This window comes from Lagenorhynchus albirostris, chromosome 11 (assembly GCF_949774975.1).
Source record: "Lagenorhynchus albirostris chromosome 11, mLagAlb1.1, whole genome shotgun sequence".
In the NCBI taxonomy this organism is placed as follows: Eukaryota; Metazoa; Chordata; class Mammalia; order Artiodactyla; family Delphinidae; genus Lagenorhynchus; species Lagenorhynchus albirostris.
The window spans coordinates 11,885,212-12,461,927 of NC_083105.1; the positions used below are offsets into that span (position 1 = coordinate 11,885,212).

Genomic DNA, 576,716 nt, shown 5'->3' on the forward strand with positions numbered 1-576,716 from the left:
TGTTCTTCCTTCCTGTCCTCCCCCGAGAGCCCAGCCCTCTGCAGAGCTGTGACCTGTGGCTTAGTGCTCTCTGTACCAGACTCAGCCAGGGCCTCCTCCTGCCTGTCTTTTCTTTTCCCCGAGGGATTGTTTCAGAGCAGGGCAGAACTGGCCTCGGGGGTTGTCAGGTCCCCCCGGTGTCCTCGTGGCCTTTGCAGTGGGCCGTCTACACTCACACGTGGCTTTGGAATCTCCGTCCATCCTGGAAGGCTCATCCTCGGCAGCAACCCCACATGAAGTTTTTGCTTCCGGCCCTGCCCGCAGGAAGGTGGACAAACAACGAGCAGTGGTTTGGGCAGGTTTGCCGGTGCGCTGGGAGCCCACCTGTGTGAGCCGCCGGGTGCATTTTGGCCAAGAGAGGGCTTGTCGGGGGCCTCGCTTGCCCCCAAACAGAATGAAAGAGCAGTCCCTCGGGCTTCTTCCTAATTGTCAGGGGTGCTGGTTGGGGAGGGCTGCCCGATCTCTGTCTCCTGTACCTGGATTTCAAACCCCGACCCTACCCGGGGGAGCACGTGGGTGGAGGCAGTGGTTGGGGCCAGCTGGCTTCTGGCCTGGAAGCTGCTGACTGAGCGTCTGCTTGGTCCGGGCCCACCCTTGTACCTGGCAAGAACGTCGCTGGTGCCCACGCCGTGTGCTTGGGAGCCGCTGGCGGGCTTTCCTCCTCGCTGGCTGACCGCGGGGCAGGCAGGCAGGCAGGCTGCCAGGGCTCCGCGACACGAGGCCGCTGAGGCGTGGCACCAACCCGCAGCCTCTGCTAGCAGGAAGCATTATTTTGCACCTGCTTTTCCTCACCTCTCTGTTTGCTTCCCAAGCGCTTGTAACCCAAGCTCGTGAGTTGGGCTGGCTTTGGAGAAAGTGGCAGACAGCTTGCGAGGCCGGTGTGACACATCGTGAGTGGGGATGGCCCGTTCCGCGCAGCACTGAGGCAGGGCGGCCAGTGTGACACATCGTGAGTGGGGATGGCCCGTTCCGCGCAGCACTGAGAGGCGGGGCGGCCGGTGGCACAGAGGGCCCTGCCCTGTGGGAGCAAAGTGGGGAACTAGGCAGGCATCTGGAGGCCTGGGTTCTTAGCCCAGCTTACGTGACTTTGACCAAGTCATTGGGTTTCTCGGGACTTGGTGTCCTGACCTCTAGATGCAGGTGGTTGGACTGCGTGCTCTCTAGAGCCTTCCCAGCCTCCAGGGTCTGAGCTCAAACCCACAGGTCTCTCCACGTTTTACACCTGGCGAAGTACTTTGCATTTTGTTTGGCCCATTGGGACCAAAATGCTGCCCCGGAGTTTGCCCCAGCAGCCCGGGGCTCCCATCCCAGGTGACACGGAGCAGGAGTCCCACAGGGGTCTGCTGTGCAGTTTTCGCAAGACAACCCCCTTGGTGGTGGACAGTCTGAGGCCCGCTGGCCATGGGTCGCGCCGTCTCTCACCCCACGCAGGTGTGTTGTCCAACCTGTAGCTGCCCTTGCATTCGTTTTTGCTTGGCCTGTATGCACGGCTGTCAGTTCTCGAGAAACCCGGCTGACCTGAAGACAGGTCCCGCGGGCAGGACCCTCTTCCAGGTGCCCCCAGAGAGCAGCCCCGCGGCAGCTCGGCAGGCGTTATCTTAGTGAGCGCTCTAGTGAGTCAGCCCTGGGCAGCTGCTGTCGGTGAACCGGGCCCGTTCCCTTCCTCCTGTACTTCCTGTCGGGGCTGATGTCACATCGCGGCTGAGCAAGCCTCGTGGCCTTTTATGGACAAGAATCGGCAGCTCCTCTCACAGAGGAAGTGAGCCAGAAGGCCCCTCGCATAAGCCCGTACCTGGGCCAAAATACCTGCGGTCAGGGCTCCCCTCCGCCCACCTGCGCCGGGGCCTTCTGAGCCGGCTGGAAACACCTGTCTGTTTGGACATCGGAATCGGCTCCAAAAGGCCTCAGGGCTTTTGGGGTTTAAAATAAAATCAGGGGAGGGAATGACCTCATCACCGAATATGTAACTTAAAAGCTTTCTCGCTGTCGTCATTCCGAGGAGGCTGCGCAGTGGGGGAGCTGGGAGGTGCAAAGGGCTGGGGTCATTAAGGACAGTTTCCAAGCGCCTGCACTGTGCCTCGCGCTTCAGGCACCCGCATCATTCGGTCCTTGGAGCGGCCCTGCCCTCTGATTCCCCAGAGGCCAAGGGGCCAGGCATCCCGAGGGGCCGTGCAGAGCGAGGATCGTGCCCCGGGCTCTAGGGCGCGCAGCCACTGGCTTTCTTCTCTCCGCCGCTGCTCCAGACACATGGACTGGTGGTTGTAAAGTGTGCTCTCAGGAACCACATCTCCACTGCCCAAGCAACTCTGATTTTTATCTCCTGCTCTTCATATTAGGGACTCAGGAAGATTTTTATCCTGAGGAAAGGCTGCTGCTGCTTTTAAAAGAGTTGAAAAGCCCTGAAGAGATTCGTATTCTGTCTCTACCCCGTCCCCGTCAAGTCAGTACTAGGGCAGGAGGGGTTCAGGGGTCTAAGTCAGGCTAACGTCTTCATTCTGCAGGGAGCCTGTTTCCCAGAACAGGGCTGTCTTTGGTGGGCGCACTCCCCTGGTTCTGGGCTGTCGGGTTCCTGTCTGTCTGTCTGTCTCCTCTGTTGTGGAGGAAGGAAGGGTGTTTTCAAATAAGCCTTCGGTCCACGTAGACCCAAATAAGGACTTGAGCGAACAATGGAGAGGTCTGGACTCTCGAGGGTCCGTGTCCTGAGAGCTGAGCATGTGGGGAGTGAGTGTTAAGGAGGGTCCCAGCCGGAATGCACCGGGTCTCTGGCAGAGTAAACTGAGCCAGGTGGAGAGCCGGCTGGCTGCTGAGAATTCCCTCCACCCCCTACCCAGAAGAGATGCTTCTGAGCTCAGGAACCGAGCAGAAGTGTGGTGAGACAGGCTTGGGCAGACCAGGGACAGCGCCTGCCTCACCTACCTCCTAAGAGATTACAGACCCAAACCCACTGTAAAAACTGCGAAGACCGACGCTGGGGGCCCCAGTGTCATGCATGGTGGGCAGGTGGATTCGGGGGCAGAGTTGAGGAAATCAGAAAGGCCTCCCATCGCTTTTCCTCTGTGAAAGCATTTGCCCAAATGAACGTTCTGGCAAAGCAAATGAAGGTTTCTTTACAGTGTAACATGCAAGGATTGGAGGGTTTCCTTTCACGCTGTGTTGACAGTGGTCACGTGGCTTCAGGAATTGGAGGTGGAAGGTCAGAGGGGAGGGAGAGCTGGAGATGGTGGGGTGGATGGAGGTTACATGAGGAGTTCGGGTCTGAAATTGGGATTTGCAGCGTGTGCAGGCCTGTGTGTATGTGCGTGTCTGTGTGTGTGCATCTCTGTATGCCGTGCACCTGTGTGTGCACCCACAGGCGTGTGTGTCTGTGTGTACATGTGCCTGTGTGCACACACACGTGTGTGTACATGCTCCTAAGCATGCCTGTGTCCGTGTACATACACTGTGTGCACGCGTGTGCACGTCCCTGCGTGTGCACACGTGGGTGTGTGTGTGTGTGCCCACATGTGTGTGTTTGGGGGCTCTGCTTCCTGTTGTTCAGCAGTTCAGCATCCGACTCCTTCTCACACAATCAGAGGAATTCCAGCCATCCCGGGGACCAGGCCTGGGCAGCCCTGGGAAAACAGTTCTTTCTGGGAGGGATGGGAACGTTTCCTTTTATGGTAGTGGCAGCCGCCCGCCACCCGCCCGGCCCGTACAGGTACATTCTTGCCACTCTCCCAGCGGGGACGGAACACGCCCGCTGCTGGGCCTCTGCCTGCTGCTGGGCCTCTGCCGACATGCAGTGGGGGAGGTGCAGCCCCGTCGTAGCTGTTTTGGTTCCAGACTCATCAAGGTGGGGTGGGTGCTGGAAGCTGCCACGGCTTACCCAGACTTTGGCACCGCTCCCACCGTGCCTCCCCCCCCCGCCCCCCCCCGCCCCCCCCCCCCCCCCCCCCCGCCTTCCCTGGGATCCTGCCGGGTCTATGAGACTCAGCCCGGTCTATCTCAGCCCCTGCTGTGCAGCCTCGCAGGGCCTGGTCCTGTGGGAAAGTCGAGAGGGTGCAGCAAGGTCACCCTCTGGGTCTGCTCTGAGCCCTTGCCCGGTGCGGGGCAGGGTGTGGGCTGTGTCTGTGTGAGTGGCCGGGTTCCCTCCGCACACCCCCCCCACTGTTGATATTTCCAGGGGCTGGAGGGAGGGCGGGGGCAGCTGCAGCTTGTGTTGGATGAGCGGTTTCTTTTTACTTCTCCCCGGCCGGACTTCCTCTCTCCCTCCCGAGACAGGAGAAGAGGTGGTCATAAATGCCCACCCGTGCAGGCTGCTGGGATCAGTGCGCTGGAGGCTTCCCTCACGGAGAGGCCGGTGGCCTCGCTGCACAGTGTCTTTACTGGTGCCGAACAGCTAAGTCCGTCTCCCGAGGCCATACACACAGGCAGCCCTGAGTCACCCTCCCGACGCCCTGCAGGTTCCTGGCTGGGCAGTTGAGCCGGTGTGGGTGTCCTTCCAGATCACCGACATCGGTGTCTATCCAGCACTGACACCACTGACAGCTACCAGAACCCTTGCTAGTTCTCAGCTAGTTCTCCCGCTGCCCCGACCAAGCCGTCGCCACCCGTCACAGCGACTTCACGATGGGGAAGTGGACAGACAGCAGCCGCCTGTGGGGTTCACTCTGTCTACAGGGCTCCGGGCTGGGTCCTTTTCATGTTCTTTCTGTTTTTCAAACTAATCCTGCCAGAGAGTTAGTAGCATGTTTACTTTATGGATAAGGAAACCGAGACTCGGGAATTACTGACCTCGCTGCAGCCCAGTGTTGGTCAGTAGCCTGGTCCTGGATTCAGGCTGATTTGACCTCCAGGAGGTGGGGGTCTCCCAGGCGATGGGATAAAATGAGTTTATATTTTCAGCTGTTGCTTAAAATTGCACACTCGGTCCTGAGCCAGGTCAGCCCTAATATCTTAAAGCGTTTCTGCGAAACTTCTCTTTCAAAGCCTGGCATCACCGTTCCTCCTGCCTTCCAGGGGAGTTCATTGTTTGTATCCATACTTGCTGACCGGTTCACAGAGCTGGGAGAGTTGCTGAAAGTTCCTGACCCCCGGGCCTGGAGACCACAGGGCTCACGGCAACTGGTCAGAAGCTGATTCTGATGAGCCGCTGTTCTTTCCGAGCTGCCTCCAAACTCCCATTCCTGAGAGTTTTCCCCGTGCCAGACCCCACCCTGGTGCTTTCATGTGTGTGACTTCCACGCACACCATCATCCCCCAGGGCTCCAGGAAGGCCGTGCCGAGACAGCATCTTAGCCCAGGCCTGTCCCACGGCAAAGCCGGCCTTGACCTCACCGCTCACCCCACGTCTTACCTGTGCCTCTTACCCAGATGGGGACAGCGTTTAAAACACCTGCCACAGCCCTCGTTTCTAACAGCGTCAACCTCCAGTTAGAAACACGCGGGGCAGGAAAGTGGACTTCCAGGGAGCTCTCCAGAGGTTGGCTTTCTCGGGGGGGGAGCAACAGAACTCTTTCAGTGTCATGGGGCCACGTGGGCGGCCAGGGCGGGCAGTTTGAGCTCCCGGAGGAGGGAGCAGCTGCCCCATGTCACTGCCACCCAGGAATGTCCCTCCTCCCTGTGACGGTGGCACGGAGGGCCAGCGTTCCAGGCTTCACGCTCCTGGGAAGTGGGCAGGGCGATGGGCGGCTCTTCAGAAGCCGGAGCGGGAGGCTTTTCATGTCTGCTGGAGGTTAACCTGATGTCTCTTTTGTTTCAGACCGAGAGGACCAGTCCATTTTGTGCACGTAAGTGTTTCTGTCCGGGTGGCAGGGCCTGCGTCACCCTGATCTGTTCTCACTCTTGAAGACCCCTACCAAAACCTAGATCGATGAGATCCATGCCCAGTTCAAGCCCCTGCCGCTTGCCCAAGGGCCAGGCTTCATGTTGCTCCTTAGTAGTCCTGCAGCGTGGATGAACTTGATTTCACGGCCAGAGATTTAATCTCCTTCCTCAGAGGAGGCGGTGGGGATGAGGGTGGCAGTGCGGAGAGGAAAAGCAAGCATCTTCTCAACAAGGCAGGGTTGGGAGCTGCTTGGGCCCCCAGGACACGTTCACTCTGGTGCCGAACCGCGGCTTTCTTTATCTGGGCTTCTCACCTCCGTCCTCTGAACCTAACGAGGAGCTGATAAATAAACCCGTAGCCAAGGAAGTTAACGGCACGAAACATTCCTTCGAGTGAAGTTTCGAGGGAACATGTATACATGCCTTTGACCCCTGAGTCGACAGCCGCCTAAAACTGACTCCTAAGACATTTGGAAGCAAAGGCTGCTAAGTGACCAGGGCAGGCAGCGGACAGAAGTTTACTCTGGTCGGGGCTGCGGAGGGCCATGGGAAACGGCCCGAGTGAGGGTTTCAGAGCTTACCATTTGTTTGCCCGTCCCCTTTCCTGCTCCTGGCTGTTGGGTCCCTCACTGGCACCCCACAGAATGGGAGACGGTAGAGCTCGTAGTGGGGAAGGGGCAGACGCCGAGGGTTTGGCCACCTCTCCCCTGAGAACTTCCTTGGCTGTCCCGGCAGGGGCGAGTCTGGAGCTGGCAAGACGGAGAACACCAAGAAAGTCATTCAGTACCTGGCTCACGTGGCATCTTCCCACAAGAGCAAGAAGGACCAGGTGAGTGCAGGCCTTCCTCCCCGAGGAAGAGAACTCAAGGATTCGTGGTTTGGCTCAAAATGAGAGTGTTTGGGGGGCTGAAGCAGAGGCCAGGCCTGCTTTCACTGAGGCTGGGAGTGGGTCTGGTGGTAGCCCGCCCGTTTCTCCCTTGACCTGCTAACTTTGAGTCGCTATGGAAACCGGAGACCGCCCGAGGTTCGCAGCTAATGCTGCGTGGCCCCCACCTCTGAGGTCGGAAGAGAGGTTCCGAAACTTGGCTCTCAAGTTGATGGAGACGTGCAGGATCTCGGGCAGGCCTGCACTGGAACCCCTGCTTCTGTTGCCTGCTGTTGAAGTGCCTCTGGGTGGACAGCCCCCAGCGAAGAGAGAACGGGCAGCTGGAAAGACATCTCACTTCCCTTTTTTTCCCCTCTCCCTCTTGGTGGATTGTGGTCGAACCCAGCAGTGTCCTCGCTAGGTGAGCTGCACGTTTACTGCACGTTCTACACCAGGAATGCGTGTTCTGTCCATCGTGTGCCCTTGAATTACGATTTTTTTTCCTAAGCAGCTTTTCACCCCACACCATTGTCACTCTCTGCGTCTAGACCTCTTCTTGTAGGCTCGGCTCACTGACTGTCTTGGGAGGAGGGGCTGGGTTGTGACACACGGTGACCTCGCGTGCACTCTGAAATGACAGTTCCTGCAGAATGGGGACAGGCCTCACCGCCTAGCTGTTCTCAGATGCTCCGGTCAGGCCCAGAGTTCCCACGGGCACACGGCACGGAAGGCCCCGTGCAGAACCCTGACCGAGGCACAGCGGAGTGGTCATCTGCCCTCCTGGACCCTCACACGCTCAGTGTTCTGGACCAGATGGAGATGGGTGGCTCCCGCCTGCCACCACAGTGCCAGCCCGAAGCAGTGCTGGGAAGGCCACGCACAAGGCTTCCCCAGAGTGAGGTGTGGTCAGTCGGAAGCATGCCCGTGTGGTGCTCTCTTTCTCTCAAGCACACACTCTTAAACTTCCCCGTGAAATCTAAGTGCCAGTGGTGTCCCCTCAAGCCATCCGGGGGAACTGTGCCATCTGGGTGCCCCCCCCTTCCTGGGGCGCCGTGTGCAGCCTGTATAAGTAAGTAGTGGTGTGTGTCTCTTTGCATGTGGATCTGGGGTGTGTCCTGCAGAATGTCCTAGAGCACAGTCTTCTGGAATCGAACCAAAAGTAACTTTTCATGTGTCCAACTTCGCAAGGCATTCTGAATCTTTCTCCAAGAGTTATATTTAGAAACGAATCAAGTTTTCTTTTGCTCCCTCTCTCTACCCACCTCCCTCCCCCATTTTCCATTCTTTTTAGGGGACCTATTTTTAAAACAGGGCTGTGAGGTTAGGAGTTCTCTAGCTGTGGTTTTCCATCTCTGGATTTGCAGTAAAATCCATTTCCCAACTATTCATTGAATGCCTAGTATGTGCCTGGATCTCTGGAGGGTGGCCTTGGAGTCCCTGCCCTGCGGGATGGGAGGCGGTACGAGAGCAGGGCTCCACGCGCCTTCCGTCATGGGCTGCTCCAGCTGCAGGGGGGAAGGCAGGCCCCCAGCACTCAGGACGGCAGGTGAGGGCTGTGACATGCAGGGGCACACTTGTCACGTCCCCTTTCTCAGGTCACTTTGTGTGGCGGGCACCCTGTCTCCGGCTCCAAGTTCAACTCGAGCGATCGAATAGGCTGCCCCTGGCTTCCCGTGACCGCTCAGGCCCTCAGTTGTGAAGGCCATTGACCAGTGTGGTTGATTTCCTTGCCTGAAGCTGTGAAGGGATTTCCCACACACAGCTGGGCCACGAGACACTCTTGAACTTGGTCTGCACCCTTGTGTTCTGGGCCTGTCGCAGCATACTCTGGGGGCGTGCGCGCCCCGCCGTGACCCAGGTGCTCATCCCAAGACTGCCCGTTGGGACACCCCACACCTTAACCTTGTGGGGGACCGGGCTTTGGCCAGACGGCAGGTTGGCAAAGCAGAGCTTGGTGAAGGGACTCTCCAGGTGGGCTTCCAGAGGCTGAACAGTGGCCTTTCACGCTCTTCCTCTTCCTCGCTCTGTTTTCTGTGTGCTATTTAGAGCCCCGGGCAGAAACTCCACCCAGTGAAGCCCTTCGGGAACCGTGTGGGTAATTCCAAACCTCATGAGCACGCACTGCCTACCTTGTAATTTCACAGTATGTGGATTTCATTGAAAAATAAGGGTCTCTTCTGTTCTCAATGAAGAGAAACCCATAGGTTGGCCGCCACCATTGTCACCAGGGAGCTCGGCTTGGGAATCCGAGGTCGTCGCTCCTGGGTTGGCCTGGTGGTCCCACGTTCCACGGTAGCAGCCCGTGTCCCCGACAGAGGCCTTAGCTTTGCGTCCAGGCTGGCGGCAGGCTCCGGTAGGGGCCAAGCTCCCATCTGACTGCGGGAACAGGAGTGGCTCGGCCAGCTTGGCAGCCTGGCCTGTGCTTTGAGAGGATGTTGTAGCGGGTGGGTGAGCAGAGCTCATCCAAATCTGGCTCCATGGGCTGCCTTGGCCGCCTTCCCAGGCCCGCCTGAGCCCGGGGGATGGAGGCCCAGTGTCCTATGACCGCTGGTGCCAAGCACTCCCGTAGAGCCTGCCTGTGGCTCCACTGACCCTCCTCCACTTACTCTGTGCGGTCCGAAAACAAGACTCCCCAGCCCTGGGAGGAGCCCTGACCGGGGCTGGCTGTGGGAAGAGGAGTGTCTGCCGGGGCCCCTTCTGGTCTCTGGTGGGCTCGGTCCGACCCCAGAGCATCCTGGGTGCTCTGCCGACAGGTCTCGTCTGCGGCAGGTGTGCCTGGGAGGCTGTAGTTCACGGCTCTCCCGGGAGCCCCTGCTACTACCCGTTCTGCTCTTCGTCACAAATTACAGGCAGCCTTTATTTTCGGAAAGTCCTGGCTTGACTCCAGCCCTGCTGATAACTATAAAACCCCACCTGGCCCTTGCGTGATGTCCTCTCTCCCTAGAGGGTGCCCGGCTATGAAGGTGAACAAGAGCCGTATTTTCCGCAGGCAGTGTTAGTTATTACCTGGCCTGCTGGCAGGATGAAAGGCCTGCCCACCTGACAGGGTAGAGCCCCCAGGTGGGGCCGGGGATGCAGGGGAGACAGGGCAGTGACTGACAGGTGTGAGGAAGAAACCTTGAATTCGATGACCTACTTTGCTGGTTGATGGCTGGATGACCTTGGGCAAATCATTCCCCCTCCCTCAACCTCTGTCTTCTCTTCTCTGAAATGGGGCTATTCTGTCTTTCCTACCCTCAGTATCGTGAGGATCCAGGGTTAAGAAGGCATAAATAAGGGGGCATGTTGTCAATCACCAGGTGTCATGAGACCCCAAGTAGGGTTTATTGGTGTTCTTGATGAGTAATTCAGAGCGCAACGTGGGCCCTGTTGATCCCATGCTCAGATGCCTGACCTGCTGGGAGCAGGTTTCAGGGCGGGGGGAGTGGAGGACAGGGGACCAGCAAGAGGAATGCAGAGTTTATTCGGACACGGACGAGACGAGCTGGTGTCTTCTGTGGATCTGGTTCCCTCTCTCCTTGTCCTGTGGGAAAAAAAAATTTTTTTGTGGTCTGTCAGGTGGGGATTAGAGGCAAGGAGGACAGAGGGAGGCCAGCATACCTGGGAAGGAAACTGTCCAGGGGAAGGAATGGTGCCTTCATGTCTCTTTTTGGCTCACGTGCTACTTCGCGACGCATCCTCCAGGGTTGATCCAGGCCACTGGGCCAGGTCCCCAGAGCTAGCTGGGTGAGCCACCCGCTTTCCTTTTCGATCCCTGGTCGGTTAGCCCAGGGAAGTAAGTTCAAACCAAGCAGGGTTTCCAGATGCCTGGCGGGAAGGTCACTCTGGAGTGACACGGGGATTGCCAAGACCGGTGTGGCCAGAGCCCATCCGGAAGCCCCAGTCCCTGGCAGGTCGGATGTGTGGACACAGCTCTGCCACCTCCCCTCCACCTGGCGGGGCAGGTCTGCCGGCCCACGCCGCTGCCTGGCCCTCACTGCCCCTCTGGGTTCCTTTCCAGGGCGAGCTGGAGCGACAGCTGCTGCAGGCCAACCCCATCCTGGAGGCCTTCGGGAACGCCAAGACCGTCAAGAACGACAACTCCTCTCGATTTGTGAGTGCCGGCGCTCACGGGCGCCTTCCCCCCGGCCGCTCGCGCCCCAGACGCGGAGGAGGGTCGGACTTGGCGCTTCCCGGCCTGTTGCGTGCAGTAGGCTGGGTCACGCACCTGTGTAAGGAGCCTGCTCGGCTCAGGTGGTAAAGCCAGCGAGGCAGTGGGGAGTCCCTGCCGGTGCCCTGCTTGTCCTGCTGTAACCGGCAGCCAGTTAGAACGCGGGGCCAGACCAGGCAGGAGGAACACCTCCAGATAACTTCTTCCCTCCTCCCCTCTTCCCCTCTGTGGCGGAACTTGGGCACCGCTGGAGCTGGGCCCGGCTCGGGCTTAGCCATGTGGCCCTTCTGAGTCCCGAGCACCCATGCCGTTGGGGTGCGGGGCCCCTGGCCGGGGACACAGGCTCAGTCTCTTGGCTTTCTGCCTCCAGGCTGTACCACGGGAGGTGGGACTGGAGGATGGGGCCTCTGATCTCTTCATCCGTCTTTCCTTAGGGCAAGTTCATTCGCATCAACTTTGACGTCAATGGCTACATTGTGGGAGCCAACATTGAGACTTGTATCCTTGTGGTTAATTGTAACAAGTGTTCTGGGTCTGGGGGGGAGAGGTGTGACCTTGATGGAGAAGAAGCTGCTTCCTGATTCCAGCAGTTTCCCCTCTCCGGGCCTGTTATGACACCTTGTCTGTGCCACCCGGAAGAGGACCAGGATTAAGCTCATTGAGACCTCAGCTCAGAGCTTAGGTTTCTCTTTACGGGCGGGAAAAAGTTCAGCTTAGAATGGGATGGAACCATGGAAGATCATCCAGCGTGGGTCCCAGCGAGTGGAATTGGGTGGACGCTACTTTATTTCTCCCTGGTGTTATAGCCTGTGCTGGTGAGAGTGTTCTGAGCTCTGTTCTCTTGTGAGAAGGGGGCCCTTTAAACAGATAAGGCTCCCAAGTGTGAGGGCTGCTGTTCGCACAGGCTACACCCGTGGAGGGTAGGGCCAAGGTAGTTGGCCTTTGTTTTGTTCTGCCACTTTCTGCTGGTGAAGTTCCGTGGCTTTGGACAGGGCTGGGGGCATGCGGAGGGCTGGCTGCCTCCTCTCCAGCGAGCACGATTCCTTAACGTTTGCAAAGACCTCCTGGAGAAATCTCGTGCCATTCGCCAAGCCAAGGAAGAGCGGACCTTCCACATCTTCTACTACCTGCTGTCTGGGGCTGGGGAGCATCTCAAGAGTGAGTGGTGGGCCCACAGCCTGACACGGGGGCTCCCCCTGCTGTCGGGCCACACACTGCAGTTAGGAAATGAAATCTCGGCCTTTGGGTGGGCCAGAGGGGCGTGACTTCCGCCCCTGGGCCGGCTGACGGCTTGGCCTCTGTTTCCGACCACGCCAGAGGAAAGCCTGGCAGGTCCCTGTGCAGCTGCGGACCTCGGGGCCCCAGTGCTCTCAGGCGGGGGGCGGGGGGGGGGTCTACGTGCGTGCCCATCTCACACGCTGGGGAGAGTCGGCCTTTCCAGCCACTCCGCGGTTTCTGGGGTATTTCAGGGCGCTCCCCGGTCTCCCACACCTTTGAGGTCACGGTGTTGACCGGAGCCTCTGGTTCCAGCACCTCCTGACGTTCACGAAACCTTGCCCTCTGCCCCCCACAGCTGATCTCCTGCTGGAGCCGTACAACAAATACCGCTTCCTGTCCAATGGGCACGTCACCATCCCCGGGCAGCAGGACAAGGACATGTTCCAGGAGACCATGGAGGCCATGCGGATTATGGGCATCCCAGAGGAGGAGCAGATGGGTGAGGGCCGCTCCTCCCGGGGCAGCCTGGGGAGCACTTCCTGCTGGCGCCGGCCCTTAGGGAGTCTGTAACAGCCGGGAGGAGGGCCCTGAGTGTGGGGTAGATGGTCCCTCAGATCGGAGGCTCAGGATTATTTCTTCCCGGTCGTATTGCCTGGGGACATAGGGGAACAGAGGACAGGCTACTAAGTGCCCAGGGTCTGGGTCCACCACTCGTGTTCTTGCCATTTGCTAAAAGTGGGCTAGTCCTGCTTTGTCCAGGGCGAGCGTGGAAGGGGCTTGGCTGGGGTCTCCGCGTTGGCGAAGCTCAGAGTGAACACAGCGTGCAGCTTGCCTGTGTCTTCTCGTTTCTCTAGAGGGAGGGTGAGGAGGGCCTGAAGGCTTTATTTTAAGAAGATTGGGGGACTGCGTTGGGGGACTTCCATTCTCTAGCGTTAGGGTCAGTCACCTTTGCTCCACAGATAGCATGTGAATGGATGGGCGTGGCTGTGTTCCCATAAAACTTTATAAAAATAGACCACGTGCCCCTGGGTAGAGGTGCAGCCTTGGTCCGGACTTGGAGATGTTGGGAATGTTAACGGAGCTTGTATCTAAGCTGAGGTCAGCCAGAGGCCCTGGAGACATGCTTTAGGCCGAGGCCTGGTGCCCCCCACGTGGCTCGTCTTGCCTGAGGGCCTCTGGGGGGAGACACCCCACTCAGGGGCTTATTCCACCCCCCGCCTGGTTCTGACCTGCCTTCGATTGCACCTGAAGGCTTGCTGCGGGTCATCTCGGGGGTCCTCCAGCTCGGCAACATCGTCTTCAAGAAGGAGCGTAACACCGACCAGGCATCCATGCCCGACAACACAGGTGACCGCGTGGGCCCCTCACCTGAAGTAGAGGGGCAGGTGCCTGGGCTTGCACTGGCTTAGGAGAAAGAGTCTTGGAGAAATTCCACACACTCCTGTCTTTTCTGTTGCGTGTGTGTTTGTGGCTGCCCGTCACTGTATTTTTTGTGAAACACACATGAACACGACCCTGCTGCTTCACAGAGTAAGCATCAGAATGAGTTCAAAAACCCATGATCCTATGGCCCAGCATTTCCCCTCATTCGTTCTGAGACCAGACCGGCTGTCTCTGTAAAACAGTCATTTCTGCTGTCACTTGCCTTGCACGTGAACTCGCGAGGACATGAAGCAGTGTCGTCACCCCAGCTCCTCGGTCACTGCTCGTCCCTTGGGTCGTTGCAGGAGACTCGCTTACGTTAGCCTTCACATGCGCTTCTTAGGGGCTCTTGAAAAAATTTGACCCACGCGCGTGTGGATTGCCCTGTTCCGTCCCCTGTGTCTGGGGCAGCGCTGCCTCAAGTCAGTCCTGTTTGTGGGTAGGACCCTCTTTCACACTCAGGACATGGCCTGGGGTGTGCGGAGGTACAGACGCCAGGCCCCCGGTTAGGACCCGTGCCGCCGCCTGTCCGAGGGGAGAGCTGGCTGTTCCGTGTGCCGTGGGGGAAGGGCCGGGGCCCGGGCTGGTTGTCCGGTAACGATCGCCCAGTAACCACAACTTTCCCAGGGTGAGCAGAGGGACCCGTTCTCTTGGGTTTAATTCAAGCCTTTTACCCCTTCCCTCCTTACCCTTTGAAAATCGTCAGCTGCCCAAAAAGTGTCCCACCTGTTGGGTATCAACGTGACCGATTTCACCAGAGGAATCCTCACCCCTCGCATCAAGGTGGGACGGGATTACGTCCAGAAGGCTCAGACGAAGGAGCAGGTAAGCCCTTGGGCTGGGGTCGGGCCGCCTCCTTCGCAAGGGCCGCTGCAGTGGCCAGGTTGAGGCCTGCGCTGCAGCATCCTCGGAGTTCGGTACTGTCACCTGGGTTCCTCACTGGGTCCTCACAGCACCTCAGAGAGCAGGTGGTGTTACCCCCACTGAGAGCACAAGGAAGCTGGGACCAGGGTCCAGGAACATGGCCAAGGCCCCCGCCTAGGAAGCGCCACCCTCGGTGGGAACTCTGGGCTGCCATGTGCCTGTTCCCTGGAGTCAATGTTGAGCTGATTGGTGGGCGAGGATGCAGGGGTATCCTGTTCCAGGATGAAGCGAAACAAGCCCAGAGCGTTCCTGTAGCACAACTCATCCCGGTGCCAGGGCGGCGGCACCCGCCATTCTTGGAGCCCAGGCCTCAGGGCTGTCTGTCCCCCACGTGCTGTCCTGCCGCACGTGGCGAGAGCCGGGCAGGGGCCTGTGCTGCTCGCGTGTGCCCGCCGCCCACGACCCGAGTCCCTGCCCGCAGGGCCTCTGTGGGTGGTTTCTAGTTTCTCTCACGGCCCTGGCGCTGGGTGGTTTTAGGCCGCTGCTCCTCCCGTCTCTCAAAATTACTGTGAATTCACGTTGCTGAGTTCTTTTTCCAAAGGGTGCCGTCCACGGGGCCTCCCGCTGGTGGCTGACAGCTGATGCTGGGCAAAGCCCTCCCTCCAAAGCTGTTTTCAGAAGACAGCGGGCATGATTATGACCAACTGTTCATTTCCCTGATAATTAAAGAAGCTTAATTATTCCATTATGAAAATACGACATGAACACTTAAGATTCAGAAAAATCAAAAAAGTCTAGAGATGGAAAAAAATTGCCCCAGTCCTACCCAGTGATGCTTACTGGGCAGCTTTTTCCTTCCTGCAAGGCCTTTTCCTTCTTTCTTTTCTTTTAAACTACTCTTTTTTTTTCATTTACTTATTTATTTATTTTTTGGCTGCATTGGGTCTTCATTGCTGTGCGCGGGCTTTCTCTAGATGCGGCGAGCGGGGGCTACTCTTCGTTTCGTGCGCAAGCTTCTCATTGTGGTGGCTTCTCTTGTTGCAGAGCACTGGCTCTAGGTGCGCGGGCTTCAGTAGTTGTGGCTCACGGGCTGTAGAGCACAGGCTCAGTAGTTGTGGCACATGGGCTTAGTTGCTCCGTGGCGTATAGGATCTTCCCAGACCAGGGCTTGAACCCGTGTCCCCTGCATTGGCAGGTGGATTCGTAACCACTGCGCCACCAGGGAAGCCCCCTTTCTTTCTTTTTTAAACGTAGTTGTCACCCTTTTTTTTAATTACGGAACTTCTTTTTTTAAAAAAAAAATAGAATTCTTTATTTTTCATTAAAATGTTTCATTTTATAGAATATAGTATAATTTTTCTTTTAACATCTTTATTGGGGTATAATTGCTTTACAATGGTGTGTTAGTTTCTGCTTTATAACAAAGTGAATCAGTTATACATATACATATGTTCCCATATGTAATTACGGAACTTCTTGAACATTTGCACAATAAAGTGGAGAATAGCGCAGGGAGCCCATGTGCCCATCACACAGGCGTCTTCAGGAGTCACTGACTCAAGGCCAAGCTTGGTTCCTGGTTCATCTGGTCGCCCTGCACCCCTAACTGTGTAACTTGAAGCAAATCTCGGACATCTTGTCATTTCTTCTGTAGATACTTCAGTTCGTCCCCATTTATTTTAAAAAGGTCTTTGCAGATGTCTGAGTTCACTCTGCCTGTATTGTTGGATATTTAGGTTACTGCAGCTTCCTTCATTGTAGACACCACCACAGTGAACGTATTTGTGCATGAAGCTTTTTTTCCATCCTTAGGGCTGTTTCTCTTGGTGGGGGGGGGGGGGGGAGGCGGCCCACAGGGGACATTACTGGGGCAGAGGGAATGAGGACTTGAAGGCTTCCTGTATCTGACTCCCCGCCCCCCCGGGTGTCCCCCCCACCAGGCTGACTTTGCCATTGAGGCCTTGGCCAAGGCCACCTACGAGCGCATGTTCCGCTGGCTGGTCCTGCGCATCAACAAGGCTCTGGACAAGACCAAGAGGCAGGGCGCCTCATTCATCGGGATCCTGGACATCGCCGGCTTCGAGATCTTCGATGTGAGCTTCTCCCTTTTGCCCCCTCCCGCCTCCTGAGCCTCTGGGCTGCCTTCTCCTGGGACTGGGGTCCTTTCTCCCATAGCCCCACAGCAATGCGAGCTGGCCACCTCCTTGCTTGTGTGGAGACACAAGACGCCGGTTGGGTGTATTTTTAGCTTAAACAAGATGCCCGGTGGGGTGAATTGGGAGATTGGGATTGACATATATACACTAATATGTATAAAGTGGATAACTAATAAGAACCTGCTGTATAAAAAAATAAAATAAAATAAAATTCAAAACTTAAAAAAAAAAAAGAAAAGATGCCCTTTGCCAACCAGAAATGCTGGCAAGAATGATACCTTCTGGATGGGGTTCCAGGAGGCCTCACAGACAGGGGCTTTCTGTTGATTTATTATTTATGTATTCTCAAATATTATGAGCGGTGTGACAAGTTATTGTCCCTGCGCATAAAGACTTCAGGTAGGAAAAACTGATAAAGTAGATCAGCAGAGGTACTTAACCTGGGGTCCATGGCAGATTTCAGAGGAACCATGAATGTGGGTGGGGGAAAAAAATCACCTCTTTATTTTTACTAACTTTTCCTTGAAATGATGCAGTGTTTTGAATTGTGGCTTGAGCAGAGTGTGCAGACCTCAGTTGCATTAACAGTGGTTGGATGTGTCACCACTAGAAATCAGACGTTTTCACGTCACAACAGTCACTGAAGAGATATAATATCATTTACATTCGTCTCCTTCAAAATTCTGGAAGTTATTAAGCCCGTGGCTTGTGCCTTTTAATGAAGGAGCACCGTGTATTCCTGTCACAATATTTTGATAATCACATTTCCACATAACTTCTTTCTTTTAGAATCTATTTTATGCGTTTAAAAACTTTATCCCGAGATAAGGGACTTCACCAGGCTGCTGGCGAGGTCCGTGGGCCCCAGGAGGTCCTTGCCAAGGGACTTGCAGGCCGTGTAGCGGGAGGGTGGGCACGTCCGTGACCCTGTCTCCCTCTTGCAGCTGAACTCCTTCGAGCAGCTGTGCATCAACTACACCAACGAGAAGCTGCAGCAGCTCTTCAACCATACCATGTTCATCCTGGAGCAGGAGGAATACCAGCGCGAGGGCATCGAGTGGAACTTCATCGACTTCGGCCTCGACCTGCAGCCCTGCATCGACCTCATCGAGAAGCCAGTAAGAGCCACACCTGGGGGGCGGCTTCACCCCCGCCCTCTTCGCTCTGCCCTTCTGGGGCTGGAACTACCCAGAATTCTGACGTGAAACGATTTGCTTTTGCGATGAGTTTGTTTTTCATCAGTTGCATTTTCTAACAAGCAGGAACCCATGTGGCTCCCAGGCCTGTCAGCCAGTCCCCACGATGTCCGAGTCTGCTCTCTTGTTTTATAAACTCAGTGTACGGAAGGCTTTGGGGCTCTGGGGTGCTTCCTCCTCCTCGGGAGGCTTGTCCTAAGTGTCACCTGTCACCATGTAGCTGTGTGGATATGGAGGGCGGGGGAGGGGATGCGGAGGGACTCAGGGAACGGGGCATCTGCTGGGGGCAGCCTCTGGACGTGGGCCGGGGGTCTGCTTGGCCCATCAAGCCCGCCAAGGGATTTCCAGTGCACTCATTGGAGAGCCCTTCTGATGCAGCTGTAGCCTAGACCCCAGAAGTTTCTCTTGGGCTAGAGTCTTAAATTGAGTGCTTTCGGCAGTGCTGCTTCCTCTTCTTCTTCTTCTGCTTTTTTTTCCTCCCTGCGGGGAAGCCCTGCCTACCTTCTGGAGAGATTCTGGGCTTTGGCATCTTACGAGGGCAGGAATGGGTGGGTTTCCAGGTCGAGCTCACCCGTGCGACGCCGTGCTTCCTCCAGGCAGGCCCCCCAGGCATCCTGGCCCTGCTGGACGAGGAGTGCTGGTTCCCCAAAGCCACGGACAAGAGTTTCGTGGAGAAGGTGGTGCAGGAGCAGGGCACCCACCCCAAGTTCCAGAAGCCCAAGCAGCTGAAGGACAAAGCTGATTTCTGCATCATCCACTACGCTGGCAAGGTGAGGCGCACACGCACAGGAAGGTGTCGGCCGGACCTGCGTAGGAGACTTAGAGGCGATTCTAAGACCGGGAGCCCCGAGGTGTGGGGCGGGGCGCAGTGTCCTTGTCCCGGGGCTCGTCCGATAATGTGCCTGGTGCCTTCAGCATTCACGGGACTCCCCCACCTCGCCAAGCACCATCGCGTGTTCCGTTTTGTTAGAAGCTTGCAGCAGTCCTGTGAGGTGCTCAGGCTGGTGTCCTGTTGTGTGTTATCATTAGGTGCATTTTCCAGGCGGGGAAATGAGATTTGTGCTAACGGCGCAGGCCGTGGAGTCTGTGTTAGAGCTCTGCCCCTGTGTGACTTTGGGCTGGTTCCCTCACTTCTCTGAGCCTTGGTTGAGTCACATGGAAAGTGGGGGTGACCACCACGGAACTGGGTAACAGGGATTAAAGGAGCTTGTGAGCCCAGAGTCGGCGGTCGGTGCTCTGGGGCAGGACCTCTCCGCCTCCACACTGCCCACTCGGGGGCCGGGTCAGCCTGTGGTCGGGGCCCGTCCTGTGTGATGTAGGACGTTTAGCAGCGTCTCTGGCTTCTCCCCACCAGAGGTCAGCAGCACCCTCCCTACTTGCCAAACCAGAAATGTCTCCAGACATCCCAGAACATCTGCCACATGGGGGTGGCACAGTCCTCTGGGTGAGACACACCCACAGAGGATGGCTTTGTTATTGCCAAGGCCACCGGCCAGTAAGTGGCAGAGCTGCCTTCACACCAGCTGGAACACATCCTCCAGCTGACTTGTTCCTGGGGCTTGAACCTAACTGAACAGGGATGTCCTGAGTCTGCAGAGGTCCGTGCTTAGACTAAAGCTGGGTTTCCTCAGCAAATTGTGTTGCTTGCATGGAGTATCTAACTATTGGTTACACTCGAGTGTGTGATGAGATTTATTTATTTTGGGGGGCTGTGCCGTGCGGCTTGCAGGATCTTAATTCACCAACCAGGGATCGAACCCGGGCCCACAGCAGCGAAAGTGCCGAGTCCTAACCACTGGACCACCAGGGAATTCCCACAAACTCCCTGTTTAAAAAACCTCTGTTTTCTCGTTACCTAAGGTAATGGCGCCTAAAGCCCCATTTCCACTTCCACCCCTGTTAGAAATGTAGGAGGGCTTTTGTTGCACTGTTGTCTGTGATGCGGAAACTGGGTACACGCAAAAGCCCACGAGGGGCCTGAACGGTGAAACTGACGTGTGCATCCTCGCCTGGGCTGCACCACAGCAGCTAAAAGGACAAGGATGCTGCCTGTGCCCGGGGGACAGATGGCCGAGACACTCAGCTCCAGGGTTTGTCATCTCCCAGGAGGTAACTCTGCCCCTAGGGAGAAAGAAGCCACCATCCTGTACCTTGTCATCAATAGCAGTGCGTGTGCGGAAACCTGTCGAAAGGGGCCAGGAGGGGACCACAGGCTGAGAGCGGCGGTTACTGCTGTGTGGTTTAGGACGGGGGTTGCAGCAGCTTCCCGCTCTGTTTGTATTGTTAGAATATATAATGTTGTACCACTCTTGTTATTAAGGACATATTTCAAAAAAGATAAGAATGGGGGCTTCCCTGGTGGCACAGTGGTTAAGAATCCGCCTGCTAATGCAGGGAACACGGGTTCGAGCCCTGGTCTGGGAATATCCCACATGCTGCGGAGCAGCTAAGCCCGTGCGCCACAACTACTGAGCCCGGGAGCCACAACTACTGAGCCCACATGCTGCAACTACTGAAGCCCGCGTGCCTAGAGCCCGTGCTCCGCAACAAGAGAAGCCACCGCAATGAGAAGCTGGTGCGCCGCAACTAGAGAAAGCCCGCGCGCAGCAACAAAGACCCAACTCAGCCAAAACTAAAATAAATTAATTAAAACAGAAAAAAAGATAAGAATAACGCATATCCAGGAAAACCTGGGTGTCCTGAAATGACAAAGAAAAAGTAAAACTTACTTGCCTGTTACTAAAAAGAAATATTACCACATTTTGGTTAACGTCCTTTCAGGATTTTTTCTTTATGTTCACGTTACCTTAAAAAAATTAAAAACAGAACATTCCGTGGTGTAACTATAACCGTTTGCTTGGGGTTCGCGTGGCTTAAATTTTTTGCTTTCTGCGTGATTCCGCAGAGAACACCCCATGGAGGCCTCCGCCCTGGCCACTCATCATTTCCTCCTTGGGGATGCAGATGCCGGGCCGAGGGTTCACAGTTTTTAATGTTTCCGCCTGTGGGGTCGGCTGGTCATCGGAGAGGCTGCGCGCGCCGAAGTCCCCCAAGCAGCCCGTGACCTGGGGTCCCGTCTTGCAGGTGGATTACAAAGCTGACGAGTGGCTGATGAAGAATATGGACCCGCTGAACGACAACATCGCCACGCTGCTGCACCAGTCCTCCGACAAGTTCGTCTCGGAGCTGTGGAAGGATGGTACGCCCTTGGCCCTCACCCCGCCTCCCGGTGCCCCCGGCTGGGCCTCTTCCCTCCACGGCAGCGGGCCGAGCCCAGGACGTGGACCGCTTAGCACCCGGGAGCCTGGGCTCCTCCGACCCTTACGGTCACCCTGTCCTTGAGCCCCGAGCATCCTTGAACATGCTGCGCAGCCACTTGCTCTTGGGCAGAGGCTTCCTTGGGCTCCGCGGCCACAGACAAGCCCTTTCTAGCGCGGGGGGTCGCGTGACGGCCCGGCGCCCAGGTTCCCGTCCCACTCCTTACTGCCTCCCTGCCTCTCGCCGGTAGCTGGTAGCTCCGGGAGTCGTTCTTTTCCTTGTCTCTGCTGGTCTCTCCTCCCTTCTGCCTGGGTGTTGCTTTAACCTCTCTGTTGCAGAGACGCAGAGCACCCAGAGAGCCCATTTCTATCAGCGCTTTCCTACCCTCCTCCTCCTAGAACCAGGTGACTGGCTGCCCGGTGCGGCGTCCGTCCGTGTGTGGTGCACCCGGGGCTGCGTGACGAGCGCTTCTGCTCAGCGTTCTCTGCCGTGGCGGCTGCTGCCTGACTGTGCCCCTTCCCTGGTCTCGGCCCCGGGCTTGTGGGGAGGCCCCTTCCCCCTCCCCATCGCCTCCAGGCCTCCAGTGCAAAACCAGGCACATCAGGGCCGTGTTTTGGTATTGACACTTCTTGTTAGATCTTAAAAGGAAAAAAAAATCATTTTACAATCTATATCCCCTTCAGAACTCCCGCTCGTGAAGGCGGCGTCTCATTGATTGGATGGCTGCCATGTCTCAGCACGAGGTGCTGTGCGCACTGCTGTTACACGTCCGTGTGTCTGTGCGTGCGTGCACCTGTGTGTGTACGCAGCAGTCGCCTGCTCCTCCCGGGCCAGGCCTTCCGGGGGCAGGGCACACTTACATGAAGCGGCGAGTTGTTGCGGGGCGTGTTTGACCTCACGCTGGGCAACCTGAGTGGCCGTCACAAGCCACCCACTCCCAGGACACCTTTGGTGGCCAGAGGGGCCCTGCGGTGGCTGCATGAGGTCCAGATGCCTCCCGTTTTAATTGAGAGGGTTCATCGGGTCCATCCTCACTCCCAGCTTCCCTCTTGAGCAACAGTCCTTTGTGTTGCCTTCAAAAAAATAAGAGATCTGGCCGCAGAGGAATAGGAAACCGACTTTGTCACAGAATTCTTAACTTTTGTAGCCAGCAATGGAAGCTTTCAAATTTAACATTGGCTCTTGCTTAAGACTGGCCTCAAATTGCCGGCCACTTAGGTTGGGTTTGTTCGTTGTTTTGTTTCCGCCTGGGAGGAAGCAGTTCATTTCATTGTTCTGGGTGGGAGCCATGGTGATGAGGGCTTCTTCCTTGGAGGGTGGGCTTAGATGATAAAGACCCCTGAGCTTGGAGACCAGGGGAGACGAGAGGGAGAAGGGGTCGTCACTGGCAGAAGTGGTTGTCTGGAACTCTCTGCTCCGACACCATTCCTGCTGCGCCAGGTCCCTGATGTAGAGAGCCCTGCGTGGGGCCGCTGCAGACAGAGAGGGGCTCGTCCAGAGTCCTGCAGGCGACGGCAGAGTAGCTTTAGAGCTCCTGCCTTCTGACTCCTAGCCCAGTGCTCTCGGGTAAAGGTCAACGTGAATTCTGGGTGCTGAGTTTTTCATTTCCTCTGGGATCCGAGGACTACAGGGTTCCTGTAAGCCAAGTTGAACACCTCCTCGGAGCCAGGCAAGTGGACGAGCTTGGCTCGCCACTCCAAAATGCGTTATTAGGTCTGTTTTCTTTTTGCAGTTATTCTCATAGCAAAGGGTTGTTATTTACCAGCCATCACAACACTCACCAAAAGGCTACACAGCTCCTATCAACTTATCTGAATCGCAGCTAGTGTGAAAGGGGATTCTGTTTTGTTTTGTTTTGTTTTGTTTTGGAGTATAATTGCTTTACAATGTTGTGTTAGTTTCTGCTGTACAATGAAGTGAATTAGCTATATGTACACCTATATGTCCTCCCTCCCACCCCCATCCTCCACCCTCAACACACACACATCCCCCCCATCTAGGTCGTCACAGAGCACTGAGCTGAACTTCCTGTGCTTCCAGGTTCCCACTAGCTATCTGTTTTACACGTGGTAGTGTATAAACGTCAATCCTAATCTCCCAGTGTTAGCTCTGTCGTGTCTCTGGGTTAGGAGCTTTCCAGGGTGGCTGAGATGAGCGCCGTGGATGTGGAGTTAGCCTTCACAGGTGCGCTGCTCCCCTCAGTGGCTCTGCACCCTTTCCAAAGCGTGCTTCCTGCTTTCTGCTCCTTGCTCACAAGGCCACCTTCGCTCAACATTTGGAGATGACTTTAGCCTGCTGTGTAGACTCCAAGTAGAAACAGTCTGCTGTTCCGTAGTCTCCTCTCTTTCTGTCCAGATTGTCTGTCTGTCTTTCCCACCCCTCCGCCCTCACCTGGTCCGCCGGGTACTCAAGTGCTTCTGCGTGCTCTCTGCAGTGGACCGCATCATCGGCCTGGACCAGGTGGCCGGCATGTCGGAGACGGCGCTGCCAGGGGCCTTCAAGACACGCAAGGGCATGTTTCGCACGGTGGGACAGCTGTACAAGGAGCAGCTGGTCAAGCTCATGGCCACGCTGAGGAACACCAACCCCAACTTCGTCCGCTGCATCATCCCCAACCACGAGAAGAAGGTGTGGGCGGGCACACATGCGGGCCACTCCACTCTTGTCTGTCTCCCTGTGCAGAAGCTCTGTCCCCCGCCGCGCACAGTGGCCTCGGTTAAGTTCCCCGGCGGGGTGGCTCAGGCACCCTTAGGGGCTAAGCTGCCTTCGTAGCCTGTGTTTCTGCCTCTCCCGGACCTGGATCACGTAATTAACTGGGCTGTCAAAACCTGTGGGCGGCAGCGACTCCCAACTCCCTTGGGGGCTTTTGCCCTGTTTCATGCAGAGGGGGCTGCCCCTCTCTCCATCAGTTCCTGGGCGCAGAAGTAAGAGCAGGTGCGTGTATTTTCCTCCCTAGGCTGGCAAGCTGGACCCCCATCTGGTGCTGGACCAGCTGCGCTGCAACGGGGTTCTCGAGGGCATCCGAATCTGCCGCCAGGGCTTCCCCAACCGCGTGGTCTTCCAGGAGTTCCGGCAGAGGTGAGCAGGGCCCAGGGCCGGCTGCATCCCAGCAGGGGCCTCCGGTAGGGGAGCCGTTTCCTCGTCCACATTGAGTTGAGTTCCGGCCGGCTCCTCACACGGTTCTCTGTGCCACCGTCTACGGGAGGAGGGATTTCTCTGTTTTGTTCCTGAAACAAAAGTTATCTCATTGGCTTTCACTCCTAGTCACTTTGGGAGCCTGGCGCTGTTTGCTACAGTTAGAGGAGCTCTGAAAAGAAATTAAAGGAGGAACAGCCGGAGCCTTGGGTGTTAAAGGAACTTGATGGAAATGGAAGTCTGCTGTGTGTGCAGAGGGGGACAGTAGTGACACCGGCTTCTTTGCTTAATGACTGTGTTTAGTGCCAGTTGCTGTCTTGATGCAGCCCTGAGTTTAATTTCTTGGACCACCCCGTTGATTGGTGGTTCCCTGCGCATCTCAGTGAAGAGGTGGGCGTGGCCTTCTGGGGTTACAGACGCGGATGCTGGGTGATTAGCAGTTAGTAAGCCCACTGCAAAACTCACCCTTGAGTGAATGAAACAGCCCGACATGAGTTTCCATTCGCTTTCTGGAAAGCACCAGGCCTTCCTCGTGCCATTTAGCCTAAGGAAAGAGCAGGGCGGGGTTCACCGAATGTCCCCTTTCCTTAGGAGACTCTGTGGAAAGAATTCTACATCCGCTACACCACAGGGACGACCCTAATCTCTCACGTATGTTCCAGGCCCCGTGGAAGCCAAGCGAGGGCTAACCTGACCTGGCTGTCCTTCTCTTCCTCAGATACGAGATCCTGACACCAAATTCCATTCCTAAGGGCTTCATGGATGGGAAGCAGGCGTGTGTGCTCATGGTGAGTCGAGCTGCTGTGTTGGGTGGCCTGTGGCCTGCTGGGCATCCGTGTGGCCAGCGCCCCTGTGACTGGACAGGGTCCTTTGCATCCATTGGCACCGTGCTCTCTTGTTCCTCCAACAAGCCAGTTCTGACTCTGCCGGGTGCCCTGAACGGCAGCCCCCTTAGCCCTTGGTGGGGTCGGGACAGCGTGTGGGAGCCAGGTGGGAGGGAGGAGGCCAGAGCCGCGGCGTGGCAAGGCTGTGGTGTGAGACGGCCTCTTCCTTTTGGGCACGTTCTGGTTCTTTCTTGTGCACGTCTCCTCCGATCTTCACATGCAGTGTGGTCGGCGGGGCAGCTTGCCACCAGGGCGCCACGACCAGCCCAAAGCTGCCGGTGTCTGAGTTTCTGGACCTTTCCTCTCTTTCCCCCAGCTCTGAACCAGTGCCTGACGGGCAGTGGGCACTGGATTCTGCATAGCGAATGAAGGCCCTGTGGTGACCCAGTGGCCGCGCTGAGGCTGTACCCACTCAGTCGTTTTTCTGCTTTGCAGGCAGGCGTCCCGCTGGGCCTGACGTGTCCAGAGTCAGTAGCCACCACCTCCTGCTTGCTTTACTTCGCGTTCTTTCCAAAGAGTCAGCAGAGGATAGGCCGGGCTTGGGGGTGGGGGAGGAAAGAGAAGAGGGAAGAAAAATTCAACACCTGCTCTGTGCAAAGCCACACATTAAGGGACAGGGAGATGGGGGCTAGAAAAGGAGGGAGAAGACACAGCTCCCTGCTCTCCGATGCTTGTCACCTGGCAGAGAGGAGGCGTGAAGGATGGAGGGTGTGCTTCCAGCTCGTGTCTGGGCCGCTGTTTCTCCGGAGGCTGAGTTAGCTGCTGGCCAGTGAGGGGTGTCCCCACTTCTGGCATAAGCAGGTCTCCTCCGTCCAGCCCTGCAGGGAAGATGGGCAGCTTGGGCTCTTCATGCCGGGAGGGAGGTGGGGCACGTGGCCGGGGGATGCCCTCAGTGGCTCCACCTGCCCTGGGCCTCCCTTTTCACAGGGCCTCTGCCGGGTCGTTCGTGGACACCAAGGCCCCCCGATCCCACTTACCCTATTCAAGGCTCTGCCTCTTGGAGCTTGTTCTAAATCTCTTCTCTCCCAGGCAGACAGTTGGACAGACAGACCCTTGCCAGTGGGCTTAGTAAAAGAGCCTGGTTCCTGTACCAAAACAGCCCGGTAGTGGTAATGACGGCTGAAGCCCGTTCGGCACTGGTCACACGCTTGACCCTTGGTGCTTTCTGTGCGTTCTCTTGTTTGACTCCCACGGCTCTCCTAGAAAGGAGGTGCTATTATTTGCTTTGTCTGTTAACTTTTCTTTTAATTAAAGAAACCGTTATTCCCATTTTACAGCTGAGGAAATATGGGCTCACGGAGGTCAAGGCCTAGGGTCATCTAGTTACTATTTGATCCTGGCCTGAGCTGGAGTCTCTGCTGGGCTTGGACCAAACAATGATGCTTGGCCACCTCTGCTTGGAGGGAGACTTAACTGGGCATTTGTAGAGCGTGACTGCAGTGTGCGGGGCGGCACAGAGAAGGAAGAGGAGACCTCCAGGGTCCCTTCAGGGCCGAGATTCTGTGCTTCTCTGCAAGTCTGACTCGTTACCTGCCCCATGCCGGCCCCCACCTGCCTGCTCCCCAGCGTGCCCCCGGCCGCGCTTTCCCTGCACCAGGAGAAGGCTGCCCACAGAGCAGGCCTGACCCAGGTTCCAGGCCCCTCCCCCGTCCTTGGCCTTGCTCCAGGGCTCCGCAGGGGTGGCAAGGGGTAAGTGGCCAACTCGCCTCCGTCTAGATCAAAGCCCTGGAGCTCGACAGCAACCTGTACCGCATCGGCCAGAGCAAGGTCTTCTTCCGGGCCGGCGTGCTGGCTCACCTGGAGGAGGAACGGGACCTGAAGATCACGGACGTCATCATCGGCTTCCAGGCCTGCTGCAGGGGCTACCTGGCCAGAAAGTGAGTCCTGGGACGCCCACCCCACCCAGCCTGCCCCGCGCTCGGGCCCTCCCAGCTCTCCTGTAGCGGAGGACACTGAGGAAGCGGTGGCCTGGGCGCCCTAGTGCCAGTCAGGTGTCGCCCCGGGAGGCCCCCGTGGCCTTCCCTGCCCCCCTACTTCCTGGATTTCTGCCTGAGGTTTAAAGTGAGCTGGTGGGAGGGGTGACTGTGCTTGGATTTGCTCGTCACGAAAGCTCCTACCACCGCTATTCCTTCCTGTGTCCCTCACGTAAGGATGACACCCAGAGCCGGCTGTCCCCAGAGGACGCCGTGCTCCCAGAGGAGGAGGCCATCCTTGAGTCCCGAGCAGCTCTCGTGGAGGTCAGGGGCTGACTTGCTGCGGGAAGGTGGGTGGAGCAGCTGCACATCTGTCCCCTGAGCCCTCCGTGTCTGTGCTCAGGGGTGTCTGTTCCAGCCTGAGATCTGAGCGCTGGGGGGCGCAGCATGAGTTTGTGGAGTTTGGACAAATGGACCTGTGTAGGACATCAGCTGCGGACGTTCTCCCTCTAAACCAAAGCCACAAGATCGCGGGTGGTACCAGGGTGGGGAGCTGCGGTCGCTAGACGGACTTGGTGACCAGGGCTCACACTTGACTCGTATCTGTGGTGACCTCGGCCCCAGGCACCCTCTGTGAGGTCACCCACAGGATTCAACCCGAAGCCGACCTCCTTCCCGCCACGTCTGTTTCGTGGTGCCCCCGGCAGGGGTCGGTCCCTCCGGAAAAGCCTCCACAAGTGAGGTCAGGACTGTCGGGAGGGAGGTGTGCCGTCCCCCACCTGGAGGGCTGACTGTGACCCTCGCCCCACAGGGCCTTCGCCAAGAGGCAGCAGCAGCTGACGGCCATGAAAGTCCTGCAGAGGAACTGTGCCGCCTACCTCAAGCTGCGCAACTGGCAGTGGTGGCGGCTCTTCACCAAGGTGGGTCTGGAAGGGCCTCCGCGTGACACGGGGGACGGGCAGGCCTCACGCTGGCCTCCTGCAGGGCTCAGGCCCTGGGGCTGGTACTTTGCCTTTGCGTCCCTGTGCTCAGCACAGGAGCCCTGGATGATCCTGCCCATGGGGTCTAGAGGGGTGTGAGCCGGGGCACGTGTCCGGCGTGGACGGCCATGGTGCTATCGGGCTGGGCTAGGGCGGCTCCTGGGATGTCAGGGCCCAGCCCGCCCACCACGGTTCCACGTGGAGACAGAGCTGCCCACCCAGAAACCACGGGCAGGTCAGAATCTGCGCCCGCTGGATGGGTCCTCCCTAGCCTTTACAAAAAATTCGTTCATTAGTAAAGTTGTTCAGGCTGCTTTTGTTTATGATAAGTAATCTGTGGTAATTGCGAAAAGTTAGACTAACCACAAGGGTAAACAAGAAAATAAAAATTCACCTATAATCCCTTCATCCTTGTGCCAACGTCAATATTGAATAGATGTTTCCATGTTTAGTCTGCTTTTAAAAAATTTTTTTTCACTCCCAGTAAATCTCTGCTGTGTAAACCACAAACGTTCTTACGTAGCTGAGCTTTGACTTGTATAAACAGTCATGTACTTTGCATTTTGCATCTAAAATTCCTTCATGAGCATCATTTTTTAAAAGTCAGCATACTGTTCCCTAGAGCTGTTTCATAATTTATCTGACTATTTTTCCAGCAGTGGATGTTTATCTCTCTGAAATTTTCACTGTTATAAACAACGCTGTCCTGAACATCTTCACGTACACATAGGGGTAGTTTCCCCGAAACGTAGCTAGTGGGTCAGAGGCCTATGGCACGCAGTACCAAATTGATTTCCAGAAAGATTGTACCCATTTGCACCTCCTCTGCCCTGCGTCCTACCTGCCCCTCACTCTCATGAGCTTGCGCTTCCACAGGTGAGGGGAAGGCGCCACGGCTCTCAGCCTGGACAGGCATCTTCCCCTGAGCACGTTTCCTCCTCAATCTCCTCTCCTAGGTCAAGCCGCTGCTGCAGGTGAGCCGGCAGGAGGAGGAGATGATGGCCAAGGAGGAGGAGCTGGTGAAGGTGCGGGAGAAGCAGCTGGCCGCTGAGAGCAGGCTCTCAGAGATGGAGACCCTCCAGTCCCAGGTGGGTGTCTGCAGGCTCTGCCCAGGCAGTGCTGCCACCTGCTGGCAACCAGTAGGCGAGGCATGCCTGGTTAATTTCTCTGCAGACCCTGTTCGGGGTTTCGTGATGTAGGAAGGCTACTCCATGGGATGGGAAGCTCATGAGTGTTGGGTTCAAGGCCCAGCCCCTCTCTGAGCCTGTTTCCTCGGGATCTTGACGTACAGCTCACGGAGCGGTGGTGAGGGACGGTGGGCGTGATGTTTAAACATGCGGGGCAGCTTAAGCGTCCTGAGATGGGAGCTGCTCTCGTCAGCAGGGTTCTCCCTGCAGGAGCCTGCACTGGAGACCAGTTCTCCTGTGGATACAAGTGGCCCGAGGCGGCCGTAAGAGCTCACATTTCCCACGTGTTCTCGCAGCTCATGGCTGAGAAGTTGCAGCTGCAGGAGCAGCTCCAGGCAGAAACGGAACTGTGTGCCGAGGCCGAGGAGCTCCGGGCCCGCCTGACCGCCAAGAAGCAGGAGCTCGAAGAGATCTGCCATGACCTGGAGGCCAGGGTGGAGGAGGAGGAAGACCGCTGCCAGCACCTGCAGGCTGAGAAGAGGAAGATGCAGCAGAACATCCAGGTGCCCAGAGGAGGGGCAGGGCCGGACCCCAGGCATGGGGCGGGGGGTGGGCTGCGTGGGGAGCAGGGGTGCCACGAGTGCCATGGGAGGACAGCCTTTGTCCCGGGGGCAGCCTTGGAGACGTGTTCTCTTTGGGGCTTTTTTTTTTTTTTTTTTACGGCCATGCTGGGCGGCTTGTGGGATCTTAGTTCCCTGACCGGGAATTGAACCCGGGCCCATCAGCAGTGAGAGCTCGGAGTCTTAACCACTGGAGCACCTGGGAATTCCCTGGGTGGTTATTTCTGACGTGTCAGATGCCTGTTAGCGCTGCCCCACTGAGCGTCGAAGCCAATTTAATTCCCCTCCTCGTCCTGGCTCTGGCTGGTCTGAGGAGCGGAGAGCGGATGCTTGCTGGACGAGGCCCCTCGGAACACGTGACCCCGCGATTGGACTGGGGTTCTTGTCCCCGCACCCTGGTTTTAAATACATGACCGCACACGTGGGGGCCGGGCTGCATGCAAGTTGCTCAGGCGTCGCCCCGGCTTCCCGTTAGGAACTGGAGGAACAGCTGGAGGAAGAGGAGAGCGCCCGGCAGAAGCTTCAGCTGGAGAAGGTGACCACTGAGGCCAAGCTGAAGAAGCTGGAGGAGGGCCAGATCATCCTGGAGGACCAGAACTGCAAGCTGGCCAAGGTGGGGCGGCAGCCCGGCAGCCGGGGCACGGGGACGAGCGGCTGGGGCAGCGGCTCCAGGCTCGGGGCTGCGGCTGGGTCCCTGTCAGCGTCCGCCTGGTGACAGATAACAGCTGGGAATCAAGTTAGAGGAGAAGGAGGGACAAGGTCAGGATGCTGACCTCCATCTCCAGAGGATGGGGGTGGCCAGGTTGACAGGGCAGGGCGGCTGCCTGGGACCCTGTGATGTGGGGAGTTACGCTGGCTGTGTGGCCACCACTGTGGGATTAGGACTCCACTGGTGGCCACACAGAACAGAAAGTGAGAAGGGCAGGGGCACTTCGGGGGATGAGGAAGGGGGAGGTCGAAGGCATGCAGGAGGTGGCGTCATCCCGCCTGCCCTGAATTCCCTCACTGACGCTCACTGTTACCTGGCGGCTCTTCTCACCTGAGCAGAAAGGGGTGACGCAGGCCCAGCTATTGCAGGGGAGCTAGTGACCTTTCTGAATGACTCCTTTGATCTAGGAAATCCTAATGAACTTGACCAGGTGTTTAAGGCCCTGCCCCGCCATTCAGTCCTCAGTGTCGGGGTGAGCCGTGCCCTGAGGAGAGCTGACATGTTCTGCGCTCAACTGACTTTAAGCTCTGACCCACCCTCGCCCCCCAGGAGAAGAAGCTGCTGGAAGACAGAATAGCCGAGTTCACCACCAACCTCACGGAAGAGGAGGAGAAATCTAAGAGCCTGGCCAAGCTCAAGAACAAGCACGAGGCGATGATCACCGACCTGGAGGGTAAGGGGTTGGCGGCAGCAATGGTCGGACTCGGGATCGCTCGAGTGTCCCCTGCTCGGGGGCCCAGCCTGGGCCTCGCTGCCAGGAGCTGGAGTGCCGGCCGGGTCTCCCGCTCGCTCTGTGCGGGCGAGGCTGGGGTCTGTGGTATCCGGCCGCTGCCCTCGAGACATGGGGGTCAGCGCCCGCTCCCTGTGGAGTCTGGACCTCCAGGCACTGGTTGGGAGGGACGCTCCCCCAAGTGACGAGTGTTGAGAATTGAGCTCTGGCGTTTCTCTCGTGTCGCGCACCGTGCGTTTCACAAGCTTCTGAGACTTCCTAGGAGCTTCTAGCTTTCACTGCGACTCTGCCACTTACTAGCTGTGTCATCTTGTACCTATTAATCTCCGTGAGCTTGAGTTTCTCTTACCTCTAAGGGGACACAGCGAAAGGGTGAGTGTGAGGAATGAACTAAATAATGCGCATGGACATGCTGTGTGTGTTGTAAGATGCCGGGCAGGTATCGCGAGAGGCCGTTGCTTCACGTGGGGCAGGGAGACAAACCATGCCTCCGTCTCCCCGTGCCCTGGGATCCGTGGTGGCTGGGAGGTTGGCACAAGCCCAGGTCTGTGCTGTCTGGGGACCCCTTGTCCCCCTGCCCCTTGAGAGGAGTGGTACAGGGGGCAAGGGGAGCCCAGACCACCGGGGGGGGCTCTGAGCTCCAGCCAGAAACCACTGCTCCCTCTGGGGAGACATGGGGCAGCCTGGTGCGCAGGGCAGTTGTCAGTGCCCAGTGGACGTAGGGCTGAAACCATCTGGGCTGGTCGCTAGGAGAATTTTCCCAGCTTGGTTTCTTGGCCCCTCCTGGGTGAAGGTGTTCAGACCATCAAGGGGAAGAGACGTCCTGACACAGAGATCTCTTCACCTGGGAATAGTCTGAAAGACTCCATCATCCAGGAGGTCTTGGGGCAGCAGGCCGGCTGGATTGGCAGACGTGAAAGTTTGACACTAACAAGTGTTGCCAAAGATGTAGAACAGTCAGAACACACACACGCTGCCAGTGGGAGTATAAATTGGTAGACAGTTTCGGAGAACGGTCTGCCAGTGCCTAGTGAGGTTGAAGCTTTGCCTGCAACCCATCCCTCTTGTCCATGTGCATTGGGAGTCATGGGCAAGAATGCTCACGGCTTCGTGGCTGAGGAGGGCACACAGCCGTAGGCTGTGCCCATCAGCTGTAGGATAGACAGATAAGTTGTGGTGTGTTCACATGGTGGAATACACAGACAGAAGTCCAAATGGATCCATTATTACAGTGACACTTAAGTTGTAAATCTCAAGATTTTAATGTTGAGCGACAAAGGTAAGATGAGGAATAAGAGTCGCCAGCCCTTACTGCGCACACTCTATGGGCAGGCACGGTTCCAGGTGCTTTCAGACACCAACACATTTGAGCCTCCCAGCAGCCTAAGGAAGTAGCTTGTCTTATAGCCTTACTACTCAGATGAGGCACAGAAAGTTAAGGACATCACCTAGGTGACGTCATAACAGGAGTCGTAAAGCCCATTGGACTCTGGTCCCGCTGTACCGTCTCCATAGAATTCATATAGGACAGATCCCTAATGTAAGTTCAGATTCATGCAGGACTAAATGTTATAATTTTTAGGGAGGCAGACATGGTGGAGCCTCAAAGGGAAACGAGGGAACTGTAAACATGAACTTTGGGGGAATAGTTCCCTTGGTGGGAAGGGTCAGTGGGTGGGGTTGGAGAGACAAGGACTTGGAAGCTTATGGTGACGTTCTTTCCCTTCATCCAGGAGTTGGGTATGAGGGTGAATCATGATCATTTAAACAGCACGGATGTTTTGTAACAAATATTTGGCATTTTATGTGAGATTTGAAGACAAAGACAGATCTGTAGCCACTGAGGGGTCTGTTCGCATCTCTCCATTCTTCCTTCTCAGAGCGCCTGCGAAGAGAGGAGAAGCAGCGTCAGGAGCTGGAGAAGACCCGCCGGAAGCTAGAAGGAGACTCCACGGACCTCAGTGACCAGATCGCCGAGCTGCAGGCTCAGATTGCTGAGCTCAAGATGCAGCTGGCCAAGAAAGAGGAGGAGCTCCAGGCTGCCCTGGCCAGGTGAGGGCCAGAGCATCAGCCAGCGCCCGCACTCTCAGCGTGCTCCCTGCTGTGGCTCTCGGTGCACCAGTGAACTGCGGGCACGCGCTCCGCTGTTGTCTTGGAAGCCAATTAATGACAAAACATCTTCTATTCACTAAAAGTGCAGTCTAAGGCTTCTCTGTCATTTGTAATCCCCCCAAAAATTCATCCACAACCCTAGTCATCCAATCATAGCAATTCTTTCCTTTCCTTTTTAAAATTTCATGGCTACAGGCATGCTTTTAAAAAATAGATTTTATTTTTCCAGGCATATTTAGATTCATAACAAAATTGAGCAGAAGTTATAGCGAATTCCCAAGTCCCCACGTGAACAGCCTCCCTCATTAGCAACCTCCCCCGCAAGAGTGATACGTTTGTTACAATTCATGAATGTGCACTGACACATCATTATCACCCAAAGTCGGAGCACATTTGTATTTCTACTTAGTTGCTGTAATCATGGACTGTAGCATTTTATTTCCTTTTTTTTTTTCAGTTAACATTTCATTTTTTTTTTAATGTTTAAAGGACTGAATCTTAATTTGGAAAATGAAATGATTCTTCTGTAGGTTTTTGAATTCTCAAAGTGGAATAGCGCTAAGTCTTCTGGATGCGTCAGATGTTTTCGCTGAGAAGAGCTCCTAAGGGCCATGATTATGACTGCCAGAAGTGGCTTTGGCTGCACCCTCTGAAGCCTTTTCTGCAGACTCTGCTCTCCGTAGGTGACAGTGACCTCGTCCTGATGTTGTTGCTCTCTTTGGCAGAGTGGAAGAAGAAGCCGCCCAGAAGAACATGGCCCTAAAGAAGATCCGGGAGCTGGAATCTCAGATTTCCGAACTCCAAGAAGACCTGGAGTCTGAGCGTGCTGCTAGGAATAAAGCTGAGAAGCAGAAACGGGACCTCGGGGAAGAGCTGGAGGCTCTAAAAACAGAGCTGGAGGACACTCTGGACTCCACGGCTGCCCAGCAGGAGCTCAGGTGTGTCTTGGGACCGACCGCCCCAGTCGCTGAGGGATAGGGGTGGTGGTGCAGGGAAGGGGAGGCTGTGGCCTGGGACGGATGGACCCCAAGTCTCTGCATACACACAGTGGCCTATTGTCATGGAGCAGAGAGCTCGGAAGCTGATGGTTCCTCAGCAGCTTCTCCCTAGAGTAGAAGAACTTGGCTTGGAGTTGGGGTGAGGCAAGGGTGGGCTTTAAAGCTGAAAGGCTACAGATGCCTCTACAAAGTGTGTCTGTGGGGAATTCCCTTGCAGTCCGGTGGTTGGGACGCTGCGCTCCCACTGCAGGGGGCACGAGTTCCATCCCTGTTGGGAAGCGAAGATCCTGCATGCCGCGGCCAAATAAATAAATTAATTAATTTAATTAATCTGCTTATAACTCACTCCTGGCTCCTCGTATTTAGAATAAAATCCAATTCCTTACATAAAAGGCCTACAGTACATTTAAAAAAAAAAAAAAGCGTGTCTGTGAGCCTGGGCTGTAGGATGGATGGCCATGGAGAGAGGCCAGCGGGCAGAAAGCTTCCTGGGGTGGCCAGTGCCCCTTGCTGGGTGCTCTCTGCTGCCACAGAAGAGCCCCAGGGCAGCACCGCTCCTGGATCCCTGGCCTCCCTCCTGAGGGCGTTTCTCTGTCCAGGTCCAAACGTGAACAGGAAGTGAACATCCTGAAGAAGACCCTCGAGGAGGAGGCAAAGACCCACGAGGCCCAGATCCAGGAGATGAGACAGAAGCACTCGCAGGCCGTGGAGGAGCTGGCAGAGCAGCTGGAGCAGACGAAGCGGGTGCGTGGGCCTCCCCAGGACTGGCTCCGTGAGGCTCTGCCACGGTCAGGGGGCCCTTGCAGAGTCTAGGCTCCAGCCCCTTGTGGCTGTGTGACTTGGGGATGTAGGTCCCTCTGTGCCTGAGTTTCCCCATCTGTAAGGGAGGCTGATGATAGCCCGTCTCCTACAATTAATGTGAGAGTTGGAGTCGGTAACATGTGAGGCACTTGGATAGTAAGGGCTCGGTAAGTTGTTCAGGAATCATTTATTCTCATTATTATCTTGTTCATCAACCTGCCAGACCAGAAAATTTCATGGAATTGGAGCGACTCTGAGTTTCAGAGGGCCATCGGGGTCCCCTTTTCTGAAGCCCGTCCCTTCTCTAGAACACCCCCAACAGGTGGTCAGTTGGAGTCTTCATGGGAGAACCCTGGGGACGTTGACCCCAGATGGTTTCTCGGCTGTGGCCGGGCAGTTTCTGAACAAGGCCAGTCCTGCATCCGGTGGCCTCCAGCTCACGGCCACCCTTGGTGGCAGCCCGAGAAGGCAGAGGCTCTTCCACATGGCAACCTGTACAATATTTTCAGAAACCTGCCTTGTCTACCTGTCTGCCTTCAATTTCCACCTGGTTCTGGGCAGGTTGAAGCCTTGCCTGGTCCTTTAGCTGTTTTCACCCAAAGTGACTTTGCATTCACGCTGGGTCCGGTTTACCCTTGAACTTGCCCGTGATGCTGTGGCCGGCTCGGTACAGACTAGATTGGGATTGTCGTGTTTATTCTGTAAACTCGGCTTTTGTGTTGTTTGGAAGAACATCACTGTGTTACTTTGAACATCAAATTTTCAAGAGGCTTTTCTGGAAGTCTACCTACGAACAATTATAATTTCCATCATCCTATAATAACAGCTAAAACCTTAACATCTGCAATGATGGCATCTTGCCCTTGGACGCTCCCTGAAGCCGGTGCAGGAGGCCGGGCAGGGATGGTGTGAGAGCTGGGGGAGCCCACGTGCCGGGTGTCCGGCCCCAGCTGGGTGCTGAGTTCACATCAGGCCCAAGCCTTCCGAGTCTGGGACCCTTGCCAGCTCGTCATCCCCCAGACTTGCCCAGTGTCGTTTTTGCTGCAAAGGCAGCCGATTCTGGGTCTGGATCGCTGGATCTTCGATGATGTTAGAAAGACCAGCCTCACGTCACAGGTGCCCCCTTTCACGTCTTCGCTTTTCTCCCCGCTGCCAGGTGAAAGCCAACCTCGAGAAGGCCAAGCAGACCCTGGAGAATGAGCGAGGGGAGCTGGCCAACGAGGTGAAGGTGCTACTTCAGGGCAAGGGGGACTCGGAGCACAAGCGCAAGAAGGTGGAGGCCCAGCTTCAGGAGCTGCAGGTCAAGTTCACCGAGGGGGAGCGCGTGCGCACGGAGCTGGCCGACAAGGTCTCCAAGCTGCAGGTGAGGCCTCCGCCGGACCTCCTGGGTCCTGGCCCACATCGCCAGGGCTCCCGCTCTTGTCTCTCTCTCTCTCTCTCTCTCTCTCTCTCTCTGTCTCTGCAACCTGGCTCAATCTGCGAGGCCTCTGGGGTTCAGCCTGTGACTCAGGTCCAGCATGGCCGAGAGAGCCGAGGTGGGACCCAAGCAGTCGTGGTCGAGCTCACGGGGCTTTGTCTCCCATCCGTGCGCAGGTCGAGCTGGACAATGTGACGGGTCTTCTCACCCAGTCGGACAGCAAGTCCAGCAAGCTCACCAAGGACTTCTCCAGTCTGGAGTCACAGCTGCAGGACACGCAGGTAAGGGCGGGACGGCTCCTGTGCCCGCACCGCATTAGCTGCCAGGCTTCTGGGTCTTTGTCTCAGAGCGTCCTCCCCTGCATCCGCGGGCTCTCTGCGTCCTTCCCTGCATCCGCGGGCTCTCTGCGTCCTCCCCTGCATCCGCGGCTCTCTGCGTCCTCCCCTGCATCCGCGGGCTCTCTGCGTCCTCCCGGCTCCTTGCCAGGTCTCTGCTGGCCACCCCCTGAATCCGAGGGACTGCTCCCCTCTTCCACCAAGGGTATGGGGACCGCGAGGCCCTGACGCTGCGGGTCCTGAGCCCCTGCCCTCCTTGTTCTCGGAGTAGGAGCTCCTGCAGGAGGAGAACCGGCAGAAGCTGAGTCTGAGCACCAAGCTGAAGCAGGTGGAGGACGAGAAGAACTCCTTAAAGGAGCAGCTGGAGGAGGAGGAGGAGGCCAAGCGGAACCTCGAGAAGCAGATCGCCACCCTCCACGCCCAGGTCCAGAGCTGGCTCCCTGCAAGATACCCCTGGGAACTGTGGGCTGGAGCCTGCAGGCTGGGGAGCTTCTGGTGGGGCGCCCACCTGGACTCCAGGGCACAGCCCTGCCGCTGGGTCCACCCAGGCCTCCCCGAGCTGGACACCTTCCCCTGGGGGAGCTCCTGCCCTCCCCAGACCAGGGCTCATGCCTGGGGTCCCCAAGGAGAATTTAGGAACCCATGAACTTGGGTGGAGGAGACGTACATCTTCATTTCACCAATCTCCAGCTGGCCTTCGGCGTTTTCTTCTGTTACGAATGTAGGCAACAAGCCGTGGCCCTCGCAGTGCCGGTGGCCTGTTCAGTAGAAACCACCGGTCATCGTGTCCGAGCTGAGGGCAGGCCTTGGGAAGGTCATCGTGCTCCTAGCCACTCAGGAGCCTGCTCTCTGCTGTGCTGATAAAGAAGCACGATGGTTACTGAACCACAGTCTTAAAAAATACCCGACACCTGCACTTTTCTATATTGGTTTCTTGGTAATCCTGCGTATTTTGCTTTGTGCAAGTTCAAACCTCGTTATGAGGAGGTCAGAGTCTTCTCTAGACTCTGAAAGGGTCCGGGGCCAAAGATAGACCAAGGGCCCTCTTCCGGATCCTGCCTTAGGACTTAAACGTGCCAGAAGGTCTGCACCAGGTCGGGGAGGGCACAGGGTGCCTGGGTGGCGGTAGGGAGTGTGGGCACCGTGTCAGCTGCGTGTCCAGATGCGAGGAGGGGGCTGCGCGACGGACGCCTGCAGGCAGGGGGCACTAGGCTGCTGCCTGGGGGAGGGGAGGAGGCTTCCCACTGTAGGCCTCCGTCTTGGTACGAGCGGCTGGTGCGGGTCACGACTGAGAGGCCTTGCCGAGCTGACCTGCGGTGTCCGCCTCCCCCGGGCTCTGTGCGCTAGGCACCGGCCCTCTGCAGAACCTCCATTCCCCTGGCCCCAGAGGGAGCGGGAAGTGGCTGGGGGAGCCGCCTCCGTAACTGGGTTGGTGCCCCATTCCTCCGCTGGCGGGTGGCAGGCCAGCTCCCAGCTGTCCCAGGTGTGGCCACGTTACCCGAGCAGGTGCCGTGCTGGGTGCCCCCTGACCCCTTGCTCCCGCCCAGGTCACCGACATGAGGAAGAAGGTGGAGGACGGCGTGGGGTGCCTGGAGACGGCCGAGGAGGCCAAGAGGAAGCTCCAGAAGGACCTGGAGGGGCTGAGCCAGCGCTACGAGGAGAAGGTGGCCGCTTACGACAAGCTGGAGAAGACTAAGACGCGGCTGCAGCAGGAGCTGGACGACCTGCTCGTGGACCTGGACCACCAGCGGCAGAGCGTCTCCAACCTGGAGAAGAAGCAGAAGAAGTTCGACCAGGTGGGTGTTGTTGGTGCTGCCACCGCCTCATGTCCTCCCCTCTGCAGACACCCTGCCTCGGGCAGGGGCCTCTGTCCGTCAGCCCAGCCCGGGGTCACCGTCACCAGCTCGGGAGGAGGCCCTGAGGGGCAGGCGCTCAGAGGGCCCTCCCGGATTCCAGCTCGTTGAGGCGCCTGGAAAGAAAGCGCTCACGATAGGTTTGGGAGCAACTTTTCCCCTTTCCTGGTTTTTTATGTTTTTCGAATCTTCTCTAATTAGAATTTTTCTTTATACGTTCATAGCTCTTGCTTACTCCAGGAGATCTGAGGCAGCTTACCGAGACGCAGGCAGTGGGGTGGGATAGAAAAATGGAATCGTGCAGTCTAAAGCGTTTCCCATCTGTCCCATTTAAGAAATAAGTCCATGGAATAAAGAGGTGCTGCAGCAAAGGGAAGGGGGAGGGGGGAAAATAAGATGATACGGTCAGGGTGGGCCAGCGCAGGGAAAAGATGCCGCACGTCCTTGGAGGGGGGCCACAAGGGATTCGCGCCTCCGCGCAGCCAGATTCGCTTTCTTTTCAAGGTAAACACCAACCAGTCATTCAGGAAAACCAGGGGCTTTCCGGGTCCTGAGGGTGAAATATTTACTGCCTGTGGGTTCTCCCGGAAGGGGCACTGAGTGTCATAAAGAACCTCGGTTACTAAGTGATAAAAGTTACACAGACTCCAGTGGGTTGTGGCAGAGGCCATCTCCACCTCCGTCTGCTTATGAGGACACGCTGCACAGCACGTGTCACAATCGGAAGCAGCGGCTCGCTGCTCTCCTTGGTCCCCCTCCCCCCAGTCCTGGCCCCTGGGACCCTCCTTCCCCAGGGAGTTCGGGCCCAGATGCTTTACCTGCCAGAGACCAGCAGGCCCTGAGCTCTTTCTGAGAGCCGGTTGCTCGAGCCTCATGGTGCCCTTCTGTCTCCCAGCTCCTGGCCGAGGAGAAGACCATCTCCGCCAAGTACGCAGAGGAGCGCGACCGGGCAGAGGCCGAGGCCCGGGAGAAGGAGACCAAGGCGCTGTCTCTGGCCCGGGCTCTGGAGGAGGCCGTGGAGCAGAAGGCGGAGCTGGAGCGGCTCAACAAGCAATTCCGTGCAGAGATGGAGGACCTCATGAGCTCCAAGGACGACGTCGGCAAGAGCGTGAGTCCCCGAGCCCACGGCCGGCACTGGGGCGGGGGTGGGGGGGGAGGGAGATGGCCTCAGGACGCGAAGGATTAGGGGCTCACGGACACTGAGGCTGGGGACCTGGGGGCCTTGCGCCCCTCTGTTCCTGACCGCATCCCCTCGGCGGCAGGTCCACGAGCTGGAGAAGTCCAAGCGGGCCCTGGAGCAGCAGGTGGAGGAGATGAAGACCCAGCTCGAGGAGCTGGAGGACGAGCTGCAGGCCACCGAGGACGCCAAGCTGCGGCTGGAGGTGAACCTGCAGGCCATGAAGGCCCAGTTCGAGCGGGACCTGCAGGGCCGCGACGAGCAGAGCGAGGAGAAGAAGAAGCAGCTGGTCAGACAGGTGCGGACGGCCCTCCCGCTCCCCTGGGCAGAGACGGGCAGGGAGCCCCGGGTTCTGGGGGCTCCTTTCTCCTTCCGCCGGGACTGGGGGAGTCCCCTGATTACGCCCTCCACGTCCTCACATTCCAATCCTCTGCCTGGAGGTCAGTGACCCCCTCTACTAGGGTTTTATGGTCAGGAGTCCTCCCTGTCCCTGGACGCCCCGTGGACGCCACGGGACTGGACCAAGCCCACCCGGGCCATGAGCTGAGGCAGGGTCTGTGGGTACGTCCGGTTTCCTGAGCCGTTGGCATCGCCCCAGGTGCGGGAGATGGAAACTGAGCTGGAGGATGAGAGGAAGCAGCGCTCGATGGCCGTAGCTGCTCGGAAGAAGCTGGAGATGGACCTGAAGGACCTGGAGGCCCACATCGACTCGGCCAACAAGAACCGGGACGAAGCCATCAAACAGCTGCGGAAGCTGCAGGTGAGCTCAGGCTGGACCCAACCAGATCCGGCCGCACATGGCAGCGCTGGGCTCAGCACGGGGCTGGGACACTAGTGGGGTGGCCGGTGAATGCTGGGAAGTGCCGCGTTGCCCTCCCCGAGGAAGGTCTTGGGTGCCTTTAGCTCCATCTCCCAGATGGAGACCCAGAAGCTGAGCAGAAACAAACTAGTCAGAAGCAAACTTGCAGTAAGATTGTTGTCTTTGAGTGAAACAAACAAGTGTAAACCTAGAAATGCAATGGCGTTATAGTCACTTAGTGGCAGATTTCTAGGATAAACCAGACGTGACCCATCCCAGCCTTAACGGACAATGGTGGAAGTTTCCAAGCTGATGGTTCAGAGAAGCAGCTCGGAGCACAGAACACATACTTGGCCTCATCAGTAATGAAAGAATAATAAGTTTAAGAAACCAGCTCTGAGATGCCACATCATATCCAGCAAACCGGCAACAATAAGAACGAGTGTAAACACTGGTGTTTGCGAGGTCGTAGGGCATAGGTGCTCTCATTGCGGTGGCCACTCTACCTGGTACCACTTGGCCGTGCCCAGCAAGGGTTGTATCCTTTGGCCTGGGGAATCCCAATTTGGGATTTATCTCCAAAAGGGAAAAAAACACAACTATTTCCCAAGATCTTCAGAGTTAAAACAAATCACCAGTGAACAAAGGACACGTGACTGCGCCATGTTGCCGGGACTAACCTGGCAGGTGGCCGTTGACCTGGAGCAGTGGGGATGGCCCCAGAGTGCGGGATCCAAGTCAACAGGAGGCGGTAGAAAGTAAACAAAAACATGGCTGGACTAATACCCACCCGGGGACTAACGCTGCCGCAGGTGTGCTTTGTAGATCCTAACAGTCAAAAGCGTGTAAAGATGGTATAGAATAAAGGGAAGCTGTGTCTTTCCTCTTTTGCCCTTTTATAGCCATGTTGGTTGAATGTGGCCACAGGCTGAGGCCCAGCCGTCGGTCCCTGTCGGCGGGCACTGTGTGGGCACACGGGAGCGGTGGGACAGTGGCACCAAGTCTCTCCTCCCCGCCCTCAGGCCCAGATGAAGGACTGCGTGCGGGAGCTGGAGGACACGCGCGCCTCCCGCGAGGAGATCCTGGCGCAGGCCAAGGAGAACGAGAAGAAGCTGAAGAGCATGGAGGCCGAGATGATCCAGCTGCAGGAGGTGGGCCGGGCCGGAGCAGGGCGCTCGGGGCCTCCACCCACCTGCCGGGGCCACCCGGGCAGACCTGGAAGAACGGCCAAGCTCCAGCGATGGGCCGGTGTGGTTCTTGCTTTCTGAAAGAATTGCCCCTCGGGGTTTCATGAAGTAGCAAGGCTCCCTGGTGTGATTAGAACGTGTGTGGGTGTGGGTGTGGGGGTGTGTGTGTGTGTGTGTGTGTGTGTGTGTGTGTGAATTAACTCGTCACCTCCTGGGGCCGGCTCCCTCGCGTGAATCACCACCACCTGTGGTGACTTCCTGCCTGGCGAGGAGGGGTCCCTCCCAGAGGCTTACGGCGCCTTGTCCTCACACGAGGCAGGTCGGGAAAGCGTCCCCAGGCTCTAGGCAGCCTTCTGCCTTGATGATGCTGGCTACCCAGTTGCTCCTAGCTGGGCCAGACATCCAGGCTCTCCTCGTCTGCCCTGACCAGACCGGCTGTGCCCTCCTGCACACGTGGGTCTCTGGTGAGGCCGCCTCACCCTCAGGGTGAAGCCCTTGCCCCCGCCGGCTTTCAGAGCCCCACACTGTGGCCTTAACTCACGTCTTTGTCCTGTCACCCCTGCTTCCTGTCTGCCTGGAAGGTAGAGGGACCAGCATCCCGTCAGGCCAGGATGATTTCCTGTTTCTTGCAACATCCCCGGCACCTGGCTTAGTTTTTATTTTATTTATTTATTTATTTATTTATTTATATTTTTGGCTGCGTTGGGTCTTTGTGGCTGTGCGCAGGCGTTTCTCTAGTTGCGGCGAGCCGGGGCTACTCCTCGTTGCGGTGCACGGGCTTCTCATTGCGGTGGCTTCTCTTGTTGCGAAGCACGGGCTCTAGGTGCGCGGGCTTCAGTAGTTGCGGCGCGCGGGCTCAGTAGTTGCGGCGCGCGGGCTCAGTAGTTGTGGCTCGCGGGCTCTTGAATGCAGGCTCAGTACCTGTGGCGCACGGGCTTACCTGCTCCGCGGCATGTGGGATCCTCCCAGACCAGGGCTCGAACCCGTGTCCCCTGCATTGGCAGGCGGATTCTTAACCACTGCGCCACCAGGGAAGCCCTGGCTTAGTTCTTAGCGCTTAGGTATGGGGCTGTGTGATCATACGGCGCCTCAGCTGTGGCCTCAGAGGGGCTCCTGGGAACGGGCTTCGTGGAGGAGGCAGGCCTGGGAAGGGGTTTGGGAAGAGGGGGCCAGGGGCTCAGAGTGCCGGGAACAGAGGAGGGCTGTTGGCTGCGGGCGGCCCCGGCGGGTCACATTCGGGTTCCCGTGGCAGGACCTGGCAGCTGCCGAGCGCGCCAAGCGCCAGGCCCAGCAGGAGCGGGACGAGCTGGCCGACGAGATGGCCAACAGCAGCGGCAAAGGGTGAGCCGGCGCGAGCGCGAGCGGGTGCGGGGTTCCCCGCTCTGGTTCGGCCCCTCTCACCTCCCCCCCCCCCACTCCCCAGTGCCCTGGCGCTGGAGGAGAAGCGGCGCCTGGAGGCCCGCATCGCACAGCTGGAGGAGGAGCTGGAGGAGGAGCAGGGCAACACAGAGCTGGTGAACGACAGGCTGAAGAAGGCCAACCTGCAGGTGAGCGGCGGGGCTCTCTGCGCACCAGGGCCCCCTCGGTGACGCGGGTGGGCCTCCCCAGTGGCAGAGGCAGAGGCGGCCGCCCCCTGATGCTTAGGGGACGATGTCCTGGTGCCTGCACTGGCTCCTTGGTTCCTCTGTCTTGGGCACTGAGCTGCTTCTGGACCCTTTACGCTGGGCAGCTCCCTCTTGTGGGAAGGCCTAGTGATCAGGGGCCCTGCAGGGTCCAGCTGCCCCTCCTCTGCCCCCGGCCGGGATCCCCGCCTTCCTCAAGGTCACCAGCCCTTCTTCCCACAGATCGACCAGATCAACACCGACCTGAACCTGGAGCGCAGTCACGCCCAGAAGAACGAGAACGCGCGGCAGCAGCTGGAGCGCCAGAACAAGGAGCTCAAGGTCAAGCTGCAGGAGATGGAGGGCACTGTCAAGTCCAAGTACAAGGCCTCCATCACCGCCCTCGAGGCCAAGATCGCACAGCTGGAGGAGCAGCTGGACAACGAGACCAAGTGGGTGCCCCTCGCCCGTCACCTGGCACCATCTGCCGGCTCCTCTGTGTGCCCATCCCTGAGACTGTTTCCCCCCATCCTGACGGGGCTCTCATCCCTTTCCCTGGGGCCTTTTGCCGGGGCTTGTGGAGTTTGAATAGGACCCACAGCCCACTTCTAAAGTTGGGGAGCCTGATGACTCTCTGAGGGCTGAATCCAAGAGGTGGGGTTCCCACCCACCTGGGCAGCCCATCTGTGGGCTCAACAAGACGGAGACTTCTCTGGGGGTAATGGGGGTCAGTCTTCCTTTTTGCTTTTTCTTTGGCTGCACTGGGCAGCATGTGCGATCTTAGTTCCCTTGACCAGGGATTGAACCCGTGCCCCCTGCACTGGAAGTTCAGAGTCTTTAACCACTGGATCGCCAGGGAAGTCCTCTTTTTCCTCGCTTTATATGTGCTCTCTGAGATGTGTCAGTTCCCTTCCCTGAACCTCAGTTTCCTTATCTGTGAAATGGGGCTAAGCCCAGTGCCTTCATAAGAGTGTTCAGTAAAGGCGGTCTACCTTAGCATCAGGGGAAGTACCAGTGGGGCCCGGGAATGGGTGGCCCGGCCTGTGGATTTGTCGGCCAGACCTTCCGAAAGAGGGTGCCCCCCTGAGCCTCTGTGTTCATGCCTTTCAGGGAGCGCCAGGCGGCTTCCAAGCAGGTGCGTCGGGCCGAGAAGAAGCTGAAGGATGTGTTGCTGCAGGTGGATGATGAGCGGAGAAGCGCCGAGCAGTACAAGGACCAGGTGTGTTGGTGGCGGAGCGGGGCCCTGCCCCTTGGCGGCTGAGGGCGGGGAGGGCCACAGGCATGTGGGGTCGTGACCGGGGCCCCTGGCCACGCATCTCCGCAGGCGGACAAGGCGTCTACCCGCCTGAAGCAGCTCAAGCGGCAGCTGGAGGAGGCTGAGGAAGAGGCCCAGCGGGCTAACGCCTCCCGCCGGAAACTGCAGCGTGAGCTGGAGGATGCCACGGAGACTGCGGATGCCATGAACCGCGAGGTCAGCTCCCTCAAGAACAAGCTCAGGTGAGCCCCGCCGGCCCCACCCGCCCCTTCACAGGACCCTTTCTCCTTCAAAAAGTTAGTTTGTCCTGAAGAGCAGAATTTGGAAAATGAGGCTCCTATAAACTCAGTCACCTTTCTCAGCTAGATGTCAACGAGCGAGGTGCTTAATGATGCCGAGAAAGTGCCGGTCAGAGAGCCCTTCCTCGTTCTCCTTGTCTCCTGGGCTGTAGCCCGGCCTTTTTTTTTTTTTTCTTAAACTTACTTATTTATTTATTTATGGCCGTGCCGGGTCTTTGTTGCTGTGCGCGGGCTTTCTCTAGTTGTGGTGCGTGGGCTTTTCATTGCGGTGGCTTCTCTTGTTGCAGAGCACGGGCTCTAGGCACGTGGGCTTTAGTAGTTGTGGCACGTGGGCTCAGTAGTTGTGGCGCATGGGCTTAGTTGCTCCGTGGCGTGTGGGATCTTCCCGGACCAGGGATTGAACCCGTGTCCCCTACACTGGTAGGTGGATTCTCAACCACTGTGCCACCAGGGAGGTCCTAGCCCTGCCTTTTAAATAAACTCTCCGGGTGATTTCTTCCCGTCCTGCCTGAAGAGTCTGTTCCTGTCGCAGCGCTAAACCTGATGAGAACGTTTTCAGGTTTTGTCAACTGGAAGTTGCTTGAGGCAACCGGCCGGTCCCTGGCGCAGCTTTAGGCGCCGGGTGAATACGGGCATCTTCTAGCTCTGAACCAATGGAAAGGGCTGCTTGGCAATTCTCAAAGGAACGTCACATTCAGGCAGCATGAAATGGTTGAGGCAGAGGGTCTTCTTGGTCGAGATTCTCACTGCTTACCTCCTTTTCCCAGGGATCGTTTTTTAAAGCATAAAAGCAACAAGAGCAGACAGTCTGGTCAGTGTGTGATACCGATTTTCTTAGCGGGGACCGGAAGGAGACGCCTGTCTCTGTGCGCTGTACACAGTCATTGTGTGTCTCTTAGTTTCACCTGTTTGGTACTGAGTGTGGTCAGAGGGTGGCATTTTGCAGGGGCAGCTTCATCTGCTCTTGTGCCTCCCCGCTTTGAATCAGCCCCCATTACCTGACGGATTTTTGCTAGTGTTTTGGGTGAAAGTGGGAAGCTTCAGGCTGGGGGGGCAGGAGGGGACAGCCCTCCTGTCCCCGCTGGAGGCTGTGTTCCCGGAGGCCCCCCTCCCGCCGTTGCTTCTCCCCGTGGGATGTCAGGAGCTAGTTTCCTCTAAAGATCACTTCGAAACACATGAGCTGTACTGCGGCCGCCTGGCCAGCACTGCTGACCGCTGCCTCTGCCCCCAGGCGTGGGGACCTGCCGTTTGTCGTGCCCCGCCGAATGGCCCGGAAAGGTGCCGGCGACTGCTCGGACGAGGAGGTGGACGGCAAAGCCGACGCGGCTGAGGCCAAAGCTGCCGAGTAACAACTTCTTCTTCTGCTGCCCGAGACGGACGACAGCACCGACTCCACTTCCCCTTCCCAGCCCTGCAGCACCCCTCCTCCCTCCTGGGGCTGCTGTGACCGTGACCCCACCTCGTCCCCCCTGAGGCCAGGGGACCTCAGGCCTCACCTCCCCGCCCATCCCGCCAGGCCTCCTTGAAGGGCTTCCGGCTTCCTCTGCTGCAGCCTGCTCCCCTCCCCCCCTCCCCCCCCCCCCGCCCCCCGGAATCTAATACCAAAGAGTCAGGGTCCTGGGCCCTGGCCCGGGAACAGAGCGACCAGCAGTATCCCCCCCACCCCTTCCCTTGCCGAAAAGCACAAGATGGTGAGGTGAGGAGGGCGGGCCTCCGGGGATGGGCAAGAGAGTTTTCTACGAATCTATTTTTCTTCAGACTAAGGAGTTTTGCTAGCCCGACGCCCCAGAAGAGTTGTCACCTTCCCCCGCCTCCGCCACCCTCTCCCTTCTTTGCTGTTGGCAATCACACGCGGTGACCTCACACCCTCTGCCCCAGCGGCCCCCCACTCCCGTGGGCTCTGGGTGGTCCGGCATGAGCAGGCCCAGGGGGTCCACTTCTGTGCAGGGCACGGGAAGCTGGCGCGGGGAAGGAGGGGCGTTCCTCCCCACCCCTGCCGGGCAGCGCCGCCACCACCTTCCTGATTCTGAAATGTCTCAAGTGCAATGATGACCCCTTTCCCTCCTTTGCCGAGGGCAGCCCACCCCTGCTGCAGCAGGGCTTCTGGGCTGAGAAGACAGGGCCCAGGGGCCAAGCTGGAGAGGCCAGCCGTGGCCTCTTCCAACACTCTTGGGGACCAAATATATTTAATGGTTAAGGGACGTGTCCCGAGCCTGACAGCCAGAGCAGTGGAAAGGGCCAGGTGATCTCGAACCTACTCCAGGACTGGGGCCCGAGGGTAGCTGACCTGCACCGTTGACTCAGTATAATTCAAGACTCTGCCATCTGCACAGATATTTTTAAAACAAAAAAACAGTTGTCTTTTCTCCCTCTAACTGTAATAAATGGTAAAATTCCAAGTCTTTATCACTGCCTTTCCTTTGGAACCACGTCTAGAAGAGAGTAGCTTGTCCTACACTGGTCTACACTGGTGGCTGATCCCCGTATTCCTAACTGTTCTGTATATGCTGCATTTAGACTTACTTATGGCAAAAAAGGCATTTTTTTTTTTTTAAGGAAACAAACTCTCAAGAAATCATGAAGATATATAAAAGCTACATATGCCTAAAAAGCTCTGAATTCAGGTCCCAGTTGCTGTCACAAAGGAGTGAACAGAACTCCCACCCCTGCCCTTTTTTTATATAATGGAAGTGCCTTAGCATGGTTGCAGCCGCCACCACTACAGTGAGCTGGTTTACAGATGTTTTCCACTGAGCATCACAATAAAGACAACCTTGTGCTACGAGCCATGTGTCTGGGGGTGTCTCTGCGCCGGAGCAGGTGGCCTAGAAGGGACTGTACCTGGGCCACCTAGAAGGGACTGTACCTGGACCACCTAGAAGGGACTGTACCTGGGCCACCTAGAAGGGACTGTGCTTTGCTTCTGCAGCAGGCATCTACTTTGTGCAATTTCTGGAAGCTTCCAGGAATGCAGCTCGGCTGGGGCACAGGCTCCAGTAGGGAGTGACAGTCACGCAGAAAGGCAGGCTGGCCAGATTCAAGGATGCTAAGAGTGTCTCATAAATCTTGGTTCCTTTCAGTTACTGAGTACCTACTATGTGATGGACACTGAGCTGGCCTGGGGGATAGAGATACAAGGCCCAGGCGCTAACTTCCAGAAGCTTTCTTAGTCATCAGACGATGCAAAGCCTGTCCTATGGAGATCCATCCCAGGTACCATAGAAGGGGGAATGAGGGAGTCGGTGCCGAGGCCTGTGGGTACTGGGGCAGGGGCTCTTCACAGGACCGTCAGAGCCTTTGTTCCTCCCTTCTTCATGCTTTGAACAAAGGCTGAGCATAGACCAGGCCCCTTGCCAAGCGCTGGGAGCGCGAGGGCAGGGGAGACAGATGTCCCTGCAGTTGCAGGCAGGACGGGGGGCAGGCAAAGGCTCTCCTTAGAGAAGGGGTTTGGTGCCCACTTGATCCAAGGTGTGGACTCAGGCAGCAGGTCTGCATGCGGGCCCTCGGGGCCACTGTGTGGCTGGCCCGATTGCTAAGGAGAGCTGCAGGCTCCTAGACGGGGCACCCACCAGGCCTCCAGCAGCCCACCCATCCAGCCTCCGAGCAGGTGCACTTTCGGGCCCTGGGAAGGGAGCTGCAGGAGGTGGTGGGAGAGGCGGGTGGGCGCCAGCGCTGGAGCCTGGGGTGCCGCTTCCGTTGGAGGTTCTGGGCGGGGGGCCTTCCTCGCCGCTCCCAGCTTGCGGTGTCTCCAGCCTTCCTTGGCTCGTGGCCGCATCACTCCGGTCTCTGCCTCTGTCTCTTCGTGGCCTTCTACCCCTACGCTGCTCTCTCTGTGTGTCTCTTATAAGGATGCTAGTTGTTGGATTTAGTGCCCACTTAGAGAATCATCGTTGATCTCAAGATGTTTAACTTAAAGGATTTCCAAACACCCTTTTCCACATAAGGTCACATTCACAGGTTGCAGAGATGAGGTCACGGACATACATTTTTTTTTGGGGGGGAGCACCCATTGAACCCACTACAGGACCCAACAAATATCGGTTCTCCCCCCTTAAGGTCCTCTGGCTTGACTGTTCGCCTTGTGCAGGGGAAGTACTGGACCAGGTGCCAACCTCTGCCCACCAAGGGGGTGCGGTCCCCAGGGTTGCCTGACCGCCCACCATGCATGAGCATGAGAGCCCAGGGGCTACTGATTCCAAAGTCCCCTGTGGAAGGGAGGGGTCTTTGCTCGTCTCCAGCTGTCCACGTGCTCTCTGTGGAGGCTAAAGCTTGCTAATGCCCCTCCTCCTCCCAGCTTCTCTCTCATTACTCTTGGTCATCCCTCCTCTCTGCTGGGCCCTGAGGTGGACCGTTCACCCTGGTCCCAGCATGTTCTCACCTCTTCACTCGCGTCCACTGTGCTGTCAACTTTCCCACTGGTCTTCGACTGGTGGCATTAGAGACTTCCTCATCCCTAATTCTGACCAGTTGCTTATTTTTCCAAACAATTCCAAATCTTCCACCCGGACTATGGTTATGAACACAAGCGCTGGCTGCACATGGCCGGCACAGTGGTTCTGTGCTGAGAACGTTAATCCTATGTGGACAGTGCCAGGTCATTGCACAGGGCCATGTACAGGCAAGTGAAACTAGACGAATCACAAAAGAAGAGGGTAGAACTTATCACCTGGATTCCATCTTATTTCTCCTGGGGACCCCAGTGGGCTTTGCCAGTGACACCACTTTGACTTTTGGTATTGGAAGAGTCAGGGGTTTTTTTGGGTTTTTTTGCAGTCCGCGGGCCTCTCACTGTTGTGGCCTCTCCCGTTGCGGAGCACAGGCTCCAGATGCGCAGGCTCAGCGGCCATGGCTCACGGGCCCAGCCGCTCCGCGGCATGTGGGATCTTCCCGGACCGGGGCACGAACCCACGTCCCCTGCATCGGCAGGCGGACTCTCAACCACTGCGCCACCAGGGAAGCCCGGAAGAGTCAGTTTTTTTAAATTAGTTTATCAGTTAAATCTTGATTACTAATGGAAATGAAAGGGCGGGCATATGGATAATTAAAAATCGATGAACCGATGGAAGGGAGACAAGGTGGTGAAATAGAACGACCTTGAGCTCACTACCCCTCACGAGCACACCAAAAATCACAACTAACTGCTGAACAACTATCAATAAAAAAGACTGGGATCTACCAAAGAAAGATATTATACATCCAAAGACATAAAGGAGAAACCACAATGAGACAGTAGAAGGGGTGCACTTGAGATATAATCAACTCCCATCTCACCCAGGTGGGTGACTCACAAACTGGAGAATAATTATGTTGCAGAAGTTCTCCCACAGGAGCGAGAGCTCTGAGCCCCATGCCAGGCTCCCCAGCACAGGGGCCTGTCATTGGGAGGAGGAGCCCTTAGATAGTTTGGCTTTGAAGGCCAGTGGGGCTTGACTGCAGGAGCTCCACAGGACTGAGGGAAACGGTCTCCACTCTTGGAGGGTGCCCACAAGGTCTGGTGTGCACTGGGACTCAAGGCAAAGACAGTGACTCCATAGGAGCCTGGGCCAGACCCACCTGCTGGTCTTGGAGGGTCTCCTGGGGAGGCGGGGGCAGCTGTGGTTCTCTCTGGGGTCAAAAAATCTGGTGGCGGACATAGCAGGGAGTGTTCACCTACATGAACTCTGGCTGGAGGCCGACATCTTGGGTCCTTGGCCCCGAGACCTGGCCTCACCCCAGTGCTGGGATGCCTTAGGCCAAACAGCAAACGGGGCAGGAATACAGAACCACCTTGTCTTTAGACGGGCTACCTAAGGAATTCCTGAGCCCACAGCCATCTGTAGACACACCCCTTGATACAGCCCTGCTCACCAGAGGTCCATGACCCAGCTCCACTCACCAGTGGGCAGGTACCAGCCCCTCCCACCAGGAAGCCTGCACAAGGATCTAGACCAGCCTCACCCACCCAGGGGCAGACACCAGAAGCAAGAAACTACAATCCTGCAGCCTGTGGAACTGAGTGCACATACACACTCGGAACCTACCCTAGGACCAACTGGTTCCTGGCCCTTGGGTGATGAGAGGGGAGGATACTGCTGGGACACAGAGGGCATCCCCTATAGAGGGCCACTTCTCCAAGGTCAAGAAACATAACTCACCCAGTACATACATAAAAATATAAACAGAAATTTAAACAAAATGAGACAGCAAAGAAATATCTTCCAGATGAAGGAAGAAGATAAAATCCCAGGAGAACTAAGTGACGTGGAGATAGGCAATCTACCCAAGAAAGAGTTCAGAGTGATGATCGTACAGATGATCCAAGAACTTGGGAAAAGGATGGATGAGCAGAGCGAGAAGTTACAAGAAATTTTTAGGAAAGATAAAGAACAACCAGAGTGGAAGGATACAATAACTGAAATGAAAAATATACTAGAAGGAATCAATAGCAGAATAAATGAGGCAAAAGAATGAATCGGTAATCTGGAAGACAGAGTGGTAGAAATCACTGCTGTGGAACAGAATAAAGGAAAAAGAATGAAAAGAAATGAGGACCGTTTAAGAGACCTCTGGGACAATGTCAGAGGCACCAACACTTGCATTAGAGGGGTCCCAGAAGGAGAAGAGAGAGAAAGGGCCTCGGAAAATATTTGACGAGATAATAGCTGAAAACTTCCCTAACATGGGAAAGAAAAGAGTCACCCAAGTTCAGGAAGTGCATAGAGTCCCATACAGGGTTAACCCAGGGAGGAAAACGCTGAGACATGTAGTAATCAAATTGACAAAAATGAAAGAGAAAATATTAAAAGCAATAAGGGAAAAGCAACAAATAATATACGAGGGAATCCCCATAAGGTTATCAGCTGATTTTTCAGCAGAAACTCTGCAGGCCAGATGGGAGTGGCACAATATATTTAAAGTGATGAAAGGGGAAAACCTACAACCAAGAATACTCTTCCTAGCAAGACTCTCGTTTGGATTTGATGGAGAAATAAAAAGCTTTACAGACAAGCAAAAGCTAAAAGAATTCAGCACCAACAATCCATCTTTACAACAAATGCTAAAGGAACTTTTCTAAGGGAAGAGAAAAGACCACAACTAGAAACAAGAAAATTATGAATGGAAAAGCTCACCAGTAAAGGCAAACATATATTAAAGGTAGGAAATCATTCACATACAAATATGATATCAAAGCCAGTAATCGTGATATGAGGAGAGTACAAATGCAGGATATTTAAAATGCATTTGAAATTAAGAGCTCAGCAACTTAAAATGATTTTATGCTATACCAAAACCTCAGGGTAACGACAAACCAAAAATCTATAATAGATATGCACACAAAAAAGGAATCCAAACACGACACTAAAGATAGTTATCAAATCACAAGAGAACAAAAGAGGGAAGAGGAAAAGAAAGACCTATAAAAACAAATCCAAAACAATTAACAAAATGGCAATGAGAACATACATATTGATAGTTACCTTAAATGTAAACAGATTAATTGCTCCAACCAATAGACATAGACTGGCTGAATGGATACAAAAACAAGACCCATATATATGCTGTCTAAAAGAGACCCACTTCAGATCTAGAGACATACAGACTGAAAATGAGGGGATGGAAAAAGGTATTCCATGCAAATGGAAATCAAAAGAAAGCTGAGTAGCAATACTTATATCAGACAAAATAGACTTTATTTTATTTTTTTAAATTTTATTTATTGATTGATTGGCTGTGTCGGGTTTTAGTTGTGGCACACGGGATCTTCGTTGCAGCGTGTGGGATCTTTTGTTGTGGTGCATGGGCTCTTTGTTGTGGCACACAGGCTTCTCTCTAGTTGTGGCACGCGGGCTTAGTTGCACTGCCGCATGTGGGATCTTAGTTTCTCAACCAGGGATCGAACCCTCATCCCCTGCATTGGAAGGCAGATACTTAACCACTGGACCACCAGGGAAGTCCCAAAATAGACTTTAAAATAAAGACTGTTACAAGAGACAAAGAAGGACACTACATATGATCAAGGGATCACTGCAAGAAGAAGATATAACAATGGTAAATTTATATGCACCCAAGATAGCAGCACCTCAATACATAAGGCAAATGTTATCAGACATAAAAGGAGACATTGACGGTAACACAGTAATAGTGGGGGACTTTGAGTCCCCAGTTATGCCAATGGACAGATCATCCAGTGACAGAAAATTCATAAGGAAGCACAGGCCTTACATGACACATTAGTCCAGACGGACTTAACTGATATTTATAGAGCATTCCATCTGAAAGCAGCAGAATACACATTCTTTTTTTTTTTTTTTTTTTTTTGCTGTACGTGGGCCTCTCACTGTTGCGGCCTCTCCCGCTGCGGAGCACAGGCTCTGGACACACAGGTCCAGCAGCCACGGTTCATGGGCCCAGCCACTCTGCGGCACGTGGGATCCTCCCAGACCGGGGCATGAACCCGTGTCCCCTGCATCGGCAGGCGGACTCTCAACCACTGCGCCACCAGGGAAGCCCAGAACACACATTCTTTTCAGGTGTTCATGCAACTTTCTCCGGGATAGATCACATGCTGGGTCACAAAGCAAGCCTCAGTAAATTTTAGAAAACTGAAATCATATCAAGCATCTTTTCCAACCACAGTGCTGTGATATTAGAAATCAACTACAAGAAATAAACTGCAAAAAACACAAACATCTGGAAGCTAAACAATATGCTATTAAACAACCAATGGATCATTGAGGACATCAAAGAGGAAATCAAAAAATACCTAGAGACAAATGAAAGTGAAAACACAATGATCCAAAACCTAAGGACACAGCAAAACAGTTCTCAGAGGGAAGTTTATAGCAATACAAATTTACCTCAGGAAACAAGAGACGTCTTAAATAAATAACCTTACACCTAAAGCAGCTACAGAGAGAAGAACAAACAAAACTCAAAGTTAGTAAAAGGAAAGAAATCATAAAGATCGGAGCAGAAATAAATGAAATAGATACTAAAAAAAACAATAGAAAAGTTCAGTGAAACTAAAACCTGGTTCTTGGAAAAGATAAAGAAAATTGATAACCCTTTAGCCAGACTCATCAAGAAAAAAAGGGAGATCAATCAAATCAAAATCAAATTAATAAAGTCAGAAATGAAAAAGGAGAAGTTACAACCAACACCACAGAAATACAAAGGACCATAAGAGACTACTACAAGCAACTATATGCCAATAAAATGGACAACCAAGAAGAAATGGACAATTCTTAGAAAGGTATAATCTCCCAAGACTGAACTGGGAAGAAATAGAAAATATGAACAGACCAATTACGAGAACTGAAATTGAATCACTAATTTAAAAATTCCCAACAAACAAAAGTCCAGGACCAGATGGCTTCACAGGTAAATTCAACCAAACATTTAGAGGCACCATAACACCTATCCTTCTGAAACTATTCCAAAAAATTGCAGAGGAAGGAACACTTCCAAACTCACTTTATGAGGCTACCATCATCCTGGAAGCAGACAAAGATAGCACCAAAAAAGAAAATTACAGGTCAATATCACTGATGAACATAGACGCAAAAATCCTCAACAAAAGACTAGCAAATCCAATGATACATTAGAAGGATCATACACCATGATCAAGTGGGATTTATCCCAGGCATGCAAGGATTTTTCAATATCTTCAAATCAATCAGTGTGCTATACCACATCAACAAATTGAAGAATAAAAACCATATGATCATCTCAATAGATGCAGGAAAAGCTTTTGATAAAATTCAACATCCATGTATGATAAAAACTCTTCAGAAAGTGGGCATAAAGGGAAGCTACCTCAACATAATAAAGGCCATATATGACAAACCCACAGCTAACATCATACTCAATGGTAAAAAGCTGAAAGCGTTTCCTCTAAGATCCAGTCTTAAATGTAAGACCGATACTAGAAAAGTTCTAGATGAAAACATAGGCAGAACAACTCAGACATAAATTGCAGCAATATTTTTTGGTTCTGTCTCCCAGAGTAAAGGAAATAAAAACAAAAATAAACAAATGGGACATAATTAAACTTAAAAGATTTTGCACAGCAAAGGAAACCATAAATAAAACAAAAAGACAACCTACAAAATGGGAGAAAATATTTGCAAACGATGGGACCAACAAGGGATTAATTTCCAAAATGTACAAGCAGGTAATACAACTCAATACAAAAAAAAACAAAGAACACAATCAAAAAATGGGCAGAGGATCTAGACATTTCTCCAAAGAAGAAATACAGATGGCCAACAGGCACATGAAAAGATGCTCAACGTCACTAATCATCAGAGAAATCAAATCAAAACTACAATGAGGTATCACCTCACATCAGTCAGAATGTCTATCATCAAAAAATCTACAAATAATAAATGCTTGAGGGGGTGTGGAGGTAAAAGATCCCTCCTACACAGTTGGTGGGAATGTAAATTGGTGCAGCCACTATGGAGAACAATATGGAGGTTCCTTAAAAAACTAAAAATAGAGTTACCGTATGATCCTGCAATACCCCTCCTGGGCATATATCTGGAGAAAACTCTAATTTGAAAAGATAAATGCACCCCAGTGTTCATTGCAGCACTATTTACAACAGCCAAGACATGGAAGCAACCTAGATGTCCATCAACAGATGAATGGATAAAGATGTGGTATTTATATATGCAATGGAGTATTACTCAGCCATGAAAAAGAATGAAATAATGCCATTTGCATTATTTCGTGGATGGACCTAGAGATTATCATACTAAGTGAAGTAAGCCAGACAGAGAAAGAGAAATATCATAGGATATCACTTGTATGTGGAATCTAAAAAAAAAAGAGAGAGAGATACAAATGAACTTATTTACAAACCAGAAAGTCTCACAGACATAGAAAACAAATTTACAATTACCAAAGGGGGAGGGGTGTGGAGGGATAAATTAGGAGTTTGGGATTAGCAGATACACACTACTATACATAAAAAACATAAACAACAAGGTCTTACTGTATAGCACAGGGAACGATATTCAATATCTTGTAATAAACTATAATAGAAAAGAGAAAAAAAGAATTACTGGATGTGCTTGGGGGAGGGTGGGCAGGGGCTTTCCCAAGAGTCTGTTACAAGTCAGGGCCCCAGGGGGACTCTTCCCCGTGGCTTGTGGGGAGCTGACCACTTCCCCCCCGGGCCCAGCCATCTTCCTCCAAATTCTACGGCTGGGCCGTTACCCATCAGGTCATCAGTGGCCATGACGGTGATGTTTATTGGTCAATTCGATGTGGTGCTGGCCCCAGGCCTTAAGCCTCACAGCACAGACGCAAAGAAAACCCAAAAGAAAATCTGCGACATGTGGGAAATTCAAGTGTTTTCTCGGGGCCTCGTCTGCCTGGTCTCAGGAGGTTTCTGCCTGTCTGTTGGCCTTTGTCTAAGCCTCTCTGTCTTTTTCTCACACCTCTTTCTACTTCGTCTCTAACGTGCTCTCCCTCTCCTGTTTCTCTGACGCTTTTCTCCTGCCTCTTCCTCTCTGCATCTCATGCTTTCCAATCTTCTGTCACCCTCTGTCTCTGGTTCTCGCCTCTGCCTCTTTTTCTCTTTCTCTCGCAACGCCCTCTGCCTCCCTTCCCCTTTGCCCTGTCCTTCCTCTTCTCCATGCCTGCCTTCCTCTCTCTCCCCTTCTCCTCTTCCTCCCTCCTTCCTCCCCCATCCCTGCCCCCTCTCCCCAGGAGCTCCTGTGCAGAGACCCAGCCGGCCTCTCTGAGAGACAAGGCTCCCCAGGGGCCCAGCAGGAAATGCAGTTTCCCCTCTGACCCTGTCAGCTGGCCTGGGGGGCTGCAGCATGCCTCCCTCCCGCTCCACTCAGGCAGCCTGTGCAGGCTCCCGGGGCTCAGGAGGGAGGATCTCACTTTTGAGGGGCTCTGAGGACCGCCTTTCCCAGGAGGGTGGAGAGCAGGGAGCTGGGCTGGGGCCGGGGGAGGAGGGGAGGAGAAGCCCAAGTTCACTGAGCACCTCCTGGGTGTTGGCACTGCATCAGGGCCTGGGGGCGGGGGGAGCATCAATGGCTACAGTCCCTTTCCAGGAAGACAGAAGGACCCATAAGGGCAAGGAACTGGGGGGCGGGGTGGCACGAACCAAAGCCTGGGGGCAAAGAGCGGTCTCTGCAGAGCTGGGGCTTCCGGGCCAGCCAGCGGGGGGAGAACCACCCGCACGGGTTTGCGCTGCTCTTAATATATTTTTACATCCGCTGGATGACCCTTAGGAGAGGCGGTGTGGTGGTTAGAAAACGTCCAGGGCTCAGAGTCAGAGGTCTGGCTTCCGATTCAATTTCCACCTTGCTGCCTGCATGACCTTGGACATGTCCCATGACCTCTCCCAGCCTGTTTCTTCATGTATGAAGTAGGTGCAAAAGACCTGCTCACTGCAGTGTTACAGAGTAGATGGGGGGATTAAAGGAGGGGTTATTGGAGAGAGCTCAGAGCCCTGACCCTTGAACCTCGGCCCCGTAGCCACCTCTTCTTTGCCTCCTGGGTACCCTCTGTCCAACTGTGGTGACAGGGGCGTGAAATCCCTGCAAAATGTCAAGTGTGTATTTAGTGTCTTTTATAGACTCTGCTCTGCACCTGCCCCCCTTCCTGATCTCCTAGTTTCATAGAGATCTTTTTTAAAAATTTATTTTATTGAAGTACAGTGATTTACAATGTTGCGTTAATTTCTGCTGTACAGCAAAGTGACTGTTTTATATATGTAGATATTCATACATATATTCTTTTTCATACTCTTTTCCATTACGGTTTATCACAGGATAGTGAACACAGTTCTCTGTGCTGTACAGTAGGACCTTGTTCTTTATCCATTCTCTGTATCACAGTTTGCATCTGCTAATCCCAACCTCCCCCTCCATCCCTCCCCCACCCCCCCTCCCCCTCCCCTTGACAACCACAAGTCTGTTCTCATAGAGATCTTTTGTAGAGGAGTGGTCCCAGCACAAGCAGCACCAGAACCACCTGGGAACTTGTTAGGGCACTTGTTAGTTAGTTAGTTAGTTAGGCCCCTCCCCAGACTAACTAAAGCAGAAACTCTGGGGTGGGGACCCTAGGTTCTAAGCAGCCCTGCAGGGGCTTCCAATGTTCAGTCAACTTGAGAACCCTGGGATGGAGCATCTTCTCGAGGACCCCCACCTGCAAGGTAGATATGCTAATAGTATCCCCGTGGCACAGGTGAGGTTGTGAGGCTCAGGGAGGTGACTGGCTCACCCAAGGCCACGCAGGTAAGAGGTGGTAGAGCTCAGGTTGGAACCCGAGAAAAGTCAGTGCTCTTTCCACGTCGCCCTGCACCTCCAGCCCTGGACACTTCACAGGGCCCAGGGCACAGGTGCTTCCAGGGAAGTTCCACCCAGCCACTCCCAGGGCACTGCCCTGCCCAGGGACGTCTCCCTCTCCACCTGCCATGTGTCACTTGGTGCAGGGCCCTGCATTCGGCTCCAGTCTCAGGGTCTGATAACTAATTTCCACTCACGTAGAAATGGCTGATAATTCCTTCAGGGGTGCTTGCTGCTTTTTAGGGGCTGTTCATGGTAACCAGGAAGAAAGCGAGCTCATGGCAGGGTTCCAGCCTCCTTGTCAGGAACGCGTGTGTGTTTCTGTGGGAGGGCTGTGGACCTCCAAGCACAGGCAGAATGGTGTCAATGGTGTCGTGGAAACAGTACAGGCCCTGCCACAGCTGGGTCATCCCTGCCTAGGAGCCTGGGGCAAGCCACTTCATTTCCCTAAACCTTCATTTGCTTACCTGTAAACAGGCAGGATTCCTATCTGGTTCCCTTAGGAGGGCCCATGAGATAGGCTTTATCAGGTGGCCCTCCCCTCCCCGGATTGCCCTGGCAGGCTGCTGTGAGCAGAGCCCAACCAGGGCAGAGTCACCCCATGTTATAAAGTAGGCAGGTCCCTTTCTGGGACAGCACTTAGTGCCACCCATCTGTGCCACCTGCCAAAGGACTGCCCAGGGTCTGAGTGCCTGGCAATCCCTGCTTCTGGAAGCCTTTTGTGTTGCTGGTCTGAGCTCCAGGCGAGCCCTGGGCTGGGAGTCAGGGCCCTTAATGTCTGCAGGGAGAAGTCATCAGGGAAGGCTTCCTGGAGGAGGTGGTACCGCAAAAGAAAAGTACTCAGAAGTACCTCCCTGCAGACATACATATAGAATGACCCCCCCACCCCACCCCCACACTCCTTTCCTTGCTCTAGTAATCCCCCCCTTTCAGATCTGTCGGGAGGTTTTCATTGCTCCTAGCACAGTGCCTGGCACACCCAATAAATGGGGGTTGAATTCATTTGAATTCCAGTCAATCAGGAGAGGTAAGAGAAAGAGAGATGAAAGGGGTACCAGCGGCTTTCCAGAGATGGGGGCCACAGCTGGAAGGGGCTCTTTTCCAGGAAGGCCTGCAGATGGCAAACAGCTGGCCGAGGGTGTCTGTGACTCACCCCACTCCCACAGGCTGGTGGATGCTGCAGTCAGGCTGAGACAGGAGTCAAAGGCCTAAAGGAATTTTGATAAGGACAACACAAGCCCTGGAGTATTTCCAGAATGCAGGAGGTTAAGCGTGCGGGGAGCTGGGTCAGGACAAAGCTGGGTCAGGGCAAAACTGCCTGATTATGTTACTTATTTAATTTGTTTGCCTGGATAAAATATTCACGTGGTACAAAATTCAAAAGGTACAAAGAAGGCATCATGAAAAGTCTCCCACTCTCCCATTCCTGTCACCCAGGCCCGCTCCCCAGAGGCAGCCTGTGTTTCCAGTTGCTTCTACAGACATCCTTCCTCTCCTTTTCTCCACTTTTTTTTTTTTTTTTTTTTTTTTTTGCTGTACGCGGGCCTCTCACTGTTGTGGCCTCTCCCGTTGCGGAGCACAGGCTCCGGACGCGCAGGCTCAGCGGCCAGGGCTCACGGGCCCAGCCGCTCCGCGGCATGTGGAATCTTCCTGGACCGGGGCACGAACCCATGTCCCCTGCATGGGCAGGAGGACTCCCAACCACTGCGTCACCAGGGAAGCCCTGTGTCATTTTTCAGATGAGAAAACTGAATGCTTGTGACAAACCCTCTGCCTGAGACTACTTTCAGTGTACAAGGGCCCAAAGTAGGAACAAACTTCCGGTCCCTGTGCCCCACAAGATGAAGGTCAAACCCTCACGGGTTCCTCCCTTGGCCTTTTTTTTTTTTGCAGTACACGGGCCTCTCTCTGTTGTGGCCTCTCCCGCTGCGGAGCACAGGCTCCGGATGCACAGGCTCAGCGGCCATGGGTCACGGGCCCAGCCGCTCTGTGGCATGTGGGATCTTCCCGGACCAGGGCACGAACCCGTGTCCCCTGCATCTGCAGGCGGACTCTCAACCACCGCGCCACCAGGTAAGCCCCCTCCTTTGATGCTCATCGTGACCTTTGACCTTTGATGCTCATCGTGACCCTGCCTCAGCCCACCTGTCCCAGCTCATCTCCTGATGTTCTGGCCACCACCCTAACAGGCCACCCCCTCTCCTTGCCTCCACACTTCCCTGCTGGGACACTTTGGGTCAAGTGGAAAAAGTCAGGTAGAAGAACTAGGTCCAAATATCCGTTCTGTTACCTGCTGTGTGACCTTGGGCAAGTCACTTCACCCCTCTGAGTCTCCCTTTCCTCAGCTGTAAAGTGAAGAAAGGTGTAAAGCCTAAGTCTCAGCCTAGCGCCTGCCACACTATAGACTAATTAACGTGCGATATTTGAAGGAAGGAGGGAAGGAAGAGGGGTATTTATTGTGCCCCCAGCGTGACACTGAGGGAGACACTGTGGATAGTGTGGTGAACACGCTGCTTCGCTGGAGATTTTTCTCGAATGGGCTGCGGATGTGGTTAATGACCCCCGCAGCAGAGCCGATGACCCTGGGCCAGGAATGAGGGTGGGGAATTACCCTAATGTGACAGCAGAGGAAAGGAGACCTTCCCAATCCGCCCTCCCCCACCTCCCACCCCATTCACTCAGCTGCAAGTGGTGGGAGCCTGAACTCTCCTTTTACAGGCCACCCTGGCTCTCCCTTGCGTCCCTAGCACTCAGCAGTTGGAGGAGGCGAGGCCGGGGGCCCTCAGAGAAGGCGGTGAAAGGAGAGGCCTTCACAGGCCTCACCCGCAGCGAGGCCCAGCCCAGCGGCCCTTGGCAGTGCCCCAGCCTCAGGCGTGCCCCTCGGCAGGGAAGGCCTGGCTGGGCCTCTCTCCTGCCACTCTCTGTGGGATGAAGGGCAGAGCAAACGCGCCCCGGTCTCGCTGGTCCCGCCTGGACTCTCCACCTGCCAGCGCTTCTCAAACCAGCAGCACCTGATGTAAAAGGAGCGGGAGGGCGCGGGGAGGGGAGGAAGGAGGGGGCCGCGGCTCAAGGACTAACCAGAGGTCCCCTCGACAATCCCTTCGGGTCTCCATTGTTTTCTTCAGAAACCTTGGGAATTTTGCTTTCCACTCCCTAGTACCTCAGTGTTGGTTTTCCTAGAACCCGATTCCTTCCCCTCCTGCCACGAAGGGTGGGAGTAAACCTGACTGCAGAGAGGGTGCCATTCCTTTCTAGCCGTGGCATCCCTCACGCCCTGGCACAGCCCCTGTCCCACAGACACCCTCCTCCCTCCATACAAGCCAGCCTTTCCTTCCTCTCTTCCCAGATCTTACCCCGCACCGCGTCACCAAAGTCCTCTGAACCCCGACCTCCACTGTGCATCACGGTCATTTGTTTCTCTGGCTGCCTTGGCCTCCACAGTGGCCTCCCTCGAGGGCGGGGCCGCAGATTGCCTCCCATTGTGCCCCGGCCCTCAGCACAGGCCTAGCGCTTAGGTGGACCATTCGGGGGAGGGATGAGAGAATGAATGAATGAATGAATGGGAAGGGTGGCGGCCTCTTGGGGGCTGTGGTCGGCCTCCCAGAGTTGTTCCCATCCTAATCCGGAAAACCTGCAAATATGCTGCCTTATAAGGCAAAAGGAACCTTGCGGGTGTGTTTAAGCTAAAGATGCAGCGATGGGAAGAAATTCCGCTGCGGACCACAGCTTCAGCCTGGGCCTGAACGTTCTGCAGGCCCTTCCTGATGGCCTGCCTTGCCGATTTCAGACCCGTCTGGACAGCTCCCACAGCTGCAGGAGCCAGGTCCTTACCATCGGTCCATCCATCACTCAGTACTGTCCATGAAAAAGAGCGCACCCTGAAAGGTGAGAATTCTGCTATATTCTGTGACCTTACTGAGACCACAGCCCGGGAGGCAGCCTCTCGGGTAGCTCTGAGGGACTATTGCAAAGAAGTAAGGGAGGAGCCGGGATATAGGAGTTTTTGCTGAAAACAAACGAACAAACGAACAACAAAAAACACATGTAGTCGAACATCAAAAGATTACTGCTAACCAGAAACTTATGGTTTCCAAAGGGGAAGGGGCATGGAGGGATAGGCTAGGAGTTTGGGATTAACATATACCCACTACTATATATAAAATAAATAATCAACAAGGACCTACAGTATAGCACATGGAACTGTACTCCGTATTTTGTAATAAACTATAAGGGAAAAGAATCTGAAAAAGAATATATATATTCTTTCTATATATGTAAATGAATCAGTGTGCTGTATACCTGAAACACTATATATATATTATATTTTTTTATTTATTTGTTTGCACCAGGTCTTAGTTGTGGCATGCAAACTCTTAGTTGTGGCATGCATGTGGGATCTAGTTCCATGACCAGGGATCGAACCCAGGCCCCCTGCACTGGGGAGCACAGAGTCTTATCCACTGCGGCACCAGGGAAGTCCCACTGACACAATGTTGTAAATCAACTCTAATAAAAAAAATCCATGGGGCTTCCCTGGTGGCGCAGTGGTTGAGAGTCCGCCTGCCGATGCAGGGGACACGGGTTCGTGCCCTGGTCCGGGAGGATCCCACGTGCCGCGGAGCGGCTGGGCCCGTGAGCCATGGCCGCTGAGCCTGCGCGTCCGGAGCCTGTGCTCCGCAACGGGAGAGGCCACAACAGTGAGAGGCCCGCGTACAGCTAAAAAAAAAAAAAAAAAAAAAAAAAAATCCATGAACACAAAAGCCAGAAATTTCTATGTTCGCTTTCTGGCTGTGGTCCCCTTGGGGTGATGGAGGCCTTTGGTGAAATGCTCCGAGGGGCAACATGGAGGGATAAAGAAATATAAGAGCAAGAGAGATCACATCTGATGGTATGTCACAGCATCTCCCATCTACACACCAACAACAGGCATTTAGAGGGACAGAGGATGAGGTCAGGGCTGGGTCAATAAACTTGGCTCCCTGATCATGGGATTGTTGGGCAAATAAAAAGGTTTTAGTTTCCTATTAAGGTTTTTAAAAACTACTGCAGTGGAAATTGATCTAGAGAGATGAACACAAAAGGTGACATTTATTCTGGGATTTTTTGAAATAATTTTTGAACAGGAGTACTTGAAGTTTTGTAACTCAACTCGAGCCAAGAGGGAGAATTTAGGGATGAAAATTACAGGGTTTGAATACAAGAGGGTTTAAGGATTTCTCTTCCGCTAGGAAAATAGCATAGTCCAGCCAACAGACCAAAACAAGAGTCAGAGAGAACAGCCCCGCTTCCCCACTTTTATCTTTTTATCTCACTCTCTTTTTCCCTCTAACAAGGTGCCTCCGCACCTTGGCCCTGCACGTGTCCCTGGTCCCTGCACAGCTCGGGGGGTGGGGGGGTGGAGTCCAGCCCTACTGCAGACGCTCATAGATGTCGGTGAGCTCCTCCAACTTCTTCTCCAGCTCCCGAGCCTTCTGCCTCAGCCTTTCAGCCGGCTCCGTCTTTGCCCCCTCATGCAAGTGCTTTGCCTCTTTCACCAGGAAGGCCACTTCCATCAGAAGGGAGAGACCTGCACTGGCCACACCCTGAATCCGGGCCTTTTGGGTCATTGCCAGAGCCGTGCCTCCGAAGGCTTTCTGCACCTGTTTGCCACGTTTCGCTGAGACTTGCCCAGTGGTCGTGAAGCGCTTAGCACTGGCTGCTAAACCAGGGTTGCCTTTGGCCACCTTGATAGCACGGACGTTGTTCTCAATGCCTTGCATGGCTTGGAAGACTTTCTCTACAGAGGAAGTAAACTGGGCTGTGCTGTTAGATACAACCCCCTCAAACACCTCCTCTTTGCTGTCGGCCGTTGACGTATAGCGACTGGCTTCGGTTTCTAATGCCAACGTGCTTACACGTTCCACGATGGTGGTGGATACATCGGTCACAGCAGCCGCTGCTCCCAGCCCTAACCCAGTGGCTAAGAGTGCCAGACTGGCCCCCATGGTCACGGGTGCCAGAGACAGACCAAGGATGGTCAGGACACCAGACACAGTTCCAGCAGAGTGGGCTGCCACATGGGAGATGGTGCAGTCCCTGTGGAGCTTGTCAGCCTTCTCTGCGAGAGCATAGAGCTTTGTTATGCCCTCCTCCAGCTCCTCCTTCATCCGAGGATACGCCTCCAAAAATCTCTCCCTGTCCAGCTGGTCTTCTATGACTGTGTCTTGATCGCCCATGGCCAAGTCTGTTTTCAGCTCATTCAGATATTCACGTAGTGTATCTGCCTCTTCTCTGTAACAATGAAGGTCAAGGGATTAGAAAGATAGATTGCTCGTCCATAAAATAGGCTCAACAAGATCTATCCTACATAAATTATAGAGATTTTATTATAAATCAAATAGAAAAGAATTTTACAAATGTAAATTTTTTTTCAACATTAAACATGTTTTGTACCTTGTAGGTGCTCCGTATACTTATTCAATCATGGAATAAATAAAAAAAGGTCATCTTAGGAGACTCTCTTTTTTTCTTTCTATCCTTATCTTTATTTAAAATTTTTTTTAACATTTTTATTGAAGTATAATTGCTTTACAGTGTTGTGTTAGTTTCTGCTGTATAACAAAGTGAATCAGCTATATGCGTACGTATATCCCCATATCCCCTCCCTCTTGCATCTTCCTTCAACCCTCCCTGTCCCACCCCTCTAGGTCGTCACAAAGCACCGAGCTGATCTCCCTGTGCTATGCGGTTGCTTCCCACTAGCTATCTATTTTACATTTGGTAGTGTATATATGTCCATGCCACTCTCTCACTTCATCCCCACTTACCCTTCCCACTCCCCGTATCCTCAAGTCCATTCTCTACGTCTGCGTCTTTATTCCTGTCCTGCCCCTAGGTTCATCAGAACCTTTTTTTTTTTTTAGATTCCATAAATATGTGTTAGCATACGGTATTTGTTTTTCTCTTTCTGACTTATTTCACTCTGTATGACAGTCTCTAGGTCCATCCACCTCACTACAAATAACTCAATTTTGTTTCTTTTCATGGCTGAGTAATATTCCATTGTGTATATGTGCCACATCTTCTTTATCCATTCATCTGTGGACAAGGACACTCTTAAGATAGGGATTTGATAAAGACGCCTCAGAGGCAGGTCAACACAATCACTTCCAAAGAGTAGGCAGAGTGGGAACTCCACAGAGAAGCACAGAGAAGTGGGATTGGAGCAGAAAAACCTTCATTCAGAGAACCTTAGTGTGTAGTGAGGAGTCAACCTGCTCTTTGCCCTTGGCTACTGGGAAGTGGTCCCTGAGCCCCTAGAATATTCTGGCTGATAGGAGTGTCCTCGTCTGCCTGGGCCTTTAGTCACTGGACAGGCTAACAGGGTGACATGTGATGGGGCCTCTGGGTCACGTGGTATCACATCTGACCTCTGGAGGAGCTGGACACTAGGGCATTAGTCTGACCTCCGGGAGGGCAGGAGACAACCGCTCAGCTGGGCGGGCAGCAAGTGACTGAGCCCAAATAAAACTCCATACGCTGAGGGTCCTGTTGAAAAAGGTTCACTCCTCGGTCAAGTTTCAGTCAGGCTCTTCTGAGCCCTCTTCTCCAATAGGCCTCAACCTCCGCCCCTGTGTCCTGTTCTTGACGGCCTGTATTGCCCAGTCCCAGCAAAACTTCGTCCAAGTCAGTTTAGTGAGAAGCCTTCCCACTGTTTAGATCTTATCATGTTTGATATCTGATCAAACTCATCTCCCACCTTTGATGCATACGCCCTTTACTTGCTTTTAGCAAGAATCCTGTCAGCAAATTTCAACAAGAACCCCCCTGCCCTCGATGTCTCCTCTCAGTGATTTTCCAACCCACGCCCCTCACTCTGATCATTGGCTACCAATCCGCACTCATCTTTGCTGTGTTCGGACGTGCGCCCATCTGTCTCCTCTGCTGCGATGGTCCTCACGCCTATCACGATAGTCCTGAAGAGACTCTCCCTTATCGTTTTAACAAGAGTCAGAATATATTTCTTTAAACAGCGTGAACGTCCCTGGTGGGCAGTGCTCCGTGTGCCCTGCCACACACTGAATCCAGGACAGGGACATGTCCTGAGGACAATGGAAGCTTCCTGTGTGAAACCCGCCCAGACTCTGCCCTGTGGCTGATGGGAACCGGCATCCTTCCCTGTAATAAACCATAACTGGGATCGTGACAGTTTTCAGGGAGTTCTGTGCCTCCTTCTAGAGAATTCTCACACCTGATGGTAGCTTTGGGGATCTCCCAAATTTGCCATTGGGGTCAAATGTAAGGACAGTCCTGGGGACCGTGCCTCAGACTTTGAGGAACGGCTAGCTCTGCGTACTTAGAATTAAAAAAAAACAAAACCCAAACTCAGAGATAAAAGTGACCTTAACGATCATTTTGCCTGGCATCTGCTGTCTTCCAAGCCTGATGCCCTTGGCCTTCCCAGCTGAAGGTCACTAGGTCCCTCTGCTGCCCCAGTTGACTGGGAAGCAGGTGATATGCTATTAACCCTCGTTCCCCTTGGACTCTCCAGCCCGCCTCACTGATTCCTGACCCATCGCCCAGCACCCCCGACCTCTCAGGGGTCACCAGCCTAACTCATACCTTAGCTGGTGACAACTTCACATGCCTGCACACCAAGGCCATGTGCGACTTTATGGAACCTCTCAAAGATTCAAGAGACTTTAGGAAACATCCACATGAACTGCTAAGCCTGGAGAGACCTGCATTCGCACGAGCTGGTGGAGGAAGACTTTTCCTCTTTGGTGGGGACTTGTGAAGTCTCGTCAGAATCCCTCAGATGACACAAAATCGGCAGCCACTCATGGTGATGCTGGAGGTCTCACTAAGCCACACGGCCTTCCCACTGGTCAGGGCTACTCTACATAGATTGGAAGAGGGTCCCAGATGGCAATGGAGAACCCCAGGTCCCAGGCAGGGTGTGGAGGACACAGTCACCCAGGGCCCTCTATGCTCAGCACGAGGGGATCGAGTCAGGGAGGGAAGAAATGTCCCCTCTCCCACTCACAGGACCTCTGCTAGGGTCACAGCCCCTTCAGTTTTGTGTCCTAGGGACCCACTCGCCTCACTCTAGTCCTGGCTCTGCTGCCCAAGCCTTCCTACTAGTCCTCCAACCTGGACCCCTCTGCTCCATCCTGACCCCTGGGTCTGACCCTGGTCCAGGCCTCCCTGGGCCTTTAGACGAGATGATTGCACTTGGTTCCCCGCCTCTGACCCTGCAGTTCACTCTAAGACCATCAGATTGAATTGCTATTCCCACTGGACACATGACAAATCTGAGACTCCAACTCTTAAGCTCAGAGTCCCAGAGCTGGGCAGGGGTAGAGTCAGGATCCAACCCAGCTCCATGCAATTCCACTCCAGCCTCTCTGCCTTACGGGCCAGCAGGATCCTGCAGTGTTGGTACACTTCCTAAGATGGAGATTAAAAGGGCTCCAGCCAGAATCCCCGGGAACACAAATTGATGGTGTCAGGATTTTCTGACTTGTCCTAAATAGAGTCCTGCTTGGGCCTCATCTCTAGGAAAAAGGCTCTTTGGCCCCATCTCTTCCCAACAAGCTTTTTAAAAGTTAATATTAATTGAGCACCTACTATGTGTCAGCCATCATGCTAAGCACTTTGCATACATTTTCTCAATTTCCTCACAATAAAATTGAACAGATGAAGAAACTAAGGCAGAGAGTAGTTCAGTAACTTGTCCAAGGTCGTAACATGCCCCTTCCTTGCAGGTTTCATCTCTTCTCAACCTGAGGCTGTTCACTGCCAGCAAATGACAAGGAGGAAACATTCCCCACGGAAACTTGAGAAGGAACATCCTCGACCCCAACCACAGGATCCTGCCTGGAAGAGGTGTGTCTGCCAGGAGGAAACGAGCCTGGGGCATGGGGCTGTGGGTGACATTTCTGCTGCATCCCTGCAGGTTACCTGGGCAAATCAGCCTCGGCCACAAATCTCTTCCAGCCTTCGTCTTCAGTGAGCAAGTGTTGCAGTTTTTCCCTGCTCACTCTCTCCCGGAAATAATTAATGACATCTTTTTCTTTTTCCTGCTTCACTGAGGGAGAAAGGAACCCAGGGCTTACATGGAGGGAACCCACAGCACTAACTTTGCAGGCAGTTGGATAGAGCCCAGGTCTTGTTGCTGAGATGAGGACCTCAGGGAGGCCTCACTCCGATTAATATTCCCTGGGGTCTGAGATTCTCTGTTAGTCCAGCAGTTTGTACTCGGAGGTCCCACCACAGGAGCTCAGACCCGACCTCCGGCCTGGGAACCAAGATCTCACAAGCTTTGCGGTGTGGTAAAAAAAAAAGAAAGAAAAGAAAAGAAGAAAGGAGTAGTACAATGTCAAAGAATCAAAAACAAAATAAAAATAGAAAGATAAAAAATACATTAGGAAAAATAAAACTATAATTGAAACAACTGCAACAAGGTAAAATAAAACCACAACAGAAAAAAGAAAAAAAAAAGGGGGCGGGGGAAACAAGGCCAAAGGAGAGAACAATAACAAAGTATAAAGAATAAAATTAGAAAAATAAAAGCTTTATTAGGAAAAATAAAAATATAAAAGAATCATCAACAATGAATCAACAAGGTAAAACAGGACCCTAATCTAATAGAGGAAAGGAAAAAAAGTCTTGGCTATGGGGGCGGAGTTTAGGCAGGGGTGGAACTTAGGCAGGGGCGGGGTTTAGGGTGGGTCGGGAAGTAGGGGGGGTGACGTTTGAGCGTGGGGCGGGGCCTAGTGGGAGGGGATATAGGGATATACTATGCATATAGCTGATTCACTTTGTTATACAGCAGAAATTAACACAACATTGTAAATCAATTATACTCCAAAAAAGATGTTAAAGGAAAAAAAGAAAAAAAAAGAAAACAGTATTTAAAACATCACAAAAATGTAAACCTTCTGATTTTTTTTAAAAAATCTAAAGTAAATTCATTTATGTGCAAGTCCTGGCTTTCCAATTTTGATTATTTTGGAGACTTTTTCAAATTGAAGTACAGCTCATATACAATATTAAATAATTGATAGGTGTAAAATACAGTGATTCAAAAAATTTTTAAGTTTGTATTTCATTTATAGTCATTATAAAATAATTTTTATCTTTTAAAATAAAACACTTTAAATATGAGAAGTAAATGTACTTGTTAACCAATATAAAAATTAAATTACACTGCTAGAAGTTGGGAGGTGAAGTCACTGAAGGGAGGGGGAGGATTAATACTTCATTTTTCAAAGTGGGGAGTCAAGAAGTACAGGCTCGGGCTTCCCTGGTGGCGCGGTGGTTGAGAGTCCGCCTGCCGATGCAGGGGACACGGGTTCGTGCCCCGGTCCGGGAAGATCCCACATGCCGCGGAGCGGCTAGGCCCGTGAGCCCTGGCCGCTGAGCCTGTGCGTCCGGCGCAACAGGAAAGGCCACAACAGTGAGAGGCCCGCGTACTGCAAAAAAAAAAAAAAAGAAGTACTGGCTCCATTTGAGGGCCTAAGAAATGAAGGTGTAAATAAAGTGCTTACAACTACAAAGTTTTCTATTAGAGGATATAAAACTAGTGATATAATGATACTAGGAGAAGGTAGGGAGGGATATAAGAAAAAGTAGGAAAATGAATGAAATCATTATCTTTCCTGGTAAAGTAAATAAATAATATCAAAATTTTAAAATCAAGAAAAAGAAAAAGACAATCCCTAATATCTATTAGCTATTGTGGTTGATGACTCCCCACTTTGTACCAGGCACCATTCTAAGTGCCTGGTATGCCTTCACTCACTTTTAGTTCTCACAACGACCCTGTAAGCAAGGAAACTGAAGCTCAGAGAGGTTAAGTAATTTACTCAAAGCACCCAGCTTGCGCTAGGGCAGGAATTCAAGTCCAGGTTCCTGTCTCCAGAGCACACACTCACACTACTCTCTCTCCCAATGTAATAATATCATTTAGAGAGATTGATTAACTGTCTAAAGAAAAAGATTTTCCTTGGGAGGTAATGAGCAGAGCCTTCTGTATGAATTGGTTTGTTTTAACCATATGCACTTATTACTTTGTATTTTTTTAACTTTAAGAAAGCAGAAGTCACTTTAGTAAGTAAGCCACAAGAATGGGTTGGTTTCAGGCACCACCACCTTAAGGATGATGGAAGCAGTTGGATCAAGTGCCAATAAGAAATGAGCCTGATGTGTCCTGATGTGACAACGGTCAGTATAGGAGACACGTTCGTGTTGATGAAACCAAGCTCTCTCAGAAAAGTAGGGATAAGAACAGGGGTTCAAGCAGAATATCAGAGTGAACTGTCACCTTAAACAGATACATTTTCCAGCCGCATCTTGCCCACCCACATAGGCACCCATGGGCTTCTGTCCACTCAAGGGAAGCAAGACTCCTTGCAGGGGAAGTGAATTCCACGGGCCGGCATACCTGCTACTCCAAAGGCAAGGATGCTCTCGAAGATGTTCAGAGCAGTGTTTAGAAGGGGCACCCACGTATAATAATAATAATAATAATAGATAATGATTACTATGATCATGTTTTTAGGCCAGGTTGAGTCTGTGAAAGGCCATGAGTTCATAATAATATTCAAATGAGAAGAGTTTAGATAAAGCGTGTCCAAAGAGGGAGATATAAAGGTCAAAAAAGGTAGCTATGCTCCAAAGAGGTGAGTATAACGGGAAATATTTCACTGTTAATTGAATTTAATAAGAAGAGGAGTTTTAAAGTGTATGGGGATATTCCCTTCTGTTTATTTACATGACTATTTATAAAGGATTGAGGAAGAAAACAAAGAAACGGCCTCTGACATCCCAGGCTGGCCTGGTATCACAACAGGGCGATGCTGTTCTCCGGTTGGATGTAGAGACTCTCAGAGAACACCAACCTCAGACCACGGTACCCTGAGAGCATGAGGAAATGAGACAGCAAACACCCATCACTGTGCTGCCCCCAACACAACACTCCCTCCCTTGGCTGGAAAGCATGACTGTCCTTCTGTACCGATTAGACCTTTCTCCTCACGCCGTCTCCCCTCTCCATAGATGGATTTACTGAGACACCTTCAGTGTGAACTGCCCCCCATTCTCTGCAGCACCCATCTACAGAGGCCCCATTTCCTTAGAGCCTCCCCCAAATGACCTGACCTAAGCCCCAATCCTAGAATCTTTCTTTCCAACGCCTTCTTTCTGCGATGCCCAGGGTTCTCCCTCAGGAAGAGTAACAGACAGCTTGTCCACTACGGGAGTGTGCCTGAGGCTGCAGGCGCTGACAGTGTGGGTGGAGAGGATACACACAGGCAGGCCGCCAGGGGTAAGGTTGCCTAAAGCAGGTTCCTTTCGCTCTCCAAGCCGCCCTTGCTCTGCTCACTCCCCGGCTGGTCCCTTTCTAGCTCCTGTGCTTTGTTCTCAGACTTGATCCTAACAACACAGTGTTCCTGTGTCCTTGGATGCTTTCCTGCCCACCTGCTCTCCTGCAGTTCCACTTCCTCCAAAGCCACTCGCCTCCCCCCTCGACCCTTCTGCCTCTCGTCTCAGGGCCTGGACATCAGGTATGTGTTGCTGGGCCCCTCTGCGGTGAGCGGTGACCATATGACCCAGTCCTGGCGAACAAGGCACAGAAGAACTCAGCAGAGGGGGGCCTGGAGGCTCCCTGCTGTAAGGGACAGGTGGGAGAGGAGAGCTGGCTCGTCCCCTGCCTCCTTCTCTGCCTCGAAGCTGCACGAGCCCGGGAGCCAGGGCAGCCAGTTGAAATCTTGAAACACAGGGACCAGGAGGCAAGGAGGGGGCGGAGGAGGGCTCGGGCAGAAAGGCTGGATCCTGGATGACTCCAAACACCTGTAAACGGGGCTGCGCCCTCGACCTCCTCCTTCGGTCCTTCTCTGCCGCTCTCGGCCTGGCCCTGACCCTCGTGTGCAGCCCCAGCTGGGTGTGCATGCTGGACGGTGCTCCCTCCTGCTGGATTACTCTACGTGGCGTCCTCCTCCGTTAGCCTCTGGTCGATAACTTTCCGGAATAGTTGTTGGTGGGAGAAGCCTCCCACCCAACTGCATAGCCAGACATGCCCTCCCCTCCCTGGAAGCCGACAGAGATTCTCACCAAGCACCTCCCTGCATGTAGCTGCAGGGCATCCTGCTTGGTCAGGGAAAGGAGGGGTTAAGACAGGATCAAGTTCAGAGTCCTTAGCCCAGCCTCCAGGCCCTCCTACTGCTCTAGTTCCGGTCTTCTCACCACTCCCTGCTTCCCTGGGCCTGGTCCAGGTGCCTGGAGGACTCCCAGCTGCCTGGCCTCGGATTCCCCCCCAGCCTCCGGGCGTTTGCTCGGACTGTTCCTCCCCCTGCAATGCCTTTCCCCACCTGCTTTACCAGGTGAAAGGTTACCTGTTCTTGGAGGCCCAGCGCCAAATCCTCCTGCCGCTGCTTCCTTCCCCCAATTCCTCTTCAGGATCTCCTGGAATGTCGCACTTTCCTGGTCCTGGTTCTATTTGTGTGGAGTTTCCTCAGGTCTGAACACCCCTCAGGGGCCCTGTCTATTCTCTGCTGCACCTTCTGCTCTAGGGCCTCCGGGGCACCCTCCGCCCTCCCGGGCACAGCCTGGCTAAAATAGGAGGTGTGGGACCATTCCTGGGATTTGAAACAACCAGCTTCTCCATGACACAGCACAACCCCAGTTCTACCCGCGTGAAATTAGAAAAAAAGGGAGGGGGAAGGGGGAATAGAAAGAGGAAGAGGTGGAGGAGAAACAAAAAGCTTCTCAAAACAAAAAAAACAAAAACAAAACAAAACAAAACAAACAAACAAAAACAAAAACAAAAAAGCTTCTAATCAATGAAGGATTTAATCCCAAAGGGATCTGATTTAACCAGAAAGGAAAAACTACAAAGGTACTAAAAGAAACATTGAAAATAATGTTGATTTATGGAAACCTTTCTAATTCACACAGAAATCCCACAAGCTATAAAAGAACTTCTGATCTATTTGACCTCTTGAGAATTAAAAATTGTAAAGGACACCGTAAACCAGGTCAGAAAACAATCAGAGACCAGCAGGCACTGTTTGCAATACTTACAGTAGACAAAGTCAATATCCCCAACACACAGAGAGCCTACAAGTCCACAGGAAAAGGCTGAAACCAGTTTTTAAAAAATGGGTAAGAGATACGAACAAACAATTCCAGGGGAGGTGACTTGCCCAGGGTCACAGAGCTCTCAGTAGGCAGAGTGGAGGCCAACAGCAGACCTTGTGACACAGATATGTCAGGGGTGGGGATGTGATTTTAATAACCCAAAAGTTTCTAGGTGTGTCTCTGCCTGTATAAACGCATAGATCTAAGCTCACGCCCTACCCACCCCCCCACCCCCCCGTTACAGTCACATGTGATAAAAGAATGTTCACATATTGAGATATAGGGAGGTGATTCTGGCTTTTACATGAGTTTAATTGACTTTATGCTAACTAAAACATTTGTTTTTGGCCTATCAAACATACACCATACATCGATTTTAGTTATTAAAGAAGATGGCGCATTGACCAGAAGTAAAGAATGTCCCCGTTAAAAATAAAGATGAAATGCCTCCCTTCCTGGGAAGCCAGTGCAGTGTTCCTTCCATGTTAGGATTTCCTTCCTAGGTACCAAGGCCATACTGACTCGCTGTGTACATGCTGTTCTGTATTTTGTGAAACCTTGAAGAAAACTATCCCTGACTCGTCTGACGGTCTTTGTTTTGACAAGACGTAAACCTGTGCTGAAAGCCACGCTTCTCCAGAGCGGTGTCTCACAGTTATCTGAGAGGCTGTCTTCTGGGCTAGAGGCCTCAGTTAGTTCAAAGAAAACCCTTTTCTACTCCTATTAAACATTTTTTATTGATTATTTTCTTTGACACAGGTGTACAGTTTGACTTTTCATCTCAAGATTGCACAACAGCAAACACAGTGCAGGTCTCTGCAGCCAGGTCATCCCACTTCCTCAGCGGGGCCATCTTCCCCTCACAGGGCCACCCATCACCCGCATCTTGAGCAGTGGGCCCGGTGAGCACCTGAAGACAAAGCCCTGCATCCCCTTGCTTGGTCTCCTGGCCCCCCCCCCTCAGGCCTCAGTATCTCCCCAGGGCCTGGTACTGAGCAGGTGCACAGAGACAGGGTGGGTGAACAAACCTTGATTCCTTGTATCTCCAAATAAATCCTTGAGCCCCTTCAGCGTCACCACAGCGCCCCAGGGGCTGCTTCAAGGTGGCCAGGCCACAGGAGGAGAGGTTCTGACATTCATACCCTCCTCCACCCACTCTGCTTCCTCCAAATTTCCCGAAGGACCGAGTAACCCCCAACACCCACCTTGCTCCTGGGGTCACCACTCATGTCTCGGGAGTCTGCATTTCGAGCTGAGCTCACCTGAGCAGGTGTCGCCCTCCCTCTGCACTGTTTAGGGGCCCAGGGGGCGGGAGGAAGCTGTCAGACAAACCTGCCTTCAAATCCAGGCTCTGCCCCTGCTTCACCTGCCACCTCGGGCCCATGACCTCATCTCTCTGAGCTTTGATCTCCCTTCTTCTGTAAGTCAGTGACAGTCATACTTTTCTCAGACAGTTGTCCTGAGGATGGGGAGGTGGGTGGGGATCCTACACGCCCCTGCTTACCCAGGAATCTTCCTCTGGCCGAGTGTGAACAAGATCCAGTTGTTCTCAGCTATGCGGATGCAGTCACTAGCTGTGCGTCTCTGCAATAACCACACGCACTCGCTGGGCCCAGATATACCTGGAGAAGCAAAAAGGAAAGTGAAAGCCCTCACCGCTAAGTCACTCAGGTCAAACACACACTGCCCACTAGGCCTCCCCCTGGGCTATTCTCACCCTGATGCTGACCCCCATAGAGAAACAAGTCCAGCCCTGACATTCCAGGTCCTACTGGGCTCAGCACATCTTGCCTCGGGCTCCTTGAAGGAAGACCTTCCACCAACAGACTGTGAGGCCCTTGGCAAATCACTTCCCCCACACCATGGGCTTCTTCCACGCTCCCTCTGCCCTCTGCACCTGCCCACACTCGCCAGCCTGCCTGCCTTATCTACCTTCACGCCTCCAGCACTCGATACGGTGCCAGGACGTACCAGATGCTCACTGCGTACTGGGTATATGGCTGCCGCTGTGTGCCACGCCCACACGGGTTCTAGGCATTTGCTCACCCAGGAACTTCCGTCAGGGACACCTGCTCCTACCAACTTGAAAAATCATGCTCATCTTCCAAAGCCTAAATCTGGCATCACCTCCTCTGAGAAGCCCTCCAGGACCCTCCCCTGCAGAGTCCACTGTGCCCTGCTCTGCTCCCATGGTACCCTAGAGAGGGGCCTAAGTTCACCCCTCAGCCACTCTGGCCACGACCCCCCTGCTCCTTTCGATCAAGTCTCTAGACGTGGCCCTGATGACAGGAACAGCACCAGTGCCTCTGGGTCCTAGTGACCCACACGAGGAGGCCCAGCCTTGGTGGTCAAGGCCATTTGGATGGAGGCAAATTTTGTGGGAAGGGCTGAGAGCACCATGCTCTTTTCTCCCCTGGCTTATTTGCATTTGACAACAGATCTCTCCTCTCCAAACGGAAGACTTTTACAGGAAGGCCAGTGACCTGGCAACTCAGGAAAGTCTACAACAGAAAGCCAGTCCTGTTTTCTGTTTGGTTCCTGAGCAAAGAGCCACCGTGGATGGAGGGCTGAGTGTGTGTGTCAGGTGCTGTGCTGGTACCATCCACACAGTTCCTGTTTAATCTCCCATTAGCTCTAAGAAGTATTGGCTCCATTTTACAGGGAAAGAAATGGAGAAGAAAAGGTCCCACAGCCTGTAAGTGGTGCAGCTGGACTGCTGGTGGACTTTTCTGCTTTGCCCCAAGCAGAAGTGGCTGGAGTGGGCCTTCTATCAGGGCTGCTTCGTCCTAGGAAATGTCCCTGGGGCATCGTGACCAGCTCCTCCCAGCTTTTGAGGGAGGGACAGAGGAGTGATGGGTGTTATCCCATGAGGACCACACACACTGTAAGTCTGGTCTTACAATCACCTGTAACATATGCCAGGTATATAATGTGATTTTGCAGATAAGGAATCCGAGGGGAGGGGAGAGGCTGGAACTTTCTTCCACCAAATCAGGGGAGGGCCAAAGACTCAAACCGAGGTTGACATTTGACACTTGCAAACACTGCTCCTTGCTTAATGTTATTTTTTGTCATTGTTTTCTGTAAACTTCCTTCCTCCGGATTCTTTTCCCTTTCACTAGCATGACTTTAGCCAAACAAAACCACTGTGAGATGCAGAACTGGATTAAACATCCACGTGAGCTGTAGCCAGGTTGGCATAAATGTCCTCAAGGCAGAATGGTCGCCGAACATTAGTGACCTCCATAAAGACAGGCTCATGGCAAGAGCCGCTAGACGGGGGCTGTAGACTCAGACCGAGGTGAGGATTAAGCATCTCTTCACTCCAGGGTCATAAGCTGAGACCACCCCATGTGGAGACCCTGAAGATCTAGTGACTATAAAATCGGCCTCAGTGTGACCCCCAACATCACAAGAGAAGTCCCCCAGGATGGCTACAGCTCCAGGGTCGAGGCCTCGGCTAAAAGCTTTGGTCCACAGCAATTTCAGCCCACGGTGATGGCGACGCCAACTCAGGGAGGAAGTAACCAGAAAATTGCTTAGGAAGGTGCCTGGCAGACGTCACCAGCGTCACCTGGTGGAGCCTGGAAAGGTCAGAGCCAGAGGCACAGGGCCACGGCCCCCAGGAGCCCTGCCCAGCCAATCTCTCCATACCCGGGGGGAGGTGCGAATGGCTCCCACATGCTGGACGGCAGGAGGTGTGTGTCCGGAACCGCGACCCACCTGCCCATTGTCATTTTTTTATACGGACCGTGAGAGTGGACAGGGAGCTTCAGACTGAGCATGTGACCATGGGGGCTTTTGGGTCCTCCGAGTGGCTGGCGGAGACGGGCACCAGGCGCAGAGCACAGGGGATCACACTCCACGCAGACAGCATCTGGTGACCTCAGGGGAACTGGTCTCGGCCACTGGCTGCCAGGCCGCCAGCATCATCTGGACAATCCTACTGGTCTTTCCTCGGGTGGGAAAATTGGGCCCTGAGGGGGTTCACAGCTGTCAGCCTCTGGAAGGTTTAGAACTAAGTATAAAGAGGACCAATAAAATGAAGCCCACTTGGGCTTCCCTGGTGGTGCAGTGGTTGAGAGTTCGCCTGCCGATGCAGGGGACACGGGTTCGTGCCCCGGTCCGGGAAGATCCCACATGCCGCGGAGCGGCTGGCCCCGTGAGCCATGGCCGCTGAGCCTGCGCCTCCGGAGCCTGTGCTCCGCAACGGGAGAGGCCACAACAGTGAGAGGCCCGCGTACCGCAAAAAAAAAAAAAAAAATCAAGCCCGCTCTTTTAATATTTTTATGTTGAAATCAAGACAAGTGTGTTTCGTTTTAACATACGTGGTGTCAGCTACAAATTGGCTCCCGCCATGGGCACCTGCCATCTGCCTCTACAAGGTTTAAATCCTGAGCCGCTGCAGCCGCTGACCATCAACACCCCTGAAAGGAGTTCAGTGTGGAGATCAGGAACGAGGCCCTCTGTGCTCTGGGAAAAACTGGCAGAACAGGTCCTCAGATAGTTAGATATTTTCAGGAGATTTTATGAGCCCAATCCTTGCATCTCCTCATATCTAGAAAAGCACTAAAATCCTTCATGGTGACATATGCGGCTCGTGACTAGCAGAAACCTTCTGCAAAAAATACGTGCTCGATTGCATGTACTCCCCCTTCACCAAAATCACATATATGCTGACCTTCCCCCCGCCTCTTTGGAGCAGTTTCTCAGAGCTCTCTGAAACGCTGTCTCCTGGGCTGCAGTCCTCATTTCGCCCCGGATGAAACTTAACTCACAGCTCTCACGTTGTGCCTTTTTTTCAGCCGACAGTATAATGTTTAAGAGAATTGGACACATTCTCAGAGTTCACAACAGAGTTTGGATTCTAATTTAATACAGGTAATTGAGTAATTGATTTGGATTAGACGTTTGAAGTTGAAAGGCACTCTGCTAAGTGTCAACACTAAGTACTTTGCAGACAACCTTTACCTGGAGAGAGGAAATAGCCTCACGTTCAGCAGATCCCAAAACAGGAGGGGCGAGGAGTGGCGTGTGAGCGTGGAGGCGGGGCTGTGATGGAGGCGGGGCTGTGAGAGCCACACCACCAGACATCCTGGGGCATGTGCCACGCGGCACCACCAACCTCTATCCTCCTGGCAGTCAGGCAACCAGGGAGATCCTGGTCTGGTCTCACTGTTGTGCTAAAATATGGCCTTAAAAATAACAGCATCTAGCCGCTGTGGAAAACAGTATGAGTATGACGGTGCCTCAGAAACTTAAATGTAGAATTACCACGTGATCGGCCATTCCACTTCCGGCTATAGACCAAAACTAATTGAAAGCAGAGTCTAGAAGACATATTGGTACATTCCTGTTCATAGCAACATTATTCACAATAGCCCAAAGGTGAAGCCACCCGAGCTTCCATCAGTGTATGATACGATAAGAAAAATGTGGTGTATACCTACAATGGAATAGTGCTGACATTAAAAAAGGACATTCGGACATGTGCTATAACATGATGAAATTTGAGGACATTATGCTAAGTGAAATAAGTCAGTCGCAAAAAGATAAGCACCATATGATTCTGCTTCTATGAGGCACCTAGAGAAGTCAAATTCATAGAGACAGAAAGTAAAATGCTGGTTGCCAGGGGCTGTGGGAGGGGGGAAGGGGAGTTAGAGTTTAATGAGTACAGAGTTTCAGTTTTGCCAGACGTAAAACGTTCTGCGATTTCGATGGTTATGCTGTTTGCACAACAATGTGAATGCACCTAATGCCATTGAACGGTACACTTAAAAATGTTTAAATGGTAAATTTTATGTTTTGTATATTTTATTCCAATTAAACATTAAAAATAAAACATGCTTGGGACTTCCCTGGTGGCGCAGTGGTTGAGAATCCGCCTGCCAATGCAGGGGACACGGGTTCGAGCCCTGGTCCGGGAAGATCCCACATGCCGCAGAGCAACTAAGCCCGTGCACCACAACTACTGAGCCTGCGCTCTAGAGCCCGTGAGCCACAACTACTGAGACCGTGTGCTGCAACTCCTGAAGCCCATGCGCCCCGGAGCCCATGCTCCACAACAAGAGAAGCCACCGCAATGAGAAGCCCGTGCACCACAATGAAGAGTAGCCTCCTGCTCTCCGCAACTAGAGAAAGCCCGTGTCAGCCAAAAATAAATAAATATATTTATTAAAATATATATATATATCATGTGTCCTTACTCCAGCCATCATGATATATATATATATATATATATCATGATGGCTGGAGTAAGGAGACATGAGGAAATACAGGTGTTTCCTGCTACCTGAACATAGAGTGTTTCTACGAAACCTTTAGCAAACCAAGATGTCATAGATGCGGATGATTAAAGTAAACTTTAATCAAAGTTTACTGGCCGAGGATGATCTTTTGGAAAGCAAGGGATGCCGGTAAACAGAAATGTTCAGAAATGTGACAGCACTACCTATCCGAAAGAGCTTTTCGTGGAGACAGACTAGGAAAACAAATGGAATTACTCGACTGCAGGTGAAACAGGGGTTGTGCTGTGTCATCGAGAGGCTGGTAGTTTCATGTCCCCCTAACAGGTCCCACACCTCGTATTTTAGCCAGGCTGTGCCCGGGAGGGCAGAGGGTACCCTGGAGGCCCTGAAGCAGAAGGTGCAGCAGAGAATAGACAGGGCCCCTGAGGGGTGCTCAGAGCTGAAGAAACTCCACAATAATAGAACCACAACCAGGAAAGTACAACATTCCCGGGGAGTCGGTGGAGGAATTGGGGGAAGGAAGCAGCGGCAGGAGGATTTGGCGCTGGGCCTCCAAGAACAGTAACATTTCACCTGGTGAAGCAGGTGGGGAAAGGCATTGCAGGGGGAGGAACAGTCCGAGCAAACGCCCGGAGGCTGGGGGGGAATCCGAGGCCAGGCAGCTGGGAGTCCTCCAGGCACCTGGACCAGGCCCAGGGAAGCAGGAAGTGGTGAGAAGACCGGAACTAGAGCAGTAGGAGGGCCTGGAGGCTGGGCTAAGGACTCTGAACTTGATCCTGTCTTAACCCCTCCTTTCCCTGACCAAGCAGGATGCCCTGTAGCTACATGCAGGGAGGTGCTTGGTGAGAATCTCTGTCGGCTTCCAGGGAGGGGAGGGCATGTCTGGCTATGCAGTTGGGTGGGGGACAGGCTTCTCCCACCAACAACTATTCCGGAAAGTTATCGACCAGAGGCTAACGGAGGAGGACGCCACGTAGAGTAATCCAGCAGGAGGGAGCACCGTCCAGCATGCACACCCAGCTGGGGCTGCACACGAGGGTCCGGGCCAGGCCGAGAGCGGCAGAGAAGGACCGAAGGAGGAGGTCGAGGGCGCAGCCCCGTTTACAGGTGTTTGGAGTCATCCAGGATCCAGCCTTTCTGCCCGAGCCCTCCTCCGCCCCCTCCTTGCCTCCTGGTCCCTGTGTTTCAAGATTTCAACTGGCTGCCCTGGCTCCCGGGCTCGTGCAGCTTCGAGGCAGAGAAGGAGGCAGGGGACGAGCCAGCTCTCCTCTCCCACCTGTCCCTTACAGCAGGGAGCCTCCAGGCCCCCCTCTGCTGAGTTCTTCTGTGCCTTGTTCGCCAGGACTGGGTCATATGGTCACCGCTCACCGCAGAGGGGCCCAGCAACACATACCTGATGTCCAGGCCCTGAGACGAGAGGCAGAAGGGTCGAGGGGGGAGGCGAGTGGCTTTGGAGGAAGTGGAACTGCAGGAGAGCAGGTGGGCAGGAAAGCATCCAAGGACACAGGAACACTGTGTTGTTAAGATCAAGTCTGAGAACAAAGCACAGGAGCGGGAAAGGGACCAGCCGGGGAGTGAGCAGAGCAAGGGCAGCTTGGAAAGCGAAAGGAACTTGCTTTAGGCAACCTTACCCCTGGCGGCCTGCCTGTGTGTATCCTCTCCACCCACACTGTCAGCGCCTGCAGCCTCAGGCACACTCCCGTAGTGGACAAGCTGTCTGTTACTCTTTCTGAGGGAGAACCCTGGGCATCGCAGAAAGAAGGCGTTGGAAAGAAAGATTCTAGGATTGGGGCTTAGGTCAGGTCATTTGGGGGAGGCTCTAAGGAAATGGGGCCTCTGTAGATGGGTGCTGCAGAGAATGGGGGGCAGTTCACACTGAAGGTGTCTCAGTAAATCCATCTATGGAGAGGGGAGACGGCGTGAGGAGAAAGGTCTAATCGGTACAGAAGGACAGTCATGCTTTCCAGCCAAGGGAGGGAGTGTTGTGTTGGGGGCAGCACAGTGATGGGTGTTTGCTGTCTCATTTCCTCATGCTCTCAGGGTACCGTGGTCTGAGGTTGGTGTTCTCTGAGAGTCTCTACATCCAACCGGAGAACAGCATCGCCCTGTTGTGATACCAGGCCAGCCTGGGATGTCAGAGGCCGTTTCTTTGTTTTCTTCCTCAATCCTTTATAAATAGTCATGTAAATAAACAGAAGGGAATATCCCCATACACTTTAAAACTCCTCTTCTTATTAAATTCAATTAACAGTGAAATATTTCCCGTTATACTCACCTCTTTGGAGCATAGCTACCTTTTTTGACCTTTGTATCTCCCTCTTTGGACACGCTTTATCTAAACTCTTCTCATTTGAATATTATTATGAACTCATGGCCTTTCACAGACTCAGCCTGGCACAATAAAACATGATCATAGTAATCATTATCTATTATTATTATTATACGTGGGTGCCCCTTCTAAACACTGCTCAGAACATCTTCGAGAGCATCCTTGCCTTTGGAGTAGCAGGTATGCCGGCCCGTGGAATTCACTTCCCCTGCAAGGAGTCTTGCTTCCCTTGAGTGGACAGAAGCCCATGGGTGCCTATGTGGGTGGGCAAGATGCGGCTGGAAAATGTATCTGTTTAAGGTGACAGTTCACTCTGATATTCTGCTTGAACCCCTGTTCTTATCCCTACTTTTCTGAGAGAGCTTGGTTTCATCAACACGAACGTGTCTCCTATACTGACCGTTGTCACATCAGGACACATCAGGCTCATTTCTTATTGGCACTTGATCCAACTGCTTCCATCATCCTTAAGGTGGTGGGTTACCAACTACTCTAAAGGGACTTCTGCTGTCCTAGAGTTAAAACAATCCAAAATAATAAGTGCATATCTTTAAAACAAATCGATTCACACAGTAGGTTCTGCTCAGCCCTTCCCAGGGAAAACCACTTTAAGTTTTTTGCTTTTTCTTTAGGCAGTTAATCAATGTGTTAAAATAACTTCTTCCATTGGGAGAGAGAATAGTGTGAGAGTGCACTGCAGACAGGAACCTGGACTTGAATTCTGGCTCTGCCACTAGCTGGGTGCTTTGAGTAAATTACTTAACCTCTCTGAGCTCCAGTTTCCTTGCTTCCAGGGTCATTGTGAGAACTAAAAGTGAGTGAATGCATACCAGGCACTTAGAATAGTGCCTGATGCAAAGTGGCGAGTCTTCAACCACAGTAGCTAATGAACATTAGGTACTCCATTTTTGATATTATTTATTTACTTCCTTCCAGGAAAGATAACAATTTCACTTACTTTTATACTTCTTCTTATACTGCTCCCTGCCTTCTCCTAATACCATTACATCACTAGGGCCGAACAAAGTTTCAGGAGCCCTGCACGTCACTGACACTGGATCGTTATTAATTATTACCCATTAGTAAACACTAGTGCTCCCAGCCTCACGTAATTTCTAGAGTATTCCCTTCTTAGCTTTTTTTCTGTATTTGGGTTTTTTTTTAAAGGTTTCCATCTTTTTTTTTTTTAAATGTTGGGGGTAGGCGTTTATTAATTAATTTATTTATTTTTGGCTGTGTTGGGTCTTCGTTTCTGTGCGAGGGCTTTCTCTAATTGTGGCGAGCGGGGGCCACTCTTCATCGCGGTGCGCGGGCCTCTCACTATCGCGGCCTCTTGTCGCGGAGCACAGGCTCCAGACACGCAGGCTCAGTAGTTGTGGTTCACGGGCCCAGTTGCTCCGCAGTATGTGGGATCCTCCCAGACCAGGGCTCGAACCCGTGTCCCCTGCATTAGCAGGCAGATTCTCAACCACTGAGCCACCAGGGAAGCCCTGTATTTGGTTTTATTGCTTCACTTCTATAACTTTGCCGATGGCTGTCTCCCGTCTGATTATCTTCTCCTTGTGCCGCAACAGGAGAGCAGCACTCTGACTGGGCTTGGAGGCAGCTGATGGGAGATGAGTAACTTTCCTTAACTAGCGGCCAGCAGAGCCCAGGAGACAGAGAACCTCTCTGGGTTAAGTCCACTGTGGCACTGGTGGCCGTCCCAGGGGAACCCACCAGAGAACTCGCCCCTCGCTGTTCCCTGCAGCCACTGCTCATTCATGATCAAGCCCACAGTCTGTTTTCTCTTTCCCAAGGGTGAAGCGACACCTCCTTCCAGCCTGACACAGGCGGGCGAGCTGAAGGGAAGACTCTGAGACCCCAGCTGCTGCCCCCATGAGCACAGTAACCTTCTGCTACTTAGGTAGTCAGCTGCCTCTTCTCTGGCTGCTTCTACTTGTGACCTAGAATGGAGGGTGGTGTCCCCAGGCTGAGTGAACCAACAGAGGAATCAAGAACCAAGAACGGGATGGATAAGCAGCCTCGAGCCCCCATGAGGGGCCAAGAGGAGCTCCCCAAACCCAGGGGTCTGTCCCCACAGCCTCCTTCCCAGCCCCGCCCCCCCCCCCCCCCAGGGAGCCAGGACCAACATGCTCACTTCCTCAGCCCCTAGTCCTGCACCGCCATCCAGCAAGTGACTCAGAAGTGAGGACAGGACAGCCCATGGGTGGGGGGGTGGGCAGCAGATGGGAATCCTGGAGGCCGGGCCAGGTGGGGAGAGGAGATCTGCCAGCATCCCTGGAGGCTTCTCCTGGCCCCTCCCTTTGTCCCAGCAACGCCCCTGCTCCTAGACCCTGAGGCGGTACCACAGAGCCTGTTGCCTTCAGCTCTCGCCCTGCTGCCAGCCCAGCCGCTCTGTGAGGCTCAGTGGACCCTGAACTGAGCCCCAGCCTGGCCTTTGCCACCTCCCACCTGTGTGACCTGGAGCATCTTACCTGACCTTAATTGTAAAATGAGAATAATATTTCCCTATGTTGTTTTGAGGATCAAATGTAATATGTGTTCGTGGCGTGGGCCAACGCCTGCCACACAGCAGGTCCTGCCTAAGTGTGGTTGCTGTCCCCTCTACCTGGAATTTGCTAGTTTCAGGTTGAAACCTCCCCTCCCCCAGACTTCTCACCCCCTCCGCACCCCCCGCCACCCCCGCAACTGCCTGCAGCTCTGTCAGGGCACCTGCTTACCAGGTGTAACTGCCTCAGGCAGGTACTGGCTCTAAGGATCTCAATACCCCTGCAGAGACGCGGGTGCTCAGTTAGTTCACCCATCCACCCCCATCCAATCAATGCACAGACTTAGTGCTGTGGGTTCCCTCCATGTAAGCCCTGGGTTCCCTTCTCCCTTAGTGAAGGGGGAAGACGCACCCACATGAGCACTGCGTTTGCTTTAGTCTCGTTTCCTCAGGATTGCTCCTCCCCCATCACTGCATTGCTCAGCGACCAAATCATGTCCTCCCTGGAGCCGCCCTGAGAGCAAATTAGTCAAGCTGAAGGGTAAGGGAGGGGAGAGCAGATTAGAAGCCAGGAGCCGCCATCCCAGCAGACTGGGATCCTTGAGGGAGGGCTGGGCTGGTGAATTCCTGAGGCTCACCTCTCCTCCGGAACCAGGTGATCTCCTGTTTATCAACAGTTCAGCTTGGGTCCAGTGGAGCCAGTGGGGAGCCGGGTCCCCTGGGGCCAGCCTGGAGAAGAGAGAGGTGATGGGGATTGATCATAGGATCAGAGCCAGGGGTCCCACCCCTCCCCCACCTGAGAATCGCCCTCCACTGCCCAGCCTGGAGTGTCTGTGATTAGCAGGAGGAATCCTCTCCCTCCCATGGTAGTTTTACACAATGGCGTGTGGTCTGAAACTTTGTTTTTAATTGAGGTAACATCGGGTTATAACGTTCTATAAGTTTCGTGTATACAACATTATATTTCTACTTCTGTATACACTACAGAAATTAGTTGCAAAGAAGCCCCATAGTATACGACAGAGTAGAATGAAGAAAACACAGTTTTTTAAACACAGGGAGGCTTCAAAGAATTGTCTTGATGGTTGGCCTTGGATTCAACCTCTGACCTTTCTGCTTGCGGGCCTTGGGTGGTCCCTTATCCTGTCTGAGTCTCACTTTCTTCTTCTGTGATATAAGAATAATACCTCTTTGTGTGGATATAGAGGGAGATCGATTTTACATCAAGTCCCAGCCCACACATAGAGACACACTGGTCGCCAGTCTCTTATCAGCAATTCTATCACCTCCAAATTTCTGAAACACACACGTGTTTGGTAACTCATCTGGACAGTAACCTTGCCCTGTACTGACCTGAGCTTATTTATAGTCATTACAGACTTTTTCCCATTTAATGTGAATATTTGTTTGTTTCACTGCCAAAACGTGAGAACATTCATTTATCGGGTGCTTTCCAGACTCTGCTGGAAGTGGTCAGGCTCTCCTGGAAATGGAGTGTCACGCCCTTGTGATCCTTTTTTGGTCAGCATCTTCCGGTCATGGTCATCCGTAGGTGTGTCATCTAGTAGCTAATGTAGTAAAATCAGCCTAGAATGAGACTGAGGGTCTGGTGAGGTCAGATACCTTGCCACTTTGGTTCCAGCTGGTTCTATCCGGTTTTGGTTTGTCTCTTCCTATAGCTTCCTCTGTTTTTCTCCAGACCCTGTGACTCCAACACGTTCACCTCCAAATGGAAAAATCCTTTCCCTGTGTGAATAAAGGTGGCCATTGAGGTGCAGAGTATTCTATTTCAGGGAACCTGAGCATCCAACACTGCGCCACCACTATTTAGACAACTGCTTTGAAAAACAGTGTCTACAGGGAATTTCCTGGTGGTTTAGTGGTTAGGATTCGGAGCTTTCACACTGTGGCCCAGGTTCCTAATGTTAACTCTCAAAAGCTGTTGGGAAGAGACAGGAGTCAAGGGTCTTCTTCCTGTAGATGAGGCCCAAGCAGGACTCTATTTAGGACAAGTCAGAAAATCCTGACACCATCAGTTTGCGTTCCCGGGGATTCTGGCTGGAGCCCTTTTAATCTCCATCTTAGGGAGTGTACCAACACTGCAGGATCCTGCTGGCCCGTAAGGCAGAGAGGCTGGAGTGGAATTGCATGGAGCTGGGTTGGATCCTGACTCTACCCCTGCCCAGCTCTGGGACTCTGAGCTTAAGAGTTGGAGTCTCAGATTTGTCATGTGTCCAGTGGGAATAGCAATTCAATCTGATGGTCTTAGAGTGAACTGCAGGGTCAGAGGCAGGGAACCAAGTGCAATCATCTCGTCCAAAGGCCCAGGGAGGCCTGGACCAGGGTCAGACCCAGGGGTCAGGATGGAGCAGAGGGGTCCAGGTTGGAGGACTAGTAGGAAGGCTTGGGCAGCAGAGCCAGGACTAGAGTGAGGCGAGTGGGTCCCTAGGACACAAAACTGAAGGGGCTGTGACCCTAGCAGAGGTCCTGTGAGTGGGAGAGGGGACATTTCTTCCCTCCCTGACTCGATCCCCTCGTGCTGAGCATAGAGGGCCCTGGGTGACTGTGTCCTCCACACCCTGCCTGGGACCTGGGGTTCTCCATTGCCATCTGGGACCCTCTTCCAATCTACGTAGAGTAGCCCTGACCAGTGGGAAGGCCGTGTGGCTTAGTGAGACCTCCAGCATCACCATGAGTGGCTGCCGATTTTGTGTCATCTGAGGGATTCTGACGAGACTTCACAAGTCCCCACCAAAGAGGAAAAGTCTTCCTCCACCAGCTCGTGCGAATGCAGGTCTCTCCAGGCTTAGCAGTTCATGTGGATGTTTCCTAAAGTCTCTTGAATCTTTGAGAGGTTCCATAAAGTCGCACATGGCCTTGGTGTGCAGGCATGTGAAGTTGTCACCAGCTAAGGTATGAGTTAGGCTGGTGACCCCTGAGAGGTCGGGGGTGCTGGGCGATGGGTCAGGAATCAGTGAGGCGGGCTGGAGAGTCCAAGGGGAACGAGGGTTAATAGCATATCACCTGCTTCCCAGTCAACTGGGGCAGCAGAGGGACCTAGTGACCTTCAGCTGGGAAGGCCAAGGGCATCAGGCTTGGAAGACAGCAGATGCCAGGCAAAATGATCGTTAAGGTCACTTTTATCTCTGAGTTTGGGTTTTGTTTTTTTTAGTTCTAAGTACGCAGAGCTAGCCGTTCCTCAAAGTCTGAGGCACGGTCCCCAGGACTGTCCTTACATTTGACCCCAATGGCAAATTTGGGAGATCCCCAAAGCTACCATCAGGTGTGAGAATTCTCTAGAAGGAGGCACAGAACTCCCTGAAAACTGTCACGATCCCAGTTATGGTTTATTACAGGGAAGGATGCCGGTTCCCATCAGCCACAGGGCAGAGTCTGGGCGGGTTTCACACAGGAAGCTTCCATTGTCCTCAGGACATGTCCCTGTCCTGGATTCAGTGTGTGGCAGGGCACACGGAGCACTGCCCACCAGGGACGTTCACGCTGTTTAAAGAAATATATTCTGACTCTTGTTAAAACGATAAGGGAGAGTCTCTTCAGGACTATCGTGAAAGGCGTGAAGACCATCGCAGCAGAGGAGACAGATGGGCGCACGTCCGAACACAGCAAAGATGAGTGGGGATTGGTAGCCAATGATCAGAGTGAGGGGCGTGGGTTGGAAAATCACTGAGAGGAGACATCGAGGGCAGGGGGGTTCTTGTTGAAATTTGCTGACAGGAATCTTGCTAAAAGCAAGTAAAGGGCGTATGCACCAAAGGTGGGAGATGAGGAGTTTGATCAGATATCAAACATGATAAGATCTAAACAGTGGGAAGGCTTCTCACTAAACTGACTTGGACGAAGTTTTGCTGAGACTGGGCAATACAGGCCGTCAAGAACAGGACACAAAGGGCGGAGGTTGAGGCCTATTGGAGAAGAGGGCTCAGAAGAGCCTGACTGAAACTTGACCGAGGAGTGAACCTTTTTCAACAGGACCCTCAGCGTATGGAGTTTTATTTGGGCTCAGTCACTTGCTGCCCGCCCAGCTGAGCGGTTGTCTCCTGCCCTCCCGGAGGTCAGACTAATGCCCTAGTGTCCAGCTCCTCCAGAGGTCAGATGTGATACCACGTGACCCAGAGGCCCCATCACATGTCACCTGTTAGCCTGTCCATTGGCCAAAGGCCCAGGCAGACGAGGACACTCCTATCAGCCAGAATATTCTAGGGGCTCAGGGACCACTTCCCAGTAGCCAAGGGCAAAGAGCAGGTTGACTCCTCACTACACACTAAGGTTCTCTGAATGAAGGTTTTCCTGCTCCAATCCCACTTCTCTGTGCTTCTCTGTGGAGTTCCCACTCTGCCTACTCTTTGGAAGTGATTGTGTTGACCTGCCTCTGAGGCATCTTTATCCAATGCCATTTTTTTTTTTGGCCATGCCACGTAGCTTGTGGGATCCTACTTCCCCAACCAGGGATCGAACCTGTGCCCCCTGCAGTGGGAGCGCAAAGTCCTAACCACTGGACCTCCAGGGAATTCCCTCAAATCCCTATGTTAAGTTAAAAGTATCCTAAGCTGACTTTTGCTTATTTATTCCATGATTGAATAAGTATACGGAGCATCTACAAGATACAAAAATATGTGTTTAATGTTGAAAGAGAAAAATTTACATTTGTGAAATTCTTTTCTATTTGATTTATAACAAAATCTCTGTGATTTACAGAATAGATCTTGTTGAGCCTAGTTTATGGACAAGCAAACTGTCTTTCTAATCCCTTGACCTTCATTGTTACAGGGAAGACCCAGACGCACTGCATCAATATCTGAGTGAGCTAAAAACAGACTTGGCCGTGGAGTACCAAGTCACGCTCCGAAAAGACCAGCTGGACAGGAAGAGGTTTTTGAACAGGTTTCCTCTGGTAAAATGAGAGCTAGAGGAGCTCATAGGAAAGCTCCACGCGTTCGCAGACAAGGTTGACAAGGTCCACAGGGACTGCACCATCTCCAACATTGTGGCCATCTCCACTGGCGCTGTGTCTGGTGTCCTGACCATACTTGGCCTGGCTTTGGCACCCATGACAGCGGAGGCGAGTCTGGCACTCTCGGCCACTGGGTTAGGGCTGGGAGCAGCGGCTGCTGTGACCAGTGTGTCCACCAGCATTGTGGAACACGTCAGCACGTTGTCAGCAAAAACCGAAGTTAGTCGCCTGATGTCAACTGGCGTTCCTGGAGGCACTTAAGATCAGCCCCCGAACTGTTAGCACAACAAAGAAATTCACAGAAGCTGTGCAACGCATTGAAATGAATATCCGTGCCATGGAGACGGTCAAAAGCAACCCTGGCTTAGCAGCCGATGCAAACGTCTTCATCAGCAGTGGAATAATCTCAGTCCAAAGCAGCCAGCAGGAAGAGGTTACTTTCAAAGGCAGGGCTCTGGCAATGACCAAAGGAGCCCGGATTGTGGGTGCGGGCACTGCAGGTCTCTCCCTTCTGATGGAAGTGGCCTTCCTGGTGAAAGAGGCAAAGCACTTGCATGAGGGGGCAAAGACAGAGTCGGCTGAAAGGCTGAGGCAGCAGGCCCGGGAGCTGGAGAAGAAGTTGGAGGTGCTCACCGGCATCTATGAGCGTCTGCAGTAGGGCTGGACTCCGCCACTCCCCGAGCTGTGCAGGGACCAGGGACACTTGCGGGGCCAAGGCAAGGAGGCACCTTGTTAGAGGGGAAAGGAGGGCGAGATAACATAGATGTAGCTAGGTGTTAGGAATTTGGCATTTCTGTAGCTGAGCACAGCAGGGGAGGGATAAATGCAGGTGGCAGGTGGGGGAGAGAGAAGGAAGGAGCATGGAGCCTGGATGAAGGGAGGAGAGGGGCCTAGAGAGTGCGGGGAGGAGAGAAGCCACTTATTTTGGACTAAAGAAGACACTGGGGGCAGAATAAAGGGAGAGGGAGGGGGAACTAGCAACAAGAGGCCAGGAATATGAAAGGGTTGAACATGGGAAAAAGCCCAGGAGTTAGGATCGTTGGGCTCCAGGAGAAGTAGCAGGGGCTCCTCTCTCACCCCTCCCCAGGGTTTGATGTCTCTGGTGGTCTCTAGCCCTACTTTTCCAGTATCAACTCACCTTTGATTCCAGCAGCTTTATCTTAATTAGGCAGTGATTTCTTTTTGTTTGTTTGTTTTGCGGTAAGCGGGCCTCTCACTGCTGTGGCCTCTCCCACTGCGGAGCACAGGCTCCGGACGCGCAGGCTCAGCGGCCATGGCTCACGGGCCCAGGCGCTCCACGACATGTGGGATCTTCCCGGACCAGGGCACAAACCCGTGTCCCCTGCATCGGCAGGCGGACTCTCAACCACTGCGCCGCCAGGGAAGCCCTGTTTTGTTTTGTTTGTTTTTCCTGTTTGTTTTTTTAATGAAGCATAGTTGATTTATACTGTTGAGTGGGTTTCCAGTGCACAGCAAAGTGTTTCGGTTATACACGTATCTCCCTGTGCTCTACAGTAAATCTCTGTTGTTTATTTTTTGTATGCTAGTGTGCACCTGCTAATCCCATACTCCTAAATTATCCCTCCCCCACCTTTCCCCTTGTATAACCATAAGTTTGTTTTCTGTGTCTGTGAGTCTGTTTCTGTTTCATAAATAAGTTCACTTGTACTATTTTTTAGATTCCACATATAAGTGATATCATATATTTGTCTTTGTCTTTCTCTTTCTGACTTACTTCACTTAGTATGATAATTTCTAGGTCCATCCAAGCTGCCCCAAATGGCATTATTTTATTCTTTTTATGGCTGGGTAATATTCCTGTGTGTGTGTGTGTGTGTGTGTGTGTGTGTGTGTGTGTGTGTGTGTGTGTGTAGGCGAAGGTTTTGAAGAAACCCGCACAAAACTAATCACAAAAATAATACTTAAAATGAATACAATATATGTCATCATTATTCTCACATGGACTCCAACCATGACCAATGACATGAAAAATCATCGTTGCCATTCAACTACAAGAACACCAATGACCAACACCCGAAAAACCCACCCACTAATAAAAATCCTCAACAATACATTCACTGACCTCCCTACCCCATCAAATATTTCACCATGATGAAATACGGGTGCCTTACGAGGGGTCTGCCTAATCCTACACATCCTAACAGGCCTATTTCTGGCAACACACTACACACCAGACACAACAGCTGCCTTCTCATCAGTAACACACCTGCCGAGACATCGACTATGGCTGAGTCGTTCGATACATACACGCAAAGGGAGCTTCCGTATTTTTCATCTGCCGTTATGCCCACGTAGGACGTGGCCTATACTATGGGTCCTATACCTTTCAGGAAACATGAAATATTGGAATTATCCTATTACCTATAGTCCTAGCCACCGCATTCATAGGCTACATCCTACCTTGAGGAGAAATATCATTCTGAGGCGCAACTGTCATCACAAACCTACGCTCAGCAATCCCGTACATCGGCACTACCCTCGTCGAATGAATTTGAGGGGGCTTTTCTGTAGAAGAAGAAACACTAACACGATTCTTCGCCTTCCACTTCATTCTCCCTTTCATCATCACAGCACTAGCTGCCGTCCACCTATTTTATTCCTTCAGGAAACAGGGTCCAACAACCCCACAGGAATTCCATCTGATATAGACAGAGTCCCATTCCACCCTTACTATACCGTCAAGGATACCCTAGGTGCCTCACTATTAATCTTAGCCTCACTAATAGGAGCTCTATTCTCATCCGACCTGCTCGGAGACCCCGACAACTACACCCCAGCAAACCCACTCAGCACACCACCACATATCTAGCCAGAATGGCGTTTTCTATGCGCGTATGCAATTTTACGATCAATCCCCAACAAGCTAGGAGGAGTCTCGGCCCTGCTGCTCTCAATCCTAATCCTGGCATTTATTCCAATTCTCCATACATCCAAACAACGAAGCGTGATATTCCAACCCTTCAGTCCATTCTTATTTTGAGTACTAGTAGCAAACTTACTAGCGCTAACATGGATCGGAGGACAACCCGGGGAACACCCATATATGATTATCGGACAACTTGCAGACATTTTTTTTGTTTTTTGTTTTTTTTGTTTTTTGCGGTACGCGGGCCTCTCACTATTGTGGCCTCTCCCGTTGCGGAGCACACGCTCCGGACGCACAGGCTCAGCGGCCATGGCTCACGGACCCAGCCGCTCCGCGGCATGTGGGATCCTCCCGGACCGGGGCACGAACCCACGTCCCCTGCATCCGCAGGCAGACTCTCAACCACTGCGCCACCAGGGAAGCCCCTTGCATCCATTTTATACTTTCTTTTAATCCTAGTGTTAATACCAGTCACTAGTCTCATTGAAAACAAGTTCCTAAAATGAAGAGTCTTTGTAGTATAACACAATACCCTGGTCTTGTAAACCGGAAAAGGAGAACAACGTATCTGTCCGAGACACTTGGAAGAAGCACTAAACTTCACCGCCAGCACCCAAAGCTGAAATTCTATATAAACTATTCCCTGAAAAAAATATATTATAAGACATTCATAAAACGACAGTGCTATGTCAGTACTAAAAATAATTCATTCTACTGCATACATGCTATGCGTATTGTGCATGTCTGTTACCGCCACATAACCGCTATAACGTCTCTTTCCCGTGTACATATGCACGTACATTGCATGTATAATCGTGTGTTGCATTATTTACCACATGCCTAATAAGCATGTACATTATATCATGAATATTACATAGTACATATACATTATTGGTCGTACATAGCACATTGAGTTAAATTGGTCCAAGCCAACATGTTTGGAATCCTGTCCATTAGATCACGAGCTTAATCGCCAGGCCGCGTGAAACCGGGTGTCCCTCCGCTCGCTCCAGGCCCATGGCTTGTGAGGGTTTCCATTGATGAACTTTATCAGATATCTGGTTCTTACTTCAGGGCCATCTCTCCTAAAATCGCCCACTCTTTCCCACTAAATAAGACATCTCAATGGGTTAATGACTACTCAGCCCATGCTCACACATAACTGTGACTTCATACATTTGGTATTTTTTATTTTTGTGGGGGAAAGTGCTTAGACTCAGCTATGACTTTAAAAGGTCTTAACACAGTCAAGCAAATTGTAGCTGGACTTGGATGTATTTGTTATTTGGCAAGAGCCAATCAGTTAATGGTTACAGGACAGAGCGCTTTACTGTTCCCCCCACGGCTTAGAACAGTTAGATATCCCAGTGAATCAACCTCAACCCCCTTCCTATCACACAAATGAGCTACTTAGATATTCACCACCCACAGAGACAGACATCCCCCTAGATCCGCCAACCATTTTATCAAAAATCTAATACTAAGTCTGACATAAGCCACATAATACAACCATACAAACATCACCTCTGTGCAGCAAGTTAAAGTTGCTCGAACATCTCATAAAGCAAGACACTGAAAATGTCTACATGGGCCCACTAGCCCCATGAACGTAAAGGTTTGGTCCCAGCCTTTCTATTAGTTTTTAATAGAATTACACATGCAGGTATCCTCACCCCAGTGAGAATGCCCCCTAAATCACTATGGAATTTAAGAAAAAAAAAAATGTCATGAAGAACCTAGGGGTAAGACAGGAATAAAGACACAGACCTACTAGAGAATGGACTTGAGGATATGGGGAGGGGGAAGGGTAAGCTGTGACAAAGCGAGAGAGAGGCATGGACATATATACGCTACCAAACGTAAGGTAGATAGCTAGTGGGAAGCAGCCGCATAGCACAGGGAGATCAGGTCGGTGCTTTGTGACCGCCTGGAGGGGTGGGATAGGGAGGGTGGGAGGGAGGGAGACGAAAGAGGGAAGAGATATGGGAACATGTGTATATGTATAACTGATTCACTTTGTTATAAAGCAGAAACGAACGCACCATTGTAAAGCAATTATACCCCAATATAGATGTAAAAATAAATTAAAAAAAAAAAAGTAAAGGAGCAGGTGTCAAGCACGCCACACCAGCAGCTCACAATGCCTTGCTTAGCCACGCCCCCACGGGAGACAGCAGTGATAAAAACTGAGCCATAAACGAAAGTGTGACTAAGCCATGTTAATTAGGCTGGGTAAATTTCGTGCCAGCCACCGCGGTCACATGACTGACCCGAATTAATAGAACTACGGCGTAAAGCGTGTTAAAGAACCATACAAGATAAAGTTAAACCTTAATTAAGCTGTAAAAAGCCGTAATTGAAACAAAAGTAGACTACGAAAGTGACTTTATTAATATATTCTGATCACACGATAGCTAAGACCCAAATTGGGATTAGACAACCCGCTATGCTTAGCCCTAAACCCAAACGGTCATAAGAACTAGACTATTCGCCAGAGCACTACTGGCAACAGCTTAAAACTCAAAGTCACACCCCCTAGAGGAGCCTGTTCTATAATCCATGAACCCCGGCAAACCTCACCAACCCTCGCTACTCCCGTCTATATACCTCATCTTCAGCAAACCTTAAAAAGGAGCAAAAGTAAGCATAATTATAACACATAGAAAGGTTAGGTTAAGGTGTAACCTAGGGGGTGGGAAGAGAGGGGCTACATTTTCTACACCAAGAACACCCTTTATCCACACGAAAGTTTTTATGAAACCTAAAAACTAAAGGAGGATTTAGTAGTAAATTAAGAGTAGAGTGCTTAATTGAATAAGGCCATGAAGCACGAACACACAGCCCGTCACCCTCCCCGGGTGCCATGACAAAGCCACAGTCCATCAACACATGCTGAACAATTATATGAGAGGAGGTAAGTCGTAACAAGGGGAGCATACTGGAAAGCGTGCTTGGATAAAACAAAACATAGCTTAAATAAAGCGCCTAGTTTACACCTAGATTTCATGATCTATGTATGTCTAGAACTAAACCTAGCCCACACCTTTCCCACCATACTGACACAAGCTAGTCAAATAACACATTCACCAGACATCTAAAGTATAGGAGATAGAAATTTAACATTGATGGCGCTGTAGAGAAAGTAAGGGAATGATAAAAGAAATATTAAAAGTAATAAAAAGCAAAGCTTACCCCTCGTCCCTGTTGCATAATGACTTAACTAGTAACAGCTTAACAAAGAAAACTTAAGCTAAACTACCCTAAATCAGATGAGCTACTTATGAACAGTTACTAGAACAAACTCATCTACGTGACAAAATAGGGAGAAGATTTATAAGTCGAGGGGACAAGCCTAACGAGCCTGGTGATAGCTGGTTGTCCAGGAAAAGAATTTCAGTTCAACGTTAAATAATACTAAAAACCATAATAAGCTTCAACGTATATTTGAATGTTAGTCTGAAAAGGTAGAGTCTTTTAGAAATGGATACGACCTTAACTAGAGAGTAAAAACAAACTATACCATAGTTGGCCTAAAAGCAGCCATCAGTGAAGAAAGCATTAAAGCCCAACAACAAAACACATTTCAATTCCAATATTAAGTAAATCAACTCCTAGCCTTAGTACTGGGCTAATCTATAAGACTACAGAAGCAATACTGTTAACATGAGTAACAAGAAATATTTCTCCTTGCACAAGCTTACCTCAGCAACTAATAACGTACTGATAATTAACTGTAAGTAAATACAACCCAACACTAAATCATCTATTAAAAACACTGTTAACCCAACACAGGGGTGCACTCAGGGAAAGATTTAAAAAAGTAAAAGGAACTCGGCAAACACAAACCCCACCTGTTTACCGAAAACATCACCTCTAGCAACACCAGTATTAGAGGCACCACCTGCCCAGTGACAATCGTTAAACGGCCGCGGTATCCTGACTGTGCAAAGGTAGCATAATCATTTGTTCTCTAAATAAGGACTTGTATGAATGGCCACACGAGGGTTTTACTGTCTCTTACTATTAATCAGTGAAAATGACCTCCCCTTGAAGAGGTGGGGAAAACAAAATATAGACGAGAAGACCCTATGGAGATTCAATTAATCAACCCCAAAACCATAATCTTAAACCACCAAGGAATAACAAAATTTCACATGGGTTGACAATTTCGTTGGGGTGACCTTGGAGCACAAAAATCCCTCTGAGTGATTAAAACCTAGACCTACTAGCTAAAGCATAATATCACTTACTGATCCAAAAAATTGATCAACGGAACAGGTTACCCTAGGGATCACAGCGCAATCCTATTCTAGAGTCCATATCGACAACAGCGTTTACGACCTCGATGTTGGATCAGGACATCCTAATGGTGGAACCGCTGTTAAGTGTTCATTTGTTCAAAGGTTAAAGTCCTACGTGATCTGAGTTCAGACCGGAGCAATCCAGGTCGGTTTCTATCTATTATGCATTTCTCCCAGTACGAAAAGATAAGAGAAATAAGGCCCACTTTAAATAAGTGCTTTCTAAACAATTAATGATCTAATCTCAACCTCATAAGCACAGACTAACCACCCAGGGCCAGGGTTTTGTTGAGGTGGCAGAGCCCGGTCATTGCATAAAACTTAAACCTTTATATCCAGAGGTTCAAACACTCTCCCTAACAAAAGGTTTATAATTAACAGTTTAATGTTCATCATTCCTAGCCATAGCATTCCTGACACTAGTAGAACGTAAAGTCCTAGGCTATGTACAACTCCCAACTCCGAAAAGGACCAAACATTGTAGGCCTTCATGGTCTACTCCAACCCTTTGCCGATGCAATCAAACTATTCGCTAAGGAACCCCTGCGACCAGCTACATCTTCCACCTCCATATTTATCATCGTACCCATCTTAGCCCTAACCCTAGCTCTCACAATATGAATCCCTCTACCCATACCATAACCCCTCATCAACATAAACCTGGGAGTATTATTCACACTAGAAATAGCAAGTCTAGCCATATACTCCATTCTATGATCTGGCTGGGCCTCCAACTCAAAATACGCATTAATTGGAGCCCTACAAGCAGTAGCCCAAACAATCTCATATGAAGTAACACTAGCAATCATCCTCTTGTCAGTGCTCTTAAATGGAGCCTTTACCCTGTCAACCCTAACCGCAGCACAAGAACAACTACGGGGCTTCCCTGGTGGCGCAGTGGTTGAGAGTCCGCCTGCCGATGCAGGGGACGTGGGTTCGTGCCCCGGTCCGGGAAGATCCCACATGCCGCGGAGCGGCTGGGCCCGTGAGCCATGGCCGCTGAGCCTGCGTGTCCGGAGCCTGTGCTCCGCAACGGGAGAGGCCACAACAGGGAGAGGCCCGCGTACCGCCAAAAAAAAAAAAAGAACAACTATGACTAGTCTTCCCTTCATGACCACTCGCCATAATATGATTTATTTCTACCCTAGCAGAAACCAACCGAGCCCCTTTTGATTTAACGGAAGGAGAATCCGAACTCGTATCCAGCTTCAACGTAGAGTATGCAGCAGGCCCCTTCACCATATTCTTCCTGGCAGAATAGGCCAACATCATTAAATAAATATATTCACAACAATTCTATCCCTAAGAACATTCCACAACACCTACACACTAGAACTATACACAACTAACTTCATTATTAAAACACTACTACTAACAACATCCTTCCCATGGATTTGAGCATCCTCTCCTTGATTTCAATATGACCAACGAATACACTTACTCTGAAAAAACTTCCTTCTTCTGCGAAGAAATGTCTATTTAGATTTTCAGGCAGTGACTTCTAGATAATGATGCTGCTGATGGTGGTGGTGGTGACAACACAGTGGATGGATCGTTCGACAAGTTACCATTTGCTCTTTGGGACCAGGGTGCACTAAGAGACCAGTGAAGTTCCCATAAAATTCCAAATGTTGTGTTGGAACAGAGGTTGATTTGAAAAAACACACAAAAAACAACAGAAAAGAAGGAAAGAAAAATGAAACCAGATGGCAGCAACAAGTCAAGAAACTTTGCAGTGTGTCAAGGAGATGAACCAGCCTGGGGCCAATTGACATGGCCTCTCTGACCCTCAGTTTCTTCCTCATTTAGGGGTAGGGCTGGGCAAGACATTTCAGGTCCATCTGGCTCTCCTCAGGTTGTGTTCTACAGACTTTGGTTCAATAAATATGCACTGACCCACTGAAGCTTCTTTGTGTTGATTGACAGCTCAGCTGGGCTCCAGATGCCCGACTTCCCTTCCCCGGGAGCCTGACTTCCAGGAGCTCAGGGAGCAAGTCCTCCATCGCTCCTCCTGCTGCCCACTGGGCTCCCATCCAGTCATCTCCCTCAGACCCTGATGCCCCGCAGGCCCCACTGGGACACCTGGGGGAGCCCGTGCACATCTGGCTTGGACAGAGCATAGGTATGTTCCTCCTCCAGCACCTTGGACCCAGGATGGACACGTGGCACCCAAGGCTGATTACGATCAGAGGGCTTGTTTGCAGGTGTGAGAGAGGGTCAGCCATAAACAGAGGGGCAGAGAGAGATAGCCAGACAGCAAACAACCTCACCCAAGCTTCCTTCACATTTCAGTGAGAGTCCTGCATGAGCTTCCAGAAGGGTCTTCCTGTGTTTAACCTTGTGGCACTGCCCCTGCCCCCCACCCCATCTATTCCCCACATGGGGCTAGAATGACCCTTAAGAATATCGATCTCGGGCTTCCCTGGTGGCACAGTGGTTAAGAACCTGCCTGCCAACGCAGGGGACACGGGTTTGAGCCCTGGTCGGGAAGATCCCGCATGCCGCGGAGCAACTAAGCCCGTGCGCCACAACTACTGAAGCCCGCACGCTTAGAACATGTGCTCTGCAACAAGAGAGGCCACCGCGATGAGAGGCCCTCGCACGGCAACCAAGGGTGGCGCCTGCTCGCCGCAACTAGAGAAAGCCTGCACGCAACAACGAAGACCCAATGCAGCCAAAAATAAAAATAAATAAAATAAATAAATTAAAAAAAAAAAAGAATATCGATCTCAGCAGCACCTGCTTCCAACTCTTCCACGGTTGCCCATGACTCTTAGCACAGAAGCCCAAAGCCTCCCTGCGGCCCAAAGTAGCCTGCTGGAGCCTGGGGTCCCCCGAAGGCACAACTGGAGGCCAGGCTCACTTGATCCCTGGGAGCAGGACTGAGAGGCTGGGGGAAGTTAAACAGGGAAGGAGGGAAGTCCATATGAGGCCATGTTCTGACTTGGTCACCCATATGGGGGATTGCACCTGCCAGGACCTTCCCAGGAACCTTCAAGGAATGGCCTCAGGTTCAGCCTCTCCAGGGGGGAAAGAAGGGAGTGTCTGATGTTTGCTTTCATCCCCACGGGCCTGCTCTCCGGGGCATTGACTCTCTGTGCTTCCATGTGTGGAGCATGTCAGCCCCAGACAGGCTCCCATGTTGGGCGCCCAGGGCAGGAAGCAAGTGACCTGGGACGCGGAAATGATCCCAGGACATCTCCTAAGTCACTCCACACGTGCTGCAGTGCCTTCTCTGACCTTTTGTACAAACCACCCTCGCAAGACTTCTCTCAGTGCCTCTAACTCCCTCTCAGCCTGTGTTTCCCTGAGGCCTTCAATGGGCCCTTCCATTCCTTCCTGAAGACGTCAGCAGTTGTGGCCATCCACCTGCCTGACCCCCGAATCATGAGTTCATTCCTTTGTCAATTCTTCCTCAGTTCTTGGAGAATTCCCACTCCTGCACAGACTCGGTCTGGGCAGTGATTCAGGTACTGAGTGATGGAGCCATTCAGTATCCACCACCTTGTCCGCCCAGACCCTTAGAGCTGGACCCCATTGTGCTCAATGTGCCTTTATGCAATTCCACTGTGACCCCTATGTGTCAGGTGTTGGTTCCAAGCAACAGAAACTGAGATTGGCTAAATGAGCACAAAAGAGGGTCCTTTGGGAGGGAAAAAAAAAAAAAGACCTCAGCATCGCAAGCCTTCAACAGTGACTTGCTGTTCTCCACAACCACCAGGCAGGAAACAGGATTTGCTCTCCTCCCTCAGTCCCTTCTGAGTTGAATGCTTGCCACTCCCTCAGCTTCCTGTTTCCTGAGAAAGGATGTGTAGTCAAGCAAAGATAAGCTGCTGCAGAAAAATCCAGGTTTCCTGTAAACAGGCTCCCACAGCCTCTGTGTCCATCCGAACATCACTCTCCACCAACCCCTGCTTTTTACTTTCTACTTTAATTTAAAACGCAATTCACCTCTGCTCACTTGAGCCTAGGTTTTGCACAGGACACTGGGGACATAGATGCACTTGGGGAAGCCTCAGTCTAGTCAGCAGATTCCAGTAGAAGGAGACAGACCAGGAAAGAGGACACGCGGCTAGGTTTAAGCACCCTCGGGCACCACTGGAGCACCAAGCTGGTGACAGTCAACCCTGTCGGGGAGGACTCTGGAAGGTTTCTTTAAGGAGATTTTGCCTGCTTTGGGCCTTGGAGGAGGACGTAGATCTTTCCAGATAATGGCAGTGTTCCTTGTAGAGAGCATTAGCAAGAGCAAACACCTGGATGCACTCAGGTAGGTAAACGGCATTCAACACAACTATCAGTACAGCTGTTTCTGATCTGACACCCCATGTGTGTTCCTGCACCACAACTAATAGGGCTTATGAGAAAGATGAGCTGGGAAAGATCCCTCGAAACCTATGAAATTTCGTAACTAGCACATGAACCAGAACAGTAACGATCCTGATAAAAATTCCTCCCTGGTTAAACCTCCACCAACTCGCATATCTGGTGTCAGAGCCCGTCAATGCTTTGCAGACTTCAGTCCTCGGGTTCCTTCCGGATGTAAGTACTGGTGAGTTTTGCTTTGCGTAGAGACTATTTTTTGCCAAAATAAAAATCAGATCCCGGGTGTAGCCTTCTGGATTAACCCATCCAGCGGGAAATGACTTCACAGCTTCCCAACCTGCACTCACAGCCTCACCAAGAGTTCAAGTCGTGGAAACCTCAGAGGTTCTGGGGCTGCTCCGCCAGCCACGACTTGCGCAGAACGGGGCAGCCGGGAGCGATTCAGGTCTGCAGAGGTGACAGGAGGAGAAGGTGGTCCTGTGTGTCCTGCGGACCGTCACCTTTGGCCAAGTGTTTCTGTTTGATTGTGAGAAAACTGGCCCCAGATTGGTTTCAAAACTTAAATGTGCTGGGAAACCTGCTTTATACCGACATCATTCTACTAGAGGTATTTGAGAGGAAAAGAACAAAACAAAAGTCAAACAGCAAAAGTCACATACAGTAGAACTGAGCACCTCCCGGGCTGTGTGCTGGGGATGCAGTGGGTTTGGGGTTGGAGAAGGAGGGGCAGGTGACAAGCCCAGAGTGAAGAAGTAACTAAGGCCACACAGCCACGAAGTGCTAGGGCCTGTGCGACTGCAGCAGGTCTGAACCTAGTCTGAACAGTGGCTCTGGACCCAGGCTGTCCTCTGAGTTGGCCAGCTGAGGGGTGGGCTGATGTTGAGGGTGGTGCCCGGGGACTTACTTCTGTGTGATCTAAGTTTTCCTTTCGGGTGTATCTTGGATGCTGGAGAGAGGGTGTGGTTATAACTCAGTAACCTGCAGCCTCAGACTGGGGACTGGGATTTACAGAGGTGATAACAGCTAGGCCTCATTGGTCAGTGATCCTGTGGGCGTGGGGACAGGGGGAGGAGGAACATGGCCTTCCTCTCGCCTCATCCTCAAAATAACCTTTTGAAAACAGGATTATTGTCCCCATTTGACAAATGGAGAAACTGAGGCACAGGAAGTTTAGGTAACTGGTCCAAGGTAGCAGAGCCTGGATTCAAACCTCGTCCGACTGCTCTTTCCGCGTCCCTGTGCCGCTGAAGGGTAAAGGAGGCAGGGGTGATGACTGAGAGATATCCGGGCTCTGCACGGGTTCCCGGACCACTTGGGGCGTGGCCAGCTGACCCCAGAAGGCAGTAGCCATGGAACATGTGCTTTCCCCCAAGCACCAGTATTCCCTAGTAAGGATGGACCCTAATTTACCTACCTACGCCTGAATGTGTGTATTGTAACTCAGTTTCCTCAATTTTTAAAAATGTAGGGACAATGCTGGATTGACAATTAGCTTTTGGGGGATCGTGGGCCTCTTGGGAAACTGCCCTGCCCAGAGCATTGGGTTTGCCTTCCCTGGCCTCCAGGGAGGGCCAGATCCCCATTGACAAGAAAACATCTGCTCTCCTTGATACAAGGAAGGTGTGAGTCATCCGTGGCAAACAGAGAGCAAAAAAGGTTCCTTTCCTAGCCACTCAGGTCAACACATCCATTTATCTACATGAGTGCATTGGGGCGAACTAGAAACACACAGCAGCTTCTCACCGAGGCCAACGCACCTGACAGGCCTGCATCTCTCCCCAAAGATTGCAAAGGATGTGTGAGCAACTTGCTTCCGGCGAGGCATCAATTCTCATGAGGAATATGGAGAATTTGTTTGCTGTTTGGAAATGCTTTCGGGTGCATTTGGGTGTCTCAAATGCTGTTGGGTGTCTCTTCTTTTGCACCCTCTGTTATTACCTGCCAATCCAACATTAAGGGGAAAGATCTTATATTGGGGGACTTCACTTCGTTTGGGAAATCAAGGAAGGCTTCCATGAAGAAGTGGCATTTGAACTCACATTTGAAGATGAGCAAGGGTTGAGGAGGCTGGAAAGGAAAGTGGTGGTAAGAGATTTCAAGGCGTAGGCCCTGGACCTGCTAAGGTCAAAAGAAGACCCGAGGTCCAGAATCCGGAATGTGGCCAGCGTGGGTCAGAAAGGAAACTGATGGGGCTACCGTGTCGGCCACTCCAGCTTCCCTGTGCCAGGATTCATGCTGAATCCTCTGCAAGGGCTGCAGTGGGAGATCGGGGACACTGTGAGCACCGGACATTGCCAGCAGCCTCTGAAGGGACGGGAGGTGGCACTGTTGGCACAGACATCGCTGCAGTTGGAACTACACGTCTGCAGCCCCAGGGGACCTCGGAGGACAAAGCCAGCAGAGCAGCTGCTTTTGACGTCAAGCAGTTACAAAAGAGGCAGAGCAGGCAGGAGCCCAGGGCTGGTACCCGGAAGGAGCCGGGGCGGGGGTGGGGGGTGGGGGTGGGGGCAGGATGGTGGCGCACCACAGGCATTGCCTGGGGGCTCCCCAGACCCTTAGAAGAATCCGACAGGCCCTGGGATCCAGCAAAGCAGGAGGGGTGGAGCTAGAGAAATACTGCTTTGTGACTCTGTTTTGCCCACAAACTGGAGTACCAGGGAAACAGATTACACACAGCTTAAGCATTCATGCGAGCGTGTGGGACTCTCACCTCCTAGCAGGGCTGGCTTGTTTGCCGCCAGATCAGAACGGGCCAGGTTCTGTTTGGGTTGGGTCCGGATGAGAAAGGCACCCAGAGCTCTCTGGCTTCGGTCCTGCCCGTTGACCTGGGGTTGCCCCCCCAGGTGGGGCCCATCTCTATATCCCTCCTCCCCCCCCCCACCCCCGGCTCCTGCCTCCCTCTCGCTGTCCAGCCGTCCCTCTGGGCAGGGCAGTGCTTCTCAAAAGCATCGTGGCTGTCAGTGGGGCTGTTGGCTGCATTTTTGTGATTTCCCCCCTTGCCTTCCAGACACAAGGTAGGATTAGACTTCCTGTCCTCCTTATGGTGAGGCAGGAATGTGTAACCAGTTCTGACCAATGAGTTTTGAAGGCAAATGTTATGTGTCATTTCTAAGCCATAGCATTTAATGCTGATTAAAAGATGCTTTTCCTCTACCATGACAACCAGTAACATTCCAGCAAATGGCTGCTCCCTTATCCTGGGTTCAGGAGGGAAGACTATAGGAGCGGAATTGCACCTGACCCACAGTGGACATGTAGTATGAGCAAGAAGTGATGAAGTGAGAGAGTGGCATTGACATATATACACTATCAAATGTAACATAGATGGCTAGTGGGAAGCAGCCGCATAGCACAGGGAGATCAGCTCGGTGCTTTGTGACCACCTAGAGGGGTGGGATAGGGAGGGCGTGAGGGAGACGCAAGAGGGAGGGGATATGGGGGTATATGTATACGTACAGCTGATTCACTTTGTTATACAGCAGAAACTGACACAACATTATAAAGCAATTATACTCCAATGAAGATGTTAAAAAAAAAAGAAGAAATAAATGTTGTTGCTGTAAACGACTGAGATTTGAGGGTTGTTTGTTAACTGCAGCATAACCTTAAGTATCCCAGCTGATACAAGCAAACCCCCTAGAGATCATAGCGCTATTTGTAAAACACTGTGAAAGGTGCCTATCTTTTATTTTTTACATAAAGTAGAATTATCAGCAGTAATAATGAGTATCATTTATTGAGTGCTTACTACGTGTCAGGCGTTATACTAGGTTCTTTGGCAAATGTTTCCTCTTTAATTCCCACCATGGATTCAGTATTGCCGCCTCATTTAGTATAATTACTCTTATCATAGAGATCAAGGGATGGGGGCTCAGGGAGAATAAAGGTCAAGACCATAGCTAGTAAGTAAGAATTGAGATTCAGATACAGGGTCCTCTGACCCCCAAATCCTCACTCTTTCCACCGCTCAGCTGCTATTACATGTAAAGTAGAACTAGGCCTAACAAGAAAAAAACCCATGCATTTAAAAAAGAAATGATCTCAACAGGAACAACATTAACATCTGCCTTTTTACTAAACTGAACGTGAGAGATGATCTTGACAGGCTGAACAAAGACGCTTGCTCTCTGGTGTGATGTTTGACAAGGGAATCTTTGCTCGTTTTCTCCCATGATTGGGTTCTACTGGATAAGCAACAGTGGGCACCCAATGTTGAAGAAAAAACTTAAGGCAATAATTTTGTCCGTCACTTAACACTCGTACGTACAAGGTGGGAAATAGCCTGCATTAAGCATGTTGGCAATGGGATGGTCTGAGATCTTGCGGGCCACCAGGGGGACTTTGGGGAAAGAAGACCCAGGCGCCCTGCTTGTTCTTGCTATCCTGTGTGCCTCGGACGCCCTTCCTCTCACCTCTGAGATGCTGCTGCTTGAGAACTCAGCTCCACTGTTGCTGCACTGGAAGTCCTCGCTGGCCTGCCACGTCACCCCACCGCGATGTACGGAAGTGACCTGGGCACATGAGGTGGGGTCTGGTTCCCTACGCAGGAGCTCCTTGCAGGCGGGAGTACACTCATTCTTTTTTTTAAATGAAACTTTATTTTGCATCTGTACCATTTACCCAGTTTCCCTCAATGGTAACATCTTGCAAAATTTTTAAATGTTGGCAAATAAACATTTAAATGCTATATTTGCAAACACACACACACACACACACACACACACACACACACACACAGATTTAGTACACACCCAGCCCGTTCTCCAGTTTAGCCTTTGGGGCTAAAGGCTGCTAACTGTATTTTGTTGTACAAAATGCTACTTATTTTGCTTCCTCTTTGATGTCACAGCCAGGATCCTGACATTGATGGAGTCAAGGTATACAGTCTTTCCATCACCCCGAGGATCCCTCATTTTGGCCTTTTATAGCCACGGCTACTTTTTTTTTTTTTTTTTTTTTGCAGTATGCGGGCCTTTCACTGTTGTGGCCTCTCCCGTTGCGGAGCACAGGCTCCGGACGCACAGGCTCAGTGGCCATGGCTCACGGGCCCAGCCGCTCCACGGCATGTGGTATCTTCCCACATGCTACACTCGAGCAATATTTATTGTGCTCCTACTGTATGCATGCCATGCACTGATCTAGGTGCGAAGAATGCAGCATTGAATAAAACAGATAACCCCTGTCCTTATGACAGGTAATAACATAAAAGAGGAAGCCCTTCTCGACCTCACCATGGATTAGGACACATGGTCGTGACTTACTCAGAAAGAGGGAGCAAGGCCATACAGTGGGTAGACCCAGGAGAATGTGGCCGTGTCCTCTTGCTGTAGCTTTAAAGAAATAAAATTGGTTCTCATCGTCCTGGCTCGCTCAGGTGTGGTCTGCTTGCAGGCAGGGGGACGCACTTTTTTAAAACATCGGGTCCTCTCCCCACCCCTACCCCACATACTCCCTGCTTTGTCATGTGACTGGGGGACACTACGCTGCTGTCACAAAAGGTAACTGGACCTGGGCTCCAGAGCAGCTTTGCTCTCCTCACCTCCTCTTGTGCCCAAGCCCAGCGACCGGTGGGAGAGGGGCAGTCCAGCTGCTGTCCGGCCACGGGTTCCTCCCAAGAGCCGTTAACTGGCCCATGACCTTGGCCTTATTAGCTCGGCATTCTCCACCTGAGCTGCCTGGATCCGGGCCAGCCAGGGAAATTAGCTCAGACCCACAGGCCCCTGGGAGAGGTGTCAGGCAAAAATAGACCAGAGAAAGCCAGAGAATCCTTGAGCAGGAGGCCCCGTGGAGGTCACCGGCTCCAGCATCCTCCTAACTCTACAGATGGAGGCTGAGGGCAGGGAGGGGAAGGGGCCCGGCCAAGGTCATCCTGAAGTTCGTGCAGAGCTGGGGAGAGAATGGGGGTCACCTGACTCCCAAAGTCACGTTCTTCCCTCACCTGTGCCTCCCATCAGGCTGCGGCCAGGGAGGGATGGAAGGAACCAACAGACAATAAGAATTACAGATAAAGAAACAATTCATCAGAGGTCATTTGTTGTTTCTGGTAGGGGTGTCAATTGCACAGCAAGAGTAAGAAGAACCGCGAACGCCTACTTGCTCCACTGGGCCCTCTCCCCAGAAGGAATCTGTGTTTACAATTCCTCATGGATCCTTACAGGAGATAACCCATGCATACACACGCACACACACACGTGTGTGTGTGTGTGTGTGTGTGTGTGTGTGTGTACCCATGTATGTTGAGCAATAGCCTTGCAAGTATGGCATTAGAGCGTCCTGCTTCACACAGGTTCTGTACCTTGTCTCACCCAATTCCTAACATATCTGAACATCTTTTTTATCATCTGGTTCAGGTGTATCCCCTTCTTTTTAATGACAACATGGTATTCCATTCTATGGATGGGCCGTAACGTGTCTAACCAGACTCCAAGAGTAGATGGTTGCAGCACGTGGGCGTGGTTCGGCGTAGCTGAAATGGAGAAAGTTACAGGAAATCAGGTCACAAAAGCAGGTTGTGGGAAAACTGCCATGGGCATTATCAGCTATGCAGCTTCACGCAAGTGGTAGATTTCACTCATGTATTGAGTATCAACTGTTTGCCTCATTATCTGTAGGCCTTACAATGACTTGCTCGGGTAGATTGCCATTAGAATCCCACTTACAGTGAAGCCAAGAGATGAAGTTAGTTCCCCCAGGTCACATGACCAGTAGGGCCAAGGAGTGTGGCCCAGAGCCCATGTTCTGTGCCCACGTGCTGTGGGAGGTCTGGGCTTCCTTCTGTTCGGAGTGATGAGCCCCCTCCCACTACTGCCTTCTCTAAAGGCCCCTTCTCAGCGATCAGATCCTTCTCTCCCAGCAGCATTGCCCCAGGGCTGGGAGCTCCAAGCGGCATGGATGAGCTCAGACCCAGGGCAAGGTGGGGGAGTGTTGTTAAGACCAAGGCCTGTTAGTCCAGTAGTGCCCAGCTGGGGCAGGAGCAGGGGCAGGCAGTAGGGGGCTGGGGTCTCTGCTCAGACCCCAGTCACTGTCCAGCCTGACTCCTGGCCACCTTTGGAAAGCAGCTCAATTCACCAACTATCTTGAGTGTCTAAGAGGCCACTGTGGAGCCACCACGGTTACTGAAACTATATTCCCTCTTGTCTGGATCTTCCATTCTTCACTAAGGTCCTCCTCCCTCCCTGCAGCCTCACCTAGGGACCACCTCTGGCTTAGTCAAACCTACTGTCTTTGTGTGGGGTGGGAAGATTCCTCCATTAGCTTTTGCATCAGGACCACTTCTGATATACCTCTCCTCCCACAGCTCGTTGCTGGAGCCCTCTGTCCCAGCCTGGCTTGGTTTCTCCAGCATGAGACTATTTCCCAGCACGTCTGCAAACAAGGGGTGAGTATGCAAAGAAAGAAAATGAAAATAGATCCCTCCCTCACACCGTATCAAAATCAGTTCCAAATGTATGTGAAAGGCAAAACTTTAAGACTTTTAGAAGAAAAATACATAATATTTCTATGACCTTGGGGCAGGGAAGGATTTCTGAAGACATAAAAAGCACAACTCATTCAAGAAAAAAGATCAATAAATTTGACTACATAAAAATTCATCAAAAGATGAATTTCCCACCATAAAGGGAGGGGGAAAAACGAGCTAATAACAAACTAGATGAAGATATTTTCAACACCTAAGTGACATAGGATTAATATCTAGAATATATAAGGCATTACTCAGATCATTAAGAAAAAGACAAACTAATGGAAAGACAGACAAAAGGCATGAACAGGCATTCAGAGACAATGGCCAATAAACATCATTGGAAAGTGGGAAACATCATAACCATGATATGACCCTGTACTGCCTGGGCCTTGTCTGTCACTGCTGCCCCCTGGTGGCTGTCAGGGACCTGGAGATGGAGTTACTGAAAAAAGTTTCAGCACTGGGAGGGCATGCGTCTGAGATGGTCCACACCCCATACCCTTCCTGGAATGTTGAGATGAGCAGCCACTCCTGTTCTTTGTTGCCTGGACTCAGCTTTCCTGCCTTCCTAAGTCAGCCCTTGCTTTTTCCCCCAAATTTTCATTTGGAAAAAAGAACACTTGGGTTACAATCATCATTAGTTAACATTTGTTATTAATTATCATTAATTTTATTATTGTGATTAATATTTTTGCTGAATCATTTGAGAGTACATCACAGGCATTTTGACCCTTTGGCCCTTAATGTTTCCATGTGTGTTTCCTGGGAAGATAGATGTTCTCTTGGGTAACTCAGATGCTATTATCCAATTCAGGAGATTTTATATGATGTAATAATATTACATAATGTCAAGGGTTGCTTGATTTAGTAAATTAAATTTACAGTACACCAAGTTAAACGTGGATCTCACATAAACAACAAATAATTTTAAGTATGTCCCAAAATATTACATGGGATATACTAAAAAATTATTTATTTATCTGAGATCTGCATTTAACCGGGCATCCTGTATTTCATCTGGCAATCTTATATTATTATCTAATATGCAGTCCCTATTTGGGTTTCACTGTTTGTCTTAATGCCATTTACAGCAACCTTTTCTCCAATCCAGGATCACACATTGTGTTTAGTTGTTGTGTTTCTCCTAAGCCAGCTTTTGATACCCGTACTGACCCTTTTGCTTTTGCTTTCCCACGCAGACCCCCTATGTCTAGGATTATGAAGACTCAGCTACTGTTGTCTGAGATAATCCTGCCTGGGTGGGATAACCAAGAACCATTGCATAATGAGGTCTAAGGTAGGGGTAGAGTAAGGGGGTGGTGCTGGAGCCCTGTGTCCCAGCCTTTCACATATATCTGGAACTGATTTTGATACGGTGTGAGGGAGGGATCTATTTTCATTTTTTTCTTTGCGTACTCACCCCTTGTTTGCAGACGTGCTGGGAAATAGTCTCATGCTGGAGAAAGCAAGCCAGGGCAGGCTGGGACAGAGGGCTCCAGCACCATCAGCCCTCTGGGAGGGGTGGTGCTGGCGAGGGTTTGTCTCCAAGGGAGCACTACCCACAATGAATGTGAGTTCCACCTTCCACACCTGGGAGGCCTTCAAGCACTGAAGGGGAAACTGACCATTAGCAGAGAGAGAAATGGCCTCAAAGAGCAGTAGGCAGTCATGCGAGGTGGGGTGGCCACGTACTGTGGCTCTGAGCAGCCTGCACCCGCCCCCCCCCAGCCATCCTCGACTGGAGAGGGAAGAAGTGTCCTCTCGCGCAGGTCAAGGACTCCCTCCGACGTCGGGTTGTGGTTCTTACCGGCGGTGACCGTGGCTGCAGGGGAGTGAGTAGGGCCATCTTCCAGGGCCCTGTTGGAGGGACAGCAGAGAGAGCCCCAAGGGTGGCTCTGGAGCGGGGAAGGGGTGTCCGGCACAGCCTTCTCCTCGGGCCGTCCTCTGTCTCCTCCTCCCCTCCCACTGGAGACTGTACAGTTCGTGTCCATCTCCTCTGGACCTGTCTCAGAAATGTTGGTAACTGGAGATTCTGAACCTGCCTCCAAAAACAGTCCCCCATCCCCCCAGCAGAAAAATTCCAAGCCAAAGCAATTTCCCAACCTGGCAGGAAACTGCCTGCCTGGGCAGAGGTGGGAGGACAGCTTGGACCCAGGGAAGGGTCCAGAGGCTCGCCAACACACGTGGGGCCCTGACCCTCATCTCCCACCCCCCCCCCCCCCCCCCCCCCGGGCCTGTCCTACCTCCCCTCCCTTCCAAACTTCCCTTGGCTCCCAGCCACTGGGGGGAGGGGTGCGTCTGTTGGCTTAACCCTTTCCTCCCCAGGCTCCCAGTCCCCCTATCTGCTCTGGGTAGTGAACAGCTCCCTGAGGTTCCTCTTCTCCTCTCGACAATCCTGCAGGGTGACTATTACATTCTTCAGTCTGGGATCCCCCATTTCAGAACCGGGGAAGCCCAGACTAAAGAAGTCAGAGGCTTTACCGGGTCACATCACTAGGAAGCTGGCTAGCCAGGGTTCCACGCTGGAGACAGCAGGAGTCTGTCCTGTAGGGCAGCACAGCCCCATCTCCTTGTACCCCACAGGCCCCTGTGAGCCGCTGCTTCACGCATTGGCGAAATTAGAGTCATGAGATGCAAATGTGCCTCCCTGGTCAATGGCAAGGTCATCAAGAACAAGGACCAGGTGTTATTCACCTTCACTTCCCCAGGGCCAGGCAAGGAGGGACACTCAGAAAACGCTAGTTGAAGGGACCTTCCCGTGTGGTCAGAAGGGACATGGGGCCGGGAGACTGCTTGGTCCCCCCGGGCCTGGCTCAAGCAGCGCTGGGGACTAGCCTCCCTGCCCCCATCCTTTTACAGGATCCTGTCCCATGGCCAAGTGGAAACAGAGGGCCAAGGTGAGCTCTGGGTGCTGGCTTTCTGGCTCCAGGGGGGCTGCAGGTCACGATTTCTTTTTCCAACAACATTTCTGTGAAGACACAAGCCTCCTGCGGTGTGTTTAAAATGTCAAGGTGGGCCCTTGCGTTGCTCTGCACCACGCCGCCTCCCTCTTCCCCTCCCACCTACCCAAACGCCAGGTAATCGGAAAAAGATGTAGAGCATGTTGGAACTATCTGATGAGATGGAACGGAAGTTACTCCTGCATCGTGGAAATAAAGACTGTCTCCTAGTTTCCGGCTCCCTTTCCTTCGCCTTCTTCTGCCGGGTCTCTGCGAAACTAGGGTTGTTTGGAGAGGGGTGGGCAGCTGCCTGGGCAGGAGTGACTTGTCTTGAAGGGGTAGAGGAGGAAATCCTTCCCCTGTGTAACCCTAACCAAAAATACTGCTGGTTCTTTCCCAGAAGACAAACAGTAGGTATATTAATAGCAACAGCATGTTTTGTAACTTCAGAGAATCAGTTAAATATTGCATAAGCCCTGACTGGCATCTTGTATCTCCACTCAGCAGCTTATGCTCCGGTTAGTTATTTGTGCCCAAAGTCAGGAAGCTCTAGTGTTCAAGCGCCTGCTCCTCCGTTTATGGGTTCTGTGACCTTGAACGAGTCACTTAACCTCTCAGACTTTCATCTGTAAAATGTCAAGGGCCATGATCCCCTTGAATCCCCACTCCAAGTATTGTTATCAGGATCCAGTGAAATGTGAAAGGAGCATGTGCATATGCTTTGTAAACTCTACAATATACATGTCATATGTCACATGTTACTGTTCTGCTGTATACCCCACCTTCCAAGCTATTTTTCATTTGTCTCCCATTAGCACCAATCCTAATTCTCCAGTTCTGCTCTCTTGTTCTCGCCCTGTCCCCTGAATATATCCCACTTGTTTTTAAATCTCTGGGCTTTTACTGTTTGACAAGGGGTGAGATGTAGCAATGCCTCTGAAAGTCATTATAGTTAAAAGCAAGAGCAAGATTGCCCAGGTTAGAATCCCAGCTCCATGTATCAACTGCTGTGAGTCCTCAAGCAAGTTACTTCCCCTCTCTGTGTCTTGATTTCCCCATCTGAAAAGTGGGACAAATAACAGTCCTTATCCCATAGGACAGCTGCGAGATGGGAATACATTAACCCACACAAAGGGCTTAGAACACTGCTGGGCACATTGGCGGGCTCCTGATACACCTTTCACCTCCTTGCCTCTTGGCTTCGATTATCCTGATCGGGAGAACACATGGGAAAGCACAGAGACCAATGTGAAGTGGCCTGAAGAAAGAGCTGAGGAGTGGGAGAAAGAAAAATGGAGCTGGAGAGGGAGGAAGGGAAAGAGAGGGAAAAAGCCAGGAGGCTGAGTTTTGGGAAGGTGTTTAGAGCAGTTTAGATGGGGAAAGAGTGGCTGGCAGCAGAGGGATGCAATACTCTGTGAAATGAGAGAGAGATTGATTTTGTTAAAGCTCAGTGAATATTTATTGATTAGGTACAAGATATGATCCTTATTATTGAAAGTTTATAATCCAGGCAGGAAAGCCAAGCAAACTCATGAATAGTGAAGCTGCAGTGCAAGAGGGGGAGGGTTTGCTGTGGCCGTATATGCGATGTCTCAAGGTAGCGCATGATTAAATGTCAGGTTGGCGATACGGGAAATTAAAAAGGAGAATTCAGAGGAAGGCAAGACCTCTGGGGTCCAGCGGGGGCCCCTGGCACATGGAGACAGGAACTGAGCAGGGTCCTCGGGGGTAGTGAGTTCTCAGCTGCTTGCCTTCTGCACCACAAACTTTGCTCTCCGATTCACTTTTCCTTTTGATTGAAAGTGACGCTGGATCCAGGCTCTGGCATGTTTCTAAATATATTTCCCCCCCTCTTATAAATGATTTTTGGCCACAGGATTCTAAGTTCCAAATACTTTCAGCAGAACTTTGAAGGGACTGTTCCATGGTCTTTCAGCATTCAGTGGTACTGATGCAATTTCTGGCCCTATCAAAACATGGTTCTTTGTAGGTAACCTGCTTTTTTATCTTTAAAAGCTTTTAGGACTCTCTTTTACCCTTGGGGTTTGGAAATTTCATCAGGACGAGTTGTTCTTTGTTTATAGCCCATTCAATGTGAAGATTTGTGGGTTTTTTTCAGCCTGGGGAGATTTTCTTCTATTATTTCCTGGATTATTTTTCTTTTGAATTATTTCTGTTCTTTTAGACAGGTATAGGAATCTCTGAATCTATCATCCATGTCACTTAACTTTTCTTTCCTATTTTCCATATTCTGCTAATTCTTTATCCATCTATGCTCATTATGTTATTCAGTCCATCTACCTACTTTCTTTTTTTTTTAACATCTTTATTGGAGTATAATTGCTTTACAATGGTGTGTTTGTTTCTGCTGTATAACAAAATGAATCAGCTATAGATATACATATATCCCCATATCTCCTCCCTCTTGCATCTCCCTCCCACCCTCCCTATCCCACCCCTCTAGGTGGTCACAAAGCACCGAGCTGATCTCCCTGTGCTATGCGGCTACTAGCTACCTATTTTACATTTGGTAGTGTATATATGTCCATGCCACTCTCTCACTTCGTCCCAGCTTACCCTTCCCCCTCCCCATGTCCTCAAGTCCATTCTCTATGTCTGCGTCTTTTTTCCTGTCCTGTCCCTAGGTTCTTCAGAACCTTTTTTTTTTTTAAGATTCCATACATATGTGTTAGCATATGGTATTTGTCTTTCTCTTTCTGACTTACTTCACTCTGTATGACAGTCTCTAGGTCCATCCACCTCACTACAAATAGCTCAGTTTCGTTTCTTTTTATGGCTGAGTAATATTCCATTGTACATATATGCCACATCTTCTTTATCCATTCATCTGTCGATGGACGCTTAGGTTGCTTCCACGTCCTGGCTATTGTAAATAGAGCTGCAGTGAACATTGTGAATCTACCCATTTTCTTTCTCATAATTGCCTGTTTCTTGGGCTTAGTTTGGGTTCTCCAATAAGCAACTCTTTAAAAAATTATTTCAGTTCAAGTGGCTTACTTGGGAGGTGATACCAGGAACTACAAGTAGGGAAGTGGGGAATGAGATGAAGGGAAGGTAGCCAATGGAGGGTGCGTTATCAAGCCAGTTGCCAAAATTAATCATGCTGGGCACCTTGGAAGCCAGTGTGGCACACATGAGTCAGAGTTATTCCACCCAAGGGGTGAGGGAGCTGGGGTATTTATACCACTCCCACTGGCCATTGGCTGAGGGCTTCTTCCAGCGTAGGGGTGTTAATTCCTTAGCACCTCAAGCCTGCCACATAGTTGGCAAAGAGGACTCTGGAGGCAAGTAGGGGAAAACAAAACCAAAAAAATGACAAAGAGGGCTTCCCTGGTGGCACAGTGGTTGAGCGTCCGCCTGCCGATGCAGGGGACACGGGTTTGTGCCCCGGTCCGGGAAGATCCCACATGCCGCGGAGCGGCTGCGCCCGTGAGCCATGGCCGCTGAGCCTGCGCGTCCGGAGCCTGTGCTCCGCAGCGGGAGAGGCCACAGCAGTGAGAGGCCCGCGTACCGCAAAAAAACAAAAACAAAAACAAAAATAAATAAATAAATAAAATAAAACTATGTTGATAGATTGACTTATAATGCATAAAGATGTCATTTGTATGACAATACCACAAAGGAGAGAGAGAACAGATCTACACTGAAGTAAAGTTTTTGTGTACAATTAAAATTAAGTTAGTACTAATCTGAACAAGATTGTTTTAAGTTAAGATGTTAAATATAATCCTCAGAAGAACCACTAAAAAAAACTTTGAAAATATAGCAAACAAAAAACCAACAAGGGGGCCTTCCCTGGTGGTGCAGTGGTTAAGAATCCACCTGCCAATGTGGGGAACACAGGTTCGAGCCCTGGTCTGCGGAGATCCCACATGCCGTGGAGCAACTAAGCCCCTGCACCACAAGTACTGAGCCCGCGTGTCTAGAGCCCATGCTGCGCAACAAGAGAAGCCCCCGCAACGAGAAGCCCACGCACCGCAACAAAGAGTAGCCCCTGCTCGCCGCAACTAGAGAAAGCCCGCGCGCATCAACGAAGACCCAACGCAGGCAAAATAAATAAATAAGAAAGATTCTTAAAAAGAAAAAAAAGAAAGTAGAATGGTGGTTACCAAAGACTGGGGGAGGGATGAATGGGGAATTACTGTTTCATGGGGACAGAGTTTCAGTCTGGGATGATGAAAACGTTCTGGAGATGGGTAGTGGTGATGGCTGCACCACAATGTGGACGTGCTTAATGCTACTGAACTGTACACTTAAAAATGGTTGAAATGGTAAATCTTATGCACATTTTACCACAATAAAAAAGGTTTTTTTTAAATTACACAGAAAAAAAAAGAATGAAGTATTGGTACCTGCTACAACACAGAGATGAACCTTAAAAACATTATGTTAAGTGAAAGAAGCCAATTACGAAAGATTATATATTATATAATTCCATTTATATGAAAGGCCCCAAACAGGCAAATCCACAGATACAGAAAATGGATCAGTGGTTGCCACGAGCTGGAGAAGGGGAAGTGGAGAGTGACTGCTAAGGGATACTGGGTTTCTTTGGGGTATGATGAAAATGTTCTGGAGTTAGTGGTGGCAGTTGCACAGCTCTGTGACTACACTAAAAACTACTGAATTGTACACTTTAAAAGGACGAATTTTATGGTATGTAAATGACATCTCAATAAAGCTGTTATAAAAAATGTATGGCCCACCTTGATTTGCTTTACACAGCTTATAACTGAAGAGACCCATTTAAGGAAACCAGGAAGATGGGAAATGAAAGGATTGGTATAAACTGAGAAAGACATTCCCAGTCCAATGCCTTAACAATGTACTTTTAAGTGATAAAAGTAGTACACATTCATTGAAAATTATAAATAGTATAGAAGCATAACTTAAAAGTCTCATAACTCTCACTCTTCAGAAGTAACCACTGTTAAAATATTGTGAGCCTCTGTATCTATTAGGGCGTTTTAGTTTCGAGCAAAGATACCAGCCCTTGTAAGCAGCAATGGTGCTCACTCATAGGGTGCAAGTTCGTCAATTCTGATATCCCAGATTTCCAAGGTCGGAAGCTAATCTGCAGCCTCACTAGGGCAACGCCCCTGTAAGAGGCAGCTCTAAGGATTTCTTCTCAATCACTGAGGCACTGCCCTCCGGAGTCAGAGAGCCAAAAAAGACTCTTCCTTGGAGTGCCCACTCGAGGCCTGACTTGTGATTGGACAAGTTTGGCTGGCCGGAACCAATCGCTGTGGCTGAGAAAAGTTGGTGCCCTGATTGGCCAGGGCTGAGTCTCACGCTCCACCCCCAGGGGCGGTGGGAGGAAGAGTCCCACTCAAAGTACCCAGCGGGAATGTGGGGAAGAAATAGTTCACCAGAGGAGATCCGGATACTCTTTCCAGAAGAAACCAGAATGAATGTCTCTGGACAGGCAGAAGCAACAAATATCTGCTAGAGCGTCCTCCCACATAGATAGATGAGTGACTGACGGTAGGTTGATAGATATTTAGATAGATAGATAGACAGCTAGCTAGATAGGGCTGGAACTGGATACAGATGCAGAGATAGAATAAATACATCTGTATACATACACAGAAGTATCTTTATTTTACAACAATATAACATTCTGTAACCTACTCTGTTTCCCTCAACAACATATTGAGGACATATTGATATATGTCTGATGACTCTACTGCTCCTTTACCACTACACACAGATCTACCTCATTTGAAAAAACATACATCTGTACTGTTGCATTGTTTAACTGTATCTTGATTTAGTTAATCCTTCTACTAATAGACATTTAGGTTGCCTCCAATTGTTCGTGATCACAAACACCACGGCTGTGAATGTTCTTGCTTGTGCATTTTGGCAAGTACGTGCAGGAGGATTTCAGTAGGATGGATTCCTAGAAACAAAATTTCTGGGTTAAAGGGCATATTCCTTTTTAACTTTGGTAATCTTCCTGGGCTCTTTATACTAATCCCGTCCACCTCTTCCTCTTCTACACCTCTCTAGAGCTTCTAGAGGAGACCAGACTCCAGGGTACAGGAGGGAGATTGGGCTGTCAGGAGATTCCTTCTTCTACTGGGGATTCCAGTTTTCTATTGCTGTGCAACCAACTACCTCAGAACTTATCAGCTTAAAGGAAAAACCATTTTGCTAGAGCTAATATTTTGGGTCAAGAATTTGGGCAGGGCTCAGTCAGGTGATTCTTCCACTTCACATGGCATCAACAGTGGTCCCTTGGTGGTATTCAGCTGGTGGCTGGGCTGGGCTGGAGTCTAACAGGCCTTCATTCACATGTCTGGTGCCTTGACAGGGATATCTGTGCGGCTGGGCTCAGCTGAGGCCCTTTTCCTCTCTATGTGGTCTCAGGGCCTCTTCATGTGGTCCCTCTAGCAGGATAATCAGACTTCCACATGGTAACTCAGACTCCAAGGGACCAAGGCAGAGCTGCAAGTCCTCATAAAGGCATTATCACTTCTGCCATACTCTAATGGCCAAAACAGTCCTAGGCCAGCCCACATTCAAGGGGAGGGGGGAAAAATCCTACTTCTGAATGGGAGAGGCAGGAAGTACACACAGGGGAGGGAAGAATTTATCCCACCCAGTGTGAAGTCATTTGTTTTGATAGCCATGCGTTGTAATTACTATGGAATACATGGTGTATATACACTATGTTACCCTCCTACAAACGGAAACATCCTGAATTTGGAAGCGCATTTGGCCCCTAATGTGCCTAGGGCTTTAGATAAAAGGTTATAGGTCCATATTATTATCCCCAGTTTACAGATTAGGAAATGGAGGCTCAGATTAGGAAAAGAAGAGGTAAAGTGAGTTGCTCAACATTAGTTAACTTTGGGGACTTTAAGAGGAATGTCTCGTTAGCATTATTCATATCACAGTACCTAGCAGGGAATCTAGTAGCCAAGTAATAGATTAGTGAATGACTTCAGATTAAGTGTCACCCAGCCGGAATGTAGCAGAGCCAGGACTCAGATCCAGGTCTCAGACTCCAGGTCCAGTGCTCTTTCCACCCCAGTGCCTCTGCAGAGTGTCCAGAATCAGCTGACGGCCCACCTGGCTAGGTCTGTGTGCACCCTCTGAGGAGCCTCTGATTGGCTCAATTTGTACCCGAATGGGCAGGGCAGTGAGCGTCTTCCTGGGATGCAACCTTCAAGACCAGAAAGGAACATCACGTAGCAGGCTCCGTCGAAGACCGACATGGTCAGCTGGAAGTTAAACCTGTCTAAGGGTAGGGAAAGAAAGCACTCTCCCCTACCTCTCCTCCTGCCCTCTCACCCCTACCACGATTCTGCTTTAAGACCAAAGCTTTTTCCGTAAATCACACCAAATGTTTCTGGGGTGAGAGTCTAAGTTCTAAGGAGGGGTCCACTAAAAAGGCCCAAAAACATATAATCACCTGGAAAGAGGGATTTCTGTTTTAAAAACAGTAGCCCATTAAACTTCAAAATACCTTTGATTCTCCATAGGAGCAGGCTTGTACTTCACGGGCCCTTCATGGAGTTGCAGTCACACGCCATGTTGTACTTCCCCTGCGCAAACAAGGCCTTTTGCCAGATTTACCAAAAAACAAAACAAACCAAAAACAACCAAAACTCAGGATGCCCAGCTAAGTTTGAATTTCAGATAGACAACAAATAACTTTTTAGTATTAATGTGTCCTATACAATATTTAGGACCTATTATTTTAATTTATTATTTAACATGTCATACATTGCACCTATAAAGAAGTGAAAAGAGGGACAGAGTCCTGAGTTTCAAGGACTGATGATTCCCTTGGCAGAGGTCCTTTTCAGGATTCTGGTTTGTTTTATTCAAAGAAAGATCACCTGCAGGTCCCTAGCACCTAATGCCTGGCACAGAGAGGGAGAACAGTAAATATTTACAGAATGACCATCACTCTCCAAGTCCTACTGGGCGCCTCCCACCAGAGACTGGAAGGTGGAATCATGGGCTGTGATAGGGGAGAGAAGGGATGACAGAGGCTATGTTACCTGGGGTCTAGGTGGAGGGGTCAGGAAAGGCTTGCAGAATGATGTGAGATCTGAAAAGAGTAGAATGGAAACAGAGGAAAAGCTTAAGCAAAGGCAGGTAGTGAGGCCAGCAGGAGCCAGTCCTGCCAGGAGAAGCAATAGCTCAATCCAAATATAGGAATTTTGGGGTTATTTTTTCATATGCTCCCCCTTTCCAAGACGGCCCGCAGAGATAGCTATACACACATCCTTGTCTTGCACCAAACCAGAGCAGCAAATACCCAGTGTGGTAGCAGCTGCCACCTAGTGGTGAAGTTTATAAAGACATCCTCAAGGAAAATCGTACCTTTGATAACTAGTTTTGTTATTGCCACAGTGATGAGGATGAAGATGATCATGATGATTAGATATCATTTATTGAACTCCTACAGTGTTACAATCTGTAGGATACATTCCTTCATTTAATCCTTGCAATTGTCTTTTTTCTGCTGGGAAATGACCCATCTCTCATCTTGGAAAGATGAGCAAGTGTCCCCCCTGCATGGGGGCGTCTGTGTGCAGACCTTTTTCGTGAAAAGTAGCTCCAGCTTCCAGAGAGGAGGAGAAAGCAAGCAGCCAGGCTTCAGTTGGCAACTAAGTGTGATCTAATCTAGGGAGGTTTGAAGAAAATGCTTTGCGGTTGCCTTCCTCGACCCCCTGCAGGCTGTGCCCCTGGGTGTGACAGGCAGGGGTGGGGGTAGGATGTACCAGCTTTAGTCTGATGTTTAAATCCCACTAGACCCCTTACCATTGCCTTGGGCAAGTCATTTCCCTTTCTGAGCTTCCATTTTCCATCTTTAATTCTGTAGTCTTTAGTTTTCTCATTTGTAAATGTAAATAACACTATCTATTTGAGAGGGTTATTTTGAGGATTAATATCTGAATAGAAATGGTTAAATATGTTAAGTGAAAGAAGTCTGTTATGAAATAACATGATCTCAGGGAATTCCCTAGCAGTCCAGTGGTTAAGACTCTGTGCTTTGGGGACTTGCCTGGTGGCGCAGGGGTTAAGAGTCCACCTGCCAAATTCAGGGGACACGGGTTCGAGCCCTGGTCTGGAGAGATCCCACATGCCTTGGAGCAACTAAGCTCGTGCACCACAACTACTGAGCCTGCGCTCTAGAACCCGCGAGCCACAACTACTGAGCCTGCATGCCACAACTACTGAAGCCGGCGCACCTAGAGCCCGTGCTCCGCAACAAGAGAAGCCACCGCAATGAGAAGCCCGCGCACCGCAACGAAGAGTAGCCCCTGCTCACTGCAACTAGAGAAAGCCCGCGCACAGCAACAAAGACCCAACACAGCCAAAAATTAAAAAAAAAAAAAAAAAAGACTATGCTTTCACTGCCGTGGGCACGGGTTCGATCCCTGGTCAGGGAACTAAGATCCCACAAGCCACGCGGTGTAGCCAAAAAAAAATTTTTTTTAAATAAAAATAAAATAAAAAACAAAATAACATGATCTTGATTTTATTAAAAATAAATATACATGTGCATTTCAAATGTTACTGCCCAGAAAAAAACCTAAACCACGTATAACAGGTTCAGGGAAACAGTTTAGGCTGGTGGTGAAAACAAACTCTAGAACAGACAGGGTGTAAATCCCAGTTCCTCCCCTTCCTAGCTGTGCGGATGTAAGTCAATCACCTAACTTCTCTGCCTTTCAGTTTTCACAACTGAGAATTGGCAATAATAATAAATACATACCTACTGAATATGGTTACTGAGGAAATATGTGTAATACACACAACGCCCAACACGCAGTAGGCCCTCAATGAGGGATATGCTAGTACTGCTGTCTGCGGGAGGAGCTCATGGATGGTTTTCAGACCTTTATTAGGCTTTTGTGGAGTTTCCCGAAGTTTCTACATCGATTACTTATTACTTCCACATCTCTGGGGGAGAAATGTTATACAAACAGCAGCATATGACAAGTGCCGGGCACAAAGGGACCTCTTGAGAAATGGGTGCCCTGCCCCACGTCCCACCCAGCAAGCTCCTTCCCTCCCTGATGTCCTGTGAGAAGGGCACCGAGGGTCTCATCTGGGGTCATTACAGCAAGTCATGGACATTCATAGCGCCAGAGAGATGACTACCAGCAGAGAAAGGAGTTAGGGGCAAGCGGGGGATGCATGAGGGATACGAACAGTGGGGAAAACTGACTGAATCTCACGCTGTGTCCTCAGGGAGCTGTGTTTGGGGGGCTTTCTGCCTCCGTGGTCACCAGGGAAACAAGCTGAAGAGAACTGGGTGGAATCTGCCAGGTGGGTCTATGATTGCTCAGTGTAAAATGGATTCAATTCTGGTGCCGTTTGAGAATTTTCTTAATAAGATGTTGGAAAACTTATTAGCAATCTGTTGAGTGAGGGGAGAGGGAGAGAGAACAAGAGTGAACAGGGTCTGAAGGTGACCACAGAGATGATCTCAGGCCTTTCACACCGTTCAGAGCAGCAAAGTCACTTGCATGTCACATAAGCCATCCTTCTTGCTTTCCAGATGAGAAAACCTCCATTGGCTGAAGATCACCCAGCCAGGACCAGTGGCCACACTCCTGTCAAGTACCAAGCTGCCTAGTGTTTTGGATGAAAACACCCGAGGATTTTTCCCAAGGCTGCCTCCTCATGCAGGAAGTTCTGTAGGCCTCTGACTCAGCCAGATGGGAAAAGGCTGGGGCAGGCGGGGCTGTAAGTACCATGGTGGGGAGTCGGCTGCTCAAAAAGCCTAAAATGGGCGGCTGGCCACAAGGGATGGGCCTGTTCTGAACAAGCCTGATGTGTGGAAACCATCCTTGCAGAGGGGTTTATTAGAAAGACTCTCCAGAAACACTTGAGCCAGTTTTTGCCAGAATTGTCATATTTTAGCCCATCACATTCTCAGAATCCCCCTCCCTGACCAAACCACAACACATTATGAAAATAACCCAGGGTGAAGTAACAGTCAGAGAGCCAGGCACCAGAGCCCTGGGCACACCCAGCTTCCACCTCCGCCCTGCTCCTGATAAGCCGGTGACGTCAGACATGACACTTGGATTCTCAGCTCTTCACTGCCCTCATCTGTCAAATGGCGAATTACCCCACCAGCCTTTTGGGACACGAACTAAATAATACACACACAGGCTTACTGCAGTGTCTTACATGTGGAAAGCACACAGTAAATGATACATAATGTTGCTGTTTTTGTTGGGGTAGTGTGTTGTTTATTTTATTTGTGAATTCTTAATGACTCACCCACTTAACAGCTTTCCCATGGGGTAAGTAACAGCCTCTCTAAAACTCAGTTTCCTCCTCTGGAAAATAAGTAACTCCCAGCTCAGAGGTGGTTATGAGAACTTGGGGTTAAGGACGTAAAGAGCCTGGCTCATAGCCAGAAAGGGCAGATTGTTGGCTACACCAGGTCCTATCCTGCACCCAGGGCAGACATTACTAATTGAGCCTGGAGGCCGCCTTGGCATTCTTGTCAATGCATGAGTGAAGTTGAGGGTGGAGATGAATTCTATTTGCCATTCTTAGCATGTGCTCAATGAATTTCAATTCCCATGATCCTTCTCTATCACCTTTCCTTCCCAAATAACTAACCTCCAGGGGCTGACCTGGTTTGGTGAGTGTAGGGTCCCATGAATTATATCAGGCTCCAAAGACATGTTGACTCTGTGTCCCCTACTGTCTAGAAATTCTTGGGTTTCCCAGAAAAAAATGTTCTAGCTAAGAAAAGGCCTAGGGAAAAGGCCAGAGTTTCCCATAAATATAGCTATGGGGATCAGGTTCCAGGGGATCTGAGTCCCTCCTGCCCACAATCAATGACTGAAATTTCCCCTTCAAAGCTTTATACCTTAGGGCTTCCCTGGTGGCGCAGTGGTTGAGAGTCCGCCTGCCGATGCAGGGGACACGGGTTCATGCCCCGGTCCGGGAAGATCCCACATGCTGTGGAGCGGCTGGGCCCGTGAGCCATGGCTGCTGAGCCTGCGCGTCCGGAGTCTGTGCTCTGCAACGGGAGAGGCCACAGCAGTGAGAGGCCCGCGTACTGCAAAAAAAAAAAAAAAAAAAAAAAAAAAAAAAAAGCTTTATACCTTGACCTTTACACATTTTGAAAATGAAAACACCCTAGGAAGAATAACTCCATAAGCTTTTTCAGTTCTTTATTATGTTTTCAGGAGCTGAGACCTGACTTTGAAAGGCCCGAGTATACCAAGGATTAGAGTCAACTGTGAGGAATGGCATTAGTTCTGAAAATAAAATTTGACATTGTTTATGGGGCGAGCCCCTATAAACATTCTAGGACAAGTGCTGAACACTAAGGCAGGAAGAACTTAGTTCAAATCCAAGTCAGAACACAATTAGATGTGTGACCTTGGCCAAGTCCCTTAACCTCTCCGAGTTCAAGTTTTCTTCTATGTATTGAGTCGATAATAATATTCACTATTTTTTTTTATTATTAAAGCTCTCTCTTCCTTACTTTAAAGCCCACTATCAAATAAGATAATGGATAGAAAAGTGCTTCGTAGTAAATTTCCCACTAGGGATTGGGTGGTCTATTACAAAGACTCAGTTATGATAGAAATCCAACTCCCGGTAGCTGCAGCTGTATAAAGGAACTTATTGGCTCATGTAATTAAAAACCAGAGATGGAATGACTTCAGGCTTAGCTGGATCCAGAAGATGAAACCGTATTTTCCTGGCTGTCTCACCATCTCCCATCTCTGCTTCACTCTAGGCTGACCTAATTTTCTCCCACTGCATATAGTGTTTTCATGTGGCCAGGGAAGATAGCCACCAGCTGAAATAAATAAATTTCCTTCCAGATTAACAACTCCAGGGCAAAAGAGAGCTTCTCCACCCACACATACATCATCATATCAATCCCAAGGACTTGGGTCATGGACCCCCCCTGGATCAACCACTCTTGTTGGGAAATGGGATACAATGGTTGATCCAGTCTGAGTTATTTATCTACCCCATAACTAGGGGTTGGTAGGGTGGGTGATTTTTATGACTGACAGCCCCATGAGACCTACATGTCTGGGGGAGGGGAAGGAGGGGTGTAAAGTTTTTGGACAGTCAAAAACCAGAGCTGGCCAGGCTGTGTCTCTGCTTGCAGAAGTCCCAAGCTGCCTCGTGAGAATGATAATGTCAGGGACTTCCCTGGCGGTCCAGTGGTTAAGACTTCGCCTTCCAAGGTAGGGGGTGGGGGTTTGATCCCTGGTCGGGGAGTTAAGATCCCATATGCCTCGCGGCCAAAAAACCAAAACATAAAACAGAAGCAATATTGTAACAAATTCAATAAAGACTTTTAAAAGACAGAAGAGGGCTTCCCTGGTGACGCGGTGGTTGAGGGTCCGCCTGCCGATGCAGGGGACGCGGGTTTGTGCCCCGGTCCGGGGCGGCTGGGCCCGTGAGCCGTGGCCGCTGGGCCTGCGCGTCCGGAGCCTGTGCTCCGCAGCGGGAGAGGCCACAACAGTGACAGGCCCGTGTACCACAAAAAAAAAAAGTGACAGGCCCGTGTACCACAAAAAAAAAAAAAAAAAAGACAGAAGAAAAGAAAGACAATGTCAAATGAGCTAGGGCTGCTGCATGGTCCTTTAAACAGTTCAGGAATAATAAACACTGTGTCTGCTGTTTGTCATGTTTTCTGTATGCCTGCCACATTTTCAACACCGTGCTATACTTGAGAAATTTCCAGCCTTATGAGCCCCATCTCTCCATGGTGGGACCCAGAAACGTTGGCTTCCCAGCCTTCCTTGCAGCTAAGGCACAGACATGTGACCCAGTTTCACCAATCAGACTCACCCGGGTAGATGAGGAGAAGGAAATGAGAACTCGAGGAAGGATGCTCTGTGTGGTGAGTGGCTCCAGACGCTTTAGGGAGAAGTCCTGGCGCAGAAACGTCCTCGAGGAGCTGCAATGGTGGCGTTTCGCTCATCCAGCTGTTTCTATGGCCATTTAAGGGCCTTGATCCTTGAAGCTTAGCCTCCAGCCAGGTCCGTCAGCCCCTCAACCAATTTTTTTTTTTTTTGCTCTTTCAGCCATTTCTTTTAATTTACAGTTTGTGTTTAATGCAAATCAATTCCATTAACATGAGAAGTTACTCTGAATCAAAGCATAAATGCACACACACAATATACAATCCAAAAGAGATGTATAGCATTCAGGTATAAAACAAAAGGGAATGTTCACACACAGTAGCTTGAGATCTGTTGGATACGGTTGTTCCAGTGTAGGTTTCTAAAGATGGAAAAAAAATGACTTTGGTAATCAAGACTACTGTGGCCATTTTAGATTTTGGAACAGCTAAGCATCAGTGTGTGACCATGAGAACAAAAGACTTTAGGGAGTGTCTATTTTTAAAAAGGTTTCTGTGCATCAGGCAGTTGTGAAAAGATTTACTTTCCAAAATCAAGCCCACTTTAGGCTTAGGACCAGGTTCTGACTATCTAAAAAGATTGAATGATACAGAAAGTGTTCCAAATGGGGCTATTCTGATTCAGTTTAAAAAGAAGTATTTACAGAAAAGAGTATAAAGGTTTTTCTGATTCTAAGGCAAGCGAGCTTCCAGTCTTCACTTCCCAAATGTTTGATTTACAGCCCGGCTCCTTCACATATTTGCCTTTTTAATTTCAAGACTTGTCAATTTTACCTTCCAAACAGAAACTCTTAAAAGTATTTGACATATGCAGAAGAAAAAAGCATTTTGAAATCAGCTGAGATCCATGTAATTTTACTCTTTGTTATCTGTTTCGCTAAAAGAATCTAGTGCTCTTTTTGAATAACAACAGTGGATAAGTATATAAGCAAAATGTACTCATTATGCTTGGATTTGGGGTAGGTTCCAATCCATTATTGCCCTGGTACATATCAATGACTATATAAAAATTCAAATGCAATGTCAAACCCAAACCCCAGAGGACACAGTTCAGTTTCCAAGAGAACAGTGGCAGCTTAACATAAAATTTTATCCAGAGGGCTTCCCTGGTGGTGCAGTGGTTGAGAGTCCGCCTGCCGATGCAGGGGACTCGGGTTCATGCCCAGGTCCGGGAAGATCCCACGTGCCACGGAGCGGCTGGGCCCGTGAGCCGTGGCCGCTGGGCCTGCGCGTCCGGAGCCTGTGCTCCGCAGTGGGAGAGGCCACAGCAGTGAGAGGCCTGCGTACAGCAAAAAAAAAAAAAAAAAAAATTTTATCCAGAGTACATCAGCATTAAGTTAGTACCGCTGAAACAACACATTGAGGATTTACAGTAACACCTGGAAGTTCCTTCTAATGTACATATAAATAGAATCGTGGAAGCTTTCTGTTCTACCTCATTGTTTCATGGCCTTATAAGTTTAAGGAACCAAATAAAAACTGAATCCCTGCTCCACATCCCCTTCTTTATCTCGAAGTAAGATAAAATCTATCCTCACTTTCAAGGTAGAGTTTTATGTGTTCATACTTCTTAAGCCACATTTAAGGAAATCATCTCTTAACTAATTTTGGATGTTGTCTCTCTTCATCTTGTACAGGAAATGCCAGCAGATTTAATATTGACATTCATCATCTAGTCAAACCAATCAAATGTGGGATCCTCAACAGTTTCTGTCAATAAAATGTGTGGAATTAGCAGATTCATTCAATGAAGACCTGTTTTTTTGTTTTGCGGTACGTGGGCCTCTCACTGTTGTGGCCTCTCGCGTTGCGGAGCACAGGCTCCGGACACGCAGGCTCAGCGGCCATGGCTCACGGGCCCAGCCGCTCACGGCATGTGGGATCTTCCCGGACCGGGGCACGAACCCGCGTCCCCTGCAACGGCAGGCGGACTTTCAACCACTGCGCCACCAGGGAAGCCGACCTGGGTTTTTTGTGTGTTTTTCCTTGGCACGCCGGATGTCTGGATGCCATTTGAATTAGATTGAGAGGATGAGGAAGTATAGATGTTTCTTGGCTTGAGTCTCTTAACAGTAGAGATGTAGAAGGGAGACAGAGATCACGAAGAGACTGGCTCTTGACTGCAGAGTACCATCTCTTGCCTCGGTGGTAGCATTCTCTGGATTGGGGGCGGCTGAGGTATGCCGGGAGAAGTATTTGAAGGTGTTACAACCGTTGTTTGATTCGAAGAAATCTGCATAGGTAAGAGCAGTGCCGGAAGCAGCAGCCCCAGTCCAAGCCTGGCTACCATCGCTCTGCCCATGTCCACTCGGTCGGCGCGCAGCATGTCTCACTGGATGTGGGGTTCGTGGAGGATCGCTGGCTCGGGGTGGGCGCGGGCAAAGTCTCAACCAATTCTTTTAATAAGCTCCTTTTCTGCTTAATCAGCCAGTGTGTGTTCCTGTCACTTGCAGTGAAGAGCCCAGACTAATAGGTACTCTAATCCCCGTGGCAGGCACCAGGTGGGGGAGGTCCCCTGAAGGGGCAGTTTTCCCCACTTGCCAGGGAAGACACAGTGGGGACCAGAGGGCAGGGGACCTTAAGGCCAAGCAGGGCTATGCTGCTAGGCCAGCCCCAGCCCAGGATCTTGTACCAAGGATGGCTGACATGAAGACAAAAGTAAGTCAGATGAAAGAGTGATATAACTGGATATACACAGGGGACCTGGCATTACTTATTTATTTCTGTGTGTATGTATTTTTATTGAGGCAAAATTCACACAATATAAAATGAGCCATTTTTAGAATGTACAATTCAGTGGCATTTAGTACAATCACAATGTTGTGCAACCCTCATCTCTATCTAGTTCCAAAACATTTTCATCACCTCCAAAGGACACCTTGTAACCATTATGCAATCACTCCCTGTGTTCCCCTCCTGCCAGTATCTAGCAATCGTTAGTCTGCATTCTTTCTCTATAGATGTATGTATTCTGGGTATTTCATATAAGTGGAATTGTACAGTATAGGACAGTTGGCATCTGGCTTCTTTCACTAGGCATCATGTTTTTGAGGTTCATCCGTGTTGTAGCATGTATCAGTCCTTCGTGCCTTTTTATGGTTGAATAATATGGATAGATCACATTTTTATTCATCCGTTCATCAGTTGATGGACATCTGGGTTTTCTTCATACTTTGGCTATTGTGAATAGTGCTGCTAGCCAAGAAGAAGATGATGGGAGAGTAAGATTATTGGAACAGCAGCATGAACCCAGTCCTTAGGCAATGACACAAACAATATCTTCAGCCCAGAGCAGAGAAACTGAGTCTGGGAGCTTCCTAGTGGGGACGATCAAAGGACAAGGACAGATGCCAGGAGGGAGAAAAAGAGGTCTCTTGTGGTAGCTGAGGAGCACCTGTAAGTCTCTGGGAGCTCTGAAGGAGAAGTGGTAGGTCCGAAGGGGGAATTCCAGTCATTTGTATCAGAGACCAGTATAGCATAGGAGTTAAAGTACAACTTTGGAGGCAAACAGGTGGGGTCTTGAATCCTGACTCACTCACCAGCCATGGAACATTGGGACAATCATTTCATCTTTCTGGGTCTCAGTCCCTCTTTTGTAAATGGGGCTCATAACCATCCCTAGTTCACAAGATTGTCAGCATTAAGTTAGGTAATATAAGTAAAGCACAATACCGGACACCCGATAATCTCTTACTATAAGGTAGTTATTACTCTTAGTATTAAGGTTGGTTAGTGTTATTGTGTCTCTATTTTTCTGTCCCACCCTGAAGCAGGTCCAGGATGTTAACATGGTGTAATAGGTGCGGATCTACTTAGCCCATACACTTGGGAGTGCAAAAATGTCTCTTTCTTCATTTTGCAATATCTGAGCTAGATTTCTTATCTCATTCAATTTGGGATTTTCCAGCTCTCCCCAGAATGACAGCTAGCCTGAAAATATTAAAAAAAAAAAAAAAAAGCTTTTAGATTGATTGACTCAGACCCACTCAGATTAAGATTATCTACAATAATCTCCCTTACTTAAACTGATTATAGACTAATCACATCTACAAAATAGCTTCACAGCAACACCTAGTGTTTGATTAACTGCGGACCATAGCCTCCCCTAACTACACACAAATCTGACCAACAGCATCATCATTTCTAATCTTGCTGTCCTCCCCACCAGCCCCCTGGGGTGTCTCAGGCCAGTGGGCCTCCTCACAACCCAGTACAGTGTGGCCTACAGCCCCAGCTAGTCTGGATTTGAATCCACCTCCGCCATCAGTAGCTGTGGGACACTGGGCAAGCAACTTAACCCTCCCAAGCCTGACTGTGAAATGGGGATAGTAATAGTATCTGTCTCATATGGTTGTTGTGACCATCAAAGGGGTAAGTACATGTAAAAAGTGCTTAGAACAGTGGTGGCCACTGAAGGTTCAGTAAATATTCTCTCCTCCTGCCCCCTCCTGCTGGATGCAGGAACTCGGGTCTTTCGGCGTGATTGAGATGGCTGCTCTCAGATCTCCAACCTTAAGAGGGGGCTGCAGATTTCCCTGCCCTGAGCATACCTCAAGGTCAGCCCGGAGGCCTATAGAAGAGACAGTTAAGCATGTGAGCAGCTCACCCTCAATCAGGTCCTGGCAGCGCGCGCCCCCCAGAGGAAATAGGGGGAACTGATGGGAAAAAATCGTTTGGAACCCTGGCCACTTTGCTGTGGGACAGAGGGTAACACAAAGGGAAGACGTTTTCTTCTCCCTCTCGCTTCAAAAGATACCTTTTGGAAGTGCTTCCCGGGCCACCACGCGCTCTAAACAGAGGTGGAGCCCCAGCACATCTGTACACCGCGGGAGGGAGCTGGCAGCCGACTGCCTCTAGGGGGCGCTCCGCTCGCAGGCAGCGCGCGGCGCAGGACTCGGGCAAGTATCCGTACCCCTGGAAAACCACGTTCTAGGAAAGCGCTGCATTTCCTGTAGTGAAATGAGTGGGGACGTCGAGAGCTTGTGATTCAGGGTATTACTGTGGCCGTGATTTCATTTGCACTGCCAGCCAGGGTGGGGGCGGCGGCGGCGGCGGCGGCGGACACCAGTCACGTGACCCTGTCTCGTTTCCCAACCGGGCTGTAAGTTTCCTGGAGCCAGGCTTGTTGGACCTCGGCCCCCCCCTTCCCCCCCCCCACCCCGCCCTCACTTTAGTCCCTCAATAACCACGTCTTCAGATTTGATTGTGCCTGTCTCCCTTTTCCCTGATGTAGGCGGGAGCTTCATTTAGCCTCTAGAGACCACTCTGATACACCTGATTGGAAAGCAACCCTTCTGAGGCCGCAGGGTCTGATGGTTTAAAGGACTCTGCTGTTAAATTACCTGGGGATCACCGAGCCTGGCCTCTCTGCCTCTCTTAATTTACGTGGCAGTGACTGACACTGGCCAGAGCAGGCTGGAGGGATAGGAAAGGATCAGGAGGAAAAGAGACACCTATTGGGACTTTGTTAAAAATTCTTCCCCCTTTACCAACTCCCCAGCCAGGGTTTCCGGACAGAGCTGGCGTTCTCAGACTCCAGCCCTGCCAGGGAGGTCAACAGGCAGCCCCTGTCCCCTGACCCTACAGGTCTTTCAGTGAGTTCATGAGACTCATGCATGCAAATCAGGCCCCAGAGGCCACCTCTATGCTTGAAGAGAGGCAGGCCAGGGTCAGGGAAGGAGCCTGAGTTTTAGAAACAAGCCGACCTGAAACCAGGGCTTCAATCTTGTTTCTGTTTATACCCATGACCCTGGTTAGTTTTTCGTTTGTTTGTGTTGGCCATGCCACACAGCACGTGGGATTTTATTTGCCATGCAGCTTGCAGGATCTTTGTTCCCCAACCAGGGATTGAACCCGCGCCCTCTGCAGTGAGAGTGTGGAGTCCTAACCCCTGGACTGCCAGGGAATTCCCCCTAATAAGTTCTTAAGTTCTATGAGTCTCAGTTTCCTCATCTGTACGATAAGCTGGTCTGGATTGGGGGAAATCAAGAGTCTATTTTGGAGCAAATTAAGCTTGATGCCGGTTAGACCGGTCAGCCAAGACTAAAAGGAATGTAGATGAAAGTGATGCTTGCTGAGATAGGAGCAATGGTGGGGCAAAAGTGGGCAGATAGTCAACACGTCCTGACATGTCTACTTCTGGAATGTTCCTTGCAAAAATCCTTTCCTCTCTTATCCCCATTGCCACACCGATTCTCTCCTCATCACTTCTCACTCCCTGACTGGAGCACCTGCCTGCAACCTGGTTCCACTCTAACCTGGCTTCCACACTGCTTTTAGAAGGATCTTTCTAGAACAAAATCTCTCCCCTTGTTCCAATCTGCCAGTGACTTATCTTGGCGTGCAGCAATGTCCTCAGACTTCTTGGTCTCAGGCTCTCTTTGCAGTCTTAAAAGTTGAGACCTCCGAAAAGCTTTCGTTTATGTGGGTTATATGGCTCAACAGTTACATACTAGAAATTAAAAGTGAGAATTTTTTATGTAATTAAATTAATTGATTGATTTTCTGGCTGCATTGGCTCTTCAGTGCTGCATGCAGGCTTTCTCTAGTTGCAGTGAGCAGGGGCTACTCTTCGTTGTGGTGCATGGGCTTCTCATTGTGGTGGCTTCTCTTGTTGCAGAGCACAGGCTCTAGGCACACAGGCTTCCGTTGTTGTGGCTCATGGGCTCTAGAGTGCAGGCTCAGTAGTTGTGGCACACAGGCTTATTTGCTCCGCGGCATGTGGGATCTTCCCGGATCAGGGCTCGAACCCGTGTCCCCTGCATTGGCAGGCAGGTTCTTAACCACTGCACTACCAGGGAAGCCCTTGTGTCATATTTTAGATTCCACGTAATAGTGATATCATATGGTAGTTGTCTTTCTCTTTCTGACTTACTTCGCTTATTATGATAATCTCTAGGTCCATACATGTTGCTGCAAATGGCATTATTTCATTCTTTTTTATGGTTGAGTAATATTCCATTGCATATATGTACCACATCTTCTTTATCCATTCATCTGTCTATGGGCATTTAGGTTGTTTCCATGTCTTGGCTATTGTAAATAGTGTTGCTATGAATATAGGGGTGCATGTATCTTTTCAAATTATAGTTTTGTCTGGGTATATGCCCAGGAGTGGGTTTGCTGGATCATATGGTAACTCTATTTTTAGTTTTTTGAGGAACTTCCGTACTGTTTTCCATAATGGCTGCACCCATTTACATTCCCACCAACAGTGTAAGAGTCCCTTTCCTTTCTGGGGAGCTCCTATTCATTCTTCAAGGTCCAACTCAAATATCACCTCCTCTGTGAAGGCTTCCCCGCTCCCTGCAGCCTGTATCCACAGTACTTTGTACAGACTTCCTTTATAGAACTTAATACATTGTGGAGGGTCACAGGGCCATACCAACAACACAGAAATCCCCAAACTGAAAACTGGACTTGGTTTGTTAAATCATTTGCTTTTAAAACCTGTCCTGGATGGAAGTGAGACTATTTATAGTCCTTTTCCCCGCCTATTTAATGTGAATATCAGCACGTTTCACTGCAGCAATATACAGCAATACAAAGCAACACCTTTGATTCCCAGGTGTTGCTGCAGGCCCCACTGGGGTGCTAGGAGAATAATGAAATCTGCCCCATATCATCTTTCTAAACTCTGATAAATTCTGAAATCCAAGATCCATTGGACCCCTAAGGGTTTGGGGTGAGGGATTGTGGACTAGTACTGCATTCCTGTGAGTATGTCTCTTCTGCGTAACTGATATCCATGAGGATGGTACCATGTCTTAAATACATCTGTATTCCCAGATTCCAGCAGAGTGTCTGGTGTGTGGCCACACATGGCAAAGTCTGCAGAATAAGTTGAATTTATGAATTTTCCATAACTATGGGGAACTCCCACACTGAATTTTAAGGGGCAGATTGGATCTCAGATTTCTAGGGTAGTGTTCAGGTTACAATGACAAATTGAATACGTGCCTCAAATTTTGCTCCTTTCTGAAACCCCGCTAGAATTTCCAGAAGAGGGATTTTTGAAAAAAATAAAAAAGAAGCCCACAATGTTGAGAAAACAGAAACTACAGCCACAAGAAGAGAAGGACAGTGGTAACTCATTGGGCAGGCCTGGGAGAGCCGAATTCAAAGCAGCCAAGGGGAGGGTGGAGCACAAAACTCATTGACACAGCAGAGTCAGCCCAAGACAAAGAAACTGGCTGTACCAGGTTTCTCTGTGAGTGAAGGGGCGGGGGAAGGGGGTGGGGCTAAAAATAGGAAGGACTGGGGGGTGGTATCTGGGGGGGTATCTGGGAAGCTATTAGATCCCAGGTACCCCCTCCCCCCCCAATTCCAGGCAGCTGATTTCCCCCCACTCTGGAAGAAGCCTGTAAGATTATCCTCAGGAGAGGGTAAAGCACAGCTTTTCTGGATTGGGGGATGCCAGGCTCAGCTGACGATATGGGCCCTTTACAGAAAACAGGGATAAAGGAACCATATGCATTTTAATGCTGAATGTGGAAACAGCACACCCCCATGGCTCCAACCTTCACCCCTAAGCTTGGTTTCTAGAATTCTGAAACCAAACCCTTCCCTTCCGGGGAGGAGGTTGGAAAATGTCTAGCATAAAGGAAAGACTTAAAAAAACAGGGACATACTGGATTTCCCAACACCTAGGCCCCCAGATCAGCCTGCTGTGAAGGTCCAAGTGGACAGTCCCTCATGCACTCAAAGCTTAAAATTTTTTTTTTTTTAGTATTTCATTGTCAACAGACCCAAGAAATACCTCAAATCTGAGGAAAACCTTTAACGTGGAAGAAAGAGACCAAAACAAACAGGACAAAAGCAACCTGGAAGAAACAGACACTGTGCAGGGAGTTTTTAAAAACATATTTTGTTTTCAGAGAGATAAGAAAACATTTGTGTATCCCTGAACTGAAACAAAAACAGGATACCATCAGAAAACATTCCAAGATTTAGAAAGAGCTTTAGATATTGAAGATATGATCGTTGAAATTTTTTTTTAAAAATCAATAGAAGCGTTGGAAAATCAAGTTAAGGAAACAACTTAGAAATTAGAGCAAAAAGACAGATTGAAAACAGGAAAGAAACAAAAATGGAAGTTGAGACGAAGAGACCCAACATCAGAATAATAGGGGTTCCACGGGTTGCAAGGCAGAAATAGAGACACAGATGTAGAGAACAATATATGGACACCACGTGGGGATAGAGGTGGGGGAGGTGAGATGAATTGGGAGATTGGAATTGACATCTATACACTAATATGTGTAAAATAGATAACTAATAAGAACCTACCGTATAAAAAATAAATTTAAAAAGAGTTTTTAAAAGAATAGTAGGGGTTCCAGAAGAAAGAGAACAGAGAAAATGGAAGGGATGAAACCATTCATGAAATACTCAAGAAATTCTGCAGAAAGCAAATTTCCAAACTGAAAGGGACAAGTGTTCATTATCATGGATGAAAAGACACTCAACTCAAGGCACGGTGCTGGAGTTTCAGATCACCGGTATTAAAAAAAAAAGAAGATTCTATGATCTTCCAGAGAGAAAAAGAAAACAGAATTACAGCAGATTCAGACTGCTCATAGCAACCCTGAGGGCTAGAAGGTGACCCAATACCTTCAGCAGTCTGCAGGAAAGTAATCTTCAATCTAGAATTCTATTCTCAGTGAGGGTATCAGCCACATATGACGGTTTGACAAAAACATTTTCAAATAGCCATGATCCCCAAATACTTTCCCATGCAGCCTTTCTCAGCAAGCTACTGGAGGCTAAGTTCCACCAAAAGAGTGTAAATCACTAAACAAAAAGATGTGGGTTCAGTAAACCAGAGATCTACTGAGTGACGGTCATGCCCCAGACTCAGAAGGCAATCTGTTCAACCAGTCCAGAGGGAGTCCTGGGACTTAGCACATAGACAGATAGAGTTGGGGCATTATCCCCAAGATCCTAGCTGGAGGAAGAGAATGCCCAGATCAGCGGAGCTCTGATTCTTTTCTAGATCTTGCCTTGATTGGTTGTTGGTGGAGTCCCTGCCCTCCCAATGGTGCCTGCAGTTGTTTCAACTCCACATGTGTTCAGGTTTGACCCACTCCCGAGACCTAGAGTTAGGTCATGGAGCTGAAAAGCAAAAACAAAACAAAACAAAAAATGGAATAGCCCTCTCCCTGGGAATGTATTTCTGCCAGACTGTAGTGCATGGCTCACCCTACAGGTGCTTGCAGATGCCCTGACATTACCCACTGACTTCCCTGGGAGCAGCTCTTGTACACAACAAGAGCCACACTGTGATGCCTCGCTTGGTCCAGTTCATTTTCTCCGGGAAGACTTCATCTGTTAGCAGCAATATTGTTCTTTCCTTACAGTGGTTTGGGCTTGCTTCTTGGTTTTCCAAAATTAAACAATATATCATGTATTGCATATATCCTATATCCTTATGCAGATGGTAACACTGGCAAAAAGTATGAAAGAATACTTAACTCAAAAATCAGAAGAATATATATCACTTTGCTGTACACCAGAAACGAACACAACCTTGTAAATCAACTATACTTCAATTTAAAAAAAAAACAGGATAGGGCTTATCTTGGTGAGGAGAGTGTTACTATTTTTGAGGGGCTCACAGTGGAATTTTAAAGGTACCCAAAGTACGCATTTCTTAAACAATTTCTTTAAATGATATGCACATAATTATAATCTTATATATTTATGATTCAATCCTCATTAAAATTTCTAAATTTAGGATAAATGAAGGGATTTTAAATGGCAACTCAGAGATATCAAATGTTTGATTTGTTGATTTGTTTCTCAGGCCAGTTTGTATCACCCTATTTAGCACCAGAAGCTGCCCCTTCCCACCCATCATCCCTTCCCTGCCTCCATCGCCTGCCCCTCCCTCCCATCCTCAGGCTCTTCCAGTTCCCCTTACCCTGCTCTACTTTTTCTTTCTTCCTTTTTTTTTTTTTCCTGGGTACATATTAGCTTCTTACAACCTCTAGAATAGTGGATCTCAAAATTTTGGGTTCCAAGATCCATTTTATGCTCTTAAATATTATTGAAAACTTCAAAAAACTCTTATGTGGGTTGTATCTGTTGATATTTACCATGTTTGAAATTAAAACTGAGAAATTTTCAAAACCCAAGAATCACAAGCACACATTCTATAAGCTGTCAGACATCAGGTAGCCTCTGGAAGACTCCACTGTACAGTCATGAGAAAATGAGCATGCAGAGGTAAATACATTTGGTATTGTTATGAAAATATTTTTGACCTTGAGGACCCCCCTGAAAGGGCCTCAGGGGCCCCCAGGAGTGCCAGGGACTCTACTTTGAGAACCACTGTTTAGCACAAAGCCCAGCACAGAGTAGGACTACTCAAATGTTATACTTAGTGTCTGTTACACAGAACACCCTCTGTTAAGTGCTACTGGGGATACAAAGCTAGGAAGGACCCAATCCCTCTCCTTGAATCACATCTGCCAGATGCCTTCTGGGCTTCTGATCGTAGAATATTTGCATTCAACCTAATTCTGTTTCTTGAGAAACCCTTTCAGGGCAGCAGTCCTGGGGTTAGTCCAAGAAGAGTCTACAGCCAGCGCACACGGTTAACCAGTCCGGAGGGCTTTATGACACATGTGTGTATTTCTCACAGAGACTGGTCACTGCGTTAGAAATGGGGAGAGGTGAATACATGTGGCTTCTTCTGAGCCAAGTCAAAGGAAGCAGGGAGAAGAGGGATGACTCAAGCCTAAGAAGCACATGACCTTGGGTGGGTAACTTTCCAAATCGGTTTCTTCCTCTGCTCATTGGAGCTCTGTGACTAGAGGCTAGTCCCTAGGCGATGCTTCCAGTGTTAACATTTTACGGTCATACTAATGTCAAAGTAACATTTCTGGATTCTGAGCACTTAGTTATCAGTTGTCTCTCTGATTAGTGTGTGAACCCAGCTGAGCCACATGTGGAAATTAGCTTGCTTTGGAGATATTTGATCTCCTGCCTAGAAAGCCCCAGGGCCACTGGAGTCATTTGGGATAGTGGAGCAATAAAGTAAACAAACTCCATCCCATCACATGATGTAACAAAGAAAACTAAGCCCACCCTACATTTCATCTGGAATCCAGTTTTGGCTAAGCCAGGTAATGACAATTTAAGTCTCAGATGGGCTCCAATGAGAAGAGCTGATCTGATTAATTCCCATAAAGTTTATTTTTTTTCATTTATTCATTCATTCAACACATATTATTAAGCAGATATTATTTGTCATCTGTGACATACTGAGAATACCCTATGAATAAAATGCATCTATAATGCACTTAAAATGCACTCAAGAGCTCATTTGACTTTTCCAAATAATTAATTGCCAACATGTAAGTATCTGGAGATTTCACAGAAAGAATCTAAACTTCCAGAATTCCATGAAAGTGAGTTTGCCGTTGCCTTCCCTGCCAGGTCCCTGTGGACATTTGGGTCTGCTGCCCTTGATGTACAGCTAGAGGAGAAGTGAGACGGGTTAATAAGTAACCATGTGTTAGACTCACTGCAACTGTTGCCGAGTGCTAAGGGGAGCCGCTTAGCGCATTTTCTGTGTGTACTGCACATCCCAAAAGGCTAGAAAGGGGGATAGAGAGGGAGGGAGGGATTCCAGTTCCCTCAGTGCCCCTCGTCTAGGAAGGCGGCAAAGAGCTAGAGTAGAAGTCCAGTGCCCTGCCTGTGCCATGTGCTCCAGTGCCCTGGTGGAGTCTTTCTCTTTGTTTTGACGTGGACCGTTTTTTTTTTTTTTTTTTTTTGCGGTACGCGGGCCTCTCACTGTTGTGGCCTCTCCCGTCGCGGAGCACAGGCTCCGGACGCGCAGGCGCAGCGGCCATGGCTCACGGGCCCAGCCGCTTCGTGGCATGTGGGATCTTCCCGGACAGGAGCACGAACCCGTGTCCCCTGCATCGGTGGACTCTCAAACACTGTGCCACCAGGGAAGCCCTGACGTGGACCATTTTTAAAGTCCTTATTGAAGGAGCAATTCATTTCACCTAAGTTGGGAGTGGGACCAGATTCCAGATTCCAAGCAGTGTTGAGAGAGGATAAACTGAAACAGGTGGGGAAACGAGGAGGGGTTGGGAGGGAGATTAAGCTGGGAGTCCACCCTCTCTGTGTTGATTCTTCAAAGCACAGGACTCCAGTGTGGCTTGCCTCTGATAATCATATACCCACTGAAGGCTAGTGTTATTATTTATTAACCCCCTCCTAGTTACGTCTCCTCAAGTCAGTACTCCCTTTAGGGCCTTCTCTTACGCTGCTCTCTCTGCGTGGGATGCTCTTCCCCATATCTTTCCATGGCTGGCACCTTCTCGTGATTCAGCTCTTGGCTTAAAAGTGACCCTCTTGGGCTTCCCTGGTGGCGCAGTGGTTGAGAGTCCGCCTGCCGATGCAGGGGATGCGGGTTCGTGCCCTGGTCCGGGAGGATCCCACGTGCCGCGGAGCGGCTGGGCCCGTGAGCCATGGCCGCTGAGCCTGCGCGTCCGGAGCCTGTGCTCCGCAACGGGAGAGGCCACAACAGTGAGAGGCTCGTGTACCGTAAAAAAAAAAAAAAAAAAAAAAAAAGTGACCCTCTTGGAAAAGCAGCCTTCTCTGGTCTCCCAGCAAAAACTAGCCACCCACTCTCCCTCAATCCCATCAGTCTGGTCTGATTCTCTGAGTAGCATTTACCACTATCTACCATTTCTATTGCTTATTTTCCCTCCCTCCTCACCAGAAAATAAGCCCTATGAGAGCAGAGACCTGGTCTGTCACCTTCACTGTCATATTCCCCGCGCCTGTAACACAACAATCCCGCCCCTGAACTGTGTCTATGGCATGATGACAGCTGCATAGGGACAGTTGAGAAATCCTAAATTACAGGCTGGAAAGAAAGAGAGGCACCAAGATGTCTAAGGCGGAGACCAGCTGACACCAGCCGAGATAGCTACAAAGTCAAAGAGGTTTGACGAGAAGCCAGAAGCCTCCCCACGAGTGCTGGGGGAGCTGGCCCTCCTCCCTGAGCCTCGGTTTCCTCATCCACAAAGTGGGGATGATCATGATACCAACCTCACATGGTTATTTTGAGACTTATATAGTGAGGCTCAATATGGAAAGTGCTTAGTATATAAAAGTTGTTTTTATTTTTTAATAAATAAAATTTCTCTTTGATGTCCTTCTATTTGGGATCATTTTTCTCCACACGTTTCAGGGAGCTATCTTGGCTTTTAGAGTGTTTAATATGCTCAATACATACACTAAGTCTCTTGGCAAGAATCTTGCCCTTAATTTGTTTGTTGACTATGGTGCCAACAGCGTGCTGGGGAACATGGTGGACCCTTCCCGTTTTTCCATGGGAACATTTGGGGGAATTTTTGAACAGTGCCCATCCCTTGATCATCACCTTTCTTGTGGATTGACATGTACGTGACCAAGGAACAGCTCCATACTTTCTAAAAGGCCTAGAGGACACAGAGGTGCTCCGTCTCTTTCTCTTTGTGTTGGTCATTTTGGTGAATTATTAGAAGATGGCAGTTCCAGCCAAAAGGAAGGTGTTAGTTACTGTGTAAGATTCATTTTGCCCTCACACTCTTGTGCTGTGAATCTGAGTAGGCAGAAGAATAGCTGGGGAATGATGAGAGATTAGGACACAGGTCTTTGACAGGAGAAACTTCCATCCCTGTTGTAGTTGGGTTTCTTCAAAACAGACCCCAACCCAAGGATCTGGGTGCAGTGGTTAATTGGGGTTGTGATCCCAGGAAGCACAGTGGGGGAGGAAGAAAGGGAAGGAAGAAAAGAGAGGAAAAGCTCTATTTATGACCCAGTTGCCACTGTGGGCAACTGGAGCTCACGCCCATTATGGATCCTCTGAGGATTGTGTAGAAATACCTTCCAACTGTACTACCAAGAGGTGAGGAAGATGGAGAATTTATACACCAACTTCTGTCCCTCCTTGGTTAATTGGTGCTTCTGGGAGTTCTCCTGGGGCTCCTTCTGGAACACTTGGTTCCCTGGACCACATGGCTCCTGCAGCCAGAGAGAGCCCTTCTGGCAGGTGTCTGAGTTAGGAAGCAGGTGACATGCATGGCATGTGGGGGGACTGTCTGCAGAACCCAAGGTGACCTCCACGGGAGGCCAAGGGGATATGCGTGTGGCGACAACAGCATCTACTACTTTCTCCTCCGGCTTTGGGTGCAGATTGGGAAAAGTGAATCCCCCGGGGGAAAGAGGGTAGTAGGTTGGTATTATTTAAACGTATTCATTGCCTCTCCCTTCAGGAGGATTAGACATCCCCACTCCACTGAGGGCAGACGTGGCCATGTAACTTGCTTTGGCCAATGGAATAAGAGGAGAACATAGGTGGGTCCCTTCCATCATGTGGTCCACCACTGTCCCCCTTTTTCCCTCTGCCACAGACCAGTAATGACCAAGATATGGACCAGTCCATCAGCCTGGGTCCCAGAGTAAAGATGATATACGTATAGCCAACCCATAATGGATATATGAACAAGAGATCCTGGTAATTCTAAGCCACTTGGAATTTGGAGGAGTTTGTTTCTGCCACATGTCTTAGCTAAAGCCAGCTGGACAGAGGGAGTGATTTATCCGATTAGTGATTTGGGAAGAAGAACTGGACACAGCTTGGCTCAGCAACTTCCTTACTCTTCAAATTTGCTTGAGTCTGAGAGGGTCAAGCCATGCAGTAAGGAGCCTGTCCCTGTTGGGGGCAGCTGGTGGCTTTCCAGCTATGCCAGTGGCTTGGTGGTTGAGTCTGTCTAATTCAAGGGTGGAGGGTCACAGCACATCCTAGGTTTGGCTGCACACTCAAACCTAGTGTTTATCAGTAATAAAGGTGTTGATTTCTTCTCTATGTTTCTCTGAATCAGTTCCTGACTTGATAGGGAAGAGGTGCTATTTATTGAGCCCTTTCAAAGCTCAAAAGCCTTTCTGCATGATTCCAAGTCTCAGGGATAGAATGTTTTTTTTTTCCCAATGTGTTGGCTGCTGCCTGCCTCTCACTGTGGTACTTGCCATTTTGTATGTTAACATCAATAATAAACAGGAATTGCAACCTTACTTTTGTGTGTTTGTGAGCATGAAGAGTGCAAACTTACAGGGAGTAAGCACTGTTTTAAGTCACAGAAGCAGGGATGAGGAAGGATGCTTGCCTTTTGGAAAATTATTTCCACCTCACCTTCTCACTATTCCCAACTTTTTTTCCCCTCTTCATCTGTTTTTTTATCTCTACCTCCTTTGCTCTTCCCTATAAAACTTAAAATAGTAAATGTCCCACATTTAAAGAGAGTTGATAGGTTAATGGATTTTTCATTCACTCAATCATTACTTATTAAGCATCTCAGTATGCCAGGTTTTATGCCAGGGTGGTTGAAAGAAGGGATTTGAGATGTCATTCTTTTACTGTGGTATTAAAAAAAAATTTTTTTAATTGAAGTATAGTTGATTTACAATGTTTCATGTGTACAGCATAGTGGTTCAGTTATATATATATTATACATATATAATATATACACTATATATAATATAGTGTATATAAAATATACACTATGTAATATAATATATCGTATATAACATTCAGTATAGAATATAATTATATTATATATTATATATACTATATATAACATATATGCTATATACTATATATGCAACATATATAACATACAATTTATATATTATATATACAATATGTATATAATATATATTATGTCGTATATTATATATAATATATGATAATATACTATATATAATATATATATTCTTTTTCAGATTCTTTTCTATTATAAGTTATTACAAGGTATTGAACATAGTTCCCTGTGCTATACAGTAGGTCCTTGTTATTAATCTATTTTATCAAGATATCATTCTTGTTTTCTTTCCCATCACTTCTCCTTCAATGTCTAGCTTTGTATATTGTCCAAAGATAATACTTAATATTTTATTAGAATTGGTGTCATTTTAAGTACCTTCGATATCATAGTTTTTTTTTTTTTTTTTTTTTTTTGCGGTACGCGGGCCTCTCACTGTTGTGGCCTCTCCCGTTGCGGAGCACAGGCTCCGGACGCGCAGGCTCAGTGGCCATGGCTCACGAGCCCAGCCACTCCGCGGCATGTGGGATCTTCCCGGACCAGGGCACGAACCCACGTCCCCTGCATCGGCAGGCGGACTCTCAACCACTGCGCCACCAGGGAAGCCCCGATATCATAGATTTTAATCAAAATGGTCAAGATTCTGCTTCTCCACCACTGGCCTTTTCACACATTGATTATGAAGTAGAAAAATATTTAGTTATTTTGTTATGGTAAGTAATGAAAGCTGCTGTAAAACACACACATACACAGACACACACACGTAACCGAAAAGTGGGGTCTGGCTGCTCGCTGCTCAAAAGACAATAAAGAGGCCAGGTTGGTGGAAAAGAAAGTTTGCTTTATTGTGGATGCCGGCAACTGGGGATGGGTGGGATGGGTGGGTGTGGACGTCTGTCCCAAGGCCGACTCCCCGCCCCACCCCCCACACCCACCCCTGTCCTCTGCCCCTGACAATCAGGGGGCAAGAGCTTTTATACACAGAGGGAGGGGCCTACATGCAGAAACAGCACAGTCAGCTCTGACAGTCATCTTGAAATTGGTCATTGGTGGTCTGATTAGCGTCATCTTGATTGTTTTAGGTACAGTTAATCTTCAGTTCCAGGTCCAGTTTGTTTCCATTTCTTTGAGGCCAATTCTCAGAATTGTGGCAGCTTGTGTCATGGCTACAGCCTGGTCATCATGTAGTTAACCTCTTCCACCACCTGGCGGGGGTTTCAGTATCTACAAGACAGCTCACAGGACATGGCTCAGAATATTGTCTACAGCCCTTAAGGAGGAACTAAAAGTCCTTGACTTTGCTTAGTGACTAAACTATTATTATTTGGTTTCCTTTGACGGTTTTCCTTTGTTTCTGCATTTTCCCACTTCTCTGATTAAACTTATTCTTTGGCTAAAGTTTTTCCACAGACAAAAGGCAGGCTGAGGACCAGTGTGGGGAGTGGAGCAAGGACCATAGGGTCCTGCTCCGTTTCACACACACACAGACACACACACACACAGGCACACACACACACACATACAAACCTAAATAAACCTCAGTGTCTTAATATAATTAAGTTTCATTTCTGCTCACATCACAGTCTTCTGCAGCTCTCCTCCAATTGATGACTCAGGCATCCAGGCTCCCTTTCCTCTTATGATGTTATCTCTTTAGCTCATGGCCTCCACCGCTGCTGTGGAGGGGAAAGAGGACTACAGGATAGACAGGGATATTTTCAGGGGCCAGGCTTGAAACTTCTACCCACATTCCATTGGCCAGAACATTGTCATATGTCCCCATCCTAACTGCAAAGGAGGCTGAGAACTGTATCTGTGTTCAGTGGACGATGAAACGGTGCAGACATTGTCTTTGCCACAGAAATATCAACTCATATTCTCTCTCCCCCCTCTCCCTGGTATCTTCTACTATTCCCACCCGCCCTTCCTTTCAGGAATAAAGCTGTTACAGTGGAAAGGAAAAGAGAAAGGAGAGTCAGGGCCAAGCTTTTGAATTTCAAAAGACTTTTGAAACATATAGCTTGCGAGAAAAGTCTCTGTGTTTTAAAAGCCTGGTCTTTTTAACTCCCAAAGTCTAAATCCTGCATGGCTCTGGTCATGAAATCTACACCCTGCAAAATCTAGAGGTTTTCTCCAGGATTGGAATCAGCCAGGACCAGTGTTTTGCCTTCACCCAGGAGAGGCAAATGTGGCAAGGGTTGAGGAGAGAAAGAGGTGAGTCCAGAGGAGATCAGAGCTGGAGCCTCATGTGGGTCTCTGAGGATCCCTGCCTCTTCCGAGATGGAGCCTCAGGAGGAGACAGGGAGAAACAGAGCAGTATATGTGGTATCCTGCAGTATCTGGAAGGAGAGGAGGTCTGTGCCTCACCTCCTTTTCAGGGTTCCCCTCCAGCAAGGGTGTGAGAAGTAGGGATGCTTCCTCTGTGTCTACACAGCAGGGGCCCAAGAGGGGGCGGGGGGGGGGTTTCCAATGCCCTTGACAGAGGTGTGAAGTTGATAGGACAGAGCCTTTCCTGGAGAAGCCCTGGGTAAGCTGCTCTCTGGGTGGATCAATAACTGAGGAGCAGGCAGGACAGCTCAGCAGAGGCCAGTCAGATGGATATTGACATCCAGACAGCGCCCTGGAGCAAGATACTTGAGCAGGTGCTGGATACCACGAAGACCTAATGTCCTGATGCAACAAAGGTCCAGGAGCTTATGCCCCAGGTGGAATGCAGGATCAAGATGGTGATGTTCTGTTTCAGAAAACAAAAAGTTACACTTTTTTTCCTGTCTTCCCTATGAGATTTGTATCTTCCCAATTTAAAACGCCCTGAAAAGTCTGCAAAGACAAGCTGAGGCATGGAAGGGACAGTGGGCTTGGAGTAGGGGGACGGGAGTTCCTTTGTCAGTAACCATTCTGTATGACCTTGAGCTTGTCGTCTCACCTCTCTGGATCTCAGTTTTCTCATCTGTAAAATGAGATGTAGTACCACCTGTTTGGCGGACATGTTGTGAGGATTAAATGCGAAAAAGTCTCCTGCTTCAGGGTTTGGCATGTATTCGGGTCTCAGTGAATATCTGACCTTCCCTGCTTTTCTCATCTGAGGTCATTTCCAATTTTAAAACACCATAATTCTTTGCGGGAAAGATGCATATATCTGGCTATGTATACCAGGGCCTGGAAAATAAAATAAAATAAAATAAAATGTTTTCCCCACTCTGTAAGGAAGCAATAACAACCGAGAATGAGGCACAAAACAGACAATGAAAACCCAACTTGAGAGGAGGGCGGGGGTTAGGGGGCAGGGTGAGGGCGGTGACGGCACTAAATGAAAAACAACCACTCAATACCCTGCTATCATCCTTCATCAAACTACAGAAATAGAAACCAGACAAACACATTATGTGAAGGGCAAAAGGGTTGGCAAGGTTCTGGCCTATAGGAAAAACCCAGGTTCAATAATGCCACGAGCAGAGGGAGGTAGGGAAGTGAGGTCAAAGTCAATGGCCGGGTTTGTGTCTGGACGGCTGGTTTTACAGTCCTAATGAGGCTTAAACATCAGACATTCCTCATTTGCTGAACTCAGTTTCTCATTAGGCTCTGTATCTGCTCCTGGATCAGCCAGCCACATGGCAGGAGTGGTTTCCCCTTCATCCGGCTGATGAATTATCAAGGGTATTCTCCATCTTTCTTTTTTGGGAAAAGAAAGCTTTGGAGTAGAAAATGCTCTCTTCTATTTATATCTACTCTTCTGTCTCTGATTAAAGAGATAATACATTTTTGGGGAAGGATTTCAGGCCTTGAGCACTCTGCCTCTATTTAGAAGAGTCCATGATTAAGATAGCATTTCCAAGAGGCTCTGCTCTGCTCTGGGTCTTTATCTGGTCTTCCAGGGGATGTGAGATGAAGGTCTGTGTATTTGAATATCTTCAGGGTTGTTGGAATAGCCACATATTTTGTGTCAAGCTCTGTGCTCAGTGCTAGGTACACAGACATCAAGGAAGGGATTAAGAAAACACTCATGTTCTCAAAGAGCTTCTAAATACAGAGATTTACACCAACAGCTCATCTGATGGCTGTCAGTAACCAGAGTATAGGGTTAACAATAACGGGTGTTTGAATAGATCTTTCATACAATCTCTTGTCTGCTATGGGCCCACAAAGGCCCCGTGGCTAGGCACCCACTTACCTCTCCCAGTCACAGTTTGAAGACAGCGGACTCCATTTCTGGTCCTCTGACCTGATCCAGGCACTATTATCACCTTATCAGAGTTTTCTCCTGGTGAGCAGTGCTGAATGCCTCCTAAGTCCTTGCAGGCACCCAAGAATGTGCTCACTTTTTATCAGCAACCATATCGTGGGAAACTCCTCCTCATTTTTAAAGACCCAGATCAAGCATAACATTCTTGGTGAAGCTTGTCCTGTCTCCCCCAGGCAAGGGGAGTTACATCTTCCTATACACTCCTATAGCTGTTGGCACATATACTCATCATATTAATAAGGACAACAGGAGTGATAAGGGTAGTAAAAAGGTCTAAGTTACCATTTACTGAGTGTGTCCATGAGCCAGGTGTCATGCTAAGTGCTTTACATGCATTATTTAATACTCAAAAGAACACGGGGTGGGGGGAGGTACTATTATTATCCTCAGTTTACAGATTATATCAGTGAGGAGTCAAGTTTGGCTGCATGTAGAAACCTGTACACAGTGGCTTAAGCAAATGGGAACTTATTTTGCTCAAATAACGATAAATTAGAGGTGGATGGGCTAGGGCTGCTACGGTGGCTGCATAGTACCATTCTTAGCCTGTAGTTTTTGTTACTGTGGACACAAGAGGGCTGTCGTTTTTCCCATCTGTGTTTCGGGCGGGAGGAAGGATACATGACAAAAAGCAAAAGATGAAGGGTTTTGTCTTATGTTTGTCTTTGTCTTATGGTTTTGTCTTATTAGTTGGGAAGGGATGCTATCCCCTACCTACCTCTCTCTCTGGCCAGAACTGTGCAACGTGGCCACCCTCACCTGCCAGGGAGCTTGAGAATTCTTTCTAGTTTTTCTTTTTAAAGCTGGGAAGATTTCTGCCCTGAACAAAATTGAGGTTCTGCTAGTAAAGAATAAGAGGAGAATGAATGTTGGGTTGTTATCAGTGCTTGTCACACAAATGAAAAAACTGGGCCTTAGAGATGCGAAGGATCTTTCTTGTCCAAGATCAGAGAGATGGCCATGCCAGATTCAAACCCATGTCTGTTTGCCACGAGTCCGTGTGCTTGACCACTGTGAGTGGTGACCTCCTTATCATGATGCGTTACAATTGTCTTTTTATTTGCTCATCCCTTCTTCCCTAGACTGTGAGCTCCTTACTCATTTTGGTATCCTAGACTCCTGCCCATAGTTTGTTGAGTGGATAAATGAATAAATGTTAGGACTTCCATAGTTTCTGCAGCTCAAAATTCTTTCTAGGAAAATATTTTAAAATTGTCCTCTTCCTCTGTAATGTTTTATAACCACTTGTTCCCAAACAGGTAGCTGCAGATATATATGAGAGAAATGATCCTGGTCTTTGTGCCGTCATGGGTGCATTTGGCCTCTTCCACTATTTATAGGCTTCTATTCTCTCCCTCCCTAGTTGCTTAATGTGTGTTTACAAGGCAGGGTCCAATTTCTCTTTGTTCTGCCTGGTCATTCAAACATTCCCGTACCACATCGCTCTATTTCTTAGGGGACATGTATGCTACTTGGATAACAATAATTTGAGTCACAAGCAGCCCTGATCCCAAACCTTATTTCTTGCTGGGTCATGGAGCAGCCCAGGAAGGACCTAGCATCATTTAGATTCCAGTATTTTGGCAAGATAGGTGGGGAAGGGAAAAGAATTCTTAAGATACCAGTCTAGAAAGTAAACTTTTTGGAAAATCGAACACTGATATCCCTAGGTTAAAAAAAATAGCCATTGTTGTTCCACAGTCCATCAGGAAACATCCCAATTTTTCTTTAAATACATAATGCTTGGTTGGACAGGATCAGGCTCCGTATGCTGTGGAGTACCGGCTGCTTTAGGTTGGAGCTCAAGAACAAGCTTGCAGGTACTTGCACTCCCAACCCAGAGGCCCAAATAGCGGTATTAAGAGAGGTCTAAGCTTCTCTTTCCAGCCCCATGGGTCCCTAGCCAGTAGCTTACTGTCACTAAACAAATTACATGATAAATATTTACCATTTATTAAGCAGTTACTATATGTTAGGCGCTGTGCTAAGTACTTTATTTTGTCTCGTTTAATCCTTAGAACAACATTGTGACAATTATTGCCATCTTACAGACAAGGAATTGAAGGCTTGGTGAAAATACTTGATTTGCCCAACAGTGGTTGTACTAAAGGTTGACTTGGGGAGCTTTGTCTGACCATCTTAATCTCTAGCAGCCTCACAAAGCCACCTTATGTAATCTAAAAAACACAGTGGTAGTGATAATGATACATTCTTATCATTTATTGAGTGCTTCCCATAGGCCAATCTGTTCAAAGTTCTTAATGTGTGATAAGTCATGTAAACCCTCACAATAATCCTTTCAGAAAGGTACTATTATTATCCTAGTTTTCAGATGAAGAAACTGAGGCATAGAAAGGCTAAGTAGCTTTCACAGGGCACCATGACTTGTAAGTGACAGAGCTAAAACGTGACTATTTTTATTGGTCCATAACATAGCCTAGTTAAAACAATGTGCCTGCTATGAAAACTCAGCTTTAAGACAAGTCCTCCAGTCTTCCCTTGCACCCAGTCTGCAGGCCCTAATCCCCTTCAGTATAGAAATTCTTAAGTCATCAGTGGTTCAACATCACATGGGCAGTAGGTGGTAAAGCCTGGATTCAAACCTGGGTTGGTCTGACTCCAAGCAGGAATCTTTATCACTGGACTGTTCCAGCACTAGTCAGGTTAAACCCAAGTTCAAAGGATAAATCATATGCCTATCTGGAAATGACCTGAGAAATCATCTAACCCGGGGTTTCTAAACCTCAGCACTATTGACATTTTGGGCTGGATAACTGTTGTGGGAACTGTCCTGTTCACTGTATGATGTTGAGCAACTTTCCCAGTCGATCCTGGTCTCTATCCACCAGCAGCACCCCTTTCCCCAACCCACACCAGGTGTAACAACCAAAAATATCTCCAGATGTTGACAGATATCCTGGGGGAGAGGGGTAGGTGCAAAATCGTCCCTGCTTTCAAACCACTGATCTAAATCATCTCATCATTTTGCAAACGATGGAACAGGGGTGGGCACGACATGGAACCCAGAGAAAGTGGATGCTGCCTTAGTCCTTACAGTCGGTAAGAAAGAGAAGCTATTGCACAAATATCTCTAATTGCACGAAGTTGATAAGCAATAAAGTGTTAGGCAGCAAGGTGCAAAGAAAGAGAATATGATCTGTTTTCCTGAGATATGGATCTGCCAGTTTTTATCTGCAGGACTTAACCAAGGTTCAGGTTCACCATCAATGAAACAGAGATCATGGTATCTACTCTGCTTATACCACCGTCTCCAGAACGGGTCTGTGAATCCATTGTGCAAACTGTGAAGCTCTTACAGGCATCAGGTATTATTAAGATGACCACAAATGTGATAATAATTATGATTAGAGTAAAGGCTTTCAGGACTGGGGAGAGAGGCCTGTAGTGGTGGGTTCATTCCTGGACCTTCCAACTCGAGATCCCCATTCTCCTGCGGGAGAGGGAGCAAGCAAAGACCTCTCTCCCCCAGAGCCCCTCTTCCCTCGCCTGGAACCGACGCGGCCAGATGGGCGAATTCGCTGCACAACTCTGCACAGCGAGTCCCGCCAGAGGGAGATGCTACGCGGCCTCGGGCCTCTCAAGCTCCGCCCTTTCTAGGCTGTGGCCCCGCCCTTAGGGAAACAGACTCCGCCCCCTCCGCCCTGCAACTCCAGCCGCGCGGTACCTCCAGGACAATCCCTCGACCGCGCCGTAAATCCCCGAGCTCCCCCGATCTCTTCCCGGCCTCCCTCGGGCGCCCGGAGCGGAGGCGGCGGAGATTGCCGAGGGGCGCTGGCCCCGCCCCCTCCGCGGCCTCGGCCACCGCCCCCCTCCCCCCTCCCCCGCCGCCCCGGCCTCCCGCGCGGGCTGGAGTCCCAGATCCCGGGCCCTCCCTCCTTCTTTCTCTCTCCCCGCCTTCCCGGGGCTGCCACAGTGGCGGGTCGGAGGATCCCAGCCAGTCAGCTCGTTCCGGCCTCGAGCCCCACCTCACGGCAAATAAACACCCCTCCCCACGCCTAGGGAGCCCGGACCGCCCCCTTCCTCCCTCGGCCCGGCGTGTGGCGAGGGCCAGTGTAAGGGAACGAGCGCGGGCTGGCGGGCTAGCTTCGTGAGTCCGCGAGGCGGGGCGCGCGGCGGGCCGGGCCGGGCCGGAGATCGTGTGTGCGCGTAGGGGCGCGAACGAGTGCCCGTCGCGACCCGCCGGCTGCCCCGAGTCGGGAAGCCGGCCTGCCAGCGACCAGCGGCGACCGCCCGCCACCGGCGAGGGGGAGCCGGGCCCGCGCGCGCACGCACGTACGCACGCGTGGGCGGGGGCAGGCGCGCGCCCGCCTGTCGCGACAGTCGGGGCCGAGGCCCAGGGGGAGGTGGCCTGTGGCGGGTCGCCGGGCTCCCGGAGGCGAGGGGGGCGCGGGCGGATGGCGGAAGGCGCCCAGCCGCAGCAGCCGCCTCAGCTCGGGCCCGGCGCCGCTGCCCGGGGGATGAAGCGGGAGTCGGAGCTGGAGCTGCCGGTGCCCGGAGGGGGAGGAGACGGAGCCGAACCCGGCCTGAGCAAGCGGCCGCGCACCGAGGAGGCGGCGGCCGACGGCGGCGGGATGCAGGTGACCGTGCGAGGCGGGTGCCCAGTTACCGCGGGGGTGCGGCGCGGGGGCCGCGGGGCGGCTCGGGGCTCCCGGGCTTGGAGCGGGGAGGGCTGCCCGGGGTCCCGGCTTGGAGGTGGGAGGGGGCCGGTCGGGGCCTGCTTGGAAGGTGGGGCGAGCCCCAGCTTGGAGGCGAAGGGTGCAGGTGGAGCCTGGTGTGCCCCGGAGGGTACTGATCCCTGAGGGGACGGGGGGCCACGTCGCATGAATAGGTGTTGGGAGGAAATTGAACGTGCTTGAGATGGATTCCATTTCTTCAAACCCTTCCTTAGTTCCTTGGGGTGTGGTGGAAGCCAAGAGATCCTGGATCTGTTGTCCAGAGAGCCGGAGACCCAGTCAAGGACGGGGAGAGAGTGGTGGGAAACCTTCCGCAAAGAGGGAGTACCTTTTTGTCAGCCCCTCGACACGCAACTGGGATGGAGAAGGGGAGCGACATAGAAAGGAGAGGAGTGAAAAGCGAGAAACCTCCTCGAGAGCCCAAAGGGGATGTGGCTTAGATTGTGGGTTAAATCAGTTCCACAAGGAGTGTGAGAAGTACGAGGAGTTGGGTAGTGTTAGGGGACGCCGTGGTGCTCGAGCTCATTAACTTTGTGGAGCTACTGAGTCTGGCGACACAGGACCTGCCCCTCCTGTACTTTGCCAGTTGCATTTTATATAGCTGGGGCACTTACTAGTTCTTTAATGTCCTGGGGTATAAAAGAAAATTTATAGGGTTTTTAGAAGACTGGATTCTGAGTTGTGGACTCAGGGAGAAGCTGGTTGATTTGGATAGGGACTGGCAAATGTAGTGACGATGTCAGTTGACTTCGTAATTGGAGGAAGATCGTGAAACCTTCCCAGGTTTTAGGATTTGGTTTCTGTTCAGAACATACTTACTATGAAAGGGTGAGGCTTACCTACCAGCAGTCGTTTAGACTTCTGCCTAATTCTCTTAGAATCACAGAATGTTAGAGATAGAAGGGACCAGAGACATCATCTTTGACTGGAGTTCTTAACCTGGATAGACTTGGAAGATTCTTATGCAAAATAGAACTCTTTGGTGGGAGAAAGTCAACAGTTTTCATCTTTTTTTATTCAAGTCCCAAAATGTTTTAACTACCTCATTGTACAGATGGGGAATCAAAAATCCAGAGCAGACTAGTGACTTGCCTAGGGCCACTCACTTAGCTGGTAGTAAAACTAGAGCTAGAAGCCTAGTCTTCTAATTCCTATTCCTGTGCTCTCTCCATTACAGCACTCTTGGAAATCTCTGCAGTGCTAAAAGACTTCCTGTGCTCTTCTCTCTCTGCTTTTCAAGGCTCTGTCTGACTTCCTGTGTTAGAGACGGAGCTGTATTTAAGCCTGGCATGTTTGCTGTGCGCTTCTTGGTCTCCCTTGCAGAGGCTGCTCTATTACTTGTGTTGACTTGGGTAAAGTGACCCTCTTGGTGTTTATTTTTGAATTCTTTTGTTTCGTTTGCCTCCTTTTGTTCTCCATTTGAACTCCCTCAGGCAGAGGGCTTGTGAGAAGTAAAAGCTCGGGCCATGGAGAAAATATAGAGGAATATGGGGAGACTTAAGGTGAGGTGGGTTAACACTGGATGATGAGGAGAGAAGATTGGATGTGGGTGCTGGTGAGCATCTTCTGCTTGGTGTGTGCATAGATCTGTGCCTGTCTGTATTCATTTATCGTTTCTGTCAATCGTGGTTAATAGTGAGACTCCCACTGCCTTCCCCACCTTTCCTTCTGGGGCCCATTGTTTGCTGGTTGCCTTCAAATTGGCCGAGGATAGTAGTATTTGGAAATGGAGCAGTGTATAGGGACTTTGGAGTATGCAGAGGAAGCAGTGGATTAGGTCCTTTGGGTACAGATGGGCAACTTAGAATTATCCCACAGAGAATCCTTTTTTCACTCTGTGTACTTGTGGATCTTTATTTATTTTTCACTTTATGCATTCTCATTGTTGTAGTTCCAATATACCATGTGACACAGGTATTCAAATCATCCTTGATTTAGCCCCCTACCTTCAACTACCTGTATGGTTCTGGGAAAATCCCTTCTTTGGGGGCCTCTGTTTCCTTGGTTGTAAAATACAGTGTTGGTACAGGATGATTTCTAAGTTATCTCTAAAAAAATATGTCAAGTTCCCTGACCTTAAGGTACTTGGTGTCTGCAATCTAGGTGGGGAGCCAAAATGGGTGAAAAGTTATAAAAAAAAAAGTGCACGTGTGTGGGTACGTATATGTATGTGTATCATACATAGGTATGTATGCATATCATATATATATGTAGATATATATGTGTATATATATATATGAATTTTTTTGGTAAGTTCCAGAGGAATGGAAGTAGAGATACCACAGGGTAGACGTGTGTCGCAAGACATTGCAAAATTCAGAGCCAAAGCGTGCAGAGGATTTGTGCCACTGGGGCCAGAAGAAAGAGATGGTCATTCTTGCCAAAATGGTCAAGGAAAGTTTTATGGGGAGGTTGAAATTTGAGGTATAATTGGGAGTAAAGGAAAAATAATGTTCATGAAAAGATAAAATTTAAGCCTAGGTCACCTACATCTCTGGGACCTTCCTATCATTCTGATAAGAAGGATAGGATATTTAATATTCATTTAACTGATGTTTATTGAACAGCTGCTAAGTGCCAGGCCCCGTTTTAGAGCCCAGGAAATATGGTAGTAAACAAAACAAAGACTCTGCTCTCATGGAACTAATATTCTAATTGAAAGGGACAGACAGTAAAGAAATCAACTATTATTTGGTTATCCTAAGTGCTAAGAAGAAAAATAAAACAGGGGAAGGGGTAGAGAGTGGTGAGGAGGATGGTTAGGGAAGGCGTCTCTGATAGGTGACCTTTGGATGACCTGAGGGAATGGGCCTGTTCAGATATTTAAGGGAAGAGCGTTCAGGCAGAGGAACTGTGGGTACAGAGGCATTGACGGAGGAGTGCGCTTGATGTGTTTGAGAACAAGAAACCAGTGTAGCTGGAGGAGAACGAGCAGGGGCGAGGCAGTTTTAGGAAATATCAGCGGTGTAGACATGTCTATAGGCCCACGTAAACATACACATAAAAAATCTAGAGTAACTTGCTTTTTGGTATACGGGTTTGTCTTAAAGCACATGTTTTTTTTCTTATATCTTAACACAAATGGAGTTTCTCGGAGGTCATAGCTCTTCTGGGACGCCTTCCCTGACAGCTTAGTTCACACCAGTCAGACCCTCCTCTTGCCTCCTGTTTGTGTTGATGCTAAATTATGCATCATCTTGTATTGTCCTTTCATTGTTTTATTCTTGCTTCCCTAGTGATGCTGTAAGCTTCTAGAAGACAGGAACTATATTTTCTTCGTAGTTATCCTTTGTAATACCTCACAGTTTTGGGCACATAGTAAGTGCTCAATGCCTGTTACGTTGAAGTTGAAATTTTACCTTTTTAAAATAATTAAGGGATAGAAAAAAATCATGAAATTTAGGGGTGAAAGTACTTTCCGGAAATTCCCCAATCTTTTGAGTGTCAAAGGATTAACCCTTTTTTTTTTTTTTTTTTTTTTAAACAGGAGTTAATTTCCCAAGACTACGGCTTAGAGCTACGGCTCTAAGCTGCAGATTCCAACCCTGTTGAGTTACAGCCACTAAACTTTTGGGATAAATCATTACTTCCCCAAGTGGAGCACCAGGGACACAAGAGGGTCTGTGGTGCTTCTGTTATAATCCTTATGCTAAGAAGGAACCCTAGAGAGGAGAGGACGGGTCACTCCTTTTCAAGGCCAGTATCCAGAAGCTTTATGTGGATGGCAGAGGAGTTCACACAGCCCTGGAAACAGTTTAGAATTAGAGAACCCTGCACTGTAGAGTAGGAGGGAAGAGACAAATTCAACCTGAAAACTGAAACACAGCTTGAGAGATGTAGTTAGTTGTTAAAGGGGGTATTTGGAAATGTTGTACTCTAACCTGGTAGAAAGTTAAGTGAGTTATATATATAGATATTAGAGGTTTGTTTCACTTTAAGCAAGTCTGATATATGTGAAAAATTTGGGCTTTATTAAACATACCGGGGAGTAAATTCTTTTGTTCAGCTCTTCTAGTGAATATAAACAATTTGATGAGCAAAAATTCAATTTTTGTGCAACTTTCTAGGAACTTAGCTGCTTCATAAGGCAAGGTGCACCTTAATTATTATTTATAGCTTTCAGCAAAATTCTTTATGGTAGTGAAATGTTGGAATGTGATTGTTACATGGCTAACTAACTGCTTCTGACCATAGAGTCATAAATCCATTGTAGCTAAGTGAGTTCAGAAGTTGTTCATGTTAGTGGTGAATCAGCCACTAGTAGCAGGAAGACTTTCTGGTCTCAGGGAAGGGCTTCCAGGTAGCCTGTAATTGCTCTGTAGATACTGTATTTCTTGAAGTACTTTATCTTCCCATTTGCTTGGTTCTGGGTTTCTTTCCTCCTAGGTGGATGTCTCTTTGGACTTTGAGCGTTTGGTGCTGAAACTGAACGTGGTGCTACCATTTGGGTAGAGTTATAAAAACGATGTGCTTTCCTTCAAAGTGATTTTTTGAACTATATCTCACTAAAATTATTGAATTTTTCATTTCTACATGTCTTAATCTGCTTAGGCACCCTAACAAAATACCATAGACTGGGTGGCTTAAACAACAGAAATTTGTTTCTCACAGTTCCGGAGGCTGGAAGTCCAAGATCAAGGTGCTGGCAGATTTGGTGTCTGGTGAGGGCTCTCTTCCTGGCTTGCAGCCAGCTGCCTTCTTGCTCTGTGTGCTCACATGGCCTTTTCCCCATGTATGCTAGTGGACACACACACAGAGAGATCTCTTCCTCTTCTTATAAGGGTCCTAATCCCAACATGGGGGTCCTACCCACATGACCTAATCATCTCCCAACAGCCCCACCTCCAAATGCCATCATACTGTGGGCTAGGGCTTCAAGATATTAGTTTGGGAGGGGACACAGACATTCATCCCATAATACTACCAGAGTGGTAAATATTGTAGTTGGAGAAATTGAGGCACAGTCATGTAAAAATTACTAATTTCTTTCAAGCCTCACAAGGAAGCTTGTGATTGTGAAACTGGGAATGTCTTTGAGAAGGAGAAAGATCTGAATTCAAAGTAGAATTATTCTTCATGGCAACTCAAGAGATTAGCCTGAGTTGAATTTGTCTCCTAACTTCCTCTCCCATTTTTCTAGCCACGTTGTCATTTTTTTTTCCTCTATCATACTGACATGTGAACACAACAAAAAGCTAACCAGAGATTTAACTTTCATTTTGATATAAAGCAGACTGATGCAGACAGGCCTCAAGATTACAGGGCTGGGAAAGAAATTCAATGTACTACTTGGTGTAAACAAGAATGTTGCTAGTGAATCTCTGGTTTGGCATCTCTCAGGCCATCAGTTTGATATCAGGCTTTAATAATTTGTGGAAAAAATAAAGATGGTCATTTTAGTGAATGGACTTGTTTGAATTGTTTTTTGATATGCATTTGTAAAGCGTGGTAAACATCTTTTTCTGGGGCAAATGTGTACTTCCTTCAGAGACAGAAGGGAAGAGCATGCGAGACGGTGGAAAGGAAATGGCAATAATTGGAGCGTGAGCAAACAGATGGAGGAGGGATGGCGAGTGCATGTGGTGTTTAGGTGGCCCCTAGGAGTATTGAGTTTCCTATTCTTCTCCCCCACAGCCCCAGTACTAGCAGGCAGCTTACATGGCTAAGGTTTCATTATCTAATCCATCACAGATCAGCCTGAATAAACCCATTGGCTGGCGCTGATCTAGTTAGGAGGGTAGTGCAAAGCTGCTTGAGCCAGGATTGGGGCAAATCGGATCAGAACTGCCATGTGAATCCTGGACATATTTCTGTAATTTGGGTGGTAAAGTAGTTTGAGAAATCATTTAAGAGAGCGCAGGGAGAGCAAGCAATCAGCCATGAGTGTTTTCAGATGTTGTCTAAGAGACCCTGAGGGGAAGGGTATGGAGGATTTGATATATTTCACTGGAGTATAGTCAGGTTGCTTTGATTATTTGAGTCTGAACAGTTTTTGGCCACTAATGCTCAGGAGTGACCTTTTTGGAGCATTTGAAGATTCCAGTTGTGATCACTCATTTGTGTCTTCTCTGAGTGATCCCTTCATCTGAGACTGTATAATGTGCTTCCCCTCTGAATTTTTAAAGGGGAGATACTGTTGCTATTATTATTACCAACCTTAATATGTCATTATGTTTGTTATCCATACATACTTGAAGTATGGTGTAGTGAAAGAAACACTATTTAGAATTTCTCATATTGGGGTTTGAATCCTGGTTCCTCCACCTACCAACCAACTGAATGACCTTTGGTAAGATATTTAACATCTGAGCTCCTGTTTACACATCTGTGAACTGGGGGAATTACTGCATACTCTGATGAGCTGCTATAATGAGAAACTGAGATTATTTAAAGTTCTCATCATGGAGCTCGGCAGTAAATGTTTATTTCTTGCCTCCCTTATAACCTGCTACACAGCACTCAACGAGTTCCTGCTTACTGCTCAATCAGCATGGAGTGGTTGATGTGCTTCTGATTTATTAAGTGCCGGAGTTGGGAGTTACCTGAGATGAGCATTGTGTGAAACCGGGAAATCTAATTGGTTTGACATCCGCGTGGAGGAGGCGAATGGACCTGGTCATGGTGGTCTCTCCAATGAGAGGAAGAGGAGACATTCTCTTCTTTGCTAAGGACTAAAAGGACTCCTGAAATGTCACTGTCCCTGCATTGGGCATGTGGACATTTCAGGAACCTGTGGGATCTCTCCTGGGAGTGTGGGTGACAGAGGCACTGGCTGTTTTGGTGGTACTTGGGATGCAGGAGTGGTGAAAATGTCATTTTGTTCCAAATTTTATAAGGTTTGTTGGTTAAATGTATTGCATCCAATAGATGGCACGTTTTGTTCTCATTTTTGTTTGTGGAAATTGGGCTGGGATGCATTTGTCTCTTGTGGTCTCTTTCTGGACTCTTCAAACCCACCTTCCTGACTACTAACAGAGTCATCCATCTAAAAGAGCTCAAAATGATTTGATAGCTTATCTTTGACTTGTGGATAAAGTCCATTCTGTTTGGCCTACCAGGTCTTTCTGGCCTGACTTGTGCCTGCCTTTCCAGCTTCTTTCTACACTCCACCTCCAAGTCCATGGCAAGGGACTTGCAGGTTCCTGAGCACGCTGTTCTGCCCAGGCTCGTTCGTTCCTCTGGGCTTTTGTTTCTGTTCCACCTGAAATTCCTGCCTCACATCTCTCTCTCATTTGTAAGGCTCAATCTTCAAGAATAAGTTGGGATACTGATTCCTCCTGGATGCCTTTTGTCACTGCTCCCATCCCTCCCACATTCTTGCTGCTTTCCAGAACATCATGTCCAGACCTCTGTTTTAGGACTTTTAGATTAACATTTGTTCAACTGTCTGCCCCTCTACCCCCACCTAGACTGTGAGATCAGGGGAGCCTTTGGGATCCATAGGGTCTCGCACTGTGCCTGGGCCGGAGTAAGAAACTGTCGTTCTTGTTGAAGTGAACTTTGTCTTCCTGCTCCTCAGTTGGGGCCAGCAGATGGCTTTAATTGTTTTTCCAGATTTTCCCTGGGGGGTCTAGTCCTTGGTCTGCTTTCCAGCTCTTCTGAAGACTAGGTATTGTGGGATTTGTGAATGGTACCTGATCTTCCCATTGATATCAGGGTTAAAGGTGAGAGAGGGGTCTTTGAAAACCGAAGCTGGGCTAGAACTTAACTGCCGAATGTGTCGGGTGGGCATGGCAACCTGATGTTTCATTTCCTGTGCTCAGATATTAATTGAGAGCACGTGCATATGTATAAAAAGTGCCTTTGTGATGGGGTGGCTGAGGAAAGTAGAGGAACCACACGATTAAGGGGCAATTAGAGCTAACCTGTTCCAGTTCATTGGAGCAGGCTGTTGACCTACCTTTTACGGTGCTGCTGAGAGATTCTGGAGTGTTGCAGTTCAGATGTATTACCACCATTTGGGAGTAAACCCATTTGATCGACTGTGGACTTTAGCCTTTCCGTTCCCAACCAGTGAATTTCATAAGCTATTATAGCTTGTTTTTATGGATGCAGGAAAAATACCCAACTGAGACACCTCACGGAATATATGCTATTTTTCAGATCATTCTTTGGCTATGTTTGAAAATGAGGATAATTGATACGTTCTTTTATTTTTATTATTTTGGTCTGCGTAGGGTCTTAGTTGCTGTGTGCGGGCTTTCTCTAGTTGTGGCGAGCCAGGGCTACTGTTTGTTGCAGTGCACAGGCTTCTCATGCAGTGGCTTCTCTTGTTGCAGAGCACGGGCTCTAGGCGTGTGGGCTTCTGTAGTTGCAGCAGGCGGGCTCAGTAGTTGTGGCTCGCGGGCTCTAGAGCGCAGGCTCAGTAGTTGTGGCACAGAGGCTTAGTTGCTCTGCGGCATGTGGGATCTTCCCAGACCAGGGCTCGAAACCGTGTCCCCTGCACTGGCAGGCAGATTCTTAACCACTGTGCCACCAGGGAAGTCCCTGATATAGATCTTTTAAATCTCAGCTTTGGAGACAGATTCATAGAAGTATTTTACAGGAATCTTCTCTCCCTGGCCCTTGCTATCCCCACCTCCTTCCCTTGCAGCTTCTGATTTGTGCTCCTATGTAATCCTCGCCTGTTTTCCAGCCTTGAGACTTCCCTTGCTAGTTTAGTTGGGGCCTCTTTAAAGGCAAATGGGCATACTTTATAGTGCCTCTGGCTTTTTGGATTCTGAGTGAATAAAGCAGGTTCTAAAAAGGGAATGAGAGAGACCAGTTATATCACTTCCTTCTGACGTGTTCTGCACATACGTGGCATCTAGAAATTTCAGCTGAGGATTCAAGGCACAGCACACATGATAAGTACCACTTATGAAGTAGATGACAATTTTGAATAACCAAATGATAATGGTTGAGTAACTGCTTAGAAACCTATTTTCCCAAGGGTGGAAACCGAGCCTTTGAAATTTAGACTTCCACATGGGTGTGTTCAACCATAATACTCGGATTTTTTAGGGACCTAAGTCCCTAGATAATACCCTGGTATGTGGGACTTTTCCCATATAGGGGCTGGTTCCCTGGTTTCTCCTTTGCCGAGGAAAAGAGGTTTTGCACTGAGTATTGGATATTTTATTCCAAGCATATGGTTTTTGACGAGGCATACTGTTTATTTTTCTTCGGGGCTGCATTGATTTAGCTGGATCCTAAATTGTTAATACCACAAGCAAAGCATGATTTCTTGTGAGGGGTGGGCGGGGGAAGCTGTGGGAGTCTCTCAGCTTTGGGGTTCGGGGTGGGGAGCAGGAGCCACGCTGGTAGAACGAGAGGAGCTGCACACGTGGTCTCGGGGCGCCGTGGGGTTTGCATGTGGGCTCCAGTGCATGCTGGAGTTGGAACACTTTTGGAACTGAGGCTCATGGGAAGTTCTTCCAGTTGCTTTATTTTGAGCAGCTTTTTCCTCTGCAGATCGGCAGCTGTTTGGAGGAGGGGGCATTCGTTGCTGTCAGCCAGGATGATTTCCAGAGCAGACCTGTATGGATTTCATTTAGGGATTTATTTCAGGGGTATGTGGCCTGTCGTGAGTCAAGAGGACTTTGGTTCCATTTTCCTGGAAGTTGGTGGGCTTCTGTGAGCCTGCTCTATTTATCTTGGACGGTTAGGCGAGTAAAAAAGCAGCTGCATAGGTAGCCCTTGTTGCAGGGAGCTTAGTTTCATAGGTCATCCTCTCGGGGATTTTTGTACAGTCACATTTACAGCCTTGAGTTTTCTTTGCCTCTTTTCCTCCTCTCTTTTTCCTTCTGAAGTTAAGTGCTCCATAAAAATTCTGAGGAAGGTGGGTAATAATTTGGGGTAGAAGACAGGAATTGTTTAGTTTCCTCCCCACCCCCATTTCTTGCCCAGCCTTCCCCCACCCCCATCCTTTGCAAAAGAATCCCAAATGAGGTCGCTTATCCCCTAGTCAGACTGGCTTGTCCCCTGATCTGTCTGAATATGTGGCTTTGACAGCTTTTACCTGCTATTTCTTGGTTTCTAGGGGAGGGGATAGTAAGATCGTGTGATTTCAAAGCAAGAACTGGCAAAATTGGAAGATGTCTAGTGGTGGCTCCCAGCACCCACAAAGCTGAGCTCATTGGCTTGCACCTCATACAGACTTCCAGGAACTCTGTCACTGTCGGTGGCTGGCACGATGGCCTTGAGGACTTTGTTGGCACTTCAGGAAGTCTCCACAGTGGCTGCCTCTCACAGTGGGAGCGCTGACAAAGCTTATGGGGAGTCGGTAGCACTTGTTTTGAAAGTATGACTCTGGTCTTAGGCTGCACATCTCTGAGGGGTCAGAGGTGGCCTTGTTTGAAGAATGGAGAGTAGTGCTCTACACCTGTCACTTAGGTGGCCCATTTCCTACTTGTCTGTGTTTGCTATCCTCACATACAAATTGAAGCCATAGCCTGATTTGTGACTTTTAGTAAGGTAATTTGGCTAATCTTGGTATCATTCTGGACTTTGAAGTGATGCTGGTCATATTTAAAAGGTCTGTGTCAGGGCTTAGAAGTTGATATTTCTGTTGATGGCCTCTTCCCGTCCCCAGCTGCCGCTCATTATTCATTAGATACACATCTTTTGTCCACTTACTTTGTGTTACAGGTCTTTAGCTGCTGTTGTGATACTAAGTAGATATTTTTGCTGCAACATTTTGGCTCTGAGCTGGCTGTGTTTTACAGTGTTGCAGATTAGTTGGTTAACTTTGGCATGTGGCGTCCACAGAGCAGAAGCCTTTCAGAGAGGTGCTTATCACGGACCATTAGTGATTTTTGTCAGCTGTATAAAAATGCTGTGATTAACCAATACCCAGGTATCCATGTAGATGAACAGTTTTCCTTTATGCTTACTTGGCACTTCTCTCCCTAGGAGTAGTCGGGAGTAAGTGTTCCCTGGTAGGCTTTGTGTTTTAATTCTGGGAAGCCTGTTTTAAGAAACCTTTATATTTGATTTTCTTGAGGTTGGTGTAGGGATCATTTACCCTTACTGAATTTTAGCTTCACTATGAATTGTTTTCTGCAGTGTTAATTTTAGGCAAATAATAAATACTTCTTTGGTTTAACGGTATCCCAGAGTTTGAAGAAACCTACAAAAATTGATTGGTCCAGCATCTTGTTTTAAGCAAGGAAATGGTCTAATTCATGTTATCCCAAGCCGTTTTTTGTTGATTGCTCCTTGTGAAATGATAATAGGTGTCATTCTCTCTCTCACACACACACACACACACACACACACACACACACACAGAGTCAAATAACTTTGGAATAGGGTTAAACAGAATTTAAACTATCTCATTTTACTTTTCATAAGCAGATGTTGTGACTCTATATTTATAAAAACATATTTAGTGAAGCATCTTCCTCTCTTCCCTGTTCTCCACCTGCCCTGTTAGTTTCTTGTTATTCCTCCCTCTTTCTTTTTACGCAAACACTAGCATACTCCACACATTGTTTTTGCACCTTGCTTTTTTCATTTACTGTATCAGGTTACTTTTTTAATGTAACAGGGTCTGTTAATATTTTCATTAATGATTTCTGCTTTTTTGTGTGTGTGTGTGTGATGCTTAGAAAAGTTTTTCCCACTCTAAGATTATAAAAAACAGAATGGGCTTACAGACAGACAGACCTGACTTGGACCCCTAGCTTTTCCACATCACAGCTGTGTGATCTTGGTTAAGTTACGTAACTTTTCTAAGGCTCAGCTTCTTCCCTTATAAAATATGTTATAGGATTGGTATAAGAATTAAAAGAGATAATGTATGTAATGTGCTTAGTTCAGAGCCTGACACGTAGTAGGTGTTCAGTATACAATAGCTGTTTTTATTATAATTACCAAGCCCTGTTTTCTTATATCCCAGTGCTTTTTGACTTCCTTAAAGGCAGGAACAGTCTCTTAATCTTTGTATCCTTGGTTCCTCCATCAGTGCCAGGGATAACTAATAATAATAAGTTGGTAAACGTTTGTTGAAAAAATAAATCAACATTTATACAATCTTTTTTTTTTTAAATTTAATTTATTTAGTTTTGTCTGCGTCGGGTCTTAGTTGTGGCATGCGGGCTCTTCGTTGCAGCGTGCGGACTTCTCTCAAGTTGAGGTGCTCGGGCTCAGCAGTTGCGGCACGCGGGCTTAGTTGCCCCGCAGCATGTGGGATCTTGGTTCCCTGACCAGGGATCGAGCCTGTGTCCCCTGCATTGGAAGGCGGATTCTTAACCGTGGGACCACCAGGGAAGTCCCCAATCTATTTTTTAAAATGTCCTTAATAATTGTTGTTGCTTTTTGTGTAATCATCATGTCTGGATGTACCTAATCCTCAATAATTATAATTATACTTATATGATGTTTTATAGTTTATAAAGTGCTTTGACACAAGTCTTAACTTATTCCCTGTAACAAGCCCAGAAGGTAGGTGATTCTTCCCATTTTTCAGATGGTGAAAATATACATCTCTAAGCCTCAAGACAGGGAAGTGGCAAAACTGATGCTTGTACCCAGATATTATGGCTTTTTATCCAGTAACTTTTTTGCTGAGCCTCATGTCTCTTGGACCAAAGGGTATGATTGATAAGGAATGGAGTGAATATGTGCTTCATTGTATGCCACATGTTTAATATTGAAAACATTTTACTCATTACCTGACAGTGGATTCATGTAGCACTTGAAGTCAACACTGAACCCCAGTTTTATTCTTCAATAATTTGGATCTAGCCAGTGTTTTGAATTGGGATTTTGCTCAAATTTATCATGTACTTGTATGTGCCAAACATTGTGGGAGAGACTTTATGTGTTTATCTCACTTTCCTGTAGTACATATTGGGAGGAGTTAGATGGGATAGTTGGTTGCTGTATGTATGGTAGTTTGTTATTGTTGTTTGTTTTTTGCCTTAAAGTTATCAGTCTCTAATTTTATTATCAATCAAGTAATGGGTCAACAATAGCTAAGTCAATGGATTGATAATGGTGGGTAGTGTAAAATCATGAGAGCTGAGGGCATCTCAAAGTTACCTGGACCAGCTCTCTTGTTTCAATCAGGTGAAGTAGATGCTGTGCCCATTTTTATGGAGAAGTTATGTCAGGCTCAGAGAGGGTATGAGAGAGCAAGCAATAAGCTCAGACTTTCAGCTTTAGGACTAAATAAAATCTTTCATTTTTTATTCTTTTTTTGAAATTTATTTATTTATTCATTTATTTAATTTTTGGCTGCATTGGGTCTTTGCTGCTGCACGCGGGTTTTCTCTAGTTGCTGAGAGCGGGGGCTGCTCTTTGTTACGGTGCACGGGCTTCTCATTGCAGTGGCTTCTTTTGTTGCGGAGCAGGGGCTCTAGCATGTGGGCTTTAGTAGTTGTGGCACGCAGGCTCTAGAGCGCAGGCTCAGTTGTTGTGGCGCACGGGCTTAGTTGTTTCGCGACAAGTGGGATCTTCCCCGACCAGGGCTCGAACCCGTGTCCCCTGCATTAGCAGGCGGATTCTTAACCACTGTGCCACCAGGGAAGCCCCTCATTTCTTATTCTTTTCTACTTTTTGGGTGTGATTTCTCTGGGAGTTTCTTAAATGGAGTTTTTTTTTTCACCTTTTACATTTATTTTTTAAACATGTATGTTCACGTGGTTAATGATTCAAACTATGCAAGAGACTGAAGAGTAAAAAGTCTCTGCCTTTTCCCAGCTACCTAGTTCTCTCCTCGGAAGTAACCAGTATGGTGAGTTATCTGGGTATCTGTCCAGAGATAGTATCTACGTAATATTTTCTCCACCCCCTTTTAAAAACTCAAATGGTAGTATTAATATTCATATGCTTTTCTTTTCTCTATAGTATTTGGAGATCATTTTATATCAGCTTGTAAACTTTTTTTCTCTATTTGTTAGGTTTCTGGAACTAGGATTATTCTGTTCTGCTCTACTGAGATAACTACATCTAAATGTCTCTGGGAAGGATGACTCTGATTAGTACAGGATCTCATAAAGTAAGAGTCTACGTTTTTATGGAATCATGGAATCGCAGGGTCAGAGACCTAATCTGCATCCTCTTCTCTCATGTGAATATCCATAAATCCCTGACTGATGATACCTTTTAAAGATGCTTGAGTACAATGTAGGCATCTTCAACTCTCCACCTGCTCCAGTCACCTGCTCCTGGTCCTGTCTTTTTGTGGTAGTAGGGCCCATTTGGGGTCAGATAATTCCATTTGTCATTGAGTTAGTAATGATACTCCGGATCCGCCTTGAGTCATTGCATATAGAATCTTAACTGCAGTGTGATTTTATTCCGTATGACATCTTCTATACCAGACATATCCAGAATGCCTAAGTTTATCCTGATTGAATGTTATTGCTGTCAGGAGGCTGTTCAGTGAACCAAGTTTGGTGCTGAATTGTGAGAAAGAAAGGTTTGGTTCCTAGTAGGTGTTTGCATCTCAGCAGCCACAATTGCTGTTAGTTTTACTTTACTCCTGTGTTTGTGGAAAGCCCAGGATTGAGTGAATGCTCTTCATCCCTGGAATATGACCAGTCTGTGACTGAGACTCGATGGGAAGTAAATAGATATGGTTCAACAAACAGGGAATATTTTTCTTTTGTTTTGTGGACAGTAGTGGATTCTAATTCAGACATAGAATTAAGGATTTCAAGCTTAGGCTTTGATTCTAGCTCAGTTAACCTTTACACACTTCTGCATTTAAAGACGTGAACTAAAACAGTGCTTTTCAGAGTTGACTTCTGCAATGGACCTTTGTCTTCACAAAAATATTATAGAGGAGGTAGCATTCCAGCTGTTTGGAGAATGAGGCCAGTGGGGATGTGTCTTGCATTCTGGATGAATGTTGACCTCCATTGTGTGGTGATGCTAATCTCACACATACAATCTTTCTGGTCACAAGGCTTTGCAGGGAGTGAATTAGGCCCACTCCGTCTCCATGACCCCACACAGTGAATGGAAGCAGGCAGGGCACCAGATGCTGTGTTGCTTCCCCTGTTGCGTCTTCCTTCACACTCGGTGTAAGGTTTCCAGGCATTTGTGCAACCTGAGAGCAGAAAGTGCCTGTCTTAGCAGTCGAGAGATGGGTTGGCAGGTGGCTCAAGTTACTCCATGTTCCTGATAAGAGCCACTGATGCAGGCTGGTGGCTCCTGTGGGGTGGGAGCTGTATTGCCAGTGCCCTGCCCAGCAGGAATGGTGGTTTGGGTCTCTGTGGTGTTCTAGGACTCCAAGGATGTACCCAGAGGCAGTTTGAGAGGTCTGGCCAGCACCTCTAGGGAAGTAGCACAATTTAGGAAGCACATCTTGCTTTAAAGGATATGGGTCTTAGGAAATGGTGGCACACAGATGAAGAAGCATCAACATTGAAAATATGAAGTGCAAACCCGAGGAATAGAAATGGAATTTTATTATTCCATTTTTAACCTAAAACCCAGTTGTAGAATTTATTGAGTCAGGTAGTGCTGGGCACAGTGATGACTAAGACTTGGACTTGCAGTGGGAAAGTGGATGTATACACAGATAATTTTAATACAATGTGATCATTTCTCTGAGGCTTACACTGAGCATATGTCAAAACCTGGTGCTCTGGTAATATATATTCTGTGTGCCACTCTATCAGAGCAGTTATCACACTGTATTAAAATATTGGGGTAAGAGGTGCCATTCCGCCTAGGTTCAAATTCTGTCTCTCCACCTACTTAGCTGTGTGTCCTTTGGGCAAGTCACTTATCTCCTCTGTGCTTCAGTTTTTCATCTGTAAAATGGGGATAATAATAGTTTCTCACAAGGTTGTTGTGAGTATTAGATGAGTTCATAGAGTAAATATAATATGCTTAGAAGAGTACCAGGTCCACGGTAAGCGTATATAAGTGCTATCCGTTGTTACTGTGGTTGTTACAGTACCAAACAGGGGCACTGGAGACCATGGCAGACCCACGACCAGTGGTGGTACAGAGGTCACCACTGTATTCACTTACTGTATTCACCGAAATACATTTTTCTGTATTCATTACTGTATTCACCGAAAGATTTTTTACGGTGACTATGCCAGGTACTGCACGGAAGCAAATGAATGAAATGTTAACCGGCTATGTGACTGTGTACAATACGTGATGAGAGTCAATTATTTGGCAAGTGTGTAAGTAAGAGGAATATTGATGTGAGAGGCTTCAGTATCCCATGGCAGTTTCAGAGAAGGGATCTTGCTGTTGCTTTGGAGGCCCTTTAGCTTTCTTGACATTCTGAGTATAGGTTATGTATCTTACTTTAAGGTAGGACAGTACTTGACTATTTCAGATAAGGTAGGTATCTTTCCTGTTTTTTAAAAACCTCTAGGAGAAGGCATGTTAGATCAGAATCCATCCATCAATCCATCTGTCAGTCCTTTCTTACTTTCCTCTCTCCCTCCTCCTCTACAAGGGAAAAATTGCTAATATTTAAATCACTTTCCTTGTTCTTTATATTAAAAGTAAACTTCTCATGTTGTACAAAAGGCCTATTACCCTTTTGCTCAGTCATTCATTCATTTAATAACATTTGAATGTTTATGACATGCCAGATGCCAGGATTATGGAGGTAAAGGAGGTTCTTATGGAACCTGGGAGGCTTATTGGGGGAGGTTTCTGGAACAACTATACAGTAAAAGAAAAACTTGGTAGCACAGTGTATTATAAGGGTGTAGGTAGAGAAATAGGTACTTATATTGCTGGTGGGGTGAAAAGTCGCATAACTTCCACAAAGAGCTATTTAGCAATGTCTGTTAAAATGTAAAATACATATATTCTTTGACCCAGCAGTTCCATCTCTAGGAATTAATTCTACAGATACTATTGTGTCTGTGTGTAAGAATACACAGTACAGAATTATTTGAAATAGCAAAAGGTTGAAAAAAATCCAAATGCTCTTTAACAGGAAATCTGTGAATTAAAATAATGTGCATTCTTAAAATGGAATATCATGCAGACATTAAAAAGAATTAGACAGCTCTATATAAATGCATTTAGAAGACACTAAAATACATTAAGTGTGAAAAGTCACAGTGCTGAAAAAAGTGTATAGTTTATTACTATTTGTGTAATGAAAAAAGTATATATCCGTATACTTAGTATCCATATACTTAGTACACATAGACTCTCTTTGCCAGGAAATGCAAGATTCTGGTAACATTGGTTGCCTCTTGGGAGGGGTATTGAGTGATGAAGGAATGGGTTATAGGTGAAGATTTAATTTTCACTGTATACCTTTTGTGCCTTTTGAATTTTGTATTACATGCATGTATTGTTTTTAAAATAAAATAGTTTATTAAAATTACATAGGAGGGACTTCCTTGGTGGTACAGTGGTTAAGAATCCGCCTGCCAGTGCAGGGGACATGGGTTCGAGCCCTGGTCCGGGAAGATCCCACATGCCACGGAGCAACTAAGCCCGTGCGCCACAACTACTGAGCCCATGCTCCACACCTACTGAAGCCCACACGCCTAGAGCCTGTGTTCCACAACAAGAGAAGCCACCGCAAGGAGAAGCCGGTGCACTGCAAAGAAGAGTAGCCCTGCTCGCCACAACTAGGGAAAGCCTGTGCGCAGCAGTGAAGACCCAACGCAACCAAAAAAATAAAATTAAAAAAGAAAAAAATTACATAGGAATAAGTACAGGAGCTACTTTACTTACGATCCTTGAACTTGCTAATTTTCATAGAAAAATGAATAAAGTTACGTGTTAGAGCAAAAGTGCGAATTCTGCTTACCACAAGCAAAGAAAAAATAGTACTGGTGGTGGTACATGGTCATTTAAATTTTGTCTGTCACACTGTTTATTGGTATATAGGATGTTTCCAGTGCTTTTAACTATGTCTTATTATATTTATTTATTTTTTTTGCGGTACGCGGGCCTCTCACTGTTGTGGCCTCTCCCGCTGCGGAGCACAGGCTCAGGAGCCATGGCTTACAGGCCCAGCTGCTCCGTGGCATGTGGAATCTTCCCGGACCTGGGCACGAACCCGTGTCCCCTGCACCGGCAGGTGGACTCTCAACCACTGCGCCACCAGGGAAGCCCTATTATATTTATTTTTAACGGTCTTATTCAGTAAGGATAAAACCTGATTATAACGAAAATGCTGATATGAAAAGGTGGATAAATGTAGAGATGAATAAAAATGGAGGTGATGTTAGGAAATGGTAAATGTTGTATATGTGTACGGGATGATTCATTCAACAGCAGATGATAATAAAGGGCCAAGTGCAAATCAACATGAGTTGACAAGAAACAAAACAAGTCAGAACCACTACCATAAGCCTCTCTAGTTTTCTTAAGAAATGTCCCCTCACTAGAGGTGCACCCATGGGTTCCTTGGATTTTTTTCACGTTGGAATTTTATGAACTAATGGACTTAGGAGCAGCCTTTCATTCCAGACATAACCTGATGGTAAATAAAGGAGCTTCTGTACTCTGATAGGAGTGAGTACAGGGTTTCTATGGCAGCATAATAGAGGAATTCTTAGCCAGCCAGGCTGGGATGGGCGCAGAGAGAGCATTCTGCAGAAGCCAGTAGTGAGTACTAAGTGAGTGAGCAGGGCTTAGGCAGGTAGAGGAGAGGGAGGCTCAGGCCATCTGGGCAGGAGAGGCAGAATGTCCAGGGATCAGGTATGAGAGGAACTTCACTGGGTCCGTGGGGAGGGCAGAGAATTTTCCCAAACTGCCTCTGGTAGTTAGACCCTCCTCAGACAGCCATCCCCTTGCAGTCATGTACCATCGTTCACGAAGCTGACTAGATGATGGTGATTGGATTATCCTACCACTCTCGGAGCATAACCTCATAGTGGTAGGGGAGTAGAGACACTGTCTTAGTTCATCCAAAAGAAAAAAAAAGTAAGAGAGAGCAAAGAAAACCTGTATTTGATTATGTTGTATATATGTAGATGTGCCTTCTAGCAGAATTACTTTTTTTTTTCCCGTTGTCTTCATCCTAGAAGAAGCTTTACTCTATTTGGAATCACAGTTTGAGTGCTGCATGGACACAACTTGAACCTTATGTTCCGTTTCATTATATTTAAATTTATGTGAAGCACTTTCTACCACTTAGGCATGCATCTTGCTCTTCATAGCATGGAATGCTGTAACAAAATGTTTTGTCCATCAGAGACTTTCTCAACATTTTACGAGCGTTTAAGTGCTTAATCTCCACAGTGTGCAGGGTAGGTGGCAGGTAGTCAAGTGATATTTTTTTCACGTATCTTGCATATTCGCGTGTTTTGGTTGTTCATGCCTCTTAAGGAGAAAGTTTCCCCTTTGAAGCTGAAATACCCTATGCTTTGAATCCAGTCAAAGACAAATTATTCTGGAAAGCTTGAACCAAACCTGGTCAGATGCTTCTGAGTTATGAGAGAGGGATTGAAATAAACTTTTTCAGCTAAAAATAATTTTGCTCACAAGTTACCAAAAATGGCCGACTAGAAATGCTTTTAAGATACTTGTCTAAGCTACCATAAGCCGAAGGTCAAGAAAAAAGTTTAGAACACATTTTGAGAAATGATTGGCTCTATTTTGCCAAAGCTTTTGCCAAGCTTCTTATTCCATAATTACCCTGGGAGACAGAAACTGGTGGAAAGTGTTATGCCTGAGATTCACTGGGGACCTAGACGTTCTTCAAGTGGAACACGTAGGCTGCCTGTTTCTTCTGACAGTAAACTCATACTTCTGGGAGGCATTAGGGTTAGATGAAAATGAGACACTTAATTCTAAAGATATTGTACAATTACCTATGCTAATTAATTATTTAAAACCTATCTTCTGTTGCAGAGCAGTTCTTACTCTCAGGGAATATTTGTTAGTCTTCACAGAGAGCCAAGTGCTGGGTCTTTAGCACGTGGTACTGCCATTGATGCTCTGTTGTTCTGTTAAGGTACTTCTCTGCATCTCACTGAATAGTGGAATTAAGAATCACTCACAGTTATGGGCAGCACTTTCTATGTGCAGTATGATCAGTTGTCACTGGAGTTTATATTTATGCTTCATTCTAAAACTTCAGTGTACCTTACTGATTATGCAGAGGGTCCCTTTGCAGCAGCAGTTTGCACCACTGATTGCTGGTGGTAGCCTTGAGAAGGCATTTTGACTCTCCTTAAGGTTGCTTAGTATTGTAGAGTAAAGTCTTGATTTAGAATAAAATTTAGAGCTTTTTTCCTCATAAAAATTGCTCTTTTAAATAGAGCTAATATAAAGCCATGATGTTTTTCCTTCCTAAATTTAACACGTATTTATTGCGCCTCTAATGTGTATGAGGTAATGAGAAGGGAAATTGACCGAGCTCATGTCAGAGGACCTCTGTCTTCCTTCAGTTAGAGAAGAAGAGTAGCCTGTAGGCAGGGATGGTAATGACACTCTGAGATGGTGGAGAAATTTTAGAGGTAGGTGTTGTTCCAGTGTAATAAGCATTCATTAAAAAGTAGAATAGGGCTTCCCTGGTGGCGCAGTGGTTAAGAATCTGCCTGCCAATGCAGTGGACATGGGTTGGAGCCCTGGTCCGGGAAGATCCCACATGCCGCGGAGCAACTAAGCCCGTGAGCCACAACTACTGAAGCCCATGCGCCTAGAGCCTGTGCTCCGCAACAAGAAGCCACTGCAATGAGAAGCCAGCACACTGCAGTGAAGAGTAGCCCCCGCTCGCTGCAACTTGAGAAAGCTGGGTGCAGCAACAAAGACCCAACGCAGCCAAAGATAAATAAAAAAATAATAACAAGTACAATAAAAGGATTGCTAAGTCTCAGTTAAGTGCCAGCTTGGATTGAGGTGGTCTTGGTGATTTCTTAACTTTATCAGACAGTACTCAGAAGCCCACAAGTGTAGCTAAGTGCACATTACCCTGGGCTGAGCGTCAGTAAACTGGGACAGACAGCTTCAGGTGGAGGAAAGGGGTGGGAGAAGACAAAGGATAGGGAGCTTGTGACACGAGTTTGAGATCTTGATGTTAGAAGAGTTTAGGTAGTGATGATTCCTAAGGAATGGTGATCAAATGGATGATTGTGATAGAGGTCAAGTCCCCTGGAAATAAGTAGGTTGAAGAACTTGGAGGCTTTGGAAGGGTTGTCAACTGGAGGTTGAGGAAGTAGAATGATGTGTAAGCATTAACTCAGTAGTTCTCGACTGGGAGAGGTTTTGCCCCCCAGGGGATGTTTGGCAATGTCTGGAGACATTTTTGCCTCTCCTGACTGGAGTTGCTGCTGGCTTCTAGTGGGTAGAAGCCCGGGATGCTGCTTTAACACTTGAAAATGCATGGGGCAGCTCCCTACAATGAAGGATGATCTGGCCCAGAATGTCAATAGCGCTGAGGTTGAGAAACCCTGCATTAACTTTAAGAGTTGTTGAGTAAAGGCAACAGAATATGATTATTTCTCTCCCCTTCCTCTCTGTTTCTTAAAACAGGGACCAGCTGTTAGGTAGAACTTTTTGACTTATTATAGGTAGCATACAGTTGTTACCCAATAAATGTTTGCTGAGTGACGAATGATATGAATTGATAGAAAAGCAGCAATGGGGAGCAGAAAGAATGCCAACTCCTAGCAACGGCCTTTAGGCTTTGGAAGACTGTGAGGTATACATATGGAAAAAATGAATTAATGTTAGGATGCAGGAGAAGTATTGAGAGAGTGAAGAAGAAATCAAAGTTGTAGAGGTGTGGAAAGGGGAGCTACCAAGGGGCCCAGTTGAGCTGGTCGAAAGGCAAAGAAGGGGGTGAGAAGGAGCAAAGATTTTCGTTGTATGTAGGGTTCAAGAGTTCCAGGAGAGGTAGTTGGAGATGGGTCTTTTTTTTTCTTTTTAAAAAAATACATTTATTTATTTTTGGCTGTGCTGGGTCTTTGTTGCTATGTGCGGGCTTTGTCAGTTGCGGCGAGTGGGGGCTACTCTTCGTTGTGGTGCCCGGGCTTCTCATTGCGGTGGCTTCTCTTGTTGCGGAGCATGGGCTCTAGGCGCACGGGTCTCAGTAGTTGCGGCATGTGGGCTCAGTAGTTGTGTTGCATGGGCTTAGTTGCTCTGTGGCATGTGGGATCTTCCTGGACCAGGGCTCGAACCCGTGTCCCCTGCATTGGCAGATGGATTCTTAACCACTGTGCCACCAGGGAAGTCCCGGGATGAGTTTTCCGAGGAAAGTTATTGCAGGTTAGCAATCAGGAAGAACTTACTAATGTAGGAGCTTCTTAGAACTAGAAGAGCCCTAAAATTCCTTTTGGAATGTTGGTGTGATAGAAACCTTAGTAGTTTCTGTTATGTTCTGGGAAAATTCTATACATGTGTATACATACAGATGTACATACATCTTTGTATACCTGAAGTCTCTTCGTTGCTTTTCACTGAACAGAACATCTTGCAGGATATTTTGTTTCAGTTTGTACAGAGCAACCTCATTCTTCTGAAATGACCACATAGTATTCCATAGTAAGTTTTTTTTTTGTTGTTGATGTTTTAAAATCCTGATTTGTTTAAAAATTTCCTATTGCTGGACATTTAGGTTGTTTCCAGTCTTTTGTTAGTAGAAGCAGTGCTGCTTATATATATGTTCTTGTGTCTGTAGGTAAGTATATGGGGACAGATTCTGAGAAGTGGAATTGTTGGGTCTCTAAGGGTATGTTCATTTAAACTTCTGATAGGTATTGCCAAGCAGCCTCCAAAAGTGTATACTTCTATGAAGAACGAAGTAGAGTGACTTTTTCCTATCAGCTTGGCAAACTATATGTTACCATACTTTGATTTTCACCAGTCCAATAAGTGAAAACTGGTACAGTGATTTTTTGTATTTTTGAAAAAGGATCTGTTTTTTAAAAAATATGTTTAAAAATTACTTGTGTTTCTTTGTCATGAACTGAGTTTTGAAAGAATTTTTTTTTGGTCAGTAAGAACTTTCAAAAATTAAGGAAATTAGCTCTTGTCATTCATGTTACAAAATTTCTCAGTTTGTCATTTGTCTTTTGAGTTTGTTTATAGTATATAAATGTATGTATATGTGTTTGTGTTTTAGAGCCAGATAAAAACATTTTAATGTAATCAAATATATAAGGTATTTATTTTTAAGCTTTTGGATCTTGTTTCTTTCTGAGAAAGGCCTTGTATACTGAGATTTAAAAATAATGTTCTGTGCTTTCTTTTAGTGCTTTAACAGGAAAAGCTGGATTTTAGTTTTGGTTCTATCATTTATTACTTTTGTGACATTGGGCAAATTATGTAACCTCCCAGAGCCTCAGTTTCCTAAACTGGAACGGTTTGATCAGATGATTTGTAACATTGTAAAGAATGTTGTAAAATTTCTTGTTTGCTTTTGAGTGGGGTTTACTTTTGTGTTGTGTGGGGATAGGGAGTTGAGGCAAGCAAAGGGAAAGATGAAAAGAGGCGGGCAGGCGGACATGGAAGGAAGATGGGCAGAAGTAAAAAGGAGGATGGAGAGAAACCAGGAGTGCCAATGAGAAACAAAAAACCCGGAGATGATAACAAAGGAAAACAGACACAAGGAAGGTAGATACCGAGAACCCTAGTGGGATGCATTTTTCCTGTCACAGGAGGTCTAAGGCATTTTGGGCACTTTTGTTCATTCACTCTCCCTTCTTCCCTCCCTCCCTTTTTCCCCTTTCTTCCTCCTATCCCTGCCTTTTTCCCTTCTTTCCTTTCTTTTTTTTTTTTAATGGTTGAAAAAATTTCGTTTTAAATTTTACTTATTTCTTGGCTGCATTGGGTCTTCGTTGCTGCGCGCGGGCTTTCTCTAGTTGCGGCGAGCGGGGCTACTCTTCGTTGTGGTGCGGTGGCTTCTCTTGTTGCGGAGCATGGGCTCTAGGCATGTGGGCTTCAGTAGTTGTGGTGCGTGGGCTTAGTTGCACCGCGGCATGTGGGATCTTCCCTGGCCAGTGATCAAACCCATGTCCCCTGCATTGTCAGGCGGATTCTTAACCATGGTGCCACCAGGGAAGTCCCCCTTCCTTTCTTTTTCTTTGAATAAGAAGTGTAATACAGAGGTTATAAATTAGCACAAATCATAAAGTACAAAAGTTAAGGCTTCAAAGTCTTACTCATGCTGCATGTATATAGCATTTTTTTTTTAGATGTTGGGGGTAGGAGTTTATTAATTAATTAATTTATTTTTGCTGTGTTGCATCTTCGTTTCTGTGTGAGGGCTTTCTCTAGTTGTGGCAAGCGGGGGCCACTCTCCATCGCGGTGCGTGGGCCTCTCACCATCGCGGCCTCTCTTGTTGCGGAGCACAGGCTCCAGACGCTCAGGCTCAGTAGTTGTGGCTCACGGGCCTAGTTGCTCCGCGGCATGTGGGATCCTCCCAGACCAGGGCTCGAACCCGTGTCCCCTGCATTAGCAGGCAGATTCTCAACCACTGCGCCACCAGGGAAGCCCCGTATATAGCATTTAAAGCCAAGTGCTTTGAACTTCTTGGACATAAGTTTCTGTTGGAATTGCTATTATACCGATTTATTGTCTAGCAATCCCTTCCAGCTCTAAAATTCTGTTTTTAAATATAGTGTATGTATTTTAACATTGTTATAAGAACTATAACTTTTGCATTTCCTGTTCTTAGATCTTAAATATGTAAAATTAATAATGCATTCCCACATGTTTTATATTTCATGTCTGAGAAGTTCTTCCCATAATTTATGCCTTTAAGAAATCGAGTTTCTGTCTTTGGACACCTGACTTCTGTGAAACCTTGAGCTGAGATGTTTAACTTCTTCCCTGTCTGCTAAGTATGGGTAATTGTACCCATCCAACAATAAATAGTTAACCAAAATTCTTAAATGACAGATTCCTCTAAAGTATAGTGTTCAGTTATTTCCATCACTTATTTATTTATTTATTTTTTTGCGGTACGCAGGCCTCTCACTGTTGTGGCCTCTCCTGTTGGGGAGCACAGGCTCCGGACGTGTAGGCTCAGCGGCCATGGCTCACGGGCCCAGCCTCTCCGCGGCATGTGGGATCTTCCCGGACCGGGGCATGAACCCGCGTCCCTTGCATCGGCAGGCGGACTCTCAACCACTGAGCCACCAGGGAAGCCCCTCACTTATTTTAAAAAAATCAATTCATACTTTGCCCTTAGACCCTAAGTGTGATTCTATTTTCCTTGTTGCTTTGGTTGGGGGAAAAAAAAATCTGTGGTTACTACCATGCACCCATTTGAGTTGAATACACTCTTACCTTTTAGATGATGGTGATCTTCTCACAAACTCCTTTTTACCTTTTCAACCTCATGAACCTCCCAGAGCTGGCCTGGGACATGCTTATCTGTTGGCTTTTTCAGGTTACCCTGGAAAACAGATGACTAGACTTATTAAAATCATGCCTGACTCTCATGGCAGTGGCTGTCACCGTGGGCTACTTGGAAAGGAAGTTATTGTGGTGATCAGAAATACATACCGAAGGAGAAGGGGATGAAAATGTAAGTGACTTTGGTTGCTTAGCTGTGTTACTGGTAGCTTGGCTTTCGGGGGATACAGAGGTCTCGATGTCATCTTTCGGATTTGATCAAAAGCTTTCTTCTTTTCCACTTCTGGAGGATGGCTTCTTTGGGAAAGAATCACCTTCGTTGATTCCTCATTTTGTGCATTTTAGATCCAGTCTCTCCATTTCATCCCCAGACTCATTTTATGTAAAGTGAAACCTAATCAAGAGGTGTCGTTTGAGGTTCTGCTCTTTGTGAGGTAGTGTGGGCAGGAAGAGGAAGATCCAGGGGGTGTTCTGTAAAGGGTTTCAATTCAGTTGTGTAGGTGATGTATAAACTCAGCCAAAATTAAATAACAGTTGAAGTTGATGGTGTCAAATATGGTAAAGGGTCATGTACCTTGCTAATTTGTTGGTGAGAAAGACTATATTATTATAAAATTGTGCCACAGTTGTTTTTCTGGATTTGCTGTACACTTGGAAAGATAAAAATATAAAGGAGAATAAAAGGGGATCCAGAATGTAAGCTATGGCAACTGAAAAAGTTTTTATGACTTTTACATTTTTTAAATGAAGTTGTCATACTAATTATTTTAATTTTAAACCTGGGAGGCCAAGGAAAAAGTTTCCTTTGGTCCTGGAAGCTGACTCAGACTTTACACTCCCTCCCCATCTCAGTTCCTTCCAATATTTACAGGATCTCCAATAGCTGGCTTCAGAAATTAGTTGCAAGAGGTCCTATGCATGATGTAATGTAGTAAATACTTAAAAAAATATTTGTGGAAGAAATAGCTAAAGTTCTGTAGGGAGTCCGGAGAATGTATAGAGACATTTTGAGTCTTTGTAGCTACTTTAGAAACAGTGTTGCTGCTGGCAGGTGGGTAGCTGGGAGAGTTGAAGGGACTTTGCATTGGCTTTTAAAAATCTCTTGAGGCACTTCCCTGGTGACGCAGTGGTTACGAATCCGCCTGCCAATTCAGGGGACACGGGTTCGAGCCCTGGTCCGGGAAGATCCCACATGCCGCGGAGCAACTAAGCCTGTGTGCCACAACTACTGAGCCTGTGTGCCACAGCTACTGAAGCCCGCATGCCTAGAGCTCATGCTCTGCAACAAGAGAAGCCACCGCAATGAGAAGCCTGTGCACCGCAATGAAGGGTAGCCCCCACTCGCCGCAACTAGAGAGAAGGCCCGCGTGCAGCAACAAAAACCCAATGCAGCCAAAAATAAATTAAATAAATAAATTTAAAAAAATGTATCTTGAGACCTCTTCTGAAAACAGCAGCTCTTCTGTTCTCATGGATGGTCTGTCTGCCTGGTGAGTTTGGACAACATGCAGTATTTCTACCATGTGAATGTCTAAAATGACTGAAGAATCCAAGACTGACCACCCTGGAGTGTGTATTGATCAAAACCATTTGAGCTGTAGGCACAGGGGTTTGAAGGATGGCTGGATGTACAGAGACCAGGTAGAAGAGGATGCTTATGAGTTCCCTGTGTCTCATGACCAGAGCCAACTCATGATAGTTTAAATGTGTCAGATGCCAGTGAATCCCTATTGTTCCCTTACCTATTGAAGTCTGAGAAGTTCTCGTTTAGGAAAGGTATCTGTTGTTACACTGCTCATTTTAGGGCAGTATCTGGACCAGGGGTCAGCTGCCTTTTCTTCAGGACCTCAAGGACTAATGTGTGAAGACCTGCATCTTTTTGGCTAGCAGCAAAGTGGATTAGAAGTCTAGAGGCTGGTTGCTTTCTAGTTTTGGAGGTTGAAGATGATTCGTCAAGATGCCAGGAAAGCCAGAGTGATGGCCCAGAGTCAGTAGTCTTGTTGGTATCATTTAAGCCTTCTGAGATGAGTCCTTAATGGACACTGAGGCCTTATACCCGGTGTAAGTGCCTTTCTTTGGGCACTTTTTCATTTTTCCTTAATCAACAGTGTTTATAAGGTCATGATCATGTGAGGAGAGTGGAACTCCTCTTTCCCTGGGGCTATTTTTCTGCCAAATTTCAGCAGGCTCATATTTCCTGGTGACATTTGTTTTTTTGAGTTTCGTTCAAGCCGGCAGTATTTCGCCTTTACAGCTACTCCCCTGATGGATTCTTGTTTACCCCATATTGTGGGAGACACGTGGTGGGGGTGGTATCCCACCCTGGATAATTGTCTCGGGGCTGGGAACCCGTTGCTGTTTCCTTCATTAGGAGGAGAAACGTAAGGAAGCAGGGAGAAGAAACTTTTTGTTTGGGAGAGAAAATAAAACCCAGCTTTTCTGAGGCCAGAATGGGATCGTGTGTAATAAACTATGAATTCATCCTCTTTTTTCCTCCTTCCCTCCCAATTGCAGTTGATCTCACAACAGCTGTTTCCAGCTGTCCTCTGGATTTTGCCCAGGCCCGTTGGGATGGCTGCAGTGACTCACACAGCTGGGCTTTTTTCCATAATGGTCTCAGTCTGCTTCTCAAGACATAGGAGCAGGAGCAGGAGGAAGAGGGTGACTCTGGTTGCACTAGGGTAGATTTTCTTGTTGAGATTGCTGTCTGCTGAGGGCTCTGGGTGTGATTTGTCCTCCTTTAAAATTAAAGCAGTGGTCCTAGAAGCCAACACTGGTGATGGGGGGGAGGCAAATGCATTAGCTGGAGAATGCTTTTGGAGAAAACCAGATGCTCTTCTACTTTGCCTCCCTCCCCCTGCTTCAAGACCTTCCATTTCAGAGCAAACTGCATCTTTCCTTTTCCAATGGATGTAGGGTAGTGTGTGTAATGGGTAGACGAATGAATGATGAGGGAAACATCAGTTAAAAACGGGGATGATGTGCTCTGCACTCAGCCTGATTCTTGGTGTTGATATTTTGTCGGTGGAGTCAGTTTCTTTTCAGTTTCTCAAAGTGGTCCTTCCTTTTCTTAACAGTAAACACTGCCCTTCCTCTCCCTCTTTCCTTCCATGAAGGCCACTCCTTCCTAGCTTGGGAACCTATACAAATGAGATATCTCAGTAGAGAAAACAAAAAGAATCCTTTAGGTGTCTAAAAAAATTCTTACTTTTACCTCTTTGGGCTCCACACTCATGTTTCTAAAAGGGCAACAAGCTGCAGAAAAAATCCTCTAGACCTGCTGTGTCTTATACAGTAGCCACATGTGACTGTCGAGGGCTTGAAATGTGGCTAGTCCAAATTGAGATGCTCTGGAAGTATAAAATATACCTTAGATTTTAAAGACTCAGTCTAAAAAAAAAATTTCATTGAGATTTTTAAAATGTCGACTATGTTTTTATATTGACATATTGAAATGCTAGTATTTTGGATATGTTAGGTTCAATAAAGTATATTATTAAAATTATTCTCACCTATTTCTTTTTACCCTTTTAAATGTGGCTACTAGAAAATTTTAAATTACATAAATGGCCCATATTTCTGGCTCTCAGGATATTTCTGTTAGATGTTGTGCTCGAAGAGAAGAGGAACTTACTGAAGTACAGGTGTGCTCCTCTCTGGTAGTGTCTGTTTCCAGAACCTTGGAGGAACGTTAATGACAGTTTGGGATTCACAACCTAGTGTGCTACAACATACCCACTATGTTAGTTATTTTTTGCTGTGTAGCAAATTGCCCCATACTTACTGACTTAAAACAACAAGTGTTTACTATCTCACATTTTCTGTGGGTGAGAAATTTGCGACCAACTTAACTGTGTGGTTCTGACTCAGAATTTCTCATGAGGTTTTAGTCCAGCTGTTGGCTGGACTGCTGCCATCATCTGAAGGCTGGACTGGGGCTGGAGGAACCACTTCCAAGAGGGCTCATCTCATGGCTGTTGGCATGTTGTCAGCTCCTCACTGGCTATTGACAGGAGGCATGGGTTCCCTCTGACATGATTGTCTCCTTTGGCTCTTTGAGTGTCTTCCTTACATGGCAGAACTTCCTCGGAGTGAGTGATCAAGTGAGAGATCAGATAAGAGAGAGAGCAGGTGAAGGGGTGCAGTGCCTTTTATGATCTAGTCCCTGAGGTATACACTGTCATTTCTGCTTTACTTATCTGTTAGAAGCAAATGTCTAAGTCTAGTTCCTCCCAAGAGATGGAGAATTAGGCTCCACCTCTTGAAGGGAGTAGTATCAAAGAATTTGTGGACACACTTTGGAACTACTCTACCTACCTGTTTTTCCGCTGTTTTCCCCTGTTAGCATACCTGTATTTCACTGACTGCCTCTGATGATGGTCAGAGTCCAGTGGCTGAAGTCCATTTTACCCTCAACTGCTACTTCAACAATATTATTTGGAACAATTCTGTTCATTTTGAGGATGCAAATTCTGACTTATAATCAAATTGGTCCTTTCGAGGGTGGGGGGCAAAGATGAGTTTAGCTTTGCTTGAGCTTTAAACACTGGTATGTACCTATGTTCATGTGTTATGTCTGTGCCTTAGTTGATTTTGAGTAGTGAAATAAGGCTATTTGGATATTACATGGTAAATGTGTTATTATGTACTTGTATATCACACTTCTTACGTAAGATTCAGAGCACTTAAGAACCATTCCATAGCTCATTCTACCTCTGAGAGGTCTGAACATAAAGCAAGGTACCATTCTATTCCACAGGTAGGGGAATGGAGGTGAGTTCATTTACACGTGAGATTGAGTGAAGGCGTTGTGAGGGATGTAGAGGTGTACTAGGCAGAGACATTGACGGTGCTCTCAGGTAGCTTCAAATGTAGTATTGGAGTTAAGATATTATACAAATAAGTATGCTTAGAGCACGCTGCTGAGTTTCCAGAGGTGGGTTCATCCATTGCCTCTCCTCCTGATGGCTGTTTCATTTTTGGCTCAGCCTCAAACTTCTCAAATTTAGATTGAGGCAAGATGCAAGACTTATAGGATATAAATGACCCATTAGACGTAATCAGTGAAGGTCGAGTTTTGCCTGCTCTGGGTCAAAACAGAGCTTTAGTACATGGAAACTAAGTATACTAGCAGAAAATTGTTGGATTAGGATAGGTTTCAAGATTCAGGAGAGCAGGTATTTCAATCCACTTAACTTCATTTTTTTTTAGTGTCTTGGTATGATTTACTCAGATATTTCCTAAGGAATTAAACATTATATCCAACGTTTGAGAAGTCTGAAAGCTTAGATGAATGGGCTGTTAGAAAGTTTATTGCCTTGGACAGAGAATTAAAAATCTATTTAATCTAGCTATCTTTTAAACCCTTGTTATCATTATCATAATCTTGGTACTTAAGTAGTTTTGAATTGTTGTTTTCCTTTTTTTTTTTGTACTTATCTCTCGTCTCTCTAACCAGACATAATTTTCTTGAGGATCATGCCTTTTATTTCTTTGTATTCTCATTACTAATAACTATATTTTCAGTTGTGTATTCAAGAGGCTCCGTACTTAGATACACTGTCAGCATCCACTGGTGTGAGAGTCAGGCGTAGAGCTCATGGATAAGAGTCTTACTGGCTCTGCTGCTTAATAAATTTATAACCTTGGGCAAGTTTCTTAATTTCTCTGAGGCTCGCTTCCTTCCTCTGTAAACTGTTAATAATAGTTTCTACCTCATAGACTTGTGAAAACTAATGAGCTGTTGCAAATAAAGCACTTAGCACAGGAGAGGCTACATATGTGAGATTTGTAAAAAGTTATTTGATTAGCTTATTAATTTTTTTTATTAGAAGCATCAAAATTCTTGACTCTCGAGCCTCTCATTATTTATTTTACATTATTTACTGGAGGTAACAGAAGCCTGAATCAGGTGCCTGTCCTTGTCAGCCTACATGGGTCCAGGTCATAACTGACTCCACTTAGAGAGTTTTCTTGTCTGCTGTGGCGAAGTAGATATTCCGCCCTCCTGGCGGGGCCTGAGGGCGCCCCCTCTCTCCCACCATCAGAGGCTGCCAGTTGTTTTTAATACACGGTATGTCACATGGAATTCAAAGAGCCCTCTTTTGGTCAGCAGCTTAGACTCTGGGTCACTGAAACCTGGCTAATGCTGACGCCTATCAAAAGGCCCAAGTCCTTCTGCGCCCTCCAGTTTTCTATTAAGGAATTGTTGGGACTCTTTGTTTTTTGGTTTTTTTTTAGAAATCTTGCAGCAGCCAAACAGATCATTCCTTTCAACTCTGCACTCCTTGGTCAGCGTCCAGAATGTAAGCAACGATGGCCATCTGTGTATTCCTGTGATCTCGGGCCTGATTTGATGCTTTTTCTCTCCTGACCTGACCTTCCAGTGACTTCTTCCCTCATCGACTATCCCATTTTCTCTGTTGCATAGTAAACAAATTTCTTCACCCTCAGCCTTTTAACTGCACGTTATTTCTACCCCTTTCTCTTGACTGAATGTGGTTTCTTTCCGAGGCCATCACGTCCCCCTCCTCAAGGGTGGTTTTTGTTCCTCTTGGTGGGGGAGGTCAGTATCCTGTCCCCTCTCTCCCCTCTCCAGTGCTCCTATCTAATCTTCTACCTTTGGGCAAATTCCCTGCCCCGTCTAAGCTCTAGTAATCTGGCTAATAATCTACCTCTTCCCTTGCTCAGTGCTGTTGTTTATTGATTACCTTGCCTCCTTCCCTCATTTAAAAAACAAAAAACTTGGATCTTGAGCTTTCTTCCTGCCTTAAATAATGTTATTATTGTAGGAAATTCCAGTGTCTGTGCTGATGACGGACCCAGCACCTTAGCTAGTCCCCTGTCTCTTGGTTCTTTAATTAATCAGCTTCCCTCCTTGAGTTGCACTTTCACCACCTATTCTAAGGACACACTCTGGGTCTTGTCAGTGTGGAACTGCTCCATTTCTGAAAATTTAGACAGGCATCTCATTTTCTCATTAAGACTCTTCCAATTCTCCCATTCATTTACTCCCACTGCATCTTTTCTCCAATGTCTCTGAGAAATCTGCTTCCTTGGCCCTCTCTCTCTGCTCTTGCCCTGTCTGTTGACTCCCCTGCCTTTGCTTCCTTCCCTGTCTTATTTGGATTTCATGGTCCTTTGCTTAAACAGCTCTTTTGGCCAGTATCCTCTCTTTATTTTCATTTTGTTTTACCTACCAAGCAAAACCCCAGGCCTAGATCAATACAAATGTCTGCTGTCATGATTTCCAACCTTTCCTGGACCCTTGACTCCTGTCTGGAAGTCTTTCTGTGTTTGAGTGACCTGTCTTGGGGACTTGCCACGATGGCTGCTTCAGCTGTTCCTCATTGTCCTACCTTCACTTTCTCTTCACTTACAGCAAGAAATCTTGCCTCTTAATTTATAGATGGAATAGAAGCTATCAAATTGAATTCTTTTAACTTCCTGCCACCAAACCTACAAACTTCATCTGTTATAGTGAAAGATGTATCTTTCTTTCTTTCTGTGGTGAATTATACTTGGATCTCTTGCTTAGATTTAAAAATCTTTTCTTATCAACTTTATGCATGCTTATCTCATTAAAAATAAATAAAATCTAGCAAATTAGTCCTTCAGTCTCCTTCACCCTCCAGCTCCTTTTCATTCTTCTCCCTTCTATAAACTAACTTCTTAAAATAATTGACTATATCCTTTGAGCCCATTGTAGTCTGGTTTCTTACTCAACCACAATATTGATACTCCTTCCCCTGGTGTCACCAATAACTCCCTTGTGGCTAAATCCAATGAATATCCTTTTCTATCTTCTGTGTCCTTGAAACGCCTCTTTTCCCTTGGCTTCTCTGGCACCATCCTTAAAAAATGTTTCCCTCTCTCTGCCAGTCCCCTTTCTTCGTCTCTTCCTCAGCCCACCACTTAAAAGTTACTGTTATGCAGGATTCTCTAGGCGTATCCATTGCTGAGGCTTTATTGATCATCTAGGATTCTTTGGGCGTATCCATTGCTGAGGCTTTATTGATCATCTGTACGCTGACAACTTCCACATTGCTATCTCTAGCCATCTCCTTCCTGCACTTCAGATGTCTGTCTCCAGCTGCTTCGTGTGCATCTGCGCTTGGATGCCCCGCAGTTACTGCAAAGCCAGCATGTCTAAAACTGACTTCTCCTCATCTGCTCTTTCTGCAAAACTCTGCCCTTGTGAAAGTCAGAGACCAGTGCCGCCATTTACGCAGTGGTCTTTCTGCCTTTATTTTTGTCCCTTCCATCCCACATCACTGCATTGCAGCTATCTTTCTTAGAGTGATCCTTCTGAGACAGCTCTCACCATATCATTGCCTTTAGTCCCATTAAATGACACTGGGGTGATACAGCTCCTACCTCATCTCCCAAACCCTCGACCCACTCATGCATAGACCATGCACCCCTCCTTGAAGGTACCTCTATAAATTTCTCTTTCCACCTGTACTCGCCTACCCTCATCTCTGAAATCTTGGTTTAGAGGTCAGCTTTCTTTGGGAACCTTTTGTTGAATGTCTAAGATGGGGCTAGGAACTCTCCTGACTGCTGTTGTAGAACCTTATACTTTTCCCTTTCTAGCATTTATCTCACTGTATTGTAAATGCCTATTTACTTTGATCTGGTACCAAACTGTAAGTTCCTTGAGGGTAAGGACTATGCTTTCATCTTTTTTCTTTTTAAATGCCCATCTTATAGCATAGTACCCAATATATAGTAGGCCTAATATTTATTGGATGGTTAATGGTTGGATAGGTTATAGGATTTTAGAACTCAAAGAACCCTATCTGTGTAGAATATGTCCTGGATTTTCAGGGTGAATGATCACTGTGTGGCGTTTAGTTCTTTTGCTAGAGATAATGATTTCAAACAAAGTCGTATTCAAAGGCCAAAACCTCCTTCTAATGTGTTACCCTTGATTTCACTACTGAAGTAGCCCTAGGTAGTTCGTTTCCAAATTTAGGTAGACCCATGTTTCTCAGTCCTGGCTGCACATTAGCATCATCTGGGGAGCTTTAAAAAAAAAAGTTCCATTGCCCCAACCTCATCAAATAAGAGAATAAATTTTATTCTTATTCTGGTAAGATTGTCATCCATTTCCAGCTTATTAAAATTGGTCAACAGCAGCCTTACTACTCTTTGACAAAAGAAATGGCAGGTAAGACTTTGTATTACCTGATTTCTAGATGCACCAGTCGTTGAGCATTTGGAAATTAGGGGCCCTTTTCTGTCTGTGACCCTTGGCTCATGATCTGTAATATAGAATGTGAGCAAAAGGTTTCCATCTGGTGTAGTTGCCGGCTCCTCTGATAGGGTCTCTGGTTTGGGTCACTGCTGTTGTATCACATACCTCTTTATGATGGGCTCACAGACTAATTCCCAGGGGCTAACCTGATGTAAGTAGGAAAATTTGGTTATTATCCCCAGAAGGAGCAGGTTGTTATTTAATTACCTTTTTTTCCCTTTATTTTTGGCTGCGCTGGGTCTTCGTTGCTGTGCACGGGCTTTCTCTAGTTGCGGCAAGCGGGGGCTACTCTTCATTGTGGTGCACAGGCTTCTCATTGTGGTGGCTTCTCTTGTTGCGCAGAACGGGCTGTAGGTGCGTGGGCTTCAGTAGTTGTGGCTCGCGGGCTCTAGAGCGCAGGCTCAGTAGTTGTGGCCCACGGGCTTAGTTGCTCCATGGCGTGTGGGATCTTCCTTGACCAGGGCTCGAACCCGTGTCCCCTGCATTAGCAGGCAGATTCTTAACCACTGTGCCACCAGGGAAGCCCTTAATTACTTTTTTTTTTTTAATTTTAAATGTTATTTCATCTTTGCTTTTAGGGCTGAAATATGTCCTGTTCAAATATTTGAATTTTGGAAAAGTTGCTGCTTTTGGTAACTCTGAGGAATCAGGCGAATTTTTAAAATGGTTCTTAGGCTTCCCTGGTGGCGCAGTGGTTAGGAATCCGCCTGCCAGTGCCGGGGACACGGGTTCGAGCCCTGGTCAGGGAAGATCCCACATGCCGCGGAGCAACTAAGCCCATGCACCACAACTACTGAGCCTGCGATTTAGAGCCTGCGAGTCACAACTACTGAAGCCCGCAAGCCACAACTACTGAAGCCTGTGTGCCACAACTACTGAAGCCCGTGCACCTAGAGCCCGTGCTCCACAACAAGAGAAGCCACCGCAATGAGAAGCCCGTGCACCGCAACAAAGAGTAGTCCCTGATCTCAGCAACTAGAGAAAAACCTGTGTGCAGCAGCAAAGACCCAATGCAGCCAAAAATTAAATAAAATTAATAAAATAATTTAAAAAAAAAGGTTTTTAAAAGCGTGATCTCACTCTTGAGTGCACTTATTTGTGGTAGTAATTGCTTGATAAAATCTGTTTTCTGCTACTCAACTAGTATAATATTTAAGATCCATTTATTGCAAAGAGTCTCTGTATTTTAACAGCCTTAGAAGGATTTGAGGAACCTCAAATTTGTTTTCTTCCCTTGGTTTTTATACCAATACGATGTTAGTACTGTGGTGTTCAGAAGTTAATACATTCTCGGCGTGTTGTTTACAATAACATTTCACCAGTGCAAGACTCAAAGAGTTACTTGCATCAGTGAGTATCATAGATCTGAGAGATTTAAACGTTGAAAGATTACAAATATTTTACCCTTGTCATTAAAAACCTGTCATAGAGACACATGAAAACAAGTTGGGCTGTTTACCATTCTTTTTTTCTTCCCTAGGTCATTTCTGTAGCAAACCTGTTTGTTTTTTAAATTTATTTATTTTTCAATTTTTGGCTGCATCGGGTCTTCGTTGCTGGCTTTCTCTAGTTGCAGCGAGTGGGGGCTACTCTTCATTTGGTGCACGGGCTTCTCATTGCGGTGGCTTGTCTTGTTGTGGAGCACGGGCTCTAGGCGGGCGGGTTTCAGTAGTTGTGGCATGCGGGCTCAGTAGTTGTGGCTCGCGGGCTGTAGAGCACAGGCTCAATAGTCGTGGCACACGGGCTTAGTTGCTCTGCGGCATGTGGGATCCTCCCGCACCAGGACTCGAACCCGTGTCCCCTGCATTGGCAGGCAGATTCTTAACCACTGCGCCACCAGGGAAGCCCTGTTTGTTTGTTTTTTAATCTGCAGTACAAAGCCCTGGTTTCCAACAAACTGAGATTTTGTGAAGACTGATTAATTCTCAGGATAGATCTGCATCTGTTTTCAGAATTGCTTGTGTCTAAAAATAATGTGAAACTTAGGTAAAGCAATTGATGAATAGTTCATAAATTGGTCATCATTGGTAGTTTAAAGGTAGTTAATGTTGGGAACTTTCTTCACTCTTGGAAGTGGGACAGTGGGGGTAGGGAAGGTGTCTGCATACTTTCAGCTATTCTGGCCGATAGTTTTTTTTTTTTTTGCCTTTGCCTTCCCCATTATCTTGTTTCCATTGGCTTTCTGGTCTAATGAGGCCTCCTTAAAGAGGGTAGGCATACGGACTTCCCTGGTGGCGCAGTGGTTGTGCCTTTGCCTTCCCCATTATCTTGTTTCCATTGGCTTTCTGGTCTAATGAGGCCTCCTTAAAGAGGGTAGGCATACGGACTTCCCTGGTGGCGCAGTGGTTAAGAATCCGCCTGCCAATGCAGGGGACATGGGTTCGAGCTCTGGTCCGGGAAGATCCCACATGCTGTGGAGCAACTAAGCCCATGCACCACAACTACTGGGCCTGCGCTCTAGAGCCCGCGAGCCACAACTACTGGGCCCATGTGCCACAGTTACTGAAGCCGAGGCGCCTAGAGCCTATGCTCCGCAACAAAGAAAAGCCATCGCAATGAGAAGCCCGTGCACTACACCGAAGAGTAGCCCCCACTCGCCACAACTAGAGAAAGCCCGCACGCAGCAACGAAGACCCAACCCAGCCAAAAATAAAAAAATAATTTTAAAAAAAAGAGGGTGGGCGTAAATAAAATATGCATGCTGTTTTTCCTTTGCTAATGACAGTGTGAGAACATTGTGCACTTTCAGGTTTGGTCTTTTATGATGAATTGGCGTTCAGAAAAAGAACGTGACTTATTCTAGTTGGAAGTCGGTCGTATCTTCCCTCTCCCACCTGTGAGCAGGCACGGTTGGCTTTCCATTCAGACGCTGCGCTCGTGTTGCTTTCAGATGAGGGAGCTCAGCCTGTAAGCCCTGGGCCTCAGCTTGGGCCTGCAGCACTTGGTTAAGTGAATCAGGGAGTCTGAATTATTCATTCTCCTTCCTGATCCCGCCGTTCGTATCAAATTCCTGCTGTGTCTTTGGGGCATCTTGCCAGTCTTCAGCATAATTGATTTTCTTGCTTTGTGGGGTGTGTGTGTCTGTGTGCGTGCACATGAGTTGTGCCTCTTTAAGCATTCCTGACTGCTTAGGATAGGAATATTTATTAAGCACATGTGGGTAGCTTTTATAACCTAAAGGAGAGGTTGGAATTGGTCTTTTTATTGTCCAGGATACAAAATTTTCTTTCCAAGTAATAGGATTTATTGACTGATGAGTTATGAAGAAGGCTCTTCTATGATCTGAGTACAACACAAGTAGAAACACTTGTTCTTTTCTCTTTTTGTCCTCTACTCCTGTTGTCCCTTCTTTCGTGTTTTTCTATGAGAAGATATTTCACTGCAGAGCCATGGACTGTTAGAACTAGGAAGGACCCAGGGGTGATCTAGTCTATAGGCTGTGCAAACTTTATGCCTATGGTCTGGCCCTTACACAAGGGGTTTTGTTTGGCTAACACAGTATTTTAAAGACATTTGGATGAAGCATTTAAACACCAGGAGAACTTACATGAAATCCAGGTTTCTGGCTTCTCTCAGCAGCCCTGGGCCTGCATTCCTGTGTGGGCCCCTCTGCTGGCGCTTTAGGAACGGCCTGCTAGCCCCACCACTACAAGGCTCTACCCGCATACTTCTCTCTTCTCTTACCTCTGGTGAGCGTTACAGTGCCAGTCTAATGCAGTCTACTTATTTTATGCAAGAGAGGAAGGAACTTGCCCCAAATCTTGTAGGTAGTGGGAGAAACTTAGGTGAGGGTTCCTGTCTCTTAACTCTTAGTTGATTATGATACTTCATTTTTCTTTTTAACTTCTACCTTTTTTCTCACCCTTATGTTTTTTATTCATTCAAAATATTTATTGTGTATGTACAAAGAGTGAATGCTGGGAGTGTAAAAAGAATATGGTAGAGCCCCTTGTTCTTGATGTGGTCTTGAGAGACCCAGTGAGTCTGCCTTTGGGGAAAGTTACCACCCACCATTACTCTGTCATGTTATTTTGTTTTATTTTCTTCATATCACTTAACCACCATCTGGAATTATTTTAATTTGTCTGTTTGTTTATTATCTGGCTTCCCAAGTAGAATATAAGCACTGTGAGACCAGTGACTATGTCTTGTTCAACGTTGTATCTCTAGTGCCTAGACAAATGCCCGATACTTAGTAGATTCTCAGTATTTTTTGACTGAATGACTAAAGGAGGCATTTGAACTGGGCTTTGAAGGATGAATAGGAGTTTTCCAAGCAGACAGTTATTGATATATGCCTAAGCATGGAGGCATGAAAATACATGACATACCTTGTGCTTTTTTGGGGTTGGCCACAGAAGGCTATTTTTGATACTGAAAGACCATCTGGATTTGAAGGACCTTGGATCCTTGGTAAAAAACCAGAAACTAAATGTGTTTGAGTCAGAAAACTCCAGTACAGCTTTTTTCCCCCTCTGTAGTCTTTTAGCAGGATCTGGCCATTTATCATCATTGATGATTTATAGAGCTTTACCGACATATTTACCAAAGCATTATCATATGACAGATGTGAATCAAGTGCATGGTTCTAATGTGCCTTCAGTCTAGCAACACGTGTGCCTGGCACAGGGCAGTCTAATATTTTGCAAGTCCAGAACAACTGGCAGTAGTTATTTTTAGAGTATACAGTGGACCGGGCAGCTAATTTCTGAGGGTATAGGGCAGAGGTTCTCAGTGTTAGCTAGCTGTGCATTAGAATCACCTAGGGAGCTTTTAAAAATATCATTCCTTGGCCATACCCAACCCAGGCCAATGAAATCAGGAACTCTGGGGGTTGGGCCCAGGAATCAGTAGTTTTGTAAAAAATTCCCCAGGTGATTGCAGTATGCAGTCAAAGTTGAGAACCACTGGCTTAAGGGGACAGACACGGGAGGTGAGACAGGTTGTGGTAAGTTGAGATAGGAGGAGGGATCCCAGAGAGCACAGTCATTAAGAAGATTAAGAGGACAGTTGAAGAGAATTATTAAGAAGAGTATCGAGTGGAAGATATTTTAGGAAACCAGTTTAGAAATGTATGATTTTTAGAGCAGTTGGAACATAAAGAGGTTGGAAATCTTATAAATGGTGTCAGAGATAAAGGGAGTGTACCTAGTGGTTGAGGAGGGAGAGAGCCTGAATTCCATGGGGTCTGCTGTGCACATAAATCCTCACCCATAGATTCTAGCTTTCTAGTCACGTATGATGAAAAAACAGTGTACTTGAAGTAAAACATCATGGGACATAGTCCTATGACTAATTAGTTGTGTTCGTTTGGTTCAGTTTGCCAGCCATGTTTCAAATGCTGAGCACTGCGTTGGACCCTGGAGATGAATTAGATACAACTCTCGCCATTTAGGATCTGACATTCTAGGGAATTCCTCTGTGTAACTGCAGTTCAGCAGTTCTTAACTTCTCTGAGCCTTTCTCCATCTGTGAAATGTGGGGATATGATGGGATTATTTCTGAGGTTGCTTTCAGCTTGGACATTTTATTACAGTGATTCTAAGTAAAATCTAATAAGAATCAGCACCTCTCCAAGGTAATTTCTATAGTTTTTATTGGGCAGAGAAAAATCGAAGAAAAAGTGTGGTCACAGGGTTTAAACTGAAACAATCCCAGGACCTTATCAGATCCTTTTCCTGTCTTACCTTGTTAGCAGGTTCTGTTTGAATTTGACAAGTATAGTTGGTAAAGAGGATCCGAGAGCAGATGTCCCTAGGGAAGGAAGTGGCTGATGGATTAGAGCAAAAGAAGAGCCTGGAGCTGCAGGCAGATTGGGAAATGCTGCCAGAGCATGTTTTTGAGATCTTCCATCGTTTCCAGCACCTTGTTGAGGAGTTGCTGACTACATTCATCGCCCAGATGAAGTCTGCTATAATTGGGAACAAATTGCTTATCTTGCCAGCAGCCCTAAAGAAAAGCTTAGGAGAATTGGGGAGATGTATCTTTCTGAAGATTCTTGCGTATTGCAATACAGTCATTGTTTTTTTTGGTAGGTTGTAGAAGGAGGGGAGAGCAGAGAAGGTAAGCGGCGGGCAAAAAGTGCCCCCCCCCAAAAAAAAAGGAGCCCTGAAAAACAGTTTGTGCTGGGAACTGGGGCAGAGTGGTAGGGCTGTGGTAGTTTTTTTGTAGGCTGTGCTCTCTTGTTGCTGTTTTGCTTTGGGGGACATACACTAATAATTATGGTTAGTTTTTTTTTTTTTAAATGATACTCTTAGTGTCATCTTTCGTTCTAGAGCTCTCTATTAGAGACTGTGAAAGGATGATTTTTTTAAATGTAAATTTTGCACTCAACATATCAGTCCAGTGTAAAGACTGTACCATGATGTCTATTCAGATATCCTGGATTCTCAGACCTCAGATTACTGTTCAACCATTTCCTTTTCCACTGCCCACTTCCCGTTTCATTCTGCAGTGCTTGTATGCACTCCGCGAACCTAGGCAGGTTGAGAGACAGTCCCTGTCCTTGGGAGCTCTCAGTATAGTGGGGAGACTGACCCCAGACAGATCTGTAATGTGCTAAGTGCAGAGAGAGAGGTGAGTAAATGTTTTGTGTGGGGGAGGGTACCCAGTCCAGCTGGGGCAGGGTGAGTGTCAGGGAATGAGACCTGGGGGCTGTATCAGGAGCTACAAGTCTATGCTAGACAGTAGAAGAAATAGGGAGATCCTGCTTTAATGTGTAGAGCACAGAGTGGGGAGGTAGGACCCTTACTTTTTGGTCTTTTGTGTTCAGAAGTACAGCAGCTTCCTTTGCTTCCCACTCGTGGCAGCAGATTCTCTCTTCCTGTGGAATTATGTGGGGTAGAGAAGAATGGCAAGGAACTGGCCCACCTACACGGGGGGAGAGGGAGGCATTAGGGATGTGGGTGTTTAAAAGCTCTTGGTGTGACTGGCTGTAAGCACAGTTGGCTATTTGTGTTACAGTTACTGTAGCTGTTATGCCTGCATTCCCTTTGCTGTGCCTCTCTACAGGGATAATTGTGGGGTCCTAACTTATATCTCTTCCTGCTGCCAGATAAAATAGGTGCCAATGTGTGGTGCATTACAGAGTATACAGTGAATTCTGCGTGGGCTGTCTTCCTATTGCTGCCTTAAGTTTTTGAGGCCTCTGCAGCATAAGGGGAAAAATGTTTTGGTTTTTTTTTTTGTATTGAAAGCCACATTGGTGAAAACATAAAAATGAGTATTCTAGATTTTACTGAGGGATTGACCTCTAAATGGAGCTAAAATCAACTTTGGTAACTGTGTTTCGAAAGTGTTAAATACCAAGGGTTGAATATCCATGGAAAAGGTGATTTGTCTGGGAATCCAAGGAACTAGTCACGTTCTGGTAAAACTCTCAGGAGAGTAGCCCAGAAAGAGGACGGGTTTTACAGCCGATCTGCCATTCATTTGTTGTGTGACCTTGTCCAATTGACCTAACTTTTCTCATGCCTCAGTTTTCTCATTAGTAAACAGAAGCTAATATAACTACCATAGAATTGGTGTGATGATCAGATGTTTATCATTCCACTACTAAAAACCTTTCCCAGGCTTCTTCCTTCATATTTATGTCCCAGCAAGATGACATCACTTGCTATTTCTTTTTCCTTTTTGCTTTTGTACATATTTTTCTTGTATTACTTTTTACCTGCCTGGCCAGAAAATTCTCTACCAAATAAAACACATAAACACACAAACCTGGCAATTTTAGGCTAATGCTCTTTTGTTCCTTAGATCACATCTCAGTGTGCTCTCTTTTCAAGGAAGCCTTTCCTGATCCTGGTCCTGCTCCAACCTAGAAAGTGTTCTTTCTAGATGTTCCATAGTACTCTTTAAATTTATCTGAGTCCTCTGCTAAACGGTAGTTTTTCTGAGGGCAGTGCCTGTCATGTGTACTGTTGTGTTACCAGTGCAGAGCCTGTGCCTTCCTCCTTCCCTTGACTTAAATGATGTATGGTCTGAGCCCAAAAGCTATTGCAAAACTCAGGACAATACAGAGAGGCACAGCAGGGCCCCCCCCCCGCCCGCCCCCCCCCCCCCGCCCCTCCCGCTTGATTTACAACCAGAAAAGAAAACCACTTAATTTGCACATAATTGATGGTAAAACCCACTTCCTCTGGGGGCCTGGTGAACCTGATTCTTGTACTTTCGTAGAGATTCAGACTTCGGCTCTCTTTCGTACATAAGAGTTGTTTTTTGCTCTGAGTAGAAAACCACTGGAAAGCAAGGGTATGGCTTGGCAGTAATCTTGTCTCGTCATTGGGCCAAACAGCTCTAGTCCCACCACAGCCACTACTTTTTAGAAAAGGACCCCTTTAAACAGAATACCTCTGGGGATGATAAAAACCTAAAGGGAAGAATAGTCTGAGACTCCTTAAATATACTTGGATATCTGCTCCCCCTCCCCCCTTTTTTCTTTAGGGCAGTTCAGGCCTTGGAGGAGAGAGGGAGGGAAGGAGGAGTTGGGGGGGAGGGGGAGAGTGAGAGAGAGTGAGACTGTGTGTGTGTGTGTGTGTGTGTGTGTTGTGGTCAGGCAGGGACCTCTCACTTACGTGGCCTAAGCGTACCCGATGTGCATGTGGTCCTATACATCTCAAAAGTTACCTTCCACTCTCTAATGGGTCATATTGCATTTGTGGTAGAGTGAGTGTCAACATTCCCTGCAAAAGTAATGACAAACAGAGCACCTGTAACCCTTTACTACTTCACAAGTCTATCTATGTCTCTTAAACCAAATACCTTGAGGGAAGGGATGGTCTTATTCATTTCATGTCCTCAGTGATCTGTACAGATGTTGGCATGTCCCACAGTAAACAGTGGTTACCTGTTTGTGGAATGAGGCAGCATGGTGTGGTAGAAGATTGAAGGCTTTTAGAGTTTGTGGACCTCAGTTAGGATGGGTCCAGCCAGCACCTGTTAGCTGGAGGACCTTGGGCGAGGTTTTAACCTTCTGAGCTTCAGGATCAGCTTTTGTTGTGAAGATAAAAGATACGGTGCCCTGCACAGTTCCTGGCAGTAGATAGATGGCTATTACTTTTTCCCCGAATAGTTCATTTTGAAATAACTTCACAGTTAGAGAAAAGTTGCCAAAACAATTAAAAACTTAAAAATTCCTATATATGTTACTCAGATTCCCCAGTTGTTAATATTTTATTGCTTTTGCTTCATTGCTCACTCTCTTCGTGTGTGTGTGTGTGTGTGTGTGTGTGTGTGTGTATGTATACATACCCTTTATCATTATTCCTTTTCTGAACTTTTTTGAAGCAAATACTCCAGTGTGTGTGCCCCCAAATAGGACTTTGCTACATAACCAGTATACAACTCTCCGAGTCAGGAAGTCACTGCTGGTGTGTTAACCATCCATCCATAGACCCCATTAACATTTTGGCAGTTGCCCCTATAATGTCTCTTTTTCCTTTTGGGTCCAGGATCCTCTCTAGGAATATGTGTGACATTTAGTTACATGTCTCCTCAATCTTTCAAGTCCTATTTCAATCTGGAACAGTTCCTTAGTCTCTGCCTTTCCTTCATGTCCTTGACATTTTTGAAGTGTCTTGGCCTGGGTCTGTCTGGTTCTTCATGACAGTAGTCATGTCACTTTTGGTGGGAATGTCACAGAAATATGCTGTGCTCTTGCCAGTGCATCAGACCTGGAGGCAAATGATACGTACCCATCCCATGACCAGCAATATTAACCGTGATCGCCTGGTTTGGTTGGTGTTTGCCAGGTTTTTCCGCATTAAGTTCATCATTCTTCCTTTTACGATTAATGATTATCTTACGGAAAAATATTCTGAGGTTATACTACTAGCCCGTTCCTCATCAGAGCCCCACCTGACATCCTGAACCAGCCACTTCTGTAATAGTTGCCAAGTGGTGATTCTCTGTCAGTCTGTCTGTGTTTATCGGTTGCCATTCTGCTGTAAGGAGAAGTTTTCCCTTATTTGTTTGTTTATTTCTGTCACTGTGGACTCCTGGATTCCTATTTTATTCTGTTGTTTGTAATCCATTTCTGTAATTGTTCTAATCCTCAAGCTGTTCCCAGTTCGGCCAGTAGGTCCCACTTTATGCTGCCTTCTTTGTTCTGTTGACCTGCCTCCATCATTCGTGGGGTGTCTCTTGACATTCTGGCACAAGAAGGTTTTCCAAGCTTATCTTGTTCTTTTCCTGCTCTAGCTCTGGAATCAGCTACTTCCAAGGAGTCCTGGTTCTGTTAAGTGGAGGAGAGTGATTAGAAACCAAAATCTGGGTGCTAGGTATGTGCATTGCTACTGGGGTGTCATTGCCTCTAGGCTCTCTCAGAGCTAGAAAATATAGGTAAGTAAATATGTACACACAAATGCATATATACACACACACCATACATATACCTCTGTAACTGTTTCTAGATTTCTTTATGTACATATATGTAGTATAGTATGTGCAGATGTATGATGTTTGTATGTGTGTATATGTTATGTGTGTATATATTATGTATTTTATATTATGTATTTTATATTATAAAACCTTGAATTTTATATCATAAAAACCAGAGTTCATACCGATAACTCCATCTTAAATCTAGCCAACCTCTTTCCATTTTTGTAAATATATTTCCAAGTAGGGAGAAACTTGGGTTCTTCTTATCCTCGGTATATTTGCTTATTTCATTTTATTTATTTGCTCAATGTAATCAGTTTCCCAACCACAGCAGACAGGTCCTCCATCCCTGTATCCCACTCCTCATGGCCTGGAATCCTCAGCCAGTGGGCCCTCTGGTCTGTCTTCCGTTTGGCCTCCCAGTGTCCCTCCAGTTCCCCCAGCCTTCCTTGTGGTTCCCCACCTCCCCCAGCCACTCTTGTCATTGGGGTCTGGGCCTGCTGGTCTGTGCCGCCTTATAATTCCTCGACTCCTTACCCCACCTGTATCCTTAGCTGTTGCGCTAACTCCTCTATGATGGAAGTGAGCTATTATTATTTTCTGAGGGAGATTATATATTTTTTGTTCGTTTATTGAGGTATAATTTATATGCAGTGAAATTCATCCTTTTGAGGTATACATTTCTATCAGTTTTGACAAATGTAATATAGCCATGTAGTGATGACCACAATCAAGATATGGAATGCTTTCATTAGCACAGAAGGTTCCCTTAGTTCCCTTTCCAGTCAGGGCTGCCTTCCGCCCCCAGCTGCTGGCAATCACTGATCTGATTTCTGTTCACTATGTAGTGTTTTGAGTCTGGCTTCTTTCACTTTGGGTTCTTTCAGGATTCGCCCATGCTATTTTTTTTTTTTCCGGTAGGCGGGGCCTCTCACTGTTGTGGCCTCTCCCGTTGCGGAGCACAGGCTCCGGATGCGCAGGCTCAGCGTCCATGGCTCACCTGCCCAGCCGCTCCACGGCATGTGGGATCTTCCCGGACCGGGGAACGAACCTGCGTCCTCTGCATTGGCAGGCGGACTCTCAACCACTGAGCCACCAGGGAAGCCCCGACCATGCTATTTTATGGATTAGTAATTCATTCCTTTTTATTGTTGAGTGCTTATTTATTTATATCTGTACCACAATTTATTTTTCCATTCACCAGTTGATGGACACTTGGGTTGTTTCCAGCTTTTGATAACTATGAATTAGACTGCAATAAATATTTGTATATAGGTTTTTGTGTGGATATATGTCTTCATTTCTCATGCGTAAATACATAGGGATGGGATTGCTGGGTCATATGTTAAGTATATGTTTAACTGTATAAGAAACTGCTGAACTTTTTCCAGTGTGGCTTACCATTTTTGCATTCCCATCAGCAGTGAATGTATGAGAGAGTTCCAGTTGCTCCACATTCTTTGCAGTATCTGATATTGTCAGTTTTAAAAAAAACCTGAGTCATTCCAGTAGGTATGTAGTGGTATCTCTTGTGGTTTTAATTGGTACTTCCTTAAATTCTAATGGTGTTGAGCAGCTCTTCATTTGCATAGTTGCCATCCGCATTTCTTTGATGATGGGTCTGTTAAATCTTTTGCTCATTTTAAAAATCGAGTTGGTTGTTTTCTTTGGTGAGTTTTGAGAGTTCTTTATTCTTGTTACCAGTCCATTGTCAGATATGTGTTTGCAGATATTTTCTCCCTGTTATTTTAAATTATAAACATAGCTTCTTTAGGGTATCAGAATTTTGGATTGGATTCTTTGGGGCTTTCCATAGAGCCTCCGTGTTGTGAATACCCAAGAGAACTATACGTAAGAGGGTGAATCTAGGCGTGCGGGAGGGTGGAGATCTTGGAGAGTCAGGTGGAATTGCCTCTCCCCAGGGACTGAAGGGTACTTGTGAAAAGGAAGCAAGAACAGGGAAAAATAAGAAGAGTGGTAGTGGTGGCCAGGACTTTTGGTGGGAGAATTCAGTACAGCCAGTTCAGGGATGGGAGGATGGCTGTTAGAACTGTCTACAATAGAAGGGTAAGGAGCATGAGAGGAGCCAGGAGGTTAACGTGGAGTGTGTTGAATCTAAATGAAGTCAAACAGGGAGCTTCATTTGGTAGGTAAGAGAGAGGCTTAGAGAGGGGATGCAACTTACCGAAGAACTGGGCCTTAAATTCAGATCTTTAAGAACATTTGTGAAGAAGGGCAGCATATTGAGTTGGGGGCAGGAGGGGGAAAATGAGGGTGCTAAGCTGGGGTGACATGTTTTTGTTATTCTTTATATGCTTTACATAATTTATAAATACTCTTCTTGTATCTACTCAGTATTTAGTAAAACATAACAACAAAGCTGGAATGACCGCAGAATTGGTGATGGAGCTGGTAAGAGTTTTGACTGTAAGTCAATCTGGAATATATTTTGGGTTAAAAGAAAACATTAGAAATCTAATGGGAATGCATTTTTGGCACAACAAGAATGTTTGGTTCTTCCTGACACCGAAAGGGAAAGAGGATACTAAAGACAGTAAGAGGTCATAAGTTTGGCTTTTGCTAGTTACAGTTAGCCGTGAAACTACTAGCCCCCAAGGTTAGGATTTATTGGAATTGGAATTGCCTTTGGATTAAAAGAGGATGATGAAAGGAAATGTCTGGGAAAGCCTGATAATAGTAGTATTGGATTCCTGGTCTAATTCAGGCACTCCTGAGTACGCTCCTTGTCATTACATTTTCCTGATCCTTTCATAACTCTGCAGAAATTGAGATTGAGAAAAATTAAGTGATATGTCCAAAGTCATGTAACTAGTGGGTGGGATTCCTCCCTAGGACTGGGTGGCATCAGAGCTTGTTCTCTTTTCACTGTACCAGTGCTGATCATGGTGTCATTTGAACACTGGTGTCAGTCCACTGTTGGTTGCCAGCTCACTGCAAGATAGATACAGGACTTGATAGTGAGCATGTAGAAGCTTTTATAGTATTTTGATGGAGTAATTTTGTGAGTGTTGAATCTAATAATAAAACGTTTGGGGTTGTATTTTATATGTCTTTGTTTTTTTTAAATTTCATTTTTTCTAGTAGTTCATTTTATTGCATTTTACAAAAGTACCATTCCATGATGGATTGGGAATTAAAAAAAGAAAGGGGTTGCTACAGTTAGTTTGAGAAGCCCTGCACTGTGCGGTGCTGCCTCTCTCCATTTGTGATACTTGCATCAGTAGGCAGTTTGCTCTGGCATTTCAGCTGACTCTGAGTTCTGAATGGCAGCAGGGACAGGGTCAGTAGAAAGGGGAAGAGGCAGGAGGGAAGGTGAGGGTCTAGTGGAGACTCCGGGAGAAGGCTTCAGACTGCTCTCAAGTAACAGAAGGGTGAATCCCAGGTCTCCTAAGATGAAGGTGGATACCATGCTTCCTTTGGTCAAATGCAGTGTTTGGATTGTGGCCACCTTTCTGTAGAGTCCTTACCTGCTTTTTATTACTGTCTGCGGCAATGCTGGTGTTGTTATAGAGGAGAACAAATACAGGAAAAGGAATTTATAGAAATAAAGTTGACAGAAGGTAAGAATTCAGAAAATCTGAAACCTCCTTTTCCCTCTTCACAACTGCACATGAGCACTCACCTTGAAGTGTTTTCCCTTTAAGGGAAAGGCTGCAGTTTTTTGGCAGAGCTGAGAGTTTTGATTGGCCCCCTCTACTGCTGTTTGCCACGAAGAATCCTGACCAGTCCAGTTTTGTTCAGAGCTGGTTGGGGAGTCAGCTGAGCTGCCAAGTTCTCTGCACCCAATTCGAAATGTATTAGTGTTTAGGGAGTGGGCCAAGTCTCTCAGATGCGCCTCCTACAGTTCAACTTTCCATGTTCCAGGAGGAAATGTGACCCTCCTGTTTCTGGAACCCCAGGTCACAGATTCTTACTTCTCTCTGAATGCCTTTGAAGCCTTGCCAGTTTAGGGAAGCGGGGAGATTAACTCACTGAAGGGAGTATGTTTTTAGGGAGGTTACCCAGAATGGGATACCCTAATTAGTGGCCCAGGAAAAGGAGCCCACATCCTTCAGGTTACCTAGGATATGAGGTTAAGGAAACAAGTATCAGTCTTATGGGATTCTTTTTATGAAATGGCAAAACAGGCCCTCTAATTTAGATCCTTGTTTGACCAATTTTAGTTATGATGAAACATCGATCACACTGATGTAGATAAAGGCAGGCAATATCGCATGGTACGTATCTCTTGCCAAAACCCTTACATGTGGTCTACAGTAAACTGCTGCCATTCTGGTTGTGGCCGAGGGCAGGACTGCGGACCTGTGACAGTTCTAATTGCAAACCTTGTACTTGCTTTGCTGGTTCTTAATCCCTAGAACCAAGCTAGGGTCCAGAATGGGTTCCTGATTGCCATGGGTATGACTGTTGAGATAGTTTTCAGTGCTCCTGTGCTGGTGACAGCTGTAGGTTGGGAGGTAGTTTATGTAGGTCTGCCCTTTTCTCTATGGGGATAAGCTACTTATTTAACATTTATTGAACCTGTGATAAGTATAGGCAGTTTATAATGCCAGCTTTTAAATTTCAAGGCAAAATAATTTTGATAATTTTCAGATTCATTAGAACCCTCTTAACATTTGAACAGAAGGTGGAAGATAAGAGAATGAGGCATGTGGAGGAAGCGGCATTCTGGGATCTGTCACAATACTTTATCCTTACCTCAGTGTCATCAAGTCTGGGAATAAAACTACGTCCGAACATCTCTGTGTCTCTTCTGTAGGTTATAAATTTCCTGAGGAGAGGGCAGTTTCTGATCCTGTTTTGTATTTCTCAGAGAGTTTGACCTTCTTGGTAGATTCAATAAATATTTGTTGAGATCAATTAAATAAATAAGCAGCTTCTAAAGTAAGCACAAAGGACAGAGTGCTAATTCAGTAGTTTATTTGTGAATTTAGTTCTCCCAGTCTTCATGCTGTACTTCTCTGATCAGGTTCCTGAGCCCAAATGACTCGCCTGGTACTTGGCCTTAAACTTTCTCCCCTCTGCCTTTGGTTATGCTCTCCCTAAGCAACGAGAAGACGGGGAATGAGGTTTATAGACGATTCAGACCAGCAGACACACTCCGCTCCTTCTCCCCCACCACACACCCAACTCCTTTCTGTATGGTCTTTGGGGACAATTAAAATTTTTTTTGCCGTAAAGGTATGATTCCTAGGTGAAGCTGGGAATTCCTAATTGTGTATGTACTCATATTTTTGTTAGGTGTGTGGAATTTGAGGGGGTAGCAGTGCTGGAAATAACCTTAGGGTCTCTTCCTCCCCACCACGTTTTACCAGTGACAAAATAGAGACCCAGAAAGGTTAAGCAGTTTATTCCTAGCCACATGGTGAATTAATCGTTCATCAAGACTGTTCTCCAGGTCTGCCAAGTCCTAGTTCTAGGCATTTACCGCACTACCAGAGAAGGCCTGTTTTTTATAGAAAGCATCAGTAAAACCTGACTTCCGGCAAAAACGAATATTGGCAATTTAACTTAGGAATATGAGTGCAAAACCTTTTTCCCTTTTGAATGCTAGAACTATCCCAGAGTTTCTCTTTTTCTGCTTTTTGCATGATTTAGAAGACAGAACAAAAAGAGAAAAGTTGCATAAAGGATATGCTTCATTTAAATGCTTAAAGAAAAAAGTAGGGCACTTCAGATTCCTAAAAATAACATTTTTTTAAAAATCCCAAAATTGTGTAAAAAGGGATTTTAGTTGCACGAATTCTGTAATTTTCTGGGGTTGTCTGGGCCGGGGGAGGATGCTAGCTCTCCAAGTGCTTTATGTTATATTCCTCTTTTTTTTGTGGTGACCCCAGAACGGGAGATGGAGAAACGTTCTCTGAAGAGTGATCTGGGGGGAGGGATGAGAAAGTTGCAGGCGGGAAAGCTCAGCCTAGCGGTTTTAGAGAGGGTTGTTTTTTTTCTTTTTTAAAAAGGAAAGGTCTGCTAGGAGCCTGGTCCTAACTGATTCCAGATGGGCCTGCTCCAGTACAAAGGTTTTCAGTGTGTTTGGGATGGGACAGACCATGAGGGCCCCCTGAGCACTTCCTGTGCAGCTAGGCAATTGTACTCACCTAATCAGAAACAGCCGTCATTGCTGGGCCTCAAGAGCAGCCATCTTGGGCTGTCTTTGTGCCTCATTCTGTGAAACTGCCCTCTTCTCCTGCCTGGTTTATCTCCCCATTCTAGTCTCCTTTCCTCTCTAATCTCTTCTCTGTTTGTTTTCAGGGGACATATATATTACTTATGGGGTGGGAGCAGTGGGGAGGAGGAGGAGGGGAAGGGAGAAATAGGAGGAGGGAGGAGGGTGAACAGCCAAATTAAAGACAGATGCTGAAAGGCTTTTTTTCCTGGACCTGGGAGATATTTGCTGGAAGTGGGTATTGGGAACATGAGAATGTGAAGCAGACAGGGGAAACCAAGCCAACTCTGTTTTTTAATTTCTTCAGTCCGGCATCCTTTCCAGAAGGGCTCAGAATAATACGTGGTTTGTTTACATTATAAACTGAGTATCACTGGCCCTTTCTGGCTGTGTGCCACAGGGCGAGTTTGACAGTGACTTTAAGCCCAACAGAGATAGAAAGATGTTTTGTGCTCACATCCCATGGAGCATTGTTGCCAGGGGAGCATACCTTCCGTGCTCTGATGGAGGCTTGAATTTGGCCACCTTCTCAACTACTGCAGTGCATCTTAGGCACTCTGCACAGATGAAAAGAGGATTTTGTGGTGATGCTCAGCTGCAGGGACTATGAATCGTTCCCGTGGGCCCTCCACACTCCACCAAGGATATATTTTATGTATAAATTTGATTTTCTCTTTTGGCGCAGATGCCTGTTAGACCATTTGGTTCAGATGTATGCTTGGTGTTTGAATCTCAGTTTTCTGGATCTAGCTGATGATTGCAGAAACTCTGTGGGCCCAGGGGTTCGTCTGGGTCCTTGCAGTTTCATCCTGATCCATTTGGCTGTCGTATTCATGTTATTGCATAAATGTGAATTTATTAGGATTGAATACGTAAAATTCTGTGTAGGAATAAAGTTCTCCGAGGCCTTGAGTCTTAAAAAGCTGCTTTTTATTTTTAATTGGAATTTTTTTGGGGGAAATTGTAGATTCACATGCAGTTGTACAAAAGCTGCTTCTGAAATGGCAAGAAAGCAGAGGTTCTGATTTAGAGGCGGATAGACACCTTTCCTTGTCTTCTGAAGCAGAGTGGAAGAAGATTGGATGAGGGGCCCTTGAGCCCTCCGCTCACCTTGTTGGCTCTCTGCTGTCTTTGGTGTACGCACTTGTCAAATACTAGAAGTGCTCTAGCACGAGAAGTACCCAGTTGCAGTCCCTAGTTCAGGCAGGCCATACCATGAAACCTTGCTGATGTGCTTGAGCAGAGACAATGCTCAGAATGTAGGGATAGATTGGGGGTGGAGACATTGTAGACCTTGGAAGAAGTGAGTTGGAATTGATAGGGTTGAATCAACCAGACATATTTGGTTGGGATCACTAGGATTACTCCGTTCATTGTTTTCCTATTAGCTTAGATGTCATCTTCCTAAAGAGGCCTTCTTTAACCTAAAGTACATTTATCCCAATTTTTTTTAACATTTATTGTGATTTGCAACTAAATATTTGCTTATTTACTTGGTAAAATATTTTTCCCTAATTTGACTATACTTCATGAAGGCAGGGACTGTGTCTGTTTTTCATACTGTATACGTGGTACCTAGACTAGTAGGTGTACATATCATAAAAGTTCGTTGAATGAATATCATGGGAAATTATGGTTCCTGCTGAAAAGCTTAATTCTTAGTTGGCCAACCCTTTGCCTACTATTTTGGGTCAGAATAGAGACTTGGAAAATTTTCTAGATGAAAGAGTTTTAATCCCTTAGGCTTCTTCTCTTCTTGTAACAAATCAGTAAACTACCTTAGCTTGAGGTCATCACTTAAGCTCTACTAATAGATTCTTGCATCATTTCAGAAAATGTGTTTAAGGCCTAGAATCCCAGGCTCTGAAGCATCTGGTCCACCCTGACCTCTAAAATTAGTAGACTTATTCTTTTCCCTCCTGTTCTACATGTTTAGAAGAGTAGCACAATTCTATTTTAATGCTTGTTACAAAATAGAATAAGGAAAACACGATGACTCTGGTTTAAAAACTCTCTGCTCATCTAAATTGGTTTAATGGCTAGTCTTTCCTTTTACCACTTCAGCTTCTCATCTTGGAAATGACCTTCCCTAGATTTATCTTTATAAAGGGGGTCACATATATATTAGATCCCTAACTCACTGGGACTCTTTCTTAGGCTTGGCATTTTGTTTGTTTGTTTCTAAGTAACTTTTCTCCCCAAGACCAGGAAGAAAAGGTTAAGTAATTATGGGCAAGAAAATTAGAAAACATACAGGAAAAAAATGTAGGGTTGTGTGGGTGTGTAAGAGTGTTTGTGTATGCATATATATATTGATATTTTCCCCTTCTCTGCCACATTCTTCTGTACCTAGAATGAGATTTTTTTATTCTGGGAAAAATTGCATAACTTCTGGTCTCGGCTGTTTCTTTTAGGTAGTTGAACTATAAAATACTGAATTTGTAGCTGTTACCTTATTAAGGTCTTTGGTCTACTCTTTTGAAAACTGGTAAATGATGTGGTTTTTAGATATGTGTATTGAAGCAGTACCAGTAATAAAGTATTGCCTTTGTCCTGCTGTTCCTTATTGAAGTAGAAATTTGCTTGGAGAGCTGAGAGTCATAGAGGATTGTTATTTTTGAGCTCTGAGGTCAAAATCCTCACAATTAATATTTAAGTGTTATGCTGTCAGCTAAGGTCAATATTCATTTAGGTCAGGGATCACCTCTTATATATCGCTTTTATCTCTTGTAGCACCTAACAGTCCTGGGCACATGAGAGGTACTCAGTGCAGTTAATTTAGTGTGATCTTGTGTAACTCACAGGTTGGGTTGGTTGATCTGTTTTTTGGAGGAAAACATCACTTGTGCATTTTATAGACACATACATGGTGTGCCTGGGAATTTTTAAATATGTATTTAAAATGCTACTTTATTCAAGTTTCTAGAGGAAAACATATGAGAATATCTTCAAGGTATTCTTTACTTGAACCAGGACATAAATAATAACTATAAAGGAAAAAAATGATAGATGGACTACATTAGCATTAGGGCTATCTTTTCATTAAAATGCACCATTAAGAAAATAAAAAGGCATGCCACAGAGTAGGAGAAGATATTTGCAATACACGTATCCGGCTGAGATCCAGAATACATAAATAACTCCTTCAAATCAGTATATAAAAGAAGTCCTATAAATTAATCTTTGAACAAGCCAGAAAAAAAAATGAGCAAAAGATTTGAATAGGTACTTCACAAAAGATGAGAAGTGGTCGGCATCGTTAATCATCAGGTAAAACAAATAACCATAGTGAGATACTACTACACTAACTCCAGAAAGACTGAAATGGAAAGGGCACACGCTACCAGGGGTTAGTGAGGTTGTTCAGCATCAGGAACCCCCCTCAGGAGCCCTCATGCACTGCTGGTGGGGATGTAAGTTGGTACAACTTTGGAAAATCTGCAGTTGGCAGTATCTATCAAAGCTGAACATAAGTGTACCCTATAACCAGCACTTCTACTCATGCTTATATGCAACAGAAATGTGTACGTATGTGCACCAAAAGACATGCACAGGAATGTACGTAGCAGCATTTTTAGTAATAGCCCCAAGCTGGAAATAACACAGTTGCCTTTCAACAGTACTGGAATATTTTCCAATAAATTATAGTTATAAAATGGAATACTTTACAGTAGTAACAGTGAATGAACCATTGCTGTATTCAACAAATGAGTCAGTTTCACAAATGTAATGTGGAACGAAAGAAGCCAGCACAAAAGTACAGTATATAATGTGTGATTTCAGTTATATGAAGTTTAAAAACAGGCAGAATGAATCTATGGTGTTAAAGTCATTACTGTGAGCTGGTAGGAGTGACTTTGCAAACGCCCTAGATGGGCTTCCAGTATGCTGATAGTGTTCTCTCTCTCTCTCTCTCTTTTTTTTTACTTAGATGCTGCTTTACATGGGGGGTTCACTTTGTGGAAATTCATTGAGTTGTATACTTCTGATTTTTTCCCATTTCTGTATATATAGTCACTTCTGTAAAAAGTTTACTTAAAAATTAGATTTTCTTTTTGTCCTGTGAAAAGCCTATAGATAGCTTTTCCTCTGATGCATGTACTAATCCTTTGCCTGTCAAAGCTGGTAGGATGTGGGCGTGCATATACATTTATGTGTTTGTATATTAGAGATGTCGTATGGGCATGAAGATGCTTCTCTTATTAATGTAAATTTGCTTGTCAAGTATTCAACACACTAAGAGTTTCAGACAGCCATTGGAAAAGAAAAGTGATAAAAAAAAACTCCACTGATCACTTTTTAAACTAGCTCTCTGAGAAGAATAAGGAAACTTTCACTCTGCCTCACTGCGTAGCAAATTTGGGGTTTGCTCTGCAGATAGAAGAACCTCTTCATTAAATGTTCTCCATCACTAAAGGCTTCATTTTCAGAAGAATGCACCTCCTTTTGACCTTTATTCTTTTTATAAAATTAAGATATAATTGAAATACAACATTACATTAGTTTTAGGTGTACAGCATGATTCAATATATGTATATATTGCAGATGGTCACCATAGTATGTCTAGTTAACATCCATCACCACACGCAGTTACAGAGTTTTTTTCTTGTGGTAAGAATTTTTAAGATCTACTCTCTTAGCAACTTTCAAATATATGGTACAGTATTATTAACTGTAGTCACCATGCTGTCCATTACACCCCCATGTCTTATTTATTTTATAACTGGAAGTTTGTACCTTTTGACCACCTTCACCCATTACCCCACCCCAATCCCTACCTCTGGCCACCACCAATCTGTTCTCTGTTAGGGTTTGGGGTTTTTTTTTTTTTGTTTCTTTGTTTGTTGTTGTTGTTGTTTTTAATATTCCTCATATAAGTGAGATCTTACAGTATTTATCTTTCTCTGTCTGACTTATTTCACTTGGCCTAATGCCCTCAAGGTCCATCTGTGTTGTTGCAGATGGCAGGATTTCCTTCTTTTTATGGCCAAATAATATTTCATTGTATATATATACCACATTTTCTTTATCCATTCATCCATCAGTGGTTACTTAGGTTGTTTCCATGTCTTGGCTGTTGTAAATAATGCTGCAATGAACGTGGGCATGCAGGTATCTTTTCGAATTAGTATAGTGCTTTTGTTTCCTTCAGATAAATACCCAGAAGTGGAATTGCTGGATCGTATGGCAGTTCTATTTTTACTTTTTGAGGAACCTCCATACTGTTTTCCGTAGTGGCTTCACCAGTTTACATTCCCACCAACAGTGCACAAGGGGTCCCTTTCCTCCACATGCTCACCAGCACTTGTTATTTCTTGTCTTTTTGATAATAGTCATTCTAGCAGGTGTGAGGTGACATCTCATTGTGGTTTTGACTTGCATTTCCCTGATGATTAGTGATGTTGAGCACCTTTTCACGTACCTGTTGGCTATCTGCAGGTCTTCTTTGGAAAATGTCTATTCAGATCCCCTGCTCATTTTATAATCAGATTGTTTGTTGTTTTGTTATTGAGTTGTATGGGTTCTTTATGTATTTTGGATATTAACCCCTTATCAGATATATGATTTGCAAATATCTTCTCCCATTCAGTAGGTTGACTTTTCATTTTGTTGGTAGTTTCTTTTGTTGTGGAGAGGCTTTTTATTGACCTTTATTCTTATCATGGAAACTATAAAGAGAGGAACTCTTCACATGATATTAAAAAAATTTTCCCCCTTACTCTATGGAAATCTAACTCAAAGCAAGGCAGTTTAGGAAAACCTAACCTGGATGAGATAGAAAATCATGTGGCCTTGACTTCTCTCAACTGGTCATATCTCTCAATTCTCAGTCTGGCCTTAGTAAAATTCTTGAAAGTCATCTTAAGATTGCCATGTTGTTTTCTGACCATACCTGCGTAAATCTTCGTTCTCTCTCCCTGGAAGGCCCTTACTTGCCTCATTTACCTCAGTAAACTCCTGGAGCTCATTCTCCACGATACCTTTGAGAGGTAGCCATTCCTCTTGTGTCTTCTCACTCTACCTGTATACTCTGCCATATCACAGACTACACATAACTGTTTATTTGTCCTCCAGTGCTCGCCTTTTGAGACTTACCAGCTGGCATGTGGTAGGTATTCAAGAAATATTGAAAGAAAGTATGAATGATTTGGCATATTTTCTAAAAAACAATAGCTATTTTCTACGGATTAAAAGTCGATGATAATAGTTGATATTAGTAGATATATTCTAAATTTTTTCAGAAGTGATACTTTGTGTTAATTTCTCAGTAAACCCAGGAATGTATTTACAGCAGGGGGCGTATTGTGGCAGTAGGCAGGAGGGATGCTAACTGGTTTACATGGGTATCAGACATGAGCCCTTGGCCTCTTTAGCGTGGTCCTCTAATAGCTGATTTAATATTAGTGGAATCTCTGGAGAAATACTTTGAAATGCTCTCATTCTGTGTGCAGAATGTGAGATCATAAATAATCTAATGTACAGATCTTGACTGCACAGGGTTTATGGATTAAAATCAGCAGATGAGACTGTGTAGGCATTAGGACCTTATGACTGGGACAGTGTAGGCATTTTGACAGTGATAATTTTGTTCATCTCAAATATTATAAAATTTAATTCCAGAATATGTTATCTGAAGTTTTATCATTTCACTTCAGCATGTAATTTCTCAAGCCAATTTTAATTTTAAAAGATCTGAGTAGAATCATTGCCATTTGTCCAGAAGTTTAGACTAATAGGATTAGGATAATAAATTAATAAGTATTGAGTGCCTGCTTAGCGTTTAAAACTGTTAGTATACCTAAAAAGTATGACTTTGACCTTGATGTCAAGCAATCTGTATTTTATTTTATTTATTTTTAAATTTTTTTTTTGGCTGCATGGGCTCTTCATTGTGGCATGTGGGCTGGGTTCTCTAGCTGTGGCGTGCAGGCTCCAGAGCACATGGGCTCAGTAGTTGCTGCACATGGGCTTAGTAGCCCTGGGGCACGTGGGATCTTAGTTCCCCGACCAGGGATCGAACCCACATCCCCTGCAATGGAAGGCGGATTCTTGACCACTGTACCACCAGGGAAGTCCCGCAACCTGTATTTTATTGATGACATAAGAAATCACAGATACAAAGTGATTTCTGACTGTTTCTTTCCAACCCCAACTGTCTGTAAATGGGAGGCCAAGCAGAAAAAACACAGGCTTTGGAGTCCAAACACATCTGGGTTAGAATCTTAGCTTTTAAAAAAATTAAATAACAAATTATATAACCGTGGTCACATTGACATCTCTGGAACTGTTGTTTCTCTGTTTGCAAAGAGATGTAAGAATATATGCAAGTTGCAGTTTTTTGGTTTTATTTTTGAGAATTAATGACAACCCATATAAACCCCCTGGCACATAGTAAGTACACTTAATGTGTGTTTGAATGAAAGGAGTGGGTAAACAGAGCTTTATTTGCAGTAGTCCACGTAGTCCAGACCATTCTTGATAGATGTCATAATGATAACTAATGTAAGTCAAGCTGCATAATTGATTGGATGGGCAATCTTGGAAACTGTGCTTCAGTCTTCCCATTGCGGAATAAGGTGACTGACCTTCTGTTTGTTTAAGAATATTGAGGAGAACTTTTAGAAGAGTGTTCATCTTAGTTAGCCTGTGGAACTGTCTGATTAGTGGTGTACACAGTAAAGCTTTCACACAAGGAGTGGCTTGTCACGAGTCCACGTGGAGTGAAATGAGGAAGTACAAACCTCAGAGATGGGCTAGTCATGCTGTGTTCCTCCTCCCCCTGACTGCCCCCCCCATGTGAGTTTCCATTGTTTATTAGCAAATACTGCATCCTTTGCTGTGTTCTGTAGCAGTTCTGAAGCTTAGTCTGGATGCCTGTATGTTAACTGGTGGGGCATTTTGACTCTGCTGAATGTTCCAGATTGTTTAAATTCTGTTTGGGGCAAATGACTATTTATCGTACAAAATTATTTTCCTTTCATGTCTATTTTTTCACTGGAGAGTTGGTGCCCTGGAGCTGAGTCTCTGCCCTGCAAACCCAAAATACAGTTTTCCTGGGTGTGTCTTATTTTAATCCACCCCCTTTCATACTGTAAGGCTCTGACCTGCTTGGAGCCTTTCCTACTTGGTTACAATTGATGCCTTGTCCTTTAGAGTCATATATGACTAGCCACTGGGTTGACTCAGTGTTCAGCTATCAAATATGGCTCTGACAAAAAATCATTTCCCTAGAAATGGGCAGCCAAGCTGGAAAATGAAACCCTGGTCCATATTGAGTCATTTAGGGAGAATGAGTAGCAGTTTCAAAATTAGAGTTAGGACTAAGCAAAGAAAAGATAGGGCCAGCTCCAAAATTGAGAACTAGTCAAAGATTAGCTGGATTTTACTAGAAGTAGACACCTTTGGGGGAACTATCTGTGGTTCAAGAAAGTATGCATACATTGTGCCGTATCTAATGAGTATGGAGGGATCATTTTCTAGAAGTTCATGTTCTTCCTCTGTGGATTATTGATTTCTGTTAATATCCACAGGAATTTCACTACTAATGATGTCAGCTTACTCTATATTCAGTCCCTTTGGCCAAGGGACTTAAACTACTTTACATTAATTTTGTCAGTAATTCTTATAACATCCCTGTGTGGGAGCTGCTTTTGAGATGAGGGATGTCAGAACTTGCTCTAGTTTACATAGCAGGTCAGTCTCTGGGATGGAAAATTCGACCCAGGATTTGTGGTTCTAGGCTTAGCATGTTTGGTCACTGAAGTGTGCAGTGTTTCAACTTCACTTCTCTCCCCTTTTCCTCCTCCTTTTTTTCCTCTGCTGGAGGAAATAATATCAAGCAAATAGCGAGGGAATCCGGTCTTCTGAGTGGTTGGAGACTTAGGAATTCTGCCTTTAGGCATGGAGTTTCCAATCCTTGGCTTGAGATGGAAAGAAACAGCAGAAGACCGATGCTCAGCCCATAACATGTCCTAACTGGTTTTTTGACCAGTGCGTACTTTTATTTTTGTTCTTTTTTTTTTTTCTTATTGGGAGGAGAGGAGGGTGTGAGAGTTTTCTGTGTGCCAGCCTTATATGTGGAACAGTCAGATGTTTTTAATGCTCAGCAGATACTGCTTTGGGTTGGGGGCCAGAGAGAAAGAGGTGAAGCAGCCACTTTAGGGTGGGGTTGAGAGAAGGGTGGAATGTAGGAAGGAGGATGTTTCTCTGTTTTCTTAGTCATAGGACTCTGAATCCCAAGTAGCTAAATTTAGCTCAGGTTCCTGTTGAAAGCATCATTTTTTGGGGGCGGGTGGTAAGGGGAGAACGGAAAACCTTTTTGTGTATCCTGCTCCATGAAGCCAATAGGGAAGCAGGAGGAGGTGAGGTTGCCATAGAGATGGTAGCTGTGTGCAAGGGGAGAGCAGCAGGGTTTAGAATTCCAGGAAGGAAGAGAGAGTGATGTCATCAGATTCCATGGACCAGCCCAGGAACCCCTGTGAGGTTGGTGGGGAGTTGGGTGTGCGTGGGGGGTGGTGGATGGGAGTTTGTGCAGGGGAATTGTGGCTTCAGTAAGGTGTGGGGAGTCCAGTTCAAGCACAGAGGTTGGTTGTGTGGAATCGTGCTGATCTGCGTTAATGCCTGCTTTTTAAAAATCTGTAAATCATTCTGAATTTGCAGAATATTTTCTTTGTTGAAAAGGATGTATTCATTTAACAAAGGAGCTAATCCAGATGTAGGAATATAATACTTGTCTAGAGTTATGTTCCCTGTAGTATTTGTGTGTGCCTTTATCCTCTGTACGTGAGGGTATTTGTGCACCTATTTTGGACATATAGTTGCCTTTGTAGGATGCCTTTTATGGTGCTGCATGCAGTTAAATGCTTTATTAATGCCTGATTATTATATTTATTTTTCTACGGATGGGTGTATATAAATAAAGCACACTTTTTATTTTTAAAAAATCTGGAAGGAAATCAAAGCCATTGCTTTTGCAGCAGAAAGGAGAACTGCATGCTTCAGGACAGTTGTTCTGAACATATGCGTGTGTGTCCGTACTGATAGTGAAGGGCAAATGTGTTTCTTTTGGAATGAGTGAGGGGCTAATATTTTTAAAAACAAATATAACAGTCTGTGCATCCAGATGAGTATTGTCCTTCAAAATAGTCACTTTGACTCTGGTGATACAGCCACTGCGCAAAACATAAAGAACTCTCCTTTGGAATCAGCTTCAGAGATGAGTGATGAGGACAACATTTTTAATATCTAACATCACATTTTTTATTTAAAAAGAATACCTAGCTTGATCAGACACTGGATTTCTTTGAACTGGCTTTTCCTGATTTGGGATTGTCAAAAAAATCAAATCTGTGTTCAAATGATGAGCTTTTGTCCCAGTTAAAGATATTTAAAGTCATAGGTTTAGGTTCTGAAGGCATTTTCATTTTCAGATCAAGAGCTCCTAGATTATGTAGTTTAGCAGTGGCTGCATGAATGATGGCAACATCTGAGGAATAAGAGCATAGCCTTCTCAGGGCACAGTCTTCTGAGGTGACCCATGTGGACTTATTTGTTCAACTGTGTTTGTTAAAATCAGTGACATTACCATTGGGTGATCGAAGCAGCATTTTGTGATGTGTCTGAGGGCACAGACTAAGGAACCAGATTGATTCAAGCGTGCACCCCTGTTCTGCTGCTCAGTGACTGACCTTGGACAAGTAGCAGTCTCTTGGTGCATTGGTTTCCTCGTGTCTAAAATGGGGATGATAGTGCTATAAGTACCAACCTTACAGTGTGGTGCTGAGGGAAAGTAAACTAATACAGAAAACACTTAGACATTTGGTATGTTCTCAATCAGTGTTTCCTTTGGCTATTGTCATTAATAATTAATTATACATTTCTTTGAATCACAGAATTATGAGGTAGAAGGTTTCAGACACCCTGAATGTCCAGGAGGGAGGGGCCTAGGAATCTATAATTTTTAAGTGATTCCCAGATGATTACGATGAACAGCCAGGTTTGGGAACCGCTGTGTGTAATCCGTTTTGAGTATGGCCCAAGCGCTAGAAGTGTCATCATTTCCTGAAATCTTATTAGAAGTGCAGAATCTCAGGTGCCATCCCAGACCCAATGAATCAGAATCTGCATTTTTAACAAGATACCCTGCAGTGACCTGTATGCATGTTAAAGTTTAAGGAACACTGCTTTTCTTCTACCAGTGGGAGTAATTGGGTGATAACTACAGGTTAAAGATGGATTATTTCTCATATTCCCATTGGTAGAAGAGAAACAGTCAGGCTAAGCCAGTGTGTAGATGAGCCTGCACTTCCCTTCCCTGTTGCTTAGCCTATAGGGATAAGTGCTTTTCTGGACTAAGTCACTGTGTACCATTTAACGGAAAGAAGAGAGTTATAATTGTGCCTCTGCCTCTACCACTTACTAGTTGTTTGGCCTTGATCTAGTCATTCAGCCTCTCTGAGTCTCAGTGTCCTCAGCTGATAACGGAAGTAATACCCAGACCATGCAATAATGTGCATGAAGTATCTAGCACATCGCAGTGTCTGCACACGTTAGTGCCTCCCCCCTCCCCCGCCCCCTTCCCCCTTTCAGTGATGATCTGTGTAGTAGTTCTGTTCCCTCAGAAAGGGCCACCAGTCGAGACCCAACACCATTCTCTCTGGGTAGTTTCCTTGCCTCTTGCCCTTCTTTCAGCTATCTCGAGCATCTCATTGTACTACAGAAAACCGTACGTATAGTTTTCTTTGCCACTTTTTTCTGTTAAGTGCCTTTTACTTAATGGAGACTATCTAAGAGGGCTGGAAGAACTACAGGAGTTGAATACTGGAGCTGGTATAGGAATTAGGTGTGATGAGATCTGATAGAGGCAGCCCTTTCATGAATTCTTAGTAAGCTGACCATATGTTTTAGAAAATTAATTTGTATTTTAAAAAAATTGCCGTTTTTAAAAAAAAACCCACCATGAATTCATATGATTTCATTTAAAGTCTTCTAGACTAGTTGCAAGCAAGAATTAACATGGCATTTATCAGAAGATCCTTGAATTGTAATGAGCATTATCTTTTTTCTGACCAGGGAATTAATATGATAAGGGGAAGTTCAGGGACTTGCTCTGGGGACACCAGAAGTAGATGGCAGAGAGTTTAGGTCAGAGGATTGGCAATCGTAGCAAGTAGGGCATTGGAAGCAACAGCAGGAGTAGGAGATAGAAAGGCCCATTGTCACTCAGCCGTATAAATCTTAGGGGACTGAGGGATAAGGCAGGATTGTGAACTCAAAGCGTATAATAAAAATTGTTATAATAATAGCTTTCCTCTCTATAAGGTGGGTACACTCCTAGGTGCTTTGTATATATTATGCGTAATCTTAACATCTCTGCAAGGTATAGGAATAATAGATCAGAGAGGTTGAGTAACTTGCCCTCAGTCACTCAGCTAATAGCAACAGAGCTCGTTTGAAATCATGTTGAATAGCAGTGTGAGTGATGAGACTGTTTTAAAAGCTAAATTGAAATAGCAAATATATGCCAGTTAAAGTAAAATTTATTTTGTCTGTATTGACCTTTATGGCTAAAGGGTTAACATGTTAGCCTATCTCAGAGGGATTTTTGGAATGTTGCAGAATTATCCTTTTGGGATATATTTCCTTTATACTCTGAGGCTAATAAAGAGGTATCTTTTTTTTTTTTAAAGTCTGCAGTTCAGTGAAAGAGCAGTTTCAACTGAATATCACGATACAAGGGTTGTTTGACCATGGGATTTTGACTATGACCCATGATAAGAGATCCATTTTATGTGACAACCTAGTGTATAGTTAGATGTTTATCTGTATATATGTGACCAAAACACGTTTCATGGAATAATTTTTACCCTTACTAAACGTGAGGTACTTGATTCTTTCTTTCTGTTTAAAAATTCTATTGTAGTCCAGTATAGTGATTCTTAAAAGTGTGGTCTATGGACCTCACTTCCCCTGCCCACAAAGGTACCCAAGAACCTTTTAGGGGGGTCTTCAAGGTCAAAACTCTTTACATAACATTAAGATGTTTTTTGCCTTTCCTACTATGTTGACATTTGCACTGGTGTTGTGTAAGCAATGATGGGTCGTCCTAGAGTGAATCAAGGCACCGGCACAAAACTGTACTGGTAGTCATTATTTTTTTTACCACCACACCCTTGTACTTAAAGGAGGGGCGAAAAAAGTCAGTTTCATTGATATTATATAATGAAATGTGTCAATATTGAGAAGATCTTTATGACTTAGTGAACCAGTATTTTATAAACAAACAATGCAAGATGTTACGTAATCATGATAGGTGAAAATTCATTCAAAATGCAGGACAGGCCAATGGGTCTTATTAAAAAAATTCATTGATATGGTTTCATATGTCACACTGCAACTAACTTTTACAGAACTGTTACTTTTCAAGTTTTGGTATAATATTAAGGAAGAATATCCATAGATATGTGAAAAGACTATTAAAGTACTCCTACTTTTTCCAAATACATATCTGTGGAAGGCCAGATTTTCTTCATATACTTTCACCAAAATAACATATCACAACAGATTGAAGGCAGAAGCAGATATCTTAGCCATCTTCTGTTAAGTGGGATGTGAAAGATATTTGCAAAAACAAAATGTAAGACAATGGCACTGTTCTCACTAAATTTTTTGTTTTATAAAATATAGTTAATTTTCATAAAATGTTTTATGTTAGCATAGTGGTTTATTATTGGTATTTTAAAGTGAATTAACAAATATTTTAAAAATTACGCAGTTTCAGTTTTTAATAGGCAAATACTAATCCTTATTAACTCCCATAAACAAAAGTTCTTTGGGATCTCTAGTAATTTTTAAGAGGGTAAAGGGATTCTAAGACCCGAAAGTTTGAGAGCTGCTGCTCTCTTTTTTTTTATTTTTTAATAATGGTTGAGATCTCTTAAATTAAATCAGTCATGAATGGGTCTTGACTCAGTTTGAAAATACACTGAGCCAGAGTTACAAGAATTGCGTTGTGAAGGCAGGTAGCACTTTGCTAGATTTTACTAAAGTTGAGTTGATGTGGGAGAACACCCTAAGATGCGAAGTAAATTGAGTGAAGTTTAGATGTGGAAATTAGCTATTTGCAGTCATCCTTCAAACCCCATCCAGATCTTGCCTCCCATGACTTCCCGTGTTTGTAATTTCTTCATGCCTTTCTCACTGCATTATCAACTTTGTACACTTGTTCCCTCTGGACCTTATATTTACATTTTATTGCATGATTCATGTTGTGCTTATTTACATGCCTGTCTCTCTTACTAGACTATGAGTTCCTTAAGAAAAGAATCAGTAACTTATTTGTCTTTCTATTTCTGCCATAGTGCCAGACACATGAATGTCCTTCAGTGAATATTTGTTGAAGGAATAAATAAATGGGGAGAAAAAGGGAATGACCAGGTGAGGCCAGATTTAGAGTGTTTGGAACTTGATCATGTAAGCAATGGAGGGCCATTAGCATGGGAGTGATATGAGTGGTGTTTGATGAATTACCCTGGCCTGGTAAGAAAATTGGGAAGAGGTGGATGGAGACTGCTGGACCAGCTAAGAAGCTATTATTCAGTTATTTAGGCTTGACTCAGATGACCCAGGCCTGGATTAAGGTGAATGCTTTTGCCAGAGGTAATGAAAGATATGTGTCCTGAAAAATATTTACAAAAACAGAAATATAATATTACCCCTATTACCTCATATTTATTGCATACTTATCCTGAATATAGTTTTAAGGGCTTTATGTGTATTATTTAATCTTCACAGCATCCTTGAGAAGGTACTGTTATTATTCCTAATTTTTGATGGTTAAGTGAAAACAATATGTATTCGTTGTTGAAAAATTAGAAAATACAGATAGGCAAAAGAAAAAAAAATGTATGTCACTCTATAAACCCAAACTCAACACCAAGACATAAACACTAAACATTTTGGGAAACATCCTTTTAGACTTAAGGAAAAAAAAGTTATGTGTATGTGCTATAAATGCCTGAATATGAGGAAACTCTGTATATAAGGCTTTAAGTTGTTTTCCATTGAAAGGACAAGCCATCCTAAATATATAAATTTTTAGGGATGTTGATGAAATAGGCAAATGTCTTTAAAATACTGATTTTATTTATGCATACATGCCTATTCAAAGTCTTATATAATAATTTAGAAACATTTTATTTTCTATGGTTTTGGGAAGAAAATTTATACATACTCTACGGCATCAGTATTTGTATCATTGCTTAGAACCACTGAGTCTTCAAATAGTTTTCCAGGGTATATACTGAGATGTGGCACTTTTTTGAATCCGTATCTGTTGTAGTCACTGATGATTTTATTTCAAGCTACAAGAACCCATTCAAATAACATCATTATCACCATATTGTATGCTGCATTGCTTTTCAAAAAATGTTTTTATTGAGATGAAATTCACGTAACATATTATTAGTCTTTTAGAAGTGAACAATTTGGTGGTATTTAGTACATTCACAGTATTGTGCAGACACCACCCCTATCTAGTTGCAAACACTTTTCTCACCCCATACCTATTAAGCAGTCACCCTCCATTTCCCTTTCCTTCCATCTGCTTTCGGCCTCTATGAATTTACCTATTCTTGGTATTTCATATAAATGGAATTATACAATATGAGACCTTTTGTGTCTGGCTTTTTTCATGTACCATCATGTTTTCAAGGTCCATTCATGTTGTAGCATGTATCAGCACTTTGTTCCTTTTTAAAGTTGAATAATGTTCCTTTGTATGTGTATACAATTATTTATTCGTTCATTGATGGACATTTGTGTTATTTCCACATCTCAGCTATTTTGCATAGTGTGTACAAGTACTTATATGAGTACTTGTTTTTAATTCCTTGGGCAATATACCTAGCAGTGGAATTGCTGGGCCATGCGGTAGTTCGATATTTAACTTTTTGAGGAACCGCCAGACTATTTTCTTTAGCAGTTGCACCGTTTTATATTCCTACCAGCAGTGTACAAGAGTTGGTCAATTTATTTTTAATGAGGAACACAATATGATGGGGAAAGTAAAGAGAAAATATGTGTGGCCTTCGAGTTTATTAGAGCTTTGTATCTCAGATTTTGCTTGGTGGACTTATTAAATATTTAGCATCATTTCAGCGCCAAGAATGAAATTTAGCTTAGGGAGATGTATCTAATCTATTTTAAGTGGCAAACAGACTAAGAAGTGAAGATCAGAGAAGTGAAAGAAGGGAAATTTAAATAGACTGTAAAATTCCTTGAGGGCAAAGGCCCTATTCATCTTTGTATCCTCTGCATTTAATAAAATACTTGGCATGTGATAAGCAGTATTGGGGGGGCGTCCCCAAGACTACCCCAGCTCCAATGATTTGCTCGGATTTACAGAATTCATTGTATAGACATACTCATGGCTATGATTTATAACAGTGAAAGGATACAAAGCAAAATCACCAAGGGAAAATTTGCATGGGGTGAAGTCCAGAAGAAATCAGGCTCCAGCTTCCTAGAGTTCTCTTGCAGTTGAGTCACACAGGATGTGCTTACTTCCTTCAGCCAGTGGTGGCAGTGTTGTCTACCAGGGAAGCTCATCAGGCTTAGCGCTGAAATTTTTCTTTTTGGGGCACGGCTGGGAAGGGTTGTTCACGTAGGCACCCTGTACCTAGCACATGCTCAAATTCTAGACTCCCAGGAGGAAAGCAGTGTTCGGCATAAACCGTATTGTTTGCACAGTTTAGGCACAGTGAGCCACTCTTACCAGTTCTGGGAATAGAACCCTCCTGATATCTAAGTTCCCAGGCACCAGTCAAGGCCAACCAGCAAACTGCCCTTTCTAAGTATAGCAGCCAGGACTGCTTTGTTCATTCTTTTCCCGTACATAGATGTTGAGTTCTTTAAAAAGTGTTGCTAGGTTCTGTGAAGAAAAATAAATGCTATAGTAGGGAACCAGCAGGGACTTGAGTATCAGACCAACCTGGATTTGCATTATTGTAGACAAATTGCATCATTTTCTGAGCCTCAGTTTTCTTAATATTGAGAGATATATTACAGAGTTTTAGTGAGAATACAAAGTGATAACGTATAGAAAACATGAAGCACAATGACTGCCCTGTGTGAAATAAGTGGCTATTAGCATTTTGTTTCAGCTCATCTGTACCAATCTGGGTCCAATCAGGACAAAGAGACTATAAGTAATTTAGACAAGGAATTTAACATAAAGAATTGTTTACTATAGCAGCAGATTGAATTAATAAGGGATTGGATTGTAAGAGGTAAAGAGAACTCTAAGGAATAGCAGATGTAATACAATAGATATAAAATAATGTAATAATATGATTGATAGATGATAATATATCATTAGTATAAAGTTAATTTGTAACAGCAGCTATCCTTAGGGCTGAGATAAAGCACCCCCAAAGTGAGCTGTCTCTTAAAAAAAAGATGGGGTATTTGGGGTGGAAGTGGTGAGTGTAACGAAGAGCTACTGTCTGTCAGTTTTCTTGGTGGGGAGGTGGGACGAATTACCCTATGTTTTATTTTATTCTACTGTAGTGTGAAAGTTTAGTCTACCAGTTACCCATTGCACCTTCTGTTGGGCCTGTGTTGTTAGATACTACCAGATTCATATCCCTTGTAAGCCCTCTTATCTTTGGGTACCTTGAACCCTGTATGGTTTGGATGCGGAATGATGTCCTGTGGTTGCTAAGCAGTCTCTCTTCCTGACCCTACTTGTTGCTAGGATTTGTTTTTGTACGTAATAGCATGGGAACTTAGGTACATCTTCAGTTCCTGTGGTGTTCCCTTCCATGTTCCTGTTCAAAAGTAGGCTTACTACTTGAAAAACAGTAACTTGGGCTGCAAAACAAGGTAATGAAATACCCTGGGAATTTGCTTTTGCTTTTTATTTTTTTTTTATTTGATTTTTTTCCCCCCTAGCCATTATGGTCTAAATCAGTCTTTCCCTCCATTGCTAAATGTAAGGTAATGTGAAATTAATTTTCAGTTGGGAGTAAGTCAGTGAAAAATTTGGGCTTGTACCATTGCCCAAGCTTTGTTTGTTAGAGGACATCTTCATTCTTACTTTCCTTTGCTTCCTTTTACTTTCCTCTCCCCAAATTGCATGGTGGCAAGAATTTATTTTGTTCCATTCTCAGTATTTTTCTTCCCCTTCCATTTTGTGAAATGGGTTTGATTTTGTTAGACACAAAAGAAAAACAATAGGGTGGGTTAAATTTTTTTTTCTAATTGCTTGGTGTAACTTCCTTGTGCATTTCCAGTTTTCTGCACCTGCTCCTAAACAACCCTCATCATTGATGGAAGCCAATAAGAAATACTTTTGTAATAAATCTCTGGACGCTGAACACATGACCTGTTAAGTAGGTGAAACCAAGGGAGATGGCAGAGGCTCCTAGGCTCCCTAGGCTCCTCAGTTAGTGTTTTATTGATATTGCTTAGGATTTATAGCTAGTATGTTATTTTTTTAAATTAATTAATTTTATTTTTGGCTGTGTTGGGTCTTCGTTGCTGCACGTGGCCTTTCTCTCGTTGCAGTGAGTGGGAACTACTCTTTGTTGCGGTGCGCGGTGCTCGGGCTTCTCATTGCAGTGGCTTCTCATGTTGTGGAGCGTGGGCTCTAGGCGCACGGGCTTCAGTAGTTGCCGCACGCGGGCTCAGTAGTTGTGGCTCGCGGGCTCTAGAGTGCAGGCTCAGTCGTTGTGGCTCATGGGCTTAGTTGCTCCGTGGCATGTGGCATCTTCCCGGACCAGGGATCGAACCTGTGTCCCCTGCAATGGCAGGCGGATTCTTAACCACTGTGCTGCCAGGGAAGTCCTGCTAGTATGTTATATCACTGCTATATTTCTGTACCGAAAGCAGGGCTTTTTTGATTTTCAGTGTTGTTAAGTCCTCTTAGTACCTCTATTTTAACTGTATTTTTTAAATGCTTAAGGAAACAGTTCTTTTCTATTGTACCTCCCAGGTGCAGTATTCTGGGTAATTTTCATTTGGAATGGGCAAATATATCGGCCCATTATGTATATCTAAATAATCATTTAGAAATGATGTTGATGATTTTCAGAATGCATTTAGAAAAGTGGCTTTAAAATCCATTGTGTCTTTTCAGCATGCATCAATCCATCACAGTGTGGAGGTCTTGTCCTCCAATAAGAGGTTAGAGGCTGTTAGCCACTCAACTCTCCCCCGCACCCCCAAATCCCATACACACTTTTCCAAAAGATCTTCTAGAGTCCCGTCGTTCTTCTTATAGATGTTAGTTATGATATCAATCACATTATTTTATAATTATTACGACTCACAGCTCCTCAAGGGCAGGGATACCAGCACTGCACTTGTCATAGAGCAGTTGTTCAATCCACTTTTACTGAATGAATGAAGATTCTTCTGCGTAAATGGATTTTTCAAACATAGGTGCAATGGGAGCTTCTAAGCAGCTAGTGAAGAATACAAATGTCAGGTAATATTTGTCTTCACTTCCTTCAGTGTCCGTTGTATGTGCACGATCCATCACAGTTGCTGTATTTTCCAGTTACTTAAGGATCCTTCTGTTACTCTTTCACACATTCACTTACCAGAAGCTTCTAAACAGGTTTCATTGCTATCTCTGTAGTAAAATTCTTACGGTTGGTATTTTATTTCTTATATATTATTTTTATTTTTGAGCAGCTTCTGTGCCTTGGCAGTCAGTTTCTAAGTCTTTCAGTCTTACTAGGTCAATAACTCTTGCTTATAGCAGCATAGCTGCCTTTCCTCTTTGGAGTTTAACACATCTGATTTCTGTCCCATCTGTTCCATTAGCTTGCCTTGTAATTCCATGTCTGCTTTAAATTTCAATTATTTATGTATAACTGAATCACTTTGCTGTACACCTGAAACTAATACAACATTGTTAATCAACTATACTCCAATATGAAATAAAAATTTAAAAAAATAATAACCTTCAGTTATTATTTCTTCACTGATTAAAAACTCAGATCTGCATGTTTTTAGACAATCATAGTAATCTCTACCAGGACCAGTACTGGTTTGAACTAGTTGTCATGAAGTAGCAGAAGTACTGGGTATAGAGTTAAAAGACCTAAGTCTGAAGGCAGCTCAGCCACTATCATTAGCTATTTGGCCTTGAGCAAATCATTTAATCTTTCTGAAATTCAGCTTTGTCATCTGTAAAATGAGGGTTATAAAACCTATTTTCTGCGTCTAAATAAGATTATGTGAAGGTGTTTTGTACATTATAAAACACTGGTAGTAGTGACTTCTTTGGTTCTTTTTTATGCTCTAAGTAATACATGAATTTTACATTTTGTAAATTCAAATAATTCAGATAAAGCATGCCCTCTCGACCTTCCACAGATCTTATTCTTCTCTCTAGAGGGAACCACTGTTAGAAGTTTGTTGTATATCCCTCTAGATCTTCTCTGTGCATTTATTTACTTTTCTATATGCATGTAGAAATACCTCTTTTTGTATTGTGACTTAAAGGGATAGCACACCGACTGTTCTTGCTGTCATTTAATATGACTTGAGATAGTTCACTGAGATTTTACCTTTTAAAACACTTGCAGTTTAACAGAGGATGTTGAATAGTCAACAATATCAACAGTAGTTGATAACACTATTTCCCTATTATTGAGGTGCTTTTTAGTTTAGTTTATATTCTGACTACAGTGCTGTTGCAAACAGCACTGCATTGAAAAATCTTTGCACATGCTTCTTTGAGCATAAGTTCAGGTGATTCTCTAGAGTAAAGAGATCAGAGATATGAAATTACAAGAAGGTATGAGTATTTAATATTTTAATAATTATTGTCAAATTGCTTTCCAAAAGAGTAGTCCCAATATGCTTATTTCCTACTATTAGATGTGAAGATATCTATTTACTCTTCTTCCTGCCAATTTGTCATATTTTCATTTTCATTTTTGTCAGTCTATGGGTGGAAAGTGATACCTCAACTCTAAAAGAATGTTCACAGGCAGCAGTGGTTTGTGAGTATAACTGGAATCAATTTAAATATCTATTAACAGGAAAACAAGAGGGGTTTAAATAAATTGTGACATAGTCATAAAATAGAATATTAAGCAGTAGTCAAAATTAGTGAATACAGTGACATGCATAAGTGGAGATAAATCTCATAAAATGAGAAAAAAGGAAATTGCTATACAATAGGATTCATTTCTATAAAATTCAAAAACACGCAAAGTTCACGCATTTTGAAGGGACAGATATATACGTGGTAAAATTAAAAACGAAAGCAAACCTTTGTCGTTAAGTATAGTCCACTTTGAGAGAGGCGGCTCGTGTCTGAGTGCTGGAGAGTTCTAGGTAGCCTCGGGTGAGCGATGGGGAAGAAAGGAGGACTACTTTGCTGAGCAGGTGGAGGGGGAAGTCCGTTTCCTCTGGCACATCTCTGTGTACCTGTTATATCTGTCTTTGCTGTTAAAGTTTTTGACAATACTTGCTTGTAGGAATGTACTTTTTTTTTTTCCTTAAAAAAAGTTTTCTGCATTGTTGAACTCAAGAATATAGTCTATACATGGGATAGTCTCTGGGAGTGACAAATCTTTGTTAGTGATGCTTTTGTGTTTTTTTTTTTTTTTTTTTTTTTTGCGGTACGCGGGCCTCTCACTGTTGTGGCCTCTCCCGTTGCGGAGCAACAGGCTCCGGACGCGCAGGCTCAGCGGCCATGGCTCACGGGCACAGCTGCTCCGCGGCATGTGGGATCTTCCCGGACCGGGGCACAAACCCGTGTCCCCTGCATCGGCAGGTGGACTCTCAACCACTGCGCCACCAGGGAAGCCCCTTTTGGGTGTTTTTGATGACTTTCTTCATCCTATAATTCCTTCCTCAGACAATCTTGAAATTTACTGTAAAGGAATAATATGGAATGGTTATTAGAGAATTTGATAAAGCGGGAGGAACAGGGGCTTTGGAGTCCAACAGACCTGGGTTGAAAGCTTGACTTTTCCACCTTTTATCTGTGCTTTATTATCTCCTTCTCCTTGCCACTTTCTCTTACTCCTCCCCTCCATCCTGAAACCACGCGTGATTGGTTGCTCAGTATCTAGTGGTTATTACCACGTTTATCATCATCATTGTTAAAATCTGTAGAGAGTGGTATTGAAGTAAATGTATAGACTCCAGAACAAACAAGGCACTTGGGGATTTTGGAAGGAGCCCTGTTCTTTTTGTTATGGTCTAAGCTGCATGTGTCTCATTTGTATGAAAATAGCCAGCCAACATTGCCTATTATTATTATTTTTAAATAACGGGTTTATTGACCTATAATTCATAGACCGTAAATCTCACCCTTTTCAAGTGTTTTTAGTGTTTTGTGGTTTTAAGCAAAATCATAGAGTTGTGAGTCCATCATCACTATTACAGAACATTTTCATCACCAAAAGTAAAACCCAGTTCCCACTGGCAGTTGCTCCCTTTAGTCCCTGGAACTACTAATCGACTTTCTTTCTCCATGGATTTGCCCCTTCTGAATATCTCATATAAATGGAATCATATAATTTGTGGCCTATTGTCTCTGGCTTTTTTCACTTAGCATGATGTTTTTAAAATTCATCTTTGTTGTATCAGCACTTCATTCCTTTTATTGCCAAATAATATTCAGTTATAGATATACAGTCCTTTGCTTATCCACTTATCAGTTGATGGACATTTGGATTATTTCACCTTTTCGGCTATTATGAAATAATTCTGCTATGAGCATTTGTGTACAAGGCTTTGTGTGGATGTATGTTTCCAGTTTTCTTGGTTATACCTAGTGTGGAATTGCTGGGTCACATGGTAACTCTTTTTTAACATTTTGAGGGACTTCCAAGCTATTTCCAAAGTGCCTGCACCATTTTATAGTCCCAACAGCAATGTATGAGATTCCAGTCTCTCCACGTTGTTGTTATACTTGTTATTGTCTGACTTTTTGATTATAGCCGTCCTAGTGGGTGTGAAGTGTCATCTCATTTGCATCTCATTTGATTTGCATTTGCATTTTCCTAATGACCAACAGTGTTGAGTATCTTTTTATGTGTTTATTGGCCATTTGTATATCCTGTTGGGGGAACTTCCTGTTCGCACCTTTTGCCCACTTAAAAATTTGGGTTGTCTTTCTAAGAGTTCTTTTATATTCTGACTACAAGCCCCTTATTGGACAAAGGATTTGCAAATATTTTCTCCTATTCTGTTGTCTTCTCACTTAGTTGATGGTGTCTTTTCCTCCCCAGCTTTATTGAGACATAATTGGCATTAACATTGTATAAGTTTAATGGGTACAACTTGTTGGTTTGATACATTTATATGTTGCAAAGTGATTACCGCCATAGCTGTAACTAACACCTGCATCATGTCACATAATTACTATTTATTTTTTGTGGTGAGAACATTTACAGTCTACTCTCTTAGCAACTTTCAAGTGTATCATTCAGTATTGTTAACTATAATCACTCTGTGTACATTAGATCCCCAGAATTGATGGTGTCCTTTGAAGCACAGAAGTTTTAAATTTTGATGAAGTCCACTTATCTATTTTTCGTCATTTGTGTCTTTGTAGTCATATTGAAGAAACCATTGCCTAACCAAAGGTCATGAAGGTTTAATCCTTTGTTTTCTTCTAAGAGTTTTATGATTTTAGGTCTGTGATCTATCTTGAGTTAATTTTGTATATGGTGTAAGATAGAGTTCCAGCTTTATTCTTTGACATGGGATATCCAGTTGTCCCAGCACCATTTGTTGAAAAGGCTATTCTTTCTAACATTGCTTTTCTTGGCACCCTTTTTAAAACTCAGTTGATTGTAACTGCAAGGGTTTATTTCTGGACTCTCAGTTGCACTTCATTGGTCTGTACGTCTGTTCTTAGGCAGTATTATACTGTCTTGATTACTGTAGCTTTGTAATGTGAGTCCTTCAACTTTGTTCTTTCTCGGGATCATTTTGGCATCTATAATTTTTAAAGGCAGTTATCTTTGGTGTACTCTCTTTAGGGAGACTTAACTTATAAATGTCTAAAATAGAGATTTAGGAAAAAAAGGAGAACTTGGGTTGTCTGTGATTGAGTCAGCAACTGAATGCCTAATAATTTCTGGTTATTGAACCTCATTTATTTATTTACACATTCTTCTGAATGTCCACCATGTGTTAGACACTGTGCTAGGTTGTGGGGAAACGATGATGAACAAGACATGGGGTCTGTGCAGGGAGCTGAAGTTGACACCTGGCTTTCATGTTTTTGAAAGGAGTATGGACTTTCGATGATCAACAAAGATATGGATGTAATGAAAGCAGATGTACCGTCAGGTGGCAGGTTTACTCTCGTCATAAACGAAGATCCTATCAAGGAAAATTCTTCTTAACTTACTCTTTTGCTAGTAGGAATGGAATAAGAGGATGCATATCTTTCAGATAGCTGTGTTGAGTACCTTGGAAAAACTATGAAAGCACTGTGTTCTCATTTACACCTTTGTGTGCATATGTATCTCCTCCCATTTAAAAGTTCCCTTGAAGGCGAGGGGCTTGTTTTACTGACTTACTCTGTCAGTCATCTAAACTACTTTGAAAATATTAGGTATTCAATATATGTTGACTGAATAATTGAATGAGTCAAGTAAGCCATAAGTGAGTGCTCATATTGTATGACATTGTATTAAATTAGGGTTTGTGTAGCTTTTATTTGCTATCATTTTTGCCCTCAAGGATCTTTTTTTTTTTTTTTTTTGCGGTACACGGGCCTCTCACTGTTGTGGCCTCTCCCGTTGCGGAGCACAGGCTCCGGACACGCAGGCTCAGCGGCCATAGCTCACGGGCCCAGCCGCTCCGCGGCATGTGGGATCCTCCTGGACCGGGGCACGAACCCATGTCCCCTGCATTGGCAGGCGGACCCCCAACCTCTGCACCACCAGGGAAGCCCCAGAGATCTTGATTTAATGGTTAATGTGAGGATGAGACACTCAGTATGAAACACCTTTACAAAAAGAAGATATATTAAATTATAAATAATATAAAAAGTAAATTGTACAAATAACCCAGTAAATTTTAACTTACTACACATATTAGGAGTCACCTGAGTTCATAAGATGATGTAGGATGGTAGAGGAAGTCCGGAACAGAGGTAGACTTTCATCTAGGTTTAAAAGAACTGAAGGAAAGCAGATTGATAGAGGGGAGGGACTAAAACTTCTCCAGGTCAAGAGACAGTTCTGAGTAGGGGTGGTACTGTCTCCTTCCTAACAAGGGGACTTTTGGAAATGTGTGGAAGTTTTTGGTTGTCCTAGTGTTCAGGACACTGAAAGCCTACTGGCTTTTAGAAGTTAAGGGCCGGGCATACTAGAGTTCCACGGTGTGAAGTTAGGAATTGATCTGCCCCAAATCCCAGTAGCGCTCTGTTTGAGATACACGGAGAAGGAAACAGATTTAGCTGTACAAGGAGGAACATGGTGCTTATGAATAGTGCTCCTAAGCAAATACTGTTTCTTATTTGTTTTTTTTGATATCATACGTGCTAAACTGAGAGATGTATATGGTTAGGTAGAACACCTTAGGAACTGGTGGAGGAATTTATGTCTGATCATTCTGGATGATTTTGATGATTCGCAACACTTTCTTTTGTCTTATGATTTTCTTTTCTTTCCTTTGTCTTAGAACGAGCCTCTGACCCCAGGTTATCATGGATTCCCAGCACGGGACAGCCAGGTTGGTATAAGCTGTTTATAACTCAGATAATATGTGTGTGTGTGTGTGTGTGTGTGTGTGTGTGTGTGTTTTATCTAAGGATGCTATGATAGAGAGCATTTCCTGAAATTATTTATTTTGGAGAGTGATATGGTTAATTTCAGCAATGGATTTACATTTAGAGATATAATAAAATATATTTCTTAACCCTAAAAATATTATAATCACATTATTGAAACTGTGGATATTATAGGGGGAAAGTCACTCAGGTACAGTCGTAATTGCTTTTGTTTTTTCTTCTCCAGGCTGTATGATAATTTTTTAACCTGGTTTTCTTGATGTCTCATAATTCTAAATGTTGGACTTGTCTCTTTATTCCCAGCCACTTAGCCCCTGCCTGCACAGATTTTTTGGGTCCCTGCAATAATCTGCAACAAGAAAATTCCATTCTCCTCCCTGGGGGAATTCAGCCTTATGGTTTTAATCAGGGAAGACTTTCTTGAGAGAGGGAAGTTTCTGCTGCCTTTCTTTGTTAGATAGGGAGGATGATTGGAAAAAGCCCAGGCTTTATTGTGGGTTAGAGCAAAACTGTTTCCTGCCAGGACACCCTCGGTATGGTTTAAGTGAGTGTGTAAAATGCTTTCCCTATCCTTTTGCCATTTGGAGCAGGTGAGGCTGACACAGAGTTAGGGTAGAACAGGCTTGGCTGCCTCAGAGAAATGGTGTGGCTTAAGACACCTAACCTCTTTGCTATTTGGGGATGTTGATCTTCTTCAGGAGATTTAAAATGGTAACTCCTAGAAACATCTCTCAATTTCTAGCCATCATTTATATCTTTGAATGTCTATCCACCATTCCTTATAGGGTTGTCCAAAAAAAGCCACCATTATTAGGCTTGTCCAAGGGATATGTCATCAGAGTGCTAAACCAAAGGGTTGACATAGCTCCCCTTTCCAGAACTTAGTTAAATCTCATCAAAACCCTGAAGCTGATCTTAAAAAACTAGGATGGCCCCATAATCAATAGTCACCTATTTGAGGGCCTTCCAGATTGAGAGTATTTGCCCAGTTCTGGTATTTTTGGTGTTGTATTGGCATCAGACTAGTCCCAGGTAGGGTATGGAGAAAAGGGGGGAGAGAAAATGCTGCTCATCTCTGTGTTCATCTCCCAGTGGGATCATCATTGTCGGAATTGAAGATTGTCCTATGGAAGCTCTTGGTGAAAGATACGGTCATTTACCCCAAACCTAAAGAGAATATAGAGGGTCTTTATTTTATTTCTTTCTGCTTTGGATCTGCCCTAGATAGAGCTTCTGTAAGCTGTGAAGTTTATGTCCTTTGATAGTATTTCTATATCCTGGCCATATATCAGAAAAAATACTGTTGCCTGGAGATCTAGCCCCCAACAATTCTGATTGAGTGAGTCTAAGATTGGGGCTTAGCCATTCAGATATTTAGAATTCCTATAGGTGATTTGTGTAGCCAAGGTCAAAAACTACAATCCTATGGGCTGCTTTAAAACAAGTGCTATTTTCTCTTTCATCGTGTACTTTCTACCTAGGACCCTTAAAACGTAAGGGACCATGGTCAGTCTCTGGATCTAGTTTTGTATATACTCATGCAGACATTTACTTATCAAATGTTGCTGATTTTGGATACAGGCTTATTTTAGATATAGGAAGGTAAAACTAATCAAAGTTAAGTATGGGAATAGACTTAATGAGTTTAAAAGAATCTGAAGAAGTACTGTGTAATGCTGTGTCCTTCCTCTGGGGATTACAGATCAATAAGGAATTAAGCAAAAGGAATTAAGAGGAATTTGTTAAAGCATAAAAAAGTAGTCTCTGCTTGGAACTACTTTGTTTTTCCTTTCTTTTGCAGCCAGACCCACTTCTGTAGCCTGCACATTACTCATACTGTCTCTGCTGTAGGCCTATGCAGACCCTTTTGCTGTGCTTTATAGCCGCCTAATTTACATAGAGGCACATTCTGATGGTGACGGTTTATTTTAGTTTATTTTCTTGGGCTTTATTTTGTTTTTCTGTCTGGATCTTTGAATTAGAGACCTTAGCATAGTGCAAACAGGCGAATATTGAATAGCTGCTTGTTGCATTTGATGAATACAGAATCCAAATGAGTCCTGCTAATTAATGTGCCTGACCTTGTGAACTCTCACTTCATGCTCTGAGGTTTGGGAGGCATTTATCAGTGTGAAACACTGGTCACTGAGCAGCCCGAGTTGGGCAGAAACTGAACTTGTGATCTTTACATCTTCGCAGAGTGGTTTGGCTCGGCAAATCCAGGAACCAGAGACTGGGGTGAAGGAGAATTTGGAGTGTGTGAATCTTTATTTGCTTTTCCTTATTCTTTTATGTTTCTTTTCTAAATAGATAGGAACCATACGCAGACAGGATTTCTATTAGCATCTAATGGTGATTTTAAAAGAGATAAAAATGATAATCTTTTGAGCACTGCAGAGAGCTTTCATCAAATATTTTCTCTTCTCATCCTCACCACCACCTCTTGAATGGGTAAGGCAAGTATTTCCTTGGGAAGGATAAGGAAACAGGCACACAGAGATTAAAGTGACTTATCCAAGGTAACAATACAGGTTAGCAGCTGAATAAGCACTGAAATTTGTCCTCTATTTGTTGAGGGTCCTCTATACTGGGGATTCTTGACTCACAAAGGGAAAATGGGGTCATGTGCAGTATGCCTGCTCACTCACTTTACTTATTTATCATTTGGTGGCTTCATAGATCCCTTGACACTGAACTTATGAATCTAGGAGTCCATGACCCTGGTTAAAAATTGTAACAACAAAGTTCCTTAGCACTAAGTGGGCCAGTATTTCACTGTTACGGTGGCCCTTTCCACCCTGTTACATACACCCCTGGTAACACATTTGAATTAAAAACCTGTGAAGGGGGCTTCCCTGGTGGCGCAGTGGTTAAGAATCCGCCTGCCAATGCAGGGGACATGGGTTCAAGCCCTGGTCCAGGAAGATCTCACATGCCGCGGAGCAGTTAAGCCCATGCGCCACAACTACTGAGCCTGCGCTCTAGAGCCTGTGAGCCACAACTACTGAGCCCACATGCCACAACTACTGAAGCCCACACACCTAGAGCCTGTGCTGTACAACAAGAGAAGCCACCGCAATGAGAAGCCTGCGCACCGCGATGAAGAGTAGCCCCTGCTTGCCGCAACTAGAAGAAAGCCCATGCGCAGCAACGAAGACCCAACACAGCCAAAAATAAATCAATAAAATAAAGGAAATAAAAGATTAAAAAAAAAGACCTGCGAAGGAAAGGAGGGGGAAAAGAAACCACCTGTCACCTTGTAGAGGTTTTCCTTTTTTATGCAAGGTCACCTCAGCCTTCTTTCCTAGTTAACAGGCTTTATGGGATGGCAATCCATTGCTTTTATAAAACACTCCAAGCCCGTCACTGTGCTTGCTAATGTGGTCTCTCCGTGCAAGTGGAGGAGACAAACATTGTTCCAGATTAGCAGAAGTGCACACCAGCTCAGAAAGGCTGCATGCTTTACTAAGGCCATGCAGGATTTTAGGTTGATGACACAATGTAGTGGTTTAGATTCCTAGCTGACCATCTCTTTGTGATCTGTGTGTGTGTACACATGCTTATGATAGAGTTCCCAAGTGTTGATTAAGGTTGGAATAGTTTGTGGTTTGTAACGTTCTCTAACTGAGAGAATGTTTGTGTGCATTAGCTCCAGAGCTTTTCTTTGGGAGGGACCTGGGAGCAGCAGTCTGCTTAGAAGGGGCCTTCGTTCTGCACAGCAAACTTACTGTCTCTGCTCATATTGTTCGTTGACTTGGAATGGCTTTCAGGGGGCTCTGGACAGTACAGGGGAGTCCTAAGGCTCGCCTCTTGTCTGTCACCTCTTGGTGCCACAACTTGTGTCTGCTGTAATTAAGGTGACTGTGTAGTTTATCATTCAAGTTGGGGCACTTTTGAGAGAGAAAAGGGATGCTGATGTGGAAGCAGTCCCAGGCAAACCTTGATGAATGGGATGTATGGTCATCCTAGCTATGATTAAAGAAATACAGTGAGTGTTCCCTTAACTGGAGTGATCAGGTTTGGGACTATGGCACGGTGCATTTCCCACACTTGACCTGTGGACATGAAGCGTTGCCATTCACATTGGAGATGAGAGCACAGACTCTTGGTTGGGTTCAGGTGTTGCATCAGCTATGGAACCAGGAATGTTAGTAAATTATGAAAACTAATGTTGGTGAGGAATTTTGCAGTTTACAGTGTATGCTTCCATGTATCAGTATTGATCTTCACAATAGCTCTGCTAGAAAGGTCAGGCTTTATTATCCCTATTTGGTAGCTAAGAAAACCAAACCAGAGGCTTTTAAATGAATTTCCCCATGTCACAGAGTTAGTGGCACAGTGAGACTTGAGTCCTGGATTCTCAGCCTCCATGTCTTGTATTTCCGTCTTGTGTTCTTCTGTCAGTGTTCTCTCCTCGTTGAATGGGGATGTTCTCTTCCTCGTGTGGCAAGATAAGATACTATGGAATCTTTGGAGAATGTAACAGCTTGGAAAGTCTTCACATGAACTGGAGGCCCCTTGCATAACTTATTTCTATCAAGTTTCCTTCATTTTGTTTGTTAAAGTAGCTTGTGGTCTACAGTTTATCTTTTTGTATTTTATTCACTTATTTTGCTTGCCAGCAGCACTGTGGACTATGATTGTGATTTGCTCTTTAGATTGGAGAACACTGCTTTCCTGGGAGTGTCACGAAAAACAGGCCCATGAGGAGTGAAATAAACCTTCCTTTTATAATTTTGCATCTTTAATGTAAAGAAGATTAATGTCACAGTTTTAGACTCTGATTTTTTAAATGCTAGTCAGTGGCTCCTTAAAAAGTTTTTTCCTTCGCTTTTCTAAAAGTATGTTGAAAACTATTATATACACATGCTCAAGTGATTCCCCCAGAATGGAAATATCAGAGGAGATGTTTAAGTTGACAGATGTGACTTGGATAATTAGGGATTTAAATTTGGAGTAGCAGCCTTACTTCTAATTTAGAGTATAGATTTTAAATGACCTAAGAGATTTTTTTCCCCAAAGTATTTTCTTTCTTCTTGAGAATTTTTAATTTCCCTTTTTCTAACGAGTTATCTTTGTTATCCCTGGAATGGACTTTATTTTATTTATTTATTTATTTTGCAGTACGCGGGCCTCTCACTGTTGTGGCCTCTCCCGTTGCGGAGCACAGGCTCCGGAAGCGCAGGCTCAGCAGCCATGGCTCACGGGCCCAGCCGCCCCGCGGCATGTGGGATCTTCCCGGACCAGGGCACGAACCTGCGTCCCCTGCATCGGCAGGCGGACTCTCAACCACTGAGCCACCAGGGAAGCCCTGGACTTTATTTTCTGTCCAGTTTTTTGCAAATGTACTTTCAGGGCTTTTACTTATTTTGATTGGGATCCATGGGCAATAGCAAATGCATTTTCTGTCATACTCATTTGGTTTGGTGGCAAAGAAATGATGGCTACTTTTCTTTCCTTGGGGAGATTTCAAATGGAGGACATAGTGAGGGTGTTCAAGTTCTAGCTCAGTGATTTCAAGCTTAAAAAAAAAGGTGGCGGGCTTCCCTGGTGGCACAGTGGTTGAGGGCCCGCCTGCCGATGCAGGGGACACGGGTTCGTGCCCCGGTCCGGGAAGATCCCACATGCCGCGGAGTGGCTGGGCCCGTGAGCCATGGCCATTGAGCCTGCGCGTCCGGAGCCTGTGCTCCGCAACGGGAGAGGCCACAACAGTGAGAGGCCCACGTACTGAAAAAAAAAAAAAAGGTGGCAACCTCTAGTGAGTAATACCTTTTGAATTATGACCCAGTACACACACACACACACACACACACACACACACAAATACTTACCCTTACTACGTTCTCAGCGCTGTGATATTTTCCATTCTCTTCCATTCCACTAAAAAAAAAACAAACTGTTGATTATGACCAACAGTTGATTGACCAAAATTGATTTTCTGAGCCCACTAATGGATTGCAGACTGTAGTTTTGAAAAACAAAATTCTAATAGTTGTCGTCCTTAAAAATGCCACCTTAAAGAAAACCCATACATAACCTTTAGTCGTCACTTCACCATTCCCCTGACGCCAGCCCTGAGCAACCTCTAATCTACTGTCCAGCTCTGTGGATTTGCCTATTCTGGACATTTCATAAAAACAGAATCATACAATATCTGGTCTTTTGTGACTGGCTTTTTTCACTTGGCATAATGTTTTCAAGGTTCATCCCTGCTGTAGCGTGTGTCAGTACTTTATTTCTTTTTTTGGTGGACCATAGCCCATTGTATGGATTTAGGAGTATTTCTATGTGCGCTTACTGTCTACCTCTGTAATTCATCTCCTCCCCCGTCTTACCACCAGCTTCAGCCTCACTGGGTGTTCTTTCCATTTTGAACTCCTTGAGCTTGATCTCAGCTTCAGGTCCGTGGAATTGCTGTCTTCTCTACCTTAGATCTGCAGTGCTCTTGACCCAGATATTCACCTTCTCATTCAGGTCACAGGGACAAAGTTTACCCCTCAGAGAAGCTTCCCTGACCACACCAATCTAAAGTTATCCACATACATACCCTGACCATTCAGTCTTATCTTCAGCTCTCTTATCATTATCTGAAATTATCTAGTGTGTGTACTTTATTGTCTGTCTCTCCCACTAAAATGTAAGTTCTGTGTAAGCTGTGACTTTGCTTAGAGCAGAGCCTGGCATGTAGGAGGAGATCAATAAGTATTTGTTGGATGAATAAATGAAAATTATTCTCAGTTTAATGTGAAGCTTTTCAAAGGTTTTAAGCAGGGAGCAACATGACCTATTGTACATTTTTTAAAACAACATTGTGGTTGCTGTAAAGAAGGAATTTTTAGAGCTGCCCCCTCCCCCCTCCCCCCTGCAAAAGGCAACCTTAGAACTGGCTAGGCAACAGCTTTATCATTTGCTGTGTTTACTATCAGTTCCAGCTAGTACTTAATTGTTGAATGAGAAATTTTATCCCACTGCCCTCTCCCAGTTGGAGACTGGATTAAAATAATAGGTTCAGAAGTAAAATGTTCATACCTCTCTTATGTCTTACAATCCATAGCAGTTTTTTTTACTGGTCCTTTTTTTAACTAAAAATGCTTCTGCTTTGCTTTCAAATTACAAAAAGTATGAAATCGCTTTCTTTTCTTCCTACTAGGTTATCTAGAACCCCACTTTCAGCCTTTATGCAAGATTTATTCACATGGTTGCGTCTCTTCAGTATCTGTCATCGGGTCACCCATCAGTGGTTCAGGTCCTTCTGTGGTGTTGCCTTACACCCTCTAGTGGATGAAGGGCTAGTAGATGCTGCAGCATCAGCACTTTTCTCAAACCATTAATCAGCTTCAGACTTAGTGTTGCATTTTAGGTCATTCCATCCTGTAGATAGTTCAGAAGCTTTTCCCTCCTAGGAAAGACCATTTTATTTATTTTGCTGCTTACAGCCATGTACCTAAATAACATGCTTATCCTGTTATTTCTTGATTTATCAATTTGAGGCTCTATCCTTTGGCTTCCTACTGTTAAGAGATGAGAAGGAAGGAATGTCTATAAAATTGCTAATTTTTCACTGATTTAACCAAGAAATGGTTAAATCAATGTGCATTACTGATTTATGTTTACATAATATCTACATTATTATGACTGAATATAGAGGAACTATAATATTATGATTACATTCCCTTATATACTTTTTTGTTTCCCCTGGAGTTATTTAAATATATACATACATATATATAGAAAATATATATATTTAATAATTACTTTTTAAAAAGCACTATTGAGATATAATATCCATACCATAAAATTCACTCAGTGTAAGAGTACTTATTCAGGGATTTTATTAAATTTATAGAGTTGTGTCACCATCACCACAGTCCAGTTTTAGAACATTTTTGTCATCCCCCTAAGTTCTCGTGAATTCTCTTGCAGTCAGTCCTTGCACCCACCCCAGCCCCAGACAGCCACTGATCTGCTTCCTGACTCTATAAAATTATCTTCTCTGGACATTTCATGTAAATAGAATCAAATATGTGTGTATGACTTCTTTCATTTTTCATAATGTTTTTGAGGTTCATCCATGTTGTAGTATGTATCACCATATCATTACTTTAAATTGCTGAATAGTATTCTGTTGCCTGGATGTACCACATTTTGTTAATCCATTTACCAGTTGATAGATACTTGTATTATTTCCAGTTTGGCTATTATGAGTAATGCTGTTATGAGCACTCACAAGTCTTTGTATGGATATGTTTTCATTTCTCTTGGGTAGATTTCTAGGAGCAGAATTGCTGGGTTTTATGGTAAATTTATGCTTAACTTTTTTTGGGGGGGGGTCACTGAACAGTTGCAATGGAAGTTATTTTTGAAAACTACTCAAGTAAACCATTATCCTTCTATTGCAAATCAAAATAATACCTAGAAAATTAAAGGATTAAATCCAATTTGAAAGGAAAATAAACTATAGGTTATTATTTGACTAAATCTTATAAAAATTTCAGTGTAAAAATGTGATAGAAGAAATTATAAAAAGTATTATGCTTAACTTTTTAAGAAACTGCCAAACTGTTTTCCAGAGTGGCTTGGTTTTATCCACCTCTTCGATTATACTGAGTATATATTGGTATTTCATTGTGGTTTTAATTTGCATTTCCCTAATGGTTAACAATGTGGAGCACCTTTTCACGTGCTTATTAGCTGGTCATCTGTCTTCTTTGTTGAGATGTCTGTTCAAGTCTTTTGCCCACTTTTTATTTGGTTTTATTTAGTTACACAAATATTTGGTTCGTTTGTCGTCTTATTATTGAATTGTAAGAGGTCTTTATATATTCTGGATACAAGTTCTTTGTCATATTTACAATTTGCAAATATTTTTTCTCAGTTATGCAATTTTGTAAGACATATCTTCCCCCAATAAAACAAAACAAAACTGTTTTCATCCTTATGTGCTAAGTTTGGATAAACTCCGCATAACTATCATATGAAAGAGACTGTGAAAACAGGCATTTGATTATCTCTTTTCAGACCTGGTGATTGCACCAAGGAAGATTGGCAGGTTTATAGTGGCTTTGTGTTTGGCTGACACAGCCTTTTCCACATCCTTAGTGGCAGGCATGTTTGGGCAAGAAAACCCTTAAGGTAGTGAAGGGAAATTATGCTGCTTTCTGCATGTCCTAAGGGATGTGATATGGTAAGGGATCAGCCAGGTTCATTGGCTTTCATGGAAATTCCTCTGTCGGTGTGCGCACGTGCGCGCACACACACACACACACACACACACACACACACACACACACACACACACACACACACACACACACACACACACACACACACACACACACACACACACACACACACACACACCCGACTTTTGGTTTAAATATCAGCTCTGCCATTGCAGGCTATATGACTTTGGGAAGTTTTTCCTTGAGCCTTCTTTGCACTTCAATTTCTATAAAATAGGAATAGTATCTACTCTGAAAGGTTGTTGTAGGATTAGAGATAACATGTAAATTTCTTGGCATGTATTAGGGTCAGTAAATCACTTTTCTTGTTTATTTTATCGGAAAGAGGCCTTAGGAAAGCTTTATAAGGAAATGATTAGTTCTCACAGTCTCTGATTTAAGTCTGTTTTCTTATTTATTTATTTTATTTATTTATTTTTGGCTGCGTTTGGTCTTTGTTGCTGCACGTGGGCTTTCTCTAGTTGTGGCGAGCAGGGGCTACTCTTCCTTGCGGTGTGTGGGCTTCTCATTGTGGTGGCTTCTCTTGTTGTAGAGCATGGGCTCTAGGTGCGCAGGCTTCAGTAGTTGTGGCACACGGGCTCAGTAGTTGTGGCTCGCGGGCTTTAGAGCGCAGGCTCAGTAGTTGTGGCGCACAGGCTTAGTTGCTCCGTGGCATGTGGGATCTTCCCGGACCAGGTCTCAAACCCGTGTCCCCTGCATTGGCAGGTGGATTCTTAACCACTGCGCCACCAGGGAAGCCCCTCATTTTCTTTTTGATTCTTAGTTATTCACCATGTGAAATGAGTTATATGTATAGATTTGAAATTTCTAGCGAAGGAATGTAGCTTGGCCATATTTCCAAGAAAAATATGTCTGTGTGAGGGAAATGACATCTGTGTAAGTTTATTTACCTAATTCATTACGGGTCTTGGCAGCATAAATATAAAGAGGGAGTTATTTTTGAGACTTCTATGACTTGAACAGAATCTGGTTCAAACTGAACCAGACACTCAAGGCTCTCTGCAGCCATCTTGTTCACTATCACCCTACCCACATGTTTCTTCTGCTGTGTGTGTCTCCTCAGAGTCCTTCAGCTACCTCCAGCAGAGGCTGGATATTGATTTCTTCCTAGTGCCTTGTGCTTGAAATGTTCCTCCTTTTTCCAGCAGAGTCCTAAATATCCTTCAAGATCCCTGGCCACAGCTTAACCTGTTTTATGAAATCTTTCCTAATTGCCTCTAATCATTTGAACTCAGTTAACACATCTACATGAACATTTCCATAAGGTTCTGATCAAGGGAGTTAGGGAAGTATTATGAAGATTGTGAGCAAATTATTTAACTTCTCTAAGGCTCAGTTTTCTCATCTGTGAAAGTGAGGCTAATAGTGCCTACTTCTGTAAGGTGGTTGTAAGGATTAAATTTTAAAAAACTTCCTAGGTCAGCAGTGTCTTATTGGTTGATGTTTACTAACCTCTACCTTTAACTTCCCATGTAGTCTAGAAGAGCTCTTCTCATCTCTGGGCCCAACTTTCTTCTTTTTCCTTTAAGGGCTCTTCTGCCTATGTTGGGTTTGATTTTGTGGTTCTTGAGAGTGTCACGCTTCATTGTGGAAACTGTGGGAGCTTTTATCACTTAACGTCCCACCTCAATCTACAGGGTTGCGGTGGCTCTGTGGATAGCTGAGTGACTTGAGTCAGAAGAATGGACAGTGTGGCTGTCTTTCCTCTTCTTCCCTCTTCGGTACCTAGTTTCTTGGCACATCCTGTCTTTTATGCCAGAGTTTGACTTCTTCCCCCAGCTTTGCCTCTTTTTGCTCAGTTTGGGGTTGCTGTGATTTTAGGCTGTTAGAACAGTTTGTAGTCCACTGTTGACCCAATTGCTTATTAAGTATTTTGTAAATGGATGGATCATAACTTCACTGCTTGACTTTCTAGTAGATTGACCTAATACTATGTATACAGGCTGTTGATTTGTATTGTAATGAGAGCTCTAATGTGCCCATCAAAAACAATTATATGACTAAAGATTATTAATCACTGGGACTGTTTATAAAAGGAAAATTAGAGAATTTCCTTTATTAGCAATTTTCAAAATTAGGAAATTCACCTGTCTAGAATTACTTAGGGCGGCCAAGTAGTTAGTAGGATCTCCTTGCTCTGGTGGTTAGTACCACCAAGCAACAGATAGTCTTCCCACAGCCAGCCCTAGCTACCATTTGGTGAGTTACTTTAAGAAGCTTGATAGCTTGATATGTCTCCTCAACCCATTGTTCTTTAACAGACAACAACCATGGCAGTGATTTAGAATGAAACCAACTAGTCAAGTATAAGGTAAGGCAAAATGCTTTGTAGTTGGTGGACAATATAGTTGTGAGTTTCAGTTATAGATCAAATATTTTTATATTTTTAGTAGCATTAGCTGTATACCATTATACTGAGCTGATTTAAGGTTGACTTAGAGAGGCAGGGGAATACAACAGATGACTTACGGTCTTATGTTAGAAACTTTGGTGCCACCAGAAAATAATTTCAGCAAGTTCTGTATAATCATGCATTTAAAGGCACAACTCTGATTTCCCTGGGTCTCAGACTCTGCTTAGCTTTTATCTGCTGAAAACACTTTAGTGGTTACTCCAGGCCTTCCATGATCTGGCACCAGTCTTTTTCCTTTTGCATTGTGTTAAGGTAGTCTGTGTTTTAGCCACATTATGGGGTAGGATAATGTAGCTTTGAAATTAAATACAGGTTTTAATTCTAAGTTTTTTTTACTTATGGTGTTCTCTCTGTTTATACAGTTCATCCTTTAAATCCTACTTCAGGTGTTCCCCCCTCCATGAAGTGTTGCCTGATGCAATTATTTGGGTACAGACCCTTAATTAATGACCAACGAACCCCCAAGGCACATTTTTCCTACTTTGTAATAGCACTTTACCACTGCCTGTTATGTTATGGTGAACAGGTTGGATGACCCACACAGTCCTGTGAGAACAAGGACACTGTCCTACCTCTTGATATTCTTGAATCCTTTTACAAAATAAATGCCCAGTAAGAATTTGGTAAAGGGACAAATTAAAATAAACTCATCTTCAGCCTTATTGAAATAGAGAGACTACTGTATTGTGATTTTTTTTCCTGTGGACAAAGGAAAAAAAACTTTGTTCAGAATTTAACTAGGTTTTTTGCCTTTGCCTTGCCAAAGCAATATGAAAAATTAATACTTAAGAAGCTAGATATCTGATCCTCAGCAGGAGAGTGCCTCTTACAAGTTTAATGGGTTTGGTCAAGTGGATATTAAATGTAAATCTGTCATTTTATGGAGCCATAGAAGGCTCTTAAAACACTCAATAAATACCCTTATTGAATTAGTAGAGCATTTCAACAGGGGACTGCCTGTGTATCTCCTGTTATTAGTATCTTTCATTGTTCCTTTAGAGTGCCTTCAGCCTGTGCTCGCACAGCTTTGTGCTGTCATGTGGCTCATAGAATCATCTAAGGTAAAGATGCTTCTAGCTCCTTAATTCTATTATTTTGTTATGTTACAGGGAACCCATTTGTTAATTCTGGCAGGTGGGTCTTAATTTCACAGTAACAAATGGGAGGTCCCCATAAAAAGAGAGCTAACATGTATTGAATACTGACTCATTAGGTGCCAGGCCCTGTATAAAGCATTGAGCAAGTATTCAGTATTATTTTGTTTCATCCCATTTGCAGGTGAGGAAACCCAGGCTCAAAGAGATTTAAGCCATCGCCCATGGCTATGTAGCTGTTAATTAGGGAATTTTTAAATGTGTTAGATTTCAAAGTTTATGATATTTCCACTCTGCATCATGTCTTTTACTTATTTACTTTTATTTGAATGTTTTTTTTTTTACATTTTACTTGCACGTTTGATTTTTCTTTGGTCGGCAGCAAATGTTAATTCCCTACTTGCTCCCCTCCCTGCCCTTTAGTGAGGGGATGATAATTCTGTATTATGTTTCTGTAGTCCTCTAGTTTACACATCGCTTCATATCTATTCTTGTTTGGTCTTGGTGAATGGCGGTCTGCATGCAGGGGGGCAGGGTTTTCATCGCCACTGGCAGCTGAGGAAATTAAGATTTCCAGTTTTGTGACAGATTTGCCAAAGGTGGTAATAATAAGTGGCGCCAAAATTAGCTTTTGTTGTTGTTGTTGTTAGCTTTTGTTTTGAAGAGGAACACTGATCTACAGACTAAATTTTTTAGCAGCAAATTCTCTTCTTCAGACAAACTACATGGACACAATATATAAAAATGTAAGTGGAGTGGTCCTAGTAGAAAAGATGTGGAAGGCCTGGGGCCCCACCCTCTGGGTTTCCTGTGCCCATGAGGCCTCTCAGCTGACCGGAGCACAATTTGAAAACCACTGGGGAATGAGCAAAGAACTCTGGTGCCAGACAGATCTGGATTCAATCTGTAGTTTGGGCTCTTAGGTTTGGTTCTTCATTTGTAAAATGGGTATGCTTTTCACAGGATTGCTGATAAATATTAACTAAAAAACAGACCAAGCCTAGCACAGTGCCCTTGGCTTCTGTAGAGGAGAGATCAAGTTGACAGGCAGCATAGGTTTGGCCACTTGCCCTGTGTGGTCCTCCTGCTAAACCTGGGGTGGTGGGAGGGAGCTCGCTGCTGAGGCTGGGCCTCCATAGGACTTATTACCCAGAACTTTGTACTTGACCGAAGGCTCAGACATCACATTTATCAATAGTTTAGAACAGGGATGGGCAAACATTTTCTGTAAAGGATCAGAGAGTAAATATTCCAAGCTTTGGGGCCATCTAGTCTCTGCTGCAGCTACTCAGTTCTGTTGCTGCAGCACAGATGCAACCGTAGACAATATGGAAATGACTGAGCATGGTTGTGTTCTAATAAAACTTTATTTGTGGGCACTGAATTTTGAATTTCATATAATTTTCATATATCACAAAATATGCTTTTGATTTCTTCAACCACTAAAAATGTAAAAACTTGTCTGAGCTCTTGGACTGTACGTGGGTTGTACGTAAACAAGTGACAGGCTGGATTTGGCCGGTGGGCCAAAGTTTGCTCACGCCCAGTTTAGACGTTGCTTGTTGGTAATCAATGCAGGTTTTTTTTTTTTAAATAAATTTATTTGTTTATTTTTGGCTGTGTGGGGTCTTTGTTGCTGCATGTGGGCTTTCTCTAGTTGCGGCGAGCGGGGGCTACTCTTTGTTGTGGTGCGCGGGCTTCTCTTGTTGCAGAGCACAGGCTTTAGGAGCATGGGCTTCAGTAGTTGCGGCACAGGCTCAGTAGTTGTGGCTCGCGGGCTATAGAGCACAGGCTCAGTAGTTGTAGCCCACGAGCTTAGTTGCTCTGCGGCCTGTGGGATCTTCCGGGACCAGGGCTCGAACCCGTGTTCCCTGCATTGGCAGGCAGATTCTTAACCACTGCGCCACCAGGGAAGCCTTCAATGCAGTTTTTGATCCTGTGAATTTAACTTAAAGTGATTGCTATTAAAGAAGTATTGATAGGGATTCCCTGGCGGTTCAGTGGTTAGGACTCTGTGCTTTTCACTGCCAAGGGTGCGGGTTCAGTCCCTAGTCTAGGAGCTACGATCCTACGAGCCGCATGGCGCAGTCAAAAAAAAAAAAAAAGAAGTATTCATATTAGGAAAGGCTTAATTTTCACAATAAAAAAAGGTAGAATGTTTTCATCCCGTACCTTTCAGGAATCATTACATGTTCATTAGTTTCTTTACCCTCTATGAAGTGGTTAAAATGCAGTTATACTTGTCTTGGTGATGACTAAATGAATAAAGTTTCTAAATAAAGATGAAATAGTATAGTGGAAAGATCAGGAGTCATGAGGGAGTCAGGAAACTTGGCTTTGTCACTAATTTTGTGTCTTTATATATGTTACTTTACCTTTTGGGCCCTTCAGTTTCCTCATGGAAGTGAGGAAGCTGGCGATGATAGTATTAGAGACCTTTGCCAGCTCTAAAATTCTCTCATTCTACTTTTAGTTGTCTGTGATGGTGCTGTTGAACAATTTTCATCTATAGAAACTCTTAAGTACTTCATCAGTTAGTGTATTTCCAGAAATACCAACAGGGTTTCACAGTGTATTAGAGACTATTTACAACCGCAGTTTATTCCCACTGCTCGTGCTAGCCGTCTCTAGCAATTGTGCTTTAAATGCCACATACCATTACAGTGAATGCCATGCTGCAACAGTTAACCTGTTTGGAGATGAGCTGCAGATACAAAGAGAAGGGGACTAGGAAAATTGGAAGAAGAAAAGACCTATCCTGACTACATATGGGCTTAGGCTATGTCGGTTTTTGTCAACAGGGGGCACCCAGAGCAAAGCAGGTGCTCTGTGACACACTGTACACTGCCCTTCTTCCCAGACAGGCACAGGGCAGCGAGCAGTGGATTCACACTGGTCTCCGTCCTGCACATTGCTTGATCCATGTCCACATTCGAAGACATTTTCTCCCATGCTGAAGTCAGATATTCTAAATGCAGTCCTAATAATTGTTATTTGCTTCTCTCTACAGTGGAAACCCAGTTCCCTCGCTGTCTTGGAGTGAATGATCCCAGGTTATAAAGTCTGGGCTTTTGCGTGAATGTGCAGTGTTAGGCTCTTATATAATTCAGTATCCAGTGAGCTCGTATTCCGGAAATATTGCTCTGAAAGAGCACTTAATATCTGTGTAACGTAAGAAGAGTTTGTACTTATTGCCTATTGCAGTGGTCCTCGAAGTGTGGTTCTCGGACCAGCAGCATCAGCATCACCTGGGAACTTATGCAAATTCATGGTATCCCCCTCCTCCCAGACCTACTGAATCAGAAACTCTGGGACTGGGGCCCAGCCACCTGTCTCAGCATGCTCTCCAGGTGATTCTGATGCACATTCAAGCTGAGGACCACTGCCAGAGAGGTGTACTGAAGATCAGGTGCCAGGCACTTTGCTAGGATGTTCATCTTCATTTTCCAGATGACACCACCAAGCCTAAAAGGTTCAGTGACTGCAAAGTCAGACTTCTAACAAGTGGTAGAGGAGGGATTTGAGTCCTGGTCTTTCTGACTCCAGATCTATGCTACAGTGGCTGCTAAAAAAATGTGAAGAGGTTCTGTATTGTTTAAATTCATATTTTTAAGTCATCTTTTTCTCAGAATTAATATACATTTATCAAAGAAAATATAGAAAATACAGCAGGCCAAAAGAATAAAAATTGCCTTAATATATTAACTTTATCTTAACTTTTTGTTTATTGTTCTAATTTTGTTTCTATGCAGCTCTTTTTGCATATACACACATTATAAAATGCCTTACAAAATCTCATCATATGGTACAGACTTTTGTAGTATGCTTGCAGCTCCTTCCTACTCCATTGTAAATATCTTTTCATGTCATTAAATATTTCTGTAGTGTTGTTTTACATGGCTGCCTAGTATTCCGTTTTATGGTTCCATCATAATTTTTTCTAAACTCTGTCTTAAGTTGTTTTGATTCTGTGATAGGCTTTTTATTTATTTATTTATTTATTTATTTATTTATTTATTTATTTATTCGCGGTACGCGGGCCTCTCACTGCTGTGGCCTCTCCCGTTGCAGAGCACAGGCTCCGGACGCGCAGGCTCAGCGGTCATGGCTCACAGGGCCCAGCCGCTCCGCGGCACGTGGGACCCTCCCGGACCGGGGCACAAACCCGCGTCCCCTGCATCGGCAGGCGGACTCTCAACCACTGTGCCACCAGGGAAGCCCTGTGATAGGCTTTTAGGAGGAGTAGGATACTGAGTGCTGTGCTACTCTGGGTAAACAGTTTATTTACACTGAGTGGCTTAAAGTATTATAATTAAGGTGATAAATACAGATTAAGGTTGAGGAGGGAAAATGGAACTGGAGAGGCAATAATAAGCCTAATGCTTAGGTTAAATTGAGCCCAGAAATAGGAAAACAAATTGAAGTAAAAAACACAGAAGTATTAGGAATGGACTAGGGATCTGTGAGTGAGATGAGTTAAAACAAATAGTCAGAAAAATGTTTGTGAACCATTTGATGGTGCCAGTGGCCTGCTTTTGTTACTGCCTTTTTTGACATAGAAGCTGATCTGCTGGATGACAGCTTGAAAAAACTGGGCATAAGGCTTTTATAAATAACGGTTATTATTTATTGAGTGCCTTCTGTGTGCCAGGCACCATATTAATCATTTATATAGACTTTACCATTTAATTTTTATAATAACAATGTGCATTCGATGCATTAGGTGGTGTTTTCCCCATTTTACAGAAGTGGAACCTGAGATTGAGACTTAAAGTAACTTTTTCAGATGCTTCAGTTGGAACTCAGATTTGATCTAACGCCCAAACCTGTGCTTTTATAGTATCATTTATCTTCATTCTTTTTTCATGGCATGGCAAGTCATCAACCCGTGCTGGGGGCTGGGGGGTAGTTTCACTATCTCTTCAGGGACAGAGGGAAACTAGATGTGGAAGGAAGGACACTAAAGTCATAACAGAGCAGGAGTAGACTTGAAGATCCAGCAAAGCTACCACCTGCCCAGTTATCTCAGGGAAGGTGTAACCCTGCGCCGGATACTGCAGCTGAGCAGGGACGGGACTAGTGAAATGAGCTGTTGGGAGGAAGGAGCAGCAGTGGTCAGGAGAGTCAGAGCTCCCTCATTAAATGTCCCTTCCTACAGGAGGTCATAATTCCTTTGCGGCATCTTTTAACAGCTTTAATGAGATATAATTAGATACTCTACCATTCACTCATTTAAAGTACACAATTCAGAGCCCTTTTTAGTGTATTCACAGAGTCTTCCTCACTCCAAAAAGAAACCGTGTACCTCTTAGTCATCATTGCCTGGTCCCCCTGTCTCCCTTGCCCCCCAAACTCTAGGCAACCACTAGTCTGCTTCCTGTCTCTACAGATTTTCCTGTCTAGGATATTTTCTATAAATTGACTCAATATAATAAAGTCCTTTGTTTCCAGCTCCTTTCACTTAGCATGATGCTTCCAAGGTTTCTCCATGTTGTAGCATACATCAGTACTTCATTCTTTTTTGTTACTAAATAATATTCCATCGTGTGGACACACCACTTCTTATTTATGTTTTTATGTTGGGAAGAGAAAGGTAAAGGGAATGAGACAAGGAAGAATTCTTCTTCTTAATTTAAAATGGATGGAAAAGGCAATACCATGAAAAGCAGACCTCTCAGGCCCTCTTGAGGAATTGTAACCAAAGGCAAAGGTAAACAGGACACTTGGCATCTGCTGCTTCAGGAGCTATTTGTAGCCCAGCGGCAGCTCTTCTGACCCGGACATGTGCAGCATTCAGGGAGCTCATTGTGTAAATCTTGTGTGTTGGCCGGTGTCATTGCCCCCTACAATATCTCGTGTGGAAACGGAGAGGCCTTTGCTGATCTAATCTGGATACATTTCCCTTGGTTACTGCAGCTCTGGGTCCCCAGAGAGTCCTCTCTAAAGAGCTGCCGGTTTGTTGAGTGCTGGCAGATGCAAGATTATTTCTGACTGTACGATTTGTTCGGTGGAGATTACACCCATCTTTCAGGTCCTGATCCATTGGCCAGAAATAGCAGCTGTCATTCCCATAGTTTTTGGAATGAATGCTTACCCTAAGGCCCCCTGTACGTCCTTCTCAGTCTAGTGTTTGGAGGGCCCTTTTAGCAAGCAAGCCGTGTGCCCTTCCCAGGTGCCAGGTAACTACTGTTGTCCTGTTGTTTTCTTTCCTGGTTTACCATCCAAGAAACAGAGTCCTGACCGTCGTAAAATGAATGGTCTGGGCCAGGACTGTAAGTTCCAAAACTTTTTATTTTGGATTTCAGAAAAGTTGTGGCTGACTTTTTACTGTCTGAACTTTCAGGATAGTTTAGAGAGTGACTTGTAATCACTTGTCTTAATACCCTGGCTCTTCTGTGGCATGTCTGCCCTAATGCAGAAATAAGAACCCAGGGTAGGGATCACCAGCTTGGCCCTTAGGTCCTTTGAATGTCAGAACGGGATTTCATCACATTGTCCTGGTGCTGCAGATGGAGAAACTGAGTCCCAGAGAGGTGAGATGACTTTCCCAAGGCTTATATTCTCAGAGCTCTTGCCAGTGCAGAGCTGCGTCTGTGATATGAGCCTTCACTCTCAGCTCAGTGCTTTTCCCCAGGGCCGTGTGCTCTCCTGACTAGGGCGGGGCCCAGTCCTGCTCCAGTGCACCAGTCGTGCAGGCTTTAAGGTATGTGCGAGAGTTTCGCAGGTGGGGACTGTGATGGTGAAAATCTGTAGGAGAGAGCAAGAGCACTGGTTAATGAGTTTGGGGGCCACTGATCCAAGGAGCCCAGCCCTTCCGGCCTTCCACTGTACACGCTGTCCAGTGAGTATACGTGTTTTTGATTACGCGGTTGTAATTCCTGAGAGCCCTATGTCTCTGCTAAAAACTGTCTCTGCTGCTGCACTAACCCAGCAACCAGTCATCTTGTAGTGCCTGCCTGAATTGTTGGCTTGTGACTGCCAGCTCCTTTTCTGGAATGACTTTTGCCTGGCATCACATGAAGAGAGAAGACCAAAACCCTTCTCCGCTGTCCTTCCCACTCCCCCCTCATCTCCCTCTTGGTGTGGAAGGGACCTCGCTTCCCAGCACCCCCTGCCCGGGACCCTGATAGAGCCAGTCAGCGGGACCCCAACTGCTGGGACCAGAAGTGAGAGCAGCCCCTTCACGGTTGAATGCAGAAGCTGAGTAGATGGTCCATGCTGAGACCCCCTTCAGAACTTTCCCTTCTTCCCCATCACTTCCTCTCCGTCACGTCCTCCCTCAGCACCGTGAGCTGCTCCACAGGAGAGGTTGTGTCCTGCAGTCTCTCCCCTTCATCTGGCACACTGCTCAGCAGATAGAAAATAATCTCTGGCATCCGCACGCTGTTGACCGCCCTCTGACGGATGGGTGAGGTGCAGGAATGCTAATACAGCTGACAGCTGGCAGCGTTATTTCTCTATAGAAGTTGTTTCCTAGTCCTCAGTAATAAGTTATAGCGACAGCTACTATTTATTGAATGCTTACTGTGCTCATTACTCACGTACGCACACACCCTCAATTCCTCGCTGTTCTCAACAACTCTCCCTGTAAGAAGATGGCAGAAGCCATATTTGACAGATGCAGAAACTGAGCTTTGGAGAGGTCTAGGTGACAGAGCTAGAAAGTGTGGAACAGATATTGAAACCTAGGCCTGTCTGACACTGAAGCCTATGTTTTTAATAACCACGTAAAGCCTCCCTGAGTAGTTAATTTGCTGAACATTCCTGCGAAAGAGAGCTGAGTCACTTGTGCTCCCTGGGTTTTATAAATGAGACGTCTGTGTAGCAAAGGGCATTCTTAGCACAGTTTAGATTAGATTTGGCTTTGGGATTACAGAGCAGGAACAAAGGGGAGACTTAAGGAGCCTCTGCCACTTCCTGAAGCTGGTTTGCTTTGGCCCAATGTTGAGGAATCCTTGCTCTTTGAGTCCACAGTGGTTTCAGGTCATTCCTAGCCTGCGCAGTTCCTGAGAGATGGGGCTGCCCCGCAGCTCCAGATTGTTTGGGGTGGACCTAGTCCTGGTTCCACCTCGTTCCCCTAACTGGGGCCACAGTAAGGTGGGCTCCAGTTGGTCCCTGGACTGACTTGGTTTCTTAAAGGTCCTCCTGTTTTAGTCATTCAGTAGGAGGCTTTCTCTTCAGTTTTACCTTAGTCCTGTGATGACCATCTCCCCCCCGCCCCGCCCACCGTCAGTTACTGGGAATTGAGGATTTAGCTGTGGTTGTACCTAAGCACAAAGGGAATGCAGGTTTTGGCAGCTCTTAGTGATCAGTCCTGTGGAGTCCCGTAGCATATTGGGGTTGAGGGGCTGCCTCTCATTCTCTGCTCAGAACTTAAACGTTTTGTTTATATCCTTGAAATGGGAGAGAGAAACTTCTGAGGAGTAAAGAGTTGTCAGGGATAATAAGATTTTGAGGAGACAGCCCTTCCTGCATTCTCCCTTGGGGGAAGAATGCAGCCAGGACTGAAGGGCATTGCCTCAACCAATTCAGTTAAGTGGCCCCGTCCTGGCTTAATAACTCAGGCCGACTTCCCAGTGGATTCGGCAAGGTATTAGGTTTCTCTCTCCCCAGACCCTCCCTTCTCTCTGCTCTGCACACGTGTGCTAACACAACTACAGAGGGGTTGCCTCTTGCAATAAGATATCCTTTTTACAAAGGAGGGGGCTCCTCTTAAAGAGGAAGGAGAGGAATTCGGAGGAGGGAATTTGATGGTCAGAGTTTAAGTAGCAAGGAGCAGGCTGTGTTCTCTGTAAGGGCAGGCGCAGGAGGGAGGGTAGCTGGGTGATTAAGGGCACCTAGAGCATGAGCATTCGGCACTGTGGAAATCATACACCATCTTTCTGCATTTGTTCATCCAGATTGTATCACTAAGAATCTGGTCATTAAAGAACAAGAACCCTCTTGTTCTTGAAGGTCAGGGGTCCCAGTCTTCCGAGTGTGGTGGTCAACTGTTCAGAAATCCTTCACAGTTTTAGTTGAAAACCTGAGCAGATGCTCCTGCTGTTGTTTACCCTTGGGGATCGGGTGACATTCTTCTCCCTTTTCCTCTTCCCCACCCCTCTGGGAACCGACCAATCACGCCAGGGAATGGATTTCAGTGCCTCTCTGGCCTCCTCCCAGAAGGAGTGTGCCCAACCGCAGCTCTCTGGAGCCTTAGCCAGCGGAGTGTTTAACTCCTGGGTGTCTGAATTGCAGTGAGCTCCTGACATTGCAGTTAGCTTGTTCTGTTCGCCTTGACTCTGAGCCCATCTAATGTTAAGTTAGCTTGCCCCGTCCCCAAGGGAAGGCTCCTGATGAGGCAAGGTGCAATGCACTGAGCTTGAAGAAGCTGGTTTTTTAAGCCCTAATTCTGCCAGTAACCAGCAGCATGACCTTGGGAAAGTTACTTTCCCTACTTGGAATTGATCCCTTTTCTGCTAAGTTAGAAGGAAAGGAGAGGGACAGAACGAACATTTATGACATAGCTGTCTGTATCAGCCACCGGTCTTTACGTACAGCTAGCCTGAGGTCTGGGGGAAAGCATTTAACCCTGTGTTGCGTACCTATTCTGAAGCAGTTTGCTTTTTACAGTTTGCCCTCTGCAGGGCAAATGCTAATGCTGTTCACCCAATTTTATAGATGAGAAGAGTGAAGGCTAGAAAGGCTGTCCAACTTGCCTAAGGTCAAATAGCTAGGAAGGCCCATCTGGCTCTAATGCCCAGGCTTTCTTCCATTCTACTGGCTTGGCTAGAAAGGCCCTAAAAGTCCTTCCAGCATTTTCATTCTAATACTCTGAAAGTTTTAACTCCTTAATTAGCTTCTAGCTCTGCCCTACAGAAGGACTACTGTCTCACTTTTCGCAGCCCTGTTACTAGAGCAGGTGAATGACTTAGACATTCCTGCCATCTCTTGAAAGCAGCAAAAGAAGATGGTGCAGCCATCAGTTTTCTCTTTGCATCATAGGAAAGTTCTCATCCTTTAGAGCCAGCATCCCCCTTTCCTCATACGGGTGCAGGTATTTCCTTTTCTCTTTGCCTTGTGTTTGTGATTGTCAGGTGAGTATCTCTAGTTTAAGGGAGGGGTGGAATTTTGAGGAGATTTTTAAAAATCTCTTTTATTCAAAGCTTTTCTATGAGCTAGAGACCACAATATTGGGTTTACCCCTACTTGGAATTGCTGTGATATCTATACCCCCTGTCAGAAGCTCCCTCTTTCTGAGAGCTTGGTTATTCACTATAGTATCTTATAAATTATCCTAGCTATCTGGTTTAGGGGCGTCTTGCCCCGTGGAACACTTTGTGTTTCTCTTCTGCAATTTTACTTTTGAATTCATAGAGGAAATAGCTTTCTTTAGGTGCCTTCCTATCGATATTGTATTGCTACCAATTTACAATAAATTATAGTAGTAGCCCTAAAATGTCAGATTTGTGAAGGAGTCTTTTTGTTGTGAGCTAAGAAAAATGACAATAAGCAAATCTATTAACAATTGTAAATTATTAAGCCAGGCACTGACCTGTGTGTTTTTATGTACATTATTTCTAACTTTCATGATAAACTTGCTTTTATAGATGAAGAAACAGTTAAGAGAGGCTAAAGTACTTGCTCAAGGTCACAGCTAGTGAGTGTTTTGGCACTGCGGTTACAGGTCTGTTTTCACTTCCAAACCTGAGTTCTTTGTTCAGTACCATGCTGCTTCTGGAAAATGGTCTTGAGAGTTCACTTCAATCATCCACACCCATGCCTCAGCTCTGATCGCCCCAGAAAATCCATATGCCTTCTTTTAAAAAGGGAAATACCATTTTATATGGTAAATTTCACAGTTGGAAAAAAATTTAAGGGAAGTATTTTCTGGTCTTTGCCAACTTTTATTATCAGGTAACTTTTACTAGAGTTTAGTTTGAATTATTTTTGCTGAAATTTAAATCCATCCCTTCTTGTTATAAGTGAAAATGCTAAATTAGTGGCTGCTTGTCATCAGATTCCAGAGAGTTAAGGGTTTCACTGTGGTTTGGGGTGGGCAGGAAGAGGTAGACCTCAGAGGATGAGCTATATATAAGTAGATGGAGGAAAGCAGATAAAATTTTCTTGGGGTAGGGAACTGTTATCATCTGCTTCTTCATTTGGTACATGCTGTGTTTACCGTCTCCTTGAGCACCTGAGGATGATGTTGAGAATCCAGTGGGAGGTGGGTTGGTGTTACTTAATGGCCTTTTGCTTCTCGCTCACTCTTTTCATGAATTGCTTGTGATTCCATTCTACCACAGTGATACTGGGCTTTCCTGATTGTGTGCAATGAGAGATTCACATAAGAGAAGTAAACTCACTACATCATCTCCACCATCCAGATCAACTTAACAAGTATTTCAACAATGTTTACTTGTGTGCCTATTATATACCAATCGCTTGGCATGACACTGATTATTCTGAGATAAATAAGACATGGCCATTGCCCTTTAGGAGCTCATAATGGAGTGGAATTTGCAGTCTCATTTAGGAAACAAGACCTACAAACACAGAATTAATAACAAAAGCAGTATATGCTTAAGAACATTAAAAAAATAAGTGAGCTAGGGACAGCAAATTTTACTGGGGTTCCGAGCTGAAAGGGGTTAGGATTTTGCCAGAGCAGTAAAGACAAGGTTCATTTACAGTTTCAACCAGGTATTCAGCAGGGCAGGGCGGGGGTGAGATGAGGTTTGGGTGTTGCCACTGCTAGTGACAGGAAACAGTGAAAATGTTTCACTGAATAAGGATAGGGTAAGTACCCCTCTAGAATTGTTGATGGAGTTGTAGCCAGAGACTGGGGAAGGAAGGTTCCACAGTTAGCATTTTAAGTGGGGAGTGTAAAGGTGCGAGCAGCTAATGTAAAACAACAACAACAGTTTAATCCCTGAGGAAATCACATTTTTAGGAAAAAATTTTTTTAATCTCTTGTATTTATCTTTTGGTTCCCTGGTTAACACCCCACCGCACCCCTGCCTTAGCTTTTGAGTATGGTATTCTCTATACTAGAAGTCCCTTGACATTTATTCTTGTTGGGGTTTTAAAAGATGGAAGACTTCAAGCTAAGTCATACACAGACAAAGACATCAGTGGGCCCATTTGCCGTGTGCGTGGCTCACTGTGGCAGTATCTTTGATGATTGCTGAATATTTATTTATGAGGTTCCTTCCTCAAAGCCCACCCAATGAAGAACTCCTCTTTTCTCTTTTTTAGATTCCTGAAACTTACCTAAAACTCTCAGGCAGGAGAAGGTTTAGGGAAAGGAGTTTCTTTCCTTCTCCCTTCCCCCCACTCCATAGTAGCTCAATTTAAGTACCCTGTGGAGATACAGATAAATGTGAGGAACTTCAGGATGAAAAGAACATTAGAGACCAGAGAAGTCAGGGGAGGTCATATCGGGCTTAAAGTGGAAACTATGTTACAACCTAAGCAAGGAGCAACTGATAGCTCTATAAATAGGATTTTATCTCCTCTTAGGACATTTTTGGCATGGTTGTAGCTTCCCATGTGGGGGACTATTATATTTACTAAAAATAAACTGTCTTTCAGAAGCGATTAGAGTAAGTCCCACTAAACTCATTTATGTTATTAAAAATGTAGTCATAGCCTGAAAAGAAGTTTATAGAGTTTGGTACATACTAACTTTTGGGAGAACTTGGATTTTGAAGCCATCAGTTAGATCTGGGACACAATGGTCTGGTCCAGTCTAGTGTGGGTTAGATAGATTGCCTTCTCAGAAGGTAATGTTATTTCCTTTTTCTTCTGCTGGTTCAGAAGACCCGCAACCCCTAGTTATACATTCAGACTCATAAATGGGCATAAACAGGTGATAAGTGTATCATCTAGGAGAGGTAGAATAGTTCTAATTCTTCAGAAATCTTACTGCTTAATTACATCTGCTTGGATATGGCCATTCACAGCAGAAGGGTGTGTAAATCGGCCATACCTTGGTATCCCTTCTGGGGAACAAAAACCTTCAAGCTGTCTGAGTTTGTTTCTCACACTCTTGTTATCCTGATTGTAGCCCTTTAAATTGTGCAGCAAATTCTTGGCATGTATCTGCCTGTCAGCTAATCTCTGACACCCCTGGATAGCTTATTTTCTTCCTATGAGTATATTTGAAATTAGTAAGAAGCATCTATTAATTTTAGTATCCTGTTAGAAGACTAGGAAAAACTGAAATTCAACAAATAGTAAAATTGCTTAAAGCATATTTCTCCAAGTTATTTGACCATGGAATGCTTTTCAGAATCTAATGAATTGAACAACAGAGCACAGTGTGACTCATGTACGATGTGTTTGTGGGTTAAAGTAGTCACCAGAAATGGATTCATAGTTGAGTTAATGCCTTCAAAAGTGAAATCATTTGCTTTTTTTGACTTCAAAACCAATTTTGGAGAAGTTAAATCATTTTTAAGTGCAAAATGAAAGTGATTAAGCTATTTTTGTTTTAAATATACTGCCTATACCTTAGTGCACAGGTTAAAAATCTTCCTGCTTGGAGGACCCCACGTATTATCCTTATTTCTCAAAGACAGCATCTCACTCTTAAATGACGCTTTGTTGCATACTCAGTAGAAACTGTATACATGTGTTTAGTATTTTTCTTTTGAATGAATAAACTGAATAGAAATATTGCTAACATCAATTTGTAAATGGTTGGACCACCTATTGACAGCCCGTGAAATGCTAAAAACATGGTTATATATTTCAGATACATCATATTCACTAATTGCTTTAAACCCTTTACTACTGTTCTTTTTCCCCCCTTATAGCCACTCAACTCCTTTCTTTTCCCCAGAAGGAAACTGAAGTTCCTGATGTAGTATTTTTTGGTAGATAACGAGATAAGAAAGTTGGTGAAAGAGGTTTGACAAGTTCATGGAATTCCTTGAGCCCCAGACCCAAAATCTGGCTAATTGGTTTCACCTAATTTTTCTTTTGTGCCTCACACTTACCAATCAGCTGTTATAGTGGTAATTGTAATGGTAATGATAGTGTATCATGCTCTGTTTACAGAATAGCTAACATACTCTATTGTATTGGGGTCTGAAGACATCCCTGTGTCATTACTTCCATTTTACAGATGATGAAAATGAGAGTTTATATATATGACTTTTTTCATTACTAAAATTCAGGAATCGTTAAGTTGAAACTTTATTTCTGTCATGTTGGTGTGGAATGGTCAGGGATAGCAGATTCGGGGGATAGACTAGCTGACTTTTTGGCCTAGGCTTCCAGCCTAGACATTTCAGGATTCTTTGACAGTCTCTGTCTTAGTCATGAGGGCTGTACACTATTTGTGTGTATAGAGCTTTCTGTGACATTGAATTTTGATTTGTAAAGTTACAGTAAAATAATTGACTCTTGAAAGTATCACTTAGGATTAAATTCACTACATGTAGCAGAATCCATCCCCCCTCCCCTCCCCTTGCCTCAGAGTGGCTTAAACAAGGCCTCGTCTTTCATGGAAATGAAGTCTGGAAGTAGGCAGCCCAGGGCTGATGCAGTGCTCAGTGGTTATCAAGGATCCAGCATCCTTACTGCTCTTTGCTTCTCTGTGTGTAGGATGTGGCCCAGATGGTTGCTACAGCTCCAGCCATTATTTCCGCATTTGCACAGAGTGGTTTGGAGGAGGAAAAGAGGTCCCCTCCCCTACTTAGGAAGACTTCCAGGAAGTCCCACATAACATTTCTACTAATGTCTCATTGGCCAGAACTTAACGTATGGCCACATCTAGCTGCAATGGAGGTTGGGAGATAAAGTCCTTTCTTGGAGGGTGTGTATATTAATGTCCTAGAATGAAAACTGGGGTTTTGTTACTAAGGAAGAAGAAAGGATACTGAGAAACCACTAGCATTGTCAACCTCAGGGACCATCAGAATGACCTGACCTTGCCTCCCACATGGTGCAGAAGACCATTTGTAGCTTCTTTGGGAGCTTTTCAACCAATCTTTGCTGTATTATACAATAAAATGATTTTTTCTTGATGTATACACCTTTATGCAAACACCTCTTTTTTGGGGCGGGGGAGCGCCTCGCAGCTTGCGGGATGTTAATTCCCCTACCAAGGATCGAACCTGCACCCTTGGCAGTGAAAGCCTGGAGTCCTAACCATTGGACTGCCGGGGAATCCCCCAAACACTTTTTTAAACAGTTAATACAAGATAATAAGGATCATTGCAATTTCCTTTTAAGATCAACTTGGAGTTTTTCAAAATCAGTTTATTGGGATTTCAAATAGCATACAGTGAGCTTTTTAGTAAGAATAAAATATGTGTTAAATATTTAGGTGTCTAGTCATTGGTGAAGGAAAAAGTGTAATTTTTCCTTTGGATTTTTGAAGCCTGGTTAAGCTATTAGGTTATATGTTTCTTGGGTATAGGGAACTTGCTTTTTTTTTTAATTTAAGGTTTTATAGGTTTTTATTGGATAAATAGTACATTTACGTGATTCACTATTCAAAAGGTACCAAATGGTCATGTAGTGAACAGTTGCTCCCCAATTCCTGTCTTGAGTCCCCCAGTGTCTTTACCCTAGAAGCAATGGGTGCTTTCCTTTTTGTGTATAATTCCTCATTAAAAAAAAAAAAATTCAATGGCACTGTGCTATACATTGTTCTGAACCTTCCTTTTATCACTTGAAGAGCTTCCTCTTCCCCTCTCCACCCCCCAAGGCTATATGGTGCTCCATTGTCTGGATGAACTGTAATTCATTAACAGAAGAACCTTGTCTTATTCTCCTGTCTGTACTTGCTCTGCAAGCAGCATTCGTTCATATTGGTTAAACTGAACTCTTGGATTGAATTTGACTATGCAGAATATTTTAGGAATGAGTTATTTTTAGTGATCAAGTATTCCAACTAGCTGAGAGGATTTTCCCTTCTTTAAGCATCAAGATGTTTAAGATTTATTTATTTTGGAAGTAAGTCCTTCTAAAATGTGTTATTTAACTATACAGTTTATTTTCTTCTTACCAGTTATACTTTTCTTACTGGTTTAACACAGTTGTCAACATCAATTATTGTTTAGGACTAAAAAGGAGTGATTATTTCAGGAGCTTTTCCTGGTTTTGCCTTACAGAATGACCCCATTTTGATATCTTTCTGCTTTTTGATAACTTATCTGCTTCTTAGATTTTTTTTCTCTTGGTCTCTCTTGCATCTGATGCGGCTGCCTCTCACATAATATTCCTCTTTCCTCTGGTACTTATTCCCTACTGCTTTCTAGTTCCCTTTCCTTTTTTGCTTTTTAAAATTTCGGTGAGTAAGTAGCCAGATAACCAGGACAGAAATATTTCTAAAATAAAAATAAATCGAGGGCTTTCCTGGTGGCGCAATGGTTGAGAGTCTGCCTGCCGATGCAGGGGACACGGGTTCGTGCCCCGGACCGGGAAGATCCCACATGCCGCGGAGCGGCTGGGTCCGTGAGCTATGGCCGCGGAGCCTGCGCGTCCGGAGCCTGTGCTCCGCAACGGGAGAGGCCACAGCAGTGAGAGGCCCGCGTACCAAAAAAAAAAATAATAATAAAATAAATAAATAAATAAATAAATCGATTCAAGAGAAGGCCTGGCGGAGCTTTCCTGCTGATGAAAATGCGTGAACATTCTGATATTCTGGGTGTTTAGAGGGCCTTTTGCTTCCTGCTTATTACCATGCTGTAGAACAGCTCTGTCTAGGAGATCTTTCTGTGACGATGGAGATGTTTTGTATCTGCTCTGTCCAGTATATAATAACTACTAGGCCCCTGTGGCTCTTGAGCACTTGAAATGTGGCAGGTGTGACTGAGGAACAGAAATTTTAATATTAACTCATTAAAATTAAATTCAAATAGCCACACATGACTCGTGGCTAGTGCGTTGGACGTATGGTTGTAGACTATAAATAATTAACAACTAGGGGCTTCCCTGGTGGCGCAGTGGTTGAGAGTCCGCCTGCCGATGCAGGGGACACGGGTTCGTGCCCCGGTCCGGGAAGATCCCACATGCCGCAGAACGGCTTGGGCCCGTGAGCCATGGCCGCTGAGCCTGCGTGTCCGGAGCCTGTGCTCCGCAACGGGAGAGGCCACAACAGTGAGAGGCCCCGCCTACCGCAAAAAAAAAAAAAAAAAAAATTAACAACGAGCTTGATTATAGTGAAGCTTGGATTGGGATGCTATAATTTTATTGTACTGAGCAAAATGCATTTATAGTATTGGAAAGAAGGCAGTTTGGAATGTAATACTCAAATTAGCTTAAAGTAAATGATTAAATTGGAATTGTTTTTTCATTAATATAATGGTTATTTCAAACTGTGACATTCTAAAGCCATGGGTGCTGGCATGTGTTTATGGTTTGTAGCTGTGATAAAACTTTGAGTCATTTTGGTAACTAGGGTGATATTAGTTGCGCTCTAACTTTATTTATAGGACTTGGTTAGACAGTTGCCTGAGTGCCAGAAACTCCTACAAATAACTTTGACCTTCCCTAGCAAAAAGTCAAAGGATAAACTGTCCCATAGTAGAAGATCTCAGTTGTATGTGATATACACAAAATATTACTCTCTAAAGGAGAAATGTATAACAAATAAGAAAACAAATGAATATGTTAACTAATTATAGATTTTGATAACTGTTAGGAAGAAAATAAACAGAGCACAGTATTCTAGAGAATAAGGGTTTGTGGGGAAGGACCTCCAACTAGAGAGAGTGGTCTGGAGAGCTTTAGTTGAGGAGGTGTTATTTAAGCTGAGATCTGAAAGATAAGGAGCCAGCCTTGCAGAGAACGAAGGAAGGATGAGGAGGGATTTCAAGAACAGGGGATAAAGGGGCTGAAAGGGTGCTGGGGAGAGGGATGGACTTGCTCTAGATGAGGCACTGACACAGGATCTGAGTGTTTAGAGCATAGTGATCGAAGGCGATATAATGATATGAAATGAAGTTGGAGAAGTGGGCACTTAGCAGATAGATCATATAGCACCTTAAAGGCCATTATAAGGACTTAAGATAGAAAAAGAATTTAAGTGTAATGTGAAGCTATAGAGTCAAAGGAGTGATATGATCTGATTAGAAAGTTCCTCTGGCTACTATGTGATGAGTGTTCTGAGGGGGAGCAGCAGTGGAAGGGGAAGAATTATTGCGATGTTCAGGAAAGAGGTGATGGTAGCTTGGGTTCAGGTGGTGGAGTGGAGATCAAGACAAGTCAGACACACAGGACGTGTGATGGCTTTGATGTGAGGGGTGAGGGGTAAGGGGAGCATCTTTAACTTTTGTAATTGCCGGGTAATACCACTTATTGAGGTAGGGAACACCAAGGGTATACCAGTTTCAAGGGTGGTGGTGGTGGTGGTGGTGAATTAAGAGCTCAGTTTGAGGAGTGTTATGTTTGACATACTTGGGAGGCAGCTAAGTAGTCATACTGCAGGATGAGAAGAGGTTTAGGATAAGCATATAATTTGGTAATTATTAGCATGTTGATGGTATTTGAAGCAGTGGGATTGGTTGAGACAACTCAGAGAGAGAAGGGTGACTCAGGATTGAGCCCCAGGGAACACTTCCTTTTTTAGCAGTCTGTTAATGGAAAAGCCAAAAAAGACACTGAGAAGAAGTAATCAGTGATGCACAGGAAAAAACCAGGATTGTAGTATCTCAGAAGGTAGAAGGAGAGAGTGTTTTAAGAAGGTTGCCAACTCTGTTGAATCCTCCTAAGAGGTCAGATAAGTTCAGGACAGCAAAATGTCCATTGGGTTGAATAGCATGGATGTAGTTGACATTGACCAGTTGGTTTAATGGAGTGGAGGGCTTGGAAACTTTATTTTGAGCAGACTGAAGAAGAAATGAGAGGTGAAGAAGTGGAAACGGGTATAGATTCTTTTTTTGAGAAGATTTACTGTGAAGTGGTGAGCAAGGAAATGGAGAGAGTGGCTGGAGGGAGGTGAGGTGTCCAAGGATGATTTTTTTTAAACCTTGATTCATTTAGTTACTTGCCTATTATTGGACATTTATGTTTTTAAGTTTTTGCTCTTACAGATTGCTACGGTGAACTTCCTTCTACACTTGTGGGGATTTTCTAAGATAGGTTCCTTGGAGGTAAATTGCTGAGCCACAGGCCATGCACGTTTCAGAATTTGATAGATGTGGCCAAACAGACTCCCAAAGTGGTGCTACCAACATACACTTTCCCCATCAGTGTGTGAGGGCAGAGGGGAGGTTTTCTGAAGATGGACATATGTTTATTGTTGGCCTGACAGTGATGAGTGGAGAGGGGAGAGAGTGATGAGGCAGGAGAGAGGGGGTGATGAACAGAGCAGCATGGTCCTTACACAGGCACCGGGGGTGGGGTGGGGTGTGAGCACAAGTAGTGAAATGGGCCTTTGATGCAAGGGATGCTTCCTTCATTGTAACAGAATGTGAGGAGGAGGAAGTGCATGCGTTTCTAGGTAGGGTTGTGGATTTGGTGCACAGAAGAGACTATCTGAATGCTTCTCTTTTAAAGTGAAGTACTTGGAGAGAGCAACAGCTGATGATTGGGTGGTGGGGAGAGAATGAGGCAGGTTTCAGGGAAAGGTAAGAAGTCGTCATTTTGGAGAGTGAGGAAGCTTCCAGGGGCAGCTTTGTTAGGATTGCTTGGCATTGCCAAGTGCCCAGTTGAGGCTTCTGATCATGAGTATATAGTGAAGCCAGTCAGCTTGGTCATGTGGCTTTTCTCCAGCAACATTTAGTGGGTTGGGAACAGGCACAGAGAGGGCAGATAATTGTACTTAACCAGGATTGGAGTTTTGCTAAACGCCAGTGATGGAGAGAACAAATGATTGAGGATATTTGCGAGGGAGGGATTATAATCATGGACCATGGAATCAGAGTTGGGCATAGGAGGGAGTGGAAGACAGGACTGGGGTAGGTAGGTGATGAGCAAGTGCTTGATGAGGTCAGAGCTTGTAGCGGAGGGGATACTGGAGCAAGTTAGTTAGAAGGATGGGAGGTTATTTGAGAATATGAAACATAATGAGGAAGAACACAGCTTTTAAGATAATACGTTTTCCTCTTTTAGGGATGATCGCCCTGGGTTCCCTAAAACTGGGGGTCAGAACTCTAACAAATCTATTTGCCTGTAGCTTTTCCGAGAGTTGAGCTTTGGGATGTACCCTTTTCTCTGTGTATTTGTCTAGAGCTCACTGTAGACATCGTAGAAGGTAACCACGGTTCATAAGAGGTTTCCAGAATCATTCTCTTAATGACGTCTGTCATAGCAGCAGTGCTTGACCAGAGGCACAGCCTTTGGAAACTCACGTACAATGTGTGTACACTGAGTTCCAAACCTCATCTCCATCATTTGTTGTTTGAAGTCTTAGTAACGGGCAGAGGTAGAGTGCAAGGTTATATCCAGCGGGAATTTTCCAGTGATCTTGGCAGTCTTGATTTGATTTTATCCGTGAAAAAGTGTGATGTAGGACCGATCTTGGAGTATTACAAATTTATGTTTCACTTGCGGCTCCTTTACTCACTAGCCGTCAGACCATGAGCAAAATGTTAAGCCACTTTGATCCCCAATTTTCTTCTATGTGTGAAAAAGCTAAAGTAGGGCCTCCCTTACAGAGATATTGTGAAGATGCAGTGAGATAATGCACGCAGAGTTGTGGCAGATAGTATGTTCTCAGTAAATAGTAGCTGGTGGTTGTGTTATATTGAAGTCATCACGCAGCGTGGGAATGCGCACTCTCTGGTTAGTGTTCCAGAGTGGTTTAGATGCCCAACTGGAAAGCTACAATAGCATCTACCCCTGTCTTGCATGAGTCTGTCCTGCTACGTGAGGACAGTGCTCTATCTAGACTAGCTTCTCAGACGTCAGTGTGCTGTGACCCATCTGTGGCTTTTGTCATAATGTGGATTTTAACTCTGTAAGTCTTGGATGGGGCCTGAGATTCTTCCTTATCTAGGAAGCTCCCGGTTGACGCTGCTGCGGCTGCTGCTGGTCCGTGGGTCACATTTTGAGGAGCAAGATTCTATTAGAGAACTGCCCTGTGGGAATCCTTGCTATTTTAAGCTGAGAGGAAATGAGGTTAAAAGAGCCCCATTCTTTCAACTTTTTTTTTTCTTTTTGAGTCAAATTCAGTTGGACTTCATATGGTCCGTTTCTATAGCTCATTGCTGTGGTGAGTCTGTGTTGTCTCTAACAGTCCTGAAAGTGAAAGGAGTAGAAATTATGTAGAGAGGGTTGCTTCAATTTCTTTTGAAAAATTTGCAGTGCCTGATTTCTCAGGAATATTTTTGCAAAACTGTGTTGGTCCCCCAGATGTACAAACTTTCCCCACAAGCCTTTTACACCCACAGAGAAACCGGCATAAAACATGCAACCTCTTCAATTGTTAGACTTTGAGGCAGAGAATCAAAAATGTGGCTTCAAGCCCTTTCTGCCCACCAGACTCTTCACATTACAACATCCAGTGCTTTCAGAAGCAGGAATTCAGGATGCATTATCAGATTAGAATTACTGGCAGCACCCATATTGCTATCCCAGATAATCTGATTTTTCTTTCTCAGGAGCAAGCATGCAAGACTTCTTCTGTGGGCCCTCTTGAGAAGAGTTCCTTCTCTGATGCTCCAATTCACATGTTCCCTCCTCTGAACTAATATAGAGGCTGATAAGTTTCAAAGAACCATTAAGCAGCCTGGTAAAGTGTTCTCCTGATAGAAGGAAGCACGTGTGCGTCCTAATCCTGTGTGTAAGACTGGGATCCTATTCAGAGGGTCTTCCTCGAGTGCGTTTGTTATACCTTTGTGTCTCTTCATCTGGATCCTGCATAGCGACAAAGCAGAGCCTTCCTTATTTGACTTGATTTGAAAGAATTTTGTTTTCTCCTACCTCCTTATTTCTTTTTCTTCCTTTCTTTTTTTTAAGGTTAGGGAAATGTGGACATGCAGGAGCATGAATTAAAAAGATCCACTTAGCTTGCCTGTGGGATTTTGAAGTTTTTTGTTTTTTAAGTGAAGAAAACATATAGAACAGACTGTTCACCCGATTCTTAAGATTATGATCAGAAAAGGGAAAGATGCGTTGACAATAGAAATTTATGAACTCCCTGTGGTTCCAAAGAAGTTTACAAAGATTCCACTCATGGGAGTTTTGGAGGTAGTTTTCAGAGTTTTTGTGACATATTTAAACTTTTTAAATTTCATTTTAAGGATCTCGTTTCTGTACGTGTTTTTCTCCTGCTTTGCTCCAGGAGAACAGTGGTATCATTATCCCATCCTAAATGTGATTAAAAGATAACACCATAAAGTGACAATATATGAAATTTTATTGCGGTTTTTTTTTTTTGGTACTTGGTTAAGAATGAATGAGTATTGGGCTTCCCTGGTGGCGCAGTGGTTGAGAGTCCTCCTGCCGATGTAGGGGACATGGGTTCGTGCCCTGGTCCGGGAAGATCCCACATGCCGCGGAGCGGCTGGGCCCGTGAGCCATGGCCGCTGAGCCTGCGTGTCTGGAGCCTGTGCTCCGCAACGGGAGAGGCCACAACAGGGAGAGGCCCGCGTACCGCAAAAATAAAATAAAATAAAATCAAATAAAATAAAATTATGAATGAGTATTAACAATTTTGTGTCTCCTTCCCCCCCTCCTTCCTTGGCCACGCCACACAGCTTGTGGGATCTTAGTCCCCCGACCAGGGATCAAAACCGGGCCCACGGGCCCATGGCACCATACAATTTTGTGTCTTCAAAGAGTTTGAAAGGACTGTAATCTCTTCACAGTGTGATTTTAATACGGTTGTTTAGAATGGAGTATAGGAAAGCCTGGTGACTTAAGATTTAGGGCGTGGGCTATGAGACTAGAGGGGAAAGTTACATATAAAAATTGATTATATAACAGACGCGAAGTAACAGTTTATAGAAAGCCGAGATTTGTTTTCCCATTTTAGAAAAAAGGCTGTCTCCGTTTTAGACATGGAAGTTCTTACTCCTCTTTTGTACTGGAACTGAGGTAATCCTGACTTCAGACGAAGCAAAGAAGTTCTGCATAAAGAAAAAGAAAAGGTTTGGGTGAGGCTGAGAAGAATACTTGCCCCACCTCTCCGAGCGTAAACAAGTGGGGATTTGAGGTGGGAGGAGGGCAGAGGTCGAAGCTCTCTCGCGGAAGGCACGTATTTAGTGTGGAAGAAAAGGAAAAGTGACTTCCCTTCTACTCTGAGAGAAAAACACACCCCACCGTAGCAGGAGACAGAGCCCTCTCTACAGCTGCAAGTGTCAGGTAGGGAGAGGGAAGGTACCTCGTACCTGCGTCAGGCCTGCCTTGAATGTGAGACTCGCAGACCTTACTTGGATATTTTATGAGCAGGAGAGAGCTGTTTCAACATGTCTGAGGGGAACAGAACCCTGAGGCAGCTGGAAGGTGGAAGGCCTCTTGTTTTTGTTTTTATTTTGTTTTTCCTTTAACAAGTTAAAGGAATAAAATATTCCTCAAAACGCACAATCCTCTGAGAATGTATTATGCACCTACTGTGTGCTAGATACTGTGCAAAAGACTTCATGGCTCAAAAGAGATGAACCCTGCCCTGAAAAAATGTGAATAAATGGGGTAAGATTGGTAGGTACAGGTAAGTGCCTGTAACAGTAACTGGCAGGAGTGGTGAATGCCCCATTACAGACACCAGGCCTACAGAGGAGGGGAGAGCACTTACAGCTGGGGTGGGTTGTGGATTTGAACATGGAAAAATGGGTAGGGAAGTAAGGAAAGAGCATGGGGATTGGCATATGGAGGAGAAGTCAAGTTATTTTCTGAATAAAAACCACTAGGACAGGGGCTTCCCTGGTGGCGCAGTGGTTGAGAGTCCGCCTGCCGATGCAGGGGACACGGGTTCGTGCCCCGGTCCGGGAGGATCCCACGTGCCGCGGAGCGGCTGGGCCCGTGAGCCATGGCCGCTGAGCCTGCGCATCCGGAGCCTGTGCTCTGCAACGGGAGAGGCCACAACAGTGAGAGGTGCACGTACTGCAAAAAAAAAAAACACAAAAAAACAAAAAAACACTAGGACAGATGATTAGATAATTCTTGTTGTTCACCATTGAACATAATGGACAAAAATATGCCTGGCATATAGGAGGAACTTAGTAAATGTTTGAACTGAACTAAATTAGAAATCATGGTCACCAGGGACATGGCAGATAGTTTACATAGTGATATCATTCGATCTAATTGCAGCAACTCCGAAAGGAGTGTTATACCCAGTTTTTGCTTGAGGAAACAGAGGCCTAGACAGATTAAATAACTTTCCCCAGGCCACGGTGATAGTAATTATAGACCCAGATTTCAAACCCAGGCTTCATACACTGCCCCATACCCGTGCCTAGTAAAGAATCTACAACGTGGTAGGGCTCAAAATCCACTTGATTCAAAACCCCTTGTTTTTTCCTCTCTTTAGAGGGGAGGCTCTATTGATTTGAACTAGGGTGGTAGTAATACAAAAGATGAAAACCTATTCAAGCTTATATATAATTTTTCCTATGTTTTAAAATCTTCTAAGATTCAGAATTATGATTGGTAGAATGTTAGTGAATTACAGAATAGTGGCATAAGGCTGACCTGGCAGGGAGGGAATGTAGGTGCCAAGCAGGTTCTCTGTTCACGCTTGGTTTCTGCAAGGGGCTCCAGAAGAACTGGGGCAGAGGGGAGTCTTGGCTCACTCCCCTTGATCTTGGAGGGCAGAGTTTTTTTGATTGCTTCACTCATATTTAAAGAACCCTTCTTACACTAGTTGAGGTCTAGCTACTAGAAGCTGGTGCCGGTGGTTTATTACTAACCCCGCCCATCCCTGCCTTTTGCAATAATCTCTGTGAGTGATGATTGTGTTTCTAGAAGTAGAATGACAGAGAGAGATTCCCTGAAGGCAAATACAGAGCGAGTGTGCTGTACACTCGGGTTCAGACACACGGGGCTGGGAACTCCCAGAGAGAGAGAGGGAGGGTGAGAGGGAGGAGAGAGAACAACAGAACAGTCAGCTGGAGAGGAGGGAGGAGGGGGGAGGAGACGGGTCGGTTTTAGATTTTTAAACTCAAGTGATTTGGGGGGGGTTCTCCCCACCCCAAACTTCGGCCCCCCATTCTGGCACCTCCTTTCCTACAGTCCATTGAAGGGCCTTTTTGCAGTCCAGGATCAACTGACCGCTGAGTTTGAGCAGCCCGGTCTGACATGATGTACCTCTGGGTGAGTACAGAGTGCTGCGGGTGAGGGCTTGCACTTGCACATATAAGGAGTGGAAAGCTGCGAGATTCTGCTCCTGCACAAATGGCCTTCCCCACGGAGCACGGGCTGCCACAGCCCCTTCTCCTCACAGGTGTGAGGGTTTTAAAGCCTGGCCGTGATTGTGACATTGGGTTGTGTTTTTGTTTTGTTTTTTGTTCTTTTTTATAGAATGTTGTTTACCTTGTTAGACTTAGGCGCAAGGGCTGAGCTCCCAGTGCTGTGCCATCCCCCGGGCTTGGGAGGTTTGGAGAAGGCACATGGGGCAGGTGAAGTGAGCTGGTCATCCCAGGAGCTGCAGTCTTCCTGGTGGGTCAGGGCCTGGCTGTGTTTTGTTTGGGGGACACTGACCTTGATAGCAAAGCGTCTCTTTAGATATTGAGAGCCAGTAGGTGGTATGATTCTTAATTAGGAATTAGCCTTTGAAAGTTTTTATCTAATAATTTTTGTTGTCCTTCACAATAGTCTTGTAAAGTAGGTCGCTGTTGTTATTAAAATTTTATGAGGGAAGTAATTAAGTCACAAATAGTGACTTGCCCATGGTTCGGAACCACGTCTGTAGCAGCTAGAATGGTAATTATAACCAAGCATTATAAAGCATCTTATATTTGCCAGGAACTTAATACCGTACATTATTTTAATTTATTGTTAACTCTGGTGTTGTAATTTGGGATGGAGGGAAACATACTGGGACTAGAGAGACGTTTAAATTATGAAATGTGGTAACTTTTAGGAGAATGAGGGGGAAAATAATACAGGGGGGGAGAAAACCCCTGCAGTTAGTTGTGAAAACAACATCTGTAGTCCTTTGCAAAGATGGCAGTGTCTTCTCTTGAGAAGACAGTTGTTGTGTGTTGCTAAGGGAGCCTCCTAGATGTGATGCCCTTGGCTGGTAGCCAGCTTTTGAAGGTTTCACTTTGCCCTTTGCCCTTCAGCCTAGATGTCTGGAATCGCAGAAACCTACTTGGCTCAGGTGGACTAGATTTATAAATATCAGACGGCAGAATTTTAACTAGGTTTATGGAAATGGAGCTTGTGTGTGTGTAGGGGCTGCTTTTCCTGCTTCCCCTTTCATATCTGAATATGACCTTGAAATCTGATTTTCTCCCCTCTGTTGATTTATTTTTGTAGTATTTGGAAGAAGTCAAAGAACTTTTCTGACACACTTACGTCCTTTAAGTAGTTTCCATCTCTGAATGAGGCATCTGTGTCTAGGGTCTTTGCAGGCTCATTGGTGGGACTGATGAACTACCTGTTAACCAGAGGATGGGTTATTCTGTCTTTTGATTTGTTTGGAAGAGAAGTTATAAAAGGAAGCAAGTTGAATTAGTCTCATTTCCACTCATTTATGTTCGGTGAGAGCAGACAGTGACAGTCTCCTCAGTTATTTCCTTTGTGCTTATATTACAGTTATTTGTAAATTTGTCTCAATCCCCTTGGCTTGTTAGCCCCAGAATAGAGCTTTCCAGCCAGAGTACCACATGCTGGGTTGAGACACATGTACGCCAAGATAACTGTTCCCCTCAACCCTGGGAGCAGCCAGGAGGGGCCCAGGATTCCCCAGGTCACTTGGTCCCTGTGTACTCTAGTTTGCCACTTTGTGCCATAAAAATACTACCATTTTCTATGTGTGCCGTGACACCTGAACGATGGGGCAGCACTGTGTAGAGGGAAAAAAACGTGTCGGCTCTATCTCGTCACGATCTGCATCGTCGGGCCCAGTGCCTCAAACATTTGCTGGATTCAGTGAAAATGTCCAGAAGGAGCCATAGCTACATGACATCGAGGTCATTTCCTTAGAGAAGGAAATCAAAGTAGTCAAGCATTAAGGGGGAGGCACTGAGGGGCTACTGTGGAGAAAACTTACTGGGCGAGGAATAGGAGGTCAGAACTTTATCGAGGCCAGTACCCAGCCAGGTGACACTGGACAGTCATTTGAGTCTTCTGACCGCAGTTTCTGCAGCTATAAGATATCTATTCTAATTCTAAAGTTCTGGAAGTGAATTTTGTGTAGCTGTGTGCCAGGAAGACACCCAGTTGTGCAGGAAAGGTTAGTGTCTGGAAAGCATGAGAGAACTGTGAAGCATATATCACCTCCATTGCCTGCTTGGTTTGGTACCAGCAGTGACTTAAAGGTACTGTTCTAAGCATTCTAGAAAAACTGCTGAACTGTATTTAGTTGTCAATACCTCTGAGCAGTGTGGACATTCTCAGAACCTGCAGAGCTGAAAAGTGGAAGTTACAGCTCATCCAGGTATTTGGGTTGTGTAGTTGGATGTGGCTCATTAATTTGCTTCTGTGCGTCTAGAGCTCTGAGATAGAATGCCGTCTTGTGCTGTATACATGCCTTTTTTGTCAGATCTCCTCCCCACTTCCCTGTTGAGTCACCCTCCTTTATAGTGAAACTGCTAGCATTGGGGGCAGCATGATACGGTGCAAAAAATATGGGTTTTAGAGACTTTACTAGGTCTAAATCCCACCTCTTACTTCCAGTTTTTTGGCCATGAACAAGTCACTTAACCTCTCTGAACCTCAGTTTCTTCATTCATCACATAGGGAAAATAATGCCTGTTACCCAGGATTGTTGTAAACATTTGAGATAATCTATGAAACATGCTTAACATGATGTATGGCACATAGTAGGTGCTCGGTAAATAGCCAGTGCGAGCCAGGTTTTTGATTTGAACGTTCAGCAGACCACTCACTACCCCAGAGCATTTTCTCTAGCATGTGAAGGATGCCTTTGAATTCATGCAGGGAGAACTTTGATAAATACAAACTAGTTTTACGTGAAATGTTTCCCGTTAATCAGTATTTTAAGTACTTGTGACTAGAGAACGCTCATTAAAGTTGCCTCCTGGTGGAGAACATCCCCATTATTTTTTCTAAACTTTTTCTTTGGAGGGGTGCAGTACTACTAAGCACTTGCTATGCCATTTATTCTCCCCATCTCCTCTTCCTTGTCCAAAACAGGGAGGGCGGCAGAGAGAGAGAGTGGGGGGCAGAGGCAGGGAAGACGGAGGGAGACATACGATTCTTGTACTTAGGGAACTTACTTGTTTGATAATTATACCGTTTATGTCCAGGAAACCAAATTATAGACCACTTATTTAAATTCCCAGAAGTCAAGATGTGTTCTCCCCGTCTGAGTTGATCTTAGCTAGACTGGTCTCAGGCTCTCTCTTACTCATATTCTATATGGATGAACTTCTGTATTTCACTTTGAACTGTTGTTTTGTCATATTTCAGTCCTGTCTTCTCAGTAAGTCAGTTCAGCCAACATTTAACGAATGCTTATAGTGGGCAGAGGTCTATGCTACTAGCTGTTACAAATACAAAGATGATTAAAGATCCTCATGCCCTTAAAGAGTTTATAACACAGTGGCAGTCAGTGTATGTACACAGATAATAATGATTTTTGCATGATGCTATCCGGTTAAGAAAGTGCTTTTATATGTCATCTTATTTCATCCTCACAGCAGTGCTAAGGGCCCGGAATCATTATCTGTATTGTACAAGTTAGGAAAGAGACCAAGAAAGAGTATATGATAATTAGTAAATGGCAGGGCTGGAAACTCAATTCCATTTTTTTTAAACTCTATGGCTCTTATTTATTTATTATTATTTTTTAACATCTTTATTGGAGTATAATATTTATTTTTTTACACTATGTTCTTTTGGGAGAAGCTGATATTTTTTATTTTGTTTCTTTTAAATTGTTTATTGAGTGATAACATATATGTTAGACATACACTTCAGTCCTCAACACATGTGAGAATTAGCTGTTATCTTCATTTTACAGAGGAGAAAGTAGAAACTTCAGTAACTTGCTAAAGTCACACAATTTAGAATTGGCAGAGGTAGGATTTGGTCTGGTCTGTCTGGCCTCAGAGCTTCCTACATCACACTTAACATCTTCTTTTATTTGTTCAGTAGTGTCTGGTTTATCACTGCTACCATTCAGCCTGATACAGGCTGGAGTAGAGAAATGAAAATAAGGTAACCTGAATTCTGTATCCATATCCATTAATTACTTGAGACACATTACTTAATTGTATGTACCTTGATTTTCCAGGTTGTGAAAAGGATGTGATAGTTCTTGAGAGCATTAATGGAGTAATCTTAGAAAAATGTGTATCAGCCATTTTAGAAACGAAGTACTCAGTAAGTGATGGCTTTATCACGAAACATGGAAATCATGGACTGTGAGTCAAAAGACAACAGTTTTGGGTCTCAGTGGTGCCATTTGTCAGTGTATAACCTTTCCAGCATTGGTTTTCTAATCTTTAAAATGGACTACTAATACCTAACAGAGTATCGAAATAATATACTTTTGGAAGCTGTTTTGTGCTAAGCAGATGTAACATAATGATAATAATAACAGCAGCTATTAAGGTTGTTATTGTTATTCAGGTTGTAGTCAGGCTACATGCTCACTTTTTTTTTTTTAATGCTCACTTTTTAATCCCTATTTTGTCATCCTAATTGGTTTACGCATTTAGAGAACTAGACTTAATAGTAAATTGAGTTATCACAAAATGTAGACATAGTTCAGTTCAGCTAACATTGGAGGCCAGATACTTGGCAGTGAAAAGCCATTTAAAGACTTTAAGTAGGATTGGGAGAAGGCTGAAGTGGAGTTTATAATTAGATTTGTTTTTAAAAAAAGATATCTACACAGATTAGAGAGGAGTAAGAGTACAGAGAGAAGTTAAGTGGTGGCTGAGTAATAGTCCAAGGGACAGAGAATGGTAGTGATAGCACGTGCCGAGGAAGCAGAACTGCCTGAGAGAGATGCTGAAGGTACAGTCGGCAGCATGGTGTTATGGTTTGGAAGAGGTCCAAGTGTTTTTGTAGGCGGGAAGAGGAAGGATATCATGAGTTTGATTTTGGATTTAGTACTTTTAGGTAACTTTGAGATGTTCAAGGGGAAATACCGCTTAGATAGTTGACTACCTAGGTCTGGAAATACAAGGAAAGATAGAGGATTAAACTATAAATTTGTGAGAAACCTGCATACAATAATAATTGAAGCTGTGGGCACGTTTGATGATGTTGAAACTCAGTGGCTTAAGATGAGACTGGCCTAGGGAGAAAATGTAGAGCAAGGAGAGAAGTTGATACCTGCCTGGTAGAGGAGATGAACCTGCAAAGAAGGCAGGGAACAAGATTCCAGAGAGCTTGTTCTTCAGAAGGAAAACCAGGACATTAGGAAACTAAGATAAAAGAGTGGCAGGAAGAGAGAACTGAAATATCTCCATGGATTTAGCAACGTGGAGGTCATTGATGACCTTTGCAAGGGTTGTTTTGACGGACTAATGAAGGCAGAATCCTGGGAATGGAGTCAGTTCAGGAGTTTGGGGGCGGAGGGGGGATGGGAGAAGGAAATGGAGATAGAAATAGTGAGTGTAGACAGTTGTTGGAAAAGTTTGACTGACTCTAAAGGGATGTAGAGGGTAGCTAGAAGAGTATGTGTGGCATAGAAAGGTTTATTTGTTTTATTTTAAATAAAAGAGACTTGGTCATGTTTAAAAGCTAGCCGAGCAAATTCATTTGAGAAGGAGAAGTGGAGTATTTGAGAGAAGAGAAAGGATTGCTCTTATGCTTTGAGAAGATGGGATTAGCTTTAGGAGTACGGAGAATGCGCCTATTTAACAGGAGGCAAAGCAGATAGAGGACAGAAGAGCTTACAGCATCTAGGAGTTCAAAGGAGTCTTTACAGAGGAGGAGATAGACAGGCTGAGTGGGTGAGGCATGGAAAGGGTCATTGCTTTCCCAAAAAGGGATAGATTGGTGAGATAGTATATATGTTGTGAACCATATATAATTCCATGTGGCTTGTATGTGTTGGGTGAGTGGAATAGTGATGGATGAAAATTAAAAATTTTAGAGCCTAGATTATCTGAATAAAGATGTTTGTTTATTCCAACAAGGAGCTGTTGATTTTAAGCAGGATCAGGTGTGATCAAATTTGTATATAGAAAGATAACAAGAGGCTTCTATTATTATTGCAGAATTTATATTTATACTTTGAGTGAAATTGGTTTGATGCATATTTTTATAAATTTATTTATTTTAAAAAATTTATTTATTTTTGGCTGCGTTGGGTCTTCGTTGCTGCTCGCTCTCTAGTTGTGGCGAGCGGGGGCTACTCTTCGTTGTGGTGCGCAGGCTTCTCATTGCGGTGGCTTCTCTTGTTGCTGAGCATAGGCTCTAGGCGTGTGGGCTTCAGTAGTTGTGGCACACGGGCTCAGTAGTTGTGGCTCACAGGCTCTAGAGCGCAGGCTCAGTAGTTGTGGCACACGGGCTTAGTTGCTCTGCAGCATGTGGGATCTCCCCAGACCAGGACTCAAACCTGTGACCCCTGCATTGGCAGGCGGATTCTTAACCACTGCACCACCAGCGAAGTCCCTTATGCATATTTTTAAAGCTCAGGAAACTGTAAGGGGCTGAATAAATGATTATATTAATGAGACTCAAGAAGTTAACACATTTATTGATGACTACCGTGTGCTGATCACTTTCTAAGAGGTGAGGAAAGAGCACGAACAAGACAAAGTTCTTTTCCATAGAGTTTGTATTCTGTAACTGGAAAAAGAAAGTTGTAAACATGTAAGCAAACAAGATAAATTCAGAAACTAATAAGTGCTATAGAGAAAAGGTAATATGACCGTGAATGCTTTAGCTAGGGTGGAAAAGGCCTAAATGATAAGAAACACCATCTTGTCAAACTACGGGAGGAAAGCATTATAGAAGGAGTAGCAAATACAGAGTCCTCAGATAGGAATGAGTTTGGGGCATTCAAAGGACAGAAAGGGGGTAGTGTGGTTGGAGTGTAGAGAACAAAAAGAACGTAGGAAGATAAGACTGGAGAGGTAGGTGAGGGTCAGATCATGTCCCATGGTAGAGATTTTGAATTTTGTTCTGGTTAAAAATGGGGAGGTATTGGGAGATTTTCAGCAGGAGAGTTGACTTGCTCTACGAAAAGTGATAAGGGAGGTCAAGAAACAAGAGGTGATGGCTTAGACTCTGGAGGGCAATTTGATAAGATTAAAGATGGCTTGTGTGTGTGGTGAGATGAAAGAGAAATCTGGCTTATTCAACTTTTGGTTTGAGGAATTAGGATGGAGGGGGCATTTCCTTGCAACAGGACAGAGAGTACACAGGAAAAAACAATATTTATGGTTTGGACTTGTTTAGTCTGAAACGTCTAATAGATATCCAAGTGGAGAAGTTCAGTGGCAATTTGATATGAGCCTGGAGCACAGAAGAGAGATGTGAGTTGAAGGTATAAGGTCGAGATTCATCAGTGCATATTTAAAGCCTTGGGAGAAAATGTAACTGGAGAATAAGCCTGAGGTAGAAGCCCCGAGGCTTCTCACTAGAGGTCTAAAGGATACTGGAATTGGGTAAGGTAGGAGGGAAACAAGGCAAGTATCTGATATCACAGGCTCTGGGGAAGAAGTTGTTGGGTTTGGATTACTTAAGACCAAATAATTGGTCATTGGCCTTGGTAGGATGTTAGTCATTGGTGAACTCAGTAAGAGCTGTTAGAGTTGGAATGATGGGGATGAAAAAGCCAATTGGAATGGGTTGAGTTGTTAATTGGTAGGTGAAGATGTTGAGACAGTGAAATATTGTGTAGTTGTGGGGTGGAGCAAAGAATTGGGGCAGTTACTAAATGGGCATGTGTATTCAAGAGACAATTTTTAAAAGATAGGTGATATCAAGACATGTCTTTTGTCACTAGGAAAGATCCAGTAGGGGAAGAATTGAGGGTGCTGAAAAGAAAGAGGCTAATTGCAGAAGCAAACTCTGCTATATCCAGCATACAGAGAGGGATTGGCCAGAAGCAGTTTTTTTTCTTTTTAATAGGAAGGAGGGCGGAGTGTGTGGGTTTAGAGCCAGATAGGCTGGTGGCATTGGTTTCAGGCAGAAGAGGGAGTTCTCTGCGCGTGTCTGCTTTCTTTATAACATGTAAGATAAACGTAGCTGAAAGTGTTAGTGCAGGGAGTGGAGAAGAAGTGTCGCAGATTTGAGGAGAGAGGACAAGGGGTGAAATAGTAGTCATCTCAAAAAAATGGGAAGTGTACTTACTGGAGAGGTGTAGGATGCTTAAAATCTGTGGTCATAAACTTGAGTGAGTGGTGGTAAGTCAGTTGTGTGATTTTTATCCAGCAATCTTCTGTTGTTTAGATGCAAGAGTTGGATTTAACCAGGAATTGAGATTTTACTAGGTAAGTTAGACTAAGGGAAAAGGGGGCAAAGGAACTAAGACTTTTCGAAAAGGATTACGTATAGTGTTGGACCCTAGAATCTAAACTGGCTTAGGAGGGAATTAAGAACATGAGGAGGAGAGGAGTAGGGTGGTCAAAAAGCAGTAGGGTCAACCTGTAGACTAGAGATCTGAAGGAGGCTGGAGAAATGCTAGCGTGGGAAAACTCCTAGAGCAGTGTGTGTGATGGTGTGAGAGGAGAATGCTTGAGACGCTTGAGATTTTGGAGAAGGTGTGGTTATTGGTGATGACGGTGCTGGGATACAGTTCTAGGTCAGTGGCTTCGGTGAAAAAATATAGTTGGCACTTAAACACATTAGAACAGTACCAGCAACTAGGAGGCCAGAGTAGTTAATGAATCATCTGCGTGGATGTTGAGATCGTCAAAAATGACAAAACTAATAAAGGAGATGAAGACAGGGAGCGCTGTGCTAAGACTTGAGGAGGTAGGCAGACGACACCTGTTTCAAAGGATCTGCAGTTGGGACGGAGGGTAGAAGTAGTCTTGGAAAGCAAGGAGGATACCTGTGAGGTTCAACACGAGATGGTAGTGCGGAGTAGGGAGGATGCTTGCCACTGCCTGAGGTGTGTAATGGAAGGAGGAAAGCTCCTACTGAAGCAGCAGCAGTGTTCTCAGCAGCGGTCAGGTTTCCTTTAGAGCAAAAAGGGTGAAGGGAACATCGCAGAGAAGAGAGTGAGTATATAGAAGAGGTTACTGAGGGTAACTCATGACCGCGAGGGCTTAGGAGGGCGAGGGAGAGCCAGAGGCGGGACCAGAAGAGCGGCTGTGCAGAGCTGTACAGGGTGAGCCATCCAGAAGCCTTGGACTTCTGATGATGGTTGAGGTGAATGAGGATGTAAGCCAGGATGGAATCGTTCCAGAAATCTCTTGTAAAAGCAGGGTAATTACTTAAACCTGTAAGCCAGAGCAATAATTCTCAAACTTTATGGTGCATCAGAATGCACAGACTGCTGGGGCCCACCTCCAGAGTTTTAGATTCCTTAGATCTGAGCGTACCTGGGAGTTTACATTTCTAATACATTCCCAGGGGATGCTGATGCTACTGGGCCAGAGACTACCCTTTGAAAACCATTGGTCCAGAGAAAGTAGTGCTAAGTAAGCAGCTCTTGCAGACTGTAGCCCCAGATGATATATGGCCTGGGTGATAGCAGGCCTCTCTTGATTTGGGCAGTTACAGGAGAAAGTGAGTGTATGATCATTTCTTTTGAGGGATAGTAATTTCTAGGTGATGCCATTTGATTATTAGTGAACATTTATCGAATATGTTTTATGCAGCAAAATGAGGATACCAAGAGTTATAAAGTATTTTCTTTCTCAAGGATAATGGGGCAAAATAGGGACATAGAAGTTAAATAGATAAATAACTGTACCTTGTAGCAAAGATGACATGCCAGTCGGTAGGTGGTATGGGCAGTTGTCGACAGGAGCTGGGCAAAGTGGGTAATCACTGAGGATGAGATTGGTTGGGAAAGGTTTCTTGAAGGAGATGTAATTTAAGCTAGATTCTGGGAGAACTAAATAGATACAAGTCAGATGGAAAACTGGCAGAAGCAGAGATACAGTGTCAAGAATGACCATGAAACCTTAACAACTACTCCTGAGTCCCATTGCTTTCATCCTGGCCACGCCACCGCTATCTCTTGCCTGTATTATTATAATAATTTTCTAACTAGCCTCCCTGCTTCTCTTCTTCTCCAATCCCTTCTTTGAAGTCTGTTCTCAACACAGCAACCAGAGTGATCCTTTCAAATGTCACATTACATTGCTCCTCTGGCCAAAACTCTCCAGTGGCTTCATATCTCACTCAGCATAAAAGTCAAACGCCCTGCACTGGCCTGTAAGGCCCTAAATGACTTGCTCCCCTGGCTGTCTTTGACCTCCTGTTCTTCTGTCCTCCTGCCCATTCTTTGAACATTTCAAACACACCCTTGCTTCAGGGGCTTAGCTTTTGCCCACCTCCTTGCTCTTTCTGGAGATATCTGCTTGACTTCCTTGTTTATGTGAAATCTCTACTCAGTTGTCACATTATCAGGAGCACCCTGTATAAACAGTAATTCCGTACCCCTTTATTCAACATTTCCCATCTTTATTTTTCTCCTTAGCACCTACCACCATCTGACTTGCTGTGTATGTTTGCTTATTGCCTTTCTCCTTCAACCAGAATGTAAACTCCATGAAGGCACTGGCGTATTCTATGCGCCTAGAAAGGTGCCTGGCATAGAGTAGGCACTGATTGGACATTTGTGTAGTGAAAAGAAGGGAGGAAAGAAAGTTTGGAGGATAGTGGAGGGACCAGTATTACTGGAAGAGACAGGAATGGCAGAAAGAAATGGTTTGATGGATAACCTGGAGGATCTTGAATACTGGATCACTATTCTACAGAAAATAAGAAATTCTTAAATTTTTCAGTACAGCAATATTTACCCTTCTCAAAATAGTGCTTTGGTTTTAGGTTCTGTGGACAGAATAGTTTGGGGAGGGACTAGAAGCAGGGAGATCGATTACTAATGGGTAGTTGTTGGGTAACAACTATAGGGTTGCACAGGTATGAGGCAGAAGGCCTTGGGATCAGGGTTTGGAAGTGAGAATAACATTTTTAGGTAGAGATGACGGCCGGATACATGAATGCTGAGAGGTAAGCTCTTCCAGTTGTATAAGAAAGTTGCCTGTCTTAATATGTATGTTTTAATATTGTTCGTTTTAATGTGGCATTTACTCTTAAACAAGTATCTTTTGTCATTTTTCAAACAAGAATATGGAATTTTGTTGTTGTAAAATTTATAAATTAGGGAATAAAGTTGGAACCATTTAAGCAAACATTCATTTTTTAAGATTTTAATTGTATACTTGAAGGGGTAGAAAATCAATGTGGTAAAGCACACATACTGGCTTGGGGATGGGGGGGATAGGGAAGTGAAGCCTATAACTCCCAAAACACATTTTCTTTCATTTCTTTTTGTAATGAATAAAGTACACTTTAGGAGTTGTAGTCTTCCTTCGCTAGCTCCCTTTTCCCCATCTTGGTTCTGGAAATATGTTTAAATATGCTTTAAAAACTTGTGAGCAGGTTACAGCGCAGCGTTCTTGTTCCTCCTCTGGAGGTGAGCTTGCTGCTCCTCTTCACAAGCGCTTTTTCAGCATCCTTCGCTATTATTAAATGAGGTAATATGTAGTACCTGTCATATAAGGCCAGCATAGAACACACTCCACAAATATTAGTTAAAAGGTTAATTAGATATTCTTAGTATAATGAACTATCTGTGTAGCCTAAAATATTGGGTTTTGATTCCACTTAATTCGTATCTGTAGGTTCTGTGCTACCTTATTTGTATATTAACTCACATGGTGTTTTATTTGCTTATTTGAATTCAGACCATTAATTTAGAGGTTAAATAATGAAAGCCTGCCTTTCATTCTTTAAAATAACTGTCAGTTATTTTTCCTGAGTGTGAGATGAATGCTTAATCACTGGCCGTTTTAGCCCGATCGCCATATCCATGAAAATCAAAAAGAACTGATTATAGCTTCATCGTGTATGATATCGTATGCTGGTTGCAGTTCTATTCTTGGTCAGTTGTTAACCTGCTGTGTTATTAAAACAAATCCCATCATCTTTATGCTCTTGTGTCTCATCTGTAAAATGGGGATGATATTACTCCCCAGTGTTATTGTTGAATGCCGTATTCCTCAGATAAACTGACATCTAAATAAAAGCATCTAAATCATTCTTAATGATTTATTTATTCTCTTTATTGTACTTTTAGTTGCTAATTAGATAAAAAGTGATATGGTATTTTTTTGCCAAGATTGACATTACAATTTAAAAGCAGATGCGAGGATTGGGGTGGGGTGGGGGAGACAGTTGCTGTTGTGTGTATATTCCCGTCTGTTCTGTTTCATTGATTCCGGATCTTTCTTTTTATCCTTTTGTTTGATTTTATTAAGTTTATTAAAGATACATTTCTTGGACTCATTGAAAGTCAAAATAATATTTTTTCATGTTGTTCAATACCATGCTGCTCTGGTAGTGGGTGCTTACAGATTACATCTAATGCCGGGGAAATTCTCAAGATGGTTAAAGACAATTAGGATTGGAAGAGAAAAGGGGACAGGAATTCCCAAGTGCTTCCTGTGTATGAGGTCAGGTCCTTTCACAACTATTGTCTTATTTTATGATTCGTTTTTCATATTGTGATACAGAAGCAAGAGTCAAACCCAGTAGTTTTGCTTCAGTCAGTACTCTTTTTTTAAAAAAAAATAATATATTTATTTATTTATTTATTTTTGGCTGCATTGGGTCTTCATTGCTGCACGCGGGCTTTCTCTAGTTGTAGCGAGCGGGGGCTACTCTTCGTTGAGGTGCGCAGGCTTCTCTTGTTGCGGAGCACAGGTTCTAGGCGCACGAGCTTCAGGAGTTGTGGCATGCGGGCTCAGCAGTTGCGGCTCATGGGCTCTAGAGCACAGGCTCAGTAGTTGTGGCACACGGGCTTAGTTGCTCCACGACATGTGGGATCTTCCCGGACCAGGGCTTGAACCCGTGTCCCCTGCATTGGCAGGCGGATTCTTAACCACTGCGCCACCAGGGAAGCCCGAGAGTCAGTACTCTTAACTGGCCTGCTGTAATGCTTTCCATCTAGTCTGTGATAGGCAGCCTCTAAGGTGGTCTCCAGTGATTCCTACCTCTTGGTATTCATGCTCTTGTGCAGTCTCTTGCCTTTGAGTATAGGCTGGACCTAGTGACTTACTTCGAACTAATAGAATGTGGCAAATATAATGGGATGTCACTGCCAAGATTTGGTGATAAGGAGACTGTGGCTGTCATCCTGGGTGCTTGCCCTCTTCAGCTCTCTCCCAAGCGCTTGCATGGTGAGAAGCAAACTGCCATGTTGTGAGTAGCGCTATGGCGAGTCCCACATGACAGAGAGATGATGTTTGAGGGCCCAGAGCAAGGTGAGTGAGCTTGGCAGTGGATCCTTGCCAGTCCAGCCTTGAAATTACTACAGCCCTAGCCAACACCTTGATCAAGGCAGCCTTGTGAGAGACCCTGAACCATAGGCACCCAGCTCAGCCTCGCCTGGCTTCCTGATCCACGTAAACTGTGGGATAATAAGTGATGTTTTAAGCTGTTGTTTGAGGATGACTTTTTAAAATAAATTTATTTATACATTTATTTATTATTTATATTTATTATTTTATTATTTATTATTTTATTTTATTTTATTTATTATATTATATATTACATTATTATTTATTATAATTATTATATTTATTTTATTAATTATTTTATTTAAATTTATTATTTATACATTTATTTATTTATTTTTGGCTGCGTTGGGTCTTCATTGCTGCGTGCAGGCTTTCTCTAGTTGCGGCGAGCGGGGGCTACTCTTCATTGCGGTGCACGGGCTTCTCATTGTGGTGTCTTCTCTTGTTGTGGAGCACAGGCTTTAGGTGCTCAGGCTTCAGTAGTTGTGGCACGCGGGCTCAGTAGTTGTGGCTTGTGGGCTCTGAAGCGCAGGCTCAGTAGTTGTGGTGCACCGACTAGTTGCTCCGTGGCATGTGGGATCTTCCCGGACCAGGGATTGAACCCACGTCCCCTGCGTTGGCAGGCGGATTCTTAACCACTGCGCCACCAGGGAAGTCCCCTGAGGATGATTTGTTATATAGAAATAGACAACTATAGATTTTGGTACCCAAAGTGGGGTGGTTCTACAACAGAAATCTATAATGCAGGAGTGACTTTGGAACTGGGTAGTGGCCTCTGAGGAGAGTGTTAGTGAAAAATCAGAGTACCTTGGGCATGTTGTTTCTAAAATTTGGGACTTTGAGGAGATCTCCATGAAGGCTCAGAGGAAAGGAAACTGGAGGAAAGGGGGATCCTTGTTATATAGTGGCAGAAATTTTAGCATCACTATTGATTGTAGTTGCGTGAAAAGCAGAAAAGGTGCCTAATGAACTGGCAGATGTCCCTAAGTAAATTTCCAAGCAAAACATTGACGGTGCCCCCTGCTTTCTTCTTACTGCTTGAAGTAAAGTATGAGAAGAGAGAAATAAATTGAGGAAAGGACTGTTAAACAAAAAAAGTCAGTTCAAGGGCACTGCCTGGAGAATCCTGGTCTAAAGATGAAGCTGAGGGTGTGGCTTAAAACCTTTTGTTAAAACCTAAGAAAAACCTTAAGAGTCACACAGCAGACCTTTCAATCAAGGAATAGGTCTTACAACTGTTTTAGCACGAGAGAAGGTAGAGAAGGGCTTATCTTGAAGATATTTGTGGGTATAGCTTTTGTCTAATGCAGTGAATCTCAGTGAGATTCACAGGAGGCCCACTGCAGCTACAGCTGAAAAGGAGAAGAGACAGTTCAAACTGAAAAGAAGCTGTTGAACCCCCAAAATTGTTCTGGCAGGAAGCAAGCTGAGAAAATTACTCAGCTGCTGACACGTGCTACTTGTCCTGAAAAAAGAAGGATGATTCAAAGACAAGAGCCACAGAGAATTCCTACCACAGCCTTGAGACCTAATCAAGGAACTCCCAACATTTATTTGCCCAGTGAGATTTCAGAATCACTGTGGACCAGTGACTCCTTTGTGTGTCCCCTGTCCTCCCAACTCCCCTTTGGAGAAGTTACGCCATTTGGAGATTACAAGAGATTTCAGAGTAACAGAAACCAAAAGAGGGCAGGTGAGAAGGGTGCCCTGATACTATGCCATTTTAGGCCAGTCTCTGCAGAATGCATATCCATTGCTAAATCATCCCTTCTTTGGCTTTTGTCTGCAAATCTTCTAGTTACTAGAGTATTTGTGAGAAAGCTGAAGCAATCAGGAGGAAATTTCCCACCACCACACTTTACCCACCTTGTACCATCAGTGTCAGTGAACTTTCCCTCTCTCCCATTACTGTACACTAAGCAGTTGCCTTCCTTATAATGCCAGCCCCTCAGTTGTGTACTAGGTCCCATCTCTGCTAGCCTGTTTAGGACCTGGACCCAGCAATTCTCTTTCCTCTCTCTGGGATCATCAGGTTTTCTGTGTTTACTAGATTAGTTCCGCTAACATGCCATTAAGCTGTTCTTTCATCCACTTGAAAATATAATACTCTTAACCTCACTTTTCTGTCAGCTACTTTTCTTTTCTCTTAGAGCAAAACTCAGTAGAGTTGTCTCTGTTTGCTCATACCAGTTCTTCTCCTCTCATTCCCTCTTAAACTCGCTCAATTAGGTTTTTATTGCCACGGAAATGGCTCTTGTCAATATTACCAGTAGCCTCCATGCTGCTGAGTCTAGTGGTTGGGTCTCAGTCCTCATGTTACCTGACCTGCCTGTAGAACATAATGTGGCTGATCATTCCTTCCTCTGTGATGCACTTTCTTGGGTACTTGACTTCCAGGACATCACGCTCTCCTGGTTTTCTTCTTATCTTATTGGTGATTTCTTCTCAGTTTTAAAGTTGTCATACTCTGGGTCAAGTCTTTGGATCTCTTCTCTTGATTCCTTTACTTAGTGATTTCATCTAGTCTCGTGGATTTAATTCTCAGTTAACCAGGACAAATAGCCAAAACTATTTGTCAGCTGGGCCCAGTGGCTCTCTGATCTTTTTATCTTGGTTAACTCTTTTTTTAAAAAAATTATTTGTACAATAATTTATTGTACAAGTCGAGTATCACGTGATGAGTTGACGTTAGCTTCTTCAGGCCTGGGAACTTAATAGATGAGATACAGTTTAGAATCCGTTTATGTTGCTTTCACAGCTGGAGTTTTTTTAGACCTTAACTTGAAATATAAGACTATCAAAGCAATACCTCCGTACGTGGCCAGTACACAATTTATTCTCCCTGTGAAAGTGTTAAGAGTCGAAATATTTTTTGACACCAGTGGAATGTAATTGGGTATCAGTTTCCGGACCTGACATGATTTCAGTCTGTATCGTTCAGTGGCGGATTGTTGAACTCTTATGACTAATTTAAGAAATAAGAAATGGTAGTGAAGGACTTCCCTGGTGACGCAGTGGTTAAGAATCCGCCTGCCAATGCAGGGGACGTGGGTTTGATCCCTGGTCCGGGAAGAGCCCACATGGCGCGGAGCAACTAAGCCTGTGTGCCACAACTACTGAGCCTGCGCTCTAGGGCCCACGAGCCACAAGTACTGAGCCCGTGCACCACAACTACTGAAGCCTGTGCACCCTAGAGCCCGTGCACCACAACGACTGAGCCTACATGCCATAACTACTGAAGCTCGCATGCTCTAGGGCTGACGTGCCGCAACAAGAGAAGCCACCGCAGTGAGAAGCCCATGCACCACAACGAAGAGTAGCCCCCGCTCGCCACAACTAGAAAAAGCCCTCGCACAGCAACGAAGGCCCAACGCAGCCAAAAAATAAATAAAATTTTTAAATAAATAATTTTAAAAGTCTGCACCAAATCTGTAAAAAAAAAAGAAGAAAAATTATAGTGAAAAACAACTTTATTAGAAGGAAGAAAAAATGTATTCACGCAACTAACTACATATCTCTCCTATAGTGACTACAAGTCACATTTGAATACTATTCATGGTTTTTTTAAAAATCTTTTTTGCAGTACTTCATGTTTTCCTATCCTTTTTGTATCCCCTCTTTCTTCCTATTCTCCAAGACTCATGCTTGTGGTTGAGAGGGTAAACGTTCTCTTCCTAGTTCTGTATTTATTCTTGCAAGTTCATTTCCTGGCCATATGAGGAATTGTCTTATTAATTTGCGATCTTGTAATTGAACCAAATGAAAGCATTTGTTGTACTCATATCAATCATATTGAAGAAAATAGACATAGCCTATCTTCCAGCCATTCTTTTGCAAGCACAGATTTTAACTTTCTTATCATTGTGTCTAAACCTTCTTTAGCCTTGTTAATAGTACAAGATCTTTTGGGGTATTTTTTTAAGAGGGGTCTTTGAATCTATTAATAGTTGAGACTGCATTGAGCTGAGAAGAACATTAACAGTTTTTCTAAGGACAGAAAGAATCGTTTACTCTTTTTGAAATCTAAATAATGTGCTCTTGATTTCTCTTCCTTTTCCATCTGTGAAAATACATTCAAATTCAACCCTGTTCTTCCTAATAGCGCAACTAAAGCAAGTTTTTTGCTGAGTAGTACTCAAGCCAATCCCAAACTTGTTCTAAGATTGTCACAAGTTATATTTATGCTGTGAGTTTTAGGTTCTGTGTCAGTATTTGTACTGTTTTTGACCATTTGTTCTGCTCCTGCTCCTTTTGTAGATCTCTACCTGTGTAGATGTGAATCTTTCAAATATATGATGTCTCACTGACATGTACTGTCCCAATTTTTATTCCCTGTATTTCTAGTTTGGGAAACGTATACCTCAAAAAGCAGCCTCCTTTGAATGTAATTTAATTGCTTATGTCATTCATTAACCTGGAACACACCCGTCTTGTAAATTCTGATTTCAGATTCCAAATATGTCTCTAATAGGGTCTAGCTAATTATTGCTTCAGGTTCTTCTTCCTTCACTTACATAGTCTAAACACAATATTTAAAGATTTTTTTTAGAAATCCTTTGACAATACATAATTATGTTCAAAAGATGATCTTTTCATTTCTGTACCATCTGTTTCCTTCCAGTTACCTTTATATATGTATCTACCTTCAGCACTTGGCCATGTGTGAACTGTATCAAGTAAATTGTGTCATGTTCTAAGAAAAGAAAGAATACTGTTACATGTCCTTTTAGTGAAACAGGATGATCCCAATTCTCATAGCAAAATACTGCATGAGGACATTCTTTCTGTTGAACTGGATGAGACTACCATAGTTCCTTTTTGTTATTAGAAATATATTGTTTACTTACTGATTCTTGACTGTGGTCAAGCTTATATCCTAGATTAGAATGTAATCATCTGAAGAGTCGTAGTCTCAAGATTTCACTTCTATATATCAGACTTCACCATCATCATTAGAGTTTAGAGTGCTGCTATCCGTGTTTGCATTCATCTTCGGATTCATCTAATAATTGTGAAACATTTTCCTCTGTTAGTTTTTCTTTGTCATTTTGGGTGAGAAGTGAAAAACTGTATTCAATGAAAACCGAACAAACGGTAAAAAAAACAGCATCTCTAATCTTCTTTAAAGCCTTCTTGAAAGATGATACAATACTTTGCACAATGCGGTAAGAAAACTGAAGGATGATGTGTTAGTGGTGATTTATTTCACTATTGTATCATTCTTCTAAGTGAGTATGCCATTGGTCTGTCATTTTATTACTTTGGTCATTTTTTAAAACATGGTTGGGAATAATTAATGAGTAAAGCTAATTGAAAAATCAGAATGTTTCAAGATATAGGGAAAATAAGATCCCTAAAATCTCATAATGCACCTTAGATTTATAAAAGCGTTCAGGGAACCCATATGTTAATTGCAAGATAGAATGTGTTTGGGTTTTTTTGGGTTTTTTTTGTTTTTTGCGGTACGCGGGCCTCTCACTGTTGTGGCCTCTCCCGTTGAGGAGCACAGGCTCCGGACACGCAGGCTCAGCGGCCATGGCTCACGGGCCCAGCCACTCTGCGGCATGTGGGATCTTCCCGGACTGGGGCACGAACCTGCGTCCCCTGCATCAGCAGGCGGACTCTCAACCACTGCGCCACCAGGGAAGCCCTGTTATTATTTTTAAAGTAACATTTTCTTTGGGTTTTGGTGGGGGGGCAAGGATGGGAAATACCTCTGAGAAAGAATAAGTCATAAAATATAAATCCTTAAATATAGAACTGTTAAACAAAGAAAAGTTGGGCCCAGTGGACTCCGATGGTATACCGGGGGTTAAATACTGTCTGTATGCTGATGATTCTGAAATGTATACCTACAGGCCAGATCCCTCCCAGGAAGTTTACATCCAATTGTCTACTTGATATTTCCATACCTAATAGTTACCTCAAACTTAACTTGTCCAACTGGTCTCCACTTGCCTTCTTCCAGTCTCAAGCCTGTGGGAACACCTACAGTTTTCCCCTTCTCAGATGACATCTTCCTGTTGCTTGGGCCAGGAAAAAACTTGGAGTCACCCTGGACTCTTCTTTCTCCCTCACGGCAGTGTTATTAATCAACAAATCCTTTAGGCTCTGCCTTTCAAAAATCACCTAAATCCAATCCCTTTTTATTAGCTCTGCTACTGCTCTCCTCGCTCAGTACCCCATCCTTTCTCACCTGTATTATTGCAATAGTCTCCTACCTGGTCTCCCTGCTTCCACCATTGACTCCAAATAATTTATTCTGAACACAGCATCTGACTTAGACCTGTAAAAATATAAATCTGATCATGCTCAAAAATCCACCCATGTGTTTCACTCGGAGGAAGAGCCAGAGTCCCTACAAGCCTCTGGTTGAGCTGGCTCCTGGGCACCTCTTGACTTCTGTATCCTCCTGTTCGTCCTCAGTCTTCTCCAGCCACACTGGCCGCCTTCTTGCCGTTCCTGAAGCTTGCCAGGCACTTTGCAGTACTTGTTTCCTCTGCTTGTCATGCCCTTCTCCAGATACCCTCATGTGTACTGCTTCAGCTCCTTCACATTTCTGCTGAAATGTTACCTTTTCATTTGGCTCTTTTTTTAGTCGTTTTCCTTTAAGTTCTCCATAGCCCTTACCATCTTATAGTATACTGTAAAAATATCTTTTTTACTACTTTCCTCACCTGTAGAGATTTTTGTCTGGTTTGTTTATTGCTGTATCCCTAGTGTCTAGAACAGTGAATGATGCTCAATAAATATTTGTCAAATGGGTGCTGAATTCCAGAGGTTTTCTACTGGTTACTTTTTCATTAACAGAGGAATACTTAGTAACTATAGGAACCTACAATGCAGAACTCTTCTTTGTATTTGTCATCGTCATTTTCTCTGTCATTTTCCCTGTGTGTGTGATGGTTCTACTGTAGAGGCAGTAGTGCTTCGTGGTGCAGGCTTTGGAACCAAACTGACGAGGTTTCAAACCTGGCTCTCTGGCATTCTGTCTTAATGACATTGGGCATATTAATGTGCTTTCTCATCTATAAAATTAGAACAACAACAACAAAAATAGTAGCTATCTCAGAAGGTTGCTTTGAGCCTGTAAAAGCTCTCAGAACAGTCCTTGGTACATAATAAATGTTCAGTTTATGTTAGTTATCGTGATTGTTTCCTGGCTAGACCCATCCCAGCTGTTCTGAGTCAGTGACCCTCCCGAGTGGCAGGACTGAGAACTCTCTGATTACCACCTATTTTCTTCCCCCTTTAAAAATAGTACGGGCATGTCCGGTCCTTCTTTCTCCTTTTTACCTCCGTCTTTCTCTTTTACTATTTAAACTTTAGTTATTTCCACTGTCAGCAGTCTTTTTAGATTTCTCCCTCCTCTCCTTTCAGCAAGTATTTATTAAGCACTTAACGATTCCGTTCTAAATCTTGCTATGTTTCCTTTTCCTTGTCTCCATCTTTTTATCCCATTTACAAAATAAACAAATTACCTTCCTTATGATTGATTGACTAGAATTACATTTGTATCAGGGAAAATGGAAATGTTGTAGATGTGGAAATGAAATTTGTATTTTTTAAAGTTGCACGCCCCCCCCCCCAAAAAAATTGCACCAGTCACTAAAATGCTTGAAAGTACTCCTGCTCCTTCCTCGATGTCTCCACAGACGTCTCCACCTTCTTAGCGGATTAAATTTATCTTCTACTTCTAACCAATGTTCAAGATGAGTTGGAAAAAAACACATCATTTCTTATTTAATTACATTGGCATTATTTGTAATTTGCTGCTATTTTAACTATCTTGTCCTCTGTTTATTTTTATTTCAGATGTACGGTAGTTCAGGTCCATTACTGGTTCCGCGGACTCCTATGTTGTCTCCCCCCCACACCCCAACTCCCTGATTACATTCCTGGGCTCTTGTGGTCTGGTGTGGAAACCCAGTCAGCATTTATAAATATGTACGTGTGTGCGTCTGTGTGTATTTCTTTTAATGGGGAAATGTGATCAATTCCAAACAACTCTGAAATAAAAATGAATTTTTAGAATATGACCCATTTTGTAAATTTTAGACAGATTGTATATTGGCTGTAATATTCTTTTCAGAGCAGACAAGATGGACCCATTTAGGCATCCACTTAAAGAGGTGTTTGTTTGTTTGTTTGTTTGTTTGTTTTTGCGGTACGCGGGCCTCTCACTGTTGTGGCCTCTCCCGTTGCGGAGCACAGGCTCTGGACGCACAGGCTCATCGGCCATGGTTCACGGGCCCAGCCGCTCTGCGGCATGTGGGATCTTCCCGGACCGGGGCACGAACCCGTGTCCCCTGCATCGGCAGGCGGACTCTCAACCACTGCGCCAGCCACCCTGCTGGCTCTTCTTATAAGGACACTACTCTTAGCAGATTGGGGACCTCGAGGTCCTGTCTTCTAACACAGCCACACTCGGGGCTAGGACTTCACCACGTGAATTTTGCAGGGGAGGGACCCACAAACATGAAGACCATAACACTTGTCTTTTTAATTCGTCCCAAATCTGAGTATTTACTGTGCACTAACCACCTTTCTAGTCCTGGCCCTCTCCAGCTTTGTAAACTCAAAGCAATGACTCAGCCTTACTAGGCCACAGTTTATCAGTAAAACAAAGGTGTTGAACCTGTCAGTAGCCATGATTCATTCTAACTCCATGGATACTAGTTCCATTTTCATTTTCCTCTTATTTTCCTCTTTCCCTGGTACATTTAGGATTTTGTGTCAGGTTTCCTCTCTGTTTTTACTCTTCTTTTTCTCTCCTTTTGTTTCTTTATATTTTTTATGCTCACGTTCTACCCTCTGTCTCCATCCTCCCCTTCCCTGAATTGGACATATTTTCTAAGAACTTATAAGTTTACTATATTTAGTAACTCTTTGAGGATTTAGCAAGTAGATGGAATGTCATATTTCTTTCTGTTAAACGTATTGCAAACCTCTCAACTAGATTGACTCTAAATTAAGTTGCTTTTTAGTCACTTCAGAACATATTTGGGTGGTTTTCCTATATGTGTTTCCTCACATCATTTTTCTTAAAATTTAGCCCGAGGGAGGTTAGGGATATTGTTTTTCATGTATGCTTTTAGTAAAGCATCTACTTCATTGTGGGGGATCAGTTAGTACGAATTGACCCTGATGACAGTGATGGACTTTTCACTCTTGAGGGAAGGAAAGACCTGTGCTATCCCTTCCAATCTCTCCCTTTTGATCTGTGACAAAAGGAAGTAGTTGTTCTACAGTCTCATGACTTTTCTCCTTTTGTGAGTATTAGCAACAAACTATGAAGTCAGCTTCACAGGATTTAAAAATTGTGGGTAACGTGGGTGCAAGACTGCATTGCTGCTGACATTCCCATGACTGATGGAGAAAGTTTGCCAGAAACATTGTCACCTGGACTATTATAAGAACTAGATCATGAGTGGAGAGAGGTCTTACCCTAGTTGTAATATAAATCGTTAGTCTGATGGGCAGTCTGAAGAAACAAATCATTCCGAAACAAATTCTGCACATTTTAAGGCTGTTTCTTCTAGAATTAAAAAAATCTGTTAACTACAACACGGTAGTAGGTATTGTGATAATAATGGTGATTATAATTATAAGGATACAGATCAGCAGCTGCTGATTTTTGAGTGCCTCCCTCCTACTTGCCAGGCTTTCTACTAAACATTTTACAGTCATTAACACATTGAATCCTAACAGCAACTCTGTGTTAAGTGGTCACAGACGGGCCACTCTGGTTTTTCCTGTGAACTCTTTAAAGTCGGAGGTGAATTCTCTGTGTCCCCAGCACTTAGCTCAGGGCTGAATGTGTATCAGATACGCGGTGGTAGATGTTGAACTGACTTGGACTCTGGCATACCATCTTGCTTAGAATTGTCAGTCTTTGCCTGCCCTTGCCCTGCCCAGCCATGGCCACAGAAAGCTTGCAAGTTCAGGTCTCTAAGTTAGAGAGTTTAGTCTGACCTTATATTAAGGAGCTGCTTTCCCACTACTCGGCCACAGGCTTTAAATAATCTGATGCCTCATTACCCATGTGCCAGGGGTTAAACATGACCCTTATCAGATTGGCTCGTCTCCTCGCCTGGTCTTTTTGTTCTGGTACATGGTGATGCTCTAATTTTTCTTGGGGCCTGAGCCCAACACTGAACCCCAGTTCAGTGTACAAAGGACTCCCCTAACCAGTGCCTTTTTAAACTTATTGGATCCTGATTCCCTTTTTCTTGCTTTGAGTTTGATGGTATTCCTTCTCATGTGACTAGGAAAAGTGAGATTTGGCCTGTCCTCTCTCACTGCACCCCTTGAATGAGAACAGCTCTGATTAGGCTAGTTTGATAAACTGGAAGCCTTAATCAATTGGATCTTGACCTCTTTCTGTAGGATATCAGTCTTTTCCCCATTTTTACTGCTTTATTTCCATTAAATAATTCCTTGCCCCCAGGACTCAGCATTTCCATTGTTGCCTACTGATGTTACCCTCACTCTGAAGCCCTCTTAACTGTTGTTCAGAACTCCTTTCCTTCTGCCCTGGGCCTTCAGCTTCCAACTGTTTTGTCTTCCTTTCTCTTACCTTCACATCTCTTTTGTCCCCCTCTCCTCCACCCATACAACACACATTACTTAGGGAAACCCAGTTATATTTCAGAGCGTGGGTCTTGAAATGTGTTTATGCATCGCCAAAGTTCAGTTTCCCTTCATCTTATCTCCGCAGGCAATTAACACAAATGAAAATAGTGACCTTTTAGAATAGCTTTCAAGGGATGGAGCAACATACCAACTCCCCCAAGATGCTGCTGAGTGGGAGCCAAGTGGCGTGAAAAAGTAAGAGCACCAGGAGTAAACCTTTTAAGTGCACAGTTTCAAACTCTGGGACTAAATGGAAGCAAGAGAAGCAAGTGGAGAGGCGAAGTAGTGCCGACTGTAATGTGGAATAAGATCTGTTTAAAAGATAATAAAGGCAAAATCCAGAATACATGGAGAGCCCCAGCGAGTTGTTTTCTTGTTCATATTCTCTATAGCCATGTCCCTCGTTGCATTGGTAGCTAGGCTAAGTCATGTTTCTTTACACATCTCTGAATGAAAGGTCAAAAGAGTATAGTTCATTAAACCCTTGTTGCCTCCAGACAAATCCTGAAAGTTCAAATAACTGGAAGTCAGTACCTAAAAACATAACATACCCTACTATTTGGGGGGGAAATTGAGACCTGCTTTTATCAGCCATTTATCCAGAAAAGTGTATGTTCTGTATAAATCCAGCCAAGTCTCCTGCACTGTCTGCATATTCTCTGTAATGCAGTGGATGTTCATAATGTGATCCAGATATTTTCAGTACAGTTCTGTGTTATTTCATTGATTCCCACATATGACAGTTCTCAGCCAGAAACTCCTGTTGTTTTTTTGTTCAACTTTACTGTTTCTCTTAAGACACAGAAGTTGTTGAAAAGCCCTCTTCTGTTATCCTTTTGCATAGAGGTTACTATTTTGAACCTTTTGAAGGGACCTTGCCACAAAAGTCCATATTTACATTCTGTATGTTTAGAGCCATGATATCAGGCAGAAATTAGAAGGAAGTATAAAGCAGAATCTCAGGGCTGGGGTGAGAGAGACTATACAGTTCAAAAAAGAACATTTAAATCTCTAAGTTGTAAAGAACATTTCATGAAAGTAAGGCTGTATGCACTCTTCTGGGCTGATGGAGGAGGATTCAGAAGATAACGGTGAATAAATATTGTAGTACAGGGGTTTTTAAAGTGAGTAAGAAACACTTGTGTAGAATCTCTTAATTTTCCCAGAGTGACTAAAAGAATTTCCACTTTGGTAAGTCTGCAGTACAGTGTGTCATTATAGCTGGTTCACACCAAAAGATGTGGGATGGGGCTTCCCTGGTGGCGCAGTGGTTGAGAGTCCGCCTGCCGATGCAGGGGACACGGGTTCATGTGTCCGGGAAGATCCCACATGCCGCGGAGCGGCTGGGCCCGTGAGCCATGGCCGCTGAGCCTGCGCGTCCGGAGCCTGTGCTCTGCAACGGCAGAGGCCACAACAGTGAGAGGTCCGCATGCCGCAAAAAAAAAAAAAAAAAAAAAAAAGATGTGGGATGGCTTGAGGAGAATTCAGGCATGACCAAAAAGGGGCAATAGATTCTTGACCCCAAATTTTCCCTTGAGGATTTGAAGCCAGATTGGCTTAAACAACTGTTTAATAGAAAACAAAACACACACACCACACAGACACACACACACACAAAGATTGGCTTAAACAACTGTTTAATAGAAAACAAACACACACACACACACACACCAAAGATTGGCTTAAACAACTGTTTAATGGAAAACAAAACACACACACACACACACCCAAAGATCTCTCTTACTGCTTTAGCCCCTTAGTAAGACAGTTGGAATGTTGGAGCTGGAATGTTTCTTGTCAGTTGGTCCCTGACTTGAAAGAATTACAGTGGGGCTAGTATTTGGGTCTCTGGCCTAGCCCTTAGAAGAGAAGGAGTTTGGGGTTTTTGTAAAGGAGTTGAGGGTTAGAAATGAAAGTAAAGGCTGTTTAATCAAAGGGAAACATCAGAGACGTAGGATTAGGAAGTGAGCTTGGGGAAAATACCTAAATTAGAAATATGAGTTGTTCACCAAGGAAAAATAGGAGTGTTTGAATGGAACAGCTTTTTAAAGAAGGAATTATCACAAAACCATGTTAATTTTTCTGGCTTTCTGGTTCTTAATCTTTATTTTTCGTTTTGAACTTCTGAGAATCAAATGAAAGCTCTGGACCAGGTCCCCAGAACAATGTACATTTCTATAACATTTTGCACACAGTTTTTAGAGGATCATGGGCCCTGTGAAGCCCAACCATATTAAGAATATATTAAGTCTTCTGTCAGCTGCTACAGCCCAGACTTAGCCAAAATATAGTGAACTTGGTGCCACAGGAAGTGTTTGGAGGCTGTAAGATGATTAACGTTGCTGGCACGTGGATGAAGAATGGATTAAATTCAACGTAAAAATGTATGTGTGCCTTAGACCTGTACTCTTGTGCCAGACAGTAATAGAATCTGGATTTTAAAGAATTTAATTTCTTTTCATGTCTATTTAGTACTTTTTTTTTAAAAAAATGAAGGTAATTGATTACAGCTGAAATATGAGGTATATATATTATTTAATGTGCTGGACATAAGATCCTGGAAAATTAGCCGCAGTCAGGCTTTGTCATTCACTGTGACACTGAATAAGGCATTTATCCTGTTGTATAAAAGAATACATCTTAAAGAGATACCGAAAAGCAACACGTGCAGGATTGCTCCAAGGCACGTAACTTCCACGTTAAGACTGCAGGTATCTTAGAACTACAAGCCAGGGAATCAAGATGACAGAGGCTAATGTGAAATTGAATATTTCTGTATATGGCAGCTTATAGTTAAGGTGGCGAGAGCAGGCTGGATCAAGGTGATAGATTTAGAGTGAGGTCCTATATGTGTAAGAAAACCAGAGCCATAGTGGGCTTACTCACTGGGGCTGAATAAGAACTGAAAAGTCAGGTGATATAGAAGATCCATGTGCCGAAGTCTAGAATACAAGGATGCTAGCTGAGGCAGATGAATTTTCATGCTGAAGCAAATGGCCCAGGCAGTATTTTAGAGATTGAACTCTTGAGTAAGGTACCTGAGCGCTAGGGATTCAAGGCCTCTTTACTAAATAGGTTTTGGACATAATTTATTTCTTTATTTACTTTTTTTAAATTCAGCAAATACGTTGTGCAGACCTGCTGTGGGCCAAGCACTCTGCCGGTGCTGGGAAGACGCAGCAGCCTTGATTTGGATGCTCAGTCAGTCAAAACATTGCCTCATCAAAGAGCTACTTTTGTATGTTTTTGATGAAAGTAGGAATGAGTTCCTATACTCATTAGTCTAAAGCTTGGCAGAGTGTGGAGTGAGACAGTCTGGCTGGAATGAAAGGAAGGAGACAGCAAATAAAACAGTTATTCCTTCCTGCCCTCACAAATATTTTAGAACTTAGGGATCGATTTTCCTAGATTCTTTTGATTTGGGTGGTAAATAATATCATACTTCTGGATATTATTTTTTGGGAGTCTTATGGATGCTATCTTAGTTTTTTGTGTTGTTTTTTTTTTAAACAAATTTATTTATTTATTTATTTATTTATTTATTTATTTATTTTGGCTGCGTTGCGCCTTCATCGCTGGGCGTGGTCTTTCTCTAGTTGCGGCCAGCCGGCGCTACTCTTCGTTGCAGTGCGCGAGGTTCTCATCGCGGTGGCTTCTCTTGTTGCAGAGCACGGGCTCTAGGCACGCAGGCTTCAGTAGTTGTGGCATGCGGGCTCAGTAGCTGTGGCTCGTGGGCCCTAGAGCGCAGGCTCAGTAGTTATGGCGCATGGGCTTAGTTGCTCCGCGACACGTGGGATCTTCCCGGACCAGGGCTTGAACCCGTGTTCCCTCCACTGGCAGGCAGATTCTTAACCACTGCACCACCATGTTCTCGCTATCTTAGTTTTAAAAGGTGATTTCAAAGTATCTGTGATAGATCCTTTCCTGTTGTTGTCTTAAGTGGGAAGTAATGAGTACTGTAGTATGAACCCAGACTTTCTAGAAAGATTCTACATATTGGTCCTTAATTGATTTGAACCAGATCTTCTGTCTTAATCCTTCCTTCTTCCTCCTTCCCTTCATTTTTTTTTTTAATACATGCAGTCAGTGGAAGTATTTTATTTTATTTATTTATTTTTCTAAATTGGTTTTCCTTTTTTTTAAATTTCATTTCATTTATTTTTTTATACAGCAGGTTCCCCTTCAGTTTTAATAGTTTGTATAAGTAATATAAAAAAGTTTTTTGAAAAATGGTGTGATATATACAGTGTTGGATATTACATTAGTAAAATAATCATATCTAAAAGTATGTTTTTTATTTGATATTTGTATTTTGTTTTGGCTAAGGTGACTGAAGGGAACTTACTCGAGGTAATAAAGAACAAAAAATTTTAACTTGGAAACTGATGATCAAATGGAAGGTGTGAATCCTTATTCCTTTTCTTCACAAAATAATTTTCAAAGAGTGGTAATGCAAAAAAAGCTAATCATATTAACCGAGGAAAGATCTAAGTTTTTTTTTTTTTAATTGTTTTAATTGGAGTATAGTTGATTTACAGTGTTGTTAGTTTCAGGTGTACAGCACAGTGATTCAGCCATGTGTGTGTGTGTGTGTGTGTGTGTGTGTGTGTGTGTGTGTGTGTATTCTTTTTCAGCTTCTTTTCCCTTATAGGTTATTACAAAATATTGAGTACAGTTCCCTATGCTATTATTACATCTTAAGTTCTAATAGTGCTTACCAAAGCAAAAAACTTTAGTTAATACATTTAAGAAACATGAGTGATAAATAGAAGGCTGTTACAAGGCAGTGTCTGCATACTGCTTTTGTCCTCTGATGTGGGCAACTATGTGTCTAGTGAACACAAAGAATACATTGTAAAGTCCATAATGTTTTGGTAGCTCCATAGGAAGAAGCATATGATATAATAATTATAAACATTAGGCATAATCATTTTGTGGTGTTCTGGGTGACATCAAAATATAAAACTGCTGGCTGATGTATTCAGATTATTCTTGATTCCAGGGTTAAGTAGTTTTATTTTTTACTTAAACTTTTTATTTTGAGATAATTGTAGATTCACTGCATATTTTGATGGGATTTTGACACAGGTAAACACCCATGACACACTCAAGGTAATGAATATATCCATAACACTCCCCGAAGTTTTTTTCCTTATCATTTTGCCACATTTGCTTTACTGTTTTTTCCTCTACTATATTTTTATGAACATTTTGAGAATAAATTTTTTAATTATGTATTTGTATGTGTGTGTGGATATGTGTATACATGCATATATATCATGTTCCTTTAGTCCCAAATACTTCCATACTTATTTTCAAAAACAAGGGCAGTCTCTTATAGAACCAGAGTACATTATCAAAACCAGGACTTTTAATACGGATATTATCATCTCATCTGCAGCCCACATTCCAATTTGCCAGTTGTCCCAATAATGTCCTTTATCGCAACAGATACATTTTTTCCATTAAAATTTTAGTGTTCAGATAATTGTAGATTTGCATGGAGCTGTAAAAAGTAGTACAGAGAGAGCCCAGCTACCCCCTTTGCCCGGTTTCCCCCAGTGGTGACGTCTTGCAAAACTCTAGTACAGCATCGCAACCAGCAAGTTGACAGTGATGTTCTCAAGATTCAGAACGTTTCCATCACCACAAGGATTCTTTCTAGTTGTTTATTTATGGCCACAGGCACCTCCCACCTGCTCCTACTTCTCCTTAACTCTTGGCAACCATTCATCTGTTTTCCGTTTCTGTAATTTTGTCATTTTAAGAATGTTATATACATGAAATCATATGGCATATGACTTTTGGGGATTGCATTTTAAAACTAAGCATAATTCTCTGGAGAGTCATCCTGGTTGTTGCATGTAACAATCATCCGTTCCTTTTTATTGCTTAGTAGTATTCTGTGGTTTGGATGTATCACAGTTTGTTTAAAAATTCACACATTGAAAGATATTTGGGTTGTTTCCGGTTTTTGCCCATTATGAATAAAGTTGCTGTAAACATTTGTGTATAGATTTTTATGTGAATCTTTCTCTGGACTAAATGCCCATGAGTGCAATTGCTAGATCCTATGGTAATTGCATCTTTACTTTCTTAGGAAACAGTTAAACTGTTTTTGCAGAGTGGCTGTACCGTTTTACATTCCCACCAGCAATGTATGAGTTACTCAGTTTTTCTACATCCTCACCAGTATTTAATGTTGTCACTTTCTTTTAAAGCTATTCTGATAGATATGTAGCAGCATCTCATTATAGTTTTAATTTGCATTTCCCTAATGTCTAGTGATTAACATCTTTCCATGTGCTCATTTACTATTTGTATATCCTCCTTGGTGGTATCAGTGTCTTTTGCCTACATTCTCATTGGATTGTTTATTTCTTTACTGTTGAGTTTTGAGGGTTCTTTCTGTATTCTAGATGCTAGTCCTTTGCCGTGTTTGCAAATATTTTCTCCCACCCTATGGCTTGTCTTTTCCTTATCTTTTCCTTTGTTTCTTTTACAGAAGAATTTATCAATTTTTCCTTTTATGAGTCATGTTTCTGGTGTCAAGTCTAAGAACTCTTTGCTTAGCCCTAGGTCCTGAAGATTTTCCTCTATGTTTTTTGTTTTCAAGTTTTACAGTTTTGTGGAGATGCGTATATGGGCTCCCTGCCTCTCCTTCTCTAATATTACTTGGGCAGGGATGTTGGGATGCCTGGTTATGGCCTGGTGAGGGTGGAAATCTCTGCTCCCCACTTGGCCTTTGCTGCCGTGGGTGGGAGTGAGGTGCGGATATGGCTGGACTAGAGCAGTCTAAAGTTTTCTGTCTTGCTAGGGTGGCCCTTTCCATGTTCTTTGGTTGCAGAGAGCACGCTTTTGTTCAGGCCTTTGTCTGAACCCATTGGCATTTCCGGGTTCTTTAGCTCCAAGTTTGAGCTATAGAAGGCATAAAGGAAACCCAGGGAACTCACCACTGTGTTCTGAGGTCCCAATCCAGTTTGCTTTCTTCTCTCCACCTTTAAGAGTCTTCTTATGTTTATTTAATATATAAAATGTCTAGGGTCTTAAATTGTACTTAGTGGGAGGAATAGGGATGAGGTATGTACTCCTTCCAGGAAGCAGAAGTCGCTAGTTTTGTTTTATGTTAATTGATAGTATTTCTGTCAAAGAGAAACATGTGTATAAATATAAATGTTCCAAGAGAAATAAATGGTACATGTACTATCTTCCAAACTTTCTGTGTTACTTTTATTATTATTTTTTTTTTGGAATTAAAATTCTACAAGTCATAGGGCTCCATAGATTTTCAGGAAATAGATATTTATCTAATTATGCTATTTGAATAGAACCTTCATGGTATCTTTTCTGGTATATAACCCCCCCCAAAATTTTTTTTATTTTTGCCTTTGATTTATGGCAAGTTTTAAAAACTTACCCCTGAACTAGACTTTTGAGAAAATTTTCTCAACATATACTGTTTTTTCTGGCCATTATTAAAATGTAATTATCAGTTTGTAACATATTTGGTTCCAGCTGGGTCTCTGTCTCTTGTAATTTATCCCCAGCACATGTCTATCTTAGACACGCTGGCTGCAGTTTGATAGCCATTATGTGGCATGTTGCTGCTTATTGTGTCAGCAGTTTTAATTTGTTTCCCTGAATTTGCAATTATTCATATCATGGTCACCTTTTTAAAGTTAAAGAACTACACATTTACAAAGTTATTACAGTTCCACAGTCCTTTATCTGAAACCGTTGGAGTCAGATATCAATTTTAATTTGGAATCTTAGATTGTAGAAAGGAAAAGCAGTACATATACTCTCTGTTAGGGTAACACCCCTAGCTGGGCATGGACAACACCTAGTAATCACACTCATTCATATATTTACAGCTAAGTGTTTTTTAATATTCACACCAGTTATGGTGTTTGGGTCCCATTTTATCACCAAATGAGTCCCTCTTCCACCACCACAAAGTTAGGTGGCTGGGGCGGGGGGAGGAAGAAGAAAGAAGGAAATAGTTTTCCAAGCTTTTTGGACTTCGGATTTATACATAAGGGATCTTGGCCCTGTGGAGACAGGACCTCAGCAAGCCAAGTTAGAGTAAAGGCCGCTATCTTTAGGCCTGAATTCCCCACTGTTTAACTGCTAAGGTGGTGCTCTAGGCCTGGATTTGCTAACTGTGATTGTTTCCAATATGAAAACAAAAGCAGCTCTTGGTTTAATCCTGTTATATGGTGTTGATCTTAAAAATCATTGGATTCATGTTAGGATTTTGAGTTTAATCCTGTAAAGATCAGACTAACTTTCATCTTATTTATCCTAAATCCCTCTTTAATCTTGTTAATTATGCCAGGCCATTTTCCCCAAGGGCTAGGGTAAAATATCTATATTTGTATATATTCATATAGTTGTTTTTCCAGAGGTCTCTCTCTACCAGCCCCCTCTCTCTCAAAAAGAAGATCACTTTTCTCACACAGAGCTAGAGAGCCAGGCATTCTTCCCCGGAGTAACATTAGTATTGCAAGGATGACATTAGTTCTGTATTCGTACACCTAAGATTAAAGTGGGTCTTGGCAAGGCCTCCTGAGAGGGAATCTAGTCTTCATCTCGGATTTCCTGAGGAGGCATATGGCACTCTTCCAAAAGGGGATATAATTTGAGTTTAGAGGCTCTTAGGATATATTAGTTGGATTGATTGTAATTGAGACACCACTCCCCTGTAGCAGGATAGGAAATCAATTCTTAAGTTTTGACCTTCACATTGAAGTTGCACCGTGTGCCATAGGAAAAGAAAGTACATGTTTGGTCTTGGATCTCCTTGCTTCCACTTTGCAGAATGTAACTGCTTTAGACCTTGTGCTCTCTGTTTCTTTCTTTCTTTTTTTTTAAAGGATAATTGTCAATGACCGTCCTCTACAAGGCAATCAAAATAATAGCTCCCAGCTAACCATAAATTTTTTTTTCTTATTTCTACTTTTAGGGGTGGGAAGTTTTGTAACTAGATCAAAAGTGTTACTGATTGATTCAGGAACTAGTAACCTACTGTATACCAAATGATCCTTCTTGAGGCCCCACGTGGTTACTGTTCTCCCTCTAATTGTTGGGCGACTGTTGCTGTTGTTGGCTGCCAAACAGCTGGAGTACCTAGTGCCGTGCCTTACACTCGTAGCACGCGGCGCCTTTATGACATGGGCACAAGCCTGGTAGACTCTGTTAGTCTTCCTCTGCTTATCTCACTTATGACAATTCTACAAGGATTCCTAGATATAAAAGGTATAACAAACCATTGCATTATGAATTAAAACTGACTTTAGGGCTATTGGTATATTCAGCTATACTTTACTTTTCAGTGAAATGGGTACAGAGTCTTTTTAACGCATGTATGTTTATGAATGTTTACTTTGCTATTTACTTAAAAGGAAATTAAAGGATCTTCTTTGCAAAAACGAGAGATGAGTCTTCCTTACTGGAAATCCTGTAATGCTGACATTGCGACTGTGAGAGGTGGAAAGAAGTTGTTACCAGGATCTAACTATTAAGAATCGGAAAAATCTGGGGTTAAGAAACTCACTGTTGGTGATGGAGTGATTGTGTATCTGGATGCTTTGCCGGAAGTGAGGAGGGGCAACTGTGATTTCTAATTCGCTTTGGGGGGAAGCTCCAATATCAGGGCTGCACATTCAGTGAAGCAGCCCCTTTATCACAAAGAGAATTTTAATTAAAGAATGTTCTTGCATCATAAGCAGAGTAAGCGACAGCTGGCTACACTGGGCGTTTATCTCCTTCAAACCACATTACCAGTAATTGCTGTATTAAATCAAAGTCAGAAGAGTTTATAGGTCAGAATCAAGCCAAGGGGCTGGTGCCAACCCAAGGATTCCCACACTGCTGCATTGCTGTTGTCAGAGCCCTGTTCCTATCCCCAGAAGGGATGAGTGTCAGGTAATGCCTGACAGTTCACCTGTAAGGCATGAGCATGATGAACACAATCCAAGAAGAGAGGCAGTGACATGTTCAAGACTTTGTGGCCTTGCCTTTTGGTTAGCTTTTCGTTTTGAACACGAGAGTACGGTTTCTCATTGTGTTTCGGTACTACTAGGCAGAACGTGTTACCTGCCTGGCACTTGGGGAGATTTGCTTTGGGATAAAAATCACTTGTACTTTCTCTGCTGTTTTACTTACTAATATTCCCTTCTTGATCAAGCATGGTCTTCTCACTTTGAGTAATTCCTTCAAGAGCAATGCGTTGCCCTACACTGCCTATGCTTAGGAGCTCCCCCTTCCTCCTTCTGACACAATTATGTAGCTCTTTATGTACTTTCTGCTTCCTATTGAGGCCACTTATTCCTCAGATAATTGATCTGGCTTCATAAATCAGGTAATTCTGAATCTCCTTAAAATGCCCTTCTTAAATTATTGGAGATGATGGTGATGACAATGATGATAACAGTAACTATAATATAATATTTGCTATATGCCAGGCATTCATATGTTAACTGATGTAATCATCACATTCACCCTATGAGGTAGGTAATTCTTTTTCCAGATGAAGGACCTGAGGCAGAGTTGTTAAATAACTTTTACAAAGTTACACAGCTAGAAGTGATAGAACTACAATTTAAGTCCCAGTGGTTTGGTTCAGAACCCTGGACTCTTTTTTTTTTTTTTTTTTTTTTTTGCGGTACGTGGGCCTCTCACTGCTGTGGCCTCTCCCGTTGCGGAGCACAGGCTCCGGACGCGCAGGCTCAGCGGCCATGGCTCACGGGCCCAGCCGCTCCGCGGCATGTGGGATCTTCCCAGACCGGGGCACGAACCCGTGTCCCCTGCATCGGCAGGCGGACTCTCAACCACTGCACCACCAGGGAAGCCCAGAACCCTGGACTCTTAATCACACAGTGTGTTGCTTGTGTAGACCAATCAGACCTAATACCCAATACTCTGCTGGGTATTAGGAATATTTTAAGGAGTAAGATAGATTCTATTGTGCCTGCCCTCCTGGAGTGGGAGAGGCAGAAATAATATGTATGACAAGTTGGAAAGGATATGTACAAGTGCTAAGAGTGTATGTAGCAGGGGTCTAACCTAGACTAATCCAAAATAATTTTCAGAAAAACTTGCCTTTTTGCTTCTGCTTATATCTCATACCACTATACCCATAATCTTCCTTTTGATAAGATTTTTTCTGTAATGTTTTAGGGCATACTGGGGACTTTCCCCTACGTCCCTTTACCAGTCCGCACACCCCCTACAAAGAAAATAACTAGCCCTCTGCAAATCCATTGCAGTAAGTAGGGCAGGAATTCATTTAATTTTTAAACAGCTCTACTGAAGTGTAATTGATATATAATAAACTGCAAATATGTAAAACTTCCAATTTAAGTTTTGACATATGTATACACGCGTGAAATCACTACAACCATGATAATAAATATATTAATCATCTCCAAAAGTTTTCTTGTGCCCCTTTGTAATCCTTCCAATTCCCACCCACTCCCCGCACATTTCCAAGCAACCACTGGTCTGCTTTCTGACACTATAGATTAGTTTTCATTTTCTATTATTTTATAAAAATGGGATCATACAATAAATACTCATTTTTACCTGGCTTCTTTCACTCATTGTAGTTATTTTGAGATTCATCGTTGTTATTTCATATACCAGTGGTTCATTTATTTTTATTGCCAAGTAATAGTCCATTGTGGATATACCACAATTTGTTCATCATTTATCTGTTCATGGACATTTTCAGTTTTAGGCCATGACACATAAAGCTGTTACAAATATTCATGTACAAGTCTTTATATGGATATATGTTTTCATTTCTCTTGGGTAAATGGAATGCATGAATCATATGGTAGGTTATAATTAACTTTTTCAGAAATTGCTAAACTGTTTCCACATTGGTTGTACCATTTTACATTCCTGCCAGCAGTATTTGAGACTTTCTGTTCCTCCATAGGCTTGTCAGCACTTGGTATTGCAGTCTTTTTCATTTTAGTCGTTCTAATAGGCAGGTAGTGGTATTGTTGTGGTTTTAATTTCCTAAGAAGTAGTGATATTGAGCATCTTTTCAAGGGTCTATTTAGCATCCCTGTATATTCTTTGTTCAAGTGTCCAAATCTTTTGCCCATTTTTTAAAAAAATGGATTACATGTTTTCTTACGGTTGAGCTTGGAGAGTTCTTATATATTCTGGGTATCCTTTACCAGATATATGCTTTGCAAATGTTTTCTGTCAGTTACAGCTTGTCTTTTTATTTTCCTCACAGTGTCCTTTGAAGAGCAGAGTTTTTAATGAAGTCCAATTTATTAATTTGCTCTTTTGTGCTTTTGGTATCATATCTTAGAAATCTTTGCCTAATCCAAGGTCACAGAGGTTTTCTGTTTGAATCTTTATAGTTTCATGTTTTACATTTTTAGGTCTATGGTTCATTTTGAGTTAAATTTTGTATATGGCATAAAGTATGGATCTAGGTTCATTTTTGTTGCATGTGGATATCTAGTTGTTCTGGTACCATTTGTTGAAAAGACTATTCTTTCTCCACTGAGTTGCCTTTGCACCTGTGGATCTATTTCTGGATCTTCTGTTCTGTTGCGTTGATCTATTTTTCTATCTTGACACCAATACTGCACTGTCTTATGTGAGTATTAGGGGATTCAGTAGACTTCAGAAGAGTGGTAATGAGGTATGCTATACCTCAGATAATAGCATTTGCTTTTAGCACATAATAGAAAAAAGATAGTCGTAATCTTCAAAAACCTATTTTTGAATAGTGGAATGAAGTGGAGAAAAATACTATGTTCATGGGCTGGAAGACTCGATATTCTTAGGATAGTAATTCTCCCCAAACTGATCCATAGATTCAGTGTAATCCCGATCAAAATACAAGCAAGATTTTTATAGAAATTAATAAGCTGATTCTAAAATTCATGTGGAAATGCCAAGGACCTAGAAGAGCCAAAACAACTTTGAAAAGATAAACGAAGCTGGAGGACTAACACAGCCAGATTTCAAGCTCCAATAATTAAGATAGTGTGGTGTTGGTGCCAATATTAAGATATACCGTTTAATGTTATGCAATGAGATTGTGTCTGTTAGGTTTTGCGGCATAACAAACCTCCCCAAAACTTAATGGCTTAAAACAATGTTAATCATTTACTTGCTCACAGTTCTGTGGGTCAGGAATTTGGGTGAGTCTCCTAGTATGGGGAGGCTGGGCCCGAGTGGTCTAGGATGACCTCACTTTCAAGTCTGGCAGTTGGCAAGCTAATTAATTGGTTGGGAGGCGCAACTGGAACAGCTTATCCCTCTTCCACTTGGTTTCTTACCCTTCACAGTTCTTCACATGGTTGGCTCAGGGTTCCAGAGAGGAGCAGGAGAGGGCCAGTCCCTGTGGACAAGCACCTGTCAAGCCTCTGCTTGTGTCACATTTACTGATATCCCAATGGCCAGTGCAAGTCACAAAGCTAAGACCAAATTCAAGAAGTGGAGAGAAAATTTCACCTCTTGAAGGGAGGCTGTGAAATATTGTGACCATTTTTTGTAATCTACCACAGAGATATTATGAGTTAGTGGAGATGAAACTTTCTGTGGAGGGTAAAAGTCTCTATAATATAAGATAATTATGTGGAATCATTTGTAGACATATTTCTCTAACAGTATGAGAATATTTACAGTTATTTTCTGTATGTAAAGGTTATATCTTTACCCTTATCTTTTATGTACTATCTGTCTTTGCAGATTTAAAGTGAATGTCTATTGTCTTATGATTTATGGATACATTTTACCTTAGTAATACTGAATTAGAATGAAAGCATAATGAAAGACACTTCTAACAAAAATGCTAACTCCTGGCCTCAGAGACTGCATGCCATGTCTGTCACTCCAAATAGAAGAATACATTTCAGCCATAGCATGGCACCCCTGTTAATATGCATACTTCCTTTTGTACCATGTGTCACACAAAGGAGTGTTTCTGTACTTCACCGTGATTTGCTCTTCTCTGGCAGATATAATTTAAAGCATTTCCACTGGTGTAGAAAATTCAGCAATTCTCACAGTACCTTAGAACCAGTGGAAGTCTTATATAAATATTTTTGAACAGGTGTTTGACTTTGTTGCATATATTTACCTGCCTGCCTTTCTGTAAGCACCCTAAGTATGGCTTTGCCTATGCCATGCTGGTTTGTGCATTTGGAATGCTGTCCCACTACCTCAAAGCTCCCCACCATCGACCCCAATCCATCTGGAGAACTCTTACTAGCTTTCCACAATTCATTTCCAGCATTAACTGCTTGTGAGCTATTCCTGGGCTCCTCCACCCTCGGAAATTAGATGGCAGCAGTGGTGGCTACAGCAGCAGTTGCCTCTTTATTTTTCTCCCAAGCCATGTTGTGATAGGTATGGCATTTATCACGTGGTGTTTTGGTACTTACTATTTTCTGCTTTCTCTCCCCTATTGTCAGCTCTTTGAGAGCTTTTCCTATTCCTAGGACTTCATACAGTGCTAGTGGCATCTTGGTTGAATGAATGAAGGTTAACTGAATGAACAAATAAGAGATGGTCTGTGCATGGTGATTAATTCATTTACCTCTGATTTGTATTTTCAAGTAATAAAATGCAGACCCTCCCTTTTCATATACTGATGGGCATATCTGTGTAAAAGGTACTGGCTTAATTCTTTGAGAGAAATACCAAGATGAACAGACAGGTCCTACCCCTAACAAAGTCATCCAATTAAAAAAGTATGCCTAAAAATGTAAGACACAGAAGCAAAAAACAAAACAAAAGTCCACCTTGATAGAGGCAGCAGTGGGTAGTTGAATGTATCAATAATTATTTTTGTATTTACTTGCCACTTGGAAGACCAAGAAGTAGCCCAAGGTAGAAAATCTTATTAAAGTAGGCATCGTGTCTATTTTTCATTCTGATCATGAATTTATCAATTTTGCTGCCATCTTTTTACTGATATTACTGAAACAGCTCTCTCTCAAAACTTCTCTTGGTCTCCTACTTGCTAAATTCAGTCATCTTTTCTAAATTCTCATTCTCTTTAACCTTTCTGTATCTCTACTCAACATTGTTATATACTCATCTCTGGTATCAATTTATGAAATACTTTCCCTAGTGCAAGGGACACAGGATAGTAAAGAAAAGAGGAAGAAAGTAACACATGTCCTCTGTGTCCTGGCTTTTGTGAACAGTACACAATCCTGCTTAATCTTTTTATCCTTTGTTGCTATTTCTGCCTTCTAGAAGTGAGTATTCCTTAAGGTTCTATTTTCAGCTCTTTGCCTTGTATCAACTGTTGTCTCTTTCCCTCTTCCCTCCATCCCTCCTTCCTTCTCCTCTCCCTCCCCACCTCCTCTCTCTTTCCCTTCCTCCCTCTTTCTCCCTCTCTTTCCTTTTTTGAAGTACGTAGTTAATGTTCAGTACACGCTGTGGACTAAATCATTGCAGCCTGACCCTCCCAAACTCCTCTTGGATCTTCATTTCCAATCCTGACCTCTCTTCTGGGGCTGCCACCTACAACTCTGAGTACTTGTTAGACATTTTCTATTGGACCTGCCACAACTTCAAACCAGTTCATGCTTCTGACTTCTCTCTTTTAGCAGTGTTATCCTTATTTGGCCAGTCAGCTAGACTTAGAACCTCAATGTTATTTTTAATTTCCTTCTCCCTTATACCCTTTTTCTGAAGTCTCCAGTTCCTGTGGATGCTGTCCTTGTAATGTCTCCTACATCTATTCCTTCTTTATTTCTACTGTTAACTTGTGGGTTTTGCATTAATAATCTGTAGACTGTTATAACAGTGGCCCCCGGGACTTCCCTGGTGGTCCAGTGGTTAAGACTCCATGCTTCCAGCGCTTCCACTGCAGGGGCACGGGTTCGATCCCTGTTCGGGGAACTAAGACCCCACATGCCACGCGGCGCACTCAAAAAAATTAAAAAAGAAAGAAACCGAGCAGTAGCCCCTAATTGGCCTCCCCACCTTCTGATTGTTCCCTTTTCCATTCTTCCTGCAGCCACTACAGGCCATTTTCATAAAATGTTATTTTTGTAGCACTGTTTCCCTCTCAAACACTCTTTAAAGATAAGGTCTGAAATACATAGCCTGATGGCCTGGGTCCTCCACAATGACCCAGACCTACTCTTCTTGTCATTTGCCACTATTCACTCACAGTCAAGTAGACTGGTCACACTGATCCCTATGTAAGTCTTACCTATTTCTAACTACATTATTTTGCCTACATGTACATCTTTCTCGATCTCAGCCCCTCCATCCTCATCTGTCTATCTCAAACTGTATCTCTTTTTGAACTTCTGTGTTATCCCAGTTCACAGCAATCTTTGGAACCTTTTCAGATTACTACTAAAATCAATTTTATACCTTAGAACAGAGGTCTTTGCAATCTTTGCCGAAGCATTCTATCCCGAAGCCTAACTAGTATCTTTGAACACTCTTGGTAGGATTGTGGCGTAGGCAGAAGGGAAAGAAAAGGAGAGAAGAAAACAAGAATGAGAGAGTAGAAAAGAGAAGAATCTCAAATATTTTCTGATTATCCAGTACTGGGTAAGTCTTGAGATCCCTAGGGTTGTAAATGGTACAAATTATACTACAGTGTCACCAACTGTGTCCTCTGGCATGAGACTGATATGGTAGTCTGTCTACTTCATCATAAACAAAACTTAAATTTCATAAATCTCAAGATAATTTCTAGATATCTCACTCTTAAATATCACTAGGTCTCTTTCTCTCTGATATCATTACATTCTGTTTAACAGACACGTTCTAGGTGTGCCAAGTGTTGAAACTTATGGTCTGAATGTCTCTGCTAATGAGATATATAGAAATATATGAAGGGCCATTTTCTATATTCATGTTTCTAATTGATCGATATACAAAAATTTTAATACTGTAAAAGCATTCGTAATACTGCATAGTGTATACTTTTTCAAATGGTGTAATTTGGAATCGTCAGCAAGTAACTCTGAGCTTATTGTGGAGAATTGGTTTTTTTATTTCTGGAATTTTTATTTGAATGGATATAATAGTATTTAAGATTTAAAGGAAATACCTAGTCTGTTCCCTCTGAGGGTGGGGATCACTTAGTAGTAATTTGTGTTGAAAATGTTCACATATTTTTGTTTCTATTTTTAAAATGTCTTTGAAAATGGGAAAAAATATTGAAACGATGTGAAACTTCTGACCCATGCGTAGAATCTTTGTTGGTAAGTAAGGCTACAATAGTCTGCAGAAAGACTGTATGTCAGGAAAGGAGACCCTAACATTTGTAATTTGTAATTTGTAATTTGCTCTTTTATAGCATGCTGTCTTTTGTGTGAAAGGTTCGTCTTTCTTTCTATAAGTGCTTTTTAGAATTTTAGTTTCACTAAATTACTGGTCTTAAATTATAACAATTAAAAAAATTTACAGAAAGAGCTAAGTAAAAGACAAGAAGAAGTACAAGGAGTTATAACTCACATATTGAATTATTTTGCCATTTTTCTGAAGGGCTTATTATTTAAACTAGACCTGGGTACTGATTGCTTATTGTCTAAATCCTCCAGTATTAAATGAGAGTTTATATTTATGCCATCATGTTAGGTAAAGCAAAGGTGATAATATAGAGGCTGAGAGAGTATTACTGACGTTTAAAATACTGGTATTCAAAGTAAAATCTGTTTTGATTCCCTTCAACTTATAAAAAGGTAAGTTATAGGAACAGTGAATGCTAATTTAAATGTATTTGACAAATCAGAAGTTTATCTCTAAAGAAATAAATGAAAACCACTATCCCACCCCCTAGAGGTGTTTGTTTTGTCTTATGCCTGTAATATGTATGTGTGTCAATGTGTGTGTATAAATATGTACTATATATGGCATATATTGGTGTGCATGTCAACCAGTAAGTTATATATGTGTGTATAAATATATAACATATGTAACTTACATGTGAGACACATAAAGCTTATAATTACATATATAATTTATTGATTAACATACACGCAGACACATATGTGCATTTACAAATATGAAATTACACCCTAACCATTATTCAACAGTATAATTTTTTTCACTTAATAATGTATCAGTCACATCTTCTCACCATGTATGTATAGATCTATCCTCAGGAAGAATTTAAAGCTCCAGAGATTGATGAGACCCTCAATAACATATTTGGGGACCACTTCCAGGCTGAAATTAGAACAGTTGTTCTAGAATTTGAGTTACAGTCTATCATCTTAAATATAACACAGTTTGGGAAAATTCCATCTTCTGTGATTAATTCATCAGGTATTGAACTGAGTTAACTCATGAAGGTTAAGTTTGACAGCCTCACGGCCCTGTATGGTTTATAAGTATCATTATTTCCCAGCCTGTATATCAAGAGAATCTTGGTATCAGTCATATCAAGAAGATGTAATAGTGATTAAGATGCTAGTTTATAAGCATGTGTGTGGCCAGTACCGCTGTACTGCTGGACATGAAATGAAGTAGAGGGAAGGTGGGAGGGCAGAGCGTACAGGAGGAAGAAGGATTGGAGAATGATTTCATTAGAAGGGAAAATTTAGTATAAGTTTTTATTATAGAAACATCCCTATTGTTATTTCTTTATTACCATTTTAATAACTATATAGGGGACAAGTAGAATGTATATTATAGGTCCTTAAGGTATCAGATCAAAAATTTTATAAGGCTCAATCTCTGTTAAGAATTGGCACAGCAGCGTCTCATAGTTTTAGTGGTGAGAAAGTGACACTATGGAAGTGTCCATTAAGAGCAGCTTTTTAAAAATGTTACTTCCTGTGTGAGAAGTTGCCCCCAGTGTTTAATTTTGGACTGTAGCATTGTCTTGCCTTTTGGGTTTACCTGTGTACTGATCTATTCTCCCATAAACTGCAAATTCCTTGACAACAGAACTGTGCCTGTTCATTCCTCCAGTGCTCAGCACAATACCTTGTGTATAATAGATCAATAAATTTTTAAAATTATACTGAACTGATTTATTGTTGTCCGTCATGTGTAATACACATCGAATCAGGACCAGCAATCTGAAGATAATCTAGTACATTGCAGTGGTCTCTGCCTGATCTCCCAGAACCAATTTAAGGTAAACGCTTAACCAAGAGATCTTCAATGTACTAATGAGGCCATTCTGACTCTTAAAAGACAATTTCTCCTGAACAATACTAAAATAAATTGCGATGACCATAAAAGGAGAAAAATTGCCCTGGGAGTGGAGTGGGCATGGTAAGAGTTAGACTCTTACAAATGCAAATAATCCTCATGGGTTAATCTTACTAAAACATGTTATAATATTACTGGCTCTCCAAGATTAGGGAGATCAGAGTCCCTGAAACTAATTTAGAATTATTTATCATTTTGAACTTTTGAATGTTTGCCCCAAGTAGGGGATTTCTTAGGAATGATAGTTATAAATGGTCTGTCTGTCTTACTGAGCATTTATCTTTACTTTCTGCTCACTCTAGATCCTGTTTGCTAATAATTACTTAGCAGTTCTCTGGTTTTAGATGGGCCATTTAGGCTCTGAAAGCCAACTCTTTAACCTGCCCTGCATTGTCAGACTGACCTAACACCTGTCTCTGTTTGTTACTGCTTTTAGTATCTGTTATAGAAATATGTGTGCACATGCGTGTTTGTATATAGTGGCAGGGTGGGTATAGCAGCTTCCTAAAAGGGGAGAAGCAGCTGGCTTTTCTGAAGAGACCTTTCCACCCCCATCTTTTTGCAAGCAGCCTGAGTTAATCCTTCCATGTTTGATTGGAACAGCTGAGAGAGTCTCTGGCATATCTGAAGGTTTCCAGTGGACTCATGTTGCCTCAGAGTTGGGGCCACCTTCCTCTTTTCTTGTGCTGGTCCTGCCAGCTGTCCTAGCTTCTGTTAAAGCACAGCAGAGGAGGTGTTAAATGATACAAATACAAAAACGTACAGTGTCATGAAAGAGCTCCTTTTACTGCCTGTAACAGCGTGACTTCATTTCTCTCCCATTCCTTTCCACGCACAAGGATTTTACACTGTTAATCCTAACACCTGTCTGTGCTGGAGACAGTAAGAAGGGTGTGTGTATTCGTGTGTGTGTGTGTGTGTGTACATACACGTATGTGCGCACGCGTGCGCGAAGTCCCGCCCAAGAAGAAATAGAGAATACCAGTCCCATCTGCCTTTCCACGTCCTGGATTGGGAGTGTTCCCTCTGACGTACTTAAAGCCTAGAATATATATATATCACTTTGGATCCTGGATACCTTGTGCTTCCTACCGTTTTTGGTGCCACTTTAAGGAGCCCGCGATCCCTTCCTTGGCTGTCATTCTCTACCTCTTGAGTTTCTGGAGGAGTTGTCAGTTTAAAACCAGCAGTAACAGCAAATCTCTAATGTAGTTTTCAGTCTGTAGCTAGTAACTCCATTGGAGCTTTTTGTTTTCCCTGAAAAACAGCCATTTCTTCTGTGTAGTGTTGAGTCTTATTGGGGTGGAAGCCTGGCCTGAAGCAAGCTCGCTCTTCATCACCTGAGCCAACATACCTATCTGCGTAGACTGGAAGTCAGCCAAGGATTTTTTTGGTGCTACCAGGTTCCTTTGGACAGGACAGCCAGATCAAACAAGGCAAAAGCTTAGACACTTTTTGTACTGTCTTTATTGGAAGATTTTTTCCCCTTTGCTATGTATGGTGTATATTGTATGGATTATCAATATCCTGTTGTCCAGGTAAGCTGAGGGTCATAACTTGTTTCTAGATAGTACTTGATGGTGGGATGAAATGCTTATAAGCTTCCTGTCTTCTGACCTGGTACCATTCAGAGCATAGATTTCCCAAATTTGCTGTAACAGGAAGTTTGTGTTTTATAGTATTGAGGGCTGGGCAGCGGTGGTTGCTTTCAATCCTAGAAGTTGTGAAACTTCAGAAGTCCGTGTGTGTGTGGTTACCCACATGCGTGTGTGTGTGTGTGTGTTTTAAATACTGGGCTTGGCATTATAAATGTAACATAATTAAGCCACCATATATATTATAGTAAACTTCAGGCTTCATTTTGAGTCGATGAGAAGCACAGATGGTGGTTTCCAAATGTTGCTGTATTTTTCAGATAGGTAATATACAGTAGAGGGCACTCTCTTCACACTTAACATTTTAGACTTTCTGTGATGGGATCACTGCCATCTTAATTATTAACTGGTTGAAATCTAGAATCATAAAAATGTAGGCCTTTATCAAGCATATTCCTGAATAACTATTTGCCTTTAATTAGTAGCAGTACAGTAAATGAAGTTGAAGTTAAGGATTCTGGATTCTGAGTCAACCTATGGTATTAACACCTCCATGTCATGCTCAAATAGCTTCATTTTTCTTGACTTCACTTTCCTTGTATATAAAATGAAGGGGTTGGACTAGGTGATTTTTCATATGTCATGATTCTTTGAAATATTAATTGTACTGAAAATCTAGAATAGGAAAATAAAAATGGTTAATACAATTATATCTGAATTATAGACACTATGTAGTTTCTCAGTTTGGTTTAGTTTGTTTTTATGGCATTTAATTTTTTTTTTTTTTTTTTTTACAGATTGCCATTTCTTTAATAATTAGCTCCTAAGTTATGGATTGGACAGAAATGCATAGGGTTAAAGGAAGTGACAAACCAGTATATCTTATTAGGTATTTTGGGCCTAAAGGCTAACCCACGCTATTTTTTTTTTTTTTTTTTTTTTTTTTTTTTTTTTGCAATACGCGGGCCTCTCACTGCTGTGGCCTCTCCCGTTGCGGAGCACAGGCTCAGCGGCCGTGGCTCACGAGCCCAGCCGCTCCACGGCATGTGGGATCTTCCTGGACCGGGGCACGAACCCGTGTCTCCTGCATCGGCAGGCAGACTCTCAACCACTGCACCACCAGGGAAGTCCTCACTCTATTTTTAATTGGACCTGTTGGGTAAGCTCTGTAGAGTAAACTCACAGCCCTCGTTCACGCTGTAAGCTACCAGTATGGAGTCATGTGGGAGGGGATATGGCTATGTTTCTTTAACTATATTGTAGGACATTGGTCTATACTACATGTTTTATATTAGCTGTATAACTCTCTGTGATTTTGAGTTATTCAAATCGAGCTTATATTTTCCATGATGAGGCTTTGATACATTTGTGGGTCTCATTTATCTGTGAGCTGTTTCTCTCCTGGCATAACACAATGGATTGGTCTATGCAACAGCTTAAGGCTGGAAGTGTCATGAGACTAGATTAGAAGCAAAGCTTCTTACAAGTAAATATTGATGTTCTTTTGAAGAGAAACATCTGTGAACAGTAAATTTCTGAGACCCAACTAGTAAAGTAATGGACTTGTAATAACTGTAATATAAGTAGTATAAAAATAAAGCTGAAAAAGTAAAAATGTTTCCAAAGAAGATTGAGATGTTGGAGCTCTATGAAAAACAGAATTGTAATATATAAATAAATTTTTTGATGTAGAAAATTGGCCATTCTCCCCAAAAATAAAAATTGTGAAGTGGATTAAAGGGTTCTTGTTTAGAAATTATGACATATTTGATAGTCTTTGGCAGGAAAATTTTATTCATTTATGATAAAATGAATTTGCCACCGCAAATCATTAAGATTTAGTACTGTTAAATGTGGTGCTCAGTATTTGAAACAGCACTTTCCTGACTTTGCTCCATTTATTAGGTTTATTCTGTCTGAAATTAAGGTAGCTTAGAAATGCAGGTAATGGGATATTAAAATTTAAGAGTACACTCTCCACCACATCGAGGAAATTAATGTGATTGAAAAAGCAATTTTAAGTTGAAGGATCCCAAACTATGTTACAGTCTTATTTCTTAATTCTGTTAGGGTAACAGGTTTTTCCAGTGCATTTATACAGTGGTGGTGCATTTATGACGATTGTTTGCTACCCAAACTGTCTCAACTATAGTTATAAAATTTTCTTTTTAGCTTCTATTATATTCTTGTACTTAGTTAAATCAAAGCTCTTTGTTGCATAGTATGAATACTTGTGGTTCTGTACCAGTGTGTTATGCAACTGGACATTATTGAGGACGTGATTGTACAGTATTAAAAATTAAAGGTTTTGCACCTATTTTTTAAATTAAGTAGTTCTAGAATTGCTAATGTTGAGATAATGAAACAAAGTGAGTTCTCAACATAGGGCAATGAAGTATTTTAGGTACTTGACCTTTTATTACTCTTACGGTTAAAAAAATCATGTGTGCAATTGAAATTGGTTATTTTATTAGTTATAATTTTTGCAGAACCAAATCTGGGCCAAATCAGTTTAAAATACAGGCAGAGGAAGCCCCTACAGATAGGGGCTTGCTAGATATGATTTAAAGGACAATGAGTGTAGTCTCCCTACCCATAAAAAATCTATTTGAGAAGCTGTTCTTGAAATTAGTCTTTTGGATTAGACATTTATCACCTCTGACTGGATGGTTAAAATATAACTTGTTAGGATGGCTACTGTCAAAAAAAATAACGAAATCACAAGTGTTGGCAAGGATGCGGAGAAATTGAAACCCTTGTGCACTTGTTGGTAAGAATGTACAATGGTACAGCTGTTGTGGAAAACCGTATGGTGGTTCCTGAAAAAATTAAAAATAGAATTACCATATGACCCAGCAATTCTACTTCTGAGTATATACCCAAAAGAATTGAAAGCAGAATCTTGGAAAGATATTTGTATACCCACGTTCACAGCAGCATTATTCACGGTAGCCAAAAGGTGGAAGCAACAGCACAAGTTTCCATCAGTGGGTGAATGCATAACCAAAACATGGTATATACATACAGTGGAATATTATTCAGCCTTAAAAAGGGAGGAAGTTCTGATATAAGCAGCAACATGGATGAACCTTGAGGATATTATACTAAATGAAATAAACCATTCACAAAAAACAGACACTGTGATTCCACTTATATGAGGTACTTGGCATAGTCAAATTCATAGAGACAAAAAGTAGAATGGTGGTTGCCAGGGGCTCTGGGGACAGGGAGAATGGAGAGTTACTATTTAATGGGTATAGAGTTTCAGTTTTTTTTTTAATTTAATTTTATTTATTTTTTATACAGCAGGTTCTTATTAGTTATCAATTTTATACACATCAGTGTATACATGTCAAGCCCAATCTCCCAGTTCATCACACCCCCCCCACCCCCCTACCACTTCCCCGCCTTGGTGTCCATATGTTTGTTCTCTACATCTGTGTTAAGAGTTTCAGTTTTATAAGATGAAAAGAGTTACAGAGATGGATGATGGTGCTGGTAGCAAATTATGAATACACAGTTGACCTTTGAACAATGTGGGGGTTAGGGCCACCGACCTTCTGCACAGTTGAAAATCCATGTATAACTTCACACTCGGCCCTCTGTATCAGTGGTTCTGCATCCTTGGATTCAACCAGCCGCTGATTGTGTACATGTGCAGTGAAGAAAATCCACATGTAAGTGGACTTGCACAGTTCAAACCCATGTTCTTCAGAGGTACACTGTATTTAATACCACTGAACGGTATAAATGGCTAAGATGGTCAATTTTATGTTATGTGACAACTTATTGCAAGTTAGGGGTTCATCTAGTGTCGCAGTTTTTCCTGAGGCAGTTTTACTTAACCTGTCACCCATCAAACACATTGGCACTGATTATCATTTTGAGGTGAATGGGGCAGCTGGAGGGAGAAGAAGCAGGAACTTACATTTTGGGGGGTATAGCTGTGTATCCTGATTTGAGGGTTCAGGAGAGCCAAGTACAGCTTAAGGATATTAGGCATCTGGAAGACTGAGAGACAGTGACCTATCTAAAAGATACGTGTGCCTAGAGGATGCTCAGGTCTGCAGAATGCTATAGAGTGACTTAGCCCATAGGCTGTCCACTTTTTTGTGGGCAGATGACCTTGATGTCAAGGGGGATATATATATATATATATATACTTTAATTTCTCATTTCAAATTAATTTATTGCTCACCAAATGTTTTTTGAGTTATGGGCCAGGTACTATGCCAGGCACAGGGATTTAGTGGTGAAGAAAACCAGCAGAATCTCCAGTAATTTAGTAATAGAGATGTGGCATATTGTATTATTGGAGAAACAGTACACTTCAGTTTTCACCGATTAATCATGTATTTTCTTGATAATCTGGTTATTCCTAAACTTGTTTATGTCCCATCCCTTTAAGTATTTGTGTAAGAACCTTTTCCTTAGTCTCTCAGAGAATACAGAGAATGTACACATAATTTCAATTGCATATATGACTCAGTTAGAGTTTGGGATAGTTTAAAGAGATTTTAAAGAGTATTTTCTGCAAATCTAGTTAATAATGTATGAAGTGATGTTTTCTAATATCTCTGGCCTCACCTGTGTCTTAGTGTGTACTATTTGTGATCTTGTTCTAAAGGTTGGTTTGGGGGGACAGGAAGTAAATATAAGGATTATTTGTTTTTTTATAAGCATATAACGTTTAAAGCAGTTGATCTCAAATTTTGCTTACCTTTTTTTCTAGAATGGGTTATATATAACTGAACACTGCCTAACCCTGAGAAAATGAGCTAGGATATAGTGGAATTATCTATAATTTGGCTTTATTTATATTAAAGAGAATGCTGGGACAAGGAATATTAAAGTAGTATTGTCTGAGAAATGCTTCTGGAAAGGTATTTATATCTATTAGGTGTAAATTGTTGTTTACACTTAGGGTTATGAGGGGGGACATGCTGTGAAAAGCTTTTATGCTAACAAGTTTTTATTATTGCCAGAAATGCTGTCCCTTTAATGTTGCTTTTCACTTGGGTGTTAGCGGCAGCCTGGGAAAGTATGAGCAAACCCTGCCTTCTGGTCAGGGACTCTTGGACCTGCTTTTAGCATTGCTGGTAAGTGGGTGGAAGGTAGGAAGCTTGAGTCCCTAAAATTGTGAGGAGCAACGCCACCTAAAGTGAGTTTTTTTTTTTTTTTAATCAGTGAGTGTTGTTTTGTCTAGAATCTGAACTATTCTAATAAAGTAGAAAACAAAGCCTTTCTCCCGCTCCCTCATTTTGTACATCTTCCTTTCGCCTTCAAATTTCTAAGATACTGAAGTAAATTTATAAATTTAAAGACATTTCCAAGTACTCTTTGGGAAGAAAAGAATGCTTTTATAGTATTTTGATAACCACAGAGATGCTCTTCGTTCTTAGGTACTCGTATATGGATAAATAAATGGCTAGAGGTAGAAATCAAGGCATTACAGTTTGATTTCATCAAGCATTTATTCATCTACTAAGGTATTCAGGCGTTGGGTTAGGAACTGCGTTAGGATTGTGAAACACAGTTCCTACCCTCAGATTGCTCACAGTCTGGTCAAAGTTATGCAGAAACAGTATCAACCATGGCTTAGGCGCTAAGGCACAGGGATAAGGGGTACCTAACCCAGGTGTGGGAGCAGGTAGGGCAGCAAAGGCTTTCTGGAGCAGGGGGATCCCTGAAGTGAGCCTTGAAGGATGAATTAGCCAGATAGAAGGCCGTACGCAAGGGAGGAAGAACAGAAAACAGAACAGAACAGAGGTGTCATTGAGGAACTAACTGCAAGTCGTGAAGTGTGGTAGGAGCAGAGGAGAGCAGTGGGTGGGGAGAGGGAAAGCCGGGGCTCTGGACAAGGGGGCTGAAGCCACGTTATGTGTGTTAGATGCCTACTTAAGAGTTAGAATTGTCCCCCTTGTTAGGCTGTGGGCAATAGTTGAGTTTAATCAGGGAAGTGGCATGATGAGATTTGTGTTTAGAAAGATCAAGTTCTGAGAGTAGTAAGAAGCCTGCATGGGAAGAGGGGTAGACTGAAGGCAGGGAGGTAAGTAGGAGGCTGAATGCAAAATAATAAGGTCAGAACGGAATTTGTGGTGCTAGGGATGAAAAGAAAGGGCACATTTCAGTGAAATCAAAAAGACTTGCTTCTGGTTTGGTGTGATATTGAGTGAGAAGGAGGAGTCTTGGAAGGACTGCAGACTTCCCATCAAATTTGGGTTTAAATCTGGACACTTCAGCTTGCTAGCTCTGGTGACTTTGGGCAAGATACTTAGCCTCACCTGGTCTTAGTTCCCTCATCTCTGCAAAGGAGATAAAAATATCTTGTCTTGAGGATGAAATGAGCTAAGAATGTGTGTAGTTGCCTGATAAGACACCACAGAGTAAGTTTTCAAGAACTGATACCTCTTTTACTGGTTATAAAGTTTAACCACATTTCACCAAGTAAACAAACATGGCAGAATGAGTACTAGAATCCAGACTTCACACATACAGGGATTTTATCTCCTTTGCCCATTTAGTTTTCCCCCAGTGCCTAGAATAGTGTCTGGCACATAGTAGACACTCAAACATTTGCTGAATGAATTAGTGATTCGATTTTAAGAATTTAATTTAGTTTTGGTCTTTTAAGATAGAGAAATTTGTAGGATATCTAAATGGAGATGACCATTATTTAGCATTTGGATATTTTGATCTGGAGTTCAGGAGAGATATCTGGACTGGATATAGAAATGTGGGGGCCATCAAGGTAAATGGGTGGTAATTGAAGCTATGGGATGGATTACATCACCTACAGCAAACGTGTTGGTCAACAGGAGGCCTCGGGAACTAAGGACCATTGTTTAACTTTTTTGAGATGTGTACCCTTTTGAAAATCTGATGAATACCGTAGATCCTCTCTGCACAGAAATGCACATAAAAATAACAAATTTCCACCAGGGTACCTGTGTGAGGAACTATATACCTTGGGTTAAGAACCTGTGGTGTGCAGTAGAAAGAGGTCTGAAGATGCCGCCTCAGGCAATACCAACACAGAAGGTGGGCAGAGGAAAAACAGTAAGATGGGGAAGCGAGTTAACAGGAAAAGAGGAAAATCAAGAAAGACTCAGAATAAGAGTTTCCAAAAGGAGGGAGTGCCAAATGCCGCAGACAAGTCAAAGAAGGTATAACATGTCCATTGACTTCGGCCATCAGAGGTCTTTGGTGACTTTAATAAGATCCATTTCCGTTGAGTGGTATGGGGGAAAGGAAGCTGGAGTTCTGGGGATTACATAGAACACTGAGCAAACAATGAAGACATTGAGACAACTAGGAGAAGTTCCTTCATTTGTTTATTTATTAACATATTTATTGAGCACCTACCGTGTATCAGGCACTGTGCTGGAAGCTGGAGGTTGATCCACAAGGGTGGATGTGGTCTCCTCCCCTAGCTGACGTTCTTATTGTCTGTTTGCCTGCCTACCTCCCCAGCCCCCTCACTCCTGCCCAGAAAATGCCCTGAAATGCGTTTCTCCTGGGTACCACTGGGCACACTCAGCCACCAGGGCCCTCCAGTTGTTTTGCTGGGTCAGATCCAGACTGTTCAATTGCTCTTCTCTCATTTGGGCACGAGGGAGCAGATTGTCCTCTGTAACACCACCCTTTAAAGTCAGGGATGCACATCAAAATATCCTTGAATCCCTGATTTTTATTTTAAAAATCTCTTCTTGGGGCTTTGTTGTCTTTCCATACGTATGGAGGTTTGCCAGCTTCAAGACAGCCATGGCTTTCATAAGACTAGCATGTGTGTGAGTGTGAGTGAGTGAGTGAGTGTGTGTGTGGGGCGGGGGGAGTGGGGGACTCTGTCTTGGTGCTCCTGGTTTTTTGCCCCTAGCACTATTGTGGACCAGTGGATTCAGAGAATGGTATACAGTGATCCTCAGTTTATTTCTTATATTAGAACTGAAAGCGTAAATAATTATCCCATAAATATGATTTAGATTTTCCCAGAAGCACACTGCATTGCCCCTGCTTCCAGTGAAACTCGCCTACCTCTTTTCTGCGTCCTCACTTTGTCTTTAAAATTTTTTGACTGCATTTTATCTCCAGATTGGCTTTTCAGTTGCAAATTCAGAGAATGTAATATGTTCTATCTTCCAGATCATTTCTAAAAATGTTAAATAAGTACAAGTTCAGAACCAATCTATTCCTTTTCTCTTAATGTTTTTTTCTAATGTTTAAAGATCCCATTCTTTTGTACATATTTCTTTACACATACAGGTTATACTAAAAGTATACTGATAGCTGTAAAATGCCCAGAACAATGCCTGACATATTGTAGGTACTCAGTAAATAGCAATGACTGTGCCGGTTTCTCCAGGCTCTCCAGATTGTTTGGTAGTTCCTGTGTTCTTTTCAGAATTGTTAAAATGATTATTAATTTGGATGGGAGGATGGGAGCGTGATGGTGGTTCATTGGCAATGTGCCAACCAACATTATTATCCGGCACTGTTTTTTTTTTTGCTGTACGCGGGCCTCTCAATTGCTGTGGCTTCTCCCGTCGCGAGCACAGGCTCCGGACGCGCAGGCTCAGCGGCCATGGCTCACGGGCCCAGCCGCTCCGCGGCATGTGGGATCTTCCCGGACCGGGGCACGAACCCCTGTCCCCTGCATCAGCAGGCCGACTCTCAACCACTGCGCCACCAGCGAAGCCCAATATGGCACATTTTTTTAAAGCTTGGTTATACATTTTGCCAAATAATCCTCATTGAGACAGCAAAAACTTAAGTATTCTCGGTGTGATTTGTGATTTTTAATTTTGATTTCTTTATGTGTTTATTTTAAAAATAGAAAGCTCAATTTTGGAATTAATCTCTTTGTTCTTCAGGTAATCTATTAGAGATTATAACATAAATATAGCATAACTTAAAATATATAATAAAACCTTTAGAATAGGATCTTATTTATTAGAATACTAAAAAATTAGAAAATCTTTATTTTTATGAGACAGACATCATAAACTCATCAAACATTCACATAGGTTACTTTATTTGAATATATAATAATAGAAAGTAGGGAGATATGACATTTATATTCAGAGGTCAAAGACTTTTCCAAGATCACTTGTAAAGGGCAGAATTATGACTTTGACCAAAGACTTCTGAACTGAATCACACCTTTATGCTTTTTTTCATTATGACTTTTTACAAAGAGAACTTAAAAGAAACTCTTACATTCAGTAAACATTCTCCCAAACCTCCTGTGTCTATAGCACTCTATAGTAACAATGACTAGTTATAGTAATGACGCATGTCCAGTGTGTGTACAAGAAAGGGTTTATGTTTTTCAATAGAGGCTGAGATGCAGAAGGCTGGGGAACACAAAGGGTAAATTCTCAGTTAATCAGAATTTTAAATGAAGCTGGAAGCCTTGAGCAGCCAAATTTGTATCCACCTTAAGCTTCTTAAGCAGTCATGTTTGTAGATACCTTTTTCAGAATCCCCAAGTTTTTTACAGTAGAAAAAAAGAAGCACTTAAATTACCTCCCTCCTCTCTTTTTGTCCTTTGTAGTCATTAGACTAGTTCAGGGCAAGCAGTTTCTTGCATATTTCCATTCCTTGAAAACCTTCCAGTCAACCCATCATTGAGCAGCTCTTCTCATCTTTTATTGCATCCGCTGCATCTATAAACTGTACATCAGTGGACATTTTTTTTAATAGTTTGTTTCTCGCTCCTTATTTATTATCAGGTATTCTTAGATGGAACGTTTTAAATCTGTACTTACTATGGTAAGCTGCTGTGAATACTTCCCGTGCCATATAATTAATGCCACCATCGGAGAAACTCCTTAAAATATGCGGGCACATGGCGCCTGCCCTTCCCTTTCTCCCCCCCTCCTTCCCTCCTCCCCTCACACACTCTCTCTCACACACACACACACACACACACACACACACACACACGCGTGCGCAAAGCACACACCAAACTGCCATTCTCCAGCAGGCCTGTTTCTGGAGTTGGGAGATGTCAGCCTGCCGGGAGGGGGTGGGAGGAGGAGGAAGAGGTGGGGCTCTACTCTGATTAATTACCTTAGGCATTCGGGGGTGGGGCTTCCTTCAGCCATCTGCCTGAGATATGGGAGGGAGCTGGAGAAAGAAGGAGGGGGAGAGACTGCCAGAGAGGAAGAGAAAAGAAAGGAAGAAACACTAGAAAGAAAAAGGAAGGAAACCGGGATAAAGGGAGAACAATCACCCACCCTTTAAGAGCTAGACTTGGGGGGGGGAGGGGGGTGGAAAGCAAGCTGTGGAAGGTGTGCCCCAGCGCGACCGCTTTGAAGTGTTCATCATCTGTTCCATTTGGTTTATGGAGAAAAAGAAAATGGTAACTCAGGTAAGATCTGTGTTTCCTCCGTGCGTTTCTTTTCTCGTTTCTGAGATCTAAATAAGATGGGGGGTGGGGCATAGTCACCAGAGTTTTAATTATTACTGTCTTTTTAGAAAGGGCCAGAATTATTGTTATCAGCTGGAAAGTGTTAGTCTGTGCCTGTTGTGAGTCCGTGTGTGTGGTGTATCCGTATCCTTTTTTCTCTCCCCTCCCTTAGCTCCATAGCAGATTCCTGTTTCCTGTACTGTGCAGCTGTAGCTCAGGAAAGACCCTGTGGGGATTTGTCTACCTCTTTGTCTTGGTTCTGAGAAGAGGGAGGGAGAGAGAGACTGCAGAGGTAGGAAGAGATTCTTGTAGACTGCCAAAAAGACGGGAGAGGGATTGACTTCCTTTTAAGAATTGCAGAAGAATTTGTGTTATAAGGAAATCTGATTCCTGATTCGCTTTGGTTTCTCAGAATTGGCAATGGACTTGCAGTTTTGCTGCCTTTGCTCTAAATGGCTTATTAAAAATGAAGGCTAGAAAAATGTTTCATTTTCATGTCTTTGTTACTGGCAAAGACTGTTTTCTGTGAGAACATAGAAGCATCCAGGTGCAGCAGAGGCAGGTAGAGCCCTCCCTGGCAGAAGAACAAGTCTGAATATATAAATGACAATCACGGGCATTAAAAGACATCTGAAGGAGAGGGAGTAGGAAATGGAAGACCTCTCCCTCTCTCTCCCTCTCCCTCTCCCTCTCCCTCTCCCTCTCTCTCTCTCTCTCTCTCCCTCTCCCTCTCCCTCTCCCTCCCTCTCTCTCCCTCTCCCTCTCCCTCTCCCTCTCCCTCCCTCTCCCTCTCCCTTTCTCCCTCTCCCTCTCTCTCTCTCTCTCTCTCTCTCCCCCCCCCGTCTCCCTCTCCCTCTCTCCCTCTCTCCCTCTCTCCCTCTCCCTCCCCCCCCCGCCCCTCTCCCCCCCCACCCCATACCTCTCTCTCTCCCCCTGTCTTTGGTTATACCAGGCAATATCTGCATTTTAGCAAGTCATTCCTGACAAATGGAAAGGTGAATACTCTTCCCCAATTTCCCCTGGCTGTGCTCTTTTTCTTTTTGGCACGTTTCTGTATGTTCCTTTTCCCTTTTTTTTAATATATAGGTTGAGAGGAAACGATGAGACTGTGATTTATCAATGAGAATTGTTTGCATTGTGGAACGTTCATGTCCTTTAGTCTCAGACTTAAGATCAGTTTCACTCCAGGCTTTTATGCTCTATAGGGAAATTTCATCACTGGACAGTGCTTTCCTTTTAAGGAGGTTGCCCCCCTTTTTTTTTTTTTTTTTTTTGGTATTCTCTCATCTCTTTTCCTAAGTCACCACCGGAGGGCGAGAGAGTCAACTGGCTATCTGGATAGAGGCATCATTTTAGGAACTGGAACCCTGTTCTGTTAAATGTTATATAATGCCCCGCAGTGCTGTTTGGAAGGAGGTAAAGCATTAAGGAGATTTTCCCAGCATGACCGAGAGGAAAGGGAAGTTTCAAAGAATATGTCTTTCCATAGTAATTTTTCAGCAGATCTGAGTTTGGAGATTATTAAGAAACCCCTCCCTCTTCTGGAAAGTGGAGAAACCCTTGAAATATTTTCTCTTCCACTTCTTATCCCTTCATTGTCAGCCCGATTAACTCTTTTGAAATATTGCTTTACTTTTTAAAAAAGAGAAAATATGTTTCTGGCTTCTCTTTGTTGCTTGGGAGATGATACTTCTTAAACTTGGAGCCTCGTTTAGTTTTCGTTAACTGACCATATTAGAGGGTACCAGCTCTCTTCTTTCTCAGCTGTTACTGGAGCCTTTTCAACTACTTGACTTTTCATTGTATGTATTGTATATATTTTTAAATCAGTGAAAGAGTTATCTAAACTAGGACTTCTTATAATCAGAGGTTTTCCGTGGCCTCTTGGAGCCTGTCCCGTTAGTTTCTAGAGCAGCTGAGTAAACATGTGCAAGCCCAAGTTCAAATGCACAAGCATTTGCACACTTAATATCTTGGTCTTAATAAGTATTTAAGGAAACTATAATTTTAGGAATGCAGCAGAAGAGATAAATAGAAACTGGAAAGAGGCATCCGGGGGAGGTTAAGAATTCTAATAGGTAAGTGAAAATCATTATGATTTTCTCAGTGTGTGTGAATGCTGAAGGAAACAAGGAACTCACTTTTGCCCATCCTGAATTTATACAAATGGAAAGTACAGAATGTCAAACTTGTGAATTTTCAATATTCCAGCATGTTTGTTTTTTGTATACACTTTCTGTGTTAATGTAACATACATAAAATAGCAAGATAGGCCAAATCTTTATTTGTCCTATGGTTTGGTTTTGTTTTGTTTTTGGTGGGGGGGTAGTTTTTGGTTTTTTGAGCTAGACGTCAAATCCCAATATTTGATAATGATCTGTCACATAAGCTTTCTGCATAGAAAATGTCTGCAGTGTTTAGGGTTCACTTATCAAAGTTAAACAGTTTATTGTGGTATTTAGTATCTTAACAGGTATATTAAGAAAAGTATTTAGGTATGTTTTCATCATTTTGTCACCTAGGTTCTTTGCATCTTTGATCTTAACATTTCTATATCCTGTGGTTTCCATCGCTTACTTGGTGGAAGGTGAAGGGCCTTCAGTGGATGACATTTTCATCACGTTTATATCCATATTTGTAGCTACACGGTGTACACACATTGTTACTATATATGCTCTGGTTTTATAAGGCCTGTTTTTGGTTTATAAGGCTCTGTTATTTACAATAAGTTATCAGAGTTTTGCTTTAAAAAAAAGCAAATGGCAATTTAATTTCAGAATTCTAGTATAGTAGACAGACATGCTCATGTGACTTTTTAAAAAATAACTTTAGGTTTATCTGTCATTCCTGTATATGTTACAGGAGTATTTCACTGAGGTACTCTCTTCTTTCAGAGCATGTGAACCAAATTATTGCATCTCCTCACATCTGTGAATATAACAACGTGGAATAAAAGGAAGGAGAAGAGATACATTCTTGTAATATGTGTCAAATTAGACAAAGTTGTAAATGACTTCAACTCCAATTAATAAGAAAGGTTATACTATTTGTTGTTGAAAGGGAAAGTATACTAGGCAGAGAGGAAAAGATTTTACAGTGTGGACGTTAAAGAAAATTTTTGTTCTCTACTATAGCGTAAGACTGCCAGTTTCTGTGGAACGCAAAGCCCTCCCTTTCTTGGACAGCTCAGTGCTTTGCTGGCATTTTCTTCAAAATCTGTTTTCCATCAGGACCAAGAGGAGGGAAGGTGTTAAGAATAAGGGAGGTTGGAAAGGAGGTTGCTGTTCCTTTAAATAGTGCGGGGGGGGGGGGGGGGAGCCCAAGTGGCAGCAGGCCACTCCGGAGTGTATTCTTTTGTAATGAATCACCACCAGTTCTATTGTCTGCTATCTCCACTCTTAGTAGCTGGAAGGCCGAAGTCTTTTACCTGAGCTGTGGCCAGGTCCCTATTCGTTCCAGGGTGGCTGGGAGGAGAGAAGAGGGAGGGTATTTTATGCTTTAATTAAAGACCGGTAAGAGAGCAGGTATGTTTTGCTTTGTTTCATTTTCTATTATCCTTTCTGGGTTTTTTGTTTTTTTGAAATGAGTTGGAGTAGGGAATCTATTCTCTGATTTTGCTAAGCGTATCCCATTTTCTGTGCATTTTGAAGGTCCTCCGTGACTATTTAGTCTCCATTTTGTGGCAGTGCTTTCAAGTGATTCCATTGGGTTGCCAGCCAGGTCCCCCCGAGCCCATCCCACCCTTCATCCACAGAGCTTCAGCCCACACTGTTGGCTTTGGCTCACTTCCACTTTCTATGGGCTGCACAGGACTCTGGGAAGTTGGGGGGTAGGCGGAGATTGGGTTTGAGGCTAATTTATGTTCCTTTACAATGAACCAAAAAAAGCCTCACTTTTTCCAGAGCTTTGGTTTCTTTCTGAATTCTTCTACATTGCTCCTTATCGTCAGTTATAACCATTTCCTTGCCAAGACCAAGGCTGGCCCTTGAAAAATACTGCTATTCTAAAAATTACTCAGTTCCCCTGAAAAGATACCCAGAATTCCATATAAGTAATTAAATCTGAGCAATTTTGATTTACTAAATGGTTTTTCTTCCCAGTCACCTCCCATGCCCCAAAACACACACCTTTTTTCAGCTCCTTCCCTTTATTTTTTTCCTTTATCTTTCTTCTTAGTTTTGTAGTCGAGACTAGGAAAGCTTAGTGTTTGACAAACTGCTATTCAGGATTGTATTGCTACGGAGCACACCTCCATGTTGAAAGGGAAATGACACTCCTCACCCCTCTCAGTGGCTTAGCTCAAAGTCCTGGTTGTGTTCCTCCAGTTTTCTGTTCTTCCCTGAAAATTTTCACACTCACATCCAAAAGATCGCCATATGGGAAAAATCTCATTTCTCTTTTGACTTCTGGTTCGTGGACTACTCACATTTTAACTTCACGTAATACCTTACCTTGGTTTGTTTCTTGGGCATCTATCTGTATGTGATTGTCATGGTGATGATACAGCATCCTTTTGGTGTACAGTTCCTCTCTGGAATCTGGCATTGTTGATATCTGAGGCATTCCCTTCTGGAATCATAATTCCTCACTTTTTTCCCCCAACATTCCAAAACCACTGTCAAATCTTTCTTAAACGTTTCTAAACAATACTTCATATGTGAAATCTAACAAACACAAATGGAATGCTCCCCTGCAGTAAACGCTCTGTTGTTTCCAATGTAGTAATTTCATTATTGGGTTTGGATGCTCAGCTTCCAAGCAGAAATGTTTCAGTCTGCCATCATGATGTATGTTTCCATTTCCCAGATATGCAAATGTGCCTCTATTACTAGTAGAATGATTAAGTTCAGGAAATCTTGGAGTCAAATAATTCATAAGAGGTCATTGCCAGAGTGCAGTGCAGGTCTGATTTTGTCGCCCCTGTGCTTTAAACCTTCCATTTGTTTCCCTTCAGACCCCAGTGTCCTCACTCTGGTCTCTGAGGCCCTGAGTGATCGGGAACCTGGCTGTCTCTCCAGCCTTATCTCCTGCTGCCCTTCTCTTCCCATATTCTGCTCCAGTGGCACTGGCCTCTTTGCTATTCCTTTTAACACACCTTGCATCTTCCTGCTCAGAACCTTTCCTTCTGTTTTTCTTTTAGATGGAAATGCTCATCCCCCAGGCTTCTCAAGAGTTCTTCTTTGACCTTCCTATCTCAACTTGAATTCCCCAATTGTTCCCTATTCCCTTAACCTGCTTTTTCTTCACTTATCACTGATATTAGTGTTTGTCATTACTCTTTATTTGCTTGTTTATTATCAGTGCTACCCTACCCCTACAAAGAATGTAAGTTCTGTGAGTCAGGGACCTTGTCAGCAGTCTCTTGTATTCCCGGTGTCTAAAACTGTGCCTGGCATATAGTCAAAATAATAGCTAATCAGCTAATCTTTATACGTGATGTATTACTGTCAGGTACTGTGCTAAGCACTTTACCTACATTAACTCATTGAATCCTCTCATCAACCCTATAATTATCCCCATGGGACAGAAGAAGAAACTGAGGCATATTACGCTTACATAACTTGCCCCAATTTATAAGCTACTAAGGTGTTGTGGGGATTCATATCCACAGACTGGCTTGGGAATCTGTGCTCTAGTGCCCCTTGTAGGCATTACATATTCATTTAATACTTGCTGACTGTGTGAATGAATGAATTTAGTTGAGACTCTCTTATTCACTTATGGGATTTCCATCTCTGACATGTTCAAGGCTTTGATGAATACTTGCAATAACAAGGAATTCACTATAGAATAAAATGAATTTATTTTTCTAATATTACATAATAGTAATAGATTAGATAACATTATAGAGTATATATTATGCATTAGGCACTGTCATCAGTGCCTTATGTAATTCCTTTCAGCAGCCTTATAAGTACTGTTAACGTTCGTATTGTAGAACTTAGGACACAGGGATACAGAGAGGTTAAATAACTTGGCCAAGTTGACAGCATCAGGATTTAAACCCAAGGAGTTTGGCTCCAGCTTCCCTGTTCCTAACCACCACTAATAGTTACTGTTATTGAAATAACCTTTTGTTCTTGCATACCACTTTGTACCAATTTTACATACAAATCACATTTACATACAAACAGTTGTATTCATATCATATGTCACTTGTCAGTCTCTTTTTTAGGTAGGTGGTGTTCCCACCCCCCACCCCCGCCCCACCCGTTCGATAGAATTTGACATTCAAGAGGTCAAGCAACCTTGTAGTTCTGGGAACAGACAGGGATAGGTTCCAAATATGAGATCCATTTAATTCCAAATTTGCATACTCTTCCATTATACTACAAGCCTCATAGGTAAAGAGTTCCATTGTTGGCTGTTACAAAGTAGAAATGTTTTCCTTATGGTGAGCTAAAATCTGTTTTCATTATTGTCTTCTCATTGTTTCTAGTTCTGTCATCCAGAGTCACATGGAGTGGTTAGTTAATCTCTTCATAAAACCCAAGTATTTGAAAATAACTGCTAAGTGTTCCCTTCAATCTTCTGTTCTTGGTACTCATCTTACCTACCTCCTTGAATTATTCCTCATAGATATGAAACCATATGGTTTCTATAGTCTTTACTGTTCTGGACTAATTATGACAATTTATATGAATGATTTATCATTTATATCCAATTACTAAGTAGTTATGAGTATTATTAGGTATCATATCTTTGTTATAAGTTTTGGTTTTTGATAGCATGTTGCGTTTACTCAGTTTTCATAGCCTATTGACCATGCAGTGTTGTCAGCAATTTATTTATTCTAAAATTTATTTATTTATTTTTGGCTGCGTTGGGTCTTCGTTGCTGTGCGTGTGCTTTCTCTAGTTGTGGCGAGTGGGGGCTACTCTTTGTTGTGGTACGCAGGCTTCTCATTGCGGTGGCTTCTCTTGTTGCAGAGCACGGACTCTCAGGCGTGTGGGCTTCAGTAGTTATGGCGCATGGGCTTAGTTGCGTCACAGCATGTGGGATCTTCCCGGACCAGGGCTCGAACCCATGTCTCCTGCGTTGTCAGGCGGATTCTTAACCACTACACCACTAGGGAAGCCCTTGTCAGCAATTTATAACTTCAATATAAGAGTATATTACCCTCAACTCTTAAGTAGAATATTGTTTTTCTTCTCCATTCTAAAGCATGCTGTGAGCTGATTGGCAAGAATCTACTTGCCTTCTAACTTTTCTAGGTCTTGCCCAGATCCCTCAAAGGTTACTAACACTGAAATTTTCACTTTTTAAACTTATTTTTTAGAAATACTGTTTTGAAGATGCCAATTGGACCAACAGATGATATATTAAAAATCAGCAAAAGTAAATTTGATCACCTCTCTTGAGATGTTGAAATTGTATCAAAAAAGAGTGTTGAGGGCTTCCCTGGTGGCGCAGTGGTTGAGAGTCCGCCTGCCGATGCAGGGGACACGGGTTCGTGCCCCGGTCCAGGAGGATCCCGCATGCTGCGGAGCGGCTGGGCCCGTGAGCCATGGCCGCTGGGCCTGCACGACGGGAGCCTGTGCTCCGCAATGGGAGAGGCCACAGCAGTGAGAGGCCCACGTACCGCAAAAAAAAATTTTTAAAAAAAGAGTGTTGAAAAAAAAAATAAATAAAAATAAAAAAATAAAAAAAAAAGAGTGTTGAAGAGCCAAAATTGGGAATTATAGAGTCTTTTAAATCAGTAGCAACAGTGAATCATGATCTTATTTTTCTATTGAGAATAGAAGTAAAACACAACCAAAAAATAAATTAAACCCTTGAAAAATATTCCGATTTAACAATCCTTATTATAAATCAAATGCCTTAGAAATAGTCTTAGATTAGCTTACTTTGGCATATTATGCTTTTCATCATTCCTCTTGAATTTTTTCAAAGGGCTACCAGTTTCAGAATATTAGAATAACATTTCTTATTTAATTAATGGTCCAGGAAATAAGTATAGCTAGACTGCTGTTAACAGAAGGAAATGCAGTTTTAAAAATTACAACTTGAAATCATATAACTGGAGATATTTAATTCATTTAGAACTGCAGGATAAAGTTCTGCAAGCAAAATTTGATATTTCGTATATAAAGGAATTGTTAAGAAGAAAATATGGAAATGGAAATCAATCATTACTTTATGAAATTAAAAATAATACTTTTATATCCACAAATAATGTAACTAGTCTTTTATCTAATATTGTATGAGATTTCTTATAAGAACTTCTGAACCGATAAGCTGAGACTTAATTGAAGGAGATGAGACTTTGAAAGACTCCTAACTTAGAGCAGAAATCCATAAACTTTTTCCATAATGGCTAGATAGTAAATAGTTTTGGCTTTGCAAACCACGCTGTTTCTGTTACAACTGTTCAGTTCTGCTGTTGTAACAAGAAAGTAGTCATGGATGATAGGTAAGTGAATGGGTGTGGCTATGTTCTAGTTAAACTTTATTTTTTTTTAACATCTTTGTTGGGGTGTAATTGCTTTACAATGGTGTCTTAGTTTCTGCTATAGAACAAAGTGAATCAGCTGTACATATACATGTATCCCCATATCTCCTCCCTCTTGCGTCTCCTACCCTCTCTCTCCCACCCCTCTAGGTGGTCACAAAGCACTGAGCTGATCTCCCTGTGCTATGCAGCTGCTTCCCACTAGCTATCTATTTTACATTTGGTAGTGTATATATGTCCATGCCACTCTCTCACTTCATTAGTTAAACTTTATAAACACTGAAATTTTAATTTCATATTACTTCCATGTGTCACAAAATATTCTTTTTTTTTTTTTTTTTTGCGGTACGCAGGCCTCCCACTGTTGTGGCCTCTCCCATTGCAGAGCACAGGCTCTGGACGCGCAGGCTCAGTGGCCACGGCTCACGGGCCTAGCCGCTCCGCGGCACGTGGGATCTTCCCGGACCGGGGCACGAACCCGTGTCCCCTGCATCGGCAGGCGGACTCTCAACCACTGCGCCACCAGGGAAGCCCACAAAATATTCTTTTTTTAAAATTTTTTCAACTAGTTGAAAATGTAAAAACTACTCTTAGCTTTTAGGTTGTGCAAAAACGTGTGGTGGGCCAGCTTTGGACCAAAGCCATAGTTTGCCAACCCCTGATTCAGAGGGATGCAGTCCTCCCTGGTTTTTAGTAGAAGGAAGGTTTTCCCATATAGCTTGATGACAGGGACACAGTTTCTAGCAGCTTTGATGGGTCATCTTGGATCCCCGTTAGGGTGAAACCCTGACTTGCTCTCTCATTTTTCCTCCCAGAAAATTTGAAGATTCTTTTCCTTTCCTCACTTGTTTTCTCCCTTCACTCTACCCCCAAATCTGAACCACTTGCAATTCCCCAAATATGCCATATTTTGTACCTTACTGCTTTTCATATATTTCTTCATATATTATTTTTCACGTATTATTACTTTGGGCCAGAATACCTCTTTCTCCCACAGGAATAATTTCTTGCCTTAAAGATTTAGCTGAGACTTCACTTACTTCAGAGAGCTTGCCCTGTCTCACAGAGTTGTCCCTTTTTTGTGCTTCCTTGGCGTTGTATATGTATTGTTCTCTTAGTCCATAGTATGTATTACTGTAATTGTGAATACATTTGTCTGTTTTTTCCATCAGACTGTAGTTTCTTTCAGGATTGGGACTATATTGCCAGTGTTTATTATTGTATCTGGTTCAATTTAGTATATAATAATACTTCTTGATTGAATTAATGAACTTTAACTTGTTAATTCATGACAAGTGCAAAACCAGAAGAGTTAAATTGGGTAGTCACATATATTCTAGTGCTTATTACTTAAATCAAGTAATACTTAAAATATAATGTCATTTTGGAAATGGATGCTTTATTTGGTTAGAAGAAAGGAGGATTTTAGAGCAAGCAGCTATTTGGGGAACACACAAATCTCTTGGAGATGTTCCAGTGGAAGTAGCCAGCCCCATCATTTACTATGCTGCCTCTTTTCTCCAGCATTAAAAAAAGGAAAAACAAAAACCCCAGATTGTTTGACTCAAATAAGTTGATCAGAATATTTGGGGAAATTTAATTCTTTTTGTATTAGATATTGTCACCCCTTCCTTTAATCTGATATTCGGAGGGTAGGAGGAGGTCATTCCACACTTTCCTAGTAGCATGCACTAAAACGAAGTCGCCCGCTGCCATGCTCTTCCTTATCTCATACTGAGGTCCCAGTTAGAATTTTAATTCCAGGAAAAGACCTAATAAGAGAACAGATTTCCTTATATGATAGCAGAGGAAATCCACACCAGCTAACCAAGTCCTTATACCTGGGTCACCAGTGCATGAGGTTCCTTAGTCATATGAGAGGAACTTTCAGCACGAAAGAGAAGAAACAAAAAGAAAACCTGACCCTAGGGGAAACAGATAATCCAGGGAACAGAGAAAGATTTAAAGAAGTATTCTAACTAATGTAGTCAGATTAAAGAACGGAATGCGTTCATAAAACCTGTTCTGGGTGTAATGAGAAGGGAACAGTTTGAGAATGAGAAAGAGCATGAGAGATTAAGAATGTGATAGTCAAAAGAAAACATGCCATAGAAGGAAAGAAAGTAGAGTTAAAGCTATCTCCCAAGATGCAGAGCTTTAAGATGCGAAGATGGAAAATACGAGAGATAAGTCTCCGATGATTTCCTTAGCCCATGTTCCCTAGAAAATAGAGCCGGAGACAATACCTTATTGGGGAGTATGATCTCAGGAAAGCAAGGGGAGGAAGGGGGAATGACAACAAGGAAGAAAGGTCGGCCAGAGCTTTGTAAAAGACACTGCTGATGACTTAGTTTCAGTAGAAGTCTTCAGAGAGGTTGTATAGACTGCCGCTCCTCTGCCCAGTCCATTGGAAGGAAATGTGGAGATGTTTTTTATCTACTGGTTTCCTCTCATCTCCTGCTCCTCTTCCGTTTGGTCAAAGTTTGCCATACAAACGGTCAACACACCTGATCCTTTCAGTGACCTCATGGGGAGGCCAAGTCCTATGTTCTGTGCACAGATCTGCAGATTGACGTGGCATCTAAGTCTGGAGAGGTAAGGAGTCAGTAACCCCTAGGGTAGCCTCCAGCCTTGGAGCCTCTGCCTTTTAAGAAACCATTAGAAGAGGGCCACTCCCAAGAGGGCTGATGAAAGGAAGGAGAGGTAGGAGGCTGCCATTTTCTATCATAAACTCTTCTGTACCCATTCGGTTTGCTATTAGTACATGTACTAATTTCATAAAAATAAAAATTAACTTTAAGAATGGAAAATAGATTACCCAAAACACCCTGGAAATAAATGTCAAAGATCTTTTAGAATGCATTTGGGGGAAAAATGAATTTCAAATATTGAAAGATAAAATCTAATCAGTAGTTTAGAGGGTCCTCTATCCCCCCAACCTGATACTCCCTGCACACTTTTGCTTCGTTTCTCTCCATACCACACCTTCTGTTTCTTGTGTTGCTTGCCTGTTTATTATTCCCCCCCCCCACTAGAATGTAAACTCCATAAGGGCAGGAACTTTGTCTTTTTAATCACTGTTATCTCCCCAGCACCTAGAACAAAGTGTCTAATAATGCATGGTAAGTACTCAATAAATATTTGATGGCAAGAATTGAAGTCGAATAGATGAAGTATGCAAGGGGCATGACTTCCATACAGAGGTATTTGGACTTGACCTGTAGGCATTGAGGAATGTAGGATTTTAAGAAGAGAATTAATTAGCAATATCTGATTTAGGTTTTATTTTAGAAAGCTCATTCTGGCAGCTGCTTGGAAAATTCATTAGGTTGAGGTTAAGTTAGAAGAAAGGAGAACTATTAAAAGAAAGGTTCTTGGGTTAACCTGGGTGAGAGTTGATGAGAGCAGAGACTCTCATTTTCCTTTTCATTTCCCACGGTACATAACATGGACTCTCACATGTAGCTTTTCAATTAATATATATATATTTATTTATTTAACAGTAAATATTTATGACTGGTTATATTGTAGTGAGCTTTCAGCAGAGTTCCTAAAGCTATTGAGAGAAAGGTCCCTATCGTTTTTGCCGACTGCTTCAGAAGCAGATATTCAACTACCTGGTTAATTCAATTTAGCATGTATTTTCTAAAGATCGATTACAATGCGCTTATCATTTGGTGAGGAAGCTACAATAAAGAAGTATATGATTCAGTCCCTGATCTACTTAGGGGCTTTACTTGTGAAATGAATAGAGGAAAAGTAAACCATCATGTTAACTATGGTTGCAGACAAAATGCCATTTTGTCCTGGGAAGGGTATAGGGAAAAATTTTGTCTGTTACTATATATATATATATATATATATATATATATATATATATATCATACGAATTGCTCTTTTTTTTTTTTTTTGTGGTACGTGGGCCTCTCACTGTTGTGGCCTCTCCCGTTGCAGAACACAGGCTCCGGACGCGCAGGCTCAGCGGCCATGGCTCACGGGCACAGCTGCTCCGCCGCATGTGGGGTCTTCCCGGACCGGGGCACGAACCCGTGTCCCCTGCATCGGCAGGCAGACTCTCAACCACTGCACCACCAGGGAAGCCCCGAATTTCTCATTTTAAAGTAGACTATAATAGAATACCCAATGCAAAAATCTGTAAAGAATGATTAACTATTTATTATTCAGGGCACACTACAAAATCTTGCTAATGTTTTATTCTGAACCTGAGTTGTGGCTGTTTTCAAGGATATTCCAGTTTAACATCTAGAGAAGATGCAAACTTAATTGCCCATGAAGACACAATAAAGAGTAAATTAATTTAAATTGTAGTGAAAAGTTTGGTTGAGAAAAAGTATAATCATCCATGCATTGTAGAAATCACCAATTACATTGACTAGAATAGACAGCCAACCATTAATTGTGTGTAAGGACCTTTCATTTCCAAGGAAGCAGGTAGCTGACCCGGAGTATCTCTTGTGGTCTCTTGTTGCCGGTGGAAGACAAGATTCATGGGATGTTTGAGGTTCTAAATACTGCTTTAAGGAGATTGGAAGAAAGAGCTCTTAAGAGGTTGGAGACATTAAGACTATTACAGGGCTTGTCATTTTTAACCTAATAGACATTGGGTTTGAATGACTTTGTTCTGAAATATTTATTTTTTCTGTTTAAATATTTATTGCTTTGAGATGGCAAAACGCAGCCTCAAGGGAGAGGTCAGGCTGGCTTTTCTCTCGAGTAATTTGAAAGAGGGGTGTGTGTGTGTGTGTGTGTGTGTGTGTGTGTGTGTGTGTGTATTTTTAAGACAAGTGATTTGGTAGTATGTTTGCAATATTCTTGTTGGCCAAGACTGTGTACCTTCCTTAGTATTGTACTAGTACCAGATCCTGTAATTGATTTTTAGTCTAAGCATGAAGGTAAAGTATATTGTATTTCCTGTTTTATTTTTATTTATCATCTGTTGGCAAGAGCTTAAAATTGCTCTCGGTCCCCTCCTACACTCCGTCTCCCCTTTATGTGGCTGTAGCACTCTCAAAACTTTGTGTCCTTGTTCCTCAGTTATATCCACTCTAAAAAGAAGGACCCATTGTTAGGCTTGCATTTCAGTAGGTTTACATTAAAAAACAACAAAAACTGGTGTTTATTCTCTTATCTGTGGGTTCCATATAAGGTAATTCTCTACTTTCAGGTGATCTACATTTATGGCCACTATTACCTTCTTCTCATAGCTTACTCTCTCCCTAGTGTCTTCCCTTCTTCTAGAGGTGTAGATGCTTCTGCGTATTTTCTGGAGGCACCTGCCACCACCATAATTCTCTCCCATTCTGCCAGCCAAAGCCACTAAAGCAGTGTTTCTCAGCGTGGTACCCAAACCACCTACTGGAGTAGTGAGTAGTACCAGGCTCCTACTCCAATGCACTGAAACATAATCTGTGGGGAAAGGGTAGTGATTTTTTAAAAATATGTCCCCAGAGTGGTTGTTATGAACAATAAAATATGGGAATCTCTGCTTTCAAGGAACCAGGTAAAAGATGGGTTTGTGGGTGTGAGGGGCTGGGTCCCTACCGCATGGGGTTGGTGATCTTATTGTTGAGACTGCAGCAGGAATAGATGTGTCCCTGGATTCCTTTTTTGGAATCAGAAATACTTTCCCGTAAAATGAGTATTTCAGTTGGTGATTGGCCTTTTATTACTATAGTGATTATCATATAATCATTAAATCTGTTTTTGTGAGTTTCCTTGGGATCCTGGCCATCTACTAAGCTACAGACAACCAAATGAAAAATGAACTGTTAGAATTCAACCTGAACATAAAAATTGGAGGCTACATGGAAGCTTCATGTATAGGTTTTCCCTCCTAAATTCTAACTTACCTACAGATTATCTGACATCTTATGGCTCTGGGTATAATTTATATTCACTGTAAAAGAGAAAATACATTATTTACTTTAGTCTGACTTTTGCCACTGTTAAATTTAAGCATGTAGGTAAATTAAGAATCTAGAATGAATTTCACTTTGTGCCTAGTAAACTGGCATTGTTTTGTCTTTGTACACGTTTATTCATGCACTTTATTTCTCTGGGTTTTCTTCTTGGTCTATCATTCTTCTACAGAGTTGTTTAAAATTATTTTAATTGATTCTAGATCATCTTAAATCCAATGTTCTGTTCTTATCTTTCTGCATTAATAGTTTTATAGCTCTTTTTTCCCTTGGGTCACAGATGTCTGGGCAGAAGTCACTGCTTTTAGTAGAAGAACTGAGAAGAATGACAGGCCTTTTCTTAGGTATTGTCAACTGAGAGCTTTTTGTAAAGTTTTTTACAAAAGCAAGTAGAGCTTGAAATCTGAGCCTATCTGAGCAATTCGCAGGGGATAAAAATAATATAATTTATAAAATACTTGAGGCAAAAATATTTTTCCTCTGTTACAAACCTAGAGAATTAATGTCCATTTATCTATAGCGTTAGGAAAACGATTAGTGACATTGGCAATGATAAACTTGTGAGAAGATGCTCTATCTAAAAAAACTAAATGATTCTTTTTGTGATGGTTTGAATAAAATTAATATTGATCTGTTTCTATCGGTGATCTATTCTGAGCATAGATATAATGTGAGAATTGGGAAACTTTTCTGTTAAGATAGGATTTGCAGCCTGTGGTTGGTAGCACAACAGCGGATTAGGTATATAAGTGAGACTCAAGATTACAAACAAACAAAAATACCTTTCTGTCCTTAAGATTACACAGACTTTAATTATCCTAGGAAAATGAAGGCAATTATATTTGGGGCCTTTCTTATAGTACTTTATGCTTAGCTTTATTTGTAGCACAAATAACATTGATATAATTATTAGTTTATGTGCCTTTCTCACCTTTTAAAATTTGGTCCTACAAAAGCAAAATCTTATTTTTGCCATTTTGCCTCCCCTCCCTGCCATGTTAAAGACTAGCATGTTGTAAATGTTTAAATGTGAGTAAATAATTGATTCAAATAATACTCAGAATAATTCAGTAAAAACAGAGAATATGCTTAAGAAACGATAAAGCAGACTCATTTACCCCAGTGTAACTTGTAAATAATCAAAAAAACTTTTCTTTGAAGTATTGATAAAGATGAATGGCTTAATAGGTCCTGAATAGTGAGTCTGCAGCTATAAATCTTAAAAAAAAAAAATCATCCTGTTCCTCCTCGTTCCCTGTAACTGGTTGGTTGCCAAATTCTTGTAATTCCACCACGCAGCATCTCTTGATTCAGTTTCCTTTGCCCCACTACATTTGCCTAGGCCCACCTGTCTTCTGCAATATGTTACAAAAGCCTCCTGGTTGTCCCCCCCTCTAGTACATTCCACATACTGTTATTATATGAGCTGTGCTTCTGCTATTCCCCTATTTTGATGGTTCTTCACTGCCGAGAAATAGTAGTTAAAATCATCAGTATCGGGCTCCCCTGGTGGCGCAGTGGTTGAGAGTCCGCCTGCCGATGCAGGGGACACGGGTTTGTGCCCCGGTCCGGGGAGATCCCACATGCCGCGGAGCGGCTGGGCCCGTGAGCCATGGCCGCAGAGCCTGCGCGTCCGGAGCCTGTGTTCCGCAATGGGAGAGGCCACAACAGTGAGAGGCCCGCGTACCGCAAAAAAAAAAAAAAAAAAAATCATCAGTATCTAACTGATTTGGGTATTGGGATACTCAGTACACAGAGCAAAATATCCCAAAGGATAATGGAGAGGTTCCAAGTAAGTCTAGTTGACTGGAAAGGTGGTTAACTCATCAGCAGAAATAAGAAAAAGAACGTAACAGATTCAGTTTTTCGACATACAGAGTTTGTAATGTTAGTGGGATGCTGAGAGCGGAAGGACCCGAGATGGGTGGGAAATGGGCACCCAGAAGACCTGGACCTAATCAGCTGGGAAGCTGGGCCCCAGATAAAGAGTTTGACTTGTTCTCATGTGAACAATCTTCACACAACTCTCTAAATAGAGAACCGGTTTGCAGATGAAGAAACAGGCTAGAAAGGATTGAGGTAATTCATCCATATCTGGTAGGAGGTATAGTTGGGATTTGAACCAAGGTCTGTTCTTCAGGCTCATATTCTTTCTTCTTTTTACTTTACCTCCCATGAAAGCTTGGGAGAAAGGGCATGGTTGGACCTAAAAAATAGTTGGAAGTCACTGTCCTAGGTGGGTGATTGTTGAAGTTCTGGGATTGCTGTGGGAGACTGACTGATAAAAGGGTTGAATCTTGGTCCTTGGGTTATACATTTCTCCTGTTTGACGGGACCTATTTACTGTGATAGTACGTTTGAATATAGAATTAAAACATTTAGCGTATTTCACATTGAACACCAGAAGACTATAGATAACGTATCACCTCTGTTACTCCATGTGATTTAAAGGAGAAGGACATCATCCCTAACTCCTATATTTGCACAACCATGTGTCTAAAGCACAAGCACATAAATGTTGATTCCTTTCGTTACTAATAATATTCTACCAGTTCTGTCTTCCTTCCCTAACACTCTTCTCCCACTTGATATCAACCCAAGATAACATTTGTTTCATTATGTATTATCCCTCATGGCGCTCTCTACTGTAGCCAAACAAAGCAGTTCACTGCAGTGCGCATATATGTGACTTTCCATCTTAATCTTCCTTTATTTAAAAAATGGTAACACTTAATATTTATTAGGCACCATATTTGATTCTACATTGTACAAAACTGACCCCACTCATTATAATGAAGCTTTTAATCTAATAGGAGAGATGAGACACATATCTAGGTATGTTAAATATAAGGCTTTGAATTTAAATGTCATGTATGTGTTAGTAGTGCATGCTAAATGCTATGAGAATATAGGAGTGGAGGAATTATTTCAAACTGGAAAGGGCAAATGCAAACACTAACTGAAGGTCCGCTATTATTAGACACTGTACTAGTTAGGTACTTTTGATTTTTTAATTTCACTTCAACCTCACAGTAAATTCTGTTATGTCCATTTTATAGTTGACAAAACTGAGGCTTAGTTTCTTGTCCAAAGTCACACAACTAAGAGGTCCCAGAGTCAGGGTTCGATCCCAGGTTTATTTGGGTCTAAAGCGTAATCTCTTTCTTTTATACCTGGCGTCAACAAACTATGGCCTGCAGGCCAAGTCAGGCCCACTGTCTGCTTTTGTAAGGCTCATGACATTCTCACGTTTTAAAATGGTTAAGAAAAAAATCAAAAGAGGAATAATATTTCAGTGTCAGTGAATGAGGTTTTCCTGGAACACAGCCACGCTCATTTGTTTATGTGTTACCTAGGGCTGTTATCTACTAACAGCAGAGGAGTTGCATCAGAGACCATACAGTCCAGAAGGCCTGAAACATTTCTGTCTGGTCCTTCATAGAAAACGTGTGCTGACTCCTGCTTTCTACCATCCTTCTTCTCTAAGGATGGCTTCATGGAGAAGAGATTACTTGAGTTGCTGAGTTTTTTAGTATAATGAATATTCATGATAGAGGATATAGCATGGGGGAAAGACACAGATCCCTACTGTTGCAGCCTGGCTGTGATTTGGGAAAGCACCATAGTTAGGGAATATTCTAAATTCATTGCAATACAGAATTATAGTTAGGAGTTGTGTACGATATGACTGGGGACAAATGGTTGAGGACCCCACTGGAGCTGCCACAAGGAGTAGTGACTAGCAACATCAGCTGTGGAATTGGCTTAGATTTGGATTTGAGTGGTTAGCTGAGTGGTTTTGGATAAGATACTTATTAACCTTTGAAAATGTCAGTTTCTTTATCAGTAAAAGGAGAATAATGTAAAATACCTACCTTTTAGGGTTGTGAGAATTAAATGAGTTAATATATATAAAGTGCTTAGAATATTGCCAGACACCTAAGAAGCATTCATTGAATATAAGCTGCTAATACAGGTGAGAGAGGGTCTAGAGGAGTTTAGAATGTATTTAGTAGGCAGTAGTGAACCTTGGTTTGTGTCACCTATGTGGTACATACATATTGTTCTGAATTGTATTGAAATTTTGCACACGTTTACAGTAGCCTCCCTAATGTGATTGTAAACTCCTAAGAGGCAAATTTTTAACTTCTGTTATAATGTCTTCAGTGCCTAAAACAGCTATGTACCCACAGTAGTTATTTAGTACATGTCTTAGAATTGAAATGGAATTTCAAATATCTCTTCCAGCTAGTTGATCATTCTAGAAACTTCTTCAGTGGATTTTTCTTCTTTGCTAGTTGGTTTCCCTATCACTGTAATAAGTTTTGTATATCTGTAGTTTTCTTTCTCTTTTCTTTTTTATTTTTTTGGCCATGCTGAGTGGCATGTGGGATCTTAGTTCCCCGACCAGGGATAGAACCTGCATGCCCTGCATTGGAAGCACGGAGTCTTAACCACTGGACCACCAGGGAGTCCCTGTAGTTTGTTTTCTTAAATATTGTTCTCACAAATACATGGTCATTAAGGGTTGTTTTTTAATTTCACGTGACGTCCATTACAGTGACATTCAGTAGGATTTTAATACTTTACTAAGTTGTGGAAGGTTGGCCCCGCAGTCTACCTGGTGCTTGTAGTGGTTGAGAACAACTTTTATTGAGAGTCTAGGGTTTTAATCGCTTAATGTTACCGGTTTTTCACAACAGTATAATGGCATTAACATTGCTATTTTACAGATTAAGAAACTGGAGCACAGAGAAAGTAGGTAGTAACATGTTTAAATGTTTACAGCTATGGTAAGTGGCAGAGCTAGGATTCAAATGATCTTCTAACCATACACTCCAGCATTGCCCTTTGTGAAATACGAAATTTGTTGGGTCTCAGATGGATTTGATAATATTTTAGGTAATGTGAAAGTAGTGGAATAAACAAATTTGTTTGCATTGGCAAATAATACATTTTCAAAAATTATTATGTCTTCATAATTTACACGGTCCTTTCCTGCACGGTTATCATCTTGAACCTTACTCAAAAACAGCATCACTAAAATCGTTGAGTTGCAGTGGCCTGCATTCTGTGTGAAATAAAATACTGTTTTTGTCCTCTCAATATTTAATTTCTCTCCTTAAACTTTTGTGTAGATAATATAATGACAGTGAGATGGCAGAGTATTGAATTGGTTTGTTGAAGGATTACTGAAATATCAAATATAACCCGGATTTGTCTGTTTCATGTAGCTCTCTTCAGAGGTTTTTTTTTCCAGTCATTTAAAAATAACTTTAGGGCTTCCCTGGTGGCTCAGTGGTTGAGAGTCCGCCTGCCGATGCAGAGGACACGGGTTCGTGCCCCGGTCCAGGAAGATCCCACATGCCGCGGAGCTGCTGGGCCCGTGAGCCATGGCCGCTGAGCCTGCGCGTCCGGAGCCTGTGCTCTGCACCGGGAGAGGCCACAACAGTGAGAGGCCCGTGTACCGCAAAAAAATAATAATAATAACTTTAGAAAAACAGTCTTCTCACTCATTTGTGTCTTCTTACTTTTTCAACCAGAGAGTTAGAAATGTAGGTAGGTTTTTCTGAAATTTGGAAAATCTGACTTTTTAGTATAGTTGTAAATTATGTTGCTTCTGGAAAGGCAGTTAACCAAAGAATGTCTCTGTTTATAATTTCCTGCCAATCCCTGTAGTGAATTCATGTGGATAGTAGGAGGATTGGATGCATTCTGCTCTTTCTGTCCTCACAGTTAGGTTTCCACACAATGGGGACACCATCTTACATGTTCTGCTTTATTGAAAAAAATATTATTATTGTTATGAGGGGATAAGGAGAAATAGGGGTTGAAGTTTTAAATGGCGTGGTCGGGGAGTTGACATTTGAGCAGAGATGTGAGGGAGGTGTACAAGTCTACAAACCCTGGGATACCTGTGGCACAGGACTGTCCTGGGCACCGTGAGGGGTACAGGGCAGAATAAAAAATAGTCCTTCTTTCAGAGCATTTTCATTTTAATTGGATACACTGATAAGAACTAAAAGGTAACTGTAGTTTATTTTTCCTCTCATCTTTCACATAAAATCTTAATTTATTTTCTAGGGAAGAAAGGAGTTGTAGATAAATCTTTATTAGATTCTTGTTAGGCGAGGTAGAAATTTTATTTGCATAGTACTCCCTATTGTCTATTTTTTAATCTTGTGGACAAGAAAGTTAATAGACTACTAAATTAGGAAAAAGAGAAATTGTGTCTAGTTTTGTGGGCTACAAGAAAAAGTTAATTCATTTTCTCAGATGAGATATACTTAAACTGCTTAGCCTGTGACATTAAAACATTTTCATATAAACTTAGAGGTAAATTCTTGCCTAGAAATAATCATGTGGACTGTTATCTCTCATAGTTTGTCCGTGAGCTGTAGTGCTTCTCTCCTGAACTTGTAACTTTGTTTTTTTGTTGTTTGTTTGTTTTTAAATTAATTTTTATTGGAGTATACTTGCTTTACAATGTTGTGTTAGTTTCTACTGTACAGCAAAGTGAATCAGCTATACGTATACATATATCCCCTCCTTTTTGGATTTCCTTCCCATTTAGATCACACAGAGCATTGAGTAGCGTTCCCTGTGCTATACAGTAGATTTGAACTTATAACTTTGGAATATAGCCTGGAAATTTAATAGAAGTCTGAAAACCATATAACATTTTTAAATTATAATAATGTATGCCTGGGGAAATTTTTAGACATTGCAGAGTGTATGAGCTAAATGCAAAATCACTCCTATCCGAATTTCATTCCTATAGTATATAAACATAGTGTTTTTTAACATTTAAAAAAAAAATTCCTGTGTGTAACAAAATAAACTACCAAGAATTTCTTCTTGACCTCCTAACAGAGGTTTGCATTTCCCTTTTTGCGGGGGAGAAATAGTTCAGCCTCTGCCTGTCTTGCATTTCTTTGAAACACATAGTGCCAAGGCCACACGTGGATCCTAGAAGAAGGTTTGACCTTCCTTCCCCCATCTCCCACTGCTAATTGACATGTTTATTCAGTTGACTGAGCCAGCTTTATCAAGACTGCCTCTGCGGGAGAGTTAGTACTGTGCTTTGTGTGCCGGAGCAGCGTCCCCAGCAGGGCTGAGGTGGAGAATGGAGGCTGTGGTGAAAGAGAAGAGAAAGGAGCACAGTCGGAGCATTAGAAGTCCCCTTTGCTGTGTTCATCATAGCTGGGCAACAGTGTCTTTTAGCCTTGGTGTGTTATTTCGTAGACCCGTCCTGTGTCTCTAAGAGTATATTTATGCCTAGAGTTGGAGTGTAGATCTATGGACACCTTTGGCGCTCTTATTCACCTTCATTCACCGACCCACCTGAAATGGAATTTTCTCTTTTGTATCTGTCCTCAGGCCAGCAAATCCCGTGAGGTCTTCTGAAGCAGTGTGCTTCATGTGGGTGGGTGGGTGCGTGGGTAGGTAGGTAGGTAGCACTGAATAATTTGGAAGAGAAGGAAGAGAGTTATTTTATTTCCTTCTTAGGACACCCAGAATAGCTAAGGAGAAATCATTTACAATACCCTGACCTTGAGATCATGAAAAGAACTTATTTAGTGATGAGTAACAAGAATGATTTTTTCCCTGAAAAATTATGGGTAAAAATTTAAGGTCTTGCTAGCATAATTTTTAAGAACTAAATAAAGGGAAGGATTTTTATGTAAAGCAATCCTTAGTACCATGTAGACGTGATTCTTAGACACCAGAGACAGCCTGAATTTTGATGCTGTATAACTTTAAAATGAAAGACAAGCCTTTTTGTCTCTAGATAATGTCACTACCATTTTCTTAGGAACAGCACAATAATTCAGTGCTTCAGCATATGAAGCTTCCGCTTCCTCTTACTGGTTACATTTTTCATTTTTCGTCATTCTCTTTTATATAAAAAATACTTTGTAGGCTTTATTACAAAAGTAATATGTACTTATTAGGAGCACGAGGAAACTTTGGGGGATTTTGGAGAGATATGTTCACTGTTTTGATTGTGCTGATGATTTCATGAGTGTACATATGTATTTCAGAACTTACCAAATTGTACACTATGAATAAATAGCTGCAGTTTATTATAGAATTGTCCCTCCGTATCCACAGGGGATTGGTTCCAGGACCCACTGCAGATACCAAAATCCACAGATGCTCAAGTCCTTTGTATAAATGGCATAGTATTTACATATAACCTGTGCACATCCTCCCATATACTTTAAATCATGTCTAGATTACTTATAATACCTAAGACAATGTAAATGCTCTGTAAATAGTTGTAAATACAATTTAATAGCTGGACTATGGCAAATTCAAGTTTTACTTTCTGGAATTTTTTTTCCTAACATTTTTCAATCTGTGGTCATTTGAATCCATGCTGCAGAACCCACAGATATGGAGAGCTAAATGTATATGTCAATTATATGTCAGTAAAAGTTTTTAATATTTTTGTGATTTGATTACAAAAAATTGGACTTATGGTTAATATGTATTTCAATTTGTTAATGAGATTAAGCACTTTTATCATACAGCCATTTGTATTTCATCTTCTGTGAATTGTTCAGTTATATTCTTTGCCTCTTTTTTTGTTGATTTGTGTGTTTCTCATCAGTTTGAATAACTTACTCTTGACTTAGTGATGGTAACCAGTGTGTCTGTCTTACCTTTGCAGCTATTTTCTCCAGTTGGTTTTTCTTTTGACTTTAAACTCTTCCCCTCCTTCCCATCCTCTCTTCTTTCCTTCCTAACTTCCGTAACCAAATCTTTTTTTTTTTTCTGGTTTGTAGGTTTCCTATCATACTTAAGAATCCTCCCCACTGCAGTAATATTCCTAATATTTCTTATATTTTCATAGTTTTAGTAGTTATATTTTAATTTTTTTTTGCATATGCAGGTTGAGAGTTGAGGTTTATTTTTTTCCATTGGGTATTCAGTTTTTCACTTATTAAAAAGTCTTTCCTTCCGCCCATTGAATTGACTTGATGCCTAAATATTCGCTGTAAATGTTTATGTCTATCTCTGGATTCTTTTCTATCTCATTTATCTATTGTCTGTCTTTAAGCCAGTACCACACTGTTTTGATTACCATCACTTTATAAGTCTTGAGCTCAGGTAGTTTGTGTTCTTTTTCAGAATTGTTGTGACTATTCTAGGTCCTTTGCATTTCTATATAAATTTTAATAACAGCTTGTCAATTTATGCAAAAATACCTGCTGAGATTTTGATTGTGTTTGTGGGGTTTGGGATGCATGGTCATCTTAAGAATATCCAGCTTTCCAATCTATGATTATATATTTCTCTATTTATAACAGCCTTTGTACATTTGTTCTGTTTTATTTTATGCAGATTGTCGTAATGATGGTTGAACCTTCCTTTAAAAATATTGTGAGATCTTTCTCCAATTCATTTTGTTTGCGACAGTATGAGTTTATTAATGGCCATTAAGTTAATGTTGAAAACCTGGGATGATGTTTAGACAGTGCTGCTGAAGTTCTGTTTCCTGCAACTCTCAGTGGGTAGAGAATCCCTTCTTAAATTGAGGGGGAGAAAGGATAACCGGGAGTGAGAAAGAAAGAAGAATAATTACTTCCTGGTTTGAAGGAAGTGATGCTCATGACTCGGAGGATTTTCTTTGATCCCTAATGATTTGATATCTAAAATATAGGGGGGGGCTTCCCTGGTGGCGCAGTGGTTGCGAGTCCGCCTGCCGATGCAGGGGACACGGGTTCATGCCCCGGTCCGGGAAGATCCCACATGCCGCGGAGCGGGTGGGCCCGTTAGCCATGGCCGCTGAGCCTGCGCGTCCGGAGCCTGTACTCCGCAACGGGAGAGGCCACAACAGTGAGAGGCCCGCGTACCGCAAAAAATACTAATAATAATAAATAAATAAATAAATAAATAAAATATAGGGGAAGGGGAAACCTATCAAAGTGCTAACATTTTTAAGCATTTGACCATCTCTGCCAACTACTTCCAGAAGAACAGTGGCTCCAGACTTCGCAGACTTGTATATCTTTAGTAAAATAAGGGCTCTGCCTTTTTTGGAATAGAATGGGAGGTCAGGAGGTCAGTTGTTGAGAAGAAAGGGCTTTATGAAATCTCTTACACAAGGTTTAAACTCCTCTTTTGTATCTGAACTTAGACTGAACAGAAGTAAGACAGGGGCTGTGGAGCCAAAATGGCTTCTAACAATTTCCTGTAGTTACTGTATGTTTAGTGATATTGCATGTATCACGCTGGATCCCAAGTAAACATCTGGGAATGGATGTCATGTGGAGAGGTATCCTGCTAGCCTTGTAATGCTAGCAGTAATTATGAGAAATTTTTTTGTCTGGGGAATTTTTTTGTCTATTTCTAATTTAAGGAAAGGGTTTTTTGTTGGTTTATTTTTTATTAACCTAGTAGCCAAGACTTAAATAAATCTCTACCTTGAAATCCAAAGGTTAATTTTTTTAATAATATGATTTCTGCTGAACTCTGTGTTCTTAAAATCTAGAGGTCTATATTGTCTGGTTTTGAGAATTTAATTTATACTGTCATTCTGCCTATTGCTATGAATTGTAATTTAGTGAAATTGATTTGTTTTCCCCTAAGAATCACTAAAGGGATAGAGAGTGTTCTAAGGAAAATACTAATGGTCCAAATGAATTTCAACTCTTGTAATTTATCTTCTGTGAGAAGTTTCCTGGCATTTAAAATTTTTTGGTGTAAAGGAAGATCTTTGGCCCTTTGGCAACTAGTCAACTTTAATATGATCACAGACCTGTCTAGAAACCACAAATAGACCGAAGTTGGGTGTGTTTGTGTGTCTCCATACATACACCTATAAGTATACATATAGCAGTATTTCCCCTAATCCTGAGGCAGTAAGTAAGTGTTCCATTTTACCTGAGCAATGAGAGAATATTCAGGGAATTTTGTTCACTCACCTTAAAAATAATTATATGATGAGAATTTAAAGTCAATTTTTCTCCTTATTTTCTCTTTCTCTATTTGTTCTAGGGTAACCAGGAGCCAACAACAACTCCTGACGCAATGGTTCAGCCTTTTACTACCATCCCATTTCCACCACCTCCGCAAAATGGGATTCCCACAGAATACGGAGTGCCACACACTCAGGACTATGCCGGCCAGACCAGTGAGCATAACCTGACCCTCTATGGAAGCACGCAAGCCCACGGGGAGCAGAGCAGCAACTCACCCAGCACACAGAACGGATCTCTGACGGTATGTGAGTGATGAGGTGGCGAGCAGAAGGCGGCGTGTCGTCGTCGTTGGTCGTATTGAAATCTTCTTTTTAATCATCACACCAGAAAACTCTTTGAAATAGTTTTGCATTTACATTACATTACATAGCGCTTATGTAATTTCAGTTCTACTCTAAGCAGTGTAATTAGAAGATAAGGATTTAGCATAAAACTCACGGTCATTGCCCAGGAGTTTACAGTCTAGAGAGGGGACAGACAGTACAACAAGGTAAGTACAGTGATGGGAGTTAACTTAGCAGGATGCTGCTCTTTTCAGCTTCACAGGTAACCTTCATTTTGTGGAATCTCATGGTCCCTTCTCTGTCCTCATCGTACAGAATCTGTCAGCAGCATTCTACACATTGCCTCCCCCCTCCTCCTTGAAATACTTAGTTGTTGGCTTTCATGACACTCCCTGTTTCCCTCTTAAGCACTAGAAGCTCTTTCTTGGTCTCTTTTGTTGGTTCCTCTTTCTCTGTTCAGCTTTTAAATGTTGTGGTGCTCCAGGGCTGAGTCCTAGGACCCCTTTCCCTCCTATTTCATATGCTCTCTCTGTTGTATAATTATACTACTGAATTCACCTAGTTGCTCAGGCAAAACCTACAAGTCATTATTTCTTTATTTCTTTCATCTCTACATCCAGTCCATTAGCAAGTCTTGGTCCCCATAACCCTAGAACATTTTCTTAACTTCAGCCTCTTTCTCTTCATCCTAAGACCATAGTCTTAAGTGTGCATGATAAGAGCTCAGCACTTCTGCCAGAGTTTTTGGGCCTGAGTCCTAATGTGACTCCTACTTAGCAGTATGACCTTTGGCCAGTTATTTAATCTCTCTGCCTTGGCTTGCTCATCTGTAAAATGAATAGCACCTATTTCAAGTGGCTTTTAGGAGACTTAAAAGAGTTTAATACACGTGAGGTGTTTATCATCATCGTCACCACTCTAGTCCAAACCTCTTCACTTATTTTCTATATTACTGTTGCCTAAGTTATCACATAGCAGCCAAGATACTTTTTTTTTTTTAATGAAAATAATGCTAATTTCCTGCTGGACTCTAATGGTTTCCTAACAGAATAAAATCCAGACTCTGTACTTGGTTTACTAATCCCTGGCCCCAGCCTACCTCTTTGACTTCATCTCTTACTACTTATTAAGCAAGTAAAGGAAGTGTCATAAATTAACAGTAGATGTGTTATCACATCATACAGATCACTTCAAATGATTATGAACTCACAGACTTAACAGAACTGCTGGAAAAGAAGAAAAAAGAAAGAATAAAATACATAAATCAGAGGCTTTATCAAGGTATTTTAATGACTAAGTCTATTTCTTAACTAGTTATCAGTCTTTTCTTTTTTCTATTTTCTATTTCTTTTTAAGTCAATTTTGGTAATTGATGTTTTTCTAGGAATTTTTCTATTTCATCTTAATTATTCTTTTGGTATAAAGTTACTCATAATAACAATCCCATTTTCTGTAATTTCTTTAGCGTCTGTAGTGATATCCCCTCTTTCATTCTTGATTTTGGTAATTATGTCTTCTTTTTTTCTTGGTCAGTCTAGCTAAGGTTTATTGATTTTGCAGCTTGTTCCAGAAAACCAGCTTTTGATTTCATTGACCTTTTCAAAAATCTGTTGTGTTTATATGTCACTGATTTCTGTTCTGATCTTTACTACTTCCTTCCTTCTACTTGCTTTGGGTTTGATTTGGTCTTTATTTTCCTAGCTTCTTGACTTGCAATGTTGGATCATTGATGTTAGAATTTTATCCTTTCTAATATGTGTTTAAAGCTATACCTTTCCCTTTAAGTTTCCCTATAGCTGCATCCCATAAAATGTGATATATTGTGTTTTCATTTTCATTCAGTTCAAGATATTTTTAAATTTTTCCTTTGATTTCTTCTTTGATCTTGGTTTACATAGACGTGTGTTGTTTAATTTCCCAATGTTTGAGGATGTCTCAAGTTTTTTTTCTTTAATCCCTTTGTGCTCAGAGAATATTCTTTGTATGATTTGAGTCTTTTTAAACTTAGTGAGACTTGTTTTATGGCTTAGTAGGTGGTCTGTCCTACAGAATGTTCCTAACCAGTTGGGCCTTTTATCAATATGAAATGTCCCTCTTTGTCTCTATTAATATTTCTTGTCTTAAGTCTATTTCGTGTGATATTAATATAACTACTTGAACTTTCTCATGATTACTATTTGCATGACATCTTTTTCCTTCATTTTGTTTCAAACGCTTTGAATCTAAGATGTGTCTCTTGTAAAAAACATAACATCTGGATCTTACTTCTTTTTCCAGTCTGAAAATTATTGCCTTTTTATCAGAGCATTTAGTCTATTTACATTTAATGTAGTTGTTAATGTGTGTGGATTTATGTCTGCCATTTTACTATTTGTTTTTATATGTCTTATGTCCTTTATTGTTCCTTCTTTACTGATTTATGTTAATTCTTTCTGTACCTTCTAAATCCTTTTGTGATTTTTTAAATTAGTTATTTATTTGTGTTATTTATGTATTTTCTTAGTTCTTGATCAAGGATTACATCTTTGAGTTATCACAACCTGCTGATGGCTGTGTGTGTGTGTGTGTGTGTGTGTGTGTTATTCTGGTAAAATATAGCAGCTTTGATCCAATATAGCTCTATCCCTCACCATCCTTTGTGCTGTTATTGTCATATATGTAGATAGATAGATAGATATAGATATATATAGAGAGAGAGAGAGAGCACTTCATATATATATACGAAGTGCTATAGTATTACAGTTACTACTTTAAAAATCTATTTTTAAAGAAATTTACCATTTCCAGTGATTTTCTTAGCTTCCTATGGATTTGAGTTATATTCCGATGTCATTTCCTTTCAGCTGGTAGCACATCTTTTAGTATTTCTGTAGACTAGGTCTGCTTGAAACAAATTTTCTGTTTTTGTTTACCTAGAATACCTTTATTTTGTCTTCATTTTTGAAGGCTAGCTGTAGAATTCTTGGTTGACGTTTTTGCCCCAACTCCTCAGCCCTCTGGCCTCTGATGAGAAGTCAGTTGTTAATCCTGTTGTTGTTCCCCTGTATGTGATGAGTTGTTTTTCTCTTGCTGTCTTCAAGATTTTTTTGTTTGTCTTTGGCTTTGAGCAGTTTGACGCTGATATGTCTAGGATAAATCTCTTTGTTTTATCATACGTGGAGTGCATTGAGATTTTGAGGTCTGTAGATTGTTTGCCATCAAAATTAGCAAGTTTTTGAACGTAATTTTTTCAAATATTTGTTCTTTCCTTTTTGTTCCTCCGGACTTTTGCTACAAGTAATGGGGATGCTTGTTCCCCACAGGTTCAGATTCTGTTTGTTTGTTTGTTTGTTTTTAAGCTGAATCTAAACAGAATCTAAGGTTCTACTCATTTTTCTTCAGTCTTCTTTCCGTTCTTTTGATTGGATCATTTCTGTTGATCTGTTTCAGTTTACTCTTTCTTTTTTCCGCCATATCAAATCGGCTATTAAGCCCATCTAGTGAATTTTTATTTTAGTTAATGTACTTTTCAACTCTGGAATTTTCATTTAGGATTTCTGTATCTCTATTGAGATTCCTTACTTGTCATCGTATTTCCTTTAATTCTTTGAATACATTTGTAATTGTTACTTTGAAGTCACCTGCAGACTCTAACATCCAGTCCTCCTCAGAGCCCGTTTCTAGTTACTGCTTGTTTTCTTGAGTTGGGGCCACACTTTTCCTGTTTCTTTGCATGTCTTGTAACTTTTTAGTAAATTAGACATTTTAGTAATATATTTTAACAACTCTAAAGTTTTTTGGTTTTGTTTTTGTTTTTGAGAGGTGTAGGTGAGTATATATGTGTGAGTTTTAAATAGTTTGCCTGTACTTAAACTGTGGGCTCCTCTGTGGTGTGCAGCCACTGATGTGTCTGCTTAGTGATTTTCATTCTCGTTTTTACTTTTTAGCCTGACTGGGAGTCACCCCTGTGTCTCCATAGCCTATTGGTCAGCCAGTGATTTGGGCATAAGTTGTGCTTAATTAAGCACCTGGAGTGTGGAAAGCTTCCACCCTCTGCTGATGTGGTTTTGGGTTGGGAAGTGCATTTCACAGTACAGCCAGTTCTCAAGTATGCCTTGGCTTTTTCTTTCTGTTGGGCCCTTTTATGTCTCCCCTCCTCATCTGCATATGTTCACAGTCAGCCAGGGATGTGAGGAGATCATATCTAGTTATTCTACTATTCTCTCATTTCCAGGATCTTCCCTTCAGATTTCTGGCTGATCCACCACTCACCCCAATCAGACCACAGCCTCAAGCTAGAAGAACTATATTTCCCCTGTTAGGTTCCCACCAAGTGTGCCACTTTAGCAGACAAGTCTGTGGTTTTCTACTGCGCCCCCCACCCCAGTACCCCAAGTGGAGTCCGCCCCCTCTGGCAGCAAAGCTGCTGGGTTTTGTGGCCCAGCCCTATCCTGATGAGCTCTCCCAGAAGAGCTGAGGATTAGAGGGTGGGGTTAGTGAGTTGGAGTAGGCCCAGGCAATAAGTTTGTAGACTCCTTCATGTTTTACTCTAAAGCTCTAGCAACTTTTCAAGAAACTTCTCTATTTATTTTCTGCCTCTGATTGATTTCCAGGACCGTGAAATGACTGACAAGTTTTCTTATTGTTTTGAGGAGAGGATTCACTGACCTCTTCATGCCATCAGAGCCAGAAGTCCCTTCCTTGAATCACTTCATGGTCGTTTGTACTGCACCTCTCCTCACCACTGCCCATTTATTTCTCTTTCTTTTTTTTTCCCTATTGCCACCGTTTCCCATTGTTTCAGATTCCTGGATTATGTGTCTCTAATGACAGTATTAACGGCGAGCTCTGTGTTCCTTAATATAAATATATACAGTTAAGACTTCTGTTCTTCATCCATATTAGAAACTATTCAGTATATAATTTTGCATTATATTGACCAATTTGAGTTTCTAAAGATGTATTGAAATAAGATTAGGAATCCTTATGAATAGATTGTGAATTTATTGGTTCTGAGGAGAAAATGGAAAATCCTTGAGTTGTGCCTGCAAACAGAACACAAGTTCTGTCATTTTAGGAAGTTGCTAACAATAAAATGGGAAATTATTAGGAAGCTCTGGTTGAAGATACTTCTTTTTTTTTTTTTTTTTTTTTTTGCGGTATGCGGGCCTCTCACTGTTGTGGCCTCTCCCGGTGCGGAGCACAGGCTCAGCGGCCATGGCTCATGGGCCCAGCCGCTCTGCGGCATGTGGGATCTTCCTGGACCGGGGCACGAACCCGTGTCCCCTACATCGGCAGGCGGACTCTCAACCACTGTGCCACCAGGGAAGCCCAATACTTCTTACATTTTTAAGTGTCCATTTTAATTGTGAGTGTGAATCCACTGCTCTTAAGCCATTTTACCTTTGGAAGTTGTGTGTGGGTGTGTGTTTCTCAGGGGAGGTGGGGTGTGTTTAGAGAGCGATCGAGCAGTAAGTAGAGCAGTATATTGTAAAACCTACCTAGATTTGACAACCATATAAATTATTCTGTTAAACCTTTACCTTCTACTTATATGTTTCATAAAAAGAGTCTGGTAATTCCTGTAGCCAGTTAAATTCAAAAGGTAGATAAGAAGCATTGTTATTTATAAATAAATGATATCTTAAATTTGTGTAACACTTTTCAGTTGAAAGCTTGATTCCACAAACACTATTTTATTGTGGCTCATAAAATAGCCCTTTGTGGTATGTTATTGTTTTTCTACTTGGGGAATTCAAAGTCTTTACTCTCCAGTCTGCCACTCTGACTCCCCATCTCCAACTCAATGGAAGTGATCGTGAATATATGCACTGGTCCTCTGAGCAGATGCTTGTGCATCTTTTCCCGCTCAGTCCAAGTGTTAGCTCTGCTGGGAAGCCCTGCTTGACTTTCCTAGGCAAAGCCAAATTCATGTATCCTTCATCTAGGCTCAGGTAGACTTCTGAGCTACCACCTTTTGTGGAACTTACGAGGTGTGATGTTTTTTGTTCACTTCTGTCTCCCTAACTAAACTGTAAGCTTCTTTTGCATTCCCCGACTTGTCATAGTACCTGGCACTTAATAGTTACTCAGTAAATATTTCTTGGGGAAAACAATGAAAGAAGATACAGGTGTGCCATGGGAGGTCTGAGGAGAGAGAAGTGAGCTCCTTGTGAAGATGGCATTGATCTGGGCCTTGTATTATGGGTGACTAGAATTCAGACATGTTTAGATGGTGGTGGGAAGAATTAGGAAAGTCATTTCTCAAAGCAAAGTTGGAGAGATGGGAAAGATCAAAATGTCTTTGAATAAAAGCATGGGTTTCTGTTTGGTTGAAGCTTGGGTGCTTGGTGGAGACTAGTGGGAAATAGGTGGGAGAAAGGTCCCTTGAGAGTACAAATTGGGAAGAGCATTTGAATGCCTGGCTGAGAAATCACTTTATTAAAGGTATTTGAGCAGGAAATGGAAGTGAGCAGAATTGTGCTTCAGAAGATTAATCTCTTGGATGTACAAGATAGTAGAGGAGCAGGAAGACTGGTTAGGAAAGGGTCTTATGGTTGGAGTTGATAATGGGGTTCTGGATTAGGGGTTGCAGTGATTATATACAGGAGGAAGTGAATTGAAGAGAAATTATGAAGATAGAATAAACAGAATTTGACAGCTGATTGGATAAGTAAAATAAGGAGATCAGAGTCAAAGATTTTTCATCCTTATTGCAATAACTATATCTTGAATAAAATCATTTTACCCCCCAAGTTTCAGTTTCCTCACCTATCAAATGAAGGTACTAATTCCTACCTGACAGAATTGTAGTGAGAATAAATTAGAAAAGCTTTGGAGATTACTTGTTTAAATAGTTATCGAGATAATCGCTTTTACTGTCTTTTTAAATCAGCTGTCCTGGTTGATGTCGTTTATTTGCGCTTTTTATTATTGTGTATTTTAATAGATCTTGTTTATGTTGGATAGTCCCATCTTGTTGATGGGGAGAACAAAAAGAAAGGATTTCTGACATAAAAATGAGAAATAAGCAATGAAATCTGGAGTTTTATTTTCAAAATATATTTTAGAAATTGATTTTAACATTGGGCTAGATGCTTCTTGTACTCTTAAGATGAGAGCTTGTTTTGACAGTCCTTTGGTCCGGTAGTGTGCATTAGCAAGAGAGATAGCAGTCAGGCGGCTCCCAGCTGGGTCTGCAGAGGCTTGATTATCGCTGAGCCTGCCTGCGGAGAAGAAAGGACCTCAGTTCCTGTATGTTTAGATATTTTCCAAATGCCAGCAGGCATAAATAGCCGAAGTATTGGAAGTAGATAAGCTTTGGTGAGTGATCTTCAGATACAAGATTTATATTTGTGTACATATTCTGCCAACCTATTGGATCATACTTTCCCTGAGGGCAGGAACTATTACTTGCCCTCCTCTTATTACTCCCAGTGATACACAATGGACATTTACTAAGTGGTTTTTGAATGAAAAAAGAAGCTTATAAAGGCAGAGTAAGTTGCTATTCAGTAACATCTTTTGAAGTATTTGAACAGAGTTGTTGGTGCATCTAAATTGAGGGAATAGTTGAGTGGTCTGCTGTGCTATATCATAATCTGCTGTAGATTTTATTAGCCCTCCTCACTGGTGGGCCTTTGAGCACAGCTCCAAGGAAAGATGACTCAGACCCCATATTGTTCATCATCCTCAGTTTCTTCTCTTTTTTGTATACCCTTTCTCTGGAGTTGAAGCCAGATTTCCTTGCATTTCTCTACCATCAGAAGATCAGTCTAACCGTCCTCCCTTGGAATTACCCACTGACCCTTACCTGAAGATGCCTTGTAGATTGGTGACCCATCAAATGTAGCCAGGAAGTTATACCACTTAACAGTGGGTCCATTTGCCCACACCAGGACTTCTGGAATATAATGGTAAAAATGGGGCCCATATCCTCCTCTCATGTTGTGTATTGTTGGGCGATGTTACCTTCAGCCTGCAGCGTAGGTATGATCATTAGCATTTTCCATCTCCAGGCTAGAGTTAGAGGCCTGGGACAACAGAGGATTCATTCATGCAGTCATCCAGTTTTCCAAGAGATGGAAAAGCTGCCTATGAGCAGCTTGGCAAGTTCACAGCTGGATTGATGAGGAAACTATAGCCTGGTCTGAAATGCAAAAGTTGCTGCAGAAAACCACACTCAGAGCCAGGCATGCATATTTTTCAATAGAGAAAATTGCCCTTTGGTTCACGTAAGACTCAAGACACCCTTTCAGCAAATTGTTAATATTGTTAAGTTGTGATTGTTGCTTCTTCTCTTTTGCATGCCTTCATTTATTTATTTTTATTTACTTATTAATTACTGATTATTATTACCCATTCTACCCCCACCCCACCCCTCAAAAAAAGAAACTGAAGCTGAAAAGTTTTGAGAACGGTCATACTCTGCTCTACTGGCCCTTGCTGCTCTCCCGTATGTTAGGGTAAGAATAAAGAAGCACTGATGATTAACTTAGTAGTGCAGTTTTTCTTAACCTGTCTACAAGAGTTGTGCATTTTCCGTAAATATTTGTACTATCTTTTGAAGTCGGTAAACTCTGTTTAGAATCACTGAATTTTAAAGCCAAAATAGATTTTAGAAATCATCTCACACCCTCCTTTTACAGCAGAGGTCAGCAGTTTTAAGCGACTTGAACAAGGTTACAGCTAGCTCAAAACAGAGCTGGGACTCAGGAAATCTGCTTGAAGTCAAGGGCTTTTTTTCTGCTTCCCCATGTAAATTATAAAAAATAAAAGGCATCTCTAGACATGGTCTTAGTTTCCACTTACTCTTCAACTTTAAACCCAAGAACTTCAACTAGAACATACTTACAGATTTCTTTCATTCTGAAGCGTACATTAAAATATTAAAGAATCATTCAGTTAAGTATAAAGTTTTTAAAAATTGAGGTTATTGTCTCTGGTGTTTCTCTATATATATAATTTTTACATAATTCTGACTCGTGGTTTTAAAAAAGTGACTTGCTCTGGTTTTTGTTAACTGTGATACTGGTTTTTGTTTCCTGGGGTAATATATGGTAATATTACATATACAAATGATGCCATTTAGAATTCTTTTTTATAACACTTTGACCCACCGAGAAAATAGAATTAGATACACGGTATCTAGTTTTTTTTTTGCGGTACGCGGGCCTCTCACTGTTGTGGCCTCTCCCGTTACGGAGCACAGGCTCCGGACGCGCAGGCTCAGCGGCCATGGCTCACTGGCCCAGCCGCTCCGCGGCATGTGGGATCTTCCCGGACCGGGGCACGAACCCACGTCCCCTGCATCGGCAGGCGGACTCTCAACCACTGCGCCACCAGGGAAGCCCCAGAACTAGATATTTTCTGAAGAAAATTGAGTTACTAGTTTATTGGGAAAATGTTAGCTGATATTTAAATGCCCAAACAAGACTAGATTCTCAGAATTTGACTTGCAGCAATACTCAAATACACAGAAGAAATACTTAAGCATTTCTCTTTAAAATAACTAAATCTAAACGTACTTTTGCTCAAGTAAGGGATTATTCTACATAAATGTAAATTCAATTTTTTATGCCCCCAAAATTGTGTTTGGTGTTAGCACTGGAAAAAATAATTTTATATGCATAGGTATTCTTGGTATGTTATTTTAGCACTGTGAAATTACCCTGATTTTCAGTAACTAAGTATATAAGCCAAGATTTCACTTTTTAGAAAGATATTCTATCATGTTAGGAGTACTCTTTAAGAAGGAATTCATAAGATCTAATTCTACCAGTTTTAACCCAGTATAATCTCCATTATAAACATTTATAAAATTGCTTTAAATTTTAGATGCTAACAAGTCTAGTTGGTGGATCTTCATGGATTGTAGTACCAGATTTTTCTTTAAGGCACTGTAAAATGACATAATGAAAAGTGTCCCAACTTACTTTCTAAAATATTATCAGGAGAGACTGAATTTTTTTGAAAGCTGTTTTTTAAAAACTGTTTCTATTTATATAATATTGTGGTTAGGGCGCTTGAGCTAGGAAACCAGATTGAGTTAGGTTTAGCTCCCAGCTCCTTCCATTTGTTACATGTATAACCCTGAGAGAATTATAACTAATGCTCATTTTCCTCACCTGTAAAACTGGTGATACTAGTTCCTAACTCATAGGGTTGTTTTTAGGATTAAATGAGAAAATGTACAGCAAGTACTTTGTATAATGCCTGGCACATAACAAATATTCAATAAATATTAGCTATAATTCTATTGGTATATAATTATTACATTTCAAAGAAGGTGTTAATAGGCAGTTCTTAAGTTAAAATAATACAAATTAACAGGCTGTCCAATTATATATCTCTTTTCTCTTTTGCCATTTTTTTCCCTCATACCCTTGGGAGCTTGAGCTCTAAGGGCCATCCTGATAAAAGCAGTATTTTTCAAAGTGAATTTTATATTTTGATCCACAAAAATGAATGAATGATATATATAATATATGTTTAGGGAGAAAGGTGAGTTTTTTGTCTTCACAATTCACAGGAAACCTTTTAACTTTGTTTAGTCCAGTATTTCCCAAATTTATTTGACCATGAAACTCATTTTCTACAAAATACCAGTTAACATCCTGCAGAACTGTCATTCTACCCTTTGGTATTGCTCTATGATTTTTGAAGCATGTATATACACACGTATCCTTTAGATGTACTTAAAGCTGTTTTGGGCAATGACCTTTCCACTAGATTTTCTCGGGTATAAAATACATCAGTCTATTTAATACAAGTTTGAATCATTCAAAATGGAAATAGTGTGATATAGAAAAATTAATGACACTTCACTTTTGTGCAGATTTTAAACTGTTAACAAAATTCAACTGAGTAAATTTAAAAGCTCTTATTGGCTTTATTCAGTGATTCATGAATTCGGTGGCATCCAATCTAGCACACAGAAAGGAGCTCTGAGTAAAATTGTCATTATATGCAGATGACATGATATAGAAAACCCTAAAGACTCCACACAGAAACTATTAGACCTGATAAACCAATTCAGCAAGGTAGCAGGATACACGATTAACATTGCATTTCTTTCTTTACACTAACAATGAAATATCAGAAGGGGAAAGTAAGAAAACAGTCCCTTTAAAATCACATCAAAAAATAAAATAAAATAAAATACTTAGGAATAAACCTGACAAGGCGGTGAAAGAATATGCTGAAAACTATAAAACGTTGATAAAGGAAATTGGAGATGATTCAAAGAAATGGAAAGATATCTCATGCTCTTGGATTGGAAGAATTAATATTGTTAAAATGGCCATACTACCCAAAGCAATCTACAGATTTAATGCAATCCCTATCAAATTACTCATGACATTTTTCACAAAACTAAAACAAGTAGTCCTAAAATTTGTATGGAACCATAAAAGACCCAGAATTGCCGAAGCAATCCTGAGGAAAAAGAACAAAGCTGGAGGCATAACCTTCTCAGACTTCAGACAATACTACAAAGCTACGTAATCAAAACAGTCTGGTATTGGCACAAAAGCAGACATATGGATCAATGGCACAGAATAGAGAGCCCAAAATAAATCCACACACCTACTGTCAATTACTCTTCAACAAAGAAGAGAAAAACATACAATGGAGAAAAGACAGTATCTTCAGCAAGTGGTGTTGGGAAAGCTGGACAGCCACATGTAAATCAATGAAGATGGAAGACTCCCTCACACCCCACACAAAAGTAAACTTAAAATGGCTTAAAGACTTAAATATAAGACATAACATCATTAAACCCCTAAAAGAGAACATAGGCAAAACATTCTCTGACATAAATCATAGTAATCTTTTCTTAGGTCAGTCTCCCAAGGCAATAGAAATAAAAGCAAAAGTAAACAAATGGGACCTAATCAAACTTATAAGCTTTTATACAGCAAAGGAAACCATAAACAAAATGAAAAGACAGCCTATGGACTGGGAGAGAATATTTGCAGCAATGCAACTGACAAGGGTTTAATTTCCAAAATATACAAACAGCTCATACAACTCAACAGCAAAATAAACAACCCAATCAAAAAATGGGCAGAAGACCTAAATAGGCATTTCTCCAAAGAAGACATACAGGTGGTCAATAGGCACATGAAAAGATGCTCAACTTCACTAATTATTAGAGAAATGCAAATCAAAACAACAATGAGGGGACTTCCCTGGTGGTCCAGTGGTAGAGAGTCTGCCTTCCAGTGCAGGGGACGTGGGTTCGATTCCCTGGTTGGGGAACTAAACTCCTACATTCCGCGGGGCAACTAATCCCACGTGCCACAACTACTGAACTCGAGTGCCTCAACTAGAGAGCCCGTGTGCCGCAAACTACAGAGCACATGCACTCTGGAGCCCACGCGCCACAACTAGAGAAGAGAAAATGCGCACACCACAACTATAAGAAGCCCGCTCACCACAACGAAGAGCCTGCACTCTGCAACGAAAGATCCCATGTGCCGCAACAGAGATCCCACATGCCACAACTAAGACCCGACGCAGCCATGAAAATAAGATAAATGTTTTTTTTAAAAAAACAATGAGGTAGGGGCTTCCTTGGTGACGCAGTGGTTGAGAGTCCGCCTGCCGATGCGGGGGACACGGGTTCATGCCCTGGTCCGGGAAGATTCCACATGCCACGGAGCGGCTGGGCCCGTGAGCCGTGGCCGCTGAGCCTGCGTGTCCAGAGCCTGTGCTCCGCAACGGGAGAGGCCACAACAATGAGAGGCCCACGTAACGCAAAAAAAGCACAAAAAAAACAATGAGGTATCACCTCACACCAGTCAGAATGGCCATCATTAAAAAGTCTACAAATAATAAATGCTGGAGAGGGTGTGGAAAATGGGAGACCTCCTACATTGTTGGTGGGAATGTACATCATTGCAGCCACTATGGATAGCACTATGGAGGTTCCTTAAGAAACTAAAAATAGAGTTCCCATATGATCCAGCTGTCCCACTCCTGGGCATATGTCTGGAGGAAACTGTAATTCAATGTTCACAGCACCCCAATGTTCATAGCAGCGCTATTTACAATAGCCAAGACATGGAAGCAACCTAAATGTCCATCAACAGATGAATGGATAAAGAAGACGTGGCATATGTATACAACGGAATACTACTCAACCATAAAAAAAAGAGTGAAATAATGCCATTTGCAGCAACGTGGATGGACTTAGAGATTATCATACTAAGTGAAGTAAGTCAGAAAGAGAAAGACAAATATCATATATCACTTATATGTGGAATCTAAAATATGATACAGATGAACTTATTTACAAAACAGAAACAGACTCAGACATAGAAAACAAATTTATGGTTATCAAAGGGGAAAAGAGAGGGGATAAATTAGGAGTTCGGGATTAGAAGATACAAACTACTATATATAAAATAGATAGACAACAGTATGTGTGTATATATATATATATATATAACTGAATCACTTTGCTGTGTACCAGAAAGTAACCCAATATTGTAAATCAACTAAACTTCAATTGGAAGGAAGGAAGAAAGAAAGAAGTTCGGAAAAGCTGTACAGGATGAGATTTTATAGGCAGAGGGAACAGGAACAAGGAGGTTATACTGGGCATTTGCTGATTGGTTAAAGCATTTCCTTATATGGAGCAAAGGAAAATCTTGGAGCCTTGGATTCTTGGGTTAGGTAACTTCTGCTGAGTAGACAACTTATTGGTTGCCCTAGACCTTTCTTTTCTGGGAGAGCAGAGCATAGAAACTTAAGTTTTGGTTTACTGACATGGGGATTTGCTTGAGCAACTTCATCTTGAGTCTAATGTGGTCCCTTTAAGAAAACCAATGTGAATCTTCCCAAATAAGAACTCTGTTAATAATTGCTTAATTTCAAATCTGTATGAATTGTGTGGCAGTTCATGTGGCAACTCTACTTTTAGCAATTAATAGAAATATCTATTATCTTTGATAAGTTTGGTCTTAAACTTTGCAGCTTTTACAACCATGTCCCTTGCACTATATGTGACTGATTTTATAAAATTGTGAGAATATCTAATTCATCCTATGAGGAGGATTCACTTACACCTTGACTGAAGGCCAATCCCCTATCCAAAAGAAATTGAACCCAACTAGGAATCATTTATATTTTTGTTCGTAAAATGATGAGCTCTTAAGGGAAAATGCTACAGGAGATGAAACTTTGTGACTAGCCTTTTGCAAGTAAAAAAGATTTACAAATTAAACTATTTCTAATTTGGGAATAGATAATAGTACTATTAGATTAAATGTTTTTTTTTCCTTCATCATGCCAACAGTTTGAAACAGATGGGCTTTTCAGCCCATTTCTGACTTTTATAAGTGGTCTGACCCACATATTTAATATGAACAACAGTATTTGTCTACAATTGTGCCTGTATATAGTCTTAAACCAACTAAACATTCTGTGTTCTAATATTCTGTAGGGCTTAGAATCTGACATCCCAAAATTCTTTTTTCTTTTCTTAGAACTCTTTGTTTTGAAATAGTTTTAGACTTACAGTAAAGTTGCAAAAGGAGTACAGAAAGTTTCTCCATGTTCTTTATCTAACTTCTTCTGATGTGAACATCTTACATAGGTATAGTACAATTTTCAGAACCCAGCAATAAGAAGTGTAGGTACAATATTATTAAGTAAAATATTCAGTCACCAGTTTTCTGTTCTGAATCCAATCCAGGATCCCACATTGCACTTAGTTGTCACGTCTCCTTATCCCAAAATATTTTAATCATCCTCAGCTTATATCTGAAGTAGTTCTAGCCTCTGAAGAACAGAGAAAGGAAAAAATCTTGTATTTATAGATTTGCTGTAAGATGATTAGCATGTCTCATTTCTGAGGTCTCTGCTTGTTCTACCTCAGCCTTTCATGTATGCGTTGGAGAAGGGCTATAATGCAAGCTCTTCCTTCTTGAGACACTAAGGTTATTACTGAAAGCGAGCCTTGTTTCCCAAAATATTTTATACAAGTCAGCTCAAAACAAATATAGGCTGTGTTGACCTATTTTGCTGCCTTCATTAAAATATGTGCATATAGTATTATAAGATTTTATTAAACACTTGTTTCAGGTTACTTTTGAATACATCCATCTAATTTTGCTTCCTCTAAAAGTACAGTAAATGGTGGTTGTGTCTGTGTGTTTTTAGGAATATAAAAAATAAGAACAGGAGAATTAATCATTTTGGAAGCTAGAAAGCAGATGGCCAATTAGTAACTAACTTAGCAGACCCAAATGAGTTTATCCCTAAGCCAGTAGTGGGAGAAAGCTGAGAAATGATTCAGTTTATACCACAAAAATTTGAATTTCAGAAACATGACTCCAGGGACTTCCCTGGTGGTCCAGTGGTTAAGACTCTGCCCTTACACTGCAGGGGGCATGGATTCTATCCCTGGTCAGGGAACTAAGATCCCACATGCTGCATGGCAAAAATAATAATATAACCAAAAAATAAATTGTTTTTTAAAAACAGTTCTCTCAGAAACACGGCTCCAATTAGATTTGGCAAACTTCTCTGGATAACCTAACTCAAGAGGAAGGACTTAAAGATGCATGAGTCAGGGGGTTCCCCAAGAAATTGCTTACCTAACTGAACCTAGAATGAATCACAAAGTCATCAAGCCCCTCTCTCCCACCCACTCAGAACTTGCAGTCAGTTTTTAGCTACTTTCCCCACCACAATTCTTAAGTATGATCAAGACAACCAAGGATTACTAGATACCTGGGGAAAACCTACAACATGGAAAATAGAGAATAAAAACTAACAAACAAAAAGAGAAATTTGGAAGAAAAGGAACCCCTTTCTCCTCAGAAATTACCAAAACAATAATTTATATCCTCAGAGAGATAAGAGAAGGTATTGCATCCACTAAACAAGAATGAAATGCTAGTTTTCGTTTGTTTTATTTTTGGCTACGTTGGGTCTTCATTGCTGTGCGTGGGCTTTCTCTAGTTGCGGTGAGTGGGGGCTACTCTTCCTTGCGGTGCACAGGCTTCTCATTGCGATGGCATCTCTTGTTGCAGAGCACAGGCTCTAGGCGCGCAGGCTTCAGTAGTTGTGGTACGTGGGCTCAGTAGTTGTGGCTCGCGGGCTCTAGAGCGCAGGCTCAGTAGTTGTGGCACACAGGTTTAGTTGCTCCGCGGCATGTGAGATCTTCCCGGACCAGGGATCGAACCTGTGTCCCCTGCACTGGCAGGCGGATTCTTAACCACTGTGCCACCAGGGAAGTCCCTGAATTGCTAGTTTAAAAGGTGAGGGGAATGGGGGGTTCAGAGAAGAAAAATGAGCCCTTGGAATTAAAAACATGTCAACAAAATGAAAAAACTTCATTGGAAGGTTGAAAGATGAGATGGAAGAAAAAGAGGTCTCCAGTCTCTTATCCACAATTCCAAAATCTGTAAAGTTCTGAAAGTCAATAATTTTTTCATAAGTTTGCAGCAAAACTCACAACATATGTATAGTCTTTATCACATTTATGTGAATATGCTTATATTTTGCTACAGAAATATCACTGCTCCACATCTCATTGATAGTGTTACATACGGGTTTACACCATTACTGCCTTTCTAAAAATCCTAAAAGTTCTGAATTCTGATACACATTTGGTCCCAAAGTTTTCAGATAAGGGATTAAGGACTTATATCCCAAAAATAGAGCCAAAAGACAGAGAGATGGAAAATACAAGAGATAAGAAAGTTAGAGGATCCGTTCAAAAGATCCAATATCTAATAATACAAGTTTCAGGAAGAGAGAAAGACAAAATGTATAGGGTAGGAGTCATCAGCAAAATAATTCAAAAAAGGTCCCAGGACTGAAGGATATTAATTTCCAGCTTAAAAGAGACCACAGAATTCTCAGAAAAATAGAACAGTATAAAACAAACCCACATTAAAGCCTGTCACTGTGAAATTTTAGAGCACTGGACATATTTGGATAATCTACAAACCAGAGAGAGTGGGGGAAAAGTCACATACAAGGAGACAGGAGTCATAATGCCTACAGATTTCTCAACAACACTGGAAGGTAGGCTACAGTTGAGAGTTACCTTTAAAATTCTGAAGGATTTTTTTTTCCCAACCTGGAATTCTATACCCAGTCAAACTGTCATTAAAATGAGAGGGTAGATGTTTTCAGACATGAATCAGATTCTCAAGAAAACTTTGCTAAATTTAATTTCCTTTTCTTCTCCTTCAGCCTCACAGAGGTGAAAATAAGAAATGAAGACACAGACAACAAGAGGAAAAATAAATATTGGAGAAAATGGATAATCCATAAGTCAAAATATTATTCCTGAATTAATCAAGAGATTCCTTAGTATCTCAGATTATGTATTAAGTCTTATTATGATAGAGACTTAGAAAGTAATACTTCATCTTGTATTGCCCAGGGTTCTTTTTCAGACCATAAGAGAACATTTGTTTACAATGTATAAATAGTCACAATATTTCCATTGTTTCATAGGGGAGTCAGAAAACTAAATCCATTTTCCAGTTACAAGAATTTTTAAAGGTCACTTAGAATTTTTTTTTTTTTAGTCCTCACTTCTAGAATGAGGTTTTGAGACTTACAAATCTGATTTGCTCTTCAGTGTCAAGTGCCCTGGGTTTCACCTCAGTGAAGTAGCCCTCACTGGGGAGGCCAGGGTGTCTGAAGAGTGGATGTATAGGCTTTAGTCACATGATTGCATTGAGCAGGACCACTGCTAGTCCTCACTGTAAACAGCCCACAGACTCCAGCCTCTTCTGTTTCACCCCCTGCCCAGTGAATCACGTAGGTCAGAAAATGACCACAGAAGGGAAGAACACAGAACCTTGGGAGGTTATTTATATAGTCAGTAAAGTTGCTCAGCAGTTAACAATAGAAAATAAAGCAAACCAGCACTGTATTGACTGAGATTTTTCTCAGAACAGTTTAACTGTCCACTTTTCACAAAGATACAGCCTTAAAAACTTCTGTTTACTTCTGCTCTCTGATTTGTGTGTTTCAACGATTAGTAATCTATAGTGAGGTAAACTTAAAGTTGCGAATGACAGATGGGAAATAAGATCCCATTTAACTACATGCAATGTATATTCCCTATTCCTATTTCCACTATGTACAGAAATCTGCTTTTCAGTCTCTTTGAATATCAGTTTAGTAGTTCTCTGGCTTTGTTTCCTTCATGAATGTCAGTGTGCCTTTGCTGGTTTTCTTTCCTCTCCGTTTCCTCCCCTTCATGGCCTGACCTGCTCCTGTTCCCTCAAGGCATAGAATACATGTCACCTCTTGTATAGCTTTCCCTGCCCCTTACCTCATGCCTACCTCCACCTTCAGGCGGGGGTCCTGAGAAAGTGGAGCATGGGATCCACACGGGTTCTTCATTCTAATGAGATAAAAAGAAGAGAGCATGAGTGCAGTGCTAGGAAGGGGGTGGTTTAGCATATGACATTGGGCCACCTGGTTTTTAATTCCTACTCTGCCACTTAATATGTGACCTTGGGCAATGAACTTAACCTCTCCATGCCTTAGTTTCTGCCTTTGTCAATTGGAGGACAATAATAGTACCTGTCTCATAGATTACTGTGAGGATTGAAGAAAATAATACATGTAAAGTACATTCTTATATAGAGCTTAAGAACATGTACTCTGGAGCCAGGCTGCCTGTCTTCAAGTCCCTGCTCCATTACTTAGTCAGTCTTTCTACTCCTCAGACTCCTCAGATGGTTGCTAACATCTCTGAGCCAAAAGTGCCTCTGAATCAGATTCTTTTAGCTGAACACGGGGTCAAAAGGAGGGAGTCCATTCTGTGTCTTTAAAAAAAACAAAAACAAACAAAAAAGCAAAAGCTACTGTTAGGGTTGTTGAAAGAATCACAATTAACATATGTAAAATACTTAGGCCAGCGTGTGACAAACAGTTAGCACTATTTAAGTATTATTTATTATTGAAAGGCGTAGGTAAGGGTCTATCTTACAGTATGCACTCAAGAGTGTATGCACTCTACTCAATGCTCTGTGGTGACCTAAATGGGAAGGAAATCCAAAAAAGAGGGTATATATATATATATATATATATATATATATATATATATATATATATACATGTAGCTGATTCACTTTCCTGTACAGTATAAACTAACACAACATTCTAAAGCAACTATACTCCAATAAAAATTTTTTTAAAAAGTAATACTTGCTGTTTTACAGGGAATTCCCATTTTTCAACAAAATTCAAAATAAGAAGTGGAGAGAAGAAAGGGTCTGGGGTTGAAAGAGAGGAAAGCGAGTTAAAGCCATGATAGGATGCCACTACCTCCCACCCGAATAGTTAAAATGAAAATGACGATACTAAAAACAGCTGGAACTTGCACACACTGCTGATGGAGTGTAAGTTAGTACAGCCACTTTGCAAAACTGATAGTATCTTTGAAGGCTGAACCTAGACATATCCTTGATCCAACAAATCCAATCCTAGATGTCTATTCACCCAACAGAAATGCCTGCTCCTGTGCGCCCAAAGATGTGTAACAATATTTATAGGAACATTATCCTTAATAGCCAAAAACTGGAAGCAGCTCAAATAAATTCTGTATGGTTATAAAATGTACAACAGTGTGTGTGTTATTATGATGTGTAAAAGAAGCCAGACACAAAAAAGTACATAGTGTATGATTCCTTTTTTTAAGTTCAAAAATGATAGAATTAATCTATGGAGTTAGAAGTCAGGATGGTGGTGATCCTTTGTCAGGGGAGTAGAAACTGGAGTGGGGCCCACAGGTGATGCTGGAGTTCTGTGGCTTAATCTAATTTGATGGTTACGTGAGTGTATTTTCTTTGTGAAAATTCATGCAGCTGTATTCTTATGACTTATGCATTTGTTAGCTATGTATGTTAAACTTCAATTTATAAATGTATTTAAAATCAGAAGCCTTAAGAATTTTGGAAATAATGGTTCACTTTTTCTACTTGCTAAGTCTCCGGAGAATTAAAGATTTCATACTTTTAAATAATGTAGGTGTTCACCACAAGGCTGGAAAATTAACCAATTTGGCTTCTTTTTCATCAATTGTGTCTTCTGGACTGTAAAATAATATTCTCAAGAACAGAAATTAAGTACCTCAGGCAACATACTTGGAAGTAATGGTTAGTTTTCATTTATCCTGCCACCTCACATACCCTTTTACAGACTACATAGTCTACATATATAAGCTATACATAAAACTATGGTTTGGAGCTAAAATCGGTCTTTTTAACTTTTCTCTGAGTGATAACACTGTCATCCTTCAGATCAGATCTGGTGATTTTAAAGTTTGATTGAAGAAAGAGTTTTATGTGATCCAGCTGTGAGATGTGAGAGGCAAGTTGGAAGGTGCTCGAATGAGCATCAGTTGTAATTGGTGCTTGTGCTCGTTGCTTTGGTGTCCGTGATGCTGCTTTTTAGTAACTTAGTGAGTTTTATCTTTGAATGGAATGTGTTTTGTTTAGTCTGCATTGTGCCCAGACTGAGGATTGAAAACCTTACACTTTCGCAGAACATGGCTTTGTATCTCTTTCCTTTCCTGCTATTTTTGTACCATGTGAATGTGAGGCACAGTGAGGCCACCTGCGAGGCCTGAATGGCAGGAGATAAAAGCGGCCATCCCTCAGATTGACACTTGAAAAGCTGGTATACATTTGGAGTTCATTCCTGTTTATCCTTTATATGTTAAAGTCTCAAACTTCATTTCAACATGGTTCAAACATCTCTGAGCCAAAGGTATCTCTGGTTCAGTTTCTTTTAGCTGAACGCTGGGTCAGAGTAGGGGGACCCATTCCGTGTCACCCAGAATCTGCTAGAGGGACTCAGTTCTCATTCAACTGAGATAATAAGAACAGCAAGTTCCACTCCTGTTTTAAGTGTGTTGGTTTAATCATATCATTGAGCCATCCAGTTTGGCATGCGCTTCACAGGGAATAGTAAAAACATAAGGTTCTTAAATTGTCAAATTAATACTTCAAAGTAAATGTTTTTTGAATGCCTAGAATGTATCACACCTGTTAGGTATTTGTCAAAAGTATTTCTCAACATAGCAATTTTTTGAGGACTTAACTGAAAAAGAATTAAATTAACACATGCCTAGGACATTGCAGAAGAGATTCATGATTAAAAATGCACACCCACACTCACCCATATTCTTTCACTATGGATATATACAAATCTAGCATTTATGGGTATGTAGTAGATTAGGCAGGGTCCCTTCAAGCCTTTCCCAACAGATTTTTCTAAATGCAACTTTGCTCTGGGCTACAGAAGGGTAGGTTCCCTTTGCTGAAGTAGCAGGAATCGCATAAATTAGGGAGGAGAGTACAGATTGGTTTCGGAGTAAGAAGCTTCTTCAGTTTTTGAGCAAAGGGCCCTTTGTCACTAGGTGTCTCCTCTTCATAAATAATGTTACAGTACTTTGGTAACCCAGTAGTCATAAACCCTGGAACTAATAGAGAGAATGAAATATAAAAATATTCCCTTATTTCCTGAAATAATATTCCCTTATTACCAGAAATACTGGTATCTCCACAACTAAGTATTATACCACAGACTCTATATTTTCAAAATGGAAAGATCTCAAAAATAGGAACTTCGGGCTTCCCAGGTGGCGCAGTGGTTAAGAGTCCGCCTGCCGATGCAGGGGACACGGGTTCGTGCCCCGGTCCGGGAAGATCCCACATGCCGCGGAGCGGCTGGGTCCGTGAGCCATGGCCTCTGAGCCTGCGCAGCTGGAGCCTGTGCTCCACAACGGGAGAGGTCTCAACAGTGAGAGGCCCGTGTACCGCAAAAAAAAAAGGAACTTCTGTAAGAATCTAAGAACAAAGTACTATTTTTATTTTTTTAATTCATTATTCTTTTTATTTGTTTATTTATTTATGGCTGTGTTGGATCTTCGGTGCTGCACGCAGGCTTTCTCTAGTTGCGGTGAGCAGGGACTACTCTTCGTTGCGGTGCGTGGGCTTCTCGTTGCAATGGCGGAGCACGGGCCCTAGGCACGCGGGCTTCAGTAGTTGTGGCACGCAGGCTCAGTAGTTGTGGTTCACGGGCTCTAGAGTGCAGGCTCAGTAGTTGTGGCGCACGGGCTTAGTTGCTCCGTGGCATGTGGGATCTTCCCGGACCAGGGCTCGAACCCGTGTCCCCTGCATTGACAGGTGGATTCTTAACCACTGTGCCACCAGGGAAGTCCCAATGTACTATTTTTATATCTTGTTTTCCTAATGTATCTCCGTGTGATCTTTTTTTTTTTTAATTTATTTTATTTTATTTTTTTGGCTGCATCAGGTCTTAGTTGCGGCACGCAGGCTCTTCATTGTTGTGCATGGGCTTCTCTCTAGTGGTGGTGTGCAGGTTTTCTCCTCTCTAGTTGAGGCACGTAGGCTCCAGGCCACTAGGGCTCTGTAGTTGTGGCCCATGGGCTCTGTAGTTTGCGGCACGCGGGCTCTAGTGCGTGAGCTCAGTAATTGTGGCCCATGGGCTTAGTTGCCCCATGGTATGTGGGATCTTAGTTCCCTGACCAGGGATCGAACCTTCGTCCCCTGCATTGTAAGGTGGATTCTTTACCACTGGGCCACCAGGGAAGTTCCTCTCCATGTGATCTTGAGCAAGTCACTTAGTGTTTCTAGTATCTCCCACTTTACTAATGTACTATAAATATGCAAAAGACCTAAATTTTTTGGTAAACTATAGCATTTTGAACACAGATAACATCTTTGGTTTTTTTCTCTTTGAAAGGACAGCTGTAATTTTTGCTTAAAGACACACTGTTTGAGAATGATTGGGGTGGGGGAGGACTTCAATTATTTTATGTAATTCTTGTGAAATAATTGTATTTATTTTTCCCTTAATGTTGTTTATTTCTTTGCTTAGCAGACAGAAGGGGGCGCACAGACAGAAGGCCAGCAGTCACAGACGCAAAGTAGTGAAAATTCAGAGAGTAAATCTACCCCTAAACGCCTGCATGTCTCTAATATTCCTTTCCGCTTCCGGGATCCTGACCTCCGGCAGATGTTTGGGGTAAGTCTCTGAAGTCCTTTTATGGTTTTACAATGAAAATATACTTTAACTCACCAGATGTATTATTAGTCATTACTACTTTAGGATAAAATTACGAGTATGTTGAGAAAGATCCTGAGGTAAATCATTATTTTCATCAGCCTTTAGAAACTTTCCCATCTCCTGGCCTATTCTAGACATTATCCTTGCAAATTCTCACATACATAAGATGACTCCACAACCCAGTTTGCCTGGGACTGAGGGGTTTCTTAGGATGTTCAGAAAACCCAAGCACTGAAATCAGGACAAGACAGTAATCCCTGCCTTTCAAAGGGTTATGAATTAAGTAAAATCATATCTGTGATCTAAAATCAGGTATAGGGGGTTAGTTTGCTGCCTGGCGTGTTCTTCCAGCTGTTTACTTCCTCCCAGAATCGCTGTCATGAAAACGAAGTATAATAGCAAATATTTAAGTTACTCAGAAATGAATGGCTGCTGAGAATCTTAATTCTTTTTTGGGGCTAAGGTGTTGTTGCCTGTTTTAATTTGATCAAACACTTAACTTGAACTGGGAGTAAGAAATAATTGATTTTTGTTTTAATTATTTGGATAGCAGCCTAATGCTTTGTCAGAAAAGCAAATGCCCTTCTTTAAGTCTCGGTTGTGGCCACTTCATGGCGACAAGACCCTGGAGCAGAGTTCTGTCACTTACAGCTGACTTCCTGGATGTGTTTTCTACACCAAAGGCAAGGCCAGGGTTGAGATTTAATGGTATTTTTGAAGCACTGGAAGAGCTTTTCAGCATGAAATGGTAGCCAGCTATTCTCCAGCTCTACAGAGAAAAGAGAGCAACAGAAAATATAAAGGGCAACGTAAAGAATTTAGGTTACAGCACTTCCCTGGTGGCACAGTGGCTGGGAGTCCGTCTGCCAGTGCAGGGGACACAGGTTCGAGCCCTGGTCCGGAAAGATCCCACATACTGTGGAGCAACTGAGCCTGTGCTCTGGAGCCCGCAAGCCACAACTACTGAGCCCACATGCCACAACTGCTGAGCCCACATGCCACAACTACTGAAGCCCGCATGCCTGGAGCCCATGCTCCACAACAAGAGAAGCCACCGCAATGAGAAGCCTGCACACTGCCTCAATGAGTAACCCCCGCTCACCTCAACTAGAGAAAGCCCACACGTAGCAACGAAGACCCAACGCAGCCAAAAATAATAAGTAAATTTAAAAAGAAAAAAGAATTTGGGTTATGTTTAAGAAGAAACTTCCCAGGAGTATGAGTTACTAGGTTCTCTACTGAATTATCAGAGTTAATATGGAACCTTAATCTCTGGAGGTCTGTGAAAATGGAATGCATCCTCATCTGTCAGAAGTGTTTTCTCTGTTGAGGCAGAAAAATAGTGTCCACTAAAGATCTGCCTAGGCCAGTTGTCAGTGATTTCTTGAAATGTATAATGCCCTTCTCATAAGACGCTAAGTGCAAAAAAAAAATAAAATTTTCATTGCAGGAGATACCTGGTTGCTGTCTTCCACGTAGTTAGTACCTATCAGTGTTTTAGAAGGACAGTAGCATTGGTAAAGAGCAGAGATTCCATGTTCTATTTTATTTCCATTTTATTACCTCTGCAAACTTGATGGGTACCTTCTTTTAGTCTCATTTTCCTTAACCAGTTCTTACTCTGGAAGGTTATTATAAAGATGAATTCGAAAATGTAAAAGAAAACAAACTCTAAAATACCATACAAATTTCAGTTTTTTTGTTTTTTTTTAAATCATTTGGATCGGTTTTATTTATTTATTTATTTATTTATTTGTGGTACGCGGGCCTCTCACTGTTGTGACCTCTCCCATTGCAGAGCACAGGCTCCGGATGCGCAGGCTTAGCGGCCATGGCTCACGGGCCCAGCCACTCCGCGGTATGTGGGATCTTCCCAGACCGGGGCACGAACCCGTGTCCCCTGCATCGGCAGGCGGACTCTAAACCACTGCGCCACCAGGGAAGCCCGAAATTTCAGTTTTTTGGATACACATAGAAATAAAATAAAGTGCCCTCCTTCCTAAAATAAGACATTTTCCTCTTCCCTTGATTTTTCTGATTTTCTATTAAATGGTGAAACTGGAATCAAGTCCAGAAGTCTTATTCTAGAAAACTTGGGCTCTTAATACATGTTTTTTTGATAAAGATAGTAATGATTCAACCCAATAAGAAAACATGATCTCTGTTTTGCTCTTTTCATTTTTTAGTTTCTTCACATTTCCCAAAGTCTAGTTTGAAATCCAAGTGAAATAGATAATTGGGTCTGTGAGTCTAGTTCTCAAAGGGAAATGTGAGCCAAAACGATATTGGAGATTTACTGTACATTCCTTCAATTCAGCTCATTCAGGTATTGATTAAAACAGGTAGTTTTATCACCTTATATATACCTCTCCTCCAGATAATTACTGTGTTATTTGTATGCCCCTCTAATCAGCTATTTAGCTACCTAGCAATAGAGTTATTTAGGTGGTGTATTTTTAGCTTTGTTTGATTTTCCAAATGTTAAAATATTTAACTAATTTCGAAACGAAGTTATTATTTTAAATATTCTAGATGATGTTTATTGCAGAAATATTGAAGTGGCAAATAAATATCGATAGAATCATCCATAGTGTCCATGAATGTTTGGTATGCTGGAAAATGGCATGTAGCCTATGGAGATAACACATATATATTTATTGATTGGGAAAGTTATTCATAGTATATGAAGTTTAAGAAAAGTAAACACACACACACACGCGCGCGCGCGCGCGCCTAAGGAAAAGCTGGGAAGGCTGTGTACCAAAATGTTAAGGTGTTGGGATTGCAGATGATCTTCATTTTTTGTTTTCCCTTTTCCTTTTTGTTTATCTATATTTTCTATTTTTTTTTTTTTCAGTAAATGTGGTTTACTTTTATTTATTAAAAAGAAAAAAAAAGGAAGGCCTTACTTGTTAGTCCAATAGTTAAGACTCGGAGCTTCCACTGCAGGGGGCATGGGTTCGATCCCTGGTCAGGGACCTAAAATCCTGCATGCCGTGGCAGGTGCGGCCCAAAAAAACAAGAAAGGGAAGAAAAACAGCCATCAGTAGTATATCTTTCTACTTACGATTTCAAAAGTTAGAGATATAGTTAGGAAAACCCCCAGTTCTTGTCCATGTGAAGAAGCATGTAATACAGTGACGCTGTGAATAACTTCTGAAAACCGCTTCCACTATAAAGAGGTGAATAATGCATGAGTGAGTGAATTAAAAAAGGAAAAATTATCAGCTCAATGATGAGGAAAAATCAACAACTGATATTGGGACCTACCAACAAATAGAAACATGGATGTTAAATAAGTAGTTTAAAGAAAAAAAACCACCTCTTCCTCTTTCAGAAAAAAGTAAAGTATATGGATAAAAAGCTGAACATGAGTAAATGTTTTTATTTTTGTCTCTGCAGCAGTTTGGCAAAATCCTAGATGTAGAAATAATCTTTAATGAACGTGGCTCTAAGGTAAGCTCCATTTCAGTGTTGTGTGCTTGGTTTCTTTTAGTTTTGTTTTATTTAAAATAGTAAATAGTCAGAAAACTTAAGCTGTTTTTCAAGCCTGCAGAAAGTATCCCAGTGAGCTAGCTTGATTAGGTTACCTCTAAACATAAGCCACTGCGTGGCCAGATTTCTCCTGAATCTTTCTTAAATTGGGAGAGTGATGGTGTAGAAACAGGAGAGGTTTGAGGGGAGAGTGTGGACGTAGGGAAGAAAGGCTGTAGGAGATGTCAGTCCTTTCTCAGATTTAAATTTGGCCTAAGCTTCTTATTGTAAAGGACGAGAGAGAAGACTGGAAAAAAGTGAAATTTTGTGAGAATTCTAGTCTGAATTCTACCAGAACAGTTCAGCTTTTAAAAATCGAACTTCAAAATGACATACTTAGAACAAATTTAATATTTCAGTTGTTCAGTTGACTTGTTCTCTCTGTTCAGTAAATTCTGATAAAGCTTGAAAACAGGGAGTAGTGACTCAGGTATTCACTGTGGATTTCCTCCTTTAAGTTATACCCAGATAGGCAAGCTTCAGGACTGAGAGTCACTTCAATTACAAATACAGTGAGTTGGGGTTTTTTTGCATGAGGATGAACATAATAATTTACTGTTTTAAATTCCCAATCTGTATGATTTAGAATTTTTATGCACTAAAATAAGCAGCAGTGCTCTTAGGAATGAAGGAATTGTAAAGTCTTACAAATGGTGTTGTGAAAAAATATTTGATGAACTGAATTTCAGAATGTTTTATGTGAGAGTTTTCTTCTTCCTCAACAAATGGAATACACTCCACAGACACAATCAGCTGTGGGCAGGCTTGTAAATATTTACCTTGCTATGTTCAGTTCTACTTGCATTTTTAGGTTAGACCAGTTTTTGAAATTAATTTTCATTTGGTCATCCCTACTGAACTTTGAAAATAGCCCTTAGCTATGATTAAATCTCTTAAGAATGTAATTTGAGAAGAGCTAAATAAAGTAAATAAGTAAGCTAATATTTACCTCTCTTAATTTCCTACTCCAAATTCACCATACTTTGGGAACTAATAACATATCTACAGAGTTATATATACTTCCTGCCCCCATCTGTACTAATAAAAATGTTTGTGCTTTCCTAATGCTTCTGATTATTATTCCTTTCCTTTATAGAATGCATCAACACTAAAAGTGTTTAATTCTGACTATAATAATTATTTGTTTATTATTAAAGAGGTAATTATACTCTAAGCTTTCAGTTTTCAGTTAAAACAAAAAAAGATTAATTATGCCTATACAGAACTTTCTCCAGCACTTAACTTGGTAAGTATTTTTAAAGTGAAATCTATTCAAACTGTAACCAGTAAAACTGTTTATACTTGTAATTTCCTCACAGTGGATTTCTATTCTTTTGTTGTATAGTTTGCTGTTATTTTTTTGTGAACTTTTTAGATACAAGATAGAAAAATGACAATGGTTTAGAGATGAGAAGCACATGAATGTGAAATAAATACATGAAGATTATTGACCACACTGTTTATCTGAACCAGTATAGTTTAAATGCTTTTGGTTTTAAGTGTTTGCACTTAAAACATTCTTAGCTAGACTAACAACCGGAAGCCCAATAAAATTCTATCAGGCATTGAGGACTTTGCTCCTTACCAAGAAAATAATTTGATTGAATTCTTGTGAAGCAAAGGAAATTGATCTTTCTAAGGCTTCTTTCATTGACTTCAAGGATTTGCCTACTACCAAAAAATTTTTAATTTACCCGATTCAATTACTCCTCCCCTGTAATTTCCATTTTAAAATGACACAAGCCTTCCTTTTCTCTTTGGGGAATCTAAAAGTATATGCTGCCTCTCTCAGCTTGATGCTGTGTCCTCACTGCCCTTTTTTCTTTGGGCTGCTGAAGGGTAGACAGACTGTGTACTAATTGGAAAATGTTTTTAAAACAAAGCACAGAATTCAGAATTGCCTTGGACCTGCCTTCTAGAACTGATACAAAAACCTGTCTTCATCCTTTGCCCTTCTTAACTGCTACCTAAAGTTCTTAGCTGGAATGGGCTCATTAATAGAGATTTATTTTGGAGTCAAAACCTAGATGCGTCTTCTGGGATCCACCTGAGATAAATTAATGAGTACTTTTCTTTTTGTAAATTAAGTTTAGTTTCTCATTACTTTTGTGTCTGGGGTTGACTATAAAATTACAACATGTCTTGAAAGGAGCCAGAGAAAAGGAGACTTATATGGTCCTATTGGTTAGCTAAGAATTGCTCAGTCTTTTTTTTTTTTTATTTTTTTTTTTTTTTTTTTTTGCTCAGTCTTTTAACAGTGCTTTTCTGTACAGAAATTAGCTTTATTGAATTTTTTCTGAAGCAATAATGGAAAAACTGACAAGTTTTTAGAGATAAGTAATACTTACATGTAAAACAGTATTTAACCAAGTGACTGCAAAACAAAAAGCAACTCTTTATTACCATGTCTTATTTTTTATGAGATCGTTGGCCCCGGGTTTGAGAATATACCCCCTTAAAAACATAAGTGAACACTGTCTTGCTGCATGCCCATTCCTTCCCTGCCTGCTAGTAGTCTACCTTTCCACCTTGCCTGGAGAGTAGAATTTCTGTGTTCCAGAAAGTAGTTGTTTCTTTGTTGTTGACTATTTTCCTTTTTTCTTCTTTGACCTTCATATTCTGAATTTGGTTTTTATGAAATGAATTTATTTTGTTTACATGCATATACATACATACATATTTATTTAAATTATTTCATTTGATTTTTGAAAGTGTTCTTTTTACTCCCTACTCCTTTGTAAAAACATAAAGTCAGCTGTATTTAGTTTTCTGTGATTAACTGAAGCAAAGATAGACTATCCTTTTGAAAATGTTTAATTAAGATATGTGATGAAAAATGATACCCCTTCCAAAAAGTTAACTAATGTACTCATATAGAATCTAGAAAATGATTAAACAGATACGCATAGCATTATTGATTCTCCAAATTTCACCAGTCGTGACAAAGTAGTAATACAAACAATAAGAAGTTAGTGTATAGGGAGAGTGGCCATATATCCTGGTTTATCTAGGATAGTCCCAGTTATACTTGTTGTCTTAGCAATTAATAATGTCCCCTTTCTCCCTCAAAGTATCCTAGTTTGAACAATAAATTATATTGTCATTCTCCTTATAGATCCTTTGAGTAACAATTTTTAAAAAGCACCCTTTTAAAAACCATTATAAAAGGAAAACATGACGTTTAATGAGAAGTAAGGGGGGAAAGCATACATAGTTCATTAAATGGAATAGTCACAATATTCTCATGTATTTCCTTCCTTTTTTCTTTTTTTCTCACATATTCTCACATAGAATCTTAAACAGAGCACTAAACAGTGGTCACCTAGTTCAACAGCCAATACTCTTGACCTTGTACTGTCTGCTAGACGCTTTTAGTAACTGAGCACTTGTTTTCAAAAGTTTATTTCACTGTTGAAATTCAGACCTTCCACCATCCTGTTCACTATCACCCAGTCCCATAACATTTTGTTTGTGATAATTATCAAGCTTATTTTAAAAAGAAATACAAAGATTCTAACATTTATATTTTCCATAAAGTTTTGTCAACATACTTTGAGTATACTTGTCACTTTTGAAGGGACGCGTTTTATAAATATTGAATGTATAGAAGCTCTTCTTCTTCACACAGTGTCAATTGTTAAGTCCTCTAAAGGACTGCAGAATAGAGCACAGCAACAATTATTGAGATTTCTAGCAGATTTTTAGTTAATGTGTTTGCATTACTTCTCTCAGGTGGATTTCTGGAATGATGGGAATCTGGGTTTGGGTTAAGCTTATGTTTAGGCTGGAGTTAGGGAAGATAAAACCTCTATTCCCATTCCTCAGACACAAGAAATATGCTGTAATTTCTCTCCTATTTCCCTGGCTTTTGATTTTATGCAAAGGGAAATTATTTCTTTCCAAATATAGTCAAAAGACTGTCTTTGAAATTGCACTGAGTAGGCCTTTGTGATTTTCAGTAAAATTTGATGGGTAATGCTGAGGTGAAATGTTTTTCATTATACTTAAAACTGAATTAACAGTGCATGTATTTCCAAAAGTCTTAGTTTATTTTCTTTTGCTACCATTTTATGGGTTTTAGTTTTAGTTTTCTTTTATTTATTTTTTAATTTCTGTGTTCTGGCCATACCCAGGAGAACCTTCTGGTTTTGATTTCTCCCTTAAAAGTTACATGGTAAATTTTCTTTCTCATTCTTCTGAGATGGAAAAATTCAAAGATTATACAAATTTAAAAATATTTTTACAATGCTCATCCTGTTGCTTGTTATTTACTGCAGTCTGAGGCCAGACTAAAAAGGTGACAGTTATTCGGCTCCTGTGTGCCCTTGATGACAAATGGATGTCAAGGCAGATAATAAAATTTTTGTCACACTCTGTAGAAGTTTTAACCATGACCATGTACCTGATAAACACAGCATCCCTCAATTTCCAAAAGACAGCTAAGATAGCTGGTAAATTGTGAATGTAGCACTGGTGTATTTAAGTTGCTAACACAGAAGAACTTTGGGAGCTGAGAACTTTAGGTAAGAGTGTAAAGGTGTAGACCTTCATTGCCCAGGGCAGCGACCACGTTGACCATTTGAAATGTGGCACATCTCTAAATTGAAATGTGCTTTAAGTGTAAAATAGACACCAATTTCAAAGACTTAGTTCAAAAAGAATATTAAACATCTCACTCATAATGGTTTCATAATGATGCCATGTTGAAATTATAATATGTCGTATATACTGGGTTAAATAAAATACATTATTGAAATTAATTTCACTTGTTTTTACTTTTTTAATGTAGCTAATAGAAAATTTGAAATTATATATGTGGCTCATGCTATATTTTTGGATATATTGGATAGTGCTGGTATAGACAAATGTTGCAACATCATTTTTTTAATTTAAAAATGAAAGTTTACTTTTTGTTTATCTTTTATCTTCTTACATACCTGAAATATGTACTGTTAAGGGTCTGACTTTGTAGCTATTCAGACTGTTATTATGTTTCCCTTTTTGATACCTTGTATGATCATTTTGAAGCTCTTCTAAGGAAAATGTGTTAGGTTTAGACATAATTGTATTAAATTTTTTTCAAGGCAAGAGATCCAAATGACCAGAATTAATGTGAATTAGATTTCCAAGAATAAGGGAACATTAAACTTAATTTCGTGGCAGAGAGTTCTCCTATTAGGAACTTCTTAAGTCTATGAATATCCTTGGCTCAATTTCTGGCACATTTTCAAAAGGGCTAAATTTTATTGAAGAAACAGTACATTAAAATTTTTTTCAAGCCTTATTTGAGTTAATATTCTTAAAACCAAGTTGTAAATGTGACAGATAAGCAAGCAGGAAGTTGAGTTGATGGAAAACCACCTGTTTGAAGTTTCAACTCAAGAGAAAAGTATTTAAGGACAGTACTCCAAAAATACTGGTTATGCTTCTCATCTTCCTAATCACAGACCTTAATTCTGAGAGATATATACTCATTTCCTAGTGCTTCTGAACAAATTATCACAAACTTGGTGGCTTAATACCACACAGATTTATTAGCTTACAGTTCTGGAGGTCAGAAGTCCAAAGTGGGTCTCACTAGGCTAAAATCAAAGTGTTGGAGGGCTGTGTTCCTTCAGGTGGCTCTAAGGGATGCTCCATTGCATGCCTTTTCCAGCTTCGGGAGGCAGCCCACATTCCTTGGCCTATAGCCCCCCTTCCATCTTCAGAGCCAGCAACAGCCAGCCCAGCCTTTCTCAGGCCGCTACACTCTCCAATTCTGACTCTCTTTCCCTCTTTCACTTCTAAGCACCTTTGCGATTACATTGGGCTCATCTGGATAATCCAGGATAATCTCCGTATCGCAAGATCATTAATTTAATCACATCTGCAAAATCCCTTTTGCCATGTAAGGTAACATATTCACAGGTTCTGGGGATTAGGACATGGACAACTTTGGGGGGGCTGTTATTCTGCCTGACACAAGGTCTATTTATCTTCGAAGGAAAGAAAGAAATCCTATTACCTCTGTGTTTCTTATCAGGAGTCCCAAAGTATCAACAAGGCCTTCTGCCTCCTCTTTACGCTAGTAAATATGCCTGCAAAGACTGCTTCATTTTGGGGCTTCCCTGGTGGCGCAGTGGCTGAGAGTCCGCCTGCCGATGCAGGGGACATGGGTTTGTGTCCTGGTCCAGGAGGATCCCACATGCCGCGGAGCAGCTGGGCCGTGAGCCATGGCCGCTGAGCCTGCGTGTCCGGAGCCTGTGCTCCGCAGCGGGAGAGGCCACGGCAGTGAGAGGCCCACGTACCGCAAAAAAAAAAAAAAAAAAGATTGCTTCATTTTTATGTCTTTGATATCTTGATTAGCATTTCCTTTAGTTTATAAGCACCTTTCCTTATAAAACACTTTTAAAGCATTTAAAAGTGAAATTTTGTTCCAGAATACTGAAGTTATATTGAAAAAATCTTACACAAGCAGACTTTAATGTTAAACTTCGTCATATGCTGACTGTAAGATGCCAGCACTTATGATACCACACAGCCATTGTGTCACAGATGGTCCATCAACACATTACAGAAAGAAGGGTCATAGAACACATTTAGCAATTAGATTTGAAAGAGAAAATTAGAAGAATTGTAGGACTAATATAGTTTAGTAAATAGAATACTGAATTTCGGTTTCAAAGCTTAATTTCTAATTTTCTCACCATTAGCTGTAGGAAAAAGCTACATGGAAGGAAGAAGACCCTGTTGGTGCTCTGGGCCTTGTTGATGCTTGAATACTTAACCTCAGATTGGCTCAATGTCTTTACTTTCAAAAGGAAACGAACAGGTTTATTCTTTCTACCCCATGGGTGCATTTAAAAGACACACAAGTATGTGTGTATGTATGTGGGTGTGTGTAGTCATAATGCTAAAGTTAAAAACTTGTATATTAGCCTCTACATAATCTGCTGTCCAACCACTAGTTTATAATTTATTAATTTAACCCAGGGCATAAAATGTATAAGGCTGTGACAGTCCGTTGAAATATAGCTTATAGAACTTACAAAATGTGATATAAAAACTCATCACTATCTGTAACCTTTATTTTATTTATTTATTTATTTATTTAGTGGTACGCGGGCCTCTCACTGTTGTGGCCTCTCCCATTGCGGAGTTTAGCGGCCATGGCTCACGGGCCTAGCCGTTCCGCGGCATGTGGGATCTTCCCGGACCGGGGCACGAACCCATGTCCCCTGCATCGGCAGGCGGACTCTCAACCATTGCACCACCAGGGAAACCCTGTAACCTTTTTTAAAAGGTTTAACTTTCCTATTGGAGGATTCTCCAGGATCGGATAGCTGGCTTCCTGTCTTCATCAGATGCTAGTGTAGATGACAAATGGAATAATTAATTAGTAACTTGCCCTTGTACACCTTGAGTTGTCAAAGTGGCTATAACATGTTGATATCAAAATTTGTTTCTGAAAATGTGTTCGCATTGATATTTTCAACACATGTACATTTTTAAAGAACATTTTGAATTAAAATTACCCATAGTATTCCATCCTAAGCTACATATATTTTAAAAAATTTCTGTCAGCTTAGCATTTCACTTTCTAGATATCCACATTGAAGGTAGAGATAATCCATTGGAATCCTCCGTGGATTGCCACCCAGCCATGTAGTCATTTAAATGCTGAGAAATGAGATCCTTCAGAATGATGGAGTTGCTTTTATAAAATCTTATTGAGCAATGCACATTATTTACCATCTCAGTTAAAAATATGTTTTGTATACATAGGAGTACTCATGGTATTAATAAGCAGCAAAGCAGAACTTCAGTGAAAGTAAAGGTTCAGGTTATCCTACAATGGCATATTCAAAGAATGCTAGAGGGACAGTGAAGCTGTTGAGACATGAGGACTGTCTCAGAAAATTCTAAGAAGTTACCACTCTACAGATATAAATAGCTTGAGAAAATTTTATAGTTGCAGAGTGGAAAGATAAGGACAGAGCACCTAGAATGAAACTGATATAATGCTTTGTCAAATAGTCCTATAGTATATAGTAAATCCTGCTGGTGTTGAAATTGATAGAATGATAATGACCCAGGCAGTCTTTTCAGATTTAATGTGAGCCAAGGAGTAGAGTGGGTTAACTCCCGGTCTCCTGCTTTTTCTATTTAATAAATTAAAACTCCATGGTTGGTTAGTTTGTTTTTCAGCGTCTACAATGGACAAATAAATTAATCCTAACTCAGAGTAGCAACTGTATTGCTGTTTTATGGTATTTGTTTCCTATTAAATAGTGTGCAACTGATGTCACTAACATAGATCTCATTCCTGTTGCCTTTTTGATTATTCCTTTTTCTCTCTGCATATAGAAAAAACTAATACATTTAGTAGCAGATGTAGGCTTCAACAAAATTTAGGCAAATTTGGGTAAGCAATTTTCTGAAATTCAGCTGAACATATTTTTACTCTTGAGTGTCAGTCTGGTTGTTTAAAATTTGCATTGAAGAAAAGTCATAATTGACCACTGCTTAGTGGTATTTTCGTTTGCTTAGACAAACATGAGTGCTCTCCTCTTCCACACCCAGTACCCACAGAATCAAACATGAACACTATATCTTAAATTATACCGTTCCCAGAGAAGTTGATGGTGCTATAAGCAACAGGCAAAGTGGGGCTAAAACGATTAGACTGCGTCAAAAACTCATTATACAAGGTTTGCACCTAAATATCAAGTTCCATGTAGAAGTTACTGGGGAATAATAGATTTAATTATTTTTAGTATTATATAAAAGGATATGTATGTTAGCAGCATGAAATAAGAAAGGTAGGATTTTTTAAAATGTTCAGATTCTCAGTTGAATAGTGTGACCCGAGTAACTCTATACCTTAATTTTGGTCTGGCCTCACATGCTTTATGTTTTATTTTATTATTGTTTTTATTGTTGTTAATTACATTATTATTATTATCACTACTACTACAGTTCTTTATTCTTTTATTGGATTTAATTTCCCTTTACAAAATATGCATGGACCAAAAATGTGACTTTGGGAGAGTATTGCTGAGTTGTTGCTGATGTCAGTTTCATACTGTGATATTTTTTTTCTATTTACCAAGAGATCAGTATTTCAATATAACGATGTGCATGTTTTCCCCCCTTCTCCCGCTGCATGCAGGGATTCGGGTTCGTAACTTTCGAGAATAGTGCTGATGCAGACAGGGCCAGGGAGAAATTACACGGCACCGTGGTAGAGGGCCGTAAAATCGAGGTGCATGTCTTCAATAATTCAATTTCTGGTTTATATTTTTATTTCTCTTTTTATGTATTGCCTCACTTATTTCACATTTGGAACCCTGTCTTGTTTGTGTTTTTGTGTCTCTGTGTCCTTTACCTTCTTGCACTAAAACGCGTAAAAGTAACACTTCTATCCTTCTCCCCCCTCCCATTTTTTGGTTGTTTTGGGGTTTTAATTTTGATTTACCTGTGTGCGAATGTATGTGTATTTGTTTTTCATTTACTTTTTTCCTCCAAAATGTTCATCCTTCTACTCTCTTGATTTTTTTCCTTTGCTTCAGTTTGCGAGACTCTGAATTCCTCTAATCAGGCCAAAATAAAACTAACTTTTAAAATGTCTACAAACTACCCAATTTAGAAATGTGTCCTATGATGAATCAAGGGGCCAGCCAGTATCCTCTCTCTCTTGGGAGGCCAGTTCGCCTCCACATGCGTGTGACAAGTAAGGAACAGAAGATCACAGAGGTTGGGGGCGGGGAGGAAAGAATCCAAAACTAATGTGGTTTTCAAATATATTTACTATCTAGAATTTCAACAGTTACTGGAGGGTTGGGTGGCTGCCTGTGGAATGTGCTAGTACTGTGAGTGAGTCGGCCACCTGGTACTCACCAGCCCTTTTCATAACGCAGTGAAGGTTAACTGGCTCCTTTCCCCTTTCTCGGTTTTTAAAAGTATGAAATATAAAAGCCACCATCTTGAGTAAGATGTCTGCATATTTTGCTTTTTTTTTCCCCCTCCCTTTCCAATGGTTTAGCATTTAGGGCCCTTCACTTGACTCACTCTTTCCATGGTAACTATACACAATGCTGGCGATGGTGCCCGTTGGCGGTAAGTGAAACAAAAGCACTAGAGAAGAAGCTTTTTTAAAATGTAATTACAAACAAATAAGAAAGAAAAAGTCCATCTGCCATCTCACATTAACACTACAAAATGTGATTTGACTTGCTCCTCTTCCTTTTCCTTTCCCCCTTTTATTTTCAATGCTGTTGAGTAATGCCGCCTGGACTTTGGATGTACACATTGTTTTGTAGCAGTCTGAGCTGTTTGAGTACTGACGTCATGGTGATTTTTTCCCCTTGCACATCTTACTCAGAGTTACTGAACTCCAGTTTGGCTGGTTTTATTAATGCACTTCCTGCCCCCACTTCCTTTCCTCCTTTTCCTCTTTCCCAGACCTCTGTTTGTAGCTATGACTGTTCTTTCTTTGCCCTTGACAGCTCTCTCTCCTGCCCGTGACAGCCTTCCTGACTTTCTCTCTTCTCTTCCCCGCTTTTTTGTTCTCCTTACCCAAGCTGTCTTCCTACCCTTTGCCCTAGTCCTTCCCCACCCCTTCTCTGTTCTGTGCAGCTATTGGTCTCTTTTGCTGACTGGTGGTTTCTGATTGGTTCTGGCCATTTTTCCTTTAAGTGCTTGGGTGCTTTCTGCTCTAGCAGCTAGTGGAAGCTCTTGCCCCATTCTAATCCTTGTCTGTGAGAGCCTCGCTCTTCACTTTCTCCTGTCTTTCCAAAATTGATTGTTTTTTTCTTTCTTTTATTTGTGTGTGTGTGTTTTTTAACTGCATGCTCTCAGTCTCATCATTGTTGTATCCCATTCTTTCTTTTAAATGTGAAATGTTGATATGATTTGGTGGGTCAAACTAGAGTAAATGGAGTTTCCAGCTCTTTTCCTCACATAGGAAGATCATCACTATACAAATCCTGAAAGACATATTATTAAAACATTTTTGGTTCCAATTCTACCTAAAATTGATGTGGTTTTTTTTTTTTTTTGGTAACAAATTTATCACTATTCAAATTTACCATAATATAAATTCCCAGAGCGAAATAAGACATTATATTTTGTATGTTTTATAATTCTTTTAAAAACTGGCCTGTTTTTATATACCTGACAACATAGTATATAACCAGGTTCTATGGTAAGGCTTTACCCTCCTTGCAAGAGCTTTGAGGCTGGTTCTGACACTGGGCTGCAGTATCCTGGCTTCTAAGCTCCATTCATCTTTTCTTCATCAGCACCATCTTTGTAGCGTCTACTTATCTTACCACTGAGAATGCTTTAATTATGCCGTTCTGTAATGAGGGTAGAGAGTACCATAAAACAAAAGAAACATAAGCTTTATTTTTTGAATTCTTTTAAGTGCCTGATTTAAAGGCCTCTTGAAAACTTTCTTCTTAAATGAATAGGCCACATAATCTAGAAAATTCAAAATGGTCCTGAAGTCTGTCAGCATGGGAATCTCAGTTCCTATATTTGTTTACTGACCTCAAACAGTAAAATCTCATACAAGCATATAAAAAAAGCTGAACATCAGAACAGGTGAACTCCACAGATTTTTTTTCCTATCTTCCTATAAATTTATTTCCTGACCAACGTAGCAAGCCTCTGTTTTGTTAATGAACTTCAAAGTTCACGTGCACACAGAGCTGTTTCCAATTACTTTTTTCCATATTTTCTCAATGCAGAGACTTCTCTGTTTAAAAGATCTCCAAAGAACTTGCAGATGTACTTTTTCTTTGGAGGCCTGGATGGTAAAGTTGTCCTAGTTTTCCATTTGGAGACCAAGAAACTGCATTTTACTCTTGTTAGCCTCATTTAATGAACACTTTAATTAAAATACTATTATTAATATTTTATATTGTTATATTAATTATTTAAATCAATTGTCTCTGAAATTTACATTTTAAACTGAATACTTTGTTATTGAATGAGCACCTCCATATTCCCTAATGTGGTTTACTTCCTCCCTGCCCCTTCTTTCTACTTTGTATCTGTAGGTGAATAATGCTACAGCACGTGTAATGACCAATAAGAAGATGGTCACACCATATGCAAATGGTAAGAGGTTACAAGTCATCTTCGGAAAGATGTCATTTATTCTCACAAACATCAAAGACTTTTTCTTGATTTCAGTCTTCAGTTTGTTTCGTGTACGTTGAAGTATTTTCTTTACCTAGGAGAGTTAATTTTTATAAATTACTTTTTTTTAAGTTTTTTTAGTTATTAAGGTGTTATAGTCTCAGTAAAGTTCATTTTATACAGTGCAAACACATCATTTGAGGTTACCTATTAACCCAAGTTAGGCCCCCCGTGGGCACCCTCTTTTTGTAGCTGCTGTAGTTCTTTGTAATATGTTAGGCTTGTCCAGGATACCCCTGGATCTTACTTATCTGAACATAATAATTGGAATAATTCTTGACCCCTTGTTCTCCTTTTAAAGGAATGGTCTAGAGGCAGCAGCCACGGGGTGTGTGTGTTGGGCAGGGGTACGTGCGCATATTTTCTATTCCGTGGCTACCTGTTATACAGTGAGTTTTATAAATGTTTCTCATGAAGAAGGAATTTTTCTGTGAATATTTTGTCTAACAAAAACAGAACTTTTGCTTCAGTTGTCAAATTTAATCTAGACTCATACTCCCTAAGTGAGGTAGGATATAATTTTAATCTGTTGTACAACAGTGGTTTTGCAAGCTGTGTTCTACAGGACCATCTTGGGGGGAAAAAGAAAACTGAATGGATTGGGTCTTGAGGCCTACAGCTCTACTTTGGTGGACCTCATTCTCTGTTGTATATTTTAGAGTTGTGCATAAGATTTTATCTAGAATAAAAAGGGGAGTTTCTCCCCTTTTATTGCTTTATAAAAGTTTGAACCTACTGCTAGAGTATGACAGTATGTGCTGGTAGTATCTTAAATCAAGTAGAAGTGTATTAGTGTTGAGTATATCCCAGGAGGTCTTCAATAAATATGTGTAGCCCAGCTTTTCAAATAGATTATAGAAATCAGCATAATTTGCATTTATCAGCATAATTTGCATTTTCCTTACTCACTTTACGAGTGGTATATCTTGGGATACCACCACCTTCCACTTTACCTTTTGTTTTCTTCTTTTCACTGCTATCACAGAAACAGAAGTTTCTGCAATTTTGATAAAAATCCAATTTAAACTAAATCAGAAGGAGAGTATGTCAGATTTCCTTTCGATCCAGCGAGAATGGTGGAGCAGAACGAGCTGCTGACTAGAATTGAGAAGACAGAAATTCTCCTTCTAGATTTGACTCTTCATTTTCCTCTGTGACAGTGGGCCAATTTCCTAACCTATCTGATTCTGTTGTCACCTCTGTCAAGTAGCAGTCACAGAATTTTAGCACCACAAGGCTCTTCTTTAGAAGTCATTAAAATCCAACCCTCCTAGCTTATTATCTAGGAAATGAAGCCCAGGGAAGTGTAGTCCTTACTCATTGTCCCAGAGGTGGTACCTATGTTACCGCTCTCTTTGGGTTTTGTGAAAGTCAAATGACATAAACACATATAATACAATGTAAAAATACATTTGTAAAGTGTACAAAACTAAACGTATTCAAGATATTGTTGACAGTGTACCTTTATATACCATTATTATGATGTGCATCCATTGTATGCATTTAAAGGGAGTGCTTAAGTAATAGTGCCATTGATAGGAAAGGAAAAGTTCATTTTTTAATATTATTCTAAATCACTATTCAAGCCTACTGGAGCCAGACTTTAGAAACATGCAGCTCCCGTGTTAGAGATTCTGAAAAGAGTGTGCTAGGTGCCTTCTGGTGAATTCTCAGCATTTTAGTTCATGTTGGCTTTGAGTCACTTGATTTGTCTAGTTGAAGAACATTTGTGCTTTTGCAACTCCAGTAGGATTTGAATCCAGATTTTGAAATTTTTATGCAGCATAATGAACAGGCATGTCTATAAGCACATAAAATAATGAATGGGGGATTGGATTGATTCCGAATGAATGGATTTTCTCTTGAATAATGTCTTTGCTTATAGCCATTGAAATCTGTTAATTGGCCTTTTCTTCTTTCCATTCACATATTTATAGAGTAGCAGTGGCACAATGTTACAATGTTATAAAAGAATTAAACCAAAGAGCCAATCTTTCAGAAAAATAAAATGGCATATTTATGTATAAAATTCAACAAATATTTATTGATTAAAGTTTTCACATGGAATTCTACTCTAACTATCAGTGGGTAATAGTGCATTTTTCTTTTTTTTTTACTACTTGCCATAGTCCTATAAATCTAAAAAAGGGAATGTAGAAATGAAATTGATATCAAACCTAATGTTGTTTGGAAATACTTAAAATTTATAAATGTTTAAGTTAATGTTCAGCAGCGGTCTTGTATCCATTAGCTTAAAGGTCTGATTAACATAAATATGCTTATTGCAAATTAAAATCTCAGAAGACATGCACCAAAGTTGGGAATGTACCTTGAATTTTATCATTGCATGTCTCTCCTTGGTGCCTTGGTTAACTCCAGTGAAATCCCAGTGGGAAATCCCAATGAAGGAAGATTTCCATTTACCCAGAATACCATTAGCATGGTATAAATGAACATGGAATTCAGAGGTCCAGGTCAAATTTGAATTCAGTCAAAGGATACCCTTATCAAACAATTAGAGTAGTAAACAGTGTTAAGATCATATAGAAGACAGCGCATCACAGTATGATAGAGAATGATATATATTCTGCCTTTTTCCTTCTTCTAAACAAAGATTAGGTCATTAAGCCGTTCTATGAGAGACCGTATACCAAATCCCAGGATTTATTTATATTTCTTTTTCCTTCTCTCATTCCCTCTCCATCTTCTTACCTCCCACTTTTTTTCTCACGTCTCTTTACCCCCACCACTCCCCTGCCAAATCTTCATTATCCTTTCACCGTGCTAGTCCTGCTTAAAGATGATCAGGTCCAGAAATGTCATCACCCTCTCATGTAAACCCCCACTGGCTTTCTAAAGAGAAGCTGGTACCAGGCAAAAATGAACCCAGAGGTGTCTGAAGCCAACTTGCACATCACTCCTTTTCCTTAATATTCCTCATATAGTTTTTTGTTTGCTTGTTTGCTTGCTTGTTTGTTTGTTTGCGGTACGCGGGCCTCTCACTGTTGTGGCCTCTCCCGTTGCGGAGCACAGACTCCGGACGCACAGGCTCAGCGGCCATGGCTTACGGGCCCAGCTGCTCCGTGGCATGTGAGATCTTCCCAGACTGGGGCACGAACCCGTGTCCCCTGCATCGGCAGGCGGACTCTCAACCACTGCGCCACCAGGGAAGCTCCTTCATATAGTTTTAAATGTTTACTGTCCTCTCTTCCATTTCAGGTTGGAAATTAAGCCCAGTAGTTGGAGCTGTATATGGGCCCGAGTTGTATGCAGGTAGTATTTAAGTTAATTTTTCCATTTGTGTTATTTATATGTATTTTAAAAATCTATTGTTTTTCAGTTTCCTATTCCTTTGTAATCTTTTTGCACTTTTTCATTTCTTAAATGCACTCAGCATCCAGCTTTCAAGCAGATGTGTCCCTAGGCAATGACGCGGCAGTGCCCCTGTCAGGAAGAGGGGGCATCAACACTTACATTCCTTTAATCAGTAAGTAGCCTATGTTGACCTGGCATGGCTTTTGACTGTTGTGAGTAAACAGTGATGTGTTGGTCTTTTTTTTCCCCCAAATATAATACATAACTGAAAAGGAGGCATTCACGAGAAAGATAAATACTATCACAGTGCCCTGTCCTGCTTATTAGCCTTGCTAGATAGAATCTTTTTGACCAAATGTTAAGATGGCCAAAAAGCATAAATAGTTGGAAAAGTTAGAAGGGGGTGAGGACATGTAAAGAAAATTTTAGTCTGCACTTTGTAATGAAGAAAACAAAAGAAGTAATTATTTGTGGAATGTGTTGTACATGTTATCTGCAAGTCAGCTTTGGGCCCTTGAGTCGAATATCACTCAAAAGCCCCTCCAGTATTATTGCTTATTCTCAGCTCTGTTGATATGTCTAAAGTCATTTTGACCTGAGCCATTTAGCCATTTAGCAAGAGATATAATTAAACAGAGTTCAGTGGACATGGAATCAGTGTCTCTGTGTGCTTTCTAGAGGACAGCACACTTAAAATAAGCCCTTAGAAAACGTCTGCCTCTTTAAAGGATTACAAGGCTGCAGGGGAGAGGTAGTTTCCCTCTCACCTCACATTTCTGAATTGAAATATTTTAGATAAAGAATAAGGTTGACTAATGAAATGTCTGAAGACTACTGTGTGCCTTGGAGTGTGGCAGCATGTCAAAACACAAAAGAATATTCTTATGAAGAATAATTATTATATGCAGGTAATAACGTTTGGAAACAAGGTTAATAATTAGCCAGTGAAAGAGTTTATATCAATCAATTTAAACTGCCCATAGAAATTAAAAGTCTCGTCTCCATTATGGCAGTAGTGCTCAGAGCTTCCTGACCCGTTTCTCCTCGGCTTGCATTGTAAGGCTGAAATTGGGAAGAAACAAAGAAAACTCACTCAAGATTTGTGATGAATGAGGCATGGAGTCAATTAGTTTGGGCATATTGTATATTTCCATTTCTTTTTGAGAAAAGATGTAATGTCGAGGTGTCTTTCCTGTAATTGGTGCAAAGCAAGCTGTGATTGTACACGTGCTGTTGAATGCAAGTTGGCATTTCTGTCGTATTTTGGGTCTCCCTTTAGTTCCTGGCTTCCCTTACCCAACTGCAGCCACCACGGCGGCCGCTTTCAGAGGAGCCCACCTGAGGGGCAGGGGGCGGACAGTATACGGTGCAGTCCGAGCGGTACCTCCAACAGCCATTCCCGCCTATCCAGGGTAAGCAGTAGATTCCAAAATAAGCAACCGCAGAAAAACAGAAAACCATGGCCCTCGTATAACTTCTGGGATGTTGCCGTGCCACATAGTAGAGATTCTGTGAATATTTGCAAATTAACGGATTAGATGGAAAGAACCATACCATTGTCAGAATGTAACAAAATATCAATTCATTATATAAATCTTCATTTTGGCCACCTTAAGCCCTCACAGTAGTGGCTTAAGACAGTAGCCAGAGCTGTCTTGTGTTCACTAGCAGTGTGTTGGCATGGAGTTCACTCAGCATCGCACGAATTTGGATTAACACTCCTGCAGAGAACCAAACTAGAAGCTCAAGATTGTAGTGCAAGACTGCATCTGCTGGATTCACGCCCCTCACCACCACCCTTATTGGGGCTGAGGCTCTCACATGTGCCCTCCCTTGTGGTTTCACTGCCTGGGTGGTGAGCAGCAGAGCTACTTACCCACAATGGATTTGCTTTCTTTGTAGGAAATGGATTAAAAGAGGTTAATTCAAAGATGAACCAAGTCCAATTGAATCAAGGGAGAAAGGGAGAAGTAGGAAGAATTAAACTACAGTTGGCTTCCGAATGATAATAAAACAACTAATGGAGCTGAGCATCCTTCACCCTTTGATTTTTGTATGGAGGGTGTCTCATGCAGTGGAATGATTCCATAGCAACAAATAAATCCTTTGTTATTGAATGGGGGAGAAGGAGTGAAGATGGCAGGTTTTGTTTTCAGTTGTTTTTCAGTGTCAACCTAAAATGTATATTTTTGTAAAGAGTGGACTTTTATAAGTTAGTTGTATCAGGACTTTGTTTCTTCAAAGATGTGACGTTTGTGTTCTTCATCTTTTCTCTGCCTGTGACGGGTTTTTTTTCCATATTCTTAATGAAGAATAAACAGTGGCAGAGGAGCCTATTCATTGCTACATAGTTAAAATGTAAAGGGAAAGAGCCTCCTTTGTAGGTCCTTTTCTGACAGCAAAATTGACTGTGAGGTGTACTAATTTAGCATTCATTCATAGACCAAAGGGACATGCCATTTGGGGTCCTTAATTACACAGAATTAAAGCATTTTTATCAGACAAGACAAATATGCATGTTGAAATGGGCAGGCTTCAGAAGCCACTGGAAGGGAATGACTTTAGAAATAAACTTGTTTGCAGTTTATAGATGTTTAAATCCCATGCATTCCATCATCTCCATCTTCTGCCATTACTTACTTTTAATTTTATCCTTTTTTTCCTCTCAACTTGACCTTTGACCTTCAACCTCTGACATCTCCTTTTAAAGAAGTGAATAAAGATGCAGTATTGTTTCATCAAGAAATAGTCAAGTAAAACATAAAACTGAACCTTGGAAGTTCTACACACTAGGAAAATTGTTTTATGAAGCGTCTTCCATTTCAATCCAAGAGATTTTACCATCATGTTTGCAAAGAGATACTGCTCACCAGAAACATGGGACTTCTTTATTTTGTAATATTCCTGAGTTACTTTATAAAGTGGTTGAATTCATTCCTATTCAATATAGGTCATTTCAGTATATTGGCCAAACTTGAGAACCCGTTCTCTACCAAGTCTGTGTCAGGTATATATTTGCTCAAAGATATTTTATCTTTATGTCTAATCACATCAATTTCTGTGCATTACATTGAACACTAATTTCCCATGTTTTCTTTTTTATTAACTAAACCACCTGTTTACATGGAAGATGGCAAGGAATAAGTCCAGTATTTTATGAGGAATGGCCTAAAATTGCTTTTCAGCTTAGTAAACTAATTTTATCATTAATCATTGTGTTCTAGCCTCCTTGTGGCATTTGATATAGGGAATATTGGAATTCTTCTAGAATTTGGGTGAATATTCCCAGTGAGTGATACAGCTTAGCATAAAACGTATTCCTTTTTAATGCCACCACTCTTCTCTATAGAAGAAATATTTTTCAGTCATTGCCTATATCCCCTTACTGAAATAGTTGAAGGCTAATTAATCACCACTTGGCATCAGTGCTTTGCATTTTATCAGCCTTCGCATTATGAACAAGTCTCTTTTTTACTAAAATGCAATTGAGAGACAGATTACTGTCTAATATCATACTTTAACTGCAGTTGGAGACTGTGAAAATGGACAGAATTCAGCTACCTGAACCTCACGGATGAGTTTAATTTGCCTGTTGTATAATACAAGGGCACAGCATAATAGGGGCATTGCAAAGTGTGATCATACTATCCAGTAAATACAACAAAATGTCACTGGGAGTAGAATTCAGAAACTTTCCAACTACATATAAAAAATAAGTTATTTTCATATTCAAGTTAAAAATATAATTTGATAACCTCACTTGCTAGTTTGTTTATTGTAACAGAGAAGGTAGTGGTGAAAATTTCCAGCTTGTTTAGGTGAATAAATGATAAATAGATCTTCTAATTTTACATAACCAAATCTTGATTTAACGAATATGAATAAGGAAGTCGTCTTTTTTCTCTACTGCTATTCCATATCTTTTGGTCCCAAAATAATGTTTTGGGGAAGTTATATGCACAAAATACCTCAAAAAGTTTGAAATCTATATTTTAATTATAATAGTTTAGTGTTGCTTAGGATTAAAAAAAGTCATGTATTTTGTTTGTTCAATACAAATTCATTTTCTAAACAGAGAGTAAACACTTCTATTCCTAATCAGCTACCTTCTCAATTTTATTCATTTAAATAAAACAGGTCATGCCCAGAACCTCAGTTATCAGTTGAATTTTTCAGAATTCCATGAATATTCTTATGGTCAAAAAAGAACCCTTAAAGTCTTCCAATTACTCCTCCCACTCTGGATTATATTGTTACTATCTGGGATCCCCACTGCACCTTTCAATTCTTGGACCTTGGACCAATCACCTTAACCTTTAGCTCATTACCTCTGCTTGTGAAAGCAATGCATTGTGGGTATTTTTGGTTGTGTTTTGTTTTGTTTTTTTTTAATTACATTTCTCTGTTTACTTTGGTCAGAATTGATTGACTTGTTTTTCTGAGGTGTTGCATTGGTTCTTAAAATGCTGAATAATAATACTTTGCATGCTTGTGTGATCAGCCAAATCTTATCGCATGTCTAATGTGCAGGGTAAAAAAGCAGGTGATGTATGGATATCAGGAAAAAAATTACATGTTACTATGAAACTGATAACAAAATACTAAACATAATTTTGAAACATACTTTGCATACAGGTCCTGCCCTAGTGGAATTCTTTGGGTTCTTTTTCATGTTAACCCCTCTCTACACAACCCCTGCCCACCCCCACCCCCACCCCCTCACACACACACATACACATACACATACACACACCCCTTTTGGAGCTCTTTAAAGAAAAACTTCCTCTTAGGACAAACTTATTTTTTAAAAAATACTCCAGATATGAAAAGTTGGTGTTTCCAATCCAGCAGATTTTCGATAGCTGTATTAGGCCCTCTGGGAATACACTTTATTTTTTTCATCCTACTTTAATTACCAAATTGGCAGGTGGTTCCTTCCAGGGTTTCCTTCCTCCCCTGCCATGCCTGTCCCGGAGCTGCCGAGAGAGCTTGTGCCCCTGTGCTCCTCCTGGCTGACTGACCCCGGCCCCAAGCCCAGGGTCCGTATTCATACATCACCTGCCCGTGTAGAGCGCATGTGCATGCTGCCGTCCTCAATAACCGGAATGTGTTTCTGTTCTTTTGTTTTTTTGTTTTTGTTTTTGTGTGGATTTTCTGCAGTGTGGTTTACCAGGACGGATTTTACGGTGCTGACCTCTATGTAAGTACACACACCGGGGCCTTCTCGACCCCATCCCCTGACGAGCCAGCCTTTTTTTTCTGTTTCTTTGGTTTGGTTTGGTTTTTTTTTCTTTTTTTAATATAATTTAATTTTTATTTTCATTTTCCTTGTGGATATATATATATATATATTTATATATTTAAGAATGCAAGCATGCTTCTCTGCCACTGCGCTTGCCCCTGGGTGCAAAAACTAAGCCTTTGGGTTTCCTGATCATTGCTAGAGTCAGTCTACTGGACATATTCTTTTCCCTTCCCTACACCCACATATGTTCTGTGTATCACAAATATACTTGCGAGATGATCAGCAGGTTTAAAGTCTTTTCTTACTGTCGTCTCATGTGCATACATAAATAACAGGACTAGCTTAGCCTGAAACCAACTCTTTCCCTTTTCTGCTTTTCTTCTCATTTCACATCCCTCTTTAGATCATTAGAGCTTTGATTTATGTAGATGGCAGGAAGCTTTCTGAAATGTGTGTTTTCCTGTTTCACATACTTGGAGAGAGCATTGTCTTGTGAAAGTGAAATAAGGAACTGATGCCAGTGAAGGGTGGGTAGGAATAAGAGAAAACCACATACTCAGTGCATAAGGCTTTTCTGTATCAGAAGGTCCACAGCCAGTGGGGCTTTTTTCTTAACAGCCATCTAGAGGGAAACAAGGGGCATCATTAGCAACCTAGACTCTTTTACAAACATTTGACCATTGTACAAGATTTGTTGATTCGACCAGCCATGCTAACATCTTTATTACCATCCATTATTTAAACAGTCTAGCTATAGCTCAAGTTCCATGATTGGTGGTCACATATTATTTAAAATATGGACAAAGTGATCTAACTGACAAAAAGAGTCACGTTTTTGAGTTTTGCAAGTCTTTTATTAGGACCTCTCTCCAAAGATCTTTTTCTGAATGCAAGCTTGGTCTAACCACCCACATTGTTAAGACACAATTTCCTGAGAAAAACTTGTCAGCATGAGATGATTCCTTGGGCATAGGGTAGAATTGTCTGGAAATGCCTTCTCCACCCTAACCTCCCCAGAGTCAATAAGGGTACCTTTTTAATGAACTGTTTCCACAGTCTGCCAGAGATTCTCAGCAATCTGAAAACGTTAATGAACTTTCAGAATGCACTTGGAGGCCCTCTGTGTTGCAGGAACTAGAGAAAGGATAGAGCAGCCCTCTGAGATTCGGTGGGTGAGTTGTACACACCTGGCCTGTTTAGAGCAGGCCTTCAAAGAACGCTTTAATTTTTTTTTTTTTTTTTTTCCGGTACGTGGGCCTCTCACTGTTGTGGCCTCTCCCGCTGCGGAGCACAGGCTCCGGATGCGCAGGCTCAGCGGCCATGGCTTATGGGCCCAGCCTCTCCGCGGCACGTGGGATCTTCCTGGACCAGGGCACGAACCCGTGTCCCCTGCATCGGCAGGCGGACTCTCAACCACTGCGCCACCAGGGAAGCCCCAAAGTACACTTTAATTTAACACATGCTTGAAGGAACCTTAGCCATGATTTGGTCCAGCGCTCTCACTTTGTAGATATGTTTCTTAGAGAGATTGTGACTTACCCAGATTACCTAAATTATTTGTTTAGCCAAACATAAAACCCAAATAATCCATATTTCATTAACTCTCTTAGTACTTTAATTAAAATCCACAACTTTCCTCCAGTGGTTTTCAAGAAGTAATGAAAGATCTTTTTTTCTTGTGCTCACCGTGAAACCTGAGGGTTGGGAAACTATATCCTACTTTTACACCAAAGTGCACTTTTCTAAATATACGTATTTATATATGCTCTTAGCGTGTACATTCTCCCATATACATTAGTATCCATAGTCTCATGACACTCATCTTTATGTTATTTAAGTTGTTTTCTTGAAATCTGGTCTATTAGAGTACACTTCCACTTGAATTATTTCTGAAGTCAGGTTTTTTTCTCAAATATCTTCCTTATTTGGGTATTTCTTAAGTGTGGCCTACTTCTACCTTATTAAGTCAACCAACCAAATATTTGTTTACAGTTCTCTCACTTCCTTAGTTTACAGTATATGATTTTATTAAGAGAGAGATGGTTTTTCTGTAGTCGTTGAGAAAATACTCTTGAATCTTACCGACTGGATCACCTTATCAAGCTGAACAGAAGTAGTTCAGTGACCTTGCCGAAACATTTTTTTGACCAGTGGCCCCTTGTTGATGAAAAGACTGAATAGTAATGGTATTTTTAGTTCTTGTCTTAAAGCAGTTACTTGGAGGAAAAAGTAGTGCTGAAATAATACCCGAACTCAAGAATGAAAAACAAGAATACGTGAGGAGGGAACTGTTGAGTGAGGCCTAGTGTCATTTTTAATACCGCTTTTAAAACTTCATATTCCATGTTCCACAAACAAACAACAAAAACCTCTATCATTTTACCTTGAGTTTGTTTCTCTTTCTCTCTGTACATTTTCCCTTATGTGGAAATCTATCAATATGCATTTAGTTCTCGTTTCCTCAGAAAAGAAAGAGAGGAGGGTTTATCTAGTATAAAAAGTGCCCTGAACCCAAGCTTGAAGAGACAACATGAGGGAAAAGAGTTTAAGTTACTGGTTTTATTTAAGTTATATTAATTTAGGCTATTAACCGTGAAGGTTGTTTGTTTTGTTTTGATTATCTCTTTCCCTGTTCTGCTCTTAGGCCGTAATCCCTGCTAGCCATTTTCTTCCTCGCTGTGTCTTTTGTGACACATTCCTCTCAGGAGAACTGATCTAGCAATTGTGCCCATGATTTGTAAAGAGATTCGCCTTGCTGACTTGGGAGTGTAGCAGATAGATTATGTGTCTGCCCGCCCCGTCTTTTTTTCATCAGTAGAAAAGACATCATTCACCCTAATTCACTTTTTTAATGGGATAACAAACTGCTCCTAATTCTCATCCTGTGAAAAGCATGCTTGCATCCAAAGGAAAGAAAAGGCTGGTGGGCCCCTTAGCGGGCTTTTTTGTATGATTGTTTTCCTTCCACAGCTGTGTTTTTTGAACTGCTCTTCCTGTGTTCTGTTATAGAATAGTCTTACAGGAACCAATCATTAGCGCTAAAATACCTCAGGTAGGAGTGCCAGTGTGACCTGCCAATCAATCAGATTGTGGATTGCAGTGAAAAAATTGAATTATACTAACCATTCCAGCTCCACGTTAGAGATGGGAACAGAGGCTTTTTTGGACAAGCAAGACTTGTGAGCGTGTGATCTAAGCCCTGCTACCTCAGCAGTGCACCCAGTCGAGTTCCTTACAAGAGGGCACGTCCTCCAAAATTCAGTGCTCCTGTCCCATTGCCACACATCCGCCCCAGGTGTGTTATACGCACTGTCCCGTCACTGCCACCTCTTTTAGTTTGTCAATCACATTTATCCATGGTGTTTAAACTGGTCTTCTATATTTGGAGAGCTTAGAAATTTGGGACATTTTCTCACTACTGTGAAAGAAATGAGAAAAGGGAGAAGGTAGAATCCATCTAAACAGGACTCTGAATCTCGAATTGGACCCTGTCGTGAAATCATAGTAGTAATTGGGCTGTGCTGCTACGTAAGTTTGAAGTTGTCTTAAAAATCTAGACTTAAAATTGAAACATGTATTTCCCTTGCCCTCTTTTCCTTTCACCTTAAAACTAGATTAGTGAGTGCATTTGGATAAGGATGCACTGTTAGATTTGCTGAGAGCTGGGTGCTAGGAAAAAGAAAACAATAGACAGCTTTTCACAATTCAGTTAGTTTATTTATGTGGCTACCCAGCAAGCTGTGGGAAATGAACTGATTCGGGGAGGCGTGGAATAGTAGTGTTCGACAAGGTTAGTTAATTAAACATCATCTCTCATCCATCATAAAAGTAGTAAGTGGAAGATACCAAGTTGGTCATAAAAATTTCTTTCCTTAACCCCAATTTTAATAAGATAAATTTAAAAGATTTTCCTTAAAAATTTTTCCTATCTACTCTTCCAAGTAGGTAGGTCTCTCAATCAAAAGCAGTAACAATATTATCATTATTATGAGTTTTGTATTCACATCTGCGTTACTCACATTTAATGAAAGGTGCCATATTGCCACGGAAGAACTCTGTTCTCCTAACGAGCCCTCCTCATACAAGTTCAGTCTAGAGCAGTGCATCTCAGCCGGAGAGGGGAGGAGGGGAGGGGAAGGAGGGAGTTAGAATCGTGTAGAGACAAAGTGATTCCCAGAGGCACAGCCTTAGACCCAAGCTAGCTGGACTGGATCTCTGCTCTGCTGTAGTGATTTGAAGCATCACACCTGCCATTCTCCCCGCCCACCCCCCCCCACCCCCCACTCCCCTTGCTCTATAAATCTATACATCACATGTAGGGAACAAGCTTTCATTTTGTCTGCTGGTCTTGAAGTACACATTCTTCTCCTCAGTGTCACATTAATGTCATTGTCTTCCAGGTAGAAAGAAGGTGTCTTGACATCACATGCTCACCAAAGTCCTGTTTTATTGTAAATCCTAAAACAAAAAAGTAATAATAAAATTAATGGCCAGGTGAAAATCAAGACAAGGGAGGATTAAACTTGAATAGGCAGGGAAAGGTCAGGTGTAAGAGGGAGGATACGTAGAACCCTTCCATTTTGTTCTAGTTAAAACACAGCTACAGAGCTGTGCAGAAGAATCATGTGGTCAGCGTGGCAATGCTGTAAAGTTCACTAGACAATAAAATTGGTTCAGAGTGGAGTAGAAAATCCCTAGGAGGTGACATTGAGTAATGCAAAAGTGAGACTTTAACAACAACAAAAGGATCTTAAAGGTAACAGCATTTTCCTTTGAAAAAGCTGGAAGTTGAAGGCAGGGATGTGTTATGGATATGAGAAAGGATAGCACACAGGAAATACTTTGGAAGAGCACTGGATCAGAATGTATGGGTGTTGACAGAGGGCAAGCATACAGGTGAGCACTGCGGGTCAGAACTGAATCAGGAAGGTTGAATTGGGGAGTGATATAGCATTGGGCTGTCCCAGTTGGGAGCGCTAGGAATCATTCAGAATGAATTACAAAGGAATAAGAAAGTAATTATTTTTAAAGGGGCTTGTGGATATTTGGACCAGGCTTAGCCATGCCAAATTTATCCAGCTGTCAGGTTCCAAAAAGCTGTCCGTGTGTGCCCTCTGACATTAGGGTGTGCTGTGGCCATGCTAATCCCCATTTTTTGTTTTATTTCAAATCACACACAGATAGAATCTGCAAACTGCTTCAGATCAAACAGGTCTGATTGTGTGTAAATACATATGTCCTTTTTAATTTTTATTATTAATGGTTGCTTCAGTTTTGCATCGGTGCATGGTTAAAAGCAATACACATCAGCTATCTCATGACTTCATATCTCCAAATGAATTATTTCTCCTCTTTTTTTGTTTGTTTGTTTGTGCAGTCAGCTGAAGAAATGTTAACATCTCACTCTAAATCTCTCAGTGGAGTCTCTGTTCCCTTCTCTGATATAACAGATGGGTTACTGCTTGTTATAATTATTAACATTGTGGTGTGGGCCAGGGCTAGGGTGGGCAAGATTGACTCTTCTTTGGGCTGGGGAGGGGCCAGTCGTTAGGGTCTGGAATGTTAACTCAAGTGGTGACTGACTGTTTCCGTAATACCAGGTCGTTGTGGCTGCACGCTCTAGTAATTGAGGCTGTGTACTTCACCGAGCTTGTGGTAGAGCCTAGGGCAAACCGCTGTCCCAAGAGAATGCTGGGATAGATAGAGTTAGCCAATCTGAGTCTGAACGTGGTGATTTTGCTGGTTGTTCTAGCTCCAGATGTTGGCATGCTTAGTTCTTAATGTGATTAATAAATGTGGCGCCATACCCCTCCCCACGCCTGAACCCTGTCTCTCCTACCCCTCCCCCACCCTTGTTCTTTTTGAAAAACTTAAGAAACAGCAATGAAACCCTTGGTGTTTCAAACTGCACTTTGTTCTCATGTTCCATAAACAACTTCAGATTTGCTAATAGAAGTGAAAGTTGAAAAACAGTTTCTCAGCCTGGATACTTTATGCATTCCAAAATCCAGAATAGAAATAAATATATCTGAATGTTCATTGGCTTATATTATGGTGAGATGTTTTGTTGAATAACCGGTTTAAAGCACCAGCAGAAATACTTTGGACTAAGAATACAGCTAAGAGGAGGAATCCATGACATACAACTTAATTTTTCTAATTTTGGGGTAGTCATCAATGAATTAGCAAATCAGTTTATTGCGATATTACCTGCCCATCCTAAACACAGACCCCTCCCCTTTAAAGGCCCTCTCTGTAGCACCATTATCATAAAGTAATCAGAAGAGTAGATATGTGGAAATATTATCTGCTTTTCTAAAAAATTAATGTAGTTTTTCTTAAAATTCTGTTGATATTCTCCTTGAGGCTTTTGTTGTCAGTAAGATATTTGCATCCCTGTCGTGTGTTCCTGAATTTGAATAGCGGAGAACCTCATCAAATTCAGGCTCCAGAGTCAGAGTTCACTCATAACAGAAGGAAAGGGCTGCAGATAGATTATCTTCGTTTCCTTCTGGCTTGGAGGGAGCCTTCTCTTCCACAGCCTGATCCATTTAAAATTGTCTTGATTAATAATAACATTACCCCCAAACCATTGAGGTTCCGATGGCTTCTTGCAGGTTGAGGAAGCTGAGGGGAAATGGCTATCAGTAACCTCATTCAGAATCTCCTTTTTTCCCCATGATTAGTCCAATACAGCTCAAATTTCATGATTTAATACAACCCCCAGCATCTCTGACACACCGAGACTTAACTGAGAGTCTAGTTAGTACTTTTATGAGAATGCATACCTCTTTCCCATGGCATAGAACTTCAGTTTTTAAATGTTTTACTCAGAAAGATATAAATTAGGCTTTAATTGCTTTTATTACCTTAATTTTTTCAATTTTTAGAGATTATTTTGGATTTTGAAGGAATGCTAAAGAGAGAAACCTCATGATGCTTGTTTGCCACATTATCCTCATTTACAAAGAAGTTTTACTAAACATGGCCCCTCTGTAAACTTCACACTAGCAAACTTGAATTCTAAACTAGTGGAATCATCTCTAGTGATACCAAAAAATTGAGCCTTCAAGGTTCATATAAAGCTTAAAATTTCAACTATGATGATTAGTATGTTGTTTTGTTTAACAATCCTTTTACTGTTTCATATTTTCTTTAGAAGTTTAAAAGGTAAAGAGACACTTGAGTTAGTTTATACATAAATGTATATGCTTATGTGTGTATGTATGGCAGTGTGTATGTTGCAGCCTGGATGTACGGCTTTGCCCAGATCAGTCTGGCCTGCCTGTTCCCATAGACCTGGCTAGAATTCAGAGGAAGCCTGTGGATCACAGATAGCCCCCGAGGGTACTTCCTGCCACGGCCCTATCCATTACCATCTCATTGCCAGTGTTTGGTAATACTAATCAGAGTTTTCTTATTTATAGGAATATCTATGGAAAGATTTATAATTGAGAAAACAATGCTTACTTTTCCAAGTCATTCACTTGAAGAACAAAGAAGGAATAGTACAAAACCACTGAAAGCCAATCAGAGACTTTTTTTTCGTGTATATTTGAAGCTGCTTCTGATGAATTTAAGGAGCATAAATTTAAAGAGCAGGAGTAAGCTTTCCCCCATGGTGCAGTGTCTTCAGTTAGAGAAAGCATAAATTATATAAGAAGTAAGCAAAAAGCTGTAGGAACCTCTAAGCAGAAATCACAGGTATTTCCAGAATAAGATTTGAACAGAAATAAAAGCAAGCTAGAAGCTTCCCTGTCAGATGGCTAAGAAGACAAGGGTCCCATTAGAAGATGGTTGTTTTCAGTCCTAAGAAATGATACAGAAGTAAATTTGAAATTCTTTTGTAGGTTTAGCAAAAACTGAACATTGAAGGAATAGAAAGCAGAAAGTACAGGCCAGAAAGCTTCAGATGTCCATGAGAAAAGGACACAGTAATCTACAGAAACGAAACATGCTGTGCTCGCTGCTGAGGTGCCGTCCAAATGGACATAGCTGTATTTACCTATATTTGATGGGGAAATGGCAGTAATAAAAGTACACACCTGGGGCTTCCCTGGTGGCGCAGTGGTTGAGAGTCTGCCTGCCGATGCAGGGGACACGGGTTCGTGCCCCGGTCTGGGAGGATCCCACATGCCGCGGAGCGGCTGGGCCCGTGAGCCATGGCCACTGAGCCTGCGCGTCTGGAGCCTGTGCTCCACAACGGGAGAGGCCACAGCAGTGAGAGGCCTGCGTACTGCAAAAAAAAAAGTACACACCTGAATTAGGTTTAGGTAAAAATAGATGAATTCTAGAAAGGTAAAGAAGAAGAAGGAAAGGTAGAGCTTGCCACTTTTTCAAATAGCCTGTCTCGAGTGGCATTTGTTGTTGTGATTATCTTTGAAAACCTTCATGAAGTATTTCACCCTGACATTGAAAACCTTTTGAGTATTTGGTTCACCTAAACCGAGGTGAAATAGCAGGACAGGGGAGTTGAAACTGTCTAGGACTGAGAGGATATTTGAACCCTTGGAAGAAAAGCTCCAGAACCTGCTGTGAGATTAGGATGTAAGAAGTCCCAAAACCTTTTAGGGAAGAAAAATAAATGCAGTTAAATGCTTGGGCGGGTGGGCTTCCTGATCTGTTTGAACCTAGTCCAAGGGTCCACAGCCCTTTGTAATCTGATTTGCCTGAGTCTGAAGTATAGATTGGACTTGGCAAACTTTTTCTGTAGGGGGCCAAGTGGTAAAGATTTTCGGCTTCATAGGCCATATGGTCTCTGTCACAACTACTTTCAAAAACAGGAGGCCAACTGCATTGGTCCACAGATGGAGGTTTGCCAACCCCTGATCTACACTGGTTCTTCCTTCTAAATATCGCTTGATTATCTTAGCTTCTTGGCAAACGCACTAGGCCACATGGAGCATAGCACTGTATGGGGCCTTTCTTTATATACTGCAGTCTCTTAGCAATAGATCAATCCAAGTACGCATCAGAGAATCTGAAGTTAACACGTATAAATTTAATGTTTTAATCTATAATTTACATTTCCTGTCAGGTAAAGTTCTCCCAACTTCCTGTAAGTATTTTCCCTGTTGAAAGTTCCAACGAAGACAGACCCAAAATCATATCTTCATTTTGGGGAGGGGGGTGGGCAGCGGGGGGATAAATTAGGAGTTTGGAATTACAATAGACACACTATTATATATAAAAATAGATAACCAACAAGGTTCTAGTGTAGAGCACAGGGAACTATACTCAATATCTTGTAATATTCTATAATGGAAAAGAATCTAAAAAAGAATAAATATATATATATGTGTGTAACTGAATCACTTTACTGTACACCTGAAACTAACACAACATTGTAAATCAACTATATTTCAATAAAAAAATGTTTTAAATCATATCTTCATTTCTTAAATTTGAGAAGAGGTTCTCCAGTGTAGTTTATTTTTGTTACAAATTGCAAAGCAAATCCCTGCCTTGGGTGGAGCTTAATTGTACACTAAGGAGTAACATGCAGACTGATGCAGTTTGAAACATTCTCTCCCCACGGATGTGTCTGTGTTCGTGTCTGTGTCTGCGTCTGCGTCTGCGTCCATCTGCGTGTGGGCGGGGGTGTGCTCGCCTGCCCCCGGGGGAGAGGCATGTGTAAAGTCGGTTCTCCTCTCTCCTGTAGGGTGGATACGCAGCCTACAGATACGCACAGCCTGCTACTGCAACCGCTGCCACCGCCGCCGCCGCCGCCGCCGCCGCTTATAGCGACGGGTAGGTGCCAAGACGGGGGCGGGGAGCGCCAGGCCGCCCGCGCCACCCCCTTTCCTTCCCCACGCTGTTTCCATAAGGGCACTTAGCCCCCGGGACTGCCTGCTGAGCTGGGTTTTCCACAGGCCTTCGGCCTGGACTCTATCCTGCCAAAAACCCAACGGCGCACAGGCTCACACTCCTCCCCTCCCTCCCGCTTGTTCCTGTGTGTTTCTGGCTTTGACCCCAATTTCCCTCTTCCTCATCTCCAGTGCCCTTCTTTTCCATTTTATAGAAGTAATTCAGAAAATTTCAGTTGCTGCCTTTAGGAGTAGAACGGAGAGATTTTTTCCATTCTGCCAGTTTTCTAATAACATTCCAAGACCAAGTTACAAGTCCTTAGCACAGTGAAACCCCTTAATTTTTTTTTTTTTTAATCACTGTCTTTCCTTTATCTCCCTGATTGGATCTCTTTTTCCAGTTATGGCAGGGTGTACACGGCCGACCCCTACCATGCCCTCGCCCCTGCCGCTAGCTATGGAGTTGGCGCTGTGGTAAGTAGATGTGCCTTTTATTTTTTCAAACGTTTTACTTCTTCTGACTTTTACCTACAGACTACAGAAGATCTAAGGAGGTGATAATTCAGCCCTTCTTCCATTGCCAAAGTGTTAAAACCAATAGGACTGTCTGGAAATTTCATATCACTTCTGTGTGTGTGCTGGTGTGAGCCGCCTGGCCTGGTTAAGGACGGCAGAAAGGAATGAGCAGTGACAGTCTGCCCTGAGTAACGACATTATTCGGGAGGAAGGAAGGGAACAGGTTGCTGTTTTATAATGGCTCAGATGTTGGACGCACACCTGTGGCAGAGTTTTACCGATAGGTGTTCTCAAAGACTTGGGGCACAAGACTCTCCAGTTTTCACAGTAAACTTTTCAGAGAACTTAACCTGTCTGCTTCAAATGCAGATGCCAGAGGATGTCCCTGCTATTCCTAAGCCTTCCAGCAGCTAGTACTAAAAATGACCAAGCAAATGCCTTACAAAGATATTTTGTTACTAACATTTGTGGCAAAATATGGTATATTTCTTAGAAGTATACAAAAGTCATAGAGCTCATCTAGCATAATCCCCCTGTGCTCGCTTCAGCAGCACATATACTAAAATTGGAATGATACGGAGAAGATTAGCAGGGCCCCTGTGCAGGGATGACATGCAAATTCGTGAAGCGTTCCATATTTTTAAAATAAAAATCCCCCTGACCAAACTCGAATCCCCCCTGCAGTATTTTTGTGTTGGCCTGGACACCTCTGGGGCCAATGACGGGACCCACTGGATTCAGCAAAGACTGGCCAGTCCACGGTGACACCTCCTTGTGCCAGAAGTTCTCTACCATCCACAGTGTCACTGGCCAACGGCCCGGAAACACAGATGACCGTGTCTGAGAGGGAGGCAGAACAATGGTCACAGTTAAGACATAAAGGATGTGAGAGAGCCTGCCACTTCCCACACTAAATCTCTACTGATGAAGATCTGTGGAAGGAAGTAGTAGGGTTCTGTGGGGGTATGGGGGGTGGTGTTTAGAACTGAAGTAGAGACGTATGATATAAGGAAGTGATGGGAATTCCTGAGGTTTTATTTAGTGCCCAAGTGATATAAGTCCTGTACTAAAAGAATGACCCAAGGAGCGATATGTTCCTAGGGAACTTTTGATTGAAAAAGATAATTCATTAGATTATGATTAAAGAAAGGAAAGAAGCCCACTTAAAACCCCAGTTTTACATACCATATATATATATATATATATATATATATATATATATATATACACACACACACACACACAAAAGATATGTCAAGAAACAACCTGGTTGGTATTTTTTATAAATTACAGAGGAAATAGACTTTATTCGTTGAAAGATTAACTCAGGTTTAAATCCAGCACCATCTCAAACATGCGATGTGACAGAGATAGTGGTCAGAAGTAACGTGTTCTCCATTGTCAGGTAATGGGTAAGAAGGTAAGCTCAGCAGTCTGCTTTAGGTCACGCTTGTAATGAGGTCGTCAAGGTAGACAAGACCCATGCTTTTAAAAAATCAAACTATTTACAGACTTGGTTTTAAACTTCATTGAAGTGCTCCTCTGTGCTAACTCACGTAAATAATGAACCATCAGCATACTCTCCCCTTGAGAATATCAGGTCAGCAGTAAATGTTTGGGCTGTGGTCTGAGCATCTTAGAGGCAGAAGTTGGTTTCCTGACCTCATGCACTAGACAACATCTAACCAGTTGATTTGAAGCTTCTAAGGAAGCTGTTTTTCCAAATCCCTCCTCAGGACATGTCTTCTTTTGTAATGTTTCTCTCATCAACCTTTTAATATTTTTGTGTCTTTAATTACTACAGGCGAGTTTATACCGAGGTGGCTACAGCCGATTTGCCCCTTACTGAAGTGACGTGAGACCCCTGCAAGTGGGACAGCCCCCCAGTTCACGAGGCCTGGCTATTGCAATATTTACTAGTAGAGGAACTCTATAGCAAGATGAAGAGGAAAAACAAACAAACAAAAAACACAAAAAAAGAGAGAATACTTTTTTATACCTCACTATGTTCTTTGAATATGTATTTTTCCTTTAAATTTCTGCCTTTAATTCTTTTGTTCCAAAGATTGTGCATTTTTTTCTTTTTTTCTTTTTTTTTAACTGTGGTAAAAAAAAAAAAAATAACGCATTTCCATGTCTGTATGTCCGTGCTTAGCTTATTCTGTCAATCACGGAAGAGGCAGTCAATGAGGAAGGAGAGACATTAGGAGCTGATAAATGCGTCTGATCAGAAATCAGCAGACAGAATTACCAAAGTGTACCTGGTGCTGAGTGGCTGTGGGACAAGCAGAAGTGGAAGAGATCCCTCTGCAACAGGATATCCTTCTAGTCTTCTGAGTTTCTGGTCTTTGGCAGGCAATTCTGATTGGCTGTGGCTGGAATCCACATGCTAATAGACTATAGGAATGTGTGCTGGCAAAGCAGGAGAATCACTAAGACACTTTCCTCTCCTCTTCCCTCCTGTCTCCTCATTCTCTTTACAATCATCTTACACGCAAGGCCTGAGACAGTTGGCATCGTTTTTGGAATTATAGTATTAATATTTCCAGACATGTGCTCAGACTGTGGATAATAAACACCTCATTAGGAACCCAGTCTCGGAATGAACTCTGGAGTATGAAAAAGATCACTCTTTTCTTTCCTGTAAACCCTAGCATTCCTGCTGGGCTGCTTTTCCTTTCACTGAACCACAGCTTAGCTCATCTCTCCTTTTATTAACACCCTGCTCCCATGTCCTCGAGATTCAGGAATTTAGGACCCAGGGACAGAAGACTAAATAGCCAGTGGCCAGATGTCCCCGAGGCATCTGGGCAGGGCTTGAGGGCTAGAAGTACAGATTGTCACGCGCCAGTGAAGAGGGGGAGGGCAAGAAAAGGGGTGTCAGACGATGTCAGGTTAAGGCGCCCTGATATTCCCGATCTTTCTCTCGCATCAAAAAGTCAGTACAAAGTAGAAAACAGATAATAAAGGCTCTGGTGGCAAAAGATAAAGCCCCGAGCCCTAGACCAGCCGTCCCCGGAGGTCTCTGTGAGCAGGACATGTGAGGGCAGGCGAAGGCACTTCGTTCAAGCTCCAAAGCCATAGGACTCTTCATCCTCCAGAGCCTTTACGAGTCACTTCTGTCCACAGTCTGGAGCCCTCGTGGCCACTCCACCCAGCTTCTCACTATCCTCCAAAGACACCCAGCTGAGCACCTGGACCACTTGGTACTCATGAACACTATAGGACATGAAACAAGCCCCTGAGGCTGCTCCCCTCCCGTACAGGAATGAGGGTCTGAAATGGCCAGGATCTCATATGTTGCCAGGAGGAGTCATGTGGCCACCACAGTGAGTCACTGCTGTCACTACCTGGCTTCGACTTATCTGTCGTCAGACAGGGGAGAAAGTGTTTCTCTTCTAGCTCTTAGCTGTCAAAGGCAGGGGTCCTGCAGCATTTCCAAAATGAAGCCATTAGAAAATAGAAAAGCACGGTCCGTTTGGCTCCCTGGTCTATTCACATTGGTACTAGGGTGACCTTTCACCCAAGGGATAGCTGCTAAAGGGAGTAAGTAATTCAGAGACATGGAGCTTCTGGTTTGTTATGGGTTTGTTTTGGTTTGTTTGGTTTTTTTTTTACTCCTGCCTCCACCCGTGTTCTTGACTGATACTGATTCATGTCCCTGAATTAAAATGACTGACATATGACAGCATCAAACATTCTTTGTAAGGAGAGGGATCTGTGGGGGGGGACTGGCCTGTCGTGTATAATACATATCTTCTCCCCCTTCAGAATCCTCTCTCTCCTAATAACTGGGAGGGAGGCTTCCCTGAAACTAGGGGAGACATCAAGGAAGCTAGAGGCCTCGATGCAATTCTTACTGATTCTGGGGAGGAATGCACAGAATAGGGGACACCAGGCTGCCCAGTCCGTTGGCCATTGTTAAGGGTTCCCCTCCCCAAGCCAAAGTTTGGTTTGTTGCTGTTGAGACAATTTTTGTTGTGTGTGTATATAAATATTTTAGTTTGGGGTGTGGGAATGGGATGTGGGGCTTTCACAGGTCTAGGGAATGGGGGCAGGGAGGATTTTTTTCTTTCTTTTGCTTTTGTTTTGAGGGAGAGCATTTACTGAGTGAAGAAACTGAGAGAAATTTTGTGTCCTGTTCAAATAGGGACCATTCTCAGAAATGGCAAGCCACTGCTCAGTGGAGGCAAGGCCAAATTCTAAATGGTTGTATCCATAGCAGGGGAGGAAAATAGGGCAATGAGCTCAAGAATTTTCTATTCTTTTTTTCCAGAAAGAGGGAAAGATGATGGGAAAGGCAGAGGAGGCAGCTTCCACAGCCCTTTTACAAGAGGCAGAATCCTGAGGTTTGTGCATTTCAGTTCAGCTGGTTCTGGCTGAGGACTCCATAGGCAAGCTCTGTGTTTTCCAGCGGGCCTCTGCTGCATTTCCAGGGATGGTTTTAATACTGCTTCCTTCAGCTCCTTTTACTAAGACTAAACAGAGTTCTGCTTGTTATTAAAGGGCCTTTGGTTTTCAGTGTCATCACTGAGCATTGGGGCTCTCGAAGCATCAACTCCCCATCAGCTTTTGAACTTTGAGATCGCATACAGGCAACTTCATCAGAGGCAGGTTCCTCGAAGCATCAGTGCTTGTTTATTCCTGACTCTAGTTCCCACTGGACTAAGAAACTGAGTCAGAAGAGAGTATGGCATCTTGTAAGTTTGTTAGAGGATGCTGGTGAATAATTCCGGAAAACGTATCCATGCTGAATCAGTTGCGACAGCTTTACTGTAGGTCACGATGTGGACTTCTATACTAAGCATCTTACTCTTAGAAGCTGGGCTCCTTTCAGGAGCCCTCTAGTGACCACCTTTATCTGAATATCCCTCTTTCAGCCCAGAGAGCTGTCCTTAGAGCTTTTCCAGAATTCCTTATATTACATAGTTCAGCTCCCACTGACCGAGCTCAGCTGTTGTGATTCGTCACTTTTAAGGCTCTCAGTTTTTACAAAGCCCGCTGTCACCATCCTCCTTCAGCAGCCACAGCTGGAACTGAGCCGATATTATTCTTCCTTGAAAAAGAAGGGGACTGGAGCTCAGCTCTTAGTTTAAGGGGAGCTAGCGGAGCTCTATTCAGTAGAAATCAATGATAGCAGCTTTCTCTCAAAAGTGTGACTCCTCAGGGGCTGAACTGCTCTTAGTTTAGTTTCTACTTTCCTAGAGCTCTAGCAGATAAGTCGGTGAATCACTACCACCCTGTAACTAGTCACATAGCTTCCAGGTAGGAAGGAGGTGTAAACTCGGAATGGAAGCAACCCCAAGGATCTGCAGGAAGGGCTGGATGGCCTCCCTTCCTTCTGGCGGGAGGATGAGGCCAAGGGCGGGAAGCAAGGGACAGCCCAGAGGGCACTGTAAGGGAGGGTGGGGGGTGTCATTGGGACCGCCCCCTTTCCCCAAGCCCAGCCGCTTCTCGGCTGCTTGCAACCCCCTAGCACAGAAACAGTTGCAGAATCGCAGACTTGTTTCCCCCAGAAAATAGGAGGAAAGGGACTTTGGGGGGTGGGGAAGGGGTAGTGGTGTTTTAAAAGCATAAGTTACCTGTTTGCACTGTTTTAAGATAGGAAAAAAAATAGTGGGCAAGGTGAACATCCAACGTAAATTTGTGTGTCTTTATTTTGTCATGCTCTTGAAAATGTTTGACCGTTTGTAGTATCCACCAGTGAAACCTGATTCTCTGTTGCTTAAAACACGATTTTTTTGGAAATGTTACTGTCCGAAAGCCTCTTCCCTCCCTTTCCCCTTTGCTGTGTTCTTCCTTCATCCTCGCTTGACTGATCAACCAGGCAGTAGCCATCCAGGAGCTAGAGCGTGAAGCAGGGCCCTTCCCAAGTAGACTCTGGGTGTCCTAAGCCAGCATGTGCCCTCTGGTTTAGCGAGTGCCGTTGAGTCCCTGGCCCCCATCTTTAAAATAAGGCTTACAGACCAGGCTGCAGCAGGTTCTCAAATTCCCGAATCGGATGCACTAGGAAGGAGGGCGGAGGGGAGTCCTCGAATATGGCGGGTAGCCGCAGTAGCTGAGTTCTCCACGTTCCCGGAACTGTAGCCAGTTACAGATTACTCAGGAAAACGGTCGATCACTTCAGCCATGGTAGTGCTGGTTGGCAGGGCTTGGTAACGGAGAGAACTGCTCATTGGCCACAACTCAAACCTTGCCTTTAAGGGGATTGCCAGCCGGGGCCCCTCCGCCTGGGAGTGACACACGCGCCCGCCAGTGTGGCGAGGGCTCAGCTCACACCAGCCAGCAAAAAGGGAACAGCGATGCTCTTCTCTCCCCCCTACCACCCGCCCCTGTTACCAACGCCAGATTCCCAGGGGGTGCATATGTTTTTGAATTTTTTAAAAATGTTTTTTGGTTTGGTTTTTCCGGGGACTGATGAGTGCTTTAAGCAACGTCGATACCCCACCCAGAACCGCAGCTTTGTCCTTTCTTGTATTTTCTGTTCACAGTATTGCGTGTGTGTGTGCTTGTCCTGGCAGCTCATTTTGGCTGTATTATATATCGAGTGATGAATTGATCCTCCTTTTTTTTTCCCCCTAAGGGATATGAATTTTTTTTTCTTGTGTTATAATTCTGCTTGTGAATAGCTGGAGCAAACCTGGGGCTGACACACGTAAGCTAGGGCTGCACAGTGCTGAGAGAGCCAGGCGGGGTGGCTTGTCCCTGACAGGCTGACCCACCTGAGTCTCTGAGCTTTTCAGTCCAAATCTCTGCAAGGCTAAAAATGCCACCGAACCTCCCCTCTTGTCCCCGCTCCCCGTGGCAGGGACGAAACCATCCCTACATGCAACGTGCAGTTTCTCCGGCCCCCTCCCATTGCCATGGCAAAACAGGTACCTATGGGGCATGGGGGCATCACATGGGATGCTTGTATAATCGACCACCTCGCCTTTTCTCCCCACTCCCCACTCCCCCACCCCCAAATCTTTTCCTAGGACACCCGAGCTGCTTGCCCAGGGTCCTGTTTCCCTACAAACTCCAGAGAAGCACCCAGGGCTTTGTGACAGTCTCTAATTCCCTCCCCTTCTTGTTAAGAATCATATTGTATAGTAGCTTTCAGACCATACAGTATTCATTGGGTTACTCCTATTATTATCAAGTAGCTGGAATTGTGAAGGTCGGAGTAGTTAGATCTTTAGCTTTTATTCCTTATTTTTTTGTATTACTATCCATGTGTATAAATTATTGATCATGTTGCTGGCTTTTATAAACTCTAAGCGAAGGAGGAGCACTGCCTCTGCCTTTGCAAATGGTAATGAAGCACTGTTTTTAAATAAAAGGAGAAACACCATTCTTCGCCCTGGCCTGCGTGTGTTGATCCTCAACGACTTCTGTTGCCCCCCCCCCCCCGCCATGCTCCAAAGATAGAACTTGCATTTGACTTTTGTAAGATGGAAAAAAGAAGGCGGCAAACACGACGCTCCCTGAATGAGATGAGGGGAGAGGGAAACACAGGCCCAGGCTGGTGCCATGGGACCTGCCCTCCGGCTCCTCCAGTCTTGGCAGGAGCTGTCTTCCTGCTTCTGCCTCTGAAATCTTCCGCTTCACTTCTTCCCTTTTCCATCCTCTCCTGGTGTCCTCGCTGCCGCCCTCACCTGCCTCAGAAACTGCCCTCCAGTGGGCGCTTCCTGTCTGGCCACCTGTCACCTCTGTCACCTCTCCCCTGGCTCGGGCCACCACCCAGGCTCCCACACCTTTTCCTTCTGTATGGGGCCTGGGCCTTTTCCTCCTTCCCTGGGCTTCCTCAGCCACCCCTCCTGCACTGGTTTCTCTACCAGGAAGTCCCAAATCTCTGAAATTCCTCCTAAATCTGCAACTCCCTAACATCACTCAGATCGTCTCCTTTCCCGTTTCCGGGAGGAAATGGAGGCCACGGGATCTCCTTGATCTAGACACCTACTTGGACGCACACCCATCCTTTCCCGTCCTTCCTGTTTTACCGGGAGAGGCGTCTTCGGTCAGGCGCTGTCCCCACACGTCCGTCCTTTCCCACCTTCTCGGGGACTTTGCTCCATCGTCCCTCCCACAGGGAGGTCAACCTTTTCCCTCCTCTAGTCCCTGTGGCACTGAAACATGCAATGATTTTGCACGATCCCAGTCCTCTCCTTCATGACAAACTTCTGGAGTGAGTTTCTGCCGCCGACTCCAATTCCCTGCTCTTCACCTGCGGCCGGCTGGCCTCTCCCTCCAGGACCCTGAAGCCGCCCCCGCGTGACGCCAGCAGGTGGCGCCTTCCCCGGGGCGCTGACCTGACCTCCAGCGCCCGCGCAGCCGGGCACTCCCGAGACCCTTCGCCGCTGCCCCCGACACAGGCTGGCGCGTCTGCCCTGCTCTCCTGGCCTGGCCTCCCTCCTCCGTCTCTTCCCCAGCAGCGCACGCCCCGCCTGCTCTCGACAGCCACCCGCTACAGTAGCAGTTGGATCAGGACGTGCTTCTGTGCAAGGCGGCCCCCAGTCAATCCCCGTCCTCATCCGGGTCTGCGGCCTGTGCACCAGCTCCCCCGCTAGTTTATCCGCGGCGCGACCCCCTGTACTAGAACAGAAGCGCCCGGAGGTCGGTAGCTTCGTTCTGTTCAACTCCGTGTCTCTGGTGTCAGCAACACACAAGCATTCCATAAATATTTGTCGAATGACTTTTTTCAATCTCGGATGTAAGGTGATAACACAGCCGCCACCCCCAACCCCGCCTTCTCCGTATGGCCACCCCGGCTGATGATCGCGGAGGCCGAGAGCCCTTTCCACGTGTGCTCACATCACCTTCATCTTCCCGGCAGCCCCGCGGCAGGTGCTGGGTGTCTTCCTCCTCAGGTCCCGGCGCCTGTGCTTCTTGCTGGGTGTACCAGGCAAGCGAAGCCCTGACCTCGCTTTCCCAGGACCTTTCTGGGGTGGCATTTATAGCAAGTAACCTTGAGGAATTGGGGGGGGGTGTATCCCGGGGACGAAGAACGAGTCTGCTTCCTACCTGCTCTGGAAGAGGTGGCTGCCCCTCGCTCAGGGCTCCTCAGCCGCCGTGCACACCTCCTGGGGAGCGGCAGCCACCCCGTCCCACACACTGATGCTCTTGTTGCCAGCCGGGCCGGGAGCAGTAAAGTCCTTTGTGTCTGACGCAGAATCCATAAGCTTCTGCAGAGAGAGATCAAATCCCAGACCCACCAGTATCGTTATTCCACGTGAAAGATGAGGGAGCCGAGGTGTGGAGAGAGGAGATAACCTGTCCCTTGAGGAAAAAGCGGCAGAACTGGGGTCCCAGCCTCCGAAGTCTGCGCTCTTCACGTCTGAGCACTGGTGTTTCTCGTGCTTCTCCAGTAGAAACCCCTGTAGAAACCCAAGAGCTGGCACTGCATCCCGTCTCTGACTGATGCTCTGTCCCTTTTGTAGGGTCTTCTTCCTCTACTCCCTCAAGTCATGGTGTTCCCCAGGTCATCGGTCTCCTATTCCCCTGAAAACTCGACACCAATTTCCACCTAATGACGCAAGGCTATGGCCGGAGACCATAAATCTCTCCAAAGTCTAGTCTTGTCCAGCTGCAGTCCCAAGGCTCCTAAAAGTCAATATGCTGACATCATCTTTCTATCCAAACCTCTTAATTTCCCTCAGTCAGTAAATTGGATAACAGTTGGTGATAACCATGTTAAAATCCTAAAGAAAAAAGAAAGAAAATAAGTGGGGAAAAAATCTTGCTCAAAAGAAAGTGTGCCGCACGTTTGTCGTGAGTGTGTGTGGATTCTTTTTTTTTTTTTTTAATTTTTATTTGGAGTATAGTTGCTCTACAATGTTGTGCTAGTTTCTTGCTGTACAGTAAAGTGAATCAGTCATACCTATACATACAGCCACTCTTTTTTAGATTTCCTTCCCATTTAGGTCACCACAGAGCATTGAGTAGAGTTCCCTGTGCCTTACAGTAGGTTCTCATTAGGTATCTGTTTTATACATAATAGTGTATATATGTCAGTCCCAATCTCCCAACTGAGCAGATTCTTGATCACTTTTCACTGTTGCATTGCCCCATTCTCCCCGAGCCCAGCACCCCATTCCAACAGCACTCCTGACCCTAGGACAGCTCTGCAACCCCAGGCCCACTCCCTGTTGGTGTCCAGAATTGCTTGGTGATGTGGGGAATCCTACATACACACGCGCACACACACCATGGAATTGGGTCCAGAAACCCAAAAGACTAGGTGTCATGGTTTTCAGCCATGGTTTTCATCATGGGCGTGGCCTCCCATGAAAACACACTCATTCTCCTCCCACTGTGACTTCTGTCACTAGTGAGGGTGAGACTGTATTCATTCAACTGATTGAAGAAGCTAAGACCAGCGGACCATGAGTTGGTCCTCTTTTTTAAAAACTGTTTAATTTTGATGTAAATATTATTTTGATGTAAATATTTGATGTAAATATTATTAATTTTGATGTAAATATTATCTAAAATAGATAATATTTTAGATAAGATAATATTTAGATAATAAATAAGATAAGATAATATTTAGATAATATTTTACTACTGTAAAACAGTAGTACTGTTTTACTATTCATAAAACAGTATGAAGACGGGAGACGCCACAACAGTGAGAGGCCCGCGTACCGCAAAAAAAAAAACAACAAAAAAAATCACTTTAAATATATTTTCATTAAAATTTGACAAATATCACCCCCAATACCACAACATATCTCTCGATTTTATTCACTTACCTCCAGTTGTTTTTCCAATGTATATTCTTTTTCGCATGGCTTTTATTACATATCATAGTGTGTCTTACTTTTAAAATGTAGTATTATAAGACAAGTATTTTTCATATTGCTACACAGTTGTCATAAGGATTTTTTTTTTTTTTTTTTTTTTTTTTTTGCGGTACGCGGGCCTCTCACTGTTGTGGCCTCTCCTGTCGCGGAGCACAGGCTCCGGACGCGCAGACTCAGCGGCCATGGCTCGCGGGCCCAGCCGCTCCGCTCCACGTGGGATCTTCCCGCCCCGGGGCACGAACCCGCGTCCCCTGCATCGGCAGGCGGACTCTCAACCACTGCGTCACCAGGGAAGCCCAAGGTTATTTTTGATGACTCTATGCCATTTCATCAAGAGGGGATGTACCTTCGTGTTTATAGAAACACTCCCTTATGGTGGCACGTTGGGGTCTTCATGTTTCTGTCGCCCTTATGAGTCCTTCATATAAGGGCACCAACTTGTTCTGGTTGCTGCCTGCACTCTGGTCAGCGATCAGCTCCATGCCCCGCTCTGTTCTCTGGCTTCGTGCAGTTCTTTGCAGAGGATCTCCCACGCAGGGGCTGGGGGCTACTTATCTTTCTAGTTAACTTGATGAAGGAAGTTACTTGCTGTTGCATTTGCAGATGGGGACCATTGAGAAGGTCTGAAGATATATCCTGATTAATCTAGCAACACCGTATGGCCTCCCAGGGCTTCTGGTTTTCATTTTTCTTTTAAGTAAAATTTGTTACCTCTTTGCATTTCGTGCCAACATTATTTCCTTGATACCTTAAATTGTTTTGAGGCGATTATGAATAATATAATGCTGTGTTTTCTAACTTTTTTTTTACTCAATAGAAATATTATTCATTTTTAATACTTCCCTTTTCTTTCGCTGAATTTTTCCTAATTGTAATAGCTATGAAATGAATATTTCATGAATACCTAATGCTGGTTTTCTTTCCTTATTTTTCTTATTTTGGTTCCATACTTTATTGCATTAGCTTGAATTCTTAAATTATTTAATTTTATGAAATTGACTTCCAGTATTGTCAGCAGCTAGTTTACAAAAACCACTTCTCTTCATGAAAAGGCATTATGTTTATTCCTAGATTTAAATATTTTATTAGGATTAGGTGCTGAATTTTCCGACTCTAATGAGATGGTCATAATTTTCCTTTCTTATTTATCCCATGAATATAGTATATTATGTGCATAAATTTCCATATATCAAATTATCCTTATATTTCATGGAAACCCCAACTTTGTCACTGTAGAATTTTGCATCAGTATGTTGTAGATTTATATTTTCTATTAGTGTGTTCAGTATGTTCATCTTAGAGCCACAAATGATAAAGAGCTATAGTTGTCTTTCCTTGTAATCAAGGTTTATTATTAGTGTTATATTTGCTTCACAGAATAAACTCAGTAGCATATTGTGTTTTCTATTTCTGGGACAATTTATGTAGCATCAAAATTGCTTATTTTCTGAAAGCTTAAAAAATGTACAGATTTTCTTACATTTGCCGCATCTTCATGGGATGCTTTTGATTTTTTTAAGTTGTTAATGTGAGTCATAAACGTGACTTCATTTCTCTTCCCCACTCCTGAAAAATGGCTCTCCCAGCCCACCTCCACGCCTATTCTTTTTTGAAGACTTGAGAAGTAATAACAAACCCTTGACATTTCAAACTGCACTTGGTTCTCATTTTCTGTAAACAGGTATCTCTCCTGTCCTTTGAAAAGGCGTTTCACAGAAGTTGAAATACAATGGCCAGTAAATATATGAAAAGATACTTAACATCATTAGTAGCCAGTAAATGCAAATTTAGACCTCAGCAAGACACCACTTCTTTGATCATTTTGGCAAAAGTAAAAAGAATGAAAGCATCCTATGTTGCTGAGAAAGAAAGAGGGGCGTGTCCACCCTCAGACACTTGGTTGGATATAAAACGATATAACTTCTGGAAGGATGATGTGGAGTATCTCACAACATAAAAAGTACCTATGCCTGAAACTCAATACCCTCCCTCTAGAAATTCATCCTACAATGACATGTACACAGAGAAACACATGTAAAGATGTTCACCAGTTCCTTGAAGTGGTAAAAAGAATGGAAGCAATCTGAAATATCCGTGCAGGGGGACTGTTTACATTAAAAGACATCAGTATTAAATAAATGCTTATGTATGTCTATTTATTTGTTTATTTATTTTTGGCTGCGTTGGGTCTTCGTTGCAGTGTGCGGGCTTTCTCTAGTTGCCGTGAGCAGGCGCTACTCTTCGTTATGGTGTGCGGGCTTCTCATTGCTGTGGCTTCTCTTGTTGCAGAGCATGGGCTCTAAGTGCATGAGCTTCAGTAGTTGTGGCTCAAGGGCTCTAGCGCACAGGCTCAGTAGTTGTGGCGCACGGGCTTAGTTGCTCCGCAGCATGTGGGATCTTCCCGGACGAGGGCTTGAACCCATGTCGCCTGCATTGGCAGGTGGATTCTTAACCACTGCGCCACCAGGGAAGCCCCAGAATAAAAGCTTATGGACGTGAAAAAGAACAAGGCAAATCTATATGAACTGACTTGGAAAGAGACACAGGATATATTAAGTAAAAGAAAAAATGTTGAAGAATATGATCTCGATTTTTTTTTTTTTAAAGTATTGAACATGTGGCAAAAGACTAGGGGGAAATTCTGGAAGGAGATACAGCTGAGCAGGCTCAGCCTGGGGAAGGTTGCCAGGAGGGAAGACCCACACCTGTACCTTTCACTCATCTGTCTTATTGAAATTTGTTGCAAGAATCATGTGCTGATTTCATAATAAAAACCAATATGGTAAAAAAAAAAAAAAAAGCGATATCTTTATGACTCACTCTTTTAGCATTATAAAATCTCCAACTTGGATAAAATTCATTTAGTGCAAGGAACACTGCTGAGCACCTAGTAAGACAAACAAAGGTTGGATAAATTGTTGTTAAATATTAATATTGTCATCTATTTAAAAATTTGTATGTGACAAGTTTTTCTAACCTGTTATTTTGGCCTTTTGTGGCATTTTATTTCAGGATAGCTCCTGTAGGCAGAAAATTATTCCAATCTACTTTTCACCCAGTTTGATACTCTTTACTTATTAATGCTATTAATATTAATTATTATTATTTATGGTCATAATTGTTCCACTTTGATTCACGTCACCCTACTTGAGGAATTCTGCTTTTTATTTCTTTACTCTCTTTTTGTATTCTTCACAGGCAGGCATGGTGAATAGATTTCAGCATGGCTGCGTAGAACAGCTTCTGGAAGGTAGAAATGTCTCTGCTTTCTTATCTACATGTACCTGATAAATGACAGCTACTGGGGACACATTAGAATAAGGGCTCCTAGTTCATGATACTATGTTTTTTATGTTTAGAATCATGATTGACTCTCTCCCCTGTCCTGGCTCAGAATAGATCTTGGGGAGAGAACTCTATTTTATTTTGGGGAAGAGGGGAGTGGGGAGTGAATAGGACTAAGGCAGAGAAAGAGCAGAATCAAGTCAAAGGATGGGGCTGGGAGACCCATTGCACTGAGGCGGTGGTGCTGGGTCTCCAGGAGATGGGCCGTTTCCTTACCGTTTTTTGTTTTTTGTTTTTGTTCTTTTTTTGCAGTACACGGGCCTCTCACTGTTGTGGCCTATCCCGTTGCGGAGCACAGGCTCCGGACGCGCAGGCTCAGCGGCCGTGGCTCACGGACCCAGCCGCTCCGCGGCATGTGGGATCTTCCCGGACCAGGGCACGATCCCGCGTCCCCTGCATCGGCAGGCGGACTCTCAACCACTGCGCCACCAGGGAAGCCCTCCTTACCGTTTTAATAAATATCCTCTGAGACGTTTGTGATTTATACATAGGAGTAGAGGTGAAATAGAACCCTGTGTTTCACCCCTTTCCCAGCTAGTTTCAGGAGTCATCCTGTTTCCTGTTCCATCACATTTCTGCAGCTACAACGTATCTTCTGCTGGGAAAGCTCAAATATCCCACTACCTGGGAAGAAGCTTGCTTTGCTGCAGTTCTCCCAAAGAAGGCATCAATCATACTCCTCTGGCTTAGACTCCCTGACACTGAGGGGCCACATCTGGCCCCGGCAGTGGCCACTCAGGCCCGCACACAAACGCGGGGAACCCTATCTCTCCGCTTCCTCCTCCATCCTCGAGGAGTGGCTGCTGGCTGAGCGTCTCTGCCTCGCGCCCTCATCTCTCCTCCCTCCCTTCCCCATTCACCAGCTGGAGGCCAGTGCACTCCTGGAACCCGGGCTTGGGCTTGGAGTGAAGGAGAGGCTCTCTTGGACTGAAACCACATAATTAAATCCATTTTGCTAGAGACTCTGCTCTGCAGATTCAGGTCCAAACCAGGAGAAGAGGATGTGATTTCTGCTTTCCCTCTGCCATTGTCTCTTGTGCTAATACCTCCTTCAAGGACCACTGAGTAAGGAGGTATGGCTGGACCAAGGCCAAGGTCAGGCACTGCTGGGGGGTCCTGACTGCACAACCAGGTGATATCCTCCAAACTGACCACAGCAGGCTGCCAGCTGAGAGTCGCAGGAGCCAGAGGGGGTAACAGAGATGTTGCATTCTGCTCTGAATAGACATTCTGATTTGGGGTTCATAAAATATGGTCCCTGTAGCTAAGGGACCCAGGATGAGATGTCTGTAATTGTAGGAAGGTCTCATGGGAAATAGGGCAGGCATGGGACATCAGACCCTAACCTTCACTTTAGGAGCTGGGATCACTCACAACAAGGGCCCGAGTCACTCCCCAATCCCCAGTGTCACCAGCTGTAGGTCAGGACAGTGCACTGTGGTCAAAAGAATTTGCCGAGGAAAGGGGAGGGTTTCCTGGGTGGATTCCAGTCGGGGCTGTAGTCATGGTGCTTCCGAGGGCTCCTGGGTACTTCTCTGTCTACAGATGACAATGGGTGCTGGACCAGAAGAGACGCAGCTTCAGCCCGTAAAGGAGAAAACAGACCCCACAGTCATTCAGGGAGGCCGTGGCTTCAGACAGAGCTGAGACCTAGTGACTCAGGCCTGGGAGTTCACATGAAACTCATGGAATATGGTGAACTTAGAAGAGGAAAGAGTGCTGAGGATGGAACCCTGGGGAAGGGAACTGAGGAACAAAAGGCACCTTTTAAAGACTCTGAAAGGAAGTTGCCCAAGAGGCAGGATGGTGACACTCAGAAAGTTTTGCAAGAACTTCTGGTGTAAAGTTATCAGTGTCTCTTCTCTTAGCAATTATCCAAAGCAACAAAGAAACGATACAGGCACCATCTATTAGAAATTAGGGAAACTAGGTAAAAGAGATTAAAAGGATGCCAAAAGCAATGGGAAGGATCAGGGTTTGGGGAGAAAAGGGGAGAGGATGCTGATAATTGCAGATTTCAGAAAAAGCGGGCGATGAGTTCAGATTTCAGGAAAAAATGTGTCTCTTCAAGAGGAGGGAATTCCCACAGTGCAAAACTAAAATCCCCCCCCCCCCCCCGCTTTTTTGGCTGTGCCACTTGTAGGATCTTAGTTCCCTGACCAGGGACTGAACCCAGGCCATGGCAGTGAAAGCCCTGAGTCCTAACCACTGGTCCACCAGGGAATCCCCTAAAATCCTTTTTTTAAAAAATAGTAAGAATAAAGTTCTCACTGAATCTGGATTGGTTCCAAGAAGCACTGAAGATAAGACTAAATGAGGAAACGTAGTAAGACAAGTCATATTTGTAGGAAGTAATTGTTTGTCCTCGAGACAGAAAGGAGAAAAGAACCTGCATTGTGAAGAATCTGAAAACTGACCAATTCCATTGCCTGAGGAGAAATGAAGGCTGAACACTCATGTAGAAGGTTCTAGATCAGAAAGCACAGTTCTGCTAGTCTAGAACACAGACCAGGTTTCTTCCCTATTTGAATCTCCCACAAAAAGCTGGCCCAAGAGAAAAAGCAAAGAACATAAGGTCCACACAAAAAATATTAACCCAAGGGCTTCCCTGGTGATGGTGTGGTTAAGAATCTGCCTGCCAATTCAGGGGACACGGGTTCGAGCCCTGGTCTGGGAAGATCCCACATGCTGCAGAGCAACTAAGCCCGTGCGCCACAACTACTGAAGCCCGCAGGCCTAGAGCCTGTGCTCTGCAACAAGAGAAGCCACCGCAATGAGAAGCCTGCGCACTGCAACAAAGAGTAGCCCCCACTCACCGCAACTAGAGAAAGCCCGCGTGCAGCAGTGAAGACCCAACGCAGCCAAAAATAAATAAATAAAAGTAATTAATTAAAAAAGTATATATTAACCCAAGAACAACAAAAAACAATCAGCCCAATTGAAAAATGGCAAAGCACTTGAATAGACATTTTTCCAAAGAAGATACACAAATGGCCAATAAGCACATGAAAAGACGCTCAGCATCACTAATCATTAAGGGCGATGCAAATCCAAACCACAGTGAGATACCACCTCATACCCAAAGGATGACTCATAAAAGCAAAAAAAAAACCAAAAATCCCAGAGAATAGCAAGTGTTGGCAAGACCGTGGAGAAACTGGAACCCTTGTGCATCGCTGGCAGGAATATAAAACGGTGCAGCCACTGCCAGTGGTGCAGCAGTTACTAAAAAATAATAAAATTATAATGACCACGTGATCCAGGAATTCCACTTCTGGTTATATATCCAAAAGAACTGAAAGTATGGTCTAGAACAGATATTTGTGTATCCATGTTCACGTCAGCATTATTCACAATAGCTAAAAGGTGGAAACAACCCAAATGCCCGTTAATGGCTGAATAAAAAGTGGTCTATCCATACAATGAAATATGATTCAGTCTTAAGAAGAAATTAAATTCTGACAAGGAAAATACATGGATGAACCTTGAAGACATCATACTATTAAAAAAATGAGTAAAGAAGAAAATTTAGGTGATACAAATAAACTTTATTTAACACTTCATGAAGCAGACAGCATCCTTTTGGAGAAGTGTAAAATGGAGTGGAAGGCAAGAAGTGTCTATAGGGTAGAGAGCAAAGAACAAGGAAGAAAAAACCAAAATATCTGATTGACTGAGGCCATATAGCCGACCTTGTTTGGGGTGAGAAGGCCCAGAGTTGGCTTGGTGTTCGGGGTTCGGCTGACTGGATATACTGCGTTTCTGGTCAAGCAGACCGTTTACAGGAACAGGAAAGTTATCTAAGTTTCAATTTACTGACAGTCAGCCCAGTCAGGAGTATCTTGAACCTAGAAAGTTATTTCAACATAACTAAGTGAAATAAGTCAGTCAACAAAAGCCAAATATTGTATGATTCCATTTATCTGAGGCTCCTAGAACAGTCAAAGTTAGGGGCTTCCCTGGCGATCCAGTGGTTAGGACTCTGCTCTTCCACTGCCGGGGGGGCCAGGGTTCAATCCCTGGTCGGGGAACTAAAATTCTGCATGCCATGTGGTGTGACCAAAAAATATATATATATTCAAATTCATAAAGATATAAAGTGGAAGGGTGGTTTCCAGGGGCTGAGGGGCAGGGAGAATGGGGAGCTAGTGTTTAATGGGGACAGAGTTTCAGTTTGAGAAGACGAAAATGCTCTGAAGATGGGTGGTGGTGATAGTTGCACAGCAATATAAAGTTGCTTAATGCCACTGATGAAATGATCAATTTTATGTGATATATATTTTACCACAATAAAAAAATGACAAGACAAAAAGGAAGATAGTAACAACCACAACAAAAACAAACAGCAGATCAAGAGCACACACCAGAAAAGTGAAGCCAAAAAGCTGATGAAAATCGTGAACGATTATTTTGCAATTAATTTTCTTAAAGTTAGTGAAGCAATTTCCTCTACAACGCAGGGTTGTAAAACAGGGATCTGAGGGCTCAAGGGAATCACAGCTAGACAACAGGAGGAATTCACTGGAAACTGGTAGAGCTTAGGAAAGAAAAGAAGAGAAAAGTAAATCTGTCACAGAAGCAAATGCTTACTAGAATTCATACAAGAAGAGACACTACTTAAAAAAAAACAACAACTAAGCAACACCAAAGACAGAGATGAGAAAAGTAAGCAAAACGAAGTGAAAATGAAATGCTAAAAAGGTTTGGCAAAAATACATGAACTAAAGGCAAAACTCCAACGTACGCTCATTGGAATCCCCAGAGAAGAAAACTGAGAAATGTGAACAGAACAAATATCTAAAGATAAAATGCAAAAAAAAAAAAAAAAATTTCCATAATAACCCTCAGCACAAGAACAACCGAGCAGCAGCTACAGAAGCTGCCAGGAGAGAAATCTTCAGAGGGTCTGCAAGTGGGTGTGCGTGTGATAATTTCGTAATTTTCCTTTTCCAGGATAATTTTTGGCGTGCTATTAGTTCTCAGGATTATAGAAGAAAAGATGTTTTGACTCACAATAGCTTAGATTTACTTCTTAGAATTCATCTGGAAACTGACAACGGTTTTATCTTTCAGCTTTGTGTTCAAAACCTATTTACCTTTTACATGATCGTTATAAGAGGTGCCGACACTTCAGATAAGCAAGAGAGAGGATACAAATCTCTTTTGCTTCCACCACTCACAGCGGTCACCATACAAACAAGTATTTTGACTGGCACATTATTAAGGACAAAATAAGGGACTTTACATCCATTTTCTTCCATGTTGCTCCAAACAACATGTAAGGTCAGTGCGTTTACGTTCCTCACATCTCACAGCCAAGGAAAGGCCGGCTCAGTGCGGGGAATGTACTCACCCAGGCATCTCTCCCGGTGAGCGCAGCGCGTGCATGCAGGTTGGTGCACGTTTTGCTTCTATGCTGGGTCCCCACAACTTCAAGACACATCTCTAACTTTGGAAAGTGAGGCAGATGTGATGAGACAGCTTTGAGCTGTGTTTCCAAGGGTCTGAGCCACAGCTGACCACCGTCTGCAGTGTTGCCTGGGCAGTGGACAGAGCTCTCAGGAAAAAAATAGCTGCTTATCACCAGGTCGGGGGAGGTGCCTATATATTTTGGCCTTCTCAGCAGGAAAAGGGGCTCAGATAGTGAACAGGTCAGAGGAAAGAGTGTATTTACCTTGGACCAGAACCATGTCCGAGGACAGCTCTGCCCCTTTCCTCCCTTTCAGCTGCAGCGATGCTGCGGCTTCCTCATAGAGCAGCACTTCTCAGACTTAATGTACACACAAGTCCCCAGGGATCTTGTCCGATGGCTGATTCAGTTTCAGATGCCTGAAATTCTGCATTTCTAACCAAACTCCCAGGAAGCTCTGCCGGTGCCAATCCTAGATCAAACTTGGCAAGAAACTCAGTGGCAAGAAATGCTTCTCAGGATGCCCCTGGCTTTCAAGTCCAAGTCCAGGCTTTTTACTATGACCCCTATGGTCCACTTGACGTGAGCCCTATTTCCAGCCTCCACCTCCATTTTCATTTCTGCGTGGTCCCCTGACGATCCCAAGGCCCGTATCCAGAAAGTTTGAAGAACTCCAACAAGTTCATTTAAAAAAGACAAAAAAAAAAAAAAAAAGACAAATAGTCCAATAGAAAAATGCATGAGAAACTTGAATGGCACCTCATTCCTGCCCATTGGAGGGCAGACAAAAACTCACAAGGTAGAGGGGGCTGTTGTTGACCACACTGGGAATCCAACTGGGCAGAAGCCACCTTCAGGGAAAGCCTCAGCTGGGAAGCTGGCTGTGGCATTTGGGGAACTCACAGGAAATTGCCTCTGGGGCTGATCTTGAACCTGGGGCATCCTTGGAGCTCATAGGAAGTTGTCTCTGGGGCTGATGAGCTCACTGGCTGTCCACCTGACGACTGAGCTCCACTGGGGTAAGGAAAGAGGCCACACGCCTTCCCCTGCAGTGTGCCCTCTACTGACAGCTAGCTTAACCCAGAGCTAGCTGTCAGAGGAGAACAGTCAAGAGGGTCCAGTGCTGGGTCCCAGGCAGTGCACTTAAGGGTGGATTTGGAGCAGAGAAGTAACACATTGATAACTGGCACAGGGACAAAATGTTCATGGTTGTGAATCTGGGTGAAAGGATACGTATGGGAGTTCTTTCTACTATTCTTGAACTCTTCTGTATGTTTGAAATTACTCCTAAATTAAAGAACTTAAATAAAAGAATGCCATTCGCTGAAACTGGCCAAAATAAGACTTTGGGGAGGATGATTTCTTGATTTTAAAAACTACATTGGACTCTAGAAGAGAATTTGATTTTGGTCTTTGATTCTTTTGGACTTTAAAAGATTTTGATTTCTTTTAATTTTTAAAAGGTTAGGAAGTAACGGAAGGAACCAAACTTGGGTCTGCTCACCCATGCACAGTACAGCCAACCTACTGACACCGAGTTGTGGTGAAGGAAAGTGCAGCGTTCATTGCAGGCACCAGGCAAGGAGTCTAGGCGCTAGTGCTCAAAAGACCCGAACTCCCTGATGGGTTTCAGGGACAGGTTTTTAAAGACAAGGTGAGGGAGGTGGGTGGTGCAGTGTGTGATCAGCACGTGAACATTCTTCTGATTGGTGGGTGGTGAGGTAATCAGGAGTCAACATCATCCACCCTCTGGTTCTAACTGGTCTGGGGTCTGCATGCTTGCGGGTAGCATGTAGTTAACTTCTCCCACCTGGTGGGGGCTTCAGTATCTGCAAAACAGCTCAAAGGCTCAGAGTATTATCTACAGCCCTTGTAGATAATTCTACAGTCAAGAACGAAATGTTCTTGACTTTGTTTAATGGCTAAACTATTATTATTTTGTCTTGCTTGACTGTTTTCCTTTCTTTCTACATTTTCTCACTTCTCTGATTAATTTCTCTGGAGCTTCAGGAAGGCTTAGGAGGCTAAAGTTTTTCTACAGACAAGAGGTAGCCAGAGGACACTGGGGGGTGTAGGGGGAGTGTATCAAGGGTGTCTGGTAGCTGATTGCTCCCTCTCACCAGGGCATGTGATTGCGTGTGTCCTCCTCCTCTTCCTAAACTGTGGATTACACCTCAGAGCTACTAGGTTTCTCAGAACTCCTGACTGACTGTGATGGAGGGCCTTGTACCACCTCGGGGGCGCTCATGAAGAACCCCACGTAACCCAGAAGAGAGAGGAAGACAGTAGTGGGTGTGGGGTTGCCCTGAGTAACACGGGGAGTTGATGGGCTTCTCTTGGCCAGGAGGGCAAAGACTTAACTAGTGGGGAGATGAAACGAGGGGAAGGTGTTTGTTCACCAGAATTCCAGGTGATGGAGAAGAGTGTGCTTCCAGGAAGTAGATCCTGATAGGGAAGCAGCTGGGTGCTGAAAGCATTTCAGGGAGGAAGAGAGCAGAGGAGCTGCTTGGGCTGTGAGGCAGGAAGTATGGGCCAGAGAGAGGGAGCAAGAGGAAAGTCTTTTTTCCAGAAGCTTCTGCCCCTGTGGAAGAATCTGGGAACCAGAGAAGCAGGTGACAAGGGAAAGCTGAGCCTCTCCCACCCCCTCTGGTGCTGGCTCAGAGCATTGGTAAGGATTCTTCAAGTTTCTGTCAAGGGTATTTTCTCCCAGATTGCTGTAGGCCTGGTGCTGCAAATCTACACCCAGAAGGAGTCCTGGATTTTATTCAGGCTACACTTATTTTGTGGCTGAAGAAACCAAAACTCAGAAATGGGACCAGGCAAATAAGTGTCAGAGATGAGTCTTGAGTTTCCATTCTGATCCCTTCTTTTCTTTTTTTCTTCAAAACTTTCCACAAAACAAACAAAACCCCAAGCTTCATGACTACGTATTTTGTGCAGGTATTATTTTTTTTATTTGTTAATTTAAAAAGAATATTTATTTATTTGGCTGCATTGGATCTTCATTGCAGCATGCGGGATCTTTCATTGTGGCGAGTGGGCTCTTTGTTGCGGCATGCAGGCTTCTCTAGTTCTCTAGCTTCTCCAGAGCCCACGGGCTCAGTAGTTGCAGCGTGTAGGCTTAGCTGCCCCATGGCATGTGGGATCTTAGTTCCCTGACCAGGGATCAAACCTGCGTCCCCTGCGTTGGAAGGCAGATTCTTAACCACTGGACCACCAGGGAAGTCCCTGTGCAGGTATTATTACTGACAATGTTTATTCGGAACTTTAAGGATGCTCACGCACACTAAAAGAACAACATTAAATGGGGCGAAAGCTGTTTACTTACTGTTATGCTCGTGAAAATATTATAACAGCAACAGAAGCGGGAACCACACGGCCTGGGGTGACTACTTAAAACCCCTAGATCATAAGAGAGTTCCCATAGCCCATCCTAGAAACCAGCACCAGCAAAGGCACATGACCCAGTCCTGACCAGTCAGAGTGGGTCCCTGGACTTTTGCCCCGCCCCTTTCCATGTGGGAGTCCCCCAGCTGGCAGCAGACACACCTGGAGGTGCTGAGGCCACGGTGCCTGAATGTGGCGGAAGTCTGTCTGAGAAATGGAAAGACAGATGCTTGATGACATCATTTTTAGCCTCTGGATCCACACGCACCTGAAGCCCACTGTTCCCCTAAGCTTTTTAAGTACATGAGCCAATAAATTCCTCTCTTTTTCATAGGCCAGTTTGAATTGGTTTTGGCCACTTAACAAAATGATGACTAATATATGTCTAATTAAAGCGTTGTAGGTACAGTCAAGAGAATATTTTGCAACATGGAAAAGTAATGTCTATAAAAACTCTGTGAAACATGGAAGGGTAGAAAACATTGCTAAGTGAAAACAACAAAATGGAAAGTTATAGATCTGTAGGCAAATGAGGGAGTTGAGAATGCAAGAGAAAGAAAACTCAGTGAGTTACAGAAAAAAAATCTACTCTACAATGTAGCCTTGAGAGAGGGTCCCCAGCAGGCAGTACTGTCCAAAGCAAGAAAAGCACAGAAAGAAAATTCTCCACCAAAATACCAGCACCCTCTCACTGTTGTGGCCTCTCCCTTTGTGAAGCACAGGCTCTGGACGCGCAGGCTCAGCGGCCATGGCTCACGGGCCCAGCCGCTCCGCAGCATATGGGATCCTCCCGGACCGGGGCACGAACCCGTGTCCCCTGCATCGGCAGGCGGACTCTCAACCACTGCGCCACCAGGGAAGCCCCTTTCCCCCTATTCTTTAGTTTCCTGTATTTTAAAAAGTTGTACTGAATGTCCATACACTACTTTTAAAATAGCAGCTGAAACATAGAAAAGAAAAAAATAGGTGTAAGATGGGTGAACGGGGAAGCCAGGAGAGTTCCTACAGGTTCCTGTGTCTTGAGGAGCCCAAGAACTTCTGTTGTGGGGAGGATGGAGGGGCTCCTTCCTGATGGGAATCAGGCCGAGCAGGTTGCGGTGACATCCTTTTATGTGCAAGCCCAGGATCTTCTCCAGCGATTACTGCCCAGGTCGGGGAGGGGGAGGACAGAGGGCCAACACAAGCTGAGTTGATACAAAAGAGAGAACCCAGCATACCCTTCATTCCCAGAGCCCTTCCATCTGGTGTCAGCACTTAATACAGGGCCTGGGGTCAAATAATACACGTTTCACATGGGCTGACTCTGCATGCGAGGGAGGGAGCAGGGGCGGTGAAGGGGTCCAGGAAATGAGTTACACACATGAAGGAGGGCGGGATGGGACAGGCTGACCTCCCTTAACTTACAGTGTGACACTCACCACTGACAGTGCCCTCAACACCCTTGTAGACCTGTCAGCTGCTGAGTCTCCAGGCATTGCCTCTGCCAATCTTGCCCCACCACCGCCGTGGTCCCCTTTTCTTCCACTCAGAGACCCCTGGGCTCAATTGTCTTCATCCTCTCCTGTCCCCTGGGATCCTGCTTTCCCTGGTGGCAGAGGTACAGTCCCCATGGTTCCTTCCGAAGACGAGCTCACAGGCTTTTTTTCTTGGGAGAGTTTCTGGAAAACACACACACACGCACACACCAATCAAAGGAAAGCTACAGAAGGCTCCCAGGCAGCATGGTGTGGAGATCCAGGCCCGGGCGCAGAGGTCAGGCTCCCGGGCTGTCATCCTGACTCTCGCTCCACATAGTTGCAAGCATTTGGCAAGTTGCATAAGCTCGCTGATGAACACCGCAGTCTGGGGGATGAAACAGCAAAAATGTATTTTCTCATAGTTCTGGAGGCTGCGAGCCTCAGATCCAGGTGCTGGCCGATCGAGCTCCCGGTGAGGACTCTCGCCGGCTTGCAGACCGCTGCCTTCTTGCTTTGTCCTCACGGGGCCAGTGCGGGCAGAGAAGGAGAGAGCCCTCTGTACCGCCTCCTCCGACAAGGACACCAGTCCCCTAGGATGACGGCCCCACCCCTACAAACGCATTCAACCCAAATCACCTCCCCAAACCCCCATCTCCAAAAAGTCACCTTGGGGCTTAGGGCTTCTACATATAAATGTTAGGGGGACACGTTTCAGTCCATAACACGCCCTGTGGCTCAGTGTCCTGTTCTGTACAACTGGGAAGACCCTCTGCCCAGCACATGGACCTCAAGGAGCACCGAGGGAGAGACAGAAGGCATGACCAGGTCTCTCCAGGACTGGTACCACTATCTCCAAGATGAACATGATACCGTTTGGACCTTCAGGGCCACCAGACACCCCATGTCCCTGGGAACATCCATGCAAACTCCACACACACACACTGGCTTCCTCATCACCCTTCCCATAAACCCTGGTGCCCATAAGCGCCAGTTAAAGCTTCCCCCTCCTCCAGCCCCACCCACAAGGGAAACCACAGCCTCACCTTCTGCTGCAGGCTCTCATAGCACTGGGTGAATTCTGTCAGCTTCCTTTCCAGCTCCCAAGCCTGCGCCCTTAGCTCTTCCGCAAGCTCTGATTTTGTTCCCTCCTTCAGCTGATTCCAGTCCTTCAGGAGGGAGGCCAAGACCACGCTGAGGGAGAAGCCAGCCATTGCAGTACCCAGCAAGCGAGCCTTTGTTTTCATCACCAGCGTGGTACCTCCAAAAGCCCTTTGCACCTGCCTGCTCCTCCGGGCTGAGACTTGGCCAGTGGTCAGGAGATTCTTGGCGGCAGCGGCCAGGCGCGGGTTGGCCCTGGCTATCTGAAAGGCACGGATGCTCTTCCGGATATCCTTGACGGTGCTTTCACAATCCTGGACCACCTTTCCGGCAGCCAAGACATAGGCTGCCCCAGCTCCCCTGACCTCTTGGGCACGGGTGGGCACTAGGCTACCGACATAAGCTTGGGCTTCTTGACTGTGAAAGCGTTCCAGAACGTTGGTCAAGATGCTGGTGACCTCCCCTGCTTTCCCCAAAACTCTACCAGCAGCGGACAGTACCAGGCTTCCTCCTGCTACTGCCGGAGCGAGGACCAAGCCCAGGATGCTCATGACTTCTGAGACCACAGCGATGGAATTGGCCACTATGCTGGTCTTGGTGAGTGTTCTGTGGGTTGTGTCGACCTGGTCTGCAAGGGTATGAAGCTTTCTGATGCCCACTTCCAGCTCCCCTTTCAAGATGGGAAACTCTTCCAAAAATATTCTTTCTTCAGCTGACAGGTCACCATCTTGCCACTCCACATCTTCATATGGAAGAATGTCATCTTCATCCCTGTGGATGAGTGAAATAAAGATGTTCAGTCTCCCGGATGGGAAAGCCAAATTCATAGTCAAGCCCACGTGGTTTCTGGATGTTCTTGCCCCTCCAGACTTTCAATCCTCCCTGCATCTTCCTAGCATCTCTGTTCCCTCTAACTCAACTGTGAAAAGTCCCAGAGCATTGCTGGGAGCTGCTGGTTCCCTGAAGAGAGTACGTAAGAGGGGGATCTGGAGGGAAATGGGAGAAACGTAGCCCTGGCCAAGAGATGGAAGAGGTGGATTAGTGCTGAGGGACTTTTTCAACCTTGTTCAAAGAGGCTATGGGAACTGTCACGAGGAGGAGCAGTGGGAAATGCAAGGATCCAAGTCAAGATAAGGAACCTGGGACGAATTGCCGGGAGGGAGAGGGCTGGGAAAAACAGGAGGAAGCAGAGTCCAGCTGTTGGGCCGGAGGTTGGGAGTCCTGTACGCGTAGAGGTGAGTGAGGGGGAAGAGGCACCATATTGTATAATGCATCCCCCACTTTGATGACCTTGGTTTTTTTTCAGCTTGTGGGATCTTAGTTCCCCGGACCAGGGATCCAACCCTTGCCCCCTGCAGGGGAAGCACAGAGTCTTAACCATTGGAGCGCCGGGGAAGTCTCCACTTTGATGAACTTGAATTCAGTGCTCTGCTGTGCCTCCGGAGTTGCACACTGAGAGGGCTGAGAGAAATGACTGCTAAAGCTCTGAATGTTCTCCTTGGCACCTGGCCGGCTCTCCTTGCTCTCTCGAGCAGAACTGGTTCTTCACGGGAGAAATCAGGGACAAAAGGACCCAGCCCCTTCCCCCGTCTTCTCACAGTAGGCAGTCCTGAGGGATTTTTGCCAGCCCAGCTGAGTGTGGCTTTCACGGGACAGCAGTCTCGGGGGAGAACAAAGCCCTCTCCTTCAGGAACTTTCCTGGTGCCCAGGGCCCCAGGTGCATTGCCTTCAGGGCGAGCTGAGGAGGCCTGGTGATAACACAGATTCCCTGTGCACAGGAGGGTGTCAGAGCTGGAAGGAGCCCTAGGGAAGATCTAAGCTTCCTATTTTACTTTTCTGTGGAGGGAACAGAAGCCCAGAGCGGGGCAGGGCTCTCACCCAAAGGAAGGTGTGAGGTTGACATGCAGCTTTGAATGGGGACTCAGAGCTCCCTGTCCTCTCATCGGGACAGTTGATGTGAGGAATTCCTCACTGAGGTATATATACACATGCCTTTTAATCTCTCTTCACACACACACACACACACACACACACACACACACACACACACACACACACACAGTTCCTCAATGGAAAAGGTTAGAAACCAAATATACTACCAAGGAAGCCTTTAGTGTTAATGAAGTAATTAATTTAGGCCCAGTTGTCAGTTAACCAGTAGCCATAAATCAGTTGACAGAGCAAAAAGTACCCCGGGACTTGCAGTGGGGATGGGGCGGATGGCAGCAGGGAGGGTAACCCTGCTGAGAGACCCCCAGCTTCACAGACGCCACCATGCAGCCCACCCTGATCTCTCTGCTTCCTCAGGTTTGCAGGGACGAAGGGAAACAACAGAGAGATTTGTACCTGCAAAGATCGACAGCGCGGGGGGGGGGGAAAGAGGGGTGGTGGTGGTGGGATGAACTGGGAGATTGGGATTGACATATATACACTACTATGTATAAAAGAGATAACTAATAAGAACCTGCTGTAAAAAAAATAAATAAAATAAAATTCCAAAGGGAAAAAAAAAGATCAATAACGCCACTTTGCATTCACTGTGAAGTTTTGTCTTTCACGTGGTTGGTAGCTAACAGGAGCTTGGCTTCGCGCGCGCGCGTGTGTGTGTGTGTGTGTGTGTGTGTGTGTGTGTGTTGTGGGATCTTTGTTCCCCGACCAGGGATCAAACTCAGGGCCCCAGCAGTGAGAGCACTGAGTCCTAACCACTGGATCGCCAGGGAATTCCCTTCTTGTGTTTTTAAATTAAACTAAATGCATCCCGCATTAGGTAATGATGCCTCCTGACACAGTGAAAATTGCAATCGAGTTCTGTGACACCGAATTCCCTCAGCAGACATTTGTTGATTGTCCATATTGGGCTGGTGATGCTATATCTGCTGATGAATGGACACTTGGGCTTAAATTCATGAATGCAGTAACACTAAAGGGCCTTCTTGGTGATACATGAACCTCAGAGAGGTGAGGCCCGAAAGGGCAGTTTCTGGCCTCAGAGTCCTATTACCCAATGTTATGTACCCGACAAGAACTTGACTCGTGCTCCAAAATATTTAATGTAGCCGGTGGAATATTTTTTCCCCTGGGAGACATATATACGTAATGGAGACCAGTTGGAGGGCAGGGCATACTTTATGGCTGATGCCCTTGGAACACGTCTGTCGCGTGTCATGAGGCTGCCTAAACATTTCTGCAGAAGTAGCCCTTTCCCCAAGGAAAAAGCGCTCTGGGTTTTACCTTTGCAGACTGACACCAGCCTTGCATAATGCTTTCCCTGCCTGGGTGTCCAGCAGATTCTGCGGCATCAAATCCGTGTTCATTTTGCCTGTGGGAGAATGAGAGCTGTCGCCACACGTCAAAGGATTTTCTGGTTGGAAACAGAAACCAAGTTTACTGCAGGGGCCATGAAACCATATGAAATTCAAGGATGGAGGGATTTTAGACGGTGCGGAATCAAGATAATAATAAACACACAATGTACAAAATATTTGCAAACTGCTGTTTTTACATTTTATGTTGAGGTGGAGCTTATATAGGATAAATACTCAAAAGGAAGTCGTCAACTCAATACATTCTGACATTACACACCTGAGTCATCACCTCCCAGACCAAGATAGAGAAAAGAAGATTCCCTTAACCCCCTGGTGGTCAATCCTCACCCGGCCCGCGGCGGGGGGGGGGGGGGGGGGGGGGGGGGGGGTGGGTGGGGGTGGGGGTGGGGTGGGGGGTGGGGTGGGGGGGTGGGGGGGTAACCACTATCCTGATTTCCATAACCATTGATTAGTTTGCCTGGTCTTGAACTTCATGTCAATTGAGTCATTTGTTCGGTTTCTTTCGCTCCACACAACGTCTGTGAAATTCTTTCATGTTGTCGTGGTTTTAAAAACGTTCAGTGGCTTTAAAAATGTTTACCATGGGCTTCTCTGGTGGCGCAGTGGTTAAGAATCTGCCTGCCAATGCAAGGGACACGGGTTCGAGCCCTGGTCCCGGAAGATCCCACGTGCCGCAGAGCAACTAAGCCCTTGCGCCGCAACTACTGAGCCTGCGCTCTAGAGCCTGCGAGCCACAACTACTGAGCCCATGTGCCACAACTAGTGAAGCCCATGTGCCTAGAGCCCGTGCTCCGCAACAAGAGAGGCCACCACAATGAGAAGCCCGTGCACCTCAACGAAGAGTTGCCCCCGCTCACCGCAACTAGAGGAAGCCCGCGCGCAGCAACGAAGACCCAACGCAGCCAAAAATAAATTAAAAAAGAAAAAAAAAATATTGCTATGTAGTATTTCATTATAGGAATATACTACAAAACATGCACTTGGTAAGTGGGGGAGCCCAGTGTGAGTCCAGCCAGGTCTAGAATGGTAGATCTCAATCAGGGGCGTGTTTCCTCCCCGGGGGATATTGGTAATGCATGTAGACATTCAGGGGTCCGGTGGAGGCACTGCTACTGGCATCTAGTGGGTAGAGGCCAGCGATGCTCGACACCCTACAATGCACAGGACGGCCCCCACAGCAAAGAATGGTCCAGCCCAAAATGTCAGTGGTACTGAGGCTGAGAAACCCTGGGGGAGCCCCATTCTTTAGCAGCACCCCCTAAAACTTCCCCCATTTTTCATATTAGTCTTATCAGATGAAGGGCTATAGTGACAGTGGGGAACCCTTTGGTCCCATCAGGTCCCATCCCCTCTCTACTGACTTTCTCTCAGTGGATGTCAAAGGATGTTATGTTGGGAGAGGGTTGGAAATGATGGGAGAGGATTAGAGATGTTATTCTCATATGAGAGCTTTTTTTTATGAGTTTCTCTTTGCAGTTTTGGGAGACTTCAGCTCCACTGTATTCTGCCCCTTTGCCTGCAAACCAAGTCCCTCACGCACCCCATCAGCGTCAGAAAAGTCGGTTACTCTGAAACACAGCTTTAGATCATCCTCTTAATCTTTATCACCAACACCCCCTACTCCCAAACTACACTAAAAAAACCTACAACCCAAGAAACACTGCAGGTTGCAATTTTGAGACAACTCATTCAGCATTTTTTCTACAAAGATGACAGCCCTAAACCAGTCCTGCAGAGAACGTCTAGGGAAATGCCTTGGCCCATACCGTCTTCTCCTTTCTGGGGTCCAGGCGCTCTCTCTCTCTCTCTCTCTGTCTAAGATCCTGGGGTCCCCAGCCAATGGAGGGGAAGACGCAACTTGGTTGGTCTAACCATACGCTTAATCATGCTTTTATTTAAACTTCAAATACTCCTGATGGAGAGATTTCTATCCTGATTTATCAAGTAACGAAGCTGAACTTCAGACCCAGTCTCACATTAGGAACTGGCTGGATGGGGATGTGAACCCCTGGGGGGTTCCTGACAACAGCTCTTTTTCCCAAACCAAGCGCAGGTGGCCAACCCCTTGGGCACATTGTCCTCTAGAGGCCCCAAATCAGCCCTCCTCCTGGGTGTGCTGTCCCACCTGTTCTCAGTGAAGCTCTCACTGTGGCCTCAGGTTCCGAGGGCCTTCTGCTCTCTCCTCTCCGGAGGCCTCTGGTCCAGCAGGGGGCTGTGAGCGTCTGGGCTGCAGGAAGACAAAGACGAAGTGCAGAGCCTCTAGCTGGTTCTTCTCACTAGGGGAAAGGCCCGAGGCTCTGATTGCAAAACTGGGTCCAAGTTCAGTGAGTCAGGCACAGAAATGCCAATGCCCAAGGCAGCTCTTTCGGGAAGACCCTGGCGCTTATTGCGAAATGGCTTGAACTTCGACATTCCTTTCTGCTTCTTTCTCTAATAGATGTGCAACTAATTGGACAGCTGACTCCAAGTCAGGCCTGAGTCTCTCCTCTCCTGGTCCTAGCTGTGCCAAGGGCAGAACAAGGGTGGTTACGTCCTGCAAGGACTCAAGTCGAGCAGACCACCTGGAGTGCTGTCACTGTGGGCCAGTGCCTCAACTGCCCTTGGCCTCAATTCCCCATCTGTTAAATGGGTATTTATTAAACTAGCCCTTGTGAGGGAGAGCTATGTTGAGGAGTCCCGGAGCAAGTGAGGGAACGTCCTGCGAGGAAGCAATGCCCAACAAAGGCATCAACGCCCCTGCTGATGCCGAAAACTCAGCCTCTGGGCACCGGTGCTGAATCAAACCTCAGAGACAGAGTTTTGGGTGAAGTAGAAAAGAATAACTTTATTGTTTTGCCAGGCAAAGGGGGACACTTACGCTCCTCAAAACTGTGTGTCCCGGGGCTTCCCTGGTGGCGCAGTGGTTGAGAGTCCGCCTGCTGATGCAGGGGACGCGGGTTCGTGCCCCGGTCCGGGAGGATCCCACATGCTGCGGAGCGGTGGGCCCGTGAGCCATGGGCGCTGACCCTGCGCGTCCGGAGCCTGTTGCTCCGCAACGGGAGAGGCCACAACAGTGAGAGGCCCGCGTATCGCAAAAAAAAAAAAAACAAAAAAACAACTGTGTGTCCCACCCCGGGAGGATCTGGTGAGGAGTTTTACAGCAGTGGTTCAAGGGCAGGGCTGCTAAGGAGCAGGGTGTGCGCTTGCGCAGGGCCTTCACGCCTTTAATCTGGCCTCAGGTGGTCCGCTGATGAGCTTCCAGGTTATCAAACTGTGATCTTCTCTGGAATGAAGAGAACATCTTCTATTTGTTGGGGGTTTTAGTTCTATAGAAGAGCTCAAAGGTATTGTTATACGTATCCCTTGAGGACCCTGCCCCGAGGCTGCACTATTGTTTCTTAGCTGCCCCTTCCTTGTCTCTGCATCCCCTCCCTTCCCTGATTAGCGGCTGTTTGAATCTGCCCTTTGGGACTCAGGGAAGGTCACTGGAGGCTGGGGTCTATTCCCTACAAACAAGAAACAAGAAAGGCTTCCGTGCCGGGAGCCCCCCAGGGCCCTGCTCAGCTTCACTGCCACGAGTGCTGTCATCCGTCCTCCGAGGTGGGCGACCTTAAAGCCTAAGACCTCTTTTCTGTAACTGTGAAATTCATAAAGGCTCTGAATGGAGCCTTTTATGGAAACATTTTTTCATAATTCATTTGGTGGTAAAACCTGACGTGCACGGGTGCAAGTGTCTAGTTTTGATGCCTCCCCCTTCATTTGAATATTCAAGTTTCCCCGAAGAAATATGCCTAGTGTTTGACCAAGGAGGGTGTTCCGGGCTGCTCTCAGTTTCTAATAACCAATGTTGTGGTTGGACTGGCCCCCAACGTTCTCATGATCGCAAGACACCCTTCAGCAATAATCATCAGAAAACTTAAAAGTAAATAAGGGTTTATGACTTATAGAACCTGGAAATTACATAAAAGAAAATTTTTTAATAAATTAATTAATTAAATAAAATGTTATTACTTACAGGACCTGGAAATGATATGACACATCTGGGCCACATGGGGGGTAGGGGAGGGGGTCAAGGTGGGGAAGGGAGGAAAGAGAGAGAGAGGGAGAGAGAGTAGCAGGGCCTGGGGTTCTGCTTATACTGGGGTGGAGAGTGGGGACCCTAAGTGTTCCAGGGCTCACTCTTTATCGGTGAATTTAAAACATACGAGGGGAAATTTAAAGCTTGGGAAAAAGTGTCCCAAATCATCAGTGATTAAAATCAACCAAGATCTCTAAAACCGAGGAGCCTCAGCAGGGGAGGTGGCTGGCTTTTTATTTAACCCTGGGGCTGGCAATGTGTTTATTCAAGATCACCATCTTTGTCGAGGATGCCTCAGCAATCAAAGCTTAAGTCAGGGGCTTCCCTGGTGGTGCAGTGGTTGGGGATCCGCCTGCTGATGCAGGGGACACGGGTTCGTGCCCCGGTCCGGGAGGATCCCGCGTGCCGCGGAGCGGCTGGGCCCGTGAGCAATGGCCGCTGGGCCTGCGCGTCCGGAGCCTGTGCTCCGCGACGGGAGAGGCCACGGCGGTGAGAGGCCCGCGTACCGCAAAAAAAAAAAAAAAAAAAAAACTTAAGTCAGGCACTTGCATTACCAACAAGAACAACAAAAGCCCAGCTTTACGGTTTACACTACAAGAGGGCTTCTGGGGATGTTACATAATATATAATATCTGGACCTTTCCTAAAATCCCCCAGATTGGAAACTCTGAAACACAGCTGGCCCCATTGATTTGAGACACAGGACTGTGGTCCTGACTCTCCCATTTTTCAGATGAGGAAACTGAGACCTCAAGAGAGTGGGTGGCTTTCCCCATGGTCACACAACTAAGACATGGCAACCCCAGTTCTACATCCTGTGTCTGGGGGAATAGCCTCTCATGCAGTCATGGGCTGAGATTTGAGCGTGTGTGTGTGCGCGCGCGCGCGCAAGCTGGAACCAGGGGCCGCGTGGTTTGATCACATTTATATGAACAGAGGTGCTAGGCCCTCTCCCCAGCCCCCCTGAGGCCAAACTTGGGGCTTTGCTTTACAGGAGGAGTACCCACCCAGCCAGGCTTGGTCTTTGGGGTCGGGACTGACTGCCTTCCCTGGCCCTGTGAGCAGGAGTGAGAGGCTGGAGGGCCCTGAGGTGGGACCCGTAGGGGTCTTTGCAGCCCTGGCGCCCTGGCCTCCTATACCTGGGGACACTGACCAGAAGATGTCCTGGAGGTGGGGTTGGCTAACCCCAGGCCGCCTGGCCATCTGGGCCTCGATGCTGTTTTCCCAGGCAACACATCAGATATCGTGGCCTCTCCTCAGTGCTGGGAGCCTCAGGGACCGGCCAGCCATTGGCCTGAGGGGTATTTACTATAGAGACTCTTATGAAACCATAGCCCCAAGAGCTGCTGGGTGAGCGAGTCATCTGTCACCTGCAGGAGACCTGCTTCTGCGGTGAGACAAAAAGTGCGCCCTGTAACCCAGACGACCACGAAGTGGAGTTGCTTCCTTTCCGAAACTCACCTAACCTTCCTCAAGGGTCCCCAGCCTGCTGAGAAGAAACAAACTGGCCTCCGGGAAACTCCGTCTCTTGCATGTCAAACATGCTCTTTTGGGTAAAGTTGTTACCAAGCCAGGTTCGTTTGCCTGACTATGGCGAGGTTTGCAACAGAGAAAAAGAGTTTATTCACCAGGCAGCCAACCGAGGAGACAGAGCAAATCTCAGCTCTGCCTCCCTGAATGCGAGGGGCTCGAGATATTCATGGGATAAAGAAGCAGGATGCTCCTAGGCATGGGGCAGGCTGATTGGAGGTGGGGAGAAGCGGAGGTGACTGGGGTTCTGTGCACGTGTGTCTGAGTCACATGCTTCTTCATGGGATGCATGTTCCAAAATGGGGGCTCTTAGCATCGTCTGAGGGTGCAGTTTTCGGCCCTCTGATGCCAGAATGTTGTTCCTTGCACACCTGCACAGGTCCAGTTTTAGGGTCGGTGGTCCCAACCATTCTTAGCTGGCTTGAACCGGACAGGGGTCGATCGAATTCAAGTTCCTGGAAAACAACTTAAGCCCATCGCCCTGTTACTATAGTGACCCACAGCACACGGCAGAGTTATCTATCTAAAGTGGGGGTTACGGAGTCAAGAAATAATTACAGCCAGCCTGCTCTGTGCAGGCAGGTTACAAGTGGAGGAGTTTTTAACAAGCTGTTCTTACCTGCTGTTCTTTATAACAAGGTCAAGAATTTCTGTTAGTCACCAGTTTCTTTTAACCCTGAGGGGCACAGTTTCAGGATGTTTTTTTTTTAACCCTATGGGAAATGGTTTCAAAGTCAGGCATTTGGGGGTGAGTGTTTAGGCAAATTCAGGCCCCAATTTCTTATCAGGGTGTTAAAAAACAAAAATCTAGGGCTTCCATGGTGGCGCGGTGGTTGGGAGTCCGCCTGCCGATGCAGGGGACACGGGTTCGTGCCCCGGTCCGGGAGGATCCCACATGCCGCGGAGCAGCTGGGCCCGTGAGCCATGGCCGCTGAGCCTGCGCGTCCAGAGCCTGTGCTCTGCAACGGGAGAGGCCACGGCGGTGAGAGGCCCGCGTACTACACACACACACAAAAAATCCAACTGAGTAAATTTCAGGATCAAATTGTCTTTATTCATTGATTCGTGAATTGGGCAGTGTCCCTTCCAGCAAACAGAAAGGAGCTCTGCCGAGCTGTAGAAAAGGAAAGGTTTTTAAAGGCAGAACAGGGTAGAAAAAGGAACTTATTAGCAAAGAACGCGTTGTTTCAGGCAAGGTGACCTCCTCAGGGGAATGGAATCACCCCACCAGGCTGACCACTAGGCTGACTGATTACAGGTTCCGTTCCTGGGAGGGTTGAAGCTGCAATTAGAGTAGGTACTTAGTCTTGCTTTGCTACTGTGGGTTTAGCATAGGGGACTCCATTTTGGGGCTGCTGTTTCCTTTTAACCAGGGTTTTTTCTCTCTCCCCCATAAAAGTTTGCCGTGCCCCAAGGTGACATCTGCCTGGGGAGGCCTGTGTTGCCCCTCTGGGGTCTGGCTGGCCTGCGCAGAGGCTCCTTTGCCTCACCCTCCCGCTGGGCCCTCACTGCCTCCTGCTGGGGAAAGGTCCCCTGGCGTCTCTCTGCGGGCTCCGTGATGCCAGCCCGGCTCTGAGGGACTGCAGGGGTCCCCCTTTCCGCCACCGGCATCCAGCCCGCCCTCGCCCTCAGCCCTCAGTCCATCTGCCAGGCCTCGCTCAGGCCCCGGGCGCTGCGGTGGGCTGGCAGGGGAGGGAAGAGGTGGTTCAGCCTCTCTCTCCACCTAAGCAACCTGTCAGGAGTTCTCTCCTCCTCCTTGCTGCTCTCAGCTGCCTGCTGCGCCCGCTGGAAGGTTTTACACCCCTCGGCCACAGAGTCTGATCATAATGGAGAGAAGCTGCAGGTGACGTCTTGCTCTGCCTGTTTCCCTCCCAATCCTGGAAAGCTACTCCCTAAACCATGTCCACCCCTTCCAAGTCCTCCCTGAGGACTTGTCCTCTGTTCTTATTCCTAAGTGCCTTGATTTAGCCACTGGTGAACAGGGTCGGTATTGGGGGAGGGGGGACAATTTACAAATAAAGGGATATTTCAAAAATATCGTAGTTAACACTTGTCAAAGTCTTAGAGAATTTCTACTGTTAACAAGCAAGCTAGCAAATAAACAGCATTTTCACTCTCGTGACCTAAATGAGAATGATAGGACTAAACCAATCTGTTTAATCAGCCTGATTGCAGGAAGTCAGAACCTCCTTGTCACCTTCCCCTGGCCCAGGGCCTGGCCCCTGACATTCTTGCTGAAGAATTATAGCTGATTATCAGACACCTACCTGGAGGTGTGATTTCATCAAGTCCTTTGAACTGCAAGCAATAGAGGTGGATTCTCGGCCTTGCTTATTTATTTACTTATTTTAATGCTTGACTCATTCCCTTTATTTACTAACTCTTAAGGGGACACTGGGAATAATTGCTTTAGACTATTACATAATCGCTCATTTGAATCGAAATCGCTCCATTGAATTGAATGCGCATAGTAGGGCTCATTTAAACTTAAGAATCTTTTGGAAAGACTCCGGGGCAGCTCCAGCCACAAAGGTACGACTGGACCGGCAGGGCTGGGAGAGACCAGGAAGCAGGCAGCCTGGCGACTCGTCAGGAGGTTAGGGCTGATGCACAAGGCTGCTCCCATCAGATGACTCAGCCACCTGTCCCATGACTCTCAGCCGCCTGTCCCTCCCGGCTACTCCAGTTTTGCATCCCTGCCAGAGAATCTGATTGGCTAGCTGAGGTCACACGCCCATCCTTGTGTTTTGGGGTGTCTCTTAGTCCCTTTGGGCTGCTGTAACAAAATACCACAGACTGAGTGGCTGGTAAACAACATTTATTGCTCATAGCTCTGGAGGCTGGAAGTCTGAGGTCAGGCGGGCAGGGTGGTTGGGTTCTGGTGACAACTGACTTATTACTGTGCCTTCACGTGGAGGAAGGGGCCAGGGAGCTCTGTGGGGTCTCCTTTATAAGGGCACTAATCCCATTCCCGAGGGCTCCATCCTCATGACCTAATCACCTCCTAAAGGTACCACCCCCCCTAATAACCTCACATTGGGTGCAGGATCCCAACATGTGAATTTGGGGGGCCAGACACAAACATTCAGGCCATAACAGGGTGGGTGGTGGGCACGCAGGTCAGGTAGAACCACATGGGGTAGAAGAGAGGATGCTGGGTGGGCGAAAGCAACAGGTGTTCACTACATCTCAGCCTTTCCTCACATTTGTGTGATTCCATTTACATGAAGTGTCTAGAAGAGGCAAACGTGTAGAGACAGAAAGTGGATTGGTGGTTGCCAGAGGCTGGGGGGAGGGAGGAATGGGGAGAGACTACTCATGGGTATGGGGTTTTTTTCGGGGGTGACAAAGATGTTCTGGAATTAGGTAGTGTGATGATTGCACAACTCTGCGACTATGCGAAGCACCACTGACTTGTACAACTTATGAGTGAATTTATATCAATGAAGCTGTGTCGCTTTTTTAAAGACAAGCTCACATTTTTAGCTTCCAGTTTAACAATTACTAGGTGAACTGGGTGAACTGGTGGAAGATTTTGCTGGGGAGATGGGGGGGGCAGGGGAAGAGATACCAAGCTAAATCTTCTAGAAGAGTAGAGCCTGAAGTCATGAAATTGTAAGCAGATAGGTCAGGGGGTCCCCGGAGAAGAGAACCAGGAATAGCTTTCTTGACATAAGAGAAGCCATTTTGGCCTAAGCCATTTTATGATGTAAGCCTGGTTGCAATGCTTGCCCTTAAACAGGTCTCAGGAATCAATGATCTTATGGGAATTGAGGGAATGCAGGGACAAAGGAAAGCAGTCAAGAAACAATAGTTCAGCAGTAAAACTGAGTCCTAGTTCCTCCTCAAGGGATATACATAATAATATATCTTTGAGGTCTGCAGGTCTGCCCAGGTGGAGGATGGAATGATGACATTGACCCTCCTAACTTCAATCAACTAAAGCTTGGATTCTGTCGACCTTTGCCCCAATTCTATGCTGAATTCTCCTCTGCTCAAGCCCCTTCATGAATATGTGTAGACCCTTAGCTTCAAACTTTCCCAATTTTGCTGTACAGAGGAGACAGTGCTTTGGGAAAGATCCCTGGTGTTTTCCTTACTTGCTGCAAGTAAACAATCCTTCCTTCTGACCTTTGGTTGGGTTGTGTCTGTTGGCTTGACATGCACCGAGAGGTGAACCCAGTTTCCAGGTAACAGGCTCACGCGTTGTGGTTTTTGGGAGACATGGTATGTGGACTCATACAGGTCCTGCAAGGTGGCAACCTGCCCCACGCCTGCTGCGGCCACTAGGGTCTCGGGTCCCGGGGATGAGCAGAGGGAGGGCTGGGCTCCCTCTCACCACATGACACCCCCCAACACCTCACACCCATTAGAAGAGCTATTATTTTTAAAATACAGAAAATACGTGTTGGCTAGGATGTGGAGAAATTGGAACACGTGTGCTTTGCTGATGGGAATGTAAAATGGCACAGCTGCTGTGGAAAACAATGAGTCCCCAGGAAACATTTAAAATAGAATTATTATTTGACCCATCAATTCCACTTCTGGGAATACACCCAAAAGAATGGAAAGCAGTAACTCAGAGATATTTGTACAATATTCCTAGCAGTGTTATTCACAGAAGCCAAGAGATGGAAGCAACTCACGTATCCATGTGAAACCAAGTCCCCCTAAAACCGAGTTCCTCTGCCGAGTTCAACCTCTCCATCCAAAACATTACTCCCTTTCTCGTCCCACACCTGTTCTCCTCAAGACTGAGGAGTATCAAAGAAAAGGGTGGATTGAAACCAAACAGGACCCTACGTGGCCCTTCTGGGTACAAAAGCCTTTCTGTGCCCCCCATTTCTTGTTTGCAGGAAGCAGGTTTCAGCCTCCTAGACATTCCCCGAGTGCCAAAGTGCAGATTCAAACAGTTACTAATTAGGGAAGGGAGGGAAGGCAGAAACAAAGGAAAGGCAGTCAAGAAACAATGGTGCAGGGCTTCCCTGCTGGCGCAGTGGTTGGGAGTCCGCCTGCCGATGCAGGGAACACGGGTTCGTGCCCCGGTCCGGGAAGATCCCACATGCCGCGGAGCGGCTGGGCCCGTGAGCCATGGCCGCTGAGCCTGCGCGTCCGGAGCCTGTGCTCGCGACGGGAGAGGCCACAACAGTGAGAGGCCTGCGTACCGCAAAAAAAAAAAAAGAAAGAAAGAAAAGGAAGGGAATTCTGATGCATGCTACAACACGGATAAGCCTTGGAAACATTATGCTCAGTGAAATAAGCGAGTCACAAAAGGACAAATACTGCACGATTCCACTTAGATGAGGTCCCTATAGTAATCAAACTCGAATAAAGACAGAAGTAGAATGCTGGTTATCAGGGGCCGGTGGGGAGGTGGGAAAGGAACGTTGTTGTTTAATGGGGACAGAGTTTCATTTTTGCCAGATGGAAAGGGTTCTGTGGATGGACAGTGGTGATGGTGCACAACAACGTGAATGTACTTACTGTCTCTGTACTGTACACTGACTAATGGTGAAGATGGTAGATTTTATGTGGATCTCCCAAAGGACATGACGCACTTTGCTCTCCAATGTCCCATGTTAGGCGAGGGCCCAAGCTGCACACAGGGGCTCCCTCCCAGCTGCTGTGGACCGGCAGCAAACTGAATCCAGCCGGGCGGCTCAGAGCAGGGCACTTAGGCCCGAGGTTATAATAATCCCAAACCATGACTCCGTGTTTGTGGCCCCGAAAGGCATCCTGGGATCTTCTGGCAGCTCCATTGCCCCTGGCTCGGGCAGTGACAGTCATAAGGGATGGAGACCGGGCTCCAGAAACACTCTGCCCCTGAAATCCTTGGACTGCGGGAATCGCTGCCCTTCTCCCTGCCTACGGCATTTAGGATAGTTTGAGCAAACGCTGCCTGAGAGCACTTTGCCAAATGTAGCAAAAGTACCATCCCTGCCCCCATAGTTTTGCCCGGAAGCCGGGCCCAATTCACAGAGGGACAGGAAAGCAGTAGTCACAGGGGAGAGAAGGGACTGAACCTGGCCCCAGGACCCCCGGTTCCAGGCCCTTGCTGCCGGTCCGAATAATCCTCCAGCACAATTTCACCTACTTCCTAGGGTTCTCGGAAGGCTCGAACGCGTTTATCTTGACGATGGGAGGATTGCCAACAGTTACTCTCACCATCGTCACCATTTTCATATACACGGGACTCTCCTTTTGTGAAGATTTGAGAGACTCTTGAAGGGATTTCCCCCTTGTTCTCAAATTAAAAATGAAGATTCTCGTGATGGTGGGGTTGGAGGATGGGAACGGCTACGTGCAGAGCATCCTTCACACTCAGAGCCCCGTCTGGGAGCGTTTCACGCAGGGTCTCATTGGATCCACACCGTCCTTCTAAGAGGCAGAAGACACAAGCCTAGTTTATAGGTACCCAGCCTGAGGCCAGTGGGGTGGAGTGCCTCACCCGAGGTCTGACGCCACTGCTAAGTGCTAGGGTGGATTCATTCCATAGATGAATGAGTAAGTGAGTTGGCAAACTGAGCTCCTTGTGGAAGCCTGGCCAGGGGTAGGGGTGGGTGGGGCTGGAACGGGAGCGAAGGACCCGCCAGCGTTGAAGTTAGTTAGTATTTACTTGGGTTGCAAGTGACAAAACCAACTTGAACTAGTATTGACAAAAACAGGGATTTATTGGAAAGCTTTCGCTCCAGCTCGGTTGTTTTTGTACTGCAGGTCACAACCCTTTAATGTGTCATGAAATCGATTTAGCGGGTCTCAACTAGTAATAAAAGAAAATGACATGGCATAGAATGGAAAGTATCAGAATGTATCATACATAATAAGGGCTTACATATTGTTTCATGAAAATGATATACATATAATCATCACACACACACACACGTGTGTGTGTGTGTGTGTGTGTGTGTGTTCTGGATTGCAGTGTGAACTGGGTCAGAGAGAGTATGTTTTACAGCTGCTGATGTAGCTCGTGGAATCAAAGGAAAAGCTACACGGTGTCAGGCAGCTCCAGGAACTGCAGGCCCTGAGACCAAGAACCCATCGTAGCGCCCTCGTACATTCTCGCTCTCTCTCCTTTCCCCAAACTCTGGGCTTCTCTCGGGGAACCAGCCTCAGTCTGTCCCATTATAGGTGGGCTTTTTCCATAACAGAGAGGACACAGCCTCAGGCCTATTCCTATTCATGTATTTCTGGTTCCTAGATTATAGATGTAAGAGCGTTTTCTCCACCAGGTCCAGGAAGAAGATTCCTTGGGAAGAGCTCTCTGGGTTAACTTGTGTCCCATGTCCTACTGGTCCCTGTGGCCAGAGGAATATGGTTCTCAGGTTCCCCAGCCCAGGTCACATTCCCTCTCCCATAGCAAAAGCAATGTGCTGTTTCCAAAAGTCCTCACCAGAGCCCTGAGGTTGAAGAGAGGAAGAAATCAGGTCCCTACAGCCCGGGGAGGCGGTCTTCCGGACAAGTCAACTGATGGCTGTCCTCTGCGAGGGGGTCAGGGGTCTAAGAGCGGGCTGCTGCCGATTTGGCCCACAGACCACCTGGATAGCGTTTTGCAAAGCAGCCTGTTTCCCAAGCAGCAGATCCTCCAAGGTAGGGGTGTAGGGGGGGATGGGCTCTGGGTATCCTGTGGGTCTGCAGGACCCTGGCTGAGCCGCCCACTCTACGCCAACAGAAGAATCCACTTCAGGATGTCTGCTACCGTCTCCAGACTTGGGATTTGGGAAAGATGCCCACTGAGCATCTTCTCACAACCCTAGCAGAGAGTCAGCCCTTCTGGCACCAGAACTTACCCTCTTGTTCGGCCGGGGTGGGTTGTCTCACCCGAAGGTCTTGATGTCTCCAAGGAACTGCTGGGGGGGTGGCTCCAGGAAGCGTTGCTGCGGCCAGGGATGAAAATCCACAGGCCACCTGAGTCCGCCTGCGGATCAGTGGACCCGGTTCTGTTCCCTTGGTGCAGCGGCCGTGGAAATGCCACTTCACAGGCAAAGCTGGGCAGTGGAGTTTTAGCTCTCAGGGGATCCCCGTGACCTCATCAACAAAGGGAGGGTCTCCCACACTTAGGGCGGACCCTTAGGCTTTGGGAATGTGTATGGAATGTGATGGCCTCCCCCTGGAATTGCCACATCCCCACCCCATCTGTAAAAATGGGGAATCCCACTGCGTGAGCCAGGATCCTTTTCTGGCTATGATTCTGTCATCCTCAGAATCTAACATTCTGTGATTCTGAGAGTCTAGGAACTGAAGAGCCTCGATTACTCTGCGTCCTTGACTTGGTTTGGGTCCAAGCCCTATTCTCTCCCCAGTCCTGCGGATTTCTTTTCAGACTGCCCTTGACCTCAAGAAGGACACCCACAGGAAGTATATTTGGTCTTGCCCTCACCCTCACGTGAGGCCCCCGCCTCGCCTAAGGGGAGGATGTGCTTTTATGCGGGATTGAGCTTCGGAGGAAATGAGACTGATTTCTCCCGTTTTTATGCCCATTTCTTGGTGACACCAGGGCAGGGCCTGCCTCTGTGTCATCTTTTCTCCTTGGCAATTAGATCTTACTTAGCACAGTGAACCTTTGTTGATCCAAAGTGACCTAAATTCCACAGCTCACGGTCCGTGTGGTTCCGATCTAGTGAAATGGAGGATGTTACCCACAGGAGCTCCAAGGGAGGATGGAGGTCCCCAGCGGCTCATGGCCCGTTCTCCATGAGCAAAGCAGGTGGGACCCAGCGTTAGACTCAGTCCTCGGGGGGAGCATATTTTGAGGCACGAGGGCACATTCACGGGACCTGGCGAGGGAGGAAGATGGAGCTGGGGAGAGGTCACAGAGAAAGGACTGGCTGGTGTGGAATTGTGGCTGAACAAACATAGCAAACGGGGTTTTATTTGTCAAGACGGTCTCCTCCAGGTCCCCGTGACCTTGCCAGGAAGGGTGATGCCACCAGCTCTTTCCATCTGTGGATCTGGATTCTCTAACGTGGCCGCGAGGAAGCATTGGCAGGGTGAGGCCCATAGCTGGGCAGCCGGGATGCCCCATACCGCTGACGTCTAAGGTTCTAGATTCTCATTCTAGATTCTAAAATGCCATAGAAAGAAGGCAAGTGTTTGGCTTGACACAGAACAACACAGATTCACATCCCATCCTGTGCAGGACACAAGGGTTGCTGGCTAGGGGTTAGACGGATTTGCAGAGACCAAGAAGTCTTCTGGGAGAGAGGGAGAAGGCCCCTCGCTCCGTCCTGCCACGATGGGCACTGTGACATATTGCTCATGGGGACGCAGGACCCCCAGACCCCCTGCCAGCAGCCAGGCCCCCGGGTCTGACCTGCTGACCTGTGCTCAGGCTGCCATGGGGCGGTGAGCATGCATCAGAAGAAGGACTCTATCAACAGGATTTGTCTCCATGTCAGGCATCAGGGCCTACTCTTAGGTTATTTTATTTTATTTTTGGCCATACCACGTGGCATGTGGGATCTTAGTTCCCCAACCAGGGATCGAGCCTACGTCTCCTGCACTGGAAGCGCAGAGTCTTAACCAATGGACCACCAGGGAAGACCCTTAGGTTATTTTATTAAGGCAAGAAATTAAGGTCACCATCCTGCTCAGCGCTGAATGCATATGACGTCAGACTAGGGATGATTCCCTCCACCTTTCTCTCCGGGAATTTCATTTTTTTTTTTTTTTTGCGGTACGCGGGCCTCTCACTGTTGTGGCCTCGCCCATTGCGGAGCACAGGCTCCAGACGCGCAGGCTCAGCGGCCATGGCTCACGGGCCCAGCCGCTCCGCGGCATGTGGGATCTTCCCGGACCGCGGCACGAACCCGTGTCCCCTACATTGGCAGGCGGACTCTCAACCACTGCGCCACCAGGGAAGCCCAGGTTCATCCTCTTAATGACTCCGGGAGGTCAGTCTGCCGTTGCCCCTGTCCTACCAATGAGAGAACCGAGGCTGGGAGGAATAAATAATGTGCCCAAGGCCACATGTTCAGCAAATGGCAGAGCAGGGCCTTGAGCCTGGGCTGGGTGGTCTGGGTTCTGAGTCCAGAATCCCAATCACGATGCTCTACAGCCTCTAAGAACCAGGGGTTTAGAGTCATTTATTGGTTTGAATTCTATGCAATGTTCTCATCTCTCTCTGAAGAGGGTGGGAGCCATCTCCTGGAAAGAAAGTGACCCCAAGGTCGGGGGGTTGCATCCCTCTCCCCTCCCCACAGTGTCCAGGGCTGCCAGTGGCCTGCGAGAGAAGGGGACAGGAGCAGTGTCTCCGAGAGCAGGCGGGACAGGGATGCCACCAGAGCGGGGCCTGCGCACCAGCCAAGGCCCCAGGCACAGAGCCAATGGGGGAAGGAAACTCCCTCCCCGATCACATTCTCAGCCACTCGGTGCAGGAAAGGGCAGGCTCCCCCGAAGCCCAGAGACTCAGTCTCCAGGTGGTTTTTCACTGAAGACTTTCCCAGAGAGTCTCGGGGACCCAGGCCAGCACGGGTGGTGACAGAGCTCTGGCCCAGCATCGGGAGAGCAGGAAGGCCCTCGGCTGCCCTTGGGACCCTGAGAAAATCCCTTCTCCATTGGGCCTGTGTTTCTCCATCAGCAGTGGGTCAACTAGTGACCCCACAAAGATATGTCCAAGTCCTAACCCCCAGTACCTGTTATTGAGACCTTATTTGGAAATAGAGTCTTTGCCAATGTAATTAAGGATCTCGAGAGGAGATCAAGCAGGATTTAGGGTGGGCCTTACATCCAACGACAGCATCCTTCAAAGAGACCAAAGAGAAGACAGACACACAGCGGGAGGGCCGTGTGAAGATGGAGGCAGAGATTGGAGTGATGCAGCCGCAAAGCAAGGATTGCCAGCAACCACCCGAGGCTGGGAGAGAGACATGGAACAGACTCTCCCTCAGCACCTCCAGAAGGAACCGACCCTGCCGACACCTTGCTTTTGGACCTGTGACCTCCAGAACTGTGAGAGAATAAGTTTCTGTTGTTCTAAGCCACCACACTGTGGCCATTGGTTACAGCAGCCCTAAGAAACTAACATACCATCTCCAAGAGAATTGATTGGGCCAGGAAGTCTCCCAGGGCTTAAGAAAATAAAGAAGAGACTGGAATTTGACCCCTACCCTGAGAAGCTCACAGTCGAGTTGAGAAACAAAAAACCTGTACCAGGCTTCCCTGGTGGCCCAGTGGTTGAGAATCTGCCTGCCGATGCTGGGGACACGGGTTCGAGCCCTGGTCTGGGAGGATCCCACATGTCGTGGAGTGGCTGGCCCCGTGAGCCATGGCCGCTGAGCCTGCGCGTCCAGAGCCTGTGCTCCACAACGGGAGAGGCCGCGACAGTGAGAGGCCCGCGCACTGCGATGAAGACTGGCCCCCGCTCGCCGCAACTAAAGAAAACCCTCGCACAGAAACGAAGACCCAACACAGCCAAAAATAAATAAATTAATTAAATTAAAACCTGCACCAAATTACTGCAGTTCAAACATCTTTTTAAAATTATTATTATGTGTTTATTTATTTATTTAATGTCAAGACTTTTTTTTTTTTTTTGCGATACGCGGGCCTCTCACTGTTGTGGCCTCTCCCGTTGCGGAGCACAGGCTCCGGACGCGCAGGCTCAGCGGCCATGGCTCACGGGCCCAGCGGCTCCGCGGCATGTGGGATCCTCCCGGACTGGGGCACGAACCTGCATCCCTTGCATCGGCAGGCAGACTCTCAACCACTGCGCCACCAGGGAAGCCCAAGCCTCTTTATTTAAAAAAAATTTTTTTTAATAAATTTTTTTTTTAAATTTATTTATTTTTGGCTGTGTTGAGTCTTCGTTTCTGTGCGAGGGCTTTCTCTAGTTGCGACGAGCAGGAGCTACTCCTCATTGCAGTGCGTGGGCTTCTCATTGCAGTGGCCTCTCTTTGTTGCGAGCACAGGCTCTAGGCGTGTAGGCTTCAGTAGTTGTGGCCCGCGGGCTTAGCAGTTGTGGCGCACAGGCTTAGTTGCTCCGCGGCATGTGGGATCTTCCTGGAGCAGGGATTGAACCTGTGTCCCCTGCATTGGCAGGCAGATGCTTAACCACTGCGCCACCAGGGAAGTCCTCCATATATATATATATATAAAAATAATTTTTTTTTTTTTTTTTTTTTTTGCGGTATGCGGGCCTCTCACTGCTGTGGCCTCTCCCGTTGCGAAGCACAGGCTCCGGTCGCGCAGGCTCAGCGGCCATGGCTCACGGGCCTAGCCGCTCTGTGGCATATGGGATCCTCCCGGACTGGGGCACGAACCTGTGCCCCCTGCATCGGCAGGCGGACTCCCAACCACTGTGCCACCAGGGAAGCCCCTATATATATATTTTTAATTAAAATTTTATTTTTTGGCCACGCCACACAGCTTGTGGGATCTTAGTTCCCTGACCAGGGATCGAACCCGGGCTCTTGGCAGTGAAAGTGCTGAGTCCTAACCACTAGACCGCCAGGGAACTCCCTCAAACACCATTTTTCTTTTTTTTTTTAAGCTGTGTTGGGTCTTCGTTGCTGCGCACAGGCTTTCTCTAGTTGCGGAGAGTGGGGGCAACTCTTCATTGTGTTGCGCGGGCTTCTCGTTGCAGTGGCTTCTCTTGTTGTGGCACGTGGGCCCTAGAGTGTGCAGGCTTCAGTAGTTGTGGCACATAGGCTCAGTAGTTGTGGCACACATGCTTAGTTGCTCCATGGCATGTGGAATCTTCCTGGACCAGGGCTTGAACCCGTGTCCCCTGCATTGGCAGATGGATTCCTAACCACTGAGCCACCAGGGAAGTCCCCTCAAACACCATCTTGATGAACCTTCTGTACATAGAATCCCAGCTGCCCAGGCTGCTGGGAGCTCCCAGCCAGGAGGAGTGGAGGGTGGAAATTCAAACCAAGGAGAAGGATTGTCCCCCAGGAACCACAGGGTGCAGAGCAGGGTGGGTGGGATGTCAGCCCTGGCAGGGACACCTCCAAAGAGCTCAAAGCTTCCAGCTGGAGTGGGGAGCCGGAATGAAGTCCCACGGGGCCAACATCTTTTCTAGGAGTTGCAGTGGCTCTGCAGTGGGACCTCTGGTGCAGAGGTCTCAGCCCAGGGCGTGGCACTCTGCCCAGGTCACAGAAGGGGTGCTGACAGAAAAGCGTAGCCCAGGGCAAAGGGCTCTGCAGACCTCGGGGGAGGGGATTAGGGACACGTGGGAACCAGAAACCAAGCCAAAGACCCACCAGCCTGACCTGTGAGTTTCCGCAGGGTGGTTGGAGCCTCACTTTCTCCACCTGAGAATGGACACAGCAATCCTTGCATTACCAGGGGTTTATGAAATGAAATGGGCTGATATTCACAGAGTGGTTGATGGAATATCTGGTCGAAGCTTTATTATTCAAGGTATTGCTGTCCTCAGAGGCAGCTGCTTGAAGTATAGATGAGTTTCAAAGAAGTTAACATTCTTTCCAAGTATGTACCCAGTGTCCTCAGCCACCGACCTTGGGAGGCAGGACTACAAACGCGGGGTTTAGAGGTGAGCAAGCCTGGGTTTGAATCCCAGCTCTGCCTTTTCATGGGGCGGTGGCCCTGGAAAGAATGACTTATCTTTTCTGAACTTTCCTGACTTCATCCATAAGCGAGAGATCATATCAACACCACGGTGAGAGCATTTCTGTTTGGCAAATAGTAGGTATTTCTGAATAACACATGAATTAAAAGAAAGGCAACTGGGTGAGATGGTGAGAGGTACAGGCCACAGGCAGTGGGAACTAGGAGAGGGAGCGTTTGCTAATGGAATAAGAAAACATGGTCCTGGGACTTCCCTGGTGGTCCAGTGGCTAAGACTGCTCCCAATGCAGGGGGCCTGGGTTCGATCCTCGAGGGGGGAACTAGATCCTACATGCCGCAACTAAGAGTTCACATGCCACAACTAGAGATCCCACATGCCACAAGGAAGATCCAGCATGCCACAACTAAGACCCGGTGCAGCCAAATAAATAAATATTAAAAAAAAAAAAACCACGAAAACATGTTCCTACCTCAGGGCCTTTGCACTTCCTGTTTCCTCGGTTGGAATGCTTTTCCTCAAGCTGTCTCCCTGGTTCTCCCCTTTACCTCTTTAGAAAGTTTAAATTAAATTTTTACTTACATTTTTAAACTAAATTTTAAAATGTTTCCGTGCTCACCACCCAACACTCTTTATGACTCTTCTCTGCTTTGTTGCTTTATTTTTCTCCATAGCATTTTTTATCACTCAACATGCCATTTTAACGGTTTATTTTATCTTATTATATTTATTTTATTTATAAATCTTTCTACCCGCACCCTACCCCCACTACCATGTGAGCTCCACTAGGTAGGATTTTTGTCGTTTTCTGTCTTGTTTTTTTTGGCTGCACCATGCGGCATGCAGGATATTAGAGCAGGGATAGAACCCCCGCCCTCTGCAGTGGAAGCATTGAGTCTTAACCACTGGACCACCAGGTCAGTCCCTTGTCTTTTTTTAAGCTGCTGTACTTTCACTACCTAGAACTGTGCCTTGCACACGGTGGGTGTGATGGCTAACTCTGTTTGTCAACTTGACAGGGCCACAGGGTGCCCAGATATTTGGTTAGACATTATTTCTGGGTGTGTCTATGGGAATGTTTCCAGATGAGATTAGCATTTGAATTCGTGGTCTTGAGTAAAGCAGATTGCCCTCCGCAATGGCAATGTGGGTGGACCTTATCCAATATACTGAAGCCTGAATAGAACAAAAAGGTGGAGGAAGGGAGAATTTGCTCTCTGCCTGCCTGTTTGAGCTGGGACTTTGGTTTTGCCATTGGACGGAGACTTACATCATCAGTTCTCCTGGTTTTCAGGCCTTGAGCCTCCATTTCAGTCTCCAAATGGAGCCTCACCCTTGCTTCTCCTGGGTCTGCAGCTCGCCAAATGTAGATCATGGGACTTCACAGCCCATAACTGCATGAGCTGATTCCTTGTAATAAATTTCTTAATATACATATATGAATACATACATATATATATATATATATATAACCTATTGATTATATATATACTATATATAGGATACAGATATATATATCCTATTTGTTCTGTCTCTCTGGAGAACCCTGACTAACAGAGTATGCATTCAGCAACTATTTGTTGAATGAACAAATGATTGAATACATGTAACTGGGAGGTCCAGGATACAACTGGCTTCAGGCATAGACGGACCCAGTAGCTCAGAAAAATATCTCAGGGCTCTACCTCACTATACCTCTTGTTACCTTTCAGGCCAGAGGCCACCTGCTGCCCCAGGTTCACATCCTCCTTACCTGGCAAATCCATCCAAGAGGTCTGGCAGAAATGTCCCAGAGAAGAATCTGATTTGTCTAGCTTGGATCTCATGCCCACCTCTGAACCAGCTGCAATGAGTTCCCAATAGGAAAAGTGGCGGGGGAGCGGGAGTGCTAGGAAGACAAAAACAATACAGGTCAACAACAGAGGGCTTCCTGGAGGAGGTGGCCTTTCAGTCAGGCCTTACAGGATGGTTAGGACTTGGCCACGATGTCAGAGTTTTCTACAACTGGATCCTGCCCACACGTGCAGCCTCACCTCTCGTTCCTCACCACCCTGCACCCTATGATCCAGCCACTCCCTGTTTCCTTAACTCAGTCCAGGTTTTGACACTGCTATGCCTTTGCTCACCTTCTTCCCTGCAGCTAATACTCCCCTCTTCTTCTTCAGAAACCAGGGTAATTCTCTACACCCTTGAAATGCTACAGTACCTGATAAAGAAGAGGTACTCCACAAATATTGTTGAGCGAATGAATGAATGAATAGATAAGATCTTCCTTCCCCTGGAGCTATAATAAGGGCATATTTAGTATTCTACTAGTAAGAACAGGATGGGGGCCTGGAGGGAGGTGTCTACATGATGCTGCGGCTCTGAAAGGAGGCCTTCCTGGAGGAAGTGCCATGTTGAGAAGGGCGGGCTTTGCACAGGTGGGGGCAGATGAGTCCATGAGACATGGTACAAGACCGTCACAGAGGGGCTTCCCTGGTGGCGCAGTGGTTGGGAGTCCGCCTGCCAATGCAGGGGACACGGGTTCGTGCCCCGGTCCGGGAAGATCCCACATGCCGCAGAGCGGCTGGGCCCGTGAGCCATGGCCGCTGAGGCTGTGCGTCCGGAGCCTGTGCTCCGCAACGGGGGAGGCCACAACAGTGAGAGGCCCGCGAACCACAAAAACAAAAAAACAAACAAACAAAAAAGGATGTCACAGAGTCCAGTCTAGGGTAGAATGGAAGTAAGGAGTCTTTCTTTGGGGTTAGATAACAAGCTTCTGCTTGCCTTTGTTGAAATAAAATCTCTTGGTGGGGAGGTAGGAGGGGTTGAATTCCACCAGTAACCATTAAGACAGGTCATAAGGGAAAATGATACCCATGACAACTACATTTTGATAGAGGGGCAAGTGGAGGGAAAGTTCTAGAACACAGGATATGTTCCCAAGGCATTCCAGTGAAGCCAAAAGTAAAATGGGGTTCTAGTCCCTCGGGGAAGAGGTCCTAAGTGTTTACATCCTCACAAGTTGCGTACTTTACAGTTTGCAAAGCATTTTTCCATTCATTGTCTACCTGATCCTGGGTGGTAGGCATTTCTTTTTTTTTTTTTTAATAAATTTATTTTATTTATTTATTTTTGGCTGCATTGGGTCTTTGTTGCTGTGCACGGGCTTTCTCTAGTTGCGGTGAGCGGGGCCTACTCTTCATTGTGCTGTGGGGGCTTCTCATTGCGGTGGCTTCTCTGTCGCAGAGCACAGGCTCTAGGCGCGTGGGCTTCAGTAGCTGTGGCTCGCGGGCTCTAGAGTGCAGGCTCAGTAGTTGTGGTGCATAGGCTTAATTGCTCTGCGGCATGTGGGATCTTCCCGGACCAGGGCTCGAACCCATGTCCCCTGCATTGGCAGGCGGATTCTTAACCACTGCGCCACCAGGGAGGTCCCTCTTTATTCAACAAATATTTATCAAGCTCCTCCTACTTATGGTGGTCCTGAGGGCTAAATGAGCCTCTGCGTAAAAAGGATTTGGAGCCGTGCTGGGCCCTGGCAGGCCAGCAGTGCATGTTTGTGGTGTGGTGATAGGAGTGGAGGTGGTACAGCGGTTACTATCAGCCTGAACTTGGCCCTATACCAGACAATGGAAATACAAGACATGCTCTCAGGGGCCCCCCAGTCCATCAGGGAGAGGGACCTTGATTCATTAATTATGTAACACGGTCACAGGTCTAACCATTTCAACTCAGATGTTTGAAGAAAGGTGGTTTCTTTATTCCTAGGACCCATAGCCCACATGTGTACAGAGTGTTTACTCAGTTCTGTGCCAGGTATAGTTTTAGGTACTTTACCTGGTTTAAATTTCATCCTATGAGGCAGGTACTGTTATGATGGCCATTTAGCAGGTGAAGAAACTGAAGCACAGAGAGGTTAAGTAACTTGCCTGAAGTCACACAGCAAACAAGCAGTGAAGCCGGAATTCAAACCCAGTAGTCTGGCTCCAGAATGCATATCCTTGACCTCTGTAGTACATCGCCTCTTGTCTGTAAGCACCCCTGCTCTGTGTGTGTCAGGGGGGCTGCAACTTAGATGAGCCAATTAATGGGATCTCAATCTTTCCTCCGGCTTGTATCTCTGGTTACACACACACACACACCCTTAACTACCACCACACTTTCTCCTCTCCAAGACAGTACCTGGGTATATGGGAGGAGAGGGGAGATGGGAGATGGGTCCTTGGAGACAACTGGCTGAATAATACATTATTTAAAAATTTTACAACCATTATCCAGTTTACAATTACCATTGTGAATATTGCTACCTAGGCCAAGCAAGGGAGTCTAAGAACCCGGTCTTACTGGTGAGGAAGGCCTCCGTGAAGGAGGGGTTGGCAAGGTGAAGGGAAGACCACTCCAGGCCAAGGTGGTCCAAGAGAGGCCAACCAGGGAATTGGGCCAATCTGCCCCCACCCCCTCCTGCGGTCAAGGTCAGAAACCCAGAGCTGCTGCCCCAACAGCCCAGATGGTTCTGGGACAGCCCAGAGCACCTGCTCCAGCTCTGAACTCCCCCAACTCAAAGACTCCCCAGAGAAGCAAACCCTGGCTGCCACACGAGCCAGCACAACCGTTGGCCTTGGCTTCTCTCTGCCGGGCCAAGGTGACTAATTTTAACTGACCCTGCTGATTCATCCGAGGCTGGGACCCCCCTCTCCCAACCCACCCCAAGCCACAACCTCAGGGCCTGCTGAAGAGCCGCCAAAATTCTTCAAGTTCAAAGTCATTCCTGATCCGCTCCAAGCCCACATTCCAACCTCATCCGTGACCAACCCCCTTCATGAAACTTCTGACCCTGCTAAACTGGTCTTCTCAGGGTTTCCTGAAGATTTCATACGCATTCCTGCTTCCCCAACTCTCTCTGACCATCTTTCAGCTCCCTATTCAGATGCCCCCTTTTCAAAAATGCCCTTCTCATCGTCACAGAGGGTGCTAGCCCCTTTCACCTGCCCCTGGCCTCGCTACACAGCTTGTGGGATCTCAGTTCCCTGACCAGGGATTGAACGCGGCCCCGGCAGTGAGAGCACCGAGGCTTAACCATTGGACGGCCAGGGAATTCCCTCCCCACTGTTTTATCAGTGGTGCTAAAACTCATCTGGAGTGTGATGACCTGAACGGCCCTAACAAATCCAGAGCAGCTACTCTGTGAGCTATTAAGACAGGATTTATAGGAACGTTTCATCCCCAGCTCTTCTTCCTCATCTTCCCACTAGATTATGAAAACATTTTATTATCTCAGGCCATGACTGTGGCAGACACAATGCCGTGTGTCCACCAAGCCCGCTTCGCTTCCTCCCGGGCGTACAGGATTTCATTCCCACCACTTGGCTGTGACCTGGCTGATGGAATATGGCCGGAAACGATGAGCCTCGCTCTTAGGCGTGTTCTCTAAAACTCTCACACGCTGTCTTGTTGTTTGGCTGCTGGATATGGAGGGATCTGAGGTCTTTGAAGTCCTTGGGGCTGGAGCCTGTGGCCCTGAATCACTGCGTGGAGCAGAGTCCTCCCCCTAACTTGCACTGGATAGTGAGGCAAACGAGAACTAAACCCATGAAGCCACTATGAAGATCTACAATAATAAGCCACTGAGATTTGGGGGCTGCATGTTACAGCAGCTGTAATACACGAACGCCTCCATATCTGTGGTTCAGCACTCACCCAGGCCTATAAGGATTCCTTAATATTTATCCTCACGTCCCACACGGCTCCTTTCTCATCCATCCTCCATATGCAGACCTGACCCTGTCACTCACCTCCCTATAATCTCTCAGAGCCCCCATCGTCCTTGGAAGTTTCCTTCTCCATCTCCTCTTCCCCTTCCCAATTCTTTTATTTTTTAATTTATTTATTTATCCTTGGCGGTGTTGGGTCATCGTTGCTGTGTACGGGCTTTCTCTAGTTGTGGCGAGCGGGGCTACTTTTCGTTGCAGTGCGCGAGCTTCTCATTGCGGTGGCTTCTCTTGTTGTGGAGAACAGGCTCTAGGCACTTGGGCTTCAGTAGTTGTGGCACGCGGGCTCAGTAGTTGTGGCACGCGGGCTCTAGAGCGCAGCTCAGTAGTTGTGGCGCACGGGCTTAGTTGCTCCACAGCATGTGGGATCTTCCCAGGCCAGGGCACAAACCCGTGTCCCCTGCATTGGCGGGTGGATTCTTAACCACTGGGCCACAAGGGAAGCCCGCCCAAGGGGGTTTTTAAGAAAGAAATTACTCTTTGCTGGGGTGAGTTGCATTTAATTTTAGATAGATTTGGGGGACCCAACTGCAGTCAGGGAGTGTGGGTCCATGTTTCACTTTCTCTGCTTCTACTACTGTCTCCAGGGAAGCAGACCAGGTGGCCTCCTCCCTGGAGATCTGAATCGCTGAGACCTGGGCTTTGATAGTTTTTAAGGGGAGGGAAGAGGAATTTGGAATTAGGTGGGCCGCAGTCGCTAGAGAGGAACAGGTACCAGGCGGCAGGATGCTGGGGAGAGAGGGAGGAAGGAGGGGTAAGGACGGGACCGCCCAGGTGGGCCCTGCCCTCCCTGGCTGCCCCCTCCCTTCCCCTCCTCGGGAGTGGGGGCTCCTGCCAACCGGAAGTAATCACCTCCGTGCCTTCTCCACGGCCCTCCCTCGGCTGCTTTGAGGAAAGCACGGGTGTGGCCTCCGGGACCGGCGGAAAAGGGGCCCCTCTGCCTTTCCCGGTAGCGGGAACCTTGTGTGCGCGGGGGCCTGGGCAGGGGAAGGGTGCACACGCTGGAGAATCATGGCTACCACTTCTCCGATGCCACCTCGACAGTACAAGCCTCGGGGACGCATGTGTATCCCTACGCCTGCTAGGCAGATGTCTCACAGACGCTCCAGATGCTACTGTCCCAAGGGACACTCACTCTCTATCCCCTTCTCCCGGGTACCCCGCCCGCCTTAGTAAATAGCGCCACCATCTGCCCAGTTAACTCAGCCAGAAACAACACCCGCTGCCGGCGCTGCGCTGGGCTTCCAGTTCACCCCCTCGCCCCAGCCTCCCCTACAGAGCCTGTTCCCTCCTCCTCCCCCCTCCGCCCTGCCTCTCCCTCAGTCCAGATGTGGGATCCACAGCAGGCTCTTAAAGATCTCCCTTCCCCAAACCAATTTGTGGTTTATAAAAACCAAATCATCAGGACAGCTGTTGCCTCTGGGAGGTAGTGGGGGCGGGGATTGACCGGGAAGGGGCGTGTGGGAACTTTTGGGCGGGATGATAATGTTCTGTATCCTGATAGGGGTTTGGGTTACACAGGTGTACGAATTTACCAAAACTCAGCAAAAGTCCGCTTCAGACGCATGCATCTCATTGGATATAAATTTTAGGTCAAAAGAAAAAAATGTAAACGAACATTGAAGTCTCCTTAACGACATGCATGCTGAAGTATTTAGGCGGAAGTGGATGAACGGTTGCCTGCAATTTACTTTGAAAGGCCACAAAATAAAGAAAGATCGGATACGTGGAGGGATGTATAGATACGCGAGAACACAAGCTATAAAATGTCTGTGGTAGAATTTTGGTGGTAGGTATATGATGTTCACTCTAAAATTCTTTCAAATTTGCCACATGTATGAGAAATTGCAGAATAAAATGTTGGGGAGAAGTGTCCCCTGCCTCCACAATGAGCCTCCCCCCCCATTACATTATTCCCATCTGCAACTAGTGTGGTGTTTCTAGGACAGCAAATCAGACCATGGCCCTCCCTGCTCAAAACCCTTCCTGGCTCTCTCCTGGGGGGGAAAACTCTTAACTCTTGTGGCTCCCGAGGCCATCTGGGGTTGGCCTCTGTTTAATTCTCTGGCTGCATCCTCTATCACCCTCTCCCTCACTTTTTCCACCACAGAAACACTAAAATATTTGTACTTTACATTTACATGCTCTTTACAACTCCTGTGGCAGAAATTTCTTGTATTCAACCAATTTACATTTCCCCCTTCTTTCTAAGTAAAAGAAGTTCCAGTTTTTATCTGGGGATATGGCCATATCGAAATAAACACTACATTTCCCAGGCTCCCTTGCAGAGAAGTGTGGCCATGTGATATGCAGGGAGAGGAGGTATTGATCACAACTTCCAGAAAGTGTCCCTAAAGGTAGGGGGCACAAACTTCTTTACCTTTTTTGACTTCCTGCTGGTTGGAATCATGATGTGATGGCTGGACTCAAGCAGCCATTTTGGATCGGGGCAGGTGGAGACCATGTATGTGGTATGGCAGAGCACTAAAGTAGACTGAGGCTGGGTTCCTGACATGTTGTGTGCCCTACCAGCCCTGGACCACTACCTGTGGACTTCCATATGAAAGACGGATGAATATTCTCTTGTTAAAGCCAAGCTATTTTGGATTTTCTGCCACCCACAACCAAACTTAGTCCTAACACACCAACTTCCATGCCCTTGAATGTTTTGGTCCTTGTGCTTGGAATACCCTTTCCTCACTTTGCTCCTAGACAACCCCTATTGATCCTTCAAATTCCTACCTAGACATCATCTTCTCTGCTACACGTTTCTTGGTGAAATTAATCATTTCCTCCTTTATGATTCTTTTGCACCTTATATTGCAGGGAGCAATTATTGAGCACTTACTGTGTGCTAAGCACCGCCCTGAGTCCTGTACATGCACTCTTCTTTTAATCCTCATGGTGACATTTGAGATAGGTAATTATTTTCAAAGCTCCCATTTTACAGATATAAAAACAAAAGCCCTGGAAAGTGATGATACCTTCCCTGAATCACAAAAGTAATACCTGATGGAGCCAAGCCTCGAATCCAGGTGTCTGATTCCAAAGCCTTTACACTTATGCTGAACTGCCTCTGTTCCTGCTCTTATCACAAAGTACTGTCATCATCTGTTTACACATCCCTCCCTCTCATCACCCCTAAAGCTCAAGGACGCTGTGATGTTCACCCTGCTCTCCCTGGGGTGCAGCACAGAGCCTGGCTCCAGGTGAGCACGTGTTTGTGGAACGGAACTGTCAGATTTAAGTCCCCCATCCTGGTTCTGGTGCAGGAGGACCCTCAGGAGGTCTCACCCCCCTCAGCACTCCTTTCCCCACACATCCCTTGGGCTTTTGCACACGCGGTTTGTTACTTCTGCTTAGGAGACTCTGTAGGAGTTCCCTCATACGTTAAGATCAAGCCCGGTCGTCACCTCTGCCAACAGGTCTTCTCCATGTGGACCTGGGGCTACCTTCTCACTCGCCCATAGCTCTTTGCTCAAATCTCGGTTATGTTCCGAATCCCCCTGGAATGTTTCCTCCACTCAACTTTGAGTCCCTTGCGAGAAAGGACCATGCTTGTTCATCTTTTAATAATTTGGAAAGCCGTCTCTAGTCGGTGCCAGAAATATAAAGATGGAAAAAGCCCCCGTCCCGGCTGCTGGCCTACTGGCTGGGTAAACAAAAGAACGCAGTGGGAGGGGCGGAGCCAGGGGTGGAGGCTTTTCTCCTTGCCGCCACTAGATGGCAGCAGGGCACCCCAATTGTCAGCCTCCCAGCACGCTGTCTTTGCCTTCACCTCCAGGAAGCCAGGAGCCTGGATGGACTCAGTTCAATAGAATAAACAATTCAGAGAACTTATCGACCTGGCCCTTTGCTAGAGGCTGGCAAAAAAGGTGAAAGGGGAAGAGGGAGGATCTAAAGTTAGACCAGGTCCTACCTGTGAAGCACATACTCTGAAACCGGACTGCCTGGTTTCGAATTTCGTGCTTGGCCGTTTCCCAGCTGTGTGACCTTGGACAACTAAACCTCTCTGTGACTTAGTTTCCTCTTGTGAAAAGTGGCGTTTATAAAAGTGTCTACCCTGAGATTGGGATTGACATATATACACTAATATGTATAAAATAGATACCTAATAAGAACCTGCTGTATAAAAAAATAAATAAAATAAAATTCAAAAAAAACCCGTGTATACCCTGAAACATTGTAAATCAACTATACTTCAAATTTTTTAAAAGTGTCTGTTGAAAAGGGCTGCTGTGAGGGGCAGTAAGGGCTGTGTGTCCGTGGCTTTCACATTCCTGCCTCTGAGGAAGCTCACAGGGTAGAAATGGGGAGCCGCACCCCAAAGCAGAGAGAGAGGAGAAGGCTACATCCATGTTGGCGCCAAGGTGGGTGGGTGGGGGGGAGGGCACACCTGCCGGGAAAGGGGTGGCATGCGGTGATGGGGGCGGATTCCTGGAGGCGCAGCTGTTTCCATGAGATGGGCCAGGGAGGGAGGGAGGGAGGACTGATGAGGGAGGGGGACTGTGGAGGTGGGGTTGGCTCGCCCAGGTGACAGGTGGAAGGTGGGGCTGGAGAAGTGACTCCATGCCTCAGAGGCTGGGGAGCGGGGGAAGGGAAGGGAGGCTGGTGCCCCTGGGCCACACCTGTTGACCAGAATATTGGGATCCTGGTGTCCCTGAGAGCCCTCGTCCAATAAGCCCCTCTGGGCCTCCAGGGAGAGGAGGAGCCTTGCCGTATAAACTGTATTTTTAGCTCCCCGTGAGGCTTCCCAGCTGCTGTGACACCTCTCCCCGCCCCCAGCCCACTGCTTGGCTGGAGGCTCTAGGAGGACAGCTGGGCAGAAGGGGAGACATGGTCAGTACAATGGCTGCTGGGGGCTGGGGGGAGTGGGCAGTGAGCCGAAGTAGAGTCTGGGGACCAGCTTGGGGGTCCTACTGCTCCGTCGATGACCTCAGCAGGTCTTGCAGGCTCCAGGCCGCAGCCCTGCTCTGAGTCAGGCCTGGCACTGGTCCAGGAGGCAGACTCTTCCAGGAAAGAGCAAGCCGAGGTGGGGGGGGGTAGGGGGGCGGGTAGGGGTGGTGGTGTGGGGGAGGGAGGCACTGCCCATGCCAGGCTGACATCCAAAGGGGCAGCTCCTGGGAGGAGGAGGAAGGAGGGTGGCCAAGGCTGAGGGGACCTGCAGCTTTGAAAACCCAAAATGCTCTTTCTTTCCATTTTTGGTCCTTACGGTGGAGCCTTAAAGTGTAACACCCCCCAACCCCCCATTCACTGGAGGGAGTTGTTGGCTGCATAAGGGCTCACAAATTCCCAGGTCACCCAGACTGGACTTGTGACCTTTGAAAGAGAGGGCCTGGTGCTCAGTCACCTGGGGACTCAAACCCGTGCAGAGGGGCACTGGACGCCCCTTGCTAGAGAGTTCTCTCTGTGTATGTGAGTGACGAGAGGTGAGAGTCGCCAGCTACTGAAGATGCAGAAGGCTTTTCCCACCAAACAGGCTGTGGCTGACCTTGCCAGCCAAGGGTGCTCAGTGAAAGCCCTGGGATGTGTGGTCTGGACAGGAAAAGTCTGAGGTGAGCCTGACGCTTCCCTCGACTGTTCCTCCCCATCCCGAAGGAGCACCAGAGCCAGGACAAGGGACTGAGCGTGACAGGAAGGCATATTTCGGTCTGATATAAAGAAGCCTCTTTAGGGCTTCCCTGGTGGCGCAGTGGTTGAGAGTCCACCTGCCGATGCAGGGGACGCGGGTTCGCGCCCCGGTCCGGGAAGATCCCACGTGCCGTGGAGTGGCTGCGCCCGTGAGCCATGGCCGCTGGGCCTGCGTGTCCGGAGCCTGTGCTCCGCAAGGGAGAGGCCACAGCAGTGAGAGGGCCGCGCACAGCAAAAAAAAAAAAAAAAAAAAAAGAAGCCTCTTTAAAGCTTTAGGTAGTGAGCTCACTGCTCTTAGGAGTATTCAAGCAGATGCTAGATGATGATCTGTAGGGAGAATTCCTGCATTTAGTGGGAACTTGGACAGGACACTATCGAAGGCCTCTGTTAGCTCCAAGATCCCGTGGCCCTATCATTCTAGATTTCTCTTTCTCTAGCTTTCTGACTCTGGAACCTAGAATCTAAGTGTTCAGAGTGGTGAAAGTTGAAGACTTCAGCCCTCTAGAATTGTAACTCTGGAATCTCAAGTGTCCAGAATTTGAAGACTTGAGGATGAGTCTACAAGGCTCAGATTTTCCCATTCATAGGATTCTGTGATATGAAAGGGAAAAAGAGGAGGGGGCAGGTCTCACTTGGTGCGATCCAGTCCTGCCCCACTGGGTGTCAGACTAACCCACCTGTGTGTGTGCACGCCTGTGCACATGTACATGACGGGAGTGCGTAAGGCTGCAGAAAGTTTTGTACCCAGAGACAGCCTGGCTTTCCTATCCTGTGACTTTCCAGTTTCCCTGGCCCGGCTGTTTGAAGGCTGTCACAGGGATAATTATAGCTCCTAAACAAAGCTGGCGACTCCAGGTAGCCATAGCAAACTCCTAGGTACCGCCAGTTCTGTTGTAGAGATGTGTAAGTACAAACAAATGTTGGTTCCTTCCTATTAACTTAAAAGGTTAAAACTTGAAAAGGTTCATCAACTTCAAAGCCACAGTTTTCCATGAACTTGCCAGTTAATGGGGGCACCTGCCAAGGAGGTGACAGCTTCATATTAAACACTTTAGCGCTGGGAGAGTTGATGCAATTTTAAGTACTCAGGCAGTTTCCAGACAACTCGGGAGGCTGGAGACGGGACGAGGGCTGTGGATTCCAGCTCTGCCGTTCACCAGCCTCGGGTGGGTGCATAACCTCTCCAGGCCTTCGTTTCTGTATAGCCAGGTGGGATAATGATCGACCCTGCCCTGTCAGCCCCTCGGGGACACTCCGAGGTTCTCACAAGAGCACCGGCCAGAGGGTGTTTGAAAACGGCACTGCCAGGGCTGAGCACGTAAATCAGAAGCTAGCGATGCTGATTCTCTTAGGGGTGTCACCGATGGGCCCCAAGTGGCCGGCCCAGGCCAGAGGCAATGTGCTGCCTCTCTTCCTTCTGCCCTCCCCTCCCACGCTGCTGGGCTCACCCTCCAGCAACGGCCCAGAAGTAGGAGCTGAGCCCTCGGCAGTATCTCTCAGAATTGCCTTTTCCTTTGATCCTGGGCCTGGCACAGAGGAGGCCCTCCATACCAGGCCGGTGAATGAACAAATGAACGAATACTAGCCCCCCAGAAAACCCCTATGGCATTTTAGCTACTCAACTTGCTGCTGAACCTTCCACTGTGAAGGCTTCACGGCTCCTGGAGGCTCACCAGCTCGGTGTCCCGGGTTAACACGGGGCCTCAGTGTGGCACGTTGTCAGGAAGGGGCCTGTGTGCCTCTGGCCCTTTTGGTTGTTAGGAATCAGCTCAGTAAATAAATTGGTCCCACTCAAGGATACACAAGGGTCACACAGGAGTGGCAGCTGACGGTAATCCTCAAACTGCAATTGGAGTGAGATTTTCAGCGGTCAGAATGGAGACCCAAGGCTGCACAGGGGTCTTACCCAAGTTTGGGGGTCTTTCCCAGTGTTGGCCACAAAACCCTCTTTGACCCTGCATTTCCTACCACCTAGCCCATTCTCGCCAGGGATCTGACGCTGTAGTTAATAGACATTGGCAGAGCCCTGCCATTGGCTGCCTCGGGTTAGGTCCCAGTCCTGGTCCAATCCGCTGTGCCTAGCAACAGGCTTGGAGAGCTGACATGACTGCGGGCGCTGGGGCAGGGCAGTTATCTTTAGAAAGGGCTGCATACGTGGGGCAGCCATAACTGACATGTCCAGTACAGACCCAGGATGGCCAGGATACCTGCTTATCCTTTCTGAGCCTCGTGGTCCACAGCTGTAAAATGGGGTGATGCTTTCTTCCTCGCAGGGTCATCGGGAAGATTAGATATAATCCTGCCCAAGGAGGCACTTTGTAAGCTGTAACGTTCTGTGTAAGCCTTGATCATAGCACTAAATAAACTGTACTGTAATTTTGTTCCTCTTACTTATCTCCCCTAGGAGACTGAGTTTCTTGAACATCAGGATGTGTTTTATCTGGTTTTGTGTCCTCAGCATGTAGCACAGTTTCTGACACACAGTAGGTACTCTATAACTATGTGTTGGATGGATGGAGGAATGATGATGGATGGATGGATGGATGGATGGACAGATGATGGTTGGGTAGGTGGATGGATGAGTGACGGATGATGGGTGGGTGGATGAATGGACGATGGATGGATGGATGGATGGATGGACAGATGATGGTTGGGTAGGTGGATGGATGAGTGATGGATGATGGGTGGGTGGATGAATGGACGATGGATGGACGGATGGATGATGGATGGATATAAAATAAAGGCTGATCATCCTCCCCTTGCCTTCCTTGCAAGGCCAGCCATCTTTTTATTCAATGAACATTTATTCAGTTCAAATGTGGTACACAGCGCTGTGCAGGGTCCAAGAAATACACAGATGAATAAAACAAAGCCCCTGACCATGTGGAAATCAAAGTAGTGTGTTCAGGAGCATGGATTTGGAGGCCTGAACTCCTGGGTTCAAATACCAACTCTTCCAACAACTAGCTGTGCGGCCACGGCAGATTTCCCGAACTTCCCTCCATGAGATGGTGGTAATGTCCGTATTTATCATATAGGGCTGTTGGGGGCCTAAACGAGTTACCGAATGTAAAGTGCTTGGAATAGGGCCTGGCACCCAGCAAAGTCTCTGTGAGTATTGGCTGCTTTGGTACTAATGGAGGAGCCAGCATGGAAACAAAGAAATATGAGGCAACGGGGTGAGGAGTACAGCAGGAGCACACACAGATCAGTGGAAAGGCAAGCAGTGAAGTGGACCTTCAGGGGTGTATCCAAAGAAACTTTTTTTTTTGCGGTATGTGGGCCTCTCACTGTTGTGGCCTCTCCCATTGTGGAGCACAGGCTCCGGACGCGCAGGCTCAGCGGCCATGGCTCACGGGCCCAGACGCTCCGCGGCATGTGGGATCTTCCCGGACCGGGGCACAAACCCGTGTCCCCTGCATTGGCAGGTGGACCCCCAACCACTGCGCCACCAGGGAAGCCCCAGAGAAACTTTTCAGAGAGAAATATGTGAGCAAGACCGTGAAGCCAGGAGTTTTCTGGGTGGAGCGGGAAAATGCAGACTCCAAGAGGTTATAGATCTGCCTGGGTCCACCCAGCTATAAGCAAGGAAACCATCTAGCCCCTTCCCACCACCCTGGTGGGTGAGGGCGTTCTGGCAAAGTGGGCAGAAGGTGGACAAAGCGACTGCTAAGGGCCGGGACAGTCCCGGGGCCAGCCAGGGTGACGGCTGCCCTGGCTAATAAACACGACAGGGCCTCTTGGGGTGGCTGACAGCAGGGGGAGTTGGGTTTCAGGCCATTGGCATCAGCCTTGGTCATGCCCTTTCTGTTGGTCTCCGAGAGTCCAGAGAGTGACCCAACCTCCTCCCCACTCTTTCCACACACACAGCTCCTCCCCCACCCCAACCTGAGGCCTGAGTTGTCCTACCACCCCCCAACGGCACCTGCCTCAAAATAGCTTCCATGTGAGGGCTAGAGAAATGAAAAGATTAGACCCCTGCATGAAAGGGGGGGGGGTGCAAGGAGGTGGGGGGGGGAGAGAGTGAGCGAGGTGTCAAGTGATCTCTGTCAAGCATCCGGGAAGGTATAAAATCCCTTTAGGGCCAGGCAGCCTCAGACCCCAGCGGTCGGAACCAGGATACACAGTCAGCCTAGCCTTGCTCTTCTTCTCTTCTTCAGACTGTGCCATGGGGCTCAGCGACGGAGAATGGCAGCTGGTACTGAACGTCTGGGGGAAGGTGGAGGCTGATCTCGCAGGCCATGGGCAGGACGTCCTCATCAGGTAAAAGGAAGAAACCCCATTGCCCCCATCACCTACTTCCCTCCCAAAGATCAAGAATGTTTGCCTGCAAGGTGGAACGGTTGCCCGGGGTTGACCAGCTGGCTGCGTTAGTTGACTTTGTTAAAACTCTTATTTGGTTCTCCTTTGCTTTTATGTGTCAGAGATTGGAGTCAGGAAAGGAAAGGGGATCCATCTCACACCTATGCCAGCAGCTGGAAGGAGCTTGACAATCAAATCCTGGATGCCTAGAGCCCACTAAGTGGTATCCTAGAATTATAGACAGAATTAACAAGAAAAATCTGAGAGATCTGTCTCACCTCACCTAGTGGATGAGGCCAAAAAGGACCTGAGAAGGGAAGGATGACCCCAGAGTCACAAGTCCATTAAAGTCTATAAAATGTCAAGGCTAAGACATGGCCTTCAACATGAGATATGTAGTTCTAGAGCTGGCTCTGTCACCGAGAAGCTGTGTGACCTTTAAGAAGGTACACAACTTCTCTGAGCCTCAATTTCTTCTCCTATAAAATGGGTGGGGGCTTCCCTGGTGGCGCAGTGGTTGAGAGTCCGCCTGCCGATGCAGGGGACACGGGTTCGTGCCCCGGTCCGGGAAGATCCCACATGCCGCGGAGCGTCTGGGCCCGTGAGCCATGGCCGCTGAGCCTGCGTGTCCGGAGCCTGTGCTCCGCAACGGGAGAGTCCACAACAGTGAGAGGCCCGCGTACCGGAAAATAAATAAATAAAATGGGTGGAAATCCTAATATATAAGTTATAGAGTGGAAATAAGAATTAAATAAGATGATGCCTGTAGGGGGCCCATCCTAATTCCTGGCATAGAGTGAGTCCCAGAAGATGTTAATAACTATTATAGACAAAGCTTAGACTTGGGCCCTTTAAAGCATTATAATTAGTAAACAGAAGACAGAGACCCGTTAGTGACTTTTGATGTTGAGTATGTCTTGAATTTGAGGGCTCAGGATAGACTCCAAGCACATCTTGCCTTCTGTAGCAAGGGCTTCCTGAATAAACAAACAACCCCCCCACACATAAACTTCTGAGATTTTTAAGTAGAAAATGGCTTGTGGCTTGTATATAGAATCTCATGTCCCAGTTGCCTTCCTCCCCAGATGGTGACGGGCTCTCCCCTCCTCCTGGCCCTTTCTCATGCTCTGGGCAGCACAGGTCAAAAGCCTAATGGGATGTATGTACCTCAATATTTCTGCATGTGGGAGAAGGTGGGCCCCAGTTACCACCAGTGAACGGATTGTCTTTCACACTTTAATTTACAGATGAATTTCTCCTTATGTATGAGCCAGAGTAGATTGTCCTCTCCCACTTACATGCCCTTTCAGCCTCCCTCAGGTTTCACCCATCTCCAGCTCCCAAATCTGGGGAGAATGCCCAGTCCTAGAAGCCCTGTTATCTGGAGTTCGAGCCCTTAATGGTCCATGCCAGAAACACTTGAGAGAGGACAGTCAAGTTCTCTGTTGAATCTAACTGGCATCTTGGGGTGTTTCTTTATGTCTTTCTCCTCTTGTGTCTCTGTCAGTTGGCTCCTTGGGCTGCAACAGGTCCTGCCTGATTGGACAAAAGTCTCCCCCAAAGTTGACATCAACTCCTCAGCCATCCATTTGCTGTGTGACCTTGGACAAGTCGCTAGTCCTCTCTGGGTCCCATTTCCCTATTTGCTGAGAGGAGGGATTGCCTGCCGCTGTCTCTGAGATCCCTGCCTGCTCTCATGCCCTGGCATTCTCTGAGTCCATGATCCCACCTTACTTTTGGAGAGGAGGCCGGGTAGCTGGGGTGGGAGACCATTTTGCCGAGCAGGAGTCTTTCCCAGGTGATCTGGGGGCTGCCAGCCCTAAGTCAGTGACTTGGATGTCTTGAAGGAGACTTGGGGTATTGAGTCATGGGGAAACATCTCCTCCTTTCCCAGGGTGGATCAGAGAGAACTGCCTGGGGCCAGGTGCCAGGGACGAGACATGATGCTGGAGACTGCTGGCCCCTGGCAGGCCCCAGAGAGCCCAACAGCCTGTCACGTCTTAGGCTGTAGGACATGCAGAAACCACGCCAACTGGTTCTGCCCTCTTAGTGTTTGGGATATGGAGACAAGGAGAAGGGGCTGCTAACTCCTAGGGCTGAAAGTGCCCCTTTAAGATCTGACCTTTTGGTTCTGTTCCAGATGCTGAACCTGGGCTTTCTTACTCATCTAGAAAAGGTCATTTCTCCCACTCCTCTGATTATAAAAGAGGGCAAATTCTGTTCAGCTGAGTCTGTTAATAAAACACTGAGGGCTTCACTGCAAGTATGTGACCATTATGTTCTAGAACATAATAGCTGGCAGGTCAGTTGGACAGTCTGGCTCCAGGAAAGGGGGGCTTCGGGAGGGTGGAGGCTGCTGAGAGGGCTTCAGGCCCCTGCCTTTCCTTCCGTTCCCCAAATCTTTTCTGCTTTACTTAGTTTTGCATTTGAACAAAGGATTTTGAGGCCATGGAAAGTTTGAAAGCCACTGCTGGTGGCCAATACGTCTCATGTCGCTGGGAGGAGACACGGCCCAAGAGTCCCAGCCAACCAATGGCAGCTACAGACAGGACCAAAAATTCCCAATCCTAACGATGGTGATGATGATGGAGGAAAGGATGGTGATGGTGACCATGGTGCTAGAGATGGTAAAGAGGACAGCAAATGTTTATACGCAGTGATTGCTAGGCCCTGTGTTAAGTGTTTCACGTATATTTACTCACTTAAGCCTCACAACAACCTTATGAGGTAGATATTATTAGGATCACTACATTGAACAAAGAGGTTAGGTAACTTGCCCAAAGTCCCACAGCTGGAGTTCAAATCCAGGCCACTTGGATCAGTGCGCCTGCTCTCGACCCCTACGCTACATCGTCCCACAGTCTTGACACACTGGAGATGAATTCCCATCCTCATCTGGTTCTTGGGTTCTAGAGCAGAGAAGGATTTGTGCAGGCCTGGGAGAGTCCTAGGTCTTCCATGTGGGTGTCTGATTGGGCCTCAGCTCAGAGAACAGCTGGGAGATGGCCTCCTTTCCCTCTGACTTGCCAGCAGGCCTGTGATAAACTAGGCAGGTTGATGATAGGATCGAGGATGAAAACACAAGGCCAGTGGGCCCTTCTGAAACGCTGGAGAAAAGCCCTCCACCCATGTCTACAGGGCGAGGGCCTGCCATCTGCTCATTTTCCGGGCAATTGCTGTCACAGACGTGCAGGTATGGCCTCCTGTGGCTGCCCTGGCGGCTCCCAGCTGCAGGACGTGGGGCCAAGGGAGGGAGGCGGCTGTGTGATGCCAGGATGATCGGTGGGCGCTCCTGAGCCCAATTTTTCTGCCCTGTTTAAAGCAAACCCGGCTCTCTCTCTGGCTGGCAGGTGCTGAGAGTGGAGGGTGAGGTGGAGGTCAAGCCTTAGAACTTGGTGGCTGAGAAATTAGCTAGACCAACCCTTTTGGTTTACAGATAGTTACGCCAAGACCCAGAGAAACCGAGTGACTTCTTCAAGGTCACACAGCACATCGGAGGCAGAGCTGGGGCCAGAGCTCAGCTTCCATAATTCTCAGTGCCGAAGTCTTTCTCCCAGACATCCAGGGAACTCCCAAAATGTTTGAGATCCCTGGCCGCCTTGGGTCCCAGGTCCTTGGCCCTCTTCTGCCCCAGACAGTCTTCCTCCAGTGTCCCGACCTCAGGCCTTCGCCTGTGGGTTCTGGGTCTTGCATCTGTCAGGCAGGAGTTCAAGGATCATTGTCACCAGATAATAATAGTCAGGAGCTCAGGGACCCTTGCGTGAAAGGTGCCAGGGATGAGCTGTCAGTGATGTACAAGGTTTGGCCGGGGCCCTAGATGAGGTGGTGACATTGGGCATGGCTGTGGACAGCCCTGGGTGTTCTGGGGAAGCGGGAGGGATACGCCCCCTGGGAAAGAGAGCGCTTCCCGTCCGTGCTACGTCGTGCATGCATGTGCGTGTGTGTGCACGCGCCTGTGAGTATGGGTGTGTGCCATGAGATACTTGTGCACACTGGAGTGTGTTCACAGTTAGGTTTAAGCGTGTCGCAAAACCAGGAAGCTACAAAAGAGGAACCTTTAAAAGAACTGAAGCCATTAGACAGGAGAAGGGGGAGTCAGGGCAGACAGGGTCACTCCTGCAGAGGTTTCAGGGTGCGACACAAAGGAGAGAGCGTGAGTTATGGAACCATTCATGCGGGTTTGTGTCTGGGCTCTGCCACTGACCAGACACGTGACCCTGGGCAACTCACCTTCCTCTGCGGTCTTCCGTTCGCCCACGAATGAAATGGGGAAAATCACTCCTGCCCAGGTGGCAGGTATGATTCCCTTTAACTAACCTCCACCTTTCCTCAGCAGGAAAGACTGAGGTCCAAGGTGACAGGTGGTTGCTCAGATCACTGTGGCCAGCTCACTGGGACCCTGGCAGGAACGGGGACCTGGTCTTTAGCGGTGGCTCCCACCAGGGACCCTCACCATCGGTACTGTGAGGGGCCAGGGAGGTGCAAGGAGTCAGAGCAAAATAAGCAAGAGCCTTCTAAGGTTTCTGAGCTCAGACTGGAACGGCTCTCACAGGTAGTAGTGAGTCTCCTGGAGCCAGAAGTATTTAAGAAATCAAAGGGCGATCCCCAGGCAGGAAGCTGCAGAGATGGTTCCCTGCATGGGCTACTTTTTGAGTCACTCAGACCTGATTTCAGTCTGGCTCTTCGGCACCCCGGCCGTGTAATATTGAGCTAGGACTTCACACTTCTTAGCCTCTGTTCTCTCATCTGTAAAGTGGGAATAATATGTCCCCAAGGGGAAGCGCAGGTGCAGAGCCTAGCACGGGCCTGGCACACAGTGGGTGCTCAGCAAATCCAGGTCCTTTGGCCCCAGTGCTCCCCCTTTTCCCTGCTCCACTGTGACGCCATTTAGTCATCTATGCTCCCAACAGCTTAGAGGAAATGGGGGTGAAACCGGGTGCAACGCAGAGATGTCTTTCTTTCCTGCCTTTCACTGTAACAATGAAGAAGGAGAAGATGATGATAAAAATATTTAATAATAGGAAGCATTTATACACTTCTTGTGTGGCCCTCAGCATATACTATCTCATTTAATCCTCACGCTTCTATAGGGAGGGACTTGTTATCTCCATTCCTTGGATGAGACTGAGGCACAGAGAGGTGAAGTGAGTTACCCAAGGTCACATAGCTGGGAACTGGGAGAGCGTGGGCTTGAACTCAGGTCTGGCCACCTCCAGACCCCTGCATCTGACTCCAGCCCTCCGTGTGCCCACAGGCTCTTTAAGGGTCATCCCGAGACCCTGGAGAAATTTGACAAGTTCAAGCACCTGAAGACAGAGGCTGACATGAAGGCCTCAGAGGATCTGAAGAAGCATGGCAACACCGTGCTCACCGCCCTGGGGGCCATCCTCAAGAAGAAGGGGCATCATGACGCGGAGCTGAAGCCCCTGGCCCAGTCGCATGCCACCAAGCACAAGATTCCCATCAAGTACCTGGAGGTGGGTGGCGGGGACAGGGGCGGCTGGGAGGATGGAAGGAGAGGCCTCAAGGGCATGAGATTTGGGTTCAAGTCCCAGCTCAGCCAGTAACTTGCTGGGTGACCTATGTCGTTCCTCTTTGTTCCCCCGTTTCCTCATCTGTAAAGTGGGCTGCCACCCACTTTACCTTCCTCCTGGGTCATTGAGAGTCAACATATTTCTCCCTCAAATTAGTATCTTGTTACCAAGGAGGAAGTGGATGTGGGATGCACAACTTGCATTCTCTCCACAGGTAGGTACCATTATCACACCCACTCGACAGATGAGGAAACTGAGGCACAGAAAGGTTGAGTAGCTTGTCCCTGGTCACAGAAGCAGCAAGTGGCAGAGCCAGGATTCAGACTAGGTCCCTATTCCTCCAGAACCCCGGCTCCTAACCCCTGTGACACTAGGAGTCGGAGACATACATGTCTCGTTGGCAGGAGTTCAGCAACGTGGGCTCAATTCCGGGTGGGAATTATTAGTTCCTGCATCTTTACAGATGGAGAGAGAAAGCCTCAGGTGTCAGAGGCATAAGTAGTTGGTTTGAACGCCCTGTGATGGGCTGAGAAGTTGGGTGGGCTGGGGAGAGCCTGAGCTTCGAGTCCTATGTCTAGACCCAGTGGGAGGAGGGGATGTGGCAAGAGGGAGCAGTAGGGTTCTAGGGGATAAAGGATCCTGTGGATATCACCTCTGGGGATGGGAGCAGCAGGCAGGTTGGTGCAGCAGGGAAGGTAAGGGTAATTATGATAGCTCCCAGTTAGGATGGGCCATGATAAGCTATTTGCCTGGGTCACTGCACGGAATTCTCACGATTTCCCCATGAACTTAGGAATTGCATTCAGTGTTTTCTTTCCCTCTCACATAAAAGAAGTTCAGAGGTAGGGAGCGCAGAGCTGGTATGGGAGTCCCACAGTCACCAGGGATGCAGGTTCTTTCTGTGTTGCCATCCTTGGCATGTGGTGTCCACCCTCAAAGTTGACTTGTGGTCCAAGATAGCTGCTGGAGCTCCAGCCGTCTAGCCCATATTCCAAACAGAGCAAGAGGAAGAGAGGAAGTCTCTCTTTTAAGGAGCCCCGGAAATCTCATCCAACAATGTTTTTTACATTTCATTGGCCAGAAGTTAGTTACAAGACCACATCTATACGCATGGCAAGCTGGGAAATGTAGCCTATTACCACTCCAAATACAACTAGTGTTCTCTTACAAGGAAGAAGGAGAAAATGGACATTGGGCAGGCAGTTAGCATTCTCTTCCCCAGGTAGGTACTCTTCTCATCCCCATTTTACTGATTTGGAAACTGAAGGCTCAGAGAGGTTAAGTAGCTTGCCCCAGGTCACCCAGCTTATAAGCCAGGAGGTACAATCTGATCTATGGTACTCTAGAACCCAAGCTCTTAATCCCTTGTGGCACAGCATCTTCCACGAACAACCACCACCACCATCCTCTTCAGCCTCACCACCCTGCACCCCTACCTGCTCCCCCAAGTCACACACAAACAATCCTGCCTGCCCATCTCAGCACTCCAGACATGAGGAGCAGGTCCTGCCTCTGAGATTCTGCACGAGCGGTGGTCCCTGCTCTCCCCGTCTTCTCTTGGCAAATCCCTGTTCATCCTCCGAGGCCCAGCTCAGAAGCCACCGCCTCTGTTCTGGCCCCTGAGGCAGTCAGCTGCTCCATCTGCCAGCCCTCCACTGCGAAGGCATTTATCCTCACCGCTGCCATGGCGCCTGCCCGGCTGTACTGTAATTTGTCTCTTTACCCAGCTGTCTCCTGGCTGGGACACGAGCTCCTCAAGGGCAGACCCTAGCTCCTCCTCTGTCTGAGCCCCAGTGGCACGTGGAGGTGTTCACAACACGACTCGAATGATGGATCCCCTCTCTAGGGATGAGCAGACCGGCTCAGAGAGGGAAAATGATAGAGCCAAGGTAGCACTACCAGCTAGCAGACTAGAACCCAGGTCTACTTAAAACAGGTTTAATTTACTGCATAATCCCTGCAAAAGAATCAAGACAGAGCCCCATGTCTACTCTTTCCCTCACTATGGAACCTTCGTCTGTGTTCTTCATAAGAAATTTCTCCTTCTCACCTGTGAGTGAAGGGGCACAGAGGGCGCTGGGTGCTAAAAGCAACTATCTTTACTCAATCTGCCAGCTGCCCCAGCCCACGATTTTCTAAGTATTTGTGGCTCTGCCACTGACTCAGGAAAACTGAGTGGGAGGACCTAATGGGGTCACGAGCCCCTATGTTACAGGTGAGGTCACACATGGAGGTCAGGGAGCTGGTCCTGGCACTTGGGTCTCTGAGTGCTCCATGGCAGGGCTTGCTGACGTCAGTCCCTCCCCCCACTTCCTCTTGTTGTGTTTATGACATTAAAAGGGAATTAAACACATGTCCACATCGATGCCCAGCAGCAGGTGTTTGTGGAGCTGTCCCTGTTCTGAGCCAAGCAGGGCTTACTAGATGTTGACATCTGTGCTTCTGAGGCTGCCCGCAGTACATGCTCCCCCCCACTCACCCAACCCCACCCTGCTTTTGGCCACTTGCACCCCGGGCGCCGGAGAAAATGGGCAAACCCAACCGCCGTGCCCTCTCTGTCTCTGTCCCTGGCTCTGGCTGTCATTTGTCCACGATCCCCTGGGTCCACTTGCTATGTGACCTCAGTCTGGGCCTCTGTAAAATGACACCCTTTGACCACAGGCCCCGGTAGTGAGTGGCATCAAATCTTTCTGAACCGTTGAAAAAGCACAGTAGCTTCTTACAGACACAAGATCTTTCAGTCCCTAAAGCAGCCCCGTGCTGTAGAGATGGCCTGTGTCCATTTTCCGGGTAATGACATTGTGGATGGTAAAGCAAAGAGTGAAGGTGAGGCTGGTGTAAGATACAGTTGGTCCTGGGGCTGAGTCGTAGGCCTGAACCCTTTCCTCTTCCCTTCTCTCCTTCTCTCCCACCTATACTTCTGAGTACAAACTCTGTGCTTGGCACAGAAAATATGATGTTCTGACCCCCTGCCCAAACCCCAAAAAGGCTATTTAAAGCAATCACCGTCCTAAGCCATTAAACGCAAAAATTAAATACACACAAATGGAAATAGTTTCTTTCTAGATTTTCGGAGTGCCAAATCCTGGATAAAACCATGGAGTAGGAGTATTTCCCTTCCTCTCCGAGGTTGGGTCCTCGAGCTGAGCACAGCTGAGGGTAGCTGGTGAGCCAGCCCACCTAGCCCCTTGACCGTGGTTCCATGGCCTGACCTTTCCTCATCTGTACCAAGATGGGCCTCCGTTTCCCCATCTGTACCTGTCTCACGGGGTTGTGGGGATTAAAGGAGTTAATCCATGGAGGCCGTTCAGCAGCATGCCTGGTAGATAGTAAGTGCTCAATAAACGACCCTAGAATAAAGAGAAGATGGGTTCGGGCTGATTCCCATCTGGCCCCTGGCTTGTCCTGCCTGTGACCAGTACCCCTCTCTGCCCCTGTCCTTGCAGTTCATCTCGGAAGCCATCATCCATGTTCTGCACAGCAGGCATCCTGCGGAGTTCGGTGCCGATGCCCAGGGAGCCATGAACAAGGCCTTGGAACTGTTCCGGAAGGACATCGCCGCCAAGTACAAGGAGCTGGGCTTCCATGGCTAAGCCTCACCCCCCATGCCCCTCTCCCCACCCACCTGGGCAGGGAGGGAGGGGACTTAATCTTGTGTAGCTGTAGTGCCTGCTTCTGAGTGAGTGCCTGCTTTGTTTGTGAGAGGCCGTGGGAGATGCGGAGGGGCTGGGGGCAGGGAGAGGGATGAGGGTTTGTTCAGGTGGTTTCACGTGCCTGGGGACCGGGCTTCCTGTGGAGGGTCGTCAGCTTGGTAACCAGGAGAAGCTTGGCTCTCCTCACGGTGGCCGGCAGAGTTTGGGTCCCACTCAACTCTCCTTTCACCTAAATCCCAACCCAATTCCTTCCAAGCTCACCTTAAATCCCCAATCCAAACCGTCCACCTAAACGCCAGCCATAATTCTCTGATCCATCAGCTCACCCCGTGAAGAAAGTAGAATGTCCCCTTGCACCGGGAAGGTCTGGGCTGGACTGGACAGCCACACCCAGCCCCTGGGGCGCGTGGTATCTGGAACATGAGTGTACCTTCTCAGGTGATGGAGTGACTCACCTGGCTTAATAAAAGACTCGCATGCCATAGACTCTGCCTGGTGTTTTTCATCCCCTGGAGCAAGTGAAGGGGGGGGTTCAGAGGGAGAAAAGGCCATGATGGGATTGTGTGTGCCGGGAGCCTTATGGGGAGGAGGGAGGGAGGGAGGGAGAGGATGGGCAGGAGGCAGAGCCACCACTCAGTGGCAGGGACAGTGCTGGGCACTGGGAGATGGAGGGTAGAGCCTCGTCTGGTGGGGGCAGCAAGCAGTCGATCAGTGCCGGGAGCCCGGGGCTGCGTGAACGCAGAGCAGAAGAGGCAGAATCAGGGGAAGGTGGTCACTGTGGTTACCACAATTTAGGTAATAAACTCAAGGATACTAGTTAGTAAGTGGCAGAGCTGGGTTTAATGTGTGGCCTGGAAGCTGGCAGGGACTCCAGCTGGGGAGACAGCTAGGCGGCCAGCCGCTGGCAGGCGCTGACCTTCTGGCCACAGAGAAAGGACAGACGCATGGGGAATAACTTACCGACACAGGCCAAGAGACACAATCCCTGTCTACAAAGGCCAACTGCATGGGCAGAATGTGTAAATTTCGCTCCAGGGACCCAGAGTAAAACCTTGGTATGCGACCGCGCCAGCCAGGAAGCCGACTGGAGCAGAGGCTACAGACAGGGCTCTGGTGGTCTGGGTCATTGTGGGTACCCAAGCCGAGAGGGACTTGAAGAGCACCCAAGATGCCCAAGTCCTCGGCGCCATACATCTCCAGGGGCTCCCAGGACAGGCAACCTAGTGCCCCCTGCCCTCAAGCGGCCAGACCCCTGTGATGAGCCCGACCTCCCTGCCCCAAACCTCAGACTACACCAAGGTTCGTGGCCACTGAACAGGCCAGAACCCATCTTCAGAAACAGACACGTCTCAAATCCTAACGGGCTCATTTATCAGGCTGTGCTGCAGCGTCCGAGGACAGAGTTAAAGTCCCCCTCCTCCCGCTCTGCTCCAGGCTTTGGGAATTCTTATGCTGTCTGAGAAGTTGAGAGAGGAGGGGAGGGGAAAACAGGAGGAGGGGAGCTTTTTGATCTGGAGTCTGGAGAAAAATTCCATGCATTTATATAGTAACGCCATTGAATGCCCAGGCAAGCAACACTTCTGTACAGGATACGTGTGCAGGATCTAAAGTGGAATAATCTGGTCCCTGCCCTCAAGCAAATGATAATCTAGTCAGGGAGATGATGTGCTCTGATAATTAAATCAGGGCAGAATAAAACTCAGGGTCTCAGAGAAATACCAGGCATTTGTCACACACATTAAGTATTCGTTCAACAAATATTTGCAGAGCACAGCAGATGAAAAGATCTGTTTATATCTTTGACGTGCAAAAAGGGTAACTTCTTTTTTTCTACAACTCAACTGAATTTTTATTTGGAATCCTCATTGTGGCTGGGTGGCAGCTACTTAACCTCAGTCTCTTTGAGGTTTCTCCCCCAATCCAAATGTCCCTGGGGTGTCGACTAATTAATTCCAAGAAGCTTACATGTGCCAGGTTGTAGTGTGTATAGGCAGGGAGGTGGCAATCTGGTCATTGCTGTCATCTGTCCCCAATAGTATCCTCAGGGATGCTGCACCCCACCTGGTCTTCAGTTATTGCCCCCATCAGGCACCTATGGAAATTTTGGGGCTGCCCAAAGCTCCTTCTGCCTGACGCCACTTCTCTCCAGGAACCCGCCCCAGCCCCGTTCGGCTCTGCCTGGGACATGAAGCACAGGTTTCCTCTGTTCAGACCCCACAGGCCTGTTTGAGCTTTTCTCTGCTTCTGGCAGGGATTAGCAGAGCTTGTGCCTGGCTGCCCCGTACGGTTATATGGGGTGTGCACTGCACATGGGTGCCTGGCTGGGGTGCGGGAAGGGCTCATAAGGCTAGATCCAGTCTGTGATCCAGTTGCCAAGCTGTGCACCTGGAAAGGGTGCCTTTTCCTCATTCACACAAGGGCACTCTCTGAGCTAGCAGTGGCCCCCCAGCAGAGACAGAACCACTTTCTCTGGGAACCGCCACCAACTGCAATCTTATTTCCTTTTCAACTCCTTTCCTTCTGATGGTTCAGAAAATGATTTTCCAGCCTGGGCAGCAGGGATGCCTTATGATTTCCTCCAAATCTTTTGTCCTTCTGTGTGTTCTTTCTGGTCCTCTCAGGTCTGAGCTTTTGAATCTGCAAATCCAGGCGAGGGATACGTTTTTCTTGCTTTCAGCTGTTACATCCTTTCTTGAGGCTTTGGCACAGAAATACCTTGCGGTCTTAAAAGGAAAGAGCAAAGGAGGAAAGGAAATCCCAGAGGAATATATAGGCTAAATTTTTTAAATGTGATCCTGCAATGGCATATATTCTGCATTGATCTAACAAATATTTCTTGAGCAAATATTATGTGCCAGGTCCCAGGTTGGGACTAGGGGTCCCAGCTTCAAATAAGGTAAACATGATCTCCTCCTTCGTGAAGCTTCTGTGGAGTGAGAGTGAGAAGGAAAGAATCTGGAATCCGTGCTTCCACCACAGGGGACACAGGTTTGGTCCCTGGACGGAGGAACTGGGATCCCACATGCCCCACAGCATGGCCAAAAAAAAAAAAAAGAATCTGTGCTAGGTCTTGAAGGTAGCAGGGAAATGTATTCATTAGATAAATACCTACTGAGGGCTGCAACATACCAGGCCCTGGGCTCACTCTGGGGTGCCCTGGGGAAGCCCACAGGCCTGCCTCCATCTTTGGGGAGCTCATGGGCTTAGGGCTCTGGGAGTATGGAGATGAGAAGACTGAACCCTGAGGAATCTGAGGAGATGGGGGTGTGGTCCAGTCACAGGGACTAGTCTCCGAGATGGCTTATTAGTCAGAATTCTCCAGAGAAACACAGCCAATAGGATTTTTTTTAAGTGCATTTTTTTTAAAAAAATTATTTATTTATTTATTTATTATTTATATTTTGGCTGCGTTGGGTCTCCGTTGTTGCACACGGGCTTTCTCTAGTTGCGGCGAGCAGGGACTACTCTTCGTTGTGGTGCTCGGGCTTCTCATTGCAGTGGCTTCTCTTGTTGTGGAGCACGGGCTCTAGGCACACGGGTTTCAGTAGTTGTGGCACATGGGTTCAGTAGTTGTGGCGCACAGGCTTAGTTGCTCCACGGCATGTGGGATCTTTCCAGACCAGGGCTCGAACCCATGTCTCCTGCATTGGCAGGCAGATTCCCAACCACTGCGCCACCAGGGAGGTCCCAATAGGATTTTTATATATAAAATATCTCTTCAAGTGTCGCCTTTCTTGCATATCTATTATGTCCTTCTGGAATCCCCATGAGATGTTTTTTACATGGGCTCAAACTGTCCTCCATGACTCTCTCCTATTGTCCGCCTCGTGGCTATTTATCATTCAGAATTTTCCTTATTTTCTTGCTCGCACAGTTATACATTTCTCCCAGTTTTTCAAGTATTTTTTTATCCAGAATCATTGAGGTATTAGGATTGTATTTCACACTATCTAGGCTTCCATACTTCCAGAAGTGGACATCTTTATCACAATTTATAATTATGACTTTGGTTTTTTTCCCGTGTTTTGTTTCCTTTGGCTTTTTGTCTCTCCCTTATTGGACAGAGAGGGTAGGGGTCCCCTCAGTTTTGCTTATCTTTGCATACCTACCCCCTCGCACAATGCCCGCTCTATCATGCCAGCTCAAACGGTGTGAGCTGAAGATGGGAGTGAGGCCGCCCTACTTCTCTCCTGGACATGATGGCATGTTGTAAACTGTAAAACATTGTAAACATTAGGATCAGGAGGCATCAGTGGAGCCTGGTTCTGAATATCTGGTTCCTGAGGTTGAGGTCTATGTATCTGTGTGTGTGTCGTCTCTGTGGGGATGCCGAGAGTGTGTGCAGCTATATGTGTGAGTCTGAGGGTGTGAACATCTGTCTAACCCCTCCATTGTGAGGTCTGATCTCGACCTTTAGTCCCTTTTACCTGCTGCTCTGAGATCCACGGGACTCACACCCCCAGGACAACCAAGGTGACCTCTTTAGACCCTAAAAGCCAGCTCTAATGTCTCTGCCTGGGACTGTGGCTTTTGGGGTGGAGCCAGGCTGAGAAGTTGGAGAGGACATAAAAGAAATCAGTGCTTGGGTAAGAGCTGGGAAATTCTAAGTGATAAACTGTGAAGAGCTGTGTACATGATGACTCATCTGAGCTCAACTTAGCACACTTCAACTGCACAGAGCTGGAGGTATCAGGTGACGACAATATATGTATATGTATAACTGATTCACTTTGTTATAAAGCAGAAACTAACACACCATTGTAATGCAATTATACTCCAATAAAGATGTTTAAAAAAGTGAGACAGCAACATCATTTTAAAAAATTTTTATCGAAATATAGTTGATTTACAATGGTGTGTTAGTTTCAGATGTATAGCAAAGTGATTAAGTTATATCTATCTATCTATCTCTATATATATTGTGTGTGTATACATATATATTCTTTTTCAGATTCTTTTCCATTATAGGTTATTACAAGATATTGATATATATCTTGTGCTATATATATACTGATATATACTGTGTATATATATACACAGTATATATATATATACACAGTATATATATATATATATATATACACACAGTATATATATATACTGATATATATCAGTATATATATATATACTGATATATATATATACTGATATATACTGATATATACAGATATATACTGTGCTATACAGTAGGTCCTTATCTGTTTTATTTATAGTAGTGTGTATATGTTAATCCCAAATTCCTAATTTATCACGCCCCCTTCTCCCAACACATTCTTTTTTTCATAACTATTTCTTTTTCTTTTGTACGGAAGTAACACTGTGATTTAGTCATTCCCTTACTGATGAATATTTAAGTCGTTTCTCTCTCGCAACATCTCTTTTGACCCACCTCCTAGAGTAATGAAAATTAAAACAAAAATAAACAAATGGGTCCAACTTAAAAGCTTTTGCACAACAAGGGAAGCCATAAACAAGACAAAAAATTAAAAAAAAGTGAGAGGCCAGGCTTCATAAAGCTTACCAGACATCACACAAACATTTGTCATTTTATCCATAATTTAAATTATATCTTACATTTTATTTTTCTTTGTGTGCACTCCCTCTCTCTCTCTTTCTCCCTCCCCACCCCCAAACACACTTCCTTTTTTGTCCCCTAGCAAGTGAAAGGTACAACTTTTAAAAACAGAGCCACAAAAACTTCACCTCTGTTGACCTGCATCAATTCTGTTGCTTTGGTCCAACCACATAGGTATATATATATATATATATATATATATATATATATATATATATATATACACATTCCCCACGGATATAAAAACTCTTTCTGTGCTGGCATTTTCCACAGAAATAGAAACAAAATACTGAACCTCTGTCATCACATTTAGAACAGGATCTTTGCTGGAAATACTTCCACTTATCAAAAGATATTGTTTTCTCAAGGAAGATGAGTATCTTGTCCGAGGTACAGAATGTTTCACGTTCTGGCCGGTGACCTTTCCCTCCATCGTGGTGAATGTAGACTTCAACCACCTCATCCAAAGTTTTCCCGTGAATCATCCGTTACACTCAAAGGGCAGGATGGCCCCCACTCACCCCAGGGAAGAGGTGAGTTTGTGGACCTAGTGAATTATGAAACTGGGCTATTTGAAGCCCCGGGTTTTGAGCACTGGGGACTCAGGGTCTTCTGACAGATGTGGGAGGGGGTGTTTATGGCAGGTGTGGGGCAGAACGGGCATCCCTGCCTTAGCTAGAGCAGTGGTACTTCCAGCCAAGGTGTATATTTAGATTCTGATGATATTTCACTAGAAATAAGCCAAATAAGGCTATTCTGTTGGAAAAGGTTTGTCCCAACCAGTAACCTAAATCAGTGGCTCTCCGTGGGGCACATATTGTCCCCTATAGGGGCATTTTGGGTATTTGTGGGAGTGTTTTTTGTTTGTTTGTTTGTTTGTTTTTTCTTTGTAGTACGCGGGCCTCTCACTGCTGTGGCCTCTCCCGTTGCGGAGCACAGGCTCCGGACGCGCAGGCTCAGCGGCCATGGCTCACGGGCCCAGCCGCTCCGTGGCATGTGGGATCTTCCCGGACCGCGGCACGAACCCGTGTCCCCTGCATCGGCAGGCGGACTCTCAACCACTGCGCCACCAGGGAAGCCCTATGGGAGTGTTTTTGGCAGTGAAGAGGATACTGACATTTAGTGGGGGGAGGGGAGAAGGAGGGATGCTGGGTGTTCTAGAATGTGCAGGAAAAAACGCACAAGGAAGATTTATTCCACGTTCTTGACCCGAACTCTAGAACTTATAAATTTTACTTATACATACATTATCTTTGAACTGTTTAAAAATACATTAAATGTTCCAAGAATACAACTATGCTGTAAATTGAAAAATAAGTTTTTTTTAATCGGGAACTTTCCAAGTCTTGTTCACCATTTCAGTAAGTGGCACCCCTCGCAGCAGTGCCGCCACGGGATTCTGTGGCTGTGACCATCACTACGGATGTAAGTACTCTGAGTGCCCCTCCTTTCAGGAACAAGGTAGGATGTTTCAAATTAGGTACACATAAGTCTTGTGTAGCCAATGAAATGTGAGGGGATATGCGTCATTTTTAAGAGCCAATGGTGGAGGTTTTAAGAGCCAATGGAGGAGGTGGAGGTTTTAAGAGCCAATGAGTGTTCTCCACATCTCTCCGCAGTCACAGCGGCCATGAACGTGCAGGTCTGGACGGAGTCTCTGTGGTCCAGCTGGGTATCAGGGAAGAGCAGAGGCCCTGCCAACCATACTGAACGTGAAGTGTGAGTGAGAAGTCACCTTGAGGATTTGGGAGATGCCTGAAGTGTTTGTCATTGCAGCATAGCCCAGCCTGTCCTGACTATGCAGTCCGCCACCCAACATACCTGCGCTGGTAAGTATTGCAAAGGTGGCAGTTCTATGAATAGGAGCAAACATCAAACTTGTCCATGTGTCCTCTGGTGCCCTTATGCCCAAGCATTTAAATATTGAAAAACATTTTATTTTATCATAAAAAACTTTCTTTTTATCTTTATACGTAGTATAGTTAGGATATGATATTGAATTTTTTAAATTATGGATGTATCAATAGTAAGTTGTATTACGGATGGGCTTCATTTTAGGATAGCAAAGGGGATGTTAGCAAATGTTTGTTATAAAGAGGGGGTATCACCTGGTGGTATTGATAATCACTGGTCCTCTGTCCTCTGATAATCACTGAGCCTCTGCTATGGGGCCAGCTGTTCGGGTATTCAGAACAGGAGCATAGGAGGCTGGGGCAGTAAGTGGAGGGGAGAATATTCATCAAAGTCACGTCACAGTTAGGTAATAGTTAAACTTCGGAAAGTGCATGGATCGGTTCTAAACTAGATGCTCATTGACATGATCGCGCATTTACACAGGTAAAGGTCACAACACCAAAGAGAAACCTATATCTGGGCACAAATGAATGTACCACTAACTGGGTGCAACCCTAATAAACTTGGAGACTCATGTGGCTCAGTCTCGGAGCAATGTCATGTTTACGTTAGACCGTTCAGGGAATTCCCAGGTGGTCCAGTAGTTAGGACTCTGTGCTCTCACTGCTGAGGGCTTGGGTTCAATCCCGGGTTGGTGAGCTAAGATCCCACAAGCCTCCAGGTGAAGACAAATAAATAAATAAAATTAGACCGTGCAACAACAAAAAGTAATAAGGAAGTAAAAGTAAAAAGGGGGCTTCCCTGGTGGCGCATGGTTGAGAGTCCGCCTGCTGATGCAGGGGACACGGGTTCGTGCCCCGGTCCGGGAAGATCCCACGTGCCACGGAGCGGCTGGGCCCGTGAGCCATAGCCGCTGAGCCTGCGCATCCGGAGCCTGTGCTCCGCAACGGGAGAGGCCACAACAGTGAGAGGCCCAAATACCGCAAAAAAAAAAAAAAAAAAAGTAAAAAGGAATAAAACAAAATCTCCAGTTTCATTTGCAATCTGGTGGGAGTGGAGGCGGGGAGGAGGGAAAGAGAGAGAGGGGCACGGAGGTGTCTACAGGGTACAGTGAGAAGCAGAGAGGAGAGACAAAATCAGTATTGCCTAGAGGGGATCAGGCACGCTGGGTCTTAAGCATGGGCAGAAGTTTATCATCCTTATGGTAGGGAATCAGGCAAGAGGGAAGAACAGGTGTGATGGTGTAGATCTGGGATGGACCAGGTCCCAGGTCCCAGCTCCATCCCATTTCCGATGGAGCTGGAGCCCATCGTGTGAAGGAGAAACGAGTGGTGGTTTTAGATAATTCTGGGGGTGGGGGGTCGTCTGTGCCAGGCTAAGATGCCTGGGTGTCAAGAAGAGGTTTAAGTGCTAGATGGTGGAGTGTGCAGGCGATGGGGAAGGGGTTATCTAAGCTCCCGGCCTGCCCTATAGATCTTAGATTAGCCAGCCCCCAGAATCGTGTGAGCCAATTCCTTAAAATAAATCTCTCTATACTTCCTGTTGGTCCTGTTTCTCTGGCGGACCCTTACTAGTACAACCACCATCCCTATTTTACAGATGGGGAAACTAAGACAACTTGCCTAGAATCACCGACTGAGAAGTAGTAGAGTTGGGATTGCACCCAGGGTATTCACTCTTTTTTTGTTTTTTTTCCCATCATAATGTTGATTTTTGATGGCTTTTTAAAAATTTATTTTATTGACATATAGTTGATTTACAATGTTGTGTTAATTTCTACTGTACGTATAACAGGGTGTTCACTCTTAACCGCTCCCTGCCTCGGGGGATCTCCAGATTTATTTAAGCAGCATGACATGTCTCATCCCCTTAGGGGTAAATAGAACCCCAACTCCCACATTTTTCAAAGTAAAACCAGCTTGAGCCTCCACTTCCAAATTAGCAGGAAGTCCAACTTCTCATTCGGGACCTCCTTTCTTCTCCCTGAATTGACCAAGAGTCCAGGGCTAACTCAGTCCAAGGGGAGCCAGTCCTTGCAAACGTGATGGGAAGAGGCCCAGAGGCTCTGATCTGTCCCACGGTGGCAGCCTCTGGTGCTGCCCTTGTCACTAGCCACGTGGTTGTGATCTTGATACACCTTCTGGACAGGCCAACACTCCCTCTTCCAGTGACCTGTGTCCTGGAGTCCCGCCCGCCCTCCATGCTGTGGGCACCTTGAGGCAGAGCCGATGACACTCTGTGATATTCTGCAGGCGAGACTCAATGACCTGCCAGTTGGAGACAAGTGACCAAATCCCCACTAAGTGTCTGCAGGCTGGGCTGGCCAGGTTCCTAAGTTGTGGGTGATGTTCCAAAGGCTACGGGTTGGCCAGATCTGGGTCACTTGTATCTCACCTCTCACCGTTCGTGGCAGTGTCTACGAAAAGCCATTGAGGAACTCTCTGGAGGAAAGGTGACCTACTCCAGGGCACCTGAGGTCACTGCTACTCAATGGCAGCTCTTGGATTCTTTTACGTTGCAGCTTCTCTTAGAAAAAAAAAATCCACCTAATCATGTACGCAATACATTAATTCACCAAATATCTATGAAACGCTTACTGTTCTGATTTCTATTGCTGTATAATAAATCACCCTAAAATATAATGGTTTAAAATACAACAGTTCAGTATTTCATTATTGACTCTCATGGCCCTTGGGCTTGAAAGGGCTCAGCAAGGGGGCTCCAGCTCGGGGTCACTTATGCAGCGTGAGGTCTTCTTCTCTACAATTCACCTTCCTTTCAAGGTCATAAGATGGCTGCCACAGCTCCAGGCATCACATCCTTATTCAACATCCAAAGGCAGGAAAAGGCAAGTCTCTGCTTCATGTCCCCTTTTGAAAACAAAGAAGAACTTCCTAGAAGTCCCTCTCCCTCCACTCTGACCAATTCCCTCTCAGCCTCCCTTTCCCAGGAAACAACCACATGTCCATGCTTAAGCCAATCACAGGCAAGACCACCATGACGGGCTGAGAACAACTGTAACTCGCCTCTGGGGCCGTCTGGAGTCACCTTCCCTGAGCATCATTGCGGGGGGGTGTGGAACCCCCAAACCAATGTGAGACTCTTAAGGAAAGGGAGGCAGCTGGTGGGATGGCGTTGAGGAGAGGGCTGTTGGGTAGGGAACCCACAGTGCTGGCCGTGAGGGCTGGGATGTCAGCACACTCAGTGAGGGCGCACTGTTCCACGCTCCAACAGCAGGAACCCAGGCTCTGCTTTACTTCTTCTCCCTGAATTTTATCTCTTTCCTTAGTGAAGGAGTCCCAGGCTGCAGTAGCTCACTGAGGAATGGGGAGAAGGGAGCCTGGGTGAGGAACACATGTTCCCTTCTTGCCCTTTGTTCAGAGAGTGTCCACAGGCAGCATGGAAAAAGTGTGTATGTGGCTGGGTCACCTCTGCCCTGGTCCACTGAGCACCGAGGGCCAGGGAGGGGATGAAGCAGGGGAGGCGATGTGACAGCCACCAGGGATACTGGGATATGGGTCCACAGACACAAGGAGTCGGAAGGCGGGTGGAAAGGCCTCCCCACCACATTCAGCAGCCCAGGTCCCTTCCCATCACAGTCGGCTGTGTGGCCTTAGAAAAATGTTTGCCCCTCTCTGATCCTCAGCTTCCCACATGCCAGATGGGGTTAGTTATATAGAGCTGACAGTGGGGAGTGAATATCAAAGCATGACCCAACTCTGAAGAGTTAGGAGGTTGGTGGGACCCATCACTCCAACCCATTCTCAAGATGCCTCACACCACAGGGTCTGAACATCAGAGTTCAGGGAGCCCTTGGGGGTCACTTAGCTCAGATGTGGTTTTACAGGTGAGACCACTGAGGCCCAGAGAAGAGAAAGCTTGGCCGACCCTGTACCTGGCCCCTCCTCGTCTCTGTATCTCCTCTCCCGCGCTGTTTCCCCACTGCTTTCCCCCTCCTCGTCCCCCACCCCCCTGCCCTGCCCCGCCCGCAGGTCTTTCCTCTCTTTCTTTAAATACTTTTCTACTTTTGTCTCCTTGTGTTTGACTTATACCTCTCTTTCCATTTCTATCTTTGTCTCTGCCTGTCCGTTTCTATCTCCATTTCTCTGTTCTCTCTCCCCATCTCTGTGTCTCTGTCACTCATCTCCACTCCCAGCTTTTCTCCCCATCTCCAATCTCATAACTTTTCTGTGGCTTTCTAAACGGCTTAAAATAAAAATAACAATGTGTCCAAGCGTGGCGGTGCATGAGGTCAGGTTGTAATAACTGGGGGGCAGTGTTCTGGGGGACCAGAGAGAGAGGGATGCCCCGCCTTGGGTTTTATAGATGGGACCAGACTGGGCCCAGAGGCTGCTGAGTGAGCTGGCCCAGCCTCAGACACAGGAGGGGTCGTGCTGCGTGACCTTGGGGCTCCGTCTGGCATCTCTCAGGTTCTGATTCCAAGAAGAGTGTGTGACTGCCCTCAGTCCAAGTAAAAATAGCCCAGAGAGCCATGGCTGTCCTCCCGGACGTCTGGCTGCCCAGGCCCCTGGAGACCTGGCACCTCCGCCATGCAGGGCAAGAGCCTGCAGCCCAGAGTCAGCAAGTGACCTGCCCAAGGTCACAGAGCAGGTGGGCAGCAGAGCTGGAGCTGGAACTCCGACCTCCGACTCCCAGCTGGCGCCTTCCACAGCACTGTGGAGCTCCCTAGGGACCCCCAGGCTGGGCCAGGCCCCCTTTTTGGGTCCTGCAACCCCAGCCCCAATCTTCACCCCAGCCCCTACCTCTCTGGACCGTAGCAGCCCTATTTTCTAGACGGTTTCTTACGCTTCCCAGTGAGTTCCTTGAGGCTGGGGGGAGGGGAGGGGCGCTGGGTCCGGCCCACATAATGCATCCGCCAGGAATAGTAACAAAACAGCTTGCATTTATCAAGCACTCAGCGTGAGCTGGGCACTTTCTAAGCGCTGTGGGCGTATTCACTCATTTAACCTTCGCTATGGCCCTATGAGGCAGGGGCTATTATTATCATGTCCATTTTATAGGTGAGAGAGGGAGGCTCAGAGACGTTGAATGATTGGCTCAAAGTCACAGAGCACTAGGTTTGCTGCAGCTGGTATTCCAACCCAGGCTGTCCGGCTCTAAATGAACCAGCGGATGAAACTGAAAAAAAGTTTGGTACTCTGGTGTAATAAACAGCTGCTGCTATCATTTAACTTTTTTTTTTTTTTTGCGGTACGCGGGCCTCTCACTGTTGTGGCCTCTCCCGTTGCGGAGCACAGGCTCCAGACGCGCAGGCTCAGCGGCCATGGCTCACGGGCCCAGCCGCTCCGCGGCACGTGGGATCCTCCCGGACCGGGGCAGGAACCCGTGTCCCCTGCATCGGCAGGTGGACTCTCAACCACTGCGCCGCCAGGGAAGCCCTATCATTTAACCCTTAAGCCACCAAGGATCAAGGGTCCCCCTCCTCACACTGGCAGGCTGGGCCCACAAGCAAACCCTCAGGATGCCATTTCCAGGGGACTGGGATACACATTCACGCTCCAAGCCTGCCCCTTCCCAGCCAAGTGGCCTTGGGGAAGCCCCTTTCCCTCTCCGAACCTTAGTTTCCCCGTCCATGAACGGGTAAACTTATTAAGTTGGTGATTCCCAAGGGGGCTGGTAGGATGGGTCAGACTGGTGGTCCAAAGCTGAGAGCAGCCTGAAAGAGCATATTCTAAAATTTGTTTTTTGGGGGGTCAAGATACAGAAATAACTTAGAAAACACAGAGAGCGTTGCAAGAGGACCTGAAGTTCTTACATGCACTCCAAGGGGGGTTTCCAGTAAAAGGTGAGCAGAGCCCCCCTAACTAGAAGGGCGTGAGGGAAGAAGAGCCTGGCCCAGAGGGCGTGCGGCCGGGGCCATCCTGGTACAGCCACCGTGGGTCTGGTGGTAGTTACCTCCTGGGAGCTCCAGCCAGAGAGGGACGGGCTGGGGGGCGGAGGAGTGGGCAGAACGACAGCCAGCTCTGGGGCTCATGCTGAGTCATCCTACTGGGCCCGGGTCTGGGAGCAAGGGGGCAGAGAGCTATTTCCAGAGCGGGAGGAGGTGGCAGTGGAGTCACGGGGAGGCTGTGACTGGACCAATCATCGGGAAGGGCGGGGCTGGGGGGGGAGGCAGGCAGACTGCCGCCCCAGGGGGAATTTGACCACCCCACTCCCTTCCTGCCTCCACGGCCTATCCTGCAAGTTTCCTTTCCTCCCTGGCGTCCTGCTGTCTGGTGGTGGGACCCAGAGCCTCCCCCAGGCTCTCTGCCCCTCCAGCCCTGACTTCCACACCCACAAACACCCCTAGCCTTTCCGCCTTCCTCCTGCCCCCGAACCCCTAACCTCAGGCCCCTGAAGCTGTCGGGCAACTCTGGGTTTGAGGCCTAAGAGGGTGGCCTGGGGTCTCTGGCGCCAGACAGACATGGTGCAAATCCGCCCACCATTCCCGAGCTCGGTGACCTTGGGCAAGTTACTTGATGGCTCTGAGCCACGGTCCCCTCACCTATAAAATGGAGAGAACACAGTCTTCCTGCAAGAGGTGATTATGAGGCTTCCAGAAGAGGTGACTGTGAAAGACACAATTCTTGGGACCCCATCTCTAGAAATGTCCAGAAGAGGCAGATGCAGAGACAGTAGATTAGTGGTTGCCTGGGATGGGCAGTGAGGGCGGGGAACGGGAATTGACTGCCCCGAGATACAGGATTTCATTTGGGGGTGATGAAAATGTTCTGAAAGCGATTGTGGTGATGGTTTCTCTATGATAGACTAAAACCGTTCCGCTGTGCACTTTGACGGTGTGAAGTAGATGGAATGTGAGTTCTAGCTCCCAAAAGCTGGTTTTAAAAAAAAGGAAAAGGAGATTCCCGTTGGGTGGGTGATCAACGTGGGTGGCCCAGGCTTACAGCTGACCCTGTTGGCCGCTTTGCTACCTGCCCCTCGTCCTGGGCGAGGACTGCAGCTTCTTGGCCAGAGCACGAGTCATTTTCCAGAAGGTGAATGCTGAGGTTGAGATACTCTCACCCTGAAGTTCTGATGAGATGACCTTGGAGAGAAGGAAGGGCATCCTCTATCCCCAGAACGAGGCCATCAGAGCCTGGGTGACAGGGGGCAAAGACCTGGGACCCAGCAGCCAGCAGGGCTTAACTCCTAGCTCTGCCTCTTGCTGGCTGTGTGGCCTCGGGCATTTCTTAACCTCTCTGGCTGCAGTTTCCTCTTCTGAAGAAATGAAGGTGATGGTGTTCCCAGTGCTTACCTCACAGGGCTGTGTTAGGACAAATGCAGAGCATAATGAGTGAACAGGGCTTTGTGCATCCCGAATGCTTAGAAAATAACAGCTATTTCTGACTTTGGTGTGAGGCAGGAGCCGGAAGGGGGCTGAGTAGGGCCAGAAAACTCCCGCCTGGTGTGAATCGTCCTCCACCTTTGCTGGAGTATCAGGCTTTGCCAGGCCCACGCCCCAACTCCCCCTCCTCTTCCTTTCTCAGCAGTCCTGTGCACTGCATGATATCACAGTCCCGGGACAAAAGAATCTCTCTCTGGGTTCTCATTTGTTCATTTTGTCCAACGAGGGACCAAAAGGAGTCTGAGGTTGCCATTTCTGGTGGCCTTCGCCTGCTCCCTGGTCCCGCACACCCCTGAGCACCTGCCTTTGGCTCCAGGATTTGCCCTGCCTTGTCCGAGGGCCTGCGTCCTCCTTTCCACCCAGCCCCCTTTCTCTAGTCGCTCAGAGGCAGGAGCCCACCTTTCTGACTCCCTGTGCCTGGGGTGGTGTGAGGTGGGTTCAGCTGACCATCTACCTTGACTGAGGCCCCAGCCCAGATTCACCTGGAGCTGGATGAGTGACCTTGGGCAAATCCTGGCTCTGGGCCTCAGTTTTCCCCACTGTAAAACAAGCCAAATAATCCCTGTGTCCCGGGGGAAGAGAGTGATGAGCCCTATGATCTAGGGAGGCAGGGAAGGGCCTTGAATAGCACTGGGTTCAATGCCAAATCCAACGCTTGAGGACCCCTACCATGCCCAGGCTATGCTTGCATACCTCTGGAGTGACGGGGAGCTCACTACCCCTCCCCAACCCATTCTATCTATTTGCTTGACAAGAACGACTGCATCTAACAGGTGCCACACATAGTGGGAGGCTCAGAGGGCTCAGAAATAAACAGGAACAAGCTGACGCCGAGACAAGGACATTGTTCAGGTTTGAACCCTGACTGTTTCTGCCTCTCACTAGCTCTGCGTGGCCCCTGAGAGTCTTAACCTCAGTTCCTTCATCTGTAAATGGCCGTCACAACGCCTACCTTGTAAGGTCATTGATGAGACTATAAGGGGTAAGCTGAAGTCCTGGTGCCCCGTGCCAGGTCCATTCATTCTTGGGGAGCAGGTGCTGTCATTATCTCAGTTTCTTCAGATGAGTTTTTTGGAGGCACAGAGAGGTTAAGCGACTTGCCCGCGATCACATAGTGAGTGTAAAGGGTAGAACTTGATCTGGACCCAGGCTGCCTGCCCCCAGGCCCCTTGTACCTCACCCTTCTCACAAGGGGCCGGCTCTGTGCAGCCCGGTTCCCTTCTTATGAAATATGGGCATGAGCGCTCTGTGCTCCCCAGAAGCCCACAGACCCTGTTAGCCCCCTTTCCTTAGAGGGCAAGAGGAGCTGGTGGTTTCCCATTGTTAATTTTAGCTCTGCGCCACCATATTGTTTAGGATCCATACAGTGGAGCCTCCAAGGTCCCCCATGTGCCCCGCCAGCACCCCGGGAGGTGTAACCTTAGCAGATTTGCTAAGGAGCACGACAATAACAAGTTTACCAGAACCTGAGCTCTCTGACCCCTACAGCACCCACACCGTGACTCGGTTCCACTGGGAATGACTCAACAGAAACTGTCCTCCCCTCCTGTCCCGTCCAGCTGGCATCCGTAGGTAGGGGACAGGACAGGACTCCCACCTGCTGTGTAAGAGGAGGAGCCAGCTCCGGGCCACGAGCTCTGCCATTTCCAGCTCTGCTGCCCGTGTCCACTCAGCTCCAGGGTCACACGGTCTGCACGTGGCCTGCATGAAGGACCCCTTCCTGGACCCCAGTGAGTTGGCGAGGGGTAGGGGGGGAGGGAGTAGGATGGGCCAGCGGTCACCCAGGCAGTGTGGGGTAGCAGGGAATCCTGTGGCCCCAGCTGCCAGGGAGCAGGTTGGAGCTCTGCTGGTGTGATGTTGGGTGAGTTACTTAACCTCTCTGTGCCTGGTTCTTCATCCATAAGGTTCTTGTGACCATCAATACATGTGAAGCACCTAGCACAGTGCCTGGCACAGAGAAAGGGCTTGGGGACAGGGAGTTGTTATTATCATTCACGTCCATCTATCCTCCTATTTATACAACAAATACAGGAAGGGTGGGGAAGGGCGTTCTAGGCAGAGGGAACAGCGCATGTGTGCCATGAGATGGGCTATGTGGCAGCTCAACTCTGATGCTCGTTTGCTTCCCTCTTTGGCCTCATTTTCCCCATCTGTAAAAGGGGATAGTAAACAGTTCCTATGGGGCTTTCCTGGGAGTGAAGCTCTTAGCACAGAGTGCCTGGCACTAAGAGCTTGGGAACATGAGTGTCATGAGAAACCACAATGCCTGATGTTGATGGAGGTGCTTCTAAGTTGACTGTTTCTCCCTCATTAAATGTAATCATCTAATTTCTCCAAAGAAGACATACAGATGGCCAATAAGAACATGAAAAGATGTTCAACATCCCTAATTATTAGAGAAATGCAAATCAAAACTACAATGAGGTATCACTTCACATCCATCAGAATGGCCATCATTAAAAAGTTTACAAATAATAAATGCTGGAGAGGGTGTGGAAAAAAGGGGATCCTCCTACACTGTTGGTAGGAATGTAAATTGATGCAGCCACTATGGAAAACAGTATGAAGGGTACTTATAAAACTAAAAATAGAGTTACCATATGATCCAGCAATCCTACTCCTGGGCATATATCTGAAAAAAACTCTAATTTGAAAAGATACATGCACCCCTATGTTCACTGCAGCACTATTTACAATAGCCAAGACATGGAAACAACCTAAATGTCCATCAACAGATGAATGGATAAAGAAGATGTGGTACATATATACAATGGAATATTACTCAGCCATAAAAAAGAATGGAAGAGGCCCTGAACCAAGATAGCGGAGTAGAAGGACGTGCTCTCACTCCCTCTTGTGAGAACACCAAAATCACAACTAGCTGCTGGACAATCATCGACAGGAAGACACTGGAACTCACCGATAAAGATACCCCACATCCAAAGACAAAGGAGAAGCCACAATGAGATGGTAGGAGGGGCGCAATCACAGTAAAATCAAATCCCATAACTGCTGGGTGGGTGACTCACAGACTGGAGAACACTTATACCACAGAAGTCCACCCACTGGAGTGAAGGTTCTGAGCCCCACGTCAGGCTTCCCAACCTAGGGGTCTGGCAATGGGAAGAGGAATTCCTAGAGAATCAGACTTTGAAGGCTAGTGGGATTTGATTGCAGGACTTCGACAGGACTGGGGGAAACAGAGACTCCACTCTTGGAGGGCACACACAAAGAGGTGTGTGAGCATTGGGACCCAGCGAGAAGGAGCAGTGACCCCATAGGAGACTGAACCAGACCTACCTGCTAGTGTTGGAGGGTGTCCTGCAGAGGCGGGGGGTGGCTGTGGCTCACTGTGGGGACAAGGACACTGGCAGCAGAAGTTCTGGGAAGTACTCCTTGGCTTGAGCCCTCCCAGAGTCCGCCATTAGCCCCACCAAAGAGCCCAGGTAGGCTCCAGTGTTGGGTTGCCTCGGGCCAACAACCAACAGGGAGGGAACCCAGCCTCACCCATCAGCAGACAAGCACATTAAAGTTTCACTGAGCTCTGCCCACCAGAGCAACAGCCAGCTCTACCCACCACCAGTCCCTCCCATCAGGAAACTTGCACAAGCCTCTTAGATAGCCTCATCCACCAGAGGGCAGACAGCAGAAGCAAGAAGACCTACAATCCTGCAGCCTATGGAACAAAAACTACATTCACAGAAACATAGACAAGATGAAAAGGCAGAGGGCTATGTACCAGATCAAGGAACAAGATAAAACCCCAGAAAAACAACTAAATGAAGTGGAGATAGGCAGCCTTCCAGAAAAAGAATTCAGAATAATGATAGTGAAGATGATCCAGGACCTCGGAAAAAGAATGGAGGAAAAGATCTAGAAGATGCAAGAAATGTTTAACAAAGACCTAGAAGAATTAAAGAACAAACAAACAGAGATGAACAATACAATAAGTGAAATGAAAACTACACTAGAAGGAATCAATAGCAGAATAACTGAGGCAGAAGAACGGATAAGTGACCTGGAAGACAGAATGGTGGAATTCACTGCTGTGGAACGGAATAAAGAAAAGAGAATGAAAAGAAATGAAGACAGCCTAAGAGACCTTTGGGACGATATTAAACGCAACAACATTCACATTATAGGGGTCCCAGAAGGAGAAGAGAGAGAGAGAGGACCTGAGAAAATATTAGAAGAGATTATAGTCGAAAACTTCCCTAACATGGGAAAGGAAATAGCCACCCAAGTCCAGGAGGCGCAGCAAGTCCCATACAGGATAAACCCAAGAAGAAACACGCCGAGACACACAGTAATCAAATTGGCAAAAATTAAAGACAAAGAAAAATTATTGAAAGCAGCAAGGGAAAAATGATAAATAACATACAAGGGAACTCCCATAAGGTTAACAGCTGATTTCTCAGCAGAAACTCTACAAACCAGAAGGGAGTGGCATGATATACTTAAAGTGATGAAAGGGAAGAACCTACAACCAAGATTACTCTACCAGGCAAGGATCTCATTCAGATTCAATGGAGAAATCAAAAGCTTTACAGACAAGCAAAAGCTAAGAGAATTCAGCACCACCAAACCAGCTCTACAGCAAATGCTAAAGGAAGTTCTCTAAGTGGGAAACACAAGAGAAGAAAAGGACCTACAAAAACAAACCCAAAACAATTGAGAAAATGCTCATGGGAACATATATATTGATAATTACCTTAAATGGATTAAATGCTCCAACCAAAAGACAGAGGCTTGCTGAATGGATACAAAAACAAGACCCATATATATGCTGTCTACAAGAGACCCACTTCAGACCTGAGGACACATACACACTGAAAATGAGGGGATGGAAAAAGATATTCCACGCAAATGGAAATCAAAAGAAAGCTGGAGTAGAAATACTCATATCGGATAAAATAGACTTTAAAATAAAGAATGTTACAAGAGACAAGGAAGGAACTACATAATGATCAAGGGATCAATCCAAGAAGAAGATATAACAATTATAAATATATATGCACCCAACATAGGAGCACCTCAATACATAAGGCAACTGCTAACAGCTATAAAGAGGAAATCAACAGTAACACAAAAATAGTGGGGGAATTTAATATCTCACTTACACCAATGGACAGATCATCCAAAATGAAAATAAATAAGGAAACACAAGCTTTAAATGACACAAGAGACCAGATAGATTTCATTGATATTTATAGGACATTCCATCCATAAACAGCAGATTACACTTTCTTCTCAAGTGTGCACAGAACATTCTCCAGGATAGATCACACTTTGGGTCACAAATCAAGCCTCAGTAAATTTAAGAAAATTGAAATCATATCAAGCATCTTTTCTGACCACAACGCTATGAGATTAGAAATGAATTACAGGGGAAAAAACGCAAAAAACACAGACATATGGAAGCTAAACAATATGTTATTAAATAACCAAGAGAACATTGAAGAAATCAAAGAGGAAATCAAAAAATACCTAGAGACAAATGACAATGAAAACACGACGATCCAAAACCTATGGTATGCAACAAAAGCAGTTCTAAGAGGAAAGTTTATAGCTATACAAGCCCACCTCAAGAAACAAGAAAAATATCAAATAAGCAATCTAACGTTACACCTAAAGGAACTAGAGAATGAAGAACAAACAAAACTCAAAGTTAGCAGAAGGAAAGAAATTATAAAGATCAGAGCAGAAATAAATGAAATAGAAACAAAGAAAACAATAGCAAAGATCAATAAAACTAAAACCTGGTTCTTTGAGAAGATAAGCAAAATTGATAAACCATTAGCCAGACTCATCAAGAAAAAGAGCGAGAGGACTCAAATCAATAAAATTAGAAATGAAAAAGGAGAAGTTATAACAGACACCGCAGAAATACAAAGCATCCTAAGAGACTACTACAAGCAACTCTATGCCAATAAAATAGACAACCTGGAAGAATTGGACAAATTTTTAGAAAGGTGTAACCTTCCAAGACTGAACCAGGAAGAAATAGAAAATATGAACAGACCAATCACAAGTAAAGAAATTGAAACTGTGATTAAAAATCTTCCAACAAACAAAAGTCCAGGACCAGATGACTTCACAGGTGAATTCTATCAAACATTTAGAGAAGAGCTAACACCCATCCTTCTCAAGCTCTTCCAAAAAATTGCAGAGGAAGGAACACTCCCAAACTCATTCTATGAGGCCACCATCACCCTGATACCAAAACCAGACAAAGGTACTACAAAAAAAGAAAATTACAGACCAATATCACTGATGACTATAGATGCAAAAATCCTCAACAAAATACTAGCAAACAGAATCCAACAACACATTAAAAGGATCATACACCATGATCAAGTCAGATTTATCCCAGGGATGCAAGGATTCTTCAATATACGCAAATCAATCAATGTGATACACCATATTAACAAATTGAAGAAGAAAAACCATATGATCATCTCAATAGATGCAGAAAAAGCTTTTGACAAAATTCAACACCCATTTATGATAAAAACTCTCCAGAAAGTGGGCATAGAGGGAACCTACCTCAACATAATAAAGGCCATATACGACAAACACACAGCAAACATCATTCTCAAAGGTGAAAAACTGAAAGCATTTCCTCTAAGATCAGGAACGAGACAAGGATGTCCACTCTCACCACTATTACTCAACATAGGTTTGGAAGTCCTAGCCACGGCAATCACAGAAGAAAAAGAAATAAAAGGATTACAAATTGGAAAAGAAGAAGTAAAACTGTCACTGTTTGCAGATGACATACTATACATAGAGAATCCTAAAGATGCCACCAGAAAACTACTAGAGCTAATCAATGAATTTGGTAAAGTTGCAAGATACAAAATTAATGCACAGAAATCTCTTGCATTCCTATACACTAATGATGAAAAATCTGAAAGATAAATTAAGGAAACCCTCCAATTTACCATTGCAACAAAACGAATAAAATACCTAGGAATAAACCTACCTAGGGAGACAAAAGACCTGTATGCAGAAAACCATAAGACACTGATGAAAGAAATTAAAGATGATATCAACAGATGGAGAGATATACCATGTTCTTGGATTGGAAGAATCAATATTGTGAAAATGACTGTACTACCCAAAGCAGTCTACAGATTCAATGCAATCCCTATCAAATTACCAATGGCATTTTTTACAGAACTAGAACAAAAAATCTTAAAATTTGTATGGAGACACAAAAGACCCCGACTAGCCAAAGCAGTCTTGAGGGAAAAAAAACGGAGCTGGAGAAATCAGACTCCCTGACTTCAGACTATACTGCAAAGCTACAGTAATCAAGATAGTATGGTACTGGCACAAAAACAGAAACATAGATCAATGGAACAAGATAGAAAGCCCAGAGATAAACCCACACAACTATGGTCAACTATGACAAAGGAGGCAAGGATATACAATGGAGAAAAGACAGTCTCTTCAATAAGTGGTGCTGGGAAAACTGGACAGCTACATGTAAAAGAATGAAATTAGAACACTCCCTAACACCATACACAAAAATAAACTCAAAATGGATTAAAGACCTAAATGTAAGACCGGACGCTATAAAACTCTTAGAGGAAAACATAGGAAGAACACTCTTTGACATAAATCACAGCAAGATCTTTTTTGATCCACCTCGTAGAGTAATGGAAATAAAAACAAAAATAAACAAATGGGACCTAATGAAACTTCAAAGCTTTTGCACAGCAAAGGAAACCATAAAAAAGACAAAAAGACAACCTTCAGAGTGGGAGAAAATATTTGCAAACGAATCAACGGACAAAGGATTAATCTCCAAAATATATAAACAGTTCATGCAGCTCAATGTTAAAAAACAAACAAGCCAATCCAAAAATGGGCAGAAGACGTAAATAGACATTTTCTCCAAAGAAGACGTACAGATGGCCAAGAAGCACATGAAAAGCTGCTCAACATCACTAATTATTAGAGAAATGCAAATCAAAACTACAATGAGGTATCACCTCACACCAGTTAGAATGGGCATCATCAGAAAATCTACAAACAACAAATGCTGGAGAGGGTGTGGAGAAAAGGGGACCCTCTTGCACTGTTGGTGGGAATGTATGTTGCTACAGCCACTATGGAGAACAGTATAGAGGTTCCTTAAAAAACTAAAAATAGGATTACCATATGATCCAGCAATCCCACTACTGGGCATATACCCAGAGAAAACCATAATTCAAAAAGACACATGCACCCCCAATGTTCATTGCATCACTATTTACAATAACCAGGACATGGAAGCAACCTAAATGCCCATCAACAGATGAATGGATAAAGAAGTAGTGGCACATATTTACAATGGAATATTACTCGGTCATAAAAAGGAATGAAATTGGGTCATTTGTTGCGACGTGGATGTTTCTAGAGACTGTCATACAGCGTGAAGTAAGTCAGAGAGATAAAAATAAATATCGTATATTAACGCAGACATGTGGAACCTAGAAAAATGGTACAGATGAACCGGTTTTCAGGGCAGAAATTGGGACACAGATGTAGAGAAGAAACGTGTGGACACCAAGGTGGGAAAGCAGCGGGAGGGTGGTGGTGGTGGTATGATGAATTGATTGGGATTGACATGTATACACTGATGTGTGTAAAATGGATGACTAATAAGAACCTGCTGTATAAAAAAATAAATAAAATAAAATTCAAAAGAAAAAAAAGAATGGAAGATGCCATTTGCAGCAACATGGATGGACCTAGAGATTGTTTTTTTAGATTTGTTTTGATGTGGACTATTTTCAAAGTCTTTATTGAATTTGTTACAATATTGCTTCTGTTTTATGTTGTGGTTTTTTGGCCACGAGGCATGTGGGATCTTAACTCCCCAACCAGGGATTTCACCCACCGCCCCCCCGCCTGCATTGGAAGGCAAAGTCTTAACCATTGGACCCACCAGGGAAGTCCCGGACCTAGAGATTATCATACCAAGTGAAGTAGGTCAGAAAGAGAAAGTCAAATGTCATATGATATCGCTTACATGTGGAATCTAAAATATGATACAAATGAACTTATTTACAAAATAGAAACAGACCCATGACATGGAAAACAAATTTATGGTTACCAAAGGGGAAAGGTGGGGAGAGATAAATTAGGAGGTTGGGATTAGCAGACACAAACTACTATATATAGAATAGATAACAGCAAGGTCCTTCTGCATAGCACGGGGAACTGTATTCAGTATCTTGTAATAAACTGTAATCGTAAAGAATATGGAAAAAGAATACATGTACTGTATTCTGAATCTGTACATCAGAAACTAATACAACATTGTAAATTAACTATTTATTTTATTAACTTCAATAAAAAATAATGTAATCATCTAGTAAAGGAGATGGACTAATATGGCAAAGCAGGGAACACCCTGTGGCCTGGGGTAGGGAGCAAAGCTGGTGTGTGTGTGTGTGTGTGTGTGTGTGTGTGTGTGTGTGTGTGTGTGTGTGTGTGTATGTATGGTGGTGGGGTGTCTCTGAAACTATGGGGGAGGGGCGCATGGGAAGGCTCCCCCCAGGAGTGGCACACAAGTCTGGAAAGATGAGGGTGGGGGGCAAAAAGCAGAGGGGAGCACACTGTAGGCAGAGGACACCACCAGGAGGGAGCCCATAGCATCTGTTAGGGAGCGGTGGTAGCTCTGTGTAGCTTCAGGCCGCTGAAACTTGGTCACTGTGGAAACAGGCCAGTGCCAGGAGCGAGGGAGGCCTTGACCCTCACATTTGAATAGGCTTTCCTGTAGGGAGCGGATCAGTTTGCTGGAGAGAGACAGGGACAGACAGATTTGTGTTCTAGAAGCTCCCTCTGGCTGCCGGGAAGAGGGACGGGCAGAGAAATCAGTAGAAATGTGGGTCCAGGCAGGAGAGAGTGAGGCCTGGCCGAGGGTAGAGGGTGTGGGAATGGAGGGGAGCAAGGGAGCCCCAGAGGGGAAGGGGGACACGAGGAGGAGGAGAAGGCAGGACCCCCACCTTTCCCAGGCCCTGGCCAAGTCTCCCCTCCTTTTGCAGGGGTCTGCTCGTACCTGCTCCCTTCCATCCTCTCCTGACCTCAGACACAACTATCCCCAACCCTAAGATGACACTTAGCAGAAGCATGAGGTTGTGTGACTCCTCCAGCGTCCCTCCATTATGGCACTTATTTTGATGGTGACAACCATTTATGGAGTACCTGCTGTATTCCAGGCACCACACACACACTCACACACACTCACACACACACACACTCACTCACTCATCATCTCATTTAAACCCCACAAGACTCTTGCAAGGTAGATATTATGGCTCCCATTTTGCAATGAAAATCCCAAGGATCAGAGAGGTCAAGTAATTTGCCTACAGTCACACAGCAAGTATGAGAGAGTCCGGATTTCACCAAATTAGCTAATATATGGAAAGTGCTTACACCAGGGCCTGGCACACAGTAGGCAATCAATAAGTGCTGGCCACTGTTTTTGTTAGTATCAGCAGCTAGATCTGTCCGGCTGCGGAGGCCAAGGTGGGGCCTCACCGATTCGTCTTGTTCTCATGGTCTGTTATCTATTTGTCTTCCCCACTGGGCTGTGGGATCCTGCAGAGCAGGAGCCAGGTGGTGTTGGTTTGTGGGTCCCCAGCACCCCTCAGGAGGCAGGCACAGAGTAGGTGGTCGGTGATTGTTGGTCGAATAAATCAAGGCAAGATCAAGCTCTTGAGGGCAAGGACTACGGTTCTCTAAGAATCATGGGATTTCTCCAGCCTTGTGTGTCCTACATCTCTATGGGAGGAGCCTTCAATACCCCTTCAGCCTGGACAGTCTGTTTCTCTTTCCAGCCTGCTTTCTCCCACCCTCAGGACTCAGCCTATAATCAGCTCCGACCAGCAACACCTCCTCCAGCCCTGGGCTGTCCGCCCTGCAAGCCCAGATGTGGAGGAGCACACGCACCCTCCCTCTCTGGTCCTCCATGGCCTACCCATACATAAGCCTGGCATGGAGCGGGGTAGGGGGACAGGCTGCCTGGAGTCCCAACTTGGCCTCTAGCTTTTGGTGGAAACCCGGGGAAGGCTCTCTTTGCTTTGGTCCTCCCCACAGAGGCACCACGAAGAGTTAATTCGTTCTGGTCTCCCAGAAGCTGGACAGGCACAGGGCGAGCCCTGCCTCCCGACACCTGGGTCTGCCCCTGACTGCCTGGCTATGTAGTTCGACTGGCTAGGTGTGTAGTTCCCCTGTCTGGGCCTCAGTTTCCTCAGCTGCAAGATGATCATGGTCATTTTGATCACTTTTTTAGGCCAGCCTTGTCGATTTGCTAAAGGATCCAGCTGGATGGAGGATGAGGAAGTTGTGTTCATCTCTCCCAGTGCCTCTGCAGGTTCTTGATGATCCCCCGGGGGACGTGGCATATCTCCATACGACCACTAGGTGGCGCCAGCGGGTCACATATCTCCCTGAAGACTGTCTTCAGGCGGAATTCCACCCCAGGATTAAGATCACAGGACCATACACTCCCACTGCAGACCCGCCAGCTGGATGGAGGAGGCAGGGTATGCCAGGGTTAGGGACCGGTTTTAAGGTCAGGCAAACGAACTGGGAGCTTCCACGCTAGACCCTTCTCTAGTGAGTGTCCTGGGCTCTGCTGGGCAATTAGCTTGCCTGGTGACCCTGGGCACGCCACATGACTTTGAGACGTCAGTTTCTTCATTAGGGAAGTAGGATAACAAGTCTTTTCTCCTGGGGCATCACGGAGACTGAATGAGACCGGGGCGCATAGAGTGTCCTTCCCGCCTTCTGGCGCAGCACTGTCGGTCACCAGTCATTACTACTTTACGTCTCAGAATCTCCCCTGGGAAGAACCTTGGGCAGGATGCCCAGAGATCTAGGTCTGCATTTGGCAAGTCCCTTTCTGTTTCTGGTCCTGTGTTGGCCTCAACCAGCCTTGGGGGACTGGGAGTGTCATGGAAAAATAAGGGCTTGGGAATCAGACAGACTTGGGTGTGAATACCACCCATTTCTCCTCTTCCCAGCTGTGTGACCTTGGGCCTCTCTGGACCTCTCTGGTAATTACCTAATTATTTGTCATTATTTGTTCTGTCTGTCTTCTTAGCTCTATTATAAGTTCCACGAGGGCCAGGATCTTGTCTGTTCAGCTCACCTACATAAACTCAATACTGAGCTCAGCACGGGGCCCAAAGTTAGTCCTTAACGAGCAAGAGCTGCCATTATTATTATTATCCCTACTGCGGTTACTATACACATCACTCAACACCATAGTAGGGCTGTGTTCAGAGCTTTCCCTGCGTTATCTCTAACAATCCTCTGCCATTATCTCTATTTTACAGGTGAGAAAACAGGGCTGGAGAGGTTGAGTCCTTGCCCAAGGTCACACAGCTACAAAGTGGCAGAAGCTGGGATTTGAAACTGAGGCCCACGACAGATTATGGTGACAGGTGTAGTAAGTGGAATAATGACCCTCCAAAGATATCTACATCCTAATCCCCAAAACACTTTTGTTCCCTTACTTGGTGAAGGAAACTTTGCAGATATGATTCAAGGAAGGATCTTGAGATGTGGGCATTATCCTGGATTATCCAGAAATGTCAGAGTGGGAAGAAGGAGACAGGACAGCAGAAGCAGAGGGCAGAAAGGCCATGTGATGTGGAAATTAAGTCAGCATCCATTCTAGAAAAGGCAAGGAAGAGGATTCTCCCCTAGACTCCAGAAGGAACCAGCCCTGTTGACACCTTTTGCCCAGTGAGACTGATTTTGGACTTCTGACCTCCAGAACTGTAAGGTAATTAATGTTAGCGTGTTGTTTCAAGCTACCAAGTTTGTGGTAATTTGTTACAGCAGCCATAGAAAACTAATACACAGACAGATGAGATAATGTCCAAGAAGCACCTGGCATAGAGTTGGAGCTCACTAAGTGCTCTTTCCTTCCCAGTTGTAACCCTTGTTCCTCTTTCAGTTATAACAGAATAGCAGAGGGGGAACTGACTTCCAAGATCTTTGCGCTCAACCAGCCCATTTTACAGATGTGGAGGCTGCGGCCAGAGTTAGGAAACAACTTGCCCCCTTTGCATGGGGGTAGGGTGGGGTGGAGGGAGCTGTCCCCTGGGCAAGTCCTGGGGTTGCTGCAGCCTGGGTGGAATCATCTAATCCAAACCCATTTTCCAGGTGAGGAAACTGAGGCCTGGAATTGCCCCAGAGAGTGGCAACTCCCAGGGAGTCCACCTCTTCACAGAGCCTCCCCTCCCCTTCCAGAGTGGGGGTGAAGGGGGGCATGTTTATCCCCAGTAGATAGGGCCCAGCGGGGTCTGGGAAAGCCATGTCCGCTGCGGCCCAGCTGTGCTGGAGGAATTCGAGAGCAGCTCCTTGGTGGCCTTCAGCCTGGGAAAGCTCTGAGGCCTTCCTCTCCCTGCCCGCCTCGCTCCTCCCAGCCAGCCCCATCCCCACAGCTGTGAGACATCACTGGAGGCAGTGTCCGGTGGAGCTGGAGGAACAGCGGCCTGGAAAGGAGGGACTTGATCCCTGATCCTGAGCCAGCGTTACCCTGGATCCTCTAAACCGAGCCTGGGGCCCTGGGCTTGTCTGGGAACCATGGATCTCCCTACCCGGGCACGTGGGGGCACGGTGGCACCATAACACCCAGTGACATTAGCACAGTTCTCCACATAAAGCATTCACACCCAAGAGCATTCTCAGTCCCCACAACAGCCCTGCAAAAACAAGGCTGCTACTGTCCCATTTTACAGATGGAGAAACTGAGGCTCAGAGAGAGGAAGGGACTTGCCCAAGGTCAAGGTCCCATGATGGCAGTGCTGGGACTCCGCAGACTCCATGACTCTTACGGGATGACCTTCTGGTCCCAGCCTTGCTTTGAAACTTTGAGCCAACACCTTCCTCTCGGAGCCTCCGCACGCTCCTCCGTAAACTAGGAGATAATGACCTTGTCTCCCTCATGCGTGCCCTGTGCCCACTAAGCAACGAGCCCTGTGCCCAGCACTATCGCCTGTTCCCAGCACGACGACACCACTGGATAACCGCAAATAATACCACCCACCGTGCGCCATGTGCCAGGAACCCAACACACAGCCCCTGCCCCAAAGTGACATTCTGGTCCTGAGGAAGACAGTTAATAGCAAAATCAGTGCCTGGGAAAGCGTGTCAGAAAGTAATCAGTGCCGCGGGGACAGGGCTGCTGCGGGGGCCGCAAAGGTGCGGCATAAATGGTCCAACAGGATGTGAGCGGGTGACCATGTGGCTCCAGGCAGAGCGAGTGGGGCTGCCTGTCAGGTTCAAGTGACACAGAAGAGGCCAGTGGAGCAAGTGATGGGAGTGACAGAAGGGTATCCATGGTAGTTCTGTAGTGGCCACTACCAGCTCCTCAGCTTCAGTTCAAGGGGGAGGAAATCCACCATCTATCCACTCTCTGGTCTTCTGTCCATCCACCTCTCTATCTTCCTTCCCATTGGTCCATGCATTCATCTTTCCACTCATCTAACCAATTACCTCACCCACATGTCCATCCATCCATCCACTGGTCTGAAGAGCCACCAGTCTCTGTCTGATCGCTATTGGTCCATCTCTCACGCATCCAACGTGTCCACCCGTCCATCCACCTATCTTACACTCTCTCTCATCCACCTATTGTTTACCCAAAAACCTATCTCTCTTTCTGTCGATTGGTCTACCTAACCATCTATCCAGTTATCTATCCTCTTCCTAACTTCCCCACCAATCCACCCATTCACCCACCTTCCTCCACCCATCATCTCCTCACCGCACTTCCCACTGCTCTGCCTACCAACTTGTCAGCCTGCCTATTGGTCCATCCGCCCATTCATGCAACATTCGTAGAAGCGTATCCTGTGTCTGGGGTCAAATCCTGGCTCCATTGCCTTTGTCTGTCACTAAGCAAGAGCTCAGTAAAAATTGTCTTAAAGCAGATGAGAAAATGGAGGCTCAGAGAGGGCAAGAAAATTCTCTGTGGTCAACCAGCTGGGAAAGAGCCCAGATTCTAATCCAGGTGTTTGACACTGGAGCCCTTGCATTGAACGGAAATATTCAATGTATGTTCTTGGAAGGGCCCGACCTCATACCATGCCTGTCCCGAGTCTGACATACAGGGCTCTAGATTAGATTGACAAGGGTGGAGGGACTGGCCTGGCTGGCCTCCACGGTCTCCTGCCATTTCTGACACTGGTGGCTTCTCCCTGTGCACCCCAGTCTGGGGCGTGCTGACCCAGCAGGCTGACCTGCCTCCAGGGAAGCTTCAGAGAAAGAGCGAGAGAGCAAGAGAGCACGTGCGTGCACCTGAGCATGTGCACCCCCCCCCAACCCAGCCACCCACAAGGTGCAGCTCCCAGGGCTCCCTGCATGGCCTCCCAGGGGAGGTGCCCCCGCGAGCTCCGTGCCCTCCGGTGACATGTGACACTGGCAGGTGGAGTGGGCGGGAGGAGGGGATGAGCTCCCCGCTGACTGACGGCTTTCCCTCTGGGGCAGGGAGCTCCGGGGGCTGCAGCCCTAGCCCTAAATGGCTTTTAACAGACTCTAACTTCTCACAGACAGATCAGTGCTCTGCAGTGCCAGTTCCTGGCTTAGTGTGACCTGGGCACACTTCTTCACTTCTCCGGGCCTCAATTTGCTCATCCATAAAATGGGGACAGTTGCTCCTACCCCACTGGGTTGTGGTACAGGTGACAGGAGAAGATGCATCTATGAAAAAATACCCAGCCCCCAGCAGATTCTCAACACTGTCAACTCCTGCCCATCCCTGCTCCCCTTTGGAGGTGGAGGGGGCCTCCTGGTCTGAGACAGGAAGGAGCATCCTTTGGCATCTTGTCACAGTTGAGTGGAGGGTGGCTGGAGGCCCAGCCCCTGTGGTTGGGGTGGCCTGTGCAGGTGAAGATGCCCCAGGTTCTTTTTATTTTATTTTATTTTATTTATTTATTATTTTTGGCTGCGTTGGGTCTTCGTTGCTGTGCGCAGGCTTTTCTCTAGTTGCGGCGAGCAGGGGCTACTCTTCGTTGCGGTGTGCGGGCTTCTCATTGTGGTGGCTTCTCTTGTTGTGGAGCACGGGCTCTAGGCGCGCGGGCTTCAGTTGTTGTGGCCCGCGGGCTCTAGAGCTCAGGCTCAGTAGTTGTGGCGCACGGGCCTAGCTGCTCCGCGGCATGTGGGATCTTCCCGGACCAGGGCTCGAACCCGTGTCCCCTGCATCAGCAGGCGGATTCTTAACCACTGCGCCACCAGGGAAGGCCCCCCCCACCTAGGTTCTTTTTTTTTTTTTTTTTTTTTTTTTTTTTTTTTTTTTTTTGCGGTATGTGGGCCTCTCACTGTTGTGGTCTCTCCCGTTGCGGAGCACAGGCTCCGGACGCGCAGGCTCAGCGGCCATGGCTCACGGGACCAACCGCTCCGCGGCATGTGGGATCCTCCCGGACCAGGGCACGAACCCGCGTCCCCTGCATCGGCAGGCGGACTCTCAACCACTGCGCCACCAGGGAAGCCCCATCCACCTAGGTTCTTGATATCAGGAAAAGTGCTCAAGACAACTTGCTCTGTGACATCATGGGGCTGAGGGAGTGAACCCCCTTCTTCACTCCAGGCTTCAGTCTCCCCTTGGTTCAACTGGGTCTCTGAGAATGCCACCAGCTTGAGCATCCTGTGGCCAGGGTGGGTGTCTCAGACCCCCCTGAAGGCCGAGGAGTCTACTGGGCAGGACCGGGGGCTGGGAGGGCGGAGGTGGAGGAGACTTCCCTTCTCCTGCTCTGCATCTTCGTTTGTTCACTCACTCCTCCAACAATTACCTTTTGAGCACCTACTATGTGCCATGTTTTCGGTGCTGGGGGTACAGCCATGAATGAGACGACACCTGAGGAAGCAGGTGTTCTGGGGGGGGGCAGTCAGACTCCATTTGGCAGGTAGCAACCAGTGCTGTGAAGGAACACAAAGCAGAGGATGGAGATGTGAGGTGTCCGGGGTGCTCGTTAGGTAGGAGGTCAGAAGAGGCCTCTTCCGGAGGAGATATTTGAGCAGGACCCTGAAGGAGGTCGGGTGGGAGCCACAGGGACACCTGGGACAAGTGCATTCCAGGCAGAGGGCACAGCGAGTACAAAGCCCCGAGGCTGTAACCGGCTTGGCACGTTTGAGAAGAAGGTGTGGGGGTGAGTATCGTGAGCTGAGCATGTGGGAGGAAGTGGATGGGGTCAGAGAGGGAAAGGTAGAGGGAGGGGAAGTGATTTAGAGCTGGTTAGGGATCCTGGGCTTGAGGGGCGGGGAGGAGGCCCCCAGGCCCAGCCTTGCCTCGCTGGCTGGGAAGAGGGGGCATTCTTTGGGATTACTCCTCTGAGTACCCTGCCCCCAAGGGCGGCAAGCCACTTGGACTTAGCACATGGATGAGGACGTGCTCTTGAAATTCTGGGTTCAGCCTAAGAGCCTTAAAGCAATAAGAGGTCATCTGGTCCAGCCCCCCAGTGACCAGAGCCCCCATCTGGTCACACAAACCCGCTTCAAAGATAAAGAAACTGAGGCTTGGGGCTTCCCTGGTGGCACAGTGGTTGGGAATCCGCCTGCCAATGCAGGGGACACGGGTTCGTGCTCTGGCCCAGGAAGATCCCACATGCCACGGAGCCACTCAGCCCATGCACCACAACTACTAAGCCTGCGCTCTAGAGCCCGCAAGGCCACAACTACTGAACCCAATGCAACTACTGAAGCCCGTGTGCCTAGAGCCCGTGCTCCACAACAAGAGAAGCCACTGCAATGAGAAGCCCGTGCACTGCAATGAAGACCCAACACAGTCGAAAGAAAGGAAGGAAGGAAGGAAGGAAGGAAGGAAGGAAGGAAGAAAAGAAATAGGAAAAAAATTTTAAAAAGGAAACTGAGGCGTGAAGAGGAGAAACAAGTTTCCCCGGAACACCTGGCTACAAGATATGCCTGAACCCTGAGGCACGCTTTTCCCACTCTGGCCTTCGTTCAAAATAATGTTTGTGAAAATTAGCCTCAGTAAAGAGCTAACAAGCCTGGGCTGGGGATGTTTTTAGCTGCCTGTAAGCCAGATAAAAGGTTCTGCTGTTGCAAAGATGCTCTTCTTGTGCATGCTATAAACGTCCATCAATTTCAGAAATTATCCAGCCCCGCTAACTAGAAATGACAGGTGCTTTTTGAATTTGAGATGAAGAGGGCTTTTTTCGGTGTTATTGATGGTGGTTTACTCATGTCAGACTCTTTTCCTATCCCGAGTGTGACATTCTAAATTTCAAGGAGGAAGGTACTGTTTTTCATTTCTGCAGCCCTAGCAGAATAGACACACCAACTAGCATTTACAGAAGAGGTTTTTTCCTAAGTGGCCGCTCAGAAACCTGCAATTATGTGATCTTCTATACAGTAGACCTACTTATGCCGGAGCATTCTATAGGCACTGGGAATGTAGCAGGGAACAAAACCAATTTTCCGATCCCACGGAATCTGCATTCGAGGGGAGACACAGATAATAAGTAAAATAAACTATATACATACAATTTGTAGTATGAAGGAAAAAAAGCAGACAGTGGTTTTAAAGAGTAGCAGAGAGGCCATTTTGGACAGAGTAGTCATGGAAGGCCCCTGTGCATAGATGAGATTTAAGCAGAGACCTGGGTGGTGTGACAGATGAAACAACGTGTGTCTGGAAGAGTCAGTGGACAAAGCAGGTACAAAGGCCCTGAGGTTGGCGCATACCTGCGCGGGGGCGGGGTGGGTGGGGCGCAGCAGAAGGCCCGAGTGGGAACGCGGCAGGGGATGAGGCCCCACGAAGGAGTTTGGGGTTTTGCCGAGTGAGGTGGGGAGCCTTTGACTGGTTTGCATCCGGGGAGAGGTCTGATCTGCTCTGTCGTCCAGGCAAATACCATAGGGGGCGGGCGGAGGGACCTGAGAAGAGGGGTCACTTGCCACTGTCTGCGGGGCTGCTGGCGGCTCACAGGGGCTGGGGACTGGTTTCAGCGTGTGGCCAAGAGAGTCCCAGACCTTGACCCCATTTCGCAGAGGGCTGGCCCTGGGAGCGCGCCAGCAGGACAGCAGGCATCGGTCCTCAGAGCCGCAGGCTGAGGGGCCGGAGCCGCCGAGCGGGGCGGGGCCGGGCTCCAGGCCTGATGGATAGCGGAGCAGCGCGTTTCCCGCACGCCCCCTGCCCCGCCCCGCGGAGGGGCCGAGGCTCTAAGATGGCTCATCGGCTGGAACCTCGCCCTGGGCGGCTGGCTGGGCTGCGAATGCCTCCCAGGAGCGGGCCTCAGGATGACGGGGCCCCCCATCTGTGATTCTGGCCACGCTCAAGGCCCAGCTGTATCTGCCCCTCATTCTTTCCTGACCTTTCCGCTTTCCATCAATTTCCCTAGCCCCTTCCTCCCCTGAAAAAGTAAACGAGGTCCTTGGAGGGGCGGGTATTCTTATTTTATTCTTCCCAGGTTGCCTCCTTGTAAGCTGAGTTCAACCCTTCCCCCACCATGTATCCCGCACTTAGCCTTCCCCCCACCCTCCTGTCCTTCAATAGCCCTTCCCAGAGTTGCATTTTTCCCTTTCCCTCTGTGATTAGTTAATTAATGTCCATTTGTCTCACTCGATTATGAGCTCTGTGAGGGCTGTCTTTCATTTGGGGGGTTTGCTGGGGCGGGGCGGGGCGGTCACCGTTGTATTCCCAACTCCACCAAGTCCCAACAGCTCAGTATAAACCCGAGTTCCCTGCCTCTGGGTGTCTATCTATCTATCTATCTATCTATCTATATATATATATATATTTTTTAATTTTTGGCTGAGTTGGGTCTTTGTTGCTGTGCACGGGCTTTTCTCTAGTTGCGGCGAGCAGGGACTACTCTTCGTTGCAGTGCGTGGGCTTCTCATTGTCGTGGCCTCTCTTGTTGCAGAGCACAGGCTCTGGGCACGCGGGCTTCAGTAGTTGTGGCACGTGGGCTCAGTAGTTGTGGCACGCGGGCTCTAGAGTGCAGGCTCAGTAGTTGTGGCACCCGGACTTAGTTGCTCCGCAGCATGTGGGATCTTACCGGGCCAGGGCTTGAATCCGTGTCCCTTTCATTGGCAGGCGGATTCTTAACCACTGCGCCACCAGGGAAGCCCCCCCGGGTGTTTTCACCCCTGTCTCCCTGGAGAATCAGGACCTGATGGCCAGGGGCTGTCTTAAGATTGGAGTCCCAGGGAACAAGAGACCCATTCTTTTCTTTTGTGATGGGGAGGGTTTTTCCTCAATTTTTTTATTGTGGTAAAATACACATAACATAAAATAAATCATTTTAACTATTTTTAAATACACGGTTCAGTGGCATTAGGTACATTCATATGTGCAACCATCACCACCATCCATCTCTAGGATACTTCTCACCTTGTAAAACTACATTCTGTGCCCGTTAAACAAGAGTTCCCCTTTTCCCCTCCCCTTAGTCCCTGGCAACCACCACTGTACCTTCTGTCTCTATGAATCTGACTCCTTTAGATACCTTGTATATGTGGAATGATATGGCATTTTGTGTGTGTGTGTGTGTCTGGCTTATTTCACACAGCATAACGTCTTCAAGGGTCACCCATGTTGTAGCATTTTCAGAATTTCCTTCCTTTTTTAGGCTGAATAATATTCCACTGTGTGGAGAGACCACATTTTTCTTATCCATTCATCCATCAGTGGACCCTTGCATTGCTTCCACTTTTTGGCTATTGTGAATAATGCTGCCATGAACATGGATGTACAAGTATCTGTTCAAGACCCTACTTTCCATTCTTTGGGGTATATTCCCAGAAATGGAATTGCTGGATCACATGGTAATTCTAATTTAACTTTTTGAGGAACCACCATACAGTTTTCCATGGTGGCTGCACCAGTTTACACTCCCACCGACAGGGTTTCAGTCTCCCCACAGCCTCGCCAATGCTTGTAGTTTTTTGGACACTTAGCCGTCCTAATGGGTGTGAGGTTGTATCTCACTGTGGCTTTGATTTGCATTTTCCTGGTGATCAGTGATGTTGTGCCTCTTCTCATGTGCTTTCTGGACATCTGTATAATGAAGACCCCATTCCTGAGTGTTCCTTGCCAGGATGGGTCACGGTGCAGCAGAGTGAGGGGCTTCTAGTCACCCATCTGACGTTGACTAGCTCTGCGTGCCTGTTCTTTATTAGATTCTGTGTTTCAAAGTATCCAAAGCGAACAGCGAATTTGCAAGCAGATTCGCAATAAGTCCGTAACCCATTGACACCAATTACAGGCAGTGGTCTTAGAGCGGTGTTGTTTTGGGTTTTTGTTCTGAACTTACTTCAGGTTTGGGGAGGGGTCTCATCTCCATCATTTTCCAGTGGGTGGGTATAAATGGCCCAGCCATAGGCCACAGGCCACAGATCCTGTGAGTCTGTCCTCTCCTGCAATGACAATGATAATGACAGCTCCCTCTGATTTGGGAACTGTCCCTTCCTGGCCCCTCCAGTCCTGGGAGTGATAATGGCTCCCACCTGTTGCCAGGTTCCCGGGTGCTTCACCATCCCTTGTCGATTTCCCTTAACCCTGTCTACACCTCACAAGAGTCTCTATTAAATGCTCCCCATGAGCCCATTAATGCGCCCTCTGCACCCTTCAGGACCCCAGCTAATGGTCCCCACAGCACTGTGCACGGGTCTCTGCCCAGCAGCCTGAAGGTGTACCACCCAATCCCAGGGTTAGGAAAGAAAACAGCAGCGGGCTTCCCCTGCATCCTCCCCCCATAGTCTGGTGCCTGGGAATCTCTTTCTCTCTACTTTCCGAGCATGAGTTCCAAGCATGGGTGGTCCTGGCCGCTGTGTTCCTGAGATGACGCCTGATCCCTGATCAGTTTCTGGGTTGGGCCTCAGATTCCTCGTTTGTGAAATAGGGGAAACCAAACTGCCCGCTGCAAGCAGCATCGTGAAGGTGAGATGAGGTAACGGATGTGGGTTGGCGCAGAGTCAGTGCCTAATCGGTGCTGGCAGATCTGGGTTCCGTCAAAGGGGACTGCTCACATTTTCTGTGTGATTCCCCAAGTCCTCTAGGAGGAGGTGAAATAGTTTCTGCTGAAGCCCAAGAAACCCATCTCTGCCTCTGTAGTTTTAGAACCCAAACCACATCCTCAAGAGGGTCCCCATAGTAGCAGCCTCCAAGAAGGCCTCCTGGTATTCACACTGTTATACACTTTCCTCCCACACTGAGTAACCAACAGGGCACTGCAGAAATGATGTGTGACTTCTGAGACTGCCATAAAAAGTATCGCAGCTTCCTCCTTGCTCTTGCTTGGATTACTTGCACTGGAAGCCAGCCGCCATGTTGTGAGGACACTCAAGCAGCCCTGAAGAAGCCCACGTGGAGAGGCCTGAGGCCTCCAGCCAACAGCCAGCGTCGACACCCGCCATGTGAGGGCGACACCTCGGAAGTGATTCCTCCAGCCCCGATCCAGCCCTGGGATGACTGCAGCCCTGCCTGACATCTTGACTCTGACCTCATGCGAGACGCTGAGCCAGAACCACTCAGCTGAGCTGCTCCCACATCCCTGACCCACAGACACTGTGAGATATATTACATGTTTATTGCTGTTTTTTTTTTTTTTTTTTTTGCTGTTTTAAGCTGCTCGGTTTTTGGGTAATTTGTTACACAGCGATAGGTGACCAATACAATCACCTGCTTTATCCTGCCAAGTTTGGCTGCCACAGCCTTTGGCTGCTTCCCAAAGTCAGATCGATCCCTGAAGGATGAATATCCACCTTTACAGCGGCTTTGGGAAAGAACGTCATCCAACACGGATTAACAGACTGGCCTCATAGGGAGTCTGGAATTTATAATGAGAGAGTGGGGATGAGAGGGCTGATAGGATCCAGAGGGGGAGCCGTGATGGGGTGGGGAGTGGCAAGAACCCAGACATGGGTGTGAAGACCTGGGCTGCAGTCCTGCCTGTGTCACTTGCTAGCTGCATGACCCTGACAAGCGACTCAGACTCCTGGGCCTCAGGTTCATCACTTGCCTAATAGACCTAGCTGACAGCACTGTTGTGAGGTTGACAGTCTGTTCTCCCAACAGCAGCCAGAAGGATCTTTTAAATTGCAAATCCGATCGTGCCATCCCTTGCTTAAAACCTATCAGTGGCTGCATTGCCTGGGTAAAGGAGCACGGCCCAGCTGGCCTGTACCATCCCCACACCACACCCCTGCGGGGCCAGGCCCTGCTCAGCTGCAGTGCTTCCCTCACCCTCGCTTTCCCTCCCTCTCACAGTTCTAACCGCGCCACCCGTCTTTTGCTTTCTCGAAGGTGTCATGCTGGGTAGGCCCAGGGATCTGTGGCCCGTGTGGGATTCTTCCACCTCGGGTGCGTCCCCTTCCGCTTTCTAACTTCTCTGTGTTCTTCAGATTTCAAGTCACACGGAAAGCCTTCCCTGACCACTTAGGCCACTCACTCTTCACGGCCCTCACGGCCACTTGGGATCTCAGATATGATAACTGGATGCGTGTCTGCCTCCCCACGAGTCGGTAAGGCAGGGTCCCTGCCTCACTCCAGGCTGTGTGCGTGCCATGAGCAGGTTGAAGGAGCTTAAGTCTTTGTGGAATGAATAAATGAGCAGAAGGGGCCTAGGACCGTGCAAATATTAGTCTTCATCTGCTCCCCCGTCCCCAGATTCTACTCTGATTTCATGAACTTACTGGGGAAACTTACGTGAGCAAATGCTTCCAAGTTTCTACCCTTTCTTATCTTTGGCTATTATCACTCCCTGTAGAGTTTTCCAAAAAACTGATGCCTGAGTCCCACCCTCAGAGATTCCAGTGTACACCTGGGGGTGCACTGGACATCAGGATAATTAAAAGTCTCCCAGGTCTGGGGCTTCCCTGGTGGCTCAGTGGTTGGGAGTCCGCCTGCCAATGCAGGGGACGTGGGTTTGAGCCCTGGCTTGGGAAGATCCCACGTGCCGCGGTGTAGCTGGGCCTGTGCGCCACAACTGCTGAGCCTGCGCTCTAGAGCCCACGAGCCACAACTGCTGAAGCCCACGCGCGCGGAGCCCACGAGCCACAACTGCTGAAGCCCACGCGCGCGGAGCCCACGAGCCACAACTGCTGAAGCCCACGCGCGCGGAGCCCACGAGCCACAACTGCTGAAGCCCACGCGCGCGGAGCCCACGAGCCACAACTGCTGAAGCCCACGCGCGCGGAGCCCACGAGCCACAACTGCTGAAGCCCACGCGCACGGAGCCCGTGCTGCGCAGCAGGAGGGACCACACGAGCAGCGGGGACCCGAAACAGCCAAGGATAAATAAATAAATATATAAATGGATAAATTTATTTAAAAAAAATTCTCCCAGGTCAAGCCCTGGCCAGTGGGGAGACTGGGGCCCTGGCAGAGCCCTTCTAACCTGGAGACTGTCTCACTACCTAGGACGATGGGGCTATAAATAATGAGAGGAAACCCAGAGGCTACGAGGTGCCACACACTGTTATAAGGACTTCTCTTAATTAACTCAATCCTCAGTAGAGTCTCAGAAGATGGTGTTATTATCCCCACTTCACAGATGGGGAGACTGAGGCACAGAGCTATCAAGTAACTTGCACACAGTGACCCAGCCACTAGGTGGTAGAGCCAGGATGTGAACCCCAGGTGGTCTGGCTCCAGTGTCCAGTGCTGGGCCACCACCCTACCCTGCTAGTGACCATGGAGAGGTCCCCACTGACTGTCCTTATCCTAACGATTGCTTTCCCATCCTCCGAGGGCGCTGATGGGGACAGGGCTGCTGCCCATCTGGCATCTCTGTCCCTTGCCACCAGGATGTGCCCTGAGCCACCAGCAGGCATCACGGAGCTGAATTAGAGGGGCCCGACTGACCCACGCTGGACTGGGCTTCTCCAATACCGAAATAATCCTGTTGATGATAGAGCCCATTGTCAGCCTTAGGAAGAGACAGGTCGCCATGGAAACCATGGGACTCTACAGCCATACCACCAGCTGGCTTCAAGGAAACCTTTTCATGGCTCCTTTTGGGACTCTGCTGTGAGGAAGTCAAGGGGGTCTAGCTAATTGGGCCCCCTGTTTGGCCAGGATGTCAGGTTAACTCCTGGTGTCAGCAGCAGCCTTGGACCAGCTCTCCTCCCCACCACGTGTACACAGAAGTGCTGTTTCCAGTCCTCCCGTGGGAAGGTGCGTTGGTGGGGGAGGTCTGCAGGTGATTGACGTGTGGGGTTGAGTCTTTAATTAAATACATCATGTGCCCGTCAGCAGAAAAGAAAGTTCAACTTGCTGGTGGGGTCGTCATCCTGAGCGTCACTTCAAGAACTCTTTCCCATGGGAGGGGAGTGACCTTCTCTAAAGCTGGGCCAAAATCCTTCTGAGGCTTCCCGGCGCTGTTCCTGAGCCCTGCATCTGACGGTGTGGGGTTGGTGTGCAGACCTGGCCGCTGGACCACACGCTGACAGTCAGCGCTGGGTTGACCCTTAATGAGCACCGGCTCGGTGGTTCTCAACCCTGGCATCCGTTACAATCACCTGTGCAGCTGTTTAGAAACACCCACGCCTGGGCCTCACCGCCGTCCAATTAAATAAAATCTTGGAGAGTGGCACCCAGGCCAGGGTACTTGGGAAAAGCTCTGCCGGAGCTAAAGTGTGTCCAGGGCTGAGATCAAGTCCACCCCCCTCTTCTCCAGGTGGGGAAACTGAGGCTTCAAGAGAAGGGACTTGCCTCCCAGGTGGTAAGGAGCTCCCAGGCTGGTGGAATGCAGACTTTCTCCATCCCTCTGACAACCCGCATCTCCAAAGATGGGGGTGCAATTTGAGGGCCTGGCTAGGGAAAGTGAGGTGGGTGGTACTGGGGAGACCCAGAGCCAAAGGCTGGGGGGAGAAGATGTGAGAAGATGACATCATCCCTGTCCCAGCCAGGGGCTTGGGGTATAGTGAGAGGGGCACAAAACTCAACCTCATTTTACCTTTAAAAAAAATGTGGGTGAGCGTAAGACCTTTCTAGTAAAGGCGTGATCGGGGTCCAGCTGTGTTGGTGTCACCAAGGAGCTTGTTAGAAAGACTCTCAGGGCCGCCCCAGACCTACTGACTCAGAGTCTGCATTTTAACAAGATCCCCAGGCGATTCGTACGCACATTCAAACGTGAGAAACCTCCTAGTAATGACCTTGGGACGAAAGCTACAAGACTTGCGTTCTTTGTACGTGACCCTGGGGACATTCCTCTACCTGTTATACAGAGATACCTGAATCTTCAAACGTCAGAGCTGGAAGGACAAGAGATGGGGAGCGAACTGCTCAAGTATACACAGCAAAAGAGTGGCAGAGCTCCTAGAAGCAAGAGCAAGGCTTCTAGTCCAGTGTATTTCCCTCAGCTGTGTGGCCTCCTTGCAGGCGGGCAGGGGCACTGGGGTGCTGCAGATACAACAAATACACTGAGATGCCTCTAAGTTCTTCTTCTGGTATGTCATTTTGTTCCAGCAGATTCGTTGCTAGAAATCGCATCTCCTATCAGTAAAACTTGGGGATTTGGTTCCAGTCCCGTGTCTTTGTGATCTAAAAAAATAACAAAGATGTCGAAACAAAAGTTGGTGCCAAGGAAAAGAAGTCATCTGAACTAGAAGGAGAAGAATGATGTGCCTACCTTCTCCTCTTCCGCCTCCTCACTTGTTCTTGGCAGAGTGCTGGGCAAGCCTGTGCCTGCTGTGTCTGTGCGTGCATTCACGTGTGTGCATGTGTTATAGGCGTGCAAGAGTGTGCCTTGCATACATGCATTCTGTGCATGCATGCATGTGTGTGTGTAAGGGGACATCATGCAGGCAGGTTGTGTGGACGCATGCATGCGAGCATTAGTATGTCTCTCTGTGTGTGAGCGTGTGTGGTTGTGAATGCACGTGTGTTCCTGTGTGTGCATGGTGTGTATTTGTATATGTGCACATATGTGTGGTGGGAGACGTGTGCATGCCAGGGTGCCACGAGCCTGAATGTGTGTTCCTGTGTGAGTGTGATTACAAGTGTCTGAGTGTGCAAGCATGCATGTGAGCTGCTGTGTGCAAGCATGTGCTATATGTGCTGTGTGCGCGTGTGTGGTCATGCGTATATGTGTGAACCTGTATGCCTGTGTGTGCATGGCGGCACGTGTCCGCATGTTCATCTGTGTGTGTGCATGTGTGTTAGGTGGTGTGGAACATTAGGGGATTTAAAGGCTGCATTTGGGAGGGGGAGGGGAATCAGAAAGCCCAAGATGTCCTTGACATTCAAGGGTTTAGCATGCACTCTGGTCTCATTTCAAGTGATCCAAAGGTCCATGGCTTGCAATGATTTTTAAAATTTTAACAGTTTATCTTTTTGATGGGGCAAAAAAGTGTCAGCAGGGAACTGAGCTAATGAGTGAGCCTAGCCTGGCCACCTGGTGATAAACACTGTTCCTTTCAGGAAAACGGTCTCAAAAGAATTCCAATTGCTAGTGCTAATCATGGAAAGAAGGATGAAGACGTCTGAAACATGATTGGCTTTTAGTCTGAAAAAAATGGAAACAGGGAGTGGATTAAAGAGAGGAGAGGGGAACTCAGCCCTGGCTTAGATCTGCGGCTCCAAATGAACCCACAATAGATGCTCTCAGTGGAAACCAGAAGTGATTCCCCGCCCAGCTCTAGGGAGCCGCTGAGCCGACTCCAGGAACAGCTCAACTGAATGAGGACTCAAGGCAGGCTGATGAGCGATGGAACGCACGTCAATAACTGCAGAAATGGCTCCAGTCCTGACTTTACAGGACTAAACGTCCAAGACAGCGGTTTCACATTCCAACGACACTTTGCCCCTCTTTAGAAGGACAGTTTATGCTGGAGACAGTATTTCCCAGTGTGGGATTCTTAAAGATCTCTTGTCATATCTCTTGTGAATGTCAAGGGCCCACAGTAATTATAAGCATAAAAAAAAAAAAATTGCGGGGGGGAGTTGGGTGGAGTTAAACTTATAAAAGGATGAAAATTATTAGTAATAATATTTTAATGGGTCATCTGTATCGAGGGCTGATGATATGGCAGGCGCTGAGCTAAGAACTTTGATATTAAATATAATTACACTTATATTAAGTAGAATAATATGATTCTCCACCTCCAGGAAGTTCTTCCCTGGAAAATTCTATAAATCCCTGAGAGGCAGCTATAATTGTTACCTCCTTTGAGAAACCTTTCCTTCTGTCATCAGCAATTACTTCCCCGAATTGCAGTACGCCCCCTTCCCTGTGTGTCCTTCCCATCCCCCAAGATTCCCTGAGAGCCTTCTTCATCTGCCCCCAGCTCCTAGGGCTGGTCTGGGGACACAGAGAGCTCCGTGTTTGTGGAGTGAATATTCATTGTCAAATGGGTTTTTTCATTTTAGCTGTCTCTGTGAATTCCACGCCCCACGCTCCTGGACTGCAGCCATCCTCTCTGCTTCTTACTCATTTTGGATAAAATTGATTCGGGCTTCTCTTCTTGAGGTTTAATTTCTTATAAAAACGTTAGAGAGCTGAGAGTGTTCTCTCTTGGGGGCCAGCCTCCATCCCCATCAGGTAGCCCATCAGGATGCCAATCGCTCTGGAAAGCAAGAAAAGGCTTTCAGGCAGCTCACTCCATCCATCGCGGGCTCGGCTCTCCTCCCTGCCCCCTCCTCCGCGGTCATCCTCTCTCTTGATTGAAGCCACTGCCTCCACCTGTGTCCTGGATCGCCGCCCTCCCCATGTGTCCAGAGACCCCTCTCCAGCAATCAACACTTCCTCCTCTTCTGTGCTGTCATCCTCCTTCTCTTCTGGATCTTTCTCAAGAGCATTTCATCAAGTTCCAGCCTCTCCATCTTCAAAAATGGTAATAATACTAACAACAGTCCCTCTGGAACCCCTTGTCTCCTTCTAGTTTCTCTTCCACTTTCCAGCCATGCTTACGAAAAAATTTAAAAGAAAGAGAAAAAGGTACCCTCGCTATTGGCTCGCCACCCCCTCCATTCACACGCCGTCTGTCCTTTAGTTGGGCTTCTTCCAGTGTCTTGTGGATGCCCTTCAGACCCTTCGTGGCAGCTTTGACACTGGCGCCCATCTATCCCTATTCGAACCTTCCTGGTCCCTGGCTGCCAAGGCCCACACTCTGGTTTTCCACCTACCTCTCCTCTCTCCCTCTGCCTTCCTCCACTCTGTCTTTTCCTAAACCCTGGTGTTCCTCTGGGTCCTCTTTTTACTGCCTGGTCTGTCTAGTCCACACTTTCCCAAGGCTGGCGTGACCCTCAGGTCCACCACTCAAGATCGGACTTCTCTCCTAAGATTCAGACCCTCCCCTCCAGGTTCCTGCTGGTCCCTTGCACTTGAAGTTCCTTCGGGTGCCTCAAACTCCCCACGACTCAAACTCAACCCATCCTATCCGTCCTGTGCCCACGCTCACGGCCTTCCAACCTGCACCCTGTCCTGATGGCGTCCCCACTTTGGAGACTGGTACCACTTACCATCCAGCTGCCCAAATGCCAATCCTGAGACCCGCCTTCGGCTCTCCACCCAATGCAACACCCCACAGCTGGCTCGGGAGCCCACGTCTTCAGTTCTACCACCGCGAATCCACCCTCTCTTCACCATCCCCTCTCACGCCCCTCCAACACATTCCCTGAAGCCAGAGTGGGCTTCCAAATGTGTAGCTGATCAGCCCTCTCTCTTCATTCCTCCATTGGCTCCTGATATATCTATTGAAGACCTACTGTGTGCCAGGCACTGTGTTACTCTGGGAGGACCTGTGCATTAGTCTTGTGTAGTTCCCACTCTAGCGGAAGAGACGTACAATAAACATACGCATTATAAAGAGTCAAGCGATGATCAATGTTATCAGGAAAGATGAAGCAGAAAAAGAGGGAGAACAGTGATGGATTAGGAGGGGATCTTAGGGCAGGAAGTCAGCAGAAGCTTCTCTGAGCAACGATAATGAATGAAGGGACCAAGTGAGCCAGTGGGGATTGTAGAGGAAGCACATTCCAGGTGGAGAAAACTGCAAGTGCAAAGATCCTGTGGCAGCCTGGTGGGCATGACACAGTCTTACCACAATACCATAGTCCCCGCAAGTAGGAATGTTCCTGTCCCACTGACCTCCTCTTCCCCAGCCTCCTCCCTGACCCACCTCCCAAGAACGGAGGAGAGAGAAACTGGAATTAGCTAAAAGGGAAGATGGAGAGTGAAAAAAGAGGAGGACATGCCCACCCTTCTCTTCCCCAAATTCTAGCTTTTTGCGCACAGCAGAACTCAGCTGGGGGAAGGACTTTCCTTTGAATGAAGACAGAAATGTCAGTCATCACATGGCCAGAGATTTTTAACTGAGGCTATATTGCCACCCGAGGTGCCTCTGGTGTAGATGAGAAAAGTCATGGGACAGTCCCAGTTCTCGTGGAGGGATGGGGAAAGCAAAACCCAGAGCCACTTGAAAGAAACAGCGGGAGGTCAGAGCTGCTTTCTGAGTGGAGCTTGTTGGAAGTCGGGTTGAATGCGAGTCCTGAGGTCCAGATCTGCTGCTTGAGGGTGGCTTCGTGGGGACAGTTAGCTGGCCAGCCAATCACTCCTCCTCTCCTTCCACGAGTCACCATTGGGTATGGGGCCACCTAGCAAGGAACTGTGTTTCCCAGCCCTTCTCATAGGTAGGTTTGGTCACATGACTGAGTCTTGCCAGTGGAAAGTGAGCGGAAGGGATGTGTCCAGGGCCCTGAAAACAGCAGATGTGCAGTGTCTGCACTCTCTTCCCTTCACTTTCTGGCTGAACCTGAATGTGGCAGTGGCTTTGACCTTGCAGATGTGACATGGTCCTAGAGATAGAGGAGCCTGAGACCTGGATGCCTGAATGATCAGGTGGAACAGAGCTGTACTCTGGCCTAGCGCACTCACCTTGGGCTTCTCCATGAGAGAGAAGTCAAGTTCTCCTCCGGCTACAGTGGCTGCACCCTTGGCAATGAGTGGCAGGGCATCTCACTCCCTGTGAATGACACCCGCCCAAGTTCTCTGAACCACGTTCAGACATCACACCCCAAACTGCTGGCTTCTCCCTCCAGAGAGAAGCTCCTAGCTGGCTCAGTTATGAAAGCTCTGGGGAGAAAACGTGCTTTGCAATCAGTGGTGAATTCTAGCTCAGCTCTGCCACTTACCAGCTGTACAATCTGGGGCATGTGCCTTTACCTCTCTGAGCCTCAGTTCCCTCATATGGGGATTCATAATCCTTCCTCATAGCTTTGCCTCCAGGATGCAACAAGAGGCTGCAGGAACAGGCCGAGCCCAGCAGAGCCCCAACTGGCCTCCCATCAGCCCCCACCAAGCCTGGATGCAGGCTGAAGTTTTTCTTTGGAATAAGTGACAGGTTCAGGGAGGCGGAACAGAACAAGTACTTAGAGTTCATAGCTCAGAATTCTCTGAAATCAGATTCCCAACGCTCCCTTCCTAGGCTGGGAATTAAGCTGGCTGTTCTGGGCTTATCTCTGAATGGTCTCCGCATGAGGGGAATTTTCCTGCAACCTTATTCCACCCTCCGTACCAGGGCTATTTGTCAGGGGCGTCTTCCTCCTCTGCCCCAGATTTCTGCTTGTTAATCCCATTCCAGGGTGAATCTGTGGGGTGCAAGGAGTGGGGCTGGGGCCGGGGCTGGAGCAAACGTGTTCTGTTTAGTAATGATCAGAATGTTGTGGGTTATGTAGTAGGAATATTAATTCCTTTTCGCAGAGAACATAAGGCTGTAAGGGGCTGTTCATGTGCTGTCTGGTCCAGCTGTCCTCCCCACCTCCCACTTAGAGATGAAGAAACTGAAGCCTGGGAGAAGACAGGACTTGTTCACAGTCCCACACGGAGGGAGGGCATGGCAGAGGTGCCCCGGCTCCGATGCACCGTGGAAGGCTTGCATGGAAGGTGTGCCCAGCTACCTCTCCGTGTAGCCCTTCTTAGGGTGCAGTTCTGACCTGCAATGCAGAAGGGAATGTTCACCTCCACATCTCACATTTACAGAAACCGGGACTGGGAGAGCACCAGGGTGACTCGTCTCCCACTTTGACCTTCTCTGTCTGGCATGGGCAAAGGATGGGTGGGAAGCTGGGCTCCCAGCTAGGCAGAGGTCGGGAGCTCTCCCAGGCTCACCTGGTTTTCCTCCACCATAGCCGCGCTCACCCTGCTTTGTGAATGTCCGCACAGGGGTCTCTCCCTCTGGACCATGAGCCCTTGGCAGGCAGAGACCTTGTCCGCCTTCTCTCTGAACCTCCCTGCTCAGTGGTATTTGCTGACTGCTCAAAAGCACAGACCTGTCTCCATCTCCCAGACACAAAATCCTTTCCTCACTCACACGGAGCCCAGATGGCCTCTGGTTTCAAGTCCCCGATCTGCCCCTTCACCAGCTGTGCCTTCTTGGAAAAGAAATTGAGTTCTCTGAGCTTAATTCCCCACCACAAGAAGGGGTTAATACGAGGAGCATGTTTCTTACGGGGCTGGAAGAGGTGAAGATGGAGCGAGAGTAGGGGTGTCGGTCACGCAGCAGGTGTGTGGCTGATTCCCTTCCCTTCCCTCCGCCGAGGGAGAACCTCGGTCCGAGGCGCCATGTTCGGGGTTGCATGGGGACAAGACCTTCTCCCCCTACCTCCATCTGCCATTCCCCTCCCATGTCCTGTCTCATTTCACACAAGGGCACACTGTGCTTGTCCAGTGTTTACCATCCAGAAAGTTGTAAGTTGTATCAACCATACATAGACATGGGCCATGTCCTGATCTCAAGGGTTGACAGTCCAAGCGAGGAGGCTGCCCATTGCTGACATTCAGGGCGGGGTAACACTTTATGGTGAGGTGTTCAGCACCGTCACTGGTCTCTACCTACCAGGTGCTAATAGCATGCCACCCCCCTCCCCAGTTTTGCCAATCAAAACTGTTTCTAGATATTGCCAAACGTTCTCTGGGTGGTTCTGGAAGCCACCCAGAACTTGGTCATATGGTGACCCCAAAGGGCTAATGGCCCACGGGGAGGCCTCTCCTGTCTGACCTGGCCACTCCTCCAGAGGGACATGAACAACTCAGCATACACCCCTCAGAGGGCCCGGGAGGGCCAGGGGTTTGATTCCCCCTTATTGTGGGGTTTTATTCCCCCCCACCCCGCCCTCCACGTACTTAACCTTGAAGGCTGACTCAGTGCTGACACACAGGGAAAGGGTACCAGGCAGGTGCAATTTGGGGAGGGAAAGGTCAGCTTTGGTTGGAGGAAGAGCCACACCTCTCCTTGGAAATACAGAAAATACACACGGTCAAGGACACGGCTTAGAAACAAACCCACTTTAATTGAGAGTGTACACAGAGATAGGGGGAAGCAGAGGTGTGACTGAGACCAGGCCACACACCTGTCCTGGCCAAGGTACCCGGTCTGCTTAGAGGGTTCAAGCTGGGGCCAGGTGTGGGCACAGAAGCAGGGTCAGAGCGGCTGCCTTGAGCAGCAGGGGCCAGGGTGGGGTGGGGGTGTGCAGAGCTGAGGCCAGGGCACGTTTATGTCTGTGTGTTCATGTGTATGTACATGTATATACGTGGGCACAATGTACACAGAATCTACAGGAGCCCTCAAAGGCAGATTTAGGGACAGGGTCAGGGAGACAACACCTCAAATCCCTGAAGGCCCCAGGGGCTGAGGCAGCCTCAAGAGAGGGGCACACCATGGTGCGTGCTGAATGCCAGAGCTAACCCTGCTTCTGCCACTCGTAGGCCTGCTGTGTGACCTGGAGCAAGTTACTTACCCTCTCTGGGCCTCAGATTCACTAGATGATCACTAAGGTTCCTTGTGGCCCTGAACTTCAATAGTTTCAAGGAGGTTTAAAGTATAAAATGTATTTTTTAAGAGCCTTTGGTCCACGGGTTCAAATCCCACCATGGCTGGTACCCAGCACAACCCAATCACAGGCACCAGGAAAAGGCCCACTGGGAGCTCTTCCTACCTGCCTCTCCCGGGCTCAGCTCTGGCTCCCAGCTGCTCTTCCACGCCTGCCAACAGCTGCGTGTACAGAGACAGTAGGGCAGCAGGGGTGGGCAGCGGCCAGGCGGGGGATGGGAAAGTGGCCAGAGCCGGGGAGGCTTGGCCTCGGGGCCGTAAAGTGCATTGCTCACCCTCTTTGTTTCCTAGCACAGGGTGGACCCAGCACCCAGCAGGCGCTCAATAAATGCTTGAGGAACCAGCACAGTAGAGGACAGCCCGGTCCCAGGGGGAGCTGCATCCGGAACTAGCCGGGAGGCGGAGCTGGGGCATGTCACTTTGCCCTGTGAGTCTCAGCCATCCCCTCTGGGAAATGGAGGCAAGAGGAGAAGCTGCCCCCGCAGGCCTGCCCCGCCTGTGTGAGTGTGAACGGTGGTGCTCAGTAGCGGGCAGCGTCCAGCTGCAGACAGGCCACAGAAACCCCATCTGGAATGGGGGACGAAGGCGTCCCCAGTGGAGGCAGTGGATCTGAACTGGTGGGGGGCCTTGCTAACGAGGGGTCACTAGGCTTTTACAGTACAGCGATTTCCATTTCTACTGGGAACACGACGTAACAGCTGCAACAACAAAGCACAACTAGCAGACGAGAGGAACCTGGGAGAAGAGGCTGAGGAAGGCGGTCCAAGAGATGGCCATGGGCCAGGCGACGTAGCCATGCCTCCTTCGAACACACAGACACCCCTGGCTCAATGTCGGGGGCAGCTGCGGGCCAAGTTGGGGGGCAGGGGATAGAACCAGCTGAGCCAGAGGGTAAGCGTTTCAGGATGGGGTGGGAGGAGATTCCCAGCTGTCTCCTAAACCAAGCTGGGTCTTCCACCAGGACAGCGGAGCCCTCTCCCAGCTGGCTCTGGGTATCATTTTCATCTGGGATGTTCCAGGAGTCTCCATCGGATGCAGGGGTCCTGGCCCCTCTGGCCCCTCAAGCAAGCTCTGACTTGGGTCCTGGCATAAGTTCAGATGTCACCCAACCTTGCCTCTTGTCCTGCAGGGATTCCCCTCCCAACCCACGGAGAAGCTGAAACAAAGAGCGAGTGGTGGAAAGGAGGAATCAGAGGGAAGTGGTTGAAGGCAGGAGACTGCACAGAGGCTGGAGGCTGGGGTCCTCCAGTCTGGCGCCAAAGGTCTTAGAACGTGACTGCTGTTGGGGTCTCATGGGGGGAGATGCGGGCAGCGGGCACCCGGGGCCACGCCCCCCACCACCGTAAGGCACCGCCCAAGCCCCACCCCAGCGTCCCTCCTGCTCACTGGATGGTGCATTTGTCCCGCTCGCGGGCCTGGCCCTCCCGGAGGACCTTGGCCTTGATGTATTTGAGGTCACTGTTGACGCTGGGGCGGCGGGCAAAGGGCGAGACCATGCCGTAGGCGTCCATGTCCTTGACTCGGCGCATGCAGAAGGGCCTGGGGTGGAAGGCGTCCCCGTACTGCACGGAGATCTTGCGGTGCAGGGCGGGGCTCATCTCGTGCGGCAGCTTGGCCATGCTGAAGAGCACGTAGAACATCTCGTCCACGTTGGTGTTCTTCTTGGCCGACACCTCGAAGTAGGCACAGTTCCCGTCGCCCGACACCAGCAGCTCGGCCTCGGTGGTGGGCACCTGGCGGCACAGCTCGCCGTGGTCGTTCTTGTTGCCGCAGATGACCATGGGCAGCTCTGCCACTTCCTTGGTCTTGTTCTTCAGGCAGGACTTGACCTCCAGGATCTGCTTCTGGAGGCGCTTGACCTCGTCAAAGGATTCCCGATTATCCAGACTGAACACCAGGATGAAAACGTCGCCTGTGGGGAGAGGAACCCCAGGCGGTGAGTTCACAGGCGCCTCCTGACCGCACCACACCCCCTCGCCCCTCCCTGCTCCCTGACTTGACCTTCACAGTGACTCTAGCAGGGAACTGCTATTATTCCCCCCATTTTCCAGAACAGAAGACTGAGGCCCAGAAGGTTAAATCCCTTGTCACAGAGCTAATACGTGGCACAGCCTGGTTCAAACACAATGAATCAGCCCTACATTTCCCGGCAGGGCTGGAGACAGGGTGAGTGATTTGTGAGTTTGTGTGGACTGTGTTAGAATAATAAGAAATACAGGGGCTTCCCTGGTGGCGCAGTGGTTGAGAGTCCGCCTGCCGATGCAGGGAACACGGGTTTGTGCCCCAGTCCAGGAAGATCCCACATGCCGCAGAGCGGCTGGGCCCGTGAGCCATGGCCGCTGAGCCTGCGCGTCCGGAGCCTGTGTTCCGCAACGGGAGAGGCCACAGTAGTGAGAGGCCCGCGTACCGCAAAAAAAAAAACGAAATACAGTTTCCACAAGAGCAGGGGTCTTGCTGTTCAGCGCACATCCCCAGGGCCTGGAAGAGCCCCCGATGCATAGTTGGAACGCAGAGTGTTGGCATCAGGCAGGCCTCGGTTCACCTCTTGCCCCCTCCACCCACTGGCCACATGGCCTTCAGCGGGTCATACCACCTCTCTAAACCTCAGTTTCCCCATCTGTCCCATGCAGGATGCTTTTGAAGGTTTGATGAGATAATGAATGGAGAGTGACACATGCTCAGTGATCTCGGGTCTCAAAAGACCCGAGAACAAGCACCTGCGAGAGTCGCATGGGTTCCCCCTTGACTCCTCACGGAACATCTGTGAGGGAGATTTCATTACTTTCATGTGATAGGTGAGCCAACTGGGGCTCAGAAAGGGTGAACAACCAGCCCAAGATCACACAGCTCAGGTGTGGCCAGGCCGAGATGTGCACCCGATTCTGTCCTCACCTGGCTGGTCCTGGCGCACACAGGTGTCCTCTGATTCTTGAATAAATCATGGATGAACAAGTGAACACTAGCCTCCCAGGCCCACGCTACCCCTGCTACAACTCGCTGCATCCCTCAGCGCAGGTCTTTGAAACAGGGATGATGGGGAGGTGGCAAGGGAGGCGGGGAGGCTGAGAGAGGGCTGGTACCTCCACCCCAATTTCCACATCTCACTACAGTGATCACAGTCTCACACTCAAAGTACCTTTTGCACTTTGACTTAAACTCTTGAGAACCTGTGGGGAGATGTTAAGAGCCCTGTTTTATAAGAAACCGAGGCTCAAAGGTGCCCGGGACTGGCCCAAGTTCTCGAGAGGAGAATCAAGTGATACCAGCTTCTGGGAGCACTGCTGCCTCCTTCCTCTGGACCCCTGGGGCACGCCATTTGTCCCCCTCAGAATAGCACACGCCACGTTCAGGACCAATGATGCTCTCTGGAGCAGAGGGAGATGTCGTCACGGCGCACAGTGGGTGTTCATAAAGCTGGTTGTGTGGACGGGGTGGGACGGGATGGAGGACGGTGTGGGACGGGATGGAGGACGGTGTGGGCAGTTTAGAAAGACACTTGCAAGGCAGCGCTGGCCTGGCAACCGTTTAGGCTGCCAAACCCATCCCATTAAGGCAAATCCCGGGCCCCTGAGGGCTCTGCAGCCTTGACATATCCAGGTGAAAGGCTGTGATGCCAAGCTTCAGAGACGCCTGGCTGGCAGCTGGAAGGAGAGCTGGCGGCAGAATTAATGGCTTTCAGGGGCTTCCCTGGTGGCGCAGTGGTTGAGAGTCTGCCTGCCAATACAGGGGACACGGGTTCGAGCCCTGGTCTGGGAGGATCCCACATGCCGCGGAGCAACTGGGCCCGTGAGCCACAACTACTGAGCCTGTGCGTCTGGAGCCTGTGCTCTTCAACAAGAGAGGCCGCGATAGTGAGAGGCCCGCGCACCGCAATGAGGAGTGGCCCCTGCTTGCCGCAACTGGAGAAAGCCCTCGCACAGAAACGAAGACCCAACACAGTCAAAAATAAATAAATTAAAAAAAAAAAAAAAAAAGAATTAATGGCTTTCAGAATTTGCTGTGTACCAGCACCAGGTTGGAAAATGAGGCACGGGCTGGTGAGTGAAAAAAGCAGGCAGCAGGCAGATGTGCTTGGAATATGTGCACGTAAAAATGAGACGAAAATACTCTCCGTTATGGGGACACAAATGTGAATGTCAAAGTGTTCGTGGGGGGCCTGGAAGACTGATGGGGTGGCTACCTCGGGGGAGGGGGCAGGAGTCTGCGGTTGGGGGCATGGGGCAAGGGGGCTTTTTAGCCTTATCTGTATGCTTAGAGGAGGGTGTATTTGTGTGTTATTTGTGTAATCAAAAATTAACTTTGGAAATACGCATGTGGTCCCTCTCCACATCTACTCTCTCCCTCCGTTAGTCTTATTTCTGTGGGTGGGCACCCAGTCCCCTCCCCATGGCCAGGAGAGCAGACATCCTTGCACTCTCCATCGAGTCCTAGAAATGCCCCCCACGCAATTTCCTGCAGTTCTCGCAGCCGCCCTGGGAGGAAGCAGGTTATGTCCATTGTGCAGCTGGGAAGACTGAGATCCAGACTTATGGTCACACATCTAAGCCATCAAGTGGTAGAGCCAGGACTGGAACCCAGGTCAGCCCAGGCTCCTTCTGCCCACACACTCCCTCTCCAAAATGTGGGGTGGGACAGTCTGAGTGTGATGTGGGTCAGATGGTCAGTGAGGACAGCCGGAAGAGGAAGCTGTCTATCCAGGGCACTCAGGGAGGAGTCTTGACCGGGCCGTGGGGAGAGGGGTGGGCATGGCTAGGGTTTCTTGGTGTAGAAGTATCTTGACTTGCGGGGTTGTTTTAGTGATGGCTGGGGGGTTACTTGCTCATTCCTTCCCTTCATCGCCGCCCAGCAGTGGCAGGTACAGGGTTTAGGAAATGGGCCTGCACAGCCCATTGCAGGCATACTGCAAATGTAGGTTTAAGACCCATAATTCTTGAGCACTTACCTTCCAATCACCTAGCACTTTTCCTATATTAACTCATTTAAATTCTCACAAAGACCTTTGGAATGGGTGCTCATGTGATGCCAACTAACAGATGAGAAAACTGAGGCACAAAGAGATAAAATCACTCGCTCAGAGGGACAAAACCAGGAAGCAGTGGAACCAGGATTCGGACCCAGGCAGACCAGTTTCTGGACCTGTCCTCTTAGCTACCACACAAAACTGCTTGAGTGATGAAAATCATGGCCCAGTCTCACATCTCTACCTGGCCCCTTAGTCCCCCACAATCTCCTCCCTCCCCACCACCCCCAGCCGGGCCAAGAGGCTACAGGATAGCCCAGTGGTAAAGCATGAGAGCCAGACTGTCATTTACCAGCTGTGCTATCACCTGGAGTAACTCAACCTCTCTGGGCCTCAGTTTCTCCACTTGTAAAATGGAGGCAAATACCTGTCTCCTAGGTTAGTTGTGAGGATTAAAGAAATACATGCCAAGCTCTAGAAACAGGCCCAGGCACACAGCTCTTGTTAAGTGTTAGCTATTGCCATGGCCGTTACTGTGATTATTACCGAGTTCCCAGCATCCGCAGGTCCCCACCAGCCCCTCTGGCTGATCACTGCCTGGGTCTGGCCCCTGCCTCTCTGAGAGGTGGAAAAGCCCTGCCGTGTTCATAGATCAGAGCCCGACAGACTGACCCCGGGCGCTGGAGCTCTGCTGGGTCACCCCCACAGAAGGAAGGCAGCAGCCCCTCTGTTCCCCGGGGAGGTAAAGCCCCAGTGCAGAGTCTACCAGTTCCTGATCTGGAAGGCAGCGCCAGCAGTCATGAGCAATCGATCCAGAGTCAGACAGAATGGAACTGGGGACCTGGCTCCATCCTTTGCTCAGGAAGCAGCAACAACTCTGTGACCCCCACAGTGCTAAGGGGGCTCGTCGTGAGCTTCATCTCAGATAGGCAAGTGCCTTGCAAACTGTAAAGTACCGAGCACACACGCTCACATACCCAAGCACCTGTGCCCACCCCTGGCACCCACCTGTGAGGATGGAGAGCCTGCGCATGGCAGGGAAGGGGTGGTTGCCAGACGTGTCCAGGATGTCCAGCTGGTACATGTCGCCGCGAATGTTGTAGACCTTCCGGTGGAAGTCCTCGATGGTGGGCGTGTACTGGTCCTCGAAGCGGCCGTTGAGGAAACGAGAGACGATGGAGCTCTTGCCCACCCGCGAGGCGCCCAGCACCACCATGCGGTACGAGTTCTTGGCGGGCACACTGAGTGTGCAGTTCCCGCTGGACAAGGTCTTCATCATGGCTCGGGGCTGTGGCAGAGAGCCGGGAGTCGGCATCAGGAGGCCCGAGGCCCGGCCTCGCAGCCCTTCCTGGAAGCCTTGGCCTCCCCTGCCGGCCACCTGTCTGGTCTCAGTTTTCTGTCTGTACAATGGGAACACTGGACTGGGGTCTTTCTAAAGGCCTTGGAGTTCTGCCTGCTCATCCGTCTCGTTTCTTTCTTTCCTCCTTCATTCATCCACCCATTCACTCATTCACTCACCCTTGCATTCATTCACTCCTTATTTATTTGTTTGTTTGTTTGTTTATTTATGCAGCACGGGACTGCTGGGGCTTGACTCCTCGCTGTACCACTAACTTGCTACTGCTCTCGGGTAAGGAGCTTAACTTCCCCGGGAGTCACTTTTCTCATCAGAACTTTCTACAGGAGCCTCTTGGGCTTGTGGGAGAAGCCGAAATGGATCCAAGCTCCAAACCCCAATTAAAGATAAGTAACGTCCAGGGGCTCCATCAGGCCCACCCAAAGGCCATTCACAGTCCAGCCACCCTCGCTTCCTATCTCAGCAGCTGCCAGCGTCCCCCCCGGAACCCCTGGTGAGCTTGAGCTCTGCTGGTACCTGCCTCCAGCCCTCAGTCCCTCCCCAAGAGCACCCTCTTCCCTTCAGCAGAGTCTGGCTCAAATGCCACCTCCTCTCTGAAGGCTCCTCTGCCTCCTGCCAAACCCAGCAGGAAGCCACCCACCCACCTAGAGAAGATGAGCTACAAATGGGTGCAGGCCTGCTGAAATACAGACCTCCTCTGCCCTCAGCAGGCTGCCGTACAGGGTGGTGCAGGTGGGGCGCTGCACAAGGCCCCCGGCTGGGTGGGAAAGGGGGAGGCCGTCTTATTTGGAGTCCATCTGCTCAGAGAAGGCACCTTTTCGCAATCTGCACAAAGGGCTGTGGTGCTATGACGGGTCCCCACCCCGTGATGCCCCAGGTCGGTCGCCTGGAGAGCCTCGTTCCTTTCGCCCCCGGCACTCTGCAACATCGTAAATGTCTACACCTGCCGTGGCGCTCAGAGATTGCAGGTGGAGACACCTCTTGTGTGTGTTTTCTGGCACATGACCTGTTCAGGGAGTTCTCCTTGCCTGACTGAGGACCGCCGTGCAGCAAAGCGGCTCTCAAAAGGATCTCTATAAAAGCTCTGACGGGTAGCATTTGTCAATTTCCATGAATCCTCCCACCATGGCCGATGCCAAGCTACCAAGATGATCTCAATGAATGAACTGCACAGGGCCGCACATGATAAGCCGGCTCAGCCCACCGCTGACCCAGGCCTGGAGCCATGACAACAATCACCAGTAACCAAGCCCTGCAGTGTGCCAAGCACTGTGCTAAGCATAGAACGATAATAACAGCGGACGTTTATTTTGCAGTTAATATATGCAGAGCGGTCCAAGCGCTGAACGTGTACTAACCTGCTTCATCCCTCAGGAACCCCAGAAGGTAGATGGTTACCCCAATTTACAGATGAGGAAAGTGGAACACAGAGAAGTTTAGTACCTTGCTCATGGTTACACAGCCAGTAACCAGCCAAGGAGGGATTCGACCCCAGGCGGTCCACCCCCTGCCATGGAGTATCCTCACCACCTCACTGTGAAGTATGTATTCCCGTCCCTGTTTCACAGATAAGGACCTGATGCTTAAACGTCTACACGACTGGCCCATTTAGTTAATAAGGAAGCCAGGATGGTGACCCCAAGCCTGCGACCTCTACATCTCCCGTGCAATTCATGCCTGAAGCCGACCTCAAGTTCATCCCACAGGATTTCAGTGCCATGTACACAGCAGGTGCTCAGTAAATGATCTGTGAATGAATGAAGCAAATGGCTCTACCTTTGGAGCTCATTCAAAGCCTCCTTCTGGGGCCTTTGACCTCCACCCGCACCCTGTATAGCTGGCCCGGGGGCTGCACTGAGGAGGGTCTCAGTGCCCTGAGCACATCCCTGGGTGGGCAGCAGGGGAGAGAGGGCTGCAAGCCGACAGCACTGAATTTTTTCAGTCTCCTCCTGGGCTGGGAGAGCCAGGCTGCGTGCACCTTCAACGGACGTGGGCTGCTGGGGAAAGAGGTCCCACACCAGGACAGCCCCCTCCGCAAGTCCCTCTGCGGGGAGCTTGGATCTGCTGGTGGTCACCTCTGTCTACACAGAGAGGGAAGGAGGCCAGTAGCCCCCAGGGACAGTGTATCCCCTGCCCCAGCCTCTAGCCCAGAGCTCCTGGTATAGACGTGCTAACGTCGGCGACTGAATGGGCCTGAGGAAGTCAAAGAGAGGAGGCGTGGGGTCAGGAGAGGGCAAAGAAGGAGAAAAAAGAAAAAAAAATCTGTGGCTTTCCTCTCTGAGAGAAGACTGCGAGTCTTCACATGGCCCCAGCCACGTGGGGCTGTGTGAAACACCCAGACACCTGGCCGTCAGGTGACAGCACCTCCCACCCCCGCATCTTCCTTCCCTTCTCCTCCCCCAGAGGAGGTACTATGGGCAGCGCTGTAGGCACAGCTTCTCTCCTCCACCGCTGCCTGCTCCCTTCTCTCCATCCTCAGCCAGGCTGACCCTATGGTGAGGAGTTCAAAGGGCCCTTTGAGAATGTAGATTCCCCCCCCCCGGAGGCCCAGAGAGTGGTTCGTGGGGGTGACTAGCAGCACAGGTACCCAAATGCAAGTTCTGTGACTCATCCCAGGGAGGCAGAAGGGCCTGGAGCAGAGATGGCGGGGCCACGCTGGGAGAATGGTCAGCACAGCTGGGCAGGCCTCCATCATGCTGGGTGCTTTGCGTGCCTTATTTCAATGACTACACAACACTCCCAGGGAGAGGGGACCACCATCAACCCACTGGACCAATGGCGACACTGGAGGTCGCAGAGGCTGAGTCACTTGCCCCAGTTCACACAGATGACTGGCCAGGCCAGGATTAGAATCAGGCTGTTGGCTCCAAAACTGGGGCTCTTACCTCTATAAAAACCCACCCCCCAGACAAAATCAAACTTTTTCAAAACAAAGTCTGACTCACTGAAGCCTCAGCTGGGGTCAGGCGGGGGGAATGACCCCAGAAGCCTATTCTAATTCCCTCTCTCTCTTGCTGCAGACAGCTGGGGTCAGGCACCCTGCCCAGGACTCCCCCAAACCTTGTCCAGCCAGCTCCCAGCAAATGCATCTGTGCGTTCACCCCATCCTTCTTCCTGAAGCCCTTCTCCCAGGGCCTGCCTGGAAGATGGAGGGGTCACAGGGGCAGGAACAGCAGTATAAGAGTCTGGCCGCACCCTCCTCCTTGTGGTACCCTGAGCCCTCCCTGCCCCCCTCCCACACACCCCAAGCCTCCTCCATTAGCACGCATCCCAGCCTCTCTGGACACACATGCATTCACTGGCCTCCATGCCCACACTGAGGGGAGTCCTGGGGGCTTTGCAAAGCCAATCTCACCATCCTTGACACAGCTCAGGGTGGTAGAAAGCAGGCAGACCAGCTCTGCCTCTCACCAGTCCAGCCACACTGGGCAAATGACTGGGCCTAGCGGGGCTGGTCATCTCTCAAGTGGTAGAAACAAACCCACAGTGGCCCTCAGAGCTCAGTGAGAAGCCAAGAGGCCCACACAGCTCCTAGCACCCAGCAAGCAGGCTCCTTTCTTTGTGGTACTTCCTCTTGGCAGTCAAGGGGCTGCCTGGAGCAGTCAGGTGGGGAGCGACTGCAGGCAGATGCCTTGGGGGACCCCGTCTTGTCTCTCTGATGCCAGGGGAAGCCTGAATACGGGCTTCTGCGCTGGCTGCCCCTTCCCAGCCCAGCCTCCCACCTCCTATGAGGTCCTGGACAACACCCTTCATCATCCTCCCAGGGTCAGGGGTAAGGGGAGGAGAGAGCGCCCCGCAGAGGTACCTGGGAGCCTTCTGGCCAGCTGATCACAGGAAACCCTTCTTGGCAAGCGGATCGCCCAGGAAACTCACTCCTTGCACCAACTCCCCCCAAAGCTCATGGAACTCTGAACAGGGAAGGCATTCCTTAATCTTCTCTCCTCAGAGGAGGTCCTCACCAAGGCTGCCACCAACTGGCCCCCACCCTCAGCCAGGTTTGCAGGCTGCAGCTGGCTTAGGAAGGGGAGGGGCTGTGTTTGGGGTAGGGAAGTGCCTCTTCCTCTCTGAGCCTCTGTTTCCTTAGATTCAAGCCGGCTGTTACTCCAGATCTCTTAAATGGAAGGCTTCTAGCACCGAATCTGGCACATAGGAGAAACGCAGGAAGTCTTTCTTTCCTGGAATAAGCACCCAGCCTGGCACATAGTAGGTGCTCAACTAATTTCATTTTCTCTAGATAAGTGAAGTTGCCGTATGATCATGATAGGCGCTCCATCAGTTTAACTTTCCCTAGTCCTGTAAAGCTTCACCTAGCCTTCCGCTGACAAGCTTCAACCCTTTCTTCCCGGCTTCCCCGCTTCCCCAGTTCTGTTGGGGTGTCTCCCTCCTACCTGGGAATGGCGGGCCGGGCCTCTGGCGCGGCTCGGAGGGATGCCTGCAAGCGCCTGGAGGTGCGGGGAACCGCCTTGCTCTCCGGCCGCCGAGCCTTCCAGAGTCTTTGGCGGCTCCCGGGTCACTCCGCCGGGCTCCTCCTCTGCGCGGCTCGGGGCGCCGGGCTGGGCGCGGCCGGGCGAGGGGACACGGGGAGCCGGTGCCCCATGAGTGGGTTCCGAGGGTTCGGCGGGGCGCGGGCGCTGGGCGGGCTCCGGCTCGCTGCCGCCGGCCCTGCCCTGCCCGGCCCCGGGGGACTCCTGCTGAGCCAGGTGCCCGGAGGCGTGGGGACGTCCGACCCCGGGGTCCCTGCCTGGGGCTCCGGGTTTGGGGGAGAGGGCAAAAAGAGCAACTCCGGGTCCTTAGAGACTCCTGGAGGGTCCTTTGGAGGTGACTGTAGGTGCGTGCGTATGTGCGTGTCCCGGGTGGGAGAACCTATCCGACCGCCTATGCCACCTGCTCCGCCCGCCCCAAAGGGGATCGCTCGGGTAGGGGGGTGCCTGCCCGGCTCGGCCGCGGCCTCCTCCTCTGCCCGCAGCTGTGCAGCTCCCCCGGCGCCGAGGGACGGCTCCTTTCTCCCTGCAAGGCGACGCCAGCAGCTGAAGGAGGAGCTGGGCGCTCGGCTCCGCGCGCGTGTGGGAGGGGGCCTTAAACGCCGCCCTAAGGTTTCGCAGCTCCAAGTTAGCCTTACACAGGCTCCTCCTACCACTTCACCCGCTCTGGCCCCCAGAGGAGGTGAACTTTCTGCGGGGCCCTGGCTCTTCCCTCCTTCCCTCTCCTGGAGGCGAACGCCCCTCTTCCTCCCGCAGGGCAAGGTCAGTGGTCCCTCCGAAAAGTGATCGGAGACCAGGCTCCTGACGGCGGTCCCAGCGGCAGAAGTCCAGCTCAGGCCTGGGCGCCCTTCGCCGCCCCTGCGAGCGGTTCTCCGTGGACCCGTCGCGCGGCTCGCACTCGCCCCCTCCGCAGCCTGCAAGCAGCCTGTCCCGCCACCCGGCGCCCGCCTCTGCCTCCCCTAGCCCGCTCACCCGCCTTCGCCCAGCGCCCCGCCCCCGGTACTGCGCTCGGCCAATGACGACGGGCCCCGCTGCCTGGCCCCGCCCCATAGCCCCGCCCGCGGCCGCCTTGGCACCTCAGTCTGCCGCTCCGCGTGCCCGGGCTCGTGGGGCCAGGGCTCTGGTGGGGGCGGCCGGGGGCGCGGGGAGCGGAAGGCGGCGCGGGCCTCGGAGGCTGACGTCTGTGCACGCACTCACACGCGCACCGCGCCGGCCGCAGGTGACCCGCGAGGGAACCTGGCCCCTCTCGCCTGGTCTGGCTGCAGCCCGCTCGCAAGGCTCCCGCGCCCTCCTCCTTCGCCGAAATCCCCAGGGGCCCTCCCGGGCACCCATTCTGCCCGCCTGAGCCTCTGCCTCCCTCCCGAGGTCTCCGGGCCTGCAGGACCCCCCGGGATGACACATGGGCCGCGCACGTGCGGTCAGGAGGGGCCGCGGAGTCACCTTGGCCTAAGCGCTCCTGAGTGGAGGTCTGTGCGGCATGCAGGTCTGAGGGAGCATCGTAGAGAGAGCCCTGCTGGGGGCGTCCTGGGCGCCCTTGGGCAGCACCTCTCTCCCTTCCCTTCTCCCCACCTTGAACCAGGACAGACATCAGTCATTATTACTTAGTATTTTCCAAGACCCACTCCTCCCCTCTGCCCCAAACACGTTTTTTGAAGAATTGTTATATCACTGCTTTAAATGGGAAACCAGTATCACTTGCCATAAATAGAAGGTAAGAGCAAAAATAAGCACAAGGGAAACAAACCAAGGTTATTAAATTCTAGCAGGAAATTGGCCTGCCAAGGCTTGAGATGTGCCCTCAGTGAAAAAGGGGGGTCGGCCAGCTTTAGAGGTGTTACAGACCTTTTAGCTCCCAACAGAGACTTTCTCCTTCAGTGTTACCAGGAGGCTGAAAAGAGAATGTTCTCACTGTGTGATGTGGTACAGGGACACTGAAGGGATGCAATTCTCCGTTCAACCATCATTTGGATAAGCCAGGGAACTGTCCCTCACTTCCAGAACCCTGAACATGGGGGATGTCTGCCAATCTGCCCCCAGACCTATTCTCCCACCTCATGATAGTCAGTGGGATCTGGGGGGGCACCAAGCTGAGGCTCCAGCTCCGTTGGGTGAGGGATTGGTGTTCAGTCTGCCTCTGTGTCCGCTCAAATCTCTGGCCTTGGGCCAGTCATGGAAATTCCCTGGGCCTTGGTTATGTCATCTATAAAATGGGTGCGCTATGCTAGGTCCACAGAGGGACAGAAGCGCTAAGATGGTCTTGGACTTCGATTATAGAAAATGGCTTGGTCTGCTTGTCCCTGCGTGGTCTTAAGAAGTTAATCAGAGAAGGTGGGGCAGATGGAGGTGGAAGGACTAGGTAGAGGACTCAGTGCTTATACTTCTTGACTGTGATTAGTCCCGTAACCGGAGGACGTGGAATATCTAGGCCTCAGACAGGCTTAAGGGAAGTGCCCAAGGTCAGCCAGCCGGCAAGCGGCAGGATCCCAGCCCAGTGATCTTTCCTCGTCCAGACTTTGCTTCTAGGAACTGGCTTCAGCCCAGGAGCGTTGGTGCTCAGCTTGAGGCACAGAGGCTGTGAGCCTTGAGCTGCCTGTGAACTTGGCAGCAGGAGGCAGGCAGGGTGGTATGCTTCACCTGGAAAGCTGGGGTCAGTAGCACTTGGGCCCCTGGGCCGGTTCCTCCACACCCACCCCAGAAACATGGCAGGCAGCCAGCTCTGAGCTGGCTCAGGAACCCATTCCCTGCTGCTTCAGCTGAGTTCTCTATCCTGAGTGGGTCATGCTCCACTGACCGTGTCCCCATCTTGAGGGGAGCTGTATATGGAGACCCACCTGCCCCTGCCCCCCAGTGCAGAGTGGCTCAGTCAGTAAGCAGGTGCACATAAGGAAATGATGCGCAAAGAAGCCTCACATGGCAACAGTCCACCTCCCGCGTGTGCTCACTTTCCTGGTCTTCCCTGCCCTGCCCCCCCATTTGTTTTACCATTGCACACGGACCATTTGTTGTAGCCATCTTCTTCCTTACTGGGCTCTCTGTTACCAGCCCCCCCCCCCTCCCATAACCCATGACCACTTTCATCTTTTTCTAAAAATGCCATCCCTTGCTCAAGAATTTTCAATGGCTCCCCATTGCTTAGGATATAAAACCTAAACTCCTTAGCCCAGCACACAAGGCCTCCAGCCAGGATCTGATTCCCACCATGCCTCACCATTAGCCTGCATTTCAGCCAATCAAACCACTTCTGGGTCCCTAGAGAAGCTGGGATTTCCCTCCTCTGGTCCTTTGTATGTGCTGATCCCTCTATCTGGGAAATCTTTTCCTCTATCTACCCTTTGAACTGCTACACATCCTTCAAAGCATGTCCACACCTCTCCCCACAAAGCCTCCTTGCCTTTCTAATCGTGTGGATCTCATCCTCGTCTGGGCTCCCGTGGCAACAAAAGCTGGCTCTTGCACTGTGGGTCACTGACCAGCCCCTTAAGCCTCAGTTTCTTCATCTGTAAAGTGGGTGTTATACTAGTAGCTACCTCATGGGTTGTTGGGAGGATTATAAAACCCATAAAGGGTCTCCCACTGGGGGGCCTTGCATACAGTGGGAGTTACGCCATTGTTACTTCGTCTATGGCCTGTGATACATCCCGTCTCACGTTTTGGACACATGCTTCATTATCCCCACTTACATGTGAGCTCCTCAGAGAGGGGACGGAGCCTGATTCATCTTTGAATTCCCACATCATTAAGGACAGCATCTTGCACATTGAGTTTTTATTTTTTTTTAATTTTTTTTTATATAAATTCGTTTTATTTATTTATTTATTTGGCTGCATTGGATCTTCGTTTCTGTGCGAGGGCTTTCTCTGGTTGCGGCAAGCAGGGGCCACTCTTCAATGCAGTGCGCGGGCCTCTCACTGTCGCAGACTCTCCTGTTGTGGAGCACAGGCTCCAGACGCGCAGGCTCAGTAGTTGTGGCTCATGGGCCCAGTTGCTCCGCGGCATGTGGGATCTTCCCAGACTAGGGCTCGAACCCGTGTCCCCTGCATTGGCAGGCAGATTCTCAACCACTGCGCCACCAGGGAAGCCCCACATTGAGTTTTTAATAAATGCTTATTGAATTGTGCTCAGCTGAACAGCCTCAGAGCAGAAGAATGCACAAGCTCTCCTTGGAGACAGGAGGAAGGGAAGGGCGGACACTGGGAGGCAGTTCTGTTTAGTCCTAACAGCACCACTTACAGGAAGGGAAACTGAGGCTCAGGGAGGCTGTTCAAAGCCAGGCAGCTAATGAGGGGCTGAGTTGGGATCTCAGAGACCTTTCTCCAAAGGGAAATCAGGCATTTACCCAATCAATGTGCTGTCACATCTCTGGCCACTTTTCTGGAGCAGTGTTTTCTATCCCTGGTAGTCACCCGGGGGAGCTTTTAAATAATAACAAAGCCCAGGCTCCCACTCAGAGATGCTGATTTAATTGCTCTGGGGTTGGGCCTGATATCCATCCACACTGTTTAAAGCTCCCCCAAGCGATTCTAATGTGCAGCCAGAGTTGCTAGAGCAGCGGTTTGTCAAAGTGTGGTCCCTGGACCAGTGGCATCACAGCATCTAGGACTTGTGAGAAATACAGACCCCACCCCAGACCCTCTGAGTCTGAAGCTCTAGGGAGGGTTTTAACCAGCCCTTTCAGTAATTCCAATGCCAAAGTTTGAGAACCACTGACCAGAAGATTAGAGTTGGCAAAACCTTATATGTCATGCGGCTCAGCCTTCTTATTTTGCAAAGAGATGGTTCGTGGCTTCACCAAGTTCAACACATGTTAATGACAGGCTAGATCCAGAGCCCAGGAACTGACTCCTAGCACAGGGCTCTTTCCTGCTTGTACCATCCAGGGCCACGCAGCCCCTAATTGGGTCTCCGGTCCCAGCAGGCCCGGGCATCAGAATCAGCCTTGAGCCTTCAGCAGAGGACAGTGGGTCACCAGCTGCACGAGGCTGGCTGGATCAGGGGCACAGGGTCAGGTGCTAGCCAGTGCAGAGAACAGCTAGTTGGAGTAAACTGGCAGTACACCAGGACCCTTCCAAACACCCCTGGAGGGGGAGGGATAAGGACATAGGGGGTGCTCCCCGGGCCAAAGGTCTACAGGAGCACAGTTGAAGCAGCCACACCCTGTGCCCTTCCCCTCATCTGATCACTTCTGCCTCCTTCTGAGCTGAGATGTTACTTGTCACATAGTAGGTGCCCAGTAAACTTTCAATAAATGAATGACTGAATGAATAGTGGTCAGTTTTCTCTTCTTTGCAGCAGGAATATTGGGTCAGATCCTCTCTGAAGCCGCATCTGATTCCACATTTCTAAGCTGAATGAATCCCACTACAAGGTGACTCAGGTGCCTTCTAGCATACGCAGTTTTTATGAGAATTAGAAAAAGGCACCTCCTCTAGGCAGAGGCAGGTCCTCTCTGAGGCTTACGCTTTGGAAGAGGAAAGCACAAGCTGAATTTCCTTACCTGAGTGCCCTTGAGCAGTGAGCAACCTGTACAACCATACAGGGCAGCCCCTTGTGACAGTTTTGCAGGGACCAGTGATGACCAGGAGGGTGTGGTCATTATACCAGGCCAGGCCAAGCTGAGGGTGTGGCCAGAAAAGAAACAACAAGAGTGAACCAGAGGCTTTAATCATAGCAAGGACTATTCATGCAGCCCCTACTCCTCGCAGGCACTGGGTTGATCCCTGTGGGGGTGGCACTAGGATCCTCATTGGAAAATGAGGAAACTGAGGCTGTGGGACTCAACTGGCTTAAAGACACCTGGGTAAGGAAGTAACGGATCTTGCACTGGCGCTAAGTCTGCTTCACGGCAGTGGCTGCCTGTGGGTGGGATTTGCCCTCAGCTGCAGCAGCAGCAATAAACACAGCTGCTTGTGTGTATGAAAATGATCATGGCCATGACCTCCACGCATGCTCCCAGTGAAGTAAGCAGGGAAGGGTTTTTGTTCCCATTTTACAGCTGACGGAACTGAAGCTCAGAGATGTGCAGTGACTTGCCCAAACTCATTTGACTAGTAAAAGGCAGAGCCTGGATTGTAAGATATCTAGGTCTTTGAATAACTAGTCCTTTGATCTTTTTATGGTATCCTATTGCCTTCTTTTTTTTTTTTTTTGCGGTACGCGGGCCTCTCTCTGCTGCGGCCTCTCCCGTTGCGGAGCACAGGCTCCGGACGCGCAGGCTCAGTGGCCATGGCTCACTGGCCCAGCCGCTCCGCGGCATGTGGGATCTTCCCAGACCGGGGCACGAACCCGTGTCCCCTGCATCGGCAGGCGGACTCTCAACCACTGCGCCACCAGGGAAGCCCTCCTATTGCCTTCTTAAGGCTTGGCCTAAACATGCTATAACAAGCCCTCTCATCTATCCACCCATCCACCCAACATCATCATCATCATCATCTCCATCATCATCACCTCCATCAGCTCCTCCATCATCATCTCCATCATCATCACCTCCATCATCATCTCTGTCATCATACCTATCATCATCATCGTCATCACCCCCCAAGCTCATGGAACTTCTGCTTCTCTCCAGATGTTTATTGGGCCCCTTGGCCTTGACTTGGTGTGATCCAGATGGAGGCAGAAGGGCAGCCCAACTTCCCTTAGCCTTGTCCTTTGGCCGGGACTCCACAGATGTCTTCTCCATCCTCTATCACATCTGATCATCCCACAGCCCCAGGAAACATGCAGAACAAAACATGACACGGAAGAGGAGCTGAGGCAGAAGAGGTTAAATGGCAATGGAAGAACAATAGGCCTTCCAACCTAATATTTATCAACTGCTTCCCTTACACCAGGCTCAAGTTGGGGAGACAGGCCCTGTCCTAATCATGCTACACAATTAACTCCTTTAACTTCCTCAACAACCCTTGTTATCCCCATTTTCTGGACAAGGAGACTGAGGCTCCGAGAGGTGAAGTAACTGGGCCAAGGTCATTCAGCTCTTATTGGTGCAGCTGGGACGCTGAGTCTGTCTGGGACTCCGAGGCCAGTGCTCTCTCTGCCACAGGAAGTTCCCCCAGTTCGGCATTCTGACTGCTCTTCTGGGGTAACGCATCCTGATTCTGACCTGGAATCTGCCCTGGGCCCCGTTAACCGGGGGGCGCCGAGGACCCTGGGAGTTAGCATGGCCCTCTGGATTCAGACAGCCAGCTGAGCCGCTGGCCTAGGACCTCTTGTCTACAGAGAAGTGCCTGTAAACCCTCAATTCAAGAGAGGTTGAGGGAGGCCAGACACAGAGACTCAGCCAAACATGGTGCAACTTTGCAGCCTGGCCCCAGGTTCCCCCTCCGTCTCTGGCATTACTCCCTGGGAGTGATGTGGCGGAGAAGTGCCTTCGCTCTTGCTTCTTCCACCAGCACCCTTTCCATCACCATTGTCCACCCTTCATTCACCCTTATGAGCCAGATGTTGTAGAAAGGGCACAAGCTTGGCCACCAAACAATCTTGGATTCAAATCCTGGCCCCGCCTCTCACCTTATCTTGGCCTTGGATGAACTAGTTCTCTGCTTGATGGCAACTGCCTCGGTTGCCTCATCTGTCAAATGGGCTGTTGTGAGGACTTATTCATCCCATCATTCAGTCATTCAACAAACACTTAGAGAACACTGGGCTGGGAGCCTACAGTCTAGCAGAGAAGGGAGAGAGCGTGTGATTTGAAGAATGCATTGGAGTTGACCAGAGAAAGAGTGTTTCAAGCAGAGGGAACAGGACACGCAAAGGAAGAGAAAGAGTGGCCCATTGGAAGAACAGAAACACACCCAGATTGGCAGGGAAGCCAGAAAAAGGAAAATAGCACAAGATGAGGCTCAGGAGAAAAGCAGGGGCCAGACATGCCGAGCGGCACTTGGCACACAGTAGGCACTCAATCAATGCGAGTTGCCTTCCCCTGAGCCCGGAGCTGAGCCCCCAGCCCCAGGTGCAGGCAGATCCTCGTGGAGAGCGGGGAGTCTATTTCCTCTCCTGGTTGGTACTCAGCACTTCTGCTAATGCCACGTAATACAGTGGGCTCATTACCTCTGAGTGCTGAGCTGGGAGGCAGGGGGTAGAGGTTTGCCAACTACCTCGGATCTGCCAGAAATAGAACCCAGTGTTCCGGGATGCTAATGACCGTGGCCTTGGTGTATTTCTCTTTCCTTTAGTGGTCTCCAACCGATGGGTTGTTTGAAGAAGAGGAAAGCAGGGTAGTGGAAGACAGGCCAAGTCAGCTGTGCAGAGCCCCAGCTCCAGGCCCATGCAGTTGGAAGGTGAGTCTCGCTCTACGCACCAAATGTGCTTCTCTAAAGCCGTGCATAATTTGTGTAATTTGTGTAATTCTCATCTTATTTTCCATCTGGGTTCCACGATCCCTATCAACTCCTCGCAGAAGTTTGTCTATAAATATGGCCACTCACAATTCTTCCCATGGAGAGGTGGAGTTTATCACCTCCCCACTGGAGTCTGAGGCACTGTGTGGCTGTGGACTTGCTTTGACCAATAGAATGTGGCAGAAGTGACACCGTGCCACTTCCAGGCTGGGACCCAAGAGGCCAGGAAGCTTCTGCTTTCACTCTCTCAGAATCCAGCCACCACGTCGTAAGGAAATCTAGGCTGTCATAGGGGAAGGAGAGACCAGGTGGTGAGAAAGGCCATGTGGAGGATGAGAGGCCATGTGACATGCCCTTCTAGAACCTTCCAGCCACAAGCTGAATGCAGCTGCATGTGTGTCCAGTCTATTTCCTCTCTTGGTCAGTACCCGGTACTTCTCTTGTCTAGTCCATGTGAAATAGGAGCCCTTCCGTCCTACCAGAGGAGCATAAGAAATCATAAAACCGTTGTTATTTTAAGCCCCAACTTTTGGGGTGGTTTGTTATATAACAAAAGACAACAGAAATGGATCCATTTGTTTTTTGTCTTCTAACCCTCAATTCTGACCACAGTATCTGCAAGGATGTACGGGCCCATCAAATACCAGAAAGAAAACTGACTTATTCTGAGCCAACTATGAACATCCAGTGAATCCTTATTTTTCCCACCAAGTCACTTTGTTTCATATCAAGGATGTCTCGGAAGAGCGCCTGTGTGTCCCTTCTGCCTCTCAGTTCCTTTTCCCTACTCACCCCGCCCCAGCAAGTCCTGTGATCTTTTTTAACCCCACCCTCCCCTGGGATCCTGGCTCAATTTCGGAGAAAATATACAAGGCCTATGAGTTTCTGGCTGTCTTCTAGAATATTCTTAGCATTGTGTTCTAAGCAGAGGCTTTATGTCTTACGGACTTTTCAGAGGCTACAAGGCATGTGACCCTTCTCTTGCTAACATCAGTCACCTTTCATGACATAATGAGTATGCAGTTGTGCTTGAAGAGAATTTCTCCTTGCTCTCTTATAGGGGAAGAGGTGGGAGAACACCCTGCCTGGCCACAGGAAGAATGAGGGACAACCCGGGAAACTGGAGGGCCCTGTGCCCTTCTCCCAGGAACTGCACGCTCCTGCAATCCGGAATGTGATCACTTCTCAGACATGCCATCAACTGGGGCCGAGGCCTGGCGCTCAGAGATGGGTCTGCCGCTAGCCCCCAGGAGAAGCTTCAATTACAAAGTGTTTCCCTGCCCAGTTCATACTCACACCCCAGCCTGGGGGTCCCTGCTTTGTAGAATGTTTTATTGGACGAATAGATGAGTGAATGAACTTCATGAGAGAATGATGGGATGGTTGAATAAATGAATGAAAAGGTAAAGGAATGAGTGGAGGTCCAATGACTGCCCCCATAGTCAATTTACCTGCGAGGCCAATAGGTTCTATCCCATTCCACAGCCTAGATCCAGACACATTACAGCTACAACTTCTGCCTCTTTGATAGGCCATGGACCCATCTTACTCTGTGTGGAAAAGCAAGTCTCCTAGACATTTTATCCGACTTTTCCCTCTTTCCATCCAAGGCTGTATCATTAAGAATAGGATTATTTAACTATAAACTACAGAAAATCCAAAATAAAAGAGAATTAAACCAGAGAGTTTATTTCTTGCTCAGGCAAATGAATTCTGGAGGTGAGGGGGCTGTTCTACAGAGCCAGAGATCCAGGCTGCTTCCAGCTTTCTACTCCACCATCCCTGGGATATGACCTCATCCTCAAGGTCCAAAATGGTGACTCAAGGCTAGCCATCACTTCACAATCTCATAAGCAGAGGAAGGGGTGAAGAAGGGCATACCCCCTTTTCTCTAAGGATATTTTCTGAAAACTGGCCAGAACTGAGTCATATGGCTACACCAGGCTTGCAAGGGAGGCTGGGAAGGGTGACCTTTACCCTGAATGACCTTGTGTCCCGCTGAATTTGGGATTCTGTTATTAAGGAAAAAAGAGAAAACTGATACTGGAGAGTCATCCAGCAGGCTCTGCCACAATGACTAAGAGAACCATTACTTGGGAGCCTACAATGGCCCACCATTCCATCCTGGGGACCCACTTTTTTTTTCTTTTATTCCTCGGTACGCGGGCCTCTCACTGTTGTGGCCTCTCCCATTGTGGAGCACAGGCTCCAGACGCGCAGGCTCAGTGGCCATGGCTCACGGGCCCAGCCGCTCCGTGGCATGTGGGATCTTCCCGGACCAGGGCACGAACCCGTGTCCCCTGCATCGGCAGGCGGACTCTCAACCACTGCGCCACCAGGGAAGCCCCTGGGGACCCACTTTTGTTTCTCTACTGTGAGCTCCCTAAGAGCAGGGAGACATTAATCGTGTGTGGATTCTCAATATGCAGAGCAGGGCCTGGCACGTAATAGGTGCTCATCCATTCAGTAAATACAAATATATTTAAGCCTCTACTGTGTGTCAAGACACTGGTCTACCTGCTGGGTATAGAATGGAAAACCAGACAGGCAAAACACTGCTATCAAGGCGCTGATGCTCTCGAGTGAAGAGGGGGATAATAATAGCTATAACATAGGATATAAAGTAGTAACTATAATAAATACATGATATAATAAAAGGTCACATAGTGATTAGTGCTCTTCAGAAAATGGACACGGGCCGGGTGTGTGACAGGGTGATAAGGAGCTACTGTGGACAGGTGCTCAGAGAGGTGCATTTCTGCAGAATGAGGCAAGGGGGGAAAACCAGGGGAACCTCTGTGGGAAGCGCGTTCCGAGCAGAGGGAATGGCAAGTACAGATGCTCCGAGGCAGGCACGCGCACGGTGCGTCCATGGAAAAGTAAGGAAGCTCAGGAGCACGTGAAGGAGTAAGTGAAGAAGTGAAGTGAAGAATGAATGAAGAGTGAGCAGCGTATGTCCTGGCAGAAGCAACCCCGGGCTGCACACCGGAAGGTGTGTGTTGTCTCTGGTTAAGAGCGGGACCTTGTTGATCGTCGGTTCCCTCCTCTACAAAATTGGGATAATACAAGCCCCTGCCTACTTGGTCGAGAGAATCAAATGGAAGAAGCACTTGGAATTATATAAAGCAGACTATATCTGTGGACTCCGAGTACTGCCACGATTATTACGAAGCCACAGTCAGACAACTTCCCGCTCAAAGGTGGCCAGGAAAGGGTCCTTTCTGACTCCACCCTGATGACAGGCTGTCGCGGGGGAATCCTTACAGTGGCGGCCCCCTGCCTTCCCCTTTGGCTCCCCCATTTCCCCTCTTCTATTCTCCCTCCCTCCCCCCGCCTTTCTCCAATATTTCCTGGTGCCCTCTGTGGGTCAGGCCCTGTGCAAGAAGGCCCTGGCCTCTGAATTCCCAAGTCCATTGTGAAAACAGACTGCCAAACAGGTTGGGACACTAGAGCTTTCATGGAGGTCTGCGCAAGTTGCCTGGGAGCATGTAAATCTGCCTGGAGGAGTAAGACCTGAGGCTGGGCTAAGGCAGGGGGCCACCGGGCTACGAATCGGGCCTGATTCTAGTTCTAGTTCAGTCCCCAACTCGCTGTGTGACCTTGGACAGCCTCCCTCCCCCACCATTCCGGGCCTTAGCTTCTGCTGTAAAAAGAGATGGTGATTGTATACCCTGGCAATCTCCCACATGGTGCTTTTGCCAACCGAGGGGCCCAGCTGTGCTTGCCCTGAAGGGTGTAGACAAGAAAAGAGAAACCTCGGTGCAGCTCATCAGGAGAAAGGCCCAGCCTCCCACTCCGTGCAGCCGGGCAGTGGGCTCACTCCCTGTTCAGGCAGGTGTTCAGGCAGAGGTGGCGATGCCTTAGAGAGAATCTAAAAGCCCAATGGTGACTTGGAGTGATGGCCGTTGAGGCCTCTTGCCACAGATTCTGGGAGCCTAGGAACAGTTCTAAGGGCAACAGAAGGTCAGACACAGGAAGACGTCTGGTTTGGAAGCTGTGATGCCAGGACGTCTAGGGAGGAGAGGCTGTCTGCGGAGGTTGCGACAGGAGGTGGGGTTGAATGGGTGAACTGCTTGAGGTTCTGGGTGGGAGAGCTTCAAGCAGTCTGTCAGACAACCTGAAGCTGGCCAAGTCACTGAGCTTCCCCAAGCCTCGGTTTCCCCATCTGTAAAGTGAGGATGCTGAAAGAATTCGAGAGAGTACCTCAAGGCCAGTTCAGTGCTCAGCACACAGCAGGCCCTCCGTCATCGGTGGTTTCTGGTCCTGTTGTGTCACCAGAAGGAGGCTCACCCTCCTCCCCACTCGTGACCGTGGAATCCTGACCTCACCGCCCAAGCCCAGGGAAGCCACCTGCTCGCTGTAATCTTGAAACTGGTCCCAGACCTGGTTTCTCTCTCTCTCTTGCCTGACAAGCCCCCAGAATCTCTCCTGGTTTTTTTCTTCCTCGTTTTCCCCTGGGGGCTTTTTAATTTCTTCCTCTGTATCATAAACACAAAACAAGTGTTTCAACGTCTGCCTTGAAGGCAATCTGGGAAGCAGAGCAACTCTTACATAAAGACCAGATGAAGCCCACGCTCGCCAGAAGGGCCATCTGGAAGCTTGCTCTGCCACCCATTCCTCCCTCCCTCCATCCACTTGGGAACCGCTGTTAGTTCATAATTAGGGACTGTAGCAGGAGCTGGAGGGAGCAGGGATGAGGGAGCCTAATGTAGGTTAATCGCCCGGTTGCCCTGGCCTTGGGTGGCCCCAACTGTAAGCCGGAGCTCGCCCCCCACCCCGGTTCCCAGTCCACTTCCCAAGTCCATGATCCTCCCACCTGGGGTCCTGGCATTGGAGGAGGAGCCCCGCCATGGCGGAGAAGCTGGAGGAGAGGAAGGCAATAGAGCCTAGTCGTTACTCTCCCAGATTCAGGGGAGAGAAAGCCTGGGTGTGGCTCTCAGCACCCGCACTCCTGGCCTGTGTAGCTGGAAGTACATCGCTGGGCCTCTCTGAACCTCAATTTCCTCATCTGCAAAATGGAAATAATACTGTTACCTACTTTATAGGTTTGTGGTCACGATTCATTGAGATCATGCCTGCAAAGTGCTTAGCTTAGGATCTGTTTTTTAAAAAAAAAAATTTATCTTCATTAGGGAAAGGTGGGCTGGGGATACGCCTGGCTGTGACCAGCCTCAGCCTTCATGGCCACATATCCCAGGAGGGTGGGACATAGTAGGGAAACAGCATTAGGTTTTGGTGTGCACGGTGAAAATTCAAACTTTGGCTAATATCAACTTTGGGTGGCTAATCTTAACACTGACCAGCTACTGAGGTTCCAGGTTACTATTAAACCATTAGTTGAATAAAAACAATTTTTCTAAAATGATCATTAAATTAGCAGTGTTAAAAGCTGCTAGGATGGCCTGGAGAAGTACACGTCATGCCTCTAAGGGCAGATAATGAGACACCTTTGTCTCTTCAAGCTACACTGTGACCATGGGGTCAAGCAGATTCAGGTTCTCCCTGTTCAGTCATTAACTAGCTGGGTAAACTTTCTCTGGGCCACTTACTACCTGCCCTCTCTACTGACGGGCAACGGGGATAAGTCCCTGTCCTTCTGGAACTCTGGGTCCAGGGGAGGACAAGACGGGTAAACAGGCAGTTAGGATGGAGCGTGCAGAATGCTTTGATGGGGGCATGTGAGGACCACAGGGGCCAGTGGAGGGGCCCGTGTGCTGGCAGTGGGCGAAGCACTGGGGTCGTGGATACTGCCCCAGACAGGCTTAGGGTCAAAGTGACTGACGGCACATGGGGTTCAGCTGACCAAACCCAGCCCTGTTCAGGATTATGGTGAGACCAACAAGGAAAATATAGATGCAAGCACGTTCTGGAAAAGTACAGCATGGCCTGCAAATGCTAGCTAGTTTTTATCAGGGACGATTTATCATTACTCAGTCTATGTTATCATTACTCAGTCTATGTTAACATAGACTAACATAATGCTAGTTTGGACTTATGAAAACACGGCACACCTGCAGTTTTCAAGCACACAGCGTGTGCATGTATGCACACACATGTGGACACGAGCATACACATATGACATGAGAAGGGTCTGCACGGTGTTGACGGCAGTGAGTTCCATCTGGGATTACTAGGAGGTGTTACTGGGATTACTAGGAACGGTGAATCTCGTGGTGAGCCTAGAAGAACTCCCAGCGGACAGAACTGGAACGGGGACCCTTGGAGCAGGCAGTGCTCACCATCAGGTGAGCTGGACACATCCTCTTCCCCCCGCCCAACCCCCAGCCAGCTAAAGACAGGGGAGGCTGCTCCCTCTGGGCTGGCCTCTGTCTCCCAACCCCCATGCCATGGTCATCCAGAGAGACAGGTATGTGCACCCAGAATGAGTCCTGGAGAAGGACCAAGGCCAGCACTGGCCCCAGGCTGCAGGTGTCTGTTGCTACTGAATAAATCATGATTGGGCCCAATCAAGCATCTTCCCCCAGAGGAACGCTCTCTGCCTCCCAGATGCTATCTTCCCCCAGGAAGCCAGGTGGCACTTATGTGACCCTTCTTCAACAGATGGCGAGCAGGGGCGAGCCTCCCACCTGGTCAGGCTTACGTTTCCCAAGCTGGAACCAGCCTCTGCAGTGATCCACGCAAAGCCCAGCAGACTGCCGCGCTGAGCCGGGAGCTGCATGAGCCCCCGGGGCTCCCCACCCTTTCCATCCTCAGCAACCCCTTCTCCGGCTGCTCCCCTAAACGAACTTCTACTAGAGTCACCCCAGCATTCTTACAGCTCCTTAAACATTCTGCACATGCCCACCTCCGTGGCTTTGCCTTCCACTCCCCAAATGGTCTCCCTTCCCATCTGGTTCCGGGCCATTCCAAGGGCTGCATCCACAGGGCTGGGTTTGGTCAGCTGAACCCCATGTGCCGTCAGTCGCTTTGACCCTAAGCCTGTCTGGGGCAGTGTCCACGACCCCAGTGCTTCGCCCACTGCCAGCACACGGGCCCCTCCACTGGCCCCTGTGGTCCTCACATGCCCCCATCAAAGCATTCTGCACGCTCCATCCTAACTGCCTGTTTACCCGTCTTGTCCTCCCCTGGACCCAGAGTTCCAGAAGGACAGGGACGTGTCCCCATTGCTTGTCAGTGTCTATCTCCGTCTCCTTTGTATTCTCAGGGCCTAGAATAGAGTAAACCCTCGATTCCAAATGAATGGAAGAAAGAAAAAGAAAGAATGAATAGATGTATTATTTGTCTGGAGGAAAGCCGGATATCTCCAGACTCCTCCAGTTCAGCAACACTCTATTTAAGAACCCTCAAGCCAGCACAACTTCCTATTATTATCTCTTATTCCATCCTTTATATGAGGATCGTTGTCTAAAATGCCTTGGGAGCAGTTTTAACTCAATTCCAGAAAAGATAAATAGCTTATGCTTGACACGGACGAGTAAATAACTCAGATTATCTATTTTTGCCCCGGTTTCTTACGTTGACACGGCAATCGAGCTGACGTGGCACCGCACTGATCCAGTAATTGCTTTTATAACATGACCTTTAGAATGCTACACATTTTCATGCAGAGGAATTCGGCTACACTCTGGAACTTACTCTGGGTATCACATGTCTTTGAATATGCTTCGGCCAAGAGTAACCAAATGTGAGAGGACCAGATAAGGAAGATGGAGGATTAATTACTCATCTTGGTTGAGCATTGCTGGTGAGTGGGCATGATTCACTTTCTTGAGAGGGAGGGAAGCAGAATGGGAGACAGAGGGATGGGGGTGGGACAGAAACACAGACAGAGACAGAGGGAGACAAGCCTGGGGGTGGGGATTACCTGGACCATTTTTGGGATGCCCTCTGCTCCCCCATCAACGGGACTCTGGGCTCTTCTGGCCCGAGCTGGCAGTGACAGCAAGAGCAATGCCTGCATGCTTTCTCACCTCTCTCACGTGTGTCGCATTGCCACCTTCTGGAGAGCTTTGACGTCCGTCGTCTCACGTGATCATCCACCCTGAGGCCTGCGAAAGAGCAGATGTGCTGTCTTGAACCCCAGCGTCCTCCGGGAGGGCTCATACCAGGGCATCCTCCCTATGCTGGCTGAGCAACAGGCAGGGACTTGCTCTTCCCCACGGGGCTCAGTGGCGCCCGTGGTTAGAAGGTGCGCACAGTGGAAAGCAAGCCTGTGGGATTTGGAGCCAAACGTGAGCTCTGCCTCTGGTCGGCTCTGAGACCTTGAGTCGTGACCTTGCTCTTCCTGGGCCTCTGCCTCCTGGGCTTGGAAATGGGGGCATGGCGGGGTTCCCCCCTCGGGGAGATGATAGGAGCACTGCAGTGATTAGGAGTGCAGGCTTCCAAGTGGGCAGAGCTGGGCTCAAGTTCTTGTACTGTCACTTTCAAGATAGATGACCTCAGGCACATTGCTGAATCTACATGGACCTCAGTTTCTCCATCTGGAAAATGAGGATGATAACAGCACCTCTCATAGGATCATTGTGAAGATTAAATGAAACCAAGTAGGTTGGGACCAAGGGAAAGTAATGATACTGGCCAACACTCACACAACAATTACTAAACACTTACTATTCACCAGGCTTTGTTCTGGGGTTGATGTATGTACGTCTATGTGTACATACGCTGTAATCCTTACAGCTACTCCTGAGTTGGATAACATTATTATCCCTAGTTTACAGATGAGGAAACTGAGACTCAGAGATGAGAAGTAACTCTCCCAGGACCACACAGCTGGTTAGTGACAAAGCCAAGATTCAAACCCAGGCTGTCTGGCTCCAGACACTGGGTCCTGACCCTAACCTTTACAGCCTCTCAGCAAGGACTTCATAAAACTCAGCTGTTTCTCTTCAGAACCCAGACACACTGCAAATGCTTAATGCAAGCTCACTTCCCCTACCCCTACCCCATGGCCCTCATGTGGAATTGAAATCTGTCCCCTGGTTATAGAGTCTGCCCATTGTCCCCAGGACCTGTCTCTAACCATCTCTTCTTTGTGCCTTGTCACAGCCATTCTGCTGCTTGGAGATCAATTAGCCAATTTCCCATCCACCTCTTCTCCAGGCTAACCTTTGTCCCCATTCCCAGTGGGAACTCTCATTGATTTCTCATTCATAAATTTGCATTAACGACCCTCCATGTACCAGGCACTGGGCTGAGCACAAGATAGAGCCTGATCTCTTGGTTCTCCCACTCCAGTGGGTGGACTAGGGGATCCCTGCCCCATTCTGATGACTCCTTGTGGGACCCTCGCCAGTTTTGCTATGTCCATCTAAATACTGGGGACAAGAAATCAGCCCAGCATTGCTTTGAGCCTTCATAGCCACCCTGGGAAGCGGGCAAGACAGCAATTATTGTCCCCCTGTGACCGATGAGGTCACTGAAGCCCAGAGAGGGAAAGTGACTTGCCCAAGGCCACACAGCAAATCCAGGTTTCACAGATTCACACATCTGGCTTCAGTCTCCTAACTCTCAGGGTGACACTTTCCTTGGATTTGGGGGAGGGAGAAGCAGTAGATTTGGGGGGAGAGGGAGCAGCAGACCTTGACCTTTCTGGCATCTCTGCCCACTGAGATTTGCAGGACCTGGCTGGTGAAGGCAAAATTACCACCTGCTTCAATTCTTCCCCCAGCTCAGTGGACGCAGGGGGCACCTGATGCCCTACCCCTGGTCTGCAAAATATAAAAGCTAAGGGCTTCCCTGGTGGCGCAGTGGTTGAGAGTCCACCTGCTGATGCAGGGGATGTGGGTTCGTGCCCCGGTCCGGGAGGATCCCACATGCCTCGGAGCGGCTGGGCCCGTGAGCCATGGCCGCTGAGCCTGCGCGTCCGGAGCCTGTGCTCCACAACGGGAGAGGCCACAACAATGAGAGGCCCGCGTACCGCAAAAAAAAAAAAAAAAGGCTAAAAAAAAATCCCTGAGAAGTTAAAATTAGTTTTCCACCTTCTTCTGCCCCAGAAAGAGCTAACAGATCACCTGGAAGGAACTTTTTCCTTCTGGAAGCTGAGAGGGGCACTGATGAGGGTGTTGAGGTTGGGGCCTGAAGGGCTGTTTTTCTCCCCAGCCTCATTTTCCATTTCCCACAGAGAAAGCACAGCACTTGATTCTATTTTAATATGAAAAGCCAAAAAGAGAGGTGTTCCTGCCCCAGGCCTGGCCACCCATGATAGCATCAAGAGGCACTGGGGCTTAGCACGTGGCTCGGAGGGAGCGAGTCCTGAGGGTCACACGCCTGGCAATTAAGGCCGGCTCCAGACAGCAGGGCCAAGAGGGAGAGGGGCTGCTGGGTAGCAGGGAGAGTGCAAGTCTCCTGGTTCAGTCCCCAGCCCTGCCCCGACTCTGGACTGTGAGCTCCTTCTTTCTTGTCTAGGCCTCAATCTTCTCATCTGTAAAGTGGGCTCATACTGCCTACCTGAGTGGAATCAGGTAAGATGGGGAAGGGCGAAGAAGGGACCCCCTTTAACTGGATGTTGTCTTTGAAGTAGCCGCCAGGCAGGGGACAGGGACACAGTCACAATCCCATGTGACCACTTATGATGTTGTACTTCTAGATATGGAGAAATGGAAGCCTGGGGAAGCCAGCAATGCTGGTATTCAGGTCTGAATCTCAGGAACTGCAGGGCCCAAGCTCTTTCCAAACAGCCCATCTGACTGTACTTTGCAAACTCTTCTTTGCCTTTTGAGTCTGAATGACCATTACCAGGCTTGCTCCAGGGAAGCAACCTGAGCACCATGGTGGCCCCTCAGACTGCCCTCAAGTCGGAGGCCCTGAAGCCCCTCCTCGGAGTAGGACCACCAGGGGCCCCTCTCCCAACTCCCATCCACTCCTGCATCCCCACTCCCAGAGACAGTCCTCCTGCATTCCAATGCCCTGTGCAGCAGAGGTGCCCCTGCACGTCTACCTTACACACAGGAACTGCTCACAGAGAATGACAGAAGGAGCAGGGGATGGCAGTTTCCATAGCAACGCTGGGTTTCTCATTCCCGGCACATAACATGCCAAAGCTGGGTTGGGGTGGTGCAGTCCCCTCTCTCGTTGGAGAGGAGTCTCTTCCTCCCTCCCCTGCCGCCGCCATCTCCACCTTGCTTGGTCCCATTCAGACCTCGGGGGAGGGGCTGGGACACTTGGACCCACAAAGGCTATTAAACTTGACTCCATGGATGACAGGCCCACCGGGGGCTGAGGACAGCCTGAGGGATCTTTCAGTTGACCGTGACCCTGTGCAGAAGGAGTTGGGAAAGAAAAAGAGGGGAAGGGAGAGAGGACAAGACTGTCCCCACCTCACTCCCACCCTGGGAGAGTACTGTCCATAAAGAGTGACCCCTGTCAAAGGGGCTGCTGGGTACCCCCAGCTGATGCTGACTCTCACTGCAGCCAAGGACCTGGCCTTGGGGTCACGTGGACCTGAGACTCGGTCCGGGCCTTGGCACTGATCAACGTGTGGTCTTTGCTCTCTGAGCTTGAGTTTATTCGTCTGGAAAATGGGAGAAATAAGAGACTCCAGCCCCTGTGGTGCAATGCTTGGTACCCCCGAGTGCAAAAAATGATGCTCATTCTTACTGCTTCGTGATTATTATTAATAATAACATTGAAGTCTGAACACTTCCGCCTGGCAGGGAGCCTTCCACAGCCCTCTGTTCTGCTCTTGTCACTCAGCTGCCCCCTACGAGAACCCTCTGGCCCTTCCAGTCCAGCTGCTCTGCTTCCTGCCTGTGGACTGAGCTGAATCAGAAGGGTGGTTTGGGGGAGCAGCATCACACCTTTGCTCAGGTGCCCCTCTTGTCTGAAGTTCCTGCCCCATGTTCCCTGTTCAAATCCTCCCTGACTATATCCCCCTCCCTCAGGAAGTCCTCCCAGCCCACAGGGATCTTGCCCTCCCCTGAGCTCACCTTGTTCCTTGATCCCAACTCCAACCATATGTTACCTGGGAGCACCTGTCCTTCATAATGAGCCACATTCCAGAGCTCTTTGGGGCGAGCTGATATAACATTTGTCAACTGTCCTGGGTGTTGGTCACTGTGCTGAGAATTTACGGGTGTGCCCCGCTATCTGAAAGTAGAGCGTTCCTATGAAAACTTCCATAAGCCAAAATGATGTAAAGTGAAGAAGCAATTACTTGAGGATGCATCTTGCTAACAGATGCACAAAATAGATCGAGATAAAACACAGACGTTCACAGAGTTCAAAGCTATGGTGGCTTGATGCTGAGATGCTGGGTGTAGTTCCCAGGAAGGGGCTTGGTGGGGCCACTCTTGCTGCTGGGGTTCTGCAGTGCCTCTCTCACAGCTCTCTGCAAAACAAACACTGAACACCATTTTCACTTTTCGCCTTTTTTTGTAAAATTAAAAATCCTCTTCAGATTTCTTTTGGTTAACGAAACAGGTCTTTCACAAAAGTGAAGTGATGTAAAGTGAACTTTCGAAAAGTGAGGGATACCTGTACATGGGAAAGTGCCCAGTACCCAGCCGATACTCAGTAAACCGTTCTTATCATGGAGGCTGCACATAAACCTCCCTTAATCCTAACAATCACAGAAAATAAGTACCCTTGTTATCCCCATTTTAAAGATGAGGAGACTGAGACTCCCAGGGGTTGATGGATCTGCCTAAGGTCGCAAAGCTAGAAAATGGCAGAGCAGAATTTTAACCCAAAGCCCTTTACAGAAGCAACAGGGTGAAACAGCATTAACAGGTGGCAAAATCCTTCTTGGGGAGGAAATAGCCTTTATTTAGAAAATACGTTGACCACTGTCTCCATTAGAAGGTGACACGTGAGCCCAAGAACCAAGAAGTAAGTCATAAGAGCTGAGGCTTCATGAGCCCCTGCCATGCCCCAGGTGCCTCCCCAAGTACTGCAAGTCGATTTACCCAGTTAATCCTCCTAACGACCCTATGAGGAAGGTCTGAGAGTTAGTTCCATTTTTCAGATGCAGAAACTAAAGGGTAAGAAGTTAGGAAGCTCTCCCAACGTCACACAACTAGCAAACAGGTGCAAGATTGAACCAGGCAGACTGGCTCTGGTGCCCCTGCTCTCAACCCCTTTGCTCACAGGCTGAACTGTTTTGCAAAGACAAGGAGTGGAATTTGCAGTTTGCTCCTGGGAGGAGCAGAGGAGAGACACTGGAGATCAGTGTAGACAAGTGATATAAAGAAGCCATTAAAATGGGTTGAGATGGGCTAATGGGGGCAAACCCCCAGTGGTGGTGGCTGAAAGGTCCCTTAAGAGCACAGATGCTTAATGTGCATTTTAAGGTGATTTGCATTTTTGTGATGGAAACCCTAGCTTTCTCCCTGTTCCCCTTCTCCCACCAAATCTCCAGTGAAGTGTTCTATACTGATAACTGTTTTGTATGACTGCGGCAGAAGGGGAGAGGTTAAGTGAACAAAGAAAATTATCTTTAGTATTTTAGTAGGCAGATTTCAGGAGAGATGAGGATAAAATTAACATACACCTTCTAATGCAAGTTCAGTCTTTTGCACCTTATTTTACATCTTTTTGTGATAATTTGAAGAACAGTCAGAAATAAAGAAACAGGGACTATAGAGGCCAAAGGGAAGGGGGAAGACAGGAGAAGGATGGAAAGGTTTGGCAGGTGAAAAAGTACAGGAGCACATGGGAATGTGAGTGAGAACTAGTAAGAAAAAGAGTCTTGAGAAATGAAACTATGAGATCTGATTGAGATCCTCTTAAGTTTGATGGGAAAGACACAAATAAAAATAGGAATTACTTTTTTTTTTTTTTTTTTTGCGGTACACAGGCCTCTCACTGTTGTGGCCTCTCCCGTTGCAGAGCACAGGCTCTGGACGCGCAGGCTCAGCGGCCACGGCTCACGGGCCCAGCCGCTCCGCGGCATGTGGGATCTTCCTGGACCGGGGCACGAACCCGCACCCCGTGCATCGGCAGGCGGACTCCCAACCACTGCGCCACCAGGGAAGCCCTATGATATTTTTAATCCGTGATACTAGGATGTTAACTTCCTGGATGATGTCAAGGGTTTTCTTTCCTCCACCATGAGTCCCCAGTGCCTAGACCTTGGCGCTCAGTAGCTGCTCCAAATTACTTGTCGAGCGAGTGAATGAACTATGTGTTGAAATGAATGCACATATGAAGTACCTAGTTTTTAAATGATTGACAGGAAAGAGATTTTGTAATTAGGGTAGTGTGGTATCCGTGAAGATGATGTGGTCCCCAGACCAGCCGCATCAGTGTGACTCGGAAGCTTGTTAGAAATGCAGACTCATGGGTGCCACTCAGACCTCTTGAGTCAGACACTGGGTGAGGGCCCAGCCACCTGCATTGTAACAAGCCCTCTCGGTGACTCTGATAAGCGCTCAAGTTTGAGAACTACTCTGTAATAAGGACCCTTGAACCCAGCATTCAATTTACACCACATACAGCAGGCTGTCTCCTTTGAGTTAACTGCTGAAGTTATTTTGTTTGGGGGCACTAGTTCCCACTCCAAATGCCTGTGGAGAAATGATTTTCAGTGTAATGAATAACGCCTGGTCCAGAAACCAAGACAGAACGCCTGTGGAATTGTGTCAAGTAGGCAAGCGTGTTCGTCATCGTTCTGAACAGCTGTTCTGAAGTACGAAGAATTTTTAACATCAAAATATTATAAAAACTGCACCAGCAGTAAGGACAAATTAACCTTTGAGAAAGTAAAATAAATGTTCCTTTTTATTATTTGTGTGGGTGTCAGCAGGCCTCCCCAAGCCAGATGGAATTACAGAACTTAACCCTATGGGCAATAAGAGAGAGAGAGAGAGAGGGAGAATATGATGGTTATTCCACCCCGTGTCATTCAAAGAGCATTAGTCCTGGTTGCTGGTCCTCTGCCGCCAGCCCCACCCCAGGGCACATTCAGAAATGCATGGGGATGTTTTTTGTTGTATGATGGAAGTGCTACTTGCTTTCAGTGGGTGGGAGCAACCACAGGACAGACCCACACAGCAAAGAACTGCCCACCCCAAATGCACCGCCCCTCCCCCAACCAAGCAACCCTCCCCCAGAGACAGGGCACTTCCCAACCATTCTCCTCATCAACTCCAGTCGTGCTTCCCCTCTTGGAGCCAGAATCCAATTTTTCAAGACGCAGGCCTTTCCTGTTCCCTGGGCCCTACACGCACAGCAGCTCCTGTTTCTGGACACAGGTGAGGAGCCAGGGATCAGAGTCAGAACTGGAGGAAAAACAGGTCGTACCGGTCCAATTAGAGACAGTCTGCGGGGCTGCCACGTGAGGATGCCTAAGGAAATGTCAAGGGTGATCTGCTATTCGTGACCTTTTGCTGAGTTTATTACTGAGCAAGTTGCAGCTTCATCTTGGAGGAGGGAGGTCCATTCAGCCAGGTTTTCACAAACATAAAGTGAGGTGGCTGGATGTGGTGCTCTCCACAGCCCCCCCTTGCAGCTCTGGGAGAGGACGGCACAGAGGCTGGGAGCCACGGCCCGGGGGCCAGCTGCAGGCTCACTTGTGTGACCTTGGGCAAGTCACTTGCCACTCTGTCTTAGTTGATTGACCCAACAGTAAAACGGGAGAATGGAGTTAATCTTTATAAAGCATCAAGAACTGAGCCAAGGGACTTCCCTGGTGGTCCAGTGGCTAAGACTCCACGTTCTCTATGCAGAGGGCCCGGGTTCGATCCCCGGTCGGGGAACTAGATCCCACAGGCCACAACTAAGAAGTCCTCATGCCACAACGAAGATCCCGCATGCCGCAACTGAGACAGCCAAAATAAATAAACATTTAAAAAAAAAACCAACAAAAAACCTGAGCCTAGGGGGTTAGGGGAGGGCTGGAGTGGGAGGCTGGGGTGAGAAGATATAAGCTATTATACATGGAATGGATAAGCCACAAGGTCCTACTGTATAGCACAGGGAACTATATTCAGTATCCTATGATAAACCATAATGGTAAAGGATGTTAAAAAAAGAATGTATATATATGTATAACTGAATCACTTTGTTGTACGGCTGAAATTAACACAACATTGTATATCAACTATACTTCAATAAAAAAAATTAGTATAACTTTTTAAAACTTAAAAAATAAAAGAACCGAGCCTAGCACCATATAAGTTTTTACTGTGATTATACCATAAGGATTTGACATGGTCCTGCCCTGCTGTTACTCACTCAAGATGGAAGAAAACATGGAGCCCACGCAAGCCTTGGCTAAGGCAGCCTAAATCCAAGGGTGGCTATAACTTTAGGCTTCCCCACCCTTGGTCGCTGGAGAAGTGTAACTCCCCACTTTTTTTTTTTTTTTGCGGTACGGCGGCCTCTCACTTTTGTGGCCTCTCCCGTTGCGGAGCACAGGCTCCGGACGCGCAGGCTCAGCGGCCACGGCTCACGGGCCCAGCCGCTCCGCGGCATGTGGGATCTTCCCGGACCGAGGCACGAACCCATGTCCCCTGCATCGGCAGGCGGACTCTCAACCACTGCGCCACCAGGGAAGCCCCTAACTCCCCACTTTACATAAGCACCCTCGGGGGTTCTCCAGCTGAAGGGCATGTGCTTATGGCCCAGCCATCTGGAGCGAAGAAGGAGAATTCTCTAATTATTGTGGCTCTTCTAACATCAGTTCCTGAACAAGCAAACCGAGAAGGTATATTGCCAATTATGAACAGAGGAAAATCAGTCCCCCGCCCTCTTCCCCCACTTCTACCCCTGCAGCTCTGGTGCCCATCACGTGAGATGCCAAAGGGTCTTAAAAACCACTTAGCTTAACCCAACTCCCAGCCCCAGGCAGCCATTGAAATGGTCCGGTTTTCATTTAACATTCTCGGTCTGTTTCATTCAAACTTCATTAAGGCAGATAGATGGAAGGGCTTGGGGAGTCAAGTACCTAACATTTTTTGAGTACCTACTATGTGCCATACCATAAGATAGGTGAGATCTATCATCTATCTATCTGCCCCTATAATCCCCACCCCAAATTTGTAATTCCATTTAATGGAAAGGAATCTAAGGACATATAAGAACTCTATTATACCCATCTTACAGAGGATGAATGACCATCAAGGAAACTGACTTGTCCAAAGTCATGCAAGTGGGAAGCAGGAGACCTGAGATCCAAACCGGCTCCGTCTGACTCCAGCCCATGCCATTTCCCATCACTAGGCTGCTTCCCAAAGCTGTTTCCATGGAAAACATGGTAATAAGCAATAATGATAATCCTGGAAAAACGGAGTATCTGGTAAAGGCTCTGCTCGTGAAAGCCTGTCTTCATCAAGAATTGTATACAGCTGCAAGTACTAGAGTTTCAACTTCAGCATAAACCAAAAGAGGCTGGCATGGTACTTCCATGAGGTCTTTAGAGACTCAGGGTCCTTGGATTTTCCTGCTCTGCCATCCTCATCGTCTGGCTTTCATCTTCAAGGTCCAGGTGGCTGCTGGAACTCCAATCATCACATCTACATTCCAGGCAAGAAGGAGGAGAAAGGAAAAAGACAAAAAGGGTCTATGCGGTGCTCTTCTTAAGGAGACTTCTGAGCAGTTCCACTCAAAAATTTGTATTTATGTCTCAGTGGCCACCCCATCTACTCTGGGAAATGTGTTCTTTCAACTGGGCATATTGCTGTTGAGTATTTATCTGTTAGTGTCCTCCACCGCAGCTGGGGTCTTTCTGCCCCTTAAGATCTAGATAAGAATGCTTCCAATCCCCATTCTATTTCCCAAGAAACCAACCCCTAACATTTATGCAAATTCTCAAAGGATTGACATCCCCATGGCCTCCTCTAGCTCCTGATTCCCCTGAGTTAATTCCATTTATGGACTGTCTTGCTGTCCTGCATGCTCTGTGTCTGTCTTGGGTGAATCCAACTGAGGAACTCAATACCTTACCTATGTTTGAGCATGCACAAACACACACACACACACACACACACAAATCCATACTCACAAGGCATTTCTATATATGAGAGACTGTACTTAAGATTGGAGGAGATGGGCTAAGAAGTTATATCACATTCAGAGAATAAAAAACTTGCCCAAGTCAGTCCATATAATAAGTAGCAGTTCAAATAGCACATCATTTTGTCCCATATGAAGGGACTTCATCCAGCCCAGTGGCCCCTCTCTCCTCCCCATTTCCATGATGGTAGGTCTGGTTCTACAGAAGCAGCATCTGAGATAGGGATTCTTGTGCGAATGATCTGTTGGAGGCTGTGCTCTCAGGAGGAACCTAAAAGGGAAGGGGGGAAGCAGGACAGGACAGAAGAAGAGGCAAAGCAGAGGTGTGGGTTCCACGGAAGCTTAGCCTCGGCCCAGCACCATGGGGAGCTCTGGAGTGTGAAAGGCATTACAGGTTTATCCCTCCTTGAGCCAAAGAGCGTGGCCTTTTAGACTCTGTACTGGTCATTCAATGGCTGAGGGTGGGCAGGGTGACCTCCCAGGTCTCGGTAGGGGGAGCGTTCTCAGTTGGAGGGTACAGTCAACATCCATAGTAGGAGAGGCTTCAGCGAACCAGTCCTGCCAGGGTGTCTGGGCAGGTCCCCAACAGTGTCTATGACACTCTGCCTTCTCCACGGCCTCTGGAAACTCTAAATTCTCCTCCCTTATTTAGGGAGAGGATTTAAACTCCCCCTAGCTGCCCACTCCCAAACATGCTTTTCCAAACATATCAAAGGTCTCAGCAAAACATAAGCAAGATGCAGCCCTGAATTTAGAAGGCAGACAGGGTTTCCAACAACAGCCCTGTTCCCCTAGCTAGATGCTAACTATCTCGAAGGCACTGATTCTGGATCCCAGGCCGAATGCACTCACCTCCCACCAGGCGCGCAGCCACTAGAGATTTTTGTTTTGTTTTGCTTTGTTTTCATGCCAAATTAAATGATTCCCCAGTTAGCCCGCCTGCCTGAACCACTGAGTCAGGGGGCCTCACCAACCCCACCTGCCCTGCTCTCCAGCAAGCGATGCTGAAACTCCTGAAGTAATCGTGTCATCCTGAGCTGTTCAAGTTTATTTCCACTAAAAATACACTCTGAAACTGGGGCACAATGAAAGATTGCTGACAAATGGGGAAGAGGAATAAATAAAGACTGCAAGGCCCTCTGATTCCTCACTGAGTCACCTCCAAACGCTCACCACCGAGCTGAGCTTGGACCCTCTCCACTCATCACTGTCACCAGTAAAAGCTAAGGCAGTCCACGTGGCCCCAGGAGCTTGTGAGTCATTGTTAGGAGATGTCCCTGTTGGAACTGAACCTGGGATTTTACCAGGGAGAAAACAGAAGAGCTAGAGGGGAAGTGACTGGCTCCCGGACCACGCCAAGGATTAGTGGTGGAGCAGAACCTGGAGTCCGTGCTCGGCTTACTCACTTCCCCACCCCCCACCCCCCAACGTCCCCAAGCCCCACATCCCCACCCCGTACCTGTGTCTGCAGTTCCTGTGTCACATCTTAAGGCAGCATAGGCATGTCAGAGGGGTCAGTGAGACCATCCTCACTATCAGAAAAGAATGCTTTCAGCTTCAAGTTACAGAAAACCAGATCAATGGCAGCTCAACTGTAAGGACGTTAGTGTTGACTTAATGAGACCACGGAGGGAGGTAGCCCCAGGGTGGGACCACTAGCTCAGCCATGTCAAGAAGGATCCAGCCTCTCCACTCTGCCACTCTGAGGATTTTGACTCTTTACCCTCAAGCTTATTGCCTCGTGTCACAAAATGGTTGCCATAACTCTGGCTATAAAGTCCTCATAAATAGTATCCAAAGCTAAAAGGAGTTACCCAAAAAAGGGGGTGGGGAGGCTGCTTTCTCTCTGGGTAGCTCTCTCTTCTGTGGAGGAAGGAAAATTTTCCTTACATCTCACTGGCCAGAACTAGGTCATGTGCCCACCCCTTCACCAATCAGTGGCAAAGGAGAATGAGATCATCAGGCTTAGTTTAGACCAATCAGGATTCACCTTTGAGTCTGGACGTATTGACGTATTGCAGCGCCCACACAGCCAGAGTTCCCTCTGCAGTACCTCCTCTGTGAAATGGGGCTAAGTCATACCACCACCTGTGGTTATCATGAGGATCATTGAATGAAAACACTCTGTACCTATATGAGGCAGAAATATTATTCTTGCAATCCCGAGGAGGAAAAAGTCTATAAAAATAGACTTTTTTTGGGGCTTCCCTGGTGGCGCAGTGGTTGAGAGTCCGCCTGCCGATGCAGGGGACACGGGTTGTGTCCCGGCCCGGGACGATCCCACGTGCCGCGGAGCGGCTGGGCCCGTGAGCCATGGCCGCTGAGCCTGCGCGTCCGGAGCCTGTGCTCCGCAACGGGAGAGGCCACAACGGTGAGAGGCCCGCGTACCGCAAAAAAAAAAAAAAAACTAGACCTTTGATCTTTAGAGAAATACCTTCTATGAGGAGCTGAGTTACAAGATGTTGCTAAGAGATGTTTGTACTGAACACAAAACTTCTTTGGGAGAATAAATCCGAGGAGGGAACTCCCAAAATCGCACAGAGACCTCGGTGCTGAAGAGATGGCAAGAATCATTTGAAGAGCTGAAAAGGTGTGGGTGAAAGGGGGATGAAGAGGTGGCTGTACCTGGTTGGCACTCAAGGGTGTCAGAGCGGGAGTGGAAAGCCATGGGGGTTTAGGAGCTGCCTGCTGGTTCTCTGGGAAGAGCTGCCCAGGGGCAAGCTTTGGAAAGCTCTAGGGAGAGTGTAAGGAGAGCCTCAGGGGGAAGGAGGCAACAGACAGTGAGGTCTGGGCTGAGCCGGGGCTCCTGGCTCGGGAGGAACATGGCTGGGAGGCCCGGGGCGGGGGAGCACCTGGAGAATCCACTCCCACGTTCAGGCACCAGCACTGCCCTCCCAGTTCCACCTCTGCCTCAGTGAATGACCTGGTCCAGGTGCTCCTCCCTAGAGGAACCTCAGCTTTTCCATGAACTCCCAACATGGGAGTTCATTTTGCTTTTCATTCTCTCCTTCTTTAATTGCTCATTCAGCAAATACTTATTAAACTATATATGCAGAGGCAGGGAGGTGTGTGGCGTCTTAGGTGACTTGCTTCACCCATCTGAGCCTCAGTTTCCTCCTCTGTAAAATGGAGTCGATCATTCAACCTACCTCATAGGTTTTCATGGTGATTAAAAGAATTACTACATGTAAAGTGCTTATACAGTGCCTGACACGCAGTGAGTGCCCAGTCAATGTAAGTTACTGCCTTTACGTTCCGGGGAACCATGCTGGACACTGGGGGTCTGGGGATGAGTAAAGCAGGAGGGCTACTACCTTGGCACTTCGAGTCTAATGGGGGCTACAGACATGGATCAGCTATAGTCACTTGAAACAGAATAGTAATAAATGGTGGTAAGAGATTCGAAGCAGAATCACAGGGTCCTGTGGTCACACGACCCAGCCAGCCATGGGGATCATGGGAAGCTTCCCCGAGGAAGCAGTTTTCAGGCTAACATCTGAAGGATGAGGAGGGTTAACTAGGTGAAGCGGGGGAACCTTCCAGGCACGTACGAACCCTGCAGTGGGGGGAGTATGGCATGCCCGAAAATCTGAAGGATGGCCTGGGGGTCTGCAACTCTGAGTGGGAGGAAAGATCCCCAAGATGGGGTGGGAGCCAGACCAGGCCTGACTCGGGGGCCACATTTGCCTGGTATTTTATCCTCAGGGAAATGGGAAAGCACGATCACTGCTGTGCTTTAAAAAGAAGTCTCTCAAAAGATTGGAGGCAATCTAAACATCCATCCATAACGGACCACGTAAATAAATGACGGTACTCCATGCAATGGACAACTCACTTTTTAAAAAGAGCAAGGGGGACTTCCCTGGTGGCGCAGTGTTTAAGACTCCACGCTCCCAATGCAGGGAGCCCGGGTTTGATCCCTGGTCAGGGAACTAGATCCCACATTCATGCCACAACTAAGAGTTCATGTGCCACAACTAACGAGCCGGTGAGCCGCAACTAAGGAGCCCACCTGCTGCAACTAAGACCCAGCGCAACCAAAATAAAATTAATTTAATTAAAAAAAATAAAATTAAATAAATAAAAAGAGCAAGGAAGAGGAGGTGGTGACATTTCATGTCCGGAGGGGAAACAGTCTCCAAGATATGTTAACTGAGAAAGACCAGAGCATACCAGTGTTTATCATAGGCTGCCATCTGTGCGAAACCCAGCAGGAAGAGAAAAAATAGGTACACATCCACATATTCATATGTACATAAGCCACCTCTGGAAAAATTCTTTAAAAACTGGTATATTAGCTGTGTCTGAAAAGGAAAGCCAGGTGGCTGGGAAGACAGAGGAAAAGGAGACTTGTACCATTTTAATTTTGAACTGTGTGTTTCTTGAGATATAGATAGATAGAGTGAAATTTTACAAATAAAGTGGTTCCTCTGGCTGCTGTGTGGAGACTGAGTTGGAAGCTGAGAGTAGGAGTCAGCAGGTCAGTGACTCATCAGCTAGGAGCTGGTAGCTTGGGGATGTAAGGATGGACAGAAAAGTCAAGGGTATGCATGAAATAAAACTGAATTCACTTTGCAGCCCTTTCTGCTCTGCTTCTGTCGCTGTTTGAATGGAAGAGGAGAACCTGAGACAGGAGAGACTGTCCCCCAGAGAGCTCTCCTCCATCAAGCTTTTGTCTAAAAGGTGGTTGCTTTGCACCTGGTGGCACAAGTAGGATCTGAGAGGGACTTGAGCAAAAAAAGCAAGGGACGGTGTTAGGAGGGGAGGACACCCCAGCAGCCTTCTTCTCTCCGGAACTTCTTCCTCACGGGTCACCCTCCCTTGAAGAATTCTGGGTGTCAGAGTACTTAGCGGATCCATCTACCTTGCAGTCCTAGGCAAACACGTGGTTCATTGGTACCCCACATGGCATTCCCATCTCTCCTTGCCTAGGGTCATCACCTCCTACCTGCTAGTTCAGGGGAAACATTTCCTCATGGAGGAAGAAGCTAATCCTTTGACTTAAGGTGATGAAGGAGTGATTCATGAACGGAACAGTTGAACTCTGATTAAAATGCAAACGTCCTTGGGAGAGACCACATAGAAAGCTATAATTCACTCACCAAGAGTACAAAGTAACCCTTATAAAACTGTGAGTCACATGGCCACAGACAAAGGAACACAGTTCACTAACCAAACAATAATTCCAGTTTGGCCGCTTGTTATGAAGTAAAATATAAACTTACTATCTTGAGTAAGATAGTAAGTTGAGTGTGACCCAACAATCACACTCTTAAATATTTATGCAAGAGAAATGACACTATATGTCCACACAGACTTTTATATGAATATTCATAGCAGCTTCAATCATAATGACCCAAATCTGGAAACAACCCAAATGTCCATCAACTGGTAAATGGATAAATAAATTGTGGTACGTCCACACAATGGAATATTACTCAGCCAGCAACAGGAACAAATATGGATACATGGGACCACATGGATGACTTTCGAACACTATATGGTAAGTGGAAGAAGCCAGACACAAAAGGCAAATCACTGTTTGATTAGCTGCATGTGACATTCTGGAAAAGGCAAAGCTATGGGGACAGAAATGAAACTGTTGGATTATCTTTAATTCAAATCAGTGGTTTTCAGGGGCTGGGCGTAGGAAGAGGGACTGACTGCCAAGGGCATGAGAGAATTTTTAAGGGAATGGAAATATTCTCTATCTTCACTGTGATGGTGATTACATGACTGTATCTGTTTGTTAAAACTCACTAAACTGTACACTTTAAAAGGTGAATTTGGACTTCCCTGGTGGCGCAGTAGTTAAGAATCTGCCTGCCAACGCAGGGGACACGGGTTCAAGCCCTGTCTGGGAGTATCCCACATGCCGTGGAGCAACTAAGCCCGTGCGCTACAACTACTGAGTCCGCACGCCTAGAGCCCGTGCTCCGCAACAAGAGAAGCCACCGCAATGAGAAGCCCACGCACTGCGACGAAGAGTAGCCCCCGCTCACCGCAACTAGAGAAAGCCCGTGCGCAGCAACGAAGACCCAACAGAGCCAAAAATAAATTAAAAAAAAATTTTTTTAAGTAAATTTTACTGTATGTAAATTATACCTCAATACAACTGATTTGGGGGGGAAAATCTGCAGTTTCCTCACTTGTTTTTCTCAAATTCTGTAAAGCGGAAGCGGATATGCAGTGTCCCAACCACAAAAAAGAAACTCCCACCCACAGCTGGAACCCACTCCACTCTCAGCACCCCTGTTCTGCGTCTCCTGATCCTGCATTACAAATGCCCCAAAGGCACCTTCTGGGTGGGGGAGGCTACCTAAGAGGCTTCCAATCAACACTGAGAGCCCGGGAGGCTCACAGGAGGCGCCTAGGGCCCTGGGGGGAGTGGGAGGTCGGGGGAGGAGCCATGGGGGCGAGGTTCTGGGCCCAGCCTCCAGCAGATCAGTCCCTGTGATGTTTCTATATATTGAACTTTCACCTGACTTTCTGTGGGAAACAGCGGTTCCTCTCAGCCAAAAAGAAATTTGAAAAGCACTGGATCTGATACTCCTTTAAAGCCCCCTTCAGATCTGACAGTCTGCAGCACAATATGCAGAGAGGAACTAATATTTATTGTGTTCTAATTTAATCATTTGATTAAACCCTCACAGGAGCTCTGTGAAATGGGGATTGTTTAATTCAGTTTTCACACGTAGGAAGCGTGGACTCAGGAAAGAGAGGTGATGCGCCCAAGGGACAGGGCCAGCGCGGACCGGTCCAGCCACGCGTGCCCAGCCTATGATGCATGAACTCTACAGGGCAATCGGTGGCACTCCCCGTGCGAAATGCTTTAGGAGAGTTGCAGATAAAGTAACAGGGGAGCCGTGACGGAGAGAGGTGCTTTCTTGCTGGAAAGAAAATACCCTTGAAGGCTGGACAGGAAGCCTACCAGGAGCAGGGCCACAGGAGAGGAAAAGCCCAGAGCCAGCCTTGCGGCTGGAGTGTGTGTTGGTGGGGGCGGGGAAGGTCACCTAGGAGAGGAGGGAGGCGGGCCTGGGGAGGCTGGTCAGAGAGGGGCCTACCTTGACCACCAACTCCCCTGGCAAATAGGTTTTGCAGACGCTCAGGAAGAGCAGAGGGAAAGAGGGAAAGAAAGGGCACCAGGCTCTAAAGCCGACGCCACTTGCAGAACGCAGGGCTGAGGGTTTGCCTTCTTCCCATGTTTGCCAGGAGCAATGGCCCCCAAGCCATAAGGGAGGATGTGTGAATGATCCAGGGGTGAATTAAACCAATATTTAATCACCACCGCTCAACCCTGGGGCCAGCGCCCGATGCTTTCACTAATATTAACTTATTTGATTTTCATAATAAGCCTGTAGAATAAGTGTCATTATTCCTAAACTCTCACTCGGCAAACACAGGCAGAGTGCTTATTACGTGCCAGGTACTCCTGGAAGACCTAGAGGTAGAGACAGCGGAAGACAGTGGAAGGCGTGTATCATGATTCTGCATTTTACTAGCTCTACGTCATTGGTTGGGTTACCTCTCTGTGCATCAGTTTCCTCATCTATGAAATGGACATAATAGCAGCACCTACCCAGTGCTATTGAAAAGCATGTTAGAAAGCCTGGCTGCCTGTATGTCACGTGAGCCATGGGCTGCAGCTGATTGGACAAGGGGCGGGAGCCTGATGCGGAGGCAGCCAGCCCATTGGCCAGGGGCTTATGATGTGGCTCTGGGCAGAAAGATGAGCTGAGCCCATCCGATTTTCTCTGTGAATTGGGAGATGCAGAGAATGAAGCCAGCAAACCAAAAACATATATTCACATGTACCCACAAATGTTGGAAAGCCATATAGATGCTCCAATATCCTAGCTTTTGAAAGGCACCTCAGTTGGACTACTTAAGCCACACCTATTTATCCAAGGCCATTCAGTTTTCAGTGTATTTTAACCTCCAACATTCCCACCACACCTGTGAGTTGAGTGGGGAGAGAACACTCCCCTCATTTTACTGGTGAAAAAGCTGAGGCTCCCAGAGCAAAGTGACTGGAGGTGATCACAGAGCCGGCGGGGTAGAGAAGTTGGCATATAGAGGCAAGACCGGCTCTGGATGGAGTTCTCTCTCCATTACATCAGCCTCTGGTTTCAACTGGTTCACCGGGTGTTCTGAAGAAAATCTTGTTCACTTTGTAGTTTAGTGAAAAATTAACAACATGTATTTTATTGTCAACTCTGAGATACGTTCAGGATTGAAAATGTGGCACATTTTGTTCCAGCCTTTATTTAGTACCTGGTTCGGATCCAGGCCCTATGAACAAAACAGCCAGGACTGCAGCTCGATTCTCTGTGCCAATACAGGGATGCTGGCAGGGGATGAGTAATTCCAAAACACGGGCAGCCCCTGAGCCTTGCCAGCCTTCCTCTGGGATACCTGAGGGATGTCTTTTTGAACCCATTTCGTAGTTTAGAATTCCTAAAAATTATTTTTCTGTCCATCTTCCTCAAAGTGGGTGTTGGGGAGCTGGGGTTTGATCTGCTAAGCTTGGCCTCCAAGGTCTGTCAATTGGAACTTCTTCCCAGTTAACCTTGTACCCAGGGATGCAAGTGCAACCCAAACTCCAGCCAGGATCACTCACTCATTATTCACTCCACATTCATTAAGCACCTAATACGTGCCAAGGACGGTGCTAGGTGCTGGAGATAAAATGACAACAGAGGGATAACGTCCCCATATTCAAGAAGCATATAGTTTAGAGTGAGATATATACATTAATTAATCAATCATACGTGTAAATATAAAACTGCAACCTGTGGAAAAGTCCAGAGTGGGATGATTAATTACAAGAGAGAGACTTGGCTTAGGATGGGTGAGTGTATCAGGAAAGGATGCTCTGAAGAAGGGATGGCTCTGTTGAGATCTGATACCCACAGTCTCACATCCCCAACCTACCCCCAGCCAACCCTGACCATCCCTGGGGCCGGAGTATTTCTAACACCCTCATCTGACCTCACCGCTCTCCTGCTTGTAAGTCAGCAGTGACTCCCCGTTGCCGGCTGGCTAAGTTAAAACTTTTCACATGGCCTTCAAAGTAGGGGTCTTCCAAGCTGGCCAAGGAGGCGACGCAAAAGCCTGGGGATATAAGAGCCAGAGGGTGGCCCCTGAGGGTCATCTCTGGAGAGATGACACCCCTGCTCTACATCCGATCCATCAAGACTACACCCTGAACGTGCCTCTGAACCACCCACTTCTCTCCTCTTCCTTGTCCACCATCTTGGTCCAGGGCTCTTCCTACTGGGAGCTGCCCCACTACAACAGCCTTCTCCCCTCTCTCTGCCTCTGGTCTCACCTTCTTCTCCCTGCGGTGGCCAGAGTGCTCTGGGACCCCGTGATGCCCTCTACCGCATCACTGCCCCACTTAAACCCTTCACTATCACCACTACCACACGCTGGCCCGATTTCACACCCCTGCACCACCTGGCCTCGGCCTCATCTGGAATCCTACCTTCAGCCAGAAGGGGTTAAGGGCAGCCGCCCTTGAGTGCCACACTCTCCCGGGAGACTGAGATTTGCACTTGCTGTTCTCTTTAGAGAGATGCTCTTCCTCTCTCAGCATCCCTCCCCTTGGGGCTCAGACCAGGTGTTACCTTCTCTGGACACCCAGCCTGGGGCAGGCATTCCCACTGTGCTCCTGCAGAGCCCAAGGCCCTTCACCACATTCACTGCAATGGGTTGTCATCGCCTGTCAGTCTTTCTAACCGGAGACTGATATGCAAGAGAGCAGGACTGTGGCCACCGCTTTTGCCTCAGCGGTCAGTGCCAAAATCTGGTGGCGGGGTAATGGGCAGCTGGGGCAGCACAGATGGAAGGAGGGATGGCTGATAATTGGGTAGACAGATGGGTGGACAGGTCCATGGCTTGATGGAAAGAGGGTGCACAAGCAGGTGATAAGAGATGGACGGACGCGTGGTAAGAAGCTGGGGAGCCTGGGGGTGTGGTAACCAGTGTGCTTGGATTTGAATCCCAGCTCTACGTCTTACTAATTGTGTGACCTGGAGCAAGCTATTGAACATCCCTAAGCCTCAGATTTTTCCATCTGCAAAATGGAGATGATAATAATACTGTCCCCACATGGCAGCTATGTGAGTTTAATAAGTTGATCTGAGCGCTGCCAGCGGGGTATGCCATGCTAAGGGGTAACAGCAAGGAGAGTCCAACCCTGGAGGGCCTGGACACAGAACGGGGAGGGCAGGTGGAGGTGGTCATGACAGGCAGGCCTGTGGCAGCAAGAAAGGATTAGACCAGAGAATGACACTTCCTCAAAGGAGGATGGGGCTGCCAAAGTCAGCGTGGGAGTAGCCAAAAGTGGAGACGGCGCTGCACTGGGCACTTTCATCTGCAAATGTGCAAAGCAGAGGTTCTGGTCCCCATTCAAGGGAAGGCAGAGAGGCTGGCCTGGAGGCAGCTGGTGAGGGGCAGAGCTGGGGTTCGCGTTCGGGTCTGTCTGCCAAGTGTCTTCCCTGTACCCCATCGCAGCTCACATATAAAGTGGCTTCCACTGCTGGAGCACCATCAACTAGGATCCAGTGGTCCAGCTGTGGTCACTGGGATGTGTCTCTTCCTTCTCCCCAAGGTGCCTGGCATGGGGAGGGGGGGCCTGTCTGGGAAGAAGGGAGGAGGGGAGCCCTTTGTCTGGGGATTGGGGAAGGACCTGGTCTTCAAAGAGCAGAGTTTCTGGGCTGGAAGTGACTTGAGAGGTGGTACTGGTGCCCGTGTAATGGAGAAGGTGTGGACACCGGATATGGATCTTGGCAGAAAATGCCTGTAGCTGCATTGATTACAACCTCCCGAGGAGATTCAGTAGCTCCTTTCCATAGATAAGGCACATGGGGTGGAATCAGGTATTGGCTGCCTGGGCTGGGCCAGCTGAGAGGGGAGACCAGCCAGCTTCTTCTCATCAAAGAGAGTGGAGAGGAGCTGAGGAGGGGACAGTGATATGGTTCTCCATCCCCTCAAATCCTTCTCCCCCAGATCTGCCGCTAACCTGCAGGACGGTGGGCAAGAAAACATACGTTTATTGGAGACCTAGCACGGGGAGGAGCTGTCCATACACTTTCACAGACACAATCTCACTTGATCCCCATGACCAACTTCGTTATTAGCGCCATTTATAGATGGGGAAACTGAGGCTCAGAGAGACAAATGGCTTGCCCAAGATCCCACTGCCAGGAAGTTGAAGAACTGGATCCCAACCCAGATCTATCTGTCCCCAAAGTAGGTGTCACTGCTTGAGCTCAGCCTGCTCCCACCCCTCTCTGGGCCTGGGTTTCCCCATCTGCACAATGATGCTCTTTGATGAGATGATCTCTAAGGGCTTGTCCTGGGCTGAGCACACTCCCAAGGTGAAAGGCATCACCCTTGAGTTCTAGGATCAGGAACAGAGCATCTACTCTGAGCCAGGTCCCATGCTGGCTGCTGGGGAGAGAAAACCGAAGACTCCGTCCCTGTCCTCAAGGACAGGGCAGTCTGTGGGGGACTGACAGCCCCAGGGATGGTCCTGTACCCGAGGTGAATTCTCCCATACATGCTGAATCCTCCCAGGCACCCAGCCCCAGGATCAGGGCCCAAGGGAGAGACGATAAAGAACCTGGGTCCCAACCAAGAGGGGCTTGTCTTGCTTATGGAAATTCACCAGGGCCCGTCACAGCTCCCGACCCCAAGAATGAGGGCGGGCCACACGGGCGCATCCTTCAGCCCTTTCACATCAGCCCCTGAGTTAGCTGAGAAGGGGATCCTTCACTAGCCTCATTTTGTAGACGAGGACAAAACTGAGGCTCAGAGGAGTTACGTAGCTCATCCAAGGTCGTGGGGCTTTGGAGGAACAGGAAGCTATAAGCCCTGCTATTGCCTTGTCTCCTTCCACACCCCCTCCAAAGCCCTTAAAACTCACAGGAGATCTAAAAACATACAATACATGGCACCCCGCGAGTCAAAGCTGGCAGACTCAACCACAGGGCAGACACAAAAGGCCTCCTGAAGGAGGTGGGGACTCGTGCTGGGTCCTAAGAATGGGGGCGCGGGGGGCAATTGGCTGGAGCAGCGCAGGCATCCGGGCCGAGGAATCACGTGTACAAAGGCCCAGGGACGGTGTAGCTCCCAGGCAGTGCTTGGAGCAGGGAGAGCAGCTGGGGCAGGGAGCACACACAGCTGGGCAGGGAACTCTGGGGCAGGGCAGGGTGCGGGCTGGGGACCCGGATGGGTGGCTCCTGGCTCTTGGGGGGCTCGAGAGCCAGGCTGCATTTTACAGAAGCCGGGAGCTGGAAGGTGCAGGGAGCGGCGTGGGTGGTACACTGGGACTCCTCATCCACTGAGTCTGGGACACAGGACTGGGCTGACCTCACTGTTTGACTCGAGTGGTCACTTTTTCTTTCTGAACTCGTTCCCTCCACAGAGAATCGGAATCTCCAAGAGTCCATGAAGTTCTGACATTTATGACTCGGGGTTGGAACGACCTTTATGAAATCAGCACCGTTACTGAGGAGCATGGGGGTGCCCGACCCTGAGCGGGGCTGTGCATGAGGCCAGGGAGAGACCAGGATGTGGGAGCAGGACCCATCTGGTGGCCTCTGGGAGATGAGGGAACTGGGGCTGCAGAGGAGGGCTAGGGGCAAGCTCTAGACAAGGCTGATGGACCCCTTGCAGCCAAATGGGGGGGGAGGGCAGCTAGGAGACAAACCTGAAATGGTAAACAGATCCCTCCCCCTCCCACACCCCCTGCCCTGGAGGAGCCCATCCCAGCCTCCCCGAGCCTCACTGCACCTCCTGACACAGAAGCCAGTGTGTTTTCTGTCCCTTTTGCAAACACCTCCCTCCCAGCTTCTCCAGCCCATCCCAACCCTACCAGCTAAATCTCATCCCCTGGGTCCTCCGGTCTCCAAGAGGCCCCTGAGGAAAGGAAAGAGAACATCCATCGTTTATTCATTCCTTCAGAAAATACGTGCTAACTGCCCACCCTGGTGCTGTCCTAGGCACGTGCAGTACGGTTGAGCAGGGATCCCTACTTCCCGGCTCACATGCCAGCCACACAGAGAGCAGCACTAAATGGAATAGAAGAGAAGGTGGGTGATACGTGACATGGAAGGCAGGACGAAGCAGCGCAGGGCAGGGGGAATGGGGCGACCGCAGTTTAAAAGAGGTGGTCAGGCTAGGCCTTGCAGTGGCGTTGGGGCCGACCGGAAGGATTTGGGGGGAGCTGGCTCTGAGCCACAGTAATGGACCCAAGGCTCACAGCAGCTCCACGAGTCACTGACTTTACAGGCTCAGAGGGTGAATGCATAGCCGGAGGTTGCTCAGCCAGTGGTAAGTGGTGAACTCAGGATTCAAACCCAAGTCCACTGATTCTGAACCCACACAGGGAAGTGTAGCGGTTGGGACTGGAGCATGGATGCCGGGGACCTGGTGAATGAGAGTCGAACCTCAGATTGGCCACATCTTAGCTGAACCCCAAGCAGGCTACTCTGAGTCCCAAGTTCCTCATCTCTAAATGAGGCTCATGGCAGGGCCCTCCTCGTGGGATAATTTAGAGGATTAGAAAATGCAGTACACGGGGGATTTCCCTGGTGGTCCAGTGGGTTAAGACTCCGAACTCCCAGTGCAGGGGGACTGGGTTCGAACCCTGGTCGGGGAGCTAGAGCCCACATGCATGCCACCACTAAGAGTTTGTATGCCACAACTAAGAAGTCCCCATGCCACAACTAAGAAGCCCGCATGCCACAGCTATGACCCGACACAGTCAAAATAAATATAAATAAATAAAAATAAATCTTTTAAAAAGAAAAGAAAATGCAGTACACGAAGTGTTGACACAGTGCCCGGCACCAGACGAGGCTGCAAAGTGATGACAGATCGTCACCGTCATTAGTTTCATCATCCCCACCGTCAGCATCGCTATCATCATCGACGCTGTCATCTTCATCATATCCCCAGTATCGTCATCACATTGTCATCATTTCTACTGTGCTTCATCTGCCCGAACCACACCCCAGAGCCCCCCACTAAGGGCGTCTGGTCTGTGGCCTGGGCCGGTTGATGGAGCCTCTACCGAGGGGCGGCTGCCGTGAGAACGCTGCCTTCGCTGATGGGCAGGTTCCCTTTGGCTCCGTCTCCCCCGCGCTTGTTCCCTCGCTCCTCTCTCTCCAGGCTGATGAAATATGGACGAGCTGACAATGGTGTGGCTGCCAAGCTGGCTGCCACCACCCCAGGGAGGGTGATGGATAGCCCAGATTACACTGGCCCGGCAGTGGGGAGGGGGGGAGAGCGGCAGCCCCATCCATGTCAGGGCCCT

At 46.1% G+C, this 576,716-nt stretch overlaps 7 protein-coding genes, 1 non-coding gene and 1 pseudogene across 33 annotated transcripts in view; 5 read left to right on the forward strand and 4 right to left on the reverse strand.

Moving 5' to 3' along the window:
• The window catches only part of MYH9 (myosin heavy chain 9), an 89,071-nt gene extending 42,582 nt beyond the window's left edge, over positions 1–46,489 (forward strand). The window contains exons 4-41 of the mRNA XM_060164558.1: positions 5,780–5,807; positions 6,580–6,673; positions 10,710–10,802; positions 11,294–11,357; positions 11,919–12,017; positions 12,433–12,576; positions 13,329–13,424; positions 14,206–14,324; positions 16,304–16,456; positions 17,464–17,637; positions 18,312–18,485; positions 20,800–20,914; positions 23,408–23,601; positions 23,930–24,051; positions 24,827–24,896; positions 26,709–26,869; positions 27,717–27,825; positions 28,842–28,973; positions 29,369–29,575; positions 30,108–30,245; positions 30,891–31,014; positions 32,952–33,123; positions 33,909–34,121; positions 34,781–34,925; positions 36,139–36,345; positions 36,576–36,680; positions 37,006–37,158; positions 38,282–38,530; positions 39,483–39,695; positions 39,850–40,062; positions 40,363–40,524; positions 41,586–41,714; positions 43,003–43,091; positions 43,174–43,297; positions 43,595–43,803; positions 44,462–44,570; positions 44,676–44,848; positions 46,137–46,489. Of these exons, the coding sequence (XP_060020541.1) occupies positions 5,780–5,807; positions 6,580–6,673; positions 10,710–10,802; positions 11,294–11,357; positions 11,919–12,017; positions 12,433–12,576; positions 13,329–13,424; positions 14,206–14,324; positions 16,304–16,456; positions 17,464–17,637; positions 18,312–18,485; positions 20,800–20,914; positions 23,408–23,601; positions 23,930–24,051; positions 24,827–24,896; positions 26,709–26,869; positions 27,717–27,825; positions 28,842–28,973; positions 29,369–29,575; positions 30,108–30,245; positions 30,891–31,014; positions 32,952–33,123; positions 33,909–34,121; positions 34,781–34,925; positions 36,139–36,345; positions 36,576–36,680; positions 37,006–37,158; positions 38,282–38,530; positions 39,483–39,695; positions 39,850–40,062; positions 40,363–40,524; positions 41,586–41,714; positions 43,003–43,091; positions 43,174–43,297; positions 43,595–43,803; positions 44,462–44,570; positions 44,676–44,848; positions 46,137–46,254 (5,393 nt within the window). The 3' untranslated portion in view covers positions 46,255–46,489. The remainder of the gene's footprint in view (positions 1–5,779; positions 5,808–6,579; positions 6,674–10,709; positions 10,803–11,293; positions 11,358–11,918; positions 12,018–12,432; positions 12,577–13,328; positions 13,425–14,205; positions 14,325–16,303; positions 16,457–17,463; positions 17,638–18,311; positions 18,486–20,799; positions 20,915–23,407; positions 23,602–23,929; positions 24,052–24,826; positions 24,897–26,708; positions 26,870–27,716; positions 27,826–28,841; positions 28,974–29,368; positions 29,576–30,107; positions 30,246–30,890; positions 31,015–32,951; positions 33,124–33,908; positions 34,122–34,780; positions 34,926–36,138; positions 36,346–36,575; positions 36,681–37,005; positions 37,159–38,281; positions 38,531–39,482; positions 39,696–39,849; positions 40,063–40,362; positions 40,525–41,585; positions 41,715–43,002; positions 43,092–43,173; positions 43,298–43,594; positions 43,804–44,461; positions 44,571–44,675; positions 44,849–46,136) is intronic.
• Positions 46,490–63,263: 16,774 nt separating this feature from the next.
• Positions 63,264–81,174, reverse strand: LOC132528660 (apolipoprotein L2-like). The gene is made up of 4 exons (XM_060164636.1): positions 80,959–81,174; positions 74,819–74,936; positions 65,203–65,271; positions 63,264–64,464 (listed from the first exon to the last, which is right to left on the reverse strand). Exons 3-4 carry the CDS (start codon positions 65,265–65,267, stop codon positions 63,603–63,605), a joined length of 927 nt encoding a protein of 308 aa, XP_060020619.1. The 5' UTR covers positions 65,268–65,271; positions 74,819–74,936; positions 80,959–81,174; the 3' UTR covers positions 63,264–63,602.
• Positions 81,175–85,923: 4,749 nt separating this feature from the next.
• APOL3 (apolipoprotein L3) lies at positions 85,924–90,110 on the forward strand. Its single transcript, XM_060165609.1, is given in 3 exon segments — positions 85,924–85,937; positions 89,174–89,599; positions 89,601–90,110. Coding segments are annotated over 3 exon segments (855 nt in total). The 3' UTR covers positions 90,016–90,110.
• Positions 90,111–149,958: 59,848 nt separating this feature from the next.
• Positions 149,959–411,302, forward strand: RBFOX2 (RNA binding fox-1 homolog 2). Of its 25 annotated transcripts, XM_060164655.1 has the most exons (16): positions 149,959–150,623; positions 227,454–227,504; positions 327,081–327,107; positions 346,040–346,264; positions 369,180–369,323; positions 372,768–372,821; positions 382,051–382,143; positions 384,944–385,004; positions 388,305–388,358; positions 388,480–388,572; positions 389,680–389,812; positions 393,561–393,600; positions 398,826–398,857; positions 403,307–403,395; positions 403,853–403,925; positions 405,772–411,302. In XM_060164655.1, the coding sequence occupies exons 1-16, from the start codon at positions 150,441–150,443 to the stop codon at positions 405,824–405,826; spliced, it is 1,407 nt and encodes a 468-aa protein (XP_060020638.1). In that variant the 5' UTR covers positions 149,959–150,440; the 3' UTR covers positions 405,827–411,302. The 25 variants fall into 25 exon arrangements, with proteins under 25 accessions (XP_060020638.1, XP_060020643.1, XP_060020644.1 ...); XM_060164660.1 differs by lacking the exon at positions 398,826–398,857 and having other exon boundaries at positions 369,177–369,323; positions 389,668–389,812; XM_060164661.1 differs by lacking the exon at positions 398,826–398,857 and having other exon boundaries at positions 369,177–369,323.
• Positions 281,502–281,743, reverse strand: LOC132529574 (ATP synthase membrane subunit K, mitochondrial-like; annotated as a pseudogene).
• LOC132530155 (U6 spliceosomal RNA) lies at positions 404,503–404,609 on the forward strand. The gene has a single exon (XR_009543709.1). It is a non-coding gene; the product is annotated as a U6 spliceosomal RNA (small nuclear RNA).
• A 15,134-nt stretch (positions 411,303–426,436) lies between the features above and the next one.
• On the reverse strand, positions 426,437–435,009 carry LOC132529110 (apolipoprotein L6-like). 2 transcript variants are annotated; one of them, XM_060165375.1, is made up of 4 exons: positions 434,900–435,009; positions 432,680–432,767; positions 429,394–430,219; positions 426,437–428,551 (listed from the first exon to the last, which is right to left on the reverse strand). In XM_060165375.1, the coding sequence occupies exons 2-4, from the start codon at positions 432,760–432,762 to the stop codon at positions 428,435–428,437; spliced, it is 1,026 nt and encodes a 341-aa protein (XP_060021358.1). In that variant the 5' UTR covers positions 432,763–432,767; positions 434,900–435,009; the 3' UTR covers positions 426,437–428,434. The 2 variants fall into 2 exon arrangements, with proteins under 2 accessions (XP_060021358.1, XP_060021359.1); XM_060165376.1 differs by having other exon boundaries at positions 432,680–432,809; positions 434,900–434,962.
• A 32,342-nt stretch (positions 435,010–467,351) lies between these two features.
• On the forward strand, positions 467,352–477,246 carry MB (myoglobin). Its single transcript, XM_060164681.1, has 3 exons — positions 467,352–467,536; positions 472,830–473,052; positions 476,556–477,246. The coding sequence occupies exons 1-3, from the start codon at positions 467,442–467,444 to the stop codon at positions 476,700–476,702; spliced, it is 465 nt and encodes a 154-aa protein (XP_060020664.1). The 5' UTR covers positions 467,352–467,441; the 3' UTR covers positions 476,703–477,246.
• A 49,274-nt stretch (positions 477,247–526,520) lies between these two features.
• RASD2 (RASD family member 2) lies at positions 526,521–531,615 on the reverse strand. The gene is made up of 2 exons (XM_060165085.1): positions 531,309–531,615; positions 526,521–527,252 (listed from the first exon to the last, which is right to left on the reverse strand). Exons 1-2 carry the CDS (start codon positions 531,613–531,615, stop codon positions 526,723–526,725), a joined length of 837 nt encoding a protein of 278 aa, XP_060021068.1. The 3' UTR covers positions 526,521–526,722.
• Between the last annotated feature and the right edge of the window lie 45,101 nt (positions 531,616–576,716).

Bases quoted from the DNA above. Each gene is read 5' to 3' on its own strand.
- LOC132528660 (XM_060164636.1), bottom strand. From the start codon at position 65,267: ATGGATAAAGAAGATGTGGCACATATACACAATGGAATATTACTCAGC. The intron at 64,465-65,202 runs TTGAGTTATTTG...TCATTGTTACAG, and splicing joins AGCCATGAAAAGAAACAAAA to AGAAGAGGCAGATACACTAC.
- RBFOX2 (XM_060164655.1), top strand. From the start codon at position 150,441: ATGGCGGAAGGCGCCCAGCCGCAGCAGCCGCCTCAGCTCGGGCCCGGC. The intron at 369,324-372,767 runs GTAAGTCTCTGA...TTGTCTCTGCAG, and splicing joins ACCTCCGGCAGATGTTTGGG to CAGTTTGGCAAAATCCTAGA. The intron at 398,858-403,306 runs GTCTGATTGTGT...TCTCTCCTGTAG, and splicing joins AACTGCTTCAGATCAAACAG to GGTGGATACGCAGCCTACAG.
- LOC132529110 (XM_060165375.1), bottom strand. From the start codon at position 432,762: ATGAACACGGATTTGATGCCGCAGAATCTGCTGGACACCCAGGCAGGG. The intron at 430,220-432,679 runs GTAAAACCCAGA...ACTCATCCACAG, and splicing joins GCTGGTGTCAGTCTGCAAAG to GGATGAAGATGACATTCTTC. The intron at 428,552-429,393 runs GTGAGGCTGTGG...TGTGTTTTCCAG, and splicing joins ATGAGAGCCTGCAGCAGAAG to AAACTCTCCCAAGAAAAAAA.
- MB (XM_060164681.1), top strand. From the start codon at position 467,442: ATGGGGCTCAGCGACGGAGAATGGCAGCTGGTACTGAACGTCTGGGGG. The intron at 467,537-472,829 runs GTAAAAGGAAGA...GTGTGCCCACAG, and splicing joins GGGCAGGACGTCCTCATCAG to GCTCTTTAAGGGTCATCCCG. The intron at 473,053-476,555 runs GTGGGTGGCGGG...CTGTCCTTGCAG, and splicing joins TTCCCATCAAGTACCTGGAG to TTCATCTCGGAAGCCATCAT.
- RASD2 (XM_060165085.1), bottom strand. From the start codon at position 531,615: ATGCCGACTCCCGGCTCTCTGCCACAGCCCCGAGCCATGATGAAGACC. The intron at 527,253-531,308 runs GTGGGTGCCAGG...CTCTCCCCACAG, and splicing joins CAGGCTCTCCATCCTCACAG to GCGACGTTTTCATCCTGGTG.